Genomic DNA, 543329 nt, shown 5'->3' with positions numbered 1-543329 from the left:
ACCGCGCTGGCCTCCTGCAGGCTGCACAGTGGCACTGGGCAGGCACAGGGTGGTTCCGCCCGGTCCCTTGTCCCCGCCTTGCTCCTCCGCCCGCTTTCCTGTGCTCTCAGGCCTGCCTCCTGATACTGCGGACAGGCCCTGGATTCAAGTCCAGTCCTGCCGACCCCTCCGTCCCGAAGCTCTGGCCCATGACCGGCCCGAGGCTCCTCCCGGAAGGCCGCCTGGGAGCTGCGCGAGGGGCCGGCACAGGGCTTTAGCGCTTGCCCACCTCCCTCCACCCCCCAGCTCCCGAGGGCACCTGGTGGGTCCTCTGTGATCACACGCTTGCCCGGCACACCAGGCCAGACATGGAAGAGGGGCGCTTCCACGCTGTCAGAGGGCCTGCAAGTGAAGCTGTGCAGACGCCAGGGGCGCCTCCATCCAGGCCCACGCGGCCTCCTGCAAGTCCTGTAACACAATCACTGCAGACCAGCCCCTTACTACCTCTCACCCCTGTGCAGCTGAGCCCTCCCTCCCGCACTCACTGTCCCTGGGTTTGACCCGCACTTCCGCCCTGGGCAGCACGATCCAGCTGCTAGCCCTCCAGGGCCAGTCCCGGTCTGGAGCAGGCCACAATGCCCATTCGTGGGCCCTGAGCCAGCAGTGGACAGGGCTCCACCATTTGTCAGCCTTGGGCAGGTGTCCAACTCCCCTGCATCTGTAAGATGCGGCTTAGGGACTGGGGGAAGTGGACAGGTGCACACCTGTCAGTGCCCACCCAGAGAGTACACAGCGGCCCAGGCACGTCTGCCGCGCCTCCCGCCACCAGAGGAATGCAGCAGAGACAAGCCCACATCCTCACTAACCCCCACTACTGCCACCAACTCCGCAGTCCCCGCTGACATCTGGGGGCTGAAGCACTGGCACACAGCTGCATGGCTGCAAGGGCTGGATCTCAGCACCCAGGCGGGCCATGGTGCTGGTCATCACCGTTCTGGAATAAGCCGCGCATCCGCTGGCTGGACATACGCACTAGGACTGCAGCAGCCGGTACTCCTTAAGGCCCACCTTCTGCCGAGTGTGCTTAGAGGCCTTGCACATATTCTCTCATAATCCTTCTAAAATCAGGAAGTACATTCTAGTCCAGGCCCACTGTTCCTTCCACAGAATGCTGAGGCCACTGTGTTTTAAATTCAGACTGCAATTTTGTAAACGGGAATGTGGCGGGACAAAAACCGTAAGATCTCTAAAGAAATGCAGAAAAAGCATCTGACAAAAAAACCCAACACCCTTTCACGATAAAAGCAAAAAGCCACACTCAACAAACTAGGATGGAGGGACCCTCCTCAACCTGAGACAGAGCAGCTGAAGACCCCACAGCTACATCATACGCAAAGGTGCCATGGCCCCAAGGTCAGAACTGGACACTGCTATTCAACACGGTCCTGGAGGTTCTAGCCAGAGCACACGGGCAAGAAAGCGACGTAAAAGGCATCCAAATTTGAGAGGAAGAAGTAAACTGTCTTTATTTGCAGATGGCAGGATCTTGTGTATAGAAAACCCACCAGATTCTACAACAACAACAAAAAATTATTAGGGCTAATAAATTAATTCAGCCAAGTCGCAGGGTACAAGATCAATACACAAAAATTGGTTTTCTTTCTTTACACCTGCAGTGAATTACCTGAGAAAATTACAAAACAACTCCGTTTACAGTAGCACCAAAAAATGAAAATAGCTAGGAGTGAACTTAACCAAAGAAGTAAAATATTTGTACACTTTAAACTACAAAACATGCCGAAAGAAATTAAAGAAGATCTAAGTAAGTGGAAAGTCATCCCATATTCATGGACTGGAAGACTCATTTTGCTAAGATGGCAATATTCCCCAAAGTGATCCACAGAAAAATCTAATCCCCATCAAAAGGTTGGCTTCTTTGCAGAAACTGACAGCAATCCTAAAATTCACATGGAAATACAAACTATCCAGAATAACCAGAACAATCTTGAAAGAGAAAAACAAGGTTAGAGGACTCACATTCTGATTTAACAGGGACTTCCCTGGTGGCGCAGCGGTTAAGAATCCGCCTGCCAATGCAAGGGACACGGGTTTGATCCCTGGTCTGGGAAGATCCCACATGCTGCAGAGCAACTAAGCCTATGTGCCACAACTACTGAGCCCACATGCCACAACAACTGAGCCCACATGCCGCAACTACTGAAGCCCGCGAGCCTAGAGCCCGTGCTCTGCAACAACAGAAGCCACTGCAATGAGAAGCCAGCACACCACAACGAAGAGTAGATCCCGTTCGCCATACCTAGGGAAAGCCCACACACAGCAACAAGGACTGAACGCAGCCAAAAATAAAACAATTTTTTTTTAAAAAAAGTACAAGCAAGGAAAAATAAAACAGCTAATGTGGACTCATCAAAATTTCAAACCTTTTGTGCTTTAAAGGACAACATCAAGAAAATGAGAAGACAATCCACAGGAAGGGAAAAAATGTTTGCAAATCATGTATCTGGTGAATCTAGTGTTTAGAATATATAAAGAACACTTACATCTCAACAATAAAAAGACAAATAACCCAACTAAAAAAAAAAATAGACAAAGAAACTGATCAGACATTTCTCCAAAGATATACAAACGGTCAATAAGCACAAAAGATGCTCAACATCCTTACCCATCCGGGAAATCCAAATCGAACCCACAAGGAGAGGCCACTTCACACCCACCCACTTCATAAGCCTTCACATGTCTCATACTAGCAACTCCACAAAGAGCACCCCATTTCACATACAAGAAAAAAGAGGCTCAGCAAATCTAATTTCCCCAGAATCATATCGTTGCTGAAAGCAAGATCTGATACCAATAAAGACCATTCTGATCCCAAAGCGGGCAGCCCCTCCTGTGGTCTCTGCTGCACCCCTTCACAAGGTGTGAAACAGCACTGACCAGCAGCAATGTGACACAAGCCACAAGTGAATTTTAAACCGATTTGATTTTTTGCAGTATACTTAATTTCAACCAAAATATTTAAAATATTGTCACTGCAATGTGTGATCAATATAAAAAATGAGTTCACATTGTTTTTCCTACTATTTGAAGTCAGCATGAACTTTACACCCACAGCATGTCCCCACCGGGACCAGCCACATCTCAGGAGCTCACAGCCACACGCGGCTGGTGGCTGCAGGCTAGACGGCCCAGGAGGAATGGTTAAGACGGTGGTGTCCAATGTGTGCTCCTCTGCTTAGTGTCCCTGTGACCACGGCCAAGTTGCTTAACCTCTCTGTACCTCAGTTTCCTAACCTGGTAAGTGGAGATAACAGCACCTACCTCGCCAAGGACTGGCCAAAAGCAATGGAGACACAGAGCCAAGTGCATCACGGACGCTGGTTCTCACTAGCACCCGGTAACACCTACATTTCAAAGCTGCCCCCGCCCTACAATATTTTGGCGTTACCCACCACACCTCCCCGACAGGCCCACAGCCGCAGCAAAAGCCAGCACTTACAGCCACCTTCTCTTTATGCCCACACGTGGGCGTGATAGAGAGACCGCGGGTGGGGGTGGGGCGGAGGCGGGCCGTGAGCCCGGGGCGGGGCTACAGGGGTGGTGACCGGGTGAGGGGCGGGGCACGGCCTGCAGGGGGTGGTGATGGGCAGTGGGGCCGGCGCAGGCTTACCATCTCCACCTGCCTTCTCCCTCCTCCTCCGGCCCTTTGGTGGCCTCGTGGTCCCTTTTCCTGTCTCTCCCTCGGGACGTTGCACCGACCGGCTCCTCCTCTTGGCCTCTGCCCTGCTCCAGGCCACACCGACTTATCTCCTCTCTCCGTCGCTTCTCCCACTGTACGTCCTTCCCGGGGCGGCCCAGTCCACACCTGATGGCCCTCTCCGCCCGCCCATCCCCCCCCAGCTCCCCATCCCCTTGTCTCTGTTCCTTTGCTTCCGGAGCCCCTGCTCCGCCCACGTTGTCCTTCTTCCTTTTTTTGACTTTTCTGGAAACCACAGTCTCTGATGCGGACTCGTTACCAGCACCACATTTTTTTCTTCTTTCTTAGTTTCTCCAGCCCACATGTCTTTCCCCTCCTCGACATTCCCTCATAGCTGCTTCCTCCCCACCAACTCTCCCACCTTTTCGGTGTAGGCTAGCTGCCCCGTCCTGGACGTTCCCCCCGCCTCCGCCTGCGCGTCTTCCCTGCGGCTCTCGGCTCCCGCGTCCCCATCGCCTCCATGCACCGCCTCCCCGCTGGGCCCGCGCCCCCTCTCCGCAGGCGCCCTCCTGCTGTGGCCACATGCACCCCTCCAGTCCCCGCTGCCCTCCTCCAGCTTCGAAGCCTTGGTCTGCCTCCCAGCACCTTTCTCCTTAAGCCCTTCCCGCCTTTGCTCTTCCGATATGTGCTCCTTTTCTTTTTTCTGTTTGCTTTTCACTTTCACCCCATCCTTTCCCTGGCTTGTGTCCACTTGCTCCTTGTCTCCCTCTCCCAGGGTGCTGGGCCACACAGCCTTCCCACCATCCTGGCCGCTGGGCACAGCCTGCAGTGCCCCATCCTCAGAGAACACCTGGAGATCACCAAGGGCCATCTTCCTCTCGTCCCCAGGGCCTTGTAGCCTCGGAACCTTGTGCAGGAGAGAGAGCACACTGTGAGTGGGCCACACCCCACAGGCAGCACCCACCCAGGTCGCAGACCCCAGTGACTGCTTTACTCACCACATCCTGCCCTGCCCTTCCCCACAGAGGCTTCCATCAGAGGAGCAACAAATCCAGACTGTGCGCCTCTACTGCCTCCAAAGGAGCTTCAGAAAATAGCTTCTGTGTCTCAGCCCTCCTGGCCCTTGTCAGAAGTGGAACCCAGGGCAGTGCACTGCCCCCAGGCACAAACCCCACTGGGAAAGGGCACAGGAGGAGCAGCTATTCCAATGCCACTTCCCCCACCCAGGCTCCACAGACTCATTTCACAATACATTCCTATTAGGAAGTCAGACAGGGGATCTGCCTGGTGGTCCAGTGGTAAAGAATCCGCTGTCCAATGCACAGGACACGGGTTCAATCCCTGGTCGGGGAACTCAGATCCCACATGCCACGGGGCAACTAATGCCACGTGCCACAACTACTGAGCTCATGCGCTTCAACTAGAGCCCGTGTGCCATAAACTACAGAGCCCACGTGCTCTGGATCCCACATGCCACAACTAGAGAGAAGCCGTGCACTGCAGCAAAAGATCCCGCGTGCCACAACTAAGACCTGACACAGCCATAAAAAATAAAAAAAATAAATATTTTTTTTAAAAAAGAAAGAAAGTCAGACAAGTCAGACAGTAAGGTCATTCATTGTCTTTTTTTGGCCCACGCCGCACGGTACCAGGGATGGAACTCATGCCCCCTGCAGTGGAAGCATGGAGTCTTAACCACTGGACTGCCAGGGAAATCCCCATTCACTGTCTTCTTACACTTGCAAGAACAAACACGCAAGCACGAGCGCCTAGAAAGCTGCTCACGAGAATCACACCTGAAGACGTCACCTGGCCTTGTTTCTTGCAAAGCTTTGCACTGTTACGCGTCCTCACAGGCTTGGCGGTCTGTGCAGATCTGGAACACAAAACCATACGTAAATACATAAATCTGCTGCTCACTTAGGAAGCCTACCATTCTGAAAACAGATAGATAACCTACATTACAGACTACAGAGTCTCCAGTCTTTGCAGTGGACTCTCTATTTTTCACAACATGTTTGGTGAACATGAGCATATTCACAGGACATCTGCGGGCGGGGGCAAATGAGCGCAACTCCAGTCTGACACTAAGGAGCTGCTGGCAGCTGCAAAAGCACCCCTGGCGCACGTCCTGCCGACAGGAGACCCGCGGGGGCTGCAGAAAGAGCAGATGGCACAGCCAGCCCTGTCACCCACCAGGTCCACCTCTGCCCACCCCCGGCCCCTGTCAATACTGTGACTGCCATGGGACTTCCCTGGTGGTCCATGGTTAAGGCTCCACGCTTCCCTGCTTGGGGACCTAGGATCCCGCATGCTGCGCCGCCAAAAAAATTAAAAATTAAAGAAAAAAAAAACTACGACTGCCAGGAAATCATCAAGTTAGAAAAACGGTCCTTCCAGAGTAGCCTTGAAGAAGCAGTAATTGCAAGAAACACATTCAGAAACAAAACCCAAACTAAACAGAGAGATCAGACACAACAGGCCCGAGCAGGAGCGCGGGGCAGCCCCTGCAGCCGCCACCCAAACACCGCCACGGGGACAGGCCCTGGGGGGCCAGGCACTGGGGTGCCAGGCAATGGCTTACGGAGGGCAAGGGAGGCCCGCGACCAGGCGACTGACCAACTTCACACCCACTAGGACGGCTACAGCGAAAAGATGGACAATAACAAGTGCTGGCAGGCGTGTGGAGAACTCAAGCTCCTCGTACGCTGCTGGTGGGAATGTCAAATTGTGGAGCCGCCCCGGGAAACAGTGCGGCAGTGCCGGAGCGCGGCACACAGCTACCACGAGACACAGCAGCTCCACTCCTAGGTGTTCACACAAATACTGTGAGTGAATGTTCACAGCAGCAATACTGACAAGAGCCCAAAGGTGGAAACAACCCAAAATGTCCATCAACAGATGAACGGATAAGCAAAAGGCGCTACACTCAAACAGTAAAATATTTTCAGCCATAAAAATGAAGTGCTGTGGCTTCCCTGGTGGCGCACTGGTTAAGAATCCGCCTGTCGATGCAGGGGACACAGGTTCGAGCCCTGGTCCGGGAAGATCCCACGTGCAGTGGAGCAACAAAGCCCGTGCGCCACAACTACCGAGCCTGCGCTCTAGAGCCCGCGAGCCACAGCTACTGAGCCCGCATGCCGCAACTACTGAAGTCTGCGCACCTAGAGCCCGTGCTCTGCAACGAGAAGCCACCGCAATGAGAAGTCCACGCACTGCTACAAAGAGCAGCCCCCGCTCGCCACAACCAGAGAAAGCCTGCATGCAGCAACAGAGACCCAACACAGCCAAAAATAAATAAATAATTTTTTACATAAATAAAAATGAAGTGCTGATACGTGCTACAATGTGGATGAATCTTGAAAATATGTTAAGTGAAAGAAGCCGGACACAAAAGGACAAATATTGTGTGACCCACTTGTACAACATACCCAGGACAGGCCAATTCGTACAAATAAAAGGCTGATGAGAGGTCGTCAGGGGCTGGGGGAAGAGGGAAATGAGGGGTATGGGGTTTCCCTTTGAGGTGATGAAAAAATTCTGGAATTAGATCGTGCTGATAGCTGCCCAAGATTGTGAATGTCCTTAGTACCAAGGAATTGTACACTCTGAAATGGTTAAAATGATGAATTTTACATTATATGAATGTTATCAAACACAAGAGGAAAGTTTCCCAAAACTTCTGACATTTTCCATGAGAGAAAAAGAAGAGTTGGGACAGAACACCAGGCACAGGAGAAATCCTGCCTCCGTTCACAGCACAGGGGCCGCACGATGAGGCCCACAAGCTAGACCTAGGTCGCACACGTTTCTGTCTGTCTGGCCAAGCAGTTCTGTAAAATTTCAGCAACATTTAACATCTGAGACGCTTCACCATAACGATCCCCACGTCGATGGTGTGTGAGCTGCATATCCAGGGGCCTGCTCAGAAGTTCATCCACCACTCACAGCGGGGGTCCAGCAGGGAGGGAGGGAGCAAACGGCAGCCAGAAAAGGGAGGGGCCCGCCCTCCCCCCACCCCACTCCCCCCCACCCGATTACGGGAAACTAATAAACATGATTTGACATGACTCAGAGAAAACATCAAATTAAACTAATCCTGTACTCCGAGGCCAGGTGCTTCACTCAAAACTGGAAATACTATTTAGAACAACAGCTTCAACTGCCTGATTCTGAAGCCTGGACTCCTTTCACCATGAACTGATACGCAAATCCTGTCATCAAGCCACACGTGTTTCCAACACCAAAGTTTCCAAAAGCAAAACCTACCACGGTTTTTTTCCATCAGGTTTTTTCTTTATTCTACTGGACAAAGAGAGCTATTTATACTGTCCTCTGAGACAAGAAAGTGGTAGAAAACAGGAGAGGTAAAGAAAGGTCAGAGACAACCATATGCCTAATGCCTTTTAAACAACTTTTGGTTCTATTCTTTGAAAAAGATGTGGTTACGTTGATTGTTACTTAGTTTACAATTATTTCTGACAAGATCCTTTATTTATTGATAAAATAAAAACCACAAAAGAGAGGACCGACAGCAGATGAAGGGGGCCAGTCCTCGGCCTTCACAGAAGGCCTTCACAGAACGCGCAAAAGACTGATTTCCTGCGCGGCAGCCAGCAGCTCCCATTACCAATCGTTCTGTGGTTCTACCAGATTCTTCACTTCTGCTCAAGTGAGAGCAAAGACTGGATAAAAACAGGGAGTGCGGGTCCCAATTCCAATGCCAAGGCCGGACTCAGGACTGAAGGTGATGTCGCTGCCCCTCCCACTGCTGCATCCTCACCACCCTACCTCACCTCCTGCACAGAGGAAAGAGACACAGAACAAACCCTACCTGTTATCTTCTGAAATGGAGAATGGACTTTCTTCCTTCAGGCACTGCTACGAGTCACAAGAAGACAGAGAGTTTTATTGAGAACATTTCCATGTTGCAGTAATGGTTAGAACTTCTGTTAAAACACTAAAGAGACCACCACCACTGTGTCCTGAAGTGGCCCCCGGGAAGAGCAAACGTGACCCTCAGGAAGTGAGCAAGTTAGGTCCAGGACACCACGACGCCCCCAGCCGGCAGCTTCCGGGTCCTTAGAACTCAGCAAGAGGGTGGCAGCCACTCAAAGGATTCTGAGTAATGCGTAACCAAACCCACCCCTCCCAGAACTGATTCCAAGGCCCAGGCACAACACAAAGCAGCACGCCTTCCGAAATTAGAAATAAATGTACTTTACACACAAAGTGTACATTTTTAAAACTATCAAAATGCCACAGACACTAAGAAAGGCTTACAGATTTAAAAAAATGAAGAATTTAACTTACTGAAGCCCGTTAAGTTTAAAAACAGGACATTAACAGTAAATGAAAGATTCAAACCTGGTCTTTCCCACATCTTCCCTGATGTTTTTGGTTTGGCTCCTTCGCGTTTTCTAGGTTCATCTGGTCAGTATTCTCCCTCTTCCTTTAACGAAAAACAAATTTTAATGCAAATCCCCAGGGAGGAAATGTAAAGCCAACACTGAAACGATGTCTGTGTCTTGAAGAAACACAAGCTGCACAGAAAGGCGACAGATCACCCCGCCCTCTCCCTCTCCAGCCTGACGCCAGACTCCTTGCTCGACACCACCTGGGCCATGTCTGTGTGCACACACTCTTCCCATTCCATTTTCCACTAGTGCAGGGATGGGGTCAATTAGACTAGGGCATTTCAAGAGGTGAGCCAGCTCGTTAATAAAAATCACAATCCGGGCTTCCCTGGTGGCGCAGTGGTTGAGAGTCCGCCTGCCGATGCAGGTGACACGGGTTCGTGCCCCGGTCCGGGAAGATCCCACATGCCGCGGAGCAACTAGGCCCGTGAGCCATGGCCGCTAAGCCTGTGCGTCCAGAGCCTGCGCTTCGCAACGGGAGAGGCCACAGCAGTGAGAGGCCCGCGTACCGCAAAAAAAAAAAGAACAGCTTCAGTTAACAGGTCCTGAGCATTTTGCCGCATTTTATGTATCATCTTCTTTACATTTTGAAACGTCACAATTAACTATCTTGAAGGCAGGCAACAGCTGCACTGAAAATAGCCTGTTTGCCAATTCCAGCTGAGTACTTATGGCTTTAGATGCATCAGACCAAAAGGAAAAAGGAAAAGAAAGCTGTAAACTCGTGGTGTTAACGAGATGAACGCCAGCAGGTGGTAAAGACAAAGAAGGCAGATCAGAACTCAGGCAATGGGGCGGGCGGCTCCACGAGGAGGGCAACCCAGGCCCTAAGGCGGATATTCGGGTTCCAGGGCGGCCTCCGGCGGGGACTGGAGCCCGGGCACCGAGGGATTTGCGTGCGTCCGCGCCGGTCCACGCCCATTTCCTAGGGAGCTGGTCAGGCACAGGAGGCCCCGCGGGCCACGCTGGATCGTGCGGAGAAGGGGAGACTGGGGAAAACGTCCCCCTGGAGAAGGGGAGACTGGGGAAAACGTCCCCCTCCGGGCCCCACCCGCCGCGCGTTCCGGAAGTCCCACCTGTGGCTCCTCGAAGCCTCGGGTCCGCAGCGAGCGCACCGTCTACCGACGCGCCATCTCCTGCCGTCAGGTCCGCGCGTGCGCGGCGCCGTCACCACCACGTGCCGCGCCTCGGCGCCGCGGGGGCCGCCGGGAAGGGAGGAGGCGCAAGCGTGGGGCGGGGCTCCTGCGCGGCAAGGCAGGTGGGGGTCTGGGGCGCGAACTCCCAGTCGCAGGCGGCGCGGGAGGTGGGGGGCGCAGAGCTGGGCCCTGGCAGGGTGGGTAGGAGCGACGAGGGGGCAGCCCAGGGTCAAGGGCCCCGCGGGAGATCTTGGCCCAGGTGTGTGAGCGTGCATGTGTGAGCGTGCACGTGCACCTGCGTGCGCGGGCTGGGATTGGGGAAGGACCGACGGGGCGTGGATGTGATGGTGCAGGCGGAGGGGGGGCGGGGACTGTCAGGTTAGGAAAGACAGCGTGCTCCCATTGCATTTAGAGGGATGAGTGACCCTCAGTGGGCAGGACAGTTCTTGGGGCAGAGAGGCCTGCGGGAGATGCAGTGCCTGTTTTCCTGGGAGACGGCAATGAGGTCGGCCAGCGGAGGATGGTGGAGGTGGGGACAAGAGGAGTTGAGGATGACACCCAGGGTTCCAGTTTGCATGGTTGCGTGGGTGGGGCTGTCCTCTGACCCTAAAACCCCATCACAGGAAAACCGTCTAAAAACATACCTCTGGTGAAAACAGAGGAGGCTATTACAAACATGCTCCTTACTTTACAATTTGGTTGTTGTTTTATAAGTTCTGGTGCTTTTGTTTGACGTTATTAAAGATGCCATTTTCCTGCCTTCTTAACAAATGGACGTTAGGTAAATGGCTGTTTTCCTGCTTTGGTGAATAATGGCCAGACGGAAGCCTTCTGTCGAGTCGACGGCCTCTCACTGCCAGCCCAGTGTGTGCTGCGGAAGCTTTGCATAAAGATGGCATCGAATCTACAATTGCGCCTGGATTTGCTGGAGCCCCACGGAGGCTGAACTCATTTTGTTCAGAACGCCACGGAACGATAACCAAAAAAGGATACCATGAAGGCAACATCTATCATATGCTTCTTTAAAAACCCCATTGTCAGCATCAGTGACAATGGCATTACCGCTCAGTCACTGAGATTAAAAATTAGTCATACGTGGAAAATAGAAACAGGTTTTCAGGGAAAAGGAAGCTTTGGTTCCACTGAATTATGCCTTTTTTTTGCTTGGTAAATAAAGGATGCATATTTTCCAGTGATATATATTTTCGAGGTTAGCTATGTCTAGGTGGTCCCAGATTTGGGGTAAGAGCCTTGTTGTCAGTTGACTGACTGGGCAGGTGTCAAAAACACTTTATAGGGCTTCCCTGGTGGCGCAGTGGTTGGGAGTCCGCCTGCCGGTGCGGGGGGCGCGAGTTCGTGCCCCAGTCCGGGGGGATCCTGCGTGCCGCGGAGCGGCTGGGCCCGTGGGCCGTGGCCGCTGGGCCTGTGCATCCGGAGCCTGTGCTCCGCGGCGGGAGGGGCCGCGGCGGTGGGAGGCCCGCGTACCACGAAGAAAAAAAAACAAAACACTTTATAACTTATATCCAAAACCGTCTGACAACAAGGTATTCAGTTGTGACATCAGAGTTACCGCCATCCAGAATCTGAATCTTTCTGGATTGGGTCACGAATGAGTCCTTGGAATGACAGGTGTTTTCCTTCTCTTAGGTGTCGCAGCCCATCAGTGAGGCTGAGTGTGCAAAGCGTCACTCGGCTGCCTGCGGCCTCTCACCCCCTTAAACCCTGGTGAAACCGAGCCCTCTGCCTTCCGGGCAGCCACATGCCAGCTGGGGCCCCCGCCCCACCGGGAAGCCCCACCCCCCTGTCCTTAGCCATCCTCCTCCTTGCTTCCTGTGACCTCCAGCACCCCTCCTCGGCCCACTCTCAGCGGGGGCCTTGCTTCCTATGTCATCGACACATAGAAACAGCACACAGGGAGTGTCCGCACCCTCCCAGCCCCACGTGTGCCCTGCCTGTGTCTGCCATCCCTCTGCCTCCTCCTGTCGCTGTGGTTGGACTGTTCGAACCTCTGTTGAAGGCTCTCAGCCCTCCCCTGACCCCACAAGCACATGTCCCACCAGTTCTCTGCCCCCCGCCTCCTGCCAAGCAGAACTCCCCAGACGTGTGTCCACTTCCCGTCCTCTGGCTCACTTTTGATCCCCGTTAAGGCAGCCTTCTGTCCCCACACCCCACTGAGATGGCCCCCAGCAAGGTCTCCAACACCCACCACCACCTTCCCTGGCCTTATCCCGCTGACCATCAGCAATGTGGGATGATGCCTCATTCACGGGTGCTCCTCGGACCGTGTCCGTCCCCAGGTTTCTGGGGGGCATCTGGCCCAGCTGCTCCTCCTCTTCCTGGCACTGCCATGAACTGCCAAGCTGTCTGCCCATGGCTGCCCCACCACACGTGGCCCTGCCTGCAGCCCGCTCCCCACCTGGCCTCACCTGGCCTCCACTCCTCCAGAGCCCAGGGTGGTCCTTCGGCAGCAGGATTTTCTGCAGAAGGTCGTGGGGAGGCCTCAGTGGGGGAGAACATGCAGGTGCCTTCAGCCGTCTGCCAGGGATCAGACCAGTAAACACCACACTCTGGGGAGCCCTGGGCATCCTCACCTCGCACTGTTCAAAGGATAAAGCTAGTTCCCCAAAGTGGCCAGAAAAATGTCCATGGAGCCAGGCCACGATGCCAAACTTACAAGGACAATGATTTGTACCCACCCCCTTTCCTTGGACCTCATTCCCGAAAAGCGCCGTTTCCCCAGAAGCCACCGTCCTTGCTTGGAGACAGACCTCTCCCTCCCTCCCCACGTGCACCTCTGCGTCCAGGAGGGGCGAGAGCACAGACGTGGCTTGGGAAGGGTCCAGAGTGTGGTGGGTATTCAGGGCCCACAGAGCCCCTCCCACCAGGGCCCTGGGCTGGGCGCCCTGAAGAAGCCTCTTCTAAGGCACTCTCTCTGCTCCCAGGTGGCTTTTCCAGGTGCCCTCTGCAGCCAATGCTCTCAGTGGCTCTTTTTTTTTTTTTTTTTTTCCCAAATGACCGTCAACTTGCCTTCAAATAAGAATAAACATGTGTGTCTGTTCCCTGGGCCTTTGACAGCCCTGAGCTGGCCCCGTGACTTGGGTGGGATTGATGGCCCGTCTCACTGAGGAGCCAGGCGCATCTTCTACTAAAGGTGGTTTCCAAATGATGAATGGCTTTCTCACGAACACAAAATTGTTGATTGTGTTTACAAACGATTCCTTTTTCACGTTCCGTTGATTCTTCTCCAGCGTCGGTCCCTCAGTGACACCCGCACGGCTGATGCATTGGTGGCTATTACCTGCATTGATTAAGGCTTCCTGTGGTCCCGCAGTGCCTGGTACGCCCTTTGTCACAGACAAGCGGCTTGCACACAGCAGCATATCATGCTCCCTTCGGGCTTCACGGTTATTTATTCTTCAATTTATGTTGCGTACCCTGTAAGTACAGGCGCACACCAAAACTCCAAAATCTTAGCATGCCACAACAGTGAGCGAATACAGGAGTAAAGGAATTCTTTGCCAATCCCGTGCCTCCAGAGCCTGACTCCTCTGCCCCTCATTCTGAAAAAATGCAAATGTAAATAAACAGTGTCAGCACTGTCCCTAATTGAGACTTGGGACCAGAGAGAAGGTCGACGGAAGTGCCGCCACTTTTCACCAAGTCATTCAGCATTTAGCACGGAACCAAAAGACCCCAGACCCAAATTCTTCAGCACCTCCTGGGGACGAGGCAGCCGTCAAAATGGCCCAATCCAGGCCAGGTGGGAATTTTCTAGAATCAGCTGCTTTCTCTAGGTTTCTCTGTCCCACCTCCTCCTCCTGATGGCATTTTTGGCTCACCCGGGGCATTCCCCACGGTCAGTCCCTACCAGGAAACGGGCTGTGTGCAGAGAAGGTGCTGGACGCTGCAAGGGTCCTGGCTTCTCTCCGGCCACTGGGTCTTGGGCAAGCCGGTGACACTCCAGATGGCCAGGCCCTCCTCTGGAACTTGCAGAGGCTCAGAACAGAGCCCAACTTTCCTCCCAACTCGAAAACCTGGGTGTTCACGTTCGCATCGATAGCCTATCTGGCTCATAGTTGCAAAGTGTCGATCAGTATAAAAGTGTAAGTCAGAGCCCATCGGCACTTACCGTGTACTGCCGTGGAGAGAAATTTACCTTCTCACAGTGCGGGAGGCTAAGTCCAGGATCAAGGTGCCAGCTTATTCAGCTCCTTGTAAAGACTCTCTTCCTGGTTTGCAGATGGACACCTTCTCACTGTGTCCTCACGTGGCTAAGACAGCAAACTCTGGTGTCTCTCTTTCTTTTTTTTTGGCCATGCCACTCAGCTTGTGGGATCTTAGTTCCCTGACGAGGGGTCGAACCCAGGCCCCCGGCAGTGAAAGCAGGGAGTCCTAACCACTGGACTGCCAGGGAATTCCCTGGTGTCTTTTTCTCTTACAAGGACACTAATCGCATCATGGGGTCCCCACCCTCATGACCTCATCTAACCCTCATCACCGCCCAAAAGCCCCACCTCCAAATCCTATCACGTTGGAGGTTAGGGATTCAACATAGGAATTTGGAAGGTGGAGAAAATTCAGTCCATAACGTAGCTTAACACTAGCTACCTTACCAAGTTATCTAATTAGTTCTAATAGGGTTTCTTTTTGGTTGAATTTCTTGGGCTTTTAAATTATGCAATCATGTCATTTGCATATAATTTTGTCTTCTTTCCCCTAGTATTTAGTTTCCCTGCATTATTTCCTTAACTAAAAGTTACAAACTACTCCTCCTGTGGGGCTCTCCCAGGGGCCCTCTGAGGATCCCCCCTGCCCAACTGGCCACAACTACATCCTGAGCCCATGCGTGTAGGCCTATGGATGGCTAAAGGAATGGGACTAAGATGACCACTGTGGGTCACTGTGTCCTGCCGATGTTTGGGGCTGGACAGTGACTGTGCAGGTGTGCCCTGGCGTCACGGGCATTTATTTATTTATATATTTTTAATGTCTCTTTTCTTGCTTTGCATTTTTGAAGATGATCTGGGTTTTTAAAATTTTATTTATTTTTAATTTTGGCTGTGCACAGGCTTTCTCTAGCTGCGGCGAGCGGGGGCTACTCTTCATTGCGGTGAGCAGGCTTCTCATTGCAGTGGCTTCTCTTGTTGCGGAGCACGGGCTCTAGCCGCATGGGCTTCAGTAGTTGTGGCATGTGGGCTCAGTAGTTGTGGCTCGCGGGCTCTGGTGCGCAGGCTCAGTAGTTGTAGCGCACGGGCTTAGTTGCTCTGCGGCACGTGGGATCTTCCCGGACCAGGGCTTGAACCTGTGTCCCTCGCATTGGTGGGCAGATTCTTTAACCACTGCGCCACCAGGGAAGCCTTCTAGTTATTTTTTAGGTAATGTGAAGTTTGTGTTCTTTCTTCTATTTCAAACCTCGTTTAGAAATATCTTCTCACTTCCAATGGTTACCTTTTATTTTGGATGTTTTTTGTTGTCCATTTCTAGACATCCACTCTTCCAAAACTAAGCTTTGGGATTGCTTTGTTATAGAAGGTGCAGAGTTTCACCAACCTTAGCTCTACAAGACCCGATTAGCCAAACAGGAGCCTCCTCCAGTGCCCTACCGCCCTCCCCAGGGGCGACCTCTTGTAACTCTTTGAGCTGCCGATTTGGTATTGAATTCCACAGTTCCGAACAACATACTTCTGCATCCGGAACTCTGTTTTCTAACTGAGGCCTTACCTACTGACTTTGCCTCAGGAGGATGAAGCTTCAGCTTCTCTCACCCACTTCTTCACTCTTCCCCTCTCCCCTCTTCCTAACAGAAACTCGTTATAATGGTCCTGAGGTCAAGATGCCAGGACATCCTGAAATACACAGCTGAGTCAGGTTATATTCTGTGGTTACTTTTTATTTTCCCAGGAGTTAACAATTACCTTATTTTGGAGTTGTTATTGTTGCAGATGGCCAGGGTGGGCCAAGGAGCTTAGTTTACAGGATTTAGCACTGGGGAACTGCTGGATCAGGCGCACACGTTTGGAGAGAAGGAGCCTAGGGCTCTGCACGGAGGGGAGATGGTGAGGACGGACAAGCTGGAACTTTATCGGAACTTGATAAACTAGAGCTACTTATTACTCTGGTGTTCCTGCCCCTACAAACGGTGTGTTCTTAGGTGAGGTGAGCCCCACATGAAATTTGAATGCATTGCAGAGTCACCATAACTAGAGAAATTATGAAAGGACCTGGACAGAGGCACATCGCTGGGGCAACCCTGCAGGGAGAGCAGGTTACGGAAAGAGTCCAATTCTGGAAGCAGGCTGGTCCTGGAGGCAAGTCAGGTAAGATGATACTGGAAGCAGGTTGTGGAGGTGGGTTCTGGAGGAGGATTCTGGGGTGTGGGCTCCAGAGGAAGGTTCTGGAAGCGGGTTCTGGAGGTGTGACAATGGACGGCCGACCATGGCACCTCACTGGGGCCAGGCCGGAGCCTGGGTACCCGCGCGGAGACAGGAAAGCGGACCTTAAGAGCTGCACGGGCGCTCGCGCTAGCAAAACCGTTAACCCCATTGCGGATGTTTTCGGACTAGCCCCGCGGAGGCCCCCCAGCCGGCGCGGGTGAAACCCGCGCAGCCCGGGGCCCTGCGCGGCGCAGTGTTTTTCCCTTATCCGCCGGCCGGCGGTTGCCAGGGGCGACCGCATTCCCCCGGGGCTCCGCGGGCGCGGGAGGGCGGGGCCTGGCCGCGGACCCACCTCCCTCGCACCCTGGTTGGCCAAGGCTGCTGTCCGTCGGAGTCTCCGTTGCCGCCGATTGGGCAGCGGAAGTTTCGCACGCTCGGCGCCCAGCGCCCCGCCCCTCCAGCCGACTGGGCCACCCCTCCCACCCGCTCCGGGAGAGGGCAGTGCGGGATCCCGTGCGCCCGGGGTTCCTGCGCCAGCGTTGGCTTCCGGGCGGGCGCGGCCCGAACGGCGGGCGGCAATGGTCCCTGAGGGGAGGCCGGACGGTGCGGGCGCCGGCGAGGAGAGCGCCCGGCTGCAGGCGGCGGGCAGCGTCCGCAAGGTGGGAGTGCCCCAGGGCGGGGGGCGCCGGGAGGTGGGGTTGCCAGACCCGACGTGCTCCTGTCGCCATCTGACTCCGGCGGGCGCGGGACTGCCGGGTCGGCGCTGGCTTCTCCCGTCCGAGCGCGCCGCTAGACTCCGGGGCGAACCCCGCATCTCGCTCGCCCCTAGAGGCAAGGTGGGCTTATCGCTGGGGAAACTGGGGCCCGGTGCGGAGCCAGAGCCCAGCTGTCTGCCTTTGCTGGGCTCCTCTCTAGCCCGTTTGGGGACCCCTCCTGTGTCGACCAGGAAAAGGTGGGAGTGCAAGTCCACCTCTTGGTTTTCTCCAACGCTTCAGGACCCCCTTCTGTGACAGGTGTTGGGCTCTGGTCAGTGACAGCCCGTGGCCCTAGTGTTTGTTCCTGGTGCCCATCATTCCTCCTTTTCTAGCTTTGCCCTCTCTCTCCTAGGGCTGTTCAGCTTTGCCCTGGGCACCCAGCTCTGTGTTTAATGAAACTTTTAGCAACAGGTGGCTGAAGCCTCGTGGGTACAGGAAATGGCTGGAGGATTGCCCAGCTAGGTGGTTTGTCCCTTCTCACCTACCCGCACCTCTGCCCCCTCCTGAAATCCCTGACCCCACGCGCTGTGGACTGTGGACCATTTCCAGGACGACTGGGGAAGCTCTGGAAGGGAGGGGGTGTGGAGACATTCGAGTCTGTGCCTGGGAAGGAGAGGGTGCTCTGGCTGCCTCCCTCTGCAGCCCGGGAGCCCAGTTGTCCCCAGGTGGTCAGCAAAAGGCTGCCCCAGTGTTTATGCCAGGCCTTGGGCATCCATGTCCCCAAGGGTTTTCAGTCAGGTGCCACCAAGCATAGGTGGCACCTGCACCCACAAGGGTGTGAGGCCTGGCCCTGCTGACCATCTTGCTGATTGTTCCCAGGCCTGTGCTGGCATAGTTGCCCCCACACGTAGCCAGTTCTGGACACTGCCCATGCCATTTCCTCCTGCGCTTCTGGGGGATCCGCTAGACCCATGCCATCAGGGCCATTGCAGGGAGGGTGTGGGGGGTTGCCCCTCTTCTCCGTCGGAGTGGAGGTTCTTCCACAGGTGGGCGAGCTGGCACATCCCTTTACCACCTGGTGCGGAAATGGGGGCGAGTGTGGCACTCAGCCCGCCCAGCACTGCGGACTGGGCCGTAGGCACACCTCCTATCCAGGTCACACAGCCAACCTGCCTTCTGGAGGGAGCGTTAGGGTCACAAGGCCATGGGGGTGCTGGCTGCGGAGCTCAGAGGGGACCCTGGCTCAGAGGCCGTGGTCTCCCGCCTCCAACACATCTCTCCGGGAGCACTTGACATTGGAGACAAACGAACTGTGTTGATGGGGACAGCCCTGCGGGGCTGGAGGTCTCTGCCCGGCACGTGGACCACCCCTCCCCAGGCAGACAGCTGTGCTGCTCACCCAGAACCCTTAGAACCTGCTGGAGCTTTGCAGTTGGACCTTCAGAGGGATAGGGATGTAGCTTCGGCTGTGGCCTGCCCCTCTGTCCCCAAATTCTCAGGCCTCCTGGAGGGGAGACTGCTCACATCCTCTGCTCATTCCCTTTTGCACCAAGTGGGTATGGGAGGCACTACGGAGAAGAGGCGCAGGCTAGTGGGAAGACAGACACTCAACAAGCAGAGCGGAGAGAGGAGAGCCGTGTTTTGTCTTGTTCCATCCTGGTGCCACCCTGACACCAGCCCCCTTCCCATCTACAGATGAGGGCCTGCCCAGGGTCCCACAGCAGGGAGTCCTCCAAGTTGATTGCTCTTTCTCCCATTGTTCAATGTGGACAAGTCCCCTCGCCCCAGTTACCTTGAAGCCTTCTATCCTTCAAGTCCCAGAAGAATACCTCCTCCTGCAGGAAGTCTTCCCTGATTGATCTCTCCTGAGAATACTGGAGTGTGGATGAGATGTTGGGCCATAATCCAAGGTGGCTATGCACCAGGAGCCTTGTCTGTGCAAGGGCGTGAGACCTTCTTTAGGGTGCCCCCTGCACAGGGCTGGGACAAACTAGAGCCCCCAGAAGGTGGGAAACTGCCCTGTGTGTGACAGTGGGGGCATGCTTCCTCAGATTTGCGGAAGACAGTGGCCATTGTAGGGAGGCCAGCGTCAGCCCCGCATGAATAAAACTTCCCCTGTCTGTGCCATCAGGGCAGGGTCCTGGGAGGCACCGTGTTCTCGTCCCTGCTCCGTTTGGGGGCCAGGTGATCACCTGAGCCTGAGAGAACGTTGCCCAAGGAAGTACATTCTGAGAAATCCTTCCCAACTCTTGGGCTGGTGACCGACCCAGACGGGAGGTCCTTAAATGGCCAGGAGGAGGTGTGGCAGCTGCGGCTGCACCACTCCCACTGGGGCCCTGAAGCCCCTCCCCTCACCAGAGGAAGCCTCTCACCCTCGGAACCTGCCGCAGGGCTCCCTGCTTGGGGCCCGGGACGTGGGCAGGCTGGCAGGTGGCCCATATGCAGTACAGAACCCGCGCAGAGGCACTTCGGATGGTGGCCGTTGGGAGGCCTGGCCTGCTGCCTGTGAGCAGAGGGACCCTGGGCCTGCGGTTTGGGACGGAGCCCGGCAATGTTCAGCGTGGCCCAGGGGAGCCTCCTCTCCGTTAGCGCCCCAGCGGCAGCCGGCTGGGCATCCCCTCCAATTAAACGTGTGTGGCCTGGCATAATTGTGTGGGCGGGATGGGTCGTGGGGGTTACAGAAGGAATTCAAAAGTGCAGGAGGATGTGTGGTGAGTAATTGGCCATCTCCCGGTGGGAGCTCCAGGCTGGGCTGCTGAGACCCAGAGCCACACCGGACAGGCCCAGATTCTTCCCGGGGCCCCAGTCCCAGCCACATCCCCCCCTGCCATGTCCTTGCTGGCCCGGCCCCCGTAACCTGTGGCCTCTCGGCAGGGCTGTGACCTCCTGGCAAATTCGCAGCACGGCTGCCTGCAGAGCCGCAGGGCCCAGATCCACCAGCAGATCAACAGGGAGCTGAGGATGCGGACGGGCGCCGAGAACCTGTACAGGTGCGTGCTGGCTGCCTGGGACACCTGTCGCCGGCCGACCCGTGGGAAAACAGTGCCGTGTTCCCCGAGGCCCCTGCGAGGCAGGTGCATCCCGGGGCAGGGCAGTGACCCAGGTGGGTGCCTGGTCTTGTGGTCCACATGTGATTCCGTGACCGTGGCCTCCCATTCAGGCTCCTGAGAGGCAGGGCTGGGCCTCCCACTGGGGTCTGGGGCAGTCATGCCGCTCAGCTGAGACCCTCACAGGTGACTCAGGCCCCCACCTTGGTGGCCCAAACTGGCAAGGGCAGGCTCAGGGCCAGCCGAGTTCTGTTCCGTGCGGGACTGGAGCAGGGCTTGAGGGGGTGTCCCCACTGCTGTGCAGTGTGGGAGCCTTTGAGATGCACATGGTGACCAGCAGCTGTGTGCTGACCTTCACACACGCCAGTTCTACTGGTGATGGCCCGAGGCCCAGGGAGGAGGCCTGGCCTGCTTGAGTGCAGACTACCAGTGAGTGCAGAACCAGCCCCAGGGCGGGGCTCGGCTGGGCCTGGGCCACTCCTTTTCCTTAGCAGCCCTGGCCCCCTGTCCCTCCCATCTGTAGGGCCAGCCCTGCCTTCCTGGACCTGTGGCCCCACTGGCAGGCACAGAGAGGGTCTGATCCCCGCCCCTCCAGGGAAGTTGGCTTCCATTCGCTGTGGAGGGCAGGCTGAGCTGTGTCCTGGGGGGCGCGAGAGGTGGTGGAGGACACTTATGCCCTGGAAGCTCAGGGACCAAGGAGACGTGCTTGGGCCAGAGTCACGACATACCCGCGTGGACAGGAGTCTGCATGAACCCCGGGGGCTTGCAGAGAAGGGGGAGGTCATCTGGCGGGCCCTGGACCCCACTGCTGCCCCCCAAGGGGGCTGGGCCCGTCAGCACATCACCGTGGGAGCAGGCTCCAGAGCTCAGGCTAGGGCAGGGGCTGCAGCGAAGCCCAGGGGCGTGGGGCCGCCTGCAGGGCTAGGGCTTCACCTCAGCCTGGCCTCCCCTAGAGCCACCAGCAATGCCCGGGTGAGGGAGACTGTGGCCCTGGAGCTGAGCTACGTCAACTCCAGCCTGCAGCTGCTGAAGGAGGAGTTGGAGGGGCTCGATGGCAACGTGGACGCCGACCAGCCCCAGAGGTGTGTGTGCACGCGTGTGCAAGGACACGGACTGGCCCCAGATGTGCGTGTGTGCATGTGTGCAAGGACGCAGGCTGGCCCCAGAGATGCATGTGTGCAAGGATGCGGAGCGGCCCCAGAGGTGCGTGTGCATGCGTGCGCAGAACAGCACCCACCACGTGTGTGTGTGTGTGGGAGGATGTGATCCAGGACAGGGCGTGGTGGGACGTGTGTGGTGTGCAAGGACATGTACCATAATCAGAGGAGAGGCGTGTCCCGTGGGGCGGGAGTGGTAGCGGGTGGACTGTGTGGCCACTGGGGACAGCAGAGTCCAGCCTTAGAGCCCAGACTCGATGCTTCTGGTTCTAGCGAAGGTATCACTGTCCCCATGATCCCCCTGGGGCTGAAGGAGACCAAGCAGCTAGACTGGGCCACGCCCCTGAAGGTGAGTGCTGGCCTGTGCGCCCTGGGCTCGGAGGGGTCTTTGGGGCTTCCTAGTCCAGCCGTCTCACAGAGATGAAGACTCTGAGGCCCAGAGAGGAGAGGGGTCTGCCCTGGAGCCACTTGGCCTCCCCAGGCTATGGGGGATTTGGATTGGGTGGGCTTTGCAGACAGGCACGCACCCTGGGATGGGTGTCAGCAGAACTGGAGGCCCCAAGACGGCTGCAGGGTCCTGACTCTCACTCTGAGGGTCCCTCTGGCGGGGGCCACCTCTTCCAGTCAGAGCCTGTGCTGAGAAAACCCGCTGGTTCCTGGGGCCTTGTTGGGGCTCGTGAGCCCGGCTGCCCTGGCTAGCTCGCCACTCCGGCCAGGCCGGCAGAAAGGTGCCTCGCCTCTCGGCCTCAGTGTCCTTGCCTGTCAAGTGGCAGGTAGCACTTGCCTCGTGGGGTTAATGAGGGAATTCAAGTAGAAACATCACCAAGTCTCCAGGCCCCATATCTGTGGTGGGGGGCACCCATGTCAGTGTGTAGACCAGGGCCTCCCCTCGCTTCGGGTCTTCACCCGCGTCGGGCTGGGAGACTTCAGGGAAGCCCAGCGCCTGTCCCTTCGAATCAGGAGCTGATCTCAGGGCACTTTGGAGAGGACAGTGCTTCCTACGAGGCTGAAATCCGGGAGCTGGAGGACCTGCGGCAGGTGGGTGGGTGCCTCCCAGTCCATAGGTGAGAAGACACAGGCTCGGTGCTGCTGGCCCTTTGGGAATGGCTACTCTGTGCCTGTCCCCACCCCAGGGACCCTGCCTGGGTCTCTTGCCCCAATGCCCTGCACAGTCTCCTGGAGTGGCACGTGGTCCACAGCAGCCCCCAGGAGGGCAGGTGTGACCGTGTCTACCCCTAGGCCCTGGGATGCTCTCCTGGGGCTGTGGCATTCAAGGGGATTCCCAGGGCGGTGTGCATGCCATGAGGTGGGCTGGGGCCGTGGGACCCTGCTGACTTCCACCCGGCAGGCCGCGCGGACCCCTAGCCGGAGCGAGGCGGGCCTGGAGCTGCTCACGGCCTACTACAATCAGCTGTGTTTCCAGGAGGCGCGCTTTGTCACCCCTGCCAGGAGCCTGGGGCTGCTGTTCCACTGGTAGGGGCGGGGCGGGGCGGGGGGCGGCGGCCGCTTCTGAGACCCTGGCTTCTCGTGAGGGCTCTGCCCAGCCTGACCCGACCCTGCAGGTATGACTCGCTGACGGGGGTTCCGGCCCAGCAGCGGGCCCTGGCCTTCGAGAAGGGCAGCGTGCTCTTCAACATCGGCGCCCTCCACACCCAGATCGGGGCTCGCCAGGACCGCTCCTGCCCCGAGGGCACCAGCTGTGCTGTGGAGGCCTTTCAGAGGGCTGCGGGTGAGAGCCGCCCAGGGCTGGCCCCCCAGCTGTGCCTGCGTGGTCCTCGCTTCCAGGCGTGAGGGGCAGAGCCTTCTCTGTGGCCAGAGCTAGGGGCCCAGTACGATGGCCCCCTAGCCCGAGGGGTCACACGCACAGGCCCTCTGTGGGGCGCAGAGGATGTTCCCCAACCAGGGCCGAGCACACGGGGTGGGGGTGGGGTGGCCCCGCCGTGCCACCCTGAGCCCCCTCCCCTCCGCAGGGGCCTTCAGCCTCCTGAGGGAGAACTTCTCCCACGCACCCAGCCCCGACATGAGCCCCGCCTCACTCTCCATGCTGGAGCAGCTCATGACCGCCCAGGCCCAGGAGTGCGTCTTCGAGGGCCTCTTGCTGCAGGCCCCCGTGGCTCCCCGTGACTGCCTGGCCCAGCTCCACCTGGCTCAGGAGGCCGCCCAGGTGAGGGCGGGGAGCCCGGCCAAGCTGCGGTGTCTCAGTGAGCAGCAGGGCCTGGGTCGAGGGTGCCGGCCGGAGCTTAGGAGCAGAGCCAGGATCTGGGCGGGGGGCAGGTACAGGGCCTCCTGTAGGGCCCCAGAGCCGGCTGTCAACCCGCCTCTGGGGCAACACCAATCAGGGCAGGAACCGGGGCCCTGCCCCTGAGCTCAGCCTGGCATGGGGCAGGGCCGCTGGGACTTTGGTCGAAGCCAAGCCCCAGGGTGGGGAGAGGTGGGGGCCCAGGCCGCTGGGCTCGCGGGAGGCCCCACCATCCTGCCGTGTGCGCCAGCAGGTGGCGGCCGAGTACCGGCTGGTGCATCAGACCATGGCCCAGCCGCCCGTCCAGGACTACGTGCCCTTCCCCTGGACCACCCTGGTGCACGTGAAGGCCGAGTACTTCCGCGCCCTGGCCCACTACCACGCGGCCCTGGCCCTGTGTGACGGCGCCCGTGAGTGCCCCGCCCCGCATGCCCGTGTGCCGGCAGGGCCCCGCCGGCGCCTCACCGCCCTCTCTGACCCACAGCGGTGGCGGAGGCGGAGCTTCCAGCCCTCGAGCAGATCTTCCTCGGGCTCCCGGCCTCGTCTGAGCCCCGGGGCCCCGCCCTGCCCCAGGAGCAGGAGGACCGCCGGAAGCTGGGTGAGGCGGCTGAGGGAGGGGCGGGGCGCTGGGGCCTCCGCGGGCGTGAATGACCCACTCCACCCTGTCATCCCCAGCCCTGATGCCCCGGCGCTGGCGGGTGGGGTCCCCAGCTCGCCCGGAGCAGGGGCCCCAGCAGTGCGGGCGGCGTCGGGAGGGGGCGGGGGCAGGGGGGACGAGCCACACACGGCGGCAGTTCTTTCACGGCTCAGACCTGCCGTCGGGCCCTCAGGATGAGCCCAGAAGCCCTCGCTTGCCCTCCTCTCGCAGCACCTGGTGGTGGGGGAGCTGGGGCCCAGCCTGGAAGGGCCAGGCAGGCAGCATGTGACAGCTCTGTCCCGTGCAGGCAAGGCCCACCTGAAGCGGGCCATCCTGGGTCAGGAGGAGGCCCTGCGGCTGCATGCCGTGTGCCGGGCCCTGCGCAGGGTGGACCTGCTGCAGGTCGTGCTGGCCCAGGCGCTGCAGCGCTCTCTGGCCAAGTACTCGGAACTCGACCTCGAGGACGACTTCTGTGAGGCCGCCGAGGCCCCTGACGTTCGGCGTGAGCAGCCAGGCCCCTTGGGTGGGTGTGTCCTGGCCCCAGGGGGGCGGGGGGCGGAGGCCTCCTGGCGAGCAACAGCCATTTGCCACAGAGCTATGGGCCCTGGAAGGAGGAGCGGGGCACTTGGCGGGGGAGCCGTGACGGCAGCTCCACGCCCCCCTCTCCCTGCACCTGGGACCCCCAAGAACCACCCCCCGGGGCTCCTCCTGCTGGTGGCCCACAGAGGGGCCGGTGTGCACGGGCTGCATTCGGGTCACCCACTCCGCTCTGGCCGAGCCGCACCCGGCTGCTTCCCAGGGTTCTGGGGCCGAGAGCCTTGGGCTCAGCCACGCCCTCCCTCCCCCTTCTCCCTTTCAGCTAAGACACAGCGGAGGCCGGAGGGCAGGGCGCCCAGCTTCTCCCGGGTGAAGGTGGCTGACATCTTCCATCGTCTGGTGAGCACCTCCCAGGCCACCCCCACCTCGGCTCTGCCCTGCGTTCTCAGGCAGGCCCTCGATGGCGGCCCAACCCTGCCCGGCCCCCTTGCAGACCCTGCTGGTTTCTGTCCCCAAATGTGGAGATCGGGGCGAGGGTGCTCCAGGCCGGGGCTCCCCCGAGGGCAGCAGCCCAGCCAGGCCTCTGACCTCTGACCTCTGGCCGCCCCCAGGGGCCCCTGTCCGTGTTCTCAGCCAGGAACCGCTGGCGGCTGGCAGGGCCCATCCACGTGGCCCGAGGAGAGGGCGGCTTCGGCTTCACGCTGCGGGGCGACGCGCCCGTCCTCATCGCGGCTGTCGTTCCAGGGGGCCGGGCCGCGGTAAGGGGCCCCGCCCCGGGGCTGACTGCGGGAAGGGGGAAGATGGGACTGGCCAGAGGTGGAGGGGTGCCCGCGGGACTCTCCCCGCCTCCCTGCAGGCGGCCGGCCTGAAGGAGGGTGACTACATCGTGTCAGTGAACGGGCAGCCGTGCAGGTGGTGGAAGCATGCAGATGTGGTAGCCCAGCTGAAGGGCGTGGGCGACGAGGGCGTGAGCCTGCAGGTGCTGACGCTGCTGCCTGGTGCCGAGCCGCCTGGCTCGGTGAGCCCCGGGGCCCTGGGGGGGTGGTCCCTAACTCCTTGTCCCGCCCCGGCCCTGGGCCTTCCGCCAAGCCCCCAACATCCGCAGATGCCAGGAGGGCACTCGGGTGACCTTCCAGGCAGCAGCCGCCTATGCTGCGGCCTCCACCTGGTAGCAGCTCCTGCCCTTGACAAGGCCCCAGCCCACCCCTCAGCTGGCCTCCACCCTCCTGGAGGCCCCGGGGTGCCCTGCTGCATGGCCGCCCTCCCAGGGACCCCGCCATGTGCCCCCTGAATACCACCCAGCTCGTCCCTGTCGCACTCACCAGGCTGGCCACAAGCAGGCCAGGCCAGGGTGCCGACCGATACCCATTTCCATCCCGAACACAGGGGGACCGCCGGCCAGCCCTGGGGGCGCTTCTGAGGAGCCAGAAGGAGTGTGGCTGGGAGACACCAGGGCCCGCACAAGCCAGCCCCAGGCCCCTCCTTGGCTGGAACCGCAAGGCCAAGAGGGGCAAGGCTGGAAGGAGGCTGTCCCCAGCCCCACACCCCTGAGCCGGGCTGCCCAGGCCGGCAGTGAGGGGCCAGCTCTCCCCACACCCCAGCCCCAGCACAGGCTCCAGCTGACTGGGGGTGAGGACCCCATGCACGCCTTCCTGACCCCAGAGCACCTTCGGGCCAGTTTGCTGCCCCACCCAGTGCCCAGAGCTGCCCATTAAAGACATTGTGAGATGAGGTGTGTCCGAGCCCAGTGATGTGGGCCAGGTGCTGCCCCCCCCCATACGGGAAGTGTCACAGTCGCCTCTGGACCCCAACTCCCAAGTGCCAGGAGGCTGCCCCTGGGCTGCCCTGTCCTCCTGCACCCCGGGTGCCCACTTGAGGGCAGCTTCCCGGGTGGGGGTGTCCGGCTGCCCTTCTTGGATCCTGAAGGAGCCGTCCCCAGAGAGCCAGGCAGGCTGGGGTGACGTGTTGCCAGCAGGTCCCTGCAGCCCAGATGCCCCCTGCCCCCCGTGCTGGGCTCCTGAGGCCCCTCAGCTGAGCTCTCCCCATCCCCCCGCCCCCCCAGCATGCCATATCTTGTCCACACCCTCCCTCAGGACTGGCTGCGCCCCAAGCCAAGCTTCTGTTTGGCCCCCAGTGATTCCGTCTGGGCGCCCCTCCCGCTGGCCCACCTGGCGCCCAGCAGGCTGGAGAAGGCCCAGCTGCCTTCCCGCCCTGCCCCTCCCTCCACACAGCAGCCTGGAGCGCCCACAGCACTGCCTCCCATCTGGTCGGGGTCCCAGCCAAGGCCAACTACTGCAACACCTTTTACTGTCGCTCCGTGGACAGAGCGGGGACCCATCCCTGCTTCCGTCCCTCCTGTCCCCTCATCCTGACCCCTTCTGCGTCGAGGGCCTAGATCTGACCCCAGCCCTGCATCTGCAGTCCAGTCCTTTACCAAGCTGCCAGCCAGGCCCATCTCCCGCCCTCACTTCCCATCTGGCCAAGCTCCACCCGCCCTCACCCTGTCTCCGCCCTCACCCCGCCAGGCCCCACCCCATCCTGCCAGGCTCTGCCCCACCTGTCCTCGCCCTGCAGTCGAGCCTGGGCGTCCGAGGCCCCTGCTCCAGCCTCGGGCAGGTGTCTGTGGGGCCGTTTCATCCTCCTGCACCTGAGCCCAGCACTGAGGGGTGCCCCCAGCCCACTCTAGCCCCCTTGGACTCCTCCCCAGCCCCTTTGGCACTGAACTGGGCTCCTCAGACCGTGAGCCTTCAGTGTTCCCCCCCAGCCATGCGTACTGGTGGACGGCCCCCAGAGACCACGGCGGCCACACTCTCCTGGGTCCCGCGGTGGTGTGGCTCAGGATCTGGCCCCAAAAAGAGGAGTGAGAGGTGGGACGGGGTGCCGCCTGCAGCCCTAGGCAGGGTTGGGGGGGCAGGGGTCCCCGTGGCCACCAGGGGGCAGCCGCTGCCCGCTTAAGTGCAGTGCAGGTTTGGGGAAGGGCGAGCAGCAGACCCAGGAGAGCAAGGAAGCCCCCCTGCAGACCAAGGCCCAGCCACCCCCGTCTCCGGGCATCATCCCTGTCCCCTCTGTGAGGTCCCCAGGCAGGAGCAACCCTGTGGGGGGGCCAGGCAGCCCTGGCCCCTGCCATCCACCACCTTCTTTAGCATTACTGGGGCAGGGGAGTGAGTGGGCGGGGGGGGGGGGGCGGTGAGAGTGTGAGGGAATGGGTAAGTGGGTGTGATGAGGGCATGCAGCTTTCGGAGTGGGATGGCAGGGCTGCGCCACCTGCCGGAGCCTAGGGACAGGGCATCCAGGTGCGTCCCTCCCCGACCCACCTGCCCCTCCTGGGAGAATGCCCCTCTCAGCAGAACCGGCCAAGGTCACCTCCGCACTTACTAATTTGATTAATAAAACTGTGCATCAAGGAAGCATTACCCGCTAATCGGGGACGACAGGGCTGGCAGGTCCTGTCCAGGACTCAGCAACTTGCCTGCTTCCAGCAGCCGATCTGGACCCAAGAGGGGCTGGGACTGGGCACGGAGCTGCTACCTGCTTCTCGCCCCAGGCAGGTGGGGAGGGCCCCTTGCCAAGGACCAGACCCTCCCCATGCGGACAGCCGGTGGTGCACGCCCCACCAGGGCCTTCCCAGCCCCTCCCTTGCCCTGCACAAGTGGCCTGCCTCCCGGCCCTCAGGCAAGCCAGGGCCTTTGCTCCCCTGGGCCAGGTGGGGCTGGGCATCGAGGGGAACTCCAGCTCTCCAGGAAGCAGTGAACCCACTTTCCAGATGGGAAAGTAGGTGCTGAGCGTGGGGCACAGACCAACCGGCGTCCCACAGGGCCAGCGGAGGCTCTGCCCACACGTTTCAGCTGTTCCTGGACGCCGAGAGTACTGCCACCCTGTGTCCAGCACACCTCAGCACACAGCATACAGCACACGGCCCACCCAGTCTCCCTGGCATCTCCCTAGTGTCCCTGGACGGCTGAGTTGGCCAAAGGCGGAGTCCTGGGCTGGCTCCAGGAGGCCTTGGGGATGAGGTCATGGACACGACTCTGGGCCTGGCAGGACCCCCGGCGGTCAGTCGTGGCCTGACCCCCACCATGAGGGCAATACTGCACCCCCGTGGGGGCAGGACTCAGAACAAGCTGGCAGTGGCCTGTCTGGCACCCGAGGGTGAGTCCCGCTACACACGACATCAGCCTGGGGTTGTGTGAGCGCCTGGCCCAGCCCAGGAGTGAAGCAGGCGGCTGAGGGGCTTCTCCGTGTGTGCCAGGGGACTGTCCAGGCTGGGAGAGGGGCTATGCCCTGAGGGCCCACCTGGGCTGAGTCCTCTCCCCAGTGGCAGCGGGCTGCCCTGACGGGCTGGCGCGTGGGGATCCGCACACAGTGGGGCTGGGGGTGAGAAGGCGCACGCCTGCCCGGCCCATCCACTCTGCCCTGATGTGTCTAGGGGCTCCGGCCCTTCCCAGATGCCTGCCCCGTAACAGCGCCCCAGCCCCATTCTGCCCTGTGCTCTCTGCCCCCTCAGTTCCAAGCTGGGATGTGCTCAGCCTTCCTCAGATGTGGCCACGTCTCAGGTCGGTCACGGCTCTAAACCCCCCACTTTCCGGTCCAGCCACATCCCGTTGTCGCGATGCCCCGGATGGGCCGTGAGCCACAGACAGGGACGGCGCCGGCTCATCCACAAGCTCCACAAATACCTGGGAAGGTGCAGCCGCCTGGTGCGAGTGTCCCGTGCATGTGCCAGCCGGGGAGGGAGGGTGAGGGCCGGGAGCTTCCGAGGCGGCAGCGGGACACTGTCCTTGTCCCCGTGCCCAGCGCGGGGAGGGCCCGGGAGGACTTGGGAGAGCGTGGGGCTGAGGGCGTGCGCTGAGCAGCGTGCACGCGGAGCTCCCCGGCACGCGCCCGGGCCGCCCCGGCCACCGCCCCCGCCCCACGCAGGGACGTCTCATTTTCCAGAGCGGTCTCGCGCTGCGCGGGGAGGTTGGGCTGAGTGCACGCTGTGAGCGTTTTGCTTTGCCAACAGAAAACTTGCCGCGAGGGGAAAAGGCAAACTCCCTTTCGCTTGGGTCAGCAGTGAGCGCAGCAGATTAATGTGAGGAGAGGCGTGGGCGCGGAAGGAAGGGAGCCCCGAGGCGGCGGCGGGAGGGCCAGGGAGGGGGTGGGGCGCAGGGGTCACAGGGGAGGGCCAGGTGGAGGACAGGTGTCAGGGCCGCCGGCTGGGGGGACTCGTCCTGGCTTCGCTCTTCCCCAGTACCCCCTCGATTCACTTCTCCCAGGGCTCCCACCGCACCCCACCCCCACCCGCACCCAGCCCAGGCCCATCCACCTCCGCCCCAATCCCCCAAAAGGCAGGCTTGGCCCAGGAGCCTCCAGAACAGGACCTGGATCGATGGCACACTCCAGCCGGAACCCCACTAACCATGACCACGAGGTGGTTCCCAGCCTTCACCCCACTGGACACCAGCCCCTGGGGTGAGCCCACGGGAGGTAGCACTCGGGGACCCAGGGCCAGTGTGAGAGGCGGTGCAGCTCACCAAAGCTGCACAGCCGCCGCGGGGGTGGGGGCCGCCAGGGTGGTCCCAGGGCCCTCCGACCCCCGCTCCGACCCCGAGCTCCTGGTGGGGCCGAGTCCCCGAGGCCCTGCTGAGAAGGCTGGGTTAGAGGTCTGCCGGCCCTCATGGAGGCCGGGAGGTAGGGCTCCAGCGTTGGGGTGTCCCGTAGGGACCCAAGCCCGAGAAGCCCGAGGCACACTGCTCCCAGCATCCCGAGACAGAGCTTTTGTTGGAGAAGCTGAACTTGCTGCCTGACCGCAGAGGGCTCAACGGTGGCCCCCAAAAGATACAGCCACCCAGAACCTGTGAACGTGCCCTTGTGTGGAAAAAGGATCTTTGCAGATGTATTCAAGTTACGGATCTTGGGATGAGATCATCCTGATTACCCGGTGGGCCCTGAATCCACTGACACGTTTCCCAGTAAGAGACAGAAGAGGAGAGGCCGTGTGAAGACACGGGCAGAGACTGGAGTGCTGAGACAGCAGCCTAGGAGCACCTGGGGACACCAGAGCGGAAGGGACCAAGAAGGGTCCTCCCCTCCAGCCTGCGAGAGAGCACGGCCCTGCCGACACTTCCATCTCAGACTTTTGGCCTCCAGAACTGGGAGAGAACAAGTTTCCGGTGTTTTAAGCTTCCGAGTTTAGGGTAATTGGTTAGAACAGCAGCAGGAAGCCGATAAGCCGACCTCACACAAGTCCCCATGTTTCTGGGCCTCAGTTTGTCCTTCCGTAGGATGGACAACAGGGCCTCAGGTGTTGGATTAGAGGGGTGGGCTCAGCCCAGCTGTCCAGGAGAAGCATCTCCCACTTCTGGAAAGCCCGCCCCACCCCCAGATTCTGAAGCACGTGGCTGGGGCACTCGGTCACAATGGCCTGAACATCTGCATTTCGGGACTGTCCAGCTAGAGGCGGACCGAGTGGATGAGGCAGCCACAGACATCCCCCACCCTGCTCACCTCCCTCAGCCTCAGAGTCCTGGGGGCTCAGAGCCTTCTGTGGCTGGCTCCCAGGTGGCTGTGTGCCTTTGAGGCATCTCACCACCCCTCAGATGGGCCATGGGTCCTGAGTGCTGCCTCCTGGGGGCTCAGCCCCAGGGGGAGGTGGGAGACCGTTCTCTCGGTGGCTGGTGAGGCCCTGCACAGGGCCGTGGGGTCGCTCAGAGCCCGTGTGAAGCAGCCCGGCCACGCCCCTGGCTGTGTGTGTTAGGGGGCTCTGAGGCCTGGGGGGCTGCCCAGGCTCAGCCAGCACCCCATCCACCCCCCCCACCAGGGCCAGGCACCCTAGCAAGCTTTGCCCTCTTCCCTGTGGCCGGGGTCTGTGCGTTCAGCTGTCGTGCAGGTGAGTTTACCTCACCGAGCTCCTGGGGGGGGCGACGGACCCAAATATAGTTGCCCCCAGGCTCGACTGGGGCCGTCCCAGGAAGTGGAGTGGAGGTGACTTGGGTCAGGGTCAGTAGTCGGTGTGGCCGCCGAGGGAACGGGCAGTGCACGGGTTTAGAGGACACTGAACCCCGCTCCCGCCACGAGCCCCCATCTCCCAGCACCAGGGGTGAGGGTCTCCCCGGGCAACCTCGGCCGCCCCTTCTGTGGCCGCGTGCCTCCTGGTGCGAAGGAAAGGAGAGCCGCCCTGCCCCTGCGGGGCAGCCCCGAAACACCCCTCCCCTCCCTGCACCTGCCACGACAGAGCCACCTCTTCAGGGGGTGCTCCTGGAACCCCTCGGCGGAATCCCGGCCAAACATCTCTGCCTGGCCAGTCTCCTGGGACAGAGGGTCCCTGGGCTCATAGCCCAGGAGGGACAGGGGAGGAGTGGAGGGGACCAGAGCACACCCAGCACTCTGCTCTGACGGCTGGGAGAAGTCCTGTGCCTCTGGCCTGATGCATCGCTCTCTGCTGACTCTGGGCCGCCAGCCCTGCCCCGCCCCCCGCAGCTGTGCCAGTGTCTGGAAGCCTCCTCTGCTTGCTCCAGTGCAGCTTAAGCTCATGAGAACCCCCACTATGGCCCTCCCCCTCCTCCCCTCCCCCTTCCTCCCTTCCCCAGCCTCCCCTCCCCAGGGCCTGCACTCTCTCAGTGGCACCTAGCTCCGGGGCCAGGTGCGCATGGTCCTCACCTGCCCGAGTGGAGTTGAGGCAGGATGTGTGGGAAGGAGGGCAGGTGGGCTCCCAGAGGGGGCGGGGAAGGACGAGACAGAACTGCCCAGCTGAAGCCCAAGGCCCCACTTGGAAGGGGCTGTCCCTGGGGCGCCCTGTCCCAGCCTGCGAAGAACGCATCGCTGGGTCTCAGTTTCCCTACCTGAGAGCTCAGAGCCCTGCTGCGGCGGGGTGGGGGGCAGCGACGTCTGGGAGTCCTGCGTCCCTCCCGGAGCGGACGTACCCGCCGTGACTCCCTCCTCTCCGGACGCTGACTGTGGACTGAGCCGGGGTCGGGGTGAGCCCAGCCACCACGCGCTCACACACACACACAGCCACTCCTCCCAGGCCATGCAGACCGCGAGGCCGGCTCCAGGTCCCGCACGCTTGGCCCAGGGCACCACCAGGGAGCGCAGGAGGAAGCACCGGGCCGGGAGGGCGGGGTCAGCCCCGGAAAGGCAGGAAGGACCCTCCTCACTTCCTGGATCCCCTCCGAGGCTCCTGGGCCTTCAGAGGAGCAGAGAGGAGCCGGCCTCCGCCCACCTGCTGCGCCTCCCCTCCCTTCCCCTCCCCTCCCCTCCCCTCCTCCCCCTGCCAAGACTCCCCTTTGCCACCTTCGCCTGCTCCACTTGCCCCATTGCTCCAGCCAACGTTCGGACCAGTAACAGCTCCAGCACCGTGGCCGCTGCCGGCCAGTAGCAGCACGTCCACCCCCACCCCGTCCCCACGGCCGTCAGCACCGTCACCTCCACACTGTCCCCGGCATCCACACATCATGTCCCCCGTACTGCGTCTCCGTCACTTGACCAGCAACACCATCACCGCCGTGGCCGACAGCCACATCAGTGTCACCGCTGACTCGGTCTTAATTCCCTCAACGGCCACGACACGCCACCTTTACAAGTCCCTGGCCAGGCTCTCCTTCACCATCGTCCCTTCTTCTGGACAGAGGACCTCGGGTTGGGGCCAGTCAGTGCTGGCATGATGACGACAGGGTCCAGAGCGCGCCTAGGATCAGCTCAGGAGGGCCGCCAGAACCCCGCTCAGCTTGCATCACTGAGCTGCGCTCTAGGCACTAAGAGGTGGAGCCAGGCCCCGGCCCTGGGGGGCTGACCACTGATGGGGCTGAGACACGCATCTCAGGGCGGCGGCAGCGACAAGCGCAGGGAACTTTGGGAGCCCAAGGGGCCTTCACCCCCCCCCCCGCCCAGTTTCAGGTTGGTCCCTGGGGACAGGGGGGATGAGGAGAGCCTAGAAGGGGCAGGAGGCAGCTTGGCAGAGAGAGGCAGGGCCGAGGTGCCTGGGGTGGGGCTGGGGGCCGGGACTCACCCCACCAGGTGGGCCCCTGCCTGGGGGAGGGCGTAACTCCAGGACTGCACCCCACTCCCGGAGGGCCCCCGGCGGCCTGAACACTGAGGACCAGGGCTCACAGGTCCAGGAGCACATCTGTGAGGCCATGTGGCGGCGCTGGGCCGGGTGTGCTGGGGCTGTGGGTCCAGGAGCACATCTGTGAGGCCATGTGGCGGCGCTGGGCCGGGTGTGCTGGGGCTGTGGGTCCAGGAGCACATCTGTGAGGCCATGTGGCAGCGCTGGGCCGGGTGTGCTGGGGCTGTGGGTCCAGGAGCACATCTGTGAGGCCATGTGGTGGCGCTGGGCCGGATGTGGTGGGGCTGTGGTTCCAGGAGGACGAGCAGGTTTGGGTGGGTCAGCTCAAGGTGGACCCACTGGACTTGGGCTGCCAGTGGGCACAAGGAGCGTGTCCAGGGAGCCGCTGGGCATGGTCTGGGGCTGGAGGGAGAGGGTGGGTTGTGGGGGAGCCCTGGAGGGTTACCTGAAGCCCTGGGAGAGGGTGGTGGGGCTGGAGGAGTGGGGGACAGCCTGGAGACCCCATAAGAGAAGGCTGGCGGGAGAATCTCGAGGGGGAGGTCAGAGGGGAGCAGTGCCCCAGAGAGCAGAGGCGGAGCGGCTGAGGGGAGGAGAGGAAGAAGAGGAAGTAGTCAGCTCCCTCCCTGCCCCCAGCCCAGCCAGGCCAGCCCTGCTGAGGGGTGGTGGCTGGAGCGACAGGCCCTGGGGGCCCTGAGGTCTCTCTGGAGGATGCAGGTGGGCATGGAGTCCAGGAGGGGCAGGGGCCCCTGCTGGTCAGGCAGCCCAGACCAGGCTGGGGTAGGCCCCCGGTATTGGGGTGGGAGGGGGGCCTGAGCTGGTGGGAGGAGGATGGACAGAGGCCTGGGCAGGTCCCTGTCAAGGTCAGCCCCTCTGGGGCCAGAGGTCTCACCTTACCTTGACCAAGAGGAAGGCCTCAGCAGGCCACCCCTTCTGGGAGTGGGGGCTCCTGCCTCAGTTTCCCCCCTTGTCTCACACACTATCTCTGTCCTGATGCGGGCTGTGCCCTCTCCTCAGCAGCCTGTGGCCTGCAGGGGGTCCTGAGGGCCGAGGCCCACCCTGGGAGAGGGCCCCGCAGGGCGGCCTCCCCAGGCCCATGCATAATGCAGTATTTACCTGGGGATGATTGGCAGGCCCCCAGGCTCCACGCTCCCCTCCCCCTCGGCCCCTGGACGGGTGAGCCAGACGTGCATTAAGGCAAGAGTGACTTATCGAGCTGTCAGGGGGAACGTTTTAAGACAGAATTATAGGGGAGAGGAAAAAGATTTTTACCAAATTAATGAAAAATCAATCTGGCCTCAAAAATCCATTAGCCTTCATAATGCGTCGGTTACAGGCCGAGCCGCACGGTCCGACACGGCTGTTAAATACTGCGGCCACCACCCCCATTCGTTACCCCACGGTGCTTACTGCTGAGAAGACACCTGCCTCCCCACCCCCCAGGCATTCAGACTCGCCTGGTCCAGGGCTCCTACCTCAGGGCCCCTTGGAGGCCCCAGCCCTGGACCCTAGTGTCCAGCTGAGTCGGCCAGGGGCTCCCCCGGCAGACCCAGGGGTCCCCGCACACTGAGCAAGGGAGCAGTACGGTGAAGGTGGGGTAGACAGGAAGGGGGATGCTGCCCGGGGGGTGTGCTGTGATGTCGGTGTCCACGCAACTGGCCGCGTGGGCAGAAGACTGGCTGTGGTCTCGGCAGGGCTGCCCGCGGTCTGTGGCCGTGAGGGTCAGTGTGGCTGGCGATGGTACTGCTGGCTGTGGAGACAGGCTGGTGCTGCCGTGGTGACCGTGCTGAGCTGGGTGGTGGGAGGTGCCAGGCCCGTGAGGGGGAGTGGGGAGCTGTGGGAGGGGCCGGAGGCCCTGCGCTCTGTCACTCCACGGAGGCCTCAGGGGCCAGGGGTCGGGACAGCAGGAGGGTCCTGGCTGACCCCAGACCCGGGTACTGCCAAGGGGACTCCTTCCCCACTGAGAGGAGGGGACCGTGCTGTCCGAGGTCCTCCATGCCCGACAGGTGGCCTGCACCGGGCCAGGAGGCTGGGCTGCTTGACTTTACATTAAATCGGCACATCTCTCCTTCTCTCCCCTCTCTCCTGGAGCCCTGCCTTAAAACTCTCCTGCTCCGCCAGCTGCATCCGTCAGCGGCCCGTCTCCCTCTGATCCCTCTAAGGAGGTGCAGTCAGCACCCCTCCTGTCACCTTGTCACCCACCCCCCTGGAGGGGCTCCCTCGGGCCCGGCCTCAGGCGGGCAGCACCCCGGGGAAAGCCCAGGGCCTAGAGGGCTGCCCCCTCACCTGGCGCTTCTCCCCGGGACCCCTGCCTGACCTGCTCTAGTGACGGCCCCGTGGCCTCGCCCACCGTGTGCCCACACCCCACCCAGACCCTGGTGTCTAGTCATTCCGAGCTGCCACCCCCCTGAGTCTTCCTGGGGCTCTGCTCGCCTCACTTGTTCACCATTCATTCATTTGCACGGCTCCGGAGCCTGTCCTGCGGTGCCGCCCGGCTGGTCCCCGCTGCCCAGACGGGGCTCAGTCCCGGTGCCTGCCCCTGAGAGGGGGTGGGTTACGGGAGGCCAGGCAGGTAAGGGGAGGGCCCACGGGTGTGGGGCAGGAGGCCAGCCCCGGGGTGGGTTTGGGGCAGATGCGGTGCTGGCCCGGGGATTGGCCCTAACGGTGGGTGCTGGGCGCAGCAGAGGGTGGTGCCGGGGGCCGGCCCGGGGCGGGGTGCAGCCCCGGGGGGCTGAGGCCGCTGGAGGAACCCCTCAGGGCCTGCGAGCCCACCTCACCACCCTGGGCCTTGCTGCAGGAGATGGCCCACGGGGAGCGGCACACTCAGGGGGCCTCCCCGCTGCCTGGCTGTGGGGACCCTGGCCCAGAGGGGTGGCTGCCCCGGGCCCTGAGCAGGCGGGGCAGCGGGCCCAGTGGGCTCCGGGCCTGACTCCGCTGCCCGCCTGCCCCTCACCCGCCCGGCTGGAGCCAGACAGTCGCGCTGTGGCTGGCTGTGATGTTGTGGATCAAATCCCAATTCATTAGCGGTGCTGGCCGGGGCGGGAGGGTAATTGTGGGCAGGGGCCGAGACCCTGTCTGCAGTTTTCCGGGTGGCCTGGCCGCCTGGCTCCAGAGGCTCCCAGACCCCACCAAGGGGACCCACTTCCAATAATCGGTCGGGGATGGCGCGTGCCAACCGTGAACCCCTCAGACAGTGCGGCGAGCGGCCCAAGGTGACCTGAGCCTGGTCCCGCCTCTGAGGGGCGCCCAGGAGCGAGCGGTGGGGGCCCAGGTCCCGGCCCAGCCCTTTCTCTGTCCTGGTGTGTCCGTTGCCCCCCTTGTATTGGTCTCTCCTCGGGGTCTCGGCTCCCTTCTGCTCCTTCCATTCCTGGCCTGTCTCCCAGGTGCCCCTCTCGTTCTGGTTCTCGTGCATGCATGCCCTCTCCGTCCGGGCACCTGTCACTTCTCTGCCTGCACCCTCATACCTGGGCAGGTCTGGGATGCCCAGGACCAGCCAATGCAGGAGGGAGCCAGGCCCTCCAGGTCAGAGGGCCCCTCAGTACAGGCTGGCAGTGTGCCTGCTAGGGTTCAGAGGTCACAGCCAAGTTCCCACTTTGGCTGGGTTGAGGGTCTCCCTGCCAGGTAAGGACAGTGTGTCGGGGTGTCTTGAGCCTGCACAGGGCCAGGGGCTGGCCCGCTGAGGCCACGGGAACTCTAGCTCCCCACCGCCGGCCAGGCCTCAGCTCTGCCCACTGGGATGATGCCAGGGCAGCATCCAGATGCCCCGGCCTGGGCTTCCCTGGTGGCGCCGTGGTTGAGAGTCTGCCTGTTAATGCAGGGGACGCAGGTTCGTGCCCCGGTCCGGGAAGATCCCGCATGCCGCGGAGCGGCTGGGCCCGTGAGCCACAAGTACTGAGCCTGCGCGTCCGGAGCCTGTGCTCCGCAACAAGAGAGGCCGCAGCAGTGAGAGGCCCGCGCACGGTGATGAAGAGTGGCCCCCGCTCGCCACAACTGGAGAAAGCCCTCACACAGAAACGAAGACCCAACACAGCAAAAATAAAAATAAATTAATTAATAAACTCCTACCCCAACTTCTAAAAAAAAAAAAAGATGCCCCGGCCTGAGGGTCAACCAAGCAGAGGCTGGTGGCACGAGGAAGGGAGTGTCTGCACCTCTACGCCCACCCCCTGACCACGCTGCATGGGCGGCCCCCCGCCTCCCCCGGGGCCCAGCCAGGCCAGCATCTGTCTGATCTGACATCCTGAGCGGGGCATGGATCTGCTGACCCAGGCCAGCCTGCCGCCTCCGTCCCATCAATAGCAGGTCATCCGGTGCTGTGCTGCTCTCAGCCCTGCAGGGAGCCTCGGCAGGACGATGGCCGGGCCCTGCAGCCTCAGTGGGGCAGGCCCTGAGAGCGAGGTGGGCAGGTGGGCAGTCACCTGGAGGCTCCTGGGCCTCTCCACCTGCCCGTCTCCCTGGTGGCCTCCAAGCCCCAGCAGAGTGGGCCCCCAAAGCTGCCTGGGGGCCTCCACGAGGCCTCGCGCCCAGGACTCCTGCAGGACTTTCAGGACAGCTGACCCCTCACTTCTGAGGCATGGCCTGCTGGGTGGAAGGGACAGGCACTGGGAGGAATTCCTGGGCCAGACTACTCTCAGTTTGGAGAACTTTCTACGAGGCAAAGCTGTCTCAGATAGTGGGGGGCCGTGGAAGGCTGAGCTCCCCGTCACCGAGCTGTTCACGAGGAGGCCTAGTGGCCCTGACGGCAGGCAGCCAGGCCCTGTCTGGTCAGAGGCTCCGCCACCCACTGTCCCCAAGAAAGCGGGCCCGAGCTCCCCACGCAGCGTTCACACCACGTCGTCCTGCACTTCTGTGAGCAGCCTGACCCGCCAGACAGGGCTTCCTGCCCAAAGAACAGGGGCTCCAAGAGGAGATTAGCCAGCTGGGGGCAAACCTGGCTCGAGAAGGCTTGGCAGCCTGGCCCACCAACGGGCCGAGGGCCAGTGAGGAGTGGGTCATGGCCGGGCAGCGGAGCAGTTGGTCAGAGGCAGTGGAGGGTGGGCAACCTGAATCAGCAGCCCAGGGCCCCTCTACCACCGGGACCACCACCCCTGGTCCTTCAACCCACAGTCTCCATGGTGACTGAGCGACCTTCTGTCTGCAGGCACTGGTCCTCCAAGCCCTGGACCATGACACAGCCTCTCAGGTTCATGGGGCAGGGCTTGGACTTCTGTTGTAGTGCCCAGAGAGGTTCAGAGACCTGTCCAGTGTCACATAGCATTTGGGCAGAGTCGGTGGACCTAGACACTCACCTCTGGGCCTGTTCAGAGCAGTTTGTCAGGGTCTGACTGGGAGCCCCGAAGGGCAAGCCCACCTTCTGTCTGCCAGTGCATCCCCTGCCATGGGCGATGTGCACAGTGGGGGTGAGAGGAAGCAGGGCGGGGCCCCTGCACTCTCTGCCCTGGAGGGAGGTTGTGTGAGGGCATCCAGCTGCGCCCCGCCCCCGTGGCTGACTTGGGAGGGGGGCTGGGTTCACCTGCTCTTGGAACCGGTGTTTATGAATATTCCTAAAGAGGAAAAATCAATCAATTATCCCGGAATGTGGCCATTTCTCTAACTGGGAGAACATGCAGTTTTATACACCTTGGAAGAGACGCGGGGGTGGATGGATGGCGGAGCGAGCTACCCTTTAAATCCTCTCTGGGCTGGCAGCTGCGCGGCCGGCCTCCGCAGGCAGCCTGCCATCTCCCCGCCCGGCAGCAGCCACACTGCCAGGTCAGCAGCCCTCACCTCCCGCTCGGCAGGACGGCAGCCGTGAGCCCTGGGGTGGCCAGACTGGCCAGCCTGGGACAGAACCTCTCCTTACGGGCAATCTCAAGGGCCCCTGCCCAGGTCGCCTCCCAGGCCTGAGGGCCCCCCACCTACACTGTAGGCACAGCTTGTGGCCAACGCGAGGATCTGTGAGGAGCGCCCCGCGGGGTCGGGCCTGCCCTTTCCCAGCCGGGCATCCAGATGGTCTTGTGCTGAGGGGAGCGGCCAGCCTGCCCTGTGCAGGCAGAAGGGGGCGGGTTAAACGCAGAGTTGAGAAACTCCAACAGACCAGCTAAAAGCTGCCCTGCTTCCTATCATCACCGCCCTAACCAGTGTCAACGAGAAAGTGCCCCTCCCTCTGGAGGACCCTCCCCTGCCCCCCTGCCCTGCTTCCTTCAGTCCCAGCGCTGGTCCCCAGCTCTGCTCACCGGGACAGCCTGGGGTGCCCTCCTGAGCCTGGGCTTCTCCTTGGGGGGCCCCAGGCCCAAGCTGGCCTGGAACACCAGCCTCCCCAGCCCCCCCTCGTCCCTGCCCCCTCGGCCACTGCCACCCCACCCACGACAGTCCTCAAAGGAGGGCCTGGCTAGCATGGGAATAGAAGGAATACGTGAAATTTATGTTAAGTATATTTTAACATGGTAAAAAAAATCTGTATAAAATCTTAGCATTTTTATAAGCACAGTTCAGTGGCATTAAGCACATTTATATTGTGGTACAACTTTCACCACCTTCCAGCTCCAGAACTTTCTCATCTCCCCAAACTGAGATTCTGCCCCGCTTAAAGTCCCCCAACCCTTCCCCCAGCCCCTGGCCCCCTCCCGGAGAGCGGACACATCCACCAGGCTCGGCGGCGTCATGGCGTGTGTGCCCGCAGCTCTGGAGGAGGGCAGGTATCCTGCCCAGGGAGTGGCAGGCCTCACCCAGGGCAGGGAGGCGGGGGAAGCCAAGGGAGACCCCGTGGGTGGAGGGTCTGATGGAGCAGGCACGGGGGAGGGGAGGCGGCAGCGGTAACGGTAACTACCGTCCAGCAGCAAATTGATGTCTCCAGGCGGCCAGAGGCGGAGAGGGTTTTTAATGGTCCCTCAAGCCCTCGGTCAGCCGGCAGCGCTGAGCTCAGCATTCCCCCATGAGGCTGGGAGGGGGAACTGGCCGCCAAAGAACTCAAGGAGCGGCGGGCAGAGCCCTGTCCTGTGGGTCTTCAGACCGCAGTTCTGACCCCTGCCTGCCAGGCCGGAACTGCCCTGCCCTTGGGGGCCCTGTTGGGGGGCAGGGACAGATCGGAAGCTCCCCCAGCATCCTCCATCCTGTGTGTCAAGGGACCCATTAGGTGCTGACAGCTGCTTCCCCGTCTGCCCACCTCGGTGCGGGGCCTCGGCCCCCAAACCCCATCAATCATGGACCCTGGGGTCTGCAGCCCCCTCCACCTTGGTCTGGGCCGGGGGCCCTCAGTAGGACTGTTCGTTCGGGAAGGGCACCGTGGAGGGCTTGGGAGCATGTAGCGGGGAGGTAGCTCCCAAGCCAGGAGGGGCAGTAGTACAGCCAAGCCCCGGGTGGCTGGTGGCCAGACCAGGTGCCTGGCCTGGAGCGTCCGGGTCAGGCCGGTCACAGCCCCGCCCCTAGCGGCCCGCCCTCTGGAGGGGGCCTGAGGCTGACAATGCTGGGTCTCTGGGCCTCTGGGCCTCTGTTTGCCCATCACCTGGGCTAGAGGGTGCATGGGAGGCCAGTCAGCCCCCAGGAGGGTCCAGCCGCTGGTCTCATTGGGCTGAGCCACCGCCGGCATGGGTGCTGGGCCAGGGAGAAGGAAGCCACCGGGAACGCTTGGCAGCTCCTTCCCTCTTCCAGAGGCTGCGTGCAGGCCTGGATGCAGGTGATGGCCTGCTCAGGCACACCAGCTGCCCCGGTCAGGACCGCCCAGCAGGCTGTGGTTTATTTATATGACGAGGTTTATTTATTTATAGGGTTCCCACTGGGCAGTGTCCAGCCATGACTGGGGACTCCCAGCTGCCAGAGGGGCCTGAGCCCTGAGATACTCAAGGCCCCACTGCAGAGAGGCCCACTGCAAAGGTGGCTGGTGTCCACCCCCAGCACGGGGAAGCAGTCCCCAAGGGGCCTCCCGCCTCCTTCTGGTGGGGAAGCAGCGGTCACGCAGGTGAGGGTCACCAAGGGGTGTCAGGTCACAGCCGGGCTGGACCGCGATTATGACAACAGTCCTCCAAGACCACGTTTCTGGAGCGCCCACGCCCTGGACCGGCTCTCGGCTTCTTGGTGCCCTGCTGGTCATGACTGTGGGAGGCCGGTGGGGATGACTGGGCCTGGGGCGGTGTGGGCCCTGCCAGGCTCTGGGGTCACAAGGCTTCCCTCCTGCCTGTCCCGTGCTCCCTCCCCAGGGTCTTCAGGTGAAGCCGAGGACCCAGGGGCATGTGCCTTTTACACAGGCAATGAATACTTCTTAGTGTCAGTAGTCCCCAAATCAAGCATGGGGCGCACTTACAACTCGAATTGTTAAGCTGTTGTTGATCTGAAATCTGACTGTAACGGGGCCTCTTGCGTTTTTATTTGCTAAATCTGGCTGCCCTCCAAACACCGGCCAGGCAGCTGTCTGGGACCCCCCTGAGGACAGAAGCAGCCCCACCCCCGCAGAAAAGGGCCCTGAGGGCCGGCTGGCCAGACCTGTCCCTGCCCTGCTTCCTCATATTTCAGCCTCCACTTGCCCTGTGCCCACACCCCTGCGCCTGGATTAACTGGGGAAGGACAGTGTTTATATTAACCATTCATTTATCGACGTCTGCTTGCTGGGTCAATGGCCAAATTTATTGTCTCACAAGATGGGCCTCACTGAGCCGTGTACGCACCTCCCCCCGCAGCCCTGGGTGGACAGACGCTGTCAATCACAGACAGCTGACCTTGGCCCTGCCAGGCTCTGCTGGGGGCTGGGGGTCTCCCGGGAGAGGCTGCAGGAACAGGGAGGAGAGCAGGTGGGGGGGGTTCACCCCCAGACCCCACCATCGCTGTGGCCCCTTAATCAGCTGCACCCTCCCTCATGGATGGGGGTGGCACTGCCCAGAGGCCAGGGCTCTGACCCAGGCATGGAGAGTTCAGAAGCTCGAGAGGATGGGGGGCGTCAGACCACAAGCCCAGTGGGCACTGCCCAGTGATGCGAGGCCCGAGGCATCAGTGCGTAATTACACGTGGCACCTCGTGCCCAGAGCCTGCGGGGAGGGCCCAGGGCGGGGACGGGGCAGAGGAGCCAGAGGTGCAGAAGGCCTGAGAGCTGGCCACCCACCCTGCTGCCCGGCTGTGTAGACGGCTGGTGTAGACACCTGGGTCAGCGCTGAGGTCCTGTGCAGAGAGGCTGGGGTGTGTGCAGGCCTCAGGGACGCCTGCGCCTCCAGGCCCGGCCCGCCGCTGGCTGAGGGGGAGGGCGAGGCCCGCTCTTGTCCTCCCTCTGTCTGCAGAGTCCTGCGGGGCCTACAGACTGGGCTGTTCTGGGCAGGGGACCTGCCAACTCCAGGGTCCGGAGCAGGAGGGGCAACAGGCGGGGGACCAGGGGCCAGCAGAGCCCAAGGAGGCTGTTCAGCTCAGGCTTCGGCAGGGCCGTGAGCGGTGAGAAGGTGAGTTCTGGTGTCTTTGAAGGACGATCACGTGGGTATGAGAGAGAGGGGCCTGGCGCTGGCGGTGGGGTCTGCACACTTCTGGGGCAAGGAGCTGGCTGGGGGTGGGGGAGAGGCGATGCTGTGGAGCTGCTCCTGCCGGAGGTGTCCTCCTGGGGCGCAGCCCGCACGAGCCCCTTCCAGGTCCTCCCCTTTCACCCCCACCCCCTGCACTGTGCCGCCAAGGGGAGCTGGCGGGTGGACTCATTTGTGGGCAGCAGGTGGTTGACGGGCCTGGGACAGCCTGGCGCTGATGAAGATGCCCCTGGAGTTATGGCCTCCTGGAAACAGGGGTGATCCATCGGTCAGCTCAGCTCGTCCAGGGAGCAGGGCCCAGAGGCGGGAGAGACGGGGATTGGGTCCGTCCCCTTGGGGTAGGTGGATCCCAGCCCCTCAGAGAGGCCCCTAGCCCTCCATCCCTTCCAGTGGGGACAGGGTCATACCAGGCCCACATCTTTTTTCTGTTTTCTTTGATAGATAGATAGATCGATCGATCGATAGATAGATAGATAGGTGTAGATGTAAAATTAATAGACTTTTTTGGGTTCCAGTGGTTAAGACTTGGCGCTTTCACTGCCGTGGCCCAGGTTCAACCTGTGGATGGGGAACTAAACCCCACAAGCTGCGCGGCCAAAAAAAAAAAAAAAAAAGCATGTTTTTGAGCATTTTTATATTTATGGAAAACTGAGCAGGCAGCACAGCGTTGCCACATCCACCCTCAACCCCTTCCCAACGCGTTGCGTTAGTTAGTGTGACACTTGATGAGCCAACGTTGATACGTTATTATTATTGACTAAAGGCCATAGCTTTCCTTCGGGTTCCCTTCGGTGGGGCATTGTACGTTCTGTGACGTGTACCCACCACTACAATGTCATACAGAAGAGCTTCCCTGCCCTAGAAACCCCCTGTGCTCCCCCTGTTCTTCCCCCCTCACCACACACACCCCTGGCAAACGCTGGTCCTTTTACTGTCTCTATAGTAGTTTTCCCTTTTCCAAATAGTCATAGAGACAGAATCACACAGTATGTAAGCTTTTCAGATTGGCCTCTTTCATTTAGTGATATGCACTTAAGGTTCCTCATGCCTCTTCATGGTTGGTAGCCCATTTCTTTCTTTTTCTTTTTCTTTTTTTTGGTAGCTTTGAAGAAATCTCTCTCTCTCTCTTTTTTTAATTGAAGTGTAGTTGGTTTACAGTATCATGTTAGTTTTAGGGGTACAGCAAAGTGATTCAGTTTCATACACACACACACACAGAGCTATATATCAATATATAGATTCTTTTCCAGATTCTTTGCCCTTATAGGTTATTACAAAATATTGAGTACAGTTCCCTGTGCTACACAGTCGGTGCTTGTTGGTTACCCACTTTCTACGTAGTAGTGTGTGGATGTCAATCCCAACCTCCTAATTTATCCCTCCTGATAGTTCATTTCCTTTTAGCACTAATATTCCATCGCTTGGATGGACCACAGCTTATCCACTCACCTACTAAAGGACATCTTGGCTACTTCCAGGTTTGGGCAATTGTGAATAAAGCTGCCATAAACATCCAGGTGCAGGTTTTGTGTAAACATAAGTTTTCAGCTACTTTGGGTGAATGCCAAGGAGCAGCAACCCTGGATCCTGTGGTAAGGATATGTTAGTTTTATAAGAAACCACTAAACTGCCTTCCAAGTGGCTGCACTATTTCACGTCCCGTCCAGCAATGGATGGGAGGTCCAGTTGCTCCACACCCTCGCCAGCACTTCCGGCGGTGTTTTCTCCATGTTTCCAAATAATCTGTGAACGTGGCTCTCTTGATCTTTCAGCTTTAGTCGTCCCCAGTCCCTTCCTCCTCAAAACCAGGGTCTCCAGCCCCTGATTTGTTCACATCCTCATCATTGCCAGCTGTGGTTAGAGCACCGTTTCTGGTTGGTCATTACTGTGGCAGTGTAGATCTGTCCACGGCTGACACTGTGTGTCCTACAGCCCACAGGATGCTGGAGCCAGTCCCCCTCCCCCTCCCCACCCGCCCCCTCCTCCCTGAGGCTCAGTGCCCTCCCTACGTGGCTTCCCCCCACCCCTGTCTGCAGTGTGCCCGCGGCCTGGGATGACCTTGCCACTCCTGTGGCTGCTTCCCTGGGCCTCTCTCCTATGCCGGGGCCCCCTTTCTGGGGATCCATGTCTTCCCCCTCCCTGGCTTTCTCTCAAGCTGCTGTCTGCTCACTTCCCCAGGGACACTGCAAGGCAAACCTCTGGGGTCTTTGCACACCTTAAATTGTCCTGATTCTACAACCCACCTCAAGAGGCAGCCGGCCCAGGATTCTGGTTGCAAGTCGGCTGTGAGGGGACGCTCTGCTGTCTTCTGACTCTTCCCCTTTCTGCTTTTCTTCTCTGTATGTGACCTGGGCCACCCCCTCCCCCAGTCTTTTAGGAGATTCTCTTTGTCCTCAGGTTGGGGAGTTTCATAATGATGTTTGGCCTCTTTCCACCAGGTGTCAGAGCAAGAGCTCATGGTCCAGGAGTGGGACGTGTTCCACCATCCACAGGCCATGACGGGCAGCATCCCTCCTCCGTGTTCTGGGAGTCGAGCGACGGGCACCGTGGGACCCACTGGGGAAGATCCCACCTTTCCACACAGAAGAGGGGTGCCCCCCTCCCCAGGCTGCTGTGCCCCCTGCCTGCCCCCAGCAGCTTCAGCTGCACTGCTGCTCCACCACTCACGGCCTAGCAGGGGCCAAGGGAGGCTGAGGTATAGGTGGGCAGCCAACTGGATGCCCAGGCAGGGCAGGGGCTGGGAACCTGGTGTCCTGGTTGGCAAAGGGGAGGCTAGGACAGGCTGGAGGCTCTGGGGGTGTCCCCACCCCCCAGGCTGAGGTCACCTTCCAATCTCAGCCAGCTGCATTATTCATGTCGCGGTGGAGTGGCCTGAAACCCAACCCCACAGCTCCAGTTCCCTCCGCAGAGCCCAGAGCCCGACGGGAGGGCCGGGAGGGCTGGCCCACTGAGGATGCTGTCCATCACTGCCCACCAAGGGGGGCCATCACTGGCCAGGGCAGGTGAGGTGAGCAAGGGAGAGGGCAGAGGGGGTGGCGGCACTGCTTACAGTCACCTGGCCGGGGCCCTGCCCTCTCCATTCCCTGGCTAGCCTCTGGCCTCTCTGCCCTGGCTGCAGGTCACCTGTGAGGTCATTTCAGTGCCACCTCCTCAGGAAGCCCTCCCTCCCAAACACTGTCCCTCCTCCTTCCAAGGCCCTTGTGATCAGCCATGTGATCCTGGGCCCTAGGAGGCCCTCCCCAGACTCCTGAAGGCAAATTCTGGGTGGGTCCTTGGCCCCTGGGCTGTTCTGCCACCCTGCCCGCGACCCCTCATCCATGGATGTCCCCCCCAGCAAGATCGCCTCTCCTTTCCAGCCCAGCTTGCCCCCTCCCACCCCAGCCCAGGGTCTGGCCTCCTACATGCTTGGCCTGATGCCAGGTGTCCCCAGCGGAGTAGGTGGCAGGATCTCTGGGGCATCTGTAAAATGCAGATTCCCAGGCCTGCCCTCGGGCCTTGGGATCCCCAGGGAGGGATGGGGAGTATGCACCTTGGACTGCTCCCGGTGCTGGGTGGGCACTGTGGAGGGGGCCGCCATCAACCACACGAGGTCGGGGACCCCTACAGAACTAAAGCCTCCGGAGGACAGGAACGTGTGGCCCTTCTCAGCCTTTGAGGACCTCAGCCCCACCAACACGGGTTATTTACGACAAATGTATTCCACTTTGGTTAAACAGATTTGATTAGGAAAACACCTTAATTTCATTGTTTTGAGAAACATAGCAAATGCAGGTTGGAATGAAATTTATTCGTTTTAATAAAAGTGCACGGAGCCTAGTGGATTTTTTCTCTTTTGGGGGTGGGGGGCCTAGTGGTTTTTAAAAGGAGGCCACAGGCCGGAGCCTGTCCCAGGTCCTCACACCAGCCGTTTGCCTCCGGGCTAAGCATCCTGTGCCCTACACCATGCTCACTCCCGTAATTCCTGGCTGGCCACTCCTTCCAGGAGCCTTGTCTGAGGTGCCCCGTCGCAGGCTGCAGGACACCCCGCTCAGGACCAGGCGCAGGAAGAAGTCCTCAGACCCTCCAGACCCTTCTGCAGCCTGACCCCAGTGACCTCACCCCGCTGCCCACAGTGATCCCTGGGCTGCAGCACCACAGCACCATCTCCTCCAGGGCCTGGGAGGCGCTGCCCCTCTGGGGATCCCTGCCACACTCCAGGCCCCGCCCCTGGCCGCCCCTCCCCCACCCCTTTGCCTGCTGCTCCGGACTCAAGGCGGCGGGAGGGCAGGGGGCCCCCTTCAGCGTGGGGGCCCAGCAGCCTGGCCTGGCCTCCCCGCAGGGCTGGACAGGAAGCACGCTCCTCTCACAGCAGCCCTTCACACACCTGCCTTCACTCCAGGGCGCTCTCAGTTATTCACAAGAGAGCCAGCTCCTGGGACCTCCACCTCCTTCCCGGAAGCCTCTTCAGCCCCAGGGGACAAGGCCGGAGGTGAGGCTGCGGGGGGGAGCAGACCCTGGGCTCCGGGAACGCCGGCCGCTAGCTCTGCCCTGCCTGCTGCCTGCCGGGGAGCTGCGAACTCCTCCTCGGTCTCCAGCACCCGCCCCCACCAAACTGGGGGCCTCACAGGTGCTCACAGGCTGGCTGCAAGAGTCAGGGGACCTGCTTCCCCTGGGCCCCTAGAGCCACCACACGGGGGCAAGGCCACTGTCCGGGGACTCCCACCCTGTCCTGTGGATGTCCCGGGCAGTCATGTGCTTTGAGGCTGTGTGCCCCCCACTGCCCCCATACTCATCCTCATCCTGGGAGTAGCCGGCCTGGAAGAAGCTAAGATGGACCCAGAGGGCCCACCAACCATGCCCTGAGGGTGCCCTTTAAGCTCCGTCCTTGGCGTAGGGCTCTCCGTGGGGAAAAGCCCCCAGGAAAACCGGGCTGTTTTCCACTTTCTGACAAGGAGACAAGGGTGACTGGGGTTCAGTTCAGCTGGGCCACGGGAGCTTCTTTTTGTTGCTGCATCTCCTCTTCTTTTACCTTAAGAACGTCTATTTTCTGCCTTACCTGTGGGTTTCCTGCACAATACCTCAAATCGTTATACGGCCCCACGCCCTCCTTACCCCCAGCCTGCGTGGAGAGTGAACAGCTCACCTGGGCCGCAGGGTCAGCTCCGGGCAGGTGCCATGGCACAGAGGCAGTGAGAGCCCATGGGGGGATGCAAGAGCCAGTGAGAGCCTGTTGGGGAACGCGAGAGACAGTTAGGGCGCGTGGGAGGGGTCACAAGGGCTGGTCCCCGGGCCGCCCGCCCCGCCCTGGGAGCCCCGGCCGCGCACGCGCACTGGCGGCCCGGCCTGGCGCCGAGCAGCTGCGAGGAGACAGCTGCGCCCGCCCGCGCGTTCCCACCTCGCCCCGCCGGGGCGCGTCGGGACAGCCCCGGGCACCGGCGGTGGCAGCTCGGCGTGTCACCTCTCCTGCCACCCGCGCGGCGCAGCGGGCACGCGGCCCCTCCAGATGCGCAGGGCCCAGGGCCCCAGCACGCTTCCTCGGCGGAGGCGGGGGTCCGCCCGGGGCGGCACCATCTGACGCCCCCCTCACCTATCCGCCCACCCCGCCCGCTGCCATCTGTCTGCCGTGGAGCCGCGCCAGGCCAGGGGCCAGGGCCCGGAGAGCGCCCCAGCCCCTCCTCACGTCCAGCCGTCCCCCGTCCCCACGCCGGGCTGGAATGCAGAGCCCCTGCTCGTCCCGGATGACGCCCCTGGGGCCGAGGGCGAAGCAGGGGAGGGAGGGTGTCGAGAGGTACGGGTGCCCGGACCTCTACGTGGAGCCAGAAGAAGAGCTACTGGGATCCTCCTTCCCGGGAGTCTCCACTGCGGGGCCTCCTCAGCTTCAAGCACTGGCCTGCTCTGGCCCTCACCGCGCCCCGGGCCCTGCCCACCCCCACCCCCCGGCCCCCAACCCCCTGCTGCCCGGCTCCGGCTCTCCAAGCGCCCCCATCAGGTTCCTCAGGTTGGAACCTAGTTTGCAACCGCCGACATCTGCAGCCCCAGAGCAGCAAGGAGCCTGGAGGCGACTTCCTCCTCCACTGGTTCACTCTGCATGGCCCCTACTCAGGACCGCTAGCAGTGGGGGCTCCCCTTGCCCCCGTGGCCATGCCTCCTCTCTCCTCGCCAGGGAATCAGGCTGATCAGCAAAGAACCACAAGGGGGGCCAGCCCCATATCCCTGGAGGGAGGCCTGTCATCACCACCCACTTTACAGATGAGGAAACTGAGGCTTAGAGGGAGTGTGGCCATCCTTTGGCCGTTCCACCCTCCTCACCTGCCCATTGGCTCCTTCAGGGAGAGGAGGGGTGTGGTCCTCCTGTGGGGGGGAGGGTGGAATCCCCCAAGCCTTACTGCAGTGGAACACAGGCATTGTGGGCTGCACAGGGATGCCAGGAAGTCCCTCAGAGGTACCCCAATCCCTGGGCTCCCCACCCACCCCCAGCCTCCCCTCTCTCCCCCTTTTTCATCAGCCTTCCTACTCTCTACCGCCTCTCTACTCACCCCCATGACCCAGTGGGGAAGGGGCTTCAAATGTATGGGGGCCTGGCCACAGTCACCTGCCTGTTAGGCCACTGTGTCCACGTCCCCTGTAGGTCTGTGGCTGCTTGGGGTGAAGGGAGGGAGAGCCAGAGTCCAGAGGACCCAAGGTGGTCACAGATGGGCCAGGAGTCTGGAGAGGGGCAAGGGCCCTGCCGTGAGGTATGGGCACGCTGCCCTCATGGCCAGGAGCCACGGTCAGTGCTGGTGGCTGGAAGCCCTAGGACACATCTTCCCTGGGAAAGCCATCTCGAGAGGGAGGGGGCTCTCTGTCACTGGATGAGCTAGTCCTTTGGGCTCTCCTCTGGGCAGGGGTGCTGAGGGGGAAAGAGTGGCCAGGGGCTGATCCGTCTAAGGTGGTTGGAGAGGGACAAGAGCGGCCATGGGGGCTGTCTTGAGGGTGAGGGCCTCAGGGTGGGGGCCAGGCTGGGAGACTCCAGCTGGGAGAGAGCCAGCCCTGCGGGGAGGAGCACCACTGCCAAGGTTGCCCTTCACCCTCCTCCAGCCTCCATCGAGCGGCTAATTAGCATCCTGACCACCCAATTAATTAGGCTGTGTGGGCTTAATTATGACGGAGTGCCCGGTGGGGGCGGGGCGGCACCGTCAGCCCACAGCCCCAGGCCCCCAGGAGCTGAGGTTTATTGACCAGAAAAGACATATGAGGAGACCCTGGCCATGTGCAGCAGGGTGGGGTGCGGGGTGAGTGGAGGGGTAGGGGAGGGAGGCGGGAGTCCCGAGTGTGTGTGTGGGGGGGGGGGGGTAGGGGGCACTCCCATATCCTTAGCCCGGTTCCTGCCCAGGTCCCTGGGGGCGAGTCCTCCCCTTTCCACATCTCTGGCCCCCAAGTTTCTACCCATACCTGCCTTGCCTGAAGACAGTAGTTACCTGAAGTTATCCCAGGCAGGGTGGGTGTGTGGCCTGGAGCCCCCAGAGTGGAGGCCACACCCCTGCCCAGCCCTCTTCTCTTGGGGCTTGGAGCAGGTGTGTGCCCTGGGCCAGCCGGGACACCTGGTGTGCTCACCCCAGATCTGTCTGCTATGCTGTTCAGCTCATTATGTGTTCTGCCAGACCGCCAACCAGAGTGGCAAGGCTCAAGGCCCTCCCAGACGACCCCAGCCCCAGAGACTCCTCCCGGTTTACTGTTCTGTGGGCAGAAATAGTCAACTTGGCATTGAGTTTTTCTCAGAAATACAAGAGGTTGTGTGTTATCTCCCAGCTAGATGATCATGAATCTAGCGAGGTCCACAGTAGGCACTGATAGCGCATAATGAAGTGGTGATAGTGATGATGGTGGTGCTGGTGGTGGTGGTGGTGCTGGTGGTGGTTGTGGTGGTAGTGGTGCTGGTGTTGGTGGTGATGGTGGTGGTGGTGGTGATGGTAGTGGTGGTGGTGGTGATGGCAGAAGTGATGGTGGCGGTGGTGGTGGTGGAGGTGATGGGTGGCGGTGGCGGTGGTGGTGGCGGTGGTGGCAGAGGTGATGGTGGCAGTGGTGGTGGTAGTGGTGATGGTGGTGGTGATGGTGGTGATGGTGGTGATGGCAGAGGTGATGGTGGTGGTGGTGGTGGTGGTGGTGGTGGTGGCAGAGGTGATGGTGGTGGTGGCAGAGGTGGTGGTGGTGGTGGTGGTGGTGATGGCAGAGGTGATGGTGATGGTGGTGGTGGCAGAGGTGATGGTGATGGTGGTGGTGGTGGTGGTGGTGGCAGAGGTGATGGTGGTGGTGGCAGAGGTGATGGTGGTGGTGGTGGTGGTGGTGGTGGTGGCAGAGGTGATGGTGGTGGTGGCAGAGGTGATGGTGGTGGTGGCAGAGGTGGTGGTGGTGGTGGTGGTGGTGGTGGTGGCAGAGGTGATGGTGGTGGTGGCAGAGGTGATGGTGGTGGTGGCAGAGGTGGTGGTGGTGGTGGTGGTGGTGATGGCAGAGGTGATGGTGATGGTGGTGGTGGCAGAGGTGATGGTGATGGTGGTGGTGGTGGTGGTGGTGGCAGAGGTGATGGTGGTGGTGGCAGAGGTGATGGTGGTGGTGGTGGTGGTGGTGGTGGTGGCAGAGGTGGTGGTGGTGGCAGAGGTGGTGGTGGTGGTGGTGGTGGTGATGGCAGAGGTGATGGTGATGGTGGTGGTGGCAGAGGTGATGGTGATGGTGGTGGTGGTGGTGGTGGTGGCAGAGGTGATGGTGGTGGTGGCAGAAGTGATGGTGATGGTGGTGGAGGTGGTGATGGTGATGGTGGTGGTGGTGGTGGTGGTGGTGGTGGTGAGGGTGATGGTGGTGGTGGTGAAGGTGAGGTGAGGGGACCTGCCTTGGGACGTTTCTCACAGGCTTGAGTGGCATGTGTCCTGAACACAGCCTGGCGAGGCTGAAGGAGGACGCCCTCATCTAGGAAGGGCAGTGCAGGGTGTGGGCCCCAGGGGCCTGGGAAGATGTTTGGTAGAGGCTGGAGGTCCTCAACAGAGACTCAGTGGGCTCTGGGGTTCCTCTGTCTCCTGATGTCACCATTTGTGTGGGGAAACCCAGGGTAGAGCTCTGCCTGATCTCTGACCTCTATCCCAGATGGCTTATCCCAGGCACACAGTAAGGCCACACTGTTGAGGACCCCAGTGCCTTCTGCCCAGCTGGGCCTCGTAGGTGACAGAGACCTGGAGGCACAGGCATGGGGAGGAGAGAGACTGGCAGTGCTGGGTCTGGGTGGGGGCAGCGGCTAGAACCCTGGGGGTGTCCAGGGCCTCTGAGGAGGGTCTGAGGGGTTGGCAGCAGCTCCCTAACATGTGGGGCTGGGGCAGGGTCCCCAGGTGTCTGCCCGGCATGACCCTGCAGTGACCGAGGCTCCCCCAGTGTGTGCCTGCGCCCCCCATGCAGCCAGAGTGGGCCTGGAAATCGCTGCTGGAAGGTCACACCCCAGCAGATTCAGAAGCCCACCAGCCACGCCGTACAGCCAGGAGGCCCCACAAGGCCCTGCGGGGAAGCAGGGAGGCCAAGTGAGCCCCAGACGGGGGCCCGGGGCGCCCTGGCGAGGGAGAGAGGGGGTGCGCTGTCTTGAGGCGTGCAGCCTCATCCTGGCTCTAGTCGGGGTGCCCTGGGCCCCTGGCCCACCCTGGGAGGGAGGCCCCACCAACCCTGGGGAGCTGAGAGCCTGGCGTTCCCCAGACAAGCGAGGCCAAGGAGGACCCCTGCACCGAGGGGTCAAGGGCTGGAGGTCGGTCCCAGGCAGAGGGCAGAGCTGTCCCGGCTGAGAGGGCCAAAGGCTGGTACGCCCCCGCCTGCCCATCCCTGCAGCCATGGTGGGCACTGGGAGTCAGATACAATTACTCACTCCGTGCATCATAATTACCGCAAATAGCCCATTAAAGGAAATTACCATCAATATGATATTAGCAGACAGCGGGGAAATGAAGAAAGAAAAGTGCTTATTCTCCCATTGTCCCCCTAATGGGGACAGGGGATGGGGAGGCAGTGACACCCCCCTTCACTGACCTGCAGCCACGAGGGAGCCTGCAGGCCCAGGGCCGAGGCCTCACACCTGCCCAGCTGCCAGAGGCTCTGCCCGCCCCCTCCCAAAGGCAGCTGCAGCCGGACCTGGCTGGCTCAGGCCGTCCTCCACGGGCCTCCCCAAGCCCTTTGCTAGGGCCCTCCCACTCTCCCACCTTGGGGAAAGCCCTGCAATCGGAAGGGTCTGAGCTCTGCGCAGCCTGGCTCAGTGTGGAAACACCAGGGCCCCGTCAAGTCCTGGGAGCCCAGACTTCTGTTAGACATGGCGGTGAGGGCAGGGGTGTCACCTCTTGGTGTCTCCCAAAAAGTGACCAGAATGACAGAGAAACAATAGAGAGAGAGGTGGTCCGTGGGACCAAGAGCACAGCAGAGCCAAGAAAGCCGGAGAAGGGACGCCCAGCAGGAGAGAAGCCAGAGGTTCTGCTCTGGGCCTGGGGCACCATCTGTGGTCAGAGCCACTGGCCGCCCTGTGGCCTCTGACAGCCACAGGGGACCAGAGACCTGCTGTTGGGGAAGCTGACTGTGGGCACGGATCGGGGTGGTGGTGGGGGTGGGGCGTGTGGTGAGAGGACATCTCTGTTTGCAGAGCACTGAGTGTCCCCTGTCTTGGCAAGCAGAAGGGACGTGATGACTGATGGCCAGGAGGCCACCTGTACCCAGGAGGTACTTGCAGGATGAAGGACCCCATCAGCGGACACAGAGCAGAGAACTGGCCAGTGGGGGGTGGCCTGACCCCGTCCTGTGCCCCCGCCTGTTTGCCAGGCCCCCGCCTGGGCTCACTCTGGTGGTAGCAGGTGAAGCGCGGACTTCAGTCTTGGGGAGAGATGGCGGTGGGCGGGGGTCGCAGACGGACAGTGGCTCAGGGCGCCCTCAACGCTCAGAAGAGGGCGGGGATCGAGAGGGAGGGTCTCAGCACTTTTTTTTTTTTTTTGCGGTACACGGGCCTCTCACTGCCATGGCCCCCCCCACCGCGGAGCACAAGCTCCGGACGCGCAGGCCCAGCGGCCATGGCTCACGGGCCCAGCCGCTCCGCGGCATGTGGGATCTTCCCGGACCGGGGCACGAACCCGCGTCCCCTGCATCGGCAGGCGGACTCCCAACCACTGCGCCACCAGGGAAGCCCGGGTCTCAGCACTTCTTCAGCAACCCAGGCTACTGGAGGGAAGCAGGAGCCAGAGAACAGCTTAGGGGGCAGCCGTGTGTGGGCAAGGTGATCTCTGTACGGAGAAGGAACAAGGGGCTGGAGGGGGGCCTTACAAGGTCAGTCCATCTCGCCACCCCTCTTCCCTTTGTTTTCTCCTTTCAACACCTATTTATTAAGCACATCCTCTGTGCCAGGCACTGGTGTCAGCTCTAGGAAGCCAAGAGTGGAGTCACACAGACCCCGCCCTCCTGAAGCAGATATTCTGTGGTCAAGAGAGACAGTAAATCGAGCAGTAGGTATATTAGAAGGTGACAGGAGTCCAGAGAGAAGCAAGCGTGGGAGAGGAGAGGGGAGCATTGGGGGCCCCAGTGATGATACAGGTTTCTCGAAAATGCAAGTGCAAGATTTGAGGAGGGCTCTGAAAAGAGGAGAGAAGGGGAGAGATGTGAGAAGGTTCTGGTGGGAGAATAATAGTTTGGAGTTGCCCTGTAGCTTTCTACAGCATCCATGTACCTATCCAGCCACCCACCCACCCACCCAGCCATCCATCCACCCATCCATCCATCCCCCATCCACCCACCCATCCATCCATCCATCCACCCACCCATCCATCCATCCCCCATCCACCCAGCCATCCATCTATCCATTCATCTATCCCCCATCCATTCATCACTGTATTCGTCCACGCATCATCAACCATCCATAGATCCTTCTATCCAGCCACCATCCTTCCATCTTGTCACCCGCCCATCTCTCCTTCCATCTTCCTAGTCACCCATCCAGTTTTCTGTCTGTCCGTCCAGCCAGCCAGCCTACTCATATTTATCAAATGTCTTCTCACTCCAGGTGGCCAGTCCTGACTCCAGGTTCCAGCTGCTACCCCAATAGTGGTCTGGATTGTGGCTGTAGGAGTCTTGGGGTCTAGACCTGGACCCTGGATTGTGGGCCTGTGGCTAAAAGTCATGCTTTCCTGGATCATAATCTCGACATGGCCCTAAGTGCCCTGTCCATGCACCAGATTTTCTGAACTCAGCTTAATTCAGCTCCCCAAACTCAGTAGGAAGTGCTGAGAGATGGGAACGGGACTGTCCCCCAAGAATAACCCCTGGTGCACAGGTCTGGACAACGGCAGTGGAGGGACAGACCTAGATTGGAGGTGGAGGAAATCTGAGGGGCGGACGGCTGGGCACCTCTGCGTGTCCCTCCTATGCTTCTTCCTTCCCTGCCCACCTCCCACCAGGACCAGGAGCCTGGCGCTAAGCTCCTTCAGGCGGTGGCTTCCACAAAAGTGTCTATGGACTGGGGACAACCCCTTCTGCAAACCCTGCCCCAGTGCACCTGGAGAGGCATGTCTTGCTCCATGCCCTCCCTTCCATACAGCGCCTCCTCTTCCAGGAAGCCTTCCCAGACTGACAGAGAACTTGCCTTTTCTCATTTGTCCCTCACAAGGACCCTGTGTGGGCAGGGGGAGCTCTGTCCTTTTTACCGATGAGGTGACTGAACCCACAGAAGTCACTCCCTCCCCCCACTTCCATCTGGTGAGGGGCAGAGCTGGGAGTAAAGTCAGGCCTGGCTCCAGCCTTGGTGTGGATGGTGACTGGGGCAGGGGAGCCTGCAGAGGTGTCCCTCCAACCCAACCCGGCCTTTAGGCCGGGCCTCTGCCCACCCCAAACTGCCATGACCCACTTCCAAGGCATGGGCAGCCCCTATTCCACTCTAGAGAAGGGTCACTGAGGCCTTTTCTGGCTCACCCACCCCAGGCAGAACCCTCCACACCACCCAGTGCTTCCTGAGCCCTTGGAGTGTCATGGTGCTGGTGGGCTGTCTCCAAGCGCCCACAAAAGTGCCCGAGGGGCTGCCCTTCGGGGGCACCCAGACCAGCCTCCTGCCTTGGCTCTCTTGGAGGGCTGGTGGGATGGAGGGAGGGGCTCTGATCACTGTGGGGGTGGAGGCTCTGGGGCCAAAGTTAACCTCACTACACCCATGGGGGACATCTGTGTCACCCCCAACCACAGAGGAGACTGACGCTAGAACGGGGCAGCCGTTGGCCCAGGTCTCACCCCAGGCAGCCTGGGGAAGTGCATGCCCTAGTGCAGCACCCCCAGAAACCGGAGGGCTGAGATGATGGCCGGTCAGGAGGAACAAGAGGCTGAGGGGACCATCCACGCCCCCGCCGTGGCTGTACCTGCCCCATTTCATCCCCAAGCAAACCAGGGGAGCAAGTTCTATTATCATAGTCCCACGCTCCCGCTGCGAGGACTGAGGACTCTTGCCCCTCTGAACTACAGCACAGGGGAGGGAGAGAGAACTCAACGGCCTGGCCAGCCTTCTCCCTGCACCTGGTGGTGGCCTCCAGCTCCATCCCCCAAGATCTGTCCCTAAGGACGAGAAGCGGTTGTGGGGGGGGCAGCCTTGCCCTGTTCCCACACCAACCAGGCTTCTGTGACCTGCCCTGCTCCCTCTCAGCCCTCCCCCAGCCCCTCCCCTGCAGCTTTGTGGGCCCCACCTCCCCTTCAGGCCCAGCCAGGCACCTCTGCACCTGGGCACCTGCTGCTGCCTCTGTCGGGAGGGCTCTTTCCCTCTCCCCTCCCCCCCGCCCTCCCCCCCCCCCCCCCCCCCCCCCGCCTCCCTTCTGCTCCTCCCCACCCAGCTGCGCTGTCTCCTGTGCCTACCTCACCTCGCTCTCTGACTTACTCTATCATTTACTTATTTAACTTGCTGACCGGCTCTCTTCCCAATAGAGCAGAGCCCCCCCCCCAGCTCTGCCCCTGCAGCTCGAGGTGGCGGCAGTGCTCACACCGGCCCACCCTGGAGTAACAGGTCCCAGGGCTGTGCTTCCACGAGCTCTGCGTACTGATCCATGTACGTGTCCTGCAGTGACCCAGCCAGAGCGTCTCACCCACTGACACACATCTGGAAGGGCCACTTTTTGACACCTTCTGCCACTCACACCCACAGTCACGAAGTCACGTGCCCCACCCTGGGAAGGCGTGGCTCCCACCCCCACGGCAGCACTTGAGGAAAGACTTGGGCCGGTGGTGGGTGCAGGCCAGGGAGCCCTGCCACCTTCCTCCGGTGCCCCTCTGGCCACGCCCCAGCCCCCTCCCAAACCGCAAACGATGGGGTCCCCCGAGGATAGGGAGGTTTCAGCTGTGTGGCGGCCCCAGGCAGTGGGGGTGGAGCTGGGGCTGAGCCCACTCCATTCACCACTGTATCTGGGGTGGATGAGTGTGGGGCCAGCAGGAGCTGGCAAGCGGGATGCTGGGAGCAGGTGGGAGTTAGCGGGAAAGGTGAGGAAGGAAGAGGCACCTGGGACAGGAATCAGAGAGCCCTGAGGCCCCAGGGCTACAGTCAGATCCCTCAGGAGCTGGGGGTGAGGGCACTGGGGAGCCACAGGCGGCCCCTGCCTGGAGTTGAAGAGGAGAGACCAGAGGCACGAGGGAGAAGCTGGGGTCAGGTCTGGGTGGACCCTAACCATGGCCAGTGGTGTTTAAAACCCCTTGTGTCTCAGGGAAGTAGTGGGCTGTGCCCCCTGCCAGGGCCAGGTCGTCAGCTGCTCGCTGGGGCACCTGTGCCCTGCAGAGAGCTTGAGGGGGCCTCGAGGGGACCCCGCCCCTGTCCCCTGGGTCTGACACTGCGGGAGAAGGGGCAGCAGAACTCTCCTTAACAGAGGGACTGGCCATTGCATCCTTGTCGAATGGCCTCTGGGGTCCAGCTGGGCCCTACTGAGCGACCTTGAGGACAGTCCCTCAGCCCAGCGCCCATCCAGGACCATTCCCAGGAGACCATCGGGCGATCTGGAACCTGGCACATGCTGGACACTCCACCGTGGCATTCCTGGGCCCCTCTCTGAGGACAGGGTGGGAGGGAGGAGAGTCAGGGGAAGGCCCGTGGGAGAGGAGTGGGGGGCAGCCTCCTGGGGGCTGGGCCCCCACTGAAGTGATGCAGGTGTCGAGGTGGAGCCCGCAAGGGACACGGCCGAGGCCACAAGGCAGAGGCCAAGGCGCCCGCCCTGTGGGGACCGGGAAGGGAGGGAACGGTGGGATGGGGGGCAGAGGCAAGTGGGGGAGCGGCAGAGCGTGGCTATCTGGGAAGGCAGTGGCCCAGCGATGGGGAACAGTTCCCCTTGAGGCCGGCACGGCCGATCCCAGCTGGCCTCAGGACACCTAACTGGGGCGTCCGCCAGCAAGCGCTCCAGAGGCAGGGAGGCCAGTGTGGAGGAAGTGGCAAGGCTCGGGGTAGTGCCAGGGCCGAGAGGGCTAGGAGGAGGCTGCTGTTGCAGGCAGCTGGAGCACGCCTCCCGCACGCTGCGCCCATCAACACTGGGCCGAGGTCCCACACCCACAGTCTGCTTCTTGCAGCACCACCCCCTGACTCCTGGGGGCCTCTCCCTGCAGCCCCTCCATCCTCCCAAACCTGTTTCCTCCTGCGATCCCACCCGGCCCCCAAAGAAAACCTTCTGGTCTCCACACCCCCTGCCCTGTGGCTTCAGCCCCGAGCGCCCTAGAAATGCTGGTTCTTGCCGCCCTGAGGTTCAGGGCGTCTGCATTTTAGCAGGATTCTAGCTTGGCGCCCGAGTCCTGAGAATGTTCCCGACCCGTTCTCCTCCCTAGGCGAGGACGCCAGGTCAGCCCGGAAGCTCCCTGAAGGAGGGGGTGGAGGAGGAGACGGGGGCGGGAGAGCGCGCCCGGAGCACTCGGTCTGCCCCTCCCCTGCGCCTGCCCCTCCGCGTCCCCTCCTCCGCCCCCGCCTGCCAGCCTTCTTTCCTCCGGGGTCGCGGCTAATCGGCTGTGACAACTCGAGCCCTCAGCAGCTGAGCGGTGTCACCGCGAATTAGGCCGGCGCTGAGCCCGCCAACGGCAAATTACTCGTCGCTGCTGCGCTGGGGCCGCGGGCGAGGTTGCGGCGGTGGCGGCGGGAGCCTCGTGAACGGCCCAAGGGCAGGTGTGCCGGGAGCTCGGCGCCAGCGAGGGTGTGGTGGGAGCGAGGGGTGCCCCACAGCGGCCCTGCCCGCCTTGCCCTGCCCTCCCCTGCAGCCCAGCGCTCCCAGCACTGCAGCCCCCGCCGGTCCGGTCCTTCGAGCTCCCGCCCTGCTGCCTTCCCCAGCCCCGCGCCCTCACCCCCAGATCCACGCCCACCTTCTCTAACTTTCTTCCCAGCCCCGTTGTTGATCTGCTCTCCTTTTAGCAAAACTTCCCCCACAGTGACCTGGGCCCACTGTCCCACTTCCCGGGCCCCAGCGCTACCCCGCCGGCTCACCAGCAGCAAACGCAGGATGGCCCTTCCGCCTCCTCTGCTGGTCCGGCCCCCAGGCTGGAGGGCAGCCTCCCACCAGAATAGGACCCCCAGGCAGTGGGCTGTCTGTCCTGTTCCCAGTTCTGTCCTCACCTTCTAGAATAGGCCTTAGCACACAGCAGGTGCCCCATGAATAGTTCTGAGTGAATGAATGAGTCCCCTCCCCCTGGAGGAAAGGCAGACTTTTCTCCAGGCTGGCCCTCCTTCGATCCGGTGTGCTGTCCCCGTGGTGGCCAGGCGGGCTGGGCTTGTATCTGGGAGAGCAGGGGTGAGACCAGCCTCCCTGCACCCCAGCAGGGCCTCCCTGGCCCGTGGCCAGACTCTGTGGCCTCAGGAACTGCTGACAGTGTAGCTGGGCCCAGGGAGGTGACAGAGCTGGTCCTGTGGAGTCAGAGCCGCAGGCAGGGCTACGGGCTGTGCGGGGGGGCAGCTTTGGACCTCCACGGGACTGGTGGCACTTCCCTGTCCCCCACTGTCCCCTCAAGTGCTGGGGACAACGCAGCCTGTCGTCTCTGTGGCCAGCTCAAACCTGCCACTTGTCTGCTTCCCCGAGTGGCTAGAGGTGAGAAGACCCAGGCCCACTGGGGTCTGGGTGACTTGTCCTGATGCCCAATGCTCACCCTGTCCCAAGTCCCTCGGCCTGGGGCCAGAGAGTCCCAGGGCCGGTGCCACGGGGTGCTTTGACCCTTCCTTGGGCCCCAGGCTCCCAGCCCTGCCTGGTGGGCAGGTCACACAGCCCCGGCCCCACCAGGTCCCCACAGGTCAGTCTGCAGCTCGGAATCCTTCACAGCTCCCTGCGCCCTTCTAGGCCAGGCCCGCCCGGCATCACGCAGGCCCAGCCCGGGTCTGGACCTGGTACCCGCTGAGAGAGTGAATTCTGGACATGGAGCCCCCAGTCCAGTGCAGCTGGTGATGGTTCCCACTGGGGCAGGGCCTGGCCTTTACCACATGGCGGGGGACGCGAGGTGAGCCTGAAGAGGGCTCTGCTCTTGGTCCAGGCAGCGGGAGGAGGCCTCCATCCGGGAGGGCATCTGGAGCCGCACTAGTGGCACGGAGGACCCAGGCTGGCCAGAGGGAGAGGACAAAGGGGCAGGTGGGGCAGCCGTAGGGCCCGGAGCCGGGCAGTAGCGGAGGGTGGCACTGCCCTGGGGTGGCCAGTGTCAGAGCTCATGAGGTCACAGGGCCAGGACGTGGGGTGAAGGGCCTGGGCCTGGGACAGAAAACCCCCGCGGTCCCGTGTGTGTCTGTGCAGGTCCCGCGTGTGCCGCCATGGGTCCCGGGATCTGTGTGCTCCCGGGCACGTCCAGTCCTGTGTGTGCGTGTGTACGTGGGCCTGTGCATTTGCACGTGTCTCAGCCACGCGTGTGGCCGTGTCTATCTGCGTGTGCGTGTCTGCGTGCGCCCATCCTGGGGAGGGGGGAGGCCAGGGAAGAGGACACCTTGGCCTTGGCCGGCCCCTCCCAGGAGCAGCTATAAATAGGAGGCCGGGGAGGGGCCAGCGGACAGCCATCGCTGCAGAGGGCTGGGCTGGTGTGGAAATGGAGAGAGGCGGGGGAGGGGGCGCTGCCGACTGTGAGCAGAAGTGGGGGCCCCAGTACCGAGCAGCCCTGGGCATCCCCTAGGGCCAGCAGCTGGGGAAGGGGCCCAGGGCCCGCCTCGGTCCCCTCGAATCCCAGCTCAGGGTTTTTCCTGGAATCCTTAACCAGCTGGAGGACGAGGGCAGCAGCTGTGCCGTGTTCGCATGTGTTCGGGGTATAGGGATCCTTGCACGAGGGGAAAATGAGGCCTAGCTGGGTGCTCTGTGTGTGGGGTGAGGGCCTGTAATGCAGGGGCGGAGCAGGGCCTGGATGGGGTGTGGGGTGCTGGGGCCTCAGCTCAGGCAGCCTCCCTGGGCTGGGAGCTGGGGCTGTCGGTGCAGGGGTGGCCCTGGGGATCCCAGCAGTCGGCGGTGAGCACAGCTGTGGTGGGCCGGGGGGGGGGGGGGGAGAGGTGAGGGAGGGGGAGAGGGACTCCATCCTGCCACCCACCATCCGCAGTGGGGCAGCCATGCAGGGGAGTGTGTGGAGTGCACTGAGTGCGTGTGTGGGAGCCACAGCTGCACTGTTATCTACACGTGGATCTGTGTATGTCGAGTGTAAAGAGTGTGCACGTGTCCAGTGTGTGTGTATGCTGCCCTGTCCTCTCCAGGGCCACGGGTCACAGTCCGCTCACTCAGCCCCCAGGCCTCCGGAGGGCGACTCCTGGGCCCTCTGGGAACACGACGTCCTCATGCTGCCTTCCAGGCTGCCCCAAATCTGCTCTAATGTCCTACACCGCCCCTACCCCGAACCGCCACCCCCTCCTTTCCTCCAGGCACTCAGCCGCTGCTGTGTGTGTGGGTGATTGTCTCTCCCTTGGAATGCCAGGTGAGGGCTGTCCTTTTGGTCCCTGCTGTGGTCCCCACTGGGCCTGGCACAGAGTTGGGACTCCAACTGAATGAAGTAACGAAGGAATGAAGAAGGGATCCCCCCAGAGGCAGGGGCAGGGGCAGGGGGTGGCCAGGGTGCTTGGGGCCCCAAGGCCGCTGCTGCAGATTCTGCCTGTATGCTGGTTCTGGGGAGCCCCCTCCCGGAGGGCAGAGGATGGAGGTGTGAGCTGACAGCGTGCGAGGCTCTGGGATGGGCCCTGCCAGGAGTGACCAAGGCAAGGGCACCACCATGGCCCCCTGAACATCCAGGCTGGCACAGCAGCCCAGGGACCTTGGCATTGAGTGGAGGCTTGTCCTGCAGCCTGGACACTGCAGTCACCCCTACCCCAGGCGGGGGCCCCCGCTGCCCCGCCAGCTCCCTCTCAGACCCGTCCAGGTGGCTCCAGGGATCTCGGTGCTGCCAGTGCCCTCCCCACACCTACAGGGACACAAGTCCCATCACACTCATACAGGCAGATAGAGACACACCTGAGCACTGGCTGTCACACGCCCGAGGTCCCCCTGCTCTCGCGGCCCCAGGCCCAGTGAGGTGGAGTCGCTCCACCACGCACCTCCCTCTCCCGCCCCCACCCCTGGGCCCCGCCCCGCCCCTGGCTGCAGCAGCACCTCCCTCGTGGGCAGAAGCTCCGCCCCCAGCACCTGCCCGACGGCGCCCGGCTAGGAGGAGGGAGCAGGTAGGGGGCCTAAGCTCTGCACTCCTGGAGGACTCAGAGGTGCTCCAGGGGCTCAGAGATGCTTTCCACAGGCTGGCTGCTTTCCTGCAGGAGTTCGTGAATCCCCTGAAAGCTTTTCGGAAAAGATCTGTCTCTAAACACAAAAATAAGCGCTCCTCCTGCCTCCCCCAATAACTTCCCTGTCCTCCGTGTTCATTTGTCTTCTCCATCTTATCCTAGAGGGAAAACCAGAGGAAAGAAGAGGTGGGGGAAGAAAGGAAGGAAAAAGAAAGAGGGAAGCAGGGAGGAAAAAGCAAAAGAAAATAGAAGAGGAAAGGGAAACCAAACCCAGCGCTCAGCCCCTCGCTCAGGCCCGCCCTGCAGAGGAACCCAAGCACTGGGGCGCGGGGGCGGGGGTACTTCCCGAGCCTCCCCGCCCCACCCCAGCCCCACTGCCCGGTCCAGGCCCCGAGTACTGGGCTCTGAGAGGCCTGGGGTGCTGGAGGGAGAGGGATGAGCGCGGCTCCCTGCCCACCAACCCCTCCCCGCAGAAGAAGACCGACCGTCAGGCTGCCCGGCCCTCAGCCCTCCATCCGCTTTCTCTGCCCGGAGGATGGCTCTCCAACGGCCCCTCAGGCGGTAACAGTGGAAACTAAGGCGCCCTCATCTAAACCAGCCAGAGGACCGGCCCTCGCGCGCACCCGGACTCCGGGCCCCTCGCGTCGGCAAGAGTCTGAGCCGCGGGGCGTCCTGAGGTTGGCTGGGACCCGCCGCGTGCTCCCCACCCCCTCGCCATGCTGCAGTCTCCCCAACTGCTCCCCTTAACTCGCTCCCCCACGCCCACACTTCTCCTTCTCTCTGCACCAGCGTTTTTGCCCGCGGAGAGGGCAGCTTGCTCCCCTCCCTGGGGCTTGGAGGACTCAGCCCCTGGGTTTGGGGATTTCGCTCAAACCCTCACGGAGACCCACCCTCTCAGTTCTAAGTTTCATTCTAAGGCAAAGAGGGAGGGGGCAGCCCCCGGCTTTTCTCTGTCTTGCAGACAGAGGCACTAAAACAAACTCAGGCGACATCCTCGCGGGACCTGCAGCTGTCCCGGCCCCGAGGAGGAGCCTTGCTGTCCCCAGACAGAAAAGCGGGGAGCTTGGCAAGTTCCGTGGCAAGCTCTTCTCCAAATGTGCAAACCGCAGACTTCACCGGACTCCACCCCCTCCCGTCGTGAACAGAGGTAACAGTCAAGTACCTTACGGCGGCCCCAGGTCTCAGCGTGAAGTTCCCAGAGGTGCCGCCCTCCCTGGTGCCCTTGCAGTCCAGGCCTCGGCCCTTCAGGTGGGAGACCGCAGGCTCAGAAGAGCTGAGGACGGCACTTGCCACCAGGACGCATCGGCGCTGTGTGTGGGGTCACCCCCAAGGACGGCCTCACGCACCGGGCCGCGTCCTGCCTTAGTGGGGCCGGGGCCGCCCTGTGCGGCCCTCCTCCCAGTGGGGCAGCCCAGGGGCGGCAGGGCAGGTGCCTGCGGGTCGGGCCCTGACAGCAGCCTTTTTTAACAACTCTGGTCAGTCTCTCCCTGTCGGCCCAGGCGGGTCACCCAGAGCTAAGGCAGGGCCCAGTTCAGGGACCTCCTTTTCTTTCTATTCAGGAAGAAATATGGCAAAAACGAAAGCCACGTAAAAACCAGCCAGGCTCCAGTGATTTTTGGATCTAAACCGATTTATTTTGTGTGTGTTTTTCTCTTTCTTCAGTTTCGTAGCAAAAGGAAAAAGAACCCAACGAATACAACAACACAACGAAACTTGCAACGAGTTGGAGTCTCCTGCGCCCAGCAGAAGCAGGTGCTGGAGGAGTGCAGGATGGGCTGCGGTCCGGGGCCGGGGGCCTGCAGGGGCCGGAGCACCGGCCTCCCCACCCCCTCTTCCGGCTACTCCAAAAAGTGATCAGCTCTTAAAAGAAGAATCCACAAAAAACGAAACACATTTTAAATTAAAATAAAAACACTTTCTCCACCCGCCCCCATGCCAGGAGATTCAGGCGAAACCTCCTCTTTAAAAAAATTGTTTTTCTGCTAGAAATACTGTGCATTACTTTTTTTCTTTCACTTCTCTTGAGGGTTAAAATAAGATATATTTTCGCGGGAGTCATAAATACGATCTGGTGCATAGAGAAATAGCAGCTCGGGAGTCTGGGCCAGCTCCCACCCCCTCCCCCCGCGGAGTACAGTAGGGCAGCAGGACTGAACACAGCATGGATAATGCTCCTCGGCTTCAATCTCTAGGGGACGCCAGTGGCAGGGTGGGGGGCAGGCAGGCAGGAGGGCAGGCAGGGGCCAGGCCCCTCCGAGCGAGCGACACATGCTGGGACACGCGACGTCCGAGGGCAACCCCGGCCGGGAAGCAGGGAGCTTCCTCTAAGGGTTTCTTTTCTAATCACCGAACAAAACAAATATAAATACTTCGAAAACAAGACCGCTTTAAAAAGGAGTAGAAAAGGGCAGGGTAGGGAGGCCAAAAGGAAGTAAACGAAGGAGCGCGGGGCGGCGGCGGAGGCCCTCGCGGCGGTCCGGGTGAGGTCGGGCGCAGAACCGCATCTCACGTATGTACAAGCGGACGCCAGGAAGGACTTCGACCCGGCCCAACTCTCCCGGGAATCGCCGCGCTCCGAGCAGAGGAGTCGTGGCAGCGTCAGGACGGTCACCCGGTAAGGTGCGCGGGCCGGGAGCGAGGAGGCCGCGCCGCGGGAAGGGGCTTCCAGTCTGGAGCCTGCAGACGTCGCAGCGGGTCTCGCGGGGCCGGCCCGGCCGGAAGGCGGCGGCGTTAACGCGGGAGCGCGCGCGCGCGCGGCGGGCGCCTCGGCCCGGCCATGCGTCCTCGCCCTGGGCCGCGGAGTCCGAGCCGAGGCCCCGGGCCGCCCGCGCGAGCCTCATCTCGGCGGCGGCGCGGGCTCGGGGTCCGGTGCTCACAGGAAGAAGTCGGAAGCGCCCTTGGCCCCGACTCCCGGCGAGGACTCCCGCGGGAAGCCGGCTCCGCCCGCGCCCCCGGGGCCGCCCCGGCCGGCCAGCTTCTCGTATTTCTCCTTGTACAGGTCCCGCTCCTTGGCCAGGCGCCCCACCTCCAGCTTCAGCTGCTCCACCTGGCTCTGGAGCTGGCACTTCTCGCTCTCCAGAATGTGCCGCTGCTGCACCCGCTTGAAGCGGCATGACTGAGCGTAGCCGCGGTTCTTGAGCGTGCGCCGCTTCTGCTTCAGCCGGATGACCTCCTCCTTACTGAAGCCGCGGAGCTGCCTGTTTAGCTCGCGCACGGACATGGACACCAGCTGGTCGTCGGAGAAGCGCTCCTCCAGACGCACGTGGTGGCCCGTGCCGCCGCCGCCATGGCCCGCGCCGCCGTGGTGGTGGTGGTGGTGATGGTGGTGGGCGGCGTGGTGCGTGCCGTGGTGGTGGCCGGCGCCCATGTCGTCCGCGCCGCCGCCGCCCGCATAGCCCTGGCCCCGGAAAGCCTCGTAGGCCGCGGCGGCCTCTGGGTGGTGGTGCGCACCGTGGTGCCCGGTGTGGTGGCCGCTGCCGATGAGCGCCTCCACCGCGTCCTCAGGCGTCAAGTTGAGCGCCTCGGGGTTCAGGTGGTGCTGGTAGCCGCTCATCCAGTACAGATCCTCCAGCGCCGGCTTCCCCGAGGCGCCCCCGACGGCGCCGGGGCCCCCGCTTGCCGGCCCCGGGGCAGCCCCGGCCTGCGCCGCGCCGCCGCCGCCCCCCGCGCCGCCGCCGGTGCCCGGGCTGGGCGCGCAGAAGCTGGGCGAGGAGGGCACGGAGGAGCAGGGCGTGCTGAGCGGCGTCGAGGATAGCGAGCCGGGCGGCAGACGGTGGCAGAAGCGCTCGGCCTCGGGCGGCTCCTTCTTCACCTCGAACTTCATCAGGTCGAAGTCATTGACGTACTCGATGGCCAGCGGGCTGCTGGGCAGCTCAGCGCCCATCGCCAGCTCCGCGGCCATCGCCCGGGGGGGCCCACCGCCTCGCCCGGCTGAGCCCCAACAGGAGGCCGGGGGGGGAGCCACGGGCCTCTCCCCCCCCTTCGCGCCCCACTGGCGGCGGGTCCCTGCGGGGGCGGCGGCGAGGGCGCGGGCTCCTAGCTGAAGCTCGCGGCGAAAAGTTTCACGCAGCCAACTCAGGGGTGGCCACCGGGGACGCCGCCGGGCAGCCCTGGGTCGCTCCCCGGCGGGTGCAGGCCGGCCGCGGTCCCCTGTTCCCGAGCCGGCGGCCGGGCGCTGGCCCGGCGGGTGGCGGTGCGGCCACCGCCTCCGGCTGCTCGGGTTCCCCTCGCTCCGCCCGCGTACAGCCCGGCCCCGCCTCCACCGCCGAGCGCCGAGCTGTGCGCTTCCCCCTTATAGTGCCGGGCGCCTGGGCCCGCCTTTATGGGAGGGGTACGCGCCTCCGGGCCAATCGGAGCCCCAGACCCGTCGCTCTCATTTGCCTATCCCCATGGCAACCCGGAGCCCAGCTGTCAATCTCCTGCGGGGAACAGCTGTGGGAAGGGGTGGTGACCCGCCGCCAGGGAGAGGAGGGGCAGGGCCCTCTGGTGGCCGCCTCGGGGGACTGCACGGGCAGAGGGCGCGGGGCGCGCGGGGGGCGCGGGACCGGGCCCGAGGCCTCCGAGGCCTCGCGTCCGCGACGGGGCGGCCACAGAGGCTCGGGGAGCAGGGGGTGCTCCTCGGTGCCTCCTTCCCCTGCAGTCCAGCTGGCCGTGACCCAGCAGCCTCTTCCCAGGTTTCTTTCCGGCCGGCCGGGAGCCCGCGTCCAGCCCCGCTAGCGTGGTGGCGCCGGGACATTCCGGTCTCCCGACACAGGTGACACTGCGCGGCCTGGCCGGGCGCTGCGCGGGAGCGCCGGTTATTTTTAGCTCCGCGGTTCAGGCGGGTTCAGGAATTTAGTCAACAAAGTTGCTGGCACCTTCGTGCGGCGGGATCCACCGCGGGACGCCCGACTCCAAGGGTGTGCGGCGCAGATGGGGAGGGAGTCGCGCGCAGGCCGGCGAAGTGGGGGCGCCAGGGACCCTAATACCGGGGCCTGAGCCGCGGGACGGGTGAGGCCTGGGGCTCAGAGGGCCGCTAGGCTCGCACCGCATTAGGCGTCCGGGCTCCAGCTGCCCACCTGCGCGGGTCTGGCCTCTTGGCAGGGTTGTGGCGCAGAGCTGGGCGGGGGCGGGGATTGGGGCGGCGGAGGCGGGGAGCCTCCAGTGCTAGGAGAAACCGGGAGGGCTGGGCTCAGGGAGCGGAGGTGCGCCTATTGCCCAGGGCGTGGTGACTAGGTAAAGAACTGTGGAGCAGTGGGTGCGCCCAGAGCAAGGGGCGGTCCCTGCCACGGCCCTCCAGGGTCAGCTGAGATGGGAGGGCGTGACCCAGAGAGGCCCCCAATCCTCTATACTATTATGTGACTTTTATAATTTAAAAACTCAGTCTTAAATGCAAGCATGTATGCGCATAGAAGCAAAGGTCTGGAGGGACTGTGGGCAAGACGTCACCAGGGACAGCCTAGCCACGTGCTGGGGGCGTTTATCCCCCAGGGTTTTTACCTTGTTCCTGGCATGAGTATCTAATATTTTATAATAAGAAAAGTGTCATACAATGGGGAGTGAAACCGCACCTCTTAAGATGTCATGGGGGTGACCCGGCCCCATCTGCACAGTGGGCACCTCTTGCCCCTTCCTCCTTTCCCCCACGTCCCTCTGGGTGGGGCTGGGCTGTGAGGCAGGGCCATGCGGAGAACAAGGACCCGTCCCACAGGGATGGCCCAGCAAGTGGCAGAACACAGGCCCCAGGCGGGGGGTCTGGGCTCTAGGCCAGATGCGTTGCCAGGTTTGGGGCTCCCTTTTAAGCCCTCGGCGTTCAGAGGGAGGCCACAGCGCAGAGGGGTGATGGCGAGCTGGCGGTACGTCTGCCTGTCCCAGGGGGAGAGCGCGTCTGCATTGGGCTGCTGTGTCTGGACACTTGGCCTCTGCCCCTCACACTGTGGCTCCAGCCAGGCCGCTGGACCAGCCACGGGTTTGGTCCCAAGCTCAGAAGGGTGCTGGGGTGGAGCCAGGCTTGTGCACGTGGGGGCCCTCCTCACAGCTCCTGGCCTCAGGCCGAGGGGCACTGACCTACAGCCGTGCCTGGGCTCTGTGGCACCCCCAGTCCCGCCCAGTCGTCTTGTCTTGTCCTGAGACATGCAGTAAGGCCCATCCCAAGCCCACCCTGAACCCCCTCGAGTCCTCTGCTCAGCCACACCAAGTCAGGGACAGTTCCCGCCACATCCAGCCCCAAAACGTGATGCTCGAGGAGGCTGGGCCCCGCCCCAGCCCAGAGGCAGCCAGCCCCTCACTCAGTCACACACAGGTCTTCATTCACTTCCTCCACTGGGGGAGGGACCCAGTGCAAGGCTGCTGCAGAGACGGCACTCAGAACTGGGGAGAGGCACGGGGGCCTTCGGGGCGGCCTGGGGCCAGGTAGGGTACCCATGTCCCTGACGGGCTTAAGCACCCGGTAAGCTCCCCGGTCCTGGACTTTGCCTCGGGGTCGGACTGGCTTCCTAGAAGGTCTGGGCCAGCAGGCCTGGCCTCAGCTCCTGGTGGTCCCCAAGCCTGGGGAGCCCTCAGTCTGCTCCCTGACTCTGCACGGTCTCAGCTGAGCTTTCGTCTCTCGTTAGTCACAGCCAGGCAGGTGGGAAAGGGGCCGAGAGTCCCCGTATGCAGGCCTTGGAGGGCTCGCCGACCACCCAGCGCCCTGCACGGTGGGCAGGACAGGCTCTCCCAGCCCAGGGAAGGGGCCGCCCCTTCCTGACTCAGGTGGTGGGCTCCAGGCTGGCTCCTTTCTCTTCAAACTCCTCTTTGCCACTTGCTGGCCTGGGGTGGGGCAAGTTCAAGGAGGCGCTCACAGCAGAGTCTGGGGAGCAGAGGCCGCAAGGGACCAGGGTCCATCCTGTCTGCCAGGAATGGCTGGTAGAAGGCCACAGAAACAGCATACAGGTGTGCTGTGTGCCCTGGCCGTGGCTGTCTTCTCAGCTCCCTGGACGGTGGAGGCTGGGAGAGATCACGCCAATGCCATGTTGCCCAGAAAAGGATCACTTTCTTCCCATCCACCACCACCACGTCTTCTGGGGGCCTCTCACACCCACCAAACAATCAGCACCTGAACCCATGGAACTCCACAGGGAGCCCCGTGGGGCTCGTCATTAAATGTGCCCCACGAGTCTTTACTGAGCACATTCTGTGCACCAGGCTGCCTGCCCGCAGGCAGTGTCCACTGCCTTTCACCAGGGAGGTGGCCCTGGTGTGTGGGAAGCGTGATGCAGCCAATACTGTGCTCATGGGCTCTGCAGTGGACGTTTCTCTCTGACCCCGACAGCTGGGAGGACTTGAAGGCTAGAGCGACTGGACAGCTGACAGCTGGCAGATGACGGGGTTTGTAGCTGGACTGGCGCCTCCACACGGCAGCTGGCTGGTTGGGCTTCCTCGCAGCATGGTGGCTGGTTCCCAGCGGGAGTGTCCGAGAGCCTGGCGGACATGCCTGGCATTTTTGTGAGGTGCGGCAGTGCTCAGCCCACATCCCATGGGGGCACAGACACAGTCTCCTACAGGTCACGTAGAGGAAAAACACTACACTGGTACAGCATCTCTGGCAAATACAGTCTACCAGCGTGGGGATGAGAGCAGGGAGTAAACCATAAAATAATAAGCAAATTATCTGTTTCCCACTGCTGTGCAGGAAATCACCACAAGTCCAGCATCAAACGGCATCTTTATTGTCTCAGCGCCGTCGTCAGGAAGCCCGCGGGCCAGGGTCTCAAGGTCGGGGGTGCGTGCGTGTGTGCGTGCGTGCGTGTGTGTGTGTGTCTCTCTCTCTCTGTCTGTCTAGTCTGGAGGTTCCTCTGGGGAAAGAGACCCCCAAGTTCCCTCAGGTTGTCAGGACCATTTCTCGGAGTCTGAGGGACCAAGGCCCCGGGCTCAGGGGGCTGGAGGCCGCCCTGGCTCCCTGCACCCCATGACTGCCCCAAGGTGGCCAGGCCAGCGACAAGAGCCTCTGGAGGAGCCCCGCCCACCCGATGCGGAGGGGCCACCACAGCAGGTGAGAAAGGGGAGGGTCCAGGGGGCTTGGCCTGATGTTGGGGGTGGTCAGGCGCCTGTGGGCCACCTCTGGGGACCACAGGGCCGCCCATGGGCAGTGCTGCGTCAAAGTCCCAGCTCAGCACCCTGGGCTCTGGGCAAGCCCTGTTGCAAGGGTTAAACGCTCCATCACAAAGTGCGGCGCTGCAGGGTCCGCACGGCCTGCTACCGAGCTGCCTCACGGAATTCACAAGGTGAAGCCCCAGGACCCCCGTCCCCGAACAGCTGGCCCAGGCTCTCCAGGCTGGGGCCAGAGGTGCCGCTCGGCCTGGGGCAGGGCGCAGCTGAAGGCCTCTGCTCAGCCCCACTCCCTCCCTCCAGGGATTTCTTCCTGAGCTCAGAGCGCTGCGGGTGCTCTCCCCACCCAGGGCCTCACCAGTGCTCAGTGAGGAACAGGGTCGCATACTCTGCGGGGTGGGCGGTGCCTCCCTGGGGAAGGGCTCAGGCCGGCCGGAGCGCCACACACGCCCCCTTCCAACTCCTCCCAGCCCCCAGGAGAGGCCGGGCCGTGCCCAGGCAGCACCTCCTCCGGACTCCACGTGGGAGCCACGTTCGCGGCCCCCAGGCCTCCCCAGTGCACCCCCCACCTCGGATGCCTCGCCTCCCCTGGGGCTAGGGGCCCAGATTCTGAGGACCCTCGTGTGGTGGCCCAGGCCCATGCCACCTGCGGGTCACCTGACCTCAGGCCTCACCTAGAGGGTCTGCCCGCCACGGCTCCCTGTCCTTGGGGCCATCATCTGAGAGGCTGCACGACCTGCCTCACTAGAGCAAAGGGCAGTTCACAGGGTAGCGGGCGGGGGGGTGCACAGGCCTGAAGAGGGCAGTGGGCTCCTGACAAGGCAAGAAAGGCTCCAGGAGGCCCTGCCTGGGCTCCACAGCCCTCACGCAGGTGGGGCTGCTGCAGGGCAGTGGGGCGGCAACCCACGCCTTCAACCTCGGGGCGCCCAGTGGCCTGCCCCTTAGCACGAGGAGCCCAGAGTGACCACTGCCCCCTCCTCCTGCCTGGGAACAGAGACTGACCAGGCTGAGCCTGAGGCTGACAAGGTCCTCAGGGGGTCACAGGGGCTGGAGGGTCCCCAGGACACGGGCCCAGAGCAGCCGCTGGTGGGGCAACTCCTCTTCCCGGGGTGCCCAGCCCTTCCTGAGCCTTCCACGGTGGCCTGCAGCTGTCAGAGCGGCTGCTTCCGGGCGGTGGGCTGTACCGTGGGCAGTGGGGCCAGGGCACAGGTATGCACGTGGAGGAGAGAGCGGCTGGGGAGAGTAGCCTCCGGAGAGCAGTGGCAGTCCCAGGCAGGCGGTGGGCATCCAGCTGCCCACGGGTCTGTCGGGAGCCCCCGCCATGGACACACCTGCTCACCTCCTGTCCAGCTGGTGCCCACCTTGCAGTCTCAGGGGCGTGTACCCTCTTTTACCGTGGAGGGAAGTACAGGGAGGTAGTGAGCAGGTGAGGGTCTGAGCCGGCCTCTCAGATCAGGAGGGACCAACAGCTGTGTCCCCGGTGGTCTCCTATCTGCCCAGGCGGAGGAGGGAGGATTTATCCCCCGCCCTCCCATCATCGAAAGTTTGCCCGCTGTGGTGGCGCTGACTGTGGGCTTCAAGAGGGAGCCTGGGGAGGATCGCCCATCCTAGCCGGGAGGAGGAGCCGGGCAGCGGGGCAGGTTGCATCTCCGGCTCTTGCAGTCTCCCCTTTGTCATCACTTAGCCCAGGATCCTTGGCCCCCGCCGCACCAATCCACGTCTCCTCCAAGGCCCTGGGCCGAGGCCACCACCGAGAGACCCGAGGGGTGGCTGGATGAGGATACGGGCTCTGCCAATATCTGCCCGCAGGGCCAGGCTGGGGAAGCTAGCTGGCCCACAGCTGGTCCACTCAGTTCCCTGACGGGCTGGGGGCCCTTTTGTATAATTAATTAATTAATTAGTTAGTTAATTATTTTTCTTGGCCGCATTGGGTCTTCGTTGCTGTGCGCGGGCTTTCTCTAGTTGCGGCGAGCAGGGGCTACTCTTCATTGCGGTTTGCAGGCTTCTCATCGCGGTGGCTTCTCTCGTTGCGGAGCACAGGCTCTAGGCGTGCAGGCTTCAGGAGTTGTGGCACGCGGGCTTCAGTAGTTGTGGCACACAGGCTTAGTTGCTCCGCGGCATGTGGGATCTTCCTGGACCAGGGCTCGAACCCGTGTGCCCTGCACGGGCAGGCGGATTCTCAACCGCTGCGCCACCACGGAAACCCCTGGGGGCCCTTTCTTCACAGCTGGGTCTGACTCCAGAATCCACCATCCTGCCGAACTGGCAAACGTCAGGCCCCAGCGATCAGCACGAGACGACAGGACCCCTGCTCTGCTAGACTGAACAGCGCCACCGCACGCTGACGCTGGGCAGGACCCTTGCCACGAACTGGCCTTGGTTCTTGTCACCTCTGAGCTGCTGCAGGGGCGCGCCATCACACAGACGAGGGCTGGTGGAGAGCAGGACCCCCGGGTGCTCACCCTGGCCTCCCGGGGCGGAGTGTCCGTCCCTCCCGTGCCGGGGCTGGGCCGAGGGGCCTTCGTTGGCCAATGCGAGGCACTGGCCATCGAGGATGGAGTGTGGGCGGAGGCCCGAGCTGCACCCACACGGGTGGCCCTCTTACCCTTCAGCCAGCGCGGCCCTTTCAACCTGGGCCCAGAAGGAGCAGGTGGAGGACAAGTGGCCGTGCAGCTGACCCGACTCCTGGCAGAAGCGTGAGGCTGCAGGCTGGGGAGCAAGGGGCCCCCAGCACACGGGGTGGTTTGTGATGTGGATCCCGGGGCGGCCACCCCAGAAGGGGGCTGCTGGCACACGCTCGCCAGCGGAGCACAGCTCACTTCCCTGGGGGTGAGGGGTGAATACCCTGAGTGGCCATGCACCCCTCGAAGCCTGGGCAGTGGCATCCAGCAGGGGGCCAGGCCCTGTCCGAGGCCCCCGTGCTCTCCGCCAGGGCTCCCCAAGCCCAGGGGCCAGAGACGCTGCCTCCTCCCTCGGGCCGCCCTGTCCCAGGCCAGGTGCCAGCTTGGGGCAGGTCCTCTGGCCCCAGGCGGTGGCATCCAACATGCAGGCAGGCCCCTCCTGGGTCTCTCCCAGCCACAAATCACACTGGCCTAACCGTGGGGGACAGGCTGCCCCAACCCTCTGAGCCATCTAGGGGCGGCAGGGAAGTGGCCCATGTTCCTGCCCGAAGGCACGGAGGGGCTGTGCCTCCGCCTCACCAGGGCCAGGCGGGCAGGTGGAGAATGAGTGGGGGGCCACTGGAGGGGGGTCTGTGGCCTGCCCCTCACCTTCCCCTCAATCTCAGGCCTCCAGGCCACCCTGGGGTGGCACCCCTGGGGACGCTCTGGGGCCTCTGGGCAGGCCGGGCAGCGGTGGGGTGGCAGTCAGGACAGCCACGAGGACACAGGACAGAACCTTTATTGCTGAACGCAAAACACCCGCCAGCGAGGCCTGCCCGGCAGTCCCTCCCTGGGCAGGAGGTCTGCGGGGGGACCGGCGTGGGGGTGGGGGGCGCATTGCATGGCCGCTGCCGCACCCACAGTGGGGACGGGCCTGGGGGTCAGCCCTGCCGGGCACCCCTCGGGGCAAGGCTGAAGAACCCGGGGTGGGCGGGTGGGTGGAGCCCAGCCCGAGGCAGGTGAGGCCTGGGCACTGATCACGCAGGGCTGAGAGCCAGGCGGGCAGAGCGACGGCCCTGCAGCCCCGGGGGCTCTGTGGCAAGCGGCCCCTCCTCTGGGGCGGTGGCGGGCAGTCTCCTTCCTCTCCAGGGACGAAGGGCTGAGGTAGGCGTGGGCCGGCTCCCTGGGCCTCACAGACGGGGTTTGATGTGCAGCGATTTCCCTGTTCCGAGAGGGGCAAAGGTCAGGCACCAGGAGTCCCCCAGCCAGGAGGAGTGCCCCCCCTCCCAAAGCTTCTGGGTCAGGGACCGCTAGCAATGGGGAGAGGGGCTTTGACACCATCGTCCTCTCGTCCACCACCCACTGCCCTCCCTGGGGTCCGGCGTCTAGCAGGGTGCAGGCCTGGCCTGTGGGGCTGAGAGCTCCCCTGGGTGGGGGAGCAGAGGCCTGCCAGGTGGGATAGCCCCTGGGGAGTGGGTGGGTCACGGCGGGAGCCACAGCAGTGTCCAGGCTGAGCTATAAACACCAGGTGCAGGCCGCCTGCACGCGCACACAGCACAGGCTCGCACCTGGACAAGTCTGAGGCTGCCAGACGGAGCCCCTGGCGTGAAAAGCCAGGGTGGGTGTGAGCAGTTGCTGGGTGAGGGGCGGGGCTGAGGCCCCTGTGCAGGGTGACATGCCGGGGCGGGAGGGGCGCGGTGGTAGAGGCTTCCCACAGCAGAGCAGGCTCCTGCCCTGTGTGGCCCACGCTCACTGGGTGCCAATGCCCCTCCCCTCCTGTGAACACTCCAGGCCAGCAGCCCCGCTGACCACAGATGCCTCTCTGTGGCTGCCCATCGGCACGGCACTGTCCACGTGCCCCCTGCCAGCCCGCCTCTCCTCCTGGGACCCCACTTCAGGGCCGAGGACCCCAGTCACTGGCTCAGCTAAGCCAGTGCCTAGAGGTCAGCCCAGCCAGCCAGGGCCCCCGGCCTGCAGACTCCACCGGCCTCTGCTCGAGGGCCTCGGCCCCCCTCTGCCTGTTCTTCCAGCTCCTGGGAGGTCAGCAAGGCCTGAGCAGGGAAGGAGGCTGATGGGGGCCCCCAGGACAGTGGGGGTCTGCAGCCTCTCACCCACCCTGCCTGCTTCCTCTGATTCTGGGGCTGGTTGCAGGGCTGCTTATCTTACTTTAAAAAAAAAAAAAAGAATTTTCAAAGGTGGCTGCCTCGGGCTGTCTGCTCCCTCCCCCCCGTGCCCCAGTGTGTCCTCCCGATGGAAGGAGCTGGTGGCCAGCCAGGCAGGGTGGGCGGGTGGGGGGCCCGGCCGCAGCCTGGCGTCTGGGACGCGGTGGCTTGAGCAGGCGTGAGCGAGCTCAGCAGAGCTGGTAGCAAAGGCTGCAGCAAGCGTCTTCCATTAACGCTACGACCGTGAAATATGACAATAAAATGACGGCCGTATGGTCGCAAATTTGCAGCCCGCCGAGCTGCGTGGGGTTTATCGTCACTCAAACGCGCAGAGAGCTGTAAAATGTTTACAGAAAGGGTCGTTTGCAGCCATAAAGTCCTCTTTTCTCTCCTAAACAAGGCTGAGTGGAGCCATTTACCAAGCCCCAAATGTTCATCGGGGGAGAGGGAACATCTGTTCTCTCCAGGAGCCTGCAGTGATCTTCCAGAACAAATGAACAGAAATGGGTGCTTTCTAATTAAATCAGCCCTCGGCTGGCGCGCTCTGTGCAGGCGGCGCTGCTGTGCTCGCACCTCGCCGGCCCTGCCCCTGTGGGCCCCCGCAGGTGCACACCTGCCAAGCCAGGGACAGGGCACGGCAGCGCCCAGCCCACGCCAGCTCTCCGGAACCATCCAGGCCCCGCCTAGAGATTCTGACCCAGTGGGTCTGAGGCGGGCACTGCAAGAGTGCAGCTGCGCTCCGGCGGGCGGGTTGCCTACCTGAGTCCTTGGTGGGGCTGCTCCTGGGGGTCGGGGTCCTGGGCTGGCCTCCTGGGCTTGGCGAGGACTGCAGGGAGATGAAGGAGGGCAGCCTGCAGAGGCTGCCGGAGCCCGTCCCCGCCGAGGCAGCCTCCTCCGGCACAGACAGCTCCTCCAGGTCCAGGGGCAGGGAGGCGGAGGGGGAGGAGGGGGAGAGGCGGGAGGGGGAGGACGGGGGGGAGGAGGGGGAGGGGGGCGAGGAAGAGGAGTGGGGGGAGGAGACGGAGGAGGAGGAGGCTGAGGCTGCAGCTAAGAGCCGCGGGGAAGGCGGGGTGGAGGCCGAGCCGGCTGCCGCGGAGGTGGGGCAGCTGGACATCTGCCTGGTGGGGCGATGGGCGGCCAAGGACTTCCTGCGGGAAATGAAGGGGAGCAGAGGCGTGAGGGTGGGCGGCCGGCCGGCCACCTGTATACTGCCTGTCCCGGCGGCAAGGCTCCCGGCGCCGCCCCGCCCCGGCAGCCATCAGGCATCACCGTGCGGGTTCAAGGCTGGCCCTCGGCCCAAGGACAGGCTGGCGGCGCTACAGGACCTGCAGCAACGCCACGCTGACCCTGTCCTCACTTTCTGCAGCCTTCCTCATGCACACGGGCTCCCACATTCACAGGGGGGTGAGCACAACAGGGGCCCCAGCCGTGAGCATCACCTGAGACCCTCCCCTCTCCTGGGGACTTGGAGGGGGCAGCTGAGAAGCCCCCACCTTCCTCCCCAGGGCGGGGGCTGGGCAGCCCTGCATGGCTTGGTCTGGGCCAGGGATGCCCTTGGCTCCGCCCAGTCTGGGGACCAGTGGGTGGGACACCTCGAGGTCACTTGATCGACTCTGGACTGAGGTTTCTTTTAGGGTCTGAAGCCCACAGAGCTGGGTGGCGGCGGGGTGGGGGGCTCCTTCCTGACCACCCCCCACCCTGCGCTTACACATGCAGCACCCACTGTCCCCGTCACCTGGGCCCGTGGCTGGTGGAAGCCCTGCTCCTGGGGGGCGTGATGTTGGGCTCCGGGGCCGGGGCTGTGGCTGCCCGCCGGCCGAGGTGCCTCTGGTTGCGGTGGAGCAGCTGGCACTGGGCGCCCCGGGGGCAGACGCCCCTGCGGGAGAAGTCGGGACACAGCAGCGTGTGCTTCTTCTTGCACTGCGGGGAGAAGGGGTGTGGCTGGGCAAGCCAGTGGAGGCCTCTGCGCCACTGGGGTGGCCCTGCCTGCTCCGCCCGCTGAGGCCTGGGCCAAAGGCTTCCTGTTGGGGGACTGAGGCCCGAGGGCCAGAGTGGCCCCGCAGCCCACGCCCCACCCATCAAGAAGGGCCCCTGAGCAGCCCAAGGGTCGAGGGCGCCGCCCAGTCCAGCCCTGCGCCTGGGCTGAGGGTCCTGTCAGGCTGAGGTGGCGATTCCCAGGGCGCTAACTCCTCCTCCTGACCACAGCCCACCCATCCTGGAAGAGGACCAGGGTGGGGGCGCTAGGCCTGGGGGCCCAGGGTGGAGGCCGGCTGCACACCTGATCCACCACACCTGTCACGGTGCTAATTACACCCCGTGGGGGCGGCCTACAAGCAGCTCGGGCAACAGGCAGCCTCAGCTCTGCCCGCCAAGCCCAAGGCCTGCCTTTCCTCGGCCCTCCTGCCCCCAGGACTGGGGCTGCAGGGCCCAACTCCGCAGCCGGGCTGTGTCCCACTTCTTGCCTGGCTCTTCTAGGGGAGGGGGTCCTGTTCTTCCCCACACCCAACAGCTGGCTTAGGGGGCCCGACCCAGCAGGAGAGAGCCAGGTACAGCAAGCCTCATGGGCCAGGTGACAGGCGATATGCTGGAGACAGGCCCGGATGGGAACCACTGCAAGCAGAGTCCCTGTGAAACCCACCCAGGGGGGAGTTTAAAACCAGCCCCGGTGCCTGAGCAGCTCGAGGGTGCCCACCGGCACAGCCACTGGAAATACACGGCAACAGCCTCGAGAGCGTCTTCCTCCCGGGCCCCATCACCTCTCCCCGGGCACGTGCCCCGAGAGTCCCTGATCTTAGCTCTGCTCCCAGCACCCAGGACAGAGCCGGCCGAGGACCCCACGGGGCGTGTACCCATTCTGTGAGCAGGATCTGGGCATTGACCCCATTCTTGGCCCCACACCTGGCTCCCCGCTGCCCCCAAGGGACCAGAAGCCCCTCACACTGGAGCCTGGGGGCTGGCATGAAGACAGGCAGGCAACAGCCCGAGCACCCGAGCAGAAGGCAGGCTCAGGCCAATGCCTGCTCTCCCTCCCTCCCTCCCTCCCTCCCTTCCACAGGGCCCTCTGCCCTGGGCCTGGCCAGTGACACGATCCCGAACCCAGTGGCCCCGCCCTCGCTGTTGCACACATAAAAGAGACACATGGAGACGCTGGGGCCATGCAGGGCTGCCCCTCGGGGCCTCCTGGGGAATAAGGGGGTCGGGGCAGGTAGAGGGGACAGGAAGGACCTTTGGGTGGAGAGGGCCCAGCACCGGGCTGCACACAGAGAGATGGCTAGAGGGCGCTGGACCTGCACTGTCCCGCGGTGACCACGAGCCCCGCGGCTGCTCTGAGCCTGGACGGTGTGACAGGTGCAACGCACAGGGGGCCCCAGGTAAAAGGCGGCACAGAGCTTTCTTCCCTGGTCGCACGCTGACATTTGTGATCTGCTGGGTCAAATAAACTCATCTCACCTGTTTCTGTTTCACTTTCTTAAGGTGGCTACTAGGAAATGTGAAATCCTGCGTGGGGTTCACATCTGGCTGACCTTCCTACTAGAGATGGCTGGTCTGAACTAGCTGAACTAGCTCCCAAGAACTAGTCTGAACTAGCTCCCAAGAACAACCGAATCCTAGGCTAGAGTGTAAAGAACTTTCTCAAATCGTCCGAGAGCTATCGAGAAAGTGAAATGATGGAGGAAAACCTATGCAGAGATGTGGTGGACACAGGGCTAGTCTCAGGTCTCAAAGGCCCGACGTCCCCCTTAGACCAAGGTCACTGAGGAAGGGGCAAAACCAACCAACCACACAAAACTCCCTGCAGAGCTGGAAATTAAGAAAGTCACCGCTAAATAATTCATTGGTCAAACAAGAAACAATGGAAATCAGGTCATATTTAGAACCAAATGATAACACCAAAACAACCCATCAAAATTCGTGAAATGCAGCTGAAGCAGCACTTGGAGAGAAGTCCTCAGCCTTACAAGCTCATGTTATTAGTAAAGAGGATATACCTCAAAAGTTAGAAGTCTGGTCCACAGAAAAGGAAAGCAGAGAATACTTCTCAACGTAGTTTATTGGGCCAGAATAATCTTAGAACCAAACCCTGACCAGAACTAGATGATAAGAGAACATTTAGGGACTTCCCTGGTGGTGCAGTGGTTAGGAATCTGCCTGCCAATGCAGAGGACATGGGTTCGAGCCCTGGTCCTGGAAGATCCCACATGCTGTGGAGCAACTAAGCCCGAGCACCACAACTACTGAGCCTGCGCCCTAGAGCCCGTGAGCCACAACTACTGAGCCCACGTGCCACAACTACTGAAGCCCGTGTGCTTTGAGCCCGTGCTCCGCAACAAGAGAAGCCACCGCAATGAGAAGCCCATGCACCGCAACAAAGAGTAGCCCCCACTTGCCGCCAACTAGAGAAAGCCCGCGTGCAGCAATGAAGACTCAACGCAGCCAAAAATAAATTTTAAAAAAATGAAATTCAGCATCAATTCAAAGTTTAGCAAATTTGTGATAGAAGGGAACTTCCTTAGCTTAATATAGAACCTTTCAGAAAGCCTCACTTGCCAAGGGGCATGGCTGGAAGCCCACGGCCATGACGAGTCAATATCACACTGGGCTTACAGGCAGGGCAGAAAAAGAAAGAAAAGGCGTTTAAACTCAAAGGAAGAAAATATGGTCGTTACTTCAAAAGATACGACTGTTTATGTAGAGAAACCCAAGAGAATCCACCCTATGGATGATTCACTACAATTACTAATACAGTTTAGCAAGGTTGCTGGAAACAAAATCAATATTAAAAGTTGTATGTCCAGGGCTTCCCTGGTGGCACAGTGGTTGAGAGTCCGCCTGCCGATGCAGGGGACACGGGTTCGTGCCCCGGTCCGGGAAGATCCCACATGCCGCCGAGCGGCTGGGCCCGTGAGCCATGGCCGCTGAGCCTGCGCGTCCGGAGCCTGTGCTCCGCAGTGGGAGAGGCCGCAACAGTGAGAGGCCCGCGTACCGAAAAAAAAAAAAAAAAAAATTGTCCATACACCAATGAGCAGTGAGAAGATAACATTTAAAAATGTGTTCTTGATAAAAATAATAAATGTGACAGGAATAAATCTAACGAAGATAAGCAAGAATTTTATTAAATGAAAAGCTTTTGACAAAATTCAACACCCATTTATGATAAAAACTCTCCAGAAATTGGGCATAAAAGGAACCTACCTCAACATAATAAAGGCCATATATGACAAACCCAGAGCAAACATTCTCAATGGTGAAAAACTGAAAGCATTTCCTCTAAGATCAGGAACAAGACAAGGATGTCCACTCTTGCCACTATTATTCAACATAGTTTTGGAAGTCCTAGCCATGGCAATCAGAGAAGAAAAAGAAATAAAAGGAATACGAATTGGAAAAGAGGAAGTAAAACTGTCACTGTTTGCAGATGACATGATACTATACATAGAGAACCCTAAAGATGCCCCCAGAAAACTACTAGAGCTAATCAATGATTTGGTAAAGATGCAGGATACAAAATTAAAGCACAGAAATCTCTCGCATTTCTATGCACTAACAATGAAAGATCAGAAAGAGAAATTAAGGAAATAATGCCATTTGCCTACATATCAAAAAAATTAAAGAACCTAGGAATAAACCTACCTAAGGAGGTAAAAGACCTGTACTCAGAAAACTCTTAAGACACTGATGAAAGAAATCAAAGATGACACAAACAGATGGAGAGGTATACCATGTCCTTGGATTGGAAGAATCAATACTGTGAAAATGACTATACTACCTAAAGCAATCTGCAAATTCAATGCCATCCTTATCAAATTCCCAGTGGCATTTTTACAGAACTAGAACAAAAAATCTTAAAATCTGTATGGAGACACAAAAGACCCCGATAGCCAAAGCAGTCTTGAGGGAAAAAAAACAGAGCTGGATGGAATCAGACTCCCTGACTTCAGACTATACTACAAAGCTACAGTAATCAAGACAATATGGTACTGGCACAGAAACAGAAATATAGATCAATGGAACAGGATAGAAAGCCCAGAGATAAACCCATGCACCTATGGTTAACTAATCTACGACAAAGGAGGCAAGGGCATATAATGGAGAAAAGACAGTCTCTTCAATAAGTGGTGCTGGGAAAACTGGACAGCTACATGTAAAAGAATGAAATTAGAACACTCCCTAACACCATACACAAAAATAAACTCAAAATGGATTAGACACCTAAATGTAAGACCAGACACCATAAAACTCTTAGAGGAAAACATAGGAAGAATACTCTTTGACATAAATCACAGCAAGATCTCTTTTGATCCACCTCCTAGAGTAACAGAAATAAAAAGAAAAATAAACAAATGGGACCTAATGAAACTTAAAAGCTTTTGCAAAGCAAAGGAAACTACAAACAAGACGAAAAGACAACCCTCAGAATGGGATAAAATATTCGCAAACGAATCAACAGACAAAGGATTAATCTCCAAAATATATAAACAGCTCATGCAGCTCAATATTAAAAAAACAAACAATGCAATCCAAAAATGGGCAGAAGACCTAAATAGACATCTCTCCAAAGAAGACATACAGATGGCCAAGAAGCACATGAAAAGCTGCTCAACATCACTAATTATTAGAGAAATGCAAATCAAAACTACCATGAGGTATCACCTCACACCAGTCAGAATCGGCATCATCAGAAAATCTACAAACAACAAATGCTGGAGAGGGTGTGGAGAAAAGGGAGCCCTCCTGCACTGCTGGTGGGAATGTAAATTAATACAGCCACTGTGGAGAACAGTATGGAGGTTCCTTAAAAAACTAAAAATAGAATTACCATATGACCCAGCAATCCCACTACTGGGCATATACCCAGAGAAAACCATAATTCAAAAAGACACATGCACCCCAATGTTCACTGTAGCACTATTTACAATAGCCAGGTCATGGAAGCAACCTAAATGCCCATCGACAGATGAATGGATAAAGAAGATGTGGTACATATATACAATGGAATATTACTCAGCCATAAAAAGGAACGAAATTGGGTCATTTGTAGAGATGTGGATGGATCTAGAGACTGTCATACAGAGTGAAGTCAGAAAGAGAAAAACAAATATCATATATTAATGCATAATTGTGGAACCTAGAAAAATGGTACAGATGAATCGGTTTGCAGGGCAGAAATAGAGACACATATGTAGAGAACAAACGTATGGACACCAAGGCAGAGCGGGGGGAAGTGGCGGGGGTGGTGGTGGTAGTGGTGGGATGAATTGGGAGATAGGGATTGACATGTACACACTAATATGGATAAAACAGATAACTAATAAGAACCTGCTGTATAAAAAAATAAATAAAATAAAATTCAAAAACAAAAATTTTATTAAATGACATCAAAGGAGAACCCTGTATAACTAGAGACGGTGTGCCTTGATCATGGGCAGAAGACTCACTGGAGAGACAGATACCAACTGTCCAAGGAAACCTGACTACAGAGGGGCCCATGACAGATCCACAGGGCAAAGGGGCTCTTCAATGCAAGGTGTGTGGGCGAAACAACACTGGTCCCCTACACAGACACAAAATCACTTCCAGCTGGACTGGTGGGGAACGTCTTAAATGGCAAAGATCCGACCACAGGATGCAGTGGGGAAGGAGGTCTCATACAAGCACAAGAGGTGCAAACTGTAAAGAGAGATGAATAATAATATTTCCATTAAAATTAAGAGCTTTTGGGCTTCCCTCGTGGCGCAGTGGTTGAGAGTCCGCCTGCCGATGCAGGGGACACGGGTTCGTGTCCTGGTCTGGGAAGATCCCACATGCCACGGAGCAGCTGGGCCTGTGAGCCATGGCCGCTGAGGCTGCGCATCCGGAGCCTGTGCTCCGCAACAGGAGAGGCCACAACAGTGAGAGGCCCGCGTACCGCAAAAAAAAAAAAAAAAAAAAAAAAAAATTAAGAGCTTTTGTTCGTCAAGATACATCACAAAGATGGGACTTCCCTGGTGGTCCCAATGCAGGAGGCCTGGGTTCGATCCCTATCAGGGAACTGGATCCTACATGCCGCAACTAAAGACCCCATATGCCATAACTAAGACCCAGTGCAGCTAAATAAATAAATATTAAAAAGAAACATCACAAAGAAGTAAAAAAATAAATGACAAACTGAAGATACTTGCCACTAATGTGAATGACAAAAGATTAATATTCAGAATATTTTACATTGCTACATATAGATATATATTTTTTAATTTAAAAAAATATTTATTTATTTATTTTTAGCTGCATTGTGTCTTTGTTGCTGCGCCTGGGCTTTCTCTAGTTGCGGCGAGCGGGGGCTACCCTTCACTGCGGTGTGCGGGCTTCTCACTGCAGCGGCCTCTCTTGTTGCGGAGCACGGGCTCTAGGCACACAGGCTTCAGTAGTTGTGGCTCGCGGGCTTAGCTGCTCCATGGCATGTGGGATCTTCCCGGGCCAGGGCTCGAACCCGTGTCCCCTGCATTGGCAGGTAGATTCTTAAACACTGCATCACCAGGGAAGTCCCACAATGATATATTTTTATGTTCACATTTATATTTTATAAATTTCCCATGAGTCAGTAAGAGAAAACCGACACACTGGAGAAATGTCTCCACATTCACTTAAAAACAAAACAACAAAACCCCAGCTATTTTTCAGAAGAGAAGGCACAAGGGGTTTAAACATTAGGGAAGACGTTCTGCTTCATTTAAATCAGAGAAAGGCAAATTAAAAAATGCAAGGTAGCTTTCAATCCTTAAAATGATCAAAAAGATAACAGAGGGCGCTGTCACGAGGGACGTGTGGGCACAGCCTCTGGGAGTCGCCTGAGGTTCCGACTACAGCGACCTGCCACACACTCCGTGCCTGTGGCCGTCGCTCTCCAAGGGCTCTAAAGCCCTGGTCCCCTCGGGGGCGGCAGAGCCCGCGGCACAGACTGTCCCCAAGATGCCAGCCTGCCCTCCCGAAGCCCTTCTGCAGGGGCGAGGCCAGGAGGACCACTGAGCCGCACACCTGAGCTCATCGCTCAGCCACCACGGCTCCTGGGGGCCACTCTGTCCAGGGCACGGCCCCGCTGGCCGACTGCGCCAGGCCTGGTGGTGACTGTGGAGGAGCTGGCGTGGGGCTGCGGGTCCTCTCCTCCTTGGCCAGCAACATGTCGGACTCTTCCATCTGGCTTGTCCACAGCAACCCCACATGCTGGTGCGGCCCAGGGGCCGTTGGCCCTCACACTCTACCTGGGTCCCGCCCACTCATTTCCGCCCTCCCGCGGGGGCCAGGTCCTCCCTCAGGAGCCAGCAACACCTCCACTGGGGGGCCCATCAACGTCCCCGGTGACTCACCAGTTTCCTTTCCACCCCCCAAACCAAAGCTGCCCCCTTTTCCAGCTTGGAAACCCCCTCCCCCTCCCCCTCTGCCCACCACTGGCCCCTCTGCAGGCCTCTCGAGTGCGCCTGCTCTTGGCCACTGTCCGTGGGGGCCCTGCCTCAACCACTTCATCATTCATTCCAATACTGGCACCCAAATGCAGTGTGATATCCTAGAACAGAGAACAGAAACTAGGGGGAGACCGGGTAAAATCCGAACAAAGCCTCAAGTGAAGCTGGTGGTAACGCACCAGCGCTAACTTCTTAGTTCTGACAGACAGTTACAGCTACGTAAGACACTAGGGTCTTCCTGGTGACGCCGTGGTTAAGAATCCGCCTGCCAATGCAGGGGACACGGGTTTGAGCCCTGGTCCGGGAAGATCCCACACGCCGCGGAGCAACTAAGCCCGTGCGCCACAACTACTGAGCCTGCGCTCTAGAGCCCGCGAGCCACAACTACTGAAGCCCGCATGCCTAGAGCCCGTGCTCCGCAACAAGAGAAGCCACCCAATGAGAAGCCTGCGCACCGCAACTAAGAGTAGGCCCCGCTCGCCACAACTAGAGAAAGCCCACGTGCAGCAAGAGACCCAGCGCAGCCAAAAATAAATAAATAAATATTTTAACTAACTAACTAACTAACCAAATAAATAAATAAATGGCACTTACCAAAATGATATTAAAAAAAGACAAGATACTAGCAGTGCAGGAGCCTGGGTGAAGGGTGCGCGGACCCTTCTCTGCACTATCTGCAACTTTTCGGTAAGTCTACACGATCACAAAGAAGATGCTTATCACACGATAAATGACGAGCACTCTGTGCCGGGGCCCATGCAGAGAACAAGCCACCCCCTCCCAGTCAAGGTGCCCGCTGGACTCCTTCTGAGGGCATCAGAGGCCACTGCGAGACCAGGGCCCTGCAGCAACAGAAGCTGATCCCAAGGGTGAGACCTGTTGTCTGAAAAGGACAATTAGATGGGCAAGCCTCGGGCGAGACAGCCCAGAGAAAAGGCGAGAAAATGCCAACTAAATACAGATGGAAAAGGTTAAGAGCTCAAGATGCAATGGGGAATGTTATACACACAAAGGCACACCAATACATTGAAAACCTCGATAAAACAGATCAATTTCTGGGGGAAAATAAGTCAAAACTGGCAAAATAAGAAATAGAAGGGACTGCCACTTCCTGGAAGACGAAGGAGACATATTTGTCCCTACTCCTCCACTAAGCACCACCAAAACCCTGACAACCGCAGGAAGACCATAAAAGGTGGAGAGGAGGCAGGCCACCAGGGACCTGGGGACCCAAGAAGTGACGCGGTGGTGGCTCTTGGGACTTCCTGTTGCCTCGTCATCCTGACCTGGAGCAGAAGAAGTTGACAACTCGGAAGTGTCAGTGGGTGCGGATAAGGGGTGGCTCCCTCGCACCCGGGCCAGCAAAGGCTGAGTGGCGAGCCTTGACCCTGGCATCCCTCCCTGCCCTGCTAGGATGGTGCCGGAGGAGGCTGAGTGGGAAGCGAGTACTGCCATCCACCCAGGACCACCAGGGAGACCCCTCCGCAGGGGTCAGTGAAGGCCGAGTGGGGGAACCAGGATTTCTACCTGCACGCCCCCTGCCCACCTCCTGGAGTGGACTCAGGGGAAACCTGCTGAAACAGAAGGTTTAAATAAGATCCAGACTCTCATAACAGCCCAAACATCCAGGTTTCAATAGGAAACGACTCATCACACCAAGAGCAGCTGGCAGGGAACCACGTACACGGAGGAATAGCTGTAAAGTTGTATGTGGATTTTCAACTGCGCCGGGGGGTGGAGGGTGTTGGTGCCCCTGACTGCCCCCCGCCGTGCTGTTCAAGGGTCAACTGTATAGTGCAGAGACTGAATCCGTAATCAAAAGCCTCCCCACAAGGAAAAGCCCAAGACCAGATGGTTTCAACAGGTGAACTCTACTAAACATGTATAGAAGAACTGATACCTATTCTTCTTAGATTCTTCCAAAAAACTGAAGAGGCAAGAATATTTCCTAACTTACAACAGTCAAAACAATCTATGAGGCTAGTCTTACCTTGATTCCAAGACCAGACAAAGACACTACAAGAAAAGGAAACTACAGATCAATATTACTTATGAATACAGATGTGAATCCTCAACAAAATACTATAAAACTCAACTAGTGGCATATTAGAAGGATTATACCTCGTGATCCAGTGGGATTTAGTCTCGGAATGCAAAGATGGTTCAACATCCAAAAATCAATCAATATAACTGTGACTGATCAATGTGATCAATATATTTATTGACCAGCTTAATAGAATGAAGGGAAAAACCCCACATGATCATCTCAATTGACACAAAAAAGATTTGACAGGACTCAACACATTTTCATAATAAAAACACCAAATAAACTAGGACTGGAAGAGAATAACCTCAACATAATAAAGGCCACGTACGACAAGCCCTTAGCTAACAGCATACTCAACAGTGAAAGACTGAAAGCTAGGATAGCCCCGTTGTTCACTTTTATTCAACGTACTACTAGAAGCTCTAGCCGGAGCAATTCGGCAAAAAAAAGGAAGGAAGAAAAGAAGGGAGGGAGGGGGGGGGGGAGGGGGGGAGGGAGAGAGAAAAGACTAAAAGGCATCCAAATCATAAAGGAAGAAAATTATCTCTGTTAGCAGATGACATGATCTTGTATGTAGAAAACCCTAAAGAATCCACAAAAAAATTGTTAGAGTTAATAAGTGAATTCAGCAAAATTTTAGGATATAAAATGAACACACAAAAATCAACTGCAGGGGCTTCCCTGGTGGCGCAGTGGTTGAGAGTCCGCCTGCCGATGCAGGGGACACGGGTTCGTGCCCCGGTCCAGGTGGATCCCACGTGCAGTGGAGCAGCTGGGCCCGTGACCCATGGCCGCTGGGCCTGCGTGTCCGGAGCCTGTGCTCTGCGGCGGGAGGGGCCACAGCAGTGAGGGGCTCGCGTACGGCAAAAAAAAAAAAAAAAAAAAATCAACTGCATTACTATACATTTATAATGAATGATCTAAAAAGGAAATTAAAAAACAATCCCATTTAAATAACATCAAAAAGTATAAAACACTCAGGATTTATTTATTTACTTATTTAGTTATGGATGGCTGCACTGGGTCTTCGTTGCTGCGCGCGGGCTTTCTCTAGTTGCAGCGAGTGGGGGCTACTCTTCATTGCGGTGCGGGGGTTTCTCACCGCGGTGGCAGAGAGCGGGCTCTAGGCGCTCGGGCTTCAGTAGTTGTGGCACGTGGGCTCAGTAGTTGTGGCTCGTGGGCTCTAGAGCGCAGGCTCAGTACTTGTGGATCACGGGCTTAGTTGCTCTGCGGCATGTGGGATATTCCCGGACCAGGGCTCGAACCCGTGTCCCCTGCATTGGCAGGCGGATTCCTAATCACTGTGCCACCAGGGAAGCCCAACACTCAGGAGTAAGTAAATTTAACCAAGGAGGCAAAAGACTTATACACTGCAAACTACAAAATACTGCTGAAAGAAATTAATGAAGGTCTAAATAAATGAAAACACATCATGCATTCATGTACTGGAAGACCTAGTATTGTTAAGATGACAATACTACCGAAAGTGATATACAGAGCTAATGCAATCCCTATTAAAATCCAAAAGGCCTTGTAAAAAAAAAAAACAAACAGAAATAGAAAAACCCATCCAAAAATTTACATGGAATCTCAAGGAACCCCAAATAGCCAAAACAACCTTGGCAAAGAAGAACAAAGTTTGAAGGATGCATATTTCCTGATTTCAAAACTTATTATAAAGCTATAGTAATCAAAACACAAACATATAGACCTATGTAGTAGAAAAGAGAAGCCAGAAATAAACCACCCCAAGTATGGTCAATAAATTTTCAACAATGGTGTCAAGATCATTCAATGGGGAAAGGACAGTCTTTTCAACAAGCAGTGCTGGGACTTCCCTGGTGGCGCAGTGGATAAGACTCCGTGCTCCCAATGCAGGGGGCCTGGGTTCGATCCCTGGTCAGGGAACTAGATCCCACATGCATGCCACAACTAAGAGTTCACATGCCACAACTAAGGAGCCCGCACACCACAACTAAGGAGCCCTGGTGCCGCAACTAAGGAGCTCGGCTGCTGCAACTAAGATCCGGTGCAACCAAATAAATAAATATTTTTAAAAAAGTGGTGCTGGGAAAACTGGATATCCATTTGCAAAAGAATGAAGTTGGGTCCTTATTTAATACCATATGCAAAAATTAACTCAAAATGGACCACAGACCTAAACTTTAGAGCTAAAACTATAAAACTCTTATAAGGAAACACAAGGGAAAAGCTTCATGACATTGGACTTGACAAAAATAAGTTAGATATCACACCAAAAGCACAGGCAATAGAAAAACAAATAAATAAATTGCACTTAAACAAAATGAAAAACTTCCGTGCATCAAAGTACACTACCAAGAGAGTGAAAAGACAACGCACAGAAGAGAAATATGCAAATCATATCTCCAATAAGGGGTTAGTATTCAGAATATATAAAGAACTCCTATAACTCAACAACAACAAAAAACTCCCAAACAACCCAATTCAAACATGGGCAGAAGGGACTTCCCTGGTGGTCCAGTGGTTAAGACTCCATGCTTCCAATGCAGGGGGCGCGGGCTTGATCCCTGGTCGGGGAACTAAGATCCCACATGCCCCGGGGCACAGCCAAAAAAAAAAAAAAAAAAAAAGGAAAAAAGGCAAGGACTTGAAGAGCAATTTCTCCAAAGAAGATAGACCAGTGACCAAGAAGCATGTGAAAATATGTTCAACATCATTAATCTCTAAGGCACTGTGAACTGAAACCACAGTCAGATGCCACACGCTGGATGGCTATTAACCAATGAGGAAGGTAAGTCACGGGTGAGGATGTGGAGGAAGCGAAACCCTCGGGCGCTGCTGGTGGGGACGCGAACAGTGCAGTCATTACGGAAAAGTCCAGTGGTCCCTCAAAGAGCTAAATACAGGATTATCGTATAATCGGCAATTCCACTCCTGGTGCCTCTCTACCCAAAGGAAGTGACAGGAGTAACCTGAAGAGCCACTCGTACGTTGATGGTCACAGCATGCAAAAGGTACAACCCCCGTGTCCATCCCCAGAGGAGGGGACAGACGAGTGTGGTCTGGACGCACGATGGGCCGTCGCTCAGCCACAAAAGGGGTGAACCCTGAACGCGTGGTGCTCAGCGGGAGAAACCTGACATGAATGGACAAATACTGTAAGATTCCACTTATGTTAAATATCTAGAAGAGGCAGATTCATGGAGACGAAATGTAGATCTGTGGTTGCCAGGAGTTGGAGAGAGAGGGGGGACAGGGAGTCACTGCCGACTCTTTACAGAGATTCTGTTTGGGGTGATGGAAAAGTTTTGGAAATAGACAGTGGTGGTGTTGTACAGTATTATAAATGTAATTAATGCCACTGAACTGTATACTCAACAAGGGCAAATTTTATGTTATATTTAGTTTACTACAGTTACAAAATTAAAAATGTAATACACCAAAAACCACTGTCCTGTGCACTTAAACGGGTGACAGGGCTGGCAGGTGCTGGCAAGGACGTGACAAAATGAGACCCTCACTCATTCCTGGCGGGAGCTGGACCGGTGCAGGCGGCTATCCCTGCAGGCTGTGTCCACACTGAGACCCGCAGACGCTCACAGCAGGCTCACTCCAACAGCCCCACTGGCCACAGCCCAAGTGCCCATCCCCCGACGAGCGGAGAAACAGAAAGCGGTCTCTGCACACAGTGGAGGGCCGCTCGTGTGCTGCTCGAGACCACAGCACGGCGATCCTCAGAAACACGTTCGCGACAGAAGCCAGACGCCGAAGCCTGCATGGTAGGACTCCCTCGCGTGCGCTGCCCACAAAAGACTGGTTCACGCAGACGGAGGTACGTTAGTGTGTCCTGGGGGTGGGGGGGGGGGCAGCAGAGACAGGACCGACCACAGAAAGGGTTGAGGGAATGTCCTGGGGTGACGGAAACGCTCCAGCACCGGGGGGTGGTGATGGCTGCACAACTTCGTAAACTTACTAAAACCTACTGAATCGTACACCTGCCCAACAGATGAACGGGGCGATATGTAAACCGTACCTCAATAAAGCTGGCTTTAAAACGTGGCACCACAAATCAGAGAGGAAAGAACGGACAGCTTAGCACGTATCTGCGGGGAAAGGCTCACTACGTGGAAGAAACGAAGCGAGGTCGCACCTCACACCACAGGCTGGGTAACAGGGACACCGGAGCCTCCCTGACACCCCAGGGCCTGCTCAAAGGGCTGTGAAGCACTGCACTAATGTATGTACGTATGTACGTATTTACTTACTTACTTATTTATTTATTTATGGCTGCATTGGGTCTTTGTTGCTCCGAGTGGGCTTTCGCTAGTTGCAGTGAGCGGGGGCTACCCCTCGTTGCGGTGCGCGTGCTTCCCACTGCGGTGGCCTCCCTTACTGCGGAGCACAGGCCCTAGGTGCGCGGACTTCAGTAGTTGCGGCACGGGGGCTCAGTAGTTGTGGCTCGCAGGCTCTAGAGCGCAGGCTCAGTAGTTGTGGCACACGGGCTTAGTTGCTCTGCGGCAGGTGGGATCTTCCCGGACCAGGGTTTGAACCCGTGTCCCCTGCACTGGCAGGCAGACTCTCAACCACTGCGCCACCAGGGAAGCCCCCTGCACTAACGTCTTAATCTTCACAAGCTTCCTACGTGGTAAGTACTACCGTTATCCCAATTTTACAGAAAGGAAACCGAGGCCCAGAGGGTGAACAACTTGTGCAGGGCCACGGCCGCGAGTGGACTGGGGTCTGAGCCCCAACCGGAGCCTCACCTCCACCCCGCCTCACTGCAGCTCGTAAAGCCAAACTGGAGAAGGTACAGGAGGGGCGCGTGGCCTTGAGTGGGGGCAGATCCTGGAACCAGACCCACATGGAGAAAAATGGAAGGATGCTCCCATAAAAACAGGAAGGATTTCAGCCTGAGAAAGGGTACCCGGGGCAAGTTATCAGGCGGTGACAAGGAGACGCTGTCTGTGACTCCAAAGACTGATATGCCAGGACAAAGAGCCTCCGAAGGGCAGGAGGAAGCAGGGGACAGGGGCGGAGGGGCCTCTCCAGCAGGCAGAGCGCCCCTGGAAGCCCGGACCCTGACACACGCAGGGGCAGGGTGAGAAGGAGGTCGAGGAGAGTATGTGAGGGAGCACAAGGGCCGGGACGCAGCCGGGCGGGGGCTGTCGGTACAGAGGTGGCCGCGAATGAGACTGCACGTGAGCTGCAGCAGGAGGCGCGGGAGACACGCGACACCCCAGCTGCAGTGAGCACCCTGACCACAAGCTGTGAACACAAGGAAGAGGAGCCAGGGTGCCGGGAGGGATGGCCGTTCCAGGGCGGGGTGCGTGTCCTGCAGCGCCAGAAGGCACCCTGGGGACCACGTGAGCAACTGGACAGCGACAGTGAGGTCCCGGTGGGAGTCGCGGAGTCTGCACTGCTACCCACTCCCGGTGGGTGCAGGCAGGGAAGGGGCACTCTCCCTCTGAGGGCAGCGCTGGTGACGGTGCTCCGAGTGCGGTGGACAGAGCAGCAGGGCTGTTAGCGCCGCGCCTCACAGTGGCGTCCCCCACAGCACGCGCATTAACAGCTGCTCCACGGACCCGACAGCAAGGGACCAAGGCGACCCCACCGCCAGCGCCAGGAGTGACGGGACTCGGGGCTGCGCAGAAAGCTCTGTGGCGGTGACCCTGTGACATGTGGCCATTGGACCACCCGAAGTGACAGGCGTCCTACAGGAGGACGCCGTGTCCCCAAGTGTCCTGAGTCCAGAGGGACAAAGTGAGGAGACACGAGGGGCTGACCTCTGAGCCTCAGGCCCAGGAGCAGCACCCGGCACCCGGAAGGGGAAGGGGCAGAGACCTACTCCGGACCTAAATTATTCACAAGAAAAGGGAACGCGCCTCTTTAACAAGCCAGCGCTTTATGAAGCAAGGTTAACAATTCCACTCGATTCGGTGGAATATTATAAACTCTCTGGGGCCCATCTGAGGACTTCCACTTCAGGAGCAAGGTGACGACTCAGCACTTTTTATATTATTTAGAATAAAATTAACCCTCGCCGGCCCAGGCTGCTGCTTCTGCTCCCGCGGATCCGGCCTGCTCAGCGCTTTTCCCACCTATAATTACAAGCTGCTATCCATCACGGGGCAGCCTCGCAGCCCGAAAGGGACGCAGTAAGCACTTCCACTAATAGAGGCAGACCTTAAAGACCGCTTTGATATTTTCATTTAAATGGAATCTCTAACAATAATCATCCCCAGCCTCTGGGGGTCCTGCCCCACCCCCCACCTGGGCTGCTCTGGAGCTGCCTGCTGGGCCCCGCCTCCAGGAAGGGCCGCCCTCAGGGTCACCACTGGCTCTGCTTGGGGCCCAGGGTCTGCGGAGCCGGCCCAGCCCTTAGGCTTGGGGCAGGAGGAAAAGGATTCGGGGAAGGGCTCCACCGACTGCAGAGAGCCGGGCACAGGAAGGGAGGGGTGCGGTGCGCAACGCGGGGGCCGGGGCTGGGGAGCTGGCCCCGCACTGACACGCGATCCCCATGCCCAGGGCCCAGGCCTGGTCCCCCACGGCAGACCACGGGTCCCCGAGGCAGGGCGGTCACTCACAAGTGTGTGGGGAAAGGGTGGCAGCGGGCCTTGCTGCAGCCCCTAGGCCAGTGAGGAGGCTCCCTCTCGGGGCACCGGGACCGAGGAGGCCTCTCCGGGGTCCCCCACGGCCCGTGCAGCCTCCCCCCAGCCCCGCAGGCCCGTGGGGGCGGGCCCTCCCGGAAGGAGCTGCGGCGCCGAGGGCTGCTCAGCTGCTGGGGGCTTTCCCACAACGGCAGCCCCGGTGCTGTGCTGGGCTGAGCCCACAGGTGAGCGTGACGGGCGAGGACACACCCGCGAGCCCCTCCCACCACCCACGCCCCTCACCTTCGCACCCAGTGGGCAGTAGCCTTTGAGGAAGTCGGTGCAGACCTCCGCCTTGCGGGACACGTAGACGTGACTGTAGGGACAGTTGCTGTTGCTGCAGATCCCTTTCAGGAAGTAGGAGCACACAGGCATCTGGGGGGGTGGAAAGGCAGTGAGGCTGAGGGCAGGCCACTTCCCCCGAGCCCCCCTCCTCACCCCACTTCACAGGCAGGAACGCCAGGATCCCAGGGCCCCACCCAGGGCTCCACCGCCAGGCATGAGCCACACACTGACTGTGGAAATAAACACAGCGCTGGCCAGCAGGCGGGGCCGCCCACCCTGAAGTCAGACCCTCAGCCTCCCCAGAAGGTGTGGTTGCCCGGGCAGAGCTCGTCTGCCCTCACACGGTCCAGATGAGGATACTGAGACGGGGGACCCAGCCCAGCAGGCTGGCTCAGGCCCTGATGTGCTGTCACCTGAGTCCATCACCTGCCCCGAGCCTGCCTGGTTTCCAGGGTGTAGGGCTGGGGTGGCATGGGCCAGGAGGAGGTTGGTCTAGAAGAGCAGGGCTAGCGGGTAGGAGGGAGGCGGTGCATGGGGCTCTAGGTGGGGTGTCAGCCCATAGGGCCTGAAATCCAGCAGAGTTTCCAGCTGCCTGATGCGTGGACACCTGGCAGCGTCCGTGAACTGGAGACCTGACTTGGCCTGGTGAAGCCTGGCCACGGGGCTCTGCTGAGCACTGAACGCAGGCGGGCACTGTGGAGGACTGGTGCAGGGGGCAGGCTCCCAGCACCCTGGCCCGTCGGCAGGTGGGTCCAGGGGAGACCTGGTGGGGGACACAGGGTGGGCAGCCCCCCTTCTCCCCCCGTGGGGGGACTGAGGCCTGAGGGCCAGCAGACAGCGGGAGGGGAGGGTGTGTGCCTCTGAAGTCGCCCAGGCTGACTCCTCGGTTGGGGCCCCTGGGGTGAGCCCTGCCCCTCCAGCGGGCCAGCCTCCTGGCGGGATGGAACCTTGCCAGGAGCTCACACGGCTGTCACCCTGTAGGTCTCACACCTTCCACAGGCCTGATACCTCTCGGGGGCCTCCTCCCTCCGCTGTCAGACCTGCCTGCCCTGCCCACGTGGTCCCCGGGCACCCCCCACTGCTGGCCTCTCCCGGCCGGACTCCTCACTGCACCCCACTGGACTCCCGCCTGCCTGCAGAGGACACACAGGGGCTTCAAAAAGCCACTTTTCTGGGGAGAGGTGTGGGGTTGGGGGCAGCTGAATACGACTACAGCTGAGGAGGGAAGGAGAGAAAGCAGAGAAACAAAGGGTGATTTAGCGAGGAGACTATTTTTAATTGTCTTTTAACTGCAGCGCAGAAGGGAGCGGGGAGCGGCGGGCTGCGGCCGGCAGTGCTGCGGCTGCAGACAATTCCCTTAATGTGCGTTTTGATACAGGACCCAAATTAGCGCTAATAAAAAGGGGTAATAAAGCCAACTCTTGCACCAAACGGAACTCCTCTAGCTGTCAGCATCAAGAGGAAACTGCGTTCTCATTTCAATTAACCTTGTTTGCACCCAGCACGTCCACACAAATAACAGTAACATTAATTCAGGGCGCTGGTGCGGGGCTTCTGCGTTAGACAGCTCAGAGCCTGCACCAGCTTTGGAGCCGGAGCTAATGAACCCGAAACTCGACGTGAATTTCCAAATTGCTCACAGCAGAGTTTCGAAGCTCTACTAGGGAGAAAAATGCTGATTCTTTTCAAGTTCCTCAAGGGGAAAAGCTGCAGCAGCAGCAGCGCCTCCGCCGGATCCCGCCTCCTCTGACCCGCTGCAGCCCCCGCTCCGCGCGGTGGGCGGCCCTCCGGCCAGCACTGACCCCTGACCTCAGAGCTCCCCGCACTGTGCGCCCCCCTCCGCCACGGCCCGGCCCTACACCTAGGGGCCACCGGGCACGTGGCGGGACGGAGGGGCAGAGCCTCCAGGTCCCACCCCCGGCCCCACGGGCGCAGGGGACAGGGGAAAACTCACCTTCTCCTTGGAGACGTGGTGGGAGAAGGGGCAGGTCCCGTCCGTCTTCTTGCACGTGCCCCGAACAAACCTAGGCAAACAGGGAGGGTCTGAGGGGCGAGGAGCCCGGGGAAGCCCCCACCCCACCCGCAGGGAGGCCCCAGTGGGCGCACCTGGTGCACACGGCCACCTTCTCGGGGTCGTGGATGTAGGGGCAGTGCTCGCCGCGGTTGCACCTGCCGAAGCGGTTGTAGTACATGCAGTACTCCTCCTTCCTCCGCCGCCGCCTCTGCCGCGCCTGCCGCACGATGGCCAGGCTGCGCTGCACGGCCCGGCTGGGGAGGGGGCAGACGTCCGTGAGCCCCGGGAGGACGGGGAGCACCCCCGCCCCCAACCCCAAGGGACGTACCTGGCCAGGGAGCGGCTGCAGCTGCTGGCAGGGTCCAAGCGGCCTGTGGTGGAGAGAGGCCGGGTCACTCCAGGCCCACGGCCCCGGCTCTGCCCTCTCCCTGCTCACCTGCCTGGCACCGGCCCCCTGGGATGCCCCACCCTCAGCTCAGGCACTGCCACCCCTCCAGGAAACCGCTTGCCCTCCTGGGCCCCTGCCAGGCCCCCTCCCAGCCCTGTGCAGGGGAGAGGCCGAGGCGAGACAGCAGAAGCGGACGGGGACGAAGGCTCAGGGACCAGGCCTGGTGGCACAGCTCCTCGAGGCCACCCTGGTTGCCGGCCAGTGGTCTTTGTTTTTTTAATTAATTAATTAATTAATTAATTTTTGGCTGCGTTGGGTCTTCATTGCTATGCATGGGCTTTCTCTAGTTGCGGCGAGCGGGGGCTACTCTTCGTAGTGGTGCGCGGGCTTCTCACTGCGGTGGCTTCTCTTGTTGCGGAGCACGAGCTCTAGGCACGCGGGCTTCAGTAGTTGCGGCACGCGGGCTCAGTAGCTGTGGCTCACGGGCTCTAGAGCGCAGGCTCAGCAGTTGTGGTGCACGGGCTTAGCTGCTCCGCGGCATGTGGGATCTTCCCGGACCAGGGTTCGAACCCGTGTCCCCTGCGTTGGCAGGAGGATTCTTAACCTCTGCAACACCCGGGAAGTCCTTGGCCCGTAGTCTTGCCTCAAGGCAAGTGGTCCCAGGAACAGTGGGTGGTGGGGCTTCCCCACCACCTCCCTCTGCCTGGAGGAGAACCCAGGGACGCGTGACCTGAGTGGGGTCTGGGAATGCCACCTGGTTCTGCAGTAGCTAAGAATAGCTTATTTAAAGCGTCGTAAGATAAAAACAAAAAAGATGTGTATGGCCACAAATCCTGAAGTCCTCACTCCCAGGCCCTAGGAAGCCATGTGCCGACGGCGGCCTGTGTCGTGTGGCTGGAGGCCCTGGCGGGTACCCGCTCCGCACAGTTTCGGAGGCACCGTGTAAGACACTCCTCAAAACCCCAAGGGCACAGACCAAGCAAGGCCTCTCTGAGGTCACCGATTGTGGCCTGAAGGGGAGTTGCTCACAGAGTGGTCAGTGGCGACAGGAAGGGAACAGGTGGACGCGCAGCCAGGGCAGCTGGGGTTTGGGTGGGGCTGGGCCCTGGGGGCAGGGGATGCGGGGCAGGCGGGTGGCACTGTCTTCTGCAGTGTGAGCTCACCCTACAGAAGGGGCATCCGGGCTAATACACGGCTCCCGCCTGCCTTTTTGATACCAGGTCACTCCCCAGGACCAAGGCGGGCCGGGCAGGGTGAGAGCTGCTCAGGATGGCCACAGTTCCTCAACACACACATGACCCTTCCCAGACCAGATCCGGTTTCCCACAGGCAGCTGCTGAAATGGATCCGGCAGCAGGAGGCACGAGTGACATCACTCAGAAATTCTAGGGACCTGAGGCGATGACAAAGCATCCCAGGTTTAAAAAGGGACGCCCCCAAGCTGCCTGGCCCTGAGCCCCCCCCCCCCCACCGGAGCCGGAGCCGCGTGGGAGGCCTGGGCAGGCGGCCCTCCTGTCACCTGTAGGGCCCTCTCCCTGGCTCGCCCCAGGGCGTCCTTTCCCAGGGCCCGCTCAGCTTGGTCTCCCGAGCTCCACACCCAGTCACACCAGTGTTCTGACACTTCACTCTGCCTGTCCAAACCCAAACCCCTTTGCGCCCCACAGGCCGGACCCTGAGACGCCCTCCTCCGCAGCCCACCCTCTGCTAAGCCCTGCCGCTCCCTGGACGGTCTGTGAGCCCGTCCTGGGCCAGTGCCCTCTGGCCAGTGTCCGCCCGCCTCTGAGCCTCGGTCTCAAGTTAAAAAAGGCGGCTCCAGGGCTGTGCCGCGAGACCCCCGCGGGAGGGAAGTGCTCTGCACGGCGGCCCAGGCGGCTGCGTTACTGTGTGTGAATGGGGGAAGGGAACGCGATGACACAGAAGGGAGAGAGGGGGCTCAGAGCGTGAGGGCTGGCGGGGAGGGGGTCTTAGGACGGCTCCAGGCCATACTGGAGTCTGGTTTCCAGGCCGGGGACACCCATCCTCGGGGTGGCAGTGGAGGCCAGTCCAGATGGCACGCAGTGGCCCTCCGCCTGCCAGCCTGAGGGTGACAGTGCAATCTGATCACTGTCGGTGAGCGCGGCTTCCGGGGCAGTCGCCCAGGCCGCCAGTGACGCCGTGGCGCCATCTGCTCCCGCCAGGGGCCACTGGCGTCATGCGCCTGCCTGTCAGACCCGCCCGCAGGCCTGGCCTCTGGTCGGGGCGGCAGGGCGGGGGGCGGGGGGGGCAGGGGGGGTGCGGGCAGGTTTACTCCTCTGTCCACTTCTGCTCTTACAAACATGCCAGTGCAGGGCCCCGCAGGAGTTTTACAAGCACAGGCGGCGCCTCTCCAAGTACTCTGCAGCGCTAAAACAGGCACATGAAGTAGCTGTTCGAAAAGCGGTGTGGAGGCGCTGAAAGGTTCAGCGGAAAACCCTTGGCCACCGCAGAGCAGGAGGCACTGAGCCTTCTGGAGAGCTTGCACTTCCCAGGGGTCTTCCCAAAACAGACTCAGGCGGTGAGGCAGCCCCCGCCCAGGCAGTGACTCAGACCGCCCCCACCCCCACCCCGCCCCGCACTACCTGCCCAGGGCACGTGGTGGCAGGTCAGCAGCAGGGAAACTGCCCACCACAGCCTCCGTCTGCCCCGGTCTGGGGCCTGGGGCTCAGAAGAAGCCTGGGAGCCAGGCCTGCAGCCCAGGCTGAGCAAGGCGGCTCTGGCAGGGGGACTCGTGGCTTCTGCTCCACCGCAGGGCCCTGCTGGCTCTTGGGGCCGAGGCACAGGCCAGGCCCAGTGGAGCCCCATCAGAGCCCCCGCCTGGGAGGACCCCCGCCAGGTTCCAGGCCAAAGCATGCGGGGGGGTGGGTCCCAGGGTTGGGCCCTCTGGGTGGGCAGACCTTAGACCTGGGAGGAAGTGCTTGGCCCCAGGGTTCCAGGGAAGCAAGGTGTGCCTGCTAGAAGGCCCTGCCCCTGGGGCTCGGGAGCTGGGCAGGGCAAGGCTCTCCCCAACGAAGCCTGGGATGGATCAGGCACCCCAACCAGGGGCTGATGTTGTCCCAGAGAGGCCGGCAGCCAGGAGGAGGGGGGGGAGCCCCCGCCCCCTCCCAAGGAGGCCTGCACTTTCTCGCTGGAGTCAAAGTTCTGTCGACTCCGGAGGAGAAAATTTATTTCTTTAATTATCATTCACCTAAGTGGGCTACTGGTCCACAGGCATTCCCACAGCTGGGAGCAATCCACCTTCCTTATAGCCAAGAATCGGCCACCCGTACGGGGGTCCAGGCAGCTGGTGCTGTGTTGGGCCGGCCTCATGCCCCCAGGACAGGCTGCCCTGTGGTCTGTGCTCCAAACCCCACCTCCCTGCCCCGACCCTGAGGCGGGAGGGCTGAGCCCCAGGGCTGCCCCTTGGCAGCCAGCAGGCTAGTCAGCAGGGTATGGGCAGCTGTGGCCTGCAGGGGCGGGTCAGCAGGGAGGAGCCCCCCCCACCCCTTCCTCACCTAATCGCCCAGAGGCTGGAGGGCTGGGGGGAGACGGGTGGGGAAGGCCAGGGCGCTACCCTGCAGCTGTCCTGTCCCTGCTGCTCTGTCTGAGCGGGGAGGTGGGATTCTGCGGAGCTCAGCACTTGGAGGGCAGCGGGCTCAGCGTGGCATCCTCCCCGGGGAGAAGTGTCGCAGCCCCCTCCCCGGCCAGCTGCCAGCTCAGGCGGCAGGGCCGTGCCCCACAGTCCCTAACGCCGGCCCCTCCCACCTGCTCTGACCGCACCCCGGGGCAGCAGCCGGCTCAGACCCGGGGCCCAGCGCCCAGCAGGCGGCTCGAACGTGGGGCCCTGCGATGCCTGGGGGCAGGCTGAGTCCAAACCCGCTTCTTCCTCTCAGCCTCCAGGCGCCTCTCCTCCGCCTGGATGCAGGCGTGAGGGATGCGAGGGGACGCAAGGAGCCCAGGTGGCGGGTGCAGCCCCGTCCCACAGGCCCACCGGCCCATTTCGGATCAGGCTCACGTGCAGCCCAGGGTCCCGGCAAGGGCCAGGACAGCCCCAAACCACAACCTGTCCAGCCCAAGGGAGGACAGCAGGGAGCGGAGCGGGGGTCCTGCCTGCTGGGCCGGTCGTGAGGGTGGGGTGGGGGGGCTCGGGCATAGCTGGGGCCAGAGGTCGGGCCCACGGAGAGGCTTGGTCCCTCGGGCCGCCGGATGGCCACTCCGCCGAGCGGCCGCTGCAAGCCCTGTGCGTTTCTCTGGATGTCTGGGCACCCACGGCCCTGTCCAGCCCGCCAGCAGGCCTGGCTGCGGCAGCCCTGGGAGGGGCCTGGCTCAGGGGAAGCAGCAGGCTGGAAGCGGCCATGGACAGAGGAGGTCTGAGGTCCCTGCCCTCTGAGATGCCCACAGCTGCGTGTGGGCCCCACAGACTACGAGCACACGTGCTACGGGCCCGCTAGGCAATCCGGGTGGGACAGCAGATCTACCCGCCTTGCCTCAGGGCATCCCCTGACCCAAGGCGGCAGCCCCTCGGGGCTGAGTCTCACCAAGGCCCCTGAGGAGGCCCAGCCAGGCCTCTGCACCTGCTCCTCCACCACCAAGCTCTCGAGGTCAAGGCAGAGGCCCTGAGAGGTCACACAGCCCAACCCCTCAAGGTAGGAAACTTCCTCCAGGCAGGCGCAGAGCGCCTGTCCTGGGGAGCCCGGGGCACCTGGCCTGGGATTAGGCAGCCAGGCGCCCCAGGCCAACAGACAGAGGCCCTGGGAGAAGAGAGGGAGGGCTTCCAGGAGGGTCACCCACGCCCTGCCTCCTCCCTGGCCTGGGCCTCTTCTCCCTCCTGCCCCTTTGGGCGGGTCGGGCTGGGGGCTGGGGTAGCTGGGCCTGTGCAATCCCCATACCACCTGCAACCTCTCCTCGTTTTTCTCCCTTTTCGACAGCAGAGGAAAAGAGTAAAACTGGACTGAAACCAAACTATTTTTCTAGTTAATGTGCACAATAAGCAAATCCAAAGCATCTCCTTCTCTGCGGCCTGTTTCCCAGGCCGCGGAGGCGCACGTGGTGGTGGCGGCCTCCAGGCACAGCGGGGCGTTGCCAAAGCGATTAGGCACCGCAGCCCCAGGTGTTCACTCGCCCAGGCCGTGTCCACCATACCCGGCTCACCTCCTTTGTCCAGGAGCAAAACACAGAAAATCAGAGGTGGCTTAGCCAAGCAAGAGGCAGGGGCACCCAAGCCGTCCCTGGGGGGCCTCCCCATCGTGGCCGCTGCCAGCCTTGTGAGGGGCAATTGCTGAGGCTCTGCGAGCAGGAGTGAAGTGGCCCTGGGGCTGGGGCGCTGTCTGGGAAGCCCTCGCTTGGGCCGGGCCGGCTCCGGGAGAGCCCCAGGCCTGGGGCCTCAGACAGGTGGCCAGCCTGGAGCAACCGGCGCACGCCAGCCCTCACCCGCCAGGAGCCTCACCTGCGCGCAGGAGGGGCCTGCTGCCCCCGTCGCCGCCGGGCCGGCCGTAGGTCTTGGAGAGCTTGTTGGCCGACACCTTGTAGAGGACGCCTCCGATACAACGGTAGCCTTTGTTCCGCCACCGAGGGGAGCCGGGCTGGGCTTTCCCACCCGCTGCAGCAGTACGCAGGCCGTTCAGCACCAAGGACCTGCAAGGACAGGGAACGCCTGTCAGCCCAGCCCCAGGGCCCGCGGTCGCGGAAACCTGTCTCCCGCCCTCCACTGGCACAGGAGGGGGCACCCTCAACCCCACCAACCAGGCTGGGACTGAGCCTCCCCCTCCGACACGCACGCCTCTGCGACACGGCTTCGAGGGGGCTCCTTTGTGCCCTGGGCGCTTGCACTAAGGTGGCCCTGAGGGTCTACTCTAAGGCCTGTGGCCATCACCACTGCCCGGGAACACCTCCTGGGCGCTGCCCCAGTGGTGCCACCCCGGCTTTGGGAAGGCCGTGCTGTGGGGTCAGCAAGCTCCACTGCCCGCCCTCCCTGCCTCTCTTTCCATTGCACGGAGGGCCCTGCATGGAGACTGGGAGGGGACAGGCTCACAGACCCTGCTCCCGCCGGCAAGCTGTGGCAGGGGAAAGACTGAAGTCTCCTCGAGGTCAAAGGCTGGCAGAGGACTGAGCCGCCTGTCCTGGGGTTAGCGGACGCCCAGGCCAGCCCAAGGGCAGACGGGTCGGGATAAGTCCCCCGACAGACACACAGCGCGCAGCGGCCACACACACCCTGACTCAGGTCCCACAGATGGTGGGCCTGCAGCTGCCCTGGTGGACCTGCTCCCCCGAGCTGCCACGAGGGGTCCAAGGCCCTCCCGCTGCCCAGGGCCTCAGGGCTCCAGAAGGACTTGGCCTTGCACCGCCCCCCAACCCCGTGCGTTTCAGCAGGAATCTGTTTATGCAACTTGAGCTTAATTCCCTATGAGCTCAGATTCTGCTAATCACGCTGTCCCCACCCAGTGTACATTCGGGCCCCACTGGCAAACCTGGGCAAGGGAGCACCAGCTGTCGCGTGAGCATCACCTCTACCCGAAGATGGCCCCCAAGCAGCAGGAGGGGCGGCGTGTGAGGAGGGTGGTCCTACTGCAGGCAGTGCCACCAGCAGCAGCCTGGGGCCCAGCAGAGGAGCCAGCTGAAGTCAGGGCCCGCCCTGGGGCACACATGGCACCCTCCCTCTGGGTTCTCCAAAGTGCTCCCGCTGAGGCCCCTTCCCCTGGGAGCATATGAACCCCAACTCCACCTGGGCAGCAGCACACCCTTTCCTGGCTCCCTAGGGCCAGGGAGGGGGCCCAGACCTGGGTCTGAAGTGCAGACGGGACGCGGCAGGCCTCCGGGCCCACCTCTTGGCCCCCATCTCTCCATCTGCGAGTTGGGGGTCATTCTCACCAGCCGAGTGAGCCGGGTGCTGGGGACCTGAAGCAGCACCATGAGGCGGGAAGCTGAGGAGGCCCGCCAGAAAGCGCACAACCCCGTTTCCCCTAATTAAAACTTAAGTTCACAGAGACCGATCTTGGAGCGAAGGACTCCTGCCAAGGGTCCTCGGCAGCCCGGCTCACGCTGGCCGTGCCGACAGGCTCCAGCTGCCCTCTCACGGGGCACGTGGGCATCCTCTGGGGGAGGAGCCAGACCTCCAGGCTCTCCCGTACCTTGGGACTGCAGATCTACCCGCCTTGGCCTCAGGGCATCTGCATGTCCAGCGGGCACCTGCCCTGTCCCCTGGGCTCACACCAAGGCCAGGTGGAGGTGTGAGGAGGGGGCAGGGCTGGGTGGGGTCTCCTCCCCTCACTGCAGAGCGCCGTCAGCCTTGGGAGCCCGGGGCCCTCTGCAGGAGCTGTGGCTGCTGCCCGAAAGGCACAGCTTGGCCTGAGCCCTGATCTCCAAGGTTGAGAGCAGAGCCCAGGCTGGTGGTCACCACAGCTCACTTAGCCCGAGGCTGAGAGGCCCCCGACAGCCCCGGCCCCCAGCCCCGCGCCATCCCGAGCCCTCAGAGGTCTCCCCGCCCACAAACCAGCTGCCCTTTCATCTGCCAGCCCCGGGCGAGGCGCAGCGTCGGGGCCCCCCCACTCCGCAGCCCCCATCTGTGCACCCAGGGTCGCCCCCAGCGCGCCGGCTGCTCGTGGCACTCAGGCCCTCACCGTGGGGTGGCTGCTCAAGGACAGCCCCCAGCCTCCCACACAGGCTGTGCATCGCAATCGTGTGACTGCGCTTGCCAGGAACAAAGACGCGCTCAGCGGCCCCTCCCATTACCAGGGGCACCCCCTCTCCCACCTGCCTCTCCCTCCGCCCAGGGCGCTGGCCCCCATCAAACGTGAGAGACGGTGGGGAGGAAGGGAGTCAGGCCCTTCAAGAGGTGAGGAAGCTCCCCACCGGTGGGCATGCGCTCCTGGCTGAGGCTGGACAGGGACAGACCACCGCCCCCAGAGGCAGCCACGCAGGCGACGCCGTGGGCCGTGGGATTCAAGCGGCACGTGGCAGCCCAAGGAAGAGGAGGCCCCGCCCAGGCAGGACCCAGCAGGGTGGAGGCCGGCAGGTCCTGGGGCCAGAAGGAACTGGAAGCTTCAGGGCAGAGCGTGTGCCGGACCCCTCAGGCGCCCCCCCCCCCCCAGGGCCTGCGTCCCACAGCTCTGCACACAGAGAAGCCTCAGTCTGGGGCTGTTGTTGGCCACCCCCCACCCCCAGGAGAAGTGGCCCCGTTAATCACTGCCTTCTGCGATTTGCTCTTACTGCTAAAACGCCCGTCTCAGGTGACATTTCTTTCTCGGGACAATGTTGATTATTCTTATGGATGAACACGACCAACCGATCCATCGCCTTTCCGACCCGAAAAGCCATGCCCCTGGGCTCTGGTGCAGTGGTGGGGCAACTGCGGGCCTCCGGGAGGAGCGGAGGCGCAGCAGGCCTCCTGCTCCGAGGCCCCGGCTCTGTGCTCACAGTCTGTGCTCACACCTGGGCCCGAGGACCCCTCGTGCCTGGGTGCAGGGCTGCAGCACGAGAACAGCCCTGGAGCCACAGCTCCCTGGGGCACCCCAGGAGCCTGGGAGCCAAGCTGGGAGAAGCTGCACTCCCAGATGGTGCCCTGGGGCTGCCTGGGGGAGGTGGATGCACCCAAAGAACTCGGGGAGGGCTGGCGAGGGCTGGGGAGGGCCCCCAGCCCGTGGAAACCGGCCCGGCCTGCAGTCTCGCAGAGCCGCCTCTGCCCCTCCCTCTCCCGCTGGTCCCGCTGACTTTGGACCTGTGGCCTGGCAGATGCCGGGCAGGCGGGAACTGGAACAGTGGGCTGGGCCCCACCCCCCGCCGCCCCAAACACCTTGTAGCCTTTCATTGCTGTGGGTGTCACAGCACTCCAGTAAATTGTTACCCTAATGGAGAGGACAGCCTTTGGAAACGAACTGTATTGAGAAGAGGGGATAAAATTAATGAGATAATAGCAGGGCCAAGGACCCAGAGAACGCGCCTGCCCTCGCAGCAAGGGCCTGTAATTCCTTTTCTACAACAGGAGCCTCAGATCTAAAGGCTGCTCCCATCCGTCCGGCAGGCCCATGCCGCCAGGAAATTTCATTAAGGCTGGAAAATAGGAAAGGTATTAAGCGAGGATAATGAAGGCCGGGGAGGGAACCTGCCTTAAGATAGTCCTTTTTCTCGCCTTTGTGATGGGAGGCATGAACTTTCCCTTCAAATCCATTTCTAATCCATTTGAAATACTACAGCAAATTATCTTTCCTTCAGCCCGAAAGCGGCCAGCCAATTTACTCCGAATAGCAGTGACAATGCCTCAGGATTTATCACCATAACCTTGACTACTCTGGGGTGAGGGCTGGGCCTCCCCTCGGCCCCCTGGGGGCCACGAAGGACAGGTGGGGGGGAGATAACGTTTTAAATGAAAAGCGGCAGTAATGGGGAGAAAGACACACACGCCACAAAAGTAGGTTTAAAAAGAAAAGCAGCCGTGTGTCCGCTGCCTGGGGAGCAGCTAGAAACTTCTAGGCCCAAGGCCATCCAGGAACTCCAAGGGGCTCTGCCCTCTGAGGCCCCTCTCACCTGCTGTACCCAGGAAGTGAGTAGAAAGTCCCAGGGAAAATGGACCCCGAGAGATGGGGCATCAGGGTCTGGGTAACACAGGAAAGCTCTCCCCAGGGAGCCAGGATGAGCGTGACAAAACCTCTGCTCGGCCTGCGGGGCGCACTGCCGGCACTGGCCGAGTGCCCAGCCTGCCAGGGCTCCCCCACTCCCCAACGGCTTCAAAGGCTGGCCCTGGACACCCAGGCTCCCTGCACGCTCCCTGGCCACTGCCCAAGCAGGTCTGTGCAGCCCCCAACACCATGCGCAGGGCGCCCCTGCTGCGGGTCCGCTTCTCGGGCTGCACGGCTGAGACGGGCCCACCCAGAGCATCCTGGGCTAAGCAGCCTGGCAGCCTGGGGCACAGGTGTGCGTGCACGGAGTGCCAGGCAGACCAGCACCTGAACGCCACGCACCTCACCTGCCCCAGCGCACCCAAGACCCTGGGCCGAGGACAGGCAGCCTGCCAGGCCACGTCACCTTAAGGCCCACAGAGTGGCTCCTCCTAACGGAGGGCATGGTCAGGTGCAGGGAGGCAAGGGGCAGGGAGCCGGCCTGGCCCTGGAGACCCTGGAAGCAGACCCAGCCTCCAGGACACCCTGGGCAGGGCGAGTCTCACCCTGGAGCTGTGCCCGGGTGCCCAGGCCTCCTCGCCAGGTCCACTGGCCTTTAAACTGACACGGCCTCAGGCCGCCAGCACAGCCCCGCGGGCTCCTCCTCGGCTGTCACTGCTCAGGTGGGATGGCAGGACCACACTGGAGCTGAAGGGGCCCCGCTCCGGCGTACCCACTCCTGAGGGCTCCAGGCCTCTCAGCACCCAGTCCTAAGGCAGCCTGGCACAGGCCCCGTGGACCCAGAGAGGGTGGGACAGAGCCTGCTGGGGACAGGGCCAGGCCCAGGGAGCCCGCGCCTGGACAAGTTGCTGGCGGAACTGGCGGCTATGCTCCAGGAAGGCCCCTCAGACACAGAGCGCTTCGCTGGTACCTTCCTTCCAGTCCCCACAGTCTGCTCCCCTCCTCCGCACGCCCCGCACGCCCCGGGATGGGGACGCAGCCCGGACCTCTGTCACTGGTACCGAGGAAGTGGCCCTCTCGCCCCAGAGGCAGTCTGGGGTCCTGCCCTCATTCACGGCTCCCTGGTGGGGTCCCCATCCCATCAGTTGGTTTGAAAGCTGCACGTCTGCTCGAGCTCCCCGCGCTCCACCTGCCCCCCCTGCAGGCGGGTCTCTCGGGCCCTCAACGGCCACTGCGACCCCCCTTGAGCCAGGCCTGTGCACGTGCCATCCCTGTGCCTGTCACACAGGTCTACCTGGAGACCAGGTCAGACGTCAGGTCCCTGGGAAGCCTCCCCCAAACCCCGACGGCACAGGGCTGTGTCATGCCTGGGAGCGGGCACCACGGGGCGGGGGCCGTGCCGGTGAGCGGGGGCTCCAGTGACCCGTGCTGGGTGAATGCACACCAGGAGGGAGGCTGGGGGGCCACCCGGGTCCCGCACACCGGGATGCCCTGAGGTGTGAGGGGAGACACACAGACGGGAGACCTCGGTGGGCGGGAGACAGGACACGTGGGGCACTTACACCAGGAGAGGCCCCTGGGCTCAGCTGGAGGGACTGAGGCCGGGGCTGGGCAGTGCAGGGCCAGGAGGCAGGCAGGCTGGCCGGGAGCAGAGAAAACAAGTGGGGAAGCATTTTTCAGGAAGTGGAGCGGCTTCCACGCAGCTCCAGGCAAGCGGGGAGTGCGCCGTCAGCAGAAGGGGCACCCGGGGAGGCGGCTGCGCGGCGAATCCCAAGTAGGTCAGGCTCAGCCGCTGCCGCCACCGTGACGGCTGCAAACTGCTTAAGCGGGCTTTCCACGGAAACGCTGACGGCCTGGCTCCCCGCCACAGGCTGCGCCCTCCCAGCTGAGGCCTCACTCGGGGTCCTGGCCGTCGTGCAGGGCATCCTGTCACGCAGGTGCTGACAGAACGTTCTGGGTTCTGGGGGCGAGGGACAGAGGCCCTCGGGGGCTAGGGTCCAGGAGGGGTGGCAGGGCAGGCTCCCGGGAGCCAGGGACTCAGCGGATGGACAGACGGACGGACGGACGGTGCGGGCCTCAGGATGACTGGGGCCACCTGGCTTCCTGGGACCCTCCTCCCGGCGTGTGACGTGCTCCTCCTGCGTGTGGCCCCGGCCACCCTGGGGCAGGGGTGAGGTGATGGCTCGGCTTCCCAGGACACACCTGCTCGCAGTGGATGCGGGGCTACGGGTCCGGGTGGGAGCTGAGGCCTGAGGGCCCTGGTGGGTCGCGACAAGGACAGGACAGCCCTGGAGAGAGCTGGCCGGCCCAGGGCACAGGCTGAGCACTTGAGGGTGGAACTGCGGGGGCGGGGGGGTGCAGGCAGGGGGCTGGCTGCCACGGGCCCCCCTGACCCAGCAGGACACCTGGGCGTCGTCTCTGAGGGTGCCTCTCCTTCCCACGGGGTCCCCGCTAATGAACAGAAATGATTCGGGGCGCCCCTGGCCAGCCGGCATCTGGTGGGCAACACTAATCGTGCTGCCCGCAGTACGAGCGCCGGGGCTGCATGAGGGGGGCTGGGTTGTTTTATGTGCTCACATCTATTCAATCGGTATTTCGATCAATGCATGCATTACAAGCTTTCCTTTTAAGAGCCTAGTAAACAACAAAATAGAAAGTAAAATTCTCCATAAAATGACACTTTTAAAAATCCATTTCAGCTGAAGCTATTGGTGTTTTGTATGTTAGCTGCAAGAAACAGGTTATTATTGGGCCTTAATGGCCCCACTCCAGAGGGCAGAGTTCAGCTCGCTGGGCTGAGGGGCTGGGGGAGCCCAGGATCAGGCAGCCGAATAGCTGGTGTAGCCCAGGGCGGGACCTCGGTCCTCTGCACCCAAGGGTCGCCTTCCATGCTGGGCTGTCGCCCAGGGCTCCCCTGGCCCCTGACGGCTGGTGAGGGGCAGGGCGGGCCCTTCCTCTGCTCCCTCGGCCCCTCCCATGTCGCTCTCTCTTGCCCACCAACTCCTCCCGCCCCCCCACCCCGGCCCTCACCGGCTCACTGTGCCCGTGAACTCCAGCCCACCCATCCCAGCCCTCTCCCGCAGGGCTGCATCGGCGAGGCGCTCCACGTGGGCAATAGACAAGGGAAGGCGGCTCAGGCAGTAGAGCGCCAGCCCCAGGTTCTCTGGCTCCCTGAGGACACCCCTGAAGGAGCCCTGTGCCAGTCGCCTGGCTCGTGCGGTCTCCGGCCCTTGCACCCGAGGACGCCCCCGGGCAACATCCGCGATGCCCGGGTTTCAGGTCCAGCCCAGCCTCCACGTCCCACCCCGAGCCAAGACCTCAGACTCCGCCCACCAAGCCCCGAGGGCGCTTCCTCAAGCTCCCTCCTCAAAGCTGGGCCAGCGCGTCAGCCCCTGCTGCCCACACACCATCCTCAGAGCAACCCCTCCTCTGTGCCCTGGTGCCCACTGCTCTGACCCCCATCACCAGGGACGCGGGGACCAGCGCCCAGAGAGCCCAGAGAGCGCCCCCACGGAGCCCTGGTAGCGGATGGGCCGAGGCCCCAGTGAAAAGCCAGGCCACCTAACCTCTGGCAGCAGAGGGCTCGCGCTCCTTGGCCAGGCCTCCCATCACCTACCTGCTCGGCAGCCCATCTCGGGGCCTCTGCCCTCACGCTGCCCCGCAGTCCTGCTGGCTGGCGCTCGGCGCGCTCCACCTTACAGCTGGCCCTTCTCGGGACGCGGCTCGCAGCCTCTCACTCGCAGAGCGCCACGCGGCCTACTGCTCAGGGTTAGAGGGCCCTGGCCACCTGCACCCCTCCCCGTCTCTCCAGCTCCCCTCCAGCCCCAGAGCCAGGGCTGCCATCTGCTCGGCAGGCACCTCGCTGCATCCCCGCTGCACCTCTGGCTCTCACACCAGTCGCCCGTGTCCCTCTGGTGACCCCCTAGGACATTCACGCTTGCATGTACGTCACGAAGAGGCCCCAGCACCTGGACGTGGCCGAGCTGAGAGACGCTGGAGGGCAGCCCAAGCGGGAGCGTGTGACACAGTGGGAACACGACCAGACCCCTGAATGCTACAAGCCCCGGCCCTCAGGGACCCGCATGTCACCGCTACGTAAAGAGACTCAGGAAGAGAGGAGTGGGGGGGGGGGGGCAGGTGCCCCTCCCGCACAGTCTCCAGTGGGACGGCTCCTCCGAGAGTCACACGTGAGCACAGCCTGGCTCCCCGGGAAAGGGGGTGGTGGCCGCGCAGACGCGGGATCCAAGCAACTCCAGGGAAAGGCCCACGAGCTCAATAGCAAAAGTTCCTGAGAGGCAGAGGGTGAGCAGGCAGCTAGCTGCAAGGTGAACACACGCCCGTCAAAGCCTCCAAGACACCAGCAAGACTGGCTGGGACCACAAAAAAAAGCAAAACAAAACACTAAAGGCGACACCTTGGCAGGTGTGCCCGCAGACAGGCAAAACCCACGCGACACCGTTTCTGCAGCACCGAGACGAGGCAAGCCCTGCACAGAGGGCAGAATGAGAAGCTTAAGTGCAGGTGGGTGGGTTCGGAGGCTGGCTGGCTGCGGAAGGCTGAGAAACTGAGCCAGTGTTGCTACGGTTCACCTGAAGAATACGGAGGCCAGACACACAGTCTCTGGCTCTGCATTTTGGTGGGGGGAGGGGCTCGTCTCAGCAAACGTCTCTGTGAGGAGACAAAAAAACCTTGACCCCCCACCTCAGATGGCGAGTAAAAGTTAACTCACGAAGGATCGCAGGCTGAATATAAATGCTAAAATAGCCAAGCTTCTAGAAGAAAGCGTGACCTTTCAACTATTCTTCAACACCACACAAAGAGCACTACTCATAAAAGAAGACTGATAAATTAGACAGCACTGAAAGGCAAGCCCCACGCTGTGAGAAGATATCTGATAGAGAAATGTTGCCATAATATATAAAGAACACTAGCAAATCAATAAAAAAACAAACTAATACAAAAGTGGGCAAAAGACTCCATAGGGCACTTCACGAAGGTCTGCCAAAGTGGGAGAAGACGCTGGCACCGTGAGTCATCGGGACGTGAGATGCCAACCTAGCCCCCGTGACCGGAGCACCCTCACACTGTGGCACAAGTGCAGGCTAGGACAGCCGTGGGGGAGACCGGCCTTCCCTGCTACAGCCCAGCATCCATCCACCGCTGAGGCAGCAGTTCCATAGAGAGGAGGGCTCCTTGTCACTCGGCAACATGCCCAACAGGACAGAGAGCAGCAGAGCCTGGAAATAACCCAGACGTCCATCGAGAGCAAACGAGCACAGTGTGGCACACCCTGAGAGGAGTGCGGCACAGTGAGGGAAAAGAAGACGCCTCTGCTGCACACGGCACCACCTCAGCTGGCTCAGGCTGCCGTAAGGCACCACAGACGGGCGGCTAGGTTGGCCCACAGTTCTGGAGGCCGGAAGCCCCAGCTCAAGGCACCAGCAGGGCTGGTTCCTGGTGAGGCCTTTCCTCCTGGCCTGCAGGTGGCGTCTGAGTGCTCAGCTCTGGCGTCTCTTCCTCTGCTTATAAAGACACCAAACCTATCAGATTAGGGCCCCACCCTAAATGACCACATTTAACCTTAACCACCTCTGTAAAGGCCTCGTCTCCAAATATAGCCACACTGGGGTTCAGAGACTCAGCCTGTGAATTTGGATGATTCAGTCCACAACAAACGGTGAGCAAAAGAAGTCACACACAAAACAGTACCTACTATATGAATCCACTGGTATGAAGTTCAAAAGTTTGGAGACAGAGCTAGTCTCGAGGCCAGAGGCCAGAGGAGTGGGACCTACGGGTGGCTGGCTGGGGACGTGACGGGAAGGAGCATGTGGGAGCTCCCGGGGCAGGAGACGGGCATACCCCGACCTGTGCGGTAGGCACGCAAGATGAAAACCCACAGAACTGACCACTGAAAATACAAACCACCACAAATGTTTTGCAAAGGGAAATCAAAGAGAAAGATCTGTCCAGAAGGCCAAGTTCAGGAACAAGATTTGTACATGACAAAAGTGACATTTTTAAACACTGGAAAAAAAGTCTGAATGTCTAGTGGTCCAGAGACAACCAGGTAATAAGCGTTAAGCGAAATTAAATTTGACCTTTAGTCTCACACCATGTCCCCAGTAAAGTCCAGGTAGGTTACAGTTTTAAATGCAAACCTTGACAACATAGCACTAGAAGAAAATAACTGAACTCACGTAATCTTGGGATGAGGAAGGCTGTTCTAAGCAAATCAATATACTAAGTCTTAACAGACTGACAGTTTTAAGAACACAGAAAAGTAAAAAGTTTGTTAAAAATCCAAAAGGGTGCCCCCCGCCCCGAATACTTAGAGAGTCTTGAGAACCTGTAAGAAACAGGCCAGAGACAAATGAACAGTACACATAACGAATGCTGAACTTGACAAAGAGTATGAATAAAACTGAAATTAAAAGAGTTCCCTGGTGGTCTAGCAGTTAGGATTTCACGCTTTCGCTGCTGTGGCCCGGGTTCAATCCCTGGGCGGGGAACTGAGATTCCCACAAGCCACGTGGTGTGGGGGGAAAAAAAAAAACTGAAATGAAAACTGGACAGCATTCTCCTCCAGTAAATTGTCGAAAAGTTTCTGGCAGTGGCAGTTAACGCCAAGAAGGACACGAGAAGATGCAAACCAGCACGGCAGGAGGTGCCCCCCTGGCTCTCCCTAAAGCCCAGAACCAGGGCGGCCCCTCCTGGGTGGACTGACCTCAGTGAGGTGGACAAAAGAGGCACAACTTCAACAGCCGGGTCAGGCTGTAGCCACCTACGCGGCAAGCCAAATGTTGCCTCGGGAACACATCCGGGCTGCAGACACCACGGGGCAGAGCCATCTGTGGGAGGGAGGAGATGGCGGCAGTGCGGTCCCATCGGCGCTGGGTCTCACACGGCAGAGACCTTGCTAGCACCTGCTGGTGGAGGATGGTCCAGGTGGAAAGCGCTCAGCCAGGGCCCGGCCCCAAGGAGGCCCTAGGGGTGGGGTGGGGGGAGCCCTGGAGGGCAGAGCGGCCAAGCCCACCCTCCTTCCCACGGCCAGACACCGGAGCCCAGCAAGGCGGGGCGGGACAGGTGGCCTGGCCACGCCCACATGCAAGCCCCGAGCTGGGCATACCCACCTGGGCCCCTACCGGGCAGGTGGGCAGGGCAGGGCGGACTGGGAGGGGCCTGGCGCACCCCCTCTGCCCTGCCCCACCCCCAGAGGATCCCCCTTGCCAAGGGGACAGAGCCTGGGCCATAATTCATGCTCTCCCGCCTATGCTTTATGGCCTTCTTAATTCGGCTCCTGCTACTATTAATGTAGTTAATGCTGAGATTATATCTATTTTCTGGCGTCAGACGGTGATTTATTCAAGCCATTTTTCCGGTGGAGGCTCCCACGCTGTTAAATCAAGCGCCTTGCCAATTAAGTGCTGACTTGGGAAGTGGACGCAATCTTAACAGACATCTAACCGCAAATTAAACCGGGGCTCCTTACTCTGGGGAGTGGGTGGGGCAGCCACAGAAACCTTGCTGACTTCGGAGAAAGTCCGAGGAAAATAAACCGGCTCTGCGCCCGCCTGCTGCTCTGGCTCCAGGAGATGGGAGTGCGGGCCCAGAGCCAGGCTCAGCCGGAGCTGGGCTCAGGGTCCTGCCTGGCCGCGGTGACTGCCCCGCAGAAGGGGTGGCCGGGGCAAGGGCAGCCGTCAGCGGGCCTGCCCCAACTCACAGAGGTCTTTGCAACCGCAGCCCCTCCCACTTGGGACAAATGTTTAAAAGGAGACACCCCACGATTCCTCCACTGTCCACCAGTTCGCACGTGCAGTGGCTGGAGAGGCCCTCTGACAGCCTTAGCAGGGTGCCAGGGGGGAGAAGATGTGACGTGGACGCCCCAGCAGTGGGTGGACGACATTCTGGCTCAGCAACCCCGGTCCTGGTTGGGGCCCTCAATGGCCAGGGGTGGAAGAGGGGCGAACCGAAGGCCCACCTCTGAGGACCCACATGGCGACATGCTGGGGGTGGGGGGGGGGGGCTAAGTGCCGAGCCATGGCAGGGGGAGGACATGCCCACCCAACCCCCCAAGGGCCCAGCAGCTACTTGGGTGCCCCTGTGCCCTTTGGGAGCCCCCTGCCCAGAGAAGCTGAGGGTGACGCGGAGCAGGGCTGATGCCACAGGGTGGGGCATGGGGAGGAGGTGGTGGCCAGGCTGCCTGAGGCCCACCAGGGGCCTGAGCGGGCACCTGCTTGTGGGAGCCCTTTGGGCACGGTCCCCAGCAAGGGGAGCCCCCCGGACCCCACAGCCAACGCAGGGAGCCCATTTCCCTGAGCTACCCAGACCCCTAGAACAACGCCTCCCCCCAACCCATCTCCAGAGGCCCTGGCTCGGCCCCGAGGGGAATCGTGCCGTGGGGTAAGCTCAGGCAGGAGGCTGGACGTACGCAAAGAGTTAAATACGGTATTGATTATTTGAACGATGCTTTACTACCGCCTCTAAGCCAGGATAAAAGTGGCATTTCAAACGGCGTTTGACTGTGGAAGGCACCCAGGAAGCACTGGTGGACAAGGACGCTTTCTGTCTCCCCGTCGGGGGCAGTACTTTCAGCTGCCCCTGCTCCTCATCCCCCGGGACACCGACACAGACGCACGAGGGCCCACAGTGCAAGGTGTGGCCAGGGCCTAGGCACCCCCGAGGGCCACCTCCCACAGGGCCCCACGGGGAGGGACCTCACGGGACCTGCCCAGCTTCCTTCCAACAGTCCCGCTGCCTTCGGAACAAAGCTTCCTCCGGGGCGAACGGCAGGGATGCTCTCTCTAGGTTTATCCTGAAACACCCAACCTGGCCTGTCCCACTCTTCCTCTGTGAGTCGCTGTACTGTCACCAAGTGCACGGGGAGGCCACACCGTGGCCTGTGCTCTGGCCGTGGCAGTGGCAGTGTCGCACGGGGCCCTGCAGGGTGCTGTCCCGTCAGCGCTGGCCCACAAGGAGCCAGGCCCGGGCGAGGCTCCTGCCTGCCTGACCCTTTTCCACGCCGGTCTGGAGGCTGCTGGGCAGGGCTTGGCCACACAAGCCAGCTCCCGTAGGGCAAAGAAGCCCCCTGCACGTCTCATGATCAAGACGCAGTGCGCTACGGCAGGCGAAGCAGGCCCGGCCACAGGCAGCAGAGATGGAGGGTGGCCTGGGAGAGCCCTTCCCCGAGGGGCAGCTACAGCGAGGCGCGGAGGCTGGGGGGTGGCGCTGGGCCACGGGGTGGCGCCGGGCGCGGGCGTTCTAGAGTAAGAGCGCTTCACAGCCTGCCACCGCCGGGGCCCCGGCCACTCGGCACGCCCGCCCTCCTCACCTCCCTGTCCCCGGCACCACGCGCACGCCTGAGGCGCCAGGGAGCGGCGTCCCACACTGCAAGAGGAAGGGCACGGGGTAGTGGGAGCAGGACAGAAGGGAGACACGCGCACGTCCGTCCATGGAGAGAAAGACACCAATGTGTGGAGGCAGCGACAAAAAAGCAGGGCCAAGGGATGAAGCAAGAGGGCTGAAGGCTCGAGGGCCCACGAGTCACACACAGACGAGGCACCAGCAGGGCTGGGGCTGGCCAGACGACAGAGGCCGTCCCAGGAGGGACCTGCGGCAGAGCGCCCTGGCCTGCTCAGCGGGCCGCTGTGCCCTGCACCCCGGCCTTGGCCCCAGCCCTGTGCGGCAGCTCCTGCCTACCAGCATGGCCCTCAGGGACACTGACCCAGGGGTGCACCCTGGGCCAGCGAGCTCCGGGCCAGCTCACCACGGGCCCGGAGAGGGAGGGACCATGGCCACGGAACAGCAGCCCCTGGCCTGAGACAGAGCAAACGGGGGCTCCAGTGTAGGCCGCCAGCCTCCGCTCCCACGCCGCCTGCAGATGGAACACAGGTGCCACCTGTCAATGTGGTCTCGCCACAAACACTCCGGCTACAGTGCCTGTGACCCTGGGCCCACGCCAGTGGTCCCCATGGCCAGGGAAGAAGTGGTGGCACAGAGCTGCGCTGGGGGGCAACTGTCACGGGGGGCTGTGTGGCCACTGGGGAGGACGGGCCAGAGGCTCGGACTGATGGGGAAGAGGCACGTGAGCCCCACCCGGCCCCACCCCACACCAAGTACCCGCACACCCCATGTCAATGCCCCCGCAGTGCCAGCACAGACAGCCGAGGAGGAGCATGGCTCTGCCTCGCCCCTGCCTGGGAGCACACGGGCCGCGTGGCACTGGGGTGGCCCGGCCGAGCACAGCCTCCCCTCGCTCAGGGCTCCAGACCCTTAGTGCTGACTCCCTGCAGCGCTGGCCATGTCCCCCGACATCACGGGTCCGTCCTAGAGCTGCCCACACGGGGCAGGACGGGGACTGAGAGAACGAACAGACCCTGGACCCAGAGGGACAGGCTGGCCTGGTGCTCGGCTCCTAAGGGCAGGGGGTTCCACGTGCCAGCCCACACCGGTGGCGGTGCTTGACAGAGAGCACAGAAGAGAAGGAAGGCAGCAGGGCCACCTCGGCCTGTGCACCAGCTGGGCCCTGGCATCCAGGGCCCTCTCCTCAGGGTCCTGCATCCCAGGCCAGGCCCTGTCAGCGAGGGGCTGAGCTCTAACGTGGCCAAGAAAGGCCCCACTTCTGGACCAGGTTCCGGAGGGAGAGCGGGTAGTCCTCAACGTCCCAGCCTCAGTGCCGACAGGGGACAGCTGTGCCCTGGCAAGGCTGGTCTCCTCCCTCACCTCCCCGAAACCATCAAGGGGGTGAGGGGTCAAGGCCCCACATCGCCGCCCGAGCCCCAGGCCCTCCCCAAACCCACCGGGGAGCGCAGGCAGGCATTCAGGCCTCAGGGCTGCTGACAGCTGAAAGGCCTGCTAGACTCAGGCAGAGAGAGAAATAAATAAGCAAGACGCGCTTTGAACGGACTTCCAAATTAAGAGTTGCATCCTTGCTGTCAGGCCCCTGCCAGCAGTTTCCGCGGCACCTCCCGTGCAGAAACGCACCTCAGCCCATTTATTAGAATGATGAGGGCAAAGGGACCTACAACTGCACTCCTTCCTTAATGAGCAGCCGAAGGGATCGGTAAGCATAATTTCAGAGGCCAGTAATATTTTATATAATCGCAGAGTGGTTTAAATTGAAAACCCCCAACTGAATCAATATTTACTGCATTGAAACGAAATGAATAGTAATAAGTCACTAAGCTCTCTGTCCTGTTTCATAAAATAAAAAATTATAAAAATGAGCCCAGGCGCAGGGAGGCCATCACATTAACTTTTACAGCACTTGGGGAGCCGTAACTGCCTGTTCTCATAAAATAAAATTCTAAAAAACCTGCCAGAGGAGACCTGCTTCAGCACCACGTGGGGAAGCAGGCGGGGGCGGGGGGCAGGAGGGGAGGGGGCAGGGTCACCCCAGGTCCCTCCCTGACCCCTACTGGCGCCCACCAATTCCCTTAAAGAGGTCCCACCCTAATCTCTCCAAAGCTCAGCACCAAGAGCTGGGTCACACCTCCCTGTCACCCTCAGGCCAAACTTCCTGCTCTGATTTCTTTTCTCATAATCCTTTTTCTTTTTTAATAAATAAATTTATTTATTTTTGGCTCTGTTGGGTCTTCGTTGCTGTCCGTGGGCTTTTCTCTAGTTGCGACGAGCGAGGCGCTACTCTTCGTTGCGGTGCGTGGGCTTCTCATTGCGGTGGCTTCTCTTGTTCCGGAGCACGGGCTCCAGGCACGCGGGCTTCAGCAGTTGTGGCACGTGGGCTCAGCAGTTGTGACGCACGGGCTTAGTTGCTCTGCGGCATGTGGGATCTTCCTGGACCAGGGCTCGAACCCAGGTCCCCTGCATCGGCAGGCAGATTCTCAACCACTGCGCCCCCCCTGAGGGAAGTCCTTCCTGCTCTGATTTCTTTACCTGTTTCTTCCAATCCCACCCTGAGGGATGCCCTTGGCTGCTCCTGGGGCACAGGCAAGGCTGTCCTCTGACCACTCCCAGGCCCGGGGCTGGTAAGGGGTGTATGTGAGTGAGGGTGGAGGACAGGGTCCAGCACAGAGCAGCAGCCTGCGCTCCCCGTGGGCCTGGAGAGGTTGAGAAAGGCCAGGCTTCCCCTCTGGGGCTCCAGGTCCCCCAGGAGACTCAGGCCTGCAGGGTTCCCTTGGGGGCTGGGGAGGCGATGCTGGCAGAGAGCAGAGCCAGGTGAGAGCCTCCGGGGGGAAGGGTCCTTGACCTCACACTCTGAATGCGGGGCGGAGGATGGCGGCACAGCAGCCACGGGGCACAAGCCCCCCAGAGGGCCGAGAGCCCCCGTGGACCCACCACCAGACTCCTGGGCAGGAAACAAGGCGCTCATTCAAGCTGAGGCTGACTTGGCCAGGAAAGGCGCGGACACAGAGCCTTGCACAAGTGGACCACTCCCGCAGCTCAGGAGCAGGAGACAAACCAGCAATTAAAAACGGGCAGAAGATGTGAGCACAAAAGAAGACACAAAAGAACACAAGAACAATCCCGTGCCTGAGCGGTCAACATGACTGGTAATCAGGGAAATGCAAATTAAACCACGACGAGATGCGATGGGAACTGGAACAGTAAGGGGGCGCTGCTCCGGGAGGGGAGGGACCCGGGTCTACACAAAGAGCCCTGCGAGAGCGGGGAGCCGCCCGCCCTCGAGAGCAGGGCAGTCAGTAATCGCTGGGGGTGGCTGCAGGCGGAAGTGCCGAGTGTGCACCTCCCCTGCGGCGTCTAGAACCAGCCAAAAGGACCACAATGAAAGCGGCCAGAAGAGGGCTCCTCAGGGGAGTCACGAGGGCACAGGGGGAGGCGGCCTGAAGCAGCAGCAGCAGCAGCATGGAGACAGCTGTGCGCACAGGTGCGCGGACTCTGACCCAGGAAGGCCTGCAAGGAGGACGCACCCCGCTGCCCGGACCCTCTCGACATGCTCCCGTCACCCCTTGGCACTGTTGACGAGACCCTCGGCAGTGCGGCTGCGAGCGGCCAGGAGCCACTGTGCTGCCAGGAGCCAGGGTCCGCAGACGCGGCTGGTTCCGGGCTGGAAGAGGGCAAGTCCCAGGTGAGCCTGGAAGCTTCCACTGGGCAGGTGAGGGAGGCTCGGTGAGTGACGGTGCCGCGTGGAAAGGAGACAGGACCAGCCCAGAGGGGGCCTCCGTGGGCCAGCACCATGGCCGACGAAGGGTCGAGTGAATCACATCAACAGATTATAGCCTGAAAAGTAAGAATCGGGAGTCCACACCATTATAATTAAATGAATATACGAGGCAACAGGAGATGAGGGACAGCAGTTCCTTACAGGAACCCGACCAACCGATACGCAAGGAACGAGGGGCCGGAAATCACTAAGGGTCTAGGAGGAGCGGGTGAGGCCCAGCAAGGAACAGGACGCCCACACAGGCTCGACGCCACGATCACCTGGAGGGGCCCACAGCGCTCCTGCCCAAACGGCAAAGCTGGGTCTCGTCACAGCCGAGGAGACCTCTGCTGCCCTGGTCAAGGGCACCGAGGCTGCAATGTCCTCACAAATGGTCTGTGCAGAGAGTGGAAACAATACAGCAGATGCGGCAAGGTACCAATAACCGGTGGATTTAAGTGAAGAATACACAGCAGGTCCACGGACTACTTCTGCAACTTTTCTATAAGTTCAGAAGTATGGGAAATAAAGTTACCCCCCAAAATTAAACGCAAGACACTGATTAGGAGGGACCAGGAGTGAGCCAGCAGCGCACGGCGACAGCCCCCGTCCCCGCCCTGCCCACTGGCCCAGGCCCGCCCTGGCTCCTCCATGCATCCCTCCCACACGACAGCCCCCGGCTCACAGCTCTCCTGGGGCTGAGGGGTGGTCAGCAGCAACAGGGCGCTGCCCCCAATGTGCTGACATAGAAGTGGCCCACTCAGGCCACAAGCCACAGGGCAGGGCTACAGCCCAGTGGCGACCATCTGCAGGGCCAGGCAGAGAGAGTGGTGGTCAGTGGGCAGCAGGGCCCTGGGCTGCAGCTTCCAAGCAGGCAGGGGCCTGACACAGGACAGGCCCTCTACGGACACTTGGGGAGCGAGTGGACTGGCTCCTCTTCCGCAGGCCCAGGGGCAGCTGGGAGCCACTAGCCACCCGCCTGGGGACTCCGCCTGTTCTGCTCCACCAGGCCTGAGCTGCAACACAGAGGGACCAGGCAAAGAAAATGCTCAGGTGCCACCCAACTGAAAGCCACAACCCCAACAACCCCAAGCTCCAGCCCGGATGGAAGGCCCTTCTCCCGGAGGGGACAGCCCCGTCAGGGCAGAGACCAGGCTCCACAGAACGTGTTGGGGGACCCCTCCTGTCCCACTCCTCCACTCTCACTGCCCCCAACCCCGGGCACAAGCCAGGTGGGGGCGGGCGGCGGGGAAACCCCGCCTCTGACACGAAACCAGGACAGTCCTGACTGCCCGCTGCCGACGGATCAGGCGGGGCCCGAAGCGGTCATCCGGGACCCTCAGCCCGGGGGCGTTCCGGTGAGACCAGGGGAACGTTCTCCTCGCTTGAGACGGGCACTTTCTGCTGTAAAAGAACCAGTCCAGAGCTCTGCTACCCATTCGCCAAAACCCCTTCAGCCCCTTCACAGGCAGCCGGAGCGGCGCTCGGCCCGGCAGCCACCTCGGCTGTCAGTACAAGCTGCCCACGGGCAGAGCTGTCGTGGGGCAGCTAGAGGCACAGGGCTGGACGGAGCCAGGCGCGGCGTGCAGCTCCCCAGCCTCCACATCAGAGGCAGGCGAGCACCCCCAGGACCATGCAAGCCAGGTCAAGGTCAAGGTCGGCCACGGTGTGTGCCCAGGGCCTGCACACAGCAGTCACAGCCTGGGAAGAGGGGCCACCAGGAGGAAGGGTCGCAGCCCCCACCGACATCTCCCCAGCCCCTGCGGGTCCAGCAGCAGGGCCCAGGTCCCACCTTCCACACCAGCCTCCGCTGCCCTCTGAGCAGACATCCCGGGCTCCTTCCCAGCCCCCCGGGAAAGGCCCTCACAATGTGGCCCACACGGACCTCGCCGGCCCCAGCCCCAGAGGAGCCTTCTCTGGGCTCCTTGGTGGTCCGTCCACCCTGGGTGAGTCTCAGCGCTTCCCAGCACTCGCCACCCCGTGAAAGTATTCGCTTCATCCTCTGCTTGCTTCCTGACCCTCTGCCCACTGGGAGGCGAGTGCTGCGGGCAGAGAACTCGCCCACACAGGACGGCTGCCCACAGGGATCTGCAGGGGAGCCCCGCTGCCCAGCACTGGGCACCCTACTAGCTCCGTCACAGGGTTGCGGCCTGGGCTGAGCTGGGAGGGGTCTCTGCACACCATCAGGCTGGGGCCTCGCCAGAGAGACAGCGGGACCCCGGACTCTGGCCATGGTGGAGGCGACTGGAAGGGAACACTGCTTTCCCAGAAGGGTTCTCCCCGGGGTCCCTCTAACTGCCACACCCTTCAGGGCAGGGCAGAAGGCTGTGGGGACCCCAGTTCCACTGGGCTGCACAGGACACTCCCTTCTCTGACTGAAGCCTGTATTCCCCCCTTCAATTCCTATGTTGAAGCCCTAAACCCAGTGTGATGCTGTTTGGAGGTGGGGCCTTTGGGAGGTGATGAAGGTGAGATAAGGTCGTCAGGGTGGGGCCCTGTGATGGGATTAGTGTCCTCATTAAGACCCCCGAGCCTTCTGCTCTCCCTCCACACATGAGGACACAGCGAGCAGGTGGCTGTCTGCAACCTGGAGGATAAATGGGCCCGGCCAGCACCCTGACCTCAGACGTGCAGCCTCCAGACTGTGAGGAACACACACCTGTGGTATAAGCCGCCCCGTGTGAGGCGTTTCGTTACGGCAGCCCGAGCTGCCCAACACCCCGATAACCAGAGGTGAGAAGGAGGCCGAGCAGGGCCAAGGCTGGCCTCCTGCTCTCCAGGGAGTCGGCAAGGGTAGGTGTGAAGGGAGGACGTGGAGCCGAGGCCACCCCACAGGGACACTGCCCATCCTCGCCCCGAATTCCTCTTTAATAATGACTCGTGGGCTTCCCTGGTGGCGCAGTGGTTGAGGGTCCGCCTGCCGATGCAGGGTTCATGCCCCGGTCCGGGAAGATCCCACATGCCGCGGAGTGGCTGGGCCCGTGAGCCATGGCCGCTGAGTCTGCGCGTCCGGAGCCTGTGCTCCGCAACGGGAGAGGCCACAACAGTGAGAGGCCCGCGTACCGCCAAAAAAAAAAAAAAAGAAAAGAAAAATCGCAGCCCAAACCTCATCAAACTGCCCAGAGATTACTTAAGATTTACCGCACAGACACAAAAATAAAATAAAATAAGGCAGCCCAGCGAGCGGCAGCCCCTGTGACAGCACCATTTGTAGTCGGGATGGAGCAGCCGCCAGACTCATCTGCTTAAGCACAGGGGCTTCTGTTTATTCTGCACTTTCATGTCAAATGAATTTGGAAAGAAAAAAAGTGACAGGCAGTTTAGGGATAAAAGTCGCATTTCAGCTTCAGTTCAGATTAATGAACTTGTTGGAAGCTGGCGAGGACACAGGCAAATCCACAAATCTTAGAACAAAAAAAATTAACTCCTCGCTTAGTGTGTGCCTCAGCCCCGAGGTGTGCTCGTGGGCCCCCCTGCTGCCCAGGTCCTGGGAGCCAGCTCTGGGCAGCGGCGCTGTGCAGTCCTCGAGCCCCAGCCACGCCTCCTGGGGCCCTGGACCCGGCCTGCCCGGGCCAGCTTCCACGCCCCCTGCACGCAGGCAGCCCCAAAGCCGGAGCCGTGGTGCCGAGGATTCTGCCCCACTCAGGCCACAGTCCTTCCCAGCAGGGGCAGCCACCCCCCACCCTGTGTGCCTCCTGCTCCGGCCTCCACACGCTCCCCTGGCCAGGGCAGCGGCTGCCTCATCCGGCCCATGGCTCTCAATGGGATGGGCAGTGCCCACGGCGTCCAGGAGCTGCTGCCCGGCCGTTTCCCACCTTCCGTCTGCCCCAACGTGGACGAGGGCTGACCGGCCGACAGAACCGACGGGCTAACTGCCCTACTTCCAGCTGACTCTCCTCTCAGGTGTTTCTGGAGTCAGGGCCTCACCACAGAAGCACCAGAACCTCCTCCACCTCCAGACCAGACAGCTGGTGGGGGGAAGGGGACCCCAGGACTCCTGCTGTGAATGTGGGCTACCATGTGGCCCCTCAGCTCCCCACATATTAGGCCAAAACTGACATGGGGCTCAGAGTAGGTTTCTGTCTAAACCGGGAAACAGTGCAAAGCCGCCTTGCGAGGCAGACGTGCAGCCTGCCGCCCAGGACAGCAGTCAGTGGTGGCCACACTGCCACGGTGGCTCAAGTCATGGGGCGGAACACGGGCTTCCGGGAGGGGAGAGGCCAAGGACCCTGCAACCCTCTGCCTCTTCCCAGACACTAGGAGCCAGGCCTGGGGATGCCCACCTCCCGAGCCCCCCCAGAGCAGGGAGCGGGCAGGGAGCCGTGCCGCCCCTGACCCAGGGCCAGCAGGGTGGGGAGGAGAGGAGAACGCTGCAGCGTCAAAGGCAACGTGCCTCTCCTGAGGCCGCCGGCTCCGCCCCAAGAGTTTGGAAGGCGAGGGGCCCCAACATGAGTGAGGGCCGTGCTGAGAGTGGAGGAGGGGCCTGGGCAGCGCCCTGTTGCATCCCTCTCGGGAGAGGGCTCACAGCAGCCCCGCCACCTCTGAAGTCTTTCTAAAGCCAGGCCCCTCGCGGTGCGGGACTGAGCGTGGCGTCGCACAGGGAGGGCAGGGATTTGCCAAGGCCATGGCCGTCAGGCGCGGGTCTGGGCTGAGCCCAGGGTCACACGCTGTGTGCCGCCTACCAGGGGCTCCCTGGGCTCCCCCAGGCTGGCAGCCCCCGCCACGCACACACAGCTTCCTCTCTGCAGAGACTCACAGTGAGGGGTCTGCAGGGGGGTGGGGTCCAGGGCCACCTCACGCTAACACTGGCACTCAGCTGCTGGGCCACCCGCCTCACCTCCCACCTGTGTCCACCAGCCCCCAACTCTGCCCACTGAGATTTCCAGAACTGCTGGGGCCTGCCTGCCAGCCCGCCCCTCGGAGGTGTCCTCTCTCCATGGGGGACACAGATCGGGAGGCCCAAGAAGAGCCTTTGGTTCCTGGGCTCAGCCCCGCTGCCTGGTGGAACCGCCCTGCTTTCTCATCACTGCAGCAGCCCGTAGCCCACACTGGCCTCAGTCCAGCCACGAGCCCCCCACCCCCCTTCTGCCAGGGAGAGCTGAGGAACCTGCCGCTTACAGGACAGAGGCCAAGGCCATGGCCAAGGCCAGGTGGCCCCAGAACCTCTCTGGGACCTGCTGACCATACACAGGCAGCCCCAGCTCTGATGGAGCTGAAGGAGGAGGGTGGGAGGGCATCAGACTGGCCTCCGGCCCTGCAGACAAGCCCTTCCTGCTGCCTCGACAAGCTGAGCCTGGCGTGTACGGCCGACGGCAGGCTGGGCAGCTGGAGGGTGGCAACTGCTGAGAAGGCAGCCTCAGCAGGGCACAGGTGGCCTTGAGCATAGGAAGCCCAGGCCACTGGCAGCCCAACCCACGCTTCCCAGGGCGTCCTGGCCGCTCGGCCCTGCTGCCCCGCAGACCACGTCCAGAGGCCAGGCCCTCAGGGTCCAGGGCTCTGGGTTCAAGGAGCCTCCCAGATGCGTGGCGACGGGTCAGGCAGGCCTGCAGAGAGGCAGGCGGGCGGAGGGAGGCCTCACCGAGCACAGCCCACACATGCCCTCAGTGCACACGTGGCCATCCTGGCGTGGGCTCGGCTGCACCTCCATGCCCAGGGAGGGCACTGGGGCCTGGTGCAGCTGGGAATCTGCCTCAGAGCGCCCAGACACCAAGCACAGGCCAGGGCCGCGGGGCCTGAGCCATCGGGCACTCGGCACGGCCCTTGGCGGGGCTACACACAGCCATCTAGGGGCACGCCCTCCCCATAAGGCCCGGTACCACCTTCGCTGGGAGCTTGAGGCAAGCAGTGGCCGGGCGGGGCTGGCAGCTGGGCTGGGCCTGTCCTGATGGCCCATCCTATCCACCTGACCCGAGTGCGGACCTCACACACCTGTCCATGAGGCAGCCCCCACCTGTCTCCAGAACTGAGGGGAAGGCACACCCCCCGCCCTGCTGCTGACCGGGCTGTTCTCGGCCTGATGGGCTCGACACTCCGGCTGAAAGTAGGAGGCGGCTGCTGCCTCGGGGGCGCCCCCAGCCACCGCCCTCCTCAGGGGCCCTCGACCCCTGAGCCTGGCACCGATTTCTGCTCAGTGGCCACATCAGGGCCTGGCACACTCAACACTGGGCCAGCTGGACCCACACCTGGGCTTCCGTGGCACTCAGAGGCCAGGAAGGAGAGGCCCGCTGGTGCCTCCCTGATGAAGGTCACCCCCGGTCCCCAGCCAGGCCCCCTGGGAGAGGCGGGGCCAGGCCAGGGCTGCCGACGCGGGCAGGAAGGCCGACTGCAGGAGGGGGAGAGAGGAGCAAGAATCAATAAATCTGAACCTCATTCACGAAGATCTGGGGCTCTTATTAAGTAAATTAATTTAAGTTAATTTAGCTCGATCACGACTCCCAATCACAGTGATTTAGTGAGGGGGAAATTGCATTAGGAAAGGCCATGCTCACCAGATAGGAGAATGGAAGAAAATTAGACCCACTTAGCACCGTGAATTAATATGGAAATAGAAGGTGTAAATTTAACCTTATCGAGAGAGTGAAAATTATCTTCATAAATTTGTAGAAATAGCCCCCAAGATGCTTATAAATCTATTTAAAACAAAAATACTACAAAAAGTGCAGTAAAATTAATTTAAAATATACTTCCAGCTACTGCCTCCAGAAAAGTCGGTAGCAGGGCCAAGTTTCGTGTGGCCTGGTGGGAAGGGAGGAGGGCAGTGGCCACCGCTGACCTCCGGGCACACCTACCATGGGCCAGTAGGCCAGCACCTCCTCTCCCATGTCCAGAGAGTGGGGGGCCCGTGGGGGGCTGGCAGGATGGCCCCTGCCCAGGACTATAGCTGCTCTGCCCCGTGGCCCAGCCCTTTGGGGCACAATGGCCCCCTGGCCCCAAGGCCTGAGGCCATGTGCTCTGGAGTGCCCAGCACAGCCAGCTGGAAGCCCACACTGGGCCAAGGGGCTCCCACACTGCTCCCCAGAAGGACAGAGGGAGGGGACCTGCCACTGCCTGATTCCAACCCACCGAGGCTGTCACCCCTTCCCCTGCCTCATTGAAGGAAGGAGCCGCACCCCAACCTCTGCAGCCCTCCTGCTTCTGGGCCCAGGGGACCCAGAAAAGAAGAGGGAGCCGACCCCACCACACATGCCCTCCAGCAGAAGCAGCCTGGAGCGAGGCCACAGCGCTCAGCGTGCAGGCCAGACCCTGGTGTGGGCGGCCGGAGAGGCACACAGCCTCACCCCACCCCCGTAACAACCAGTACAGCGATAGTGAGATGGCCCAGCCTCTCTCACCAGAAGCTTCTCCCTGAGGGACACCCAGGCGGTGCGGCTGCTCCCAGACCACCACCCCACCCCCCGCCCCAAGCTGGCAGCTGGCTGCTAGCGGACGGGGAGCGTGCGTGTCTGCGTGAGTGCACGGCACACACAGGCCGGCCACACGTCTCGTGCAGAAATTGCTAGACAGAAAAATTAGCCCATTCCCCAGCCAACAACTGTAGACCAAGCACTTCTGGGGGTGTGCTCGGTCCTCAGGCCCCGCCCTGCACTTTGGAGCCCAGCAGCCACAGGCCTCCTACCTGGACAGGGAGAGCCGCAGTGCCCGCCAGGAGGGCGGGGCCAGGGGCCCGGGGGCGGGGCTGAGAGGTGAGGCCTGGGTCTTCTTGACGATGCGGTAGCGAGTCTTGATCACTTTGCTGGTGGGAGGGGTCCGCTGGCCGTGCAGGCTGGAGGCTGCAGGGAAACCCAGACACGGGTGGTCAGTGGAGGTCGGTGGGGCCTCCCATCACCCCCTGATCCAACCCCCCGCCCACTCCCAGAGAGCTCAGCAGCCCCGGGCTGCCGGAGCCGGAGGCGGCCAGCGCGGCCTCCAGGAGAGCAAGCGGGGCAGGTGCGGCCAGCTGCAGCAGCTGGCGTGGCAGGCCGGTGCTCCCCGTGGGCAGTGAGGGTCCGCGAGGCTGCGGGCGTGAAGCGCTCACCGCCCCCTCTGGGAACCCTCCCCGGGTGTCCACGTAGATTTATGTGCTTAATCACTTCTGTTTTCAGAACACTTTGCAGGGTGATGTACACCACAGCTTTATTTCTTGCTGAATGTTTCATGCAATTAACAGGGATCTGTTTTGCCCCAGTTCCCTTCCACTTGATAGCCAGCAATTTCCCCATAGCTATGAGGAACGCATCTAATTGCGCGGCTTTCATAATATACAGCTCTAACTGCCCAGATAATTAAAGCTAACGCAGCATGGGAACACGGGCGCTGCTGCCTCTTGGGACCGACCCAGCACCCCAGCCCCTCAGGCCAGGCTGCTCGGACCCTGGTTCCCAAAGGCGCCTCCCTGTGGCCCCACCTAACCTGCCTGCACGGAGCCCAGGGCTCTGCTTGGAAGGGGGGCCCCTACCAGCCACCCCAGCAGCAGACAGCTTCTGGGCAGCACAGCCAGGCAGGGGGTGAGGGGCGTGGGGGGAGGGTGAATGGGAAGGGGCAGAGACAAGGAGGCCAGGAAAACACACACGTGCTCTCACCACCAGAGCTTCGGCACAAGGACAGGCCTATGATCCCTGGGCAAGAATTAGCTGACCCTCAGCTGAAGGCCGCCTGGGGTCCAGGGTGGCCCAGGAGAGGGAGCACAGCAGGTGCACGGTGGCACCAGACACGCAGGTTCCCACACTCCTGGCTGCTCAGGGCCAGCCACCCCGCTCTCTGACAGCACAAACCGGTGCTCCACGACCCGAACCTGCTCCCAGGGGCCCCAAGGACATATCCTCCCAGCACCTGCAAACTCCACGAGAAGCGGTGACTGCTCAGTGAACAGTGACAGTAACACTGGGTAGAAGTCACCTTCCAGAGCCCTAAACACAACAGACCACCAGCCCACAGCCAGGCCCTCCCCCAGTCAGCAATCAGCACCTTGGCCCAGATGCCTTCTCTCCAAGGCTCACCCAGCCTGATGGGCGGTGGGGTGCGGGGCCTGCCTGGGAGCAGGCAGGACAAGTCCGCCCCACGGGAGCTACCGCACCTGCACGGCCATCAGGACAGCACTATGCCTCCTTGTCCAGATGCTGGAAGAGCCCCTCCCTCAGGTGTCCCCAAACCCATCCCTGGGGCACTGCAGCCTCTAACAGGGCTCCCGTGCACCCACATGAGAAGGCCAGGACACAGCACAGGCTCAGAGCCCCCCCGAGAGCCCCCAGACCACAGGAGCAGCATGTGCAGGCTCCACGCACCCAGCCGGGGTCGGGGTGGACATGGGGCTGCAAGGCCCAGGGAGTGCTGAGAGCAGAGGACGCCTCTGCCCCCGGGACTGGAGGCAGGGGCCCACAGCGGCTGCCCGCCAGGGGTCCACAGAAGTTCGCGCCAGGCCAGGCCAGCACCCCACAGTCTCCATCTCCGTCTCCGTCTCTCTCTCTCCTTCAAGGGTGGCAGCTCAGGGGGCAGTCAGGGAGAAAGAGGGAAGCTCGGCAGAAGCACCGGGCGTCACCCGGGATGCCTGATCCTGCTGAGTGGCCACAGCGAGGGACTCTGGCTCCAGGCAGCCCCCACACATTTGGGATGCACGGGAGAGCCTAGCACACAGGCGGCATCGGTAAATAAATGTTTGTTGAATTGAATTTTCAAGGTCTTACAAGCAAGAAGAGACCAATGAAAATGGCTAACAGCTTGTCCCAGCTAAGCACTCAGGAGCGCAGGAATCCCTCTAAGTCACTGCCAAGCCCCACGCTGACACCACGGCCCCAAACCCACTCCCTGCTCCCACAGCCTCTGCACCTGGACAGCCCACCTGCCTATCCCCTCCGCCGCCGCTGGGGCCACCCGCCCTCGGCCCCCTTCTGAGGCGGGGAGCTCCCACACCAGCCACCACCTGCCAGTCTGGGCTGCAACACGCACCCTAGAGCCCCAGGGCCCTGGCTGTGCAGCTCGGGGGCACCAGTGTGCAGGGTGGGAAGGAGGGCTGGGCTGTGCTGGGGCAGGGCCCCTCCTCAACAACTTTGTTTTCATCCTGAGCGCCGGGAGCCCCAGGCCTGGCCAGCTTCACCCCCCCTCGCCCAGAGGCACAACATCGGCTTCTCCCATCCCCCTCCCTGTTCCACCAGATGCCACCTCCTCCAGGAAGCCCCCAGCCCCCAATGCCCAAGGGACTGGACTCTGCATTCCGCAAAGTTCCTCTTGGGACATACCACCTCTGGGCCTGGCCCTCATTCCTGCTATTAACGGGCATCAGTATTTATAACATTCCTTGGCAACGCAGCCCCACTGTGAAATTTAACTTTTCACTAACTTACTGCATTTTACTTATTAGTACCTGATAACCACTTCTAAGAAAATACAAAGTAATAAAGTAGGCCCCCCTCTTAAAAGGCTAAGTGTCACCTCCCAGACTTCGGCCCCCGTCAGACCCCAGCCCCCGCGATCCCGAGTGGCAGAGGGGAGGGCACAGCAGCCCATGCCCCGCCCCCCAGAGTGGGGCTGTGACCCTCACAGCCTGGCCCCGCAGACCCTCCTGGTCTTCCCCATGAGCAGCCTGGCTGTGGGGGTGGAAGCACTCAGGACAGCGGCCCTGCAGAGAACAGGCCAGGGTGCCCACGCTGAGGGCACAGAGAGCTCAGCAGGGCGGACAGATGGCTGGTGTCGCCCCCCATCCTACGGCTGATAGGAGTGAGAGCTCCTCAGACCACGCATGGCACACAGGGACTGGAACCTCGAACCCAGTGCAAAGGCAGAGCGGCAGGCATGGGCGAGCTCCCCGTGGGCAGGGCACCCGGCCTCCCCCCGGCCCTGTGGTGCTGGAGGGTTGCCCCGGCAGCAGCCCCGGCAGGCAGCAGTCTCTCCCCTTCCTCCTGGCAGGCTGAGGGTTTGTGTAGATAATCATGTTATTTAGATAGGATGTTGGTTTAATTCCCTTCATTACAGACTCCCAGGGCTGTAATTTTTTTCTCCGCATGATGTATTCCCCGTGGCACGTTTCACTCAAATCAAACCCTTCGCGCCTTTATTGCCAACGACGCTCGGGCGCTGCGTTATCAGGCTCACACACACGCAGCCCTCTCCGCCCTGCCGTGCAGAGGTCACTTCTAATGACTAATCGATCTCATTAGCTTCCCTAATTAAAAACTTTACTACCGCAATGGAAGACAAACTACAAAAAAACTGCTGGCGTCATATCTGAATGGGATGTGAGCCCATCTATCAGCAGGGCCCGGCTCCTGCATGAGCGAGCTGGGGAGGGAGGCCACCGGCCAAGAGGCGGGGACTGGACCGACAGCAGCAGAGCCCAGGCGGTCTGGCACTCAGGCTGCGGAACTGGGGAGAGCGCCAGCCTTCCCGGGGCCTGTGCAGCTCGCGTGGCCGGTCAGGCGGCGCTGTCTGCAGCAGCCCGGCCTCCAGCTGACCCCGGCCCCGGCCTCAACGAGCCACCACAGATGGCAGAGCCCATCAGACGGAGGTCACTGCTCTCGCTGTGTTTCACCGCGACTAGGGGCGTTGAGAGGGAGTTCAGGTTTTTATGGAACTTCAAAGGGAGAGAACTAGAAGAAGGGGTGCTGCCGATCTCACCACTGCATAATGAGTAAGGAAGAGAGGGAGCCAGGACCCCTCTGAGCAGAGACTGTCTGGGGCCGCCGGCAGGAGAGAGGCAGCTATGGGACAAGCCCCAGGAGCCCAGCTGCCAGCAGCCCCCGCAGCCGCCCAGCTGTCTGTCCAGACACACCGAGATCGATTACCCATCGCCAAGCATCCCCACCCCGTGCCCCAGGGCCCCCTGCTCCTCCCCTCTCCCGGCCTTAATCTCCACCAAGGCGATGGGCCAGCCTGTGTCTTCAGAAGCCTTGGTGTTTGGCTTTATGGCTAAGCGTGTGCCCCACAGTCAGCACAGCCACAGTGGGGAGCTGAAGCTCTGGAACTGCTACGGAGGCCTCTGGCTCTTGGCCTCCCCTGGGGGTGGCTGCCCTGAGCCTGTCCTTCTCCTCAGTGCCGTCCAGGACATTTACAAAGGACAGGCGACCCCACGGGCCTCCCGAAGACCACTGCCCCACATGGCTAGAGGGCAAGAACGACCACGTAACCCTGGCTCCCCTCCTGCTGCCCCGTCTCCAGCTACCGCCGCAAAGGCCCTGCCTCCTGATGCTGCGCCAGCTCTCTCACCCCAGCCCTGCACTAGAGGCTTGTGGGCCTGGTCGCAGTCCCCCCGTCCAGTACCAGTCACCGCAGTTTGGGCCCCCCTGAGCACAGAGCCTGAGAGTTTGGGGTACAGACGGTGTATCTGGAAGGCAGCAATTTTGGAAGCAGGCGAGAGGGAGCAGGGAGACAGGAGAGCAAAGTCAGTATAGAGTTGCCACTGCAAGTGTGCGGGGCACGACAGCTCCAGGACCGTGACCGCTGAGAGGCTGCAGGAGGCGTCTGGGATTGTCCATCAGAGCGAGGGAGATGGGACACCTTGCTCCCAGACTCTGCGCCAGCACAGGGACAAGGACAGGCCGGCCAAGGGGGACAGGTGGGTCTGGACAGCGGGCAGGAAATGAGCTCACAGAGCCTGAGCCAGGGAAGGGTCCCCAGAGAGCCAGTGGGAGGGACTGAGCCCAGACGGGCCCCTGGTACCCAGCTCAGAACACATCACACAGCCCTTCCAGGGCTTCACCTTCCCACCCATCTGACAGGGAAGCCGGGCCTGCCGCTGGACTGTGGGGGCCCAGAGGCTCCTGGCCCTCTCGGCAGCAGCAGGCGGGCCTCACACAGGACAGGAAGCCACAGGCAGGAGGCCGACGCGCAGGACCCGGCCAAGCGGGGGCCAGGCAGCCTCTCTCCCACCGTGGCCGAGCCGCCCTCTTGGGCAAGTGGCCACAGGGGAGCCGGCGCACATTTCTGAGAGGCTCCACAGTACCTGCAGGCTCGCTGCCCATCCGAGCTGTGTGCAGAGCCCCGGGCCTGGCAGGATGGCGCTGACCACGACTGGAGCCAGAGCAAAGGCCACGCGAGCGAGACGCTGCATCTCCCGATGAGGGTGCACTGCTACTGGGTGGGGAGACCCTGCCAGACCACACGATGAGGGGCGTCGCCCTCTCTGGACACTGCCCGTCTACCAGGGCATTTCCGAAAGTCAGCCCCATCTGAGCTGTCCCCTCAGTGACACAGTCCTGGAGATAGCAAGGCCACAACAGCATTTGGGGGTGAAAAGCGCCCTGGGGCTGAGGAGGGGCGAGCAGACCCCAGGGGCCACAAGGAGAGGCTCCGCCACCATCAGGAAGCAGCAAGAGGAAGGCCGAGGCAGGCGCTAAGGAGGCCACACAGCCAGAGCAACTGCCAGAGTGGTGGTCCCCAGCAGGTGTGTCCAGGAGGTGGGTGGTGGCTGGGGACGGCAGCCCCCCCGCGGGCCCCTCACGTCTCGTTGAAGGGCCGGGCCAGGAGCGGAGCCGGGCGAGACACCTGCTGGGAGGACCCTGCCGCTGCCTGCGAAGAAGCGGATGAAGCCAGTTCCCCAGGGGGCTGGGCCCTCATCCTGCCCAGACCTCCAGGCCCCTCCACTGTTTACAGGCAAGGACCCAGGGAGGACTGGCTCTGGCCAGCTCAGGTGTCACCTCCCTGTCAACAGAAGTGAGGACCCTCTGTCCCTGCATCCCCTTCGCACAGAATCCACAATGCCCACCGCACAGCAGAGCTGACGGGGCACGTCAGCCCCCCGGTGAAGAGATCAGAAGACTAAGGCCTAGAGAAGGAAAATGACCTGCCCACCATGCCCAGCAGGATGGGGCCCAGGCTGGGCCAGGGGGCACTGGGCCAATGGGCCTCTGCTCAGGAGTCTCTCAGGAAGGACAGAGATGGACTCAACTCCCACTGACATCAGCCTAGAAGACACACACCGCTCCATCCCATAAAGACAGCTAGAAACACACCTGCAGACCTCCCCTTGCATGCCTAGACCTCTGTCTGTATTCTCACACGGGCGCACTGCTCACCTGGTGCCAGCCCTGGGCCCACTGCATTCAGTGCTCCGGCACCCAGCCAGCCCCTGCCCAGGCCCTGCAGGTGCAGGGAGCACGCAGGTGACAGGGCTTGGCCGTCCTGCTCCCACCCACGAGAACACAGTAATATCATGACAAATCCCCAGCCCCGTGAACGGTTCTTCACGTGCTTGCAGACGCCTGTCCGTTTCTCCAAATGAGCAGGGATGGCAGCCGGCAGGAGGAGGCAAACGCCCCGCCCCCGCCCCTGCCACGCGGGAGCTGCCAGGGACCGCGCTCTAACAAGCTTCGCGCGTGGGATGACTGGGATCGCAAAGTATGAATTTTTATGAGTCTAATAAGTCACTCCACTTTTCCTGCGCTTGATGGTTCCCGACACTGCGAACACGGAAAAGCCCGCTGCAGTCAGGCGGCTCAGCCCTCACCTCCGGGGGCAGTCACAGAGGAGGCGACGGGCCAGCCAGAGGCCCCTCCTAGGCACCCAGGACACCCCAGCTCTGCACCCTGGGCCACTGGAGGCCAGCACTCATGCAGGTCCCTCAGGAATGGCTCGGGCGGCCCGTGGAGAGACCCTGCCAGACTCCGACACACAGGTGGCTGCCTGGGAGGATGAGTGGACGTGCTCGCTAACTAACACACACACACACACACACACACACACACACACACACACACACACACACACACACACACACGGTGTGCACACATCTGCAACGGGGCGGGGAGGGGACCCCAGGCCCTGGGAGGAGAGGTCTGGCCCTCGAGGGAGAGGGAGTGGCCCCCGGCCCAGGGCCTCACCCTGCTGGGCTTCCGGCAGCACTGCTGTCTGAACTGGGGACCAGCCTCTGACACACGTTTACCGATTACAGAGACTCAAAGCAGCCAAAAATAAAAAATAAAATAAATTTATAAAAAAACCCACAACGTTTACTGACTACTAAGTCACAGTGGCAGCCCGACAGGGCCATACGTCACGCAGCAGCGGTCGGCACCGCTGCAACAGGAGCGTGGGCCGCTGGGTGATGACAAAGCGCCGCTGTCAGCTGCCGGGCCCTGCGGCCGCCTCCTCTGTCGCCCCGCAGTAGCTGGTGTTTAGTGACAACACCGTCAGCCTGAGACACGCAGTGCTGGGACTGTCGGGGCCCCATTAGAGGAAAGATTGAGACCCTACTCTTCTCAAACTCACTCAAGCGACACATGCCGCTCGTTCCTATAATTACTGTGCGCGAGCCATCGATCGCGCGACGACACTGACCCGTCTGTATGAAATGGGAGTAGTTTACTCCCTGACAGTCGCTGTACATTATGGGGGTGGGTCTTCCCTCCCCTTTTAACCATCCCTCTAGAGGATGGAAGAGGGGAAAGCGAGCACCTCCCAGCCCCCACCCCACCTGCAGGCCTTGGGCCCAGGGGGAGGGGAGCCCCAGCACATCCCAGGGAGGCGCGCCCCAGAAGACAGCACAGCGTGTGGCTGGGAGATCCAGGTAGGGGGCAAACTCGCTGAGCGGGGCCCACAGGAGCAAGAGGCGGCTGCACCCCAAGGCCATGAGCCCCAAGCAAAGGCAGGGAAGGCAGGGTCCGCGCCAGGCAGACAGCGCGCCCTCCCAGGACCACCCCCCAGAGACAGGACCAGGCCTGAGCGTGCTGCAAGCAGCGCCCACGTGATGCAGGCTCGTCCAGGGGCACGGCTGGCGCTCACCCCTTCCCCAGCAGACCAAGCAGCCCCTGCCCGCTTGGGGCCACACCCTGCAGGCACCGGACTGTGAGCCAGCTGCTCCCCCCAGTGCCCCATCTGACCTCAGCCAGAAGCAGCTACGACAGGACATCCTGGGACTGGGTACTCTACCCTGTCCGCTTTCACTCAGACCCCGATGAGCAAAATCCACCTCTTACTGAGGACAAAAGGCAAACCCACTTCTGGCTCAGCAGCCCCGGCAGGGCTCCAGGACCCACGGGCACGAGAGGTGCCAGTGTCCAGGACAGCGCGTGGGGTGGCCATGGATGTACCGATGCGAGCCCCCAGGGCCTCACAGGTGAGGGCACGCACGTGCATGTTAGAGACAGGAATCTGCCTTCAGCGGGGGGCAGGTCCTAAGGCTCAGCTCCAGCCTCCAGAGACGGAGCTCACAACCGGGGGGTCCACCCTGGACCCTCCTCCCTTGGCCCTGGGTCATGGAGGACTGTGCCTTCCTAGGCTCCGAGCCCAGCCCTGACCACAGCGACCCTTGGGGCCCCTTGGCCCTTCTGCGGCCTACTGGCCACTCCTGCTCACCTGCGGCCCTCTGATCGGGCGTCCTGGGCCCAGGCCCCCTCACTGGACCCACGCTGACAGTGCACGATGCTAGGTGATCAGCCATCTGTCTGCAGCCTGACACCGAGCCAGGCCTGCCATCTCACAGCCTCTTTTGCTTTTGTGGCCTGAGGTCCACTTGTTCCTTACGTGGAATCAAGTGACCAGGGACGTGAAAAAGCTTAGAAAGAAAACAGTGAAAAAAGTGTTTTAAAAGCAACTGCAGACCATAGAGGAAGCCAGAGAGGGAACTGGACCCTCACGCTTGACAAAAGCCACCCCAGAGGCCAGAGGGCTGAGGAAAGGATGCCCAGGCAGCACCAGCACCAGTGTGCCCCTTGCACAGAGCTCGCTCAGTCAGTCAACAGACATTTGGCGAGCCCGCTGCATGCTGGCCTCTGGGCTCTGGGGAAGCAGCAGGGAGCACAGCAAGCGCCCCTTCTCAGGGCAGGCGAGTCCCCTCAGCTCCTCCCGGGAAGGGCAGGTCCCTCCACAGCACGCTGGAAGAGGCAGAGGCAGCACCTCATACGTTAGCCCTGAACACGAACAGCGTCCGCACCGGCGTCTGGACTGGGCAAGCCCTTCCTGCCCAGGGTTTCAGGGGCTCTGGAGGGCCAGCACCACCGGAAGCACCTAAACTTCTCTCAAGACGGCCCCCCTCCGTGCCGGTGCCCAGGGGCTCAGATGACCCCCTGGTCCTGCCCACCCGAAGCCAAGGCTCTCTCTCCACCTGCTGCAGGTCTCCCTGCCTGGCAGGGCCCAGCACCGGTGGCCCCGAACTCCCTGAGAGCCAGGTGGGACGAAGCACAGAGCTGCTGGCTGCCTGCGGGGACCCCCATCCAGGTAAACACGGAGCCAGCCACAGTGCCCCCGCCCCGGGCACGGTGCTCAGCCCAGCTCCCTGCACCTGCCAGGGGACAGGAAGTGAAGCTAGCCCAGCAGGAGAGGCCCCCGAGCAGGCCAAGACCTCACGCCGAGGCCTCTCTAACCTACGCTGTGCCTAGGGCTGACATGCTCAGACGCAGAGGCCAGAGGCCTCTGACTGCCCAGGAGGGACCAGGTACCAGCCAACACCTACCCCGCACTGGGTCTACTGGCGTGTGTCTCTGCCCTCACAAAAGGGCAGTCCTCCGTCATCACTATGTCCCTCCATTTGAGGGCCTGGCCCATATGTGCCAGGAGGGCTGGAAGGGGTATCCATTCCCTTACCGGGCTGAAACTCTAGAAGGCCAGAGCCCAGGGGAGCAACAGGGGCTCCCAAGTCCCCAAGGGAGAATCGAGGGGCCTTGTCCACACTCCACCGACAGCAACGGGGCCTCCACACGAGCCGGGCCAGCCCAGCTGAGGGGACAAAGCCCAGCCTGTGAGGTGAAGGCCCACCCCACCCTGGCAGCTTCTGCTGGGGGCTTTCAGGGGCGCAGAAAATTGCCCGCGAGTCCCAGGTGGACAGATACCCCACGTTCCAAGCCACGAGAGACGGAGAGGGACCAGTCCCTGTCCCTGAAGGGGGTGCTGCAGAACACACCTCGTCCCCCCCCGGCAGGTGCTGTGACAGTAACGGGGCACCACGGGATGGGCACCGACGAGCCTGCCTCTGCCCTTCTGACCCCCAGGGACACCCCCATCCTCTCCCACAGGGGCGGGAGCACAGAGGGGGGCTTCCCCCAGCAGACACAGGGTGGGCAGCACAGCCCCGCAGGTATCTGACAGACACTGGGCCTCAGCCACCCCAGGGAAGCCCGGCTCCACCACGTGGCCCAGAGCCGGTGGCCCTTGTGCGGGCAGCACTCCTGCTGGCCACAGCCTAGCCTCTCAGGATCGCTGCCCTGCTTCCTCGGAGTCAGGGCCAGAGAGAGACGCTTTCAAGAGAGCCTGGAAATAAGCCCACTATCAAAAGCAGCGGCCACGGAGAGAAAACCACGTACCCCTCACAGGCTCCGGGATGCTGGGCTCTCCGGCTGCTCACCCGTTCCTTGCTGGTGGCCGAAGGGGCAGGGCTGCAGCACAGGGGCAGCGAGCAGGCCGCGGAGGGGAGCCTGGGTGTGGGGGGGGGCCCCGGCCTCACTCAGCCCTACAGCCAGCCTGCCCGGCGCCGGGCGCTGCGGCGGCAGAAGGAGGACAGCGCACGAGCACGGGAGCTCGGGCCGCATCCCTGCCTCCCCACCCTCAGCTCCGTGGAGGCCACAGGGAGGAGCCCGGCCTTAGCTGCGGCTGCAGCTGCGCTGGGCCAGCAGACTCCAGAGTGAGCCTTCCGCTCCCCTGCCCTCCCCTGCCCTCCCCTCCCCTGCCCTCCCCCTCTGCCTTCCCTCCCCTCCCCTCCCCTCCCCTCCCCTCTGGGATCCTCCAGTCCCTGCACAGGATGCAGCCCCTGAGCCGGCAGCAGCACCCGCCTCAGGGTCAGTTCCCAAGCACACAGCCGGCAAAAAGTTCCTGCTGGGGCCAGTGTAAGGCTGGGGGCAGCTGGGGCCATACGGGTGAGGACCAAGGGCCGTTTGGGGGCCCCTGAGAAAGGGGGCTCAAGGCAGCCCCACCCATCTGTGAGAGCTGGGGCTCCTGCAGAAGACAGGGTCTTGGCCCTCTGTGAGAGGAAGGAGGGGGAGGGGGGAGGGGAAGGGGGAGGAAAGGGGTCTGAGGAAGGGCTGTGGGGCACAGGGCTAGCCCGGGCAGGTCAGGCAGAGGCCTCCCAGACTCAGGGTGGTGGGCGCCCGCAGGCCACTCTGTTGTCTCTCACGCACAGGGCGCCACACCTGATGCACATGCCATCTGGTGGGGGAAAGGGAGCCCCGAGAAACTCAACAGAAGGAAGAGAGGGAAGCAAAGGGGCTCCCAAGAGAAGACCTGGGGCGCAGGCTGCCCCCCAGTGCTGACGCCCCAGGTCACGGTGCCCACTGGCACAACGGCCTGGAGGGGCAGCCGGGGTGCCTGAGCTCAGCCGGGCAGGTCCCGGGGTCCAGCCCATCCCCCATTTCAACATTCCAGACCCCCACGCGGGTGGAGAGCGAGCAGTGACGGGAACACATGGCGCTGGTGATTTGCTGGACCACCGTGGGCTCCAGCGGGGCTCACCCCAGACACGCTGGGAGTTGGTGGGCCCGGGCCTGCTCAGACCCCCGGTCTCCCACCTCGAGCAGGGCCTGGCACAGAGCAAGCTTCTCTCCTCGGCCTTCCCAGACTCTGCGGCAGGCCCGGGCCACGGAGTTCAGCTTCTCTCACAACACCAGGCCTGCCTTCCATCTCCTGCAGAAACAGGGAGGTGCGCCCTCTCGCCCCGCCGCCCCGTGCGCCTCCCCCGGCCCGTGGCAGTTCAGGGTCTGGCGGCTGCCCTGCTGCAGCCCAGCGTGCGGGGCGCGAGCAAGCCGCTCTGAAGGCACCCCTGCAGTGAGCCGTCCTTCGCGCTACAAGACGTCTCCTGCCAAGCAGGCTCACGCCCCTCTCCGCACCAAGCACGCGCTGCCTCACAGAACGCCACCTGCCGGGTCGGGCGGCCACCTGCTGCCGGCGGCCGTGCTGCTGCGCCCACTCTCAGCTGCCACCTACCCGCACGGCCGCTGGCACTGCCAGAGCCCATCAGGGATTGGCACAGCTTGGGATACACCGTGAGAAGGAAACACAATAGCTCCGAATTAATTTAGAAAGCGCAGCGCCCCGAAGAATGACAACAAACGGCCGGCAAGTGCTGGGGGCAGCCAGGACGGGCCCTGCCCACCGGCCCATGGCTCTCCTGGGCAGAGCCAGCCGGGGGTGGAGTATCTCAGAAGTCTCCCCATCCACAGATGGGCAGGAAAGGCAGAAGCGGCAGCACGTCCCTTAGGTCCCTGCCACACCCAAAAACTTTAACGAGACGGGAGGGGGCGAGTGTGCCAGGGACAAGACCCCTGGGCCGGCGCCACAGCCTGCAGACGCCCCGAAGCATCCCAGGATGGGTCCCGGGGCAGAGGCAGTCAGTGACCCGTGCCTGGTCCGGAGAGAACGCTGGCCCCGGAACCCACCCAGGCCTCTCCACGCACAGCACCTGAGGGTTCAGCCCGCGGGGGGCACAGGAGGGCGTGGGGAGGGCAGCAGCTCGCTTCCACGCTTGCAACCCCACGGCAGGGGACCTGCCACCTCCCTGAGCTAGACACCTTGTCCCAATGCTGCCCGGACCAGCCGGCAGTGGGAGCAGGAACAGTGCAGACCCCTGGGGACCCCTGGGCCAGAGGTAACCAGAAGGGCCAGGGCTCCTCTTGCCAGGCCTGAGACACTCAGGCAAACCAACAAATGAGGGCGCGCCTGATGATTAGAAGCTGACAGGTTTACCGTCGTGCTGAGGCTGCAGATTTTCCTTGCAAATTCCATCAAGTCCATGCCTCAGGGCCAAAGCTTCAAATCCGAAGGATACCTGTGGCCGCTGAGAGCCCCGGGCCACACAGGTGATGCCTAGGTGGTACCAGCAGGGCCCAGCTGGGCTGTGGTGCCTTCTCAGCCTGGGATCTGCCTGGAAAGGGCTCAGTCTTGGGGGAAGCACTGCTCACTTCCCATGGACACGAGAGGGAAGGCAGGAAAGCAGGAGGGCTACGAAGAGAGGGCCCCACGGACACGGCGCCTCTCCAGGGTCACGCGGCCTGTCCCGAAGCCCCCGGCAGAGGCACACACGGCCCCGCCCTTTCCAGGACAGCTGAGCCCACCGCCCTCGGGGCCCCCCTCGTCAGAGCAAGTAGCGGGGCTCTGGCAGGGTGGGAAGCAGAGGGTCTCAGCTCAGAGCCTGGGGGAGGCCCATCCTTGGTGCCCACCCTGACTGGGCTCCCTCTGTGTCAACATGCTCCCAGGAGGACACGGTGGTGGGAGGCAACCAAGGGGACACAGCCGAGGGGGCTCCAAGCGAGTGCACCGTCGCTGCCCACCGGCTCTGGGGCAGCAAGCCCTTCCTGCCCACGACCCTTCCCACCACCCTAAGAAGAGAGACGCGGCCTCAGGTACAACAGAGCTGGGAGCCAAGTGTCACCAGGTCCTGCTCCTTCCCCAAAGCCAGCAGCTCCAGCCCACGTGAGCTGCAGGAGCAGGGAGGGAGCTGCTGGGACGTCTGAGCCCCACCGGCCCAGCCTGCACGCCCTGCGGGGCAGAGAGACACCCACCCTCCCAGGCTGAGGCCTTTCCATGCTCAGGCGGCCTGCCCGCCCGGGCCCAGAGAAGTGTGCCCCGAGGCGGTCAGCTTGTCCAGACCAGGCTGCCCCACTCCCTCGGGCAGCCTGTGCACCAGGGCCCTCTGCTGGTGGCCGCCTCAGAATCCAGCGCTCTCCCTGGATGTCACCGGAGGCCCTACTGACACAGGCACCGCCACCCCAGCTGTCACGCAACCCCACTGCAACTCTTCGCCCGCCCCTGGGCAGGCAGCACCCCTGGCCCCTCACCCGGCCTCCATCGCCTGTGCCCAGGCCTGCCCAGCCCCTACAGCAGGCTCTGCATGGGGAGGCAGGCAGGGCTGCCAGAGGCCCCTCCCAGGGCCTGGAGCGGAGGCGGGGCAAGGCCTACAGGAGCAAGGCCATGTGCAGGAGGCCCACGGGCTGCCCCATCTACCCCACACCCAGAGACCTCTACTTCTCAGAGGCCACGGGTCAGTGAGCCCCTCCTGTCCCCAGCACACAGGTTGCTGGGGGTTGCAGGGAGCCTCCCTTCTTCCCCCACCAAGCACACACTGGGGACAGGTGGGCAAGTGGGCTCCCACCACCCCTCCCTCGCCCTGCTCCCGCACAGACCCTGTTCTGCAGGCCAGCCTGCCGGTGCAGTGAGCCCGCCCCAGCGTGGGGCCCTCCCTGGGCAGGAAGTGCCTGGGCACTCTCACTGCCCACACTGCCCTGACTCTGTAGGTCTGCTCCCCCAGGGGCCACACACCCTGTCTGGGGGAACATGACATCATCTGGCCTTGAATTAGCTCCAGAACTCCATACACAACGTCCACCACTCGATACAAAATAACCAGACATACAAGCAAATCACACTTGACACAAAACTAAGAAGGAAAAAAACAGGCAATGGAATGAACAGGGATCCAGATAACTGGGTGGTCAGACACGGACTTTAAAAACGATTAATATATTCAAGGGCTTAAAGACAAGATTGCAGAACTTCCCTGGTGGCGCAGTGGTTAAGAATCCGCCTGCCAATGCAGGGGACACGGGTTCGAGCCCTGGTCTGGGAAGATCCCACAGGCCCCGGAGCAACTAAGCCCGTGCGCCACAACTGCTGAGCCTGAGCTCTAGAACCCGTGAGCCACAACTACTGAGCCCAGGTGCCACAACTACTGAAGCCCACGCGCCTAGGGCCCATGCTCCACTACAAGAGAAGCCACCACAATGAGAAGCCCACGCACCACAACGAAGAGTAGCCCCCCTGCTCGTCACAACTAGAGAAAGCCCACGCGCAGCAACAAAGACCCAACACAGCCAAAAATAAATTAATTTAAAAAAAAAAAGACAAGATTGCAAATTTTGGCAGAGACCTAGTAACTATTTTTTAATAGAAATTTTAGAATTTAAAAGTCACTAAAACTAAAACCTCAACGGATGCGTCTTGTAGCAGATTATACAAAGCTGAAACGACAATAACTAAACTAGAAAATAGGTTAGAAGAAACTACCCAGATTTAAGCATGGAGACAAGTCACAGAAGACACAGAGAAGAACACAGGAAACATGTAAGATGTGGTGAAAAGGCTCAGTACAAATGCAGCTGAGGTCCCAGAAGGAGAGGTGGGGATGGAGCAGAAGCAATGCTTAAAGACAGAATGGCTGAGATTCCAAAATTGATGAAAACCATCAAGCCACAGATTCAAGAAATAGCACCAACCCTAAGCAGGATAGATAAATGTACAGGAAGCACCATGGCACACCTGCTGAAGACCAGAGACAGAGAAAGCCCCACAGCCAGAGGGGGGAGAGCCACGCCACCCTCCTGGGAAGGACAGCTGACGTCACCAAACGCCGTCAGCTGGCGATGGGGAGGGTCTCTCCCCAGCACTGAAAGCCCCACAGCTTCCCAGGCAGAAACACTCTCCAGAGAGTAAGGCAAGAACAAGGACTTTTCAGATAAACATCTATTGAGAGCAGTGGTCCCCAGCACACCTGCAATATTACAGGATGTATTAAGAGGTGTTTCTCAGACAGCAAGGAAAGGAGGAAGAGAAAAGGGAGAATAAGTACATAGTCTAGGTCAATGCTGACTGTACACAATTTTTTCTAGGGTCTAAAATATATGGAGAATTAAAATCATGGCAGTTCCCCACGTTTGATGGAAGAGAGGAAAATAGGGTTTAAGTACTCCAAGTTTCTTACGTTGTCTGGGGAGGGATCAGACAGTAATTTCTAAGTACCAATAACAGTGAGTCAAGAACACACAATATAACCTCTGGGGAAACCACCAAAAGAAGAATAAAAGAATGTATAATAAGCTAATTGAGGAGAAAATGGAATTAAAAAATACGCATCCAAAAGAAGAAGAAAAAGAAGAGAAAAAAACAAAACAGGTGCAACAAAGAAAAAGCACAGAGGAAGACAGCAGATTTAAACCCAATACCCTAGTAATTGCATTAAATGTGAACAGACGAAACCCTTTTTTAGAAAAACAGTTTCAGATTGCACTTAAAAAACAACTATTTGCTAAATACAAAAAAATCTAAACATAATAACGGATGAAAGTAAACATGTCTGCACATGTCACACATAAATACATTTGCATAGAGAGTGTGTGTGTGTGTGTGTGTGTGTACACGAGTATATACACACATTTTGTGACACTAACTAAAAGGAAACTGGCCTAGCTATACCTGCTTCAGAGAAAGTAAATTTTAAGGCCAGAAGCTTTACTGGAGATAAAAAAGGACATTTCGTAGCAGTAAAAGATTCAATCCACCGGGGAGATATAACAATTCTAAGTGGTTTACACTCAGTCAAATGACCTCAAAATGCTTAATGCAAAAGTGACAACTGGAGAACAGTGGAAGATCTTAACACTCTCTCTCTGTGACTGGAAAAAGCAGACCCCCTCCCTGTCCCGCAAAATCAGAAAGTATACAGAAGACCTGAACACACAATTAATACAACTTACCTTACAGAGCCCCAAACTCCCCAAGTGGAATCATTCTCTCTAAGTACACACAAGAGCTTTACCAAAACTGACCCTAAGCTGGTCCTTAAAACAAGTCTGAGCAGACTTCAAAGGACTGAAATCACACAGATAGCTAGCTGCCCAGTGGAGTGAAGCTGGGCAGCGGTCATTACAAAGAAACTCAAAAGCCCCAGGGGTTTGGAAATGAAGCAATCCCCTTTGAATAACCCTGGATCAAAGAAAAAATTACAATGAAAATTAGAAAACATTTTGGAGGAACACAAAAATAATTAACTTGCAGAAGACAGCTAAGGTTATGCTCAGGGAGAATTTATAAGCTTACACCTGCATATTTCAGGAAAAAAGAGAACCTGGAGGTCAACTGTCCAGCCATCTGGTCCTGTTGCGCTCCGTCCAAGCTCAGACCCACTGGCCATGTGGGCAGCTCTGACCCTGGACAGCAGCCCCCAGCCCCGGCCTCGGCTCCCCGGCTGCCTGTCTCCCCACGTGCTGCCCCTTGGGGCACTGTCTCACGGCCCAGAGTCAAGGACATACACACCCGGGCCGGCCCCAGGGTCAGGGCAGCAAGAGGGGCAGTGTGGCCCTGCAGTCCCTCCCCCTGCTGCCCTGCCTTCCCAAGCCGAGGGGACCACACAGCATGGAGGTGGCAGCCTGAGACGGATGCCGACCACAAACCCCCACCCCACCTGGCATCTTCCCGCTTTAAAACGCAAGCCGTAAGGGGAGCCCGGCTAAAGAGAGCTCCACAGGGGAAACATGTCTTTGGAGTTCCTTTCTGAGATGACTTCTCTGGGCCCAAGCCCAGCTGCCCACCTCGGCGCCCCCAGCTTCACTCAAAGAGAGGGCCAAGGAAGAGCAGCTCCAGCCCAGACCCCGGCTCTGAGTCTCACAGGGAGCCCACTGCATCACTGGCCGCGCTGGCACAGGGCCAGGCCGAGGTGTGCGGGGGAAGGGGTGCTCCGTGACGTAGCCCAGGGTGGGCTCCTGGACTGGGACCATGGGAGCATGGAGGAGTGGGACCTGGGTCTGGATGGGGTGCCCAGCAACATGCTGAAGCTGTGGAGAGAAGGTGCCACAATCCAGGACCTGGAAGGCCATGGCCCACCTCCAGCAGGTAGGAGCTCCCACGCCCCCATCACCAGGTGGCCCCCACTCCCCAAGGGAGGAAGGGGCTGGGCCCAGGAGAGCAGGTGGGACAGACCACCTGAGGGGCCAGCGGCAGCCACAGGGAGAGCACTGAGGGCCCAGGGCGAGGCTGGGAGACAAAGCAGCCCTAGAAAGACTCTGCCCTGCACCCCGCGCCCACGGACGGGTGGGCTTCTGAGAGCGCACCGGCTGAGGGACCCTCGGGCCGGGCCAGGCCCAGCTGGCAGAGAGGCTGGGTTTAACTCGGTCAGCCAGGACACAGGGGCGGGCCACCCTCAGCACACCGTCTACACTCGTCGGACACCTGGAGACCCTGGCCCACGAGACCCCGGGGCTGCAAGCTCTGGCCATCGTGAGAACATCACCCCTCCTTCCCAGGGGAGGAGCGGCTCCCAGGGCTTCAGCCTCATGGAGTCACTCAGGTGCCCCTGACTCCGCGGAGGTCACAGCTCCCCTAGAGGCCCCACGCCTGGCAGGCGCCACACAGGCAATGTGCATACGCACTCCCACGCCAGCTCTTGTGGAAGAATTAATTAGCACGGCCATGACGAACGTAAAACTGGAGGCCTCCGCCACGCCTGATCATTTATGCAAGGCTCAGGATCGCTGCGGCTGCCTTTTGCAGGGCCTACTTCAGCATTTTCATTTTCCCTTAGGAAGCAGGGCTCCAGATTGAACTGCTCTCACGCCCTTTACAGCGTCTGCCGTAGTAAAGCTAAACAACCCAACTGCACGCCAGCGAGTGATGATGGACCACAGACTGCTCCACGGCGGGAAACTCCAGCAGGGAGAAGAGCGACAGGAGCACCATCACCCGCCCAGCCGAGACCCGCCAAGCCGGCCCCACCCCCGCAGCCCGCACAGAAACCCCCGAGATGGCCTTCCACAGCTGTGGGAACAGAGCAAGGCAACGCCAGCACCAGCCTGGAGGCTTAGAACCAGGGCTTGCCCACACCTCAGGACCGGGACCCAGGACCAGAGCACTGGACACGACGGGGACACCACAGGGGTCACCCAGCCCCGGCCCTGCGCCCACCCCTCTGGGCCACAGCAAGCCTGCCTCCTTCCTCCCACCTGCCCTGGCTCCTGATCTTCCCAAAGTGCTCCCAGTGGGCGCTGGTGGTGAAAAAACGCTACCGATGAACGCGGAGACCCAGGGCGAGGCTTCACTGTGCTCCCTCTGACCACTGGCCCTCCCGCGGTCCTGAGGCCAGCACAGGCCATGCACAGGGCTGCCCAGCGCCAAGCAGTGGGCTCTGGGCTGCCTCCCAAGAGTGAGGCTGCCATGTTAGTACCTGGCCCGCCGCCTGCCCGTGTCCCCTGGGTACATCTGGTCAGAGGGGAGGCGGGGCCTGTTGGGAGAGGCTTGGGGCGTGGTAAGACGGGCAGGGCCCAAGACCACACCTACCTCTTCTGCCGATGACCCAGGATGAGTGCCCGCCCACTGCAGCCATAAACAGGTGACAGCAGATCCTCCAGACCGCGTGGCTGGCACGGCAGACTAAGGGACGTGAGGGAAGCGCCCGCCACGTGCTGGCAAGCTCTGAGCCAGAGGCAGGCGGCTGTGTGAGGCCCGGCTTCAGTGAAAGCCTCGGCAGCGCTCAGATCCACACCTGACGGCACTGTGAACACTGGGCCCTTCCTGTCAACCACAGCCCTGCCGGCACAGCCCTGAGCGACCCGCCAGGCCCACACCCCCCCACACCGCGCTGGCCACTTGTCTGTGCAGAGGCAGGCGAAGGAGAGGTGGGTGGGCTCTCGCCACACATGCACTGTCCTGGGCAACCCCTGGGAGGCGAGGACGCCCCTGCCCGCACACCCGCCCGGGGCTTTTCCTTGGCACCTGACAGCAGACCTCTCCAAGTGACTGGGAGGAATCACGTGGCCTGTTGCTCCCAGGAAGCCCCCTAGCCTGGGGCCGAGTGTGCTGGGTGGGCTGCCAGCCCCCAACAACTGCAAGCGTTGTGCTGGGTAGGTGTGGACCAGGCAGCACCCTCTTTGCACACACGAAGCCTGTCACCTCAGGGCAGCCCGAGTCATGGCGCTGGGCCCGCTGTGGCCGGGGGAGAGGAGCCCCGGAGCTGGCCCCAAAGCCCCAGGTCTGCACTGGAAAGCGCACGTCCACACCGCGGGCTGTGACGACTAACTTCCGCAATCGAACGGGTGGCCAATCGGAAACCATCTTTGAGGTCTATGAAAAGTTCTCTTCTCTGCTGCCTTCTCTGGGGTCTGTCGGCACTGAGGCGGATCAAGTGGGGCCTCCGGCAGCCAAGGTGCGGTTATCCCCCCAGGGAGCATGGGGTGGGGTAGGGGTGTCACGTGGGGACCCCCAGGGACCACCTGCCCCACCTCCCAGCCAAAGTCTGACTCTAGGCCCAGGGAACTAGGTGGGAGGGTCAGACGGCTCGGCCAGAGAGGGCCGGTGGGGGGGCAGAGCGAGAGGAGGAGTCAGGCTGGAATCTTTGTAAGGTCAGGTCCCCAAGGCACGAGGCCACAGGCCTGCTGAACATGCAGTTTCGAATTCAATTAAAGCGATTATCTGCTGTGTCAAATAAACTGTGTGCAGCATATATCGGGCGGCACTGTACACCTCGGGCTCATTATTCCCTAACTGTTTCCTCCTGTTTACGCGCCCTCAAATTAAACTGCTGATAGTATGAGCCCAAATAAAAAATGAGCGCACCTTGTCCCGAGGAAATGGATTCTCCCTTCCCCTGGACCGGCGATTGCCAGGTTTTATATACTCTGCTCCTGGTGACATTAGTAATTCAATTTTCTTTTTATTAGCCCCCTTATCTGCTGAGCAATACAGTGGCAGAGCTGACCTCTTTCGCACGGGTAAATGTTTAAAATCTTTTCCCTGATTAATTTTGCTAGTTAAGAAAAAGAGGAGAAATGGCCCGGCTCTTAGCCATCACAATGAATAAAGCTTAATGTTGATTGTGATGGAATTTCTAATGCCAGGGAGATTGATTGAACGCGGCAATTACACTGCAATAGTAACTCAAGGGAGACGGGATCGCTTTCTCCTGGCCATAGCCTTTTGGTTATTTAAAACAATCCAATTTGCAAGGATAATTACGTATTAGTGTTTTATCTGCCACTTGAAATGAACAGGGGAGTTTCGATACTGGCCCAGCACTAGCAGGTTATTGCTGCAAATTACTTGATATCTGCTTTCTTTCACATAAAGAGGAAATTAGGCAATCAATTACCAGAAAAAGGTGGATGAAGAATAAGAGGGGCAAGTGCGCCCTCTGCTGGCCACCAGGCTGCACAGCCGGCCTGAAGTGGGGACCCCAGCCGGGGAAGCCCACCTCTCCCTCTCCCCCTCCTCAGCCCTCCTGGCCTCAGCAGCGAGGGCGTCCCAAAGGGGTCAGGTCTGACACAGCTCCAAGCGGAGGGCTGCATCTGGCACTAAAAGTCTGTGTGGGAAACAGGGCAGAGAAGCCTCAAAGCAAGTAGATGCAGAGACAGCCTCTGCCCCCATTCCCAAGGAGGCCCTGCCAGTGGCCCGTAGGTGGGGTCTGCACTTTCCAAGAGACGGGAGAGCATGCCCTGCACACGCGCACGCACGCACGCGCACACACACACACACACACACACCCTGCTCAGGCCCACCAAGGGAGGGCGGGCAGGCAGAGCTGGGAAGCGGGAAGCCGGGTAGGCCTTTCGAGAGGAGGGGGCTGGGGGAGCCGTCAGCCCAGGGAAATGACCTCCACCTGTCCCGGCCTCACGACGCCGGCCCAGCACACTCGCCTCCACCAGCACAAGCCTCTCCAGTGAGCTCCCTGCCGTCAGGTCCCAAGGATGAGGACCTCACCCCTCAGCCTGTAGTTCAGTTGCCTCACCCGCAGTCTCATCCTGGCTGCTGCCCCTCCGGGACCGCTGGACATTCCTGGGGCCCCGACGCGGCCACCTTGTGTCCCTGAGCACACCCATGCAGGCCCAGGTGCCTCCACTGTCCCTCAGGGGCTTCCCAACAGAACCCCCTTTTCCTTGCTGTGGCCGAGCACCACTTCCCATCCCTGGTCCTGCCTGCCCTCTGGCCTCGGCCCCTCCCACCCTCCAGGACACCGGCCACACAGGACCAGTCTCTGCTCCTGGAACAGGCAAAGCTCAGCCTACCTGTGACTTCGCCTGCAGAGGTGTGCCCACGCGCCCCTTTCCTCACGCAGGGCTCGGTTCAGATGTCACTCCTCAGAGACGTCCCCGCCGCCCACCCTCCCCGAAGCTCCCTGAAGCACTGCTGCCTGTCTCCTTTTCCTCAGAGTGCTTCTGCCACCTGAAAGCAACTTTTCTTTTCTTTTTTTTTTGGCCGCGCTGTGCAGCCTGTGGGATCTTAGTTCCCTCCGGGCCCCCAGCAGTGGAAGCGCTGAGTCCTAACCACTTGACCGACAAGGAATTCCCCTTGAAAGCAACTTTTCAGTCTGTTTACAAGCACCCGAGGAGCCGTTTGTGTCCAGCAACGCAGCACGGCCCCAGCACACACACACCCCAGGAGACAGCACACTGCCCTGCACAGCTGTGCAGGAAACGGGGAGGGGATGAGGGGGTGGAGGACAGAGGATGCATGGGGGGATGGACAAGTGGCTGAGTGAGGGGAAGCCTTCTGCAAGCCCTTCCCCCAACAGGACCCTCTCCCCTCCTGCAGGGCATTCTGTGCGTGGTTATCACACTGTCTATAACTATGAGCTGATTCATCTGCCTCCTAGTGGAGAGGAGCGTGAAGGCAGGGACTGTGGCAGCCCCACTGGCAGGTGCCACAGTCCCCACCTGACAGCCCCACACCCAGCGGTGCCCTCAGCCTTTCTCCCCCTCCCACCCTGCCAGCAGGCGGCAGCCACCACCGTCCCCAGCCTGCACCCCACTCTGCTCTAGGCCTACAAAGGGGCCAGGCTATTCACAAGTGCAGGTGCAGCTCCAGGGACGACACACGGCACCTCCTCTCCCACCTGGCCTGGTTACCGCATCTGCAGGCCCAGCGTCTGTGCCCCCGCCAGCCCCTCACCCCTCTGTCCACCCCGCGACCGGGTGAGCATCCCAGAACATCTCTGGCCCATGGCCCTGGGACGCTGCCCACAGGCCCCTACCCAGCTCTCCAGCTCCCCGGCCGCCCCTTGGCCAGTGGTTCCTGCAGCAAGGCTGCTGCCAGGCTGTTCCCGTGCCTGGGGCAGCCCTCACCCCAGCCCCCAAGCCGCACCAGAGCCCCCCGGCCTGGAGCCAGGAGAGAGGGCACCCAGGACCACCTGGCCGGCTGGTGGGAAAGCTTGGCTCTGCGAGGAGAGCTCCCGATGCCACTGCTGCCCACCCATCCGCAGAGGGCCCCTCGGTCCGTGGGTCCCCAGCCCACTCCTAGACCGCGTGGCGCTCCTTCCCTGGGGTGCCCACTGCACAGGCCAGCGGCAGCCTGCCTTGGGCCTGTCGACCCCCAGGCCAGACTCCTTGGAGGCAGGGGCAGCACAGGCCTGGCAGGGACAGAGTCAAGGCCAGTGTGCGTACCTGCATCAGGACTCAGCACCCCTGGGTGGCAGGAAGGGCGCCAAGAGGCCCAGGGCCCTGTCTGCCGCGACCATGCCACACTCAGCACCTGCACAGCAGGTGCTCCACACACACACCTGCTTCCAGGCCCAGCAAGGGGGCCCGACGCCCAGCAGACGCGCGCCAGATCCCCCAAGAGCTCTGCTGTCAGGAAGGGCCCAAGAAGGCAGGACAGGGCCTTAGGGCCTTCCCAGCACGCTGCCCCGGCTGGGACACTCCTCCCCCAAGCCACCTCCAACCACGTCCGTCAGTCAAGCCTCGCTGAAATACTACCTCCACAAGGGGCCCTACCTGGCCACCCCCTCTCTGTCGCCCCGACACCCTGCTAGTGGCAAGTCACGATGGGAATGTCTCAGCAGCTGGCCAGCTCGAATGCGGGCACCAGAGGGCAGGACGGACCACCCCTGCCTTGGGTCTCCTGGACCCCCAGCACCTGGACCGCCCACTTCCCACAGCCGGCCCTGAGCACCACCATCATGGCCTGCACGCTGCCATCCCGCGTGACACCTCATCTGTGGGGACAGATCTGTCTGCAACTTCTCTGCACACCCGACATCTCGGCCGGCTAAGACAACACCGTGACAGAGAGGATCTGAACAGGGGCCATGAGTCCCCACAGAGGCCCAGATGTCCACAGACACCACCTCCTGGCCTCTCCCCCAGCTGCCCCAAGAGGCCACCTGACCCCCCACCTGCCCTCAAGCTCCCTGGGGGCGCCCCCGCCACCAGTCTCTCGAAGCGAGGGGCATCTTCAACTCGTCCTCTCCGGTCAACCCGCGGCAGCCTAACCGCTGGTCACCTTCAACCTCTTCACTCCCAGCCAGTCCTGCAGCCAAGGCCCGCCCCCCAATCCAGCCACCTCGCAGGAACCAGGAACCACTAACGGGGCTCCCTCTGCTCTGTCACCTGGCGTGAAATCCACACTTGCCATGGCGCACGGGATACGGCCAAAGGAGAATGGGTGGGAGGCCGGCACCCTCCAGCCTCACTTCCCCACAGCCCTCTCGCCGCCCCGCTCGACCCTCTGCCTGGGACCCCATGGCCCACCCTCCCACGGCCGGCTAGGCGCAGATGCTCAGCACAGCCCAGGCACCAGCTCCTCCAGAAGCCTTCTTCAAAGACTCCCGGCCAGGCCAAGGACCACGCCCTCGGCTGGGCTCCCCAGGCACCAAGCGTAGCACAGTTTCTAGAGCACGAGGCCCCGGCTGGAGCGCCCAGCGCCGAGCCTGCCCGGCCCCAAACCCTGTCACCTCCAGATCTCATACGGGTCAGTCTAGAAGCCGCTGCCGCACGTTCACCCCGCCGCTCAGAGGGGCCACCTCAGGACCAGGCACCCAGGTGAAGCCTGGCTCTGCAGCCTCCCCAGAGCACTGCCATCGCAGCAGTGGGGAGCCAGCCTCCTGCGGGGGCCACGCCCACAGCACTCCCCGTTCTGTTGCTGGACTCCAGGCACTCATTAAGAGGGCAAAGCCGACCCCTCCCAGGCCAGCTCAGGCTTCCCGAAGAAAAGGCAGCGCCAGCAGGGAGGGGAGGGGTAGACCTGTGGCCCAGGCAGTGAGGAAAGGAGGGAGAGGCCCTGGGCGGCACAAGCCACGTCTCCTCCCACTTCAGGGCTGCGGGGCTGCCACCCTCTCATCTACCTTCCCGCTCCTCCTGCCAAGAGGGACTCGGCTGCACATACACAGAGGGATGTGCTGAATAGACCACCACATGCCTGCCTGGAAGCATCTCTCCGACCCAGAGTGCAGGGCACGGTACCCCGGTTCTTCTCCTTCTCCACTCACTAGCCCAGGCCACCCACTGCCCGCCAGGCTGAGCGCTCCTGGGCCAGGGCCCCACAATGCAAGGTGGACGGCGAAGGTGGGTTCCAACAGGGAGCAGAGCCGTCACAGGCCCAGGGAGCCCCTCCTCCTGGTCATACCTTCCTTGGTGGGGAGGTGGGCCCGGCCAGGAGGCAGGCAGCACAGCCGGTGCCTGCTGACCTGCATCAGGCCCTTGTTGGGCGTCTTCTTCAGCACAGGGCTGCTCTTCCCCCGGAGGGCCTGCCTCCGCCGCAGGCTGAACTGGCTCCTGGCCGTGGTAGCAGGTGGGGGGCTGCTCTTCTTGTCCCCAGGAAGGCTGCAGAGACAAAGAACAGACGGCTCCTAACAGGCTCCCCCCCACCCCTGCCCGCCCAGATCCCAGCAACATGGACTCAGCCCCCGGAGGGAACCAACCTCAGCAGCCGTCAGAAGGCTGCTCCCCACCCATCCCCCCACGCCACCCCCTCCTCCTCCCCGCCAGGGCCAGGCTCGCAGCCACAACCCTGGAGGATCCCAGAGCCAAGGCAGGCGGAGAGCCCAGGAGAGCAGCCTCGACCCCCACCCAGTGCTCCACAAGCACCTCCTGCACCGCCCCAGGCCAGATGAGCCCCCGCCTGGAGCTGGAGGAGAAGAAAAGCAGGCAGGCCTTGTACGGAGGAGGCGCTGCCACCAGCCTGGTGACCCCCTCCCCACACTGGCGGAAACAGAAAAAGTGAGGAGGGCAGGGAACCCGAGGAATCCAAGACAGCACCGATCGGGGAGGGCAGGGCCCAAGACCAGGTCAGACAGCAGGAAGGACCTCTGGAGTGGGACTTGCTGGGAGGTCAGTGAGTGTCACCACGTCTGACGGCAGAGGCAGGCCCTCTGCCCTTGCCACTGGCAGCCACCACAATTAAGTCCCTGACCCCAGACGGAGCACTGGGCCATGACACCGTCCTCGAGCCTCCTCTAGACCCGAGAGAACAGAGGGCGCGGAAGGTGACATGGGTCCAGTGAGGCCGTGACTCACCCTGTCACCCGGCCATCAAGGGGCAGCATTCCTCCCCGGTGGAAAGGCGACCCCCTCCCACAGAGACACTGCGCCCTGGGTTTGCTTGCCCTGCTCCTGGCCTGGGCACAAAACCTGCAGGCCCAGAACAGAAACCACCCAGCAGTCTCTGGTCTCTTGCCCACAGGAGAAAGGGTGGGATGCTGCCACCACCTCCACCTGTCCCCACCTGGCTGGGGGCCCCAGGCCAGCCCCCAGCCAGGTTGAGCCCTGTCACTCAGCTGTAAGAGACAGCAGTGACCCTGGCCTCATTCCTACTGACTATGGTGACACCACCACAGGCAAAGCTCCGCGCTCAGGCCCCGTCAGGGGTGATGCTTCCTCTCCACCTCCCACACCCCTGCGGGCGGGCCCTCCCACCTGCTCTGCATACAAGGCGGAACCTGCCTGGCCAGACAGGGCCGGGGGCGGGGCAGGGACACACACCTAGCACTCCCCCGCCTCCGGATGATCTTGGTGCGGCTCTTCACTTTGTAAGCCGAGAGCGGGGTCTCACTGAAGAGGGGCTTCAAGCTGCTGGGTCCCACTGCTGGTCTGTCCCCTGGGGGGAACCTAGATGGGACTGGGGAGAGCTGGGAGGCATGGTCCTTGCTGCCGGCCTCTGACTGCCAACGGAAGGAGGAGGCCGAGGAGGCCAAGGGGCTGGAGGCCTTCCACTTGTACTTGCTCGGGGAGGCCCCAGGCACGGAGGCTGCGGCCGACCTCCTGGGCTTGGCATCCAGGTCGCCTCTGAGCTGCGGCTTCTCCGTTCGTTCCGCTGCAGAAAAGGGGGCCTTGCACACATTCTCCGCCACTGCTCTGGGACTGAGGGCCCTCCGAGGGGCCCGGGGACTCTTCGCCGAGGCAGCCACCCATTTGTAGTTGTTTTGCCGGAACTTGTTGCTTCGACAGGACACCAGCAGCAAGGGCTCCCGGGTCTGCCTGGGTCCAGCAGCAGGTCTAGCTGGGCCTGCCACCAGGCCAGAGGCAGCTGACTGATCTGCATGGCCGGCGTTCGCTCTCCCGTCCCCAAGGAGCTGTGTGCCGCAGTTGGCCGCAGGTTGTGAGCCCACCTTCCGGCCCAGGGCCGTGCCGCCCCGCTGGGGCGGGCTGGAGGGCGGGAAGCGGGCCCTGGCCGCAACTGCGCTCTCACCGACCATCCGCCGGGGCTCCGAGGGGCTGCTGCTCACAGTACTCATCGACTTCACCACCCGGGGCTTGCCAGGCTCCTTCTGGCAGACCAGAAGGGGGTCCTCCTCACTGCAGCTCCCCTTAGCTCTTCCTGGCCTCGAGGGCTGCTGCTGCCCACCGGGAAGCTCACCCTCACCTTCCTGAGACCTGTGGTTGCTCCAGGGGGCATCCCCGTATTCTTCCAAGGAGCCCCGCAGGACCCCTGCAGTGCCAGCTGAGCCCGGCTTTGACGGTGGTTTGACATTGATGACCATGTTCTGAGCCGGACTGAGCTGGACCTGCCTCTCCAGGATGTACTGCTGGGGCTCGGGACCCTGGCTGCCCCCAGCCCCAAGGGGCGGCTGCGCAGCACAGTCGCCGGGTGGGTCCGAGGATCCCAAGGGCCGATTCACAAGGGAGTATTTCTTGCGCCACACGGGCCCATGGTTCGGGGAGAAGCCCCTCCGGCTCAGACGAGGGCAGCGAGCACTGAAGGCCCTGCCGCTGCTGTAAGCGGGCGGCTGCCACTGGGAAGCGGCGGAGGTGCCTGGGGCAGAGGCATTGCCATGGAGGTTTTTGTAGTCATCGATCAGACCTGAGGAGACAGGAGCACAAGCCCCATTAACCGGAGGGTGAGTAAAATCAGTGAGAATTCCCTGGAGGGGCATCAGCTGACCAAACACCCCGCAGACCCCGGTGGATCCTGTCACGTCCCAGTGCAGGAGGGGCAGCTGCCAGTGCGTGAGAACCACTGAAAGTCAGCCCAAATTCCCTAGGCCAATCTTCTCCGTAAGTCTTTTCCCGTCAGTTCTATTTCAATCCTATTTCTAGTTGCTTATCCTTAAAATGTATCCCTGTGGCATATTCCCTATTCTCCAGCAATATTATGCTAGGTTCACAATCCTTTGAGAAGAAGTGTCACTCAGTATGAAAAGACCAGCAAGGCCCTATGCTGTAATGCCTCAAGAGACATGGAGGCCCTCTGGCTTGCCCACAGATAGAAAGGGAGCAGGGCTGCACCTCAATGAGCTCCCTGCCTGGCACACAAGGCAGTGAGGGTGAGGTAAGTGACACCCCTGGGTACTCCACACTTGACAAGAATGTCACACCATCCTCCCCTGAGGAGAGGAGAGGCCTAATCATCGGGAATCGCAGTGCAGTGGACCGCCACGGGGCCTTGCCAAGGAAGCCCCTGGACAGCTGTGCCCGTGCAGGTGGGGCACAGGCCTCGGCTGAAACAACCCAAGCTGTTACAACTCAGCCAACAAGCCCCACCGTTACAACGCTCCCCCACCATATGTCCCGCCCCCAGGCCCAAAGAGAGCCAGGTCCAGACCTGGTGACACCTCAGGGCAGATATGATGGAAGGCCAGGAAGTGCCTGGAAGGTGGGCTCAGCCCACCTGAACTCTCCCCCATACACACTTTCCAAGTCCTTAAGTCTTCTCTTTGTGGGAATAACTTTACAAGGGGAATTTTTTTTTTTAAGTATAGCAAACCCCATTAGGTCTAAAAATGGAAAAGTTTGGAAACTGAAGACTGGGGAGTCTGGGCCGGGAATATCACGGAGAGTGTGACTGTACGGACGGAAGGAGCGTCAAAACGGGCTGTCCAGGGAAGAAACACACACCTGGCCCCGAGCGGGCTTTGCCACTGTCGGGCGCGGGGAGCGAGGGAGCGCCGAGTACGTGCCCGCGCGTGGGGGTGGGGGGCCCCCTCCCGCCCGCCGGTTACTAAGCGACCGCCCCGCCGCCACCAGCCGCAGCGCCGGAAACGCTCGCACCCTCCGTCGAAACCCGAGCTGGAGGTGACCCAGGCCACTCGGGACGCCCCTCCGGGTCCCCTAGGCCCAGCCCGACCCCACCTACCTCCCCACCCGACCGGACCTAGCCGCCGAGACCGCGGGCGGAAAGCCACCCCCTTAGGGGAGGCGGGCAGGGGCCCGCTGTGAAGAGAAGGGGAAGAAAGGGACGCGCGACCCGGGCCCGACCCGACCTGACCTGACCCACCCTGCAGGAGACGGATCTGCCGCCGTAATTGCTCCTTTTCCTCCATCTCCAGAGTCCGCGACGCCCGGCCAGGCCCCCGCGACGTCATCGCCGCGCGACCGTTTCCCCGCGGGCTGGGCGGAGCGCGGGGAGGTGCCGAGACTGCGCACTGAGGCGAGGCCTGGGCGACTGCCGGGCCGCGGGGAGGGGGAGCAGAAGAGATGAGCCCGTCGCCCTGGCAACGGCTGGATAGGCGGGGTCACGCATGCGCAGAGCTGGGGGGTCGCGTCACTACGGAGCGCCGGGAAGTGGACTCACCGCTCGTGTGAAGGGGGCGCTGCGGTAGGTGGTCGCCGCCCTGGAGCGCTCTGGCCGCGTTCTTCGCCAAGAACTCTCGTTCCTTGCGGGACTGGGCGAGGGCCGAATTCCAGACCCCACCCCAGCGGCGACCTGGTGGGATGAGGGCCCAAGAGACTCTATTGTTGCGCGGGCCAGGACAGGAGAAGAAACGTCCAAGATCGAAGAGGCCCTACAGAGACGTGTTAAACCTCTGAAAACTTGAAAGATTTTGGTGTATCAGTGGAAACAAGTATAAAACCAGGTGTGTAAATCCCTCGATAGAGCTGGGGCGTGTAAAATGGTATGGCCGCTGTGGAAAACAGTCTGGTGTTTCCTCAGAAAGTTAAAAACAGAATTAGGGTTTGTCCCAGCACTTCTACTTCCGGGTATATACCCTGAAGAAGTGAGAACTCAAACATGTGCCAGTGTTGGATGGAGCATTATTCGCAGTAACCAAAAGGTGGAAATAGCCCAAGTGTCCATGAGGATGGATGGATAAACGGTGTATATCCGTACAATGGAACAGGATTTAGCCTTGAAAAGGAATGTAGTACTGATCCATGCTACGGCATAAATGAACCTCAGAAACATTACGCTAAATGAAGTAAGCCAGTCACAAAAGGACAAATACGGCAAAATTCCACTTATATGACATAGCTAGAATAGGGAAATTTATAGAGACAGAAAGTAGATCAGAGGTTACCAAGGGCTGAGGGGAGGAGGAATGGGGAATTAATGCTTTTTGGGTAGAGTCTATGTTTGGAGCGATGAAAAAGTTTCGGAAACAAGCAGTGGTGATGGTTGCACAACATTGTGAATGTACTTAATGCCACTGAAGTGGACACTTTAAAATGATTATATAACAATTTTTATATATTTACCACAATAAAAAAAAAAGTGGACAGAATGTGTCTGCACAGACCTGAAAAATAGGAAATGTTAAAGGAAATTCTTCGAGCTGAAGGGAAATGATACAATATGGAGACAGAGCTACATGAAGAAAGAGGACAGGAAACGGGAAATATGTTAGTAATTTTTTTAAATTCTCATTTCTTATTTTCTCTAAAAGACAAATAGATACAGCAAAAATAATAAAAACGTATTGTGGGTTTATAACATATGTAGAGGTAAAACATATGCCACCAATGATTCAAGGGGTCACGTGCTCTGTCTCCTGCAGGTGAGGATGCAGCCCACAGCCTCTTAGGTCAGCACCTGAACCCACCTTAGGGAGTGAATGTTACTCCACTCAACATACAGCAGTGGGCACCGTGGGATTTCTTTGGCGGAGGTGGCCCCAGGCTAGGAAGACCAGACAATAGAATGGCCCCTGCACTCAGGCTGTGAGATGGGGTGAGCCACAGGTCGTGCCCCACCAGCTGAACACTGTGTAAGACCCTTAGGCCTTGGCCGAACTCTGAGGGCAGCGTAGGGGAGTTCTCGTGGAATGACGGAATTTCCCACCAGGGATCTTGAAAAGCACTTCTTTGGACTTGCCCTGTCTTGCTTCTCTTGAGAATCCTGCAGCCATCACCTTATGAATGAGCCAGGGCTGGCCTGATGGAGGATGGACAACACATGCCTAGTTAATACCACTGACCCTCTTGACAGCCAGCCGTCTGCCAAACAATGAGGCCAGTGGTTGCCAGCTAGCCACAAAATCGATGAACCCAGGTGATACCATGTGGAGCAGAGATGAGCCTAAATGTCATAATTTAGGGCACCTCACGTGATTATGAGCGAACCAGGGGATGTTTGTGTCACTAGGTTTTGGGGTGATTTATTAGCACACACTGACGGATTCATGGGTCTAGCGCTGAACTTGTCTTCTGTGCCCGACAAGCTCTCTGCTCCTGGACTTCAGTCCTGGGGTGGTGGAGCGGAGAGCCCAGCCACTTGCTGAGAGGAGGCAAGGTTTGTGGGTTTGTCTCCTGGAGTTGTGAAAGTGTAAGTGGGATGTAAGTGCTGTCACGATTAACTCCTTAAAACTGACCTTGACAGTTACACTTAAAACTCTGATGCCCATCAAGCTGGCACCGATTAAAGCAGCCTGCCTTCAGTGTTCGGGGCGAGGGCAAGAGACTCCACTGTTCACTTTTTGGATGTTGGCACAGCCTTTCTGAAGGGCAATTTGCAACACGTGCCAAGACCCTGAATACCGTGTGAGGAATTTCACTTTTCAGAATCCCCCCAAAAGAGATAATGAAACACGTGCAAGGCCTTATGAACAAAAATATCAGGTGCTGGGGGGAAAGGGATGGGGAGGGATAAATTAGGAGTTTGGGATTAGCAGATACAAACTACTGTATATAAAATAGATAGCAAGGTCTTACTGTATAGCACAGGGAACTGTATTCAATATCCTGTAAAAAACCATAATGGGAAGGAATATGAAAATACATATGCATGTATAACTGAATCACTTTGCTGTATACCAAAAACTAATAGAACATTATAGATCAACTATACGTCAATAAAAATTAAAAATTTTAAAGTCAGGTGCTGAGTTCTTTACATGGAACAAAAATATTGAGCATGTTTACAGCCCATTACAGTGTGCCAGGCCCCCCCCTTTTTTTTTTTAAAGCACAGGTCTGTGTTTGTTTGTTTACTTATTTATTTATTTGGGCTGCGCAGGCTCTTTGTTGCAGGCTTGTCTCTAGTTGCAGCACATGGGTTTAGTTGCGCGGCGGCATGTGGGATCTTAGTTCCCTGATCAGGGATCGAACCCGCGTCCCCTGCATTGGAAGGCAGATTCTTAACCAGTGGACCAGCAAGAAAGTCCCTAGGCCCCATTCTAGTGTTAACACACATTAATGCATTGAGTCTTCACAACAACCCTGTCGTTTCCAACTTAAGGATGAGGAGACCAACACAAAGGGGGTCAATCTCCCATCCCAAATCACAGGGTAGCCTCACCCTCCCCAGACTCCTGCGCGTCCTGGGCCGACTACTTCCAGGCCATCTCTCTCCTCCAGTGGTCTCTTCTTGCTGGCTGCCCACTCTCCGAGTGATCTCTTCTCTGCCAATCCTCTCTCTTCCCCGCAGTGGACCTTCCCATAGGGCTGCCCAGGTGCAGGTCTGGGGCCATAAAAAGGACTCCATTACTGGCATTCAGCAAACAAGTGCTGAGGAACAGACATACCTGTTGCTGGAAGGCCATTTCCATGGACTTCTCCCTCTCTCCCCTCACAGGGGAGTTGTCTCCCACCGCCACCCCTCACCTCCCTCTGCTCTCCTCCCTTCTCCCACACCCAGCTTCCTGCTCTTTTCACCACCCTAGCCCAAGCAGCCTTCCTGAGCCGCACGCTGTTCCCCCGGCCACCCCACCCACATCTGCCCTTGGCCTTGCACACCCCCCTTCTCTCCAGCCCCACCACATAAGGCTACCCCAGGCACCAGCCTCTCTGAAGGGGGTGGGAGAGTAGGAAAGCAATGCAGCTGTACCGAATGCACTTTTACCAGGGCACGAGCACAAAATGTCAAATCCTTCCTGAGCTTGTTACCTGTCTCCTTGTTCTGTGGCCTGCAAAAGTATCTGCGTCCCCCCTCCACCAACCCAGCCTGCACCTCCCTTGGGGAATGTCCCCCTCCTGCCATCTCCTTTCCTCCAGGAGGTCTGCATGCGATGGGAGTCAGGCACCCTGACTCACCGGGCCCTCACGTGGGAACAGGTGCTTGGCTGGCTGGGACCGCTACCCCATGGATACCTCCTTGCCTTTTATCCCAGAGGGAGAGAGGCAGGAAGTGAGTGTAGAAGAGAACTACCATTGAGGGCTCTGTGGGTCCCTCCTTCATCCCAGCCTCCAATCCCCCACTTGACCCCCCACCCTCACGGCAAAGCATGAGCCTCAGAACCAGATCCTCTTGGGAGAAAACTTGATTAATCTACTGTTTCCTAGATGGCAGCATTTCCACGAGGCTCTCAGGGACCACGGTGGATGGATGGTGTGAATCTCACCTCCACAATTTCCCACATGCCCTAGTACTGGGCAAGCCTAACTAGGTGGAAGAGACACCCCCCCCCCCCCAGCCCAGCAATGCCTGGATCCCAGCAGTAAGAGCCCCCTGCAGCTGGGGCAAAGTGAAGTGAGGCTCAGAGCGTCGGAAACAAGAGCCGCTTCCCTCTGCAGAGGACCAGTTGGAGTGGGGCAGGGTTCTGAGCCGCTCCCCCGACCCCTGTCAGCAGAAAGTGCCGAGCCAGGCAGGATGCCGCAGGCCTCCGGACCGAGGACCAAAAGGAAACGAGACAGGAGGGCCGCGCGGGGGAGGGGCGGCTGGAGGCGGGGCGTGGGCGAAGGGAACCGCTAGTCACCCGCGCCGGCCCCCAGGACGCACCGTGAGCCTCCGCTGATCCTGACCTGCGGGGAGTAGTTTCCTCGCCTGCCTCTCCCCCACCCAGTTCTGCCGCCCCTTCCTGAGGCCTATGCCCCTCCTGACTCCCGGGGCGCCCCTGGATCCGAGACCGCCCTGCTCTGGGGCCGCCCCGTCGCCCAGCGATCCGCCGAGCGTTGATTGAGCGCCTGCTGGACAGGCCCTGCTGACCGGCGGTCCGAGCCGCCGCCGAGGGTCCGGGCCAGCAAGGGGGGGCGGGGGCGGCGAGCGGGGGGGAAGCCCCGGGGGGACTCAACTCCCAAAGGAAAGGACTCCTGGGACTTCAGTGCGTCTGGCAGCCTCTCGGCCCCTCGCTCCGCGTTCGTTCATTCCCGGCCAAGCGGCTCTCGGGCACACGGGGCCCTCCGGGGCGCCTCTTGCCCGCGCGGGCTCCTGGGGGCGCGGCAGCGCGGGCCGCGGCTGCCGACATCCTGGGCGCCGACTTCCGGCACCCTGGGAACCCCCAAAGTGTCACTGGGAGGCGGGCACAGGGGGGAGCCAGCCCCCTGAGCTGCACCACCCACATCGCAGACCCAGATGAGCCCGAGGCCCACAGCTCCCCCTACCCCTCCCTGGACCCTGGCCGTCCCTGATGCCCGATGGCCGGGGCTGGGTGGGTTCCTCGGGCCGACTACCCCCTAGCCCCGTCTCATGCGGTCCTGGCCTCCACTGTCCCTGCCTGGAGGACAGTGGACACCCTCAGGCCTCCTCTCCCTAAGCCCACTCTGCCATGTCCTCTGAGGTATCCCAACCGCTGCCTCCAAAGGGCTGTCCTGGTTATCTTCTGTCCTTGTTCCTCCCAGGGGCTCGGCCCTTCCAGGGTAGAGGCTGTGGCCTCCACTGCCCAGTTCCCAGCAGTGCCTGGCCAGCCCTGCCCCTCACCGGGTGGGTGGAGGCATCGGATTGCGGTGGGCTTCCTCTTCCTTAGAACTCTCCCAGAGGTGCTAACCCTTCCCCGCACACAGCCAGAAGCCCCCTCCCAGGCTCCCATCCCTGGTCACGGTTCTCCCCCCAGGGCGCGGTGTCCTAGCTGGCTCTGGACCCCCAGGGTCTGCCCAGACGTTGCGCAGGGAGGCCTCACCCACCCCCATATCACAGAGTGGCTGTGAGGAAGACGGGAGGTTGCCCCAGACTTCCTGGCCCTGGAAATGTCCGAGTGCTCCCCAGGCCTCCAAATGGGGAGGGGGAGGGGGTGCAGGGCCAGCCCCAGCCACCTTCCTTCTGCTTTTTCTCCCCAGTGGATTCACTTCCTGTCATCTCAGGCTGACTCTGCCCTCAGGAGCCTAGGGACACAACCACTCACCAAGCCCAGTGCCTCTTGTTTAGGTTATTGCCAGAGAACTGAACATGTGAACGAGGAGTTGCTGCAGCGATGCCCTGTCCATGCTTCATTCAGCCCCGGGTCATTGCAACATTCCAAAACACCCCCCCAGGAAGTCACTTTCCCTGCACTGGCATCGGGGCCGCTGCCAGCGGCTCTACCTGGAGGGGCCCTTGTCCCGTTCACGGCCAGAGCCCTCATCTGCAGGAGCACGTGGCGCCAGGTGCTGATAAACACTCATGGCTCGAATTAGTGCATGTGGCGGAGCCTTCGGGGTGAGTCTCAGGCCAGCCAACTGGCAGGGGCCCTGGTGCGGGCTCCAGAGTGTCACAGGGCCCAGAGGCAGGATGTGGCGGTGGAGTGGTGGAGAAAAGGGGGCATGGGGCTCCTGGCTGCCTTGCACTGGACATGATCCGCAAGCAGCCCAAGAGAGTAAGGGTGTTGAGAACCTGAGACAGGCCTGGCTTCAGCTTTTCAAAGTAACAGCTTTATTGAGATACAATTCACATACCGTACAGTTCACCCATTAAAAGTGTGGAACTCTGGGGCTTTTAGCGTATTCAGAGTTGAGAACATTTCCACTCCCCAAAAGAGGCTGTGTCACTCCCCCTCCCCCTCCCCGCAGCACCTGGCAACTACTAAGCTGCTTTCTGGTTCGCCTGTTCTAAACAATTTGCATACATGAATCCCGTGAGATGTTGTCTTTCACGTCTGCCTTCTTTCACTTGGCATAATGTTTTGAGGTCCATCTACGTTGTGCCGTGAGTCACAACTTCATTCCTTTGTATGACTGAGCACCACACCATCCTGTGTCTTCCATCGTATGCACTGACCACATTGTCTGTGCTTCCACAGATGGACATTTTGCGGTGCTTCTGAGTTTTGGCTGTTAACAGTAATGTTGTGGGAACATCCATGTGCCGGTTTTTGCGTGAACATATGTTTCCACTTCTCTTGAATACACACCTAGCAGTGGAATGAATGAGATCTAATGGTAATTCTCTGTTTAACTTTTTGAGGAACTGCCAGACTCTTTTGCATCCATTTACATTCCCAGTAGTGTGTGAGGCTCCAATTTCCCCCATCTTCCCCAACACTCGTTACTTCTCTTCTATACAGTTATCTATGGGGTGTGAAGCAGCATCTTCTGCAGTTTGATCTGCAGTTCCCTGACAGCAAATGGCGTGAGCATCTTTTTGTGCGCTTGTTGGCCATTTGTAGCAATACATTTTCTTTGAGGAAATGTCTCTTCAGACCCTTTGCCGTGGCCCAGAGTTTCCAGAGAGAAGGACTGAAGAAGCGCCCAGCAGTTAGTGCCCAGCAGTTGGAGGCAGCAGCGGGTGGAGCACGAGCTGGCGCACCCTGACCCTCCCCCACCCTCGCCAGGCTGAGGCTGCGGGGGCGGGCTCACGGGGGTTTCCGGGCTGTGGCTGCTGCAGGCCGGCCGAGGTTTCACTTCTGGATCTGGGAAACTTTGGGTTGTGTGCTAGCTCGGCAGCTCCGGGGCAGAGCCCTCCGACCCCAGCCAGCAGAGCGGCCTGGCTTCAGCTCTGTGGGCGCAGGCACGCAACAGTCACGGTCACGGTGAGCTGCTCCCCGCCCCTGCGCGCCGCACCCCACTGCCTGCCCTGGTTCCGGGGGGGGCTCTCCCTAGTGCTGGGTGGGGGGAGGCCAGCTCCTCTGGGTGGAGACCTGGTCCGGGCACCCTTCTGCGGCTTCCCCAAGCCCCCCAAGGACTCGCAATCCCAGACAGGTTTGGGGAAGCCCCAGGCCTCTGGGAAGGGGGTGCCCTCCCCAGCCCGGCTGGTTTGGGCTTAACTCCAGGTAGGCCCTCTAGGTGCTCCTTGGGCCACTCTCAGACTTCAGACCATCCCTGAAGCTCAGAGGCTTCCTAAGGGCTGGCCCCCGTGCCTGGAGCCCAGATGTCCTGGGTCCTGAGTCAGGCCCACATTGGCTTCTGACCCCCGAAGACAGACTAGTGGCTCACGGAGCTTTGGGCGCAGAGAAAGCCCTGGAGGACACGTCTAGGAGCTGGGGACACTTTGGCTGGGCCTTGCTGTGGGCCTTTGCACCAACTGCCCAGGAAGTGATGGCTTCTGATTCTTCCCCCGCCCTCTGAACACCTCAGCCAGCGGGGGGAGCTGCTACAGCAGACAGAGCAGTGGCTCGGGGTCACTCCAAGGCCCCAGCCTTGCCCTGCCCTTCCTCAGTGGCTGCTTTTCGTGAGCAGCCCTAAGCCTTGTTGAAGTGACAGAGGGACAAGAGGCCTTGGTGGGTGGCCAGGGCTGCCCCCCCGCCCCAAGCGCTGAGTCCCAGGGCTTTCTCGGGCTCCATGTGGGCACTCTGATCACAGAACAGCTGGTGTGCGTGGCCTGAGTCCCACTGAGGGCTGTGAATGACGCCCCACCCTGGAGGTGCTCATGGCCCCTTGGAAAGATGGACTAGTGGATGCCCGGGTGTGCTTCTGCTTGTCTTTGTGTTGGGTGATAGTCAGCAAGCGCCTTCTGCCAGTCAGAGCATCCCAGGACTAGCCAAGCAGGACTGCTTTGGAGGGAAAGAGCTCCCCATCACTGGAGACGTCCAGGCACCTACCTTCCCCCTCTGCCGCCCGCCCTCTTCCAGCCCTGCGGGTGCAAGGCCTGGCCCAGCTGCCCTCCTCAGGAGCATGGCATCGGCCTTTGCAAGGGTGGTCAGGAGCGTGGTCCAGGAGCTGGACCACGGTGGGGAGCTCACCCCTGTGGACAGCCTGCAGAGCTCCACCAGCTTCCAGCTCTACTGCCTTTTGGGCAGGAAGTCCTCGAGTTCACGGTTCTGGAAACACCGCTACACACGTGTCAACCTGTCCATCAGGGACATCCTGGAGCCCGACGCCCCAGAGCCAGGTACCCCACTTGGCACTGTCAGAGCCATGGGTCGGGTCGGGGGAGGAGGGGGCAGGCCCGCTGCCACCTGCTCTGGGCCTCTGGGCTCCTGCTTCCAGAGGGCAGGCACTTTTCAGAGGCCCCTCCGCCCGGGGGGAAAGGCGGCGGATGGTGGGATGGGCCTCAGCTCTGGTCTTGCTCCAGCTGTGGAGTGTGGCAACACCTTCCATTTCCACGATGCTATGGATGGGAAGATGCAGGGCAGCGTGGAGCTGGCGGCCCCAGGACAGGGGAAGCTGTCAGGCGGGGCCGCGGTGTCCGGCAGCTCCAGCGCCTCGATGATCGTGTGCACGCTGCGAGTGGCGCCCAACACCTGGGAAGCCATGCATCGAGAGAGGTGAGCCCTGGGGTGGCGGGGCCCTGCTGAAACTGGGCAGCCTCTGGGTCAGGACCTCGGGGCAGCAGGAGTCACAGGGGGTCTCTGCCAGGCTGAGGGAAGTCCCAGAGGCAGGGGCATGCTGGGACCAGTGGGCAGGGAAGGGGGCTGCAGAGGTCCTGGGGGCCTGCATCCTGCGGGCCAGGGCGGCCAGGCAGGGCCCTAGGGTCAGGGGTCAGACCAAGTCCCACTGCGAGGGGGCTGGGCTGCTGGGGTGGAGCAGACACAGGGACCCTGGGGAGAAGGACCATTAGCTCAGAGCGGAGACATGAGATTTGAACCCTGGGAGCGGCAGGGAGTGGAGGGAGAGAGCAGCCAGGTGAGCAACCGGCCAACAGGGTGGGCCCCTCCAGAGGTCTTCAGGTGTCCACCCGTCCCCACTGGACCTTGTCTTTTCTTCCTGCACCCCACCCACTCACAAACATTGTCGGGACCACCAGGGAGGGAATGATGGGTATCCCGTGCCTGGGCATCCACAGAGCTCTCGGTCTCCTCGGCCGTGTCACCGCCCCCAACCCCTATGGCCACAAAGGCTGAGGTCCAGGGAACGGAAGCCCGCCCCGTGGCAGGGGGAGGGGAGCGCAGGGTGCACCGCTGCGAGCTTCCCATTGGTCTGCTCACCACAGGCGCTTGCGGCGGCCTGAGCACAAAGTCCTGCAGCAGCTGCGGAATCGTGGGGATGACGTGTTCGTCGTGACCGAGGTGCTGCAGACACAGCAGGAGGTGGAAGTCACCTGGACCCAAAAGCAGGAGGGCTCCGGCCAGTTTGCACTTCCGGGAGCCATGGGCTTGCAGGTGTGCGGGGGCTCGGGCTGGGGAGGCAGAGTGGGGCAGACCCCTGCCACCAGCACCCTGTTACGTCTGGCCCCACGACCCAGAGCCCAGTCCTGAGCCCGTATCCATCTGTCAGGGCAGAGGCGAGGGCCACCTGAGCCAGAACAAGATGGTCACCATCCCCGCGGGCAGCATCCTCGCCTTTCGGGTGGCCCAGCTGGTTATGGGCTCTGACTGGGGTGAGCCAGGATCACGGTGACTTCTGGGGCCCAGACTCCATGGCAGAGAGGCAGAGAGGCCTGGAAGAGCCCCCAGGGGTCACTGGGGGCATCTGGGTCGGGGTGGCCGAGGGTCCCTTGCTCTGGCATTTGGGAGGTTGGGGCACAATGGGGGTACTGCACAGGGGGTCCCAGCTTGGGAGGGAGATGCCAAGTGCCCCGCCAACCTGCTTTCCCACCTCTGCTCCTGTCTGGCTGCCAGACATCCTCTTCTTCCCGGACAAGAAGCAGACGACCTTCAGGCCACAGCAGGAAGGTGAGGCCTGTGGACCTGGGCAATGGGATGAGCTGATGAGGCATTCTCCTGCCCAGCACAGCACAGCCGGGGGACGCACACACGCGCGCGCACACACACACACACACACACACGGGTGACACGGTGACAGGCTGACACCAGCCTGGTTCGACCTTGCTCCCTGTCCCGGGCTGCCAGTACTGGGGTGGTGGTGACAGGCTGTGAGGGCCGAGGGGAGGCCTCAGGCCTCTCTGGCTCGGGGACCCAGCCCTGCGCTGACCAGCCCTGCCTCGTCCAGACTACAGGCCCTCCTACATTGCAGGTGGCCAGCTGCAGCGGTCCTCCTGCCTCACCTCCACAAAATTTCTCTCTCTCCGCTTCAAGTTCCTGTCGGGTCCGTACCTTCTTGGCCACCCCCCTGGTGGGCTCCCCTTCTGCCCCCCTGTGGTCTGCCCTCCATAACCAGGGCTCCCCGGGGCCACGTGGGTACCTGGGCAATGGCAGCCCTGTCCCCACAGATGGGCCCATGGAGGACCGGTTGGCGACCACCGAAGGCTTCCAGGGCCTGCAGGCAGAAGTGGAGGCTTGGGCCGTGGGCCTGGAGGGCTTGTCCAGGGAGCCTTGTCGGCAGCTGCTGGGGGCCCTCGGGCAGGTGCTGCGGGACGAGGCCGCCCTGCAAGCCCTGGATGAGTCGGTGAGAGAGCTGGGTGGGGCGTGGGGGGCGTGCAGGGGTGGTGGGTGGGTGGGGGGCGAGCTGGGGCGGGGTGAGGCGGGCAGAGCTGGTGCCTGCGCCCCGCCCCCGCGCTCACCCACCCGCCCCACGCCCTCACCCCCAGCTGGAGCACGGCCTGCGTGGCGGGCTTTTGGAGTCTCGGGATGGTCCGGTGGGTGCTGTCCTCGAGTGCCTGGTGTTCTCCTCCAGAAGGCTGGAAAAGAGACTTGCCGGCCCCGTCTTCTACCTGCTGCAAGCTCTAGCTGGTGAGGGGCTCCGGGGGTGGGACAGGCAGGGAGCAGGAGTGTGGGCTTCCCTAGCCGGCCTTCCGGAACCCCTCTCACCCAAGGTCTCTCCCCAGCGCTGAGTGCAACCCAGCGCGTGCTGCTGGCTGAGGTGCTGGAGATGGGGGCCCTGTCAGGGGCGTTCAAACTGGTGAGTGGGCCCGGCTTGCAGGGGAGGGGCTGTGCCGGAGGTGCGGGCCCAGTGCATCTGGGCTGGGGCGCGGGGGCGCCAGAACCCGGGCCCCCTGGCAGCCCCCCGCCCTGTTCTGCCAGGTGGAGAACCTTTTGGAGCAGAGCGCCCCACGGCAGGAGCACAGGGCCGCGCCCCTGCCGCGCGAGCCCCTGGGGAGCAGCTGGGGCTCAGAGGCGCCCACCTGGGTCCTGCTGGAGGAGTGCGGCCTTGAGCCACAGGTGGGCGCCCCCCAGGTGTGCTGGAAACCGGAGGCCCAGGGCCGTGCGAGTGCGCTTTACGCCTGCCTCGCACTGCTGCTCAGGCTGAGCCGGCTCTGCTAGCCTGCAGCCTGCCCGCAGGGCAGCTCTCTAGTCGGGGCAGAGCTCATGCCCACCCAGCGGCCAGGAGCCACACCCAGCCACGTGGGCAGCCCCCACAAGGCCTGGGAGTTGAGGAAAGACAATAAATGTGATGAACAAAGGGAAAATGCTCACTGAGCTTTCGAGGGGCCCTATGTCAGGGGTCGGGCAGCGATGGGGATGGGGCCTCACATGGGGAGGGACCTGGGGGCTGAGGGCAGGACTTGAAAGGCAAAACCAAGGGGGACGGGACTGGAAGAGCCTGGACAGCCTGGACACTCAACCAGCGATGCTCGCCTGGGAGCAGGGCTACGGCAGCACTGATCCACCTGGAGCCTCCCTGAGGATCCCAGCAGAGAAATCCCCGAGAAGGGTTACACTCCCAGGACAAAGCAACAGGCTCTGAGTGAACCCAACACCTGGCAAGCAGGGAGTCTAGCAGGGCTTCCAGCGATGGGGCAGGGGACCACGGCAAGGCAGTCTTGCACACAAGACTGATCATCCAAGAGAAGCCTGCACGCCAACTGGCCTGCTACAGGGAGGAGTACGGGCTCCCAGGCCTAAGAAGCCCAGGCATCACGGAGGTGTCGCGAGAAGAGGGGGGGTGCTGCCTGCCCGAGCCCTCATCTGAGGCTGGGCTCTCCTTTCCAGTGGGCGTCACTGTGGGGGTTGCCACTAGCCTGCCCAGCTGTGCTCTGCAGTGGGACAAGCGTGTGCCTGGTGGGGGAAATGGGCATCCAATGCTCACCCAGCTTCTGGCTCCTCAGCTGCAAGCAGTGGGGGCCAGGCTTGCTTCTGCCCATGGGGGCTGCCACTGAGGTCCGCCAGGCTCCTGCTGAGCCCAGGCCCAGACCCAGACCAAGTCGGGCGGCTGTGAGGGTGCTCCTCGTGGGCCCCACCTGCAGCCATGGAAGCTGAGGAGGGACCCCCAGGCCTGGGAGCTGGAGCCTCCTTGATGGGTGACAGGCTGAAGAACCCCCTGAGGACATTCCCACCAACCTCCCTTCCTTCCGTCCTCCTCTCCTTCACGGGCGTCTGACAGCCTCCTGGCCTCTCCAGCGTGTACCCCGATATATTTCTTGTAGCTTAATCCAGTTTGGGCATCTGCTTTGGAGAAGCCGAACCAATACCCCAAACCATGCCCCTGGCTTCACACAGACCAGTGCCCTCGGCCCGAGCCTCCCCTGCCCTGGGAATGACCTACGAGGAGACCCCAACCCCTTCCTGCTGAGCCCCGGCCCCATTGGCTCGGCATGCGTAGGCCCAAAGCACAGCTTCTCAGCTCAGGGTGGAACCTGCCTGGCCTTCCGCCCACCCCGGAGCCGACCCAAACTCCTGGCTACGTGCTGTCTTCCTTGTAATCTCAGCCCCAGCCCGATCTCGGACCAGGCCCAGCGCATCAGAACCCAGCCTTGGCCCAGACCCAGGCCCCAGACAGACGCTGAACCCCTTGGATCCCTGTGTTTATTTTAAACGCTTTCCACAGGGATGGGCAGGACCCCAGCCTCCAAGAGGCTGTGTGAGTTGAGGCCTCCTCTGAGGAGGAGGCAGCATTGGGGGGGCCCTGAAAGGGCAAGAGGACACCTCAAGGTGGGCACTCCAGGTGGAGGAAGCCGCCCGTCCAGGGTCTGGATGGATTGGGTCACGGCCTCGGAGCCGTCCTGAGGGCCCTCTTCCCCACATGTCCAGTCACGCCTCCATTCACCCCTGAGCAGGGTGCTGGGGTGCCGGTGCGACAGCTCAGCCTAGTGGGGTGCGAATGCTGGCAGCCCACACCTGAGCCCGCAGGTGTCATCTCGGGTCCGTGCTGTCCAGTGGGGAGGTCGGGGACAGCTTCCGGAGAAGGCCCAGGTGGGGTCTGACACGGTAAGTGCGGGGGAGGGGCAGGAACGGGGCCAGGCTGTGGGGCAGCGGGTGTGGACAGGAGGACAGATCAGTGCTTCTTGGCCAGGAACCTCAGAACCTCAGGCCAGGACATGGCCAGCCAGGAGTGGAGCACGTGACGAGGAGTGATGGGCTGCTGGGGCGGCCGGGAGGGCCCAGGCAGAGGGCGGCCTATCACGGCGCCGGCTCCCAGGGCTGTGTCAGCTTCACAGTGGCCCCCACCAGGCCTCGGCCCGGGAGGTCAGGTGTCATCCAGGCAGGGGGCTGAGGGGGGACAGATGGACTCAGGGGTGTGCGAGGCAAGAGGCTGAGGGCGAAATGGTGCTCCGTCAGAAGGTGCGTGCCCCCTCTAGGTCGTAGGGCTGTCTGGGGGGGTGAGCTCCCGGAGAGGGGTCTTTGTGTGCAACAGGCCTTGCGTGGCTCCGGGGGGCAGGCATTGGTGCCCAGCACCGAGCCCAGGGTGCCCCTCAAGGGGGGGCCTCTTCTGCAGATGTGCCCCTGCTAAGACTGGCCGCAGAGCGGTGGGGGGCGGGCCAGTCGGGCTCAGCCTGGTCCTAAGCAGCCCCAGGGGCCAGCGGGGCTCTGGTGGTGCTGGAACGGGCTGTCTCTGTAGACTGGTGGGGGCCGGGCAGGGTGGGCGCGGCGCTGGCCCGGGCAGGGAAGGCGCAGGAGGCACCCACGGCAGGGAGGGTGCTGTGCCTGAGCCCGCAGCACCACCTGCTGGGTGGACGCTTGTGCCGCTGCCACCACAGTGGGCTCAGGGTCACTCTGCAGCTGCCCCAGGTCTGTGGGGGACAGGGCAGTTCATGGCGCGGGAGGGCCCCAGGGCCCCAGCTCTCCATCCACCCATCCCCATCCGCTCCGCCCTAGCGCCCACCACCTTTCCGGAACCCCATGCCCCGGTGAGTCGGGTCCTCACCCTGGAACAGATTGTCTAGCAGGTCCTGGTTGATGCGGCGGGGGCTTGAGTGATGGACCAGGAAGCCTGGACCAAAGCAAACCCTGAGTGCTGGCCCCTGCCCACAGCAGGGAGGGGCTGGCCCAGCTCCCAGAGCCCTAGGTGCAAGGGACAGTGTGACACCAGGACTGCCTTACCCACGAGCACCACAGCTGCCCAGCGCAGGGAGTCCTGTGGGCTCCGCAGGTAGCCCTGGGTCTGGCTCAGGAAGCGGGGCACGTGACTCGGGTACCCCTAAACCTGGGGACAGAAGGGCTCATAGCAGGACAGGAGGGCCAATTCTGCATGGGAAGGAGGCCGCAGAGGTGAGTCCAGGGGCTGAGGGCCCTGGGGATCCCCCGGGACATGGCATCAGGACCTGAGGCTTTAGACCTGCCACCACCTTGACTGCAAGGGTGGGAAGGCTCAGTTTGGGGGGAGTGGCCCTGGTGTATATTGGACCAAGCGGGCAGCTGACCATATACCCCATCATTGTCACTGTCCTCCCCCAACTGACCAGGCGGTGGCAGATGCAGCTTAGGGCCTCAGGGCTGTTGCAGTGGGCCACGGTGACCATCTCCTCCAGTAGGCCCCAGCGCAGGGCCTGGTCACAGAGGGTCAGGGTCCACTCTGAGCTCTGGAACAGGGGAAGGCAGCAAGGTTAGGAGCACAGAAAGTGGCAAGAAATGGCCTGGGAGGGGGGAGGTGGCCAGGATGAGGGGTGGAGGCGCAGGCGGCCCAGGAAAGACCAGGAACCTGGCTGCGCATGTCACCTGCACCTGAGGTCCTGGGAGAAGTCCCCGACCTGTAATCTTTGGAGAGGCAGCTGTCGTGGGAATGGGTGGGGCTGGATGGAGACAGCCCTGGGACAGTCTTGGGGGGACTGACCTCATTGGTGTCCCGGCTGGGGTCATACAGTCGCAACAGCAGCGGCACGAGACTCTGCAGCACCAGCTTCCGCAGGGGGCCGCGGAGTCCCACCCGGAGCCCGCCCCAGCCGCGCCGCACCAGCGTCCCGAGGAGCCCGACCGCCGAGGCGCGGACCGAGTCCCGGGCCTGCATAGCAGGGCGCGGTCAGGGCGGAGCCAGCAGAGAGAGGGTGTCCGGGGGGCTGCCGTCTGGGGGCGTGATCTGGGGGCCAGGAGCGGGGCCTGGTTGGGGAACCCTGGGAGAGCCTGGGGAGGGGGTGGTGACGGCGGGAGGGGCGGGGCCTGAGGGGCGGGCTCACGTCTTCCACAAGCGGTGGGAGGAGCGGTCCCAGCTCCGCGCCCAGGAGCCGCACCGGCGCCCGTGGCCGCATCAGGACCCTCCGCAGCGTCCCCAGTGCGGCGCCCACGAGCCGCGCGCCACCCTCGCCCAGGGCGCCCAGGAGCGCGGGCAGCAGCGTGCTCACGTGACGCACCTGCAGGGACGGGGACTCGTGGGAGACCCCTCGCAGACCCCGCCCAGACCCCGCCCAGTCCTGCCCCTCACCTTCCTGCGGTTCAGCGCCAGGTGGCCGAGGCCCAGCAGGCCCAGCCAGTGCACGGTGGGCTCGGGGTCGCCCTGCCAAGCGCAGAGCCGGTCCAGGATGACCTCCTCCCGCAGAAGCCGTGTGGTGGGCCGGCTCTGCAACAGCTGGGCGGGGGGACACAGGGTCAGCACGCTCGCGTTCCCGTGCCGGCCCGGGCATGGGTCCCGGGCCAGCTCATGTAGCTGTGTGACCAGCACAAGGAGAAGATGCGGGTAGAACCCCCGCGTGGCGCCCACGCGGCCTGACACAGCCAGCATCTCCCCAAGGGCACGAGTGGCCTATGGAACGAGGGGCTCATTCAGGCTCAGACACTGCAGACAGGGCGAGGACAAAGCCTCTATGCTTGAGAGACGTTATGGATGGGTGTGACTCAGGTGAGAGCCTGCTGCCCCCAAACCCCTGAGCCCAGACGCTCCTGTCCCCTTGGGCCAGGGCCAGGGGAGTCCCTGGCAATGCCACCTACCACCAGTGCCTCCAGCTGGCATCTGGCCGAGCCCTTTAGCACCCACAGCAGCTGCACCAGCACCTGCCCATTCACGCGCTGGTTCTGGCTCAGGCCACGCCAAAGCTCGGCTGCCGCCCTGGGGGCACGGGCGTGTGAGCCAGGGCCTGGCGCTGGGATGAGGGGCGTCTCCAGGTCAGGGAGGCGGCCACTGGGACTCCAGCAGGAGGAGGGGCAGGTAATCAACCCCGCAATCCCAGAGAAACAAAACAAGTGGCATCTGTGCAGAGACCACAACGGAGCCAAGTCTGCAGGATCAGCTGCCCGGCGGGACCACGCAGACCCTGTTTGGCCAGTAGCGGTGAGACAGGCCTGGCATCACGAACAATCACCGTGGAGAGCAAAGCCACGGGTAGCTCTCCTGGGGCAGACTCACCAAAGAGCCATGGGCGCTGGGGTGCAGCAGCCACCTGGCTTGCTCGGAAGCACACCCCGCCGGGCTGGGCTGCAGGAGAGGCCTGGAGAGAGAAGGCAGGCCCCAAGCCTGGAAGCCAGCCCTGAGGACCCTCAGTGGGTGAGAGGCAGGAGTGGAAGGCAGGGAAGGCCCTGCCCCGCTGTGACCCACCCCACCCTGGGCCAGTCTCCACAACAAGCCGGAAAGGGGAGGGAAGCTGCGTCGGGCCGCGGGGCGGATGCGGCGTCTGGCGGGGCGGGGCGGGTTACCGGTCCGGGGACAGTGAGCACGGCAGCAGTGCACACACCACGGCCCGACAGTGCTCCAGGGCCAGTGTGCTCAGCACCTGCAGGGCCGCCCGCTGGGGCCTCCACTCTGCCAGGCTGGGCACCTGTGCCAGCGGCCCTCGCACAAGGCCGTGCACCTGGCGTGGAGGGGCGGACGTCAGTGGTCCAGTCTCCGTGACCCCTGCACGTTACCCTCAGTACCCTGACCAAGCAGCTGCGGCCTGAAGGGGGCTGCTCCCTCTAGCCCCCAACCCTAGAGGGGACCAGGCGGGAGACTCCAAGGGCAGGGAGGGGACGGGGGCTAACCTGGTCCTCCAGCCACTCCCCCCAGGCCTCCAGGGCTGAGGACAGGGTGAGTGCTGTCGCCTGCGTTCCCGCAAAGCCAGCCTCGTCCAGACAGGCAGCCGTGTACGACGCCGGGTCTGCGAGGGCCCCCTCTTCCAAGGAACTCTGGGGAGTCTGGGAGTGGGGGCGAGGGGAGACTATGAGACCCCCTTGCCTCTCACACTCTCTTCCTCCCCACCCTGTCCCAGCTCTTGACAAAACCCCCGTGGCCTTTCTGTTTTTTCCCAGCTCCGTCCCCCTTTACCCCCCAGGCATCCCTCCTGCTCACCAGATGAAGACCGGGTCCCTCAGGGACTGGCTCCTGGGTAGGAGGCTGGGAGAAGGGCTCACTGCCAGCTGGGGAAATGGCGGCTGCCCGCCCAGGCTCTACCCCGCGTTCAAGCTCAGGTTCGGGATGAGGGCCGGTGGAAGGGGGTCCCGGGGGCTGCCCCTGGCTGGCCCGGATCCCTTCAGCCAGAGCCGTCAGGGTTAGGGCTCCCACGGGAGCCCCCTGGGCCCAGTCCCACGCGCCCCCAGCCATGGCCGCCGCACACACTGAGCTGCTCAGCCGGGCTCAGCCTGCAGCACCTGGCACTGGTCCTCCCAGAAGCCGTGCCCAGGCCTGACCTAGAAGCAGGCCCCAGGCAGGTGGGCCCAGGGACAGGCGTGGCAGCGTGTGGGTGCATGTGCGTGTGCATGCTCTGTGGGGGCGGGAGGTCGGGGAGCCACACGGGGGTGTCCCCAGGTGTGGTGCCTGCAGGGGCTTTTGAAGGGTCTTCCCGCCCAGACTGTTGTTGGTGAGTGGCCAGCCTAGGCTCTGTCCACCAGGACCTGGGAAAAGGGCAAGGTCCCTGGGAGACAGTGGATCTGCAAGGGGGGGGGGGAAGGGTCCCTGACCCCGACTTCCGACCCGTCTGGGCAGGGAATCCTGGGCAGGTGTAGACAGCTCTGAGGAGGCCCCAGCACGTTTTAGAAGTCTGGGCCCAGCCCTGAGCTGAGGCCTCGCCTGATTCAGCCCTAAAGAAGCAGTCAGGTCCAGGCTGCACTTGCGGCCGGGGGCTGGGCTCTCCTCTCTGCATCCTGACCCGGCCGGACATCCCGGGCATGGGGATGATTTGGAGCAGCCCTGGGGGGGAGCCGGAAGCAAGAGGAGCTGCCCTGTGCCTCCCAGGTGCCCTTGCAGGTGACTGACATCACTGGATGGATCACGGTGGGTGGGTGGGGGAGTGTCTGGGTCCTGGCACTGAGGAAGTGTAAAGCTCAGAAGTGGTGACCTGTGGGTACCTGGGGCCTGGTGTGTGTCCTGCTGTGTGTGTGGCGGTGGCGGGCGGAGTCTGTGTCTCTCTCCGAGCCTCCTGCTCCCCAGGGCTGGCCTGACCGGGCCTCTGCCCCAAATCCCCGCTGTCGCCCTCACCCAGCAGCGCAGCGGCCACTGCCCAGCCTGGTCCAGGGGAGCCAGAAGAGCTGGTCTGGCCAAATACCTGGGCAGGCAGAAGTGCTCCGGGAAGCACCCTGGACAGTCGGCACTCCCCCTCGTCCTGGCCTGCTTGTGTCCCCCGCCCAGGCGGGAGAAGCCCAGGCCCCGCCCTCTGTCCCGCAGGGCCTCCAACCTCTCCTGAGTGGCTCCTCCGGAGGCAAAGCCGGTGGAGACCCGACGAGCCTGCTCGCACAGGGGCAGGGCCAGCCCAGGACCCTGGCCAGGTGCCCAGAGCTGAGCCAGTCCCTGCTCCCTCACCTCCACCAGCTCTAGTGCAGGCAGGCCCCGAGCCCTCCTCTCCTTTCCCAGGACTGCAGGGGCGGGAGCTGGGTCCCCAAGGCCCAGGCCTAGTCCGTGCCGTGACAGATGCCAGGGCCGACAGGGAGCCAGATGGGTGGGGCCCAGGGGTACAGGGTCCCACAGAGCTGGCAGCAGCAGTGGCAGGGGACACCCAGGCCTCTCCTTGGCTGGGGAAGCTTGAGGCGTCCACCGAGCCTGCCCCGCCCGGGGGGCATCCCGGAGCCCCCCCATCTGGGCTGGATCCCCAGCCCGCCTCGGGCCTCTAGCATGGAGCGGTCTTCCAGTAACCAACCCCCCCAGCTCCTAGTTGGGCACCAAAGCCCCCTCCCTTTCCCCACAGCCCTGCCCTGTCCTGCCCGGATCTGCTCCTACAGTCCAGCTCCCCAGGCCTCAGATAACGACCCCCACCCCACCGGCCTTAGCCGACCTCAGGCCTCAGCACGGGGCTGCCTACCTGCCCTGGCTGGGCTGGGGTCTTCCCTGGGAGGATGAACCCTCATGCTGATTCCTGACTCCAGCCCACCCTGGGAAGCCCTGGGGGTCCAGTGAGTGGCAGGCTGGGTGAAGAAATGACACATGACAAGCTGTGGGGATAGTGAGTGACTCATGTTCATTTCAGGCAGCTCCCAGCAGGGGATTCTCAGAGGGCACCTCTGCACTCAGTCTGTCCACCAGGGCCCGGAGCTTCTCAGACAGCGCCACCTGCAGGGAGGAGAGGGGGGGACCATGGGTGGCCATGGAGGGAGAGAGGGCACAGGGCGGGTTGATGATGTGGGCCCTACACCCACCTGGTACAGCGCAGGCTGCTCGAGCCACCTGTGGGCAGGACTCAGACGGCTCAGGGACTGCTGGGCGAAGGCTCTAGATTCGGCCAGAGATGGGAGGGGCTCACACAGCTGGGGGGAAGAGGGAGGAAGGGGCTGGCTCGAGGTCAGATGTCCGAGCTTGATTTGAGTTGAAGGTGCAGGCTAAGGGGGTGGGTGGCTAGGGGCGGTCACCTGTCCCTGCTGGACCCAGAGTCGCAGCAGCGGCTCCACGTGCACCGGCCTCACGGTACAGGACTCCTGGGTCCCTCGAGGCCAGACTCTGAGCTCCTGGCCAGCCTGGGGAGGTGGCTCCTCTGCTAACTGCAGCACGTCTAACAGCAGAGCCCCTGCGTGGGTGCGCATGTGAGGGCGCCAAGCATGCACGGGGCCTGGGGCCTTGAGCTCAACTGCGGAGGGTGGGCGGGGCCTCACCATCGGAGCCCAGGAGCCGGAAGGCAGCCTTGCTTCCAGGCAATGTCTGCTTCTCGGGGTCCTCGGTCAGCTTCATCCGCGGCTGGCCTCCCACGGACACCAGCTACAGGGACAGGGTGCTGAGCTAGCTGGACCCTTCTCCCCGGACCCATGGTCCATCCCCAGCCCATCCCCACTGGGCCCCGGACTCTCTCCACCTTGTAGACACAGCCCAGGGAAGGCTGGCGAGGGCAGGTGACCACGCTAGTACCGATGCCGATGACGTTCACCTCACTGCCCTGGGGGGGAGGGGAAATGAGCTCGGCCAGCATCTGCAGGCCCAGGGCCCGCCGAGCCACCCTCTGGGCTGCCCCTGCCCCGCCTACCTTCTGGGACAGCCTGGCCAGCTCCTGCTCATCAATGTTGTTGCTGACAGCAATGGGGATGGACTCCAGCCAGGGCACCCGGAACCTGTGACGGGGGCAGCCCTCAAACGCCCCTGACTCACCCGGCCCCCTCCCAACCCAGTCATGCCGTCTCCCCGCCACCTGATAATCTGCCCTCAGCCACACTGGCTCTATGGGCCCCTGAGCGAGCCCACCCCAGCTTCTTTGCCAAGGCTGCAGTACCTCTACTGAGGTAGCAGCGTATCAGAGAGCCTCGCGGTGGGAGAGGCACGGTCCCTCCCTCCCTCTGTCCCATCCCAATATTCCTGAACCAGAGGGGATCTCTCAGAAGGCAAAGCCCCTGCCAGGGGAACTCACTGGGCCGCCACTGTTCGGAAGACGCCACGCGTCTCCTGAGCCTGCTGAAGCAGGTCGCCACTGTCCAGCCTCACTCCCACTGCCTGGTAGCCCAGCTCCTCCAGTGCCAGGGCTACAGCCAGGAAGTTGGGGAGACCACTCCTGCAGGTGGGGACATGGGAGTAGGGGGTCTGCTGCTGCTCTGCTGAGCCCACCCTGGGGGATGCCCGGGCCTCACCTCCGCACACTGTAGGTGTCCAGCAGGCCCTGGAAGGCCCGGGGAAAGGCCAGGGCATAGGCCACAAAGGCCGCCCGCTCACCCCGGTGTGGCTCCTGCACCCCCAGCCCCAGGTGGCCACACACACGCTCCAGCCACGTCTCCACGCAGGCAGCCAGGTCCACCCTGGGGCCCTGACCAGCCGCTGGAGCCAACATCTATGGAGAAGAGTTGGTGAAGGATGGAGGACCCAGAGCGCAGGGTGGGGACTGGTTCAACCCCAGCAGAGAGTCTGAGCCACCTGCCTGCCAGCTTCCCAGTGCCGCACTGAGACCACCTGCCCGGCGTGGCTTGGGTGGGCCAGGCGTGGTATCTGCCTGTGCACAGAGCAGGGACTGGCCTCTCCTGCTCCCTGGGAAGGGCTCGGCTTGGGGGGTCTGCCCTCTGGAGTCCAGCTGGGGGGACAGGGGTACTGACCGGTTCAGGGGGCACCTCGGTGCCTGAAAAGGAGGTGATGAAGGAGTGCGCCAGGGTCCCGGCCACCGGCACGCCCCGCAGCTGTCCTGCGAGCATGTTGCTGCTGCCATCGAAGCCTGGGGTCAGGGCATCAGGCAAAGTTGGGGGACTTCAGGCACTGAAGGGGGTTCTCAGGGCTGGCCTCCTCCTCCCCCAAACCAGGCCTCCGTCTCCTGGCCCTCACCGCCCAGGTAGCTGTAGGTAGAGGCGGTAAGACCCCCGTCGGGGCCCTGAGCCCGCCGAAGCCCCAGCTCCAGCAGCCGCTTCTCCGGCCCTGCGATCAGGCGAAGCCGCGCGGCGTTCGTGGCGACGAGGCTGCGGGAGCAAGGGGGCAGGGGACCCGCAGTGACGGCCGGGAAGCCACCCAGAGCGCTGCCTCTCCCGAGGACCCGAGCAGCGGGAGCCGGAGGCCCCTGCCAGGACCCCGGCTCAGCGCTCCGCCCCCAGGGGCCACGCCCCACGGGTCCGGGCCCGGAAGTCAGCGCTCCTTCACGGAGAGCCCAGGCTTCCGGCCTCGGGCGGGAGGCGGGTGTCCCGCCCCAGGCCCCACCTGGCGCCCCGGGCCCCACCTGGCGTAGCTGACCAGGCAGAGGAGCGGCGTCTCCAGCAGCTGCACCACCAGGAGCGGCCCGGACACCTGCAGCAGCGGCACCTGCGGGGCGGGCTGTCAGCTCGTCGCCACCCGGCCCTGCTCTGGCCCACCCCCCGTGCCCCGCTCCCCCGGCACTCACGCTGGGGAAGGCGAGGGAGCCCTCGGGCAGGGCCCGCACCGTCACCCCGGAGCAGTCGAGGGCACGAAGATGCTGGAAGAACGCGGGGTCTGTGTCTGGGGGCAGCACCGAGGCCACGAACTGCACGTCTGGGGGCGACAGAGGCCGTCGTGGCGAGGGCTCGCCGGGGCTGGCGGGGGCGGGGGGCTGGCGGGGTGAGGGGCCGGGGGGCGGCTACCTGCGTCCGTCAGGCGGAAGTCGCGCACGAAACGCACGCAGTCGCGCAGCCCCGCGGCCAGGGCGAAGGCTCCGCCGAACGGGCAGCGGCGGAAGAAGAGTTCGAACTCGGCCGCCTCCTGCGCCCGGCCGGCGCGCCAGTAGCCCAGCGCCATGGTGGCCTGGTACAGGTCGGTGAGCAGCGGCCGCGCCGCCGCGCGCCCCTCGGGGTCCTGCTCCGCCGCCATCGGACTCTGGCCGCTGCCCTGGCGCCCCGGACTCTGGCCGCCCCGCCCACGTGACGCCGCGCTGGCCAGGGCCCGCCCCGCCAGCGGGTTGGGACACCGTGGAGCCACTGCCTTTCCTGGCAACCAGAACCGTCAGGGCGGGCCGCTGGCCTCCGGACGCTCTCTGACAGCCGGACCGTGGCTCGAGGTGGGGACTTGTGCTCTCGCTGGTCAGCCCAGCTCCCCCTGGCCCCTTGGAGCATGGTCTGTCCTGCCCCAGGCCGCGCGGCCAAGTGCGGGGAGCGCGGGGAGAGGGTGGAAGAGGGCAATTCGAACTCCACGTCCAGCTGGACTCCATCCTCGCCCGCCCAGAAGCCACCCCAGGCCTGGGCAGGGCAGCTCGCGGCCGGCACCACACCAGGGCAAGGCCCACGCGACGCTGTTCGGGTAGCAGCGCGGTGCCGACAGAACGAGGGGGCGGCTCATCCACCGCCAGCTGGCACCGAAGGCTCTCGGGTCTCACACGCTAAACCCCACATGACTCCTGCGGGCCCTTTGAGGCCACCAGCTCTGACCAGAGTAACCACAACCCACTCTTTCTCACCAGCCACGCTGGGTCCAGGGCAAGAACCACTAGTGACACAAGTCCTGCCCAGACTGGGGAGGGGGGTGGGGGCCCAGGCAGGACAGTGGGCACAATTCCACAGGGCAGTGTGTCATGGGATCTGTCAAGGGCCCAGGTCTCCAGCAGGCAGCAGGGGCCTCAGGGCTAAGGGAAGAAGTCCAGCCTCCTTCCTAGAAACGGTCGGCTACCCGGCAGGGTTTTGAACAGGCCAGCCCCGATGGGGCACGTGACTGTAGTCACAACAGCAGGGCCAGGACGGCCGCTGGGGCCTCTTCCCTGGATGGTTCTGGACTGTCACTTCTCTACCCATGGGGACGGCTCAGCGAAAGAAGCAGAATGGAGACGGCAGAAGGCTGGGACGCCTCCCACAGTGAGGGAAACAATGTACACTGTTAGAGGTAGACCTGGACGTCCCACTTGCAACTGAGACGTGAGTGAGTCAGGGAACAGGAGGGGCAGAGGGGTGGGCCACACGGCCACAGGAGGGCTGTGGAGAGACCCGGAATGGGGAGAAGGGCAGTGGCCACTGGTGCAGGAGCAGAGCGTGAGATGCCCGCCCAGTGTGAGGCTGGGGGCCTGGCAGAGTGCGGCTCACTGAATGCGCCCCCCCGCAGGGCCCAAACCAGGACAGGAGCCAGAGGGCTGGAATCTCAGTCTTTATTGGCTGCAAGGCTTCCCACGCTCAGGCCAGTGCCGGGGCTCAGATCTTGTTGAAAGCAGCAATGTCAACGCTCTGCACCTGTGGAGAGGGAGGCTGGTGGTCACACGGGGCCCTGCTTCCCAAAGGCCCAAGCGCCCATGTGCCTGGCCAGAGGCTCATTTGGACACCCCAGGCCCCTACCCTGTGTGGGCCCCTCACTCACATGCTCCTCGAACTTGGTGATCTCCTCTTCCAGGAGGTCCGTGCCCACCTTGTCGTCCTCCACCACACACTGGATCTGTAGCTTGTGGATGCCGTAGCCCACGGGCACCAGCTTGGAGCCCCCCCAGGTCAGCCCATCCAGCTGGATGGAGCGCACGCAGGCCTCCAGCTGGGCCATGTCCGTCTCGTCATCCCACTGGGGAGGAGAGGGGAGGAGGGCTGGGTCAGAGTCCGCTCCCGCCGTCAACACAATCTGAGTCTACTCCTGCCCTGCCCGGCACTGATCCCTCCAGGACCACAGGGCACCGCGAGGGGAGGGTCAGAGGCGAGCCACTCACAGGCTTGACGTCCAGGAGGATGGAGGACTTGGCCACCAGGGCAGGCTTTGCGGCCTTCTTCTCGGCGTACTGCCGCAGCCTCTCCTCCCGCAGCCGGGCCGCCTCCCGGTCCTCCTCCTCGTCGCTGCCGAACAGGTCAATGTCGTCGTCCTCGTCGTCCTCTGTGGCGGTGGCCACCTTCCTGGCGGGGGGCTCCACTTGGCGCATGGGAGACACGTGCTGCCACACAGGAGGGGAGACTGGGGCCCGTGCAGCCAGGACACCAGGCCTCCAGCCCTCCACCGCTGCCTGGGCCACAGCCCACATGGGGGCCGCCCGCGGCCTCCCGCTCCTCAGCGCCAGGTGTGGGTCCCCGGCGGGGAAGGGCCCTCACCTGGGTCTGCGGAGCTGTGGCCCGGTGGGCGGGCGAGCTCTTCTCTAGCGCGCTCAGCCGGGCCTCCAGCTGGGAGACAGCCTGCTGCAGATCCTGCACCACTGCGGGGGCAAAGGGGATGCTGGTCAGGCAGCAAGTGCTGGGGTGGGGCCCCCCGCCCGTCAGGCCCAGGGCCTCACCCCCTCGCAGGCTCTGGTTCTCCACTTCCAGGCTGGCAATCCGGATGACCAGCTCACTGTGGTCTCCGCTGGGCCCGCTGGGGGCCCCGGGGCCTGAGCTCTGCAAGGCAGGGGGAGAGGAAGGGCTCATACCCTAGCCTGCTCCTTGGGGTCCCCCCCATTCACAGCCATACTGAAGCAGAGCCCTAAGCTGGATGAGAAGCCCATCAAGCCCCATGGGGTCCGCTGGCCATGCTCCACCCAGGCAAGGAGAGAGGAAGCCCTGCAAGCTGAGGCCACAGTGGCATCCTCAGCCCAGCACGTGACACGAAGCAGGACCCCAGGGTGGCCCCAACGTGGGGGCGGCGCAGAGCTGAGCCATGGCTGCCACTGCCTGGTGGGTGGGAGGAAGCAAAGGACTCAGCTCCAGGGGCAGCCAGACCCAGCAGCTCGGGAGGACCGGGCAACACAGCCTTGAGCTGGACACAGGAGGGGACAGCACTGGGGGCAGCCACCCTGCAGCAGCCAGGGCCACACACCTGCCTGCCTTTGAAAGCTCTGGGTGACCCAGGGACTCTGGCCTGGCCACCAGCCTCCTCTGGCTCCTCCCTGACCGGGAGCCCCCGTCATCTGACCCAGGCGGCACTGCCCAGGGAGCTCAGGCCCGAGTTACACCCCAGGAGCCTGCACGCAGGCCGTTCAGCACCCCTACCCCCCACTGCAGTGGCTCCAAGGGTGGGGTTCAGTGCACCTTGCCCTTGCCAGAGGGCTGCTGGCCCCCTCCAACGTCCAGTCAAGATAAAGGCCTGGGGCCCACCCACCAAGCAGCCACAGGGAAGCCACAGGGGTGGCCTCCTCCCCTGGTCTGCACACCCCCAGGGCACTACCAAGGTGAAGGTCTCCAGAGAGGACAGGCTGACACATGCCTGGCTCCCTGCCCTGGGACCCATGGGCAGTGCTAAGCTGACACCGTCTCCTAGACCCACCAGCTCCCACTACACAGAACTCCCAGCAGAGCTGGCCAAGTGGCACTGCGTGGCTGCAGAAGGAGCACTGACCAGCCCCCAGGACCAGATGGGCTCTGCGCACGCCACCGCCCTCCTCAGACCAACCCAAGTGTCCGCCCCATCTCCTACTCCGGCTAGTAAGTGGCAGCCCTCCGCCCACAGCTGGCCACCCCGCCGAGTCCCAGCCACCACCACCGGCACGCGACCTCCTCTCCAGCCTACTTCCCACGGCTCAGCTCCCGGACCATTCCCACCAAGAAGGTCCCACGGCTTCCGTGGCACAGGGATGAAATCCAGGACCAGCTGTTCCCCACGAAGCCCCGCCAGCCCCCGCCAACCTGCACTCTCAGGCCCCACCCCCTCTCAGCAGGCTTCCCCAAGGCCGTCTCTCCCCGTTGATCTGTGCCCGCTAAGCAAATGAACCAGGTCCCGGTGGCTCAAGGCAGGCTGGAACCTCAAGCCTTTGCCCTGCTGTGCCTGCTGCCTGGCCCCGGGGACCTCCCGACACAGGCCCGGCACGACCACCAAGTGAGGACCAACTGTGGACGGGTCCCGAGGCTGCAGGCTCCGGGCGGGCAAGGCCCCACCTGCTGCAAGGCCAAGACAAAGTGGCAGGGGAGAGACCAGGCTGTTAGGGGCCATGGGGTCACCACCGCTCGGCCCAGAAAGCACCAGGCCACTCCACGGTGTCTAGGCCCTGGGCCCACCCTGCCCACCCGGACTGAGAAGGAAGCCAGGGCGCTCAGTGAGGCAGGCCCAGGCTACCCAGTCCAGTCTGAGCTCCCAACAGCAGGCCGCAGGCAGCCACCTGGTGGCCTCGGGGGCGGTGCCGTACCAAGGTTCCGAATCCAGAAGCCTCCATCCCGGCCTCCAGCCCTGTGCCTGGCACCACGTGCAGTCCCCAGGAACCTCTGGAACCCCAGTGTCTGCTGAGCCCCACTCTACCCAAACCCAAGCATGGGGCTGGGCCACAGCACCCTTCCCGGGGCCGCCGGCAGCTGAATGATGTTCCTCTGAAGTTCACGTGGAAGCCCCTGCCGCCAGGGCCCCAGAGTGGGAGATTATTTGAAAATGGGGTCTTCACACTGGTAATCAGTCACAATGACATTATTAGGGTGGCCCTAATCCAATGACTGGTGTCCTCGTGTGAAAAAATTTGGACAGAGAAAACACAGGAAGAAAACAGCCATCTACCAAAGAGAAACCAACCCCACCCACACCCTGATCCTGGACTTTGAACCTCCTGATCATCAGAAGATAAATTTCTGTTGTTTCGGTCACCTGGTCTGTGCTGCTCCATCATTACAGCAACCTAGGCAGACCAGTCCCCAAGCCCTAACAGCTGCTCAGGTGAATTCCCTGAAGACCGGGACCCCAAAGCTGACCCCAACAGCCAGGGCCCTGAGGCCCGGTGGGGGAAGAGTTCTCACAGCCTAAGAATCTCCAGGGCCGCAGCCCCAGAGCTGCTGAGCCCCTGGCTGCAGCCTTCTGAGCACTGGAGCCCGACGTGCCCGGCCTGGGTGCGAAGACCTTGCGCCACCTCGATCCCGCGGCTGCCTGGCCTGAACTTGCTCCGGCAAGCAGAGGGTGGCAGGTGGGATTTGGGGCTAATGGGCAGAAGGCAAGGCGGGAGCATGTGGGGGCCAAGTATAAAGCAGGGCCTGCTGGGCAGACAGTGGTGGCAACGCTTCCTGGGGGACACCCACCCAGGGCCGCCCAGCTGATGGCCAGGAGCCAGTATATCCGAGCCGGCTGTGGCAGGCAGAAAGTTCCCAAATATGACCCCAACCCTGTGAAAAGATGACCTCACGTGGCCAAAGGGACTTTGCAGATGTGACGAGGTTGAGGATCTGGACGTGGGGAGGTTACCCTGGATGACCCAGGTGGGCCCAGTGTCATTGCAAAGGTCCACATAAGAGAGAAGCAGGAGAGAGAAAGAAACGTGACAGAAATAGATGTCAAAGCTCGTGACGCTGCTGGCTAGAAGCCATAGGCCGAGGGATGTGGGCAGCTTTCTGAAAGGTAGAAAAAGCAAGAAAATGGATTCTCTCCTGGAGTCTCCAGAAGGAACACAGCTCTGCTGACACTTGGCCCTCGAGGCTGGGACACCACTCTGTAGCCCAGACAATCCTCTGAGAAGGAAGGTGGAGCGGCAGGGCTGCCACTCCGAGGGACACACTCCCCGGCCAGGCCAGGGACACACTGGACATGACCGTTTCCCTCTCCTGATCTCACGTGGGACCTTGAGCCCGAGCTGGGCTGCAGGGCCCCTCCTGGGCCTCAAATTCAAGATGGTGGTGACTCTATGCCTTGGGACTCGGCACACCCTGTGAACCCATCTCACAGAGGAGGGCCACGCCTAAGAGGGAAGGGAGGAAGCGCAGCACGCGCCAGCCCCTCACACTCTCGGAGCAGGGAGCGAGCAGGAAGGAGAAGGCCTCAGGCCTGGTACCACAGGAGCAGCCGTGGCAAGGCGGGGAGTCCCGGGTGACCGCCAGCAATCCCAGCAAGGAGCGAGAGGAAGGACGTCTCCTCTGGCCGTGTGGGAACACAGCGCTGCACGCCGCACCCTGACTTTGCTCCAAGGGGCGACGTCATCAGCAGCACCGGGGGAAGCGCCGGGCACGCCGTTTGCCACGAGGGCGGTACTCACCCCGGCCAGGGACTTCTGGATGTTTTCTCTGGCTCTCGCGATGTCACGGAGGATCACGCTGGCACCGTTCTCCTGCAGATGGTGCAGAAAGAACAACGCTTTCATTTAAAAAAAAAAAAAAATTAAAAAGGCAGCCTCCTGTGGAGAGAGCAGGAAAGCCCTGCACAAAACAAAAGCTCACGGGCCTGAGGACGGAAGAGGATGGAGTCCTGTGGCCCTGACGACAGGGCCTGAGGCGCACGTGGCCTGCAAGCCCAGCCGGGCCACGTGTCGCAGGTCCTGATGGGCACCTAGAGACGCTGTGAGCGCCCTGCCCACATGTGACACGAGAGCAGCTCCAGCTCCTCGGGAGCCGGCCAGCCGCCCTCCGAAGAACCAACCCCAGCACCTGCAGCAGCGCCACCTGGGCCAACGTGCGTGTCCCGCTGTGCTGGCACAGACACCCCGAGACCCCAAGCGCAGCAGCCCCTACCTGGCGTGAGGAGCCGGCCACGGGCCCGTTCATCTGCTCGTAGAATTTCCTTTCTGCATCGTCATATTTGAACTTGTCAAACCAGATCTTCTCGTGCACTAGAAAGTTTGTGGCCATTTTCCTGTTGAGAGGGGAGGAGAGACTAAGACAGCCTGGCCGGGAGGAGGGGGCACCTCCTCGCAGACCCCAGGGCTGGCTTGCACAAGCGCCCCTTCCAACAGCCCGGACCCCGAGGGTACAGGGCAGGCCGTCCCGGTCCTTGGGTAACAAGGGCTCCAGGGCCCAGGGCAGAGCACAGCAAGCCTGCGAGCCCCTCCCCCACACCACGTGGGCTTCCTTCAGTGCTAAGGCGGGTGGCCCCCAGGCCAGTCCCCAAGACCAGTGGCTCTCAAAGCATGGCCAGGAACCTCTGGGGGTCCCCAAGGTCCTCCCCTTTCCAATCACACAACTGTTCAAGGCTGGATTTGTCGGACAATATACACCAACAGATAATGCACAAGCAGGTTTAAGAATCCAGCTGCCTCCTATTAAGCCAGACACAAGACTCGCAAAAACGTAAAACAAGGCCACTTAGTTCACTGACCTTTTTTGTTACAGAAAAGTTATTTCTTGCGTAAACGTCATTAACGTGTAACGAGCTTGTTATTATTTTTCAACAAATAAGTGCTTCTGCATTTAATTACTAATATAGGAAAAATTAATAAACAAAACAAAAGCTCTCTTAGCATCACGAGACCAGCAAGTTTGAGAACTGCTGCTGTGGACCAGGGTCTGGCAAACGCCGGCCTGTGAGCCAGATCCCGCCACTGTCCGTTTTTGCAAATCGCTGTATTGGCACGTCTGCAGTCTGCTGCTTTCCCACTACTCGGCAAGGCGGGGGAGCTGCCACGGACCTGGGCCCAGAGCCCGAATTCTCACAGATGACAAAGTCTGCTGACTCAGAACCGCCCTGTCCCTCACCAAGTGCAACAGAAAAGGACCCAACCTCACCAATTCTCTTTGCTGAGGATCCCAGGCCATCACTGGACCTCACCAAGTGTACCCCCGTGACAAGGGAGGTTGAGCCCTGTAACTCTCCTCCACCCCAGCTCGAAGAGGCATCACTGAACAGTTTCAGTTCCACGCCACCCCGCACGCACACGTACTGCCTGATGGGGAACGCCCCCCTCCCCCCGGCGGTGGGCCCCACACCCTGCCCCTCGCACCAAGGCCAGGATCCCGTCAAAGCAGCACATCCAACCCCACCGAGGAGCCGAGGGGCTCCTGCCGGGAGTCTGGGGTCCAGGGAGGCCCCTCCACGCCCCCTCTGGCCCGGCCTGCGGCCCAGGGCCTCTCCCCACTGGGGGGCCCCCAGTCTGCCCTGAGTCCAACGGTCTCTGCCCTCCTGCCTGAGCCCAGTGGGCTAAGGGATCCCTTCCATGGCCAGGCTCTGGCCTCCAGCGACCAGCTGGCACTGCATAAACCGCTCTGGGGGCCAGACCCCTGGGTCCACAGGCTGAAGGCAAGTTGGCCTCATCCAGTGGGTGTCTTCCAGACTCAGGCCGCTGGACCGGCCGCGTGCTAGAGCACCTGAGACGCCCACCTCACCTCAGGTGGTTCTGGACAAGGAGATGGGGGAGACAGCAGGATGGGTTGGCAAGCGGCCCAGTGGGGCTTGGGGGCCGGGAGCCTTCATCGCTCCCCTGTCCCATGAGTCAGGGGAGAAGCTGGAAGTTGCCTGGCCAAAGGGGAAACCTTGCGCAAGACAGATTCAGGCCCACGTGGACCCCTTCCCTCCACCAACTTGGTGGGGGTGACCCCAGAGGCTGCAATGCCCCAGGGGCAGATAGCTATCCCAGCCCGACCCGAGCCAGCTTCCAACTCAGCCGGTCCAGGAGTCTTGGGAGGAGCCCCGCCAGGGGTGGGGGCAGGGAAGGGAGCACGCCGGCCACCCAGCCCGGCCCGAGGAAGCCCAGGCACCCGCCCGGCACGTTTTCCCTACTTGGGTCTCAGGCTGGACATGGAAGGGCCAGACCGGGCGCTGGGTCGGTGAACCAGGGACGGAGCTTCAAGGCGCCAGGCCATGCGCAGGGCCTCGGCGGCGTGGTGGCGGCACTCTGCGCTGTCGTAGGCCGGCTTGCTGAGCCAGGGGGCCTCGGCATCCTTGTGCAGGAAGTACCGGTAGGGCAGGGCAGAGGAGGCCTCCCCGTCCACCCGCCGCGGCCCGAGCCGCCGGCTTCCCACGGCGTTGCGGCCCCGCCGGTCTCTGCGGCCGCGCCGGGCGCCCTCAGCCTGACCGGCTCGCTCCTGCAAGCGCACCTTCCCAGGGGGGTGGCCGTCAAACAGGGCCTCGTAGAAGACCCTCTCGGCCGCGTCGTAGCGCGGCTTCTCCAGCCACACCTCCCGCACCAGCGCCTGCAGGCTGCCCAGTGGGGGCTGGCCGTTGGCTGGCGGGCTGGGCTGGCGGATGAGGTGCAGGTCGGGGGCGGCCGCCCACTGGCCCGTGTCGGGAGCCCCCCGCCCGCCGCTCCCCTCCGCAGCCAGCAGCAAGGCCTGAGACCACTCCACGAACGCCCGCTCAGCCTGGTCAAAGGAAGACTTGTTGACCCAGACGCCCCAGGTCACGTGGTGGCAGGCCACCTGGCTTCCGAGGGCGCAGAGGGCCCCAGGGGCCAGGGCGGGAGGCCGGGCTGCCTGGGCGGCCGCATCTGCCAGCCTCTGGTGGTACGAGCTCTCCGCCTGGTCGAACAGCGGCTTGTCCAGCCAGACGTGGTCGGCTGAGAGGCCCACGAGGGCCAGGTCCCCCTGGCTGAGCCAGCCCCTCGGGGAGCGCTTCCTCGGCTTCTGCAACGGCTTCTTCCCATTGTGGCTCTTGCCGGGCTCGCTGCTGCCGCTGCCGTTGGGGGCGCCCGCCTCCTCGGCCTCATCCTCCCGGCCCGGCCCGTTCACTGCCAGTGCCTCGGCCGGGAGCTGCTGGGCGGCGGCTCTCGTGGCCTCGTGCTCGTAGAAGCGCCGCTCAGCTTCCCCGTACTTCTGCTTGTCTTCCCAGACCGTCTCCAGGGCACAGGAGGCCTTCCCGCTCATCTTCCACGCAGCGTTAAAAAGCAAGCACAAAGGGCAGTTGCAACACCGTGGGCCGTGGGCAGACGGCACCCCCGCCCCTCCCTGCTCGGCCGCCCGGATGGGGTGCCCCGGGGCAGCATGCACGGGGAGCTGGGGAAGCAGTAAACACGCACGAGCACGTAATGCGTGGTGTGGTTGCACGTGTGTATCCTCCTAACCGCAAAACTTGCCTTTTCTCATCCAACATGCACCCAGGCTCTCCAAGGGGGCCCAGAGAACACTTTCCAAACCTCTCTGGCTACAGAAACCTCTGCGGTGAACCCCAAGAACAGCGGCCAAGTAAACACAGGACGCGCTCAGCTGATTCAACTTTTACGTCAACAGCAAATGAGCTTTAGAACGAGTGTGTCCCGTGAAACATTAGAGCCTCACTTATTCTGAAAAGTTAGCCGCTGTTCATCTGAAACTTTAACTGGACGTCCTGCGTTTTTGCTAAGCCTGGCCACCTCCCTGAGGCACTCGGGCTTCTGTTTTATAGAAATGCACTTGGTGGTCTCAGAGGACGGCCCCGCTCCTGGCACATTCTGCCTGATCTGAGTCCCCCACCTGCACGGCCACACCGCCATCCTGAGCAGTGCATGTTCCAAGGGAAGCTAGAAGATCTTAGCTAAGGGGCACCTGGGAACAGAGGGTGGAGCACCCACCCCTGCGAGGCCACATCAGGGGAGATGCCAGGGAGTGAGTGTCTAAAAGGGAAGGAAGGCAGTGGCTCTGGCAGTTAAGAATCAGGTTCCTTGGTCAGCGGCCGATGCCTCCTGACCAGGAGACGATCAACTCACACCCGTGGGTGCACCTAAACTAAAGGAACCATGTGGGAACCTCCGAGTCCTGTCCTAGGACGCGAGATCCTCCCTGCACTCCAGCGCCTTTTGGTGTAAGGGGCTCCGCACACCTGCCACTGTGGCTACTGGATAAGCCTCTGTCCAGAAGCCTGAGCTCAGAGTAGCCCTCGTCACCTGCTGCCCCCGTGCAAGACTGAGGGCTGCTGGGCCACAGGGCGTGCGCAAACAGCCTCGAGGTGATGGCCTCGGCCCTGCCGCTGGCACAGGGCCCCCCATTCTGCTCCCGGGCATGGTGCCCCGTAAAGGCTAGCCCCATTGCTGGGCAGCCCAGAATTCTACAGCAGACCCTATTCAGCAGAACCAAGGGGCCTGGGCCACCGCAGCCTCCGGCTAGAAGCAGCTCAAGCCCAGAAAGCCCTGGAGGCCAGTCTGCTCTTAGGGTGCACCTGGGGGTCCCCGAGCTCACACCTGGCTGGCCTGTTCTAGAGGACGGCCTTGACTAGCACAGGGACTCCTCCCCCGAGACCCTACTCTGGACCCTGTGCCCGCCCAGAAGCAGAAGCACCAGGCCGACTACCTGGGGCTAAGCAGCTTGCTCTCAGGATGGCCCCAGTGTCTCCTGCTGCTGCGAGGTCACCTGGTGAAGCCCAAGCGAGGGCAGACCTGCTGGGCCCTCACCCCAGGGAGGAGGCCCCCCGAGGGGGCAGACTTTCACCCCGGGACAGCAAACCCTTCCTGCCACTCACCGCAGGGTCTACAGCCCCCCGACCAAAACCAAAACCCAATTCCAATCACCCCGGGACGTGTGGGCCAAGTCCCGACCGACCTGGGACTTCAGGGAGACTGCCCTTTGTGCTCTGAGGGGCTCGCCGGGGTCTCTCACAGCACCCGACGCAGGGGCGGAGGCCCAGGCTCAGAGAGGTCCCTGGCCACCCCCTCGAGCCTCCCTCCCCGGGGCCAGCAGCACTTACCAAGGCCAGGCTGACTGCAGAGGCAGTGCTGGGGGGCGGGAGCCCATGCCCAGGAGGCGGGGCACTGTGACATCACTCACTGTAACCGAGGGCTGCAGGCCTACCAGGCTGGGCTTGTCTGCCCTCTGACCTCTCTGGCGGACCCTCACCAAAGCAGCGCAGCGCGGGTCAGGGCTGGTCTGGCCCCTTCAGCCCTGCCCACCAGGCTGACCCCCCAGTGCGGAAGCCCTACGTGAACCTAGTGGCCTAAACGCTGTCCTCGGCTCCTGACATCAAACCAGGCTCTGCTCAGAGCTCTAAGGGTCACAGTTCGGGGGAGGGGAAGCCCCCACTCAAGATGCCCGTGAGCAAGGGACAGGGCCTGAGACCAGGGGCTGGCTGGGGCGGCGGCACCCTGCCCTGCCCAGAGGTGTGGAAGCTGCCCACCCTACTGCCGGGGCAGGAACTGGCTCAGCCCAGGAAGGTGCTGAGGCCACACCCAACAGGTCCAGACAAGGAAACCGAGGCCGGCAGCCTGGCCCCAGAGGTGTCAGGACTCGCCGGGCGTGGTGAGGGCTGGGCTGGGGGTCCCCTGGCTCGGGTGAAGGGGACACAGGAGCCTGGGACGGGCGAGTACTTACTTCGCTTTGATCTCCTAGGACAGCATGAAGAGAAAGCAGCAGAGTTAGAGGCAGTCAGACAGGGCGGCCCGAGCAGGCTGGGGGGCCTTCTCAGAAGCTGCTCGGTGAGGCGGCGTGGAGGCGAGTTTGCTGGGGAACAAAGGCGAGCACCGGAGCCAAGACCCACCACCAAAATCCCAGGGGGCGGCCGCTGCTCCTTCATCACTCGAAATGCGCAGATGCTGGGCTTCCTGTTAGCCGGAGCCAGGCAGCCCTGGGAGGCCCCATCTGAGCTCCTCGCTGAGCTGAGCCAACCTGGGGAGGTGAGCCAGCACCTCGAGTGCCCCGCTGTCCACGTGGCTCGCCCCAGCCCCGCACCGCCACTGGGTCCAGACCGCTGGACCACGTGTAGGACGACAAGGACCTGGCAGAAGGTCTTGGCGGCCACCCAGCCCCAGTGCCCACGCCGGACAGGCCTCTCCCTCAGCAGGGCCACTATGGGGGCGAGAGGCCAGGTGGGCAGGGTGTGCCGTCCCCGCAGGCCGGCACCGGAGGGTGCACGAGAGGACAGACGGGGTGCCCGGCCCTGAATCCACAAGAGGTGCCACCAAGGGGCTGAGGACCCAGTCAGCCCTGCCACCCAGGCCCCTGGCCTCCCGTCTCCCCCACACCGCGGCCAGCGCGCCAGCATCAAGTCACCCCGGGACAGGGTGCGCGAGGCGTCCTGCGGGGCGAACAGAGAGGCTAGCAGGCAGGAGGCAGGCGTGCACGGAGGTCCCAGGCAGGCTCTCCGCAGACACCCACCATAGGGGCTTCGTGTGGCAAGGCTCTGGCGGGAGGAGGACTCCCCAGAGACACCACACAGGAGCGCTGTCACCTGGGGAGGCGACCACAGACAGCTGAGGGCTGCCTGGTAAAGCCAGTGCCAGGATGGGGCCAAGAGCACCCCCAGGGCTGCTGGAGGATGAGGCCCCAGGACAGCCGGCACAGCCCCCGACGTCAGAGGCAAGGGCCCACCTCTCCCAGTAGAAGAACCACTCTGAGCCTGAACACTTTCCCGCGAGGACGCCACCAGGGAAGCACAGAACTCTCGGCTAGGGGCCGGGCGTCCTACAGGAGCAGTCGGGCCTCCACCCCCCCCCCCGCCCCCCGCAACACTGGAGCACACAGGGGGCAGAGCCAGGACGCAGAGGAAGCAGTCCCATCCTGTACTCCTCACCTGCAGGGCCAAGAGCAAGCCGCCTGCCACTAAGGACCAGCCCTGGGGCATAAAGCATGTCAAGACCACTCCCATAAGAGGGGGCACTGAGGCGTGGGAGGCCCTGGAGGGATCACGGCCCACCCAGCCACCAGGATCTGGGGCGAAGGCAGCGAGCAGCTCTTCCTCTGCAACTCCCCCAGCCCAGCGTCAGTGCGAATCAGCACTCCTGGCTGTGCTGAGGGACTCTGGGGGCTGCGGAGTCCTTCTCAGCCTCTGCCCAGCTGGGAGGGCAGTTCTTGCAGTGCCAGTACAGGGAACCTGGCAGCACTCCCTGGCCAGGATACTCCTGGCTGGAGGCTCCTGAAGGTGAGGACGTGGCCTGGCAGAGCGGTGCCCACCAATCCGCCAAGAGGTCCCCGTGAGGCTGGGTGAACGGGGAAGGTTTCTGGGAGGGGTGAGGGTTGCCCCCTCCCCCGGCTCCATCCTCCACACCTCGTCCTCATCCTCCAAACGGTCTCAGGTAACCAGGTGCCCATGTGACCCCATCGCAGTCACACACAGGCAGGGGCTCCCAGGTCATCCACCCAGAGGTCACAGCTCTCTGCCCCCCTTCCACAGGAAGTGGGAATCGGTGTGCGGTGTGGGGAGATGGGGCCCCTGGCTGGCGCGGCCTGGACCAGTGCTGCACAACAGAGCTTCCACGCATGCAGTGTCCAAGAGAACGCGGCGAGCACTCAGCACGCTTCAGCCGATGAGAACGAGCCAGCAGTGGGGCAACTGCACGAGAGGGCTGCCCTCTGATTTTCTTTAGAGGCGAACTCCACAGCCCCCAGTTCCTACTCAGAAGCTTCCCCACCTCTGACTCCTGGACAGTCCGGCCCCACTCAAAAATGCCAACCTGTCCTGCTGGCGTGGAGGGGGGCCCCTGCACCCCAAGACTCAGCACTCACACTGCGGCTGCCCAAGTCACCCCACCTGAGGCCCAGCCAGCTGCATGACATTTGTGCTACAATGCCATGGCCGTCGGTTCTATTTCTATCCCAGTCTGTGGTGCCCTGGTCTATCTACCCTGACCGCCAGGTGCCTGCGCCCCCTTCCCTCGGGCGGCTCCAGCACTGCACGCGCCTCCTCAACCATTCTGAGTACACCTGACACCTCACACAGCTGGGAGACGGGAGTGGGGTAAACTGAGGCTCCGGGTCGGCGAGGTGAGAATCTGGGACTCCGTGTCTCATTCTGACGCCTGTCCTTCACACAAATGTCACACTGCCCCCCACTTCAAAGTCACACGTGCCATCTTCAAACAGGGCCACAGGGCCAGGGCTCGTGCCGGCATTTCCTGCCTGCAGCCCTTGAAAAGCTGACACCAGAGCGCGACGCACCGGGGACGTTCTTTGTGGCCGCCTATTTAGGATCACCTTCAAGAAACCTTCATCCACAAAAACACTGGTCAAGCGTGTTTGCCCCCCAGGCTCCTCTAGGGGAAGGCACAGCAGCCGCGCTCCAAGGTGAGGAGATGGAGAGCTGCAGGGCACCCCAGCACTGGCACAGGGCCCAGGCCCGACTGCCCCGCAGAGGCGGCACAGGGCACCTGCTCCTCGGAGTCTGTGCCAAGCTTTCTCAGGGAACCCCTACGTCTGGAGCTAAGCACGGCGGTGGGGCTCAACCCACTTATGGTTGAGGGCTCCCTAGGAGCTAGGGGTGTCAGAGCTGCTTCTGAGGCAACACCGGGTCCTTCCCCGACCCAGGCCAGACCTACTCCCTCACCAGTTACTTGCCAGAGTCAACCTGCTCTCGCGACAAGCAGGGACCACCCCAAAGTCCAGCCACACAAACAGCTCTCTTGCTCCAGGGTGGCCCTTCACTCTGAAAACCCTGTCGTGCTGGTCCCCGCCCCATGCCACCCCCCTGGCTCCAGGACAAGGCTTTCCCTTCTTCGTTCCACTGAAAGTGCCCACTTTTCAGGAAGGTATCCTCCTCCCCTTCAGAGAGTGGCTTCGACATCGCCTCCTGCCCGGATCACCTTATCCAAATCCAGACCCTCCATCCCTCTCAGAGAACGCTGTATTTCAGTCACCCAGCAATCACATCCTTATTCTTCCCCGAGTTCATGAGCTCTCCAGGTTCCACGAAGACTGGGTCCGTGCCTGTCCCTCAAGCCCAGAGCCGACATGAAGGAGGTGCTCCACAAACGTCGACAAAGAAACGGGGGGACTACAGGCCCGGGTCACAGGTGGGCAAACATCCTTGTCACCCACCGGGGCGGAGACCAGCGCGGCCCCGACATTCCCGCAGCCGCCCTCCCGCCGGGGCAGCCGCAGGGGTCCGGCCGGCACGTGGCCCGCGGGCTCCGCCCCTCTGCGCGGCCGCGAGCCCGCATCCGGCCCCGCGCCCCGGAGCCGGCCTGCCGGCGGCTCTCCAACCAAGTCCCTGCCGGCGCAGCGCGGGCCGTCCCTTCCCCGGGCCCCAAGGCCTGGCGGCGCAACCCTAGGTACTCACACGCCAGCCAAGGACGCGGCGACCAACGTTGAGGGATCGGCGGCGCGCGACGGCAAAGAAAAGGGAGGGCCGCGCTGGCCGCGCACGGGAAGTGAAGCAGCGGGCTCTACCACGCGCCGGGACGCGGGGGACGCGGCCCGCGCGCACGGCCCGCTGCGCTGCCTGGGCCTTCCGCGCGACTTTCCCCGCGGGTGGACAGAAGACAGTGGGAGACCCCCGCGAGGCTCGCCCTTTCCCGGAGGAGCTGGAGCAACCCGCCGGGCACAGCGCCGCCGGCTCCCGCCCCCCTCCGCTGCAGCTCCGGTGGACTCGGCGGGCCCGGGCGGAGCAGACCGGCCGGCACGTGCCGGGTGACGTGCAGCGCGGGGTGGGGCCGCGCGGGGCCAACGCGCCTGCGCGCGCCGAGCGGGCGAGACAAAGGGGAGGGCCCGGCCGGTCCCGCCCCCAGCGCCCGCCCAGCGCGGCCGGCCGGGCGGGCGTATGGCCCCGGTTCCCGCGCCCCCGCTGCCGCCGCCGCCGCAGCCGCAGCAGCAACCATGTACCCCGCGGCACTCCCGGCCGGCCCGGCCCCGCGCCGCGGCCGCCGCCCCCCGCCCGGGCGCCCCGCGCAGTCGCCGCGGCCCCCCGCGCCCGCCCCGGTCGCCGCCGCGCGGCCACCGCCCCCCGCGCCCGGGCCGCGGCCCCGCGTGGCTGTGAAGATGGCCTTCCGCAAGGCCTACTCCATCAAGGACAAGCTGCAGGCCATCGAGCGCGTCAAGGGCGGCGAGCGGCAGGCCAGCGTGTGCCGCGACTTCGGCGTGCCCGGCGGCACGCTGCGCGGCTGGCTCAAGGACGAGCCCAAGCTGCGCTGGTTCCTGGAGCAGCTGGGCGGCGAGGTGGGCACGCAGCGCAAGAAGATGCGGCTAGCCAACGAGGAGGAGATCGACCGCGCCGTCTACTCGTGGTTCCTGGCGCTGCGCCAGCACGGCGTGCCGCTGTCGGGGCCGCTCATCCAAGCGCAGGCCGAGGCCTTCGCGCGCCAGATCTACGGGCCCGAGTGCACCTTCAAGGCCAGCCACGGCTGGTTCTGGCGCTGGCAGAAGCGCCACGGCATCTCCAGCCAGCGCATCTACGGCGAAGCCGAGCCCCCAGCCGCCGGCCCCGCGCCCGGCCTGCCGGTCAAGCAGGAGCCCGCGCAGCTCACCCGCACCGGCCCCCTGCCCGACCGCGCCCTGAATTCCCCTGCCCCCGCCGAGGGCGGCTACGGCGACGAGCAGATCTACAACGCCAACGTCACCGGCCTCTACTGGAAGCTGCTTCCGGAGCAGGCCGCGCCCCTGGGCGCGGGGGGCTGTGGCCGTCGCTGGCGGGGCGACCGGGTGACGGTGCTGCTGGCCGCCAACCTGACCGGCAGCCACAAGCTGAAGCCGCTGGTCATCGGGCAGTTGCCGGACCCACCCAGCCTGCGCCACCACAACCAGGACAAGTTCCCCGCCTCCTACCGCTACAGCCCCGACGCCTGGCTCAGCCGCCCGCTGCTGCGCGGCTGGTTCTTCGAGGAGTTCGTCCCGGGCGTCAGGCGCTACCTGCGCCGCAGCTGCCTGCAGCAGAAGGCTGTGCTGCTGGTCGCCCACCCGCCCTGCCCCAGCCCTGCGGCCAGGATGCCCACGCTGGAGGAGAGCGAGGAGACCCCCAGGAGGTGCCGGCCTGAGCCCCTGGGCCCTCCGGAGGAGCTGCAGACCCCCGACGGGGCGGTGCGGGTGCTGTTCCTGTCCAAGGGCAGCAGCCGGGCACACATCCCGGCCCCACTGGAGCAGGGGGTGGTGGCCGCCTTCAAGCAGCTGTACAAGCGGGAGCTGCTGCGGCTGGCCGTGTCCTGCGCCGGGGGGTCCCCGCTGGACTTCATGCGCAGCTTCATGCTCAAGGACATGCTCTACCTGGCCGGCCTCTCCTGGGACCTGGTGCAGGCAGGCAGCATCGAGCGCTGCTGGCTTTTGGGCTTGCGGGCTGCCTTCGAGCCCCGGCCGGCGGAGGAGTGCGCTGGGCAGCCGGCTGGCCAGGCCGAGGAGGCCGCGGAGCGCAGCAGGGTGCTTAGCGACCTCACGCACCTGGCAGCCCTGGCCTACAAGCGGCTGGCGCCCGAGGAGGTGGCCGAGTGGCTGCACCTGGACGATGACGGGGGGCTGCCCGACGGCTGCAGAGAGGACCCAGGCCCCAGCCGGCCTCCCGTGCTGGTCCCTGGGGCCCCTCCGCCCCCAGCCAGCTTGCCCTCTGTCGCGGCGGGAGGAGAGGAGGAGGAGGAGGCCGCCGTGCCCTCCGCTGGGGAGGCCGTGCGGGGCCTGGAGACAGCTCTGCGATGGCTGGAGAGCCGGGACCCCCGGGAGGTAGGGCCGCTGAAGCTGGTGCAGCTTCGCTCCCTGATCAGCATGGCCCGGAGGCTGGGGGGCACCGGGCCCTCTCCTGCAGTCCCTGATGATGGGGTGTGACCAGGCCAGTCCGAGCAGCCCCCAGTGGCCTTTCTCCTGCGGCACTTGGAGGGGATACACACAGCCTCCCCATCTCTCCTCCCCTCCCCTGGGGTGGCCTCCCCCCTCGCTCGGGGTCGCAGGGAGCCCAGCCCAGCCTGGCTCAGAGGAGCTCTGTCGGTGAAGGGCCGTCCCCCCCACTGGTGCCCGCGTTTCATGTGGGGACAGAACAGAGGCCGCGGGCGCCTGCTTCCCCTCCCTGGGCAGGCGCGCACGTGGGGTCTGCGGTCTTAGCCCGGTGCCCTCTCGCGCAGGCCTGGCACACACAGCACAGCACTTATCAGAGAGCAGGTGGCTGTGCTCCCACCCTGGCCCCTGTGGGGCTGAGGCCTCCAGCCACGTTCCTGTCCACACCGCCCAGCACTTGTACCGGACGAGGGCCCGGCGCGCCCATCCCTCCCGACCGCAGCCATGCGGTCGGTCGTCTCAATGGGAAGCACACCACTCGTTTTGTTTTTAGCGCGTTAAGTCTGTCTTTAACAGATACGCTTCAGGGACCCGGGGTGGAGGGCTCCGTGGGCTGGAAGGGAGGATGGTGCCCGGCACGCGGGGCCTCCCAAGGTTCTGGGTGCAGCGAGGGCTGTAGGTTTCTGTTCCACTCGGATTTTTAACTTTCCTTAAGAAAACATTCTGAACAGCTCTCTTGTTCCGTGGGGTTGGCGAGCACTAGACCTGGGCCCTGGTGACAGACCAGTGGCCGGGCCAGCGCCCTGTGCCCCCACCAGCCACAGGCCACTTTGTCCAGCCCCAGAGCCCAGGGCCATCCCGTTTCCCCGGAGCAGCCCTGGGGCACTGACGGCCATGCCAGGACAACCCTCAGTGCCTTAGCTCCCCTCCAAGGCTCCCCTGCCCAGCCTGCCCTCAGGTTTCTCTCCCGTGCCTGGCGCTGCCCAAGGCGTGGCTGAGGGGCTGCTTCCCATGGCCCCATCAACTGGGCTCCTAGATGGCACCGTTTGTAAGGAGAAGGTAAGGGCTCTGTAACTGTCCAGCTCTGGATTCAGGATCCTGCTGGTGGCCTGAGGCCGAGAGATACCCACCCGGCCTCCCAGAGGCTGCCCTGCACAGATACCCAGAGCTCTTGTGAGGGGCAGTGGGGCCGGATTTGAGGTGCTGCCTGCCTCAGCGCTCTGCCCTCATCCTCACCTGCCCCATCCTCCTGGTGGTCTGAGACTGCAGAGGCCCCAGACAGGTGCTGTGTTTGTGGGACGGGAGGGCTGTGCACGACGGTAGGACGGCTGGGCACCCCCAGAGCAAGGACATAAACTGTTCCTTGGAACCCCCCCCCCAAAAAAAACCACATATGTATGTGTATGTCAAATCTGAAAGCTGAGGGACAGTATGTAGGATTTGGAAACAAGAGAAGGGAGGCTTGGCTAGCCAGGCCCAGGCAGCAGCCTCCAGCCGCAACTGCTGGGGCCCACCTGGCACCTCCACTTCCATCTGTGTCAAGCCTGCACACCTGCAGGAGCCTCTGGCGGTCTACGCTGGCCCTGGGTCTAACCAAGCAGCTGCACGGGGCTTCAGGATGTCTCGCATGTTACACCACCTGCCTCTCCAGCTGGTGGCGACCCGGGGACCCAGGCCGGGAGCTCCTGGTCACGATGGCCAGCAGGTCCTCTGCCCTGCCCGCCTATAGGGTCCTGTGGAGAGACAGACCTCAGAGCCCAGGTGGGCACCGGGCGAGGGTGGCCTCTGGTAGCATCAGCAGCACTGCCCCTCTTGCCAAGTTTCCTGTCTCAGCCTTTAATCCTCTTGTACCCCGGAGCCTGGGCAGGGGGACTGCAGTTGGCATTGAGAACCGGCTAGCAGGACAGGACCTCCCACCTCCTCTCATGTGGCTCCAGCCTCGTCCCCTCTGGAGAACCAAGGCTGCACCCCAGGAGGTGGCTCTGCCCGGTCTCCAAGGCCCTGGATGGGCAGCGTGGAAACGAGGCACAGCGCGGGCTGGCCTGGGGCCTTGAAGAGTTAGGGGGCCCATCAAGGGTGGGTCTGGGAGCCGCTTCGCTTTGCTGGGCTGGGGACTACCTCGCCCAAGGAACTCCGAAGGTGTCCTCTCTAGAATGGGGGCACTGGTGCCACCGGGCCCTGCACACGAAGAGGGTGGCTCTGGCCCCAAACGCAGCCCCAGCAATGATCCTTGTGACCCCGGGCCCCATCGCAGCTCTGGCACGAGGTCATCCACCTCCCTGGGCTCACCTCACTGTGAACCACAGGGCAGAGTCTTCCTGTGGGAGACGCCAGCTTTTCTCTGCAGAATGGGTGAAATGGCCTCACTGCCGACACCTGCTGGGCCCGGGGCATCTAAGCCGCTCCCCGGTTTGTGCTGAGGGTAAGGCGGTTGATAGCAGAGGGAGGGGTCTTAGTTGCTGCCTGAACTCCTTCAGCAGCCCTACCTGCAGAGTGCTGGGCACCATGCTGGAGACTGGGTTTCTTGCCCTCAAGGATTACACGTCTCTTGTGAGGGTGTGGGACCCCTGTGGCCTGGGAGGTGCTCAGGGACACAGCCACCATGCTCTCCCCATCCTGTTCACAGCCCTCTGACAAATCCTCAAGGCGGTAAAGATCACTGATTCCAAAAAGCAGCCCCTGGTCAGTCACTGTCAGGGCTGGCCCCGTGGGCTTGGTGGTAGGCACAGCGGGAAAGCACTGCGGGTGGAAAGGGGAGCTTGTGGCTTCTGCTGAAGCCAGCCCAGCTGGGGGCTGGGAGGGCAAGACCAGGCTGCAGCATCAGAGGGAACCCGTGTGAGGCCAAGCTTGCCCGAGGGGCCTCACGCTTGGGAATGAGCCCCCAGGTGACAGCTGGACCGAAGCTGGAGCACGGGAGCGCGGGGTGAGAGGAATGGGGCACCCTCCAGCAGGGGCTCGGGCCTCCTGGGACCCCCAGCCTGCTGGCCCAAGAGCCCCGGGGGCAAGGGTGCTTGCCCTGTCGAGGGACCCTTTCACAGCCAACCTCACTGACAGCAGAGGTCGCCGGCCAGATAGGCCCAGCACGCTTTCTAATAAAGGCTGGATGCGCCAGCGTCACATGATCCCTGTTCTAGTCTTATTTGTGTAACTGTCTAGTGCTTGGATCCAGAACACCTGATTTGAAAAAGTGGGGAGGGTACAGGAAAGGGACAACGTTGATGAAAAAAGTTCACATCCAGCAGCTTCTGAGAAAAGTAATTTTAGCTTCGCAGTATAAGGTGAAGGGACTTGGCCGGCCAGTGACTGGGCTGCAACCCTGCCCGCCCCCGCCCCAAGCTGCCGTTCTTGGGTCAGGCCCTCTTCAACTGGCATTTCCTGTCACGGGCCATCACCAGCTGGGCTCACCGGGCACCTCACATTCAGGAGGTGACCGCCTAAGGGCAGGGCTGGGCAGAGGTGCATCTTCCACTCCCCAAGCCGAGCCCTGCCTGGTCCTCAGGGATTCTGTTGGAAGATACGTGGCGGGGACCCATGGACGTACAGCTGAGGGTGAGGTTGGAGGGCTGGGCGGGGGCAGGGGGAGCCTACCCTTGCAGAGCTCTCGCGTGATGGGAAGCCCTGTGCCCAGACCACCTACACCCACAGCTCCAAGTCTGGGCCAGTATCCTGGGCCTTGCCTGAGACGTGCTTCCAGGCACTTGGCATTGGGTTTGACCAGTCTCCAGTTAAATATTGCTTGCTCCGTGCTAGAGGACAGCCGCGGTTCAAAAGTGAAAGAAAAGGCGCCGAAATGGACTCAGGCTGAGCCTTCTAGCAGGTGGAAGGGCCAGGGTCAGACGGACAGTCGCTGGCTGAGGGCCAGCCGCCCATGAAGGCTGGAGTGGTGGGGGCTCAGCGCTGTGCGGGCAGTGAGGGGCAGGCTGCCGTGTAAGCCCTGTTCACAGCCCGGGGATCACTTTGCCGCGAGCCTCACAGCTGGCGGGTGGAAGGAAGGGGCTCCAGCACTAGGGCCCATGTGGGGTGGGGAGGCCCCTGTGAGCCTTGGGCTGCAGGTAGTCTGCCCCGCACCCAGAGGCGCCTCGTCCTTGCTTAGGGCCCTAAGTTGCTGGCTTTCCTGGCCTGTTGGTCCTTTCACAGACATGCTAAGAACCAAATCCTGCAGTCAGAGGCCAGGCCGTGGGACCCTCCAGGACCCTTGACCCAAGGAAGGGTCATCAGGACCAGCTCCACCTGCCGCTGGCCGCGAGCTCAGGGTCTGGAGAGGGGCCCACAGCCTGCTGTGATCCCCGCTGGCCAGGACCTGTTCTCCACCCAGCCTCCCACACCTCAAGCAGCTCCCCCACTGGCCTGCAGGCTGGAGAGAACCCGAGTCCTCGGGAAGGGGCTGGGGGGTGGCCATGGCCTGCACCCAGTGCCTGCGCCCTACTTCCTGCTGAGTTCCCGGGCCCGGCAGGTGGCAGCCTCCACAGCGCTCATGGCCGCCGCCCGCAGCGCGCCCTGCTCCAGCGCGTGGAGCCCATAGATAGTGGTGCCGCCGGGCGTGCACACGTCAGTCCGCAGCTGAGCCGGGTGCTGCCCCTTCTGCAGAAGCATCTTGGCCGTGCCCTGGGGAAAGTGGCATTGGGGTGACTCGGGGGAGGCCAGCAGCCCCTCCTCGGCTCAGCCCCACCCCCACCCCCGCCGCCCCGTCTCAGCCCAGGCTGCTCAGGCCTGCCCTCTCCCTTCCCACAGCTCCCAGGAGGCGTGCTGCCCCCTCCCCTTCCACACGCTCCCCCAGGACCGGGCAGCAGGGTCTCACCAGCAGGGTCTGGGCGGCAATGCGGTGGGCCAGGCCACTGGGCATGCCCATCTTGATGGCTCCTTCGGCCAAGGCCTCCAAGAAGGCACACACCTGTAGCAGCGGGGGGCGGGGACAAAGCCAGCACTCCCTTGGACACAGAACCCAGCCTGGAAAAGGCTGGGGACCCTCAGGAACAAGGTCCTGCACACCAGCCACCAGAGCCGAGGCCAGAGCCCAGGGGTCTGCCAAGGGGCCGGCCTCAAAGGCCCAGGAAGGCACAGATAACAGGGGGTGGGTGGCGCACACGGGGAGCTGCGGACCCAGCCGGGGAGCCATGGGGCCAGGGGCTGTCGGGGGGGCTCCACAAGGCCCCACTTTGCCGAGGGAGGGCCGGCCTGTGAGGGCAGGGGTTGGGGTGCGGGGACCAGACGACACTCACAAAGGCCACACCGCTGCCACTGAGGCCAGTGTGGACGTCCACCTGGGCCTCGGGCACCTCCTCGCACTGCCCGCAGGCCTCCAGCAGGGTCCGCAGGAGCCCGGCCTCGCCACTGCCAGCATGGCGGCCCCGTGCCATCACCATGGCCCCCTCCTGGACCACGCAGGGCAGGTTGGGCGAGACCCGCAGCACTCGCGCCATCGGGGGCAGCAGCTGGCGGGAGAGAGGCTGCGATCAGGGCGGCTGTGGGATCAGGCTGCCGGGCAGGCACACGCCGGGCCAGAGCAGGCTCCCCGCTACTTCCCGGGCGTGGTGCCCTAACCCCAGGTGGGAGGAGCCCTAACCCCAGCCCCCTAGCCACCTGGCCGCCTGTGCAGGCCGGCTGAGAGGCTGTCTGCCCCCCAACCCACCCATCCTGGTTTCTGGAAGGGCTGGACCCAGGCTGCAGCCAGGCTGGGATGGCAGGGGTGGGAGGCCAGCAGAGCCCACCCTGGGGTCAGAGCCTCAGCCCCCACTGCACCCCGACAGGCCACTCACCTCCTCCAGGGTGCTCAGGGAGACCCCAGCAGCCACAGACACCAAGATGTGCTCAGCGGTGACCACAGGAGCCACCTCCACCAGGACAGCTGGCAGGATGTGGGGCTTGGTGGCAAAGAAGACGAGCGAGCAGCTCTGCAGCACCTCCCGGTTGGAGTGGCTGGTCTGGCAGCCCAGGGCCTGCAGCAGGGTTGCCGGGACCAGGCCCACGTCAGCGGGCATCCTCCCAGACCACGGCCCTCCCTGCCGGAGCCCACCCTGCAATCCCACGGGCCCCCCATTGCAAACGGCCCTAAACTAATGCCCATGACGCGCCCAGACCACCCGTTCTCGCTCAGGATCCAACCTCAGATGGCCCTGGTGTCAGCACCTCCTCGAGCTCTCTGATCCCAGTGAGTGCCCGTGACATTCCCGCCCGTCCAGCATGCACACGCACACGCACACGCACACCCCTTTACCCCACCCGGGCCCCCCACAACCTTGACTTTCCTTCTGGCCTTTGACCTCCCCTTCCCCAGCCCAGCCCGGCCCGTCTCAAAACTTTAGCTAAGTAAGCAGCACTTCCCTGGCCCCAAGGAGCCAAGAGCCATCTGAGCCCTGGGAAGCCTCCACTCAGAGGAGCTGCCCGGCTCACCCGGAAGCGGCAGAGGTTCCTGTCTGTCGGTGCGCTGGCCAGCACATGCTGAGCTTCCACTTTTCCTGGAAGGAAAGGCAAAGGCGGGTAGGGGGTGTCAGTGAGGATGTGGCGCGGGGAGAAGCCAGCCTGGCAGGCCCCTTACAGCAGGTCTCAGCCACACCTGGGCCACGCGGAGCATCTCCAAGAAGCCAGGTGCTTGGCGGGGCCGCTCCACTCGGCTGGGACCAGGCAACCAGCTTCACTTGATTCTACTCAGCAGTCATCGCTGCCCACCTGCTGCTGCTGCTGAGGCCAGACGCCCTGCCGGACACAGGGGCCGGGAGCTTGCCTTGTCTCGTGAGGACACAGATCCCAGGGACCCCTGCCTCCGGGAACGGTTAGGCTGGGGAGGGGGCATGGTGGGTAGGGAGGCTGGGGTGGGGGATGAGCTTCCTCCGGAGGGGGGTGCATCTGTACGGGGACATCCAAGCAGAGGCTCAGTGCCCGTTCGGTAGAAATCCTCTACAAATCAGATTTCTGTAAAGTCCAGCAGGAAGGCAGAAGTGCACCCCACGGCCTCCAGAGACGGTGGCAGCACTGTGGGACTCCGTGCAGCAGGGGAGGCAGGTGATACTCCAGGTTTTACAGGTTTAAAACACCTGAGACTTGCAGTAAACTGTTTTCTGATGATTTTGACCTTTCTAGACCTTGACATATGGCTGAAGGCAGAAAACCAGTCCATATCTACATATAAAGGTTTCTAAATACTGTGGCACCTCCATCCCTGCTATAAGTGGTGCTCGACCGAGGATGATTTTGCCCCCCCCCCCGGGGACATTGACAGTGTCTGGAGACATTTTGGCTGTCACAACTGGGGGTGTCACTAACACCTAGTGGGGAGAAGCCAGGCAAGGGGCTAAAGAGCCTACAATGTGAAGAATGGAGAATGATGTGGCCCCAAATGTGCACAGTGCCGGACACCAGGGGTGCAGCCGGCGAACAAACAGAAAGAAGAGTCGGAGGCTCAGAGCGGTCAGGCAGCTCGACCGAGGCACGAGGTTAGGACGTCGGCAGGAGATCCCGCGCTCTAAGCTAGGGCTGTCCAAGAGAAGTATCGCTCGAGCCACACACGTAACTTCACATTTTCTAGTAGTCTTATTAAACAAGTAGGAAGAAACGGGTGAATTGTAGTACATTTTATTTAACTCAAGGTAGCCAAAATGTCACTCTTCCAACACCTAATCAATATTAAAAGTTACTAAGATACGTTATTTTTTGTTTGGATGATAAATCTTCCAAATTCGGCGTATATTTTATTCTGTGCACTCACAGCACATCTCAACTCGGACGTGGGGACGGCCGGCGCTGAGCCTCTCCACCACATCCCCTCCAGCCGCGCTCCCAGAGGAAGCAGAGACCGGAGGCACAGGGTCCGCGCGCGGCCCTGGCCCACGCCCGCCGGCCAGCCCCACCCTGGGGCCCCTGCGCGGAGGGCCCCGTGCTGCCCGGGGCTCCGCGGGGCAGGTGAGCTACGGAGAGGTAAGCCCGTCCCTCCCACACAGGCCGGTGTCGGACGCCCTCTAGCCCGCGGGCCCGGGACCCCACGCGCCCCACCTGCTTGGATGAGGCCCTGCGCGATGGCCTCCGCCATGCGGCCGGCGCCCACGAAGCCCACGCGCCTCGGGCCAGACTCCGCCGCAACCGCCGCCGCCATCTCGCCACCGCCCCGCGCCGCGCCCCGCCCGCGCCCTCAGCGCCGCCAATGGGCTACACCGCCCAGCACCTGCCCTCGTCCATTGGCTGCCGAGACCTCACGCTCCGCCCCCTCCCGCGGGCTCCACGCTCTATCGATCGCTAGCAATTGGGCTCACCCCTTCGCAGCTCATTGGCCGGAGAGATGTAGGGCGAGGAGGGGTGGGCCGCGGCGCGGCGGCCACGATGCTGTGTTGGCTTCTGTCCCGATGTGCGAAATTTCCCAAAGGGCAACTTGAGCTGGTCACTTAAAGGCGAAGGGCAGGAAAGGGTGGGGGCTCCCCTGGTCTTGTCCCAGAGGTGGGCGCCTCAGGCCGCTCGGAGCCTGCCAGTGGACCTGGGTGTGGCGGACAGGGTGGCCTGGTCAGGGCCTGTGGTCAGCTCTTCCCCAAGCCGCAGTGGGTCTGGGTGACAGCATAAAATTGGCACAGCCAGTGAAACGTGGGAGCAGGGGTCTGCTTTTCTGTTAAAGGAGGTCCTCAGGCCAGCCTGGATTCTGGTTTCTGAGGGCCTCTCAGGGAGCTGCAGGGGAGACCTTCATGAGGCCTAGGTCCCCAGCGGAGACCTGGCCCCTCTTGCTGGTTCTGTGGGAGATGGAGTGCTTCGCCAGGGCTAGGGCCCACCTTAGAGACTGAGAGGGGGAGGGTGGGTGTGGGTGTGGGCTGTGCTTGTAATTTTTGATTGACATGGGAAAAACAAGGTTGAAGAACTAAGATTGCAGTTTTTAAGACTGAATTTTAAAGATGTTATTTTCTTTAAACTCTACTTTGACACGTTCAGAGCTCTTCAACAATGAGATCCCTTCATTCCTTCAACGCTGCCCCTTCAGCGTGGGGGCCCTGCTCTGGGCTGGGAACGAAGGGCACACAGCAGTGGAGTGCACAAACCCCCACCCCGCAGACTTGCATTCTGGCTGGAGAGACAGCCCCTCTACGATAAACACACACCCCATAACCCAAGGGACAAGTCAGGACACACAACCACTACTTGAGGCCAGGCACATCCAGGCCTCTCTGCCCCGCGCAGGGCCTCCTTCCCCCCATTCTCACTTGGCTGATCCGAGCTCCCACTCAGGGACCACCCCTCCCCCTCTCCCTGAACGCCCACAGGGGCAGACCCTTCAGATTCACAAAGGGCTGGCACCCAGGGGATACAGCATGAAGGGCCGACCAGGTCCTCGAGCTCCAAGCCCTGGGGGGTGGGGGAGGGGAGGTGTTTCCAGAGAAGCAAGCAGGTGGGGTGGGCCTCAGTCAGCAGAGACCTAAGAGGTGGGGAGGCACTGATGTGAGAGGGGCAGGACTGGCCCCTGGAGAGGCCCGTGGGCCGGGGTGGTGGTAACAAACGCAGTGAGGGATCAGCTGGACACGGGACAGAGGGTGGGGCTTGCGTGGCTGGCACAGGGAAGGCAGCCCATAGCGCCTGAATGAACAAAGCAAGTAAGGAACGTGGCAGGCACACCTGGGGCCAGAAGAGAGCTGGGAGTCACTGGTGTGAAGACAGCAAAGGGTACCCCAGGGGAGGTGGGCCCCGGAGCCAGGGAAGGTGCCTGGGTCCTGGGGGAAGCACACCCGGCACTGACTGGCTAGGCGGGGGCCGGTGGGTCAACCGGTCCAGACTTTCCTGTTGAGGATGGGAGGCCTGTGCCGCTCACCGCCGTGCCCGCCAGGCCCACTCTTGCGTGACACCTATTGCTGCCCATGGGAGAAGGGCAGGCCAAGCCCCAGCACCCAAGCTGCTACCTGAGGGCTAGGGAGATGAGGGGCCAGGCCTGACCTGGCCAATCGCCACTGCTCTCCTCAGATCCATCTGTGTGCCTGCTCGGCCTGTCCAAATCCAGACCCAGCCTCTTTCCCCAAAGTCCTGGGGATGGGGGGGGGTAAGCCCGGGGAGTGCAGGTTACCCAGGCCTGCACCTGGCTGTGCGTGGAGAGGCTCGGCTCTCCCCGCAGCCGGTGGGGACTGCCGCAGGTGCCTGCCCTTTGTCCCCGCCGGCTGACCGTCCAGCCTCTCCTGCCACCTGCCCACACACCCACCTCTCCGTGTCTCCGGCCACTGCTGCCCTTCTACCCCAGGGACAGTTGGCCACCGTGGCCCAGCAGCTCTTGGGGGCTGGCCAGGCTCAGGAGGCAGTGCTGGGGCGGGGGAGGGGGGGCTGATACAGAGCTGCCGGGGCCAGGCCTGTGGAAACGCACTTTATTGGCTCCCAGGGATCAGAAGTGTACATGCTCTGCGACTGGCGTCGGGGAGCAGGGTGCTGGGCCTGGCCAGGCCTTGGCTTCCCTGAGGACGGTGTGAACGGTGGCCTCACCGGAGAGTCAGCCAGGTCTGCCCCGGCAGAGGGCGTGGGGCAGGGACCGGCCGCCACGAGGGCAGTGCCCTCAGCCCCGGCAGGTTCTGAGTGGCTGCCGCTGGGCTCTGCTGGCTGAGCGCCGGGGAGAGGGCGGCACCCGCTCCCGCCGCACACTTCACTTCCGGGCCTGCTCGTAGTTGTCAGTGAACCAGGCACAGGTCTCCTGCACGGCTGCAGAGGCGGGCGGGTGAGGCCCAGGGACGTAGGGCAGTCACCCCGTGTCCTGCCTCCACGGTGAGGGTGTGGAGGCCAAAGCTGCAGGGCGTCCACCCCCAACTGGCAGTAGGGAAGCTGAGGCCTGGGGAGGGGCCGGGCGGTCCTGAGGGATGGGGTGGGAGGGCTCACCCTGCTTGAAGGGCGTGAACCGGAAGTCGGGCAGGTAGGCCCGCAGCTTGCCATTACTCGCCGTCTTCTTAAACTGCCCATCCGACTTGGTTGTATCAAACTAGGCACCTGGTCAAGGGCACAGCAGAAGGGGCAGCCCACCCTTCCACCAGCCTGCCCTTGAAGCTTGTCTAGCCTTCCCAGGGGGAGCCTCCAGGAGAAAGCAGCAGACACCCTCCCCCCCGGCTGCCAGGGTGAGTGCCATGGGTGCGTCACACCCACGGCCTCCTGCAGGGAGGCCCACGGTCTCCCGCCTAGAACCAAAGGATACGGTGACCTCCCCATGGAAGTCCATGGCCTCCACCACGGCCTCAGCCACCTCCTGGATGGACACCTCATCCTCCTCACCCACTGTGGGGACCGAGGGGCCAGTGGCCAGGTCAGGCCTCCTCTGCCTGGACCCGCTGCCGCCCAGCCCCACAGACGTTCCCGCTGCCCTGCTCAGCGGCTCTCAGGACAGACGGGTGTCCTGCCCCACTGCAATGGGGGTGGGACTGCAGGGCACCCACCTGACAGGATGATGGGCTCCACCTCATCGTACTCCCGCAGGACCCAGATAAAGAGCCGGGCCAGGTCCTGGAGATCAGACAGCCAGGGTCAAAGGCCACAAATTACGGCCAAACGGGCCCAGGTCACCTCTCCCAAGTGCTCCTGCTTGGCGGGGTGCAGCCCAGGCTTGGCTGGGGCCCGGGGTACCCCCTTTGGGCAGTGCTTGGCCAGCTCAGCCCCAAGTCCTTTCTCCTGATGAGCTCAGAGCTGTACCCAGCAACGTCCCTGGGGAATGGAACGTACACGGACCCAGCAAGAACCAGTGACTGCTCCCCTGGGGGCTCAGCCTGGACACCCCGCCCTTCCTAGGCTCCCTCATGCCTCCCCACAGCCAGCACGGCAGCTCCAGGAGACGTTCTGGGGAACAGCTGTGCCCCTCGCGGCACCAACCAGTGAGTAGATGAACTGCCTCCGAGGCCTCCCTGTGCCCCACACTGTCAAGGCTGAGCCGCGACCTGCAGGGTGGGGAGGGCAGGGGTCAGAGGGGACGTGCCAGCACCGCCCCTCCTCCCCGCTGTGCCCCAGGGGCCCCATCAAGCAAGCACACAGCTGTGCCATGGGTGGCGGTCACTCACTCTTGGCCAGATGCACCTTGTGGATGAGGCCAGGCAGCACGTGGCCGTCCTCGATGCTGAAGTTGTCATGGGGCCCGAAGACATTGGTGGGGATGACAGCGGTGAAGGTGCAGCCATGCTGCTGGAAGTAGGCCCTGCGGGGCACAGCATCCCCTCTGGCCCTCATCCTCGGATCACGGGCGAGCCCCACCCCAGCCGAGGCTAGCAAGGAGGGGAGCCGAGATCTGAGCACCCTGCCAGGGCGGCCCCCTGGGCCCACCCACCACAGGGCGTCTGGGGCCCCCTTCCCCGTTCTTGGCTGGCTTCAGCCTGGCACGCGCGGGAAGAGGACCTGTTCTGCACGTCGATCATCCTCTTGGCGTAAGAGTAGCCAAAATTGCTGCTGTGCGGGGGTCCGTTGTGAATCTGGGGGAGCAGAGGAGCCGCTGCTTCTCAGCCCTGCCCCCAGGCCAGGCCCCGCCCCAGCCCCGCCCCTCACCATGGTCTCATCGATAGGGTAGCTGGTCTTGTCGGGGAAGATGCAGGTAGACAGGCAGGAGACCACCTTTCGCGCCCCCACCTCGAAGGCCGAGTGCAGCACGTTGTCGTTGATGTGTATGTTTTTCCGCTGAGGGGGCAGGGGCAGGGCAGGGTTCAGGCCCCAGGCACGATGCCAGCCCTTACCTGCCCCTCCAGGGACAGAAGTGCGGACACACCTGGCAGGCAGTACCTGGGCCAGCGGTTCTACCAGCTCCCAGGACCCACTGTCCAGAAACCATGGCCCCCTCCCAGCCTGTTAGTCCCACCCCCAGAGCTGTAGGAGGGTCCAGGCCTGCCTACTCTGAGGCTGGGGGAGGGCCCTGAGGAGAGGGCCACACCCCTAAGCTCAGGGCTGAGCCTGCCCACAGGGGCTGCTGCGGGCTAGGCAGGTGAGGTGCGAGCCAGGAGCCCAGGGGGCTCCACTCCCACACCCCCAGGAGCTCACCCTGCTCTACTGCTCAGTAGCAGTGAAGCCTTGGCTGGCCACACCCCTCCTCCAGCCCCTTCCGGGGACTTCAGCTGGCTAGGGCATTTGGGTGGTCTGGGGAGAGGTGGTGGCCGGGCAGCCTGCTGCGAAGGCTGTCACTGAGACGAGGAGGGCCCTGTGGCGACAGGGGCCCCCAGGGAAAATCTGGTCTAAGCTTCTGCCATCCCAGGCCCGATGCAGGGCCAAACCAGGCCAAGGCCAATTTTAGAGATGATGGGCCAACCCTCAGAGGCCCAGCCAGGCAGGGGCAGGGCTGTGGGCGAGCCCAGCTCTCCTCCTGCCCCTGCCCCACACGTGCAACCCCTCAGGGCACATGCTGCAGGCCCAGAGCCCAGCTCACGCACCTCTGCACCCCTGAGCGCACTGTGGGCCTGGCTCAGTGCAGCTGGACCTCCTGGAACCAGGAGGGTCTGAAGGCCCAGGGGGCAGGAACCAGCCGGGGGTCACAAGGCAAACACTGGCTTGTCTCAGCTCCTCCAACCCCCAGGTTAGCTCTGAGGCTTTTCCTATTCGGCCAAATGCCCCCAGGCCCACCTGCGTGCCCCTCTACCTACAAATCAAGTGTGGGTCACTGGGGGCCCCTCAGGGACTTCCCTGGGCCGGAACAGGAGCTTGGGAAGTTGGCCAGGAAGTTCCCAGAATCCGGGGTCCTGGCTCCCAGTGCTCACTGGGGCCCCCTCACTTACCCAGAAGTCCAAATTGTATTTGATATTCCGGAACAGGCCCCCCACCATTGCAGCAAGATGGATGACATGTGTGGGCCGGACTTTTTCAAACAGCGCTCGGGTCTGTGCAGCATCCCTGAGGGGGAGCCGGGCCATCAGGGGCTGCTTGGAGGCCCAAGGGAACTAGCACCCTGGCTGAAAGCACTGGGGGCAGGAGGCAGGCGGGGCCGAAGGTGGGAGGGTCAGGCCCTGGCTGGCATGAGGGTGTGGGCTTCCAGGAAGAGATGGGAGGAAGTTTGCCCAGAAGCAAAACTGCACACACCCAGGCCAGGCCAGCCACCTGGCAGGGACGGGCCTGACCTGAGGCTACCAGGCCCAGGAACAGGCCTGGCCCGGAGCTCTCAGTCTGGAGAGGGCATGGTGGGGCTGCTCCAGGGATGAGCCCACTCACGTAAGATCAGCATCCTTGGAAGAAACAAACACCCAGTCCTCTCCGGGCAGCCTGGCCCCATCTGCTACCACCTTCTGGATGGCTCTGCCCACCAGCCCAGAGCCCCCAGTCACTAGGATCCGCATGGACCCCTGGGGCTCACCCATGTTGGCTGCACCTGCAGGGCCAAATGGTGTGAGGCTGAGGCCATCCCGCTCCCCCGCAACAGAACCCCACTCCCCTGAGATGCCCCAGCCTAGGGTCACTGCCCTTAGCACTGGGCCCCACTGTGATTTCCAAGGGCTGGCCTCGGGCAACGGGCACAGTATAAGGTCAGCAGCGCAGGGAGACTGCCCACTGGGGACCAAACAGACCCATCTAGCCTGAGTCATCCCCTCCTCTCAGCCCTGCTCCCCAGGAAGTCCTCTGTCTAGAGCTGCACAGGGGCCCTAGGACTACCACCCAGCTGGGAGAGCCAGGCTCTGCCCGGCAGGCCCAACCCTGACCCCCACTGGGCCAAGAAAGGGAACATTCAGCTCCCCTCTGTCTGACAAGAGGGGAGGCAGCCAACCTTGGGGCTGGGGGCTCCTGGCCCAGGTCGTTTGGGCTGCTCCCAGCCAAAGTCCATATGCTACAGACGGGGAAGGGGCGGCGCCTGTGTATGCAACCCGGTGCCCACCAGCGGCCAGCTGGTCCCAGCTAGCCTTCGAGAGCCTGGCTCCTTCTGGGCAGGTTGCGCTTCTGGCTAAGAAATGGACAGGCCTCGGGGCGCCACCACCTCTGAGGACCCTTCCTGGGGGCTGGAAATCTGCTCGGGCCGCTACAGGACGACTCTGACCCCGCTGCAGGGCCCCACGGGCAGCCCGGACAGGAGGGGACGCTGCCCAGAAATTCCGCTGCTCTCGAGAGCGCGCGCAGCGCGGCAGCAGGCCTTGGGGTAGACCCCACCACGGCCGGGCCCCTCCACGTCCCTCAGGCGCTTCCCACGCCCCCGGGTCCCCTTCCTGGCCCCACCTCCGAACCCACCGCATCTTGCAGCTGGGCCCCCTCCCACGCTTCCAGGCCCCTCCTACGCCCCCAGTTCCTGGTACCCCTCAGGCCCCTCTGGCTGTCACGGGGCACCCACGGCCCAGGCCCCGGCTCGCCACACCACGCCCCCCGTCCCAGGGTCCCCTCGTGCCCCGCGCTGTCTCACCTGCGTCTTACCTGACCTGCCCGGAGAGCGGCTTCAGGCGCCGGCTGAGAGTCCTGCCACGCGTTGGGGTTAGGTGGAGGGAGCGGGATCAGGTCGGGCCCTCCCGCGGAACTCTGGGAAATGGAGTCCTGGCGGGGCGCCCCGGGCGTTGCTGGGAAATGGAGTCCGGAACCGCGCAGCAGCCTGGGAAATGTAGTTCTTCCGGCTCCTCCTCCCCTGGGCGGACCCCGACCCGCCCTTAACCCAGCCTGGCGCTGGGCGCGAGCCCTTGCTGGAGAGCGTGGGGGCGTGGGAGAGGAGGAGAGGCAGCGCGTCTCCGAAAGCCCGCAAGCTGTGGACCGAGGAGAGGCGGCAGAACCAAACACCGTTCTAAAAATGGAGAAGCTGCAACTCCTCAGTGCTTTCCTAGGGCAAACACTGCATTTGTGAGAAACAACTGCAACTCTGTTACTATATTCGGGACACTGAGGGGGCAGTATATAAAATATACTTTAATAAATACATTAAAAAGACAAACACGTTTCAGGAGATTATTAAAAGCAGGAGACCACTTAGCGGCCACTGCTGTAGTTCAGGTAATGAGGACTCAGAAGAAGTTTACTGCCTTAAGCAACATCGAGGTGGTAGGATTAACGGGACTCATGCTTCACCAGCCACGCAAGTCATGGGAGCAAGTTAGGAACGATGCCTGGTGTGACGGCTGGTGTTAGGTGTCAACTTGGCCAGGCTGTAGCACCCAGTGAGTCAATCAAACACAAATCTAGGTGTTGCCAGTGAAGAGATTTTGTAGGTGGTAACATCTTCAATCAGGTGACTTTAAGAAAACGAGACTTTCAGGCTTCCCTGGTGGCGCAGTGGTTGACAGTCTTCCTGCTAATGCAGGGGACACGGGTTCGAGCCCTGGTCTGGGAGGATCCCACGTGCCGCGGAGCAGCTAGGCCCGTGAGCCACAACTACTGAGCCTGCACTCTAGAGCCCACGAGCCACAACTGCTGAGCCCACGTGCCACAACTACTGAAGCCCGTGCACCTAGAGCCCATGCTCTGCAACAGGAGAAGCCACCGCAATGAGAAGCCCGCGCACCACAACGAAGAGTAGTCCCCGCTCGCTGCAACCAGAGAAAAGCCCGCGTGCAGCAACAAAGGCCCAATGCAGCCAAAAAATTTTAAAATAAATAATAATAATAAAATAAAATAAAACGCCTGTAATTGTTTTAAAAAAAGACAAAGAAAAAAACTACATGATCATCTCAGCTGATGCAGATAAAGCATTTGACAAAATCACACACTTTCATGATAAGAACACGCAACAAACCAGGAACAGAAGAGGACTTCCTCAACTTAATAAAGGGCATTTATGAAAAACCCACAGCTAACATCATACTCTATGAATGAAAGACTGAAAGCTTTCCCTCTAAGGTAAGAAATTAGACAAGGATATCCATTTTTGCCACTCCTGTTAAACATTGTACTGGAATTTCTAGCCAGAGTAACTGGGCAAGAAAAAGAAAAGGCATCCAAATTGGAAAGAAGTAAATCTATCACTATTCACAGATGACATGAGATATATACACACCTTTTCCTTCAGTGATGGACTGGAGGGGAGGGTCTGATTGCCTTAGCTTCCTCCCGGGTTGACCAGTGGCCACAGGAGGAGGTGCACCCAGACTGAGACCACCACTGTGACTTCCTACAACAGATCCTAGGAAGTGCTGCAAACCAAAGGTGAGGTGCTCTTACAAAAAGAAAAAAGGAGGGGATAGATGTGGGATGGGCTGAAACAAGAGCTGTTCATTACAATCCACTCCTTGAAAACCTGATATCCACATAAGCACATTTTCTCAAAAAGAAATTTCAAAACTTCCTCTCAAACCATTCCAACATAATGCAATTATTACATAGCTCTAAAACTAGGATTTCAAAGGCATTTAGAACCCACCTATGATGCAAATGGAGACAAAGACCTACGTTTTAAGTTTCAAAAATAAAATCTGGATGCACTTGAAAATAGCGACTTTCAAACCATCAACTTGCCCAAGAAGTACCACAGCCACGCGGAATCCAGCTGCCGGGCGGCGCCCGCCGGGGCGGGCAGGCCTGGGCCACCCCCGTCGTGGGAAGGACCTGAAATGCACAGGCTGATCGCGGGTGGAGAACAATCCGGTCCCTCGTGCTGCTCTCGCTCTGGCACTGCTCCACGTGCCCGGGGACATCCTTCCGGGGCGCTCCTTGGAGTAGCAGCGAGTCCCAAGCTCTCCCCTCCAGCGGCTGCTTCCAGAGCTTAGCTTACAGAGGTCCACGCTGCCTCGGTGTGATGTCTGGTGGTTCCGAAAGCTGGACTTCCAGATGAAGCTCTTCCCGCACCTCGCGCACCGGAACGGCCTCTCTCGGGTGTGGATCCGCTGGTGCTGGGCGAGGAGGGTGCTGTAACTGAAGGGCTTCCCGCACCACTGGCACCCGAAGGGCTTCTCGCCGCTGTGGACACGTGGCCGCACTGTCCGCAGGTGTGCGGCTTCTGGCCCGCGTGCGCGCTGCGGCGCTGCGCCAGGTGCGAGCGCTGGCTGAACGCGCGGCCGCACTCCCGCACGCGTGCGACTTCTCGCCGCTGTGCGTGGCCCGGTGTCTCACAGGCGCGAGAGGTACCGGAAGCTCTTGGCGCACGTTTCACACGTGCGGGCTCGCTGCCGTTTCATGTTTCTCTCATGGGCCCCAGGGCGCGGGCTGCGGAGAAGTTCGGGTCCCCATTTACCGCCTTTCTGGGCACCTTCTGCTTTGGAGATGGTCCAGTAGGTTCTGTGTGGTTGTCTCTCCCGGAAAAGGAAGTTCTCAAGGCTCCCTAGCCTGCCCTCGTGCCCGGCGGCTTCTCTGCAGACCAGTGTTGGAGGCCCACCCCCTGAGAACCTTCCAGATGCTTCTGGAGGCTCTGAGGCTTGAGTCATTTTCACCCTCGCCATCACCTGCTTACGCAAAGACCCCCGGCTGGAATCTGCAACGAAGAGAAAGGGCCTGTGTGTTACTCTGTTTGAGAAGGTCCACCTGGGGCCCCCTCCGTGCCCGGGAGCACGGACTCCACGCGCCAGCCCTCTCCGTGGGGTGTCTCACAGGTGACACCAGGTTCACTGGCTGTGCTCATGTGCTCACCTCCTCCACGGACCTTCCCCTCCTATGTCCCGTTTCCTCCCCACCTTTTTTTTTTTTTGCGGTACGCGGGCCTCTCACTGCTGTGGCCTCTCCCTTTGCGGAGCACAGGCTCCAGACGCGCAGGCTCAGCGGCCATGGCTCACGGGCCCAGCCGCTCCGCAGCATGTGGGATCTTCTCGGACCGGGGCACGAACCCGTGTTCCCCGCATCGGCAGGCGGACTCTCAACCACCGCGCCACCAGGGAAGCCCTCCCCACCTTTTCTGAGTGGAAGCTCATAGCTGACATTGCCAGCACACTATGCCAGGCCCCCTGCCTCTCTCGGATTCCGGCCTCCTTGCTGCAGCAGACAGCTCTGCAGAGCTCTGACTGCCCGCATCCTCTGGGGTACAGGTGCACCTCAACCCCTCCAGAGCTCCATGCTGCCAGCCCATGCTGCGTGACAGGTACCACCCTGGGGTTGGGAATAGAGGACAAGTATCGCATCTCCCTCGCTCTGATGGACAATCCCAGACGCCTCCTGCAGCCTCTCAGCGGTCACGGTCCTGGAGCTGTCGTGCCCCGCACACTTGCAGTGGCAACTCTATACTGACTTTGCTCTCCTGTCTCCCTGCTCCCTCTCGCCTGCTTCCAAAATTGCTGCCTTCCAGATACACCGTCTGTACCCCAAACTCTCAGGCTCTGTGCTCAGGGGGGCCCAAACTGCGGTGACTGGTACTGGACGGGGGGACTGCGACCAGGCCCACAAGCCTCTAGTGCAGGGCTGGGGTGAGAGAGCTGGCGCAGCATCAGGAGGCAGGGCCTTTGCGGCGGTAGCTGGAGACGGGGCAGCAGGAGGGGAGCCAGGGTTACGTGGTCGTTCTTGCCCTCTAGCCATGTGGGGCAGTGGTCTTCGGGAGGCCCGTGGGGTCGCCTGTCCTTTGTAAATGTCCTGGACGGCACTGAGGAGAAGGACAGGCTCAGGGCAGCCACCCCCAGGGGAGGCCAAGAGCCAGAGGCCTCCGTAGCAGTTCTAGAGCTTCAGCTCCCCACTGTGGCTGTGCTGACTGTGGGGCACACGCTTAGCCATAAAGCCAAACACCAAGGCTTCTGAAGACACAGGCTGGCCCATCGCCTTGGTGGAGATTAAGGCCGGGAGAGGGGAGGAGCAGGGGGCCCTGGGGCACGGGGTGGGGATGCTTGGCGATGGGTAATCGATCTCGGTGCGCCAGACAGTGAGCAGCTGGCCAGGCTGCTGCTTGACTTGTAGAACCAGGAAAGGCCAAGAGATGGGGAGGGGAAGGCTAAGATGAGCCGCCATGCTGGAGAGCCCAATCCCTCACCCAGATCTGGGCAGTTCTCAGACTGGGGCCCGCTGACGAAGGGGAGGCTGGGTCCCCTTGAGACAAACCTCCTGCAAGTTAGCACAGCAGATACTCTCCTTCCCACAGAGCTGACCACTGGGAAAAGAGGGATGCCCACACCTGGCAGGCTGCTGGATGCAGCATTTGAGCCGACACTGAAAATAGGGCCCCAAAATGCCGTTAGAGTTGGGCATATGGAGGCTTGGTGACAAAAGGGCTGGGGAACCAAGTCACGGACCCACTTGCAGGGCCTCGTCGGGATGGATGCACTTGGCAGCGGGGGGAACCCTCTCATCAGTCTCCGGACCTGAGGGGTAAGAGCCATTACGTTGGGAAGGGCCAAGTGGAAGCCCCAGTGTAGTGGAGTAACTGAGGACATGGAAAGGAGACGTGACCCATGAGACCACCCCCCCCCAGCAAACTGGGGGCTGGCGAATAAGCCAGAACTGCAAACAGTCCTGGTTGCTTTGAGCCCCCCCCCCCCGGCAAACCAGGGGCCTGCGAATAAGCACTGAGTGCTTTGGGCACTGATCCATGAGATGTCCTCAGTGTAATCAGAATGGTGGGAACGCAAGGAAGTGTCCTTGTGCTGCTTCAGTATAATCAGAATGGTGGGAACACAAGGCAATGTCCTTGTGCTGCTTCAGTGTAATCAGAATGGTGGGAACGCAAGGCAATGTCCTTGTGCTGCTTCAGTATAATCAGAATGATGGAAACACAAGGAAATGTCCTTGTGCTGCTTTTGCGCTCAAGGACGAAGCACGGCATGTCTTCAGGGAAGCCCATTGTTGCCTGTATAATCTATAAAAGCATATGTTGCTGCTCTGGCATTTCTGGAATGTTAAGAAAACAAGTCTTAAAATGTAAACCTAGATAATGCTTAAATAAAAGCCACCACGGCAGGACAGACAGCGCTGTTCTGCCTGAGCAGGCGGCAGCCCTCTACTGCTGTGCTTCGGCACAGTTCATCTCGTGGGATGACCTTGCTTTCGGCCCTGTCGTAAGATAAACTACAACACCCCAGAAACTGCCCCCAGCCCCGGCCAAGGTCCTCGACCAGCAGCGGTGCTGTGCGCACGCGGCCACCTCAGAGCAGAGGGATGCAGGGACGGCGGCTCCACCACAGCCCCGTTCGGTCCACCTGTGTGGCCCATGAACCACCGGATGGCTCACGCCTGCTGCTGGGAACCACTGGGAGCTTGCCCAAGTGTAGGCTTGGCTTCAGCTGCTGGGCCAGACGCGGCGCCTGTGATGGGCAGAGCAGCAGCCCCTTGCACTCGGGAAGGGACGCTCAATTTGGCAAATGTGTTCATCCACAGCGGGCCGGCGGTCACTGTGTTGATGACCTCATGCCAACTGGATGCAGTGAACGAACTGAAGTGTTACATGCTCCAGATACCCTAGAGAGATGCCTGCACGGCAGAGGGTGGGGCAGAACCTACAAAGGGCCAGGGCCACGTCGAGTCTATGGCGAGAGGCCCAGGTGACCTCGCCCTCCTCGCTCCGGGAGACATGCCACACGGGGGAGACTGCTCCCACCTGTCGCTGAGTGACCCAGAGGCTGCCAGTGTCGAGCAGGGCCTGGAAGAAAGCCAAGGCTCTGCCTCAGGTCCCGGCTGCGAGGGGACAGGAGCCACGGGACCCTGCGTGGAGTCCCTGGCCAGCTGTGCCACGCAGAGCCCTTAGATTCTGGGCAAGGACACACTTGCCATTTCAAAAGTGGTGTGTGATGTGCCGCTGGCCTCTGCAGAGACCGGACAAGGGACAGAAAATGACCACGTGGTCAGAGCGGCCACCAGCAGACAGGTTACAGGCACATGCATCTAAACAGGCCTGGCAGGTCCAGAAGACATGATTAGTCATGGGAGTGAGGGCCCAGGTCCTCACGTCACTCATCTCTTTGACACTAGCAGCTGTCTCAGCTTGTCCCCGGGGCCTCCCTGGGACCCCAACAACCAGGGGGTCCAGGGCCCACTACCTGCCTGGGTGGGCTCCAAACCTGGCCAGGGATGGGGCCAATTCCCAGGGGCAGAGCTCGGGGCAGGGTGCCTGCTCGCCAGCTCCGAGGTGAGGATGCAGGTGAACCCCAGGGCAAGGTCACACCTGGGGAGAGGCGTGCGATGGACGGTGTACAGATCCATTGTGGGGAAGGCACTCAGGGACCAGGGGACAGGACGGCCTGTCCTGTGCATATCAGCTAGCCTCTGTCCTTGGTCACCAGAGCTTGAACAGGTGAGCCCATGGGAAGAGGAACCCCAGTGCAGGGAGGGGACGTACATAGCTCCCTCTTGTGGAAACCCCTCTAGCTGCTGTCCCCACTGAACGGGTGGCCTGTCAGCAAAGGCTGACTCCTCAGTGTGAAGCCTGCAGGAGACTGACCGGTGCTTGTGGGCAAGTTAATCACACAGGACCTTCCATCCTGGAGGAGACAGTGGCTGGTCCCGACCAACACTGACACCTACTCCAGACACAGGTCTGCCGGAAGCACCTTTGCCAGCACCCTGCTTCTAGGGCCCACCCCGGGTTTCTGAACGTCGAAGCCACAGGTCACAGCTTTAGATCAAGGGATCCATTTTGTGGCAAAGGAGATAAAACAGGAGGTACAGGGCCTCCAGAAACACTGGTCCTCCCATACATGCATCAGTAGAGGCAGCAGCCTGACGCAACCTGGCAAGGTTCTGCTGAGGAACGAGCTGTGGCCCTCCCTGGGGTGCACAGGCACTCAACCAACGGCAGGTGTACGAGGAGCCGGGGCCATCCGCCCTGGGACACACATGCAGCATTTTTGCTTCCGCTTACTAGAACCTTTGGCTCTGCGACAGAGACTGCGTGGCCTGCAAAACCTGAAACACTTTCTGTCCTAGCCCCAGACCTCCAAGGAGGGGAGAAGGGCTAGTGACCGGGTTCAGTCCCCAGTGGCCAATGATTTGATCAATCACACACATGCAGTGGAGCCTCCACAACCACGCAAAGGGGTTCGGAGAGCTTCTGGCTTGGTGACCACGTGGAGGTGCTGGGGAGTGAGCGCGCCTCGAGAGGGTGTGGGAGCTCTGCACCCCTTCCCCAGACCTTGCCCTGTGCCGCTCTTCCACTGGGCTGTTCCTGAGTTGTGTCCTTTATAATAAACCGGTAACTCACCAGTAACTGTTAAGTACAGTGTTTCCTTGAGTTCTGAGCTGTTCTAGCGTATTACTCAAGCCCAAGGGTGGGGTCGTGGGAACCTCCAATCCACAGCTGGTCGAGCAGCACAGGTGCCAGCCTGGCCTTGTGATTGGCACCTGAGGTGGGGGCGGTCTCGTGGGACTGAGCCCTTCACGGGCAGGGTCTGCGCTAACTCCGGGTGGTCAGTGTCAGAACTAAATTGCAGGACACCCAGTTGATGTGCAGAGAGGTGGAGACTGGTTGGTGTGAGGAACCGCCCTACATTTGGTGTTGGAAGCGTTGCTGTGAGAAATAGAGAACAGAAGTTTCTGTTTAACAGCAGGTGGACAGACATGTCCTGATGGTGCGATGGTCACCAGCGGGCCACTACCACACATGGCCAGCAGCCGTTCTTGGAGGCTGGATGTCTGACCCAACCAACGTTAAATATTCTGGCTTTCACCCCTGTGCCAACGGCATCATTCGGAGCCTGAGACCCACAGTGCAGAGAACCAACCCCACCCCCAACTTTCAGGACTTGAGCCAAGAGCCTCCCCGCAACTTTGGCCGGTTGGGTTGGGTTTTCGGTTCCTTGCAATTGAGGGTTCTGACTGATAGCTCGTCCCACGGGGACGACCGTGTGACTGTCCTGTCTGACCGTTCACGACACTGGCTGTGTGTACTAAGCATATATACTGAACAATCTGAGGCCCGCGGCACCCCTCATTCACCTGTGCTGGGGTCTCCCACGGTCTCTCCTTCCTGGGCCCCCAGCAGGTCCGAGCCCCAGGGCTCCTTTCCTTGCTCCAGCTGGGAGATCAGATCTGGTTTGGATCCTGGAACTCCTGCCCGAGGGGAAATGGGTGAACTGAAGCGCTATGGCACCCTTGGCTTCCCGCCCCAGGGGTAGCGTGGGACTGGGGTTTAGCTGGACCCAGGATGCAGGCTTAGAAACAGGGGGTCTCCCCAGGAGGCTGAGGGGGACAGCAAGCAGGGCAGGGATGTGGGCGCAGCCGAGGTCCACAGCTGTGGGAGAAGTGGGCACTCTAGTCACCCAGCAGCAAAGTGCTGGGAAAGGCCCTGCCCCGGGGATGGGTCCAGAAACCCCACCTGTCCCCTGGGCCTGGGAGCAGAATGTCCTGGCTCTGGTCCTGGAGTCACAGCCAGCCTGACCCCTCTGGGATCCCACCTGTGCTCTGAGTGTGGGCTGGGAGTGGGGAAGAGGGAAGGCGTGGGGCTGAGACACCTCACCCAGGGAGGCCAGGTTCCTCTAAGTCTCCAGCATCACGTCTCTATACAGGGCCCTCTGCCCCGGGTCCAGACGTGCCCCTCCTTCCTGCGTGAAGTGCACAGCCATGTCCCTAAAGGTCAGCAGGCGCTGAAACAACACTGGTGCTGCCCGTGGGGTCACCACCTCAGGACGGGGTGGGGGAATTCAAGGTGGGGGAGACAGAAGGCTCACTAGCAGGCGTGTGGGACCCCTGGATCCCGTCCCAGGTACCCTGCCTGCCAGGGGACCCCTAATGACAACCCTCAACCCAACATGTCCAGCTGGCCCTACTTCTCTCCACCCTCCATCCCCCAACCTGCTCCCTACAGTCTTCCTTGGTGAGTGTCCCTCCCCAGCCGCAGGGAGGCCCCGGGAGAAAAAAGGGGAGGGACGAGGGACGCCCCAGTGAGTTCCCTCCTCCTGGAGAGGACCTGGGACTCAGGTTCCCAGGTGCGGCGGGCTCCGCGGAAAGATCTTCCGGGTCGCAAGGAGCCCAGGTCCGGGGGGCAGGCGCCCTCACCTGGGGCCCGGCGGCCGGGGAGCTGCCCACCAAGCCGGCTTCCGGTCCCTCCGAGGCGAGGGCAGAGGGCTGCGGAGAGGAGAGCCGGCAGGGGAGGGCGGCGGGCCCGGGGGGTCCGGACCGAGCCCCGGCCCTTCCGCGGCGTCAGCTACGAGGCTGGCCGGGACAGGTGCCTCCCGGGGACGCCGACGCTCTGCGTTGACGTGAGGACCCGGGCGCGCGGGTCAATCCATAATAAAGCAGGGAGCTGGATGGGCGCCGCACGGGCAAGCGGGATAAGCCCACCCACCACCACTCCACCCGGCCTGCCTGGGGCGAGGCTACAGCTCCCGGGCTCCGCGGTTCAGCGGGGTCGGAGCGGCGCCGCGCCGGACTCACCGCCGAAGCCCAAAGCCCGAATCGGGCCGCCCCAGCCCGCGCACGGTGAGCGGGCCGGCTCCCGCCCGGCTCCTCCCCCTCTTTGTCGCTGCAGGCCCGCCCCGCCCCGCCCTCGGACAGGTTCTCAGGCCCCGCCTCCACCAGGCCCCTTTCCTCCTCCCGGGTTGCTCCACAGGCACCATTCCCTGCAGCCCCTCCGCGCGTGCGCGCCCAGGCCCCGCCTCCTTCGGTTTCTTGCGCTGGATCACCTGGGACGCTTGCAGAAGGCACAGGTTTCGGGCCTTTGCCGAGGGAGTTCTGGTTCCGTGGATCTGAATGAACTTGGGAATCAACTTGAGACTCTTTCTAAGGCAGACTTAGGAACCTGTTCCGGACCCTCCTGTTCCTAGGACAGTCCGCATCCCCTCCACCGCCTGGCGGGTGCCGCCCTGGGCTGCGACCTCGGAGGGCCTGATAGTCACACACAGGCACCTCTGTCTCCCAGGATCTGGGCTTGGCATTGACACAGCTCTGTGTGTTTTTTTTTTTTAATTAATTAATTTATTTATTTTTGGCTGCATTGGGTCTTCGTTGCTGCACACGGGCTTTCTCTAGTTGCGGAGAGCGGGGGCTACTCTTCGTTTCGGTGCGGGGACTTCTCATGGCGGTGGCTTCTCTTTCCTGCCCAGCATGGGCTCTAGGTGCGCGGGCTTCAGTTATTGTGGCTAGCGGGCTCAGTAGTTGTGGCTTGCGGGCTATAGAGCACAGGCTCAGTAAGTTGTAGCGCACGGGCTTAGTTGTTCTGCAGCATGTGAACCCGTGTCCCCTGCATTGGTAGACGGATTCTTAACCACTGCGCCACCAGGGAAGTCCCACAACTCTGTCTTTAAAAAAAAAAAAAGCGATTGGTCCAGATACCAGGAAGGTTTGTGGTTGTGACCAACTGGTGTTGGAAAAGTACTGCTTCCAGGTACAAGGAGGATTGGAGCAGTGGAGGTGCTGCTTAGGTGAGAGGAAATACAAATGAGTTACTTAGATCCTTGGCGCGCAACTGATCCAGCATAAGGAAGCGACAGTTGGTAGTAGTGAGGACCATCCCTACTCTTGCTTCTCTTCTGTAGCAATCACGCTGCGGGGACAGAATAGACCCCACAAAAAAATTGGTTGTGATGTGGACTTATGATGCCACACACACACCAAGAAGGTATGAAAAGATTTACTACTTACATAAGGAGGCTTTTCTGGGGACAGCAGGGCAGCCCTCCGAAAATGGCTTGAGAAAGCAAGCAAAGAAGACTAGATAATGAGAGCAGTGTTTGTGTCTTTAGGATTCGGGGGGCATCGGCTGGGCAGAGCCTTGAGGGAATTTTCTGGGGCGATGGTGATGCTCCTTACGTACATCGGGGTTTGAGTGACACAAGGGTCTGCATATGTCAAAGTTCACGCAAGGGTACACATAAGACGTGCATTTCACTGTATAAATTTTACCTAAAAATGTCTCCTCTAACTATATTGAACTCTAGTTAGTTAGTGATCTGCATGCTGAACTATTTAGGAGTGAATTTTACTAATGTCTGCAACTTACTTTGAAATGCACCAAAAAATAAGATGAATGGGTAGACAGAATAGGTATGCAGATGAATAGAATAAATGCATGATAAAGAAATATAGCAAGGCAGTAACAGTAGAAACGGGATGCTGGGTACATGAGTGGTCACTGTACAATTTTTTAAAATAGTTATAATTAAATATGGACATTTTTCACTTATATAATTTTTACAATTTATTTATTTTATTTTTGGCTGAGTTGGGTCTTTGTTGCTGCGTGCGGGCTTTCTCTAGTTGCGGTGAGCGGGGGCTACTCTTCGTTGCAGTGCGTGGGCTTCTCATTGCAGTGGCTTCTCTTGTTGCAGAGCATGGGCTCTAGTAGGCACGCGGGCTTCAGAGGCTGTGGCGCACAGGCTCAGTAGTTGTGGCGCATGGGCTTAGTTGCTCCATGGCATGTGGGATCTTCGCGGACCAGGGATCGAACCTGTGTCCCCTGCATTGGCAGGTGGATACTTAACCACTGCACCACCAGGGAAGCCCTATATAATTTTTTATTGTACATCTTTATACTCATTAAGTATAACTTATGGGTTTTTTTGTTTGTTTTGGGTTTTTTTGTTTGTTTTTGTTTTTGTTTGCGGTACGCGGACCTCTCACTGTTGTGGCCTCTCCCGTTGCGGAGCACAGACTCCGGACGCGCAGGCTCAGCGGCCATGGCTCAGGGGCCCAGCCGCTCCGCAGCGTGTGGGATCTTCCCAGACCGGGGCACGAACCCGTGTCCCCTGCATCGGCAGGTGCTCTCAACCACTGCGCCACCAGTGAAGCCCTATGTTTTGTTTTTTTAACTTCAACTTTTTATTTTGAAATAATTTTAGACTCACAAGAATTTGCAAAGTACTACAGAGAGGTCCCATGTTCTTTTCATTCAGCTTTTCCAAAAAAAAAACCATCTTACATTGTCAAAACCAGGAAACTGAGGATGGTATTAACTCATGTACAGACCTTAACCGGTTTCATCAGTTTTGCACGCACTCTTTATTTGGGGAGGGGGTGTGTAGTTTTTTGAAATTTTGTCACATGTATGGTTTCTTGTAACCACCACCATAATCAGGACACAGCCCTGCTCCATCACCACAAAGAAACGCCCTTACGGTGCTTCTGCATAGTCACACCTCCCCACAACTCTAACTCCTGGGAACCAGCCTGGTTCTACGATGTCATCACCGCAAGAGTGTCGTATAACTGGAACCATACAGTATGCAGCGTTTTGAGACTGGCTTTTGCACTCAGTATAATGCCCTGTAATCCGCCCACGTTGCATCAAAAGTTTGTTCCTTTTGGTTGCAGAGTTGTTTCCCACGGTGTGGATGGACCTGGGTTTGTTTGTTCATTCACCTGTTGAAAGACAGTTGGCAGCTGTGAATAAAGCTGCTATGAACATTCAGGTGCAGGCTTTTGTGTGAACATACCTTTTTTTATTTTTGTAGGATAAATACCCAATAAATGCAATTGCTGGGTCATGTGGCAAGTATATGATTAACTTCACAATAAACTGCCTAACTCTTTTCTAGAATTCTTTTTTATGTTCCCACCAGCAACGTAGGAGTGATCCACTCCCTTACCAGCATTTAGTGTTGTCACTATTTGTATTTAATTTTAGCCATTCTGAGAGATGTGTTCTGATAGATATTTCATTATGGGTTTAACTTGCATTTCCTTTTATGGCTAATGATGTTGAGTATCTTTTAATGTGCTTATTTGCCATCTGTATATATATATTTTGGTGAACTGTGTGTTCAAATCTTTTATCCATTTTCTGATTGAATTATTTGTTTTCTTACTATTTAGAGAATTCTTCATATATTCCAGATACAAATACGTTGTCAGATATGTGATTTGCAAATATTTTCTCCCAGTCTGCAGCTTGCCTTTTCATCCCCTTAAGAGAATTTTTAAAAAATATATTTATTTATTTATTTTGGCTGTGCCGGGTCTTAGCTGCGGCATGTGTGATCTTTAGTTGCGGCATGTGGACTTCTTAGTTGTGGCAATGCAGGATTGAACCTGGGCCCCCTGCGTTAGGAGCGTGGAGTCTTACCCACTGGACCACCAAGGAAGTCCCCTCTTAAGAGAATTTTTTGAAGACCACAAAGATCTGTGGGTTGTGCAGGGGAAGTTGAGCAGTGGAGGCACTTAGCTATGAAAAAAGATAAATTAACTAATGGGTCAGATCTTTCTTGCTGTTCTTCCCGTTCCAATCTATGATTCCAGCAGTACTCAGGAATTAGTGCAGTACTTGCAATAGTGGCTGAGAAATATTTTGTAATATTAATTCACACTTCTCTTGAATTCGCATATAGGTTGGTCTAGATGAAACACTCATTTAACTTAAGGAAAGGACTGAAAAAAAGAAACTTACCATTTTAGGCATTGATTTAAAAAATTACCGAGGGCAAGTAGGTGCTACTGGCACTGACATGGTTAGAGACGGTAAAGCTGTGTAGAAGTCAGGCTTTTGGCAAAAAATCTAGAAGCATTTTTTTCTGTTATGTGTCATGTCACTGGGAGACCTGACCTCAGTTGTGCTGATCATGATAACATTCTCTGGAACAATCAAAAGATTATATGCAAGATTTTCTGGATTCGCCCAAAGATGAAACATCTTGGAAAAACATGTCACATATGACCTTGTAGCTGCCCTTGGACATGTGATGGGAATGCTAAGTGCTTTAAAGAAAGTAGATTTAATTTAGATTCTAGAAGAACCTAAAATGTTAAGCAAAACAACGTAACGTTCTCAAAGAGCAAATCTTGGTCTTGAGTAGAAAATGAAATTTCTCTTGACTTTGCGCCACCCACAGGTATTTGAGAGGGACTGCTGCTTATTAATAATGCTGACAAAAGTTTAACAAAAAAATACAAGTTTGGCTGTTTTACTTTTCTTTTCTTTTTTTAAACAATTGATGAGCTGACATTGATACGTTATTATTAATTGAAGTCTCCATTGAATTGCTTTTGTACCTTTGTCAAAAGTCCTCTGGGCATATCTGTGTGGGATATGTGCCTGGTTCTTTATTCTGATCCATAGACCTAGGTGTCTATCCCCCCACCAATGCCACACTGTCCTGATTACAGCAGCAATACTGTAGGTCTTAATATCAGGTGGTGGTCCTTCCATTTTATTCTTCTTTTTCAAGAATTTTTAAGCTGTTCTAGGGCCTGTCCTGTCCATATACATTTTAGAATAAGCTTATCTGTGTCTACTAAAATTCTTTCTGTAATTTCGATAGGAATTGCATTAAACCTTTAGATTAATTCGGGGAAAATTAACAGTTTTACTATGTTGAGTCTTCCAGTCCATGAATACGATGATGTCTCCATTTATTTAGTTCTTCTTTGATCTCTTTCATCAGCATCTTTTTTTTTTTTGGCTGTACGCGGGCCTCACTGTTGTGGCCTCTTCCGTTGCGGAGCACAGGCTCCGGACGCCCAGGCTCAGCGGCCATGGCTCACGGGCCCAGCCGCTCCGCGGCACGTGGGATCCTCCCGGACCGGGGCATGAACCCGCGTCCCCTGCATCGGCAGGCGGACTCCCAACCACTGCGCCACCAGGGAAGCCCTCATCATCATCTTTTAATTTGCAGCATACAGATCTTGTCCATGTTTTGTTAGGAGACATCCCTCTCCCTCTCAGGCCTCCTCCTCCAAGAAGCTTTCCCTGCTGTGCAGAGAGGTGTGTGTGTACTCCCGGTGGCGGCCAGGAGCACTTCCTCAGGGCCCAGGGCCCCTCTTAGGCACTGCTTATTGTAATGACCCCCTTGCTTGCTCCTTGCATCTCACCCCCTGACAGAGCTGGTGCTTGTGAATACTGCCCTTCCCCAGGTCCAGCTGGATTGTGTTTTGCTCGGCTTTGGGTTTGGAAATTGGAGGCATGCTCTTCCACCCGGGGGTGGGGGGCGGGAATCAGCGGGATTTCCCGCGACTGTCCCCAGCGGCCATTCCTGCTCCCGCAGGACCAAACGCACGGCCGGGGCAGGAGCGTGGCCCTCGAGGCGGTCGGCCTGGCCACCCACTAGCTGTGTGACCTCGAGGAAGTGACCTGGCTTCTCCAGCTTCAGTCCCTGGTCCGTAGAAGGAAGATGTTGGAGGACATTCCTCGTGGGCTTGGAGTGAGCCTCTGCGCGAAGGCTCGGGAAGCGCTGCCCGCCACGGGAAGGAGGCGGAAACCCTCGGCGGCCCGCGCCACACCAGGCCTCGCCTCTGTGAGGAGCGGCCCCCGGCCCGTGCCCGAAGGTGCCCTGGGGCCCGGGGCCGCTGGGCGCCGGGAGCTCCGCCTGGTTCTCAACGCCAGCATTTACAGCTCCCGGGAGACACAACCCCTGTCAGCCATTCACACTTGGCGGGCAGGCGGCGCTCAAGGCTGCGGGGCCGCGGGAGATGCCGTCCTGCTCTGCCCCTGCCCGGCTCCCTGCCGGGCTCCCTGCAGCCCGCGGCCGGCCGGAGGTCCGTACCACCGAGAGACCGGCTGGTCTCTGCGCGGCTAGAGCGGCACCGGAAGCTCCCCGGGCGGGGCCTCGGGCCGATTTCCGGCCGCGCCGTGCGGGCGGCCGTGCGGGCTTTGTCAGCAGGCCAGCGGGGCGGGCGGCCAGCGGTCCGCGTGCGGGGCGCGCGCCGTTCTCTCGCCGCTGGGCGCCGGGTGAGTGGCGCGTTCCGGGCCGCGGGCGGGGGCGGGGGCGGCAGGGTCCTCCGATCGGGCGGACGGGCGGGCTGAGCGCGGTCGGCCCGCACGGGGGTCCCGGAGCCTGGGCCACGGTGAGCCCGGCTCCTGGCAGCCGTCACGGCCGCCCCCGCTGGGCTGCAGTCCGGCCCGGGGCCCGCAGCTTCTCTCCCTAAGGAACGTCGTGTGGGTGAATACCCGGTTCCACTCTCTTGGTTCCTTTCTCTGGCTCCAGGGGTCACACACCCAAGCCGTAGAGCCTCCAGCTTCAGCGTCTGTGTCGCAGTTCTCAAGCCCACCAGCCCTTCCGAGGTGGCCTGGCGCGGGGTGGGGGGCACAGGTGCGGCTAGTACTACTGTTTTGCTCTAAGCCTGCCTCCTCTCCCAGGAGTCCAAGGGAGCTCTCCAAATGATGCTGGGGAAGTGGCCGGGGCCTCGAGCCTCTTTGTGCTGGAGGAGATGCAGAGCCGGCACCTCTGCCCTGGCGGGGGTAGAAGTGATGAACAGGATCCCCTCCAGCCCTGGTCCCGAAGGAGAACTCCCAGGTGGGGAGAGGTGATGGGCTGCGCTGTCCCAGCTCTCCCCTGAAGGCTCCCTTTCTAGACTCGTATCTGAACCCGGTGGCCGTCTCTGCTGATGTCCTGGACGTCTTACCCCCTCATGCAGTGGCTGCATGGTGGTCATGGGATCTTCAGGGCCTGAGTAGCATGCCTGTGGTTTCCCAGGAATGTTAGCTGGAGGCCAGTGTGAACTCAGGCAGTTTGTCTGTAGAGCTCATCACGCTGCAGTAGCCTCTCTGCAGCACATCCTTTCCCCGAGTTCCAGCCCCAGTGAATGATAGAAATGTCTTTTGCCCACCTAGGGTCTGAGAGATGCCAATCTAACCGAGTCTTCAGGCGATACCTTGCTCCTGTCCACAGAGGTGGGACTTTTTGTAGATGTAACATTGTAACGGTATCTTAATAATGGTGATAACTGCAGCATCCCTCTTTTGGAGAATACAGAGAGAAATGAGTGGGGAGGGGGTCTCTGTACTTTCACAAGCCAACTTGGTGGCTCCAGCCCTTCCTGGAGTGATGGTGATGGATTCCTGACTCTCCTGGAAAGGTCCTGGGGACGATGCAAGGCTTAGCTGAGAAGGCCCAGACCACATTCACAAGCCAGTGATGGAAGGGGTGCTCAGGGAAGCAGCTGACCCAGAAACAGGGCGAGGCCTTGAACCAGGTCAAGGAGCTGTCAGGCATGTCCAGTGCTGCCTCGGGTTGTGGAAGATGACTGTTGAAAGGGCACTGAACTTGTCAGGAAAGGAGACCATTGGCATCGTTGGGCAGAGCCTTGGGAGCAAAAACCAAATGGCCATGGGGTGGGGTGGGAGGAGGAGATAGCAGCTAGCAGCTGGCTCAGCCTTAAACGAGTCACCTCCCTAAACCTCATGGATGGTTGTGAGGAAAGAAGAAAAGCACACGCCAGGCACTCGGTCCCCAACACGGCTGCAGTGGCAGAAGCTCGGGTTGATGACAGTGGCGGCTGCAGGGCAGCACAGAGGAGCAGATTCTCCTGGAGCTCTAGTGCGTGTCTTCCTCGTGTGTCTTTTTACTCTTTTTCCCATTATTCCCAAGGGTGAAGCTTTGCAAACCTTCCTGCTTCCTTTCTTTAGGCTGTAAGCAGCAGACAGCGACCTTGGCCAGCTTGTAAGCCCAAGGCTGTAACGCCCTTCCACCAGTGCAGACAGCTTCTAGTGCCTGCAGCGGGCACTGCCCCCTCACCATCTCTGAGCCCCTCTGGGCTGCTCACAGGCTCCACTCCCAGGCTAAGCTTCCACTTCATTCGCAGCACTGAGGCTTGCCCCATCTCTCAGCATCAACTGTGTATTTAGACAGTTTCATGTTATATTTTGTCCAGCAAATTCTATATGTTATAACAGAAGAGTGGGCCACGTTAGCCTTGGATGTTACGGAACCGATGTCTGGCGTATTTTTACTTCCTTTGTTCATTTCATTCAGGTTTCTTTAAATGAAAGACTATCAATTTAATTTTGCTTGAATTCACAGAAGAAAAAGGAGCTAAGCAGAAACTGAAAGATTGCTGAATTTAAGATAAATGTTTATTCAAAGCAAGGTATATTTAATTTTTAAAACTTCCTCTAAAGTTAAAAAAAGTTATGAAAATCATGAAAAGGCATACATTTTTAAAGCTATATTCTTGTAAGTATATGCAAGCCTGTTTTCAGATGGTATAACAGTCATTTTGAACAAAAAAATCAGAAAATATCACCTCCAAAACAAAAAACCAAGTCTCCCCCCCCTTTTTTTTTTTTTTTTTTTTTGCAGTACACGGGCCTCTCACTGTTGTGGCCTCTCCCATTGCGGAGCACAGGCTCCGGATGCACAGGCTCAGCAGCCATGGCTCACGGGCCCAGCCGCTCCGCGGCATGTGGGATCTTCCCAGACCGGGGCACGAACCCGTGTCCCCTACATCGGCAGGCAGACTCTCAACCACTGAGCCTCCAGGGAAGCCCTAAGCTTACTTTTATAATACTAATCCCAGCTGATCTAAGCAAAATATCCTGTAAAAGTGACATCATAGTTGGGAAGGGAAAAAAATCTTCAACAGCGGGAAATGGGCAGTGGAGGTAGACAGGCCTGGCTCTGAACCTGAGCTCTGCCGCTTCACAGCCTTGGGTAACTGACTTTCTCAGCCTCTGTGAAGTAGAGTAAAGAATAGAGGTAACAGCTGCCTCACAAGGTTTGGAGGTGTCCCTGAGACCATGCAGGCCCGTTCAGCACTGCCTGGTTGGGGTTTGAGGGGCCCTCGTCAGTAGCACCCCTCCTGCCCTCCCAGGTCTGCGCCAGTGAGGCCCATGAAGAGCGAGAGGTCACCTCACTGTTGGTCGAAGCCTAGGTTGGAGTGACATTGGACTTCTCAGGCGAGTGCTGGTTAGACACTGTCCTGCCTGCTGGACACCTTGTCCAAGAGGTTGGGTGCTGCATGCCTAGTTATTCTCTCAAACCTTTCATTTGGCTAACTCCTTCCACCTGTCTGGGGAAGAGAAGCGGGCAGAATATGTCAGGGAGCATCCTTCCTCGTGACACCAGAGGCACAGGGATGGGCTGCCTGCGGCGCCTGATGTGTACTAGGGCCTCTGAGCGCCTGTGCTGGCGACGCTGCTGCTCAGAACGCCAGGTGCCTCTGTGTGAATGAACTTGAAGAGTGCCAGAAAGTGTTGCAGGTGGATGGGTATAGTGTGATCCCATGTTTGTATCTGAAAATCTTGTGTACCTAAGTAAATGTATTATTGTTTTTGTTTAATCAGAGGTCTGGATGAATGTGTATAAACTGAACAGCTAACAGTGGTTCTTTGTTGGATTGCTGGGGGTTATCATAGTCTATATTTTATGTTTACCCCTTGAAATATTTTTACAATGTGTATCTTATGTTTTTAATCGCTAAGAATTAACAAGATATAAAAGTGAAGTAAAACAGGATATGAGACTGAGGAGTGTGGTCCTGATTTCATAATACATTGGTGCAGAAAAGCACTAGAGGAAAAATGTCCCTGTGTAATCTGAGTGGTGGGGTTAAGGGTAATTTTATTGTTATTTTTTAAGTTTTTCTTGAATAGCATAGTTTACCTTCATACCTTGAAAAAATAACTAGTTAAAAGTAATTTTTATAAGCAGAAAATATTTTAAACCAAGTTAGTGGGCCTTTAACTCGGAAGAACATTCTCAGCGAACGTCGCCAGGCAGTGGTCGTAAATGCTGTGTCACAGGGCACCCCGAGAGGGCTGCTGCTCCCGGAAGCTGTGTTGCAAATCTCACACAGAGAGGAATGCCTCGCGTAGACTTGTGCTCAGCTTCTCATCCTCATTGCCAGCTCTTGGTGTGCGGGTTCAGTTTCTCTATCATCACAGGGAACGTTGCCTCTGAATAGTCACGTTGTCTAATAGCCGTATTTAAGCATGGGTTCATTTTGCTGTAACAGAGATTCAAAAATCGTGTTTCCAACAGGAAACTTGGTTTCTCGTGTTCCATCTCACAGGCAGGTGGGTGGCTCTGCCCCTCCAGCGCCCTGGAGCCTACCATACGTCACTTCAGGTGGGCGAGAGGGTGGGAGACGGGTGGCATGCGCACATCCCTTCCATTCCTGTCTCACAGCTGGAATCAGTCACAGGGTCACACCTCACTTCAGGGAACTTCAGGAAATGAAGTCATTCACTGCTGTGTGTCCACTAAAATTTCTGGAGGGGTTTCAATCACTCAGAGGAAGCAGGGACGCCGGGCAGTGTGTCTCTGCCACAGTTTACCCCATCGCCCACCCTGGGTCCCACACCAGGTCATGCTCAGTTACTGCTTCCCGCCCAGAGCCAGGATCTCTGTGTGTGGCCTTCTCCCGGCACCAGGGCCTCTTCACGTGGTCACAGTCTAAACTCAGACAAGTCCCGGCCTCCCCAAATGCTGTCTCCTCACCCACCACATAGATGCCCCCACTCAGGAAGGGGAAGAACCCCAAACCCACAGCAGTCGCTGGTCCACAGCGGCTGCAGTTCCCAGTGGAGTCTGCAAGGGCGGCCTGAACTGGTGGCCACTGAAGCGAAGGAGTCCCAGGACCCAGCGGAAATGAGCACCTCTGTCGACCAGAAGACAAGCACAGGACAAGTTATGGCAGCTCTGTCCCCAAGCCCGAGCTGCCAGCCCCTCGGTGTTGGTGGATAGGAGAGAGGAAGGCGCGCGGCGGTGTGTTCACGCAGTGGAGGCCGCACACCGTGAGGTCTGTGCCACACAAGTGGCCTCCCCAGTGCGGCGCTCAGCGTCAGCAGACACATGGTGGGGGCATGACAGCGCCCGGGAGGTAATTAGATAGTGTGGAACGTTCTACAACCTTAGGGGTATTCTAAAAAGCACTGAATTGTGCACTTTAAAATGGTGAATTTTATGGTGTGTGAATTCTATCTCCATAAAAAGTGGGTACATGTTGAATAAAAAGCAGACACAAAACATAACTGTATGATTCCATTTAATTGAAATAGAAAACATGCAGAATTCATCTATAATAATAGAGATGGTTCCCCTTGGAGGGGGAACCTCTGGGCTATGGAAGTGTTGGTGGTTAGGCAGGTGTACGCCAGGAGTTCATCGAGATGTGTGCACTTGATGCGAGCTGCCCCTCGCGAAGAAAAAAGAACAGCCTGTTGGGAAGAAGCCCTGCGGCCCTAGAGCTCGTGTTACCTGGTTACACCGCTTTCCTGCCCCCGGGCTGCTCCCCTCTGCTTGGCTGTGCCCTCAGGGGCACGTCCTTATCCTTGGCAGCCACGTTGGAAATGGGTTTTGGAGGGCATCGCTTTGTGGGGCTGCATAGCAGCTGGTCTGCTTCCCACTGGTGCAGATTTGGGGTGAGAGGTGATCATGCAGGGTCGTCTTGGACGGAGCTCCTGGGAAGTGGGCGCAGCTGGGGGGCACGATTGGGGATGCACCTGTGAGGAAGGAGGGATCGGGCAGTGGGTTTGAAACAGGCCCAGGCACATCCCAGTGGAGCTTTGGGGCTGGGTGACCCTTCCGAGTTGCCCCAGGTGGAGACTGGGGTGCTCTGCGCTCTGTCGTGGGCTGGGCCCCAGCTGGGGTGTGGCAGGCAGGGTCCTGAGATGGCCCCGACTGTGCACCCCTCCCGGCTGCCAGGGAGGGCTCTGGCGGTCAGTTGACATAAGGTAGTCGGGAAGCCCTCAGAAAGCAGGCTTTCTGCAGCTGGTCACGGAGGAGAATCAGAGAGGGCGTCTGAGCTGCTCCTGCCTGGAAGGTGCGGGTGCTCCCGAGGGGCCACCAGCTGGTGATCGGGGACAGTTCCACAAGCGCAGGGGACCACCTTCTGCCAACAACCTGAGCGTGTGGAAATACGTTTTCCCAGAGCTTCCAGAAGAGATCTCAGCCTGGCTGACACCTTGTGCGACCCTTCTCAGGGGCCCCAGTCGTACCAGGCTGGGCTTCCGACCTACGGCCCTGTGAGATGGGAGCTGGGTCCCTTTTCTGTTGGAAGTCTGAGGTGAACTGTTACATAGCGATGGATGGCTCGCCACGGAGAGGGCGTGACTGCAACGGAGCTCAGCTCCGGGTGCGGGTGGGAGAATTCCAGAGCTGGAGAAGGGAGCTGGGCACAGCGTCCCAGAGACCATGGGAGGTTAAATAAGCACAGGCTTTTCCAAAGCAAACACACCTGTGGAGCGAGGCCCACGTGCAGGTCACCAGAACCCTGAGGCCTCCCTGCACCCCCTGCCAACCACGGTCTTCTCCCTAGAGACCATCGTTGACTCGAGTCTCCCACCACGGTTGGTTTTGTGTGGTTCTGAACTTTGTGTGAATAGGATCATACGCTATGAACTCTGGCTCACCGTTACATCCGTGAGGTTCACCTGCGCTTTTGTGGGGGACAGGTCTTTTCATTGCTATGCATTCCTCCCTTGTCGGAGGACTCCTCAGTTTACCCTTTCTTCTGTTGATGGATATTTTGGTGATATGAACAGGGCTGTGGTGAACATTCCAACCGCAGACTTCTGCAGGGCGGGGCCGGGGGTGCACAGGTGGACGTCTTTACCTTGGATTCGATCAAAGACATTTAACCCTGGAAGGAGGGAGGGTGTGGTGTGGGCGCAAACACAGGTAGGTTGGTAAATGTGGGAGAAAGTGGGCATTCTCGTCTCATTGCTTCTGTTTGCTCACTGAAGGAAGATGCAAGGTCATCGTCCCTGAGAGGAAGGACGGCGTGTTGGACATTTGAGAGGAGAGGAGAAACCAGGAGATGATCTTACAGGGGAGTTGGCCGAGTGTAGAAATTGCCGGCAGCTCTCAGGGTCCGTTAGGCAACTGGTTATAAATGTAGAGAGAACTGAGTCGGCAGGGGTGCAGACACCGATCAGGAAGGAAGCTGAATTTTACTCAAGTTGGGGTTTTCCCGCACAAGTATGATAGAGGAGGGGAAGGGCAGGGGAGTTAGGATTAATATGCAAGAGAATGAGTGTAATATATACCCCAAATGAATATAATCCCATCGACCATCTAGGCTGGGGAAGGAGGGGCAGCGCAGAGGTGGTTAAGAGCAATCCATCTGTGTTTCTTTGGAATATGTCTTGATTTTTGAGTGGAGTCCAAGCCACATCCCTGCCCATCTGCCATCGGCCAGTCTGTCCCCTGGAGTTGGTGTTAGCGGTGGAGCCCAAAGAGGCCTTCGCCAGCGGAGAGGCCAGCGGGGTGAGCCGAGCACGGTGCTGGGCCGGGAGTGTGGGCAGAGGGAACGTTTTCCTCTCTCCCACTCCTTGGATATGCGTTTTGCTACCCGCCCGCCCGCTCCAGCAGATTCCCGTCTGTTAAGAAAGGGGAAAGATAACCGTACTCTCTTTGATTGCAGACTGACGGGTGACTAGAAGGTGACTCCAGAGCCTGAATTTCTGAGCATGGAAATCTGCAGAAGCCAGTGTCCGAAGCCCTCACAGTGATGGAGGTCGCTGCCCCTGCGCCTGGCGGGGGCCCTGAACCCAGATTAGGGGGGCTGTTGGGAAACCTGGACGGGCAGAGCCTGCGGAGCTGCCCCTCCCAGGAGGGAGGTTTCAAGCAGGTGACAGTTACCCACTGGAAGATCCAAACAGGAGAGGCAGCGCAGGTAGGCAGTAAGTCAGGAGGAAGCCCCGTCCTGAGCTCAAACCTCCTCCTGCTTCAGAGAGAGCTGATCGAAGGGGAGGCCCACCAGCGCGAGGCTTGCGGAAGCTTCCCATTTAATTCGGACCTGGTCAGACATCAGGTTTCTCAGGCTGGGGAGAAGTCTCACAGACGTGACGAGTGTGGGAGGGGCTTCGGCCAGAGCTCCCACCTCGTGGAGCATCCACGCGCTCACGGCGGAGACAGACTCTACGTGTGTAACGCGTGTGGGAAAGACTTCGTTCTCTACGCGGATCTTGTGGAGCATCAGAAAGCGCACGCGGGAGAAAGGCCCTTCAAGTGCGCTCAGTGTGGGAAGGCGTTCTGTCACAGCTCAGACCTGATCCGCCACCAGCGCGTGCACACCCGGGAGCGACCTTTCGAGTGCAAGGAATGCGGGAAAGGCTTCAGTCAGAGCTCGCTGCTCATCCGGCACCAGAGGATCCACACTGGGGAGAGGCCCTACGAGTGCAACGAGTGCGGCAAGGCCTTCATCCGGAGCTCCAGCCTCATCCGGCATTACCAGGTCCACACGGAGGTGAGGCAGTACGAGTGTGAGGAGTGCAGGAAGGCCTTCCGCCACCGCTCGGACCTCATCGAGCACCAGAGGATCCACACCGGGGAGAGGCCCTACGAGTGCAACGAGTGCGGCAAGGCCTTCATCCGGAGCTCGAAGCTCATCCAGCACCAGAGGATCCACACTGGAGAGAGGCCTTACGTGTGCAACGAGTGCGGGAAGCGTTTCAGCCAGACGTCGAACTTCACTCAGCATCAGAGGATCCACACTGGAGAGAAGCTCTACGAATGTAACGAGTGCGGGAAAGCGTTCTTTCTGAGTTCGTACCTTATTCGACACCAGAAGATCCACACTGGAGAGAGGGTGTATGAGTGTAAGGAATGTGGGAAAGCTTTTCTCCAGAAAGCCCATCTCACTGAGCATCAGAAGATCCACACTGGGGACAGGCCCTTTGCATGTAAGGACTGTGGGAAAGCCTTCATTCAGAGCTCCAAGCTCCTCCTACACCAGGTGATTCACACTGGAGAGAAGCCCTATGTATGTAGTTACTGTGGGAAAGGCTTTATTCAGAGGTCAAACTTCCTTCAGCACCAGAAAATTCATGCTGAAGACAAACTCTATGAATGTAGTCAGTATAGGACAGAGTTCACCTCAACTCCAAACTTTAAAGGCAGCCAAGAGGTTCACCAAGAGGGACTCCCCTTGAGTCAGACCCCCATACATTTGGGTGAGAAGTATGTAGGTCAGGGGGAGCACACAGACTTGTAACTATTCTCCAACTCACTGAGTGATAGTCGAAGCGAGTGGTGTGAGCCCTAAGTCATGCGGCTTTGGACGTGTCACCATTTCCCAGAGTCACCGGCAGGGCTGCCTCTGGAGTGGGCTGCCCCCTCCCACTTGGCTGCCCAGCCGGCCCGCTGTCTTCCTCCTCCGTTGGGAGCACGTGCCCGCGGGAGAGCCACGTGACTGGACAGCTGACTTGGAGCTGGACCAGCCTGGGGGGAGGAGCTCGGCCTCGGGAGAAGGTTCTTCTGTTTCATTGCACAATTACAATTCACCCCAGAGTTAAATCCCTTCTAAAGTAGAATTATGTACCTAATCGTATCACTTTAAAAGAGTATTCCTTAGCATTTTTTTCTTTTTTTCTTTTTTTTTTTTGCGGTATGCGGGCCTCTCACTGTTGTGACCTCTCCCTGTTGCGGAGCACAGGCTCCGGACACGCAGGCTCGGCGGCCATGGCTCACGGGCCCAGCCGCTCCGCGGCATGTGGGATCCTCCCGGACCGGGGCACGAGGCCGCGTCCCCTGCATCGGCAGGCGGACTCTCAACCACTGCGCCACCAGGGAAGCCCCTCCTTAGCATATTTTGATCTGTCAGAAAGGCAAGTTGGAGAAACATCCTTTCTTATCTAAAACCACAAATTGGTTCCCTGTCGTCCTTAGGATAAGTTCCAATCTCCCCATCCTACATCCGAAGGCCTTTTGCTTCCTGCGGCCTCTTCTCCCGCCGGTTAACTCCCTGCCGCACCGTTGGCACTGCGGCAGCACTAACTGCTGGACGTCCCCACTTACCCAGGCCGCTCCTGCCTCCTTGCCTCTGTCCTGGTTGGAATGCCCCCTCTCCTCACCCGGCTGACTCGGCTCAGCCCGCTACCCCTCTGCTTCCGTTCCTCGGTGGTCCTTCACCTCTGTTGCTGCGCTTACTCTGATACGTCAAAATCGTGTTTCAGATCCTCTCTCTTTCCTTGTTACAGTGTTAACTCGTGGAGCACAGTGAGTGTATCTGATAGATTTATGTGTCCCTGGCGTCTAGAGCAAGGCAGTACAAAGCACACCCCCGTCCTTGTGTACTTGGCTTGTCCTCTCTATACTGCTCTTTAAAATATGTTTTCGGATGCTCTTTTTGCTGTTGCTGTTTTGTGTAATCTGCTGGTCTGTCGGAAATACCTCCTCTCGGCCCTGCTGGCGTCTTCGGCTCATACTGCGTTCAGCACTTGCAGGCAGGAGCCAGAGTGAGATGGTGCCCCTTGTGTTTTTGCCTTCACGGCTTGTCCATGACTGTCCACTTGCTCTGGGGGAGGCTTGTCCTCAGTCAGTCATCCGTGTATCTTTCTGATTCATTCAAAGGGCACACAGTCCTGGTGCACTACATGACTTTTCCCGTCTCAGCCATTCCATGATTGAGCCAACGTCTTCCCCTTTCCCTGCTCTCTGACTCACTTTGTCATTGATTTGAAAATGTAATTATCTAAAAGGACCAGTGCTAAATACTGGGAAACCGAGAAGAATGAGACACTATCTGTCCTGAAGTCGTCCAGTGTATGATGGGGGAGGCAGGAAGGTCACGGTATGCTGAGTTAAGTGTTGAAAGAGAAGTGTGTTCCCAGTTGTGCAGGAGCATAGGTAAGGAGGTGACTAATTTGGCATGGGGCAACTGGGACGGCTTCACAGAGGAGGTGACAGCAAACTGGTCCACAGAGATAAGTAGACATTTTGTCAGCTAGAGCAGAGGATGATCTGGGAGGGAATCTGGGGAAACGGCAGGACTGGTGGATCCCTCTCTGGGTACGGCTGTTCGAAAGCAGGCCAGTTTTATTACACAGCAGAACTGTTAGTTGTTCCCTCTGAATTGCTTTTATCTGAACATTAACAAAACCAGTTTTGAAATGCTGTGATAATGGATTGCCCATGAGGGTATATCTTGAGTTCTTAAACTCCAGCAACCCTAGAAGCCTTGAGGGGGTAAATAATTCAAAAAGAGCATACAGTGCTCCATCTTTTGGAAAACTCACCATGACTGGAGATGTTTCAAATGGCATAGAAGCAGATATTACCAGCCCATTTTAACCAACTTTGTTTGGTTGAGGTCCAGTTGCCATACAGTAAAACACCTATTTTAAGTGTACAGAATTCTGACAAATCCATACGCCTGTGTAACCATCATCATGATCAAGGATAACATTTCTGTCACCCCAAAATGTTCCCTTTTGTCCTTTCCCAGTTAATCCCACCTCAGGCCCAAGTAACCACTTCCTGTTAGTGTGGATTCGTTACGCCTGTTCCGGGACTTCCTGTTAGTGTGGATTCGTTATGCCTGGTCCAGGACTTCATGTAAATGGATTCATATGGCATGTAATCCTGTGTAATCCAAACGTCTTTCACTTCGGCATGTTTTAAAGACTCAGCTGGGTAGTTCTGTGTTTCCATAGCTCTTTTTCTTTGTGAGTAGTGTTCCATTGTATGCGTAAGCATCATTTATTATTCATTCATCTGTTGATGGAAATTTGGGTTTCCAGCTTTGGCTGTTATGAATAAAACTGCTATGAGCATTTCCGTAAAAGTATTTATTTGGACGTGCCTCTTTATTTCACTTGGGTAAATGCCTAGGAATTTAATTGCTGGATTATAAGATACGTGAATTTTCACTTCATGAGAAATTGCCGAAAAGTTCTTCATCGTGATTGTAGACTTTTACACTCCTGCCCTGCCAGGGTTCCACTGGTCCACATCCTTACCAACGTGTGGTGTTGTCACGGTTCCAAACCCTCATCCGCTCCAGTGGCACAGAGCGATGCCTCTTTATGCTTCTAATTTATATTCGCCTGCTGAATGATGATGCTGAGCGTCTGTATCATTTTTTGTGATGTGTCTGTTCACATCTTTTGCCCATTTTAAAATTGGGTGGTTTGTCTTATTTACTTATGAGAGTCTTTTTTATATTCTAGGTCAAAGTCTCTTCCCAAACATGTATTTATTTATTTAGCTATGGCCGCACCACACAGCTTGTGGGATCTTAGTTCCCCGACCAGGGATTGAACCCGGGCCCTCAGCAGTGAAAGCGCGGAGTCCTAACCACTGGACCGCCAGGGAATTCCCCCAAACATATATTTATTATGAATACTTCCTTTTTTTTTTTTTTTTTTTGGCGGTACGCGGGCCTCTCACTGTCGTGGCCTCTCCCGTTGCGGAGCACAGGCTCCGGACGCGCAGGCTCAGCGGCCATGGCTCACAAGCCCAGCCACTCCGCGGCATGTGGGATCTTCCCAGACCGGGGCACGACCCATGTCCCCTGCATCGGCAGGCGGACTCTCAACCACTGTGCCACCAGGGAAGCCCATAAATACTTCCTTTTAGTCTTGGGCTTACCTATTTTTTTTTTTTTGACTTAAGAGACTTAAAATGATTTGGAGTGATTTATAGCATATAAAGTGGTATTTAGTCTTTAGTGGAGAAAGTTGCTAGTCACCTGTAAGAAAAAGAAGCATTGTGGGCATTCCTAAGACAAATGAAATAAAATCTCATCAATTTGGGCTATAACCAGGCTTCTCACCAATAACTATTAATTTTTCCAGTATTCAGACATACCCTAAAATATAAAAGAGGATGTCTGCTTCTAAATCACATCCAGTGTGAACTTGCATAAATGCAAAGCATAAATAGAGTTCTTATAACTCCACAGGCACCTGAAAGTTTTAACCACCCTTTGTGCTCACTTCATATTACATGAAGAATAATGGAAATACAGGGAACACTTCAAATATAAATATTTTACAAATCCTTACTATGTGGTCGTCTTATTCTTGTAATACTCCACTCTGGTGGCCTTTGTTTTTGCTTGTAAAATTAAGTTTAAGTAGCACATTAACCTTTCCCCTCAAATATGCCTTTTGATGTTCATTAGTACACCAAAAAGAAAGAAATTAACAACCAAATAACAGATTAAGATGCTGCAAGGGAAGAGATAAATGAGTTACAATTCCTTAGGTGTAAAAATATGTTGTTTCAAATTCAGAATAATTTAATAACTTTGTTATTTCATATGTGTCTGGAAATGGGACAGATACATGTCCTGATCCTGTCACATGAGGTAGAGTTCCAGCCAGCATTCGGTACAACGTTCCAAGATAGGGTTAAAGTGACATTCCTGTTTCCCTTGAGACCATTTCCGTCGTCAAAGAAAAAATTTTTTTTTCATATCTTTCAAAAACGTGACGTCTTCTACGTTTTTCAGCGTGATGCGCGAGACTTGCTCTGGTCTTTGAAGGCGGCGGTGATGAAGCAGCCGAAGGCCGGCAGCGAGTTCCTGGCTTACCTTTTAATTTTCTTAATGATGTCTTTTGAAGATCAGATTAAAATTTTTTTGATTAAGTCTAATTTACCAAAAATTTTTATATTTTACGCTTTTTGATTTCCGTCTTGGTTTTTTTTTTATTTTTATTTATTTTTTATTTTTTTTTCCGTCTTGGTTTTTTAAAAGACTTTTCCAGTTGTCATTGCCAGTGTGTAGAAATACATTTGATTTTTGTTAATTGACCTTGTATCCAGCAACCTAGATGAATTCACTTATTGGTTCCAGTAGCTTTTTTCTAGATTCTTCAGCATTTTCTATGTAGATAATCAAAGAATTTTACTTCTGCCTTTCTAGTTTGTATAGACTTTGCTCCTTTTTCTTGCTTTATTGCTGGGCATCTTATACAATTTTCTTTAGAAGTGAGAGGACGTCTTGTCTTCTTTTGATATCATGGTAGCATTGCTCTCAAAGAGTTGTGAATTAGTCTCCCCACATCTATTTTCTGAAGTTGTTTGTGTAACGACATTATTTCTTCCTTAGACCTTTGATACATTTCACCAGTGAAACCCTGGGGAGTTCTTTGTGGGAAAATTACAACTTCAATTTCTGTAATAGATAAAGCACTACTCAGATTTCTCTATTTCTTCTTGTGCCAATTTGGTAACTTGTATCTTTCAAGGAATTACTTATTTCATCTAACATAACTGAGGCGTTGGCATAGGTTGTTGAAACATTTCATTGCTTTTGTGCACTGTACTTTACATTCTATCTTAATGAGTTATATTTAAAATATCTCCGCTTTTCTTCCTGGTATTGGTGGTTTGTGTCTTCCTTCTGCTTTTCTGATCAGTCTAGCTACAGATTTACCAAGGTTATTAGTCCTTTCAAAGGAGCAGCTTTCGTTTTCCTTGATTTTCTCTATAGTTTGTTTTCTATTTCACTGAAATAGAACCATTTTATTTCTTTCCTTCTACTTTGAGCTAGATTCCCTTCCCTTTTCTAGTTTATTAAAGTGGAAGTTTGGTTCTTAGTTTTAGACCTTACTTCTTTTCTGATGTAAACATTTAAAGCCAGTAATTTTCCTCTAAACATTGCTTTAGCTGCATTCCACAGACTGACGTATTGTGTTTTCATTATTATTCCTGCGGCCCGGGAGTGGCCCCGTCGCCCTCCACCACCGAGACGAACTCCTAGAGGGGCGGAAGCCCAGCTTCCGGCGGCTGGAGAAGCACTTCCGCTGGGAAGTTTCCTTCTCGCTCGCGCGCCGCGGCTCTTACAGATCCCGTCCTCGCGGAGGTCTGGTTAGGCTTACCTATAGGGGCCCACCTGTCGGTCAGCGTGCGCGCGCCCGCCCGCCTCAGGTCCCTCCCGGCGCGTCCTCCGCCTCGGGCCCGTTTCCTCTTCCAGCTGCGCCCTCCCCGGGCGGCCCCGTCCGTGGTCGTGGGCGCCCTCCACGTTTGCGAGTCCAGCCTGGACCGCTCCGGTGGGAGCCAGACACTGTGCCCAGCTGCCGGCTTAGTATGAAAAACACCCCGCTCGGGGCTCCTCCGCAGGTGGGAGCCGCGTCCTCCAGCCCCAGACCATCACGCAAAGTGACTGGCGTTCTAGCTCCGTGGTGACCTTGAGTCTTTCCCGCCTGTCTCCGTTCCCACCCTCCACGTCTACCTCCCGGCCCCTTTCATCTCTCCCCTCGACCTCCTAAGTGGTCGGTGGTCGTCTCCCTGTCTCCCCGACCCGGTCTTGTCCTGCCGCCTTCTGATTGGCTCACCGCAGTGTGTGTGTGGGGGTCTTTCTGAAGTGCACGGATCACAGAGGTGTGGTATTAGACCGTCCCTGCCCTTTCATGTATAGCCATGGCCCAGGATGCCTTGGGTACAACAGCCCTTGCCCGCTTCTCTGGCCGTATTGAAACGTTATACAAGCCCCTGTGTCCTTCTCTTTTGAAGTGAAAGGCTGGCTCAAGAGTTAATGATTGGGAAATGCGAAGATGTAGAAACAAAGAATAGCTGTTGGGCTGGGGCGCAGGTAACAATTTAGACTATAAATCTGCCACATAGCAGAATCACCGAACTCCCAGTTCCCTGAAAGATAGCGATAAAGGCCTGACACGCGTTCCTAAGTTGTATTCACAGGAAGCCAACCCACCAGATGAAAACTGCTGATTGCAAGAACAGACCCTAGACTGCTTGAAACCAGAAGGTTGATGATGCTTGAAACTTCACCTTGATGCCAACCAATCCAAGAATTATGCACGAGCTGATCACACACCCTGCAGCCCCTCTCTCTCACACTGCTCTTAAGACCCCTTCCCTGAGAACCATCAGAGAGTTCAGGTCTTTTGAGCATGAGCTGCCCATTCTCATTGCTTGGTGCCTGCAGTAAGTGCTGTACTTTCCTTCCCCACAGCCCAGTGTCAGTAGATTGGCTTTACTGTGCACAGGCGAACAGACCCAAGTCTGGTTCGGTAGCAGTATCTCATAGAGTTCTCCCCCTTACTGTCTGCTTTCCAGCCGGCCAACTCCAGCCCATTTATACTCCATAGTGGATGCCCAGTGCAGGGAGCTCTTCTTATTTATCGCTGTGATCGTTATTAGTGGCTGGAGGAGCTCAGGCTCTCATGCTAAGCACTGCCCATGACACCTGTGCCCAGTGCACCTGTTCATGTGTTTATAGGCCATGTATATCTTTTTTTTTTTTTTTTTTTTTTTGCGGTACGCGGGCTTCTCCCATTGCGGAGCACAGGCTCCGGACGCGCAGGCTCAGCGGCCATGGCTCACGGGCCCAGCCGCTCCGCGGCATGCGGGATCCTCCCAGACCGGGGCACGAACCCGTGTCCCCTGCATCAGCAGGCGGACTCTCAACCACTGCACCACCAGGGAAGCCCGGCCATGTATATCTTTTGGTGGAAGAGTCCAAATATTCTTTCCTATTTTGAGTTTCATTTTTCTTTTTCTTACTGGTTTGTGAGAGTTCTAGTTCTGGATACGAGTCTTTTGTCAGATATATATATATTGGAAATATTTTCTCCCAGTCCGTGGCTTGCCTTTTTATTTCTTAACTGTCTTTTGATAAGCAGAGACTTTTAATTTTGAAAAAGTCCAATTTATGAATTAAAAAATTTTAAGGTGAGTGCTTTTGGGGTCCCACCAATGAAATCTCTGCTACCCCAAGGTTATGAAAATATTCTTCAATTTTTTTCTTCTAGAAACTTTATAGTTTCAGCGTTCACATTTAGGCCCAAGATCGACCTTGAATTAGTTTGGGGTATGGTGTTAGGGAGGGTGTGTTAAGGTTAATTTTCCCCCTTATTGTTCTGGCACCATTAATTGAAAAAAAATAACAACTTTTACCCTTTGAATTACATTGATGCCCTTGTCATAAAACACTTAACTGTATGTGTGGGTCTGTTTCTGCAGTCTCTGCTGTTCCATTGATCTATGTCTATGCTTTTGCCAGTACTACACTGCCTTAATTACTGTAGTTAGTCTTAGAATCAAGGAGTGTAAGTCTTCCAACTTTGTTCTTCAAGGTGGGTGATTTGAGGTCATTTGCTTTTCCATATAACTTTTATTATCACCCTGTCTGTTTCTACAAACAAAACCCCAAAACAACTGCTGTGATTTTGCTTGGAGTGGTGTTGAATTTCTAGATCAGTTTAGGGAGAATTGACAACTTAATACCCATAAACAGGGGATATCGCTCAATTTATTTCCAACTTAATTTGCTCAGCATTGTTTTGTAATTCTGAGAGTAGAAGACTTGTACATCCTTTGTTAAATATATTCCTAGGTCGGATGTGTGGTTTTTTCCCACACCACCAAGCAGCTAACTGAATTATGACCGTCTCTACCTGGAGGTAATATCAGATCCCACAAGTTAAGGGCTCAGTCCAACAGGACTGCCCCCCTCCCCACACTTCAGACACCAGTCTCAAGTCCAGGCTGCCACCAGTGATTCTGACTGACTGGCTATAGATCTGCAGGTTCCCACAGCCTCTGCCTTGGGTTTGACCTGTTTGCTAGAGCAGTTCACAGAACTCAGAGAAACATTTTACTTACTGGATCACTGGTTCATGATAAAAGAATAAGGCTCAGGAACAGCAGGGGGAAGTTGCTTAGGAAAAGTATGGGGAAAGGGCCCGGAGCTTCCAAGGCCTCTCTAAACACTGCTCTCTTCTCACATCTCCACGTGTTCACCAACCTGGAAGCTCTCTGAATCTTTCCAGCCCTGGAGTCCCTCACTCCCGGGAATGGAGAGCAAACCAACCTTGTGTTTTGGGCATAAACTTGGTCATGACACAGAGCTCTTTCAGTAAATTGCTGTACTGGGCTTCCTAATGTTTTGTTAAGCATTTCTGTGTCTGCTTATGAGAGACACTGGCCTGTAAGCTTCTTGTCTTATGATGTCTTTCTCAGGTTTTTGTGTCGAGGCTTTGCTGGCTTCATGACACAGGCTGGAAAAGGTTTGCTCTTTGTCATTCTACAGACTTCTGAGGTTGGTATAGGCTTCTTTAAGGATTTGGTAGGGTTGACTAGTGAATCAGCTGGGTCTGGTGTTTTCTCTGTGACAGGGGTTTTTTCTGTTTTTTGTAAGTTTCATAACTTCGTGTTTATAAGGGAATTTGTCCATTTCATCTCAGTTGCAGAACTTGTTGGCATAGAGTTGGTCATAGTGGAAGTAACGGTACTTTTCACATCTGTAGGATCTATAGTGTGACCTTGTTCTTTCATCCCTGATGTGGGGAACTAGGCATCTTCATCCAGCTGGCCCCTTTCTCTGGGCGTCTTGGGAACTGTCCTCTTCTGCATCTCGGGGCTCTGCACTTCACCCAGGAAAGACACAGGCACTCACTGTGGCCGGAGACTTTGGGATCCTGAGGAGGGTGGTTCTGAACAAACCTGGGGGCAGAAGTAGGGTCTGAGCAGACCACGTCGGCACGGTTTAGGGGAGCTTGCTCTTATTCCCAGGACTTGGTGAAGAATAATGAAGCTCTGGTGGAAGAATTTGATTTGGGGGAAAGTGCCCGAGAACGTTCATGTGTGCACTGCTGCGGGCATGGGCCAGCATGCTCCTGTCTCCTGGGGAAGCACACAGGGTGGGGTTTAGCCCCCAACTGTCCAATCATTTGTCTGCGGCTAAGCTGCTGGTTTTCAGCCATAAATGATGGTCTCACCACCATTTGGTGACAGCCTGTGGCTTGCTCTCTGGAATGTCAGGGTCCATGTGTATGGGGGTGGGGGACCCAGGGCACTTACAGTGATACTGGCCCCCACCTGACCCCCAAATTCCCCTTCCATTATGGAGCGTGCATGGGCTTGTGTCACTGGTTTTCCTGAATCTCCCTTGGTGCACTGAGAAGGTTCAGGGCTCTTGGGGTCAGGTGGGGGCTTCAGGGCTGCAGCTCTCACTTTCTTTGTCTCACAGATCAGCCCTCAGCACCTGCCTTTCCCCAGAGGGGCCCACACGTCTCCCCAAAGGCCTCTGCTGTTCCCACGGATGTGTCCCCGGTGAGCACCACCTCCCTGGGCCCTGCAGGCTGACCAGGACCCCAGCCCCCAGCCCACCCGTGGGAGTGGTCCACCATGGGGGCTCCAGAGGTCTGTGCCTGCCTGCCTGCCTGCCAGCTCTGTCTTACGGAGTGGGGGGAGATGTGATTCAGTTACATTGAGACCATAGTGGGTGTTACAGAAAACATGAAAACGCACTTGCTTCTCTAGGTGCTGAAGCTGCCGTAACTCCGCACACACGCATTTATTGGTTGATTTCTCACAGTCTGGAGGCTGGAAGTCCCAGATCAGGGTGCTGGCATGGTTGGTTCTGGTGAGGGCCCGCTTCCTGGCTTGTAGAAGGAGAGAGAGAGGAAGAGGGTGCAAGAGTGCTCTGGTGTCTCTTCTTACGAGGACCCTAGTCCTATCGGATCAGGGCCCCACCCTATGACCTTTTTTAACCTTAAATACTTCCCTAGAGGCCCCACCTTCAAATGCAGCCGTACTAGGAGTTAGGGCTTCCGCAGATGAATGTGAGGGACACAGACATTCAGTCCATGACAGGAGCCTTCCCTTGAGCCTCAGCTTCAGGCCTCTTGAGGTTTCTTCTCCTTTGAGACCCCCGGCCCCCCGCCTTTTCTTCCAGACACGTGCGTTTCAGCTTCTCTCCATTTACTGTCCTGCAGCCTCAGGAGCGGCCATGTCTGACGTCCTGCTCCTGGCGGGAGCTGTTTGTGTTGCAGGTGGCCATGCACTCCTCAAGGGAAGAGTGGTGGCGGTGTGCGGACCCTGGCCAGAGGGTGCTGGGCCGGGGTGTGATGCCGGCAGTTTCAGGAGCTCGGCTGAATTCAGCCTGCAGAGCCCATCCAGTCCCTCGATGGCGCCAGGGCCTCGAGTTCAGGCTAAGGGGGTGTGGGAGCTGGAGCTCTTGTCCTGTGTCTGTGGAGGGGCCGTCCTGCACCAAGTCTGGCCAAGGGCATTCTTCGTGCTGCCCTGGAGGCAGCCCCCTCTTCCTTCCTGAGACCCGTCCACTGTTAGACCTGGCCCCGCCGGCAAGGAGGGTGGGGAGAGCCTGTCGCGGTTTGGCCCTGGCTCCCTCCTCCCTGTCCGTCCTCTCTGCTTTGGGGTGGCTTCCTGGACGTTGCCCCCAGGGCTGGCCTGCACCCTCGCTTTGTCTTCTATACAGAAAACCACACCTCTTTTCTCCTTGGAGGATTTCGAGGCCCCATACCTGGCCGCATCTCTCGCCTGGAACACTGGGGTGAGCCGCGGGTTGTGGGACGGGAGAGACCCGCGTTTCAGGAAGTGCGGAGGGGTCCCCAGGGTCTCCCTCTGCTCCCAGGGGAGACCAGCACCCACCGATGACGTTCTCCCCTCCCACTGGGACCGTGGGCAGGAGATGCTGTCTGACCGGACCCTGGAAACCCGGGCTGGCGCCCCGCCCCTGCACGGAGCGCTGCTCTGCTGTGTGCCGAGCCGGCGGGCGCCGTGGGTGTGCACAGCGGGGGGCCTGAGAGGGTGTGGGTGCTCCAACCTCGCGGCCGCCCCAGCAGGCGCACGCCCGGCATGAGGTCTCGGGCCTGACAGCCCTGCTCTGAGGGGCTTCGTGTGTGGCCGCGGGCAGGTGACTTATTCCTTGTGCTCGTCCCAGGGATGGTGAGGGCGCCTCCTGCCCTTACGGGCGGTGGTGACTGTGGTGGTCTTTTGTTTTTCATTTCAGATTCCCTCAGAAGTGAGATCGAGCAGACGTGTGGGAATGAGACCAGCCGGGCAGACACTGGGCTGTGAGGAGCCCCAAGACAGAGAGGGTCTCGGGTGCCAGGTTGGAGGGAAGCCGAGGGTGAGTGGTTCAGAAGGATGTGGGTCCCCGTCCCCGGCACCCTCCCCCAACCCAGGAGCGGGGGCTGGTTAGGGGAACTGAGAGCACAGTCTCTATCCTGACTGGTGTCTTTGTTCCTGTGTAAACACAAGTATGTAAGGTGCTACCCGGCTCTTTAGGTGACCGCCCAGCGTTACAGCCCTCCCTCCTACGGGTGACACCAGCGTTGACCTAACTGGCCTCATCCGGGTGAGCGTTTGAGTTCACTTTCAGCTTTCCACCATTTATAGTTTCAGCTCGTCTGTGTGCTCCTTTCTCACTGCTGGGCCACTTTCTTGGAGTGAATCCCTAATTAGATGGGAGTGAGCTGATGAGACACGTTGTGTGGATTTTCTCCTGTCTCGCTGCCAGCCTGTGTAAGTGCCTGTTTCCTCCACCGGGCAAGGGAGGCCCTTTACCAGTGGAGACACTGTAATCGCTTCTGGCAGCCCTCGAGCCAGGGGTGGGGTGGGCAGTGGCTTTGCCTTTGAGCATTTCCAGTGTGGCCGGACCTTCAGGCGGGTCCCGGACCTTCTGCGACACCAGAGGAACTACAGAAAAGAGCAGCCCTTCGGCTGCGAGGTGTGCGGACAGGCCTTCAGCCTGAGAGGCCGCCTGGGCCCGCATGGCCAGGCCTGCTTGGAGCGCGAGCCTCACCGCGTGGCGACGGCGGGAAGGCCTCCCTGCGCGGCAAGGCTCTGCGGGCCCCAGGGCCTCAGCACCCGCCGGAGCCGCTGCGGGAAGGGCGTCCACCATCTGGGCTTCCTGACGAGGCATCAGGGGACCCACAGGCGCGGGGAAGTGGAGGTGTGCGTGGGGGTCCTCTGGCCATGTTCACATCAGGGAGACTTGCGGGGAGAGGCGACTCTTTGTTCCAGACTCCAGGCGTCTTTGCTTGCCCAGCCCCGAAGTAAAAACCTGCAGAGTGGGCTTCTCTAGGGCACCGGCTTGCACTTGGAGACTTGGTCACTGGGCAGGACACCTGTCCCCCTTGCTCGTGGGAACGCTATTTCAGGTTATCCAAAGGCTTGGTGAAGGATTTTAATTTTTGTCTGAATTCCAGAGAGAAAAACATGGGGGGCCATGAGGAGCTAGCAGAGCCCCAGAGGCATTGCACTGAGGGACCACCTCTCCCCGATTTGAGCAAACCAGTTGTAAAAAGGCTTTTTTGAGACAATCATGGAAATTTGAACATGGATTGGGTATTAGGTGGTATTAAGGAGTTTGCTGTGATAATGACAGTGTGGTTCTATTTTTAAAAGTCCTTAAGAAGGATGCATTCTGACAAATTTATGGGTGAAATGGCATAATGTATGGGATTTGCTTTAAAATTCTAATTAAAAGAAGAAAGACAAAACAGTATTGGCAAAATGAGTTGTTGAAGCTAAGTGATGAGTATGTTTGGAACTTTCCTACATTTTTTTTCTCATTTTACAGGATATTTATATTCTAAGTTCATTAATACATACTGAAAATAGCCATTAAGTTATCAAGTTACGAAGCTGTGTCAGTCTGCTCGGGCTGCCATAGCAACACACCACAGACCAGGAGGCTGACACGGTGGAAGTTTATTTCTCACAGTTCTGGAGGCTGGAAGTCGGAGATCAGGTGGCCGGTTCTGACAAGGACCCACCTCCCGGCTTGCAGACGGCACCTCCGCACTGTGTGCTCACGTGGGGAAGGGAGAGAGCGCGCTGGTGTCTCTTCCTGTTATAAGGGCTCTAATCCCATGACGGGGCCCCACCCGACAACCTCATCTCACCTCATCACCTCCCAGAGGCCCCACCTCCAAACGGGACCACACTGGGGTTAGGGTTTCAACACGGGATTTGGGACGGGGGATACAATTCAGTTTATAGCAGAAGCTTCTCTGGGTCAGTCCTGCCCACAGCCCAGCTGGGGAAGGGCCTTGCTGCTTCAGGGTGGCCCCATCATGGCCAGTGAGGCCTTAAGGGCGCGGGGCCCATGGCCCTCTGGAATAAATAGAAATGTGCCCTTTGGAACATCCGAGTGGCTTTTCTTATTTATAAAATCCAAACTTTTGTGCCAGTGCTTATATTTTCCTTCCAGCTCAGAGCTGTGAGCAGGGAAGTGCCTGGTTTGCTCCCACCCCACGTGTGGAGTGGTGGAGGCCTTCAGGTGGCCTTGGAGTGCAAGCTGGGATGGCCTGTCTTGGGTCTTTGGGCTTGTCCTGCAGCCCAGCTGGCCGTGCGTCCAGGTCGCCTGTTTCTGGCTTTTACTCCTTTGTGATGCTTCACCTCGTGCCGCCATCGTGTGGAATTAAGTGTGGACAACACAGAACTGTGCCATCAGCTACGCTCCATCTGATGACGATTATCGAGTGATACCAGTGGCTGCCGAACAGGGGGCACATCCGGCTCCCCTTGCTGGCTGGCTTGTCCCAGCCTGCAGTTTCCTCTGTGCCCGGCTGGGCAGGCCCTGGTGGCGAACGCTTTGAGGGAGTGGCAGCGGGCAGACGGCAGGGACGCAGCTGCCTCCTTGTGTCCTTGTGCACGGCTCCCTGCGAACCCTCTGCTGGATGCGGCACCCTGGGGGGAGAAGCGTGGTGGTGAAGGTGCAGTAAGGTAGGTCTGCACCTCAGCTCCCTGTCCGCACGTCCCCAGGGGCAGGTGTCCTAGGAAGCACCAGCCTTCTCAGCAGTGGGCTGTCCCATGGCTGGTGGAAAGGGACGGGTGTGCCCCTAGTGCCCGAGGCGTCCACCCCTCCGCACACCTTCTCCCCGGATGCACCCACCACGTGCGATCTGTCCCTGAGCAGCTGCCGCGGGACCTGGCCCGCAGAGCAGAGCATCCCACACCTCCCATTTGGGGCCCAGAAAACCCAAGCCGGTGGGTCATTGCTGCTTCGTCCCTGTCCTTCGTGACCCGCTGGACGCCCCTCCCCAGGAGTTCCTGTGGACGTTCACCCCAGGGAGAGGGGTGAGGTCCTGGCTCCCTTGGCCGATAAATCGGGCAACTTTTGTCTAGAAAAGGGAGCCAGTCGTATTGTTTTAGTGAGATTTATTCCAGGTTAGGGGTCAAATGAGCCTCACAGTAAATGAAGTATCTCCCTCTGGGAAACGGCAAAGAGCGAAAGACCCCCTCCCCCGGCCCGAGGGATGGTCTGCGGATGGCGGAGTGTGTCCTCAAGCGCCCGTCCTGTGCTGTGAAAATAAGCACGTGGTTTTGGTTTCTTGTCCTCAAAATAATGGACTCGTTCTCTCCACGTCCTTCTACGGGTGCTTTTGTCCATCTCTTGTGGCCCTTCCGCGTCTCCATTCTTCTAACAGCATCGTGACACGTGTCCCCCGGGAGGCCACCTCCTGAGCTGATGTCTGCATGCATGGCTGTATCGGTCTCCTGGGACGGCCGTGACGAAGTGCCACAATCTGGGTGGCTGAGGACAACAGAACTTACTGTCTCAGCTCTACAGGCCAGAGTGTGAGGTCAAGGCACCAGCCGGGCCGTGCTGCCTCTGAAGCCTCCCTCTCTCCAGCTTCTCATGGCGCCGGCCATCCTTGGCACCCCTTGGCTTGTGGCCACAGGGCTCCAGCCTCGGCTCTGCTGACACAGGTGTGGTCCTCTGTGTCTCTGTCTTTTTTTTTTTTTTAATAATTAAAAAAAAATTACTTTGGGCTGCTTTGGGTCTCCGTTGCTGCGTGCAGGCTTTCTCTAGTTGTGGAGAGCAGGGGCTACTCTTTGTTGCGGTGTGTGGGCTTCTCATTGCAGTGGCTTGTCTTGTTGTGGAGCATGGGCTCTAGGCCCGTGGGCTTCAGTAGTTGTGGCTCGCAGGCTCTAGAGCGCAGGCTCAGTAGTTGCAGCGCACAGGGTTAGTTGCTCCACGGCATGTGAGATCTTCCCAGACCAAGGCTGGAACCCGTGTCCCCTGCACTGGCAGGCGGATTCTTAACCACTGCGCCACCAGGGAAGCCCAACCACTAATCTTTTAACTGTCGCCATGGTTCTGACTTGCCCAGAATGTCACAGAGTCGGAGTCATGCAACGTGCAGCCTTTTTAGGTTGGCTTCTTTCATTTAGTGATTTGCATTTACGGTTCCTCCGTGTCTTTCCACGGCTGACAGCTCGTTTCGTTTTAGTGCTGCTTAATATTTCATTTTCTGGATGGACCGCCATGTACTTATCCACTCACCTACTGGAGGACGTCTGGGTTGCTCCCAAGTTTTGTCAGTTATGAACAAAGCTGCTATAAACGTACATGTGCAGGTTTTTGTGTGGACATAAGTTCTCAGTTCCTTTGGGTTGGAGTGTCATTGCTGGATCATATTATACAAGTATGTTAATTTTGTGAGAAACCACCAAATTGTCTCTTTGAGTGGCTGCAGCAGTCTGCATCCCCTCCAGCAAGGCATGGGGAGTTCCTGTTGCTCCACTTCCTCGGGGCCTATGGGGTGGCTCTCCTCCATCCCCACAGGCACCATCAGCTGGCAGCCTGCCGGGCAGACCAGGGCTGAGTTTGAGCAGCTTGTTAAGAGGGAGATGCTGGAAAGCTGTGCAAGGAAGAAGGAACTACCAGAACCAGCCCAACAGGGTTCTGAATGTGAACTTTTTATCAAAGCATAACGTACATACAGATGTGTCCCAAATGCTAAGGATGCAAGTGGATGAATTTTCACAAAGAGTAACAATGTCTAATTTGTGGCTTAACAAAAGTCCAGGCAAAACTAAAATGTTGTTATAAGCCTTCCCTGGTGGCGCAGTGGTTAAGAATCCACCTGCCAATGCAGGGGACACGGGTTCGAGCCCTGGTCTGGGAAGATCCCATATGCCGCGGAGCAACTAAGCCCGTGCACCACAACTACTGAGCGTGCGCTCTAGAGCCCGCAAGCCACAACTACTGAGCCCACGTGCCACAACTACTGAAGCCCAAGCGCCTACAGCCTGTGCTCTGCAAAGAGAAGCCACCGCAATGAAAAGCCCACACACCGCAATGGAGGGAAAAAAAAAAAAGAACCTATTGATAACAAGATTTCATTTTTTTGAATAGATTTATTTATTTTTTTTTTGGCTGCGTTAGGTCTTCGCTAATGCGCACGGGCTTTCTCTAGTTGGGGCGAGCAGGGCTACTCTTCATTGCAGTGCGTGGGCTTCTCATTACGGTGGCTTCTCTTGTTGCGGAGCACGGGCTCTAGGCGCGCGGGCTTCAGTAGTTGTGGCATACGGGCTCAGTAGTTGTGGCGCACGGGCTTAGTTGCTCCGTGGCATGTGGGATCTTCCCAGACCAGGGCTCCAACCGGTGTCCCCTCCATTGGCAGACGGATTCTTAACCACTGCGCCACCAGGGAAGTCCCTCAAGTGAACTCTTCTCAGAGAATTTGTGTTTGATGCTGCCAGCCCCCCACCAGCACTTCCAACCCAGAACCAGAACATTTAACTAAATTTCCACGGCAAGGTTGGCGGGGGCTGGGGGGCTCTGTTTGAAAGCTGCGGTCTGAACTCCTCCCTCCACAGGGTCCAGGTCCATGGGCCACGGCGGCGCATCCGCCCTGGTCTCCCCCACGCTCCACCTCCCCAATGCAGCTGTTGATGAATGCAAACCACGGGTGAGGGAGAGCGCACTAACTGGCCTCCGTGCACTTGGACTGACAGCTACACCAAAATTTAAAATTACCCTCCCCCCCGGAACTCCCTGGAGGCCCAGTGGTTAGGACTTTCGCTGCCAGGGCCCGGGTTCAAGCCCTGGCCAGGGATCTAGGATCCCACAAGCCGCAGGGCGCGGCAAAAACAAACAAAAAAACAATAGGTTAAACATAAAAACACCTGTGGCTCCCCGTGGCGCCAGAACAAAGCCCACGCCCCCCCCCCATGGCTCTCTTGAGCAGCTCAAACCACGCTGGCCCTCCCGGCGCCACACGCAGTGGACCAGCTCCTCCCTGGCCCGCCAGACTCCCTTCCTGCTCTCATACTACCTGTCCATGCCCGTGATGTCCATCTCTGCCACCAGACTTCAGCCCTCATGGGCAGGACGATGGCGTGGCCGGCTCCCTCTGCCCCTGCCAGAGGTCAGCTGTGGGGTTGAGGGATGCTCAATCCTGGCAGACACACAGGGCACAGGACGATCAAGCTACCTTGCAGCTTGGAAACTGGGAGCCATAATGAGTGGTCCCTGCGCCGGCCAGAAATGCGGGACAGCGAAGCAGGCGGTGCCAGAGCGGAGAGGGGTGGGGAGGGGGTCACACCTTTATTGATAATCCACTCACCAAATCCGCGTCCTGCGCACCCCCGTCTCCCCCGCACCGTCTGGCCTCATTGGCCTTCCTCCGGGTAAGTTCAGGATCTCCCCAAGGCGCCTTCGCCTGCAGCGTCACATTCACGGTCTCCTTCGACTGGGGGACGGGAAGAGCCCGACCCGGGGACGGACTTCCCAAAGAGGGTGGTGTTCTGTGAGGCGGCACGCAATGAGGACCGCGAAGGGGCCCAGGAATCCAGGCGTGGCGGGGTCAGGGACGGGACTCGGGAGCCTGGGCGCGACAAGGTCAAGGACGGGACCCTGGAGCTCGCATGCGATGGGTCGTGGCATGGGACCCGTGATTCCGCCTTCGAAGGGGCCAGCGACAGGACCCTGGAGCCAACACGCGACGGGACCAATGACGGGACCCAGGGAACCGCGAGCTTCGACAGCAACGATGGGGCCCAAGAGGCCGCGCGCCACGAGACCTGAGACGGCTTCCGGGAGGCCGAGACTGATGGGGCCCAGGAGGTCGCGCGCGACTGGATCGTGGTGGAGGCGAAGTGCTCAGGGTGCGAGTTGGCCAGCGGCGGTTGCCAAAGCGGCGGGCCCTCGGGGCCCCGGCGCAGCCAGCTGTGCACGTGGGCCAGGTTCCGCATGTCCTCGTGCTCGCGCCGCAGCTGTTCACGCTGCTCCAGCAACTGGCGCCGCGTGTCGTGCAGCACCTGGGCCCGGCGTTGCAGCCGCAGCAGCTCCTGCCGCAGGCGCCCGTTGTCCTCTCTGATGGCCTGTGTGTGCGCGATGAGCGCGCGCGCCGCCTCCCGCTCCGCGCGCCACGCCAGGGACTGCACGCGCTGGCGCGCCTCGCGCTCGAAGGCTGCTTTTTCCTCCTGGAAACACCGCTTCAGGCGATGGAGCAGCTGCATGTGCTCCACGCGCATATGCAGCAGCTCGCGCTCCAGCGCCCGGATCCGGGCCAGCTGCTCCAGCTGCAGCTCCTGCGGCGGGGCCGCGGGTCAGCTCCGGTCCGCGGCGTGCACCCACCTCGCCCTGCCCGCGCCCGGCCCTCCCGCGGGGGCGCGTACTGGCCTTGTAGGGCTGCAGCTCCTGCACCTGTCGCGCCATCTGCGCCGCGCGCGTCTCCATCTCCAGCAGCTGCGCGCACACCCCCTCCTCACGCCGGCGGTAGAGCGACGCCAGCTCTGCGCGCTGCCGGTGGATCTCCGTCAGGTCCACGCGGTTCTGCTCCTCCAGCCGGACGATAGCGTTGGCGCAGCGCTGCGCGCGCGTGCTCACGTAGCTGGCGTAGAGCCGGTTCTCCTCGCGCAGGCGCTGCGCCTCGCAGTTCTGGAAGGCGTTCTCCTGCAGCTCCTGGTCGACGCGCTCCTCGCAGGCGTCCAGCTGCTCCGAGAGCAGTTTGTATTCTCGCTGCAAGTACTGAGCGCTCTCCGATTGCGGCGGCTCGGTGCCCTCTCCTGCCGCGCCAGACCGGCCCCAGGCGCTCGGCCCGCGCTTCCTCTTGGGCACCATGGGTCGAGGCCTCCAGCCCGCTCCTCCAGCTCAGCCCTTCCCCTCGACCAGCCCGAAGATTCTGGCGGGGTTCGACGCGTCTCAGGGTCACGAGGTTGGGAGAGGCAGAATCAGGAGTTTGGGGTCAATCAAGGGTCAGGACATCGTCGCCAACCTTTACTAGGGGGCTCCTTCAGGACCTTGGCCGCCCGTCGGGGTTTGTCCACCTTTAGCTCTGTTGGCGGTCAGCCGAATGGTCTCCCTGGAAACAGAACTTAGCCGCCCTCCCCAACTCCCGCCCCGTTGCTTGCGCAACAGACTGCGAGGGGTCGGGGCCTGCTCTCAAGGCCGGGCCGGTCCTCCGCAGTCTCGGACCCTGTTCCTTCCCAGAGCACACCGCACCGTGGGCCGCCCCTGCCCCTCCCGGGCTCCTGCGCCGCACACATCTGTCGCGGGAGTGTCTAGGTCGACCTGGGTCTTTTAATTTCTGTTTCGAAGCAAGGGAACCGATGGGCAGAGGTTTTTAAATTTTAAGTCGTCCGGGCCTCCCGATTCCCCGGCAAGGTGTCCTCGCGTTAAAGCTCATAAACGCCTCCTCCCAGAAGAGGTGTGGCGAGCGTTTCGTTCTCCTCTGTCTCCGGATTCCTCGAGACCGGGTTCTTCCCGGCGGGGCAATTCCTGATTACGCAATCCGGATGCAATCGAAGGTGGAGTCCTGAGGGAAGCCACGCCACGCCACGCCCCCAGCCCCGGTCCCGCCCGGAAGACCTCCAAACCACGCCCAACCCGGGCTCGGCTCCTTCCCGGCCCCTCGCACCCCGCCCGGTCCGCCCCCCGCCACCAGCCGCAAGCGTCCACCTCTGCGCTCCCAGCCCAGCCCGGCCGCAGAGGCTGCGCTTTGCCTCTGCCCCGCGGCGATTAGAGGCAGAAGGGGACCTTGTCCCCTCCGTTTCCTCGGGCTCGATCCCCGCCGACAGCCACGGGGCGCGTGGGTGTTTCCGGGAGCAGCCCCTCTCCCAGGGAAGAGGGGGGCGCCCGGCCTGCAAGCGGGCTGAGATGCCCGCCACTCCGGACGTCCGGTGGCTTTCTCTCACTGTGTTGGGAAAGCGGTGCCTGGTGTCCACCAGGTCCCACCACCGCCCGCGGGAGACGGAACTCACCTCCAAGGGCCCAGATTCAAAGCCAAGTGTCACTCTTGATACTTCTCCGCACCCTTGGGGTCCTTCCCCCCTCCCTTCGTGAATGGCGTGGGGGTCTCTGTCCCTGCCGGGGCCAAGGCTGCAGTACCCTCGGACTCCGGCCGGGAGGCGTCTGGAGGGTCACTCATCTCTTGGCAGGGACACCGAGCTGGAAGGACACCGGGAGGGAGAGGGCCAGCAGTGTGCTCAGCTTCTGGCAAGGCTGCCCACTCCCGTCCCCCTTCTCCTCCCACCCCGGCCCCTTCCCCCCAGCGGGCTCTGCTAGGGGCCTGCAAGGACCTTGAAGGCTGCGGCAGAACGTCCCACCGGCTTGTTCCTGGGATGCTGCCCTCACCACTCAGCCCCTGCCCCCAAGCCTGGACAGGCCGCCGGAGGGCACACCTTCCTGCCCTCACTTACTGTTCCTTCTGCCTCGGAGCCCTCCCTACTGAGCTCCGGAGACTTGGGGTTTGCGCCCCTTCTCAGGAGTCCCAGTGGGGTTGGGCTGTGTGTCTGACCCGGGGGGTGAGCACTTCCAGCGGCCTCTGCTCCCATTTCACAGATGGAGAAACAGGCAGAGTGAGTGAGCTGCCCATGGACTCCTGAAAGCACTGGGTCTGTGACTTGGACCTTGGTGGGCTCTTCCCACTGTGTGCACTGCCTCTCTGGCTGAGTCCTCTCCTGTCCCTGCCCTGTGCCCTGGGGCAAAGGGAGGAGCCAGCTGCTTTTAATTGAATCCCACTCCACGGCAGCCTGAGGCCACATGGCCAGTGCCTATGACCCTTCCACCTGCCAAGGCCAAGTGGACCTGTGGAGGTGGGGGTGGGTTCAGGTGATGCCAGAGACCCTGTCCTTGGAGCTCAGCCCCGGTGGGAGTCTGACACCACAGAGGCGGCCAGATGCTGAGCAGAGGTCAGACAAAGGGACCCTGGGGGCCTGGCAGTAGGGCTGCCTCAGCCCCACCCCGGTACCTTGTCCGTTGATCAGAAGCGCAGCGCTGATGGCGATCACCATGGCAAAGGGGAGGATGGGCAGGAATGTGAGTGAGGTCCAGGAGAGCCTGTCTATCCAGTGCGTCCTCTGGCTGAGGTCAAGCCCTGGAGAGCCCAGACCCAGCTGTTCTCTGTGCCCTGGGCAGGACCCAAGTCTGTCCCCTCCCCTATATCCCAGCTTGTGTGCTGCCTGCAGACCTGCCCCACCCCCTCCCCTCACCCCAACCTAAGCTGGCCCTGGGCCAGGCACCCTTCCTCCAGTGGCGGCCCCTCCACAGCCAAGTACCTTGGAATCGGTGCCAGACCCACACGAGGCTCACGGTCAGCCCCAGGTGGAAGGACCAGATCCAGGCCACGATGTGCGTCAGCTCCCACAGCCATGGCGCCCCTGGAGGAAGTACCCTGTCCAGACGCGCGGTGCAGTGAGGGACACGGCAGCACCGCCACCCGAGTCCCATGAGCCAAGGCGGGCGGGAGCCAGCGGGAGCCCCGGGGTGCGTGTATGTGCAGAGCACGTGCGGGCCGGCTGGGGCTCTGCGGTGACGCTGCTGCGGTGATCCGGGCCCTGGCCTCCTCAGGGTCAGCGGGGTCGCAGCTTCGGGGAGAGGCTTCGCTGGAGCCCAGGGCCTGTGGGCTTGGCTCCCCGGTCCTCCAGACCGGGGCGGCTGGGCCTCGGGGTGTGGTCCGGGTTGGTGTGCATGCCCCCGCTCCCAGAGGTGCTCCCCTACCTGTTTGTGAGGAAGAGGATGACAAACAGAAGGAGGCCCAGAGCCCTGTGGAGGCCCCGATGGCGATGCCAGCGCCCACCTCCACGGGCTGGCTCAGATGCCCCTGAGAGACAGCCACGAGGAGGCGCCCGGCTGGGGGGCGCACCCCCTCGGGGGACCCCCGTTTCCAAGTCTGGCCACATGATCTAGAGACAACCACAGCTACAACCCCGAGGTGCTCTCCTGGGAGGGGCCCAGGCAGGTGCCTGGAGTGACCTGGGGTACCTGGGTCCATAGCCCACACTGGGAGCAGGAGAGAGGGGAGCCCAACTTCAGAGACCCAGGTGCAGGGGAGCACAGCAGGTCCACCCCACAGGGTCGGGGGCTGCACCGGAAACAGGGTGAGCGGTGGGCTACACTGTGACACACATGGGGACACAGCTGATATCTACTCAGACTTGGACGCCGAGGGGAAGGAAGGGGTGGGGCCCATACTCAGACTGTGACACTCTGCAGTGTGGGGGGTGCGACCCCTGTGAGCTGGTCTCCAGGGTCATAAGGAGGCTGGTGATGGATGAAGCAGGAGGTTTAGGCCAGATCGTTTCAACCTGGGGGGTTTGACCTGCCACACGCCCGCTCCCCCTAACTCTGGGCCTCCTGGATGAGGCCCCCCAAACTGCGCATGATCTCCCCGTGGGTCAGCTAAAAATTAAATGCACAGCCCCCACACTTCTCAGTGCATAGTAAATACCCCGAGTCAACACCGCACTCGAAACTAAGGTGAAGGTACAACTGCACGCAATCAAACTGTAACTGACAACCGATGAGAAAATAAAAACTTGCCAAATTTACATCTGCCAGGATATTTGGACAAGGGAAAGCTGGACTGGGTAGAAATAATGGCCCCAAGAGAAAACACATAATAGCAGATTAAAAAATTACTAATGGATGAATCAAATGTCCACTGAAAATCTGATTTAATAATTAAGTAAATGTAATGAAGTTCATGCTGCAGAATTCCTTTTTTGCTGAAACTCACTGATTTGCGGATAATTCTGCTTCGGGCCACGTTCTTGGCGGCAGAATGGCAGGGCTGAGGCCTCCTTTGGCTGCGGGTTCCTGGGGGAAGGCAGGGAGAAGAGGGGCTGGCCTGCTAGCTGGCACACGTCCCTGCTGCTCCAGGGGCCAGAGGTCCCACTGCCCCCAGCAGCTGCGTTGGACTGCTCCGCGCCCCCCCCACCAGGCCCCGCTCTTGTCCACTGAGTTTACTACGGCTCCCACTTGCCTTTCCTGCTGCCCGCAGCTGGAGGAACGCCCAGCTGTGCCTTCCGAGTCAAGCATGCCGACCTTCCTGGCCTCTCGGCCCGCTCCTCACCTCGGACCCTCCGTCGTGAGTCCAGCTGTCATCCCTTTCAGCCTGTCCAAGTGGTGATCAGTCCTTCCTCCATTTCCATCGATGGGCCTTCTGTTCTCTCCGTCCTTGTGGCCACAGAGTTTTTCAGTTTATCTTTATGTTTTTTTTTTTTTTTTTTTTGTGGTACGCGGGCCTCTCACTGTTGTGGCCTCTCCCGTTGTGGAGCACAGGCTCCGGACGCGCAGGCTCAGTGGCCATGGCTCACGGGCCCAGCCGCTCCGCGGCATGTGGGATCTTCCCGGACCGGGGCACGAACCCATGTCCCCTGCATCGGCAGGCGGACTCTCAACCACTGCGCCACCAGGGAAGCCCTTTATGTTTATTATTGATTATATTTGGGTAATACTCCCACTCATTCAATGGACTTGCCATCTCATCTAAGTTATCAAATGTATTGGTGGGAGGTTGTTGACAATAAACCCTTATTTTCAATGTTTGAAGGATCTGGTAGGAATGTAGTTTTTCATTCCTGACACTCGTAATTCCTGTTAGTTTTCTAATTTTATGTTTATTTTTATGTTCTGTATCAGTCTTCTTGATTACAAGATGTCAATAATATGAAAACATTTTTAATATAACAGAACATTTAATTACGTCCTCTTTCCATCAATGCACGAGTCATTTAATGATGATTATATCAGCCATTTCCGCTGGCAGGAGGCTTTCCACTAAAGGCTCCAGCGGTTTCCACGGTACCATGTTTCTCACCAGATTTAGTTCATTTCCAGCCTGAAGAATCCCCTCTCCTGTTTGGCCACTCTTCTAACTTTTTAACGCTGGGCTCCACTTTAACCGTGCCCAGCTTCTCATTTGTAATCTCTTCTGTATGCTTTCTATATGCTACATTTTTAGGGATTGGTTCGAGAACTCTAGATTCACATTTTTTCCCTCTGAGTACATTAATGATGTCATTGCTTTTCCTTCTGCTTTGAATTGTTTTTTTCTGATAAAAACTCTGCAGTTATGCTTATTTTTGTTCCTCTGCATGTAAATTTCTTTGGTTACTTTTAGTATTTTTTCTTTATCTTTTAGTATTTTTTCTTTATCTTTATTGTTTTCAGCAATTTAGTTACGAGTTCCTTTGTGTTTTTCCTACCTGGGCTTCATTTAAATTCCTGGATCTGTGAATATCTAATTTTTTCTTTAAATTGGCAAAAATTTCAGCCATTACTTTCTCAAACATGCTTTCTGCACCCCCCTTTTGTTGACACTGTCCCACAGGTCAGTGAGGTTTTTTTTTTTCCTGTGGGTTTCAATTTGGATAGTTTATATTGCTGTGTATTTGAGTTCACTGATCATTTTTTCTGCTGTGTCCATCCACTGAGTTTTTCATTTCAGATATTTATTTTTCAGCTCTAGTAATTCCATTTGGTTCTTTTTAATAATTTTCCTTTCTTATTTCACTGTATTCATGCTTTCTTTATATCCACGAGCATACTTATGGTAGCTGTTTTTAGAGTCGTTGCCAATTCCATCATCTCTGTCCTTTCTGATTTCACTGTATTCACGCTTTCTTTATGCCCACAAGCATACTTAGGGTAGCTGTTTTTAGCATCACTGGCAATTCCACCATCTCTGTCATTCATGGGGCTGGCTCTATCAGCTTATTTCTCTCCTGGATACGGCTTCCTTTTTGCTGCTTCCTCCCAGCCTTGTAACTTCTTTTTTTTTTTTAGGTGAAATCACGTAACATAAAATTAACCATATTGAAGTATACACGTTAGTGGCACTTGGTACTCTCACAATGTTGTGTAACCACCACTGCTATGTGGTTACAAAACATTTTCATCACCCCCAGAAGGAACCCTGTACCCATTAAGCAGTCACTACCCGTCTCCCCTCCCCTCAACCCCTGGGAGCCACCAACCTGCTTTCCCTGTCTATGGAGGTACTTATTCTGAATATTTCATTTAAGTGGATCACATAATATGCGACTTCCTGTATCTGACTTATTTCACTTAGCGTAATGTTTCCAAGGCTCGTCCACATTGTAGCACACATCAGTACTTCATTCCTTTCTACGGCTGAATTATATTCTATTGTCTGTATAGATAATATCTTCTTTATCCATTCATCGGTTGATGGGCATTTGTGTTGTTTTCACCTTTTAGCTTTTGTGAAGAGGCTGTTGTGAACACGTGTGTACAAGCATTTGTTTGAATACCTGTTTTCAGTTATTTTGGATATATACCCAGAAGTGGAATTGCTGGATCGCATGGTAATTCTATCTTTAACTTTTCGAGGACTTGCGAAACACTTTTGCACAGCAGCTGCACCATTGACATCCCTCCAGCACTGTATGAGTTCTGACTTCTCGCCATCCTTGCCAAGACTTTTTTCTGAAAGTCATCCTAGTGATTGAGCGTGGCCTCACGTGTCTTGATTGCATTTCCCCGATTGCTAACGACGTTGAGCATCTTCTCCTGTGGCGCTGACCATTTGTATATCTTCTTTGGAGATATGTCTATTCAAATCCTTTGTCCCTAATTTTATTTATTTTTATTTATTTATTTTTTTGTTGTAAATGTTTTATTTGCTTAACAATATATCTTCAGTAACTTTTTCAGGGCAGTATATATAGATATAATATTGTAAAACACATTACTAGCTATGTGGTATTCTATATATAATAATAGCTGTATAGCATAATTGAAGTATGATTAATTTAACCAGTCTGATACTGACGAACACTTACATTGCCACCAACTTTTCCCTACTAAGACAATGCTACCGAAAACTATTTTTGCCCGCTTGTGAGATTTTTGTATGACAAATTCCTTTTGAATCAAATGATACATGCATTATACCTTTTTTTATAGAGATCGCCAAATTGTTAGTGAGCTACAAGAGAACGAAGATAGATAACAATACCAAGAAAACAACACGTGAACAAAACAAGAATTTCAATGAGACAGAAATCATAAAAAAGAACCAAACAGAAATTGTGGTGCTGAAGAATCCAACAGAAACGAAGAATTAAACACCCAGTGGAGAACTTCACCAGCAGGCTCGATCAATCAGAAAAATGAATGACTGAATTTCAAGCCAAGTCACTTGAGCTAGAGGAGGACAGTGGTCCGTGAGGCTCATGGCAGATAACATGGAAGCAACGTCCGCAAGCCAGAAGGTGCCCCAGAGGCAGCATCGGGGCCACGCGTGTGGCAGGGAGGCCTGGGCTTTCGCCTCCCTCTGGTTCCTAGGAAAATGGCCAGCAGTCAGCGCAGGAGCGGCAGAGCAGAGGTGTAGGCTTCAGCACATCTTCCTCCCCCGCTTCAGCCTGAGCTGGGACGTCCAGGTCACCCAGGTGGCTGGAAAGGGGGTCAGCTGCCCAAGCTCGGGAATTCTCTTCACCAGGATATGGAGGCTCTTCAAGCACCAGGAGCACAAAGTTATTGTTGGGTGGAAAGTGCAAGGAAAGGATCATCCGTTACTGATTTCCTGTGAATGAAATGGTACATACATCCCCTTCCAATGCGCTTTCTCATTGGCTCCTTCCAAACCAAGGGCTTAAAGCTGTGATTGACATTTTTCTCATCATAAGTCCTCTCGGGACATTGTATAGCCTGTGTATAAACTAAACTCCAGACTTGATTCAAATTTCACCAGTTTTCCCACTGCTGTCCTTTTTCAGTTCCAGAATCCAATCCACGGTGCCTTTAGTTATCATATCTCCTTAGTGTTCTCTGGTGTGTGACAATTTCTGTCTTCCTTTGCTTTTCATGACCTCATTTATGTAGTCTCCTCTTGAGGTACTCATAGGTTGTTTCCAGTTTTTCACAATTGCAAGCAATACTGCCATGAACTTTCTTGTATATTTTGTACAATGTGCTAGTATTTCTATGTGACTAAAAGCTTTCAGGTCCTTCTAGCTCTGATTTTTTCCATATTCCTGTTTACAGATGAGGATGCTGCAGAGTTGCAAAGTTATGTCACTTGTCCATTGTCACACAGTGAGTCCGTTCCAGAATTGGGATTAGAGGCTCCATTTCTTGACTACTAGTTGACTCAGTGCTCTATTACATATCACTGGGAAATTATTCTTGTAAAAAATTATATCCTCTAGAAAGATCATTCAGCATGCTATATAAAATCATATGACGAAGCATCTTCTTCACTGTATATACCAAAAATATTTATTGGGGCCTAAGAATAGGGCACTCTATGAATGCTATAGGAGACGCTGAAAGACACAGGAAGTAGTTTTTTCCTTCAAAGTACTTGCGAATTTAGTTCTGCACATAATATTCATTAACTTAACAAATGCTTATTGGGCTGGTGGCACAGCGGTCAAGAATCCACCTGCCAGTGCAGGGGACACAGGTTCGAGCCCTGGTCGGGGAAGATCCCTCCAGCTTTGCCCACCGCCCCCTGCTGATACCTTGGTCTCCATCCCTGGGCTCCAGCCACACGGGGCCTCCTTGTGGCTCCAACGCGCCAGGCACACTCCCACTCGGGGCCTTTGCCTGGCTGTCCCCTCGGTGCTCCCACTTCCTTCCCTGGCTACCCCCGCCCGTCGGCCCCCTTACCTGGCTTCCTTTTTCTGCGAGCGCTTGACCTCTGCGCACGGCAGCCCCCTCTCAGCCAGTCTCATAGACTCCCACCGCCTCCAGGTTTGCTCTCCCAGCCGCTTGCCGGGACCCCCGTCTTGGAACTAACCCCTAGTTTCCTGGCGGTGCCTCAGCGCCTGCCCAGTTCAAGCGCTCGCACCCGCTGGGGATGGCCCGGCCCCTGCCGCCAAATGCCCAAGGAGTGGAGGGGCTGTCTGCGAATGACACCCTAACCGTCGGCACCCCCTTAGCAGAGACCGGAGAAGCAAGGCGGAGGGAGGAAAGAGCGTCCCGGGCGCTGGGCACTGCACGTGCAAAGGCCCGGATTGGTGGAGAGGTTCTGGAGGCTGCAGCAGGCTCCTTGGCCGCAGGTGGGGCGGGGGGCGGAAGGCGGAGAGGGGCACCTTCTGGACTCTGGCCTGGGCCACGCGGAAGTGCGGTCGGCAAGGCGGCGAGGGTCCGGGGGCGGTGCCGAGGGGGCGGGACTGCGGGGTGGGGCTCCACGGCAGCCCCGGATTGGGCGGGGCTTGGGCTGCAGACCCCGCTCTGCCCCGCCCCGGCGCAGGCGCAGGGAGGGCTCCGCCGTCGGTTCCCAAGGCAACGGCTTTCAACAGTTCGAGCCCAGCTAGTGTCTGGAGGCCTCCTGGCGCCCACCAGCCGGCATGTGCGCCGCCGAGATGGACCGTCACGTTGCCCAGCGATACCTGCTCAGGCTGCGGTTCGGAAAGGGGATGAGCTCGGAGGCGCCCGGGCGTCCGCCGGACCAGGCCACCTGCAGGGCGTGGGCAGGGCCAGTCGGAGGACTGTGGCCTTCCACTCTGCCAGGGACTCCTGGCCTTGGGTCCTGCCTCCTCCACGAGTTGGAGGTGTGGCCTGTTCCCAGGGAACTTGTCATCTGGCTCTGGGAGACAGGTGACAGCCAGGACCCCCAAGACCTCAGTTCGGACCCTGGTGCACCATCCACCCACCGTCCCCACCCACCACTCCCGGCTCCCGGGCTGCCCCTCCCGTGCCCACAGAATGCTCTAGGGAGACCGGGCACACGTGATCCAGTCGCTGAGGGGGAAGGGCCTGAGCCAGTAAACTGAGTGGGCAGAGTGGAGGCCAGAACCTTGTGTGAGCCCATGTGCATTTGTGATTGTGATTGTGTGAGCCTGTGGGACTGTGTGAGAGTGTATGTGTGAAGGTGGGTCACTGGGTGTGTGCAAGTGTGTGCTGAGGGAGGGGAGAAAAGAAAGTTTCAGACAGTGCAAGCAGCAGTGCAAAGGCCCTGAGGCCAGGACCTGCTGGGCTGTTGGGAAACAGCAGGGTTGAGGTAACAGGATAGGAGTTCTAGGGGGATGGGCTTATCATGTGGGGCTTTGGGGAACTGCAAGGACTTTGGCTGCTACTGTGAGTGACACGGGGAGGGCAGCAGCCATTGGTACCACCTTACAAGGCTCGCCCCGCCCACTCTGTTGAGGATGAACAGTGGGAGTGGGTGAGAGAGAGTAGTTAAGAGATCAGTGTAGTGATACAGGCTGGAGGTGCCAGAGGCTCAGACCAGGGCGGGGGCAGCAGAGATGGTAGAAAGTCTTCGGATTCTGATGAATCCTGAATGTGGAACCCACAGGATTTGCTGACAGGCTGGATGAGGTATACGAGAGAGGGATCAGGGTGACTGTCGGAGAAGGGGCAGGCTTCAGATCCTGCCCAGGAGCTCCCTCCCATCTGTGACCTCATATCCTCCTGGGGCCTCCCCAGATACTCTCTGGTCTCCAATCCCCCTTTGTTCCTATCAGCCTCCACTGGAGGCCCCTCGGGGGCCTCGCCCCTCACCACACAGCATCCCTCCCCCGGAACCAGAGCAGGAAAGAGGAGGCTCATGTCTGCAGGGGGCGGTCTGGCCGGGCAGAGGATGGCCCTATGCCAAGCAGGCTGACCGCCCTCCTCCCCAGGCCTACAGCATCGTGTGGAAGGCGGTGGATCAGAGGACTGGCGAGGTCGTGGCTATCAAGAAAATCTTTGATGCCTTCAAGGACAAGACGGATGCCCAAGTAAGTGAGTAGGAAAGCGGTGTGGGAAAGGATGAGGCAGGGCTGTGGGGCGGCCCCCCTGCTGCCTTGTGGGAAAGGCGCAGCTTGAAGCCCAGTCACAGCAGGTTTGTGGCATTTCTCAGAGCACCGCCCCCTGCGACCTCGTGGGCCAGCGGGTGTGCAGGTGGCGAGCATCAGTCCCTTCGCATCCTCTCCAGACACGGGCTTCCTTCTTGCTCTGCAGCCACACTCACGTTTCTGTCTCCTTCCAGAGGACGGTCCGGGAAATCATGCTGCTCCGCGTGAGTGGCCAAGGCCGTCTGCCTGCTTCTCCAGGTGCAGTCTCGCCAAATAAGGGGGAAGTGTGGCCCCTTGACCCCCAGGACACAGCCCCCGCTCTCTCCCCAGGAGTTTGGGGACCGTCCCAACATCATCCGCCTCCCGGGTGTGATCCGGGCAGAGAATGACAGGGACATTTACCTGGTGTTTGAGTCTATGGGTGAGTGAGGCCTCCCTCAGACCCCAGCCCCACCTTTATCCCGGCCCAGGATCCTCCCACCCACATCCCAGTGGTCTGGCTCCCTCTGTATGTTCCTTTGCTGCTTGGTCCCCGCAGTAGCCAGTGCACTCAGCTTGGGCAGTGTCCCTGTGGAGCTGGAGAGTGTCAGCCCCCCAGGCCTGGTGGCAGGTATCTTGAACCCTCTCTGTGAGGTTTCTGCTTTGTCCACTGCTTGCAGCTGCATTTGTTGTTTTTTAATTTTTAAAATTTTTATTCATTTATTTAACTTCTGGTCTTCGCTGCTGCACGCGGGCTTTCTCTAGTTGTGGCGAGCGGGGGCTACTCTTTGTTGTAGTGTGCAGGCTTCTCATCACGGTGGCTTCTCTTGTTGGAGAGCACGGGCTCTAGGCCTGCGGGCTTCAGTAGTTGTGGTACACGGGCTCAGTAGTTGTGGCTCGCGGGTTCTAGAGCGCAGGCTCAGCAGTTGTGGCGCACAGGCTTAGTTGCTCCGCGGCATGTGGGATCTTCCCGGACCAGGGCTCGAACCCGTGTCCCCTGCATTGGCAGGCGGATTCTTAACCACTGCGCCACCAGGGAAGTCCTGCATTTTCTTTTTTCTACTCATTTGATAAAACAAAGGCAACATGAAATAAAGTATAAAAATAATTCCACAAACTTTTATTGCTGTGCCAACAAAGCCAGTGGACAAGCTTGAGAAGCCAGCAGGGGCTCCTGGGCAGTGCACACGTCCAGGACACGGCTCTGAGGCTGCAGTGGGACCTGAGGTCTGTGGGCATTGGGCAGGCTGAGGTGCCGCCATGAGGGCTCAAAGTGGGCCAGACTGGCCCGCTCTCCCCAGGCCCACCAGACTGACCTGCACACCCCCCAGACACCGACCCGAATGCCGTCATCTGCAAGGGCACACTGCTAAAGGACAGCCACAAGCGCTACGTCTTCCACCAGCTCCTGCGGGCCACCAAGTTCATTCATTCAGGATGAGTTATCCACCAGGACCAGAAGGTGCCGCCCAAGCCCTGTCCACTGAGCTCCACGGCCCACACCCCCACCCCAGGGTCCTCAAGCCGCCACCCATGTTAGCCCTCAGCCCACCTCTTTTCCCGAGCCATCCAACGTTCTCCTGGACACCAGCTGTTTGGTGAAGCTCTGCGACTTTGGCCTCGCCCACTCCCTCAGCGGCCTCCCTGAGGGGCCCGAGGGCCATGCCCTGACGGAGCACGTGGCCACGCGATGGTACGGGCTCCGGAGGTGTTCCTGTCCTCGAGCTGGTAACGGTGACCTACCCCCATCCTGCCGCCACCTCCCCCTACAGGTCCCCCTGTGCTCTCCTGCCCCGCCAGGGCACTTGGGCCTTCTTATGCCCCCAGTGTCCGAGACCCCCCAGAAGTACCTCCTCCCACCCCCACCTCCGCCTCTGGGGCTCCCCCAACAACACCAGCCCTCCCTGCCCCAGGTACACCCCCGGGGTGGACATGTGGAGTCTGGGCCGCATCCTGGGGGAGATGCTAGCGGGGCGGCCCCTGTCCCCGGCACGTCCACGCTCACCAGCTGGGGCTGATCCTGGAGGGCATCCCACCACCCTCCGAGGACGGCGAGTGTGTGTGCGGGCACACTGGGCACCAGGGACACTGAGGGTCAGAGCACACAGCTGTGGGAGGGGCAGCACCTGCCGGACCAGGACTGAGAACGGAGGACAGCCCGGGAGGGGATGGGGGTGGGGACGTGAAGGTGGAGGGACGGGGAGGGTCCGGAAGCCTTGGGAAGAGTGGAAAGGGCAGGCCTTGCCGAGGGTGGACCCAGAGAGGAGCTGCTGGGGGTTTTGGGGAGCAACTGGACAGAGTCCACCGGGGCCACAGGGTCCACGAGGGTCAAAGAGTGCTCATGAAGGGTCCATCTGGGTCAGGACAAGGGCACTAGCTCTGCGGAGGGGTGAAGCAGGGGTCCTTCCTTCTCCCTGGGGGAGAGGGACGAAGGACAGCGTTGGAGGAGCCCTGTCCTCTCCCCGGGTTTCTGCTCTGGTGGAGAAGGCAAGGGGCTCCCCTGTGGAGGTGGGAGCACAGGGTATGGGGGACGCGTGTGCACGTGTGAGCGTGCAGCCTACGGAGGTGCAGGACTGGCGCACGTGTGGGTGTGCTTCTGCACGAGTGGCGGCGCCCGACCCGGTATTCGGGGTTGGAGCCCTGCCAGAGAGCCCTGCAGAGAGGAGGTCGCTCAACGGGTCAGAAGGGGTGGCCGGCGACCCCCCTGAGCTGCCCGCCCGACCACCTTCGGGACTCCTGATTACAGCGCCTTCGGCGCCCGCTCCCAGACCTCCTGGCTCTCGGCGCTGGCTCTGGCGCCTCGGTTGTGCAGCGCCTGGGGTCCCGGTGAGTGCGGGGGCTTCGGAGCCAGCCCAGCGCCCTTACCGCACCTTCAGGGTGCCCAGCCCAGAAACTGTTGCCCAGGCTAAAAACGAGGAAGCCCCAGTGTGGGCGCAGCTCGCCCTGGCCGGCGGCAGGAGCTGCACCGGGCCTTGGAGAGGCGACCTGAAGGGAAGCAGGGCTCTGACGCGCCTGCGCGCTGCCCGAGGGTGGTGCTAGGGAGGGAGCAGGGAGCAGGAAGGGGGGGGGGCGGACCCTGGAGCGGCTGATAGGCCGGCTGCCCACAGGCCGGGCCCGACACTGGACGCCCTCCTGCCGCCCGACACCCCCCCAGAGGTCCTGGACCACCGCGAGTGACCCCTGGTGTTTGCCCCCGACAAGCGGCTCAGCGCGGCCCAGGCCCTGCAGCACCCCTACGTGCAGAGGTAGGGGAGGCCCGGCGGCCGGGCAGCGGTTGCTGTGGGTCGGAGAGGTCGCAGGGGCTCGCCCGCCGGCAGCCCAGGTCTCGCCTCTCCAGCACCCGCCTCGCCGGCGCCCCGCAGGTTCCACTGCCCGGCCCGGGAGTGCACTCTGGAGGCGGACGTGCGGCTCCCGGTGCACGAAGGAGCCCAGCTCTCGGCCACCGAATATCGCAGCCGCCTCTATCAGGTGCTCCGGCCCGCGACCCCCATCATCCCCCGTGCACGCACCCTCGAGGCCTCCCCCGCCCCAGCGACCCCCAACCCCCTGACGCCCATCCCGCGCACCTCCGAGCGCCCCTCGCCTCTCGCAGATGATCCTGGAGCGCAGGGGTAACGGCCGCGTCCCGAGGGAGACGGGCCTGGGCGGCGTCCCCACGCCCCCGGCGCCCCCACTCAAACCCAGAGCCGCGGCCAAGCTGCCCTCGGGCTCGCCTGCACGGAAGCCCGGACGCCGGCCTCGAAGTAACCCCGGTCACGGCCCCGCGCACGGTGTGTGGTCTGGCGGCCGCCCGCGCAGAGCTGCTGGGGTCCCTGCTGTGTGGGGCCACCAACCGCCAGCAGCGCGGGACCCCTGACTCGGGACTTGAGCTTCCGACCCCACAGATGTCCCCGGCGGAGCCAAGGACCCTCCCAGGCAGAGCTCGGCCCCCCTGCACCAGCCTCCGCCCCCAGGAGGTCTTGGGAGAGGGAAAGGGCCCCGCTGGGCGACGGCAGGGCTCCCCTCGGCATCCTGCTGGGTAGGTCGTGGGAAGGGGGGCACGGGAGGACCCCTCCCGCAGATCCTTCGCGACGGTGCCAGTGATCCTGCGACACACCCCTTCCTAGGTGAAGCCCAGCGGGAGGGGGGCGGCGCCCTCCTTGACCTCGCAGGCCGCCGCCCAGGTGGCCGTCCAGGCCTTGATCCGGAGTGACCGGAACCCGGGCCGTGGTGGCAACGCGGCCGGCGCGTGACCGGTGAGCCCGCGCCCCTCCCGCCCTCCCCTCCCTTCCACCTTCCTTCCCCGTCCCCCGTCCGCTTCCCTCGCCTCAGGTCGCTCCCTCCACGCCTTCTACGACGGTCCTCGTCTGCTTGCAGGTTCCTCCCCGGCCTCCCCGGAGGCCGGCCCGGCCGGAGGATGTTCAGCGCCTCGGCCTCGCAGGAGGCCCAGGGGGCCGCGCGGGCCGTGCTCGGGGGCTGCTCCCAAGCCTACGGGACCGTCTGCCACTCGGCGCCGGGCTGCCTGCCCCTGCTCCCCGGACCCCGCGCCTGAGCCGCCCTATGGGTCTTCAACCGGCCATCCCCGGCACCCAGCCCCGCGCCCCTCCCCTAGTCCCTGGATTGCCCCTCCTCCAGGCCTCCCGCCCGCTCAACCCCCCCTCCCCCCCCCCGCCCCAGACCCCAGCGCTCTCCACCCACCTTTTCCCCAACCCGCCCTCTCCTGGGCACATTTGAGTTCTGCAGCTTGTCCAGGCCTCTCTGGGAGAGTAGATGAGGTTCACACTCCAGCCTCAATCACCTTCTCCAGTAAAGTGTGGTCTGTGTGTTCCAGCCTGCCGACCCAACCTTCCTCCTCGGCTTCCTGCAGCCCACCCCTTTTCGAGGACACAGCCCTTGAGAAGCCTCATGGGCACCATATGCTGTCACCCTGGGCTCCTGTCTGGTCACCTTTGTCCACAGCAGGCCTGCCTGGCGCTTGAGCACATCAGATCCCAGCTGGGGCTGCTGCAGGCTGTCCCCAGGGTGGTCCTGGCAGGAGAGGGTCTTGTGTAGTGCATCTGTTGCCTGGGTGCAAGCTACCATGTGACCACATTTGTGGCCTTGAGCCAGAGCGGGAAAAGGGACAAGATGGGGCAGCGCCCCTGACTGTAGCCATTGTCAGTCACCCCAGCCCATGCCCCACCAACACAGTGACTGACACCCAGTTTGTCGCCAGGCCTTGGTTAGGGGAGGGGGAGAACAGCTGGAAATGTCTTGTGGGGCTCAAGGCTCCCTCCTCTGGTCATCACCGGGCAAAGGGCCTGGTGTGAGCCCAGGTGGTGTTGGGGCCAAGGAGGTGGGAGGGGCCCAGCGGGCGCTGAGGTGTCTCCTGGTCCCAGGCACGCCTCACACCGCGTCTGACCCTGGGCAGCGGTCAGGACACAGGGAGGCCACTTCCCGGCTGCCTGGCCGGAGGAGCTCACAGCCTAAGGGTTTCGGCCTGTGCGGTGCTGCCAGGAGCAGGAAGCTCTGCCCTACTGTAAAAGACACGGGCTGCTGCGGGGGAAGGGCGAGGCTTGGGCAAGGAGAGCTGCACAGAGGGTGGACCCAGACCTGGCAGCTACAAGAGAGATTCAAAGGCAGAGAGAACAGGGCTTGGGGGAAGGCTAAGCGTGGGGCCACCACAGTTCTGGCTTGGAGGTGAGCTATTCACGAGATGGGGACTGCCCGAGGGGCAGCTGTTTGCATTTCTAGAGCCTGAGGCATAGCCCCAAGTGATAAACAGGGGGACAAATGAGACTAGGATGAGTGCCACTGCCCAGAAAGGGGCAGGGCGCCCAAGAAGTCCAGCCCTGAGTGCAGAGGCAGTGCTGCTGGGACTGGAGGGCCAGGGAGGCCCAAACAACTGGCACCCAGGCCAGGGGAAGCCCCAGGCCGATGGGAGCTTCAAGACGAGGCTGGGAAGTGTCTGCTGGGCTAGGCAACCAGGGGCTGTGCCGACACAGAGGGCCAGGCGGCGGCGAGGATGGGCAGCAGGCAGCTAAGTGTGGCAGTGAAGGGAGGCCTGCACAGGAAGGGGCCGAGAGGTGGAAGGGGGCTGTGTTGGTTAGAAGGTGCGGGTAGCGGTATGGCAGTGGAGAGGGGGAGGGGCCCTTAGTACACGCAACAGGGATGGGTGGTCGCATCCAGAGGGAATCGGAGAAGGTCATAAGGCTACAGGTTGCAGCACAAAGCTGGGTGATTGTATGCATATAACTATACACACACACACACACACACACACACATTGGGGAACGTGCTGGAATATTTTGTGCCTTGTTTTATTAACACCAAAATGTGCAGCATCACATTTGAGGAGACGTCTTATTGAGCACGATGTGGAGGACGCAGGTGGCAGGCGCTGAGGGCCTCTGGCCTCTCCCTGGGCAGAACCTCCCTTTCCTGCGAGGGCCTCCCTCAGCGATAGGCCCGGCCAGGTCTGCTAAGAACAGCTGTGCACCAGGCCAGGTGAAACCAAACTCCTCAACAAGCACGTGAAGGCCCAGAAATGCCCCAGCTTGTCCGGTTCCCCAGTGACCTTTCCCATTCGAACCAAAGTCTCTGCTGTTACCCCTACCTGGGTGGTGGCTTTGGTAAACAGACTGCGAGCCGCCAGGGAGCAGGTGTCCCCCTACCCCACCTCCCCTCCGTTTACCAGCTACTCGGTCAGAAGTGCTGCCTCACTCAGCAGTCTGGTTCCTTACATCCTTTCCCAGCCAGAGCAATTAGGGTTCCTTATACTTGAAAAAAAAAAAAAAAAAAAGAAAAAGAAAAACAACCTATTTAAAAAGAAATAGCGCAAACACTAATTTACCAGTACTAGCACCTACTGTGGGGGGATTTTAAGCATCTGGTGCCCAAATGTGCCACTCCAGATCTACTGTCCGGAGGTAAAAGAAAAGATACAAGAAAGCTAAGGGGGGAGCCTTGGACAGATTTTGGGGGGCTTGGTGACAAAGGTGGAAGGAATGCAGAACAGGGTGGAGTTGGGGTCTGCTGGGCACCTGCAGGGCAAGGACCACTCCCACCTCACGGGGCATGGAGACCCCTCAGAGCAGTGGGCTGGGGCTCAGGTGCCACTGCACCTTGTCCTCTGCCCTCATGGAACAAGAGCTCCGCATCCAGCCCCTTTCTGCGGCATGGCTGGGGATGGCACCTGTGAACATGTGTCTGCCAGGGACCTTTGTGAGGGCAGCACCCACAGTCCTGCACAGGGCAGCCCCTCGGGGGCCACCTCCCCACGCTGAAGGGATGGGCCGCCAGGAGAGCTGCCAGGAGGGTGGAAAGGGGCAGGGCAGGAAGTGAACCCGGCGACCACGGATACAGGTGGGGAGGACAGGTCCTGAGAAGGGGGGAGGCCTTGAGAGAGGACGGGGCTGCCAGGCACAGAGGAGAGGCCGCAGCACAGCCAGAAGGCCACGAGCAGAGGGGACCCCTGAGACACAGACACCCTGAGACACAAGGACCCCAGAGAATGGGGGACTGAGGCACAGAGGCGGGCCCCCTGAAAGATGGGGGACTGAGGCACAGAGAGATGGGTCCCTGAGGTGATCCAAAGGGGACCTGAAGCCCAAAGAAATGGTGCAGTCAGACGCAGGTCAGGTGGCGCTGAGGGTCCAGAGACTGAGGTGTGAGAAGAGCGGGAACTGGGGAAGTAGGGCGGGGGGCAGCTAGGGGCTGGAGCCCCCAGGGAGGAGAGGCCAAGGGGCAAGAGGCAGGGAGGACCACCGGGTGCGCCTCAAGCAGAGGCAAGCTCTGGCTGTGCTCAGCCCGGTTCCGAAGGCTTTGGCTGAGGACCAGGTGTTCTGCCTGACCGTGATGCCGGCACCCCGACCTGGGCTGGTGGGCCAGGAGACTCACTTCTTGCTTTTGAACGTACCCAGGAGCTTGGGCATGAACTTGCCCACCTTGCTGTCCCTGGTGTCCTCCGCCGGGCCCTCCCCGGCCCCCGGGCCCCCGGGCTCCTCCTTTTTGCAGAAGACCTCGAAGCGGCTGTAGACGCGCTTCTCTTTGCGCATGCTCTCCATGCGGTGCAGCAGTCGGTCGCGCTCCGCTGCGCTGGCTGGCAGCGTGCGGTTCAGCCGGCCTTGGGTCCCCAGGCTGTCTGCGAGGAAGATGGCAGAACATTTGTCCTTGTCGGACATGTCAGGGGCCCGGCCGCCGGCAGCTGGAGGGTGGCCCAGCTCAGGGCTGCTCTGGGCCGGGGTTGGCGCGGGGCCTCCGCGGTGCTTCTGGCCGTGGGCGCTGATCTGCTCCAGGATGGCTTTCGTATCATCCCGCAGGTTGCTACTGTACAAGGCATTGGCCGTGGCCGAGGCCACGCACCCCCGCGGGCCCCGCTCATCTCCTGTGGCAGCCTCGGTGCTGTCAGCCCGGCTTGGCGATGGCCGCCGGGGGCTCTCAGGTTGCCCATTCTCCTGTGGCACCGGGAAGCTACCCTCATCCTCCACGCGCCGCTCACCCTTGGGGTTCAGCAGCTGCCGCAGCCGCGCAGATCCCCTGCGCAGGATCTCCATGGGGCCACCAGGCGCCTCCTCTGTGGGCCCGGTCTTTGGAGACTCCCCGGAGAAGGGGAGGGGGAGGCTGCCCCTGTGCTCCGGCACAGGGGGCACCGGGCTTCCCTTGTGCTCAGGGTAGGCAGAAGCGGGACTCCCCTTCTGCTCGGTAAATCCCGTGGTGGGCCTGTCTCTGCAGCTGGGAAACCCTGCAGTGGGACTTCCCTTCTGCTCGGGGTAAGCTGAGGTGGGGATCCCTTTTGGCTCAGAGTGGGGCGGCTGGTGCGCCCCAGGCCCCTCTGGTGGGGGGCTGTCCCGCCCTTGCGGGGAGGTGGAGCGGCCCTGGGTGGAGAGGAAGCAGGAAGGCAGCCGGTCAGTGCCGCCGCTGCTCCCGCCCAGTGTGTCCAGCAGCTGCGTGGCGGTGAGAGCGGCGGCTCCCGGCTGCCGCTTGGCCTCCTGGTGCAGCTGCTGCGTGAAGGAGTCGCGCAGGTCTAGCAGGCAGCTTTCGAGGCTGCGGTGCTCACTCCCACCGCCCCCAGGTGCTGACACCTCCTCCCGCCACGCCTGGGACAGGATAGCCTTGCTGTGGCTGGCGACCGTGACTGCTGCCCCCATGCCGCCGGCGTCTCGAGTCGGGCCCTTGTATTTCTCCAGGAGCTCGGCCACCTTGGTGGAGACAGCAGAGCGCATGGCCTTGCCACCGGACGCCGGCATCTCGCTCACCACCTGCTCCTTCTCCGCGGTGGCCGCAGCAGCTCCGCCTGTGCCCTCCGCCTGTGACGCGCTGAAGATGAGCGAGGAGCGCAGCCGCGAGCTGCGCTGGATCAGCGGGTTCGGGCGCAAGCGGAAAGTGTCCTGCTTGGCCAGGCCGGCCTCCAGGCCCTTGGGCTCGGAGCTGTCGCCACCACCGCTGCCGGAGCCCGGGAAGGACGTGGGCACACGGAAGCTCGAGGTCAGCAGGTCCCCGGCGGCCACCCGGCCCCCAGAAACCAACACGTCGTCTTCATAGGCCTCGGCCTCCATGGGTGCGGGCAGGCCCTCGTCGCCAGCATCCTCACCGTGACAGCCGCTCAGGTAGGAGGCGAGGCGCCAGTGCCGCAGTCCCGCCCGCCCCTCGGGCCGGCCTCTGCGCTCTGGCTCTGGCTTGGCCACAGTCTCTGGGCCTAGCCTCGTCACCGCTTGGCAAGGGAAGCGCTGTCCCAGGTTGGGAGATGGGGCCCCGGCCGGTTCCAGACCGCGGAGCCTGGGCCCAAAGGCAGGGTCAGAGCCATGGCGCACCTCCCGTGAGGCACTGGATGGCACGTAGTCCAGCCGCTGGTGTCCGTCCGGGCCGAGCTCCGGAAAGCGCTGCCCGGCGCCCAGCGTGAAGTCGTCATGGTCCGCGAAGCCAGGGCGGCCAGCGCGCAGCTTCTCGAACGGGCCCTGTGGGCGCGCTGGCGCAAGCTGCGGATCCCACTGGTAGTGCTGCTGGTAGAGCTGGTCGCGGTGGAAGTGGCTGGTCTGGAAGCGTAAGTCATCACCGTAGCCGAGGAATGTCTGCCGTGACACCTGTCGCGCGGCAGCGAAATTCTCCACGGCTCCCGTGCCGTCGGCGGCCGCGTAGCTGTGCCTTTTGAAGGCGTCCATCTCTTGGTGCCGTGCCTGAAAGAAGCCCCGCGGGCCCAAGAGCTCCCCGCCTGGTCCGGCCTCGGTGTCCAGATGCCGCGACAGTGGCCACAGCCCCGTGTGCGGCTCCAGGGCGCCCCCCGGCATCCGCGGTGACTCCTCTCGACGGAGGGCCGACAGGAAGTGGCGGTCGGGGTCAAGGAATGAGGGGAAGCCCAGGCCTTCTTCCCGAGGCGGTGGGAACAGGAGGTGGGCTCGTTTGGGTAAGGAGAAAGGGGTCAACGCCCCGGTCACCTGGCCACCCATGAGGGGCCCAGCCCCCGCGTATGGAGCCAGGGCGTAGGCGTCCATGCGAGCTAGCGCCCCGGCGGAGGGTACCAGCGGCTCGGACTGTGCGAAGAGGATGCGGAATTCCTCATCGAAGCTGGAGACCAGCTCGCCCTGGAACACGTGTGCCAGACTCCGGTGGATCTTCTCGAAGGACCACATAAAGCTGGGAGTAGGGTGGGGCCAGTCAGAGGGAGGGGGCGAGACCAGTCGGGGGGGAAAGGGCGGGGCCTGGGTTAGAGGGAAGGGGCGGGGCCGAGTAATGACCCAGGCCAGGCTGGGGCAGGACCGGCTGGAGCTGTGTCAGGGGCTCCAGGAGGAGGGCTTCTGGAGAGGAGGCCCTTTAATGGGGAGGGGCTGGGGGAGGGCAACGGGGCTGCGCGCACCTGTAGCTCCCGCTCATCACCACGGCACAATCCACTAGGAGGAACTTCTCCTTCACGTGGCCCTTGAAGGACTTCCCGGTACGGCAGTAGTAGGTGGGGCCCGCCACAGTGCGCACGCGTAGGAACTGGGGCAGGAGAGGCGTCATGTCTCTGAAGAGGGATCTTACCCCTTCCCTCCCAGCCATCCCCTCCCCCCCTCCGGTCACTCACGTCCACGTGGTGCAGGTTGATGTGGCACTTGTCAGCCATGTCCAGGAAGTGCTGCGCGTTCACCTCATCTAGGAGGATGTAGACTGGCACGCGGCGCGCAGCGGCCTCCAGCACTTCACTGAGAAGGTCCACGTCGGTGAACATGTCCATCACCACGGCCACCACCTGCGGGGGGGTCGAATCAGGGACGGAGGACAGACCCCTCCACGGTCCCCACCATTCTCTAGCCATACCTCCACGCCCCCGCCCCCAGGGCAGGTTGTCTCTGGATGCCAACAATGGCCACTAGCTCATCCCAGGGGAGAGTGGGGCCCTGTCATGGAATGGGGGTCAGAAGGGAGGGGGCTGTCAGAGGGGATATGGGCTGCTGGTCTGCTAGGTGGCCTATGATGGAGCCTGAGGCAGGCACAGGGCCTGCAGCCTACTGGGGGCGGGCTGTCCTCCAGCTAGGGGCGGGTGTTCAGCCCAGGGCAGAGCCCTGATGGCACAGGGGGCAAGGCAGATGAAGCCCCCCAAACACCCCTGCCTTACAGACGGCTGAGCTCCCAGGACCCCAGGGCAGGTATCAGGGCTGAGCCCGAGGCTCCATTTCTGCCCCTGGGAGAGGGTTGCCCCGGGGGGGGGGGGGCGGGGGGCAGAGGCAGAGGCAGGGGTTCTTAGTGTCTGAACCTGCTGCCTTAGGGTCCATGGTTTAACAGCCTCCCTTTGCTATTTGCCAACTGTTTGGGGTGCTGAGGGCACAGGGGTAAGAAGCTGTCAGCTAGGTCAAGGGCAGGACTAGAGAGAATTCTCTCAACAGTAAAGCCAGGCAAGGAGGGACCCCAACCATCCCAGAGCCCCTGAGTTTCTGGGCACTGGCCATGACCCTGGGCAAGCAAACCTGTGCAGTGTGCAGCTTGAAATAACCAAACCCCTGATGACCCGGGAAAAAGTCTGCCAGGGAACCCTCATCACAGCTCGAAGCCTGGAGACGCCTAGCCAGCCAGCCCTGGCCCCGCCCTTGCCCCCTAAGCTGGGCATGCTGGTATTTCTCCTTCACCCTCACACTCCTATTCATGCTTCACGGTCCAGCTCAGGCTGCCCTTCCCCACTGCCTGCTGAGCCTGTGACAGCACACCTGCTGGGCAGAGCGGATCATCCTTCGAGCCTCATCCTTGATGCAGGGGCTGTCAGGTGGCGGCGGCTGCACCAGTGTGGTAACCTCAGTGCCCTGGAAGCCGAAGGTCAGGGGCCAGCCCAGGTCGAGTTCAGGCACTGCCTGGTCTGAGTTCACAGGCCAGTAGGTGCCCGAGGAGCCATCGAAGTCCATGTTGGGAGGGCTGCTTTCGGGGGGCTCGAGGGCAACGTGCTGTGGGGCCCGCAGGTGGCGGCTCACGTGCTCCAGCTCCTCAGGGCACAGGAAGGCAGGTGCCCCCTCGGACGCTAGGAAGCTGCTATAGGCCTCCGGCCCGCCCTCAGCCAGTGCATCCACTGCTAGGCGGTAATATTCTTTGTAGTGGGGTGGCAGGTACCCGGGTGCCAGTGGGTTATCCCCCTGCGAGGAGCTCTGGGAGCGACGGGCCATGGCGGGGCCAGGGACCTGGGGGAAGGGCAGGAAGACACGTTACAGAGGCAGGGGCTCTGGGCCCCCCACACACACATGCGGACACACATCATAGAAGGGGCTGTCAGTGACCTTGCGTGGGCTGTGGAGTTCAGCCCGTGCCTGGAGGTCTTCCAGGGCAGCCCCAGAACCTAGCATGCCCCCTAGCTGGGGGAACATCAGAAGAATGCCCCGACACAGGCACCCCAGCTGTCTCTCGCCGCTCTGGCCGTACCAGCCAGGCCCCTGCTTTCACCAGGAGCCAGGGAGCATCTGGTGCCCCAGCTTCCTGCCAGGGGCTCTGGCTCCACACAAAACCCACTCAGGTTACTTTATGGCCTTGTGGACCCCTTCCTCCATTAAAAACAAGAAAACACTAATGATATGATAGTTGGAAGAAAGAAAATATAATCCAGCCTTTACTGTTATATTTACTTTTTTCTTCTGATTTTATGACATGAATGCATTTTCGTGGCCCCTGGCACTGTGCGTGCTGGACAAGCTGGGCCGCTGCCTGTGTCTCTGCCCCCAGTGCCGGGGGAACCTGGGCTGCTCCCTGTGCCTCTGGCCTGTTACCTCCACTGTAAATGCACCTGTCTCAGCCATAAAGAAGAAGGAAATTTTGTCATTTGCAGCAACGTGGATGAACTTGAAGGGTATTATGCTAAGTGAAACATCACAGAAAAACAAATACTGTATGATATCACTTGTATGTAGAACCTAAAAGAAACACAACAATCTAGTGAATGTAATAAAGAAGCAGACTCAGATATGGGGGAGGGGAGGTACAAAGTATCGGGTGTAAGATGGGCCCAAGGATGCCTTGTACAACAGGGGGAATAGAGCCAATAGTTTGTAGTAACTGTAAATGGGTGTAACCTCTAAAAATTGTATTAAAACATTTTTTTTTTTAAATGCAGCTGTCAGGGTTGACCTGATAGCACACCTGGCCCAGGACACAGAGCTTGTCCTGGGATGCAGCGTTAAGCCCCATCCACAGACCCTGGCGGCTCCTGCACCTGCCCTACAGGGTCACACACTCTGTAGGTTGACCTCTCAGCCCTCCGAACCCCGACCCCTGTCCACCATCCCATCTCAGACACCTGCCTGGGCCACACCCCGGGCACCAGCCCTCCCCGAGGCCTGTAATTCTGGCAGGAGCTTAGAGGCCTGTCCCTGCCAAGCCCGGCCCTGTGTGGCAGCAGCAACCTTTCCAAGTTTCTGGTCACTGCCTGGCTCCCTGCCGCACTCCGGAGGAAGTCGGAGCCCTTTGCGGTGGCCACTGGGCTCGTCCCGCGCTCTGAAGGTGGTGCCTCCCCACCTTCACTGCTCCCCCAACTTCACATCAACCACGCCCACGGGCTCCACTCCAGCCCACCTGCCTCCAAAGGGCCGCATGGGGGCCTGGCCTGGGTAAAAGCGGTCATTGGTCCTGGAAGGCCAGGTGGGGGCTTTATTTGGCTCCCAGGGCCCATCGCCCCAGGACCCCTGAACTGCCTGGATGCTCATCCCCTAGCCTGGAAGGAGGGTCCGCTGGAAGCCAATCCTGCCTAGCCTGTGGCTTCCTGAACATCGGTCCTGGCTGGGGAGGTGGTTCTGCCAGACTGCCCCCCCACCCCCACCCCCTGCAGGTGCAGCTGGACGCTGCTGACTGGATGGGATCCATGCCCGCTGGAGACTGTTGCCTGAGAAAGTTAGGGGGTCAGGATGACCTGGGGAACCTCTCCTGCCTACCTTCCCTGGGAGGTGACAGGCTACTGAATGTGACATGGAGGTGGGGATGGGGCATACCCGCGTGTCATTCAGTCACACCTGGCGGAGATGCTACTTGTCTGATTGTCTGAGGAAAAGCTACTCTGCCATGCCTTAGAGGGGGCACCGTCCCCTGACTGTATCCGGTTACATACGGCCTCGTTGTACCAGGACCAGACCGAGGCTGAGCACACGCGGGTACGAGGTGTGGGCCTGCCTGTACTAGGTTTTCACCCTGTACCTGATGACACCGTTTTTGTGTGTGTGTGTGGGGGGGGGGTCACACTGTATCTCTTTTTTTAAATTTAATTTTTATTGGAGTATAGTTGCTTTACTATATTGTGTTAGCTTCTACTGCACAGCAAAATGAATCAGCCACACGTATAAATATATCCCTTCCACTACACTACAGTGCGTTAGGTAGCGTTAGGACACTACAGTGCGTTAGGTAGAGCTCCCTGTGCTATCGATATGTTCCCATCAGTTGTCTATTTTATACGTAGCATCAGTAGTGTCTATGTGTCAATCCCAATTTCCCAATTCCTCCCACCCCCCCTCACACTGCGGGGGACCCCCGTATCTGGAAGCAGGGTGTGTGTGTGATCTCGAACTGTATGTGACTGGGGTGGGGGGCGCTATCCCGCTGACAGCCTTTGAAGGTGCCGCTTCCCAAGCCGGGGAGACCTGATAGAAGTGAGGTCATCCCCTCCTACGTCACTGGGAAAGGGAATCAACACGAACTGTCCAGGCTGCATGCAGTTGGGGCACAGGGGATCCCAGGTGGGCAAGGAAACTTCTCATCCGACAGGACTGGTCAGGAAGGACTGGTCTCACCCGTCCAGTGAGCCCGCCAGGTGGCCCTACCCTGGCCCACACGGCTATACCCACGGTCCCGAAGACCTTATTCCTTTGCCTGTTTCCTTTCATGGGTCTGCACACCCCTGAACTGTGGACTGGGCAGTGGCCACTCCCAGCCAGCTGTGGAGAAGCCAGCAGCGTGCCTCCTCTCACATTTGCCTACCAAATGCCGGCCCTAAGGGAGGGAGGGGCGCTATCCCACCCAGGCCGATGACTCAGAAGGAATCACGCTCTTTGGCAGCTGACCTCTGACCTCTGACACAGCGACAAAGCCTCCAGGCACGGCCCTCAGGGCTCTAGTGGGCTCCCATACCAGGGGCCTCCACCGTAAGTCTTTCCCACAGGGCAGGCCTGGGGTTTTATCCGGAGGGAAGGATCTGGGGCGAGTACACGCGGTGGACGGACCCTGCGCCAGGCAGACAGAGGCATTAGGCTGAGTGGAAGAGCATGGGGGTGAGATCCCGGCAGGGGAGGCTCACGGTCTGGAAGTGGGTGAGCTGCAGTTTTCCGGTGCGTACTGCAGGGCCGGATGGGGTTACTGAACCCCAGGGAGTTAGGCCGACTGGGCCGGGTGTCCCATCCACCCACCCAAGTCCAGGGACTTGGGCGCCAGGGAATCGGGGCCTTCTGCTCTCCCTGCACCCTACGGAGGGAACCGGACCGAGCCCTGGCCACTCGGGCCACCCACAGGCCAGGCCATGACGGCCTAGAAGGGGCGCCCCAGGGAAGGGTCCAGGCCAGGCCCGGCACCCTCTCCGGACTCCAGCTAGGCCGCGAGGGCGGGAGCAAGTCGGGCCAGCCTGGGCTGGCTCGACCCGGGCCCGGCGCCTATTCCCGCTCGGCTCCTCCTGGGCCGGCGTCGAGCGAGGGCGCCCGCGTCCACACCGGCACACGCGGCCGCGGCGCCCCCTCGCCCCCAGCTCGGGCAGACCCGCCCGACCCCCGTGCACGCGGCCGCGCTTGCGCTCCCACCGCCCCGCTCTGGGTTGCGAGGACCCAGCCCAGGTGCGGGCCGGCGGGCCGCCCAGGTGAGGCCGCGCGGCGGGGGGTCGCCGGTGGTGCCGACCCCGCCCCACCCCGCCGGCCCGGCCGCGGCCTCCCCCTCCCGCGCGCCCCGCCCAACTGAAGCCTGGGGAGGGGGCCCTACCTGGCCAGGTGCGCGGGGTCTCGGGACAAGGGCAGCAGGAGCCGACCGCCGCCCAGCGGCCTCGCGGTCCGGTCGGTCCGGCAGCCACTCCCTGCCGCGGCCCGCCCGCCGCGCTGCCTGATTCACGCTCCCGCCCCCGCCCCGCCCGCAGTCCCCGCCGCCTGCCTGTCCGGGCAGCACCTGGGGGCGGAGCGGCCCCACCCGCGGCGCGCCCGCATTCCTCCGCCGGCCGGCCGCCCGCCGCCGCCCCCGGGACCCCCGCCCGTGCCCCGGCTCCCCCGGACCCCGCCCGCGCCCCGGACCCGCGCGTGCCCCCCGGCGGCGCAACCCGGGACCCTGGCCCGCTACCCCCGGAGACCGCTGAGGCCCCGACTTCCAGGGCCCCGCGCCCCCAGGCGCCCATCTGTTCGCCGAAGGCTTAAAGTCCCTGAGCCTGACCCCTGACCCCTCGCCCCGGAAGTCAGGGTGACTCGAAGTTCCGGCTCAGTCGCTAGGAAACGGGCCAGCCCCACGCGGGGGGCGGCGCTTCTGGCCTCGCCTACTGGCTGCGGAAGGCAGGTGGAGCAGGTGAGACAGTGGGGGCGGTGCCGAGCCCCGGGCAGGGCAGGGCCTGGGGACCTGTGAGCACAGGGGCCCCGCACCACACCCGGACGTCCCCCACCCCGACGCCCGCACAGAGACGCCCGCATACTCGGACGCCCATAAGTACCTGGGACCCCCCCGGGCACACAGGGACCCTGACCGCAGATCCCCGACACACGCCGACCCCACACACGTATAGGAAAAGCACTGCACCCAAGGGACCTTCATTCCCACACGTGCGGACACCACCCCACACCAGTCCCCTCCCAGACCGATCCCGGCACCGAGCCCCCTCCACATAATTGGACCCCACTGGCATGCCCACGCTCACGCGTAACAGACCCTGACTGCATGGGGTCCTCTGCACACACCTGTGGACAGGGGACTCTACAGGCACACAGTGACCTGCACACACAAGGGATGCCACATGTACAGAGCGCCCACATACATAGGACCCCCCGTGCACATAGAACCCTGCCTCCATACAGGACCCTACAAGCACACCAAGTCCTGCGCCTGCCGTACTGGGACACATGCCAGTTTACACACATACAGGGCGCTCTGCAGGCACGGTGGGTCCCTCATGCACTGACCCCCACAGAACCCTGCAACATACAGGACACTACGTGAGCACTGAGAGTCCCTCACAAACTGGGGACCCTGCATTGCCGACTCCCACACAGACATGGGACCCTGCAAGCACTCTGAGCCCTACATGCTCCTTCCGTGTGCGTGTGTGCACACACATGCACAGACATACACGGAAGCCCTCAGCTGCCCCTAGGTGCCTCGGTCCCCCCAGCGTCCCCCGCAAACACTTCAGATCCCTACTCAGAACACACCGCCTGGGGCTGGCCTCCCAAGGAAATGAATTCTGGGGTCAGCTGAGTGGACTAGGGAGAGGGGTGTTGCTTCCAGGCCCTGACAACACCACCTGCTGAGGCCAAGACGAGAGAGGGCTGGGCATGCCCGGGGTGGGCGGGGGCGGGGGGTTTGTCAGTGTCTGGTGGCCGTGCTGGGGAGGCTTCAGCAAGGCAGGGTTGGCTCAGGCTTGTGTTTAGGATGAAGCTGGTCCAGCTGGCAGCCCAGTGGTTTGGAGCAGGGAGATGGGTACCCGACATCGACCCTGGGGTGAGGATGGGTGAGCCAGGGTGGAGGGGCCAGGGGAATGAGGGCAAGGGGGACAAGCTGTGGCCAGATGTTCTTGCCAAACATTCCCACTCAGGCTGCTGGGCACACCCCCCACCCCAAGAACCAGGGGCAGGCGGGTGGGCCAGGAAGCCGGCAGGAATCTGTGCTGTCGGGGTGATCCTGTGTTCCCCAGTTCGGCACCTGCTGTCCGTCCACACAGGTCCAAGCCAGTGTGTGATGATGCCCCTACGGCCGCTGCCACTCTGACCACACCCTCCCTGACCTTTCCTACTCACCCCCAGGAGGATGAGCAGTAAGAAGGGGGGACCCGAAGCTGCCCCAGGGAAGTGGCAGACGTCCTTCCACAGAGCCAACCCGAGCCGCTGCTGGTGAGTGTGAGCCCTCTGACCTCCAACCCTGCTCAGACTCTGACGTGTGATACATGCTATGCAGCCACCCAGGGACAGTACTTCTGGGAAGACCTTTCTCTCTGAGAATGGCCTTCAGGGGATCTCCGAGTCAGGCTTGAGTGTGGTGGACTGAGAACTCAGAGCTCAGATGTCCATTCCAGACCCTGACCCTGAGTCTTGTACCCCTGGGGCTGGGACTGGGGTTGGGGTCCCGGGGACAGTGTTCAGAGGAACGTGGCTTTAGGGCACATGGAGATGGGAAGCAGGCCCGTGTGGACTGAATATAGGTTCTGAAACAGGGCAGGGCTTGAGTTCATGTTGGGGATTCTCAGACTAAGCATGTGGTCCACTCTGACCCTCTGCTCCACCTAGGCTATCCTGTGCTTTTTCTTGTCTGCTGCCTCTCCCTCAGGCCATCCTCTCTTTAGCCACTTCCAGGCTGAAAGGTGACAGCTTGTCCTTGGCCTCCTGGTCCTGCTATGGGCCAGGAAGGGCATCTCTTCCCATGTCGACCCCTACCCATTGTTACTCTTCTTCTCTGAGTCCCATTTCTTCTCCGTCATGACACTCATCTGAGTTCTTTGCTAAGCTGCCAGCACCTTCCAGGCTGCGGCTCCGGGTCCTCCCAGTACTGGGGTCTGTGCTTGCTAAGAGAGCCCCACACCCTGTTGCTCTGCTGCAGCCCCTCTGCTTGGAGTGGGCCTGGACCCCAGAGGCCTCCCAGATCCCAAGACCTGGAGGGAGGGTGGCGACTGCTCTCCACGCCAAGCCAGGTTAGCCCCTAGCTCCCCAAAACAGCCCCAGCCTCATCTGAGGCGGCAGCTGTCCAGGAATGAGGACCTGTCCAGGAATCAGGCGCCACGTGTGGCTTCCGCCATCTCAAGCCCTAGGAACAGGCTCTGCAGTAGACAGGAGGCTGGGCCGGTGGGCCAGGAAAATGTCGGGGAGGGAGGGGGGATGACGGACCTCAGTTCTGCTACCTGCTGACTGTCCACCTGGGCCCTGGACCCAGCCCTCACCCCACACATTCCGAGCACTGTGCTGGGCAGCTCCCGCCCCGCCCACCTGGCCAGGATGCCTGGGTTCTCTGCAGAGACACCTCTGCCTCAGTTTCCCTAGACAAGCTCCCTCCTTGGGCTCCCTCTACCTGTCAAGCATTGGGCCAGCCCGAGAGGGCTTCCTGTGCAGCGGTCTTTGCCGTGCCCTGTGTGGTGGGCACCAGCCTCACTGTGCAGACATGAAAGTGGGCCCACAGGTGTGCCGCGGCGCACATCCACCGGGCTCCGGCCTCCTGGAGCCCTGCGGGACCTGTAGGTGGCTCGCGGGGTCACCACGCCCCCGGGGCTTGTCCGGAGCCTCCCGCACCTCCACACCCCCTCCAGGCCTTACCGGGTCCTGGGTCCGAAGCGCCTCAAGGCCCTCGCACCGCAGTTGCTCCAAGGCCATGGCCAGCTCCAGCCCCTCCACTTGCACCCAGGCCTGCTCCTCCTGACACAGCTGCATCTGCAGCTGGACCTGCCGCCGCTGCTCCTCCAGCAGCAGCTGCTCCTGGGCCAGGCACAGCTGGACCTCGCGGAGCCTCAGTGGCTCGGGGCCCCAGCCCGGCGTGAGGCCGCCCACCCTGCAGCCTTCCACGTCCGCAGCGGGGACCGGCACCGGCTCGGACCCCAGAGCGGTGGCCTTCTCCGGCCTCTTGGCTACCTGAGGCTGCTCTGGTCTGGTCACTCTGGGGTGTCCCCGGGCAGCCAGCTTGCTGCCGGTCACGTGCCCCGCAGGGGCCACCCCTGCCTCGTCCCGAGGGCCCCTAGGGGCAGGGGGCGGCGGCTCGGCCTCGGGGCCCTGCTGGCTCGTGGTCTTCCGTGCCCTGCCCGTCCTCCTGGCCCGGGGTTTGCGAGCTCGACTTCGTCTGCCAGACATGGCCCTGACCTGGCGCCTGTGTTACCAGGTGTCTACTCCCCGGGGGCCCGGGCTCATCGGCTGGCCGGCCTCGATCAGGCGGGCTCAGAGGTCATCCCTGGGAGGCCACGGCGGTGGGCCCTCTGCTCCTGCAGCCCCTCGTGTCTGCCCTTCCCCTTGGCTGGTGCCCACAGCGCCGAGGCTCTGGCCTGGGCTCTAGCTATGGGCCTCACAGCACCACTCTGCACGCAGGCTGGGCCACGCCAGAGAGTTTACAGGGACTTGGCAGCGCGGTGGCTCACCCGGCGTGAAGGCTGACTGACGGGCTGACACAGCACAGGATTGTATGGGCACGGGCCTCTTTGGCCAGACTGGGAGGGAGACTGAGAGAAACTGGAGGAGGTGACGCCCGGCAGCCAGACCGCCGGGTGTGTGTAGCGATGAGTCTGGTCTTGCCCTGGGCGGGCACCGGTGCCCCACCACCCCTGTCCCACCCTGTCCACCCCCGGTCTCAGGAAACTCCAGCTGCAGCCCACAGGGCTAGGAGCCGCCTCCCCAGACTCCCTGGCCATCCAGACAAGACGCTCCCCAGCCACAGACAGTCCTAACCCAACTACCACGGGAGCCCCTGGCTCAGCCCGCGCTCAGCACCTCAACCCCCAGCCAGCGTGCTCGGAGGAGCCTGGGGCGCCCAAGCTTGTCTGTGGCGCTCCCTCGTGTGGACTCCTGCTGGGGGCCAGGCTGCGCCGGGGGAAGAAACTGGACCTTGAAAGGTCCAGGTGGCATTTTGTGGACTGAGATGGGGTGGTAGGAAGAGCCGGCCTGCCCTGAGGTGGGGCAGGGCTCTTGGGGACGCCCTGGTTGGGGGATCCGGCTGCTCAGCCCGCAGGGGCCCAAGGAGACCCCACGTGGCCAGTCTTTGGAGCCCTGGGGACGCAACTGGGGGAGGAGGTGCAGGGGCAGCCTGAGTGCAGGTGGGAGGGAGGCTTGGGACCGACTCCTCCCCAGCATTTCCCCAGCCCGGGGCCGCTGACTCACACCCACGCCCAGGGCCCCATCCCAGCCAGCTCTGTCACACTGGCTCTACTGGTTTGCCTGGCCCAGCCCTGCCTGCTGCACCCCCTCCCGCTCAGCCCTTTCCCCAGAGGCTTGGCGGGGAGGTCGACAGCCAGCACCGCCGGGGAGCAGGGTGGGCGCCCCACAAGGGAGTGGCACCAGGGGGGTGGGGGGAGCAGTGTTAGGGGTTGGGTAGGGCGGGCAGAGGGTCCGCCCACCGGAGGCCTCTCCACACCTGGGCTCGCGAGCCTGGGCTTCGGGCCCCAGGTGCGGGGCAGTCCTGCCCGCGGGCGCTCGCCCTGCGGCGCCCCGCGGAGGCCGTGTTTGCTGCGAAGGCCGTGGCCCCGTCGTGGTGGCTTCGCGACGCGGCTGCAGGCGGCCGCTCCTGCACAGCCGGGGCGCGGCCCCTCTTCCGGTGGCCCGTACATGTCCGCAGCTCCACTGCGCTGACCGCCCCCCTGCCCCCGGGGAAGCCAGGAGAGAGGAGCCAGCCGGCGACGGGGCCCGCACCCCGGAGCGCCCCGAGGCCCCGACAGGTGAGAGCCCGCGGGCCCCGGCGCTCTCCGGCCGGCGGGAAGGGGCGCCCGGACCGTGCGTGCGGAGCCCCCCTCCCCGACGCCTCCAGCTCCAGGGGATGGCCCGGTCCGCCCCGCCGGCCGCCAACCTCGGGGCGTGGGCAACCCGGGGACGGCGGTGGCCACCCTCCGCCCCAGGCCCTGTCTTCTCAGCGCGCAGCCTCCGCTGTGGCCTCTCGGCAGTGGCCTCCAGAGCCGCATCTTTACCCAAAAATCTTTACCCAGGTCTTGCCTCCTGCGGCCCAGACCCACATCCAGGCGCATCCCAGCCCTCCCCTGGGTGTCCTCGAGCTCCACAGCGCATCCAAAGCGCACACCCGTCACGGCCTTCCTCTCGCGCGTCTGGTCTGCCGCGACTGCTCCCTGCTGAGCCTGTGCCCTAGCCCCCACCCCCAAGGACGGCTCTCTGTGCTCCGGCTTCCTTCACTCCCTCCCACCTTGCTGGCCGCTCACCCCGGCTCCGAACCGGCCTCTCCATTCTGCTCGGTCTGGTGGCCACCAGCAGCCAGTGTCGCGTGCAAGTGTGATCCTTCCCAGGGTGGTGCTGGCCTTACCCCCAGATAAACTCCCAGCACCACCGGTCACCTTTGTACCTCCGACCCCCCCAAGGGCCAGGGTAAGGAGCCTGACCTTGTCCTGAGGACAGAGCCGGACCACAGGAGGTTTGCAGAGCCCTGACTGTCAATTTTATAGAAGTTGTATGTGCCCAACGTATGTATCGGAAGGACGTCCAGTAGCAGGAGATCTGGGTTCGGCAAGAGGCAGGAATGAGGGAGTGGAGGACACGGGCAGGTCAGCCCCGGAAGATGTCCCGTTAGGATGTCCAGAGGCGGCGGCCGCTGCTGTGCTCTCGACTTTGCAGCTCCGCTGAGGATTGTCTCTAATTGTCCATGTCCTGGCGTCTCTTTCTCAAGGCCCAGGCGCCTGGTGAGAAGTCCAGTCTGCCCTTAGGTCATGCTCCCATTGTCAGGCAAAGGAGGGACGGATGTCTGTCGCCCTTCCCCCATTTTGGTTTCTGTAGTGGGAAGTGGGCTCCCACTGAATTTTCTAGAACAGAACCCAGCCTTACAAGGTAGGGGTTCCGAGTCTTCAACAGGCCAGCGTCACGTGGAGAAGCTGCTTTCCCGCTCTGGGTCTGCTCCAAGAAGTCCATCCAGAGAGCATCTTCCCCAGCCTCCCGTCACCACCCGCGTTCTTGATGATCTGTCCAAACTGTCAGCCAGAGTGTATGAGTTGATATAAAGAAGGTTATTTGGTAGGACGGTATCTGGTCTAGATCAGCCTTGATTAGAGGGCCTTGTGCTGTTGGGCCCACGTGTCACTAGCATCCCTGCCACCACGGCCACTCTGTTCGTGGGCCTTTGCCTAAGCACTGGGTGGCCGAGGAGAAAGGCTGGCCAATGTCCATAGGGCAGTTGTGATGTCTACCTGGGTGTCTGATGCCTCCTCTGCAGTGGACCCTCTCTGGGGGCATCACCGTGAGACGCAGAGCCAGCCCCGCACGCTCGTTGCCCGCAAACCTGGCCCCCGCTGCTGGTGCATCCGCGTGCCTTTCCCTGGGCCTGCCTGTCGCTGTTGCTCCAGGCTTGTTCATTTCAGGCTCCCAATGCACCGGCCAAGCCCTTCGCCGTTGCCCTGCGCACCGCACGCCACTCTCCTTCCCATCCACGGGAAGCTGAGAACCAGGCACCCCGGGAGATTTCCCTCCTCCGCTGTCCTTTGGGACCTCCCGAGAGAGGAGCTGTGATGTGGCAGTGGTCAGTTTGACTAGTGCCACCGTGTGGACTGAGCTCTGTGAATCAAGCCCGAGTCCCTCCTCCACCACCTCCCCCAGGAATGCCATTGGCGTGGGCTGGGGTCCTGGGAAGCGGCACCGACCCTCCGCAGAGAGAGGGGTGTGGACATCTTCCTCCCGCTGGATGTGTCCTTTCTGTCGTAAAGGATCGCTCTGTGTGCGCCCGATGCCTCAAGTCCGTGGAGCGAGGACCCCGGCTCAGGATGGGGAATTCAGGCTGCTTGTCCTCTGGTGCCCCAGTTGGACTTCCAGGCTCCACTGGGGCCGACAGCATCCCGGGAGCTGTTCTCCAGACCTAGAACTGTGTTCTAGCAGGGAAGGCGCAGCCTTGCTCTGGAGCCTGAAGTCTGTGCCGCGGCCCTCCCACCGGGTTGGCCGGAGGTCCCACACAGCATCCTTCTCCCCACAAATACCTGCAGCTTATCAGACCTGCTGGCCACCTGGCCCGGCAGCCTGGCAGCTCACGCCTCTGCCGTGGCCTCTGGGCTTGACCGTTAGCCCGGGTCTCCCAGGTCGTGGGTGGGTGCTGTTCCCGGATACGGCACTTGCTCCGGAGCCTTGAGAGGCCTGCCAAGCGCTGGGCCTCTTTCCTGGCGGAAGGAGGTCCAAGGCGTAGCAATTTATTTTTTCCTTTAAGGTGCCCTGGCGTGTCCCAGATCTATGAACCCTAAAAACTTCATTAGCGTGGTTTTATCTCCCACCCTCTGGAACTTCCTGGATCAGTGAACTGTCGGGATGACCCAGGTTCCTGTATTAGTTCCCTGTAGCTGCTAAAAGAACAATTAACGCACATTTAATGTCTTATAACAGCGCGAATTTATTATCTTGCAGGTCTGTGGGTTAGAAGTCCGACCTGGGCTTCAGTGGGCTAAAATCAAGGTCTCGGCAAGCCGGCCACGCTTCCTGCAGGCTCTGGAGGACCATCTGTGTCTTCATCCTCTTCAAGCTCCTAGAGGCGCCCACATTCCTTGGCTGGTGGCTTCTTCCTCCAGCTTCAAAATCAGCAACCTTCTTCCAAAGTCACAGCTCCCTCTGCTTCTCCGCTGTCCCCCTCTTCCACTTGTAAGGTCCCTTGTGATCACGTTGCACCTACTCAGATAATCCCGGGGGGTTTCGCTATCTTAAGGTCAGCCGATTGGCAACCTTAGTTCCATCTCCAATCTTGATTGCCTTTTGCCATGTAACACAGTGTATTCACCAGCTCCCGGGGACAGGACAAGGACGTCGTTAGGGGGCTGTCGTTCTGCCCACCGCAGTCCCTATGAGCTATATTGTGACAGGAAGCCAGAGAGTAACCGTGGTCCTGAGACAGGACAGGGAAGGCCTGCTGCGTGGACGCTCTGCAGGCACGGACAGGAGGAGAAAGCTATGGCCAGTCAGCCGTTACACGCCACAGTGCCAGAGGCTGTGTGGATCTGCTGCAGTGGAGACGCCACTTCCAGCCTGGCAGCCCTGATTGCTTCTGCTGCCTGCGTAAGTTTCCTGTCATCCACCATCTTCCACGGTTATTTGTTTCTCGCAAAGGCCAGACAGGTGAGTTTAATGGAGATGTGATGGGCCCCACCACACCTGTTTTCCTCAAATCTTTTTTTTTTGTTGTTCGTTTTTTTAAATTTAGGCTTTATTTTTTTAGAGCAAAATTGAGGGGAAGGCACAGAGCTTTCCCATAGATGCCCAGTCCCCACACACGCATAGCCTCCCCCATTATCAGCATCCCTCACCAGAGTGGGACACTGGTGACAAGTGGTGAGCCTACACAGACACCGTAATCACCCGAAGTCCACAGTCTGCATTAGGGATCTCGGTGTCGTGCATTTTATGGATTTGCACAAATGTATGACATGTGTCCATCACTGTGGTATCGTACAGAGTATTTTCACTGCCCTAAAATTCCGCCGTGTTCTGTCTCTTCCTCCTACCCCCTTCAGTCCCTCACAGCCACCAATCTTTTTATTGTCTCCATAGTTTTGCCTTTTCCAGAATGTGAAATTGTTGGAATCATACAGTATTATAGCCTTCTCAAATTGGCTTCTTTCACTTAGTAATCTGCATTTAAGGTTCCTCCATGTCTTTTTGTGTCTTGATAGCTCATTTCTTTTTAGTGCTAAATAACATTCCACTGCCTGGATGGACCACGGTTTATTTCTCTGTTCACCTACTGCAGGACATCTTGGTTGCCTCCAAGTTTTGCCTCCAACTGTGAATAAAGCTGCTGTAAACATCTGCGGACAGGATTTGATGTGAACATAAAATTTCCACTCCTTTCGGTAAATACCAAGGAGCACAACTGCCGAATCTTTAGAGTATATTCAGTTTTATAAGAAACCTCCTGTCTCCCAAGGTGGCTGCGCCGTCCTGCGTCCCCACCAGCAGCGGAGGCAGTTCCTGCTGCTCCACACCCTCGCCCGCGTCTGGCGTCATAAGTGTCTGCAGTAGGTGCGGAGTGGTCCCTCGCTGTTGTTTTAATTTGCATTTCCCTGATGACAGACGACACAGAGCAGCTGTCATATGCTTACGTGCCGTCGGTATATGTTCTCTGGTGAGGCGTCTGTTCAGGTGCTTGGCCCCATTTTAAAATCAGGTTTCTTCCTGTTGGGCTTTAAGAGTTCTTTGTATATTTCAAATAACAGTCCTTTATCATTTGTATCTTTTGCAAATGTTTTCTCCCAGTCTGTCTTTCGCAGAGCAGAAATTTTTAATTTTTTTAAAATATTTATTGGCTGCATTGGATCTTTGTTGCTGCACGTGGGCTTTCTCTAGTTGCAGCAAGTGGGGGCTACTCTTCGCTGTGGTGTGCGGGTTTCTCATTGCGGTGGCTTCTCTTGTTGCGGAGCACGGGCTCTAGGCGCGTGGGTTCAGTAGTTGCAGCACGCAGGCTTCAGTAGTTGTGGCTCGCGGGCTCTAGAGCGCAGGCTCAGTAGCTGTGGTGCACAGGCTTAGTTGCTCCTTGGCATGTGGGATCTTCCCAGACCAGGGCTTGAACCCTTGTCCCCTGCATTGGCAGGTGGATTCTTAACCATTGCTCCACCAGGGAAGTCCCGAAATTTTTAATTTTAATGAAGTCCCACTTATCAATTGTTTCTTTTTCTTTTTTTTGGATTTATAGCTTTTGCTTGATACTTGGCAAATGCCCTTAGGATTAAGCAACTTTGAATGTTGGGCTTATCTCTTTGGGTTCTGCCTTATTCTAGATGTTGTCCCAGGAATTCCTTACTATTTTTATTTGTTCTTTAATACTTCTAATGGACATTTTTTAATTTTTATTGGTGTGCAGTTGCTTTACACCGTTGTGTCAGTTCCTACTGTACAGCAAAGTGAATCGGCTCTACAAGTACATACGTCCCCTCTTTTTTGGCCTTCCTTCCCATTTAGGTCACTACAGAGCACCGAATAGAGTTCGCTGTGCCATACAGCAGGTTTTCATTAGTTGTCTTTTTTTTTTTTTTTTTTTTTTTTTTTTGCGGTACGCGGGCCTCTCACTGTTGTGGCCTCTCCTGTTGTGGAGCACAGGCCCGGCGGCCATGGCTCACGGGCCCAGCCGCTCCGCGGCATGTGGGATCTTCCCGGACCGGGGCACGAACCCGCGTCCCCTGCATCGGCAGGCGGACTCCCAACCACTGCGCCACCAGGGAAGCCCCATTAGTTATTTATTTTATACATAGTATCAATAGTGTATATATGTCAATCCCAACCTCCCAGTGCACAGTGAACGCTGGCAGAGGCCACTGACCCCTCCAGGTAAGGTTGGGAGAATAGCCATCGTTGGGAGAGCACTTGTAGAGGCATCGCACGGTTCTTCTCCAGGGGCATCTGGCATCTTCTTCAGTCTAGGAGCTGTGAATCTTTGACCTTGACTTACGTCTGGGAACTAGACAGTAGTGGCTGATGTCAGATTTCTGGCGGCAGAGCCTGCTGTTTCTCTGACTACACAAACTGAGCAATATCCCGTAGACTGCCCTGCATCTCGCCCCGGGTCACGGCTCCTGACCGCCGCCCTGCCTGCTGCCTATCGCGATACCATCTCACCTCCGAGAGTTAAGCGCTGCTGCTTAGCGTCTTCTGTGCTGGTATCCCGTCACCGCATTGATGTTAGGGCGATGAATCTGGCCTCCCCAGTACCAGCCCAGCCTCCAGAGGAGAGCCACCACTGAGCTCACGGGTGTGTTTTTTCATTGTTTTGATGAAGGGGTGCCCTCTGAGCCTTCCCAGGGGTCCTAGTCAGGTGGAGGCTTCAAGGCTAACATTAGCCATTTCCTGTGAGAACAAAGAAACCAACGTTGTTCGGAAGTAGTCCGCCTCTTCCTGGAGCCGACCTGCAGTTCCCCGCTCCATCTGCTGTGAGCCCTGACTCTGACTGCTGGCCTGGGTGCAGCAAAGGGGGACCTAGGGACTTCAGGCGAGGTCCTCGTGGCTCAGAAAGACCGCTCTCCTCTGGCAAAGGGGCGGGAGACGTTTTCTGGTGCGGAACCAGCAGCTCGTGCTGGCGAGTGTGGCCGCTGCCGGCGCAGCACGAGAGCGTCAAGGACACAGAAGAGCGGAGCCCCCTCTGCTGCCTCCTGCCTGCAGGTCCCCTCGCGTGCCCCCTGCTGGCACAGGAGCTGCGTGGTTTGCTGCGGCCCCAGCAGCACAAAGCGGACCATGGAAGGGTGGGCTTGATGCTCAGCGGGAAGGCGCGCTGACCGGCGCTCTCGGCCTGGGCTGTGACCCGCACACACGCCCTTCCCACGCGTGGGAGCTTCCACACGGCAGCGTGTGCTTCTGCCTGACGGTGCAGCGGTCCTGGGTGTGGATGAAGATTGTTTTCACTTTTTGGAAAGACAGTGAGACCATGTCCCGGGGGCCTCTACATCCCTGGGTGATATTAACTGCGCCTTAAATTCATTCACGTCTCACCTGGAACCTGGATTTCCTGAAACTTAAATACGGAATTGTAAAGCTTACCAACACCAACAAACCTGACATAAAATATAGGAGAGTAAAACAGAGTGGAAAAGGAAATTAGTCAATATATACAAATACATGGAACAAACAAGGAAGAAACAGACACAGCCACTGCTGTTCTCGTCTCCGTAACTGACCATGGGCTCCCTCCCTCCACTGCCCATTCCACGTGCCCTTTGCCCTCAGCTAGGACACCTGCTGGTCTGGGTTCTTTACCTGAAGGATTTGAATGGTCATTGGTGCTTATTTGTTTGTTGTTTGTTTTCAGTTGCTTTAGTTTTGCATTGACGTCTCCTATCAGATGTGTGAGTAACAGGCTCCCCAGGGAATACCTTGGGTTCCAGACAGTCCTCCTTACCCGCGTGAGGGACAGTGAACTGACCTTCCTGCGTAGTCATAACCTATTACCCCAGTCAGCGCAGTGACTCCCTTCTTTGTCCGCTAATTTAGTGGTCAGGCAGAGGTCTCAGTGTTCAATTCAAACCATCCTCATGTCACCTGGTGGAAGTGTTCCTATCCTGGGAACTAAGACTTCTCAACCAGCAGACCTCAGAGTCATGCAGAGAGGAAACAAAAATACCTTCGGTGGGTCATTGGACGTAACAGCGAGAGAAGCCGTTTCCGCTCTGCCTGCTGGCTCCTGGCGAGTCCTTCGGCTGGGGGAGCACCAGTGTCAGTTACCTAGCGCTGCTTCACAGATCACAGATTTAGTGGCTGTTGTGTTACCGCGTGGTCTCTGTGGGTCAGGAATCCAGGTACAGCTCAGTGGGGCCCTCTGTTCAGTGTCTCACAGGCTGCTACCAGGCGTTGGCTGTGGCTGTAGTCTCACCTCGGGGCTCGACTGGGGAAGGGTTTGCTCCCTTGGGGACCTTGGATGAGGGACTCAGTTTCTTGCTGGCTTTCGGTCTTGTTATGTGGACCTCTCCAGAGGGCGCATGGGCTTAGTTGGTCCGCGGCATGTGGGATCTTCTTGGACCAGGGCTGGAACCCGTGTCCCCTGCATTGGCAGGCGGATTCTTAACCTCTGCGCCACCAGGGAAGCCCCATAAAACATTCACAGTAATAAAACGTTGACCGCATTCCCTGTGCTGTACAATATAGCCTTGTGGCTTATTTATTTTATACACAGTAGTCTGCACCTCTTAATTCCCTATTCCTATCTTGTTCCTCCCCCTTCCCCCTCCCCACTGGTAACCGCTAGTTCTCTATATCTGTTCATCTGTTTCTGTTTTGCTATATTCATTTCTTTTTTTGTCTTTTTTTTTTTTTGCAGTACGCGGGCCTCTCACTGCTGTGGCCTCTCCCGTTGCGGAGCACAGGCTCCGGACGCGCAGGCTCAGCGGCCATGGCTCACGAGCCCAGCCGCTCCGCGGCATGTGGGATCTTCCCAGACCGGGGCACGAACCCACGTCCCCTGCATCGGCAGGCGGACTCTCAACCACTGCGCCACCAGGGAAGCCCCTATTTGTGGTCTTTTTGATGATAGACATTCTGACAGGTGTGAGGTGATATCTCATTGTGGTTTTAATTTGCATTTCTCGGATGATTAACAATGTTGTGCGTCTTTTCATGTGCCTCTTGGCTATCTGTATATCTTCTTTGGAAAAATGTCTATTCAGGTTCTCTGCCCATTAAAAAATTTTTTTGATGTTGTATGACCTGTTTATTATATTTTGGTTATTAACCCCTTATTGGTCATATCATTAGCAAATACTTTCTCCCATTCTGTAAGCTGTCTTTTCGTTTTGTTGATGATTTCCTTTGCTGTGCAAAAGCTTCTAAGTCTAATTAGGTCCCATTTATTTATTTTTGCTTTTATTTCCTTTGCTTTAGGAGACAGATTCAAAAAAGATATTGCTGTGATTTATGTCAAAGAGTGTTCTGCTTATGTTTTCCTCTAGGAGTTTTATGGTATCCAGTCTTACATTTAGGTCTTTAATCCATTTGAGTTTATTTTTGTAGATGGTGTTAGAGAATGTTCTAATTTCATTGTTTTACATGTAGCTGCCCAGTTTTCCCACACCACTTATTAAAGAAACTGTCTTGTCTCCATTGTATAGTCTTGCCTCCTTTGTCATAGATTAATTAACTGCAGGTGCATGGGTTTATTTCTGGGCTTCCTATCCTGTTCCATTGATCTCCACTTCTGTTTTTGTATCAGTACCATACTGTTTTGATTACTGTAGCTTTGTAATATAGTCTGAAGTCAGGGAGTGTGATTCCTCCAATTTTGTTCTTCTTTCTCAAGATTGCTTTGGCTATTTGGGGTCTTTTGTGCTTCCACACAAATTTTAAAATTATTTGTTCTAGTTTGGTGAAAAATGTCCATGGTATTTTGATAGGCATTACATTGAATCTACAGATTGCTTTGGGTAGTATGGTCATTTTAAGAATATCAGTTCTTCCAGTTCAGGAACACAGTATATCTTTCCATCTGTTTGTGTCATCTTCAATTTTTTTTTATCAGTGTCTTATAGTTTTCCTAGTACAGTTCTTTTAATTCCTTAGTAGGTTTATTCCTAGGTATTTTATTCTTTTTGATGCAATGGTAGATGGGAGTGTTTCCTTAATTTCTTTTTCCAGTAGTTCATTGTTAGTGTATAGAAATGCAACGGATTTCTGTATATTGAGTTCATATCCTGCAACTTTACCAAATTCAATGATGAGCTCTAGTAGTTTTCTAGTGGCATCTTTAGGATTTTCTATCCTAAAGTCATACATTACCATGTCATCTGCAAATAGTGACAGTTCTTCCTTTCCAATTTAGATTCTGTTTGTTTCTTTCTCTTATCTGATTACTGTGGCTGGGACTTCCAAAACTGTGTTGAATAGAAGTGGTGACAGTGGGCATCCTTGTCTTCATCCTGATCTTAGAGGAAACACTTTCAATTTTTCACCATTGAGTATGATGTGGGCTTATCATATATGGCCTTTATTATGTCGAGGTATCTTCCCTCTATACCCACTTTGTGGAGAGTTTTTGTCATAAATGTATGCTGAATCTAGTCAAAAGCTTTTTCTGCATTATTGAGATGAGCATATGACCTTTATTCTTCAATCTGTTGATGTGGTGCAGCATGCGGATTGCTTTGCAGATATTTAACCAGAACGAACTTTTTGGCCAACCCAATACATGTAATGTAATCAATCACATATGTGTGTTTAAATCTCATCTTAGTGTTTACTTCATAATTTTCAATTTACTTGGTGTCCCTTTTTACTCTCCTTCTTGGCCTTCTTTTAATCTGTAAAAATGTTTTATTATTCCAATTTTTTCTACTCTTAGCAGTTAGGTATAAATTTGTATTTTCTGTGCTGCATAACAAATTACCACAAACTTAGCACCTTAAAACAACCCATATTTACTATCTCACCGTTTCCGTGGGTTGGGCATCTAAGGGTGACCCACCTGATGCCCCTCAGGACCTCACAGGCTGCAGCTGAGGTGTCAGCTGGGTCTGTGGTCTCACTGGAGGCTTGAGTGGGGAAGACTCCACCTCCAGGTTCATTTGGGTTGTTGGCAGTATCTGTCTCCTTGGAGCACTGAGTCCTGGCTTCTCTCTGGCCATTGGCTGGAGGTGCTCTCCAGTCCTGGAGGCCGCCCACAGCTCCCCATAACATGGCCCCTCTGCAGCCAGCTCTCAACACAGCCATTTGCTTCTTTAAGGCCAGCAGGAGAGTCAGTCTGCTAAGATGGAATCTTCCACAATGTAACGTAACCATGGGAGTGACAGCCTATCACCTTTGCCTGATTAAGGCTACTTCACAGATTCTACCCACACTCAAGGAGAGGGCTCACACAGGCATAAGCCACAGGGCGTCATCTTAGCGTGTGTCTGCCACAAAGTTCTCTTACTAATCTTTAGTAGTTGCCCTAGAGTTTACAATATATCTTCGAATTCTCAAGTCTACTATAACACTCTACTTTTCTGACAATGCAAGAATCTTAGCCCTTTTAACTACACTTACCCTCTTCCAAAACATATGCTATTATTTTGTGTGTGTTTTAGCTGTTATATATCTGTGATGTTGGTGCTACTGTTTTGCACAACTCTTTTTTTTTTTTTTTTGCGGTACACGGGCCTCTCACTGTTGTGGCCTCTCCTGTTGTGGAGCACAGGCTCCGGACATGCAGGCTCAGCGGCCATGGCTCAGAGGCCTAGCTGCTCCACAGCATGTGGGATCTTCCCGGACCGGGGCGCGAACCTGTGTCCCCTGCATCGGCAGGCAGACTCTCAACCACTGCGCCACCAGGGAAGCCCTTGCACAGCTCTTATGTGTATTCTTTCCAATGCACCCTCCCTACCTGCACCTCCATGTCCCATTTGGCTTTGTCTCTTCTGCCTTTTTTCTTTCTCTTTTGTCTTTCTCTTCATTGTTGGTCTGCTGCTACTGAACCCTCCTAAAGTTCTGTTTGTCCAAAGGTGTGTTTATTTTGCATTAAAAACTGTTTTTTTACCCCTTTGAAGGGGTAAAGAAGATTGTTCTCATTTCATTAGGTTTTGGCAATTATACTACGGTGTGCTCTGGTGTTTGTGTGCACTTGCTTGTTTTTGTACTCATCCTGCTTGGGATTCTTCATGCGTATCAAAGCTCTGACTTGATCTCTTGTTTGTTTTGAAAAATTCTCTTTGAACGCTGCTACCATCCTCTCCTTCCCTCATGCCTGCAACTCCCATGACATCAGCGTCAGACCTTTCCTTTTGTCTCTCTGTCTTTAATCCAAATATTTTCATTTGTACTGTATTCCAGGTTACTAATTCTATTTCCAGCTATGTCTATTATGCTGTTAAACTTAGCCATTGAGCTCTCAATTTATGTTTTGTATTTTTACATTCTAGAATTTCCATTTGGTTCTTTATTATTGTTTCCCATTCTCTGCCCAAACTTTTCAGTCTTATCTTTTAATTCCTTGAATATATCACTCATAATTATTTTAAAGTCTATGTCCAAGAACTCCATCATTGGCTGCATCTGGGTCTGTTTTTATTGTTCATCATTTTTCTTGTTTTTCACTCATATCTTCGTTCCTCATTAGCCTGATATGTTTTGGTTGCTGTACATTGCCTATTAAAAATGTGCTGGACAATGACATCTTCCTCCAGAGGAGACTTATTTAGTTTCTGGTAGGCACCAAGGCTAGAGGCAACTCAGATTACCTTAATCTAGTCCGGGGGTTGAGTGATTTGAAGCTGAGGATTCCGTTCCCACGCGCGTTGCTTTATTTCCCAAAGGATGGAGTTCTTCAGGATTCTTACTCAATAGAATTGCCAGATAAAATACAGGACACTCATTTAAATTTGAATTTCAGATAAACAATAAATCCTTTCTTACTGTATGTCCTCAGGATTATGTTCTGTATTTTTATTAGCTAAACCTGGCAACCCTAAGCCCTTACCCGGTGCTCTGGAATACAGATTTTGTCCCCTTGTTGCTGAGACCTGCAGAAGCCCTGCTCACATTGTGCCCCTGCCCTCCCCCTGGTGCTCGTGGCTGCTGCCAGGGGAAGCCTGTCTGCTGGTCTGGGGCCACTCCTGCGTTCTCCTGCCCTGGGCTCACCTCCTTCGTCTTTGCAGTGCCTTCAGACACGTTTCACAGCATGTTCATTCTGCCCGTCTCTTCTGTTGCTGTCATTGGGAAGACTGGTCCTAACCTCCTTCACTGACATGGCAGAAGCAGCACCACGTGCAGGAGCTTCTGGAGCTACTCTTTTCCCTTTGGAACTCTGTGAGGACTGATTCATTGACGTCTACATTTGATGCTGCTATAAAAAGTCCTAGGAGAGGGGCTTCCCTGGTGGCGCAGTGGTTGAGAGTCCGCCTGCCAATGCAGGGGACACAGGTTCCAGCCCTGGTCCAGGAAGATCCCACGTGCCGCGGAGCAACTAAGCCTGTGCGCCACAACTACTGAGCCTGCGCTCTAGAGCCCGCGAGCCGCAACTACTGAGCCTGCGCTCTAGAGCCCGCGAGCCACAACTACTGAGCCTGCGCTCTAGAGCCCGTGAGCCACAACTACTGAGCCTGTGTGCCACAACTACTGAAGCCCGCACGCCTAGAGTCCGTGCTCCACAATAAGAGAAGCCACCACAATGAGAAGCCCGCGCGCCACAACGAAGAGTAGCCCCCACTCACCACAACTAGAGAAAGCCCGCGCGCAGGGAGGAAGACCCCACACAGCAAATAAATAAATAAATTTATTTATTTTAAAAAAATAATAAGTCCTAGGAGAGCGTAGTTTGATTTCTTTTCTGCTTGGGTCCTCGAGTAACTTATATATATATATATATATATATATATATATATAAAATATTTATTTATTTATTTGGCTGTGCCGGGTCTTAGCTGCAGCACGCGGGATCTTCATTGCTGCAAGTGAGATCTTCGTTTCCGCATGTGGGATCTTTTTTAGTTGTGGCAAGCGGCTTCTTAGTTGTGGCATGCCGGATATAGTCCCACGACCAGGGATCGAACCCGGGCCCCCTGCATTGGGAGCACGGAGTCTTAACTACTGGACCACCAGGGAAATCCCAATGACTTTTTTTTTTTTTTTAAGAGTCAGCAACCTTAAAAACAACCTGCCAGTTTTTTTGTTTCCTGGTATATTCTTTGTCCCTTTTGTCTTAAGATTCATTTCAGGAAATTTTTTTTGTATTTTATCTCTAAATACTTTCCCCATCACTAGTATCCGCATTCTAGAGACACTAATTATTGTCACGTTTTATTGTCATCTTCTGTGTCTCCTCCTTCCGGTTTCCGCCCCCTTGCTAGCATTCACCGTGACCCTCCCAAACCCTTCTCTCCTGCCCCGAGCTCCACTCTGCACCACATCGGCTCTGTTTTCATCTGGTCCTGTGTTAGCTGTTGGTCTGCAGAGCTGACTATTGTTTTCCATTTGTCTTCTTTTCTGTGATGACTCTTTTACCTCCTCATTCTGTTTTTCCCATCTTGTCTTTGATCCCTTGTTTTATTGGATTTCTGTTTTTATTAAGTTCCTCCCTAGCTTGCGGTGCTTTTGGAGAGCTGGCTTTTCTGCTTGTTTTCTTCCAGCGTCTTCTGAAAGCCGTCTCATCCCTTCCCTGTGGCATGTCCGCACCTTCTCACCTGCAGTTCTTTCACAGTGAGCATGGCCCCTGGGTCTGGCTCTCCTCTGCTTGGAGTCTCAATTATGGAAACATAGGTTGAGCAGTTACTTTCAGGACTCACAGTGTTCTATTATTGGACTGTTGGAAAGCCCTGTGGGGTGTAGCTACCATCACCCCATTTTAGGAAAGGGACACTGAGGCCCAGAGAGGCTAACTGGTCGCCTCATCACATGGGCAGAGAGTGGCAGGTGGGTGTGGACGTCTCTCCTAGGGCAGGCGTTCAGACCCTCCCTGTAGCCAAGGGCGCTGCTGGGGCGAGGCAGAGTGTGCCGCCAGCGGATCACAGCTCTCAGGGGCCTTGGGCTCCCTATTCTGAGTTCCAGTGGGCTTATGGGTTGAGACACCCCCACTTCAGCCCAGCCGGTGGATTACTCTGGTTTAGTTGTGTTTGTGGATTTTAGAACATTTTTGATCCTTTCGTCAGGTCAGGAGGGAGTGCGCTTGCTCCGCTCGCCTTGTTAACCTGGAGCTCGGGCACACCTGGTGTTGGTCCTGCAGCCGCGTGGACCGCAGCGTGGAGCGGAGCACTGTGATCCGTAGCCCTCTCCCCACTAGCAGGGCCAACCGCGGCGGACCAAGCAGCCACCACCATCCAGTGAGCCTTCCGGAAGCTCCTGGCGAGCAAGGAGCAGGCCTGCCGTGAGCAGGACCACCAGGACTACCTGGAGCTGATGGAGAAGCTGCAGAGGCAGGTGAGGTCTACGGGGTTGGGTGTCGGAGCGGGGCATGACTGCAGGGCTGGAGGCGGGGACGCGGGGCTGGGGGCGAGGAAGGAGGGCTCGGGGCGGAAACTGCAGGGCTCGGGGGCGGGAACTGCAGGGCTTTGGGCGGGGACGCAGAGCTGGGGGCGGGAACGCAGGGCTAGGGCGGGGGGACGCAGCGCTGTGGGGGACGCAGGGCTGGGGGCGGGGACGCAGGGCTGGGGGCGGGGACGCAGGGCTAGGGCGGGGGGACGCAGCGCTGTGGGGGACGCAGGGCTGGGGGCGGGGAAGGAGGGCTCGGGAGCGGCAACTGCAGGGTTGCGGGCGGGGACTCAGGGCTGGGGGCGGGGAAGGAGGGCTCGGGGGCGGAAACTGCAGGTTTGGGGGCGGGGACGCAGGGCTGGGGGCGGGGACGCAGGGTTAGGGCGGGGGGACGCAGGGCTGTGGGGGACGCAGGGCTAGGGCGGGGAGACGCAGCGCTGTTGGGGACGCAGGGCTGGGGGCGGGGACGCAGGGCTTGGGGGCGGAAACTGCAGGTTTGGGGGCGGGGATGCAGGGCTGGGGGCGGGGACGCAGGGTTAGGGCGGGGGGACGCAAGGCTGGCGGCGGGGAAGGAGGGCTCGGGGGCGGAAACTGCTGGGCTCCGGGGCCCGGACCCAGGGTTGGGGGCCCAGGGCTGGGGCGGTGACCGCACTGGGCTGCCCGCAGGCCTTCGTGGCCCTGTTGCGGCGGGAGCCAGAGGCGGTCCGGCGGCAGTGGGAAGAAGCGGCGGCGGCAGGAGGAGCGGCAGCGCGGGGCGCGCCTGCTGGAGGCGCGCCTGCTGGAGGCGGCCTTCGACGGGAACCTGGGCGAAATTCAGGCGGTCCTGGGGGAGGTGGGCGGCGGGGCGGCGGGGCGGCGGGCCCTGAGCTCGCGGCGTCGCTGACCGCCGCCCGGCGCAGGTGGACGCGCTGCTGAACCGCGAGGGCGTGAGCTGCGACGCGGCGCGGGCGGCGCGGCGGCTGCAGCGGCGCCTGGCCCTCGTGGACTTAGAGGACAGCGACGGCGGGCGGGCAGTCCCTGGCCATCCAGCTGCTAGCCGAGCAGGGCGCCAGTCGCAACAGCAAGGTGGGCGCCGGGCGAGGACTGGGGGCCGCGCCTCGTCCGGGCGGGCCGTGCTCAGTGAGCGCGTACAGCAGGGCGCCTTCGGCCGGACGCCGCTGTACCGAGCGGCCTTCGGGGGCCACCTGGAAGCCGTGGAGGTGCTTGTGAAGCTCGTAGCTGACCCCCGGGTGTGTGCGGACGACGGACGCACCCCCGAGCAGGTGCGCGGGCGTGGGCAGAAGGCCCCGGTGCGCTTGCTCCCCCACCCGCAAAGCTGTCAGGAGCCTGGGGGCCCCGCCCCGGCTGGTCCTGAACCTTCCAGGACCCAGAGCCTTTGCAGGCCCTTCCCCTCCCAAAGTACTCGCTATGAGCCTTACCGGGCACGCGCGATCAAGACCACAGCTCCCGGTTTCTTGGGGCCTCCTGTGGCCGGGGTTCTACTCACGTCCCTGGGCCCTCAGCCCACCTTGGAAGCAGTGTTACCATGGGAGGTGGAGAAACAGACTGGCTCCTCGGGAGCCAGCGCGGGAGCTCTGGGGCACTGAGGGCAGCGCTAGGACCACCCACCTGGCCCCTCACTCAGAATTTCCACGTCTCTGAGAAAATTGAGCCCTAGGGCTTGGAGCCATGACCCTGCCCAAGGCAGCTCAGCCTGGCACCTCCTTCGTGGCGCCCGGGAACGATGTCAAGGGGCCTTTTCACAGGCCCTGGGCCAGGCTGGGGACACGGGCGCCTGGACTTCTCCCCGGCCCAGGAGGCCAGGTCAGATGAGGCTGACCCAGGGCCTGTGGGAGCAGCCGTGAAGCCAGATCACCTAATGCCGCGGCCTTAATTTCTTCAAATGAGTCTGACTGGAATCTCAGGCCCTCGCCCATCTCAGCCGTGTGTCCTTCCACCCCAGTCTGTAGAGCTGAGGTGTTGGCTGGAAAATGTGGGACTGGCCCGGGTCTGCTGCTGAGCCCCTGCTTCCACCCGTGGGGTGCCAGGGCCTTTGCCACCTGGGGACCCCGTGTCCTGGGCGCCACCTTCACCCCCAGCTGCCTCCTCAGGGTGCTGCTCCAGGCTCCCCCTTGTCCTGGAAGGCATCCCCTCTGCTCTTCTTGGCTTCTCCTTTTTAATAAGCAACAAGCCAAGCTTGAAAAGACCAGCAGAGCCTCTGGCTTCAAACTCCTCCTGCTTCCTCCTCAAAGGAGCAAAATGTGAGGCTAGGAGGACCGAAGGGCCTGGCCATGGCCTCAGAGGGGCTGGAGCGAGGAGGGGCACAGGGAGGCCCACCTCTCCGCGGGCCGTGTTGGGGCAGGCCCGGGCGGTGGGCACAGGGCATGAAGGCTGGAGAAGCATGCAGGCGGCCTTCTGAGGGGTGCTGAGGAGGATGTCCAGCCCGCCGGTGCCTGAGGGTGGGGCAGGGGGCACTGAGACGAGCAGTACCCTGTGGAGCAGGGGAGGCCACTGGCTGCAGGAGGGACAGTCTGGTGCTGGAGCAATTGGACGTCCACAAGCAAAGGAATGAACCTTCACCTAAACGTCAAACCCTATATAAAATGAACTCAAAATGGATTAGTATTTAAATGTAAACTGTAAAACCTTTAGAATAACACAGGAGAAAATCTTTGGGACCTGTGGCTTGGTAAAGTGTTCTTAGACAAAAAGCACAATCAATCGATAAAAGAAAGAAAAAAAACCCCAACAAATTGAACTTCCTAAAAATGTAAAACTTTTGCTCTGCTGAAGCCCCTGTTAACAGGATGAAAAGACAAGCCACAGAGAGGGAGAAAATCCTTGCAGACCACGTATCTGACAGAGGACCCATATTTATAACATACAAACAACTCTCAAAACTCAATGGTGGGCTTCCCTGGTGGCGCAGTGGTTGAGAGTCCGCCTGCCGATGCAGGGGACACGGGTTCGTGCCCCGGTCCGGGAAGATCCCACATGCAACGAAGCAGCTGGGCCCGTGAGCCATGGCCGCTGAGCCTGCGCGTCCGGAGCCTGTGCTCCGCAACAGGAGAGGCCACAGCAGTGAGAGGCCCGTGTACCGCAAAAAAAAAAAACACCACCTCAATGGTAAGTGGTATGATCTAGTTATAAAGTGAGCAAAGGGCATGGAGAGAAATTTCACTGAAGAGGATATAATGATGCCAATAAACACAAGTTGTCCAACTCCGTCGCACCTGTAAGAAATGCTGAAACGGGAACCAGCGGGGGCACAGGGCGCAGAGAAGCCGGATCTCACCCAGTGCTCGTGGGAACGCAAAGGGGCTGAAACGGGAACCAGCGGGGGCACGGCGCAGAGAAGCCGGATCTCACCCAGTGCTCGTGGGAACGCAAAGGGGCTGAAACGGGAACCAGCGGGGGCACAGGGCGCAGAGAAGCCGGATCTCACCCAGTGCTCGTGGGAACGCAAAGGGGCTGAAACGGGAACCAGCGGGGGCACAGGGCGCAGAGAAGCCGGATCTCACCCAGTGCTCGTGGGAACGCAAAGGGGCTGAAACGGGAACCAGCGGGGGCACAGGGTGCAGAGAAGCCGGATCTCACCCAGTGCTCGTGGGAACGTAAAGCGGGGCAGCTGCCCTGGAACACAGTGGGTGTGTCTTAAGAAACTGAACATACATTTCCCGTGGGACTCAGCACACGCTGCTGGGCATTCTATTCCAGTAAAATGAGGACTGTGTCCACACAAAAGTGTGCACATGCATGTTCACAGCAGCTTTACTTGTAACAGCCCCAAAGTGGACGCAACCTAGATGTTCTTCAGTAGGTGAAAGGTTAAGCCAACTCAGGCCAGTCCACACCTCAGAACACTCCTCAGCTGTGAGAAGGAAGGAACTAGTGATAGAGCAACACCTGCACGGGTCTCAAGGGCCTTTTGCCAAGTGAAAAAAGAGCGCATCTCACAGGGTTACATACTGTCATTCCATTCACATAACATTTTCAAAATGACGAAATTATGGAGACGGAGGCCAGATCAGTGCTTTGCGGGGTGGGAATAGGGGCAGGGAAGGAAAGGGGACAGAGGTGATGTGACTAGAAGTGGTGACACAGAGGAGCGTTGTGGTGATGGGACAGGTCGCATCCTGACTGGTGGTGGGTACACAAACCTACACGTATGATAAAACTGCATGTAACTGTAGGCGTACAAAGGGATACATGTGAAACTGTTGAAACAAAGTAGGTGGGGGTCTGTGGATTGTACTGTGTCCATATCCTGCTTTGTATATTGCACTATAGTTGTATAAGATACCATCACTGGGGAAAACTTGTTAAGGGTACATGCAAATTCCTGTAAGTCTGTAATTGTTTGCAAATAAAAGTTTAATAAAGTTACCAGTCATGCAAGGAAACAGGAAAATATAACCCATAGTGAAGAGCAAAATCAATCAACGCTGACTCAGAAATGACGCAGCGTAAGTGGACAAGGGCATTAAACTTACAGCTGTATCTCACACAGCACACCTCCACATCCATCTGTCTCTATTTTTATGTACATACTCCTAAACTTCTGAAAACTGCAATGTTGGAGGTGAAAAACACACTGGATGTGATTAATGGCTGCTTAGACATTGAAAGAAAAATTAGTTATTTAGAAGACATAGAAATTACCCAAAATGAAACACAGAAAGAAGGTGGGAAAAAAATGAACAGAGATTTCTGCTTCTAGGATGGAGTAAATGCAACCTGATTTATCCTTCCACCTGAAATACGACAAGGAAACCCAGACAGAAAATATGAAACAATGGTTTTCAAGACACTGGGCATCAGGGAATAATCGGTGATCCCCAGGAGGCTGGAAATAAACTACGTGAGCTCTTCGATTGCCCAGCTAACCACCTTGAGAGCACTTCCAGGCTGTGGTGCAGGAGCGGGGTATCCAGGCAAAGCCTGGTCAATTCCCTGAGTTAAGGAGACAGGGTTCAGAGTCCAGGGATTCCAAGGCAGTCAGACTGCAAGGGCCAGAGAGAAGAGAGCTGCAAAGGGAAACAGCGTTTCAGAAATAACGCCATTTGCAGCAATACGGATGCAACTAGAGATTGTCACACTGAGTGAAGTAAGTCAGACAGAGAAAGACAAATATATGATATCGCTTATATGTGGAATCTAAAACAATAGTACAAATGAACTTATTTACAAAACAGAAATAGAGTCACAGATGTATACAACAAACTTATGGTTACCAGCGGGGAAATGGGGGGAGGGATAAAGTGGGAGATTGGGATGGACATATACACACTACTATATATAAAATAGATAACTAATAAGGACCCGCCGTATAGCACAGGGAACTCTACTCAACACTCTGTAATGGACTATATGGAAAAAGAATCTAGAAAAGAGTGGTTATATGTATAACTGATGTACTTTGCTATACACCTGAAACTAACACAACATTGTAAATCAACTATACTCCAATAAAATAAATTTAAAAAAAAGATAAAGAGCATTCCAGAGGTGTGTAGGGACCCCTTTGGGGATTCAGGTGAGTACTCAATGGCTCATGTGTGTGACGGAATGTCTCAAGGTTGGGGACAGAGCCATCTGTCAGGAGGGAAGGAAGCAGTGCCTAGCCTTTTCCCACCAGCCCAAGCAGGAGACCTCACAATCCATGTGGCACTGGGTAGGGCACTTAGAAGGATCTTGCCTCAGAGGAATAATTAGTCCTAGAGTAAATGCCGCTCTGGTACAGCCTCACCAATCTTAAAGCAAGACCCAAAGGATAAAACTTTCCAAGTAATATAACTGTATCCCAAAACAAATTTCAAGAATACATATAGAGATACAAAATATACAGCTCCTAACAAGGCAAAATGTACACTGTCTGGCATCCAATTAAATATTACCAGACATACAAAGATGCATAGAGATATGACCATAATGAGAAGCTCAACTAATCAAGACAAACCCAGAACGGATGGGGATATTAGAATTAGCATAAAAGACATTTAAACAGCTGTTATAACTATATTCCAGATGCTTGAAAAATTGAATAGAGACACGGAAGGTATAACAAACAAATGCTAGAGGTAAAAATGACAGTGTCTGAGATGAAAAACAAACAAAAATCTATGGATGGGATTAATGTCAGATTAGACACAACAGAGGTAAAGATTAGTGAATTTGAAGGCTTAACAATAGAAACTACTCCAAATAAAACCACACAGAGAAAAAGGAATTCCTCCAAACGAAAAGAGGATCAACGAGCTGTGGGACAGTTTCAAGAGGCCTCATCATATATATGTAATTGGAGTCTCCAAAGGAGAGAAGAAAGAAAGGACGGAATTCCCTGGTGGTGCTGTGGTTAAGAATCTGCCTGCCAATGCAGGGGATATGGGTTCGAGCTCTGGTCCGGGAAGATCCCACATGCCACGGAACAACCAAGCCTGTGCGCCACAACTACTGAGCCTGTGCCCTAGAGCCCGTGAACCACAACTACTGAGCCCGTGCACCACAACTCCTGAAGCCTGTGCGCATAGAGCCCGTGCTCCGCAGCAAAAGCCACCGCAATGAGAAGCCCGCGCACCACAACGAAGACCCAATGCAGCTGAAAATAAATAAATTTATTTTTAAAAAAAAGGAAACAGAAAAAAATATATATATTTGAAGAAATAATAACCTTAAGGTTTCCAAATTTGATGAAAAGTATAAACCACATTCCTAAAACTCAACAAACACCAAATTTCAACAAGAAGCAGGAAGGAAAATCAGGCTAAAGCACAATTTGATAAAATTTCTCCGAGCCAGTGATAAAGAGAAAATCATAAGAGCAGCCAGAGGAAAAAAAGACATGTTACAGACAGAAGAACAAAGATAAGGACTATGGCAGATTTCCTGCTGGAAACAATGCAAGTGAGGAGACCGTGGAGAGCATCTTTAATGGTACTGAAGGGGGAAAAAAATCTTGTCAACCTTGAGTTCTATACCCAGTGCATATATCGTTCATAACTGAAGGCAAAATAAAGACATACCTTTCCAGACATACAAAAGCTGAAAGAATCAATCACCAGCAGACTCACACTATGAGAAATGTTAATGGAAGCCCTACCAATAGAAGGGAAGGGATGCCAGCTGTGAATATGGATCCACTCAAAGACGTGAGGACCACTAGAAAGGGTAACTACCTAGGTAAATGTACGAGATAGGGCCTTAGTACTTAAATTTATTGAAAAGGTAATTGAAGAAACAAAAATAATGGCAATATGTCATGGGATTTTATAACACATGTAGATACACATACTAAAAACTGTACAAATTATAGTTGTTTGGCTCCAATGTGTGACAAAAATGAAGGTTGGCAGGGGGAAATGGAAATATACTGTGGAAGGTTCTTATACTATATGTGAAGTGGTACAGTATCATCTGAAAGTAGATTGTAATAAGTTGTAGGTGTATATATGCTGTAAACCCTGAAGTAAGCACTAAATATCAAGTTATAGTTAGTAAGATAATAAAGGAGATACAATGGAATTCTAAAAAATATCAGAAAGGAGGCAAAAAGGAGGCAAAAAGAAAGGAGGCAAAAAAAGAAGAAAAGGAAAATAAAGAACAGGGACTTCCCTGGTGGTCCAGTGGTTAAGATTCCACGCTCCCAGTGCAGGGGGCCCCAGTTTGATCCGTGGTCAGGGAACTAGATCCTGCATGCCACAGCTAAGAGATCCCACATACCACAACTAAAGATCCTGCATGCTACAACTAAAGATCCCACGTGCTGCAACTAAAGATCCTGCATGCCACAACAGAGATCCCGGACGTGGCAACGAAGATCCCACGTGCTGCAACTAAGACCCGGCACCGCCCAATAAATAAATAAATAAATAAATAAATAAATAAAAGAACAGATGGAACCAGTAGAAAACAATAGCAAAGGGTAATTTTTAACTCAACTATATCAATAATCTCATTAAATGTAGATGGTCTAAACACCACAATTAAAAGGCAGAGATTGTCATTCAGATTTAAAAAATCCAACTATAGGGACTTCCTCGGTGGTCCAGTGGTAAAGAATCCACCTTCCAATGCAGGGGACGCAGGTTCCATCCCTGGTTGGGGAACTAAGATCCCACAGGCTGCAGGGCAACTAGGCCTGCGCGCCTCAACAAGAGAGCCCACAGTGCTGCAAACTACAGAGCCCATGCACCTTGGAGCGTGCGTGCCACAGCTAGAGAGAAAACCTGCAGGCCACAACTAGAGGGAAGCCCGAGTGCTGCAGCAAAGAGCCCATGCACCACAACGAAAAAGATCCCACATGCCTCAATGAAAGATCCTGCGTGCTGCAACTAAGACCCAACGCAGCCAAAAGAAATAAAGATAAATTTTTTAAAAATCCAACTATATTCTGCCTATAAGAAACAAACTTAAAATATGGGACTTCCCTGGCGGTCCAGCTGTTAAGACTCCACACTTCCACTTCAGGGGGCACGGGTTCGATCCCTGGTCAGAGAACTAAGATCCCACATGCCGTGCAGTGTGGCCAAAAAGTAAAATAAAATAAAATAACATAAAATAGATACAGATAGGTGAAAATTAAAAGGATAGAACAAATATGCCAGTATAACACTAAATATAAGGAAGCTGAAATGACTATATTAACATCTGAAAAAGTAGACTTCAGAACAAAGAATATTACTGAGAATAAAAGAATCATTTCATAAGGACAAAGGGATCATTTCATCAAGAGGACATAAGAATCCTAAATGTTTTTGCAGGTACTAACAGAGCTTCCAAATACATGAAGCAAAAACTGACAACTACAAGGAGAACTAACTCCACAATTATAGTAGCAGATTTCAACATACCTATCTCAATAATTGGTGAAACAAGTAGACAGAAAAATCAGTAATGATGTAGAAGAATTAAATAACTATCAATCATTATCTGTCCCTCCATCCATCATCCCTTTATCGTTCATCTACCCATCTATCATTGTTTTCATGTTTATCCATTGAATACCATCTCTTTTCCCAGTACTTGACTTACTGTTTCATCAATTCACACATTTTCTCATTAATTTATGAATGATTTATTGATAAACTTGCCAGTCTATCCCCTCATTACTGTATCCACTTTAGCCTTACTACCATCTTAAGTCATCCTCACGTATTCATTTATTTAACTACTGCTAATTCACACATCTCTTCATCGTGCATTCATACACACATTCGTGCTGTTTACTTGAGAGAAAATTTCGAGAAAGCAGGGACTATGTTAGTTCACTTCACAGCTGTATTCTCCAGTGTCATACATTTTGGTTGTCACATGAAAGGCACTCAAAAGTTGTGTTCAATGATTGAACTCACCCATCAATTCATCTATCCATTTGCTCAACCAACCATCTACTTATCTAAGTTATTCATCCATTAAATCCCTTCATCTATTAATTTTTCATGTATCAATTCGTATTTCATCCATTCATTCAATCCAAGAATCCTTCATTCTTTTATCATTTAATTCATTCATTAACTTATTCATCTACTCATTATTTGTCCATTCATTAACTCACTCATAAATTCACCCATTATTATTTTATCTGTTCACTCATTTAGTTTTCCATTTCTTCTGCTTGCAAACTAACCTTCGGCAAGTTTTTAAACTTATTTAAGTATCAGCTTCCATATGTTCATAAATGGGGCTAACAGGTCCTATATTTCAAAGACGAATGAGACAATGAGTGGAATTCTTCAGCACAATTCCTGGCGCACAGTGCTCAATAAATGGCAGCTGTTACTCTTTAAAGTAGGTATTCACAGTTCCTTGTTAATAATTCATGGACCCATTCCTGTGTTCACTCTTCCATTCATTTATCTGCTCCATCCATCCATTCCTCTCTCATCCTTGATTTTACACACCTTTGAACTTTCCTTTCTAAAATACAAACCACATACTGAACATTGTACAAATCAAAGTTGTGTGGCTTGATTAAATGATAAAGGAAATACTCCTGGATTAACCTCCTCAGTCAAGATGTGAAACATTGGAGAACCCTACCCCTCCCTTCTGAGAACCCTGCTTTCTGTGGCCCCTTTATCACTCCGGGGTGGGGGGGGGTGGCGGGGGGGACTTCAGAGGAACAGGAGTGGTAAGACTTGGGATGTGTGGCCCCAAGGGCTGTGTCTGTAGGGAGGCCGCGACGGCGGGGAACTGCAGCCGGGGACCTGCATACAGTGGACACAAGCAGGGAGCCTGGGGGGCCGGTGGCAGGGTGTGGAGGGAGGAGGGCAGGAGGGGAAGGTGGAGGCCTGTGTGGTCTTGGCAGGGGGACTGCAAGGACCTAGGGGGCATCATGGTCAGCACTTCGGGGCTCATCCCTGGCCAGCTGGGAGGCCACATTTCTGAGTCGGTGCCTTTTTCGCTGAAGTGGGAGTCCGACAGCATCTCTCCAGGTCGGGCAGAACACAGAACACCCTGAGCTTTTGACCACTGGCGCTAGGTGGCCTCGCTGGACGTGGTGGTCAGCGTGCTGCAGTCCTGGGACCTGAGCCATATTCTCCAGAACATGGAGGCCCAGCGGCAGCGCCGGGCCAGGGAACCAAGCAGCACAGGGAGGCGGAGCTCAAGTGGCGCTGAAGAGGGGGGTTGGGGTGGGGGGAGGCGGCCAGGAGCTTCTCTGACCCGCCTCCCCCGACCCCAGCATGAACCTCAGAGTGCAACAGCTACCCAAGGAGCAGCCAGTGTCACCAACAGGTGTGTAGCCAGCCCCCCGGAAGGAGCCGGTGGGAGGAGAGAGAGCTGGGTGCTGAGAGGCGCCCCGCGAGCCCCCAACCTGGTCCGGAGGGCTTCAGCTGGCCCCGCCCCCCCGCAGGCCTAGCGCGAGCTCAACCCGAGGATCGACAAGCACAAGGGTTAACGGAGGGCGCGGGCATGGCTGAGCTCACTCGGCAGGTTGGCTACTCCCCCTCGGCGGGGCGGGGCGGCCCCCCTCCCAGCCCCTTCCTTAGGGGTCCCGGCTAAGCCCGGCAGGCAGGGGTGGGGGTCCGGCCTTGCCCTGAGCGGAGCGTAGGGCCCCTCCTCCAGGCCGTCAACGACGCGGAGGCCCAAGTAGACAGGCTCCGGTTGGAGGCCCAAAAGGCGGAAGAGATGCTGGCCCTGGCCAGGCTGGAGTGCGGGGGGCGGGCCCAGGAGGGTGGGCGGGGCTCGGGCTGGGGGCCAGAGGGGCCGGGGAGGGGGATCGGGCGCCAAGCCCGCCGGTTGGCCCCCCACTTACATCCCCACAGGGGAGGAGGAGGCGCCCGGGCTGAAGTGTCAGGTCACTGAGCTCCACGACGTGCTGTTGAAGGACGTGGGTGATCGCATCCGCGCTGATGGCAGGTCACTGGTCCCGGCCGGCGAGGGGCAAAGGATGAGCCGAGGCTTCGGGCGGACGGCGGTGACCTGGCGGCCACTCCCAGGTGGCCTCTTGTCATCGACCCTTCGGGCCAGGCGGCCACCTTCCTGCGCTACCAGGACACCAACTATGTGGACGCCGTGAACCCAGACCACCTGAGGCCGGAGAAGATCAGGCTGGCGCTGCTGGGGCGCTCGGGTGAGGCTGGTGGAAGGCGGGAGGCCCCGGCCCTCCCCGCCCCACCCCTCGCCCTCCCCGCAGCTTCGGGAAGCTGCGGGTGTCCGACTTGCGTGAAGTGGACCTGTTCCTGGCGGCGCAGCGGCAGCTGGAGGCGGTGCAGCCGGGCCTGGCGCAGGAGCTGCTGGGCCGCGGGCTGCTGGAGCGGGAGAGGTTCCTGTCGCTGCTGCGGCCGACCGATGAGCCCGAGTACAGCCCCAGCCAGTGCCAGGAGGCGCGCCTGGAGCACTTCCACCTCTTCTATGTCACCAAGGTTCGGTGGCCGCTGCGCCCCAGGGCGCCGGGTCCGTGAACGTGCGCATCAGGAATGTGGGCGTGCGCTGTGCAGGGGAGGGGGCCGGCCGGGAGCCCCAGCTGGGGGACCCCGGCTGGCGGGCCCTTGGGGGCAGAGTAGGCGGGCCCAATCAGTTCCTCCCGCTGTGGAGCAGTGCACAGTTGGGACGACGGGGGAGTTCGTGGTCCCCGCACCGGCCCCAGATTTGGAGGAGCAGAAGGGGTGGGCGTTGGTATGCCGGCGGGTGGACAGACAGACAGACTAGAGGTAAAACGTAGTCAATTTTATTCTCCTTAAACCACAAAATAGAGTCTTTGGTTGTACAAACATCACTAGTTACAGTCTCGCCAGGAGGTCCCGGCTGGGGAGGGGGCAGTTAGCGGCCAGAACTCTTGAAAATGCTAACGGCCGGGTTAAAAGACTCGAGGCAAGGGTGGTGCTGGAGCTGGCAGGGCCCCCACCCCAAGTCGGGGGAGGTACCTTGACCCTCTAGGAGGGCACCGGGCCCAGGCCCCGGCGCCCCGGCCGCACGGCGCGGCGGCTGCTGCATAGGGCCACCTCCTCGGGGCCCGCGGCGCCTGGCGAAGGCCTGCCCAGAAGCACCATGGCCACCTCTCCATCCTCCTCTCGCAGACCTGGCCGACGGGGGCGGGGAGTGAGCTGATGGGCCCCAGGCCCCCTGGGAGCACCCGGGGCCGCGCCTGCCAACTCACCAGGGCTCGGAGATGGTTCCAAGGACCTCAGCTCCTCAGCAAAATCTGGGGACTGTGATGGGGAGAAGGGCTGCTCAGGGTTCCGCCCCAGACCTGCCTGAAACCACCCACCTGAGCCTGGGTGGGTCCCTGCTGAGCCCTGGCTGGAGGATGGGAGGTGGGTGGACAGGACTGGCCACAGAGAGACGGGGAGGGTACCAGAGGAGGGGACAGGGCTGGGTGACAGGCACAGCAGAAAGGTGGCAGGAGCTGGTCGGGCTGTCTTGCAGAAGGGCCAGGAGGGCCCGGTACCTGCATGTCATAGACAGGTCTGGAAGAGGGGAGGGCTGCAAACACCCTGTAGTCAAACTTCCTCCCAGACAAGGCCTTGAAAGGACAGCGTGAGGAGAGAGGTAAAGAGCGTGAGAAGAAAGAGGGCTGGGGGAGTCTGGATCCCTGCCCCCCACCAGGGGAGGAGTGCAGGGAAGGGTGACAGCCGTTGGTTCCTCACCAAGCGTCCTGGGGAGGTGCCGGTCTGGAGGCCGAGGTCTGGAGGGACAAGAAGTGGACGTCGGGAGAGGTCCGCGCCGCAGGCTGAGCCCCCCGCCTCCCCACGACGCACAGACCTTCCAAGGGGGTGGGTGACGGGGTGGGCGCGGGCGAGGGGGCCTCGGCCAGGCGCTCCAGAGGCCCCCGCTTGCTTCGACCCTCCTGAGACTTGCTGAGGACCATCTGTGCGCGGAGAGCGTCCTGTTCCAGAGACTTCATCCTGCGGGCAGGGGAGCGGCGGGCGGGCTGGTCAGGGTCGGAGGGCGAGGGCGGGGGCGGGGGCGGGGAGGGGAGGGGAGGGGAGGGGGCGGGAGCAGCGCGCGGGGCGGGGCCTCACCTGGCCGCCCTCCACAGCGCACGCTTCTCGGCCTCCAGGGCGCGGCGCTCCGCCGGGGACAGGGTCCGCTCAGGAGCCGGCAGCTCCGGGCTCTGCACGCGCAGCCGCTCCTGGTGGCGCCGCTCGGCCTTGGCCGTCCGCACCGGAGCGCCGCCTCCCTGCGGCGGGGGGGGACGCGGGGCCAAGCCTGGGCCGGGCGACAGGAGAGCCGGGTGGAGGGGCGCCGCGCGGGCGGAGAGGGGGGAGGGGGAGACGCTGGGGGGGGCCCTCCCCCAGCTCACCCTGCGGCGGGGCCCCGGCCGGCCCAGGGCGGCTCCTCCTCGGGCTCCTCATCCTCCGGGGCCTCGCCTTCCGGGCGCCCCGCGTCCGCCGCGTCCCCCGCCGCCTCGCGCAGCATCTGCGTCCTCTTCTGTTGCAGCTTTCGGGCTGGGGGAGGGGAGGGGAGGGGCGAGTCAGGTTGGGAGCCGGTGCTCCCCTCCCCGACCACCCCCGCCCAACCCAGTGGGCTGCTTACCTTCCTCCTCCTGCATCTTCCGCAGGTCGTCGGCACCCACCAGCGACACGCGCTTAGGGGGGCTCCCGGTCTGGGGCACCCGCACCTCAAGCTCGAAGTACTTCTGCCGCTCGCGGAAGGACAGCTGCTCCGGGGAGGCCGTGGGCCCAGGCTTGGGGGGCTGGGGAGAGCACGCCCTGAGAGCCGGGCCCTCGCGTCTCGCACCCTGGCAGGAACACGCAGCAGGGGACCGGGGCCCACCACCTACCTGAGCAGGGGCCTCCAGGGGTGGGTGCAGGCCGGGCACGGCAGCGAAGGTCCTATACGCCTGCTTCACGTTGGCGGGCAGCTCGTCAGGGGAGGGCGGGGAGGGGGGCTGGCGGACGGGGCACAGCGAGCTGTGTGGTGACAGCTGTCCCGGCTGCAGCCACCGCCCGTCCCACCACCAGCTGTCCTTGCTGACTGCCTCCCCGCCCCCCCGCCCCCCCCCCGGGTCAGGGCACTCACGGACTGGGGATCACCTCTGCCCCTGAGGGCCGGGGAGCCCCTTGGCCAGGCCTGAGCCACTGGCTGGATCACCCCAGGCTTTGTCTGCAAAGGGCAGGTGCAGGGGCCAGGAGGAATCGGTTCAGGTGAGGGGATGTGAGGATTGGGGGGAGGACGGGGAAAAAAGAGAGATGGGGCCCAGGTGGGCGGCTGGGCGGGTGTCCAGGGTGTGAGGCCGTGCTGGGAAGGGGCAGAGGCTGGGAGCCGGCCTCCAAGCAGGTACTTCCAGTGCCCACCCCTACCCTGCCACCAGGCGAGAGGAGGTGCCCACGCCTGGCCCTCCCCACGCAGCAGAACCGGGGAGCCTCTGCAAGCAGGTGGGGGTGGGGGCAGGGCCAAGCTGGCCCCTAGGGGCTCCCAGACGGGAGGACGGATGGGGGTGGGGCCGCCCTGACCACCCACAGCCCATCTGCCCAAGGAAGCCACAGGAGCTCCCCAGCCCCATGCCACCCAGCTCTGCCAGGAAGGGGCCCACAGGTTGTGTCCTCAAGAGTGACAGATGGCAGCTGGGGGGAGGCGCTGTCCCCTGGCAACCCCCTTCCCAGAGGAGGGGGCTCTGCAGGCAGCACCTCCCTGGAGTCCTCCACCCCCCAGCCCCGTGTGCACTCACCTGCTGGTGGCCAGGGGAACAGGGGGCCTCAGTCATCTTCCCGCCACTTGCCCCAGACGGCACCTGGAAGAGCCGAGTGGTGGGTGGGATGAGGGCTGGGCAGGGCTGGGGCCCCACAAGGAGGACCTGGGGGCTGGGGTGCTTGCTTTGGTCGCACAGGCTGGTCCTCAGCTCCCTGACCTGACCAGCCCAGGGAATATCCCGAGATAGGCGGGCTTTCCCCACAGCGAGGCCACCCACCCTCCCCGTGAGCTTCAGAGATCCATGAGCTGGGGAAGCCCCGACTCCTGCCAGCCACCCTGCAGCTGTGCCCCTTCTGCTCAGAGGACACTGGGCTCCCATCCTGGGGACTTCCTGCTCTTGCCTGTCTGTGGTCAAGGGAGGGAGGGTCTTCACAGAGGCCCTGAGCAGGCTCCCTTAGCCCCTAGGCCCCACTCGGCCTCTCACCCAGCGCAGCCTCCTCCCGACCACTTATGGTCGGTCCTGCGGGGTCTCCCAGCAGCAGCTGGTGGGGCACACCCTCCGGGAGGGGTTATTTCAAGCTTTGGGGAGAGGAATGAGAAGCACACGCCTCCCTCTCGGCGTCCCCACCCCCAGCTGGGAGTGCTGGGCCTCCTCGCCAACCATGGTCTCTGGGGCTCCCGCAGCTGCTCCAGCCCGTCCTCCCCACCGTGGCTGGTGCCCGATCCCACCCTGACCACTCTGGTGGCCTCAAGCTGTCCCTGCCTCTGGCCCTGTCCCAAGCCCTCTGGGCCCACACAGCTCCTCTGCCCAGCCTGCCTGGTGAGTCTGACGGCAAGAGAAGGGTTGGGGCGGAGGCCAAGGGCCTTCTCAGAAGCTGGCCCTGCTGCGCCGCACCTCACGTCCTGGGCTCTAAGGAGGGGGCAGAAGCATCTGCTTCACGGCTTGGTTCACGGATTCAGGAGGACGAGACACGTGCCAGGCTGGGAGGTGGCGCTCCAGCTTGGGCACGCTGGCCAGTCCCCTCCTCCAGCCCCTGTGCCATGTGAGGGCCCCCACAGGCCTCAGCCCTCCCCCTGGGGGCAGCCGCCTGAAAGCCCTGCCCTGCAAGGGTCTCAGGCGGAGGGAAGGAGGTTAAGGCAGGGGCAGGACTGACGGACAGGTAAGCAGACAGAGGACAGGACAGGGGTGTGACGATCAGGGACTGACCCTCTGCACACTGCCGGTGCTGGGTGTGGCAGCCAGGGCGCGGCAGTCCAGCTTCAGGCTCTCCAGGCTCCGACACTGGGGGGCAGAGTGGACACAGTGCTACCAGGGGCCGTACCTGCCACCGAGTGTGGGGCAGGCAGCTGCTAGGGGGGCGGGGCGGGCAGCCAGAGCTCGGAGCCATGGGCCCGTGTGCGGAGAAGCCCACCGTGCAGGGCACAGACAACCCGGACACTCACCATGGCCTCCGGCCCCCACTGTGGGGTCTGTCCAGGCAGCTCCTTCTCCTGTGAGCAGAGACAGTGGTCAGGACTGACGGCCTTAGGCTCCCGAGCCCTGGGGCTGCTGGCTGCGGGCGGCTCTGACCTTGCCGGGGCCCTCGGGGCTCAGCTCCCGGTCGACGGAGGAGATGCTTTCCAGGCTGTTCCGGCGGCCCATGCCTGCTGCAAAGGGGTTGGCGATGATGCCTGGGGACACCTGCGGGAGGAGCGGGCTGAGTGACCACACATACCTGAGGTGGCCTCTGGGGGCGGGCTCTGTGAGCAGCGCCGCCGCCCACTCGGGACACCATGCCATCATCCTGTCTGTGACTTGGGGCACCCACAGGTCACATCTGTACACTGCATGCACCAGAGGATGTCCTGATGCGGGGCAGGATTCCCAGGCAGTGACGCTGGGCCATGGGGCAGAAAAGGCTGGCCACGTAACCATCACCCCGGGGAGCAAAGAACTGACAACAAGATGGCGGGGGTGGGGGGTGGAGCCGCAACGTGCCTGACAGCACAGAGAGGGACTGAGGCGGAAGTCCAAGTGGCAAGGAGGACAACACTGGTTCTCACATCAGAAAAGTCTGTTCGAATTTGGAAGAGCTGACCCGTGGTGCCGACTGGAATGAGTGATAAAGGCATGATGTGAACACATGCTCTTCCAGAATTACAGAGATAATCGCGGATGCAAACGTGCCTACGTTCACGGGTGTGATTCCAGCCACTGAGAGGTCCTGAGACCATGACACCCCGACAGCCGTGAGCATGCCCAGGGCCCAGACTTTAACTTCTAAGTATCACTTTGACTAAAGGAACCAGTGCTCCTGGGTGGGAAAGTATGAAATGACCCCAGACATCTTGTGGCGGAAAGTAAGCCGCTTAAAGGAAGGTGGGTCGTGCTAACAGGGCCAGGGCCAGCCAGAAGCCCCTCTCATCAGCCGAGTCTGGGATGGCTTGAGCACCAAAATCAACAGCAGTAGTGACAAACTATCACCTGTGAAATAAAATGGAAACTGGCAAATCTACGCTAAGGAAGAAGGGAAAACTCCTCCTCAGGGCAGGAAGCCGCTCAACACGTGTGGAAGGGACAGGGACGGCACACGAGCTACCACCAGGGACTGAGGCATGGACAGCGGCGGGGCTGATGCTTGGGGGGAGCCCGACAAAGAGCAGGACAGTTACACGGCCTCACAGCACCTCCCCACAAAGCACCTGTTAATTTCAAGGGAAAAGCGTCACTTTGCAGTGGAGCAACCCGGAGACGCCCCCGTGGAGAGGGTCACTGACAGGACACCACCATCCATGCGTCCTGGTGGGAGGCCCTTGAAGACAGTGTCACCTCTGTATTAACCCTGCCAAAAGGGCATCCACTGAAGCCCGTCCTGAGGAAACACCGGACAGACCCACAGCGAGGGCTGTTCCACACAGTGATGATGGCCTGTGCTCGTTCGAAGTTCAAGGCCAGAGTCAGGGAGACTTGAGCAGGCGTGGCAACCAGACACCCGCATGCCCCAGACCGTGGCCTTTGGCGTAGCCCCGAGACCACTGGTGGGACGCACATGGGGCCTCTGAGTGAGTGTTCTTGACGCTTTCCTCCAACTTTTTTTTTTTTTTTTTTGCGGTACGCGGACCTCTCACTGTTGTGGCCTCTCCCGTTGTGGAGCACAGGCTCCGGACGCGCAGGCTCAGTGGCCATGGCTCACGGACCCAGCCGCTCTGCGGCATGTGGGATCTTCCCCGACCGGGGCACGAAACTGTGTCCCCTGCATCGGCAGGCGGACTCTCAACCACTGCGCCACCAGGGAAGCCCCTTTCCTCCAACTTTAAAATTATTTTATATATTTGCTTATATCTTTCAGAAAGAAATAATGGCAGGAGAAAGCAACACTAAGGCAGATGACGGCCTGTGGGGCGGAGACGGGACTGACTCCTCAAGGTGCGAGTCCGTAGTTTTGGCTTTGGGGCCACGTAAGACTTATAATAAGAAAGTGATCGGGCTTCCCTGGTGGCGCAGTGGTTGAGAGTCTGCGTGCCAATGCAGGGGACACGGGTTCGTGTCCCGGTCCGGGAAGATCCCACATGCCGCGGAACGGCTGGGCCCGTGAGCCATGGCCGCTGAGCCTGCGCGTCCGGAGCCTGTGCTCCGCAATGGGAGAGGCCACAACAGTGAGAGGCCCGCGTACCGCAAAAAAAGAAAAAAAAAATACAAAAAAAAGTGATCTTTTAAAGTCATCTCTAAAAACAGAAAACGAGTAAACCTAACTGTATGTCAAGTTGGCAATAGAACAATTCAGAGAATTATTTCAAGTGACTTAAAATCACAGTATTTTGACTGTGCCTCCTCAGTGGATAAACCCTAAGGACATGAAGAAATTTAAGATGCTATTAATGGGGACTTCCCTGGTGGTCCAGTGGTTGGGACTCCATGCCCCTAATGCAGGGGGCCCAGGTTCCATCCCTGGTCAGGGAACTACATCCCACATGCTGCAACTAAGAGACTGCATTCCACAACGAAGATCCCACATGCTGCAACTAAGACCCGGTGTAGCCAAATAAATTAAAAAAGAAAAGACGCTATTAATGGTTTCATTATTAGCAATAATACTGATATTGCTTTTTGAAATTATAATTATGGTAATGTTACTTAATTTACTGAAACAGTTTTTAAGATGAGAAAAAGAAATATAAAATCAAAAAAGCCAAAATCCTGTAACCTTAAATATGAATTGAAAGTAACAGCACAAATTCATGATTTTTCTCCTTCCAAAAATATTCACTTCCCAGGATTCATGTGCTACAGAGGCCCAGGAGCGACCACAGCTCAGAGCCACAAGCACCCGGCCAGTGACAGCTCTGAACGCCACGCCCAGGGCTGGGGCAGGAAATACATGGACACCTGGTCACACCAGAGAGCAGGACGCTAACGAACGACAGGTGTCACACTCAAAGGACACTGGAGCCACACTGCCCAACGAGGACGGCACACCGAGAATATACAGACCCTAAAAACAAAGACAGAAAAACACCTCTGTAGCCATCTTTGGGGGTTTCCAAGGCACCAGCTTGTTATTTAAAAAATCAACAAATGAAAGGAAAGAATCAAAGTATTTATCACACCTCTCCTGTATAAAATCTTATCTTAGGATTAAAAAAATAGCTGATAAAGAAAATTTCTTCCTTACAGAAAGGTCAGTAGAATAAAAGCAACAGATGCAGAAGGAGTAACTGAAGGCTTCTTCTTTAGAGCAGTAATCAAGGAAATACTAAAACAGAAAGGCAGTCTTGATCAAATCCTAAAGCTGGTTAGCTGAAAAGTCCGTTCAAATACACAAGACTTTGGTGAGTATGATGAGGAGGAAGAGGCAGCAGAAATCAGATCAAAAAGATGACAGAACCACAGAAGAGGAGAAGAGGCGGAGGAGAGAGAATATTCCCGACCTCGCACCAGCATGCTGAGAACTACAGCGAGGAGGCTTCTTGGAAAGTGCACAGCGGCCCCCGAGGCCCTGCAGCCGAAGACCGGCCACCAGGGCTGTCCGACTGTACAGGAGCCCCCAGGGGCTGTGGCCCAGGAGCAAGACAGGCAGGTACTAACGACGGTCCGCCCCACCACCGTGCCGAGCACCCGGGAGGAGGGACAGGGCGCGGGCTGACACAAAGGCGGGTTTGCAGAATCCAATCAAAGTTCGGGGAAATGGCTGCAAACTCGGATTCCTATACGGGTCACATGGGTCAATGCAGGTGAGTCAGGTGGGCCGAGGTTCAGAGAAACGGGGGTGGGGGGACGAACGGTGTTACCCCTTTTCCTTTCAAGCACCAAGCCAGCCAGAGGAAACCTGTGCGCTGAGCCTCAACCCCACCTGGCACAGGGCTGTAAAAACCATCAATGAAGGGACTTCAGAAAACTCAACACCCACTTCAGAGAATAACTCTTACGGGTTATAAATGGAAACAGCCCTCCAAATTTAAAAAAAAATGCTATATGAACTTCAGCCTGGAAGTCGGCACAAGGGAAGGCCACTGGCCACCACCACCACCGGGTCCCAGGGGGACGGAGGGGCCTGACCTCCCAGGAAAAGGGGACCCGCAGCCACCAATCGGGCCACACGCAGGGCTTCCACTAGGGGATGAAAAAAAGCCACCGACGAGAATTAATAAGGAAACAAGATCAATCTATGAATGTGCTTGGGGAAAACTTACACAGAGATCAAAGCTAATCCCTGAGTCCCAACCAACTTTTGTTAGGGAACTTGGCAGGTCCATTCCTAGGAAACACATGAAAATAGACTAAACTTTTCAAAAGAAGAAAAAAAAGTGGGTGACTTCACAACACAGTCTAAAGTGGCTATACTGAGGACAGCAGCATTGGCCCAAGGGCGCATCCGGCTCCCCAGGGCCACATCCTGGGCCACAGGAATGTGGATCTGACCCACAAGGAAGTCACATTTCCCCAAATCAGTGGGAGAATGACAGACGTTTTAGTGCATACCATTGGGACCAAAGATCCATCTGCTTGAAAAGCAATTCCAGGTGGATTACAGAGCTATATGTTTTCTAAAAAAGTTCTTTGACAATCTTGCAACGGAGATTTTCCTAAGCAAAAACCAAACCTAGGGATCATAAAGAAGTTCAGAAGACTTAATTCACAGAAGTCTCCATTTCTGTAACCCCAGAGAGACCGTTCCTAAACAGCAAAAGACAAAACCACTCATGCCCTATGCAATAAAAGACTGAAACTTACAACACAGAGGAGCAACTGCAAGTTACACGAGTTAAGTGAATTAGTGACTAAACACAAACTCCCAAAAGGAAAAGGACAAGGAAACTAGATGGCACTGCCTGCCAGATCCCACGGGAACAGAAGCTGGTGCTGCCCGAGGCTGGGAGGGGGTGGGAGACGGGGCAAGCCTGTGGCCTCTGGCCCAGCACCCACTCTTCCAGGACTCCTTCCTGCAGAAACTCCCCCCAAAGCAGAAAGACGGGCTCCCGAGCGCTCTGGCTGGTAACACAGCACAGATACAGCAACGCTGGAGAGAAGGCCAGACGCAGGAAGTCAAAGAACCACCAGCAGAACACAGCGAGGGCCCCCCGTAAAGTCTGGAACACACCAGCCCCCACCCTTTACCCTGAAGCTGTATTCACTTTCTTTCTTTGTACAAAAAGCTTTAAGTAAGTAAATGTATGGACTAAAACACTTAAATACACGTTTTAATTAAGTAAATGGAAGGCAAAGCCTTCTCTGGAAACCTGAGAGACTGCTCCCCAGAAACGACAGGGTTCCAGTGACTACACAGAGATGTGGGCACGGAAGCCAGCAGAGGGCGGCCCCAGAACCCAGGGAGTGGGGCCTCCAGCCCAGCATCCAGCCCTGGAGCAAAGAACACGAATGCAGAGTCCTTCCCCGTTCAGGAGAAACACACAGAATGAGGCTGATCCCTCCCTGGCAGCGCAGGGCAGGCGGGGCAGTAAGTCGCCATCCCAAAGACCCACTGCAGCCGAACAGGGGACGGCCCCACCCCAGAGGCTGCACCAGCAAGGGCGCCTCAGGGTGGGGCTGGCAGCCACCGCGGGTGAGGAGCCTTCGGAGGCCTGGGTGGGCATCAGCTTATGCCAGGCGCCCGGGGACAGCCGTGGAGAAAACAGAACGGAGAAGAGCAGGACAGCGGGACCCTCCCGAGCAGAGGGGACGCTGAGGCTTGGAAGCCAGGCCTGTCCAGGACACAGACTGGGCCAGGCACCAGGCCTCCAGAGCCCAGACACTCTCCAGGGGGCTAGGAGGGAAGACAGCTGGGTTCTGCCACAGGCCACCTGGGATGGGGGGATCCTGGGTGCCGAGCTCCCTGCTGAGGCGCTGCCAGAAGAGCAGGGTGGCGCCTGGGCCAGCAGGGTGGGGTCCTGTGCGAGTCTGCAGGGAGGCCGTGTGCCCGGCTCTGCGCCATCCTGCCCTGGCCCAGCGGCCACACGGTACAGGTACTGCTCACCTGGAAGCAGGTAACTCAGCCTTTTCTTTCAAGACGCGACCAGGCCGTCTGTGCACATGCTTCGTCCAACCCGGGCCAGAGCCTCCACAGGCCATGAGCGGTGGCCAAGACCAGGGCCCAGCACCGCCCTGGTCACCCCTGAGGCTGACTCACGACGGCCGAGCGCTTCCCAGGCTTGGAGGCGGAAAGGGTCAGCTGTCCCGGCCCGCACAGGGTCAGGTCACCGGGACCCCTCCAGGGAAGGACCCAGTCCCCGTGGCAGAGCACCGGCCGGGCGGGGGCACTGACCTCGGGGGCGCTGGTGTCGAAGCCGTCACAGACAAGCACAGTCAGGGTGTCGCCCACGCTGCGTAGCAGCTGCACGGCTTCGCCGTGCGTCAAGCCCAGCAAGCTCTGCTGGTTCACCTCCAGCAGCCGCAGCCCCACCCGCAGGCGACCATCTCGCCCGGCCGCTCCTGTGGGGCTCACCTGCGGGGAGACCCGGCCCCAGAGCTCAGGACCAGCCCATGCCCGAGCCCCCTTCTGCCCCGAGGAGTGCAGTGGAGCAGGGCCGACGAGGCGGGACGCTCACCTTGGAGATGAAGATGCCCTCGTCCGTGGGGTCACAGGGGTTCCCTGCGTGGCCCTTGGCGCCCCCACGGATGCTGATGCCCAGCTTCTCCCCAGGGGCCTTCTGGATACAGAGCTCCCGCATGCCCGGGGGCGGCGGGTCCCTCCGCACGAGCAGGACCAGCTCCAGGCAGGGCCGCAGCAGGGCGCTGACCGCTTCCTGGTGGGTGGCGTCCCGCACATCCTGCCCATTCACTCCCAGGATGCGGTCCCCAACCCGCAGGCCACTGCGTGCAGCCAGGCCCCGGGGGAGCACCTGTGGGGGACGGTGGTGCGCAGTGGGCGGGGGCCCTCGCTGCCCTGTGCTTGGGCCGGCCCTCGATGCACAAGGGTGCCTGCGGGGTCCGCCCTACCTTAGAGATGAACACGCCGGGCTCCTGGACGCCGAATGGGTGGCTGGAGTGGTCGGAGCCCCCGACGATGCTGAGCCCCAAGGGGCCCCCAGCTCTCGGCAGACAGATCTCCTGGGCACGTGGAGGGGTGGGAGGGGTGGCTGGAACAGGCCTGGCAAAGTACCAAAGGGGCGCTTTCCAAGCCCAGAGAGTGTGTGGGATCAGGGCGCTCCACTGCAGGGAGGCCGTTTTGTGTTGCACAGGAGACCACAGGAGGAGGAGACCCGCCACTGAATGACGCCCTGGTGTCCTGGAGCCGCAGAGGGCGTTAAGTACTTGCTTCCCCACCGGTGCGGCTAGCACCCCATCCCTAAAGCCGTGTGGACGTGGAGGAGGGAACCGGGGAGTGGTTAAGGGTGGGGACTGGGGTCTCACCTCCACTGGGTACGGCCCCTCCAGGGCAGCGGCCAGCAGACTGGGGGCCAGCCTTAGCGGCCCAGGCTCCCCAGGGTTGGCAGTGGCCATGGTGGTGGTGGTAGCAGCAGGGGGTGGGGGTGAGTGTGGCGGAGTACCAGGGGCAAGCGGCCCCCCGGCCTCCCGTTCCAGCAGCAGGGCGATGGTGGGAGAGGCAGCGGTCAGCAGGGAGACGGCGTGGTCGTGCCTGGCCTCCGTCACATCTACCCCGTCGATCTGCAAAAGCGTGGCCCGTCAGGGGGCCCCATGGGGCGAGTGAGGCGGCTGGGTACTGGGAGGGCCCCACTGCCCCCACTCACGGAGAGGACGCGATCGCCGACCTGTAGGGTGCCCGCCCGGTGGGCGGCGCCCCCCTCAGCAATGCGGGAGATGAAGATACCCTGCAGGGAAGAGGGAAGGAGAGCTCTTTACGACAGGCTGGCCGGGACCTGCCCCCAGCAGCCCTCCCTGGCCCTGCCCACCCGCCTCACCGGGTCTCCGGCCCGGTAGGGCGTGGAGCCTTTCCCCCCAGCGATGCTGAAGCCCAAGCCCTTGTCGCTGCGCACGAGGCAGGCCACGCGACGCTGGCGGAGGGGCCCTGGCGGCTCGGGCTGGCGTGGGCGCGGGCGCAGGCCGCCTCCCCACCGCTCCCGGGGGCTGTAGTCGTCCTCAGGCCTCAGAGGCGTGACGGTGACCGCGTTCTCGGGCTCCACCATACGCTCCCGCCACAGCCGCACGTGCACAGTGGTGCCCGCGCCACGCAGTGCCTCCACGGCCTGTTGATGCTCGGCGTCCTGCAAGGCCACGCCGTTCACCTGCAGGCCACAGCGCTCGTCAGGGCAGGCCCCTCTACAGGTGGGCAGACAGCGCAGGGGACGGGCGCCAGGGAAAGTGGTGGGTCGTCAGCACCCCTGCTATCTACGTGCCCACCGCCTGTGCAAGCCCGGGGCCAGGACGCCCGCAGGCCGAGAACAGCAGGCGGAGGCCCCTCCTGCAGGTCCACACCTGGGTTCCCAGGTCTGGAAACCCCTGCCACGTTCTCATCTGAGCAAACCCGCAGCCCAGCGTGCCTGCAGTTTCTGGGCTTCCAGCCCCTGCCTCCACCCTGTCCCTGACTCAGGCTCCCCCAGCCATCGGGGTACAGCAGTTCCTCCATAAAATTCGGATGTAGGACCAGCCCCACCTGGCCCCGCAGCCTTCTGTCCACTGGCCCCCTGCCCCGTGGGCCGGGCACACTGCCCTCAGACCTGCCCTACTGCGACAGCTGTGAGCACCGGCACGTGGCCTCCCACGATGAGCTCACCTGCCAGGGCTGGGTGGCCAGGTGCACGGGCAGGGGCTCCAGGGCAGAAACCAACCCGCCACCCAAACGTGTTAGAAGTCCGAACCCCTCCTAGACCAACCCTCAGGAGCAGATCTCTCCTTGAGATCGCTGCTCCTAGCACGGCCAGGGCCCCACCCCACCAGGCCTCCCGCCCAGACGGGGGTCTCTGCCTCAGGGGCTCGCATCTGAGCCCCCTGAAGCTCTGGCGTATGAGCTGCATGCCTCACCAGTGGCCCTGTGCTTGGGGCTCTCAGGAGAAGAACTGGCTGCAGGGGAGGCAGCCGAGCACCTGACAGCCAGGATGTGAGGCCCCGAGGGCCCAGTATTTCACTCAGACAGGGGCCGGGGGCTGCCGACTCACCTCGAGGAGCTTGTCGCCTACTCGGACCCCAGCCTGAGCCGCAGGGCCCTCCTCAGATACCCGCGAGATGAATATGCCCTGGAGGATAGACAGGAACTGAGACCGAGAGCGTAGGCAGAGGCCACGGAGGGGCCTCACCCTGCCCTTCTGGGGGAGGGGCCCTCGGCAGCTTTGCGAGGCCCTGAGGCCCCCAAGTTGGGGCTGCAGAGACGCCCAAGGGTGCGGGAAAAGCAGAAGTGGGCCTGGGGTGGTCAGTGGGGCTGGGCGCGGGCCGCCGCGAGGTCCCGGGTGTCAGGGAGCGAGAAGGTGCCGGTCAAAAGCTTCCAGAGAATTTTGACCCCATGCCTAGTACAGCGGCCACTAGCGAAGGCAGGCGAGGCTGAAGACTGCAGGCAGGCGGGGCAGCCCCGACCTCCAGGTCCCCGTTCATCCTCTGGGGGACGGGGACCCCACAGTCCTCAAGGCCACCAAGCGGCGCAAGCAGGACGGAGTGGGCAGGGCAGCAGCGGCTGCTCACCTCGTCGTCGCCCTTGTAGGGGGTGGAGCCCTTGCCGCCCGCAATGCTGATGCCCAGGCCCCCCGTCTGCCGCACGATGGTGAGCGTCAGCTGGAAGCAGAACAGACATACGGTGTCCAAGGACGGCCGAGGGAGCGGGGCTGCCGGTGGACTCAGCAGGAAGCGGGGAGGGCCCAGGCCCCCCGGCCACTGACCACCTCTCCCAGGGCTGGCTCGGGCCACAGAGGAGCTGGACAGGGCGGGTAATGCCGGGGTTGAGGGAGTACAACCTGGAGAGAGCCCTCGTCCGAGGATGACGAGGCTGCCCTACGGTGCCTGGGCCGAGGTGCCGCAGGCAGGGAGGTGGGGGACGCCCAGCACCCCCCCGAGATTGGCCACCCTCACCTGGAGGCCAGCGCCCTGTCCCCCCCCATCTGTGCCAGAGGGCCGTCAGGCGCCCCAGGCCCCGGCTCTGAGGTGGCAGGAGGAGGCCTGCGCAGGAGCGGGGGAAGGAGACGCAGCGCCCACAGCCCAGGAAGCGAGGCCAGCGGCAGCCCGGGGTACAGAGCACAGGGCGGCAAGCGAGCAGCGGCAGCCCGGGGTACAGAGCACAGGGCGGCAAGCGAGTACAGACCTCTTCCTCCTCAATGCGAGCGGGCTCTATCAGCAGGTTATTGGCCTGGTCAAACGACACTCCCTGTCAGGACAGGACCAGCAAGGGCATGCAAGTCAGCTACGCCCAGCCCCGCCACCGCCTTGCCCGGCCCCACCTCGAGCAGGAAGGAGAGAAAAGACCACACCAAGCTCCCACAGCCTGAGTGCCGGGCCCTTCCTGCCTGTGCCCGAGCCTGTGCCTGGTGCCGCCCCCAGGTGCGAGGTCCCCTCCAGTCTGGAGGCCTGGCTGCTTCTGCCAACCTGCCAAACGGGGTCCCAGGGGGGCCCCACCACGGGCTGAGCCTAGGCCTGGCTGTCCCGGTTTTGACTGTCCAAGGCCCTCTCAGCTGTCACGGCGTCATGCCGCCGTGCTCAGGGCAGAATCACCGACGACGCAAACACAGGGGCGCTGTGGCAGCGGGGCAGCCCACGGAGAAGACCGGACCCCAGGGGCCCCGTGAGAGGCACCTGAGGACCAGGGCAAGGAGGCGGGTGAGGGCCCCACGGCCCGCCTGGAAGCCAGCCCTCAGGAGAGCCAGGGAAGGCAGAGGAGCCCGGGCAGAGAAGAGTGGCCGCCCGAGCCCTGGGATGGGAGCTCTGGGTGGAGTCAGCAGCCAGCCGGGAGAGGAGGGCGGGCGGGTGGGGACAGGCACCTCCCTCCACAGCTGGTTTCAAGACACGGGCCTCGAGTGTCATCTGAGATCCCGCCAGTGCGGACCGAGGGGCCTGGCCGGCCTGGCCTGGGCTGGCGCGTGGGGTCAGACCCACCTTGACAGAGGGTGCAGAAGCCACAGCCCCCTCGCTCTCCTCCTCCTCCTCGCCCGCCTCCACGGCTCCCGCCGCCACCGCCGCTGCCGCCTCCTCGGCTTCCTCCTCCTCCTCCTCCTCCTCTTCCTCCTCCTCGGCTCGAGGAGCCCAGGGCACGTGGGGGCCGTTGTGCCAGCCCCCAGACCCTACTGGGCCCTCACTGTCCGGCTGTGCTCCTTGCAGCAGGGCCACCACGGCCTCAGGCTGGGGCAGCTTGGAGATCTTGAAGTGCTTCTTGTAGTGGGGCGTGTCCTTGCGGATGAGCCGCTGCCTCTCACCCGGCACGGGCCAGGGGGCCTCCAGCTGCCCCGCCTCGCTCTCGCCATCCTCCCCGGGCAGGAGCAGCGTGTCCTCCGCGAAGCGCACCGTGGGCTGCGAGAGGCCGAGTGGGAGGACGTCGGTCTGGCCCACCCCCACGTGGGCCCAGGGAAGGTGGCAGCAGACAGGGGCTCTGAGAGGCTCCCCGCTGCTCGGATCAGAGAAGGATGGGGATCGGTGGGCCAGGAGGCTCTGCCCACCCCGTGCGCTGTACTCTCAGCAGCCTGACGCTGGGGTGCCCATCAGGGCCACGATAAAGGTCCTTGGGGGGTCCGGGAGCAACCCAAAAGGGGGATGTGAGGCGGTGACGGATGTGGGAGGGCAGGGCCCATGCCAAACCTGGCCATGGGGTGGAGGCCCTCATTCCCAGGCCCTCGCCCCTGCCTGGGGCAGCAAGGCTCCTGCTGGGCTCCATATAGGAAAGAGCACACCTGCGGGGCCCTCCTGCACCTTGACGGGTCCTGACAGCAACCTGCTTGGGAAGGAGGAGGGGCAGGGGGAGGCAGGCCCACCCCTGGGCAAGCAGCCTTCAAGGCCAGTCTCACCTCCTCATAGATCTCCTCTGTGACCTCCTCCTGGGAGGTTGGCGTGGATTCCTGCTGGCTCGGCTCCTCCACCTCGGCCAGCGGGCCCTCGGGCTCACCCTGGGAGGCTGTGCTGGCAGACAGGTGCGAGTCCGCACTCAGGCCAGACTCGGTGCTCAGCCTCTTCTCCTGTGGCGGGGTCAGGTGGTGGGTCAGGCCACCTATTGGGGGACCCCACATCGCAGGCCACCCACCCTGGGGCTCCCTGCTTCCTGACCACAGCACCTCGTGGGCTCCCCCCTCCCAGCTGCCCCTTCCCTGCAGGGAGTGGAATCTATGCTCAGCCCTCTGGGGTGCCCACTGTCCCACCCCCGGGAAGCCACACTCCACCAAACAGCTACGGGCACACAAAGCCACTGCTCTGTGTTGCAGACCCTAAAAGGTCTTCCGAGTACCCAAGATGACACCAGCACGGGGAAGGACAGGCACCCCAGAGTGAGCACGTCTCTGCAGACGAGCTGTGGCAGCTTCCCAGGATGGAAGGCTCTGTGTCACAGACAGAGGCCCTGCCACTTGTCCCCCAGGCATCAGATGTCCTGCTGTACCCCAGGGGCCCTAAAGCTTCCCCTAGCCCTGCTGCCAAAGCTCCTGAATGAGTAGAGTCAGGCCTGCCTGGTTCTTGCCCCAGCCCCCTTCACAAAGGCTGACAACGTAGGCGCCCAAGAAAAACACCACAGGGAATGGGCCCACTACTCAGTTCCCTCTGCCGAGGACCCAGCTGCTTCTGGCTCCTCTCTTGCAGCTGCCCGCACGTCCACGCCACACGACCCCCGTGTCTGCCCGGCAGCCCTCGGTGGGGGCAGCCTGCTCTGCGGAAGGGTGTGGGCGCTTGGCCCTGAGCCCCCCCACTGCAACCTGGCGCCTCTCCTGGCCGGTTCCCCATGCCCACACAGGGCCCCGGAACGCTGCCCCCAGCCTGGGGCTCCCAAGCAGGAGAGCCCGTAAGGCGGGCATCCCTCCCACGCCCCGCGGGCCCCCCAGGCACCTCCTCCGAGGGCGGGGGTGAGGGTGAGTGCTGTGCGGAGTCGGGCCTGCAGGAGGCGGCTTCGCTTCGACGCTCTACGCCCCTCTTCATCACCTTGAGCTCGCTGGGGTGAGGCGTAGCCCGACGCTGCAGGCCCTGCAGTGGGCACAGGGGTGAGGGGCGGGGCGGGGCCGGGGTCAGGCAGGGGTGGGGAGGAGGGAGCCCCCCAGGGACCCCACCCCCCCATACCCGTTTCTCGGCAGCAGCCTCCTCTGCGTCCTCGTCGCCCGCAGGGGCCTCTAGGAACTGGATGACGCTGACGCGGCCGAGCGGGGCATCACCCCAGCTCTCCGAAGGGCTACTCCGCGGCCCCGGGTCCTCTGCGGAAGCGCGTGTCAAGGGGAAGCCCCTCCCCACCCGAGGCCACGCCCCATCCCGCCCCCCAGCAACCTACCGAGGCTGGGCGGGGGCTGCTGGGGCAGCAGGTAGCAGGTGAGCACCTTCTCGCCGGTCTGGGCATCGTCCTCAGTCTGGAACCGAAGCATGGGCTGCGCCTGGTTCTCCGCCAGCCACAGGGCCTTTAGGTTGAGGTGCGTGAGGGCGAACGGCAGACTCTGCAGACTGGGGGCCGGGGCACGGTTAGCTCAGGGTGGGGGAGGTGGAGGGGCACAGGGGGCACGGTCAGCTCAGTGGGCGCCAGGCCAGGAGGGCACGGGGGCTACTCACCGGTTCCCGGCCACATCCAGCACATGCAGCTCGGCCGTGTGGGCGAGCTCCGGCGGCAGGACAGCCAGGCGGTTGTCCCTCAAAGAGAGGACGCTGAGTGCCACGCAGCCCCCAATCTCAGGCGGCAGTGCCTCCAGGCGGTTCCGGTCCACGTTGAGGTTGGTCAGCTTGCTCAGCTTCCCCAAGGAGCGGGGCAGGGCCTGGCCGGGAGGAGGGACGATCGGAGATCAGCAGAAGCCCCCGGGCAGCGTGAGGAGGGAGCTGAGTGCTTTCGGAGGGCGGCCTCTGCCCCTGCTCCAGGGCCCCGACCCCTCCAGCCACTGGTCTCTTGCCACTCCGCACGCCTCCAGACGTCCCCCCGTCTGCATCCCATGCTAACTCTGAAACCAGCCACCAGTGGGGCTGGGCCCCACCGTCAGCAGGTTCTCCGTGAGGATCAGCTCTGACAAGTTCTCACAGTCCCCAATGGCCTCCGTCACCTCGCAGAGGCGATTCTGGTCTACCTTCAAGATGGACAGCTGCTTCAGCTGACCTGGCATCAGGAAGACACGGTGACGGGACTCGGTGAGGCAGGGAGCCCAGTCAACCACACGACTGAAACAGCCTGCCCCTCACCCTGCCTCCTGCACCTCGAGAACGCTGAGAGCTCACCCCCCCACCCTTGCCATCCTGCTGCCAAGCTGACCAGGCCCACCAGCTCCCATGCACCCGCTGCCCGCGACCTGCCATCGTGCCCTCACGAGCTCACCATCCCCGCCCACCACCACAAGCTGCCTCGGTTCCTCAGGAGCAGCCCCAGCCATCCCACTCTGGCCTCAGGCCGGTCTCCCCCTCCTTGGGGCTGTGTCCCAGGACCCAGCAAAATCAGGATCCTTACCCCAGAAGCCCTCTCTAGACCTGGTTTCATCCCCAGCCACACCCTCCCAGCACTAACCAATGCCGTCAGGAAGCCGCTGCAGCCAGTTCTGCGAAAGCAGCAGGTCGGTGAGCAGCACCAGCCCCCCGAGTTCCGCAGGCAGCTCCTCCAGCCGGTTCTCTGACACATCCAGGCACACCAGGCGCCGCAGATTCCCGAGTTCCTGGAGGCAGGTGCAGAGAGTCAGGGGACGGACAAGCATGAAGCGGGGGCAGCCACACCCTCACTCACCGGGGGCAGGGCCGACAGCTGGTTCCGGTCCAGCCACAGCTCACGCAAGTTGGGCAGGGCCCCCAGGGTGTCGGGCTGCAAGAAGAGACAGGGACAGAGTGACGGACGAGGCTCACTAACCCTGCCTGGCCCCGCCCCACCCACGAGAGCCCCGCCCTCTCCACACCAGCACTTCCAGATCGTTGCCTCCCAGATCCAGCTGTTCCAGCTTGACCAGGAAAGACAAGGACCTGCAAAGGAAACAGAGCAAGTTCTGTCGCGGCCACACGGCCCGAGAGGCCTAGGGCGGCTGCTGGCAGGGCCAAGCCCACTCACGCGGGCAAGGACTTGAGCAGATTCTCCCGGAGCTCCAAGGTCACCAGGTTGGCGAGACTGAAAAAGATCAGGGCGGGGCGTGAGAAAGGTAGGACGGTGGGGAGCGGTGTAGGAACAGGGCTCTCCTGAGCGCCCCCACCACCCAAGAGTGCACTCACTTGCCCACGTCCCCAGGCAGCGCCTGCAAGGACACATCATTCAGGGCCAGATGAGCCAGGCTGCGCAGCTGAGTGAAACCTTCGGGGAGCCTAAGGGGAGCAAGGGGTCCTCAGATGCGCAGGCAGAGGCTGCGGGACCTCCCAAGCCCCACTACCACCCCTGCCATGGCCACCACCCACCTGGACAAAGGATTCCCACTGAAGTCTGCAATCTCCAGGGCTTTGCAAAACTTGATGCTCTCGGGGATCTCAGGGATGTCTGTGAGGAGAGAGGGATCACCACGGAAACATGCCCACAGCCTCCAGGAGCTCAAAGCCCTTCCTGCCACCCTCAGATTCCACCCCAGACCCGCCCCAGGCTCCACACCATTCCGAGACACGTCCAGCTCCACCAGTTGCATGAAGTTGGCCACCTCAGGGGGCAACCGCTGGATCTCGTTGTCACTCAGGCCCAGCTTGCGCAGGTTCAGCAGCCGAAAGAAGGGCTGTGGGCAGGGGGTAGGGTCAGGGGTGACGGGCCCTGTAGCAGAAGGCCCCTCCCTGCTCCAGGCCACACAGGAACCCCGGGTCCTGTCCCATCACCCTGGTCTGCAGTGAGAAATGCAAGGAGACAAAAACAGATACACATCTTCCCGCACTTCTGACTTGTGTCACCTCAGAATCATCCCCCCCATACAACGCTGCCACGTGACTTGCCCTATGCGCTCAAGTCTCAGCTGGAAAGTCACTTATTTTTTCTGACCTGATGAGTCCCTGTTCCTTGCTCTCTGTGTTCCCTCAAGGCTCCACCCACCCCCTGAATCACCTCTTCCACCCACCCAGCAAGTGGGCCCTCCAAGGCCTGTGGTGGTTTCTGCTACTGCACCCCAGCAGCCACCCCAGCCTGAGCCCATGACAAGAATTTAACAACTACCAAAAAAAAGTATAAAGAAGACAGGAGAGAGCCACAAATACGGGCTGCACGCGCGCAGAGGCTGCAGGCAACGTGTGGTGGGACCTGGAGGTGACCGTGAGGAGGCCCGGTCCAGGCCCAGAACGGAGCCACACCCTTTGTGGCACACAGCCCCCAAGCATTAGGCCACTTTGCACCCCATCTCCAAAAAGGAAATCCTTTTGTGACCTGCTTCCTTTAACCTCCTCTCCCAAGTGGCCTTAAAAGGAGGAAAATACGTTGTCCAAAAGAAACAAGGCAGCGAGAAATAGACGGACCACAGACCTGCCAAGGACAAGCACCTTAAGACGGCTACCCCCGACCCCACCCCAGCACCCAGGAGGAAGAGAAGAGCAGTCCGGACAGAAGCGTGGCCTCCCCACCTCCACAGCAGTCCAGCAAGTTCCTATCAGTCAGTCACGCCGGGTTCACTTTCCACCCTGATGCACTCCAACCCCATCCACCTTCCCCCACGGCTTTCAATCTGCAGCTCCTCCTCTAGGCTGTGACCATCCCCCCCCCCAGGCAGGCACCCGATGACCGCTGCCACCTGGTGCCAGCGCCGGCGGTGGGTGAGGAGGGTGGGGCTGGCCGGGGTGGGGCTCCGGCCAGTAAGAACCATCAGGGCCGACTGGAAACTGCGGCGTCCCGCCCGGGCCAGCGCCTGCTGAGGGCTCAGAGGAGCGGGCTGTCGCAGCCAGGCCGAGCCCGCCGACCCGGTGCGAGGGTTGGGCCGGCGGCAGGTCCAGCGGCCGCTCACCTTGGGCAGCTCACGCAGCTGGTTGGCGTCGAGGAGCAGCTCCTCCAGGCTGCGGCTGTAGCGGTAGATCTCCTCGGGCACGGCCTGCAGCGAGCAGTGCCGCTTGTCCACCGACTCCACGTGCCGGTTGCAGCGCCACAGCGGGATGCACTTGAGCATGGTGCGGGCGGGCGCGGGCTCAGGCGGGGGGCGGGGGGCGGGGCTCGGCCCGCATGAGCGCCGGGCCGGCCCGGGCGGGGGAGGTGCCGGGGGCGGCCCGGGGCGGCGGCGGCGGCGGCGGCGGCGGCGGCGGCGGCAGCAGGGCGGCGGCGGCGGCGGCGGCGCTGGGCCCGGCCCGCGCTCGGGACGCTCGGACCACGGCGGCCTGGGCGGGGGGCGCGGCCCGGCCGACGCTCAGACTCTCAGGAGGCGGCGGCGGCCCCGCATCCCGCCAGGCCCACTTGACCCGGCCCGTCCGCTCGCCCGCCGCTGTGCCGCAGCCACTACCCGCCGGACTGCCCCGCCGACAACCGCCGGCAGCCGCGCAGCCCGCCGGGAAGCCGAGGCCCGCCCTCGCCGCCCCTCGTCGCCCCGAACTGCAACCCCCACAAGGCCTCGCGGCGCCGGTGCGTCCGAAGACCCGTAGCGGCACCGCGCACGGCCTGTCGGGAAGCTCGGTTCCCTCCCCCTGGCGCAAGGCATGGTGGGAACTGAAGTCCGTTCAAAGCCTGAGCTCCCGCACGCCAGCGCCCCAACCGTTCCCGGGACCGAGGCTTCCTGCCGCCCCTCCCGCCCGCTGGGCCCCCTCCCCGGGCTTGGCCTCAAGACCCCACGATCCTGCCCGCCGCCCCTCTTACAGGGACGTGGGCTCCCGGAGGGTAGGGCGCCGGGCCAAGGCGGCGCTCATTTGCCTGACAGACTAAACGTGTCCCGGGACTTCAGGGGCTCTGGGCCAGCCTTCTCGCAGCACTTCCTGCGCAGGTGACAGTGGAGCCCCACAGAGCAGGAAAGCCACCCCCACGTTCCTCCGCGGCCCCATGCGGGTACCAAGTAACCAAGCAGCCCCTGCTGACCCCGGCGAATGCCCTCCTCCCGGCACTGAGGTCTCGGCCGCCAAGGCCCAGTGCCTCCGCACGGCCCGGGTGCTTGCCCTGAGCCGCGCCCGCGCCCCAACGGGACCCAATAAGCACAAGACCACTGTCAGACAGGAACGTTCAGGGCCAGCAGCATCTGCACCTTTATCCACAGGCTGGGCGGCTGGGCCCAAGATACCACCGAATCTCTCTATAAAACCCGGAGGAAACAAGGAGAAAGTGCAAGTCCAGGGAATGGGTCTAAGGTCACGCGGAGAGATCACTGTTATCAAAACGCTCCTGGTCATACACTTCAGCCACCACCTTGCGGCCAGCAAACCAGCGCCCGTTGAGGGCCTGGATGGCCTTGTGAGTCTCAGAGGCTACGGAAAACTCCACAAAAATCTTGACAATGATCTCTGCATCCTCCTCCTCGCCCTGCTTCTCCTGGTAGATGATGACACGGTTGACAGCACCAAACTTGCCACACTCCTCGGTCACCTCCCCCTCCAGGTCGTCATCGATGTCCTTGGGGTCCACCATGTTGCGCAGAACCATCACTGTGGACTGTGGGGGGGGGGACAGCTGAGAGCTGTGGCTGGCTGCACCACCCCGCCCCACCCCGCCCCGCCCCACCGGCCCCGGCTGCCCACCTCCTGCTTGCGGAGGAGCTTCTGCATCACCATGTGGCGGGCGCTGCTGCCAGAGATGCTCATGTGCTCCTGCTCACTCAGCATCTCTGGCCTCTCGGACTCAGGGAACAGCTCCTCCTCCTCCTTCTCTTTCTTGGGCTCCAGGAGACCGAGTGTCGGAGGGCTGGCCAGGATGGGGTTCACCACTCCCACAGAGGGGATGGTGACCGGAATGGGAGGCCGGGCCGGGGTCACACCTGCAGCAAACCCACCAGGTCCAGCAGTCACTCCCCCCGCCTCCACCATTCCCAGGAAGGAGCACAGCACCGCTGAGCATGGCTGAACTGCCCGGGGCACAGGGGACTAAGGAAGCTCATTAAGGGCAGCTGAAGGCATCAAGCCCAGAGGAGGGGGCAGGGGAAGGAGGGAAACCTCGACCCACCCAGGCTCACCTGTGATAACTCCCGGGGCCTGGGCAGCCATGACAGCCTGGGGTAGAGCCCCCAGGGGCTGGGCCAGAGTCAGGGCAGGGGACACCAGTCCAGGTGTGGCTAGAGTACCCAGTACCGCTGCTCCAGCCACTGCTTCCTGCAACCAAGGCCACTGTGCTTAGTCCCCGGTCTGGCCGCCTCCACTCAAGACCAAAGAGCCAGTCCGCACAGGATCGGGGGCCTGGTGCCCACCACCAAGCCCACACAATCCCACCTGCCCTTACCTGAGCCGTAATCTTGGCTGTGGCTGCAGCTGCGGCCACAGCAGCAGCAGGTGGGAGGCCTCCAGGTGTGGCAGGTGTAAGCAGGGGCATAGGGGGGGTGACAGCCTTGCCCACCCGCAAGTACTGGCCACCCAGGTCAAAAAGGTTCATGGAAGACACGGCATCCTGGGACGACTGGGCCTTCTCATATTCTGCAGAGCAGGAGTGGCAGTGAGCGCCGGCCACGGTGTCGGGTGGGCTTCACCGCCACCCCGCCTCCCCAAGCTCACCGATGAAGCCATAGCCCTTGTGCTTGCCAGTCGTGGGGTCCCGAGCCAGTGTGCAAGATTTGATCTTGCCGAAGGCCTCAAACACACTCTTGATGTCGTCGTCCGAGAGGTCCTGGTGCACAGAAGCCACGTAGATGCGGTTGAAGGCTCGCGCCTCCTCGGCCAGCTGGTCTATGATGGGCTGGGCCTGCCCTATGTTGCTGGGTCTGCCCACCTGGGGGAGAGGCAGGGATGAAGAGTGCCCAGTCAGCCTAGGCTGGGTCGCTGCAGGCTCCTGGAGGGGCTGCTCTGCATCTCGGGGGGACTGAACACCGCACACCCGTGCCACGTGCTGACCCCGAGGTCCACCCCCGGCCTCACCTTGATGTTCCTGCCTCCCAGCATCACGGAGTTCATCTGCTCCAAGGCCAGCTGGGCGGCCTCTGGGACCTCGTACTCCACAAATGCAAAGCCCTGGACGCAGGAACACGCTGTTAGGCCTGGAGAGCCCGGGGGTGGGGCGAGGCAGGGAAGATGGAACCTCACCTTGTGCTTCATGGTGACGGAGTCCCAGGACATGTCAATGCTCTTGATGGGTCCAAAGGGGGCAAAGGCCTGGCGAATGGTGTCCTCCCCCAGCTCGTAGTAGATGGAGCCCACGTAGACCCGGCACATGATGGCTAGTGCCCGCTGTCGCTGAGCTGCCATCTGGAGCAGGACACAAGGGGAGAGAGAGCCACTGGCTTGTGAGGGGGTGGTGGGAGGCTGGGCAGCCCATTCCCCTCCTGGCCCACCCACCCAGCTCCGCTTGGGGAGGGCTCCCCACACGGCAGCGTGGTACAGGCTCAGCCCCTGCAGTCAGGGTGGTGGGGGTCGGCAGGACCCCACCCCCAGGAAGGAAAGGCAGGCCTGGAGGCAGGAAACGAACGCACCCCGGCCCACCCAGGTCCCGGGCAGACTGACAGCGAAGCTGACAGGTGGTCGCAAGGCAGGGCCGCAAGCCCTCCAGTTTGGGGCCGGGCACCCAGGTGGGCTGAGAGGTCCTCCCAGGGTCCTGGCCGTGCACTCCGACAGAGAGGGAAGGGGGAGCCGCCAGGCTGCAGGGACCCACTGGTGTGGAGGCGAGAGAGGGGACAGAAGACAGGGCAGCTACCGCCCAGAAGAGACCCCGGGGAGGAGGGGAGGAGCCCAGACAGGGGCTCCCTGGAGAGAAGACGAACAGCAGCCGCTCGCGCAGGGCCCCAGAGCCTGAACCCTCACAAAAAAGGGCTGCTACTCCCCGGGAACATCAAGAGGTGGCAGAGCCGCCAAAAGGAGAAGCCCCTGGGCTCTGCTTGGGCAGACACACCGCCTCTACGCTGGGGCGAGCATGGCAGTTGTGCCGAGGGACCTCCCCATTCCCTCAAGGAGACAGTTCCCACCCTGCCACCTCACATATGACATGCCTGGTAGGGAGGGTCCTAGAGCCACACGCCATGGGCCACTGGGAGGAGCTGGGCCCAGGGAGGAGACCACAGGCCCAGGGCAGGCAAAGGAGACGGGGCCCTGGCTCTAGCCCCTCAACAGGGGAGCCCCACACCCTCACGAGGTTCCCCATAACCAGAGGCCAGCTTCTTTTAGATACATCAATTGGCCTAGAACAGGCCGGGCCCCCCGTCCCTCAAAAAGGGGCCTACAAATAAGGTCCACATCTCCCCCAGACTAGAATTCCCCCCCACAAATGGGACTCCCCTCCTCAAACTATACTCTCAACAAACAGGCCTCAGGCTCCCTGCTGAGACCAAGGACCCCCCCAAAAGTACAATTATGTCCCCTCTCGCACCAGGCACCCCAGACATAAAACCAGCTGCCCCTCAGGTCAAAGTTTTCCAAGATAGGAGCTCGTCTCCTCTTCAGTGTGGGCTCCCCAACAGCAGGTGTGCCAAAAGCCCTCTCCCTGACCTGTCCCCACAGACAGACGCTTCCTAGAGAGGACACAGGGACTGTCTGGTCCTCGAGGTCAGGACTACGTCTCCCCTGCGAGAGCGGCACACCCAGGGGTGACCCCCAGAAAAGGCCACGTTTCCCCCTCGGACTCCCCAGAGGGGCCTGGCCTCCTCCTCAGCCTGCCTCTGGGGGATGGAGGGGCTTCTCCTTCCCAGACTCCTGCTGATAGCAGCCAGGGCTGTGGCCGCCGCCTCTGCCTGTCCCCTGTCCCCTCTGGCCGCCGCCTCTGCCTGTCCCCTGGCCGCGTGGCCTCCGCCCCTTGCTGACAGCCAGGCCCGAGGCCCAGTCCTCGTGCTTCCCTCTCTCATTTGCTTGGGTCCCCCCAGCCCCCCACCCCATCCATCCGTCCTCCCTCCGGGGTTTGATGGGGCCATGAGTTAAGACCCTTCTCTCCTCGGGGGCCTGACCCCAAGCCAGGAGCCGGAGCAGCCTGGAGACCGGCGGAGCTGGAGGCCCGGCGGTGCACCCCGTGTGTGCAGGCGGCATGGGTGCAGGCGGGCCTGGCGTGGGCAGCTACCCTCCTGGCCGGCTGCCCTCCGCAGTTACCTGGCCGGTTAGTTTTAAGGCGGGCCCTCAGAGCAGATGTAGGCCTCCCCAGGGGCGGTCCCGGGGTGGGTGCCCCCCACACCACTGGCCCCGCCACGCCTGGCGCTCTGTTGCGCTTGTCCCGAGCTGGCGGGCAGGGCCGGCTACGGGGAGCAAGGTCCCCAGCACGCGGGCCGCACTGCCCCCCTCTAGCCCTGACTAAGGACATGAGCCCCGGAAGAAGTGAGCATGTCTATTGACCGATTGCAAAGGTGAGAGAGGATCTCCAAAGCCCATTGTCACTGCTGCCATCTGAAAGACAGTAAAGACAGAGTTCAGTCTGTTGGAGCCGAGCAGTCTCCGCTCTCGTCACACCTCACGCAGACAGCGGCAAGGCCCGGAGTCCCCGCCCTGCCAGGAGGCCCGCCTGCCTTCCCACACTGCCGGCCAAGAGGCCAGCTGCCGGCACCTGCCCAGGGGGGCCTCAGAGCCCCAGGTGCCCCGCCCCGCAGCCTGGCTGGCGGGGCAGAAGGAAGGGGGAAGGAGGAGAAGGAGGAGAAGGAGGAGGGGGAGGAGGAGGAGGGAGGGGGAGGGAAGGGGGAGGGGAGGAACGGATGGAGCACAGTGAAGAGCCAGGGCATCTCCTGGCAGCGTGAACATCTGAGGGGGAGGGGGGCAGGGGGCGGTGGGGGGGGGCTCGAGGCCCAGGCACCTGTCAGCCTCACCCTGTCCTCTTCCCCAGAGCCGAGGCAGCCTTTGGCCACAGGCCTAGAGCAGGGCCCCGTGGAGGCGTCCCCAGCCTGTCCTCTCAGTCCTGGGCCCCAAGCCGAGGACTGAACTCCCTGCAGGGGGGCCCCGACTGCTCTTATCCGAGGCCATGGGGGTGGGGAGGAACATTCCTAGGGGCTGCAACACCAGCCATGCCGCCTGGGGGCACACGGGCTCAGGGCCACAGTCTGAAGTCCAAGAAGAGGAGCCGATTCGGGAGGGGCGGTGGGGCGCAGAGGAGGGTTGGGGGGGGCGTGGGTCAGGCTGGGCCACTCGTGCCCCAGGGAGGAACCCGGGCGTCCCAAGGAGTCCTTGAGAAACCGAGCAGCACGACACCTTGCGGGGACAGCCGCAGGCACAAGAGGAGGAAGAGAAGGCAGAGGAGGCGGTGGAGGGGCGGGGAGGGCAGCTCACCTGCAGGTTGGTGAGCTGCTGCTGCTGGTGGGCGATGGTCTGCTTCACCAGCACGCTCTTGATGCTCTGCTCCATGGCGTACTTCTTGGCCTGCGAGAGAAGGTGTTGAGGAGCACTGGGGGGCCTGGCCTGCGGGGAGATGGGCCTTCCCCCGCCAGCGGCTTCCCCCTGCCGCAGCGCCCCGGGCAGGACACACGCTCTCACCTTCTGGAGGGCCTCTTGCTGCTCAGGCGTCAGGGGAGGCAGTCCCAGCTTTGCGGCTGTGCTCTGCCCGTTCTCCATCTTGATGGAGTCTGTCCCCTGGTGATGGGGAGCAGGGAAGGCATTAAGGACAAGTTCAAGACCTCCCTCACACGGCCCCAGGAGCCCACCCCACCTCCTTCCCCGACAACCGCACGTGGCCTGCAGCTCAGCCCGCTCCCAGGGGCAGACACGTCCTCACACAGACTGTCTCCCACCTAGCCTGGACGTGGGTCTGCCCACCTGACACCCCTATGCCTGTCCCAGGCCGGTCTCCTCCAGGATCCACCGGGAGGACACACACCGAGGCAGACAGACACCTTGGGGGCCCTTGGCCAACCCAGGGCAGCTGCAGGACCCAGGCTTGCAGGAGTCACCCAGACAGGTACAAGTAGTGAGAGGGCCCAGCCCTCGTGGCATGCCTGACCCCAGAACCCCCGTCCCATGCTGCACAAGAGAGCCAGCCTCAGCTGTCCTCTAAGACAAGGGGAGGGGGCCAGGGCTCGCTGGAGGTCCTGGGACTCCTCACTCCCGGACCGCCTGGCACCCACACTTCCTCATGGCCCCAGCCACGGCCACAGACTCGGCTTCCCTGCTCGGGACGAGATCCAGGGGCCACTCAAAGAGCAAGTATGGGCAAGGGCTCCCTCCCAGCACAGCTCCAGGCGGTAACTCATCCCTGCACACTGTGCACACCGCCCGGAGAGCCCGGAGTTGTTCTCCCAGGCCACGGCAGCCCCAAGGAGGGCTCCAACCCACCTCCACCAAACTCCTCCCTGGGCTGTGCATAGGCACCCTGGCAAGAGAGGCCAGAAGCAGGCCAGCCACAGGGGGACAGAAGTGGACACCCACCAGCACCCTAGGCAAGCACAGGGAGGAGGAGACGCTTTGGTGGCGGTGGCGGTGTCCCAGCCTGCTGCAGACCAGAGTGGATGCTACTAGGACTGTTTACATGCCCTCTACCAAAACTCATTTCTAAGCTGTTTGCAGGGGAAAGAAAACAGTTGTGTAAGCTGGAAGAGAAGCACGGCCACCAGACCCAGAAGAGCACGTGTGTCGGGAGTTAGAACACACCTGCCTATCCACCAGTTACTGGGTGGCCAGCAAGCGCTCCAGAGCGGGTATCTGCAGCACCCAGCATGAAGCCTCGGGAGGGACAGCAGAGAAGAGAGGCAGGTCGCCAGCACAGGAGTGACGAGCAAGGACAGAGGTACAAAGGGGGCAGGAAGGGGCTGGATGACCCAAACCCCAAGAACCACCATCCTGACCAGCTGGAGTGTGGGGTTTCCAGCACAGGGTCAAAGGGCAGGAAGCCCTGGAAGCCCCTCCCCTGGCGACCCAGTCTGGCCCCTGCGAGGCTGTCCTTCCCGCTGGCTCCAAGCCCAGTTCTCCTTAGTGCAAGAGAGGCCCGAGAGCCTGGGGCTATGACTCCAGAGCAGGCTGTCACCATGGTAACCAATGCTACCCCCTTTCAGCCCCTTAGAAACTTTTCAATCTCCTCTTTGTCTTGATAAACAAAAAGCCCTTCTACCAGCCAATGGCTGGCTAGACAGCCAGCCAGGGTCGGGGAGGGCTGGCTAGAGGGGCCCACCAGCTTCAGCCCCCGTAACTTCCTAGGGTCCAGGCTGCGTGCCATGGCCCTCCCCCCAGCGTGCTGGGGGCCCAGCCGAACAGCCCCCCAACACTCTGGACGCAGGCGCTGCCGTGGAGAAGCGTGAAGAACCTTCTTACCCGGCTCCCCCCCCCACACTCCCACCGGCTCTGCGACCAGAACTGGCCAAGATCTCCCACGCCTACCCTGAAACCCTGCCCCGAGGCCGCCAGACTTGGACTTTGACTTACACACGGTTCTGCTTTCACGTTTTACTTAAGTCAGAGATCTGAAGTGAAACTGTATCTCTGGCTCTTAGCAATACCCTGCACGTTCGGGAACAACACGTTTGCCCTTCTGTATGACACCGACGTGAAGGGCTCCCACCGGCTGAGGTTCACACCCCACCTGACCACAGCCACCATCTGCCTGGTGTCTGAAGACACATGAGGCTTCAACCCACCACAGAAGCAGGGAGGACGCCAAGTAGAGGCAGGGAGGAGGAGGCTACAGCCAGGCTGGAGGCTGGGTGGCGAGCGAGAGGGCAGGACAGAGAAGAGTCCCTCGGGCTCCTCCCGCCCCACCCCCTGCCAGGTCTCTCTGGGCCCAGGGACGCGAAGGCAGGCAGGCAGGCGGGCGGGCGGGCGGGCGGGCAGGCGGGCCTGAGGGCGAGGATGCTTAAGGTCAGTACCTGTGAAGGTTTCCATTTGTCTCCCGCTGCCACCACTGCCGCCGCCGCCGCCGCCGCCACCGCCGCCGGCTCGGACCCCCCTCCTTGCTGGCCATTGACCTGCTGCAGGCAGGAAGGAGATGATGTGACGGACGTCCACAAGACCCAGCCACCCAGGCCCTCTCTCGTCTTTCCTGGTTAAGAGCTGAGCTCCGCACGGACCAGGAAGGGAGGCCGGCAGGGGCCCAGGAAGGAGCCAGCTGTGACATGGCCCCTGGACACTCCTGACACTGCCTCCCTGCACCTCACCCTGCCCACTCCTCCAGCACACCTGCAGCTGCCCAGAGTCCAGCACAAGGGGCTGGCCTGGCAGAAACCAGAGCAAATCTGTGGCAGCCCCGAGCTGGCAACGAGTCCCCAGAAAGAGACAGGGTAGAGAGCTGAGCTATGCTTCTGCCCCAGCCCAACAGAAGGCAGGAGTGGGTCGAGAGCTGCCCTCTGGCCACACAGCTGAGGTCCTAAAGATCACTTCCTTTCCTACTGGTAGGCTGGGCCAGGCCGGGCAGGACAAGATGATAAGGAGCGCAGATGGCCGTCTCCCTCCTGAGGCAGACAGAGGCACCTCTTCAGCACCCTGTCCACATGCCTGGGCCAGCCCACAGCTCAGCGTCAGCCCCAATGCCTTCAACAGTCTCTGGCCAAAAAGCCCCTGGGGCAGGTCCCAGGCCCCTCCTGAAGACAGCTCCGAGGAGGGCTGCCCTCTGAGTGGCAGGGCCGGGCAGGGCGTCTGCATGTATAAGCCTCCCTCCCCCAGCAAACTGTCCAGGGCTGTCTAACTCGGGGCAGATGAGAGCTTGGCCAGGCCTAGAGGGGCCGAGAAGCACTGCCATGCAGAGCCAGCCCAATGGAAGGAGAAGCTGCCGACCCGGCTTAGAAGGGTGGCAGGCCAAGGGCAGGAGGTGGGCAACGTCACAGGGGAGAGGGTCTTAGTGGAGGCGCCCTGAGACTTCCCCACCTTCTCAGATGCCACACAGCAGGAACCCGCTCCCAGATCAAGGACGAGACCCACAGGTATCTTGAACACAGGCGACAGCCATGCCCACCCTCAAGGGTCCGTGCACAAACAAAGCCAAAGGCTGGGCCAACGTGGCCAGAGCATGTCTCAGGAGTTCCAGCCTCAAAGGAGAGACAGCAGCACAAACCTGACTGCACTGGAGACGTGGCCAGCGGGCACAGAAGCTGTGGCCGACCCAGCCTTGCTGCCTCCCTGGAACCCCTCTGAACTCGGCACCACTGCTGCTTAGAAACTGTGCCCCAGAGACAGACAAAGGAAAGGGGGGACCTGCTGACACAGGTCCCACCCAGTGGGCACATGGCATCTGGGGACAGGGTTAGAGTCTGGCTTTGCCCCAAGTTCCCTGGCAGCCCCCAGAACACACCCAGAGCAGAGGCTGCCTCTTAAGACCCGCAGCAAGAGATCACTTCAGGTCTGGGGATACGATCCAACCTTTAGACCCCTGTGAACAGAGTCAGCTTGAGGGCACACTTATAAACCACTCCCCCAAATTACTGTAACAGCCAACAAAGGAACCAGGACAGTGCTGAGATCAGAACCCAGCTCAGAAGAGACTTCCCAGGAAAATTCAGTTCACCAAGAACTCTAGGAAGGACATCCTACCTCCTACCTATTCATGGCAGAAACAAAGTTTCCAGTCCCACTGAGCCTAGGGTTCTGTTCTAAGCAGATGCTAAGAGAGCTTAAAGGAAACTGTCATTTATCATTACAGCTAGCCCTATGCTGTCATCCTCTGGCAATGAATGAAGCATGCCCTGCAGTCACAAAGCCCCCCACCCCGCCCCCCACCAGGCAGCAGTGCCTTGAGGGGTGCGAATCCCCCTCCGGCACGTGTGTGTGTGTGTGTGTGTGTGTGTGTGTATGGTGGGGTGGGGTGCAGTGCTGCCCCATGATTCTGGGCCCCAAACCCCAGCACTGTCAATGATCAACAGCCCAGGACAAAAGGATTATTTCCACTAGAAGAAAAGGAAAGTTACGTAATTACTTAACATCTCCAGGCTTCACGCCCATCAGGCCTGTCTCCTGGGGCCGGCAGGAAGATTCAGTGAGTGGCTCCACACAAAGTGCTTAAGGCAATCCATGTGCACGTGGCAAGCAATCCATAGGTTTCAAGGGTTATTAGTACTATCACAGCACCCAGAGTCAAGTGGCCACAGCAGGGCCACTGCAGGACACTGCCTTCCTTCCGTTCAGTCCCCTTGACACGGTGCCATGCTGTCCACTGCATGGCCAGGCTCTGTGCAGGGCACTGCAGATGCAGCAAAACAAGACAAGAGGCATGGCAACCAGCACCTACGTGAGATCATTTCTGTAGTTAACAAGTGCTAAGAAGAACATCAAGCACAGGGTGGGAAGAGCGGGACTACGGGGCACGCTGGGCCCCAGCACGCAGGGAAGGCCTCTCTGGGAACTGACATGCAGGCTGGGACCCACAGAAAGAGCAAAAAAGCAACTGTGCCCCTGGGGAGGGGGGAGGGTCCCAGTGCTCCTGCCAGATGGAACCCAAGGATGATGGTCCCAAGTGGGAGTGAGTCCAAGTGTCAGAGGAAGGGGCTACGGCCCGTTTCTGCAGCCGCCAGGTGGAAGGCACACCCACGTCAGAAGAGGCGCTTCTGTATCTTCCTGGGTCCTTCCTCAAGAGATCACGTGCCATTCCACTCCACCTCCCACAAGAGCTGAAGCCACAGCTTTGGACAGCAAACCAGCACTGCTCAGCATGCATGGACCGGAAGACAGAGACCAAGCTCTCAATATGCCCCAAAAGGACTGCAGGGAAACAGGTAACCCTTCTAGAAACCTATCCATTCAAAAGGTAGGAAAAGGAATGTGTTGGACCACAAGCTGGACTTCACTCCCACAAGCTGATGAGGGAAGCCTGGGCCTCTACAGTTTACGTACACCTATTAGCATACACGTATTAACCTCTTGAAAGGAGTCAGACGCTCAGTGAAGACCCTTATTGAAAACCCCAGCTTACAGGGTTTAGACTCAGTGCCCCTATCCACCTCTACTATGACACCACCTGTGTCTGGCCCTGTGCCACAGCAGAGCTCAGTTCCCCTGAGCAAGGCTGAGGCATGGTGTTGACGCAGGTCTGTGGACGCCTGGGGACGTGACTCTCACTGGCCTCTCCTGCTCCTACACCTTCCCAGTTTTGGTGGCCTCCAAGCCTCCACCTTCACCTCTTTTCTAACGTCTCTCTCACAAAGGTAGTTGCTCTCGTGGCTTCAACAGGAAGCGGCTCATGGCAGAAAGAAGACAGTGAAGTTAGCTAGGCCTGACTGTCACACACTGGGCCCCCCTCATAGCCTGGGGCCTCTCTCTCACTGGGGGTCAGTTTCTTCCCCAGTGCAACAGGTTCGGCCCCCTCTCTGGGCATCAGCCCCCAGCTGAGAGCATGGCCAAGGCAGTCTAAGTACACCCCCTGACCCTGAGATATCTCCCCTATCAGTCCAGCCTCCATCTACCTGCAAATGCTGCCTTCTTAGACACACCTCACCACATCAGTCTGAGTACAGGTCGGGGGAGAGTGGCAGGTAAAGAAAGGGATGTACCGTGTGAAGGGTCCCAGAGGGGAGTCAGTCGCACAAGCCTGAGAGGAAGAAGAGTGAAAGGAGATTTCACCACGGAAGTGCTGTGTGAGGAGGGGTTGTCCATCTATGCTAACTGCTCCATGTGGCTGAAGGATGAGACCACTAAGCAGGGCAGGAGGGGTTCCTTCCTCTATGTGCCCGCACCCCCCTAGCACTTCACGCACCCTGGGTGGGAACTGGTCTCCAGTGCCCACCAGACCCCGGAAAAGGGCAAGACTGCCTCTGGTTCCCCACTGTTCCCTCAAGTCCTCGCACAGCGCTTGGGACAATGTGATCGCTCAGGAAACATGCAATGAGAGACCACGTCTTCCCTTCCCGAGTGGGGCTAGCAGGACGGAGTCCCTGTTGGCTGGAAACCTCTTCCCCGCTGAGCATCAGCGAAGAGCAAATTCACAGCTGTGTACGCAAGAAGCCAAGGCCTCTCTCCTCACCAGGCCCGATCGCTTCCTACAGACCCCCGCACGCCCAATGGCCCCTTTCACACTAGCGGGAGGAGAAACGCCACGGTTCCCAGGAGCCCCGCCTTCAAGTCGGGGACACAGGCGCACCCCGTCGACAGAAGGGGACGACCGCCGCCGGGGCCCGACCGGCCTCACCGCGAAGGGACCCGGCTCGGGGCGCGGCACGGCCCCCAACTGCGCCCCGGGTCCCCACCGTGCCAGGCCCTCCCGCGCCGGCCCCCGGAAGCTGCAATCTGCGGGCCGGAAGCTGCGGCCGCAGGCCGGCCCCCGCCTCGCGCCCGCCCCGCCCCCGCCTCGCGCGACCAAAGGACGCGGGAGCTCGCGCGGGGCCCCGGAGCGATCGCCACATCCCCAGTGGACCCTCGGCGCCTTGGCCGGGCCGACAACCCGCTCCCGCCATCTGAGCGGCGGCCCGCGGTCACGGGGTGCTCACTTACTAGAGCTATGGTCGCCGTCGCCATCTTGCGCCCGTCGCGGCCGCCGCGCGCGCGCCGCACGCGTCGGCTCCTCCCGCGGTCTCGCGCGATCTGGGTGCCGGCGGAGAAACTCTCAAGAGGACGGAACTCTCGCGATTAAGGCCTTTTCCCCCCCCGGCGACGTGGAAGAAAAAAGGAGCGCGCTTCCGGTGAGGGGAGAAACAGTTAACGCTCCGGGAGGGGCGGGTAGAAGGGGCGGGGCCAGGGGGTGTCGGGGGCGCGCGCGCTGCCGCCCGGCCTCCGCTCGCCGCCAGCCCCGCCCTCCGCCGGCCTCCGTGCGTCCCAGTCCCACCCCTCGCTTCGTCCCGTGCCGCCCTCCGGCCTCTGCTCGGTTTTCTGCCTGCTTTGCAGGAAAACCCGAGGCAGGTCACAGAGGGCCCGATCCTCTCCAGGGCTGCGGTTAAAAGCAGTGACAAAGAATCGCTGTATTTCGGACTCAGATTTCGAGATGCATCTTTGCATCATAATATCTCCGAATGCGCCTACCAATGCTTGGTGTGCTGTCACCTAATGGCCGCATTTTCTCTTTCCTACTGATCCATAAAACAGTGCATCTTTCGCACTGATGGCGTCGTAGAGTCACTGACATACAGTCGGTAGAAGTGCAACCCAAGAGACAGGCTTCTGAACCAATCCCGTGGGAAGGGTATGCACTCAGAGTCCCCTTAGTTCTGAACTGTTTTTTAAAGGCTCCAGGTGTCCATCCCTGGTGTTGAACTGCCCTGGACGTTTGCTGCATGCCCACCCAGTCCCAAGACCCTCACTCAGTGAGGCTCAGGCCCTGAAGTTGTCAGCTTAGCAACTTCAGCCTGCCTGAGGCAGCAAGGTGTCTTCCCCTACTAGGCAGGTCTCTTCTGCATCCTGGGAGAGTTTGACATGAAATACAGACACCCCTGGTTAAACCCAACAATATTTGCCTCATCTCCCTTCCCTCTAAAATGATAGGAAAAAGATTTTTATAAAGGAAGCAACCCATGAAGACAAAGGGGTGGAATGTTGTGGAGCTGAAGAAAGGTGGACAGCGGCAGCTGCTTTCGCATCTTGGAGGTCGGGGTCCAGGAAATCGTTCACGCAAGTGCGACTGTGAAAAGGAAGAGACTCCAGGGCTCAGCCCCTACCGGCAGTGGCTGGGAGGTGAGCTCCAGCAGAGGCGCTCTCGGTTGGGTTGGCCATCGGGGGCAGGGTCCTGTTCTGAAAGTGGGGGAATATGTGAGATTCCCGCCTTTCTGCCACCTCCACCCCTGGCTCCGAGTCCGGCCCCAAGCATGTGGCACCCACAATCCTCAGAGAGAAGAGCTCATCTCTGCAGTAGCTCCCAACACAGAAGAAAAGCCTGGCAGTTGGGAGGTGGTCAGGAGAATGGCCTGGCTCGATCCTTGATCTCAAAGCTCACCAGGCAATAGGCCCCAGCCACTAAGATTAAATGCAACTGGGCGACCCAGGATCACCAGACAGCTGAGGGAGAGGAAAAAACAAAAAAGCAAAAGGAAAAGGGACTCAGAAGGAACACAGCCAATAAAGCGAGCAGAAGAAGGAGGAAAAAAGGAAAGCTAAAACCGTATCCTCAGAGATATTAGAGAGGCTGTTGCGTCTGAAAACATGAACAAGAGGCTGGAAAGAAAGAACATTCAGCAAACGAGAAAGAGCACTTATAAATGGAAAGCACGAGAGGAAAACGAACAGTTAAACAGAAAGGTTGAAAGATAAAGCTGTAATTTTCCAGAATGTATGACAACAAAACCATATAGCTGGAAAGCAGACAATGGAGCCATTGTCACACTTGTCGGCGCTCCCCAGTGCTAGAGCTGGCCGGGCACCTTAGAGGCCTCCACAACGGGGGGGGGGGGGGGGGGGGGATAAAGGGGTGGATCGGCTGGGACTTGCCACCTCCATTGTGGGGGGCAAAAGCACCACCCCCTGCTGGCAGCTTCCCCTGTGAAAATCTGGCATTGCTGCTTTCAGAGTGCTTGTGTGCTGGGCACTGTTCTCGTTACTTTTCACAGTTAACTTGTGCGATCTCACAACCACCCCATGAAGTGTGGACCATTATTATCCCCATCTTTACTGGTGAGAGAGTGGAGTCACAGACCACTGTCACACAGCAGGAAGCAGCAGAATGGCTCCAGAGCCTATGCCCTTAACCAGCACATATTGCACCTGTCAAAAAACAAGTCCAACATCTAAGTAAGCATTCCAGAAAAGGAGAGGGGAGAAATCACCACAAAAGCAAAGAAAGCTTCCTAGAACTGAAGGGTTGGGATCTCTGGACAATAGATGAAAGAGGTCATAAACAACAAGGTCCAGGGACTTCCCTGGTGGCACAGTGGGTAAGGCTCTGCGCTCCCAATGCAGGGGGCCCAGGTTCGATCCCTGGTCAGGGAGCTAGAGCCCGCATGCATGCTGCAACTAAGAGTTCGCATGCCACAAGTAAGGAGCCCTCGAGCTGCAGCTAACACCGGGTGCAACCAAATAAATGAATGAATAAATATTTAAAAAACAAAACAACAAGGTCCTACTGTATAGCACAGAGAACTATATTCAATATACTATGATAAACCGTAATGGAAATTGCTGTACAGCAGGAATTAACACAACATTGTAAATCAACTATGCTTCAATTAAAAATTAAAATAAAAGAAAGAGCAGGTCTACATCAGGACACGTCGTTGAGAATTTCCAAAGTACTTGGGTAAAGAGAAGAACCAGAGAGAGAGAGAGAATAAATCACAAAGGGTCAGAACTCAGACAGGCATGGGAGTTCTTGGGACTGGAAGAAAATGACAGTCCTGGCAAGAAGTAATCTTCCACCAGCCCAACACTGTCCCTAGCTGCACGAACAAGCAGATGAGAGAGTAGTGAGGGCAAACAGGAACGACTCCGTGACCCTGCACGCATCCTCGCTCAGGATGTTCCTCCTCAAACAGAGGGTGAATGAAGGAAGAAGAAAGCATGGGTTCCAGAGACAAGAGGAGGGAGGTGCTGGTGAAGGCGCAGCCCATGCTGACAGCTGGGTCACAAACCCAAGAACAAGTAGCCTGGGGCAGAGAGTGGGCAGGCTGGGGGCTCCAGGAAAAGATGACGCAGCAGCCAGCTATGCAACAAATCTGAAGACTGAGAGTAGGTTCGCACTTCTGCGGGAGAATCTAGGGAGCAATTAATGAGACGTGTAGAAAACTAAGCCCCCCAAAAGGCAATGATTAACTCCAGGGGAAACAAAAAGTTGTGCAAGAAAGCAAATATAATCCTAGGACACCTTGTTCTGTGCTGAGACCTGTGGGAATGAAGCGGTAATACTACCCATCACACTGGGATGACGCTGGGTCAGGGGGTTGAGGCCAGTGACCCCCTTCCCCCCAGAGGACACCGGCAGGTGACATGTGATGTTAAAAACCAATAAAAACACAGTAAAAGCATGTGTGCGATTTTGTGAAACATGCATTTTAAATGCCTGAAGAAACAGCTAAGAGAGTTGAATTTGGAAAGGGTCAGGGTTAGAGACAGTATTTATTATTTACTTATTATTGGCCTAAGAAAATTCCACTTTTAAAATAATGTGTATATAACTTCGAAAAGATAAAAGTTAAAATGAAAACATCAACATAGGCATTGAACGAAGCAATGATAGTATTGATCCTTTTGAGTTCAGTTTAATCACTGGTACAATCTGTTATGCATTGGACACTCAAACTGTTTTAAGATGACGCAGAATCAGACAGCATCAGCGTTTCCAACTAGATGTGTAAGTTATTTTAGAATGTAATTTTAAATTGAAAGGTGTGAGAACTTGAATAATTTTGTAAAGAGTATTGGAATGTTTAAGATAACTTGAGATTCACCGTATTGGTGCATTTATTTCATTTGATACATCTTGGTAAGGTGTTTTGGTTTAGGGTTTTGGCTAGGGTGATGTGGTAGGTGGGATAATGACACCCGCCCCCTGCCCCTTGCAAAGATGTCAGTGTCCCAACCCCCAGAACCTGTGAATATTACTTTACTTGGTGAAAGGTATTTTGCACATGTGATTAAGATTAAGGACCTTGAGATGAGGAGATCATCCTGGATTATCCGGGCGGACTCAACCTAGCCACACGAAACCTTCCTGGTGCAGAAAACCAGACACACAGTTTCATGAGACAGACTCCACCCGATGTTGCCGACTTTGAAGACAGAGGACGGGGCCGTGAGCCAATGGAGGTGGCTGCCTCTAGAAGCTAAGAGTGGCCTTCAGTTTACAGCAGGCAAGGAAGTGGGGACCTCGGCCCCATCACTGTGAGGAAATGAATCCCTGCCCTGTGCCCAGCGCCGCACCTGGCACCTGCAGGCCAGCAACCTGAAGGAGCAGGAAATGGGTTCTGCCCTAGAACCTCCAGAAAGACACGCAGTCTTCCTAACACCTTGATTTTAGTCTGGTGGGATCTGTGCCAGACTTCTGAGCTACATAACTATCTAAGTGTGCTGGTTTAAGCCACTGAGTTCGTGGTAAACCCTGACAGCAGCAACAGAGAACTAACACGGTGGTGAGCTTTTCTTGTTTGACATTTGAAATGCTTAGAAACCTGAATGTGCTCAGTTTATACATGCACTTCAAAATCTTTAAGAGTGATCAACTACATTTGAAAATGAAGGGAGGTGGTCCAAGTGAATGGAGGCTAGGGTTATGGGGGGTAGCGGTGGGGGAGACAGGGAGCTGGGCTGGTAGCCTTAGGACCCAGGAAGGCAGCTGCCTGCCACAGGCGGAGGTAAGAGAGGTAGCAGGAGGAGTGGTGAGCTTGGGAGGAGCACGGAGGGTGCCTGACCCTGACCACTCGAGGCCAGGGAACAAGGACAGAAAATAGCCCTTTGGAGGGTCTGCACTGGCCGGGGGGTGGGGTGTGAGAGCCACATGGAGCTGCAGGGCCGTGGCCCTGCCCAGTGCCCAGCACCACGCCTGACACCTGCAGGTGCTTTACCATGGGCTTAAGGCGGCGATTCCGGCTCCTCGTGTGGCTCTGCGGTAGCAACTTGGAATGGAGCGCTTCCCTGGGCACACATCTATCCAGGGCCGACCCCCACCCCTCAGCCCCCCAGCACTGTGCCGCGTTTCCCTGCAGGGCAGCCTCTCGTGACCAGACGGCATCGGGGGTGGAAATGAAGGGTGCGGGAGGGATGCTGAGCTGTGGAAGCTGGCCAATGGGGGCATCCTGATCCTAAGGACATGTGGGGCTAACCAGCCCCCCAGCCCCAGCCCTGGCTCCCTCACCCCTGACGGGCCTGCCCCACCACCCTCAGCCCCACTGCAGGGTTGCTGGGAGCTGTGGAAGGGGGAGGTTCCTCACTAGCAGGCACACAGGCAGAGGGGGCCCCTGGTCCCCCACCCAGACGCCGGGGGCCAATGCCGAGCTTCCCCACAGGAGCCACCAGGTCTGGTTCCGGGGAGCTGGGGAGCTGGAGAGCTGGAGCGCTGAGGTGGGATCAAGGTCACGGCTGAGCTCCGCGGTACTTGAGGAAGGTGCTGTCTAGGAAGGCGGCCAGCTTCGGCCGATCGTCCTGCAGGGCAGGAGGGAGGCATGGGCGATGGTGGGGCGCGGCCCACCCTGCGGCCCTCCCAGGCTGGCCGTACCCGGCTGCGCACCTCACCTCGTGGACGAAGCCATAGTGCACCAGCTCGGCGGCCAGGTCCTGGGCACTGTCGGCTGCAGCAGGGGCGTGAGGACCGGGCGTGAGGCCGCAGCGCCGCCCGCCGTGCCCGCCCCCCCCAACCCCCCGCTCCGCCACCGCCCAGGGTCCCGCCGGGCGGCCTACTTGGGAGCAGGTCGTAGGTGAGCTGCCGGTGCAGCCTGTCCTCCAGCACCAGGAGCAGAGTGAGCTGGGGAGGCGGGAGGGCAAGGTGGGCTCGGGAGTCGGCCCCGCCCCTCCCGCGCTCCCGCGCCTCTGTGGGTGGCGCCCCCCCCCTCACATGCCAGCGCGCCTGGTCCTCGCTTCTCTCCAGGTTACACTGCATCTGGATCACCTGGGGGAAGGGGGAGGCCAAGGTCACCCACGAAGGCTGGAACTCAGCAACTGGGCAGCAAGAGCAGATGCTGTGTCAAAGGGGCCCAGACACAAAGGGGTCGTAAAGACCGGAAATGAGGAGGGTCTCCAAGGGGAGCCTAGGAAGCACATCTCACTGCTAGGAGCCTGGCGAGTTGAGGGAAACTTCCAGAGTAGATATTGAAGCTGGGTACCGAAGGATGAATAGGAGTTTTCACAGGTGAGGAGAACACCTGAAGAAAGAGCGAGCTGTGGGAAGGGGGTGGGGGAGGAGCGAGGTGCGCAGGGATATGACAGCAGAAGCACAGGATGCCAGCAACACCAAGCCTCAGAGTGCCGGGCCAGGGGCAGGGGCGGGGGCGTGCGCTGAGGACCCCCAGCTGTGGCTATCAGAACACGAATTCTGGCTGGAAAGCCGGGGGAAGGCGGCCAGGCTGGGGGCTGGTGCAGCAGGCCAGTGGGGAACAGAGGGGGCCCAGATCAGGGAGGTAACCATGGAGACACACCCAAGGCCAAAGCCAGAGGCTCTGGAGCCCAGTGGGTGTGGACAAGGAAAGGGAGAGGGTGGCCGGGGAGGCCCCTGGCCAGGGGGGAGCCTAGCAGGAGGAGGGGACGGGGGAAACACAGGGCCTGGGGGCCTTGGCAGAAACACCAGGTCACAGATGTCAGCGAATCAGCAAGCCAAGGAGGTGGGATCCGAGAGGCAGCGTGTATGGGACAGGGGCCTGCAGGGGTCTTCCCCTGGAGCCTCTGGGAAAGGGGGTATCCCAGCTTGTACGACTGCCCCCCAAGCCCCACAAAGAGGTCAGCCAGAACCTGGTCTCTCCTGGCAGCCTGGAGGAGAGCCGGGCTGGGGGACTTGAAACCCCTGATACGGGCACCCGTCTGGGCGGTGGGCAGGCCTGTGGAGGCTGGAGTCTCACCTTTCTGGTCTCTGAGTCAAAGGGTTCTGGCGTCGGGGTCTTGGCCTTTGGGACTTCCTCGGGGGGTGGGGCCAGCACACGGGGCAGCCCCAGGGGCCGAGCAGCAGCGAAGTTCATCAGTGGGTAGATCCCATTTCTAGGGACACAGTGCGGGGTGGTGGCAGCTGAGGGCTCAGGCCTGACAGTTACCCACTCCCCAGCCTCACTCCAGCCCTCACCTGACATCCTCCAGGAACTTGTCAAGCTCCAAGCAGGAGACCTCTGAGTACCTGGTATGGGTGTGAGGAGAACATGAGGGTGGCGGTCCTGCGGGGGCGGGGGGGGGGGCGGGCAGGGCTGGGGGGGCGTGGCCGGGAGGAGAGGGGAGGCCTCTGGGCTGCAGGCTGCTCACCGCCACTGCAACGGGGGCCGGGGCGGCCGGGGGATCTCTGCCAGGACCGTGTGCGGGTCCGTCGCCTTGGTCTTTTCCTCCACCACGTTCTCAGGCATGAGGTCTGCGGGCGGTGGGAGCACACAGGGCAGTGGGCCCTGAAGCACGAGGTCCTGCGGGGCCTCCTTCTGCATCCCGACCCCAGGCCCTGGCCCACCCCCAGGCTGGCCTGCCCCTCACACTGGTGCTGGATGAAGCAGTGAGCGGCCAGGAGCTTCAGCGAGTGCACCTCAAACAGCACACGGTGGAAGAGGAGGCTGTGAGCGGAGGGCCGGCGGGCAGGGTCCCGGGCCAGGCAGGAGAGGATGAACTCCTGGGGTGTGGAGAGGGGGCTGCAGTCGGTGGAGCCCCTCCACTCTGGCCCCACTGTGTGAGGAGAAGCCTCCCAACCCCGTGGGAGCCTTCATGGAGCAACGTGAAGAGAGTAGAGGAATCCCGTTAGCAGCCAGGCCAGGACCTGATTCTTCCAACAGGACCGTCGAGTCTGCCCCCGGGCCCAGAACTGCCCGTGCTCTACTTCCAGCACCCCTCACAAAAATCGTGGCGGGTTGACACTGTCATCCCCAATTCACAGGTGAAGCTGCGCTGCTCAGGGAGGACCCCAGCCCCGCCTCGCAGCCCTGGGGCTGGGCAGAGTGCTGAAAGATCAGCGCAGGCCCTCGAGGCCAGTGCAGCCTAGCCTGAGCCCGCCTACCTACAGCCTGCCCCTCTTCCGGTTGCCTCAGGTCAGGCCTGATTCTGGAGATGACCTTGAAGTGTCCCTGCCCTGCCCCACATCCGTGCCCTCCACTGGCTCTCGGGTCCATCCTGGCTCCACCTCCTTGTCAGTCCTGTCCAGGCCCCGTCACTTCCCTCCCCCATCCCCAGAGGTCACGCGGTGAAGCCAGACAGTCGCCAGACTCTGGCCAGAGAGGCTGTGGCTGCAGCTTCTGTCCGTCCGCAATCCCTTTGCCGGCTCCCCACCCACCTTGCCCCCAACACAGGCTAGGACCACGTTCTTTCTAACTGGTCTCCTGAAGGCTTACAGGCGGGGACGTGGAACCAGGCAGACCTGGATGCAAACACCGGCTCCACCACTCGCTCTAAAGCCTCTCTGAACCTGTTCCTTTATCTATAAAACGAGCATAAAAATTGTGCCCACACGGGAAGTATCTCTCCGGTCTCTCTGTGCTTAGAGTGTGCCCTCAGAGCCTTCACGTCTGCAACTCAACACGCACGCCCAGTAAGGCCCTCCTTGCGGGGGAGGGGGGGTGGAGGCTCACGCAGCGGACCTGGCCCAGACCTGCTGCACCTCCAGGCCTTCCCGAAGCACCGCACCGGCCCTCCTTGGAACACTGAGAGCCAGCCGGTAGGGGCAGGGCCAGCTGCTTACCCGCATGTTGGGGTCACTCAGAGAATGCCTGGCGCGAGCGATGGCCTCCTCTGTGACCCGGGTGTCCCCGTTGGCCTGGATCTCCAGCACAGCCATCTGGGGGGCAGGGCAAGGTCAGGCATGGGGAAGGGACAGCACAGGTGGGATGGGGGGAGTTAGCTGGGAGGGGCCCAGAGACCACGGGGTTAGTACCTCCAGCGCACACATCCCAAAAGAGAAGATGTCCACGGCAGTGCCATCGGCAACTTCTGAAAGGGGAGAGCAGATCAGGGCAGGTAAGGCGGATGCCGGGGGTGAGGGGGGACCCCCCCAGACTCACCTCCGTACTCTGGCGGGAAGAAGTGCAGGTTCCGAGGTTCCTCCCGCTCAACACGGATGGGGCTTCTAAGATCGTCTGGGAGCGCTGCGGAGAGCGCGCGGGATGAGCAGACCGGACCTCTCCCCCACGCTCCGTCCCCCCAGGGTCCCCACGCACCATTGGAGAAGATCCGGTGCCACACTGCGCCGGTTACCGCGGGGAGAAAGCAGGCGTCAACGTGATGGGGCAGTGGGCATCGTCCGCCCCGTTCCAGACAGGTCCCCCAGCCCCGCCCCCCGCCCCCGCCCAGCCCCGCCCCCCGCCCCCGCCCAGCCCCGCTCCGCCAGCACCAGAGCCGATCTTGATGAGGCCGTTGTGCTGTATGAAGATGGTGTCGCTGGTCAGGTTCCCGTGGATGATGGGGGGACTGCAGGCGTGCAGAAAGCTGGGGAGGAGGGGAGAGCAGGGGGAGCTGGGTCAGGGGTGCCAGAGGGGCGAGGGCGCCAGGGGCAGGTGCTCGGGCAAGCCCAGGCCCTCACCTGAGCGCCGACAGGATCTGCGTGCACCAGCGCTTCCAGGCCTGGCGGCGGACGGACTCCGTGGGGTGAGCGCAGGAAAGGCAGCTGGGCCTGAGGTGCCCCGGCCCAACCCCGCTCCTGTGCCCAGGGCCGCCCAGCGCACCCCCGACCCCACCCTGGCCCTGACGCTGACCCAGCCCGCTCCCTGTACCCTGGCGTTCATGGCCTTGTGGTTCTTCTTGGTCTTTTTGAGGAACTGCTTGAGGCTGCCCGATGACACGTACTCCGTGATGAAGATGACCTGCGAGGCGGCAGGCTCACGGGCTCCACCAACGGTGGGTGCCCGCGGCCGCCCCACCCACTGGTGCCCCCCTCCCTGTGGTGTGCCCAGGGCTCACCCGTGCTCGGGCCTCCGAGGCGTCCAGCCAGTACTTGTGCAGCTTGACAATGTTGGGGTGGTCCACCAGCGCCAGCTGCTCAAACATGAGCTGGATCTTCTCCTGGGAAGGGGGGGCGGTCACCAGGCTGGGGGGGAGCTGGGCGTTGGGGGTGAGGGCAGCAGGCCTTACCTCGTGGGCCGAAAAGGCCTTCCTGTCAGCGAAGTGCAGCTCGTTCCACACCACCTCCACCCCCTCCTCCGTGTCCATGGCCAGGAAGGTGCTCTGGACGCCGGGCATGTTCCCCTGGTTCACCTGGTGGGGGGGCGGGGGGCACGAGTGAGCTGGTGCGTGGGGGAGGAAAAGGGTGCGGGCTAGGTCTCCGCTCACCTCCCTTCCAGCAGCCCGAGTATGTGAGGCAGGCGCTGGCCTGCTCTGGGGGGAAGCTGAGCACCCAGGAGCAGAAGCTTGGTATCCTGGGGCTGTGCTGAGGGGATCTGGGGCATGTTCCGGGTGTTTTTGAGGCTGGTCCCCAGAGGACTAACAGCTGGTCCCAGAGGCATGGGGAGGTGGTCTCGGGAGGAGACTTAGAGAATCGGGGGTTCCTCACCAGGGCGTGGGCGCCAGGCTAAAGGAGTGCAAGGGCCCGTCAAGAAGGGGGCCGCCTGCGCGACGCTTCGGAGAGGTTTCGGGCCTCTGGCTTCCCGAGAGTCCGCACGGCCCCGCGCAGTCTCAAGGGCCCCTCCGCCGGAGGTGGGCGGCGACCCGCCCCTCCCTGCCGTGCCCACCTGCTCCCGCCGCTTCTGCCAGCGGCCGCACGGGCTCTCTTCCAGGATGTCGCTCTCGTCCTCACTCTCGTCCTCCCGCTCCCGCTCCCGGCCCCGCCTCGGCACCGGCTCCGGGGCCGCCATGGCTCGGCGGGTCCAGGCCGCCGCCCTCCGCGCTATCCGCCGCCCAGCGCCGCCGCCGCTCCCCTCCCGTCCTGGCTCCGCGCCCAGACGCCCAGCTGGGAGCGGAGCCGCCGCCGCCACCACCTCGAGTCCCTACTCGGGCTCCGGGAACTGGGAGGCGCGGGCGCGCGGCCGGCCCGGGGGTGGAGCCCGCCTGCCCCACCGGAGCCGCCTCTCCTGGCCGGAGCCCGAGCGGAGATTCCCCGTAGAAGGCAGAGCCCTTGCGGCGCCCAGCGGAGACCCCACCTGTCCCCCGCCCAGGGGCCCAGCGCGTGGGGACCCACCCCGGCCGAGGCCCCGCCCACTATCCCCGCCCACATCCACGAAGGCCCCGCCTCGCGGACCCCGCCCCGTCAGAGGCCCCGCCCGCCCCGTCTAGGGCCCCGCCCCGAGGCCCCGCCCCTCCCGAGGCCCCCTCCCGGTGGAGCTGCCTGGTCCCAAACAGGCTCCTCCCGGGACTCGCTGCACTCGGCTGCCTCGGCACCAGCTTGAGGCGAGCGGCCCGGGCGCAGGGGTTTCCGTGGCGGCCCGGAGCCGGGTCCGTCGGGGCCTCCCCGGGCGCGCGGAGGCCTGCGCCGACCGGCCCTGCCCAGCTCTGGGAGCCGCTGGTACTTCCTGCACCGGTTCCCCATCACACGCCTGCCACACACATCCTGAAACCCGGCCCAGTCCCCGGGCGCCCACCTTGGGGTGAACCCAGCGTGGAGCGGGCCGGGCGCAGCCCGCTCAGCCCGGGGATCACCGCGAGGGTCTGGGGGAAGGGCAGGAATGCGCGACGGGGAGGCCAGCTCTCCCGGCACGTCCCCCATCCCCTAAGGAACACGTGGGAGGGTCCCCGAAGGAGACAAAACTACGCAAGCAGGTGGACTTTAATTAGTGACCACAGACCTCCCACTGGCCTGCAATTCGGTGTTTCCCTTTCATGTCCACACCCACCTTCCCACATTCCCAGATGGCCCTCTCTCCGCTTTCTGCTGATGGCTTTTCTGGAACAGTGGAGCCATCAGAAGGGAGCCCTGACCCCAGAGGGCATGTCAACAGGGGATGTGCTTTAGAATTCTTGTCTAAAACCCCCTTTATCCCAAACCCCCACTACCTTTCAATAGTCTCCCGCTCACACCTGCTGAGTCCTCCCCCTCCCTCACTATGTCCTTCTGGAGAGAGAAGTAGTGGACACGCGTGTGCCTTCTCCCAGACGTAAACCACAACCCTGACCCCCCCCCCCGGGCTCAAAGGCCTTCAGCCTGTTGGTCTCTCAGAGTCCCCTGCACACCTCTCTTCCTCCCAACCTTCTGCATAGACATAACTCCACCGCCGTCATCCTGGTGGACCAGCATAGCCCCCGCACTCCCCATTCCACCCCCCTCAGGTGATCCTGTGAAACCATCACTCACACTGCTCAGAACGCGCTGTGTCGCAAAGGAGGGACCAGCAAGACTTGGTCCTCTGTCACCTGCCCCAACCAGACACTGTGCAATGAGTGTCTGAAGTTCCAGGCTCATCCGAGTCTGACACCTGAACTGCAGTGTAAGCAGAGACCATTCTGGATATGACTGTATGCCACCGTAGGTTGTCAGTGCTTCTCTCCTGTGATTAACCTCATATCTACAATAAGGATAGAGTTCTGTGGATGAACCTTCAAAAAACTGAACTCAAAGAAAAAAGCTTTGCTGACATACTAACAATTCTTTGTACGTTGTTGTAAAGGCCATACCTCCAGAACAAAGCTGGTGACGCAAACCAAGGGAGTCATACCAACTGGGAGAGCTGCACCAGGGGACAGAACCAGCCCCTGCCCCCTCAAAGCACAGCCATAGGATGGAAAATAATAGCAGGTCGACCCCAAATTGAGACCCAAAGGCACTTATTACTGCGAGAAATTGATGGGGAATGGTTTACTCAACGAACAGGAGAAAAATCGATAACTGAAAGGAACGGATTTAATTAAAATGGGAATATAACAAATTGATGCATACGCTTCAGTGTGATAGGCCAGGGAAACAAAGGAAAGTCTTCACTCTAACTGCATCAGAGTCTATCAGAAATGGCCACTTGTGAAATTCTAATTGAAAATTCACACCTGATAACACCAAGGGTGAAGAGAAAAAAATCATACAGGACAATGTCTTTCCTTTAATGCAATGAGGAACCATAAGCAAAAAAGGACGGAAGAGAGTAGAACGTCGCTGTGCACGTAAGCTGAACACATTGCACACAGATACTGGCACGCTAAGAAATGTTTTAAAATGTTGTCATATATTTTTCAGGGTTGAAAAAAACAACCAATTAGAAAGAATACCCACTCACTTTCCAGACAGAGAAGAAACAAGAGGCCTGTTTCTGGGTCAGGAGTAGCCCTCTGGAGCAGCTGCACGTAGGTGAAGTTCTCGTGTGTGTTGCGGTCGAAGAAGCCCTTGGTGTCGTCGCTGGGGTCCTCCAGGACGCGGTTCATCCCCTCGTCGAAGTAGCCGCGCCAGTAGGCTACGTCCACGGGCAGGCGGCGGCTATGCACAGGGTCGATGACGCTGCTCGTGGCGATCTGGGCCTCCAGCAGGCGGATGCCGTGCTCCGGACGATGAGGTCCTTCTTCATGGCCTGGAAGAGGGAGATCTGCTCCCCGGTGTAGGGGTCGGTGTAGCCGGTGACGGCGCGCTCAGCCGACAGCAGCCTCGCGAACACGTCGGGCCCATGATGCCAGCCCTCAGTGCCTCCTCCACCGAATACCCCTTGTTATCTTTTGATGATGAAGCCACTGGCTGCTCACGTCTCCAGGAGGGTGAGGGCTGTGCCGGGCCTGAGAAGCCCCTTCCTACAAGTCTCGTGGATGCCGAGGGGCTCCTGGGAGCCGGGCACAGCAAGCCGGCGATGCAGCCGGTGCCTCGCAAGTACCTCTGCACGAGGCCAGGCTGCCCATGGTCCGGCCTCGTTCCAGCTGCTCGTACATGCCCTGGTTGATGATCTCCACTCTCAGAAGCTCTCCTGGAGTCACGGGCATCCTCACCCAGCCAAGGTGGTCCCGGCAGTGGCTGCAGCCTGCTCGTGGGTGGCCCTCAGCGCAGCCACCAGCTCCTCCACCAAGAGGGCCCCGTCCTTGTGCTGCTGGGTCAGCGTCACCCTCTGCTCCACGGGGACTGCCTCGGAGAGCGACATGGGCCGGCCCTGGAACTTGCCCATGGAGACGGTGGCCACGGCAGCTCTCAAGGTCTGCCAGGTGCTGTGCTCAGTGAACGGGGGCCCCTGTGGCTCCGCTCCAGGGCTCCCCACTGAGATGGGCAGGAAGGCCAGCCCCGTCTCTGGGTCGGTGACACAGTGGGCCAGCAGCTGCCCACAGCTGAGGCTCTCCTGCATGCCGGGGTCCGAGAAGCCAGCCGCCTGCGAGAGATGCTGCTGAGCTCTTTGTCCAGGCAGCCTAAGTGCAGGGTGGCCTCCCAGGGCAGCCGGAGCCTGCGGGCAGGACACCCTAGCCTGCCTGTAGCCAGCTGGGCAACCAAGAGCCTCAGCAGCGGAGGCCTGTCCACCAGCTCCCTCGTCATGGCCTGGAATAGGGGCATTCGGATGCCACTGAAGGGGCCACGATACCCCGTCACCACCTGCTCTGCTGCCAGGAGCTGCCTGTGGAGCTCTGGTCCAAACAGGCCTGCCCTGACCGCCTCATCTGGCCACAGCTGCCGGCCGGTGGCTGGGTCCACCAGCATGCGGGTGGTGTCCTGAGCCTCCCGGACCGGAAACGTGGCTCCCGTGGGGAGCAGGTGCTCGGCCGAGGCCTGGAAGCTCTTGTGCCCTGCAGGCAGCAGGACGAGCCCTGCCACACCGCCGGTGCCCTGCGGGTGGCGCTGCACCTCGGTGCGTGCACCCACATCCGGCACCGCCAGCCTGCCCTCCTGCAGGCCTGGGCCGTCTCCACGTCCAGGACCCCCACCTCCAGCGGCCTGGCCAAGCTCGGTGCCCCACTCAGCGTACGGAAAGTGATCTTGAGGAGCAGCAGGCCCAGCCCCGTGCTGGGGGCCTGCACACACCTGCCTACCAGCTCCCGGTACGGCAGCCGCTCCGGCGTGTCGGGGTCCAGGAAGCCTGGGGCATTTGAGCTGGGCCCAAGCTCCAACAGCCCACACCACGTCTCCTGGTCCAGGAGGCTTTGCTGGCAGGCCAGCTCAGGGGCCACACGCATGCCCTGGATGGGGTCCACCAGGCCCCCCGTGGCCTCCTGGGCCTCCAGCCAGCTCCACCCCAGTGCCCTGTCCACAACCTCCTTCCCTATGGCCTGGAAGAGGGCCAGCTTCCCACCCCCAGAGGGTCAGGGTACCCAGTGACCACGTGCTCGGCGGCCAGCGGCTTCTCCTTCCGCTCCAGGCCCACCAGGCCCTGCTGCAGGGCCTCAGACACGAGGAGCAGCTGGCCCTGCCCGGGGCCGCTTGGGCCTCCAGCAGAGCCAGCTCGAGCCCAAAGGGCAGGAGACCCTGCTTCATGACAGCGTAGAGACGCTGGGCCTGGCCCGAGGCCTCCACATACACGCCGGCGAGGCTCCTGGCCTGGGGCCCGGATGGGGTGCCGGTGCCCAGCACGGCCTTCACGGTCTCAGGGACGACAGCCGTCTCAGTGCCATTGGTGACCAGGAGGTTGAGAGGAGAGACGTGGCTGTTCATCGCACAGAACTTGCTCAGCCAGGGCCCACCGTCTGCTCCCTGTGGGGATGGAAAGGCTGTGAGGGACCCGAGACAGCCCAGGTGGGTGGGAGGGCAGACACGGTCAGGAGGTCAACCCTGCACTCTGGACCCGCCTCCAGGGCAGCCGGCCCTCCTGAGGGAGGGGTGTCACATCCAGCTTCGGTCCCTCCCCTTGCCCTGCGGCTCCCAGGAGGGGACCGTGTGAGCACAGGGACCCCACGGTAGCCTTGGGGGGTGCGGGCTCTGTTTTCTCCTATAGGCCATCCTCTGGCCTCCATCTCAACCCCGCACCCTCGTCCCCCTCCCCCCAGGGTCCTGGTGCAGAGGCTCGGCCTCCACCCGCCGTTGGCCTCAATACCCAGCGATGACCAGTCCCTGCCCTGCCCTCGGGTGGTCTCCATGTATTCGTGTGCTTCTCCCTCCCCCTTCCCAGTGACCCCTCCAAATCCTTCCCCACCTTAACCCACTGCTGCCCTGGCCTCTGCTCCCTCCTGGCTCCCCACCGGGCTTCAGCCAGGTTCCTGCCCTCCGTCCCAAGTCTCTCACCTCAGCCCGGCTGTGTCCCCCTCTGCCCACCCTGGCCCCATGTCCTCCGGGCCATGGCCTCTGGAAATAGGGTCTTTGCAGATGTAATTAAGTTAAGGTTAAGGTGAGGTCACACTGGTGTAGAGAGGTCCTTATTCCAACACGACTGTGTCCTCACAGGAAGACAGACGGGGACGATGCCCAGCCCACAGAAGCAGACTGGAGGTGAGCAGCTTCAGGCCCCAAACCTAGCATTGTCACCAAACGCCAGAAGCAGGATTCCAGATCCTGGCCCCTCAGCTGTGGAAGAAGAAGGTGCTGTTGTGTGAAGCCTCCCGGGCTGTGGCAATTGTTCCCTCCCGGCCCCAGGAGCCAGTCCACGTCCTGCTTCCACAGAACCACACCTGCAGTCCCCGGTCCTGGTCCACACTGTCCTCGCCTCCCGCAGCTCCCCAAAGCCTCACACGGGGTCTCGGGAGAAGGCTCAGCCCCACGCGCCCTCGCCCCCGCTCCGCAGCTCTTGCTGAGGTAACCTCGGACTCCAAACTGCCAAACCCCACAAACGCATTTTCGATTTGACCTCCCGACCTCTGGGGCACGGGGCATGGGGGACCCTCCTCCCTGGTGACATTTCCCCATTCAGCCGGAGAGCTCCCCTGACCACAGCTGGAGCCCAGCCTGCCCTGGGGTCGCGGAACCGCGTGTCCAGCTGCCTCCTGGACACCTATGCCCAGCGGTCTCGCAAGGGGCCTCAAGTTCCATGGTGCCCCCAGAAGTGCTGGCTGTGAGCAGCTCTCCGTCACCCGCTCTGCAGAGCCTGAACCCTAAATCCCCCCACGGCCCCGCTCTCCCCATAGCTGGGCCCAAGAGGTGCTCCTCTGTGTCTGCTGAGACCCCTGGGCAAAATCCTGTTGCCCCCTTTCCCTGCCCGGATGTTGGGCCCAGAGCCCCAGTGGCGCCTGCAGCCGGTCTGCCGCTGGGTCTCGGAGTGCGTGCCAGGCCCGGGCAGACGTGGAGGCGGTGGCTTGGTGCTCACCCGCCCCGCCCCCGCCCCCGCCCCCCCCCGCCAGGTTCCAGGAGGCACGGCACTTGTTCAGCTCTCCCGAAGCGAGCAGGCCATGCAGTGTGGGCGCGCAGGGCACACCATCATGCCTTTGAGAAGGTGGGAAGAGGACATGGGGTGGGGAGAGAGGAGCGTTGTTGAGATCCAGGCCTTGGGCTTCCCTGGTGGTGCAGTGGTTGAGAGTCCGCCTGCCGAGCAGGGGACGCGGGTTCGTGCCCCGGTCTGGGAAGATCCCACATGCCGCGGAGCGGCTGGGCCCGTAAGCCATGGCCGCTGAGCCTGCGCGTCCGGAGCCTGTGCTCCGCAACGGGAGAGGCCGCGACAGTGAGAGGCCCGCGTACCGCAAAAAAAAAAAAAAAAGATCCAGGCCTTGGGAAAGAACACAAAAGGCTTTGTTCGAGTGACCAGCTGGACGCCTAAGCGGGGTTCCAGGACTCGGTGTGACCGTGGTGGACGCAAGGCTGCCCTGACCTCCTTCTAGGGGTGGCTGAGGCCGCCCTGACCTCCTTCTAGGGGTGGCTGAGACTCTGCACCACCAGCCAGCTTGTCTCCCTGCCATCTGCTTCCTCCCCTCCTTCCCCAGGAGCCTTCCCGAGGCCACTCCCTGAAACCGTGTCAGGCTCTGCTCCGCGAGCTGACCTGGACGCGTGCTGTGCTGCCCACCTGCCCAGTGACCAGCCTGCTTCCTTTGTATGGTGTGCCTCGCTCCAGGACGGCCTTCAGAGGGTGTGTGAGCAGAGGAAGCCTCAGGTAACAGGGCCCCCGGGGTGGCTGGAGCAGTGAGCTGACCACCTGAAGTCGGGCAGGGGACCAGGGTGGGAAAGAAAAAAGGTACTTCACTACCCAGCCAAGGCGGGAGGGCTTTCTGGGCCACGGGGTCAGGAGCAGCCAGTGGGGTGGAGGGTGGGGGCGCTGCAGGCTGTGTTGTCCCGCCGGGAGCCCAGCAAGGAAAACCAGAGGAGCAGGACAGACTCCTGCCCGGGAAGCTCAAGTTTCCTGAACAGCAGGGATTCGTGGGAGGGAGGGTGCTGGGGCCCTGAGGGCCATTGTGGGGGAGGGCCTGAGGGGCTGGGAGAGGCCCTGTGCCTGCGGCTCTGCCCGACGCAGCTGGGTAACCGTGGCTGGGCCATGGCCCGTTTGGTCAGCAGCGACCTTGGGCCTGGTACGAGCCTCCCTGGTCCCTGACCAGGCAGGACATGAAGAGGGGCCTGGGAGTGGGTGCCTTGAGTCTGAAGTGGGGACCTTGGGGAAGCAGCTGGACAGAGAGGTCTGGAGCTCGGGAGAGACAGACCAGGGCATGTGAAGGGTGTCCAGGGCCTGGGGAGTGGGAGACAAAGCAGTTTCAAGGCTGGGAGACACAGAAGAGCCCAATCGCACAGAAGCCAAAAGACAGGCGTCCCAGAGAGGCGGTTACCAGCAGAAGTGGCAACGGCACGTGGCTAGAGGGGAGGGTGGCCTCGTGGCTGGGGGAGGGGCCGAACGGATTTCCCAGGACTGGAAAGGGACTCTGAGAGGAGGCCCCTCCTGTGGCTTCCTGGGAGCAGCCCCACTTCAGGTGGCCCAAGGGGACAAGAGGTGGGAGGGCAATTCCTGAGGAGGGTGGGTCCACATCCCTGGGAGGGGGCGTCACCTACCAGTACCCTGAAGGGCAGGCCGCACACGCCAGGCTGGGCTGGGGGTTGCGGAGGGGCCTCTCTGGCTGTCCATCTAAGCCAAATCACAACAGAGCCGGATGGCCAGGCTGCCTCAGGCTCACACATGGAGACAGTGACCTTGGTTGGCCTTTGGCTCACTTTGAGCAGCGTCAGAAAGATCCCACCCACCTGCACTGGGTGCAGACTGCAGAGATCTGTGGCCATGCGGAAACTCGGGACGATGGGCGGGTCAGGGAGAGAGCAGAGTCGTGGAGGCTGGAACCCATGGCAGAGCCCCTCCCGCCTCTACCTCCCAAGGGTCTCGAGATGGCCCCACGCAGGGTCCCTGGTGCCCATCCACCCCCGACGGCATCCATCGGTAAGCACTGGCCTCCCTCACCCAGCAACGGGCCAGGAGCCATCCCACCCTCTCAATTTGTCAGCCTAATTGCCTCGCGCCCTGGGCGCTCGGACCGGCTCCAGCGGCAAGGCAGGGAGCGGGGCAGGAAGGAGTCAGACCTGCACGGCCCCACCCAGGTGCGCACCAGTCCTGCCCGGAAACCCCTGGGCAGGCGAGGCCCCTGCTACGTCTCCCACGCCCGTGCGGGGAACCAGGCTCGGGGGCGACTGCCAGGACTCCCGCGCACCAGGGCTAGTTGGGAGGGAACCGGGCCTCAGAGCCCCGCTTGTCCGGAGCGGAGCCCAGAACCCCGGGCCACCTCCGGGCGCGTCGCGCCCGCCCCAGCCTCTGCAGGCCCCGGGCCGAGAGCCCCCGTGGGTGTCTCGGCTTCGCTCGGCGGCCGCCCCGCCCGGGCCGGCCTGGCTGTCCCACCTGCCCGGACGGTGCCCGCAGCACTCCGTACGCAGTCCCTCCGTTCGCTGCTGTGCCTGCGACCGGCGCCTCCCGGTTTAAACCCGCTCAGGCCCCTCCCCGGGGCGGCACGTGGTGCTTCCGATGGGTGCGGGCGCCCTGAAGCCGGGAGGGGCGCGGGACCGGGAAGCCCACGCGGGGCTGGGTCGACGCCCCCGCGCGCTCCCCTCGGCCGCCACGGTCTGTGAACACCCCTAGGCGGGGAGGAGGGCAGCTGCCGAGGAGCAGGGTCCTCTCGCTCCTACCCAGCCCCTTTCGTCAGCTCCCCCAGAGTCACCGCGAAGGAACGCGGGCGGCCGCAGGGAGCAGGGTGCGTCCCGCGCCGCCCAGACGGCCTCTGAACGGAGTTTGCAAGGTAAATGCGGCCCCGCCCGCCGCGCGCAGAGTTTCGCTTTACAAACGTGATTTTATCGCCCGAGGGGGCCCGTGGGGCCGCTGGTGCAGGTGTTGACCTCGACCCAGGGGCCCCTCTTGTCCAGTACCCTTCGTCGTCCAGGCCTCGCTCCCGCCTCGGGGCCGGCGGCTTGCGCTGCTGCTTCGTCCTGCGGCTGCCGGGCCAGGCTGTCCTCAGAGGCTGCCTCCATGACCGAGTGGCTTCCCTGCCTTGACCGTGGAAGAGATGGGGTCTCTGTCCCCAGCAGGCTTCCAATCTGTCTGGAAGGGATGACCAGGCCTTGCCCCATGGGTTCAGCACCTCCACCTGGGATCGGAGCAGGCGTTCTGTCCAGCAGGAGGACCTGGGCCCCTTCTCAGGCGCCAGTCCCAGCGCCCACCTTCCGGGGCCGGGGACTCCTGGAGCAGCTGAGGAAGAAGGGCCAGAGCCTGGCAGGCTGGGGCCACAGCCCAGGACAGGAGCCACACATGGATCTTCTGGCTGGTCCTCCCCTTTGCTGCCCAGAGATCCCAGATGGATGGGGTGGAGCAGGTGCCCCTTGCCCCCCAGGGTCAGGACCCAAGGACTGTCCTCCTCTGTCCCCATTCCCGGCCCTGAGGACTCAGTCTTTCCCCTTCCCCAGGCCTCACTTCTTTCCGGGTCGTTCTCGACCAGATACTCATCCAGGGCCACCCAGCCACCTCCGACACGTACCATGAGAGCACCTTGAGACACCTGCGCAGGCACAGGGGCTGGGGGGCCGGGCTTCCAGGGTAGAGGGTGCCAGTGTTGGCTCCCGTGGCTCTGTCCTCACTCCCACCCCCAGGCCCACGCTCACACCTGCTCACCAAGGCTTCCTGGACCCTGGGCCGACCTTTGGCCGCCTGTGTCCTTGTCGCTGTCTGCGTACCTCACCCTGGCTATGCTATGTGGCTGCTGCTGGCCGCTGGAGAGGCCTGACCTGATAGAGTAGTGAGCTCCAGCCTGGGCCCCTACCCCCCCGCCCAAGGCATGTCAGGCCAGCTGCCTTCGCCCCGTCTCTGCTCACCAAACGCCAGGACGCCGTCCATGAGGTCCCGCTGGGCAACGTGCCGAGCTGGCTGTGGCTCGTGGCCGGGAGTGCAGCCCGGAGCCTCTTCTCCGTGGGGTCGGGTCACTGCAGGCAGCACTGCTGCCAGGCCACGAAACCCAGGTGTGGGCCAGCTCCTCGCTGTGGGAAGGAGATGTGAGGCTGCCCAGGCCTGGGTCTCTCTGTGCCCAGGGGTGGGTAGCACGCCTGCCTGTGCCGTCCCTGCCCCAGCCGTGCCCACTGGTCCTCATCCCTCCGGCTCCTCTCCCTGTGGCTGTAGCCCCCTGTGGTGGCCTCCAGCTCAGATCTTCCAGGAACCCTCCCGGGGGGCAAGCCTCGATGCCCGTCCTGCTCCCGAGGCCCTTGGGCTGTCCCTGGTCAGCCAGAGCTGCTGCCGTCCTTGGAGCTCTGGTTACCACTGTTCTATGAATAACCACTCTGGGGACCGCATATAAGTGGCATCATGCCGTGTTCGTCCTCTTGTGTCCAGCTTACTTTACATAGCATAGTGGCTTTAAACTTCATCCGGGCTGTATCAGACATCAGGATTTCGTTCTTTTTAAAGGCTGCCCCGTATTCCATTGTGTGTGTTTACCCAATGTGCTTTATGCTCTCATCTGTTGGTGGATACTTGCGTTGCTTCGTCTTTCCTTCTGAAAGCTTACCTTCACTCATGTTGCACGTCAGGGGCTGGCTGAGGCTCCGCTCTGCCACCTTCACTTCAGGATCCAGGCTGATGAAATTACCATAATCTGGAATATCGCTGGTCCTCCTGGTTTAAGGAGTGAGAACTTGGGAAGGTCGTATACTGGCAGCTAAATGCTCTGGTGTGAAGGGGCCACGTGCCACTTCCTCTCATACCCCACTGGCCAGCACTGGTCATATGGTCCCCCTGACCACGAGGGGTGGCAATGCCGTCCTCCTGTGCACTGGATGGAGTAGCGCTGGTGAACAGTAGTCGTGGCCACACAGCCCCTCATTCAGAACCATCACACTTATCCCACCTGTCATGATTTTAGTCATTCAGTTTTGTAGTTCATCCTCTAAATCAGCGGTCCCCAACTTTACGGCACGAGGGACCAGTTTTGTGGAAGACAGTTTTTCCATGATGCGGGGATGGAGGGGGAAGGATGGTTCAGGAGGTAAAGCGAGCGGTGGGGAGCGGCAGATGAAGCGTCACTCGCTTGCCCGCTACCAGTCTGCAGCCTGGGGCTTGGGGACCCCACTCTGAATAATGAGTACCACAATTTGACGCTGATGATTGCTTTCCTCATAAGTGATCTGGCATCGTGCTATGACAGGTGCCTATGATTTCTGCCAAGTGAAAACTATTGACTTTATCTCACGTGTGCAGTTGTTCGGATGCTCTTCTGACCCCTAGACAGCGCCTCGCCCAAAGCTGAACCTACTACAGGCACAGCCCAGAGACCACCTACAAGGTAACATTTCTGCCATTGGATAACTTGGGGTTTAAAACCTGAACTTCTTAGAACATGTGTATCACTCAGTTCTCTTTCTAGCGATATTTACACAGGAACATTTTATCTTCACATCACCCCAAATCAATAAACGAGCTTTAATCGAACAGTGTGCAGGGGAAATCTTGAATGAAACCTCAGATAGGATGGCTAGATGGCCATGACCACCTGAGGGTGTTGTACGAAGCTCGGGGTCAACAAATGTCTGTGTGGGTGGTGGGATGGGGCGGGACTAAAAGAAGCCACGTCCCTGCAGATGGACTTGTTAGCATCCGTGTTCATCGCCGTGTTTGGGAAGCAGTGTGTTTAGCACTTCACACTCACTTATCTGTATGTGTACTGAGTGGCTTTTAGTTACATTATAATTTCCCCCATGTAGATGTCCAACTGCTATTTTTGTGGAGAATGTCTAATTCTTGGGAATATTCTCTTGCCATTAAAGGGAAGAGGCCTGTGTGTGATCAGTCAATCACAGTACACGGCCTAAATTTTTTTTTCATATAATGTCTATTCCGTAGCATAGGTTATCTTTTTCAAACTCTAAAAAAACTTTGCACACTCGCTATTATTACTGATGTGCAAATCACATTTTCACGTTTACTAAGATTGTGGATAAATGCTTTGTCCCCATCCTCACTCATCAGTTCATTTTTTTCATGCCAAAAGAGGTTGAGATCAAAGCAAAATACATAATCTTTTGAGTGTTATATATTATAAAGAAACCAGGCTCTGGGACTTCCCTGGTGGCGCAGTGGTTGAGAGTCCGCCTGCCGATGCAGGGGACACGGGTTCGTGCCCTGGTCCGGGAGGATCCCACATGCCGCGGAGCGCCTGGGCCCATGAGCCATGGCCGCTGAGCCTGCGCGTCAGGAGCCTGTGCTCCGCAACGGGAGAGGCCGCGACAGTGAGAGGCCCGCGTACCGCCAAAAAAAACCAGGCTCTACATTTTGTTAAATGTCACCTTTTGGAAGAATACATGTTTAATAAGTTTCCAAAAACGTCCTACCTGTGCCTGCTGTTTTGGAGATTAGAAATCTGTATGTGCGGCGGACAGGTTTCAGGACCAGCGTCCCGTGTTTGATGTTCCCAGTGGGGGATTTCCTTGAAGACGCTTGCTGGTCAGTTCTCTAGCTGAGGAGCCCCTGCGTGTTGAGAAGCACGCGTTGTTCTGGACGACGTCAGAGCATCAGCCCCTTCAGCGACTGGACTGTTTCTTCCTCAGGAGTTGGTGTGGAGCCTCCCAGACCAAACACCACACTCCCTTTCTCTGTCAGAAAGCTGGGGTAAATTGTATATATTTGTATAACTGAAACACTTTGCCGTATACTTTAAACTATATGCCTATATATATATTTTTTTTTCTTTTTTTTTTTTTGCGGTACGCGGGCCTCTCACTGCTGTGGCCTCTCCCGTTGCGGAGCACAGGCTCCGGACGCGCAGGCTCAGCGGCCATGGCTCACGGGCCCAGCCGCTCCGCAGCATGTGGGATCCTCCCGGACCGGGGCACGAACCCGTGTCCCCTGCATCAGCAGGCGGACTCTCAACCACAGCGCCACCAGGGAAGCCCCAATATATATACATTTTAAGTAATATAGGATGGTAACTGAAAGAGAAAGATTAAAAAACAGGAAGCTGGAGTAAAATACGACTTTTTGTTCGAACAGACCCTTTGCTGCCACCTGCTGGAGAACTCTCAGAATAAATATCCACTTTTGCCACCAATTGTTGGAGGCCGTGAAGCCATAACTGAGATGCGTTACAGTGGAAATGAGAAGCACTCCTCTGAATCAGGAAGGTGCCGGTGCCTCCTTAGAGCGGGTGTTCTCGCGGTCAGGGAGCCCGTAAGTCTCCCCGCTCCTGCTGCCTGGCCTGGACCAATCGTGAAGAAAGAAAGAGTCGGACCGAGGAGGACCAGGCGGCGGGCGTGAAACGAGCACCCAGATGTAGACCCCGCCACGCCCTGGTTCCCTGGCGGGCCGCGAAGGCTGTCCGAGGGTGGCAAGCGCCGCCGGCCCAGAGAGGGTCAGGGCAAACCCGTGTTTGCACCGTCTCTGTCCAGTGGCCAGGTCAGGCCATCGGAGAAGCCCCTGTCCTCCCCAGGATGGTGGGGGGAGGCGCATTTCCCAGCCTCTGCCCTCCTTTTCACCTTGGCCGTGGTCGCTCAGGGTGTGGCTGCCCCTGGGGGGGGGGGAGTGGGCGCTCAAGACCCCAACCCGTCAGCCCACTCCCCTCTTTGCAGGGCCCTTGTCCAGCACTCACGGCCCCGTGGTGCCCCCTGGGAACCCCCCGGCTCTGAAATGTATCAGGGTGGGACACGGGTGAAAGCAGCTGGGATTCTGGCAGGTCTGCTCGCGGTCTGGCTTCCGTCAGGAGTCTCAGGGTGGCAACTGTGTCCCATGCAGACGTTCCCACCTGCTACCCGTCCGTGCTCACTGGCTGGAGCGTCTCTGCAGAAAGAAACTCCTGTCTCCTACTGTTTGGTTACCCAGTGTCCCTGTCTGTGTAGCAAAAGCAGGATAAATGCTTGATTCTTTTTTTTTTTTTCAATTTAATAATTCTCCAAATCTTGGATACTTAAGTCGCTTCCAATTTTTCACAATTATTCCCTTCTTTCCTTTTTTTGCTATTGAGGTAGAATACACATGCCGTAAAAGTTATCACCTGAGCCATTTCTTGAAGAGTACAGTTCAGTGGCATTAGGTGCATTCGTGACCATAACCCTTCATCTTGTAAACAGAAACAGTACCCATGGAACCACAACTGTCCCCCTGCCCCCAGCCCTGGCACCACCCTTCTACTTTCTGTCTCTATAATTTTGACGACTCCAGGTGCCTCATATGAGTGGAATCCTGCAGTCTTGTCTTTTTGAGACTGGCTGACCTCACTGAGCAGTTTGTCGTCCAGTTTCATCCATGGTGGTAGCACATGTCATAACTGCCTTCCTCTTTAAGGCTGAATAATGTCCCATCGTATGTACAGACCACAGTTTGCTTATTGACACATCCATCCGTGGACACTTGGGTTGCTCCCATGTTTCAGCTATTCTGAATAATGCTGCATTGAACATGGGTGTACAAATATCTATTCGAGTCCTTGCTTTCAATTGTTTTGTGTATACACCTGGAAGTGGAATTGCTGGATCACGTGGTGATTATATTTTTAACTTTTTGAGGACCCTCCATACTGTTTCCGCAGCAGTTGTACCATTTTACATTCGCACCAACAGGGCACAAGGGTTCCATTACTCCACACCCTCACCAGCACTTGTTATTTTCTGGTTTTCTCATAGTAGCCGTGCAGACGGATGTGAGGAGGCATCTCGCTGTAGTTTTCATTTGCATTTCCCTGACGATTAGTGGTGTTGAGCACACTTTTGTGCACTTAGTGGCCATTTGAATGTCTTCTTTGGAGAAATGTCTATTCAAGTCCTTTGCCCATTATTGAATTGGGTTGTTTGTTTTGTAGTTGTTGAGTTTTAGGAATTCTCTATAAATTCTGAATAATAATCAGGTATATGATTTGCAAATGTTTTCTCCCATTCTGCGGGTTGCCTTTTTACTCTGAGGACAGTGTCTTTGGATAAACAAAATTTTCAAATTTTCATAACGTCTTATTTGTCTTTTTTCTTCTTTTGTTGCCTGTGCCTTTGGTGTCATACCTAAGAAGTCACTGCCAAATCAAAAGTCATGCATTCTTGGGCTTCCCTGGTGGCGCAGTGGTTGAGAGTCCGCCTGCCGATGCAGGGGACACGGGTTCATGCCCCGATCCGGGAAGATCCCACGTGCCGCGGAGCGGCTGGGCCCGTGAGCCATGGCCGCTGAGTCATGCATTCTTTTATTCGATGATTTATTCTAAGTGTTTTATAGTTTTAGGTCTTAAGTTAATTTTTGCCTCCCCTGCCTCATGCCAGGCCCTCTGCCAGCAGCGTGCGTGGTCCCCAAAGGGCTCAACCTGGACCCACAGGCTCAGCTTCATGCCAGGAGGCAGCACTGCGTCAGTCCCTGAAGGATGGACCCCCCATATGTGCCAGGGGCTCTGGCCCCGTCTGGCTGCATCTCAGTCCATTCCTAGACTGGAGAGGGCCCAGCAGCCTGACCAGGAGGTGCCTGCTGGCAGCACGAGTGTGACAATCACTGGGTTTCCAGAGCTTCTGGGCACCCCTGTGCTCCCTGACTGGGGTCAGCTGTTTTGACAATAAAATCTGATGTATTACGTGGTCACCCAGGGACCTTGCAGAGCCAGGCTAGTAAACAGCAGACAGACCCCTTAGAAACAGGGGAAAGAGAAACCCGTTCTGCCGTAGCAGTGTGGGTGAAGAGTATCCCGTCACACATCAGTAAACAGATGTTGCAGCGACCCACACCCTGCCACGGTGCGTCCTGAGGAGACTCAGGATAAGAAAGCACAGGATACAGCCCCAGGTAGCCGAGGTGCAGGTCCCCAGGTAGCCGAGGTGCAGGTCAAAGGAGTTTCCGTGAGCCGGACTCCTGCATCTTCCCATACATAGAAGAGCGCTAAATTCCTTCACTTGAGACGTCTGGGTTTCTTTAATGAACAGTAATCTTTTGATGTTCCGACTACCTGATCTTTGTTGCTGAAACTGCCGTGTATCTCGGCCCCTCCCTGACCTCTTTGGAGCAGAACCTCAGAGCCATCTGAGAGGCTGTCCTCCGGGCGCAAGTCCTCGGTTTTGTCTGCCAGAGAAAACATGCTTCTCAGCTTTTCCATTGTGCGCTCTTTTCAGTCAACAGCAGGCTCAGCAGTTCCCAGCCCAGATCGGCCTGAGGCCACGCAGGCCCCAGCCGGTGGCCTTCCCGCCCACATCTTTGTAAAAGGTCCCTTTGTTACACACGCCTCACCTCCCCTGCTTCATGTCAGGACTCCCGACCACAGACACACTGCATCTCCACTCCTTTAAGGGTCAATTTTGACATGAATATTTAACGAAGTGCGGAATCAATCAAAATCCACCTCCTCGTCCTGAAAAATGCTAAGGCATTGAAGTGTTTTAACCAGGTGTGCTCCACCTTACATGCTACTGATGTCTGATACAATTTTAAATCCACCGTTTCTTTCTCATTTTAACCTCTACTTGTCACAGTACGTGAATATCTCACCCGTTGGAAGTAACTTGGGTTACGTGGTGTGAAATAAAACATATTTTATGGCAAGACAAGAAACTTTTAAACAAAAAGTCTCTGCCCTTTGGCCCCCTCTCCCCCCACCATGAATCAAGTATCTGCATTACTCACCGACCGGAACTCCCCAGAGGCAGAAATAGCTGCTCAACCGTAAAAAGCAACATTCTCCCAGCATCAACAAGACAGCTCCCTAAAAGGTAACATTCCTCCTCCATCCTGTAGGGGGCACATGACCCACCAGGATGACGCTTAGACCTGGATTGTGTAAACTGCCAATAATACATCATTTGATGTGCTGTCTCAAAAAACTTATATAAACTGTGTCTTGACGTCTAACCAGGGAACAGTTTCTCAGAGCTTTCTGAGATGTTCTTTCTGGGTTATAATCCTCAAATTTGGCTCAAATAAAATTTTCCATTTCTTTCTCAGATCAACTGATTAATTTTTCATCGATAGTGGTTTACTTCCAACTTTACCTTCTGTCCAAGAATGCCGCAAATTGGCCACGTCTCCTTGGGCACGTGTGAGATTTCTCACTGTAGAGACCTATTTGTGAAAAAGCCAGATCACAGGGTTGATTTTAAGTAGGTTTTGGCAGATGGGTTCCCCAGGCCCTCCTGAGTCTCCTCGACCCCCTCCAACCCCTCAGCCCCAGGCATCCAATGAGCTGCTTGCCATCACTCTAGGTTGCTGTGCGTTGCCCAGAACTTTATATAAATGGGATCAAACAATGTGTGCTCTTTTGTTGTCTGGGTTCTTTTTCTTTTTTTTTTTCTTTTTCTTTTCTTTTTTTCCGGTACGCGGACCTCTCACTGCTGTGGCCTCTCCCGTTGCGGAGCACAGGCTCCGGACGCGCAGGCTCAGCGGCCATGGCTCACGGGGCCAGCCGCTCCGCAGCATGTGGGATCTTCCCGGACCAGGGCACGAACCCGCGTCCCCTGCATCGGCAGGCGGACCCTCAACCACTGCGCCACCAGGGAAGCCCCCTCATTGTAGTTTTGATTTGCATTTGTCTGATAATTAGTGACGTGGAGCATCTTTTCATGTATTTGTTGGCCAAATGTATGTCTTATTTGGAGAAACGTCGGTTTAGATCTTCTGCCCATTTTTTGGATTGAGCTGTTCGCTGTTTTGACACAGAGCTGCGTGAGCTGTTTTGGAGATGAATGCCTTGTCAGCTGCTTTGTTTGCAGATATTTTCTCCCATTCTGTGGGTTTTCTGTTTTGTTTATGGTTTCCTCTTTTGTGCAGAAGCTTTTACGTTTGATTAGGTCCCATTCGCTTTTGTTTTTGTTTTTTAAACATTTTTCATTTCTCTAGGAGGTGGATCAAAAAAGATATTGCTAAAAAAAAAAAAAGATATTGCTGTGATTTATGTCAGAGCATTCTGCCTATGTTTTCCTCTAAGAGTTTATAGTGTTGGCCTTCCATTTAGGTCTTTGATCCATTTTGAGTTTATTTTTGTGTATGGTGTCAGGGAGTTTTGTTGTTGTTGTTTCTCGGAGTTTTTGTTTGTTTGCTTTTTGGCCATGCAGCATGCAGGATCTTAGGTCCCTGACCAGGGATTGAACTCATGCTCCCTGCACTGGGAGCACGGAGTCTTAACCACTGGACTGCCAGGGAAGTCCCTAGGGAGGTTCTAGTTTCATTAGCTGTCCAGTTTTCCCAGCACTGTTTATTGAAGAGACTGTCTTTTCTCCATTGTATATTCACTGTATATTCTCACCTCCTTTGTCATATATTAATTGACCATAGGTGCGTGGGTTTATTTCTGGGCTTTCTATCCTGTTCCACTGGTCTATACTTCTGTTTTTGTGCCAGTACCATACTGTTTTAATTACTGTAGCTTTGTAGTTTAATGCTATACATTTCTAAGTACTGTTTTAGCTGTATCTCTCAACTTTTGACATGCTGTATTCTAATTTTTATTCAGTTTGAAATACTCCCTAATTTCCCTTTTGACTTCTTTGACCCATGAACTGTCTAGAAGCTTATTATCTAGTTTCCAAACATTTGGGGATTTTCCAGATACTTTTTTGCCATTGATCTAATTCCACTGTGCCAGACAGCACACTTTTTAATGCCTGGATCATTTTAAAGTTGTTAAGATTTATTTTATGGCCCAGTATATGGTCTATATTAGTAAATGTTATGTGTGCACTTAAAAGAATGTAATCTGCTATTGTTGGGTGGAGTATTCTAAATGTTAATTAGGTCAGGTTGGTTGTAGTGCTATTCAAGATTTCTATAATCTTACTGACTTTATGTCTATTTGTCCTATCAGTTATTGAGGGAGTGGATTTGTCAATTTCCTGTTGCATTTCTGTTACTTTTGGCGTTGTGTATTTTGAAGCACTGTTATTAGGTGCATAAAAATTGGATTGTTATGTCCACCTGATGCATTGACTGCTTTGCCACTATGATATAAGCCTCTTTATCCCTGGCAATATCCTTTACTCTAAAATCTACTTTGCCTAATAGTAGCAGAGCCTCTCCGGCTTTCTTATGATAAAAATCAGCCTCGAGTATTCAGCTGAGTCCCGATCAGTGCACTTGTGTGAGAAATGGCTGGGGAAAGAACACTCAGAAGAATTAGAACAATCCCAGGAGGTCACATAGAAAATACTGTTATATTTTATTTAAAATGTTGTTTATGTTCATAGGTGACAGGCTTATTGTTTTTAGCTTTTTCTCAGTTTTTATTTCTAATATGGTAAGTATTGATAGATAGGACCCACATCATCAAAACTCTTGTGGTTCTCAGTAATTTTTTTTTTTTTTTTTTTTTTTTTGCGGTACGCGGGCCTCTCACTGCTGTGGCCTCTCCCGGTGCGGAGCACAGGCTCCGGACGCGCAGGCTCAGCGGCCGTGGCTCACGGGCCCAGCCGCTCCGCGGCATGTGGGATCTTTCCGGACCGGGGCACGAACCCGTGTCCCCTGCATCGGCAGGCGGACTCTCAACCACTGCACCACCAGGGAAGCCCCTCAGTAATTTTTAAGACTGTAAAGTTGTCCTGAGACCAAAGATTTGAAAACAACTGGTTTAGACAAAGTCGCATATTTGCCATTTTATTTGCTCCCCCTCTTCCATGTCAGACGATCTTTCTAAGGTAATTTTCTTTTTTCCTGATGTAACTTTTAGGAGTTTCTTTGGTGAGAATCTCTTGGTTTTATATCATCATAGATTTTGTCTTTAAAAGAATGTTATTTCACCTATTAGTTTTTAAATCTTTAAAAAACTTGTAGTAAAATACACCTAACATAAAATTTATCATTTTAACTATTGTAAGTGTACAATCAGTGGCATTAAGTACATTCACAACGTGGTGCAACCATCCCCACCATCTACTTGCAGAACTTTTTCATTCCTCCAAGCGGAAACCCCACACCCATAAACACTCTTCTTCCTCCCCCCCAGCCACTGGAAATGATTTCTTTTTTAAAAGGACAGCTTTATTGAGATGCAATTCACATACTATACAACTCGCCCCTTGAAAGTGTATGATTCGATGGTTTTTAGCACATTCACAGACTTGTGAAACCACCGTCAGTTTTAGAACATTTTCATCACCCCCCAAAGGAATCCTGTACCCATTAACAGTCACTCCCTGCTTCCTACCAATCCCTCTCCCCAGCCCTAGATAGCCACTACTCTACTTTCTGTCCTTATAGATGTACCTATTCTGGACATTTCTCATAAATGGATTCATACAATAGATGGTCTCTTATAACTGGCTTCTTTCACTTAGCATAACGTTTTCAAGGTTCCTCTATTGATGTGGCATTGCTGTAGCATGTATTAGTGTCCATTCAAGGTTCCTCTATTGATGTGGCATTGTAGCATGTATTAGTGTCCATTCAAGGTTCATCTACTGATGCAGCATTGCTGTAGTAGGCATTAGTGTCCACTCCTATTATGTTAGCTAACATTCCATTGTATGGATGTACTACCTTTTATTTACCCATCATCACTTGTTGGACATTTGACATATGTCTACTTTTTGGCTATTATGAGTAATGCTGCTGTGAACACTTGTGTACAAGTTTTTGTGTGGACATATGTTTCACTTATCTTGGGTAGATATCTAGGAGTGGGACTGCCCAGTCATATGGTAACTTTATGTTTAACTCTTGAGAAACTGACAGAAACTGGTGATTTTCAAAGCTCTTGCAGCATTTTCCATTTTCACAAGGTATAAGGGTTCCAACTGCCCCACATCCTCTCCTGTTGTTATTTGTCTTTTTTTTTTTTTTATCATAGCCATCCTACTGGCTGGGAAGTGGTGCCTTATCGTAGTTTTGATTTACATTTCCCTGATGGCTCATGACATTAAGCATCTTTTCATATGCTTTTTGGCCATGTGTAAACCTCTTTGGAGAAATATCTGTTGAGCTCCTTTGCCCATTTTAAAATTGGGTTTTTGTCTTTTTATTATTGAGTTGTCGGTGTTCTTTATGTATTCTGGATACAAGGCCCTTCTCAGATTATATGAGATATCTAAATATTTTCTCCCACACTGAGGTTTTTTTTTCAGTTTCTTGATGGTGTCCTTTGATGTGTAAAAGTTTTAAATTTTGATAGAGTCAAATTTATCTATTGTTTCCATGGATCATTTGTGCTTTTGGTGTCATATCAAAAAATTATTGCCTAGGGGACTTCCCTGGTGGTCCAGTGGTTAAGACTCCATGTTTCCACTGCAGGGGGCACAGTTTTGATCCCTGGTTGGGGAACTAAGATCCTGCATGCCGTGCGGCGTGGCCGAAAACAAAAGAAAACAAAACCAAACAAACAAAAATTATTGCCTAATCCAAGGTCATGAACATTTACGTCTATGTTTTCTTCTAAAACTCTTGCATTTAGGCGTTTGATCCATTTTGATTTAATTTATGTGTACAGTGTGAGGTAGGGGTCTAATTTAATTCTTTGGCATATGCGTATCCAGTTTTCCCAGCACCATTTACTGAGAAAACTGTTCTTTTCCCTGTTGAATGGGCTTGGTATCCTTGTCAAAGATCAATTGACTGTAGATATATCGGCTTAGTTTTGGACTCTCAGTTCTATTTCATCCAATTATATGTCTATCGTCATACCAACATCACATTGTTTTGATTATTGTAGCTTTGAGGTAAATTTTGAAATTGGGAAGTGTGATTCATCCAATATTGTTCTTTTTTTTTCAAGATTGTTTCGACTATTCTGAATTCCTTAATATCCATGTGAATTTTAGGATTGACTTGTCAACTTCTGCAAAGAATGTAGCTGGAATTTTTATAGGAATTTATTTTGTAGATCAATTTGAGGAGTACTGCTATCTGAACAATATTAAGTCTTCCAATCCATGAACATGAGATGCCTTTCCATTTATTTTCTGCTTTTGTTTATGCTGACTTACTCATAATGGTTTGGTTTCATTTGCCTTGTAATTTGGAATTGTGAGATCGTGTTTGAAAGACTGGGTTTTATCTCTGGGAATCCCGTGAGGCCTTGCGGGCAAGATCCCCAGAGAAGGTTGTGTTCGCTCAGGTCAGGCACAGCCACAGCCCACCTGGGGCCACGCGGGCTGAGTTTCTCCACGTGGGCTTCCCCAGAACGTACAGGCAGAAGACCTGAGGTGACAAATGTCCAGTGGAGACTTTTTTTTGCACCCAGGGAGGTTCCTTCCGTCAGCATCTGCCCGTGCTGGGGTGTCGCGAGCGCACGTGCTCACTACGCAGAGCCCACTGGGGACACAGGCGTCGTGTAGCACCTGCCTGTGCAGCCCAGGCCCTCGTTCTTGCCCCTGAGGATCTGCGGCAGCCCGAGGTTTGGGGTTTCTAGGGTCAGCAGACCCCTCAGGGAAGTGTCAGCCCCCACGCTGAAGTTCTGCTTCATTTTTCACCCCTGAGGGTTTCCTTTTCTTTCTTGTGACCTCAGGTACCTGACAAGGTATTGGTTTACAGTGGGAGATTTACAGTGGGAGGGTTTTCCGGGGTGTCTGGGTCTGTCATGCTGCTGCCGCTGTGAAGGTGTCGTTGTTTAAGCAGGTGCACTTGGTGATCCACTCAGAGCCCATCTTGGGGGGTGGGTGTGCCCATCCCCCAGCTGCTGTGGACTCACACCAGCGCCCTTAGCGAGAGGTGCCCTTGGACGACAGAGCTGCCTGGCTAACAGGTGCCTGGGAGCCGCCTGCCCCCACCCAGGGCAGCCCATAGTCCACGGCTGGAGGGAGGATATCAGCCTAGACCCCTTGTCGCTGGAGAAACAGCTCTCTGAGGTGAAACTCACAGTCCTGTGACACCCACGGATCAGGCCACGCGTGGTGGGGTTCGCGGAAGCCACACCTTCGCCCACTGCTTTTCTCACACCCTCTCCCGAGAGCACAGCCCCCGTAAACCAGGTGCACCTGGACCGCCGTCGTGGGCTCTGCTTCTGGGGAACTGATCTGAGACAGGTGGTGCTGGGCGTGGTCCCGGAAGCATCCTCCACAGCAGGGTTTGGGGTTGGACGCCCACGGCTCACCTCCGGCGGCGGTGGACGTTGTCAGTCCCAGCACCTAGAGCAGGACTGGTGCTCAGAGCATATGTGGTGAAGCGTGCCGCGTATGGGCAGGGGGAGGGCACAGGTACCATGGCGGGGGCGTGGCCCAAACCGTGTGCCCCGAATCCACGTGCTGCAGGGCTGATTCCTGGACCTCAGGAGGGGACTGTGTCTGGAGATGGCATCTTTAAAGAGGTGATCAAGGTACATGAGGTCATGAGGGTGGCCCCAACCCAATCCGACAGGTGTCCTCACAAGAAGAGAAGGTCGAGACATAGACACGCACAGAGGATGGCCCCATGAGGACTGAGAGAAGTCGGCCATCCACGTGCCAAGGAGAGAGGCCTCAGGAGGAACCAGCCCTGCTGCCTGTTTTTTTTTTTTTTCTGGTTGCGCTGCGCTGCTTGTGGGATCTTAGTTCCCCGACCAGGGATCGAACCCGGGCCCTCAGCAGCGAGAGTGCGGAGTCCTAACCACTGGACCGCCAGGGAATTCCCATCCCTCCCTGCTGACAAGCTGATCGCAGACTTCGGCTTCCAGAACTGAGAAGAAGTACATTTCTGTCATTTAAAAGCCCCTATCCTGTGGTATTTGTTGCGGCAGCCCTGGCAGCAAGAACATGATGTGGGGTCTCCGGCGAGGCCCCAAAGGAGAGCCCCAGCTCTGAAGTGAGGACAGAGCACGTGCGGACCCCACAGAGCTGTTCCTAGAGTGCTCCTGGGGCTGGGGGGCTGCACATCTGACCACAGGACGTGGGTGACGGTGCGACCACAGCTCCCGTCTGGAGCTGGTGCCCTGAGACCCACCGACACACAGTTGGCGGGCTGGGCGAGGGCTTAGGGTAAGGGGGAGTGGACGCCAGGCCCTGGCTCACGCAGAGCCAGAGGGCTACATGAGCAGGTGGCCCGCACCACCACTTCCCCCACTACTGCCAGACCACAGCCTTGCAGAGGGTCCCCACGAGGGCACGGAGGAGGAGGCCTGGCCGGGTGCACCATGGCACATGTGGTGTGTCGGGCCGCACGCAGGCACAGCCCCACTCGGGGCTGCCAACAGTGGCTGGGGAAACCCCTGGCTGGAGCTTCTGCAGTGCACTGGGTGACCCCCGGAGCGGAGAGGACAGCGGCTCCCGCGTGGCCAGGAGGAACGGCCGGGCCGGCTGGTCAGGGCCTGAGAGCATCAGGGGTGGAGGACGGGAACGAGGTGCTGGCGGCCACGGGAGTGAGGTCTTGCATCACGTGCTGACGTCTGCTGGGAGCGGCGTGAGGAGCCACTGAGCCGCCCACGGACCGCAGGACTTGCCCAATGGGTGCCAGGCTCACAACCGCGCCGGCCCAGCAAGCACAGGCTGGCGACACACCCCCTCCCAGCCTGGCCCGAGGCCACCCAGCAAGAGGGACACTGACCACTTCAGCTCGGCTGCCTTTGCCTCTCAGCCTACCTGCGGGTTCCTGCAAAACATCACCTTGGACCTCAGACCCCTCTTCCGGCACGGGGGTACCGCAGGGCTCCAGGCCTACAGGAAGCTGCTGGCCTGGCAGAATGTTGGACGGCCTCATAAGGAAGTAGCTGACACCCTGAGGGACTGCAGCACCGTCCTTCCGGATGTGGGCGTGACCTTGAGTCAATGACCCCAGAAGGCGGCCCACCGGGTCTGGGAACCCAGGAGTGGAAGCAGAAGCGGCCCAGCCCCAACAGGCTCCGGGACCCGCCGCAGTGCAGGTGCTTCTCGTCCCCGCAACTTCAGGCTGTGAGACCCTCGCGGTCCTGGTCGGCGAAGGAAAACATGGCCACCCGGGGCGTGGCGGGAGTGTCCCACTCAATTCACAGCCACGGCTACCACCTGGCCAGGCGGCTGCTCGTTGCCGTAGACCAGCAGGCCAGGTGGGCACCGTCCTGGCCGGGAGGACCCTGACCACCCACGGAGGCAGGGCTGCTGCCCCGGGCATCTTGGTACTTCCACGCCCAGGTTTAACTGCAAGTGGGCAAGAGAGCAGAGCCCGACAAGGGCTGGGTAACCAGGACTTTAGAACCCCAAGGATGAGGGGCCACCCCCTGGGGCAAAGCAGGGAGATGGCATGGGTCAGGGCCTCATGGCCTCAGAGCCAGTGGCTCACCGGGTGGCTTGCCCCACTCACCCTCCTCCACCGCCGCTGCTCAGGCTCGTGACTGCACCCTTCTCTGGAGGGTTACCCTTGGCCGACACGGACCACCTTACCCAGGGGTCACGCTGCCTCTTCCACACAATCAACGACCGACCGAAGGGCACGTAAGACCCCCGTCTCAGACGTAAGCGCCAATCACAAACCCAGCCTGGGGGGCTGGGCCGAGGGACAGGTCACCACCTGGGCTGAGCAGGCCCCAGCTGGCCCGGCCTCCACCTCGCCCTATGCTCTGGGTCACTCAGCCTGGGTTTCTCTGAGGGGTGCAGCCCCCGGCCAGCGTCTTCACGAGACCCGGTTCTTCTGCCCCAGGCCAGGACACAGTGGCCAAGCTCAGAGCCTGGGGCCGCAGCACCCCCTCAGCCCAACACACAAGCTGACCTCAGAACAAAAAGTGAGACAGGACCCGCAGGAAAGTTGGAATTGCTTTTATTTGGGCGAGCGCCGCAGGCCCGCCGTGGTCGGGTTAGTGTTCTGTCCTCAGAGGCAGCCAAAGCCTGGGCCTCCACCCGCCACCTACCTGGGTTAGTGGGACGTGCAAAGCTCAGTCGGAGAGCAGAGGCGGGGGCAGAAACCACCAGGGCGCGGGGCTGGATGGGACAGGACTGGTGGCACCGGGCTGGGCTGCCTTGTCCCCAGGCCCAACACAGGGATTGAGGAGCCCTGGGAGAGGCAGGCAGGCAGGCAGCACCCAGGGTGGGGTTCCACAGGTTCCAGGGGACAGTGGGCCCACGGAGGGCAAGAGGCCTGCAGAAGCCCAGTCATTCCCGGCCGGCACGCCCAAGAGCTGGGCAGTGGTGAGCCTTTCACCAGGAGGGTCTGTCTCCCACCCCAGGTCTGGGTCCTCGGGGCCTGGGGTGCGAAGGGGGACACAGAAGGCACTTACTAGGGAGCTGAGGCTGGAAGGCTGAAGCCAGAGGCGTGGGGTCTCGGGCACAGGTTGAGGGGCTGGGAATGGAGCCGGGAACAGGCTGGGGCCTGGCCCGGGCCAGCTGGGTCTGCAGACTGGACCCTCATCTTCCCATGGGGAAGGGGCTTCCCTGGGCAGCCTAGAAGAGATGGCTGACCCAGGACTCCCTCCCTCCCTCCCCAGCAAGGCCCACTGAGCAAGCAGGTCAGTCCCGGAAACAGGAGAAAACGCTGGCGCTGAGGGCCCTGCTACTGGCGGGGCCGATGCCTGCTGCCCGAGCAGGTGGCTGGGGGTTGGGGGGGGCCGGCCTACAGGGCTGGGGGAACCTCGCCCAGATGGAACCCCCCTGGGGAGATGAGAGGGCTGAGTTGGGGGCCCAGCTCTGGACCCTCCAAGGCACCTGGCTGTGGTGAGTGGCAGGTAAAGAGAAGCGGGGAGACCTGGGGTGGAGGGGTGGTGGGGGGCGCGAGGTGGTCAGTGGGGCTGGACTGGCCCCGGCCCCCAAGAGACAGGCTGTCTGGACAACAGGTACATGTTAACGTGTTAGTCTGTACTTTTTGGTTAAACTTTAGGCACCGCTTGGGAGGAAGACACCTTGAAACATTAAAGACCCCAGCACCTGGGCGGGGAGTCTGGCCACATGCAGAGCGGGAGGCGGGGTGCAGGAAGGGGTCAGGCTGCCGCTGACTCGGGGCCCCCCGCGGAGGGCGCGGGCCCTGAGGCGTAGCGGCGGCCATAGCCCGAGGACGAGTAGGACGAGGAAGAGAAGGTCATGGAGAAGCCCGAGCCGGTGGCGTCAAAGCTGCCGCGACGGGAGCCAGCCCGGGAGCCGGTGCGCGAGCTGGAGCGCGAGCCGGCCGCGGAGCCGGAGCCGCTGATGCTGTAGGGGCTGTAGTAGCCCTTGCTGGACTGGGCGGCAGCCTCCAGCAGCCGCAGGCCCGTGCCCTCCTCCACCATGCTGCGGTCCAGCGCGTCCTTGTAGGAGATCTTGAGTTTGGTCTTGGGGCAGGTGAGGTACTTGGAGTAGGCGCTAACGTCGCGCAGCTTCTGGGCGGTGCGGGCATCCACGGTGCCGCGCTGCAGGGCCTCGTCCAGGGCCACGCGGCCTGGCGTGTCGGGCTCGATGAGGCCACCCGTCAGGTACTGCACCTCCAGGAAGCGCTGGCCTGCCTCGTAGTAGAGCCAGCCCTTCTTCAGGGCCTGGGCGGCCGACATCTTGGTCTTGGTGCGTGGGTCCTCGAAGCCGCAGAAGGCCTTCTGGGCCAGGTTGATGCGGTCCACCATGATCTTGTCCACCAGGCCCTTGTTGACGGCGTCGGTGACGGGGAAGCGCTCGCCGGTGCTGGGGTCGATGATGCCCCCAGTGCAGGCCTGCGCTTCCAGCAAACGCTGCCCGGTGATGTTGTCCACCAGGTTGCGGTGCATGGCCTCTGTGATAGACACCTTCTCCAGCGTCTCCGTGTCCAGGATGCCAGCCACGGGGCCCGTCTCCTCGGTGGGGTCGGACCAGGAGGCCAGCTGGGTCCTGGAGACAGCGGGGCTGATAGGGTAGGAAGAGGAGGACCCCACGGAGGACGAGCGTGAGCGGAAGCCGCCGGCGTTGCCTGAGAGCATGTCGGCGAACTCGGCGATGGAGAGCGTGCCGGCGCGGTACTGGTCCAGCGCCGAGCGGTCGATGAGGCTCTTGGCGATGGCCTCATCGATGTCGTACTGGCGGCCCGAGCGGCGGTCGATGATCATGGACTTGACCACGCCGTCCGATGAGGAGATGGTGATCTCCTCCCACTCGCACTCCTGCTCGGACAGCTCCAGGTAGGTCTGGTGGTCGATAAGGCCCTTGCGGTAGGCCTCGTACACCGACATCTCCTTGCCCGTCTCCGGGTCCACGATGACCACACGCCGCTTGCGCACCGAGGACTTAGAGGATGTCTTCCGCTCCCGCTTCTTCTCCTTCAGCGGCAGGAGCCGCAGCCCCGTCTGGGGGTCAGTGACGCAGCGCTCCATCAGCTGCAGGTAGGTGAGGTTCTCCTCCGTGTTGGGGTCAAAGAAGCCCTTGGTGTCGTCCGAGGGGTCGGTCAGGATCTCATTCATCTCCTCGTCAAAGAGGCCGCGCTGGTAGGCCACGTCCACGGGCAGGCGGTGGCTCTCCTCGGGGTCGATGATGCCACCCGTGGCGATCTGGGCCTCCAGCAGCCGGATGCCGTGGTCCTTCAGGATCAGACCCTTCTTCATGGCCTGGAAGAGGGAGATGAGCTTCCCGGAGTAGGGGTCCTTGTAGCCGGTGACGGCACGCTCGGCCGACAGCAGCTTGTCCTTAAACTCGGGACCCACGATGCCCACGCGCACGGCCTCCTCCACGGTTAGCTTGAGCCCCTTGATGGGGTCGATGACGTAGCCGGTGGCCGCCTGCGCCTCCAGGAGCTCGAAGGCCGTGCCGGGGCGGATGATGCCCTTCTTCATGGCCTGGTACACCGACAGCCGCTCCCTGGTGGCGTCGACGAGGACGCCAGCGATGCTGCTGGTACCCTCGAGGAACTTCTGCAGGTCCTTGGAGACCTCCTCGACGGAGGCCAGGCCCTCCTGCAGCCGCAGCGCCGTGGCCTCATCCATGACCTGCGAGCGCACCAGCTCCTCCACCGTGATCTGCTTGCGCAGGCCGCGGAAGGTCAGCTTGCGGGCGTCCGCGAGCGGCAGGAGGAGCTGGCCGCTGGCCTCGTCGCGGCGGCACCGCCGGAGCAGCTGCGTGTAGCTGAGGCGCTCGTCCGTGGAGGGGTCCACGTAGCTGCGCACCTCGCTGGGCTCTGACAGCCGGTCGTGTGTGTCCTTGTCGAGGTAGCCGCGCTGGTAGGCCACCTCCAGCGGGAGGTGGAAGCCTAGACGCGGGTCGATGATGCCGCCCGTGGCCAGCTGAGCGTCCAGCAGCCGCAGGGCCTCCTCGGTGGGGATCAGGTCCTTCTTCATGGCCTGGAAGAGCGAGATGGTCTGCTCCGTGTAGGGGTCACGGTAGCCGGTCACGGCCCGCTCAGCCGACAGCAGCCGGTCGTGCAGCTCGGGGCCCACCAGGCCCTTCCGCACGGCCTCATCCACGGCCAGCCGCTCGCCCTTCACCGGGTCCAGCAGGAAGCCCGTGGCCGCTTGTGCCTCTAGTAGCTGGCGGGCCACCTCGGCACTCAGCTGCCCCTTCTTGAGGGCCTGGTAGATGGTCAGCGTCTGCCTGGAGCTGGGCCGGTAGATGCCGGCCACACAGCCCGTGCCGTAGAGGTAGTGCCAGGCGGACTCGGCCTCCAGCACCTCGCGGAGGCTCCTGGCGCCCTCCCGGAGCAGGCTGTAGGACTCGCGGGAGATGACCCGGGCCTCGTACAGGTTCTCGGCGGTGATGCGGCGGCCGACGTGGTCGAAGGAAGCCAGGTTCTGTGAGCGGACTATCTCGGTTTTCTCGATGATCTCGATGATGATGATGATCATACGCTCCTTGGTCACGCGGCCGGCCTGGAAGTCGGCCATCAGCTGGGCCCGCTGCTCCTGGGGGATCAGGTCCGACTGCATCACCTCCCACAGGGACATGGTGGAGCCACTGTGGCTGCCGCTCCCAGGGATGTTGATCTGTGTCTCCTCGAAGGCCCTCCGGGTCTCCTCCTCGGTGTACACCCGCGTGGTCTCCACCACCTCTGCTTTCTCTGCCCCTCTCAGCGGCAGGAGCCGCAGGCCCGTCTCGGGGTCCTCCACGCAGCGCTCCAGCAGCTGCAGGTAAGTGAGGTTCTCGTGCGTGTTGGGGTCGAAGAAGCCCTTGGTGTCGTCGCTGGGGTCCTGCAGGACACGGTTCATCTCCTCGTCGAAGTAGCCGCGCTGGTAGGCCACGTCCACGGGCAGGCGGTGGCTGTGCACGGGGTCGATGATGCCGCCCGTGGCGATCTGGGCCTCCAGCAGGCGGATGCCGTGCTCCCTGAGGACCAGGCCCTTCTTCATGGCCTGGAAGAGAGAGATGGTGCTGCCTGAGTAGGGATCCTTGTAGCCTGTCACGGCCTTCTCAGCCGACAGCAGCTTCTCGTGCAGCTCAGGGCCCACGACACCGGCCTTCACGGCCTCGTGCACGTACAGACGCTGGTTCCGCACAGGGTCCACCAGAAAGCCAGTGGCTGCCTGGGCCTCAAGCAGGAGGATGGCGGTGCTGGGCCTGAGCAGGCCGCGCCGCATGGCCTCGTAGATGGTCACCTTCTCTTTGGAGTCCTCCAGGTAGATGCCAGCAAGGCAGCCGCTCCCCTGGAGGAGTGTCCGCACCGAGTCCAGCTCCGAGAGGTCCTTGACCGACGTCTTGCCATCCTTGAGCTGCTCATACTGGGTGCTGTTGAGGACCCCGGCGGCCAGGAGCTCGCTGGCCGGCACAGGGGCTCGGAGGCCACTGAAAGAGAGCCTCTCCCGCCGTACGGTCTCCACTTCCTCCACGATGGTGATGAGGATCTTGATGACCTTCTCCACGGTGACCTTGCCCGTGCGGAACTGGCGCAGCAGCTCCTGCCGCTGCTCGGCCGTGAAGTACTCGGAGTTGATGAGCTCCCACACTGTCACCGTCCTGCCCTGGAAGCTGCCCACGGGGACCTCAACAGTGGCCTTCTGGAAGGCCTCATGGGCCTGGAGCTCGGAGTAGAGCTCCTGCTGCCGGGCCCGGGCAGCCTCCTCCGAGAGCGGCAGCAGGCTCAGCCCCGTCAGCTGGTCGGGGCGGCACTGCTGCTGGAGGTGGCTGTAGGTGACGGGCTGCCACGTACGGGGTTCGTAGTAGGTCTTGGCGTTGTCCTCGGGTGCTGAAAGGGCGGTGCTGGTCTCCTTATCCAGGTAGCCCCGAGCACAGGCGACGTCCAGGGGCACACGGTGGCTCTTGCTGGGGTCCACGATGCCACCTGTGGACAGCTGGGCGTCCAGCAGACGCAGGCCCTGCTCCCTGGGGATGAGACCCTTCTTCAGGGCCTGGAACAGGGACACGCTCTGCCCTGAGTACGGGTCCTTGTAGCCTGTCACAGCCTTCTCGGCCGACAGCAGCTTCTCGTGTAGCTCGGGCCCCACGAGGCCGGCGCGCACTGCCTCGTCCACAGTCAGCCGTGCGCTGGTGGTGGGGTCGATGATGTGCCCGGTGCCGGCCTGGGCCTCCAGCAGGGCCACAGCTGCCTCTGGCTGCAGCAGATCTTTCCTCAGGGCCTCGTAGATGCTCAGCTTCTGCCCTGCCTCCTCTAGCCACACACCCGCAATGACGCCGGAGCCCCGCAGGGCCCGCCGCACGGCCTCCGCCTCGGCTACCTCCTGCACGGAGCGCTCGCCCTGCTGCAGCTGGCGGAAGAGCTCACGGTCAATGACCCTGCTCTCAAGCAGCTCCGCAGCAGGGACCAGGGCACGCAGGCCCTCGAAGCAGAGCTGGCCCTTCTGTTCGTGCTCCTCGACCACGGTGATGACGATCCTGATAATCTTCTCCACGGTGACCTTGCCCGTGCGGAACTGCCGCAGCAGGTCCCGTCGCTGCTCGGCCGTGAAGTACTCGGAGTTGATGAGCTCCCAGATGGTCACCGTCCTGCCCTGGAACTTGCCGAACGGAGCGGACACGGTGGCCTTCTCAAACACGTCCCGGGCCTCCGAGTCGGTGTAGACCAGCTCACCACCCTTGGCAGCCTGGTCTGTGAGCGGCAGGAGCCGCAGGCCCGTCTCGGGGTCCTCCACGCAGCGCTCCAGCAGCTGCAGGTAAGTGAGGTTCTCGTGCGTGTTGGGGTCGAAGAAGCCCTTGGTGTCGTCGCTGGGGTCCTGCAGGACACGGTTCATCTCCTCGTCGAAGTAGCCGCGCTGGTAGGCCACGTCCACGGGCAGGCGGTGGCTGTGCACGGGGTCGATGATGCCGCCCGTGGCGATCTGGGCCTCCAGCAGGCGGATGCCGTGCTCCCGGACGATGAGGTCCTTCTTCATGGCCTGGAAGAGGGAGATCTGCTCCCCGGTGTAGGGGTCCTTGTAGCCAGTGACGGCGCGCTCGGCCGACAGCAGCTTGTGATGCAGCTCAGGGCCCACGACGCCCTCCTTCACGGCCTCGTTGACGGCCAGCCGCCTGTTCCGCACGGGGTCCAGTAGGAAGCCTGAGGCCGCCTGGGCCTCAAGCAGGATGAGGGCTGTGCCCGGGCTCAGCAGCTGCCTCCTCAGGGCCGCGTAGATGGTCAGCTTCTCGTCGGCAGGCTTCAGCAGCAAGCCGGCGATGCTGCTGCGGCCCTGCAGGTAGTGGCGCACATCCTCCCGCTGAGCGAGCTCAGCCACCGTGGTGCGGCCCTGCGCCAGCCACTGGAGCTCCTCTGTGCTCAGGATGCCCACCTCCTGCAGCCGCTGGGCCGGCACCTTCTGCCGCAGGCCGTCAAAGACGTAATCAGGCTCTGCCACGGCGGCCGGGCCGTCGGCTGCGTCCTGGCCATTGGGCAGGGCTCTGGCGGCCGCAGCCTGAGAGGCAGCGACCTCCCCCGGGTGGGCCAGTGCAGCCCGGCGCTCCTCCTCCAGGTGCTGCAGCCGCTCACGCAGCCTCTGGTTCTCCTCCGCCAGCAGCTTCTCCTGCTCGTGCCGCTGCAGCTCCAGGCACCGCAGCTCCTCTTGCTTGCGCCGCACCTCCTCCTCGGCCTCGCGCTGCCGCCGCCGGGCCTCCTCCATGCTGGCCGCCAGCTGCTCCTTCTCCTGCTGCAGCTGCTGCTGCTGCCGCTGCTGCTCCTCACGCAGCTGCTGTGCCTTGGCCACCTCGTCCTGGAAGAGCTGCTCCAGCTTGGCCTTCTCCTGCTCGATGAGGTGCTCCCGCTGCAGCAGGCTGTCCTTCTCGGAGAGGAAGCTCTGCTGCAGGGCCTGGGTCTCCTGAAGCAGCTGCTCCTGCCGCACCATCTGCATCTGCGAAGGGGGAAGGGGGCGGTCAGGGCCATGCGGGCCTCCGGGAGCACCTGCCCGAGAGCAGACCCCGCCCCAGATCCCTGCCCACGCGCGGGGAGATACCTCCTCAGACTTGAGCTGCAGCAGCTGCGCCTCCTGCTTGAGCTTGTCCTTCTCGCGCTCCAGCTCCGCGATGGCCTCCCGCAGGCGCTCGGCATCCTGGTCACTTTGTTGCCGCTGGGTCTCGAGCGTCTGCACCAGCGTCACCTTCTCCTGCGTGGCGAGCTCCGTGCGGTACAGCCTGTCGCCTATCTCCTCCGCCTGCTTCCGGAAGCGCTGGGCGTCCTCCTCCGCACGGGCCTGAGCCCGGCTCATCTCGGCCACGCGCAGCCTGAGCCGCTCCGCCTCGGCACTCATCTCCAGCTGCCGCTGCCGCTCTGTCTCCAGAGTCTTCTGGAAGCCCTGCGTCTCCTGTGCCAGCTGCTGCGCCATCTGTTCCTTGTCCTCCTGCAGCCGCCGGGCCTGCTCTTGGGCAAGCTCCTTCTGCTGCTGCAGCAGCTCTGCCTCCGCCTTGAGCCGCGTGGCCTCCTGCACCGCCTGCATCTTCTCCTTGAGCATCTTCTCTGCCAGGGCCCGCTGCTGAACCAGGTCTTCCTCCGCCAGCTGCCGCAGCCGCGCCGCCTCCTGGGCCGCCACGCTCAGCCGCGCAGCCTCCTCCGCCACCTGCTTCATCTTCTCCGCCTCCTCCTGCAGGAGGCGCTGCGTGTTGTCCTTGTCGCGCAGAACGAGCGCGCGGTTCTCCGCCTCGATGCGGGCCTTGAGCTTGCCCAGCTCCTCCATCTGCACGCGCAGCGAGAACAGCTCTTCCTCCACCTGGCCGCGCTGGCGGGCCGCCTCCGTCACCTCCGCCTTCAGTCGCTGCAGCTCCTCGTCCAGGATGCTCTTCTGGTGGTCGGTCTCCTCCAGCTGCAGCCGCAGAGCCGTCAGCTCCTGCTCTACCTGCGCCTTCTGCCGCAGCGCCTGCTCAGCAAACTGCTTGTGCTTCTCCATCTCGGCGTCGGCCGCCTGCTTCTGCCGCAGGGCCGCCTGCTCTGCCTGCGCCCGCCGCGCCGCCTCCTGCTCGGCTTCCTTGCGCAGCTTCTCCGCGGCAGCCTGCGCCTGCGCCTGCGCCTGCGCCTGTGCCTCCGCCGACTGCTTCAGCCGCTCCGCCTCCTCCACTTGCCGCCGGGACTGCGCCGCCTCGTGCTCGGCCCGCTCCCGCGCTGCCTCCGCCTCCTCTGCCGCCCTCCGGGCCGCCTCGGCCTCACTGCGCAGACGCTCCAGCATGCTCTGCTCCTGCTGGAGCGTCTGCTGCAGCTCCTGCTCCTTCTGCCGCACTGCGAACGCATGCGCCTTTTCCTCTGCCTGCAGCCGCTTCTGGGCGGCCTCCTGGGCCAGCTGCAGCTGCCGAGCCGACTCCTGCTCTGCTCGCTCACGCAGGCGCCGCGCCTCCTCCACCTTGGCCTTGAGCCGCTCCACCTCCTCCAGCGCGGCCTTCCGTTGCCGCGCGGCCTCTTCCTCGGCCGCCAGGCTCTTCTGCACACGCTCCTCGGCCTCGCGGCGCCGCCGCTCCTCCTCTGCCGCCAGCTGCCGCTGCCGGGCGGCCTCCTGCTCCGCCTGCTCCTTGCTGCGCAGCGTGTCCTCGGCGTTGCCACGGATCCGCCCCAGCTCCAGCTCCAGCTCCGCCTTGCCGGCGGCCGCCTTCTCAAAGCTCCCCTTGAGCGCCAGGATCTCCTCCTCCACCTGCCGCCGCTGCCTCAGCGTGTCCTCCACCAGCCCCTTCTGCCGCTCCAGCTCGCTCTCCGACGCCTTGCGCAGCTGCGCCAGCCGCTCCTCGATGTCGGCCTTGTGCTGGGCCGCCTGCTCCTCCAGAAGCCGCCGCTGGAAAGCCTCGTCTTCTGCCAGCCGCCGCAGGCGCTCGTTCTCCGCCTCCTTCTCCTTGAGCGCGATCTCCGCCTCCGTCTTGAGCCGTGTGGCCTCGCTGATGGCGGCCAGCTTCTCGGCCAGCACCCGTTCTGCCTCCGCCCGCTGCCGCACAGCATCCTCCTCCGCCAGCTGCCGCTGCCGCTTGGCCTCCTCCGCCAGGGCGCGCAGGCGGGCGGCCTCCTCCGCCAGCTCGCGGAACCGGCCGGCCTCGGCTTCCAGCCTCTGCTTGGACTTCTCGCTGGTGGAGCGTGACTCCTCCTCGGCCCGCGCCTTGCTGGCCAGCAGCACCTCCATCTCAGCCCGCACTTTGGCCAGCTCGGCCTCCAGCTCCCGGCGCTTCTGCGTGGCCGCGGCCGCCTCCCGCTGCAGCCGCGCCAGCTCCTCCTCTAGCAGCTGCCGCTGCTGCTCCCCCTGCTCCGTCTCGGCCCGTAGCCGGATCAGCTCCTGCTCCGCCGCCAGGCGCTGCTGCGCGGTGCCCTCCGCCAGCTGCCGCTGCTTCTCCAGCTCCCGCTCGGCCAGCTCGCGCTGCCGCACGGCCTGCTCCTCTGCCTTGCCGCGCCGCCGCGCCTCCCGCTCCGCCTCCTCCTTCTGCTTCTCCGCCTCGGCCTGTGCCAGGCTCTTCTGCTGCGCCACCTCCTCCGCCTGCAGCCGCATCCGCAGCGCCTCGTTGGCCTTCAGCTGCCAGCGCTCCAGCTCCCGCTCAGCCTCCGCGCGGGCACGCTCGGCCTCGGCCTGCTGCTGTGCCCGCCGCGTGGCCTCCTCCCGCAGCTGCACCACGGCCACGTGCTCTTCCTTGAGGGTGCGCTCCAGCTGCGCCGTCTTCTCGGCGAAGGAGGCGTGCTCGCTCTGCAGCTCTGCCTCGGCGCTGCGCTGCGCCGTCTCCAGGGCCACCTGCACTTGGCGTGCCCGCTCTGCCTCTGCCTGCCGCAGGCGCCGCTCCGCCTCCTCTGCCTGCAGCCGCAGCTCCTCCAGCGCCTGCAGGGCCCGCTGCTTCTCGCGAGCCGCCTCAGCCTCTGCCTGCACACGCAGGGCCAGCTCGGCCTCCGCCTGCCGCTTGCGCTGGGTCTCGTCTTGCACCTGCCGCCGCAGGCGCTCCGCCTCCTCCTGGGCCTGCCGCTTCTGCGCCTCGGCCTCTTCTGCCCGCGCACGCAGTGCCTGCAGCTCACCCTCTGCCCCGCCGCGCTGGCGCTCGGTGGCCTCCAGCTGGAGGCGCACCACGCGGATTTCCTCTTCGATCCGCAGCCGGCTGCGCTCGGCCGCCTCCACCTGCCGGGCCTTGGCCTGGATCTCCGCCTCCGAGCTCTGCCGCAGGTGCTGCAGCTCCTCCTGGATGCTGCGCTTCTGCTGCTGCGCATCCACCGCCACCTCCTCCCGGCGTGCCACCTCCTCCTGCATGCGCCGCTGGAGCTCCTGGGCCTCGCGCTCTGCCAGCGCTTTCGCCTGTGCGTGCGCCTCGGCCAGCTGCCGCTGCTTCTCCAGTGCGGCCTCCACCTCGGCCAGTCGCTCCCGCTCCTCTGCCCGCTGCTGCTCAGCCAGCCTCTGCGGCCGCAGCAGAGAGAGGGAGAAAACCGGAGAGAGGAGTGAGCACGGAGCAGGTGCTCCCAGCACACGACACGGTGCCACCACAGCTCACCCTGACAGCGCGGTGCAGGGGTTGGGAGGGGACAGAGGTCCCGGCCCAGCCGAGGGAGGCTGCGTGCACCCACCCAGGGCACTTGGGGCAGCGAGCGCAACCTGGCTCCACAGTGCTCACCAGCCTGGGTATAGGAGACCCAGATGTTCTCCCCTCTTCCCGCAGACAGGCGACAGAGACACACAGACAGGGGCCGGGGGGAGAGAGAGAGAGAGAGAGAGAGAGAGAGAGCAAGCAAAGCAAGGGGCTCACAGGGCCTGGGAGCCGCGCCCGCCATACAGCCCTGCCTGAGCACCGCTGAATGCCCGGCGGCCTGGCTCTGGCCACGGGGCCCCTCTCCCTGACCCGGCGGGGCAGGGTGGCCAGCGTGGGACATCAGCGCAGATCTGAGCCAGTTCGGAAGGGGGACTCGATAGCCTGCGGTTCTGAGCAGAGAGGAAGCTGCAGGTAGGCCAGACGGAGGAGTCACCCAGGAGGCAGGAGGAACAAGACGGGGAAGGTACCCTTCCTCACCCAAGCACCTCGGGGCACCCCTCCCCAGCCCCCATGACCCAACAGCCCAAGGTTCTTGCAGAGCAAGTGGCCAAGCAAAGAGCCCGATGCAGAGTCCCGAGGAGGCACACACACGAGAGCCGGTGGGACGCCTGGTGGGGGCAAGCGCCAACACAGAAGAGAAAGAGAAGATGCCAGCCGCCACAGCAGCCGCCACAGGGAGGGCAGTGCGGCGTCGGGCCAAGGTGGGCTGGGCCGCAGGTCAGGCGAGCCTGGGGACAGGCCGTGCTGCGGGGAGCTGGGGGGGAGGGCGTGGGGAGAGCTCAGGCGGGCTCCTAGGGGCCACATCTGGGGCAAGGTGGGCAGCAGGATGGCCTTCCCACCCCGGCGGGTCATACCTCCTCCTCCTCCATACGCCGCAGAGTCTCACCGATGAACTTGATGTACTGGCTTGTGAGCGTGCTCAGCTCACTGTAGCGGGTACGCAGGTCCACGTACTGGGGGGCGGGAGGGAGGAGGCACCCAGAGTCAGCCCTGCCCCTGCTGACTCAGGCTCAGCCCACCCACCAGCCCTGCCCCTCAGCCTCACCTCCTGGATGACGCTCTCGGCCCCCGACTGGACCTTGGGCTTCTTGGCTGGTGAGGCCACCGGCTCCAGCTGTGCCTTGTACGTGACCAGCTGAAGCTCATAGTCCTGCAGGGACACGCTGGTTGGCCGCCAGCTCTGCCCTCCCCACCCTGCCCCTGAACCTGCCCACAGGCTTTGCCCAGCACGGCCTGGCCTGGGGGGCCCCCTTGAGGTCCCAGGCCCACCACCTGCACGTCTCCCCTGGGACACGAGGCTGCCTCATCAAGGCCTCACCTTGATGGCATTGATGTACTGCTTCGCGAACCTCTGGCACTCCTCCACCTTCTCCCCGTGGCGCTCGATATCTTCCAGCAGTGCCTGGGAGAGCAGGGTGGTCAGCAGCCAGAGGGCGCACCACGCCCCCGCCCGGCTCCCACTGGCCCGGCCGGGGCCCACCTACCTTCTCCTGCCGCAGCTGCTCTCGCACGGCCTGGCTGTCGGCCAGTGGCATGGCCTGGATCTGCTCCTGCCTCTGCTTGGCGTCCTGCAGCCAGGCGCCCAGCGGGTCCGCGCTCTCGCGGTAGTAACGCAGCTGGCGGCCCAGCTGCTCGAGCTCGCGCTGCCGCACATCGGTCTGGGCCAGCACGGCCTGCCAGCGCTCCAGAAGCAGGGCGACCCGCTCACGCCAGCGCTCCACCTCCACGTCCCGCTCGCCGTGTCGCTGTTGCAGCCGCTCGCCCACCTCCTGCGCCCCCCGCAGCTCGTCCCGCAGGGCATCGAACACAGGCTGCTGCGCCTCCGCCTGGGCCCGAAGCTTCTGTTGGGTCAGAGAAAAGGGTGCCGTTTCAGCCCGAGGCCCCTGCCGCTGGCCCCGGCGTCTCTGGGCCCTCACGGCAGGGCGCGGGCCTGTGGCGGTACCTTCAGCGCAGCCTTGGTGGCCTCGAGCTCTGGGAGGGTGGCGGGCACGGCCTGGGCCTCCTTGAGCTGCTGCTCGTGGGCCCTGAGCACCTCCTCGGCCCCCTGCGTGCTGCGGATCACCAGGCTGATGGTCTTGAGCCTGTGGGAGAGCAGGGCTCAGAGCGGGGCTGGGGTGCAGCCCACACACCTTCCACACCAGTGACCCTCCCGCGGGTGGGGGGCCCTAAGTCCTCCTCTAATAGCCCCTCAAGCCCTCTCACCCCACATCCAGTCATCAGGAAGCCCTGCCTGCAAGGCACACCAGGACTGAACCCCTCCGGCCACCTCTGCGACCCCCACCCTGGTCCACACCGGCCATCCCGTGGCCAGACCCCCCAGCAGACCCCACCTCGTTGGCACCGTTGCCCTGCCAGTCCATATACTCCCCAAGACGCCCCTTCGGTCACAGCCCCCCGGCCGCCGTCAGGTGCACTCACTTCTCCAGGTAAATGGCGGACAGGCTGCGGACCTGCTCCAACTTGCCCAGGGTCAGCTCCAGCTCTGAACGCAGAGTGGGGGCAGCGGGTGACAGCTCGGGCAGGGCCAGAACCTTCTCGGCCTCGGCAGAGAGCCGGGCAACCCCCTTGCCCAGCCCCTCCACCTCAGCCTGTGCTTTCTACGAGAGACGGAGCAGGAGGCGAGCTGAGCCCACACGCCCAGCACACAGCACGTGTGCAAGGCCGGGGTGGGGTGCAGCACGGGGTGGGGGTGGGGTGGGGGGGTGTGGACGGGGCCTGCCTGCTGCTCGGTGATGCGCTGAGCGCACTCCCGCGCGGGCTCCTTGTCCAGCGGCAGCCGCAGGCGGTGCACGGTGCGCGTCTCGCAGGCCTCCAGCTGCAGCCGGATGTCCTTGAGCTCTGAGATGCAGCGCTGACAGAGGGACGACTCCTGCTCGCCTGCGGACATGTCCAGCTCACAGGCTGCCCCAGCCACGCCCTCCGCCGCCACACCCCACCCCCCACCCCGGCGGCACCCGCCTACCCTGCTCCAGGCTCTGCAGCAGCTGCTGGTAGTGGCGGCTGCAGGAGCCGTACTCGCGCTCAGCCTGCAGCCGGTCCTCAGGCCCGAAGCCACCAGCGTCCTGGCTGTCCCGCAGGAAGGCCTGGTAGTGCAGCTCCAGGCTGCGCAGGGCCTGGCGCTGCTCCTCTGGTTTCAGCGCGCGGAACTGCAGATGGCACGAGGGCTGAGCACGGCCGCAGGAAGACCCCTGCCGCCCGGCACCACCCACAGTGCCCAGCGGGGCGGTCGTACCGTGACCAGGGACCAGGAGCGGATGAGCTGCATGTCGCGGCTGAGGCTCTGCCACGCCAGAAGGCTCTTCATTTCCGTGTGCAGCTGGTGCCACAACGCAACCAAGGCCTGGTGCTGGGCCTCCAGCCTGCCAGGTCAGGGGCACAGTCAGGGGCGTCCGGGGACCCGCCCGACACCACCCTCTCCAGCTGCGTACCCAGGACCACGCACCTGGCGATGGCCTCCTGGGCCTCCTGGTTGGGCGGGGGCACAAGAAAGCACACGGAGGGCACGGCGGCCTCGCTGCCGGAGCTGCTGAGCACCTTCCAGTAGAATGGCTGCGCAGGGCCTACCATCTGGCACTCGTCGCCCTTGTGCACGGTCACCTGAAGCAGCCCGAGCGTCGCAGCGTGCCCGCCCTGCCCGGCCCGCCCTGCCCGGCCCACCCTGCCCGGCCAAGCCCTCACCTCCGCCTGCCTGTAGTCGCACGCGGCCAGCAGCGGCACACGGCCGCGCGCGGGGTGCGCTGGGCTACGAGGCTTTAGCTGCACGATGGCCTTGGCCCGCTTGGCCAGGCCCGAGAGGCGCCCCCTGCACTCGTTTAGCTGTTCCTCCTCGTCCTGCAGAGGAGGGGCAGCTCAGAGACCACCACCCGGCGCCAGACGCCGGGCGCCCAGACGGGGGTCTGTGAGGGCCCACGCGCCCACCCCGGGAAATGCAGGAGCACCCCTGGGCCCCCGCAACGCCCTGAGACCCCACGCCCTTCCAACTGCCCCCAGAATGCTGTGGGGCTCGGCACTCAGCCAGGACAGGAGCCCGGTCCCACCGACCCTCCTTCCTTCCCAGTTAGGGCCGAAGGGCTTCCCCAGCCCCCGTCACATGTGGCGTCCTTCAGGGGAGGGCCCCACAGCGTCCTCTCCCCTCTGCCCTCCCCTGTCCTGCCGTGGAAGGTCGCCCACCTCCTCCCATCCAGCCACTCCGAGGGATGGAGGACCACCCAAGGCTGCAGGTCAGGGTCCACGCGGAAGCTGCCTGCACCTCTCCCGCCCCCTCCTGGGCCGATGCTGCCACTGAGGGGGCCTCCTGGACCCCAGGCTTCGCTGACCCCCACTCCTGACCACAGGAGCTCCAGGCGGCAGGGCCTGCCAGCTTCCTCTCTCCTCCATCACTCCCTGCCCCAGGGCACCTGAGCAGCACACTCAGCTGCCTCTGTGTCCTCCTCAGCCCTCCCGACTGCGCCTGCCCCAGACTGTCAGGCCCGAGATGCTGATGGACCTGCCCGTGGTGACGTGGCTGGCAACAGCGCAGCTGACTCAGGCCTCTACTCCCTTCAGGGGCTGTGTGGGTGGGGGAGGCTCGTACCAGCTCTGGCCAGCCACCTGCCCCCAGGCCAGGACCCTGCCGCTAAGCTCTCGGTTCACCCATACCCCCCCCCCACTGTGCTGACCTCCAGCCCCTATCGTGCCTCCTGACCCCTGCTGGCACCTCTAGTCACCACGCTCCGCCTCCAGAGGGACCGTCCCAGAGCATCGATGCAGCCCAGACACCGGGCCAGCCTCTCCCTGTGCCCCCCTGGCCCTGGACCCTGCCACCTCGATGCCTGCCGCCGCCTGTGCCCCTCCAGCCCCACAGGCCAAGAGGCCGGGCCTCAGCGTCTGTCTCTTGCCGGGCTGCACGGCCCTGGGCTCGGCGGGGGCCTGGGTGGTCGGCTCACCTGGGCGTCCTGCAGCAGGTCCTCGAGCCGAGTGACAGTGATAGAACGGTCACAGGTATACTTCCTGCGCAGCGTCTCCTGCAGTTTCCGCAGCTGCTCCTCAGCCTCCCGCACGTCCGAGAAGAACTGCGGCGGCAGAAATGGGTAACGCTAGGCCAACAGCCGAGAGCCCCCGGCCAAAGCTGCCCCAGCACGGGCCGGAGGGGCTGGGCCCAACAACCGGGGAGGATTCTGACGCGAGGTCCGTGGGGCAGTGCGCGGGGTCGATTATCCACGTCCGCACGGACACGGGGAGGGGCTCCTCGAGGTCACTGCAGCAGAGCCGGGGGTTGGGGAGCCCAGTTCTCACCTGGAAGTAGGCGGTGTTGTCCTTTAGGTGCGCCTCGATACAACAGCACAGCTGTAGCATCCAGCTCCACTGGGTCTGCAGGGCCGCCTGGAAGGACTGCAGCACAGCACGTGGCCCCGTCGGGCCCTGCCCCGCACAGAGGCCCGGGGGGATCCCCCCAGCCCTGCCCCACCACACCAGGGGGGCCCGGGGGGGGTCCCCGCATCCCCACCCCACCTCCACCGTGGGCCGGGCAGGGTGGTCTTCCCGAAGCAGGCGGTCGCCGGTGCCCTGGATCTCTTTGATTTTCTTTTCCTTCAGCTCTAGTTCGTGCATCAGGGCCTAACATGGAGGCAAGGGCTCTCAGGGGTGGTGCCAGGGCCGCGTCGGGGTCCACCCATCTCCCGCCAAGCACCACCCGGGGTCTGGAGCCGGACCCGCACTGGGGAGAGCAGTCGTGGGAGGGGAGGGCCCGGAGGCTGGCCACCTGCCTCACCGAGTAGCCCTCCTTCTTGGCAGCCATGTTGGTGTTGCGGTCGCTCCAGTCGAAGCCCACCTCCTCCTCCTCCCTGTCACTCAGCCACATCAGCTCCTTGGTGGCGGCGGCCACAAAGCCATGCAGGCTCTCCAGGGACCGGAGGCGGGCCTTGGAGGAGCTCTGTGAGCAGGCAGGCGGGGAGTGTGTCAGCCCCGCGCCCCCCTCCCACCCCCCCGCCCCCTCCCACCCCCCCACCGCGGCTCCCAGCCGGCCGCCACTCACGAGCAGCCTGGTGTACTGCAGGTCCAGCCGACCCAGGCAGTCTCGGTAGGCGCCCCGGGTGGCCGGGGAGAGCTGGCCCTGTGGGAGGTGAGGAGGGGTGAGGCCTGCGGCGGCCAGGACCTGGCCCGCGCCCACCGCCCGGCCCCCACTCACCTCGTCAGTGCGCGCCCGCTCGATCTTGGTCCGGAACTCCTCGACCGACTGGTGCAGGCCTCGGTGGCTGCCCAGCTGCGCCTCCACGCTGGGCAGGTCCACGCCCCACTCAGCGCTGTCCAGCCGGCGCTGGTTCTCCTCCACCCAGGCCAGGAGGTCCTGCAGGTAGCGCAGGGTGGAGTCCTCGAGCTCGGGGTGCCTCGGCGTGCTCCGCAGACGCAGGTTGTACTCGGTGCGGACGGCCACCAGACGCTCATGCAGGCGGTACACCCTGTGGGCGGGGCAGGGGTCAGGAGGGGTCAGCGGAAGCGGGGTGCCCTCCCCAGGCCCTGGGGGTGGGCGGGGGCCTGGCCTACCTGCGGTACATCTGCTCGCCCTGCGGGTGCCGCCCATCCTTGAGAGTCTGCACGTCGTTGAACAGCGTCCGGATCATGCTATCCGCCTTGTCCAGGTCCCGCTCCAGCTCGCCCGCCCGCTGCGGGGCCTTGCCTGAGGCCAGCAGCCGGACATCCTGCAAGGTGGTCGCCCTGACTCACAGCCTGGACACCCCGCCGCCCGCCTGCCTGCATGGGGCTCCCCCGCTGCCTCCAGGCGCACCTCCATCCTTTCCCTTTCCTCCCCGTCCACCACGGCACATTCTTCTGATGTTTCTGGCGAAACCCGCAGCCCCCACCTCTCTGGGGGACCCAGGACCGGGTCCAAAGGCCTCCACTAGGGCCCAGAAGCCGGACGGTTCGTGGTCTTGTCCTCCAGCTCCCACCCCTGGAAAGTTCTCCCCAAGAGAGCCCCTGTCCAGGCCCACACAGTCCTGCCTCTCTGGGCCCCACGGGTCTGGGCAGCAGCTCAGGGCGGGCCTGGTGCCCAGGAGCCAACTCTGCCCGAAGCTAGCGGTCAGAGTCTGCTCCACACCCAGAGGGAGGAGCGCTCAGGGCCCGCCTCCCTCCCCCAAGCCTCCCCGCCCAGGCCCACCCTCGTGCCCGCCCCTCACCGACTGCAGCAGGGCGTCGGCCTGGTTCAGCTGCTCTTCACACAACCCGGCCTCCATCTGCAGTTTGCTCACGACACGCTGAAGACGCTCTAGTCTGCGGCCCAGAGCAGCCACGGGACCCCCAGTGAGTGGCGTTGGCCACCAGGCTCCCCGCCGCAGAGCGCAGCTCCCCTCCTGCTCCCGGCCTGCCCACCAGCCTGCCTGCGGCCCACAGCTCAGTGTGGGTTTCTCAGCCTCGGGGAGGGGGCATTTCCTCCCCAGGCAGTGACTCACCCTCGGGGTGGCTTCCCTGCCACCGCAGGGCCCCACCCGCCGCCCAGCTGCCCCGTCAACCCCAGCGCCCGCCCACCTCTCAAACTCGCTGCGGAGCTGCTTCTCCCGCTCCAGGATGGCCACGTGCAGCTTGCCCCACTCCTTCTCCACGTCCAGCGGGTGGTAGCCGGGGGGCATCTTGAGCTGGCCTGCTTGCACCGCCCCCTGTGGGCAGGGGCCTAGCTCAGGCCTGGGCCAGCAGAGGCTTGGGGGTCACCCGGGCCCCCGGCCCACCCGACCTGAAACAGCCCTGGTCCCAGCTCTGTGGTAAGGCCGGGCCAAGCCTGCTGGAGGGGACCCCACAGGCCCCGGGCTCCCGGGCAGCTTCACTCACCTCCAGAATGCCCCCCGCTCCCCTCCCTCCAGGACCCCCCTCACCTCCAAGGACTGGTAGATGCCCTTGCACCGGTTCTTGTCCGCCTCCTTGGCTGGAAGCTCCGTCTCCTTAAACTTCAAGAACTGGCACCACAGGATCTGGGGACAAGAGGTGTCAGCAGCCAAACCTGGGGCTCCACAGCGGGCACAGGACCCCGGCTAAGCAGAGAAACCCACCTCGATTTCTTCAAAGCTGGAGGGGAAGCGGCGCTCCTCGAAGCCAGCCGTGTGTGCCCGGATCCACTGCAGCACCAGCAGCACCAGCTCGCGGTACTCCTGCCAGCGCAGCTGCAGCTCCTGGGGAGGGGGGCGACGGGCCGTCAGGGGCCCGCCTATCCCCTGCCCGCCCCGGGCCTGCCGGCCGGCACTCACATTAGCCTTCACCCCGTCCTGCACGTCGGGCACCCGGGGCATGGCATCGTACAAGGATGAGACGTAGGTGATGATGGACTTCTCGTCGGGCTGAGGGACGTCCACATCTGCGGGGGAGGAGGGTCAGAGGGGCCTCAGCGAGCGGCAGGGGAGGAGAGAGTGAGGCGGGGGCCGCGGCACATACCCTCAGGGTCCAGGAGCCTTGTCACCCCCAGGTCCCGCTCTGCCACGGAGAAGGCCTGGTCCAGGTTCTCCAGGTTGGTCTGACGATACACCTTGTTCATGTCGATGAGCGTAGGCCTGTGGGCAAAGGGGCGGGTGGGGCAGGCAGGCGGGAACACAGGGGCAGCGAGGCCCACCGGGCAGGTCAGCGCACAGACATGCCCTCCTCAGGCCCCCAAAGACACAGAACCCCCAGCACACGCTCATCCTGAAAAACACCCCCACCCCACTAGCGTCCAGTCCCACCCACCCAGGTAGCCCACCTGCAGGTGCTGCACACATTGGGCCCTGGCCCCAGGAGCTCAAGGGGCCTACAGTGGGCACAGGCACAGGGTGGGGTGCCGGTCAGCCTGGGCCCCCCGCAGGGCCGACCCCACACAGGCCCCTTCTGGGGTGTCCACGTGGGGCCAGCGCTCATGGCTCTGAAAACCAGCAGGCTGCTGTCCTCTGGCCTCGAAGCCGGCACGGCCTCAGGAAGGTCCCAGGAGGAGGCGGGAAGGGCGTGCGTAAGGCTGGGCCTACTCGCCTGCACCCTCCCAGGGAGGCGGGCTGGCGCTGGTGCCTGTCCCTGTGGGCGGCAGGTCCCCGTGGGCGGCAGACGCCTCCTCGCCCCCACTCGTTTGAAGTTGCCCAGCTGAGGGGCTGCAGGGATGCCCCCGACCCACAGTGCCCTCCCTGCCCCGGGCCGCGTACTTGTGCCGATGGATAATGGCGTTGAAGAGGCGGCCATCTCGCCAGCTGGAGGTGAAGTTGTCACAGCGCAGGCCCTGGAAGCCCTCTATCATGCGCTGGGACCACAGCAGCAGCTTCTCCTTGGCTGTCATGTCCTCCGACTGCCCGCTCACCTGGATGTCCGAGATCTGCCCCACACAGCGGGCAGGAGACGGGAGCTCAGCCACGGCCACCGACCTGCCCGGCGCCCGGTCAGGGTGCACGGGAGCTGCCAGGCCAGCTGAGGCAGGCTGGGGCCGCAGGGACCCGCCACACCTCAGTGTCACAAGCTGAGGCCACTCTAGGCAGCAGCTGCCACGGAATGGCAGGCCCCCAGCCCCTGCTTTCGCCACATGGTGGATGCCCTGGGCTCCCTCCTCCTGGGGCACACCCCGCACCCCGCAAGGCCCCTGCTGTTGCCACATGGTGGGTGCCCTGGGCTCCCTCCCCCTGGGGCACACCCCGCACCCCGCAAGGCCCCTGCCGTCGCCACATGGTGGGTGCCCTGGGCTCCCTCCCCCTGGGGCACACCCCGCACCCCGCAAGGCCCCTGCCGTCGCCACATGGTGGGTGCCCTGGGCTCCCTCCTCCTGGGGCACACCCCGCACCCCGCAAGGCAGGCATGGATCAGAGTTGGTGGATGGTGGGCGCATGGAGCTCACCCAGAAGTCCCAGGCCAAGAAAAGGCTGTCACGAGGGGCAGGGGGCGGGGCAGGGGGCGGGGCAGGGCCTCTCTGGCTGCAGGCCAGGGTTATGTCCCGGGGACTGAGCATGCGCGGCCACTGCAATGCCCGGGCCCTGCACTCGTCCAATCCTTCAGGCCTGGGTCTGCCAGCCTGTCTGCTCCCCCGCCTGCCTGGCCCTAGTTATCTGTCTGTCGGCCTGCCCGCCTGTGTGACTCAGCTGCTGTGCCAGACAGGCTCTGCCTGCCCAGCTCTCAGATTTGTGGCTTCCTGTGCGGGCCGGGCAGGCAGTGGGTGAGTCAGCCCATGCAGTGGGGTGCTTCTCTAGAACCTTCCCTGGGGCAGGAGGCCACACCAAGAGTAGAGAATGCATTCCTCTGCAGGGAGGCTCTGCGGGCCCTGCCCAGTCAGGGCCAGAAGGCACGGGATAGGCAGGCCTTGGAGAGAGGCCTGGGCCTTGAGGCCACGGAGCTAGCACAGGGCAGCGGCACGGGCTGGCGGGAAGGCTCCAAGTGCCAGGATGCCGAGGGCCCCAGCTCCCAGGCCGCACGCCTAGCCGGGTGCCAGGCCAGCCCCGCTGGAGACTCCGGGGGTGGCAGAGAGTCAGCGGGCGGCCATGCTACCTGGAAGTGCAGGATGATGGTCCAGATCAGGCCGAGAGTCAGCTTGGGGTTGCCGTCGGCAATGTCATCGTTCCTGATGTTCACCAGCTTCACCTGCGAGCAAGCTGCCCTCAGTCGTGCCCCCGAGCGGGCGGAGAAGGGGGCTGGGGCCCGCGGCCAGGTGGGCAGCATTACCTGGCGGTGTCGGAGGTAGTCCAGGGCGATCTGCACGTTCTGCAGCTTGTGGAAGCGCATCCTGCCCTTCTCCCGCGGCTGGGAGGGGAAGCAGGGCCGGTCAGCGGCCCCAGAGCCCGGTCACAGCCCGTCCTGTGGCTGCGGCGTCTGCCCGCCCTCAGAACCCCCAAGGCATCTATCGTGAGGGTCTTCCCCAGCGGGGCAGCAGCCCTTCCCTGACCCGGGTCCACCCGCCCCAGCTGGGAAGGGGGGGCCGCTGGCCCAGGGGCCAGGCCCAGCAGGGACCAGGCTGCGGGAAGGAAGGAGGGGGAGGGGAGGAGACAATAGCCAGGAAGCCACGGGGGGAGGGCGGTGGCTTTGGGGGAGGGGTCCTCCTGCCGGGTGGTGGCAGCCCCGGCCCAGGCAGTGCGGCAGGCACGATGGCAGGCAGCTGGATGCAGGGCCGTTTGCCAGCCCAAGTGCCATCGGCCCTGGGTGAGCTGGGCTCCTGGTCTCAGGGAGCCCACGTGCCGCCGTGGCCAGCGGGCACAACCACTCACCAGGCGCGAGCTCCTGATTACGTCCCGCTCTCTTGGCTGCCCGGCCAGAGCAGGGCAAAGGGTAAAGGGCAGAGATCAAAGTTCAGAGTCCAAGCAGCAGAGAAACCAAAGCAGAGCAGAGCGTGAGGTTACGGTGTCAAGGCTCCAGCACGGAGGGCAGCAGGGCTGTGCGCCGCGGGCCGCTCCCGGGCCAGGCCCGACACTCCGGACCAGGAGGCGCAGTGGGGGGCGAGGCCAGGCTGGACACGGAGAGGGCACGGGGAAAGACCCCAGGAGGGAACGCAGGCGGGGCCTCGGAGGGGGCGGGCGGTTGGGCGCACGTACCAGGCTGTCCCCTGAGAGCACCTCCAGGAGGGAGATGAGGTTGTGGCCATCACGGAGGTCTTCATACAGGTCACTGATGTGCCTCTGTGCCTGCAGGGACAGAGGACTGGGCTGGCCGCAGGTCCCCAGAACCACCAACAGGCCCAGAGGGCATGAGGCAGGGGCCCACAGAAGACACCCACCCCCGAGGAGGCACCTACCTGTGCCCTCCAGTGCTACACAGAGAGACCAGGAGAGACGGAGAGAAGGAGGAGGGGGACAGAGACAGGAGGCAGGAGCGAGCGAGGGGAGGAAGCAGACAGAAAAGGACAGGTTTCAGAGGTGGGAGGTGAGTTCCCAGGGCAGAGAGGGATGGCCCCGAGCGGCTGGGTGGCAGGAGGCGTGCGGGCCCTTGTTCGGGCTGGAGGGCCAGGGGCACGCTCCTTCACCCCCACCCGCAGTCTCCTCAGCCCCTGCGACACGCGCACGCAACGCGGGCGCTTCTGCACACACCCACGTGTGCGCATGCCACCAACCTTGATGAGGTGCTTGTTGACCCACTTGGTGAACGTTTTCTTCTGCACACGGTCCCGCTCATCTGGGAGAGACAGGGCCAGGTTACCTGGGGCCTGGGAGGAGCCCTGCGAGCCCCCAGGAGGCGACCACCACGCAGATAACAGCGGCTGGCGCCTGACGGGGGCCTCAGCCTCACAAGGCAACCCAGCCTCCCTGCCCCTGCCCGACGCCGCCCTCTTGAGCCCTGGACAGGTGGGGAGGGGCCAGGCACGGTGCCCACCGCTGGGTCTCCTTACTGTCTCCCCCTGGAGCTGGGAGGGTCTGGAGCCACGGCACACAGGTCCCGGCCTGCCCCTCCCCCCACAGGCTGCCCCCCAGGGCCCTGGGCTGGGCAGGGATGCGGCAAGGGTGAAGCTCTCCTCCCCACGGGGCAGTGGGCCTTTCCCGGCACACAGAGAGCTGTCCCCCCACACACTGCCCGACACCCGAGGCCCACAGGCCACTGCCGGCCTCTCTGTGCTGGGCACGGGTGGCTGGCCCCCCGACCCCGGCAGCTCTGCACCTGGGCCAGGACACAGCACGCTCCCCGTGGCGCCAGCCACCTGCCTCAGTCTGTCCCCCAAATTCAGACCCTCAGAGTCTGGGCCCCACCCCACCCAGTGCCACGTTTCCCACGGCAGGAACTGGGCCCTTCCTGCCCCACGCCTGCCCTGCCGAGCGAGGAGTGCCCGCTACCTTTCTTGCCCTCTGAAGCCCTGAGCACAGCCAGGTAGAGGTTGTCCTCCGAGCTGGTTCTCTTGTGACCCAGGCCCTTGGGCTCGGGCACTTGGAGCCAGTTCTGAGACATGATGCCGCGCCCACCCCTTCGGTGCTCGGTCCCTCAGTCCCCAGGTGCTGTGCTCTGGTGTGCAGCACACAGCGGCCGAAGGTGCTCGCTCAGTGGCTCAGCTCAGCTCAGAGCCCAGTCGGTGGGGCCACGCCCGGCCCGCAGTACTCCCCAACTGCTGTCCCCGCCCCTGGAGCCCCACCCCACCCTGCACAACCCCCAGAGAGGGAGTGTCCCTGCGGGAAGGAGGAAGATGACCCCTCCCCCATGGCCACACCCACAGCCCGACAGAAACAGGAAACCCAGGGGTTTCCTCACCCACCCAGCCCGCTGCAGCCCCTGGCGGGACCCGGGGGTACAAGGGGACCTGGCACCTCGCCGGAATCACAGGGAACCACACGCCTTCCTCATGGCCACTCCGAAGGAGGGTCCCCCCACAGGGAGGGTACCTGAGTGCCGCTGGGCCCAGGGAGCCCACGGGTCACACCTCTTGGGCAAGCACCGGCTCAGAGCTGCCGAGCCCAGGGCTACCCCTGTGCCTGCCCACACTACCTGCTGGAGGGGCTCTAAGGAGGGACCCCCAAGCTGAGTGACACCTGGCTTGGGGGGGGCAAGCGCCCATCCTTTCCTTGCAGCCCCCCTAAATCATCCCTTCTCATAGACCTACATGCCCTCTGTGGGGTGGGAGCCAGGCTCCACTGTGCCCCTGGCTTCAGGGCCACTATGGTCCAGTGCCAGGCGGGCCCTCCCCGAGCTGCCCACCAGGCACGTCCTGGAGCAGTGCCCCATACGAAGGCAGAGCACACAGCAGGGCGGGAGGGGGCACATAGCCAAGCGCTGACTCACCCAGCAGGACTGCCCAGCCCTGAGCCGCAGGAACTCTGCCCCACGGTTGGGAGGGGAGGTCTGGGGCCAGAGGGGAGCACGGGGCCGGCAGCCAGTGAGTCAGGGATGGGGAGGCCCCCCTCCCCCGCACGGTGACTCACAGGAAAGGAAGCCGCACCTGGGGGCAGTGGGGGCAGGACGGGTGGGGCGCACAGATAACAGCTATTTGGGCTGTGAAGGTGGGAGGACAAAGGGCACCGGGGTGCCGCCTGGCCTGCTCCCTCTGGTCTCGCACACAGCTTCCCCTGGAAGCGTGGGGACTGCCCAGGCTGCCCGACCACCGCAGGAAAGAATGCACCGCCCCATCACAGAATTTTCCAGTCAGATGTGATGTGATGCAGCCGTCAGCGCTGCCCCCCCATGCCCACAGCACCTCCGGCCTCTGGCCTCTGCTCCAGGGAAACCTCACCCCACCCCATCCCCGCTTGCCCTTCTGTAGCCACAGGAGGGCGCCCAAACCCCACGGGGTAGGGGGTGCCCCAGCCAGGTGGAGCTGCTTACACCCCACCCCCGGCCCTAGGGGCTCTGCCGAATGCCACATCCCTCCCGACCTCGGAGAGGCCCCTCAGGCCCCAAGCCCAGACTCTGCATCTGCTCTACACACCCCGCAGCCTCTGTGCAGGGCCTGGAGAGGCCCCACGGACATCAGCTCTTCACCCTCCAGAGGCGCTCCAGAGTCCCAAATCTGACCCCACGCTGGCCAGCACTCCCAGGACAGGGTCACCGAGAAGGTCTAACACCCACTGCCCCTCCCCGGGTTTGGATCCTGCAGAAACGCAGCCGCTCATCCCAGCAGAAGTTCAAAAAGCCTGTACCAAGCGCCTGCTGTATGCAGGCTCGGGGCTAGTCCAGCTGTAACAGGGAGGTGAGGTCTCTGCCTGCAGGGGTAGGGGTGTCATTCTGGGGAGGGGCACACACACGAGGCCCCTGGGAATGAGCCAGGAGCTGGAGCAGGGAATCCAGGACAAGTAGGACCCACTGGACTTGGTGAGCCCCCAGCCCAGGCCCCAGCCCCAGCTCCTTCTCCAGATTTCTCTCTGCCACCGAGGGGCCTCCAAGGATGCTGTCTCACCGTCTGGGATGGGGTTCCACCTCCTCCTCCCAAGCCTGGCTCCAGCGCCCGGCCCCCCTGGACGCCCTCTTGCCTCTGAGCTCCCCCTAGGGTCTCAGAGCTCGTCCTCTCCCCCCTCCACAGCTCCTCCCTCCAGCCCTGCCTACTAGCCCCTCGCTCCTAGCTGTAGATGCTCCCTCCCCTGTCCATCCTATTCGGGCCCTCAAACCCAGAGACAACCCCTCCCAGGCCGGCCCTGCCCCGCCTGACTCCCCACAGGCCAGGCTGCAGCACATCTCAGCCGGCCCTCCCCAGGACATTCCCCAGCACTGGTGCGCCTGCACATCTGCCTGACCCCTGTCCTGTCCACCAGCCCAGCATCCCCTAGAGCTGCCCATGCCCTCTGAAGAATATCGATGCCCCCTCCTACAGATATGGAAACTAAGGCTGGAAGCCCGCCACGATTAGTGGAGCCGCTCCTGGGACAGGAAGCTTGCCGACGGAGAAGGGTACCTCGGCCCAGGAGAGGCGGGAGGCCGAGGGCCTGCAGCCCCGCCCCCAGCTCCTCCCTCTCCCCTCACGCGGCCGACTGCCAACTGCCTGGTGCCCAGAAGCCGAGGCCCAGGCCCAAGCCGCCCCGCCCACCTCCCCCTCCCCCTTCTCCAGAGGGAACAAAGGGGCAGAGGGGACCTCACTCCGCCTTCCTCCCCAGGTGTTTCCGGAACCGAGCCTGCGGGTGGGGCTGCACTTGGGCGGGGCAGCACCCGGCGGAGATGACAAGGAGACAGAGGCAGGTGACCCCCCCTGCACCACCACCCTCCAGCCGCATGCACCCACCTACGCAGCACAGCTGCCCGTAGAGGTAGCCCCTGCGGGCCTGCTCGCAGCCCCCATCCAGCCAGCACGGCCGTTCCAGCACAACCTCCTTCTGCGTGGCAAGAGCGACTCCCGCCCCCGGTGTGCCGGGCGCAGCCATGAGCTTGGGCGCCCTGGGGACAGCACACAGGACAGTGCAGCGTCTGCTTCCCAGCCCACCCGTGAGGCCGGGGCCGCCAGCTCTTCTCTCCACACCCTCCCCAGCCTCGGCGGCGGGCCAGACGCCGAGAACCTGCCCCCGGAGGGCGCCCCGCCCAATGTGAGCCTGGAAGCCGCGCCCCTACGTGGAGGGAGAGGACCCAGCTACCCGGCTAGGCCTGGAGGACTGGGGGCAGGGGGAGGCTGCCCTCGAAGACAAAGAGGCCTGGGAACTCCCTAAGATAACCGCTCCCGTGGACGACGCTCCCTGCAGGATTCGAGGGAGAGGCTGGGGGCAGTGCGGGGAGCAGGGGCTGAGACAGCCGGGAACAGAGCAGGAGGGGCACCAAGGGCAGCAGGGACGGGGAGCAGGCTAGGACAGCGGCCAAAGGGGAGCCCCTTCCCCACGTGGGGACAAGGCACAGCAGCAGGCTGAGGGAGGGAGGGCCAACCCGCAGCAAAGAAGTCCTGGCCCGAGCGCTTTTATTGACCGTCCCTGCAGCTGAGTCACCAGCTGCTCCCCAGCCCCCAAAAGCCATGCCTAGAAGGCCCATCCGGACTCAGACCTAGGGCCCAGCGGGCCCAGCATCCCTGTCAGGGGCCAGCTCTGGCCACCCCCACTGAGGGCAAGCCTCCACACTCCAGGCTATGCCCAGTGCGGACCGGCAGGTCCCCAGTGAGGCAGTCCCTCTGGCCAGAACCCCAGTCCCCATGCCCCCGCCCCCCAGCTCATTCGCTTGAGTGGAAGCCCCACCCTCCTGGGCTGCACGCCGCTGCTGCCAAGGGCTACAGCCCAGAGCGGGTGACCTGGAGCAGGGGGCGGGCAGAGCACAGCCAGGCTGCTGGTCCCAGGCGTTCCTAGGCCCTGGCCCTGCCTCACCTCTGCGCAGGGGCGGGGAGGCTCCGCCCACGCCCATCCCCACCTCAGTCCTGGGCAGGAGCTCTCCCAAGACCTGCCCCAGGACACCCGGCCTGTACCTGCCAGCTGGTTTCTGTGCACAGTCACCTGTGCTCACCCTGTCCCTGACTGCTAGGGAGGGACCTCCCTTCCGGACTGGATGCTCCTGCACTGCCCCTGCCACCCACTCCCCACATGTCCGGAGCCCCCCCTCCCAGCAGGGGGCTCCAGGCTGATGAAGCCACATTGCCCCGGCCCTGCCCAGAGAAGCAGGGTAGGAGGCGGGGGCAACACCGCTTCTGAGCACGTGCCAGAGCCGCTTCTCCCGGGACGGAAGGGGAGGGCGTAGGGAAACGCAGGGGCGGGAGGGAGGCGGCCCCTTGCCCGCCCCGCCCTCAGCCTCCTGACGGGGTGGCGGCTGGTGACAGCAGCCCGGGCAGTAGCCACCAGCGGGCTTACCTTGCTCATCCTGCGCCCGCCGGCGCCCCCTGTGCCAGTGCCACACAGCGGCCAGGGTGACAACGTGGCCCACGACCACCAGGGAAGGGAACAGACTGCCCGACGGCTCCATGGCTCTGGAGAGCAGAGCAGGCGGAATCGCCCTTCGGAAGGGCTGCTCGAGGCCGGGCAGCCCCCTCCCTTCCCCGAGCGGAGAGGACGGCGGGGGGGTGCCCGGGACCAGGGACCGCCCCCTGCAGGACCGCCCTACCACCGTCCGCCAGGCGCCCAGAGACCGGCCCTGGCGCTGCTGCCGCTGCCGCTGCCGCTGCTGCCGCACCAACTGTGCTCCCGCCAGCCCCCCTCTCCCCCCCTCCCGGCCGCTCCGCGCTCCCCACCCTCCCACGGCGGCGCCGGCTCAGCTGTCCCAGCGCAGCTATCACGCTGTCACGCTCAAGGTTAGCGGGAGCCTTAACCCCTGCCCACCCTCGGCCACACCCGCCAGGAGGAGGGGCCTACGGGGAAGCCAGGCCGAGCGGCAGCCCCCCCACAGCCTGGGCCCTGGGCGGCCTCAGCACAGTCCTGCCCCCACCCCCACCAGGAGGGCGACCGTGGTGCCCGAGCACCCCACTCTGCCTCCAAGGGTACCCTCTGGTGACAGCTGCCAGCACCCCAGCCCTCGCTGGCCTCCCAGGCTGGCCCCTGACCTAACCACCCTCAAAGACAAGCGGCCAGAGCCCCGACGCACGCCCCTACCCGCCACAGGACAACAGACAGGGTGCGGGGGAGGGGCCCAGGTGCCGGCCTGGAGAGCAGACCGTGCACAGAGGTAAGGACAGAGCCTCCCACCCGCGGCCCCAGCCAGGCTTTCGAAGGCTGCCCCACCTACCCGGCACAATCTTCATTGGGGACAGTGGCGGGAGCCCACGGGTCCGACTGGGAATGGGTGCGGGGTGTGGGGAGGGTCACAGGCCCCTCGGAGGGAACAGTGAGCCCGGCAGTGGCGGTGGTGCCGCTGACAGCAGCAGTGCCTGTGTCCGTGGGGGAGGGGAGGGGTGGGCAGGGGGCCCGGGGGATATAAATATCCAAGGAGGCCCAGCGAGGCCCGTCATGTGTCCAGACTTAGAACATGACGTGCAGAGCGAGGGCACCTGGGCCCAGAGCCTCGCTGGAGCCCAGGCTGACTGGGCGGCACCACCCCACCACCCGACGCTCCCCCCAGGCTCCCACGGGTGATTCTAATAATAAGAAGCCTCCTGGAACAGGCCGAGCAGCGGCATGTGGGCCTCGGGGGCTCACGTCCCCCTTGAATGGGGCACAGCCCCGCCCTGCCGGCCTCGTGGGGTAGGGACAGCAATGGGGGAGCACTCGGAAAGGCCACACAGGCAAGGGCTCCCCCCACCCCCCTGCACAAATCACAGGACGCAACACCTGGCCCAGAGGGACGGGACGGCCTCCCCAAGGTGACATCTCAGGTCAAATCGGGCTGGGCCACGTGAGCACCCGCCCCCCAGCTCGGGCCGTGCCTCCCCACCCCAGGACAGTCCCAGTGTCTACGCTGACCCCACCCAGACCCCATCAGCAGCGGGTCTGCAGAACGCTTGGGGCCGAGGTACCGGCCCACATGACATCCTGGACTGACCCAGGCCTCAGTGCGCTCAGGAAACAGGACGTGGGGGTCACGGTCCTTCCCCTCTCCTCCCAGCAGCCTGGACCCCTCAGGCCCGAGCAGACAGAGCACTGGGGTTGGTACCCCATTTTGTAGCGCTTCCCCTGTGTCCAGCACCATTCTATTCCAATCCTCAGAGAAAGCTACGGAGTAAGCCCCGTGTATTACTGCATCGTACAGATGAGGAAACCAAGGCACAGAAAGGATGAGGGGCTCACCCTCGGTCACACAAGGCTGTGATGTCAGCCCCGGCGGTCTGCCTGGAGTGCGTGGTCAGCCTGTAGCAAAGCACGGCAAACCACACTTGGCCTCTGGCCGCCGGGATAGAGGCCCCCTGGTCCACATGGGGAGGCCAGGGGCAACGATAAGAGGACCGGAGGGGTGAAGGGGTGGAGGGCCAGGTCACCCAAGCCTCCTGCCCATCAACCCCGTGCCTCAGAAACTCACTTCTGAAGGAAACTGGCCTGCAGCAGCCAGCTCTGGAGGCTGGGACTGGGCTCCTCAGAGGAGTCAACAGCCGGGGGAGAACCACTCCCAGAGGCAAGGGTGTCCCTCGCTCGAGGGTGGTGGGCAGCACCCCCCGCCCCCCGCCAGGGACCTGGGGCACGGCCTGCAGCTCCCAGAGCCTCCATCCCACACCACACACGCCCGGGCACCTCTGAGAGGGAGCCGTGCCCATCCCTGAGTCCCGAGTCTCGAGTCCTGCCCCTCCAGGGCCCGGCCACAGGCTGGAGGGGAGAGGCCTGGATCCCTCCCTCCCAAAGGCCTGCAGCCCCCGCCCAGCCCTGCCCTACCTTGGCCCAGCTGAATCAGCTCCTCCATGCTGAACCTGTCCATGGCTGCCGACTGGTAGAGAGGAAAGGAAGGGAAGGCAGGAAGGAGGGAAAGGATGGGAGGCGGAGGGCAGGCTCGCTGGAGCCCTGGGAGCCGTGGCTCCTCCTCACGGCCACCCCTTAGTCAGCAAGCCCAGCAGAGCCGAAGCTCAGCGGATCAACAGGTCGGACCAGCCTGCCTGCAGCCCCTGAGCCCTCAGGCGGGGCCAGAGGACCGGTCTCCCTCCGGTGCCTGCCCAGCCCACCCCGGCCCACCCCGCAGCCTCCCCCTTGCTGCACAGGCCCCACCAGCCTGCGCCTCCCCGGCCCCTGCTGGACCCCTCCCCGCCATATCCCCCACGACCAGCTCAGGCGCAGCCACCACGGCCTCCAGCCCTGCCAAAGGTGACATCTCTTCACTGAGTCCCAGCCTCTGCGCTCCTCCCCTCCCCGGGCGCTGGCCTGCCCAGCCACCGCAGAACCCAGTAGAAGACAAATCTAATCGTGCCCCGCGCGCCCTGCTTAGAAAACCTGCCAGAGTTCTGCAGATTTCTCCGAAGACAGCCCAGACTCACGGAAGGCGGGCTGGGGCGCCACGCGCCGTGAAAAGGAGCACGGCAGCCCTGTGCGCTGACTCTGTGTCCCCTGTGTGGGGGACAAGCCGCGTGGGAGAGCCAGGTGCACAGCGGGGTCAGGAGAAGCAAGACCCCGAAGGCAACCTGCGTCTGCCGTGTAAGACGCTGTCGGAGCAGCACAGGTGCTGAGGGCGTTCGGACGGTACCTCTTCTCTACAGAAGGTTCAGTTCACTCTGAATTTTAAGCCACGCCGAGCATTACCACTTGAAACAAATGAAATTCATATATAAAAACCCATTCCACGAGTTTTCTATCACACAAAGCAACCCCAAATTCCTCGCCCTCCCGCCACCTGGCCTCCCTCTGTCCCTCCTCCTGCCAGGCGGCTCTTGGCCAAGCGTGGTCCTCGTCACTCCACACAGGGGCCCTCCCTGCTAGCTCTGCATCCAGCCCATCCCCAGACGCTGGGGGCTCCCGGGCCGGGACTCGGCCTGGGTCTGGCTGGTAAGTGGCTGAACAAGCGAGTGGACACCTTCCCACTCGGAGGAGCAGACCAGCAGGGCACAGGTGGGCGGGTGGCCTCACAGTGGGGACCGTGGCGCGGCAGGCACAGCTGACTGCCCTGCAGCGTCCGTCACTCCCCAGCCGGGGCTGGACGTGCACAGGCAGCCCACCTGACCAAGGCCACTCTGGTAAGCAGGGCGGCTGGCCCCAGGGGCTGTTGACCTGGTCCTTCTGCAAGCTGACTGGGGGGCGAGGCTGTGAGGAAGGAGGCGGCTGTGTGGCTCATCACATGATAATTTTTAAAACCCTGGGAAGTCGATGGTTCTAAATGTCATCAGAACCTTCGTAGCCAGCGTGTGGAGCGTCACAACCCCTGCAGACCTGGATGTAGCCTGTGCCACACCCAGCACCCAAGGCACCCTAGGCGTCCTCCTGTACCCAGAGTGGCACTCAGATCCTGTGCTAGGCCTGAGGGACCAAGGGGAAGGGGAGCCCACACCCGCCGGCCCTGACTCATCCTGGAGCTGGAGCTCATTTCCTGTTGGAAACTCTGAGCTGCCACCGGCGACTGCGGCCGGGAAGGGAAGACTGAGTCACCTCCGTCAGGGCTGCAGGGTCCCCCCCACCCCCCACCCCCGCTCTGCCCACTGCAGCCACACCCAGTCTCCCCTCCTGGCCCACGGCCAACTGCCCGCCCAGCCACCATACCCAGCCCAGCCAGGCCACAGACAAGGAAGGAAGGAGCGAAGCGGAGGGAGGGGCTTGAGCTCACCACACCCCCGACCCAAGAAGGGGGAGAAGGCTTGTCCACCAGCCACTGAGCAGGGTAGGGGCAGCAGCGAGGTGAAGGTTGGGGGAGAAGGCTCAGGCCGAGAGCCGGCCACCGGGTGCTTGGTCACAGCTGACCAAGCACCCAGCGAAGCACTACTGACTCTTTGTGGGTGTCACTGTCACCCCATTGACAGGAGCTGGAGAGGCCGTGTGGTGAGCCCGAGGCTGCCCCTCTGCCCACAGCCTCACTGATCCTCCCAGATGGGCTCCCACACCTAGGCCCGAGTTTGCGGGTCCAACCCAGACCAGGCCAGGGCCGGCGCTTCCGCTCAGCACCTGGGCCTGCGCCTGGGTCCCCAGACCACGCTCATTTACCTGGCAAACTCCTACCCACCCTGCTAGCCTCACCCCAGGCCCCCCTGCCAACCCCTCAGAAACCAAGTTCCTCCCCAGGTAGTGAGACACAGAGACGGAAGCAGGTGCGGGCTGCCCCACCTCAACGCCAAGGCCAATGAGCTCCAGAAGCGCATGTGTGAGCCTCGAGCTGCACGGGACCCTCTGCCCATCTGGGTCCTGCAGCACAGGTGCTTAGGGACAGAGGGATGCCACAGAGCAGGGACACAGCAAGGGCTTGCTGGCCACCTCTGGGACAAGAGGACCTGTCCCATCCTCTGAGACCTGGCTCCCGCTGGGAAGGATCTGCCTAGACCCCAGGCTGGGCCCTGCACCCGCCATGCCTTGGCCTCAGGCCCCGCGGCAGATGTTCCTACCTAGGGTCTGCTCTTCTCGCCCCAACCCAGGGCTGCCCGTCTAGGCCATCACCAACCCCAAGCCGACCAAACGGCCAGTCACAGTATCACGTCTGTGCCACACAACCATGGGGGCAGGTGCCACCCCAACTGGACAAACTCAAGGCTCAGAAAGGTCAGGGAGTCACCCACACTGTTGGAGAGAAGCTACACCGCTGTCCCATCCCAGCACCTCCTCTGCATGCCCCCACCTCCTGCTGAGAGGGCCTCAGGGCCGACAAGTCGCTGGGCTGGGGGGGGATGCGGGGGGGGGCGAGCAGGGCATAGGACAAGGGCAACGCTGGGGAGAGGGCTGAGGGTGCGGCCAGGGCTGTGTTAACAGCTGGTCCTGCCAGTCCAAGAACCACAAGCCCCACCCCTAGCTCCGGGGTGTGCCTGGGGATGGGCTGGCAGTAACCCACCGGCTCCTCCTTGGCCTACCCACCCCAAGGTTCTCAAGCCAGGAGGAGGAGCCCTGTGGGTCCACTGACCAGAGCGCGCAGGCAGAAACAGCGCCCCCTGCTGGCGGGAGCAAAGCTTTTGCACACTGGCTGCCCACCCCAGCCCACCAGGCCCAGGCCCCGGCCCCAGCACTCCCTCCCATCCCCCACCCTGGGGCCAGGACACAGCTACCTGCGGCTGGGGCAGGCTCCCGGCCAGGCCTCGCCAGGGTCCCTGGTGTGGTGGCGGGCACCACAGGGGGCTCAGGTGCCCCCTCCTCAGGCTCCTTCCGGCGGTAGGCCCACCGCTCCTCACGGGTAGGGTCCTCGGCTGGCAGCGGCCCCCGCTTGGGCGGGCAGCCCAGGGGACCCTGCACGGCCTGCACGTGGGGGGTGCGGCGGGCAGGCATCACCATGGCGACAGGGCGGCGCACCCGCTGCAAAGAGGCGGGCACGATTTCCGGCGGCAGGTGCAGGTACTGGCGCAGGTGGGCAATGCCCTCGTTGGTGAGGTACCAGTAAAAGTGGCGCCAGGCGAAGGTCTCCCGCACCAGGCCCCGCGCCCGCAGGGAGGCCATGGCGCGCGTGACCTGCAGGTTGGTGACACCGGGCACGTGGGGATGCAGGCTGCGGGGCCGCCGGTCCTTCTTGGCCACCATCACACCCTCGCGGAAGAGCACCTCGTAAATGGTCCGCAGCTGGTCCAGCGGCATGAGCATGCCGGCCACCATGGCTGCCTGAGCCGGTGAGTCGAGGGCGCTGGCGAGTCGAGGGCGGCGGGCGGGGCACAGGGAGGAGGTCCAGGAGACGCCCTCGGCACAAGGTGCAACCGGGGCCGAAGGGTAGGCAGGCCGTGGCGCTGAGCTCGAGGGCGCGGGCTCCGGGCTTGTGGCTCGCGGCGCCTGGCTCTCCGGCTCCGTGCGATTCCTGCCGGCACTGCGGCCTGCCCACCGCTTGCGCGAGCCTCCCGCCTGCCCGCCCTTCAGGACGCCCAGGCCGGCCCCCTCTGACTCAGCAGCAAGGGCGGCCCCTCCCACCCTCAGCTAACAGGGCCCCTCGCAGAGTGGGGGGCACCTCGCAGCAGCGGCCATCCCCAAGGCAGGTCCCCTCCCCTCCCAGGCCCGCGGCTCCACGTCAGAAATTACATCAGTTTCTAAACACTTCCTTCAGGGTTCCTAAGATTAGGGGGAGGGTGGACGGGAGTGCCTGGGGACCCAGAATCTAAAAGGCTGGCAGAAGGGAAGCGGGAGCGGAGAGAGCAGGAGGGTCCTTAGGCCCGGGACCCAACTCAGGGTTGTGGTCTCAGAGCCTCAGGGATTCACAAGGACCTGAAGAGGAGGGCTGGGCCGTCTGGGCAGGGGGTCCTCTAGGTCTAAGGGAGGAGAGCTGAGGTCTTGGGGGGACTCAAGGGCTGAGGGAAGAGCTGCGGTCTTGGAGGGGGCAGAGGTCTGAGGGGAATGGCAGGGGCAGCTGCTGCAGCACATGGACAGGCTGGAGGCACCACTGGCTGCCTGCCATCAAGCAGGCAAAGGGACAGAGCCCCCACCTCCAAATGTCGGACCCAGACAACGGCCACCCTCCTTAACACTTGCCATGCCAGGCCAGATCAAGGGTGGGCCAGGAACAGGGAGTCGGCTGAGAGTCCAAGCACTGTGCGCAGGGCACAGGGTAGGGGCTCTGAGTGGCCTCCATCCACCACCGCCCCAGGCCAGCTGTTGGAGGCCAGACGCTCTCAGCTGCCACAGGGACCCAAAGCCACCCGCGGCCCAGAGCCCCTGCCGCCAGGAGACACCCCACCCTGGGCAGCCTGAGTGCCTCCTTTGAGCCAGCTGGACAGGAGGGGAGAGTAGCACCAGGCTAGAAGAGGGTCGGGGGCCCCAGTGAAAGGGGGACCAGCAGCAGGGGGTGAAGGGGCTGTGTGCTCCACGTGAACACCCTGCAGCCTGGCCCGTCCACGCCCAGCAGTCACCCTAGGCCCTCAGAGCTGAGGCTCCAACCACGGACATCCCGCGCCTCCCCATTCCACCCAATACCCCGCTCTCCCACTTGGTGCTGCACCACTCACACCTGCACCCGCGCTTTCTCCCCTCCCCCAAGCGGACACACCCATTCCCAGCACTGCTAACTCGGGAACTGTTTATAAATAGGGCAGAAGGGGGGGGATCCCGAGGTGGGAGGCTCGGGCGGGCAGGCGGCCAACAAGCTGCGCATGGGGGCGGGTTTATGAGGCCGTTGCCATGGCAGTGCAGAGCCGGCTCCCAACACACACAGACACACACACAGACACTCACACACACACACACACACACACACACACAAAGAGTTGTGGCAGAGGAAACTGCAGGCACAGCCAACTGTTCCCACAGCCCGGCCCGCCAGCTCTGCGGCGCCGCTCTCCCTCCGCCGGCGGGAAGGGGACCATCCCCGCGGGACACCGGCCGGGGAGGGCGGGGCGCCGGCTCGGGGAGGACGCCCAGCAGGCGCTGGAGTGGGCAACGGCCACGCCCCCTCAGACTAGTGGCGCCTGCGGACCCTGCCGGGCACCACGGCTGTGGCTTAGAGAACCAACACCAGCTGTGGTTTCAGGCCAGCACTCAGGCCAGTGGCCCGGCCCGGCCCTGTGCCCACGGAAGACCCACCCCTGGCCTGACCCTCAGCCCTCCCCCGGACCTCCTGCGCTCCCCCTGCCCCACCCCGATCTCCCGTGCACTCCCCTGCCCACCCCACAGCCCCACTCTGACCTCCTCTCCCTCCTAACCACCCCATACGTCCACCGCACATTTCCCTGGTTTGATTCCCCGACCTAACCTCTCAACCCCCAAGCCTCCTACCAAACCGACCCCACAGCATGCCCCCTCCCAAAATGATTCCAGGCCACACCCAAGGCCCCCAGACCTAAGGTCTCTCCTCCTTCCACACAGACTTGCACGGGTCTTTGGCCAAGCCCCTCAGCCCCGTGACAACCCACGCCATCCCCGCAGGAGAGGGCAGCAGTTTGCAACGCTGAAGAAAGTGGGGGGTGGGTGGGCGGGGCACGAAGGGGAATCCCCCTCCCTCCCACCAGCCCCGCCCTCGGGGGTTGAGGGGAGGAGCAGGCAGGAGCCTGGAACTAGACGTTCCCGGTCTGGCCCGCGGTGCCGGCCTCGGCACGCCTCCCTCTACCCCATCCCCCCACCCCCGCGCCCCCCAGGTCCCAGGGCTGGGAGAACACCCCTTTCTGCCCTGCCCCCACCCTGCGGGAACCGCAGCCGCAGTTGCTGATTCAGCACAGGAAGGACCGGGGCGGACAACCAGGGCGGCCTCCTCCACCCCACTCCAGGTCCCTCCGGATCTCCAGGGCAACCAGTCGGGGTCCTTGGGCAGCCCCCAGCCCCCCCCCATTCCGGAACAAAGAACCGCAGTGTGGACTTGCCCGGGGCCAGCCCGCCTGGCGCCTCCCCCGCCAGTGATCGATCCCCAAGGCCCTGCCCTGTCCCCTTCGACGCTGGGGGGCAGGCCGACAAGCGGGGCGGGATTCGGCAGAGTTCGGGAGGAGAGAAAGTGCGGATCCGAGAGGTGGCGAAGGCCGGCTCCCACCTCCGCCCCGCCCCCGCCGCTGCAGTAGCCCGCCCCGCCCCCCCGACACTCGCTGCAGGGTTGCAGGGCTGCAGGACTGCGGGGCTGCGGCTGGAGTCACCCCCGCCAGCTCCAGGCGGACCTCGCGCCAGGTGGAGTCCCGGCAGAACACGGACATGGGGTCTCCTGCGGCTCCGGCTCCCCACCCACAAAGCTGCCCCCAAGGCGGCAGACCCCGACCGCTGCCCTGTGGGGGCTGCACCCAGCCAGAGGTCACTGCCTGGTCCACACTCCCCACCCCCCGGCTCGGTCCCCATCCCCGGCCCGCACCTTTGAGGGAGCTGATCTCATGCTGGATGGCTCTCGAGGGGTCCATGTCTCCGCCGGAGCTGAGGGCGGTGCGCGGGCCGCCACGCAGAGTCCAGCCCCGCACTGCACTGCCCAGGCCAGAGCCGCAGCCTGGGGGAGGAGCCGGGAGGCGTGGGGCGGGGCTTGCCAGCCGGGGCGGAGCCTCAACTAATCAATGCGCAGTGCAAGGCCGGCCCGAGCTTGCTCCCGTCTACACCGCCCCCATCCTTCCAGACCCCTGCTCCCGGTCACCTGACCCCGGTAACTCCAGCCGGACTGCCACCCCATCAGGCTGGATCCAGGCGTGCTTGGATGGCCCACGCCACCCCCCAGTCCCTGGGCCTCCACCGCGGGCCACCCTCAGAGTGCCGTCCTAGCCGCTCCTGCACGTGGCTCTCCTGGCCTCGAAGTCATGGCCACTCACTCCCTGCAGGAGATACCCACCGGTCTGGACCTCCTGGCGACCTCCCCAGCCAGCATCCTGGGTGAGGAGAGAAGGTAGATCCCACCGGGGCAGAGGCTGGAGGCTCCTTCATCACCACCATTCACTTCCCCCCACTTCCATGCCCTCTGCCTTCTCCCCTCAGCTGGGGGCCCTCCTCCACCCACATGCGCCTCTGGGTCACCTCACCCGGTCCTGTGACACTCTGACTCCCAAGGTGACACATTCAGCCTCTGCCTCTCCAACTCAGCAAAGACCCACGAAGCTTGTCTTGGGAAGTTCCTGTCTTCCCGGCTCTGCGGATGTACCACCATCTACCACCCAGCAGCTCAGGCCAACACCCTAGGGTCCTCACCCCCATGGGTCAGCCCCACAGGTCCTGGTGGCTCCACCTTCCAGTCTGTCCACCTGCCACCAACTGTCCGGCTCAGCAGTCTCCTTGCACCACCACCCCTACTGCTGACAGGATCAGCCTCCTGGCCACTGACTGTCACTGCCTGCCCCCTGGGGAGAATGACAGCGCTGGCACTGCTGGTGTGGGGTCAGCTCTGCCCTCCTCACGGTGCCGCAGGAAGCCGCGCAAGCCTCACCCACACCTCGGGCACGCGCACCCAAGCGCGGCTTCAACGTAAGCCCCAGGATTGGGCCCTCCCGCCCCACCCTGGTCCTCTGTGCTGGGCTGTGGGGGACAGACACAGCCTCCGTCTCCTGCCAGGCCCACATCCAGATTCTTCCTCCATCCTCACCCCAAGGCCCCTCCCGGCCCCTTGAGGCCCACACCTTGCCCAGCCAGGCCGCTGCCTTTAGGCGACCACTCTTCCTACAGGCAGGCCCACCATGTGTTGGGTCAGGACGTGGTGGGGGGGAGCGCGGTGCCCGCAGGTACCGGCTGATGAGCAAAGAAGCGGGTGCAGCCCTATACTGGCTGAAGGCCTGATGTTCTAGGATCCCTCACAACCCCATCCCTGCCCCTCTCAGGACTCAGCCAGTCCGGGGCACAGGCAGGTCTCAGGAAAAAACAGCGGCAGACCTGGGATAAACAGGAATATGAGAAATTAATAAAGGACTTTGTGATTCCTTACATCTAAATTCCTATTACTTTTTTATTAGCCACGTCCAGATGAACCTAAATCCAAACTGTAACTGAAGAGTACTTCCTAACTAGATCTCAAATGAAACAGATAGATACTTAAACAGAACTAAAAACTATAGGAAAACTCACCCACACACAAAATTAGTGCTGGTTCTAGTTTTAAAACTGCATATAATTGAGAGTTCCCTGGCGGTCCAGTGGTTAGGACTCAGCGCTTGCACTGCTGTGGGCCAGGGTTCAATCCCTGGTCGGGGAACCAAGATCCCACAAGCCACACGGCGCGGCCAAAACAACAAACAGAACTGCGTATAATTGAATTTTATAAGATTATAATTTTAAGCTACTGAAAAGATGAGGGCAGAAAGCAAGTAATGGGGTAACACAAGGATCAGGCGCAATTAGGTGGCTTTTCCTAACTTTTCAGAACCATGGGGACAGAGAAGGAATGTCCCAGGCCCTTAACTGCCCCCTCAAGTCACGCTGCCCACCCGAGAGTGGCCACTGCAGTCACCGGCAGCCACTTGCAAATGAGGGCTCACAGAGAAGGGGTGGCCAGTGAAGAGGCCTTTGGCCTGCCCCTGCCCAGTCTGCCCCAAACGGCAGCCACATGGTGTGGCCTGGGAAGTGGGCTGTGGCCACGGCCCCTGGATAGAGTCCACGGGACACACTGAGCCCATTCCTTGGTTTCTTCCCAGAGAAAGGGGCAGCTAAAGTGGGGCCGTGGAAAGACAGGCTGCAGCTAGCCAGCAAAGGAGGCGGACGCACATACGAAGGCCCCAGGTCAAGAGAAGAGGAGTCTGGCCAACCCCAGAGAACGTGTGCGTGGAGGGCACCTGGACACAGAGCTGTAGGCGGGGTTCCCCTGGACCAGGGAGGCCCCTCGGACTGCAGTGGGCAAGGGCCTGGGGGTAAGAGATGGGGGCAGTGTGGCTCTGGTGGGTGAGATGCAACGGCCCTGGCCCTCCCGACAGTCCTCAGCTTTCACGGTCTCGCTGCCCAGGAGATCTAGTCCCAGGGTCCTCAAGAAAGCAGGCTGTCTGACCCGGCACGGCTTCCCCACGCCCAGCCGGGGTCCTGTCAGGTCGCCTGCACCAGGGACTCGCCTCATGCGCAAGGCTGAACGCTCTTGAAGCTTTACTGCAAATTCCAGGAGGCAGCTGACACCCCTGTGGTTCCTGCGACCCAAGCTGAGCCCCTACGCCACAGCCAGGCCCCCTCCTTCCCAGCCCCTCTGTCTGCGACAAAGCACCCCCTCCTCACAAGCCTCCTGAGACCCTGGCAGGTGTGGCCCCAGGTCACAGCCCCCACCATTCAGACCACACCCCTGCTCCCAAGGCCCGGTCTGCCTTCCCGTCCGTGTTCCTCACCAAGGCTCCCCAGCTTCACTCCTGTGCCCAGCCCTGGGCAGCCTGCCCTACCGGGGCTCACTAGTGACTGGTGGGCAGGTGATCCTGTGCAGGGGTGATATGTGACAGCTGTCGGCCCTGCCGGTAGACACCATCCACACAGGGTCCCCCATAATCACCCAGTGAGACCCCGCTACAGACTGTGCCTGTTCCCTGCAGTGGGAACAAGGGCCATCTCACCTGCACCACCAGGCCTCACCCCACAGCCGTCACCTGGCATTGACCCTGACCTGGGGAAGCTACCAGGCTGGGCAGGAGGAGAACGCTCCTCCACGTGGGCAGCCACTGGCTGACGAAGGCGGGAGCTCAGCTAGACCAGCCACCCTGTGCGGCTCCACCCACAGGGCCAGGTCCACAGCACTGCGGTGGGTGCCGCCAGGGCCCCAAGGGTCCTGGTGATGGCCCAGGAGGCATAGAGGGTTCCCGTTTGGGCCCCATCCAGCTCTCTCTCCCTGTAGCCCAGTTCAAAAATTGCACCGTTACCAGGTGTCCGCCAGAGACCTCGGGCAGGGACCCTGGGTCCCACCCCCATGTTCCGTCCATCAGGAGGTCCCATCATTCTGCCCCCCCAAATATCTCGCAAACCTGTCCTCTTCCCACTGTCTCCACCGCCACCCTCCTGCCCTTGGAGACAGCCCTGGCCTCCTCGCTGCCTTCCACCACCAGGCACTCAGCGGCCACAGCCCCGCTGCCACACCTGCTCTATCTCAGGGCTACAGAGAGCCTCCCGGTCCTGTCCTGTCCTGTGTCGTCCTGCTGCACAGACCCCTCTGCGGTTTCCTCCAGCAGGGACAGTGGGGACAGTGCTCTCACACAGGGATGACTGTCTCAGCACCCCTGCACCCCAGGCCTGGTCAGAGGCGTCCACGCAGGGAAACCAAGCAGTGGATGCTTGCAGTTCAAGGATGAGGTACTTCCCAGGAACGCTATTAATAGAGGTTTACTTCGTTAATAGATTGAAGGAGAAAACCTGTATATTGATCTCAAAACTGCTGATAACTCATTTGATAAAAACTCACCAATATTTCTGATTTCTACAAAGTGACCCAGTAAACTGGGAAAGGAGGTCCAGGCACCCTCAGTATCTGAAGGGGATTGATTCCAGGACCCCAGCCAACACCAAAAGCCTCGGATGCTCAAGTCCCTTATAAAAACTGGAGTAGGGCTTCCCTGGTGGCGGGTGGTTGAGAGTCCGCCTGCTAATGCAGGGGACACGGGTTCGTGCCCCGGTCCAGGAAGATCCCACATGCCGCAGCCCAGCAACGGGAGGGGCCACAACAGTGAGAGGCCCGCGTACCGCAAAAAACAAAACACAAAAAAACTGGAGTAGTATTTGTATATAACCTAATACAGTGCAAATGCTATGTAAATAGTTGTAAACACAATGCAGGGACTTCCCTGGTGGTGCAGTGAATCCACCTGTCAATGCAGGGGACATGGGTTCAAGCCCTGGTCCGCGGAGATCCCACATGCCATGGAGCAACTAAGCCCATGCGCCACAACCACTGAGCCTGCATGCCACAACTACTGAAGCCTGCGCACCTAGAGCCCGTGCTCCGCAACGAGAAGCCACCGCAATGAGAAACCTGTGCACCACAACGAAGAATAGCGCCCGCTCACCGCAACTAGAGAAAGCCCGCGCAGCAACAAAGACACAACGTGGCCAAAAATAAATTTTTTTTAAAAAAAATACAATGTAAATAGCTGTCTTTGAGCACCCACAGCAAATTCAAGTTTTGCCTTTTGGAACTTTCCAGAATCCCCCCCCCCCACAGTACTTCTTTTTTAAAAAAAAAAACATTTATTTATTTATTTACTTGGCTGCACCAGGTCTTAGTTGCAGCACGCGGGATCTAGTTCCCTGACCAGGGATTGAACCCTGGCCCCCTACATTGGGTGCACAGAATCTTAACCGCTGGACCAGCAGGGAAGTCCCCCCCCAATAGTACTTTTTTTTTTTTGCAGTACGTGGGCCTCTCACTGCTGTGGCCTCTCCCATTGAGGAGCACAGGCTCCGGACGCGCAGGCTCAGCGGCCATGGCTCACGGGCCCAGCCGCTCCGCGGCATGTGGGATCCTCCCGGACTGGGGCACGAACCTGTGTATCCTGCATCGGCAGGTGGACTCTCAACCACTGCACCACCAGGGGAGCCCCCCAATAGTACTTTTGATCTATTACTTAAATCCCCAGTTGCAGACCGTGGATGGGGACGGCTGGCTGCATACTGTTAACATGAGAACAGACGTCCCTCCAAATCTGAGTGGCCACCGCCACCGCCCCAGGGGCCTCGCCCATAGGAAGTACTGGAAGCAGGAGCAGCAGGGCTGTAGGCTCAGCATGGTGGCCAGGACACCCCCAAAGCCACTCCCACAGGCGGCCAGGGCAAGCCTCCGGGCTCAGCTGCGGGTGAGGCTGATCCAGGGCGTGTGAGGGGAAAGAACCTAGGCTCCGGATGCGGAGAAGCCTCTAACCTGATCTGCCAAGCGTTCAGAGTCTGCACCTCCTCAGCACCTGAACCAGTGCCTCTGACCACCTACCAGCACCGACAAAGGCGCTCACTCGAGTGGCCGCCTTTCAGCACCCTTCTAAAGGCCCAAGACATTTCTTATAGGCCAATAACGAGCTGGCAAAAGAGGGTGGGAAAAACCTTCATTCGCAGTGCAGGACAGAAACTACTCTGGAACAAGATAAATAAAAATCAGCGAGAACTTAACTTCAGAAAGCCCACAAGCACAAAGCAAGAACCAGACCCATGGGGAGACTCACATTCCCAATGCAGAGGTCCGACCTCGCAGGACCACTGTGCCCCGAGTTAGAACTGCGCTTCTGACCCACCCCCGCACCCCACCGCCGGCCCCGCCAGCCCTGAGCCGACTCTTTCTTTTTTAATTAATTAATTAATTAAGTTTTGGCTGCGTTGGGTCTTTGTTGCTGTGCGCGGGCTTTCTCTTGTTGCGGCGAGTGGGGGCTACTCTTTGTTGTGGTGCGCGGGCTTCTCATTGCGGTGGCTTCTCTTGTTGCGGAGCACGGGCTCTAGGCGCATGGGTTCAGTAGTTGTGGCGCGCGGGCTTCAGTAGTTGTGGCGCACGGGCTTAGTTGCTCCGTGGCATGTGGGATCTTCGCGGACCAGCGCCCGAACCCGTGTTCCCTGCGTTGGCAGGCGGATTCTTAACCACTGCGCCACCAGGGAAGCCCCGCTGCACCGACTCTTAATAATTGCCTCCTTCAGACACTCACATGATTTTATATCAGATCGGCGAGCTTCTGTTGTCTGTTTGAAACCCGGTCACTGGGTGCTGGGCAGGTGTAGGGAGTGAGCCCTTTCGGGCGCTGCTGTAGTACCTAGCGAACACCTTAGGAACTTTTTAAAAATATTGTGTTTGAATAGGAACTATTCCCCGGACGCAAACATGGGCCATACAGGGAAAAGTCTCCCCCCAAGATTGTCCCCTCTCCACCCCGCACACAGTGTGGAAATCACTGTCAGGATTGGCTTCCTCTTTATCCCTCTGAAATTTCTTTATGTGGAAAGTCACATAAATACAAACATGATTCTTGGTTTTCCCCCCTTTTAACACAAAAAGTGACACCTCGGGGCTTCCCTGGTGGCACAGTGGTTAAGAATCCGCCTGCCAATGCAGGGGACATGGGTTTGAGCCTTGATCCGGGAAGATCTCACATGCTGCGGAGCAACTATGCCCGTGTGTCAGAACTACTGAAGCCTGCATGCCTAGAGCCGTGCTCCACAGCAAGAGAAGCCACTGCAATGAGAAGCTCTTGCACAGCAACAAAGAGTAGCCCCAACCAGAGAAAGCCCGATCACAGCAACGAAGACCCAACGCAGCCAAAAATAAATAAATGAATAAATAAATTAATTAATTTTTAAAAAAGTGACACCTCGCCTGCACCATCCGACCCCACACCTGGGAGGTCTCCCGCTGCACCCCTGCCTCCGCCCTACCTCAGGGCGCTGGCTGCCATCCTTGGCTCTCACACACACACTGCGTTCTTAGGTCTGATAGACATGTTCATTGGCCTGGTTTCCACCAGTTCACTAATGCAATCCAGAAATTCTGGGTTTCTGGATTTTTACCAATCTGATAGGTGAAAACACGGCACCCTGGTGTAGCTAGAGCTTAAATTTTGCATACTACTTGACCCAGAAATTCTATTTCTAACAATAGCCATAGACACACAATGATCCAGCCACAAAGCTCTTCTATGTAGCAGTTTACAATACCAAAAAACCGCACAAAACTAAACAAAACTAAACCTAATGTTCCATGGGAAGAGATTAAATAGGATATGATTACCATATAAAAGAATATTATATTATAAATTAATGTCATAGAAAGATGTACTTGTAACATTAAGTAAAAAGAAGTTACACGTACCTAAAATACTTCATAATATTAAATTATAAAGTTATAAATAAATTAAATTATACTATAAAATACTGTGCACATTATTTTTTGTTGTTGTTTTTGTTTTTGCGGTACACGGGCCTCTCACTGTTGTGGCCTCTCCCGCTGCGGAGCACAGGCTCCGGACGCGCAGGCTCAGCGGCCATCGCTCACGGGCCCAGCGGCTCTGCGGCATGCGGGCTCCTCCCAGACCGGGGCACATACCCGCGTCCCCTGCATCGGCAGACGGACTCCCAACCATTGCGCCACCAGGGAAGCCCTGTGCACATTTTTTTTAAACAAGCATAGGGACTTCCCTGGTGGTGGAGTGGTTAAGACTCCATGCTCCCAGTGCAGGGGGCTAGGGTTCAATCCCTGGTCAGGGAACTAGATCCCATATGCATGCCGCAACTAAGAGTTCACATGCCACAACTAAGGAGCCTGAGTGCCACAACTAAGGAGCTGACAAGCGACAACTATGGAGCCGGCAAGCCACAACTAAGGAGTCCTCCTGCTGCAACTAAGGAGCCGTCGAGCTACAACCAAAGAGCTGGCAAGCTGCAACTAAGGAGCCAGTGAGCCACAACTAAGGAGCCCACATGCCACAACTAAGGAGCCCGCCTGCCGCAACTAAGACCCAGTGCATCCTAAATAAATATTTTTTTTAATTAAAAAAAATCAAACAACAAGCATAAAACAAAAAGATGTGGAGGTTTTACAAAACACCAATCAACCATTGCAGCAGGGCAGCTTGAAGGGAAAGCACTGAACGGTGGCCCCTGGAAGATATGTTCACATCTAAATCCCTGGGACCCGTGACTGTGGCCTTATTGGGAAATAGGGTCTTTGCAGATGTGATTAAGTTAAGGATGTCACGATGAGATCACCCTGGATTATCTGGGTGGGACCTAAATCTAATGACAAGTGTCCTCATAACAGACAGAAGAGAGATACACAGAGGAGAAGCCATGTGAAGATGGGGCAGAGACTGGAATGGTGCAGCCACAAACCGAGGAACACCAACAGCCACCAGAAGCTGGAAGGGGCAGGAAGGGTCTTCTCTAGAGCCGTCACAGAAACTACAGCCATGCCAACACCTTGATTTTGGCCTCTGGCCTCCAGAAGTATGAGAGAATAAACTTGTTGTTTTAGACCACCTGTTTGTGGTCATTTGTTACAGCAGACACAGGAAACTAATGAAGACATTTTTACCAGGAGTGACAAATATTTAAAAGCATGGCACTGGTTTTGGAATTGGGTAATGGACAGAGGCTGGAGAATTTTGAGGAGCATGATAGAAAAAGCCTAGATTGCCTTGAACAGGCTGTTGGAAGAAATATGGATGTTAAAGATGCTGCTGGTGATGACTTAGAAGGAAATGAGGCACATACTGCCAGAAGCTGGAGGAAAGGTGATCGCGATTAAACAGTGCAAAAAATGTGGCTGAACTGTGTTCCGCTGTTGGGTGGAAAGCAGAACTTATAAGTGATGAACTTGGATCTTTAGCTGAGGAGATTTCAAAGCAAAGTGTGGAAGGTGTGACCTGGTTTTAACCTGTTCCTTACGGTAAAGTGCAGGAGGAAAGACGTAAACTGTGGAAGGAACTGTTAAGCAAAAAAAGAACCAGCACTGGTGATTGGGAAACTCAAGGCCTGTTCAGACTGCAGAAGATGCTAATGTGGGGAGACTCACTGTTAGGAGAGAGAGACAAGGATGCAACTGGACAATCTTCCTCTGAAGAGATTTGATCTCTGACTCACAGATGCATTCAAACCTCGCAGCACAAGCTGGGGATAGAGAGGGTCATCCAGGAAAGCTCTGTGGAGAAGCCTCTAACCTGATGGCACAGATCTCTGTGTCATACATGGGAGACCCACAAGGTGTATAAGAATGTTGTATCAGCAGAAACACTGCCAGCTTGGATGCAAGAGGATAGAGACAGAATGAAAGGAAGGAAAGCTGTTGGAATTCTGGGATACTACAGGCAGGAAATGGGGTGACAGAGCTACTCAGCTTCAAACATATGCTGCCCGGCAGGAAAAAGGAAAAATGACTTCAAGGGCACAGCTTTGGGCCCAGAGGGTGGAGCCATGGGCACAGAGGCAGAGGCCGGCAGAGCTGAACGTGTACAGAGCAAAGCATCAAGCCACAGAGGAGTATTCTCAGGCCTTCAAACCTATTGAACTTGCCCTGCTGGATTTCAAACTTGCTTGGGACTCCTTTATTCTTTTCTCTTTGTTACCCCTTTATTCTTTTCTCTTTCTCCCTTTGAGAAAGGGGATGTCTACTCTATGCCTGTCCCACCAATGTATTTTGGAAGTATACAACATGTGTTCTAGTTTCACAGGTCCACAAATGGAGAGCAAGTGGGCACCTGCCTCCCATCACCTGAGAAGGGGTTCCTGACTCCCCCTCCACCCAGCCACCATCACCTGGGGCCACCACCAGATGACCCAGCCCAAGGCCCCTCTTAGGTCCCAGACCTCACCACCCACAGCCCCTGCAGGCAGCCACAGCACCAGCTCTCCCAGCCCTGCATCTCCCTGTCCAGTGTGAGCCTGCTTCTGGCCACTGCCCTTGGCCCCACGCCGGGCGGGGGCGCCTGGCCTCCCACCTGCATCAGCCCTCTCCAGCCTCATTGCATCTGTTCCCAAGGTGCCCAGATCCTGCTGCCAACCCCTGCCCTGCTGCCGGCTCCCCTCAAGTCTCACTGGGGAAACGGAGGCCAGGAGGCAACATCGCCCACACCTTCCCTCCCCCACGCCTTCCCCTCCCCCAGCCTTCCCCTCCCCCACGCCTTCCCCTCCCCCAGCCTTCCCTCCCCCACGCCTTCCCATCCCCACACCTGTAGAAGCCTCTACCCCTTCTGAACCACAGGGCCCTGGGTGGCAAGGGGCTGTCACACCCACCCCCAGCATGTGCGGTTGGGCAAATGAGAAGGGTCACACAGCACTCGGGCCACCCAGGCCCCTGCCAGCCAGTGTTCTGCCCAGGCTGCATTCTGCTGACAGCTCGGCCTCCGGGTCACTGCCCCGTCCTGGATGGCGGTCTCCCTCTCACATACTGCCGGACCCCTCACCGTCTCCACCTCCCTTCTCACTTCCTACACACCCCTTGGCACCCCCAATCTGACCACGCCCCCAAACAGGTCTCCCTAAGGTCCCGATATCCCTTATGACCACGCCAGGCGCTCTAAGGGCAGCCGGCTCCTGGCTCATCGCTCCTTCCCTTTCACTGGGCTGTCCAGACCACCCCCTGGGGAAGGCTCCCCCTCTGCCTCAGGCTTCCCCCCCCCCCGCACCGCGAGGGCCCCAAGCACAGTGCCCAGCCTGGTCCCCCAGCAACTGGAGTCTTCACATGGTGCCCGGCTCAACGATCATCTCAGTTTATTTGCCCCCAAGCTAAGCTCCTGTTCTTCCACCGCCCCTGCTGCAGAGGCACCACTCCACCCCCCACACCCCCACCCCACCCCCGCTGCTCCCCACCCCCACCTCCATTCCCACTCTATGGCAGCCCAGTCTGGGGTCTGGGTTTCTGCAGGGGTCCAGCTCGGGGTCCACTTTCCCTCCCATTCACCTGCTCATTTTCAAACCCCATTAAGGAGGTGCAACAGGACACAGACCTTGCCCTCGGGAAGCTGAGTTAGGCGGGAGAAAAGATATTTAAAATCCTCTTTGTTGGGCTTCCCTGGTGGCACAGTGGTTAAGAATCTGCCTGCCAATGCAGGGAACACGGGTTCGAGCCCTGGTCCGGGAAGATCCCACATGCTGCGCAGCAACTAAGCCCGTGCACCACAACTACTGAGCCTGCGCTCTAGAGCCCACGAGCCACAACTACTGAGCCCATGCGCCGCAACTACGGAAGCCTGCGCACCTAGAGCCCGCGCTCCGCAACAAGAGAAGCCACCGCAATGAGAAGCCCGCGCACCGCAATGAAGAGTAGCCCCCATTCGCCGCAACTAGAGAAAGCCCGCGTGCAGCAATGAAGACCCAATGCAGCTATAAATAAATAAATAAATTTATTTTAAAAAATGTAACAAACTGAAAGAAAAATTAGAAACACTGATAACACACAAGGAAGTTAACACTCATAATAAATAAAGAACTCTTATAATTCAAAACAAAACACCTTACAGAGAAATGAACAATGCTTTTCAATACAAAGAGTGAATAACTATGAAATGATGATCACTTAGTCAAAGAATGCAACTTAAAACAAATTAGAATTTTCTCATCCATCAATTGGCAAGGGATTGGAACTAGTCTGCCTTGTATCTGCTGGCTCATCTACGCCAGAGGACAATTTAGAAATACAATCATTTTTAACGATAAGCCCACATGTTCATGTAAAGGGACCAGATAAGCAAGCAGAGATACTTCCATGCAATGGAACACATAGTACCCATTAAAAAGCATGAGGGTGCCAAGACCATTCAATGGGGAAAGAATAATCTTTTCAACAAATGGTTCAGGAACAACTGGGTATCCTCGTGCAAAAGCGTAAAGTTGGGGTAATTATGTGGCGGTCCAGTGGTTAGGACTAAGCACTCTCACTGCTGGGGGTCCCGGGTTCGATCCCTGGTTGGGGAACTAAGACCCAGCAAGCCTCAAGGCACAGTTTAAAAAAAAAAGAATAAAGTTGGACCCCTACCTCACACCATACTCAAAAATTAATTCAAAATAGATCAAAGACCTAAATGTAACAGCTAAAACTATAAAACTCTTGGAAGAAAATATTGCCATAAATCTTCATGACTTTGAAATAGGCAACAGTGCTTAGATATGACACTAAAAGCACAAGCAACCAAGAAAGAAATAGGTAAATCGAACTCACCATTAAAATCCTTTGTGTTCCAAAGGACACCATCAAAAAAATAAAAAGCCAACCCACAGAATCAGAAAATATTTTTGCAAACCATATCTATCTGATAAGGGACTTATATCTAGAATACATGAAGAACACTTACAACTCAATAATAAAAAGCTAAAAACCCAATTTAAAAATGGACAAAGCCTCTGGATAGACATTTCTGGAAAGAAGATATAGAAATAACCAATATGCAAAAGAAAAGGTGCTCAACAACACTAGTCATCAGGAAATGCAAATCAAAATCAAGAGAAACCACTTCACACCCACTAGGACTAAATGCCTGTAATCAAAAAGGCAGATAGTAAGTGCTGGCAAGGATGTGAAGAGATTGGAAGCTTCATACACTGCTCATGAGATCGTAGAATGGTGTAGTTGCTGTGGAAAGCAATCCGACAGTTCTTCAAACAGTTAAATATAGAATTATCACATGTTCCAGCAATTCCACTCCTTGGTATATATCCAAGAGAGATGAAAACATACATCCACACAAAAACTGGCCCACTGTTCATAGCAGCACATTCATAATAGCCAAAAGGTGGAAACAACACGAATAGCCATCAACCTAACCAGAGAGAAACAAAATGCAGGTTATCCATACCACGGAACGTTATTCCATGAAATGGAATGAAGAACCAGTACACACTGTGACATGGATAAAACGCTACGCTACGTGAAAGCAGCCAGGCACAAAATTGTATGATTCCATTTATACGGAATATCCAGTATAGGCAAATCCATAAGGACCTAAAGTAGACCAGCGTTTGCCAGGGGCTGGGAATGGAAATGCTCTGAAATGGGTTGTGCTGACCGTTTCACAAGTCTATTAATACACTAAAAACCACTGAATTCTTTCCCTCCCTCCCTCTCCTTCCCTCTCTCTCTCTCTCTCACACACACACACTATGGTCACCCCAGCCAGCGAGACTAGGGGCCCAAGGTGTGACTTTGACCTTTTTTCTTCATATACTTCCACAATGCTTGTTTGTTTGTTTCTAGCACATTTTGCTTTTTTAAATTTTTTTAGTATTTACTTCTTTATTTGCCTGTATTGGGTCTTAGTTGAGGCGTGCGGGGTCTCCAGTTGCGGCATGCGAACTCTTAGCTGCAGCATGTGGGATCTAGTTCCCTGACCAGGGATCGAACCTGGGCCCCCTGCACTGGGAGCACAGAGTCCTAGCCACTGGACCATCAGGGAAGTCCCAGCACGTTTTGCTTTTGACCATAAACACAGACCAAAAGCCCAACTGCCAGCCTCTGATCCTGCCAGCTGAGCTCTGGCCGCCAAGGATGACACCCCATGCTCTCACCCACTCACCCATGCAAGCACCCTGCAAGTGCTGGCTGAGGGCCTGGGGCTGGTGCCAGGGACACAGATAACCAAGCTCTGAGTCCAGGATGGGAGACGGTGGGACACGTGAGGAGGACATCAGGCGCAATGGCACCAGGCAGGCCCAGGGCCTGATAGGGAGGTGGGGCAACCCTTCCAGCTGAGTCTTAAAGAAAGCACGTGCCCTGCAGATGCACTGACACTCCCCACCCCCGTCCGCCTCTCCAGCCCCACCTTCTCTAGACCAACGCAGGCCTTCCAGGTGGGTGCCTCCTGCAGGCTCCCTACCCCAGCCCTGCCTGGAGCACCTGCCCCCCCAAACCCCCACCCCACCAACATTCCTCCCCTCTGCCCTCCCCTCTCTACACCCACTGCCCCTCCCCACCCCCATCCACACTGACTCTGCTCCCAGCCCTGATGACACAACCTTGAAGTCTACACACACCGACCAGACACTCCCGCTGGCGCTCCCCACGCCCTGGCCTGTACTTCATGCCCTGTCCGCCTGGACAGGCCTTTGGCTCTGCGTGCAAAGAGCTCGGAAGCTTGGGGGGCTCCTTCCCCACACACCCTTCCCCCGCACCTGAACTCTCGCCCCCACCCCCAGCCCTGCCCGTGCACGGGGACCACAGGCCCCCCTGGGCTCCCCCGGGCGCCCCGCCTCCGGAACTGTCGCAGGCCAGGCTCTGCAGACCCCAGCCAGCCCACAGGGAGCTCTCCAACCACAGGCCCAGGCGGCCTCAGCCCCGCAGGAATTTGTCCTGGAGCGAAGGCAGGGAGGATGGGGAGGGGCAAGCGGTTCCGGCAGACAGGAAGTGGAGATTGTTCTGGAAGGAGCAGGGCCCAGTGGGGAGGACTGGGGATTTCCACAGGGAGAGCTGGGGAGTGACACCTCCACTTCTGTGGGGTGGGGGGACATAAAGGTGAGGGGCGAAGAAGCTGGGTTTTGGAGGCAGATGGGCAAGTGCATCTCACGAGCGCGAGCAGGGCAAAGGTGGGGCTGGGGGCGAGTGCAGGTGCAGGGAAGAGGCCAGGAGGCAGAAGCCAGGGCCCTTCGTGGGCCCAGCAGTGGGCCAGGGGTCCCCGAGGGCAGAGCCTGCTAGTGCTTGCGGCGCCCCCCCAGCCCCCAGCAGTCACCCAATGGCGGAGGAATCAGGGGCTTCGCTCTGCTCCCTCACTAGGGGCGGCCTCCTCTCTGGGGCAGGATGGGCCAGGGCCTCAGGCCTCCAGGAGGCCCAAGGGGCTCACAGGATCAGGCCGCGGCCCAGAGCCTGGCCGCTTCTGCTCCTCTAGGCCACTCCTGGGCCTTGGCAGTGGCCCCGGCCCAGCCACAGGCACAGCCCCGCCCCCCCATTCCCTTGCCTCAAGCCAGGAGGGGAGGTGACTCGGGGTACCCCAGAAGGCTCCCCTCCCCTCGGCCCCACTCGGCCGTCCCCGGCTCCTACGCTCCCACTTCGCCACTCTCACCCGCCCTCCGGCCAGTGCCACACGCTAGGGGGGCTTCACCGTGGAGGTGGCCAGTCCACTTTGGGCATGTGGCCCAGCACCCGCAGGCAGGAACCAGGCGAGCCCGGGAGGGGGCACGGGCCACGGCAGCCCGGTGTGCCCTCACAGCCACCCTGGAAGCCCACAGGGTCCTCAGGACTCACTCCTGAGAGATGGGCTGGCATCCCGGGAGCAGAGGGACACAGCTCCTCAGGCTGGGATGCTTTAGCTTGATGCCCTGACGGCCTCTGGAACCACACACGGCCCTGCGACGTTATGTGACCGAGGAAGATGCTGGAACAAAGCACTAGTCATTCTGTGTAAGTGTCCCCACTTTCACTAGAGTGGCCAGTTCATAAACAGTTTCGTCCTGGGGTTTGCCAGGAGAGCTGTGGCCCAGTGGGCAGCTGCTTCCTTGCCCTGGACCTGTCCAGATGGACCCTCCCAGGCCAGGCCAGCCCTCCAGAGGCATACCCTCCCTCCCTGCAGGTGCGGCGGTCAGGCTCAGGAGCCCACTGTCACGAGTGTCTCTACCGGGCCCCAGCGAACTGGTCACAGAGGCAACGGATCGGCGACAACAGTGCTGACAAGAAGCTGACAAGAAGCACACAGCACATCCACCGCCCTGGACCCAGGAAAGCTGTGAGTGGAGGACTGCCTGGCGGAGGCGAGCCCTGGGCCCCGTGAAACCTCCCCTGCTTGCCTGGGTGAGGTCAGTGGATGGACAGCGGCTGCCCAGGCTCCAGGCAAGGTCCCAGCAGGACCTCTCTCCCTGAACTGCCCTTGGGGGCAGAGCCAGCATAACCAGCCATGTGGAGCTGGGACCTGCTCTGGGTCAGCTCTGTCCAGGGCCCCACCTCGACCCTCTCTAAGCCTCTGCGGGCCAGGAGCCAGGGCTGTGTCCATGCCTGCTCAGAGCCCAGCGCCCCAGGCAGCTGGGCTGTGGGCAGCTGACAGCAGTAAGGCCTGGGCAGGTCCAGAGGTCTGAGGGGGTGTGCAGCAGGGCCAGGGGGGTCTGCCAAAGGCACAGAGTAGCTCCTCTGAAGAGCAGGAGGGGGCCGCCCTAACTTCCCCAGCCCACAGCTGCTCCCCAGGGAACAGTAAGAAGGGCGTAACAGGAGTCCCTGCCGAGGCGGGTGGTGGCCTAGGTGCTCACCAGCTAGGGAAGGTGAGGAAAGGCAGCAACTATGCGACCCACACTGCCAGGCAGTGGCAGCCACCCGCACCCCTGGGGGAAGCACCTAGCTGAGAGGCAGAGGACAGCTCTGCCTTGAACCACGTGTCTGCTGTGCACAGACTCCGGACACAGGACATTGGCTGGGGCGGGGCGGGGCGGGGCGGGGCGGGGCGGGGCGGCCCACCCCACCCACCCCACCCACGCTGCACGATGCCTATTAAGGACATGACTATGGGGCTCCGCCGAGCGCGCTGCCTCTTCCTCGGGCGCCGGCGGCCGCGCGGGTCGAGCGAGGCTGGCGGCGCGGAGCGGGGCTGGGCTCCGATCGGGACGACTACCGCGGACGAGGTGTCAGAGGCCGGACTGTCCGGCCGGAGGACCTGTCAGGGCCGGCCAGACGGCAGGCAGCCCGCAGGGGGGGCGGGGGCGCCGTACCTTTGTACTTCTCCCGCACCTCCTCGTAGGCCTGGATGAAGTCCTGCTCGTCGGGCGGCGGACGAGGCGGCAGCAGGGCAGCCATGCCGGCGGCAGGCGCGGGACACAGCGGAGCGCTGCGGCGCAGAGCGAGCCTCCTGCCCCCGGCGGCCACTCGGTCCCTGCGGCCGCGCGCGCCGCTTAAAGGGGCCGCCCCCGCCCCGCCCCGCACCCAGGATGCCCCACGGGCGGGCGGGGCCCGGGGGAGAGGCGGCAGCGCGCCTGGGCGCCTCCCGGCGTCGGCTCGGCAGCCGCAGCGGAGCGGGCTGGGAGGCTACGAGTCTGCGTCCCGCGCCCGTCCCGGCGGGCGCACACCCCCTCCCCGCCCCCGCCCCCCCCCCCAGTCGCCGGCCTGCCGACAGCCCGAGTTCTCCGCACCCGGCGCTGCAGGGGCACCCTCCGTCCCCAGCCGCGAGCTCTCCACCACCCTGCCAGACCCAGCGACCTCACCTGGCCGCCCCCCCCCACCTTCTGCTCCAACCGCCGCTACCTAGGATCCTTCTATTGCAACCTGGGAGGTGGAGTGGGTATCTTCAACATGAAACCCTTACACACAAAAACTTAACTACGAATAAAAGGACTGAAATAGGGAATTTACAGAAGAAAAAATGATTGGTTAAAAAAAAAGACAAATTCTTTGCCACTCATCAGATTGGCAATCCCCCATCTCCCAGTGTTGAGGAATGCCCTCTCCAGAATGCCCCCGGCAGTGTTCCTCTAACTGGAACTGCCACAAACACTGTGGCCAGAAGCCCCACTTCCAGGGCTCAGGGCTAAGAGGGTTGCCAGGCGCACACAAAGAGCGCCCGCAGGGCCTGCTAGTGAAGAGGGTCCAGGGCTGCGAGAGGACATTCAGGGTTCACTTGCACGTGAGTGAAAAAGAACCTCGTCCTTTAACATCCGGATGTGACATGTGAAAAGGACTGGCGGTCCCGTGCCATGTCCACACCGGCTCCCGGGGGTGGGGCAGATGGTGAGGTTTCCCTTCACGCTGTCCCGCTCCCCTGCGTCCCCACAAGCTCTTGCTTGTGCTTCCACCCACAGAGTTCCTTGCTGCCCCCGCCACCATCCTCGCCCAGCACTGGGCTTCCAGGCCTCTTCCCACGCACCTCGGTCCACCCTCCCAGTCTCCTGCAGGGTCAGCCCATCCCCCAGACCCTCATCATCATTCTGTCCTAGCCAACGGGACAGGGTCAGTAGTCCACAGACTGATCCAGAGACCCTCAGCTGGCTCCTCCCTTCCCAGCACGCCCTGCCCAATAGCCTCAAGCCCTAGGTCACCTACTTCCCAAAGGGAGGAGCCACTGTCCAGCTGCCAGCCCGACACTGTCAGGGGCCTTGCACTGGGCCTTCCCCATCCTCCCCGCAAGAATGGCAGCTACTAGAGGGCAAGGCCGGACCCTGGCTCAGGGAGGGGCTGGGGCTCTCGCCAACCAGGTGGCCCCTCCTGTCCTGCTCCTATATGCTTCTACCCACCCCACCCCCATGGTGGCAGCCAAGACCAGGGGCCTCGAAGGCGGCTTTGCCGCAGGATCTCAAGAAAGTGTCATCATCACATCTGGGCACTGGACCCTTGTCCTGAGACCAATGATGGTGCCAGCTCAGCAAGCTCAACCTCAGGCCTCATGCAGCTGACCGGGTGGAGCCAGCAGGTGGCGCTGTGCTGTCTGCAACCACCTGGGACAGGAGAGGCCCCTCTCTGACCCGCATATCACCCTCACGTCTCTCATCCCAGTCCTATACCTGCACAGAGCACACAGCACGTGCTCAGTCAACAAGCAAATGTTTATGAATTGGACAGACGAAGCTTTTCAGCGTCGTTACCTGCAATGCGGATGACTGCCCGCTCGGCAGGGTCCAAGACACTCCCATTCCCCCCAGGGCCACCTCCGCTTAGCCGGCTCCGCTGTGTTTTCTCCAGGTTCCAGGGCAGTGTGTCCCCAGGGCTGGGCGAGCCACTGCCTCCGTTGGAGCCATCCTCAACCACTGCCCGAACCTCGTGGTCCTCGCCCGACATGGCCTCCTGGAGAGGGAGCGGGGGGGAGGGGGTGTCACACCACCGTGTATGGGGGGGATACTGCATACCGACCACCACATTCTTAACCTAAACATGGACCCCACCCCATCCACCCTGTCATCTGGACACTGACACCCACACCGCTCCTATGTCCCGCTTCATCTACATACTGAACCCCGACCCTCTCAACCCAGACACGGACAACTCTTTGCAGCCATCCACAGCTGGCCTCACCTGCTCCAGCTCATTCCTCCGATACCCACACGGAGACCCCCCCCCCCCAGACATTGACCTCACTCCCTCCAGTCTATCACTGGGACACTGATACCCCCCACCCCCCAACATTCACTGCCACTCTCTTCTCTTAGTCACCCAAACACTGACCCCTCCACGCTGTCACCCAGGGGTTCACCCAATCAGAGGACAGATCCCCCCTCCACCCCGTCACTCGGACACTGGCCTCTGATCCCTCCATCCCAAACCTGGACCCCATCTCCTCTACTCCTCGACTCAGCAAGCAAGCCAGGCCATGAGGAAGCACTGGCTGCTGCCCCTCCCCTCCCAGACCCCGCACCTCGCACACTGGCTCTACCTCCAAGCTGTCTGAGCCAATAGCGCTCCCCGTCGCCTTACCCCAGCCCAGCCCCCGCGCAGTCCCACCTCGGTCTCCGCAGTGAACGCCTATAAATAGCCAGAGCCGCATCAGCGTGGGCCGCGGGAGCTGTGCTGCCGCAAGGCTGGGTGGGAGCCCGGGCGGCCCCTCCAGCAGCCCGCCCTGCGCGGAGCTGCCGCGGGGCACCCACACCCGCGCGTGCACGCCCCTCAGCTCCCGGGCCCCACAAGCGCTGCCGTGCAGGAGGTGAATGCGGCTCTGTCCCGGCGGGGCCGGGCTGGCGCGGGGGCACAATGTGGGCTCTGTGCCTCCGCCCCTAGGCTAAGGGCTGGGGAGGAGACGGCGGGCACCGAGCTGGGGGCCACCCTGCCCCGCCCCCTACAGCCCGTCCGCAAGGCGCCTCCGCTCCAGCCCCCCGCCCGGCGCCCCACCGCCAGCCGCACCACCCCAGCCGCATTTCCTGCCCACACCCCGGGCACCGCCCGTCCAGTTCCGCAGTCTCCGCGCGCGGAGGTGGCGTCCTCCCGAGGGAGGATGGGCAGCGACGCAGCCTCTGGTTCCGCGATGCCTGCGGAGGGAGAGCCCCTACCCCACCCCGCGGCTCCCGCCCGCCGCGCGCCTCTCTGTCCCGGCCCCGGTCTTACGTGCCCGGTGGCTCAGCTCCGCTGGGCTCGGCCAGTGCGGCCGGACGGCTGCTGCCGGGAGAGCTGCGCAGGCTGCGCGGGCGGGGCGAGCCCGGAGCCCCGCCCCGGCCGCGAACCGAGCGCCGCCCGTGCGGCCCCTGCGTCCGAGTGCGCGCGGGGCCTGAGCGCGAGCGCGGCTTCTACCGGGTACCGTCCCCCGCGCGCACCCCCACCGCCCGGTACGGCCCCCTCCCCGCGCGCAGAGGGCGGGGCGGTCGGCAAGGAGACGTCGTTAGGGAAGCGGAGCGTGCGTGACACTAAGGCGACGCGGGGGCGCTCGGGTGCGCGCCGGGTCCGGCCTCTGCCGGCTGCCCAGGGCCTCCCGAAAGCACCAGCGGACTCTGCGCCCCGGCCCCCGCCCCTAGCCACCCCCGCAAACAGGTCGGACCCGAAGTTCGCAGGTCCCCCGCGCCTGGTTTCACGTACACATTTATTCAAACAACACGGTCGCGCTCGGGCGAGGGCCGGCCCCCCTCCTCCTGGGCTCTGCTGACCCCTGGTGGTTGGGCCGGCCCGGGGTGGGGGTGGGGGCGGGGAACACTGCCCAAGCCGTCCTCGCCCGGTCGCCCCTATGGGCACCACTGCAGGAGGCAGGGGCGCCCCCGGGGGCAGCTCGGGCGGGGGAGGGGGCGGTGGGGCTGTGCGGAGCGGGGAGCCTGGGGAGCGGGAGGCCAGCGGCTGGGCCGAGGGGGCGGGGCCTCTAGGGTTAGGTGGCTGGGGAGTTGCTCAAGAGCTCAGGGGGGTCTCCAGGGGGAGACCGGGACATGTGCTTGCAAGTGATGAGGTGAGTGGGCAGCGCCTGGGTGTCGTGAAAGATGACGAAGATGCTGGGCCGGGGGAGGCAGTCCACCGCGCTGTCGTAGCGCAGGAGCGCGTGGCCGGGGGGCCGCGGGGGGGGTGCCCGCAGCCCGCGGCGGCCCTGCCCGTAGTCGCCGGTCAGCACCCGCGCCACGAACACCGCCTTGTGGCCCTCGGAGTCGGGGGGCGAGTAGCGGTCCAGCACCGACAGGGAGGCGCGCTTGGCGAAGTACACGCCCTGTCCGTAGAGCGTGCCTGTGGGGGGGTAGGCACGGGGGTCAGGGTGGTTACGGTGGGCAGAGACCGCGCCCCTTCAGGGACCCAGGCCTCACCGTTGCGGCCGCAAAAGCTGCGGTTGAAGCCGTGCGCGCAGATGTCTGGGACGGTGGCCACCGACGTGCCGTGGTACAGGACCTGCTCCGCCGGCCGCCGGTCACAGCACTGCTCCAGGCGCTCCCGGTGCAGTTCGTACTGCTGCTGCAGCAGCGGGTGCAACACACGCTCCACCTGCGGGCGGCCTTGGTCAGAACCAGGCTATTGTATCCCCTGGGCCACAGGGCACAGGGCTGAGCCCGGAAATCAAGAGCCCTCTCCTGGAGGAGTTCAGGGCCTGGGGAGACCTCACAGCTCCTGTCCTGCTCTGCCCAGTAGCAGACATTAGGCGGACGTTCGCCACCTCCACGGAGCCCCAAGTGGCATTGGAGGGCTTCCAGGGGTGTCTGCGGGTAGGCAACCCATCCACTCACCAGAACCCTGCACCCACAGCCAGGCCTCTGCAGAGAAAAGCTGAGCCGCCCGCCTGCATTGCCCGCAGGACTTCACTCCCAACACCAGGAGATGCCCCGGACCTCTCAGTGATGGGAGACCAAGGTGACCAACCCAGTAGTCAACCGAAGAGGAGCCAACTCAGGGACCCAAAAAGTTTCTAAAGAAATTCTAACTAGTTACTTCAGAGGGATGCAAATGAATATTATATCCATGAAACAAGACGACCTACTGTGAAAAAGAAACAGTCTGAAAATTAGAGAGTTCTTACATTAAGAATGGAATTGCTGAACTGCATCCAGTGGGTGTGGATAATAATAAGATGATGAAGATGGAGTTCAGGAAGTGACTCAGAGTGCAGCGCTAAAGAAAAGAGTTGGGAACTGTGAGAGGACAGATGAGGGAGGGGGGAGGAGCTCTATGATCTGAGTCATAGGAGCTCCATAAGAAGACACCCAACAGGTGATGGGAGCAAGTGAGGACTTAATGGAAGACAGTTTGCCTGAGCTGAAGGGAGCATCTTCAGATGGAAAGGATCTTGCCATAAAATGCCAAAGACAATGTGGAAAGGCACCTACCTGATGGGAAAACTTCAACCTTCAAAGTGAAAGAGAAGTCTACAAGCGTCCAGACGCACGCGTGCACACACACACACCCCAAAGTCGACATATAGACATGGAAAAAAACCTCACGTTTTCATATTGGGGTCCTCACCAGCAATATTGGATGCTAAGAGACCATAGAAGGATTTTTTTTCTTGCCTTTCCAAGAACAAAAAATTTTAAGGAGGAAACAAAAAGAGTTAAGTCTCTCAAAAGATCTGAAGCAAAACATATTTTGATCTTGAACCCTATATCCAACCAAACTATTAATGGTGAGGACAAAATAAGGACAGATTAAGGTATGCAAGAACCAGCTGTGCTTAAGTTAACAGAAATGTCTTAATAAACACATAGCATCTTTTGTTTGAAAAAAATACCAATATCAAATTATAGTTGCAAATTACTTCTAATTGCAAAAGGCAAAACACATTTAAAAGTCCAAAATGTTGACTACTCACTCAAGGAGATACTTTTACTACACAGAAAAGGAATCTAGGCAAGAAGGTGACACGGTCACCAAGAGTAAGCCAGCAGCCAAGCACCACAGAGAAAAACGAAGAAAGTGAACAAAATCAAGAGCCATTAGTTGGGCATCCCTGGTGGCACAGTGGTTAAGAATCTGCCTGCCAGTGCAGGGGACACGGGTTCAAGCCCTGGTCCGGGATGATCCCACATACCGCGGAGCAACTAAGCCCGTGCGCCACAGCTACTGAGCCTGCGCTCTAGAGCCCGCGAGCCACAACTACTGAAGCCCACATGCCACAACTACTGAAGCCTGCAGGCCTAGAGCCTGTGCTCCGCAACAAGAGAAGCCACCGCAATGAAAAGCCCGTGCACTGCAACGAAGAGTAGCCCCAGCTCGCTGCAGCTAGAGAAAGCCCACGCACACAGCAATGAAGACCCAACACAGCGTATAAAATAAATAAATAAAATAAGTCTATTATAAAAAAAAAGAGCCATTAGTCCTTGAATCCTAGAATGTTCTCTTTCATGCAACATGGTTTCAATAACTAGGTTTTTCATTTCCCCCTTTCCTCTCTGGTCCAGTGGTAAATATTTGTTCATTGTCATTATATTTCGATCGACCTATGGCCCAAGTTTGGAGCTTCATGCCTCGAATAGAAGCGTGCCATGCAGAATGGAAGATGACATTTGTCAACCTTGCCAACTTAAAAGTAATGTCACTGGCCAAACTGTGAGATGGAAAGGGAGGAAGAGGTGAAAGGGGGAAGGGAAGCCCATTCTCCTGATCTTCCATGCAGGGAGGCAAGAAACAGTCTCTAAAATCGTTAAGTGGAAAAAAGACTCAAGTGTACCACGTAAAGTCACAAAGGTCCTGCTAGAAGAATCAAGCGCACGTGACTGACTAACAGAGCCTCGGGAGGAGCACGGGGCATGAGTGCAGGGCGTCCTCCTCTCTCCAAGTGCAGAAGTGACAGCTGCTAAGTCCACCCAGAGTTACAGTGGTCATCCCCAGGAAAGCGGTGGTGGTGCTGCTGGTGGCGGACTGGGCCCGGTCTGGGAAAGGCGTGAGGGTCTGCGTATCTGAACAGATCCGGGTTGCTATTGCTGCTCACCGCCCCCTGCCCCCAGGCCCACCCACCCACAAGTTGGTGCGTCAAGAGGGCCACCTGGCTTCCCCCGCACCGTGAGCCCAGCTCTCCACCGCCCCGAGATTCCTTCCCCTGAGCCGGAAGCACTCAGCCCTGCACTCTGCTCCAGCTCCTCTCTGCCCCCTCGCTTCCGCAGCCAGCTCATTTCAGCCCGGCCTAGCTCTCACCTCCCGCCGCTCTCCACCCCTGCCTGGCGCACAGCCCCTCCTCAGTCCTTCCTTCTGGCCCTGCAGGCGCTCCCGCCCTCGCTGCCTCCAGCACCCCGCCTCTGAGCCCCTCCTTCTCAGCCTCCGCTCCCCACCTGCCTGGGTGGCCAGGGCTCACTGGGGCTCCCAGAGCTTCATTCGGGTCCCCCACCCGTGGTGCCCAGCCCTTTCCGCAACCCAACCGTGCTCAGAGTTGCCACGTTCAACAAGTGAAAATGTAGGAGGAGGCTGCCTCGCTGCAGCCAGCCCTCTTCCTGCTGGAGCAGACCCCTTGGGAGGCAGACGGGCCCCAGAACAGCACCCAGGACAACTGGGGGAATGAGTCATCCTCACAGTAGCCACGAGATGGCATCACCACCCCATGTTCTAGAGGAAGAAACTGGCCGGCATCGGGCTGTAACCGGCGAAGTGGGGACCTGTGCTGGGACCCCCTAAGCTCTACAGCCTGCTGTCTCTCTGGCCGCACACTCGTGAACACACTTCGGGCAGGGAATGGGGCTGCGGAGCCCTGGTGCTCCCCTGCCCCCGAACAGCTTTCAGCCTGCTGGGCAGCTTCTGGCCAGCCGATCCTGACGTAGGCAAGAGTGATAGCCCACAGGCTCTGCAAGGCCAAGATGGTGCCAGGAGCCCAGGAGGCCAGAGGCTGGCAAGGCAGGGCGTGGACTCACCTGGACAACACGGATCCTGCCATGGGCAGCGTCCAGTGTGTCATAGAAGGCCTGCACTACCGTATGGAACTCACTGCTGCTCTCGGCCACACACTCCAGCCTGCCCAAGAGCTCCCTCGGCCTCTGCTGTGGCACTGACACACAGGGAGAAAGGGCATGTGGGCCATGCCTGGGGCACCGGTCCACCCTGCCCTCCCCCATGCGCGCTGCAGACTCACAAGTGGGGCCCGAAGCCTCCAAGGGAAAGGCCAAGCTCTGATCCCGGGGGCCAGCCCACAGCGCTGCTAAGTGGTGGGCCGCACGGGTGGGCTGGGTCCCAAAGCCACGGAGGACGGTGCGGTCACCACGAAGGGCGACGCTCACGCCGTGGCGCCGCTCCAGGCAGGCACACAGCTCCGCGGGCAGCACGCAGCCCCGGGGCCCCACCGTCTCCTCCCGGAGGTGCACCTCCAAGGCCGCCTCTAGGGCCCGGCCCAGCTCATCCATATCCTGCTCGAAGGCCGCGTGCACCTCCAGCTGGGCCCAGCCGCCAGGCCCCCCACCCCGGGGCTCCGGTTCTTCCTCCAGCGGGGGCGGCTGGAGGGAGAGGGCCAGGGCCCACTGCAGCGCCACAGCCTCCTCCCGCTTGGCCACCTGGCCTTGTGGCTCCAGCGAGCGGCAGAGAGCCAGCTGCAGCTCAGCCTCCTCCTGCAGCCGCCCAGGCACCCCGGTGCGGGGTGCCACAGGCCCCTCCCCAGCCCTGGGAGTCTTCTCCTCCTCCGGCTGCCCCGCGGGCTCCTCCTCCCCCAGCTCCAGTGGCAGCCAGTCTTCCCCGTCCAGGCCCTCCAGGGCGGCCAGCAGCTCTCGGACCTCCTCTGGGGACAGGGAGAGGCACCAGGTCAGGGGTCAAGTCCAGCCAGGATGGGGCTGAAGGAGAGGACTAGTCAGGGGCCGGGTGGAAGATGGAGATGGGGTTAGAGGGTATAGGGTCACAGGGCAGAGCAGCAGGGGGTGAGGTCAAGAAAGGGCCGCAGGATGTGCCGGGGTCCCCCGGCAGCCCTACCTAGGCTCACATTCTCCTGGCCACCGTCTGTACTGTCTGGAGGCCACAGGGTGTGGGAGTGGCCAGGGAGCACCTGTAGGGCCTCAGTGGGGTCCACCTGTTGGGAAAGAATGCCAGTACCCACCAGACACATACCCCTCCCAGGCCTCTGAGCAAGGGTGGAGGAGGTACGGGGGGGGGGGCTGAGGAGTGAAAAAGGGGAGGGGAAGGGAGGGGAGGGCTCCATGTCTACCTCTCCCAGGTCTGTGTCCAGGGCAGCCCTGGCCAGACGCTCTGTCCCAAAGACACACTGGAACTGAGCTTCCATCCCCCGCAGAAGGTGCTGCCCCTCTGGGCTCAGCAGGAACCTGGCACTGCCTGGGTGCTTCAGGCTCAGCACGTGACAGCTCACGCTGCCCAGCAGACTTTGCAGGAACTCCTCGGCTGCCTGGCATGGGGCCAGGGCTCCGCAGAGCTGCAGGACCACGGGGCGGGGTGAGGAGGAGCACTTGGCAGGTTGGGGCACAGGAGAGGCACCCAGAGCCCCCAGTAGTAGAGGTGAGGAATCCTCAGGGGTCGCTTACCCGAAATCCAGTCGTATCTGATCCCTCGAGTGGGAAGAGGGCGACGTCTCCCAGGCCAGCAAGAAGGTCCTCATGATAGAGTTGAATGAAGCGCATTGCTCCCAGCTCCATCGGCAGCACTGCCTCCACCAGGCCCTCCTGCCCCGGTGACCCTACAGGGCCCAGGCTCATTGACACCACCTGCTCCAGAGACTCCACGGCAATCTCCACTGGGCCTGGAGACCCCGTAGGCCCCGGGCTCACCAACCCCTCCTGTTCTGAAGACCCCACGGGCCTGGAGCTGACTGGCCTGGCCTGTCCCAGAGAGGACCTGTCCCAGAGATGCCCTGTCCTCAGCAAGGCTCCTGTTTGCCCCGGTGCCTCCTCAGAGCCCAGTGTCACATTCCCTGCACAATTCTGTGCCCTTGCTGGCCCTCCAGCCTCCAGGAGAGCATGCTTGGGGGCCCCAGGCCCCAACTCGGCCAAGCGGCTCCCTCCACTGGTGTGCTCGCTGAGCTCCTCGGGCTCCAGGACATCGTAGTGGGGGACAAGGATCAGCTCTGAACCCTGCAGCTGGTGGGCCCGCTGCAGCACCCGTTCGGCCACTTGGAGGAAGGGAAAGGACAGAAGTCGTCAGGGCTCCAAGGTATAGGGAGGGTGGGCCGCCGTGTCCAGCCCCACTCACCCTGCCACTGCTGGAAGGAAGCGATGGTGCCCAGGTGCCCTGGCAGGCTGCGCACGCCCTCCAGGGGCCCCCCGCCACTGCGGCGCTCATTCTCCAGGTACAGCTCCAGCAGCAGCAGGTCTGCAGGGGGGATGCCCCCCACGACACGCACCGCCCGGGCCTGAGGCACCCAGGCCAGGGAGACCTCAGCCCCCTTCAGGCCCAGGGACTGGGCGTGCTCCTCCAGGACGCGGGCTTCTGTGGGGAGGGTGCAAGTCAGCTCGGGGCATCTCCCCTGAAAGGCGCGTCTGCCCCGATCCCACCTCTCACCTGCGTCTGAAAGGGGCTTGGGCAGCTGCACCAGGGCCCGGTCTGGTCGGGGACTGGCCAGGGCACGGCACGGCTGCACTGGCTGCCCTGCGGCACAAAGCAGGGCTTGGACATACTGCTCCAGGTGCTGGGGTCCCGTGCCAGCAGACAGCCCTTGGAGCAGTAGGCGCGAAGGGGCGCGTGGTGGGGCTGGCCGCAGGCTCAGCCGAGCGCCGTGCAGAGTGTGCTCCTCCTGGGCCAAGACCCTCGCTGCATCTGCAGGCAGGGGGAGGGGGTGTCAGGGCCGGCGGCCGGTGGGGGCCCAGGCTGCCCCTTTGAATGGGTCCACTCACCTGCAGCCTCCTGGAAGGTGAGGATGCCCCCGCGGCCAAGTCTCTGCCAACTCGACACAGGTCCACCCCCAGAGCTTCGACGGTTCTCGAAATAGAGCGTGAGCAGCTCGTCTGGGACGTCGGGGGGCAGGCCTCTGAGTTCCACGGCTGCCCCCAGCTCCGCTTCCTCACCCATCATCACAGCCTGGGCCGAAGGAACAGGTGGGGTAGCCACCCACAGCCCCGCCTCACCCCTCGCAGGCCCCTGAGCAGCGTTCCCTGGCACCCCCCTCACTGTGGGGCTGGCCCACATCCTGCACTCACGCTCCCCCAGCTGCCTGGGCCGCCGCAGCCTAGGCCTTCAGCCGGACTCCTTCCCCTTCGCCCTAAAGCCAAAGGGCTGGGACAAGAAAACAAAAGCGAAACCGTCGGAGGGAGGGAGGGGCCCACAGTGCCAGGGAGAGCGTCTGCCTCTCGGGTGCTTCCCTTCTCCGGCCCCTCCTGCAGAACTTTCCAGCCCCACCCCCAGCTCCTCAGCCCTCTGCCCAGCCCACCCGCCCCACCTGTCTGACCTCAGCCCAGTGGCTGGCAGGGTGGGGCGCGTGTAGGCTCACGGTCCCCCACTCCCGTGGGCCTGGCCCTGTGAACCTCAGTACGGCCAGTCACCCTCCCTGGTAAATCCACACGGGGGGCTCGAATCATCGCCCTCCACTCAAGACCTCAAGCCTCCGTGTTACCCTCCCCCATTGCACGAGCACCTTGGGGCTCTGGCCGGCCTGGCTACGGCTGGCTTTCAACTCGCCCCAGCAAGCTGGGTGACGGCACCCGCACTCACCCTTAAACAACACACAGGGGACCGACCTCCCATCCCGCGAGGGTGGGTCGGCAGTTCCCACTCCTGACCTACGAGAGCTTCCTCCCCGCCTCCCCAGCCTACACTGTCCTCGGAGGTGGCGGCGGCACCAAGGCTGACCCCAGAAGGGGCTGATGCTGTGCTCACGGGCCTTGCTGCAGCACATCCCCGTGACAGAGGGGACGTGGAGCCTCATGCTCAGCTGCACCTTTACAGTCCACAATCCCTCTTGCTGCCGCCGAGTACCCCCCTTGCCTGTGCTCCATTGGCTTCCAGCCTCTCAGAGAGTTGTGCCCCCCACTGCTCTCCATCTCGCACCTCCCACTTATCCCTCAGCCACTAAAACCCAGCCTCCGGCCCTGCTACTCCTCCAAGGAATTGAGGACCTGTCCAGTCTGTGCCCCGAGCTGTACACCCAGCACCCTGGCTGCCCCCACCCTGATCTGAGCCTCCATCATCTCTTGCCTGGATCACTACTCTGACCTCTTAACTGATCTCTCTCTGCCACTCCTGCCCACTCGCACTGTCCCTCCTCAACAGAGGGCAGAGTGAGCCTTATAAGTGGCACCGACAGCTGCTACAGCTGGGTCCACAGTAAAGCCAGAGTCCTTTGGAGGACCTGCCAGGCTGGACTGACCGGGCCCCAGTCCCTTCTGCTGCATCCCTCCTGCATCCCCCATCCTCCGTCAGGAACTGTGACTTGCACGGGCCCCTCCTAGGGCCCTGGCCTCAACTTCACATTTGTCATTTTAAATTAGTTTCCTTAAAAAAAGACCCCTCAAATTGTATGAGCTTCTAGTTCTACAAAACCTGAAGTCATCCCTGCCTGCTCTATATTTTCTCCTCTCATGGAACTCATCCTCTTCTAACATACTGTATAATTTACTTATTACACCAATCCCTGCTACCACAGGCAGCAGTGTGCTGGAGCAACTCACATCATGACTACATTGTTCAATTTTCAGGAGTCTTTGTGAAGCAGTTGTTAAACTGGTGGTCGCTTGAAATCAGCCACCGTGGGGTATTTATATGAAGGACAACTGCAAAGGTACCGATCAGGGTTTGCCCTCCCTGGGGCCCGCCGTTCAACGATGAACCAGCACACCAGCTGCATAGGACAGAGCCTCTTCCCAATCACTGCTGGGCCTGGGAGAGGCCACTGTCCAAAAGGCCGGAAAGTACAGTAAGATTCCTAGGCCCCAGGTGGACAGGCACTCCTGCAGAGGGCTCCAGGGGACCACGTCGCAGGGATGTCCCTGGAGGTGGCAGGCAGCACTTCCTCAGGACCGCTGAAGCCGAGGGAATTTAACTTGGCCTCCAGTCCTGGGGCATCTCTAAGCCTCAGCCCCTTAGCAGCGAAACAGGGCTAAGAATGCCACCGTTGGACTTCCCTGGTGGCGCAGTGGTTGAGAATCTGCCTGCCGATGCAGGGGACACAGGTTCGTGCCCCGGTCCGGGAAGATCCCACATGCTGAGGAGCGGCTGGGCCCGTGAGCCATGGCCACTGAGCCTGTGCGTCCTGAGCCTGTGCTCCGCAACGGGAGAGGCCACAACAGTGAGAGGCCCGCGTACCGCAAAAAAAAAAAAAAAAAAAAATGCCACCGTTACAGCTTGTGGTACTGTGATCAAGACAAGTAAGGATAACTGGTCTAGTAAGGACCTGGACTAGTTTCCTAGAGAGGATAGAGCATTTAAAGAATTAGGCCTCTTGATTTGGAATAGACCTGGATGAAAGGGGAAGCGGAGTTTTAAGGCCAAGGAGGGATGGAGAGTGCTTGTCAGACTTAGCAAATCCCAGATTTAGGAATAAATTTCTCAAAATTCCCTGACCCAAATTGGAGAGGCTAGGTCTCAGCCTCCAGAGGTCTACAGCCCTCACGGCCCAAGGCCACCCCTCAGCGGACAGGACAGGACGCGGGTCTCGGGCCTGGGGCTCTGAAAGAAGCCAGCAGGGAAACCCAGTCGGGTAGGGTCCATCCGGGAGAAGCCCCCGCGTTCCCCGCGGAGCCCAGCCCACGGCCCCGCCCCCGCACCGCCGGCCCCGCCCCGTCACAAGGCCCCGCTGCGTCTCCCGAGCCGCAGGCGCAAGCCCAGCCCAGCCGGTCGCGGAGCGGGTGCGGGTGCGGGCGCGGGCACAGCGGCCGTCGACTGCGCGGCCGCGCAGCGGACACCGGGCGCACAGGCCTGAGGCGACTCGCGCGACTGGTGAGTCCCCGGCCCTAGCCCAGCAGCGCGTCTACTCGCTCAGCCGGCCGGCCACTGCCGCCCCCGCGCGGGCCCTGCACAGCAGACAGGCGTTGCGGTGGGTCAGTAGGTCCCGCCGGGCGCGCGGCCCGCGGGGGCCGGGGGGCGGTGGCGGCGGGGCCGGGAAGCCGGAGGGCCCAGGGCGAGCGGGGGCGGCGCACTGCGGCGACAGCCGGACGGGCGGTCCGAGCGCCCCCCGAACGGGCAGGAGGCCCACCCCGCCCTCGGTGCGGGTTCCGTGGCCGCCGCCACCACCCGCCTCGTCCCCACGTCCGCTTTGTTCCCCCGCACGCCCTCTGGTCGCTTCCATCCCCCACCCCCCCATCCCCCCGCAACCCGCTGTTCCTGGCGTACCCCGCTGGCAGGCACCCCGGCAGCCGGCAGCCGATCCAGGCCTGCTGCCCCCACCCCGGGAGCGAGGGACGCTAGGGCCCTGCTCTTGGAGGGGGGGGGGGCGGTCAGGGTTCTGGCTGGTCACAGATGGCGTGGGGATTTCCTGGGATAGAAATAGCCGCCGGCTCTGGCCCCTTAAAGCTGCTTAAGGGGCGGGATGTGAAGGGGAGGGTCCGGGCACACCCCCGCACCTCCCCGACCGCGCCCCCAGCCCCGACCCGCGCTGAGCTCTGACCCGGAGAGGCCAGCAGCGGTGAGACGGCCCCTCCAGTTGCTTGCAAGAAACGGCAGAAGCCCAAAATCCTGAGGCTGCCAAAGTCATCCCCTCGTCCATCCCCTCCTCCATCTTTGGGGTCGGCCTGTAGGGGCCCCTCCTGAAGCCACACGGCCAGCCACCCGATACCCACCCTCCTCTCCTGGCCCCCCAGCTCGGGCTCCGGACAGCCCTGGGGCAAAGGTCACGAAACCCCCTCCTTCCGTCCCGTTTCCCGGTAGCAGGTGGAGAGGCCCCTGGCTGGTTCCTGTCACCTCAGGGCTAACCGTTCTCTCTCTGTCCTCTAGGGGGAGACCACAGAACCTGAGGCCATGTCCCATGAAAAGAGTTTCTTGGTGTCCGCGGACAGCTATCCTCCCCCCAACCCTGGATATCCTGGGGGGCCCCAGCCCTCCTTGCCTCCCTACCCAGGGGCCCCTTACCCACAGCCCCCGTTCCAGCCTTCCCCCTATGGCCAGCCAGGGTATCCCCAGGGCCCCAGCCCCTACCCCCAGGGGGGCTACCCTCAGGGTCCCTACCCGCCAGGAGGCTACCCCCAGGGCCCCTACCCCCCAGGAGGCTACCCTCAGGGCCCCTACCCACAAGGGGGCTACCCTCAGGGGCCGTATCCACAGAGCCCCTTTCCCCCCAACCCCTATGGACAACCACAGGCCTTCCCGGCACAGGATTCTGGCAGTGAGTAGTGGGGCAGGGGCAGGGGAGGGCAGGGGCTCCTGGCACCAGTGAGGGGTGCTGACCCAGCCCACCGTGCTCCTCAGCACCTCAGCATGGGAACTATCACGAGGAGGGTCCCCCATCTTACTACGACAACCAGGACTTCCCTGCCACCAACTGGGATGACAAGAGCATCCGACAGGCCTTCATCCGGAAGGTGGGCCACGGGGGCTGCGGAGGGCGTGGGCAGCTGTGCTGGCCGGAGCTCTGAGCCGCCTCCCTCCCCAGGTGTTCCTGGTGCTGACCCTGCAGCTGTCCGTGACTCTGTCCACCGTGGCCGTGTTCACATTCGTCGGGGAGGTGAAGGGCTTTGTCCGGGAGAACGTCTGGACCTACTACGTCTCCTACGCCGTCTTCTTCATCTCCCTCATTGTCCTCAGCTGCTGTGGGGACTTCCGGCGAAAGCACCCCTGGAACCTCGTTGCCCTGGTAACCCCCAGACCCTAAGGCCTTCACACCCCGTGACTCACGCTTTGGAGCGACAGAGGGGGACGGGAGTGGGGCAGCGGCTCCACATGCTCAAGTCTCCGTCTCCCCTCAGTCGGTCCTGACCGTCAGCCTGTCCTACATGGTGGGCATGATCGCCAGCTTCTACAATACTGAGGCGGTCATCATGGCCGTAGGCATCACCACGACCGTCTGCTTCACGGTGGTCATCTTCTCCATGCAGGTAAGGGGCCCCCCGAGGCAGGGCTGCCGGTCCTGAGGGCCCAGAGGCCTTCCAGGGCTGCGGTACCCAGGCCCCGTGTGCCCCTGTGCCCTCAGACGCGCTACGACTTCACGTCGTGCGTGGGCGTGCTGCTGGTGAGCATGGCGGTGCTCCTCGTCTTCGCCATCCTCTGCATCTTTGTCCGCAACCGCATCCTGGAGATCGTGTACGCCTCACTCGGCGCTCTGCTCTTCACCTGCGTGAGTGATGGGGGTGGGCGGTGTGGGCGGATGCTGGGCAGGGTGGAATGTCTTTCAACATGACCGTCCTGCCACCCCCAGTTCCTGGCAGTGGACACCCAGCTGCTGCTGGGGAACAAGCAGCTGTCCCTGAGCCCGGAAGAGTACGTGTTTGCTGCGCTGAACCTGTACACGGACATCATCAACATCTTCCTGTACATCCTTACCATCATTGGCCGTGCCAAGGAGTAGCCCGAGCCCCTGGCACATGCAGGGCCCCACTCAGGTGGCATGGCTGACCTGGACCCTGCCCCCAGCGTGGCAGTTCCTCTGTACCTCCCCTCTCTCATCCCTGCGCGCAGCCTGGGACAGAGGGAGCCCCTCCCCAACCCTCCTGTGTGTACACTGCAGACACTTCTGTTCGGACCCGCTGTGGCCAGCATGGCCCCTTGTAGCCCTCCCGCCCTGCCAGAGGGCAGTGGGGCCAGGTTTCTGTGCCACCTCCTGCCCACTCAGTGTTGCATGAGCCCTGTCTGCCAGCCCACCCCAGGTCTGGGGGCAACACCAGGTCCCAGGGGAGAGGGATGGAGCCAAGAGGTGAGGGTGCGCATCCCCCCTCCTGTCCCAGCTCCCCCGCCTGCCATAAAGTGTCCCTTTCCCCTCCCCAGCCCCATACTAGCGTGCTGCCCTCTGGGGGACCTGCGGGGTGTGAGGGTCTCGTCCCTGTGCTGAGCCCTGAGGGCAGAGAGGACGGGTATGTTTCAGGGGAGGAGGACGCCTTCCTCTCATTCTGCTGTCTTTAAACAATAAATGGGACCTTCCACGCTCTGTGTTCCCTTCATCACTGTCGTCACTGCCACTTCCTCCACAAGGTGGGGAGGGGTCTAGGCACTGCCAGTGTGAGGCAGCGAGCAGGACAGGCATGGACGGCGGGGCTCGGCTCGGGGTGGAGGTCGTGGAGGTTAACGACAGCAGCTAATCTTTCTCTCTCGGTGCTTCCACCTCCGTTTTTGCAATCTTCCCAGCCACGTCATGAGCTGTATGCCGGGATTCCCAGCTGATGGACGGGGACCCCAAGGCTCCCGGTGGTTACGCGTGGTGCCTGGGTCACACGGTGTCTGCCACTCGTGCCTGGGAACTGCACGGCATGATGGGGGGGCGGGGGCTGCGACACCCTCATCATCTCGCCTCGGGCCTGATGGGCAGCGGCATAGGTCACTGACCGCCCCCAGGCAGGCCTGTCCTGCTCCTCTGGCTCTGAAGGGCCCCCAGGGAGCCCATCAGCGGGCACCTGACACGTGGCCCAGGCCTGGCTCAGACAAAGGCCCTCCGCACCCCTCCCCCATGCCCCCCGAGAAACCTGCACACCGGAGCCCCCAGGGGAGAGCTGGCCGGAGGCTCTGAGGGCCCCTGGCCTGCCTCTGGCACCTTCCGCAGCTCTCCAGGCCCCACCCTGCCGTGGCCCTCAGCCTCAGCTGGTGCTGCGCGGCCTCCCTCGTGGCTCGTGCTGTCTCAGCTCCAGAGCCGTGCGCACCTACCCCTGGCCCTGGGATGTGCGCTCAGAGGTCAGCCAGCTGTCCTTATCCTCAGCCTCCCACAGAGGGGTCCCTCCGCTGCCCGGGGCTCGGTCGCTTTGAGCGCCTCCCTGCACTGAGCTCTCCTGAGCTCCTAGCCCCAGGGGACACTCCTGACCGTGGCCTTCCCCCACAGGGCCCGCTATCCAGCCCTCTCTCACCTCCTCCCCGCGAGCCCATCAACCCACTCCTTTAACTGGCGCCAGCACCCCAGCATCTCTGAAGGGCCCCCCACACTGCGAGCCAGCACCCCCGTGCCCGCGGGCGCCTCGGCTGTGGCCTGCCCCGTACCTGCTGCTCCTGCGTGAGCTCCGTCGGCGTCCACCCGACCCCCAGGCCGGAAACGGGTCTGTCCTCTCTGCCCTCGCCCATCCTGCCCCACCCCCTCTCCCTGCCCACCCTCCTCGTGCTCATCTGTCAGCTCACCTCCACCAAGCCTCTGCCCAGCTGCCAGGTGTGCTTCCGACACACTGATCACACCACCCGCCTGATGGTCGCCAGCGGGATGCAGTCCCCCTTCCCCGATGGCTGCCTGCGTTGGCCTTCCGCTGTCCCCGAGCTCCTCGGCCTGAGCCACAGGCGGGCCCCACTTCCCCAGGCCCGACGCACACCGCCGTCCTCACCACCAGGGCCCTTCCTGGAGACCACCTCGCGCCTCACGGCTACCCTCGGTCCCTCTGCTTTGCTCACCTGCCAAGCGCGGGCAGGCGACGCGGCTCCCCTTCCCCACCTCTCCTCGAGCAGGCGCGGCTCCTCATCCAAGGGACCCCGCCTGCAGGCGCTCCAAGCGCACGGGAACCTGCTCCGCGGTAGCCCACAGGCCCGTGAGGATTCCACGCAGGGGAGAAAACACGGAGCATCCGGGTGGTTGAAGAGAACGCCAGCAGAGGCAAGAGGAGCGGCTCAGGAATAAATGCCGAGCGAGATGTGCAGGGACGGTGTTTTCTCAGGGAGTTCAAGGAGGACAAACTCTTGGCTGAGCTAGTCCCTGGGAGAGGCTCCCTGGGGACGACCAGGGGCTGCAGGTGTGGGCCAGGGCGGGGCCACCGCAGGAGGGAAGGCCAGGGCTGCACGTGGGTGAGGGCTTGGATCTGTCCTGCCGGTGAAGGGGCCTCTGGCAGGAGCCACAGCTGGCTGTGGGTTCAGGAAGATGCGTCCGGCAAGAGAATGTCCAGGAGAAGGGGTGGGTGCCAACAGGTGAAGAAAGCAGGGAGGAAGCAGATGAGGTGTGCAGAGAGGAGATCAGGTGGGGCTCGGGGCTGGGGCAGCTGGCAGTGCCACAAAGGGCTCAGGATGGGCCTGGTCGAGGCGGGCAGGGCATCTCTGCCGATGGAGTTTGGCCTGCTGTCTGCTGTGTCCCCCTGGAAAGGAGAAAAGGGCAGCTTGTGATCTGACCGGGTGGGTGAGTGTGCAGAAGCAGCCACAGCAGTGGGGAGGTCGGCAGGGGAGATTGTTCAGGTGAGGAGAGAAGCAGCCCCCAACATCCAGGGGCTGGCCTGGTCCCATCAGCGAGGCCCTAGCGTTGTAGGGGCCAGCCTGGCACACTCAGATACAGGCCCTGGTGGGCTGCTGTTTAGAATATGCAGTTTCACATGCAGAACTGCATCAGACAAGGCCCCTCTGTGCCGGATTGGGTCAAGAGGAGAGGACTCTTCTGTAATCGTGTCTGAACACAGACCAGAGGCAGGCATTGTCCAAGCCATAAAGAAGACCTACTGCGTGCATCCTGTCCTGCCTCATCTGAGCAGCTGCTGGCTCTTCAGAATGGACAGCTTGAGCCGGCCCCTAGTCCGTCCCCCTTCCAAAGAAGAGGTGTTGAGATACCCAGTATGGAATCCCAAGCAAAGCACTGCTTCTTTAAGCCCACCCCAATTCACCCAAACAAGCCAAGTCCCACAGGAAATCCTTCCAGGCCCCCTTCCTGTGGTCCCCCGCCGCGTGCCGCAGTGAGCAGTAAGCCTGACCTGTTCAGCCACAGGGTGTCCTGTGGGCTTCCTCTGGAGCCTGGACACAGCTCGCTATACTAAGGCCACTATGTGAGGAGGACTAATTTATTCTCCAATCAAAAGTGTGTATTTACATGAGTAATCATTAAGTCCATTCTTGTTTTCAAGATTAAACGACACAGGACATCCCTGGTGGCTCAGTGGTTAAGAATCCACCTGCCAATGCAGGGGACACGGGTTCGAGCCCTGGGCCAGGAAGATCCCACATGCCGTGAAGCAACTAAGCCCATGCGCCACAGCTTCTAAGCCTGCGCTCTGGAGCCTGTGAGCCACAACTGCTGAGCCCACGTGCTGCAAGTACTGAAGCCCACGTGCCTAGAGCCCGTGCTCCACAAAAAAGGAAAGCCACCGCAGTGAGAAGCCCGCGCACCACAACAAAGAGTAGCCCCCACTCCCCACAACTAGGGAAAGGCCGCGCGCAGCAACAAAGACCCAACGCAGCCTAAAATAAATAAATTTATAAAGGAAAAAAAAGATTAAACGACACAAAGTCTCCGTCACATTCCCTGCCCTGCAAAAAAAGCAACACCATCGCTGGTGCCTGCTGAAAACCACGGTGAGAGGCCAGCCCAGGACCCCAGCTCACTCAGCATGCCCACAGATGCCTTGTGCCACCTGCCCTGCTAACCAGGGCTACCGTCAGCATCTCAGAGCTGGTAGTGCCTTCAGGACAGGGACTGTGACCTGTGCATTGTAACGCCCAGGCCAGCATCTAGTCCAGAGTGGGCGTGCCATTGGTGTCGACCGCGCGATGAGCGGAGGAACTCTACGTGGCACGAGCCGCACAGGCACCAACTGCCCCAAGAGCGGGGCAGAGAACGCTGCAGACTTCCGGACTCTGGCTCAGCATCGGCATCAGGAGGGGGCATTTCAGGAGTGCAGGCAGCAAGACTGAAAGCCCAGGAAACGCATGGAGGCCCACTTGGGGGAGCCAGGTGGAAGAAAGTGGATGTGGGAGAGTTGAGGGGTCGAGGTTGGGTGTGACAGCTGTGGATGTAAAGCTCGAGTCTGAACTCTATTTCTCAGGCAGTGACGAGCCACTGGGGTTTTCCAGGGAAGAGCCCAGAAGTGGTTTGAATAAAGGCAGGAAAATCGGCGAGGACCACAGTGACGGGGCGGCAGGGAGGGCCGGGCCTGGGGAGCAGAGGGCGCTTGGGAGGGGAGGCATGGGTGCAGGCCTGGTCCTGGGGCTGTAGCTCCCAAGGCAGCCCTTCCCCATCGGGGCCCAGACGCTGCACCCCAGCCAGCAGCATGGCTTGGCCCGTCTGCTGCCAAACGTTCTGTGTTCCTGAGTGTCTCCTTCGTCTCAGGCTTGTCAGGCACTGGAGACCTTTCAGAACGCCCCAGATGCAAACCACCCACCACAAACACACACACACATGCACACCCACAACCTCTCAACTCCCACCTTCACTGCTAAAGAAGGCCTCTTCTCCCCGTGGGCCCTCATCCCCCGGGACCCAGTTCACAAGGTCACCCACATGTCCACCCCCGCAAACCTTCGGGCTCTTGTGCAGCAACTTCCTCCTTTGAAACCTGTGCCCTCTCCTCTCCTTCATCCAACTCTGGTCTGCTTTTCGCTGGTATCCAGCAGCTTCCCGGATGTGGGAGGGCTCTAGCACCAGGTTCAGAATCCTCCTCTCCACCGCAACTGCTATGACGACCCTGGGGCATTTTGGGTGGTATCTTCCAAGTGCCTCTCTCACCTATGCCCTTCTCTCGAGTCAAGGCCATGACCACCTCTGAGCAGACCCAAACCATCCTCGGCACCACAGACAAAGAGATGATGGCATGTCCCTGCTTAAATGCCTTCAGAGGACTTCCTGTCAGGATGGCGGACTGACTGACCCGAGATCCTGACTCCTACTCTTAACACATAAAACTGCCAGATAAAATACTTCTAAACTTTTAAACAAATGAGCCGGAATGCAAAAATAAATGTGAAGGGAGACCCTGCGGCTGTGAGGGAAGACTTACAGCTATGGGATTTAGAGAGGTTGTGCTGAGGAAACAAGAATTAGCATTTAGGACCTACCAGGGGAAGGAGCCCTGGCGAAACCGCAGGCTCTCAACTATCAGGGAGCCTTAAGAACAGAGCCTTACCAAAGCCACAATCCGGACTTGCCTCATCTCTGCCCCAAGGGTTGAATGTAATTGGCCCCACTTTATCTGCAGACTCTATCTTCCTGTAAGAAGATAACATCACCCGGAACCTCTACGGTCTTTCAACACACAAGCTGTCAGTTAGAAATTGCTAGGCATTTCAAAAGACAGAACTATATGACTGAAAACCAAGAGGAAAAATGAGATGACAGAAACAGACCTAAAAGTGACTCAAAGATGGGAGATAGCAAAAAAGGACTTTAAAATAAATATGATTGATATGTTAAGCAAAATGCAGGGGGAAATGGAGATACATGGAAGATAATATGGAGATTTCCCAGAGAATTGAATTCTATAAAAAGAATCAAACTGAGCATCTTGAATGGAAAAATACAATTAACTGAAACTAAAAATTCAATAGATGGGTTTAAGGGTCAATTAGACAAGTCAGAAGAAAGGATTAGTGAACTGAAAGGTCAATAGAAAATATCCAAACTTACAAAGGGAAAAAAAGAATGGATAGAGGAAATAGTATAATAGGTGGGGAAAGAGTAAAAAATACACATATGTAGAGTCCCAGAGGAGAAGAGAGAAAGAATGGAGAAGTAATGTCTGAAGAGATAACACCTGAAAATTTCCCCAAACAATAGGACATCAACCCACAATCTACCAAAACTGACACAAAAAGAAGGTTATGCTTACCTCTAAAATTTTCCAATTTTTTTAAGAGTCCACTGTCATGAATTGAATTGTGTCCCCTCAAAATTCAAATGTTGAAGTCCCAATCTCCAGTACCTCATTATGTGACCTTACTTGGAAATGAGGTCATTGCAGATATAATTAATTAAGATATGGTCATACTTCCTCATACTAGGACACAAAGCAAGCCTTAACAAATTTAAGAGGATAGAAATTATTTCAAGCATCTTTTCTGACCACAACAGCATGAAACTAGAAATCAACCATAGAAAGAGAAATAAGAAATACCAATAAGTATTTCTTATTTAATAAGAAAATTAATAAGAAATAAGAAAACCAATGGGTCAATGATGAAATCAAAGAAGAAATTTAAAAATACCTTGAGACAAATGACAATGAAAATACAACCATACAAAATCTATGGGATGCAGCAAAAGCAGTCCTTAGAGGGAAGTTCATTGCGATATAGGCCTTCCTCAAAAAACAGGAAAAATCTCAAATAAACAACCTAACCTACCACCTAAAAGAATTAGAAAAACAAAAACAAATAAAACCTAAAGTCAGCAGAAGGAAGGAAATAATAACGATCAGAGAGGAAACAAATAAAATAGAGATTTGAGAAACAATAGAAAAAAATCAATAAAATCAAGAACTGGTTCTTTGAAAGGGTAAACAAAATTTACAAACCTCTGGCCAGGCTCACCAAGAAGAAAAGAGAGAGGACCCAAACAAACACAATAAGAAATGAAGGAGGAGAAATAACAAGCAATACTGCAGAAATACAAAAAACCATAAGAGAATACTATGAACAATTATATGCCAACAAATTGGACAAACTAGAAGAAATGAACAAGTTTCTAGAAGGATACATCCCATGAAAACTGAATCAAGAAGAAATAGATCATTTGAACAGACCAATCACTAGAAGTGAAATAGAATCTGTAATTTAAAAAAAACAAAAAACAAAAAAACTCCCTAAGATTGAAGAGGAAGGAACATTCCCAAAGTCATTCTATGAAGCCACCATCACTCTGATACTAAAACCAAAGACATTACCAAAGGAGAAAATTATAGGCCAATATCTTTGATGAATATAGATGCAACAATTCTCAACAAAATATTAGCAAACCGAATCCAACAACACATAAAGAGGATCATACACCACGATCAAGATAGATTCATCCCAGGGTCACAAGGACGGTTCAACATACGCAAATCAGTCAATGTGATACACCACATCAACAAAAGAAAAGACAAAAACCACATGATCATCTCAATAGATGCAGAAAAAGCTTCTGATAAAATTCAACATCGATTAATGATAGAAACTCTTACCAAAGTGGGTATACAGTAAGTCCCCTACATACGAACGAGTTCCATTCCGAGAGCGCCTTCTTAAATCCAATTTGTTTGTAAGTCCAACAAAGTTAGCCTAGGTACCCAACTAACACAATCAGCTATATAGTACTGTACTGTAATAGGTTTATAATACTTTTCACACAAATAATACATAAAAAAACAAACAAAAATGGGCTTCCCTGGTGGCACAGTGGTTGAGAGTCCACCTGCCGATGCAGGGGATATGGGTTCGTGCCCCGTTCCAGGAAGATCCCACATGCCGCAGAGTGGCTGGGTCCATGAGCCATGGCCGCTGAGCCTGCGCGTCTGGAGCCTGTGCTCCGCAACGGGAGAGGCCACAACAGTGAGAGGCCCACGTACCGCAAAATAATAATAATAATAAAGAAAGGAGAAAGAAAGAAAACATTTTAAATCTTACAGTACAGTACCTTGAAAAGTACAGTAGTACAGTACAACAGCTGGCATACAGGGGCTGGCATCAAGTGAACAGGCAAGAAGAGTTACTGACTGGAGGAGGGAGAGGAGGTGGGAGATGGTAGAGCCAAAGGATCGTCAGCAACAGGAAATGGAAGGCAAGCTGCAATCTCACTCACACCTGACGTTGATGGCACAGGCTCTGGTTCCTTGCTGGATTCAATTCTATCTACCCTCTTGAAAAAACGATCCAGTGATTTCTGGGTAGTAGCTCTTTTTTTCTCATCGTAGATGACACGGTAGCACTGGATTGCATTCTGAACGGCTGCTACAACCTTCGTGTACCATTCTACATTCGGGTCCTGTGCCTCAAAAACTAACAGTGTCTCCTCAAATAAAGAAAATGCCCTTGCCATTTCCTGCATCGTGAATCTCTTCGGTTCTTCAATTACTTCTTCTTCCTCTTGTCACTCCACCCTCTCAATTATTTTCACTTTTGTTTCCATCGTTATCGCTTGGCGCTTCTTAGCAGTACCAGCTACACACCGCCGTTTTTACGGTTGCTTCCAGACAGCCTGGGCTTGAAATAAAGCTACTGTACTACTATACTCTATACAGTTCTGTACAATAAAGTGCACAAAAGCACAACCATTTGTAGAGGATGCATACGCGTGACAAAATATGCCAAACGTGTGAACTAACTTACGTGATTGGACATGTGAATGCACGTTTGCATCTTTGAAAGTTCACAACTTGAAGGTTTGTATGTAGGGGACTTACTGTACAGGGAACATATCTCAACATAATAAAAGCTATTTATGACAAACCCATAGCCAACATAATACTCAATGGTGAAAAGCTGAAAGCCTCCCTGCAAAAATCTGGAACAAGACAAGGATGCCCACTCTCACCACTTCTATTCAACGTAGTATTAGAAGTCCTAGCAACAGCAATCAGACAAGAAAAAGAAATAAAACGTATCCAAATTGGAAGGGAAGAGGAAAAATTGTCATTATATGCAGATGACATGACACTATATATAGAAAACCCTAAAGACTCCATGCGAAAACTACTAGAACTGATAAACAAATTCAGCAAGGTAGCAGGATACAAGATTAACATACAGAAATCTATTGTATTCCTTATACTAACAATGAAATATCAGAAAGAGAAAGTAAAAAAGCAATCCCTTTAAAAACCCCATTAAAAAAAAAACTTAGGAATAAACCTGACCAAGGAGGTGACAGACTTATATGCTGAGAACTATAAATCACTGATAAAGGAAACTGAAGATGATTCAAAGAAATGGGAAGATATCCCATGTTCTTGGACTGGAAGAATTAATATTGTTAAAATGGCCATACTACTCAAAGCAATCGACAGATTTAATGTGATCCCTATCAAATTACCCATGACGTTTTTCACAGAACTAGAAAAAACAATCCTAAAATTTATATGGAATCATAAAAGACCCAGAATTGCCAAAGCAATCCTGAAGAAAAAGAACAAAGCAGGAGGCATAAGCCTCCCAGACTTCAGACCATACTACAAAGCAACAGTGATCAAAACAGAGTGGTACTGGGACAAAAACAGATGTATGGATCAATGGAACAGAATAGATAGCCCAGAAAGAAACACACACACCTACAGTCAATTAATCTTAGAGAAAGGAGGCAAGAATATACAATGGGAAAAAGACAGTCTCTTCAGCAAGTGGTGCTTGGAATGCTGGACAGCTGTATATAAATCAATGAAGTTAGAACAGTCCCTCACACCATACACAAAAATAAACTCAAAATGGCTTAAAGACTTAAATATAAGACATGACGCCATAAAACTCCTAGAAGAGAACATAGGCAAAACGTTCTCTGACATAACTCATAGTAATGTTTTCTTAGGTCTCCCAAGGCCAAATAAATAAAAGCAAAAATAAACAAATGGGACCTAGTCAAACTTATAAGCTTCTGCACAGCATAGGAAACCATAAACAAAACAAAAAGACAACCTACGGCATGGGAGAAAACATTTGCAAATGATGCGACCGACAAGGGCTTTACTTCCAAAATATAGAAACAACTCATACAACTCAAACAATCCAGTCAAAAAATGGGCAGAAGATATAAATAGACATTTATCCAAAGAGAACATATAGGGGACTTCCCTGGTGATGCAGTGATTAAGAATCCACCTGCCAGTGCAGGGGACACGGGTTTGAGACCTGGTCCGGGAAGATCCCACATGCCGAGGAGCAGCTAAGCCTGTGCACCGCAACTACTAAGCCTGTGCTCTAGAGCCCTTGAGCCACAACTACTGAGCTGGCGTGCCACAACTACTGAAGCCCGTGCGCCTAAAGCCCATGCTCCGCAACAAGAGAAGCCACCACAGTGAGAAGCCCGCACACCCCAGAGAAGAGTAGCTCCTGCTGGCCGCAACTAGAGACAGCCTACGCACAGCAACGAAGACCCAACGCAGCCAAAAATAAATAAATAAATAAATAATAAATTTCTAAAAAAAAAAGAGAGAAGGGCTTCCCTGGTGGCGCAGTGGTTGAGGGTCCACCTGCCGATGCAGGGGACACGGGTTCGTGCCCCGGTCCGGGATGATCCCACATGCCGCGAAGTGGCTGGGCCCGTGAGCCATGGCTGCTGAGCCTGCGCGTCCGGAGCCTGTGCTACGCAAAGGGAGAGGCCACAACAGTGAGAGGCCTGCGTACCGCAAAAAAAAAAAAAGAAGAAGACATATAGATGGCCAGCAGGCACAGGAAAAGATGCTCAACATTGCTAATTATTAGAGAAATGCAAATCAAAACTACAGTGAGGTATCATCTCACACCAGTCAGAATGGGCATCATTAAAAAGTCTACAAATAATAAATGCTGGAAATGGTGTGGAGAATAGGGAACCTTCCTACACTGTTGATGGGACTGTAAATTGGTGCAGTGACTATAGAAAACAGTACAGAAGTTCCTTAAAAAACTAAAAACAGAGTTATCATACGATCCTGCAATCCCACTCTTGGGCATATATCCAGAGAAAACTCTAATTCGAAAAGATAGGGGCTTCCCTGGTGGCACAGTGGTTGAGAGTCCGCCTGCCGATGCAGGGGACGCAGGTTCGTGCCCCGGTCCGGGAGGATCCCACATGCCGCAGAGCAGCTAGGCCCGTGAGCCATGGCCGCTGAGCCTGCGCGTCTGGAGCCTGTGCTCCGCAACAGGAGAGGCCACAGCAGTGAGAGGCCCGCGTACCGCAAAAAAAAAAAAAAAAAAAAAAAAAAAAAATCCTAGCAGGCTTTATCGTAGACATTGACAAACACCTTAAAGTTATATGGAGAGAAGCCGGTTGGAGCCTGCGGTGTCGTGCAGGTGTCTATTCTTCAATCACTATGTCAAGTGACACAGATGTTTCTCTTTCTTCATATGATGAAGATCAGGGATTTAAACTCATCCGAAAAGCTAGAGAGGCACCATTTGTCCCCATTGCAATGGCAGGTTTTGCAGCAATCGCTGCATATGGATTATATAAATTGAAGAGCAGGGACAATACTAAAATGTCTGTTCACCTGATCCACATGCGTGTGGCAGCCCAAGGCTTTGTTGTGGGAGCAGTGGCTCTTGGTATGGGCTATTCCATGTATTGAGAATTCTGGGCAAAACCTAAACCTTGGAAGAGGAGATGCTGTCTTGGTCTCGGTGGCGCTTGCTTTAGTTAGACATCTCATATTGAGGTTATATGTTTATGCTGAAAATAAATTCTGCGGGTCAGACAATAACATGGTAATTTGAATACTGGCTTCCTTTCTTGCAGGCTTGATTTGCCTAGTGACTAGTTCACTAGCTATAGGTCATTCAGGGGAGTCAGATTAGCACAAAAACATGTCACTTTTAAATGCACTTGATAGTGGTACAATGTCCACCTTCTTAAACTCTTCTGATAAAATTAGTTGTAAAGAGGACAACATGCTCCCAGTCGCTGCAGACTGTCATATGCTTTTGATGTAATGTAGGAGTCCTATCTACCCCATTTAATTTAACTCTTTCTGACTGCCTTGTGGACTGAGTACTGTTTTTAAGGTCTGGCTGGCTCTTGAAGAAACCTTTCAGAACAGTGCACGGAATACAACATTATAAACCTCCCAGCAACTATGTGTGTGTTTTTAAACCAAACCTAAAGAGCTGGTAACAGCTGCTTTGAAGTAGTATCTGTTTCAGAATCATAGTTGTAAACATGAGAATAACTTAACTATAGATCCCCGTTTAGCTCTTTTGTAATTGCAGAATTATAGTTTGCTGCTGTTATATTAGAATAATTTTTAAATGGCATTTTGAAATAGAAGTGTGTATTTTAAGTGCTAATGCAAAGGTAAATGAAAAATACTTTAAAAAATTTATATGGAAATGCAAAAGAATTAGAAAAGCCAAAAGAATTTTGAAAAAGAAGAAAAAAGTTGGAAGACCTGATTTCAAAATTCACTCTAAGGCTATAATAATCAAGACAGTGTGATACTGTCCTAAGGAGGGACATATAGATCAGTGGAACAGAATAGAGAATAGAGACCTACAGACCTAGAGACCTACAGACCTAGAGAATAGAGAAATAGACCTACACATATTTCTTTTAAAAATGATAACGGAAAAATTAGATATCAATATTAAAGAAGAACAACCTCAACCCTTACCTCACGTCATACACAAAAATTAACTTAAAATGGATCATAGACCTAAATGTAAAAACTAAAATTACAAAAACTTCGACATGAAAATGTAGGTGAATATCTTCATGGCCCTAGAGTAGGCAGATTTCTTAGATAGGACACAAAAAGCACAGACCATTTAACACATTTTTTTGGATAAACTTAAAACCTTTTGCTCTTCAAAAGGAAATGCCCTAGTGGCGCAGTGGTTAAGACCCCACACTCCCAATGCAGGGGGCCCAGGTTCGATCGCTGGTCCGGGAACTAGATCCCACATGCATGCTGCAACTAAGGAGTCCATCTGCCACAACTAAGGAGCCCTCGAACCCCAAATAAGGAGCCTGCTTGCTGCAACTAAGACCCAATGCAACCAAATAAATAAGTAAATAAATAAATAAAAAGGAAATGAAAAGACAAGGCACAACTTGGAGAAAATATTTTCAATACATATATTTGGCAAAGAATTTGTATCCAGACATACAAGTGCTTTTACAACTTCATAATTAGAAGACACGCAACCTAATTTTTTTAAATGGGCAAAAGATTTCAGGAACCTCATAAAAGAAGATATAGAAATGGCCAGTAAGCACATGAATTATTTTCAAAATCATTAGCCATCAAGGACATGCAAATTAAAGCCACAATGAGATGCCACTCTACATTCACTAGAATAGCTGAAATTTAAACATTTACATTAACATACTGGCAAGGATGTAGAGCAACTGGAACTCTCATTTACTGCTGGTGGAAAAGTAAAACGGTATAACCACTTTGGAAAACAATTTGGTAGTTTATAATACATATTTACCATATGATCTAGCAGTTCTACTCCTAGATTTTTAACCAAAGATTTATACACGTGTTCATAGCAGCTTTATTCATAATTACCAAAAATAGGAATGACTGAAATGCCCATCGACGGGTGAAGGAATAAACTAATCGTGATAGTCACGTAACAGAATACTACTTAGCCATAAAAAAGGAACAAACTAGTAACACACACAACCACAAGGGCGGATCTCAAAAACACCATGCAAACACAAAAGAACATATACTGTATGATTACTACTCCAGAGAAGACTAATCTATTAGGACCAGGGATGGGAGGTGAGAATTGCTAGGAAAAGGCACGGGGAAACTTTGGAGTAATAGAAAAATTCTATACCCTGTTGCAGTGGTGCTCACATGGTATACAGGTTTGTCAAAACTCATCAGATTGTATGCTTAAAATGGGTACATTTTATTGCACGAGAATTACACCTTGATAGAGTTGATTTTTTTAAATGAATGTAGGCAAAAGTATAACAAAACCGCTTCCTCTTCTGCTTGAGAATTTGCCCTTTGGTTAATTGTCTAGCTATGTTCCCCTGGTAACCAGATAAAGGTAGAATGTCAACAATTTAACTAGGCAACACTGCTTACGGTAACAATCGCCCCTATTAGAAGATGCACGATGTGGACAGGCAGGAACTAGAAATGAACTATGAACGCCTGAGAGAAGCCATAACTCTGGCTTCCTGGAGGACAGTGACTCTTGAAGCAGAGCACGTCTCTTGTGGAGACGCTGGAAGCTACACCTATGCAACTGTCGCAAGATATATGGCTCCTGTGAGGCGTAAGGTTTGGAAGCCCTGCCCAGCATGAATCTCATCCCCTTGCGTGTGAGCTGTCACCTGTGGGTCCAAAGATGTAGCCTTGATGGCTGTATAAATCGCTCCATGATTCCTTCAGAAAAAGAAGATGTAGCTCCCCTGCTGGCCAACTGTATTTCCTGCACATCTGAGCAGATGGTTGCCAAGGGTGGCCCTTGGTCATCTTACAGATGGGGCTGGGGATTTAGTGGACTAAGAAGATCCCCCGATGGACACTGCAGTGTGTATCTCACAGAAGAGTAAGAGAAATGGCCATGAAACATATGACGGATGACCTGTTAACCTCAGAAATTATCAAGGGGGGATTCCCCAGTGGTGCAGTGGTTGGGAGTCCACCTGCCAATGCAGGGGACACGGATTCGAGCGCTGGTCCGGGAAGATCCCACATGCCGCGGAACAACTGGGCCTGTGCGCCACAACTACTGAGCCTGCGCTCTAGAACCCGCGAGCCACAACTACTGAAGCCCGCGTGCCTAGAAGCCGTGCTCCGCAACAAGAGAAGCCACCGTGATGAGAAGCCGGCGCACCGCAACGAAGAGTAGCCCCCGCTCGCTGCAACTAGAGAAAGCCCACGCACAGCGACGAAGACCCAACGCAGCCAAAAATAAAATAAATAAATTTATAAATTATCAAGAGGATGCAAGTCTAGTCGTAAAGCAGTGGCTGGCACTGGCTGAATGAAACCAAGACTACAATGAGATACCAGTACCATCCATCCAATGGGAAAAAAAAATCAAGAATTCTGACAATACCAAGCGCTGGAGAAGATACACAGCAACAGGATCACTTGAGCTTTGCTGGTGAGCAAGCCAATTAGCAAATCAATTTGACATTATCTTGTGAAGTTGGAAACTTACATTTCTACAACCCAGAATTCTACTCCTAGGTATGCCCAACATAAATTTTTGCACTTGTATGCCTGGGGACACGTAAAAGAATGTTCACAGTGTCTTTGTTCGTATTAGCGAAAACCTGTAAGCAACTCAGACGTCCACAGACAAGATTATGGATGTATAAACTGTGGTACATGCACAGAAGGGCAGAGTGTCCAACAGTCGAAATGAAAGAAATGGCAGCTACATGGAACAATATTGTAACAATTTTGCTCTCTGACCACAAGGTAACAAAATTTTAAATTAACAACAAGATTAAAAACGAACGTTTGGAAACTAAAATACTCTTTGTTGGCTGCCCATTGAAGACGCAGTGTTTCTAACAGAGACACTCCTGCGTTTGGGCAGAAAACATGTGGTGCTGGACCGCCCAGCACAGCGCAGGAGGGCTTAGCATTTTGGGTACTGACACCCCACCGTCCGTGTGACACGAGAAAGCCCACACGCACTTGCAAATGGACAGCCCCCTTGGGTGACAAGCACTGCCCGCCCCTCCACCCAGCACCCAGCACCCAGGATAAAGTCCAGGCTGTCTGACGGGGCCTCAGGGCCTTGACGATTGCCCGGCCTCCCCGTCTCTTGTCCCTGCTCTGTACACTTCAGCTGCCCCAAACTCCCTTGACTCTGGGTCTTTGTACCTTCCCCTCCCTTTCCCCACCCGATATTCCTCTAACCTGGCTGGCTCCTTCCAGGGTTTAGATCTTCAGAAGTCATTCCCCTGGGGCGCACCCCTGACCCCCAGCCAGGGCTAGATGCCCTTTGCCTCGGCTTCCCCAGCAAAGCCCTCGCCCACTGTGTGGTCGCTGTCTGTCGATCTGTGTGCTCCACTTACTGTAATTCTCTGTAATGCTTGTGATGCCACCATGGCCACCTGGATACCCAGCACGGTGTATGGCACACAACTGCTGCTCAGTAAATCTAGTCCCTGTTGAATTGCCTTGTGTGTCAAAGAGCACACAGCACTGCCCGAGTCCAGAGTGGAGGGAGTGTGGGAATGGGAGGGCTCCCTCAAGGTACAGGTGACACACGAAGGAAAAGGATTAGCCTCCCGTGGGTGATTCCCTCAAGGGGCCTCAGGGAGCGTCCAGGCCACCCAGAAGTGCACTCCATCCCCCGCACTGTGTCGGTGGGCGAGACACTTCCCCGCTGACTGTGCCCTGCTCTCACTTCCCTCTGAATTTGCCATTTCTAACATCGTCTGCAAGTGTCTGTCCGTCATCTGTTGCCACTTCTGCCGGCGCAGGCCCTTCCACGTGCTTCTTGGAAGGTCCCACTCACCGAGTCTCTGCTGGCCTTCTTTTCCTTCATTCTCCCCACTTCCGTGCTGCCCTCAGCAGTCACCCAGCCCTCCCCAGCCCTCCCCTGATTCTCAGCCGCTGAGTGCCGCAGGCTCCGGCTCCGGCTCTGCATGCTCACTTCCCCGCAGGATTTCACCCTCCTTCCCCCACAGCGAGCTCACCTCCTGACCTGCAGGCTCCCAAACCAAGGCCCACTGAGGCTCCCCGCAGCCCAGGTGCTCTGGGAATGGACCAGACCAGCCTCCCACTTAAGGACCTCACCGTTTGGGGCACTGCCCATCCCACCACTGCATCCCGGCCACACACCTCTCACCCTGCTCCTCCTGTCCGGCCAGGTGCAAACCGGCAAGCCCTCAAGCCTTCTCCCCTCCCAGCCCACCCTGTTTCCCTCCCGCGCCCATCTGCCCTCCCTCCCCCAGGTGCACAGGGCCTGCTCCATGCCCCTTGTCCCACCACTTCGCGCCCTGGCTCAGCCCCCTCTGACGGGCCTTTCCCAGCCCATCCTGAGGCAGTCCGAGGCTGGGAGGGCACTCACAGGGCAAGGTGGCCTGGTGTCCTCCCAGGGACATTTCATGGACCTCGGCATGACCAAGCAGCCCTGCTACCAGCCTGCACACTCAGCACCCTGCTCCACTCTCCCCAGTCCTGGCTCTCCGCCTCACCCTGCTCTCAGCACAGGGTCAAACGGCGGCTGACGCCTAGAGAGCACTGGGTATGAGCTTACACACCCCCTGTCACATGGCTCCCCAACCACCTGCTCTGCCTACATCCCATGTACAGGCCCCACGCGTGCCACCAGCCCCTCCCCTGGTTCACGCTGTCCTGCCCCAACCTGCTCTGCCTACATCCCGTGGACAGGCCCCAGGCATGCCACCGGCGCCTCCCCTGGTTCACGCTGTCCTGCCCCACAGCCTTCTGGCTCTGCTTCTACGTGGCCTGCCGGTTCCTGCCTCAGGACCTTTGCTCCGCCCCTCATCCCAGCTCTCAGACACGATGTCCCCTCAGAGGCCCTGTAGTCCACCCTGCCCGCCATCCCCCATCCCACCACCTGCTCTGATGCCTTTGTGGCCCTCGTTCCATGCGTCTCTGCTGGAGCAGTGGTCTCGTCCACACCGTGTGCCCAGAGCTTGGCATGCATCTGCACACAGACAGACGTGCCCGAGTCCTCGGGTGCCGAATGGACAAATGAACATTCGGGAGGCTTCACAGATGAGGAGCCTGTGGCTCTCGGAGGTTCAGTAACTACCAGAGTCCAGCGGCAGCTCAGGTGTGTCCAACCAGCACAAGAAAAGCCACAAGACTTTTGAGGAAAATGAGGCTAGAGGCACAGTACTCAAAACGTCATCAATGAGATATTTAAGAAGTCTCAACAACCTAATAAAAACGATAGCACAGTTTTATATATGTTACATGGTTAAGAAATACCAAAAATACTACAATAAATATGGCATTTGCCTTGAAGAAGACCTGAAGCCAGTTTATAGAAGTGGGCGGGGGCAGGGTCGTGGCTTGTGGGTTACTATGAAGTGAGTTGTCTGAAATCGGATGGGAAGTTGTGACCCGGATGTGGCGAGGTGTGGCTCAGCACAGAGAGGAGGCAGTGAACTGAGGCACTGGCAGATGTCTGAGGTGTGTGTGTTTTGCACGTTCCTATGTTGCTGTGGTCCATTCATCTGGGTGCAGTTTTTGCTTTCTGTTTTCACCCATTTCTCATAAACAAAATTGCACGTAAACAAACGGAATTTGCCTTATGTTCAGATTGCTCCTAAATATATCAACCATGTTGAAACAAATTCACATTTTCAAAACAAGCATTTTAGCAAACCGTATTTTTTTAGGATTCCCTCCTATAACCAGATTTTTCAGTAACACGACAAATTAAGAGAGTGCACCAGAGAAGGTACTCATCTACATCATAAACTGTAGCATGAAATTCCTCAAGCTGGGGCTCAAGGACCCAGACTGGCCAAAGAGGGGTTCTGGGGTCAGAGTATCCCAGCTGCGGGACATCAGCCTAAACACTGTGGTGCAAGACGCTAGGAGGAGAGGACTGTCACGGGGAGTCTAAGCGTTGGTCAGCCCAAGCAGGTGTCCATCATCACCACCAAGCAAATGAGCTTAGCTCTAGCGAGTCCTCGGGTCACAAACCCAGGGCACAAACAGCAGATTCTAAGGACACTGGGTTTGGGAAAGTCTTTATTTCTGATCTGCTGAAGAAGGGAGGAGAGAAGAGACACTTTCCTAGGACCAGGCAGAAAAGGCTGGCCAAATACGTCACAGGGGGGCTTCCCTGGTGGCACAGTGGTTGAGAGTCCGCCTGCCGATGCAGGGGACGTGGGTTCGTGCCCTGGTCCGGAAAGATCCCACATGCCACGGAGCAGCTGGGCCCGTGAGCCACGGTCGCTGAGCCTGCGCGTCCGGAGCCTGTGCTCTGCAACGGGAGAGGCCACAGCAGTGAGACGCCCGCGTACCGCAAAAAAAAAAAAAAGTCACAGGAAGAAGTGCGGGCAACTCTGCCCCCCTGATCCAACCGGAGCCCCGCCCAGGGCTCACTTGCAGGCATGGGGACCGGGGCAGCCTCAGGGCCAAGGGCAGGAAGGTCTGAGTGGCTGCTGATGGGGGTGGCCAATGCCCTGTGCCAATCCCAATATCTGACATGCAGCTTGGTGACCTTATCAGGCCAACCCAGCATGTGCATGTTGGCCTTGAGCTGCTCCCCTTCTAGCAGCTCTCCCTCTGCCAGCCCTGAGCGTGGGCAGATGGGACCCCAAGTGTCAGAAGTCTGTCACCACAACCAGGTGTTGAGCACCACGTGCAGGCCCCTACCTGACCTCAGCTCTCAGCCTCAGGGTCATCTGACCTTCAAGACAAACTCACTCCCCAGATGAGACAGTCCAGCCTGCCGTGACCTCACAGCCCCTCTCCCACCGCTCTCCAGATTCAGGCCTAAAACCAGGCCCCTCTGTCCCCGGCTGCTTCCCTCTGTGTTCACAGAGATTCCTAATGAAAATCCCTCGTGAAGGTTCTGTTCGATAGGGCTGAGCTGAGAGCTGGGAAGGCAGGTCTGCCCTCAGCCGCAGGGCCGGCAAGGGTCTGACACAGAGGCACCTGGAGCCGGAGCCAGGGGCGGGCATGGGCTGGGGGCGTGCAGGCTGGTGTGGAGGCAGGGTGGCAGAGTGCCCAGCTCACGGGAGATGTGAGGACCAGGGAAGCGTGCAGTGGAGGGGCGGGCATCGTCAGGCATGAAGCTGGCGTGCGCTTTGAGGAGCTGCAGGTGCAGAGGGGAGGGGGCAGGCAGGGACGTCTGGACTCTACCTGGAGCCGAGGGGCAAGGGCAGTGGCAGGGCCAGGCAGGGCCCATGCACTTGCCCTGCAGGGTTCACCCAGAGCCCGTGGAGCGCTGGGAGTGGACTCGAGGACCCAACAGAGACGAGTGTCCTGCAGCCCTGGGGTCACAGGTCATGCAGTCACGTGAACTGGTGGTTAAAGCTCCTCCCTTCACTCCAAAGCCTCCGAGCCTTAACGTCCCACCGGGTGTAAAACCCAAACCCCTGTGTGAGCCCCACACGCCGCCCTCTGCCTCTCTGACTCGGTTGCCACCTCTCTCTCCGTGGCTCATTCCCCTCCATCTCACAGGCCTCCTGGATGGTTTTCAAAAGTGCGGCAGGCCTGCTCGTGTGCCCAGGGCCTTTGCACTGGCTGGCCCTCTATCTAGAAGGCCTGCCCCTCAACATCCTAATTTCTTGTCCTGCCCCCACCTCGAGTCCCCTCCCAAGTGTCACCTTGTTGGGGAGGCCCTCCGACCAGTCTGTACTGAAGGCCATGGCCTCCGCTTGCTCACCCTTTCCCCGCATTACGCCTCCCCACGGCCTGCATCACCACCACCCTCATCATCCTTCTCTCTGGCGACTGCCCATGGTCCCGCCGGGCATCAGCTCTGAGGCAGCAGGCCTTTGCTGTGTTCCCTGCACCAGTGAGAGATGGCGTCGATGGCTGCCGTGGAGCAAACGACCAAACGTACGGTCCTTACAGAAGCCACGAGAGCACACTGCAAGCCCACGTGGAAGAGGGGGAGACTGAAGCATCAGAGGGCCACGTGTCCTCTGGCCTAACCCTAGCCCTCGCTGGCAGGGCGGTCCTTGGCTCGGGCCCGTCAGATCTCAGGCCCCCCCCGCCTCCACGCCCTCTGTGCCCCCCACCCAGACTTTGAGAATGCCCTCCAGTCAAGGAACGGGGCTGGGGAGCCTGGGGTTCCCGCCAACAGCTTCCAGCCTGCCCTGCCCTGGGCAGCTCCTGCCATAGAAATGGAGCCAGAGAGGGCAGAGGCTCCTTGTTTGTTCCCTGCTGTCCCCCGCAACGGCACCTGGCAGGCTTTCAAGATCTCTGGGCTGATGAGAAAACGCATTTGGTTCTCCCTCTGTGCCAGACGTTGCCTCGCTATTTTACACACATTACCTCATCTAAGCCTCACAACAACAGTAGGAGGAGGGAGCGTTATTACCCCACTTGACAGACAAAGGAACAGAGGATGCGGGCTGCCCCGGCCCACACAGCAAAGCTGGAGACGAGCCGCCTGACCCCTCTGATGCTGCTGAAGGGGAGCCCTGAGGGGGTCTCCCAAGCTGGGGTGTGAAGTGGGAGCAGGAATCAACTGAGGGTCAGGGTAGGGGGCACACGGGTCTGACGTGGGGCCTGTGGAGCCTGGGGGCCTGGACCCCGACCACACACGCCCAGCAGCCCTGGCTCCTAGCCCCCGCCCCTCTCTCGGGCTGACCAGCCCTCCTCCTCCTTGCTGCCCTCCAGATAACACTTCTCAAAAAGCCGAGAGGGCCCTGCTACCAACAGGGAGACGTGGCCAAGGCTCCAGAGCCTGGCAGAGCCCTCCTGGCCCCTGCCCTGGCCTCTAGTCCCTGAGCCCTTCACGAGGGGTGATGGACGAGCCCCGGGGTTGGTGACCAAGGTCTCACTCCTAGAACATTCCGCCTCTAGCCGAGACCTGGACAGTCTTTCCTCTGAGGCTGCTCTTCCTGACTGTGGCTGGCAGGGCCCCAGGTAGATGAGCAGGTGCCCCTGCTCCCCACAGGGCCGGCTGCCTTCCCACGGCCCTCCAGACCCAGGGAGGGCACAGCCGGCCCCTCAGAAACCCAGAGGCACGTCCTCCTCAGACACTCAGAAGGCCAACTAGCACCTGGCCTGTTTCTACCACTAGCCAACGCATCCTCTCCAGCTTCATGGTGGGAATTCTTTCAGAAGAGAGGAGAGAGGGTTGAATAAAGATGCACTGATACATTTCTTGAGCACCCACTGTGTTCCAGGGCCTGTACTGGGCTCTGGGATGCAGAGTGTGCTGCGGTCCTTGTCCTCTCCGGGACACCACCCCGAGTCCTCCCTCTGAGTGGAGCCTTGATCCAGAAAGACCCTTTGGCAGCTGTGCAGAGAGGATGCAGCAGAAAGGTTGAGGCTGGATGCAGGGAGAGCAGGCCAGAGACTAGGCAGCCCGCCCCAAGCCCCAACCTCGACAGCTGGGAAGATGCAGGAAGCATGGGCCCGTCGTGGGGCCCTGGAAAGCCCCGGCACTTGGCATGGCTGTGTCTCGGTGCCTCACCTGTAGGAGGAGGGGACTGTACATCTGCCTGGGGCGGCGGGTGTTGGGACTGTTACAGCAGTGCCTGGAGGGTGTCGGCCGACTCCGTGGGAGCGCAGACTGGGCAAATGCCCCCAGGAGCTCCTTGCCAGCACCAGGATGTGACTGTGAGCCCACAGACCCTGAGGTTAAACAGGACGGAAATGATCACACAGCCGGTGTTGCTAGAACTGCGTTAGCCACGTGCAGACTGGCCCCTCCTCGGGAGGGGACAGGAGGTAAAACGGGGTGTGGACAGAGGGCTCCAGGGTGAAGGTGCCTGTTCTTCAGCAACTTAGTGCCTTGAGAAGGTGGCTTTAAAGCCAAGTTTACTAAACCTACAAAGAATCCCAAGCCACGACAGGAGCAAAGACCCCTGAGGGCCTTGCCAAGTTGGCACGCCGAGCTGAATCTAATGCGGCAAATCTGAATGGGGACAAACGGCGCAAAAGCCCGTGACCCAAGACCAGACGGGGGGTCTGACTCAGCATAAGCAAGTGGGAAAACACCGAAGGTTTGACTGCAGTGGATTCCTGACGAGCCCGTGGGGAATGCAAAGCCAGAGCAGAGGCGTGGAGGTCCCCGTCACTCCTGCAGCCCCGACCTCCCTGTAGCAGGACCTGAGAACCATTCCACAGTGCCACTGGCCAGGAACTCAGACGGAAGAGCAGGACAGAAGACATTGAGGGGTGGCCCCATGCGTGCACGCCCCAAACTCCTGCCCCCAAACGCATGATCCAAATTAACGCGGGTCAATTTTTGGATGAATCCCTTGCTCGCCAGAGTCTTGCTACTCTCAATCCCAAGCTCAAACCTACTAGATTTGGATGCCAAAGGACACTGTCTACGTGATACAACCGCAAAAAAACAAAACAAAGATGAGAAAATTAAAGAGAGCAAATGAAGCCTGAAGAGCGCGAGTACAAGGAAAGCGGCAGGAGGCTGCAGCTCAGCACCGGGGGGAGCCGGGTCTTCTGAGGAGAGGCTGGTGGCAGCAGAGGCACAGTGAGCTGCAACCAGGCAGTGGGGATAGCATCTGGCCCGTCCCCGGGCTTCCAGAGCTGGAAGGGGCTGGGGAGCCCGCAGCTGCACCCCTCCTCCTGGGAGCTGTCGTGCCCCCATCTCCTCGTGACCTTCCCGCTCACTTCTCACACTCAGGAACCCGGCATTAGCCCAATGGCTCTGCCAAACAGCCCTCCCTAAGTCCCTAAGGCCGATGCACACTCTGTCCTCCTGTCATCTGGCCTCTCGGCGCCATTCTATTTCCTCAGCCCGTGGCTGTGCCAGCCCAGCCCCCCGGGCTCCTCCTCGTGTCCCTGTGGCATTTCCGTCCTGTGTTCTCTGCAGGCTTGTCCTGCTCTTCAAGGCCCAGGAGGCCTAAAGCCTATTGTCTTTCATGACTTACTGATTGCTGGGTGACCTCACCCACCGCTGTGGCTGCATGTGCCGTCTAGAAGCTGATGACCCCAAGTGGTATCTTGCCAGTCCACGCAGCGGGCTCTGCCCTGGGACCCGAGCGGTAACCACTGCTTCCCTGAATTCACTCCTCAGAGGCTTCACGGCACCCGCTCTCAGCAGCGCATCCAAACCTGACTCAGGGTCTTTGCTCTAAACTCGGTCTTGCTCCCTGCTGGGCGGGGCCCCCAGCAGCTGTGAGGCTGTCCCTGCTCACGCCCGTGCCCAAGACCAGGCCGCCGGGTACCCGCTGAACTTCCCTCCCCCGCACCACTGCGTCCAAGGCACCCGCGCCGCTTGCTTGCGTGACTGTGGCGGCCTCCTTACTGCGCTCCATTCAGCGGCTCTTTCTCTCCAATCCATTCCCACGTGCCCTTCTCAAAGCCTTCAAGGGCTTCCCAAGGCCTTTAGGATGAAGATGAATGTAAGCCCTGCGGCCGCCAGACCCCATCACAGCCTGGGCCCTCTGTCCTCCGCGCCCCGCCCCCGCCCCGCCCCGCCCCCGGGGCCCCATCACAGCCTGGGCCCTCTGTCCTCCGCGCCCCGCCCCCGCCCCCGGGGCCCCATCACAGCCTGGGCCCTCTGTCCTCCGCGCCCCGCCCCCGGGGCCCCATCACAGCCTGGGCCCTCTGTCCTCCGCGCCCCGCCCCTGCCCCCGCCCCCCGGGGCCCCATCACAGCCTGGGCCCTCTGTCCTCCGCGCCCGACCCCCTCGTTCCTTCGGCGGCACACTGCCCTGGGGCCTCTGCACGGGCTGTACTTCCGGTTGGAAGCTCTTCTCCCAGAGACTCCTCCTTCGTGTCACCTCAATCATCACTTCCTCAGGGGAGGCTGCCCCGAGCCGACTGGGTCTACCCTACCCGCCGCACCCTCTCCCGGCACCACGCTCAGCATTCATCACGCTGGTAATTCGACATTTACGTGTGATTGTTCGATTCTCCGCTGCTCCCCACTGTACTTCATACGGCCGATACGGCAGGGACAATGCCTGATTATGACTAGGATCGAACCCCCAGTTCCTAGCACAGAACCCCCAGTTCCTAGCACAACGCCTGCCATACAGTTGGTGCTCAGTATATATATTTTTGGAGGAACGCAGCACTGGTACATGGGAAATACAGATGGTGTATCAGTCAGCGTTCTTGTATATTGAGAGGTTTATTTTAAGGAACTGGCTCACACAATCGTGGGAAATAGCACGTCCGAAGTCTGTGGAGCAGACCAGGAGACCAGAAACTCAGGCAGAATTTCTAGGACAGCGTTGAGGCACAATTCCTTCTTCCCCGGAAAACGTCAGTTTTCTATTCTTAAGGCTTTCAAATGATTGTATAAAGACCACCCACGTGACTGAGAATAATCTGCTTTACTTAAAGTCAACCTTCAGAGCAATGACTAGGCTAGCGTTTGACCAAATACCTGGGCAGCACCATAGCCCAGCCAAGCTGACACAGAAAATGTAGCCATCACAGATGGCAAGGAGGGCAGCGACCCACGGAGAGGCCAACAGCGCGGTAAGACGATTGAGAGCCGTGACAGGCTTATTTTCACATGCTGGAGGAAAACCCAGCAGAGACATTCTGTGAAGAGCTGAGGGTGTGCAGAGGGGATCTCTTCCACTGAAGAAATCTCAGCCCTGGTCCCCAGGGCCAGAGTGATTCAGCCAGGATTACAGTCTGGGGCGTCAGAGGAAGGTGAGGGCAGGCCCCCCATTGTGAGGTCCAGGTAGAACGCTCCACTCAGACTGGCCCCAGCCCTGGCTGATCTTCGACTCCATCCTCACCCTCACCCTCCTGCCAGGAGCGTGCCGTCTGTCTTATACCAGGACGTCACCACCCTCTCCTGTTCAAGAGCAGATGCCCGCAAAGCCAGTGGAGGTCACAAGGACGTGGCCTCACACAACTCCCAAGGTCAGGCCTGCAAATTTCTCTGTGTAGACGGCTCTAAAAAGGGGGAGTGCGATAAGGACTCAGAGATGTGAGTTCTTGGAACCTGATGGGGAATGCAGTCTTGGGTTCTTGAAGGACTATAGTCAGGAAAATTCAAGAAGCCAGAGAATAGTGGGCACAGAGGGGGCACCGCTGGGGAATTTGGAATAGGGGAACCTGAGTCATCAGAAATGGAAACTCCAAGCTATAGGGAGCCGACTGCTTAGACGAGGGAGCCCCTGGGCCAGCAGCCAGGGAAAGGCTCTCAGCACCTGGCGTCAGAAGAAAGCATAGCCCAGTGTCCCGCTGTCCAACATGTTAGTCCCCAGGAGGAGGCTGACAGCTAAATCCAGGTGCGCCCAAGATCCCAAGGGAAGGGCACCCTCTCCAGGAAGGCAGGTGATGAGTCTTCATTCAGCAGATGTTCACTGGTTACCTACCTGCACGGCACTCGGCCCTTTGCTGGATGCTGGCGAGTCGCAGTCCTTGCCCTGGATGTGAAGTGAGTGAAACAGCGCTAAAGAGCTAACTGCACAGAGCCAGGTAAGTGCTGTGATGGAGGACACGCCTGCGGGGAAGCCTAGAGGGTGGCTGCTGGGAAGCTCCACAGAGGAAAGACGGCTGGACAGAGAAGGGGTGGGAATGTTCCAGGCTGAAGCAGGGCCTGCGCTCAGGCCTGGAGGCACGGAGAGCTGAGCCTGGTAGAGCAGAGAGGCCTGGAGGAGGTGCAGCCTCTGACCTCACAATACCCAGGCCCATGGGCCAGCCTTGCAACTTGCAAACTCTAGTGCCCTCTTCCAGCCCGGGTGAGGCCCCGGGCCCTGGGCAGCCTCCAGGTGCAGCGCCCTGCTGACAGCCGCACCCTTCCCGCTGCCCTGGGGCATGTCTCTACTCACCAATTACGAGGGGCTTCGCCATCAGATCGAGAGGCTGGTGCGGGAAAATGAGGAACTGAAGAAGCTGGTGCGGCTCCTTCGGGAGAATCACGAGCTCAAGTCGGCGATCAAGATGCAGGCGGGTGGCCTGGGCATCAGCGGGTTCAGCAGCAGGCTGGGCGAGGCAGCGACCGACCCTCCTCAACACCAGGGTAACTGCAAGGGGCCTGGGTTCAAGAAAAGCGGGGAGGGAAGGGTGAGACTGCACCCGAGAGGAGAGACTCTGTGCTGGGGTCTCGGGAAATCGTGGAGAGAAGGGCGGAGATAGCAACAAACACCGGGTGAGGGGAGGGCGAGGACATAGGGCAACCACGATAAAAGAACAAAACTAGGCACCAGCCCCATTCACCTGATGGCAGGAGTCCCTGCCCACCCACACACTCCTCCCCTCAGGTGAACTTCCAAGCAGCTCCACAGACTGAGAATTTCCCAGCCCTGGAATCCAAAGGTGCTGCCCCACTGGACCCAATACGGCACCCACCCTCAGCTTCCCCCCTCCCCTCCATCCCCCCGCCCCCCGCACCCTCAGCCCCCTGCCCCATCCCTCTCCACTCAGAATTGACCACCGGAGTCTAGAGACCAAGGAGAGAAGCCAGGACTGAAGCTTGAGGTTTGAAATCGTTAGTGTGTGACAGCCCTGGGGCTGGAGAGGAGGTATGGGGCAGGGTGAGACAGAAGAATGGGCAGAGAAGTTAGGGGCGTTCACACAGAAGCTGCCCAGGGGCCAGCTCTCCCCAAGCCACCACATTCTGGCACAGAACTCCAGGGAGTACAGGAGTCCTAAAATCAAACCTTCCAGGTTGTTACAAAGGTTTATTTGTCAGGTAAGCAGATAGAACATAATTTAACAGTCGTTAGCTTGACTGATAACTTTTAACTGACATATCATATGTAAGCCTCCATTTGTGCTCTCGGCCAGGGGGAACTTGGGAGAAGGAAATTCAGTCTTGGAGGAAGAGAATAAGTTGCACTTTGGACAAACTGACTCTAAGACGTTCTCACGACATCCACCTGGAGCACCCAGGAGGCAGCGGAGGTGTGAGCCTGAGGCTCAAAGGAGAGGTCAGGGCTAGAGAGAAAAGATGGAAGAGTCACTGATAACTGAAGCCGCAGGAGGGGTGAGACGATCTGGAAAGAGAGAGGAACAGTGAGGAGAGACTGGGGACAAGTCCTGAGTCAAGACAGGTAGAGAAGCTGGCAAAGGGGCACTCAGAGAGACAAGGGACACCTCAAAAGTGTAATGTCACAGAAGCCGAGACAGCTTCGAAGGGGACAGAGTGTCAGCGGAATAAAGGCTGCCTGAGAGGTGGAGCAAGAAAGGTGCTAATGACCTGCGTTGGGAACCTCAGCTAGAGCAGCTTCAACCGCACTGTGAGCAGGAAAGGCCCAGGAGTGAGGTGGAGAGTGCGGGAGAAAACGGAGAGAATAGACGGTTGACACTACGTTCATGAAGTAGGGCTTGGAGGGGCGCCAGCTGGAGAAGGGCATGGCATCTAGAGCTGCTTTTCCTGATGGCAGAGACCTGAGTTTATTTCTATGGAAAGGGGAGATACGAAAGAGAAAAGGAATGCTTTACAGAGCAGAGGCTGCCTTGACTGAAGGAAGAGCATCCGTCCACTGCCGGGGAAAGGAAGGAGGAAGGGTGGGTGAGAACACCAGGTGGGAAGCTGCAGAACTCCGGAACCGTGGCTTCAATTTTCTCTGGAAAAAATGTCATTCTCTGACAGTCAGGGTGGAGAGAAAAAGATGGGGAAAGTCTGAAATAAAGTGAAAATGGCAGGAGGAAGTGAGAGGGGAACCGGGAGGTGTGTAACGGGCGCAAACGGTGCCGGCATGTGTGGGCTTCGCAGGCAGCAGCCACCAGCCGCCTCCAGCAGCACTGGGCTGGCGGGGGTGCGGACAGACATGCGGAAGGCAGGCAGGTGGCCATAAGGGCCGGTCAGCGACAGCCTGGGCCCACCACGGAAGGGAGTGGACGCCAGCTGGGCTGGCACATGACACGGAAGAGGCCAGCGTCCCAGAGACCTAGAGAGGCCGGCAGCCAGGGCAGAAGGCACGCCTCCGTGGGCAGAGGGGGTCGCCTGCGCGGCGGGAAATCAGTAACCATCGCTGTTGGCTGCATTAATTTCACGGGGAAGAAAGGCCATGCGGTTCAGGCGCTGGCCTTGCGAACATGGCAGGGGAAGGCGGAGCCAGGATGCATGGGGACTGAGGGCTCAGGGGCTCTCTCGGGCCCGACGTCTCGCAGACGGAAGATGCGCGGGGCGTCGGGGCAGGGCTCAGGGGCTCTCTCGGGCCCGACGTCTCGCAGACGGAAGGTGCGCGGGGCGTCGGGGCAGGGCTCAGGGGCTCTCTCGGGCCCGACGTCTCGCAGACGGAAGGTGCGCGGGGCGTCGGGGCAGGGCTCAGGGGCTCTCTCGGGCCCGACGTCTCGCAGACGGAAGGTGCGCGGGGCGTCGGGGCAGGGCTCAGGGGCTCTCTCGGGCCCGACGTCTCGCAGACGGAAGACGCATGGGGACTGAGGGCTCAGGGGCTCTCTCGGCCAGACGTCTCGCAGACGGAAGGTGCGCGGGGCGTCGGGGCAGGGCTCAGGGGCTCTCTCGGGCCCGACGTCTCGCAGACGGAAGGTGCGCGGGGCGTCGGGGCAGGGCTCAGGGGCTCTCTCGGGCCCGACGTCTCGCAGACGGAAGGTGCGCGGGGCGTCGGGGCAGGGCTCAGGGGCTCTCTCGGGCCCGACGTCTCGCAGACGGAAGGTGCGCGGGGCGTCGGGGCAGGGCTCAGGGACTCTCTCGGGCCCGACGTCTCGCAGACGGAAGACGCATGGGGACTGAGGGCTCAGGGGCTCTCTCGGGCCCGACGTCTCGCAGACGGAAGGTGCGCGGGGCGTCGGGGCAGTGGGCGCAGAGCGGAAGTGAGGGCTGCGCCGAGGGCTCAAGCCCCCACCGCGGGGGCGGCCCGCGCGCCGGCTCCTCCCCCCGAGGGGTCGGGCGGGGAGGCTGCCAGCAGGGGGGCAGGAGGGCGTCTGCTGCCCTTCCTGCTGGGCGCCTCCCCCTCCCCCCTCCTCCCAGGCCCCCACCCTGCTGCCCCTCTGTCTTCTCTTGCTTCCTTAGGCGGGGAGCAGCCTTCTTCCTCTTTCCCGAAGGGCTTTGAGCAGCCCTGCTCCTCACAGCCTCCCTCCCCTCCCCCCAATCCTACCGGGGCCTGTTACCCCGGCAGGGCCTCCCTCCTCCCCTCAGGAACCGTCCTCCCCCAAGTCCCAACCTCCCACCCCGGACCCAACCCTACCCCCGCCCCACCCCCACCCCAGGGATTGACCCTAAGCCCCCGGATCCATCACTCGTGGGACCCCAGCCCTCCCTCAGGATTGCCTTCCTCTTAGGAGCCTTGTCCCCCCTCAGAACCCAGCCCCCTGGGGACCCCATCCCCCCTCAAGACCCACCTTCCTTTTGGGACCCCTGTGCACCCTCAGAACCCACGCCCTCACAGCCCTCTCCCCTCAGGACCCCATCCCGCCCTGCCCTTCTTTTAAGACCCTTGTCCCCCCTCAGAACCCGCCCCCTTCTCAGGGCCAGTCCCCTCCTCAGGACCTGTCGCCATCCCCCCTCTCTTTCTCACCTGCCGCCGCCCCAGACCTCTTGGAACCCTGGGCTCTAGCGGCCTTTGCTCACCCGTCTCGCCTCCTCGAGTCCGGCCTCCAGCAACACCTTCCCGCCCAGACCCTCAGGCCCCGCCCCTCAGGGCAGCCCCGTTACGCTAGCTCCGCCCCTTGAGCGGCGCCGCAACTCTGGCCCCGCCCCTACGCTCGGGCTCCGTCCCGTCAGGGCCCTCCCTGGCGCCCCGCCCCCTCCGACCGCCGGCTTTGACGCCCGCCACATTGACTGACCCCCGGCTTCGTCCCCGCGTGGACCGGGGGGTCTCGGTGGCCGGGCCGCCCTTGCCCGGGTGTGGGCCCGGCCTGGTCCTCGCGGGGCCGACGTCCTCGCGGAGGGAGGGTTCCGAGGCCGGAGAGGCCACGGGTGGTGGGCAGGCCCGGGAGGGACCGATGGGGAGGCTCTGCAGCCCGGAGCCCGAGGGCCGACCAGGGAAAAGGCGCGAGGGCGCGGCCGAGTGCAGGACAGTGTGGCGCACGTCCTGACCGACGCGACGAGGGGCGGGAGACCAGAGTGGGGCCCCTCCAGAGTCCCGCCCTCGGCCTCGGCGGGAAGGATAGAGCTGCCCCTGTGAGGAGCAGGCTGGGGGAGGAAATCACAAGTTCGCTTAAACGGTTAAAACATTGTAAACTGCATTTGTAGATCTAAGACATTTGCTTTTCTTTTTAGCTTCAATAGTCCGATGTAACAAACAAACCTTCCTGGACCCAAATAATTCTTATGTATAAAATAAACATAGGGCTTCCCTGGTGGTGCAGTGGTTAAGAATCCACCTGCCAGTGCAGGGGACGCAGGTTCGAGCCCTGGTCCGGAAAGATTGCACATGCCGCGGAGCGACTAAGCCCGTGCGCCTAGAGCCCATGCTCCACAAGAGAAGCCACCGCACGGAAGAGTGGCCCCCACTCACTGCAACTAGCTAAAGCCCGCGCGCGGCAACGAAGACTCAAAGCAGCCAAAAAATTAATTAATTAATTATTTTAAAAAGCTAAAAAAAACCCTATATAGATGCAGTGAATCTAAGTTCTCTTTAAGTTTCTAATACTGTATGTAGTAAAGTGCCTAGGAACATTTCAACTCGTAAATATAAATCAGCAAAATATAAATTATAAGGTTAAAACAAACTTGCACATTTTGCATTACAATACAAAGCTATAGGACTGAAATCTCTTAAACCGAGGCTCGACCTGGGGCTCCTGTTGGCTCCGAGCACTCCTGTTCATGAGAATTCCCTGGAGGTCCAGTGGTTGGGACTCTGTGCTTTCAAATGTCCCCATCTCCCAGCCAGAGATTTCAACAGGCTGCTCCTGAGATTCTCATCGGTGACCCTAATGGGTCAAAAATCCATGGACATGGCTTCCCTGGTGGTGCAGTGGTTGAGTCCTGCTGATGCAGGAGACACGGGTTCGTGCCCCGGTCCGGGAAGATCCCACATGCCGCGGAGCGGCTAGGCCCGTGGATAATCCTACACTGACCTTTTTTAATCATCAAGTTTTATCTGTGCTCATATATACATCATGTTCTTCATATTTATTGAACACTTTCTGTGGCCCAAGTACTGTTCTAGGCACTGGGAAACAGGAGCAAACAGACAAAGCCCTGCCCTCACGGAGCTTCCATTCTAATCGAGGGAAATAGGAAAAACCAATAAGTCAATGGAGAATATCTTGGAGAGAGATAAGTGCTAAGGAGGACATAGTCCAGAGGAAGGGGAAGGAACGGGTTGGGTGAAGGAAACTGGTGATTTGGGATGGAAGAGCTCATTGAAGAGGTAACAACTGAAAGGACGGGTGGAAGTACGTGGCCAGCTGTGCACACGGGAAAAGCGTTCCAGGCAGAGGGAACAGCAACACAAAGACAGAGGCAAGAGCGTGCCGGAGCATTTGAGGAACAGCAAGGAGGCCCGAGGGGCTGAAGAAGAAGGTGCCAGGGAGAGACCAGGAGGAGAAGAAAGTCAGAGAGAGGACGAGCCAGGTCACGGGGGACACTGAACTGCCTAGCACTCAGAATGAGACAGTGAGCTAGCTGGTGGGCATTTTAACTGGAACAGTCTGGCTGATGTGTGAAGGGAGAGGCCAGAAACAGGTAGCAAGCCAGGGGGCTCCTGCAATAATCCAGGCAGGGTAGTGTTGGTATGGACCGGAGTTGGGAGGAGCACACGTGCTGGATTCTGGATATACGTACTTGAAGGTGTTGCAGACAGATGGGATGCTCGGGGCTCCTGAAAGAGAAGTGTTGAGGCTGCACCATTTGAGGCCTGAGCCACTGAAAGAGCGAAGACGTCGGCGGCCGGCACGCCAGGGCGGCAGAGTCCCCAGCAGAACCCTGGGAAGAAGGGGGTCAGGCCACTGGGATGTGAGTCAGAGTCCAGCCCAAGAGTAAGCAGCCTGCGCTGGTCCAGAGCGTCCGAGCTGCATCAGCTCCTGCGGGGAAGCAGACTCTAGGTGGGCCTTGGGGCTGCCCCCGGGGGCAGAGGATGTGGGCCCAGAAGCACCTGGAGGAAGCCGGGTGACCGGGAACCTGGATGCCAAACCAAGACGGGATTTCAACAGGGAGGAACGTCCCGCCGCGTGGACACCACTCGCCACCTGCGAGAAGAGCCCCGTGAAGCGTGCGCTGGGTTCTGCGACGCGGGGTCACCGGCCCCTCGATCAGTGTTTGGGTGCAGGGATGGAGAAGGAGAAAATGGACTGAGATGCTGAGTTGGTACAACGCCCAGGGACATCTGCGAGGGACACAGAGGACACCAGTGGAGGTGGGGACATCAGTGAGATGGAAACCAGATCCCCTGGGTCTCAGAGACCATGAGGACCTGGCCGCGCAGGCACCGTCTTCTCTCCCAAGTCCTGAAGACGCTGCCCGAGTGGTCCTTTCCCATGTCATCCGGACCCTAGGCTCCCCCAAGAGGAGACAGGCTGGGAAGGACAAACGCCCTGACTCGGGTCTCCGTGCCCCGTCACCCGTCTCTGCCGCACCGCCTGCTCCTTCCCTCACGCCGTTCCTCTCCGTGGGATACTTCCCTTTGGGCCACAAGCTTCACTGTCTCTTCAATCCTAAAGCAAAAATCCAAAAAAGCCAAAGCAAGAAATCATAAAAGACTGGTTGATTTGATTCTGAAAATTTAAGTTATTTGTTTGGGAAAAAATAACAAAACTTAAAACAAAAATAAACGGCAGGACATCCTGGCACACATTGTGCAGGGCGGCATCAGTGTAACAAGTCCCGGACTTCTCAGGGAATGTCAGATGTTTCTGAGGGGTCTGAAAGTGGATAGACTTAGCAGTGTGCGTTAAGAACCTCTCAAATGTCTGTTTTCGGGGAGAAAAATAATAAAGATTTATATAGTAGAATTTTTGTCACTGGGAAAACTGGAGACAATTGATTCTCCCAACAGCCGAAACAGGCTCAATAAACAATGGCACGTGCACAAGCCGGGCACCACCGCAGCCACGATAAGCGCTGTTTTCCAGGAACGATGATGCTGAAGGTAGCCGTGGTGCAGGCCCAGTAGGAAGAGGCGGGGCACATAAGGACACGGGCCACGTACGCAGTCACCACACACGTGTGCGTGGCCTGGGAGCTAGGAATGGACTTTACCTTTTTAAAGAGCTGAGGGAAAACCCAAAGGAGTCTGCTGGTTCACGACATGCACTGAGTCCATGAAATTCTAATATCGGCACCCACAAGTAACGTTTTGTCGCCAAGCTTCCACGTGTATTTGTTTCCGTGTTGTCTGTGGCTGTTTCGGAGCCGTGACAGCAGAGCTGAGCGGCTGCAATAGAGGCCGGATGGCCAGGAGAGCTGGAGCTCTTTTCACCAGCTCTTTACAGAGGGGTTCGCCAGCCCCTGAGCGACATAAACACGTGGAGAAAGTCTTCAAGCCTTCGCGGAGCTTTGCTATATGATGGACGGTGGGATAACAGGACCACCAGTGGTTTTCATCTTTTCTGACTTTTCTGTATTTCCATTCTTTTCCTATAGTAAGCATGTACTGCTTTTTTTTTTTTAATGTGGAAGTTTTCAATCAAACTGCACACTCACAGAAACCTTTCCTGCACCCTCCCTAGGGGCCTTCTCCCCCAAACAGCGGTCACTCAGTCATCCGAGGGCAGTCTCCTCAGGAACCCAAGGGCAAACGGGCTCCCAGGCCCCACGCAGGGGAGAAGCAACACCCCCTCCTCTGCCTGCATCCCCGGCGACAGGCAGGCGGGGGCCCTGTACGGGCCAGGCACACCCTGGGCTCCACGGGAGGCTCCCAGCAGCTTTGAGCTCTGGCCTCCCTGAGGGTCCCCCACGTGGTGAGGCTTGGCCGTCCCCAAGAGGACAGCAGTCAGGAGGCCCGGGCCCACTCCCCCACCACCTGGGAACAGAGGGGTCCACTTGGCAACCTACGTGTTCAGACCCTCCTCTCCTCTGTGAGGGGTCAGCGGCTCAAGGCAGTGGGCCTGTCTGAGGGACAGGCAGCGTGGAAGGTCCTGGTGGCTGGGGGGCCGGCGTTTACAGAGGTGATCCTGGGAGGGACCAGGCTCCCTCGGAGCACAGGGATGAGGGGCCAGACCCTCGCGTGGGATCCACTGAGCAGCCCCACAGATGCCCGCTTAGAGGTGAGGCTCAGAGAGAGTTGGTCAGCTCATCAGAGGCACATGGGCATCTTGGTGCAGGCCCTGCCCCAGTGGGGAGAGAGCCTGGGGTCTCAGTGCTTTCTCTGTGTCCCCCAGGTGTCTTCCCGCCCCCGGCCCCGGCAGCAGCAAACGAACCCGTCGTGGAAGAAGGGATGGCGGCTCTGGTGCCCCTGGCCGACACGCTAGACAGCCCGCAGCCCAGCCCCGCGGCAGGCCCCGTCGTGAGCGCCCGGATGGGCCCTCTCAACACGCTGCTGCCCGGCCTGGGGCCCATCTCACAGAGCAGCCCACTCTCCAGCCTCCTGACTGGCCCCCTGAGCGACCACCTGGCCAGCCCCGTGGCAGTGCCCCTGGCGGACACACCGGCCAGCTCCCTGGGCCTGCCCTCGACTGGCCCCCTGACTCCCAGCAGCCCCCTGACAGGCCCCCGAGCTGTGCCTCAGAGCAGCCCCCTTATGGACGCTGTAACAGGTTCGGTGGCCCTCTCTCTGAGCAGCCCCCTGCTCACCTCCACGGCTGCCCCCCTAGGTGTCTCTCAGAACCTTCCGGCCAATCCCGTGAGCAGTCTGGTGCTGTTGGAGGCCCCAAGGGTGTGGCTGGCAGAGCCGCTGCAAGGATGCCCCTCTGGACCCCATCCCTCAGCGGGTGGGGGGCCTGCTGCCACCGCAGAAGGTAACTGGTGCAGGGGGAGGGGCAGCGGGGGCCCAGGGGGCGGGGCCCCTGCCAGGCTGGTAGGCCCTGGCCCTGCCTCGCTCTAACCCTCCTCCTCTCCTTTCTGCCCCTCCCCCACGTCGCTAGCCCCGCCCTCCGCTGAGCACCCCCAGCCCGCCCAGGAGCCTGAGCCCCTCAGCATGACGTCTGTGGGTGCGCCCATGCAGACCTCCACGCCCGTCGGTCCCATGGGCACACCCAGCCCCGCGACAGCCTTCTCCTACGGCACCCCAGACGCCCGGACACAGCCTGGTGGCCCCCAGGGACAAGCGGTCTCTGCCTCTGTCCCTGCCTCGGCCACCTCCTACAACATCACCATCCTCGCCTCTGCCCTCACTCCCGCTCCCCAAGCTGCCACCAGCTATAGGCCCTCAAGCACCCCGCACCCCTTTGCCCGCACGCACCGCTCCCCGACCCGGCTCTCGCCCACCCTCCACTCCCCTGCACACAACCCCCACTCCCCGCCTCGAGCCTCGTCCTCACCGGCTTCAGTCAACGACACCCGAGGTCCACGCGTGGCAGAGCCGTCTCGGAAGAGCAACCTGCAGTTGGAGCGGAAGCTAGCCCACCGGAAGACTGGCAAGTTCCCTGACAGCTCCCGACGTCAGCACGGGTCTGGGGTCTCCTCGGCTGCCCTAGGAGACCTCCCAGGCACCCCCCTGGGCTGCTGACCACGGTCACTGACCACTCCCTCCACCCCTTGTTGTCCCCAGAGTCGAAGCAGCTGGCCTGGGAGAGGCTGGTGGGGGAGATCGCCTTCCAGCTGGACCGCAGGATCCTGTCCAGCATCTTCCCCGAGCGTGTCCGGCTCTACGGCTTCACGGTCTCCAACATTCCGGAGAAGATCATTCAGGTGTGTTGTGCCTACCTGCCGCTCACCGCCTGAGGGCCTACCCCGCCACCTGCAGGGCTGGGGACGGCCTTCCGGGGGCCCCTGCACTCCGGCTAGGCAGAGCGCATCAGAATCTGCGGGCACCCTGGGATGGAGGATACACCGCACTCAGTCCAAGTGGCCAGCAGGTGTCCGCGGCATCTGGCAGCAGGAGTGTGTGGTCCCAGCCACCCGGGCGGCCTTCCCAGAGGGCAGAGCAGCAGAGGGGCCCCAGCACTGTCAGGCCTGTGAGCTCCCACTTTGCCACTGCCATGGCCTCGGGTCTGCCAGACCCCGCTCCCACGGGCCCTCCCCAGACTGGCAGAGCTGCCGCCTTATGTCTCTCCCTCGCCCTGTCCAAGTCCTCAAGTGTCACTGGGGGGTGCAGGGGAGGCAGTTCTCAGAGCCTCTGAGCAGCTGGCGGCCTGGTGGCCAGGGTCTTCAGGCCGGGCTCGTTCCGTATTCCCAGCATGCCCTCCACTGAGCCCGCTCCCACTGAGGGACACAGAGGACGATGTTTCCCAAACACGCTTGGGCGCGTCTCCTCGCCACCACGTGTAGGAGGCACGTTGGAGTGGGAGCCGTCGGGGGCTTGGGCTGCGCCGGGGCAGGATGAGCCGGTGCGCGCCCTTCCCCACCGACACGCCCACTCGGGTGGAGCGGGGGTGGGGCAGGGGTTGGGCAGGGGGCGGGCGTCGGCGCCGCGGCCCTTCAGCCGTTTACTCTTCCCTCGCGAAGTAGCCCTCGGTGCTCCCGGCCTCTACCTCTCTGGCCGTCCTTATCCGTGGATGGGCTGTGGCTCTGGGTCTGTGAGTGGGCAGGAATCACGTTCAGTGACAGTGGGCTCATCTGTGTCCCGGTTTGAGCTTGCCTTCTCCTTTTGTTAAGGTGTCCTTTGGTTAGGTTTGTAATTTTAATGAGACCAAAATAATCCACGTTTTTTATCCACCTTTTCCTTTTTTTTTTTGGCCGTGCCACGTGGCATGCAGAATCTTAGTTTCCCGACCAGGGATGGAACCCGCGTCCCCTGCAGTGGAAGCGCAGAGTCTTAGCCACTGGACCACCAGGGAAGTCCCACGTTCTCCTTCATTGTTTGTACTCTTCGAGTCCCATTTAAGGCTGGAGCTGCCAGCCCCGCCTCGGTCCCCTCTCCCAGTCCCACAAGTGTGGGCTCCAGGTTTGCAGGTCTGGCCCTGCCCAGGTGACAGGTCCTAATCCTGGGAGGCCAAGGGAGCCTGGGCATCTCTCCTTCCAGATCGTCGTAGCTCCTCTTGGCCCTTCGCTCTTCAAGATGAATTTTAGGATCAGTCTGGCAATTTCCAAGAAAAACCTAGATCAAATTTTTAGTTTTTCATTGGTTTATAGGTTGAACTGGGGAAGTTTCCCATCTTTGCCATGTTGGCTATCCCTGTGTTGCTTGTGTCGGCGGGGCCAGCTTTGGCCATGCTGGGTTTGACGAGCCTTGACTCCTACCCTGGACCACCGCCACCACGGCTGTGCCATGAGTGCAGCCCGGCAGCGGCTGTTTAAAACTTGGCAGATGACGCGGGAGAAGCACAATATTTATGTCTCTAAAATGCTGCATCTGATATCTAGCTGGCAAAGACTACACTTAATCATAAGTGAAAGTCTAGTTGCCCACATAGAAGTTAGACATCAAGCTATGGAGAGAGGTTTCTGGTTGTTTGAAACTGCTGTTTATGCGGAGGATAAGGTGGACCCTCCAGGAGGGTGTGTGCGTGCAGGTCCTCCGCTTCCACGTCGCTCTCCACCTTGCCTGCGAGGTGCCGCTTATGCCGGAGAACTTAAGTCACGGCACTAAACGGCAACTCTTTAGAGAAGAGGCAAGAAAAGGAAGCAGAACGCACGTAAGGCAATTTGTTTGGTATTTAAGGACGTCGAGGAGCTTGGTGCCCCTGAGCCTGTGCTTCAGGCTCCACCTAGGCAGCCTCTGGGTGGTGGTTCTCACCACAACACTCACCTGGTCATTCTGCCCATCGGCCACCGTCACCAATTCCACAGCCTCCGGCCCCATGCGCCTTCCATCCAGCCATGAGCAGAGCTGCAGGATCATACACTTGCTGCCCTTGTTCCCAGGAAGCGCTCCACTGCAGCCCACCCGCACGGAAGCTGTCTTCAGGATAGCCCCTGGCTGGCCTTCTGTAGGTTGACTGAGCTCTGGTCCCACCTGAGGATCATAAAGATGCTTCCTGGTCTCGAGCCATCCTGCCTACTTGGCTGGATTATTCGTTGATTTCCATCTGCATTTAATTCCACTTTGCCCAGGCTTTCACTTCCCTTCATCAAGACATCTTGTTTATCTCTCTGCACATTGACCTCCAATGTTGGCGGTTGCTAGAAGCCCTAAATTCTACCTGATTCACCAAACCAGGCGAAACCTGGTGTCGGCCCACTGGGGTCCTTTGCTTCCCGAACGCCGTAGAGCTTTAACGCTGAACACTGTAATGGAACCCGATATTCAATGAGGACTCGTTGACTTTTTCCATAGAACGTGGCTATGTACTTTTGTGTAAGTTCGCAGACAGTTATGCTGTCTCTTAAGCTCAACTGAAAGTTGTCCCAGTGCTCATTACTGTCAGTTCTTCTACCCAAACACAAAGATCTGCTCCATGGGAGATGCTCTGGCTCTCTTCCTTTCTGCGCCCTTGTCCTAGGAGACCCTGAGTCCAGCTGCATCAGTGTGAGGGTGACTGAGGGTGGTACCTCGGTCCTGCCCGTGGTCCCCCCGGGATGCTCTCCAGGCCAATGCATTGGCCTGCTCAGAACATTTTTGATTTCTGTGTACTGATTTGTTATTTAGCTACCTTGCCAAACCCCCTCGCTAGTTTTGATAGTCTGTATATCATTTTGGCTTTCCTCTGTAGACAATCATATCATATAGCACTCAAAAAAATTTTTTTTTGTTTTGGCCGCGCTGGGTCTTAGTTGCGGCATGTGGACTTCTTAGTTGCGGCATGTGGACTTCTTAGTTGTGGCATTCGAACTCAGTTGCGGCATGCATGTGGCATCTAGTTCCCCGGCCAGGGATTGAACCTGGGCCCCCTGCATTGGGAGCTCAGAATCTTACCCACTGGACCACCAGGGAAGTCCCATACAGCACGTTTTAAAAGCAGATCATAAGGCTACCTCATCTTGTCTCTGACGTGATTACAAACACACACTTCTAGTCTTCTGGTTAAGTGCGATGTGTGTTCCAGGCTTTTTGCCAGATCTTCTTTCGACAAATCAGTCAGAGTCCTCGGTTGCACACAACAGAATCCACACTAGCTGATATAGGCAGAAAGGGGTTTATTATAAATGTTTAGGTGTTCAGACAGGCTCCAGGAAGGACACCAAATTGGGCTTGCCTGCTACACAGCCAGTAAAAATGCCAGACGGCAAGGGAGTGAACACGCCATCGTCGTTGCTGCCCCGGGAACAGCACGCACACGCCTAGTCGGATGCCTGCAGTTTGGTACGGCTGCCCCGAAGAACCAGTGCCACAGCCAGTGCGCTCTCCAGAGAGCCCAGCCCCTGCCTGCACTGTCTCCTCCAGGAGACGAGGTCCACGCACCTGTACTTGCTGGGCGGAAACCCAGGTCAGAGGGGTACCTGAGCCACAGGGGAGTCTGGAATAGGTGATGTTTAGCGTCCCGCCTCTTAGAGTTCAGGAAGGTGCTAGAATGCACCAGGACAGAAGCCAGTGAGCCACATTCAGCATCTGCCTCACCAGGTGAAGAAGTTCCCTCTTCCTCCTTTGTCCAGAGTGCTTGGTTTTTTTCTTACTCATGAACAAATACTGAACTTTTAGAATGCTGTTTCTCTCTCTCACTGAGATGACCACACAGTCTTCTTCCCCCGCCCTTTTCTGTTAACATATTGATACACATGAGGAGATACTCTGCTCATAAACCACACTGCGTCCCTGGTGTTTCTAGATGCCCTGGGAGGCTCTGTTGCTGTTCATGAGTTCTGCAGCTTCGCTACATTTTTAGAGATCGTGCCAAGTTTCTGTGACAGGAATACATGGCTTAATAGCCAGAGGTTTATCTCTCCACAGGGTTGTGGGGCCCTGCTGACCAGCCCCTCGCACACGTCAGGGTCCCCAGGGTCCCCGCGTCCCGGGACTCGGCCTGGGGGTGGTGCTCGAAGTCCCAGGCTCCTCCCCTTGGCTCGGACTTAGTGACATCAGGTCCCCCTGCAGGATGGTGGGACACGTGGTGGTCTCAGCTGGGCATTTCATTACCTAGAAGAAGGGGGAGGCGCTGCCCTGTTCAGTGGAGGGTGTGGACTTTGCTCATCCTCTCTATTGAGCCTTCTTCAGATTGTGTTTCCTCACTTCTCATTATTATTTCCTCCCTTCTCCTTCCGTTAGCTTTGCTTTATTTTCCTTTCTTGGGTTGAGCTCTTAAATCATTTTATTTTACATCTCTTTTGTTTTTAAATAACTGCATTTAGGACAAGGAAGTTCCTTCTGGTCAGGGAGATATTCAAAATCCTCAACAACCGGTACCAGGGAACCCCAGCCAGAGTGGACCCTGTTCTAGGGTCCAGGCAGAGCGGGAGGCTTCCGCTGTTCAAGGCTGGTGGGGAGAAGCGACGGTCTCCTGGCAGCCCCGGCTATGTCCGCCAAGGCTCCAGCCTGACTGGTGGCACTCTGGCTGCAGCCCTGCAGGCTAGAGGGGTGGTGTGTGGCTGTTCAGGTCTGACTATCTCACGAACTGCCTTGCATCTCCTCTCTAACCCCTGAGTCCGTCGGGACCACCATCTGAGGGGCGTCTGGCTGCCCGTGAGTGTTGGCTTCTAACACGCCTGCCCTGCGTTTGGAGAATGAGGGCCGCACCACGCGGATTCTCTGGTATTTGCTGCCATTTCCCCTCACTGAGCGCATGGTCGGTGCTGTGTGTGGTCCAGGACGGAAAGACTGCGTGATGAGCACGCGTGCTGGGTCTCGCAGGTGTGAGTCTATGTGCCTCCCCGCGCCCCCGCCCCCCACGTATCCCCTCCAGTGCCAGGCCCTGCGGCTTCGCCCCGTAGAGATTCTTCCCCTCCACTCTGATTGTCTCCACGTCCACCTCCACAGCTACATTCTCTCCTCCGCTCCTACCCCGTGGTCCAAACTGCTGTCACCTTAGCTGGTCCACAGCTAGCTTGCCGCTCCACCTGTTCAGGCCTGGCTAGCGGCAAGCGTTCAGAATATGCCAAGCGGGCGCCAGACACAGTCTCTGCCCTCGGGGAGCTCACTATCTCCCTCCGAGGCCTTCAGTCAACAAGAAGAGCCGTCAGGAGCTCTGCCTCTCGTTCTTCTCCCCACCCAGACCCGGGCTCACCGGGGCCAACTTCACCGCCCTGGGCGCCCCTCCTTCTCTACTCCTACGCCTGTAGACGTGACCCCCGTGCAGCAGAGCTGACTGGCCCGGGTGCTGTGCTTGATGCCCCCAGAGACGTTTCCTTTGTCCTCACAGCAGCGCTGTCAGGCGGTGCAGTGTTTCCTGCAGTCCCAGCAGGGAACGCGAGGCTCACACTCAGCGTGGTGGCCGCCGTCGAACCCGACTCTCCCCGGGGGCCCTGCTCTGCACCCGGCGTCCTGGCACCTTCCGTGCCATGCATGCTGCTCCCCAGCCTGGAAACTTCTTCCCTCCACTGTCCTTGTCCTTCAGGCCTCGCTTCAGCGACCTCTCCCTCCAGGACCCCATCCCAGTGGCAGCGCTCGCAGTACCATCCCTCTACCGGGCCGTGTCCTCACTGTAAACTCTGAGGGCCTTTTGCTCACACCTGAACTGGGAGGGCTCGGAGATCTGCAGAGTGAGGATGGATGGACAGAACCCTTCACCCTCTCTCGCCAGCTTCCGCCCAGCCCCTGCCAGTGGTCAGCACGATCTCTTAAAACCATAAAGCCCACCAGGCGTCTCCGAGCCCTTAGGACAGGCACTCCGCTCGCCCGCCACCTCCAGCCCCGTGCTCTGCTCAGGCCCGCAGCTTCTCAGGGGAAGCCTGAGGGGACTGGGGGCGGGGACCCACACCCGCTGCCCCCGTGCTGTCGGGGTGCTTGTCCTACTCTTCCCCACCCACTCCCCCTTGTCGCCCTCCACTCTCAAGGGGTCACCTCCTAGGGGCAGCCCTGGCCTCGTCTCTCAGCGTAAACGTGCCCCCGTCGGACTCCTGCTCGTGTCTTAAGCTCCGTGTGCCCAGCCTGGCACACAGCAGCAGCCCAGCCACGGCCGGGGGTGAGCAGGTGACGGCTCTCGATGCCCCCGCAGGGGCCGAGGCTGAACGCCATCCACCGGCTTGCTCCCCGGTCGCCCCGGTGTGAGCAGCCGCAGGTCCGCTTGCTCACCCACAGATGCCGGCTGAGCTCCTGCCGTCTGTCCCCCCGGGGCCTGGAAACAGGCAAATGGAAGAAGATTCAGGCGCCCAGGTCAGGAAGCCAGGCCCGTCCTAGTGTCACCAGGCAGCAGAGGTGCGAGCCTAGGGCTCTGGGGGCCCCTGGGCTGAGCCCAGGCATCAGCCTGGTGCTCTGCTCACGTGACCATCCAGGGAGCGGACAGGGAGGCCTTCCTGGAGAAGGCAGTGCCTGAGCAGACTGTCCCGGCATTCCTAGCAGGTTGGGAGCCAGCCTGGTGGACGTCTGGGGACCTGCGGGAAGAGGGTGAGCAGGGCCAGATCCGGGCCTTGCCGGTCCGCCCTGGCCCTGGAAGTTGGAGCAGTGGAAAGTGCAGGGGGGCTCTAGCGGGGAAAGACCCTGTCCCACTACGTACACTTCAGACCTTCGTTCTGCAGGCCTGGGGGCAGTGGTACCAGTGACAGATACCTAATTTGCAGGACCCAGTGCACACAAAAACACAGGGCTCCTTGTTCAAAATTATGAAGAACTTCAAATGGCTACAGCAGAGACGGCTGAGGCCCCAGAAGGCAGTGGAGGGAGGGACGGGGCAGGGGGGTGATGCTGCGGGACGCAGCTCAGCCCGGCAGGGCGGTCACAGGTGATGAAGATGGAGGCAAAGAACCCGGTTGCTGGCAGACCCCGGGTCCAGGCGCTAGGAGCCAGCACCCGGTGGCAGCAGACCCGGGGTCCAGGCGCTGGGAGCGGCACCCGGTGGCAGCAGACCCCCAGCGCTGGGACTCAGGGCCCTGGCTCTGGGCCTGGGGTCATCGGTGCAGCATGAGGGTGGGAAGGGACGCCCGCAGGGGGTGTGCAGGCCACGGGGCGCTGGGACGGGGGGCCCGGAGGAAAGGCTGAGAGGAAGCGGGGCGGGACCCAGGAGGCAACCCTGGGGGCTTTGGGACGCCCCCTCGTCTTTCATCACCCCCAGCCATGCTCTCTGTCCCCAGCTCCTGTGGCCCCCGCTCAGTCCGAACCCCTGGCGGTGGATGGAGCAGGTGATGGGGCCTCTGGAACCTCTCTGCTCAGGCGCAGCCCACAGGGCTCCCCTCGCCCTGAAGCCCACAGACGCCTCTCTCAGCGCCTCCAGGACACCCCCCTTAGGACAACCCCTCGGATCTGGATCCCCCCACAACCACACCCCCCGGCCTCCGTCGCCCCTCACCTGCCTGCCTGCTTATGTGCTGCGGTGGGGCCAGAGGGTCCCTGACGGCTGCTGTCCCCTCAGGCCTCCCTGAACCCCAGCGACCACAAGCTGGACGAGGAGCTGTGCCAGACACTCACACAGCGCTACACGAGCATCATGAACCGGCTGCAGAGCCTGGGCTACGACGGGCGGGTGCACCCGGCACTGACCGAGCAGCTGGTGAACGCCTATGGCATCCTGCGGGAGCGGCCCGAGCTGGCCGCGTCCAAGGGCGTCTCCTACACTGTGGATTTCCTGCAGCGCGTGCTGGCGGAGACCGTGCACCCCAGCATGCTCGCCGATGCGCTGCTGCTGCTGTCCTGCCTCAGCCAGCTGGCGCACGACGACGGCAAGCCCATGTTCATCTGGTGATGCTGGCTCGCTGTGGCCCGCACCTGGGTGCACAGCCATTAAAGCTCGCCTCGGACGCTGGGCCTGCGCTGGTACTCCTGGGTGGTGCTGCCTCCTCTGGGGGGCTCGCCAGCGCCCCCTCCCCAGCTCCCCTTCAGTCCCGCCTACCCTGTAGGTTCACGCCCCTTCCGGGGCCCCTGGGGAGAGCCCCAAGACCAAAGCTCAGCAGCTGTGTTACCAAGGGGGATGTTCCAAAGGCCCCAAAGCTGGCCTGGCAGTGGGAGCACAGGAGCCCCTGAGACCTGGAGGGGGAAGAGCCGGAAGGAGCCCAGCTGGCAGGCAAGGGTCGTGGTGTGCCAGCAGGCCTGGTGACGGGCATGGAACTGAGGCCTGGGCAGAGAGCAGGAGGCAGAGGCGACGTCAAGAGAAGGATGTGGGCGTGGGAGCGCCTCCCTCTGCACGAGGCAACAAGTGCTTCTGGAACCTCACGGAGGGCAGGAGGACGTTAAAGGGAGGGGAGCCAGGAGGAACCTGGGCACCGCGCAGCCCAGGGAGACGGGGTCCCTGCCAAAGGCCCCGCAGGAAGGGACCGGACTGGGAGAGTCAGAGCCGGCGAGGGCAGATCCCACCTACTGCAGGGGCAGAGCTGAGGTGCACAGGCCGACGGAAAGCCGAACAGAGCAGGGGAGAGCAGGAGTGGGGATGGGGTGGGGTGGGATTCCTGGAGGTGACCTAGAGACTCGGAGCGGGAAGGGCTCAGGGAGAGTGCGGGATGCAGAGGGGTGCAGGCCAGGATGCTGGTCCCTTCAGGACGTGCGTGAGGAGAGGAGAGCAGCGTGGGGCAGAGCAGAGGGCCTGCCTGAAGAGGGGGAGGTGGTGGGGATGCGGACCCCAGTCAAGGAGGCTCTGGAAGCACCGCTGCCTGCCAGCCTGAGGACCGCAAGTGAACAGAGGAGCCCCTGGGTCTGGGTTCAAGCAGGGGAATCACGTCAGCAACCAGCGAGGGGTGCGGAGAGGGGTGTAGCGCGTGCTGGGGTGCTCGGCCCCAGGGCTCCGTCTGCTTGCTCCCCTCACTGCCGGGCTGCTACTTCAGGAGATGAAGCCAGAGCCCTGGGAGAGGCAGGGAAGGCCTCTGTGTGTAGACATGTTAGAGAGCTACACATGCAGACCTTCCAGCTCTGCCTGCCGAGAAGGCTTAGCAATACGACAAACCCACGGCAACGAGCACACCCAGCACCAGCTCTTGATTCGTAAAGGGTATCGGGGATTTCTGGAAAATTGGGGGCTGGGGGGGAGAGCAGAAGCCCCTTCTCCTCCATGTCTGTAGGTGTGAAGGGCAGCCCTGGCCCAAACTTCAGGGCAATTTAAGAGACAACCTTAAGAGCTCTAGGAACTGGTTCACAGCTCGAATTAGGAAGGTGGAGGGCAGGGCAGCGCCTGAGCAAGCGGGAGGCGGCTCGGTCCTGGGATGCAGCAGAGCGGGTGCAAGAGGCTCCGTGGACGCAGAGCTGGCTTCCACCTGGCTCGCGTGCCCCGGCGGCCCGGTCTGCTGCGCGGGGCCGAACCAACAGCCCTTCCCCCAGATTGGAAGCTTCTTGGGGGAGGGTCACAGAGCCGCCTCCACTATGGGCGGTGCCCGGCGCTGAGCCGGTGGCTGGTGAGGCCTCTCCGAGTCCGCCCCTTCCTCGGACTTGGGGGAAGCAGGTCGGGGTGGGGTAGATCCCGCAGTCTGGGCAGCGGGAGCGCCGGGGCCATTACGCTCTGACTCGCGGGAGGAGGGAGAGGGGGAGGCAGCGCGCATCGCGCTCCACTCCCTGTCGCTGCGCCGGCCCGCATTAAAAAGTGTCGCGCTCCACTTCGTGTGGGCTGCACCCAGAAGTCGCTCCCATCGGGCGGGTCTGGGGGTTCTCCCTGCGGCTTTCAGGGGAGGGCGGGGCGAGAAGGATCTGGGGCGGGACTAGGGTCTCTTTCGCTTTCCCTTTTGTTCTCCAACCGCCGCCGAGGTTCCGCGCGGGTGAGGAGAGGGCGGCTTCCCGGGTGGCTCCGCCTGTGCCCATACCCCCAGGCTCGCGGGGGCTCAGCGCCTTGCCGCCTCCGCGCACAAGTTGTGCCACGTGGCCTTGACCCCTGTGACTCCCCTGCAGCACCCGGGCACGCACGAACGAGTCGACTCGCACGCTGGAAGCCAGTGAGTCGTCGGAGAGACTTGCTACCAAGAGCCCCGCGCGCCACGCCATGCCCGCCCGACTGGCCCCCGACGCCCTGCGCCCTACGGCCCTCACCCTTCCCGCACCCTGTGCTGCACGCTCTCCCCGGCCTGGCCCGCGCGCTACGTTTCTCGGCCTGCTGGGCCCTGGACCAGCTGCTGGGCTGCTGGGCGCCGGCCGCACGCCCGAGCGACCAGATCTGGCTGAGCGCCGCAGCGGGCGCCGGAGCGGCTCTGTCGCTGCTGCTGCTTGTCGGCCTGCCTGTGGCACTGCCGGACCTGCTGCTGCAAGCCTGGCGCCGTCCCTTCTGCTACCAGCCCCCTCCGCAGTGCTGGGCGCCCCCCACGCCCTGGCGCCCCCCCAATTGAGCCCGCGCGCAGCTTCAGCTTCTTCGGCGTCAACCTGTGCCTGCTCCCCGACCGGCTGGCGCACAACCAGCGGCGGGCCGAGACCGTGGGCGCCGTGCTGCTCGCCGGCCTGCGGCATTCGCCCTATGGGGCTACCGGCTGCAGTTGGCCAGTGCAGGGGTGCCGTGAGGGGTGCTGATAGGCGCCGTGCCAGCGAGGCTGGACTTCATGTGCCTGCAAGACGTGTTCCATCTTCGCGCAGAGCGACGCCTGCTGAGCCGCCTGGCACCCAATCTGGGCCCGGTGTCGTACGACGTGGCACATTCGGCCTGCAGCCCGGGCTACATCTGAAGCTGCTGGGCAGCGGGCTGCTGCTGGCCTCGCGCTACCCGCTGCTACGCGCAGATTTCCAGTCCTTCCTCACGCACGTTGCGAGGATGCGCTGGCCTCCAAGGGACTACTTTCTGCACAGGTGTCCGCCCACCGGCCGCGGCGATCCGGAACCCGGAAGGGGGCGGGGCATGGGGTCGAACGCGCGAAGGTCCCCAAGCGCAGCTGGGCATCCCGGACGGGCGCCACGTCGTGGGCTTTCCTGCACTGCACGCATTTGCATTCGCCGAGCGGTGAGCCCGACTGGCTGCTCGTAGGCTCGTGGGCGGGCCGCCCCCCCTCACTCTGCGCGGAGTCCCAATCCTTGTCTGCACTTCCCCTCCCCCCACCGTTTATTCACTGCCCCAGGCGCCGCCAGTCCCTTCGAGTGCTGGTGGGCTCACAGATCGGGACCGGGCGGGGCGGGGGAAGGCGCGGGCGCAGCTGGGTGTCCAGGAGGCAGAATGGCACCTCGGACTGAGCCTTCCTTCCCTCCCCGTCCCTCCCCTCCAACCCACCCCGCCCCGCAGAGGACGGGCTCCTGCGCCGCACGCAGCTGACGCTGTTGCTGGACTGGGCCGAGCTGTCCGAGGTTGAGAGCCGCCAAAGTGACGAGGCCGTGGCCTTCAGTGTGCGCCTGGGTGACCACAACTTCGACAACTGCGCGCTTAGGTGAGAAGAGGCTGCAGCGGGGCGGGCGGGCGGCCCCGCCCACCGAGCGCCGGCCGCTCCGCAGCCCACGCGCGGGAGCAGCGGCACCAGCTGTTCAGCCGCTTCCGGGACCGCCGCCGGCCGGGGACGCGCCGGGGTTGGGGGCGGACGGACCTAGGGCGGGCTCGCGGGCCAGGCTCCCACTGATACCGCCTCTCCCCACCGTCCTCCGCCCTCCCCAGGAACGCTGCTGAGATCCTGCAATCTCCGCCACTCCGTGGCCTGCCCCGCGGAGATGCTGAGGTGAGTGGCTACCTGGGGGCCAGGCAACGCCCGGAAGGAGGGATGCCCTGACCTTGGTGACACTGCCACCCTCCTCAGGGCCTTGGAAAGGAGGAAGGGCGCCGCCACTCCCTGGCAGGCCCTCCCAGGGGAGGCCGCCCGGTTGAGCACTGGCGGGCCGGCGCCCGGACTACGTCACCTACCGAGGAGGACCCGGAGGCGTTCTGAGCCCAGTACGTGCCAGAGCTCAGGGTGCTGGGCCTGCTGGCGCTGGGGCGACCCCTCAACCTGACTCCTGCCCCCAAGAGGTGGAACGGGTGACATTCAGCACCACCCTGGTGGGGCTTACGGACCACCCGGCGGTGGGACTTGCAAGCCCTCCTAAGGCAGGTACGGAGGAGACAGGTGCCAGCACGGGTGGAAAGACAGACAGGGACACAGAACGTGAGCCTGGCCAGCCGCCACTGGAACAGGACGACTTCAGGAATCTTTATTGTGCGGGGCCCTCTCTCACACAGTCTCCTGGGCCCTGCGGTACTCATAGACGCTGCCCCGCTCAGGGAAGGCTAGGGGCTGCAGGAGCGACGCCGGCAGAGGGGCGGGGTCCTCTGGGTCCCCATAGCCCCCGCCGCCTGGTGTGTGGAGACAGAACACATCCTGTGGGGCAGAGGGGAGGTTCAGTGTGGGGATGGGCTCTGCCTGTCTCCTGCCGCCATCCCATCCCCGGCGGGGCAGTGCAGCCACAGCAGCCAGCTGGGACCCCAGAGTCTGCAGCCCCCATCCTTCAGGAGCCAAATTAAACTCCGTCTCTAGTTATCTGTGCAACTCCATTCACTCTGTGGGATGAGGGCAGCTGGGGGTGGGGGCGGGGATGGGACAGGCCAGGCCGCAGTCCTTACCCCCGGGGACACGAGCACTGAGGTCTTCCCACCCAGATTCACTGTCCGGCCGCCCTTCCGGATCAGTAGGTTTAGGCCACGAGTTCCGGGCTCACCCCCTGCAAGAAGAGGCAAGGTAGGAGTGGCCCAGGAGGCAAGGAAGTGAGAGGCGTGGGGAGTTGGTGGGGGAATAGGGGGGTAGATGGGACAGGAGGTGGGTGGGGAACTGACGGCCGTGATGGGCTGGGGGGAGAGGGGAAGGGAGCCACTTACCCATAAGGCCATAAGGCTGGAAGGCGCGGCGCTCGGTCAGCACTGACAGTAGCGCCTCCTCACGAAAAAGCAGCTCGCGGATAACACCATCGCCGCCCCGGAAGCGGCCGCGCCCCCCAGACCCCAGTCTCAGTTCAAAGCGGCGCAGGATAACTGGGTACCTGCGCGGGGCCAGGGTCTCAGCCCAGCCTGCCCCGCCCCCGCTCCACCCCAGGCCCGGCTCCTCAGCCCCACCCCTTCCTGCAGCGCTCACCTGCTCTCCAGGATCTCGGGGTCGGTGATCCGTGTGTTGGTCATGTGGCTGTGCACACCGCTGCGCCCATGCCAGCCGGGGCCCGCGCCCGCGCCGCCCGCCACCGTCTCGTAGTAGCCCATGTGGGCGTTGCCCAAGGTCACGTTGTTCATGCAGCCCTGGCGGGGACAAATGGCCGCTGCACTGGCTGGGGGCGCGTCGCCTCTCGGCCGGTCGCAGCCTGCAGCCCTCCCTCCCCCCGCCCCCAGCAGCCCCAGAGCTGTGCCCACCGGCCCACCACACCTGGGAAGCAGCGCAGGCCCCGAAGGCCCCCAGGATGACGTCCACCACCCGCTGCGACGTAAGCACGTTGCCGCCCACCACCGCCGCCTCTGGGGACGGGTCCAGGATGGAGCCCTTAGGGATCACAACATGCACCGGTGCCAGGCAGCCCTGTGGGGAGAGGGGCCAGCGCTCAAGAAGAGTTGGGAGGTACACCACACGCATCCCTAGGATCAGTCCGACCTTGGGCTGACCTAGCCCCAGGCTCCCTCAGGGTGACGTGGGGCTTGGGGTTGACCGGCTGTCCGTGTGCGCAGCACACCCTTGCACACCTGGTTGAGTGGGATGTCGCGGCCGACCAGACAGCGAAGGCAGTAGATGAGCGCAGACAGCGCGATGGCCCGAGGCGCGTTGAGGTTGCCGAACACCTCGGGCCCCGTGCCGCTGAAATCAAACACCGCGCTACCCTGCCCGCCAGAGAGGAGGGGAGAAGTCAGCAGCCGGGCGGCCACGGCCCTGATGCCTGGGGAGGCCCTTCCTCCCAAGACTGACCTCACTCACGTCGATCTGCACTCGGAGTCGGATGGGAGAACCGTCGTCCATGTGGTCCTCTGCAGACACCTCCAGGGGCAGGCCCTGGGCCTGCCGGGAGGTTCCAAAGGCCCGAAGCATGTCTCGCACAGCTAGCTCAGCGTTCGCCTGGTGGAGAGTATGTTCAGTAACGGCCGCGCCACCTTCCAGGTGGGCCAGGTGCCCCCCACCTCCGCCCACCTGCCTGGGGCAGGCACAGAGCTGCCGGCTTGCTCCTTCCCCCCGGCCCACCTGAATGTGGCCCATGTAGGCCTGTACCACATCCAGGCCGTACTGCCCAATGAGCTCGCCCACCAGCTGGATGCCCTTCTGGTTGGCTGCCACCTGGGCACGCAGGTCTGACAGGTTGTCGTGCAGGTTCCGTGCTCCGCTGCAGCCTGGAATGTTGCCTGGTGCCCGCAGGGCTTCAGTTACCGCTGAATGGATGGGATCGCCACTGAGCCACTCCAAGTCCCAGGGCCACCTGGTGCCCTGCTCCACACCTGCTGCACCTCTCTGCTGGGGCACTTGCGGGGACCACATGTTGGCCCATCACTGGCTCCCCACTACCCTGCTGGCTCTTCCAGGTCCCTGAGAATCCCCAGCTTCCCCCCATCAGCTACTGAACCTTCTTCCCACACCACAATGCCCCAGGGCACCCTAGGATGGGACAAGCAGCTTTGACCGTGACCATGATCTCACGTGGGCTGGAGGTACCCGGGGCAGGGGGCAGGGCAGGGGGAAGGTTCCCTCAGCAAACTCTCCCTCCTTCATTTCTCCTGCCCTACCTCCCCACCACCTGGCTCACACTCTCCAGCCTTTTCTGGGCACCCCTCCCCTCTCCCAGCAGGAAAAACCACTTCCCTTAACCCTCCCACACTCACACTGCCCTCAGCCCTGGGGCCCCGAACTCACCGCCACAGCCAGTCGTTTTGAAAGAGCGCCAGCATGGCTGCCTGTGCGCCCCGCCACCGCCCCCAAAAGATCTGGACAAGGCGTCCACCTCGGGCAGCAGTACGGGTTCTGGCCCCGTGGACCACTTCCTGCTTTGGGCAAGCTCCCCTCCTGAGTCTGGATCAGGGTCCTCTCAGGCTCCCTGGCCACTGGGTCCTCTGCCAGACATGCCTGCACAGGTCCCTCGGTGACCCCTACCCTCTGCCCCCACCCCATACTGAGCAAGGGAGCAGCCAGGCCTCAGTCACTCTGTTCGTGTTCTCAGCACCCACAACAGCCCATGGCTCTGTTACCCCACCTTCCACCCTGCCCACCTCACCTGTTCTCACTCTGGGATGCCCCGTGGGCTCCCACACCAGCTGTCCCTGACCCCCAGGTGCCACTGCAGTCTCTGTCCCACCTTCCTGGCAACTGCAGTGCCAGGACCTCCATCCTACAGCTGTCCAAACTTGATTCCCTCCCCGCTGCCCAAGTCCCACCACTTACCAACCCTGACCTCCAAAACCCCCTCACCGTTGCCTCCCAGCTTGAGGCTCAGCATCTTCGAGGGCGAGAGCGGCTGCCCCCCCCACGCCCCCTGCCTGGCCTGCAGGAGCCTCCACGCGCCCTGCACACAGGCAGGGGCTTGCCCGGTGCACAGGCAGCTCAGGCCCAGCTGAAGCCCTTCACGGCTGCCAAGTGACTGACCCAGGCCCCGAGAGCCTGCAGCCCCTGGCCGCTGGTGCCGCCGTGGCTCTGCAGTCCCCAGACCCAGTGCAAACCCAGTGCAAATCATAAACGCCACCAGCAGCCGCCCACCTTAAAATAGGCTCCTCCCCCTCCTGCACCCAATCCCTTGGGTGTCCTGGCCAGCTCCCCACCCCCAAACCTTCCAGGCCTCCTTGGACCCAGGCAGAACTCAGCTCAGCTCGTCTGATCACCTCTGAGAGGCGATCTGCAACCACCCTGGGGGGTCACCGACCAGCTCCCTCAGCCTGGAGGCTGGCCTAGGCCAGGGGGGAGGGGGGCAGTGGGGGCTGCATCCCCGTGTCCGGCCCAGCCTGGCTGCACGAAGCGGCCAGGTGTTTCAGCCCCACCCCAGATCCATTTCCACTCACCCTCCTCCTGGAAGACACCCGCCTGGACGAGTCTGAAGGACAGAAAGATGGCGCCCTCCTGCTGCAGGGTGGTGGAGTGGGGGGGCATGGAGCCCGGTGTGATGCCCCCAATGTCCGCGTGGTGCCCACGGCTGGCCACGTAGAACACAGGCCGCGTCTGACCCGGCCAAAACACCTAGGGGTGAGGGCAACGGTCAGGGGCGCCGGCGGCCCTACCACCCGAGGTACCTGGGCAGCGACCCTCACCGGTGTGATGACGGTCAGGTCTGGCAGGTGGCTGCCCCCCGCGCAGGGGTGGTTGCTCAGCAGAACGTCGCCGGGATGGAGGTCAGCCCCCACGTGCTGGATCTGAAGCCAGGAGACAGGTGCAGAGTGGAGAGGGGGCCGGTGCAAGGGGCGGGGGGCAGGGAGAGGGGCCCGCCGAACCTGGAACTGCACCGTCTCCTGCATGGCACCCAGGTGCACAGGGATGTGAGGGGCGTTGGAGACCAGCCCCCCGTCGGGCCCAAAGAGGGCGCAGGAGAAGTCCAGGCGCTCCTTGATGTTGGTGGAGATGGCCGTGCGCTGCAGGATGCGGCCCATCTGCTCTGGGGACACAGAGTGACCAGATGCCCGCTGGCCCCACCCCATCCACAGCGCATCCCCAGGGTACGGAGAGGCAGGGCCCACCGCCTTCAAGGCCTCTGAGTCCCGGACCCAGGACCCGAAGCAGGCGATGGTCCACCCAGACACTGCGAGGCCATGGCCAAGCCACATCTTACTCGTGAAGGGCACCCCCTTCCTCCCCAGCCCTGCCCAGCGCCACCATCAACCCTACGCCCTGCTTCGCAGGTTAAGAAACTGGTGCGAGGCACAGGCTTCGGAGCCTGGGTTCACCGTGCGGAGCCCAGACCACGCGGTGCCGGGAGAAGAGCGCCCACCCTGCCCAGGGCCTGTGCCACCGCAGGACGCCTTCCGCTTCCGCCCCTTCCCCCGGGTCACGCTTTCTCTCCGCACACCCCTGCCTGGTGCGCCGCAGGGAGCGGGGCGGGGGAGCAGGACGGTGGAAGCCACTCACCAGCAATGCTCATGAAGCGATGGGAGAAGATGGACAGGTGGATGGGGTCGAGCTGGGCACCCACCGTGCCGGGGGCCTCAGCCCCCACGGAGATGCGGATGTCCCCAGTGTCAGTCACCTCCGCCTGGCAGGCTGGCTCCACCAGGATGGTACTGCGGGCAGGGCAGCAAAGGGGCTGCAGGAGCCAGGCCACACACCCCTCCCAAGCAGGGACCCCACGTGCCCAGGCCCAGAAGCAGCCCAACCAGGAAGGGACCCGAGAGCCCTTCAGGCTCCTGCAGCCTGGGCCCCACGGGTCACCCCAGCCCCGGCAGCCGTGGCCCCGGCCCTCAGCCCACCTGTTGCTGTCAATGAGGAGGCAGGGCCCCTGCAGCTTGTGCCCAGCGCCCAGCTCGCCCAACAGGTACACGGGGGTCTCCTGGTAGCCCCCCTCGAAGTAGCAACGGGTCGTCTGAGGAGGGCGTCAGGTGAGCGAAGTTCCTAGGGCCGGTGCCCTCCCTGCGTCTCCCCCTCCACACCTGTCCCCGTGTCCCAGTGGGTGTGGGTGGACGGGCACAGGCAGGGCCACCAACCTTGTCTACCCGGGGAGGCCCACTCTGGGCTTTCGGGACGTACTCGAGGCGAAGGCCACTGCGGCCAGTGCCCCTCACCCGCACGTCGTCCACCACCACTGGCCGCTCAGGGATGATGAAGCCAAACTCCCTCATGTACCTGCACACCCGGAGGTCCCGGAGAGCCATCAGGGCGGGCAGCCAGGCCAGCGGACGCCAGCCAGGGCTCCCAAGACGCGGAGCTCACAAACCTCTCGACGAAGCCTGCCCCGAAGTCGCCCGCTCGGGGTGAGTGGGCCGTGGCCGGGTGCTGGTGGGCGGACACCATCAGGGCGCAGTCCGTGCCCTGGTAGCGCAGGTGCAGGAAGCTCTCGGTGCTGATCTGAGCCCTGCAGCGGCGACAGGCAGGGCACTCGCACTGGGTACCCTTGAGGACACCCAGGCCACCCCTCCCTGACTGCCACCGAAGAGGCCCCAAGTGCAGCGGCTCGGGTGCGGCAGGCCCTCCACCTGGCCCGGCAGCCCCCGGAGCCCCACCTGGGGAAGCCCTGGGCCCGCAAGGCATCCACGCACTGCTCCTCCAGGCGGCTCAGCCTCTGGTCCAGCTGCACAAAGGTCTCGGGCGCATAGGGCAGGGAGCAGGGCTCCTGTGCCTCGTGTACCACGTCTGCCAGGGCCAGCCCCAGTGCTGACAGCAGCCCACTATGCCTAGGGGGACAGGGACCGCACAGCGAAAGGGTGGGGTGCCTCCCACAGTGGCCCCCCGGCCCGAGGACACACGCACCACACCCAGACTCACCTATGAATGTGCACGGTGTCCATGCCCAGGGCCCGGGCGATGGCGCAAGCATGCTGCCCACCAGCTCCCCCAAAGCAAGCCAGCACATGGGCCGAGGGGTCGTGGCCTCGCGCCTGGGGAGCCAGAAGGGGATCAGTGGCCTACCCTGCCCCGCCCGGCCCTCCCCCATCCTGTCCCCCACCCCTGGGCGAGGGGAAAGGCGGCTGTACCTGCGTGAGCGCACGGATGGGCCGGCACATGGCCTCGTTGGCCACACGCACAAACCCCATGGCCACCTCCTCCAGGCTCAGTGGGGAGGCCGGACAAGGCCCGTTGGTCAGGAAGCTGTTGACCTCAGTGGCTACAGCCTCCAGGGCCTTTCGGGACGCCTCCGGGGACAGTGGCTGGTCCTCTCCCGGCCCAAAAATGCGGGGGAAGGAGGCAGGCAGCAGGCGACCCAGGACCAGATTAGCATCCGTCACGGTCACAGGGCCTCCTGGGAGGTGTGCACGGTGTGGGGCTGGAGGTGAGCGCCGGGAGCGGGCAGTGGGGGTGAGGCTGGAGGGGTCGCTGGGCCTGGGCCGTGTGGGAAGGGGACTGGCAGAGCACGTGCCAGCTCTTACCTTTGCGGTAGCAGGCGGGGCCAGGGTGGGCTCCTGCAGACTCTGGCCCCACCACGAAGAGGCCTGACCTTTGGAGAGGGGAATTGGAGGTGGAGGTGGGCTGGGAGGCAGGGCTGGGAGGCAGGGCTGGGGGTCCGCCCAGGTGCGGGATGGGGCTGACCTGAAGAAGAGGCGGGAGCCCCCACCAGCTGCCACGGTGTTGATGTCCAGCTGGGGGGCCTGGAGGGTGACACCAGCTGTGCTGGCCTCGAAGACGTGTTCAAATTCGCCAGCATAGCGGCTCACGTCGGTAGACGTGCCTGGTGGGAGACGGGGTGATGAGGGGTCATCCCACAGACCTGGATGCCTGACATTGCCCAGCCCGGCATCTGAGGCTCCCCCGGACCCCCCCCTCAGGCCCTCATACCTCCCATGTCAAAGCCGATGACAGGATGGCCACCCTCCACCCGGTAGGTGGTGGCTGAGTACCCAACGACGCCCCCAGCAGGGCCCGAGAGCACAGCGCGGGATCCACTGAAGGAGTCCATGGGCGCCAGGCCACCATCGGAGCGCATGAACAGCACCTGCACGTCCTGTGGGCAGGCAGGTGGGCAGTGAGGGGCGGGGCGGCGCAGGGCGGGGGTGGCCGGGGCGGGCCGGCGGGGGGCCTCACCTTGAGCTGACCCTGGAAGCCACGGCGGAAGCCCTGCACGTAGCGCTGGATGGTGGGTGTGAGGTAGGCGTCGGCGCAGGCAGTGTGCCCCCGGGGCACGATGCGCACCATGGGCATGGCCTCCGAGGACAGTGACACGTGTGTGAAGCCCAGCTCGCGGGCCAGGGCGCCCACCTGCTGCTCGTGCTGGGCCCACCTACGATGGCGTCCGAGTGCCGCTGAGCTACCTGCCCACCCGCTGGCCCACCTGCCGCCCGCACCCCCAGCCAGCCCACACTCACGTGTATGAGTGCATGAGCACCACGGCCAGGCTGCGGATGCCTCGGGACAGGAGCCCCTCCAGCTTCCCTCGCAGGCCCCCCAGGTCCACAGGCTGCTGCACCTCCAGCAGGTCCCCTGTGCGGCCTGCAGGGAAGCCCGCCGCTGCCCCGTCAAAGGCCCATCTGGGCCTGCTGCCCTGCGCCCCAACACTCGGGCATCCGTACCTTTCACGGGCTTCCCAGCACCTGGCTCCTCTCGATACAGCACCACACGCTCGTCCACTTCCAGCACCTCCTCGTACAGCATCTCGGGCATGGGCACGGCCTGAGGGCAGGCAGAGGCTCAGAGGAGTCCCAGGCCTGAGGGGCCCTGCTGGGGCCCTGCACGGGTGGGGCAATGCAGGCGAGCAGATGTGTCCCAACAGGCCAGTCCACAGGCCCAGGAGACACAGTGAGACAGGGCGGCGCAGAGCGGGTGGCCCCAGGAAGGCCCCCCGGGGGGCGGCTCTCTGCCCCCAGGCCTCTGAGTGCAGCCAACTGCCCCACCCCCACAAAGGCAGCTCCTTCCCAGAGCCCAACCGTGGGGGTGAGGGTCAGGGTCCAAGACTGGGCGGAGCGGCAGACAGGCATAGGACAACACGTGACCAGTCAGGGCTAGGGGGACGCAGCATCCCACTACGAGTGCCCGGAACCTCCTCTCTATCAGCTGGTGGCCTTGGGCTGGCACTGACCCTTCCAAGGACCGCCCTCCCTGCGGGGCCACGGCACTCCAGGGAAAACATGTGCTGCAGAGCTGGCCACCTGCTGGCGTGATGAACTCACCAGGTCAAAGAGGTCTTCACGGGCCTGGGTGCCCACATGCAGCAGGTCTCGGAAGCCGCGAGTCACCAGCAGTGCCACCCGCTCCCCGCGCCGTTCCAGCAGCGCGTTGGTAGCTACCGTGGTGCCCATGCGGATGCTGGCGATGCGACTGGTGTCCAGCGGCCGGTCCCGCGGCAACAGCATGCCCCCCTCCTGGGAACCACGTGGTCAGCCATCAGGCCTCTGGCCCCAAGTCCCTCCCCACCCCACCACTCTGCCCTGGCCACCTGCTCCAGGATGCGGCGGATGCCCTCGGTGGGTGCGTCCACATAGTTGGCGGGGTCTTCTGAGAGCAGCTTTAAGACCCTCACGTGCCCCCCTGGGCACTGGGCAAAGACATCTGTGAAGGTGCCTCCGCGGTCAATGGCAAAGTGGAAGCGCCCCTCCGGGCTGCCCATGGTGGTGGGGCTGGAGTCCAGCAGCGACTCTTCAGCCGGCAGTCCTGGGAGCACTGGACAGAGGCAGTGGGTCAGCAGGGAGGCCTGGGGGGCATCCTGGGATGGGGAGAAGACAAGGGTTCCACGCCCATGAGGGGCCCTGGGTGGAGCCAGAGCTGGGCAAGTCCTGCAGGGCCTCATGACCCCCACTCCCCAGTTCCAGTGCGCAGGGTTGCAAGGGACCCCAGGGCCTGGAGCAGGCCTTTCAAAGGAGGAGGCGCGGCGGGAGCCCTCGGGCTGGGGTTTCTGGGCCCTTAAGCACGAAGAGGCACGTGGGTTGGGGGCTGGTGAGAAAAGGCTCACTTCCCAAAGGCTCGACCTTGGAGCAGAGGCCGAGCGGGACACGGGGACGGGGCGGAGCCTGCGCAGACGACGGGGCGGGGCCGGGAGGCGAAGGGGAGCGGGCGGTGGGGGCGAGTGGGGCCGGGGGTGCGGACGGGGGAGCGGGGAGGATCCTGGCGCGGCGCCCACCTGGCCTGTCGGCTCCGGTCGCTCGCCGTCCGTTCGGCCGCACTCGCTCTGGGCCCTGCCCGCGCCCTCCCCCAGCCCGGAAGCGGGGCCCGCCGGGCTCTCCGGTTGCGTCAGGCTCGGGTGGCCCGGAGCCGCGGGCGGCAGGCGTCTCCATCCAGATCCCCGGCGGGGCGGCGCCGTGCCGGCGCGGCCCCACCCCGCGGCCCGGCCCCCGGGCACCTGGGCTCTGCGGCCGCCCGGCCCTGCGCCGGTCCGGAACTCGCTGAGCGCGGGCGCCCCGGGTGCCCTCCTCCAGGTGCCCCGGGGCAGGCGGAGCGCAGACGACCTCGGACCGCGCCCCGCAGCGTGCGGCGGTTGTGGCGGCCCGGGGTGGGGGATGGGTGACGCGGGAGGGCAGAATTGAGTGGCCCGACCCGCGGCGGGGGGGCAGCGGGGCGTCCTGGAGAAACCCCTCACTCCCCGTGGGCGCGCCAGGCGCTGTGGGCTGGGGGCCCTCCACGCCGCCCTCCCAGGCCGACCGCGCGACGCTCGGGCTGATATCGCCAGACGCTGTGGTCAGTCTCGGGACCACGGGGCGGGTGGCTGCCCTTCCCTGGCCCGTTTCCCGGCGAGCTGAAAGCTGCCCGGGTGCCTGCCCAGGCCTGAGGTGGGCTGGAGCTGTGAGGGGCCGCAAAGGAACGGTGGGGGATAGGGGGCTTCCCAAGCAGAGGAACAGCAGGTGAAGGGGCCACCTCACCTCACGGGCCAGGCAGACAGGTGGCCAGACAGGCAGGGACACGGTCCATGCCCTGGCCCCATCCCACCCCAGACTCTACCGCTTCCTTGAGCCTTGCTGGCCCTTGAAGTCTGCTTGGTCCCAAGAGGAGAGAGGGAGGTTGGCTGCTGTGAGAGCACAGGGTCTGGGCCGCAACCCAGGCTGCAGCAGGGCGCCCCACGGACTGGTGGCCTCTGGCCGCCTCACATCCTCTGTATGATGGGGCATTAAAGGGCAGCCTCACGGCTCCCTCACTTCAGTCTAGCGCTGCTCTGAGGTCACTCAGAGATGTCGCCCTCTCCCCGCTGCACCCCTAGAAGAGCCCCCCGACTCCATTCCTCGCCCCTTCCTCCACAGCACCTGTCAGCACCTAACAGAACACGGCTGCACGGGAGCAGGGATTTCTCCCACTTTTCGCTGTCCTGCACGGCTCGGTGAGTGCAGCCTGTGGGTCCCTGAGGAGACCCCCACGGCCCTGGCCCACGCACCTCTTTCAGCATCCCTGAAGTTGATGGTTCTGCGCCGGGGCAGGCGGGGGCTGGCGGTCACCTCGGCCAGGAGCCCGGAGCTGCAGAAGCTCAGGCCGATGCCCCGGTTCCTGAGCACCAGCTTCAGCTCCTCGTTCTCCTGGATGAGCTGCACGAGCCGCCGCAGCTCTTGGTTCTCCTGTGCCAGCCGCTGGATCTCCTGCTGCAGGCCCTCGTAGCTGCTGAGGAGGGACATGCCTGGCAGCGGTGGGCGGCAGCTGCCGGCAGCTGGCGGGCTGGCCAGGGGCAGCAGACCCTGCCATTGTGAGGTCAGCACTGCCCCTCAGCCGCATTCCAGGGCTTCAGAGCACCTGGAGCAGGGCAAACTTAACCTCTGACCTCTGGCCCCCTGAGGGTTGAATGGCTAGAGGAGCCCAGACCTGCCTCAGGCCTGGAGTCCCCCTAGGAAGCTCCTCCTGGAGGACAGAAGCTTCTGCATCCTAGCCCAGGATGGCGGTGTTGCAGGTAGAGGGCTGCGAGATTCAGGCATCCTTCCCCACCCATCTGGCCACCCACTGGCCACCAGCTGCTCGTGCCATGTTGTGGGGCTGGCTGACTGGGCACAGTCCCAGAGGCGGTCGTGGCCAGCACAGCCTCTGAAGGGGTCGGGAGAGTGGATGTTTGAGCTGCCCTGAGGGAGGGGGCATCTCTGGCCCAACAGCAAGGGGGAGCTGGACTGTGGAGGCGAAGGTGGGTCAGAGCTTGGGGGCGTGGGGTGAGCCAACGAGCACCTCAGGGCAAGGCTGGAGGCAAAGTGGTCCTGCTGCTGGGGTGGTAGGGAGTGTCACTGTCACAGGGAGGATGAGGCACCACATTCAGGGCCACACCTCAGGGCATGGGCGGGGAGGGCAGGGAGCAGGGAGGCCCCAGGAGACGTTGAGGACAGCAGGTTCCTGGGGGCAGGGGGGCCGCCTCAAGGACAACTGGGTTTACACTTGAGATCATATAAAGGACTTCTTTCCTTCACCCAGTCTGGCTTCCAATGGGACGGCTCTGTGCAGTTGGCATTATTTTGTGTCATTTCTTCCATTATGATTATTGTTTATTTCACATCGTCGTTTCCTTTTTGCGGGTCTGCTGTTTCCAGTTGTTAACCAGTAGTTTTCCTGGAATTTGCATGTCATTTCCCCACTGCTCCAGGGTGACACGCTGGCAGGAAGTTCTCGCCAGTGCTGAGCATGGGGGGACAGTCCTGAGAGCAGTTTCCGGGAGACTGGGGAGCAGCCACACTTAATCTCGATGGAAGTGATGTCAATTTTAATGGTTTCTGTAAGTGGGAAATAATCCTCATTCTAAGGGTTATTCTAAGGGTTAAGTATTCTTAATCCATTCTAAGGGTTAAGTAGAGTGTTTATGCAGAACTAGAGATCTTACCCCCAAACGACGACAGGCTCAGTGCAGTCAACTTCCAGCTCAGACGCTCTCTGGAGGCCAGAGGGTAGCCTGTGGTAGGCAGAATTCTAAGAAGGCCCCCAAGTTTTCCTGCCCTGGCACACGCGCCCTGCATAATTCCAGGACTGTGAGTAGAATGGCTTCTACACCCATGATTGTGTTATGACACAGCTGAGGTATAAAGGGATATTATCCTGGGCAGACCTGGCTTAATCAGGAGATCCCATATAAGGACGGCTTTCTTCCTGGAGGAAGGATGCAAAGCTCCAGAGAGATTCACGCAAGGGAGATTCTCCACTGCTGGGGGGCCATGAGGCAGGACATGTGGGCAGCCCCTAGGACCTGATATGTCATAGCCAAAATCTTGAAAGACAAAGAGAAAACTTCAAAAGCCACAAGATAAAAATAACTCATCACATATAAGAGAATACCATAAGATTTACACCTAACTTCTCATCAGAAACAATGGAGGCCAGGAGACAATGGGATGATAAACTCAAATTACTAAAAAACTCAAGCAAGAATCCAATATTTTAGAAAATGATCTTTTGTAAATTCAGGTGAAATAAAGTCCAAAATAAACAAAGAGAGAATCTATTGTTAGCAGACCTACCTTACAAGAAATACTAAAGAAAGTTCTTCAAGCTGAAAGGAAGTCACATGAAATAGTCATTCTAGTCCAGTTGCCCAAATGCAGCCATGTTGCACCCAGACTTGTGACCTGCAGAGCTGTGAGTTTACAAGTGGATGTAGTTTTAAGCCACTGCATTTGGGGCAACCTATTCCATAGCAGTGGAAGCTAGCACAGCCTCCTGTGTTGAAGGAAACAGAGGAGCTGATTATACAAGCAGCTGGGTTGCAAAGGAAATGGCATGTGCACTGTCCCGGGGCAGAGTCAGCCTTGAGACCTGGGATGGGAACTTGGAGCGGATACACTTGGATCTTTGGCTGCCAAACTCCCACGAGCCCCTTCCTGGCAGAAGCAGCCCCTCGTTCCTCACTGGAGGAGCGGGCAGTGGCCTCCCCTGGGGTGCAGAGGGCCGCCGACCACTGCTGCCACTGTAGGTGCACGTGCTGTCTCCCCTCAACAGGTGCGTCCAGCTCTCAGTCCTTGGACTCTGACCTGGCTTTCTGCCTTATTTTGACTGGAAGAACGTGGTGGAAGTGACAGTGTTCCTGTGCCGAGCCGTGACCTTGAGAGGCCTGGCAGGGGCAGGAGTTCCAGGAGTGACCCTGTCACTCAGGAGACTGTCACTCTGGGCGTGCAGCAGTCATTCGTGGAGGTCTACTTCTTGGTAAGAAGAGCGGGACCTGCCCCTCCCCGCCCTGCTCTGCATCATGACAGCTGGGCTCCGAGAGGCTGTGGCCAAGAGCACGGGGCGCCCTGGGCTTGGCTCCAGCCGAGGGCAGAGGAAACTGGGAGAGACGAACTGAGAAGACGAGGCCTCCCCCGCAACACCCGCGGGTCAGGGGTATCTCTGGGAGGGGCAGGCTCCCACCCGCCCCAGCTCCCCCAGACCCCAGCCAGCGGTGAGGGGGTGAGACGGAAGGACGAGTGGCTCCACAGCGTAGCTGAGCAGCTCCTCGGACGCTGAGTGTGGTGTTGGGGAGGATGGTGGAGATCCTAGTGGTGAGAAATTATTAAGGAGCTCAAACAGGACTTTCCTGGCAGTCCAGTGGTTAAGACTCCCTGCTTCCAATGCAGAGGGCATGGGTTCAATCCCTGGTCGGGGAGCTAAGATCCCACATGCTGCACTGAGCAGCCCCCCCCCAAAAAAAGCTCGAACACGTTACCACAAATCCGAAGGCTTAGAACAACAGACATTTATTCTCTTCCAGTTCTAAGGGCCGGAAGTCCAAACGGAGTCATTTGGGCTAAAATCAAGATGTCAGCCAGGACAGTTCCTTCTGGAGGGTCCGGGGGGGGGGGGGGGGGGGAGGGGGGAGGAGTTTGTTCCTCGCTGCGGCCAGCAGTCGGCGCTCCCCGGCTTGTGGCTGCATCACTCCAATCTGCCTCCAAGGCCACCTCTCCTCCTCCTCTGCTTCTGCAACCAAATGCCCCTCTGCTTCCACCTTAAAAGGATACTCATGATTACATGTAGGGCCCACCTGGATACTCTAGGCCACTCCCTCCTTCTCAAGACCCTTAGCTTAATCATACGTGCAAAGTTCCTTTTGCCATTGAAAGTGACATTCACAGTCTTTGGGAATTAGGACCTGGCTGTTCTTCAGCCTGTTACAATGGCTGGACGTGGGGCAGACTTGAAAGTGTTCCTCAACCGCAACCTGATTCATCAGCAAAGGGCAGCACGTCACTGGCTTGGGAGCTGAAGCACAACCTGTGCCCAGTCGGTGGCTGAACCCTAAGCTATGCTGACTCAGACGCAACTTCTGGGCAGCCAGGCTTAACTATAAGAAGGGGGGGGGGACTTCTCCAGTGGCACAGTGGTTAAGAATCCGCCTGCCAATGCAGGGGACACGGGTTCGAGCCCTGGTCTGGGAAGATCCCACGTGCCGGGGGGCAACTAAGCCCATGTGCCACAACTGCTGAGCCTGCGCTCTAGAGCCTGTGTGCCACAACTACTGAAGCCCGCGCGCCTAGAGCCCGTCCTCTGCAACAAGAGAAGCCACCGTAATGAGAAGCCCACGCAGCGCAACCAAGAGTAGCCCCCGCTCGCCGCAACTAGAGAAAGCCCGCGCGCAGCAATGAAGACCCAACGCAGCCAGAAATAAATAAATAAATTTATTTATTAAAAAAAAAAGAGGAGGGGGGAGGGGGCCTGAGGAGTGACGTCATAAGCTGCACACTGTGGAGGAACAGACTTCACAGAACTGCTGCAGACAAGCCACTGGACTAATTAACAGCAACAGCAACAAGCCCAAGGAGGGGCCAGCTAAACGTGACCCAGAGTTACTACAACAGATCACCTAAAACGTCCAGCTTTCAGCAAAACACTCTGAGACGTGCAGAGAAACAGGACAGGGTGATGGCTGCACAGGAGAGGCACGCAGCAGTCACTGCCCTTGAAGGGCCAGGTCTTGGATTCGTAGACAGAGACATCAAAGCTTCGCTCACACAAAGGCCCGTGAGAGGGGTGGCTGTAGTGGCAGGCGGTGGCAGGCCCCTCTGCCACTGCAAATACCCCACCTGGGGCAGCAGAGACCCACAACCTCACTCGCACCCCTTCCACCTGGAGGGGCAGTTATTCTGCCCCAAACCAACCCCTGTTCTGGACACGGCTTTGCCTCCCTGACAGCTCCTCTCCCAGCACCTTCACCCCAGGCTTACCAAGTGCCTTACCTCCCGCTGGATGGGGATGCACACCAAGGACCCATCTGAGAGCCGATGGCCCACGGCAATGAGCTCGTGACCCCGGGACTCGCTGGTCTTCCCAGGTTCCCCACCAGCCTAACGGAATGGAGACCGTCTGTTGAAGGCCCTGCCGTGCTTCCAACTGGCTGTCGACCCCTCCTGGGATGGGACGCTGCTGAGATGCGTCTGTGCTGCCTAAGGGGTCTGGGGTCTGGGGACAGATTCACTGCGAGGTCATGAGGCTCAACTCGGGACTCTTCCAGGCCAGGGCCCCAGCAAAGTGTTCACAGGGTCGCACATTTTGTAAAATTTGCAACGTACATAATTTATTCACAGTCGGTTAATGCTGTCTCTTCCCACTGCCACCCGCTTTGGGTCATTTCCTCCCCTGCTGCACTGAATGGGGGGGGCCTCGTGGGCTCCACTCAGGGAGGCTGAGTCGGGAGGGCTTTAGTGTGGTTCTGGGGGGAACAGTCACTCCCTGATGTAGTGCAGTTATTGCTGTCATTCTGGTGGAGAAGTGGCCGCCAGGAACACACCCGCCTGTGTGCTGTGTGTCACTACACGTCAAGCTAATGCAATTGGCTGAAGAGTGTCGTCAATTCGAAAACCATCTAAGTTAGTCACAGACAAGAGCCCCCAAAGGCCCTGAAATCTTAGGGCTCATACGTAAAAGAAATTTGATAGAGGTTTTCTCAAATTTAATAATTCTAAAAATGTACACAATATTAGCTAAAGGTGCTGTTACCTGAAAACAACTTTTCTCCTAAGCTGTAAGTTATAAAAATAAACTTTGATGGGACTTCCTTGGTGGTCCAGAGGGTAAGACTCTGCACTCCCAGTGCAGGGGGCCCAGGTTCGATCCCTGGTCGGGGAACTAGATCCCGCATGCATGCTGCAACTAAGAAGTCAGTATGCTGCAACTAAGAAGCCCGCATGCTGCAACTAAAAAGATCCCGTGTGCCACAACGAAGACACGGCGCAGCCAAAATAAATAAATATATTAAATAAACTTTGATTAAGCATGTTAGAGGGGAGACTAACTTATCCTCTCTCCACATACAGAAGGTGACATCATGAAAGTGTCATCATCTTAAGAGGTGACAGATTTTGCATCTGAAAAGCACAGGGGAAACATTAGAAATATGTCAGGAAGTTAACTGATGACATTATGTTTGTTTTCTGTGTGTTGCACGTTGGGATTTCTTTCCTCACTCTGTTCACTTAATTTTGTATATATGATTTTGTCCTGTTTTTCAAAAAAAAGTTTATTTATTTATTAATAAAATTAGTTGCGGCACACGGGATCTTCATTGTGGCGTGTGGGATCTTTAGCTGTGGCATGCGGGATCTAGTTCCCTCACCAGGGATCGAACCTGGGCCCCCTGCATTGGGAGCATGGAGTCTTAACCACTGGACCACCAGGGAAATCCCTGTCCTCCGTTTCTTAAAGAGGGCCCTGAGGCTGCTCTCCTTCAGACGATGTTTGCAGAGCTGTGGCGTCTGGGAACCTAGGTTTCAGAAGGGTTCCTGCCATTCCCCAATAAGAGTGGCTCACTGAACCTAAACTCTTTGTACAAACAAATATGGTTTATGCTAAACTCCTGCTTTCGTCCCAGGACTCTGGGTACATGCCAGGCAGGCGCGCCTGCATGGCCGTGGCCAGCTCCCTCTGAAAGCTGTAGGCCCTGAGTCTCCAGTGAGCTGCGCTGGTGGCCAGCATTTCACACACATTGTTGCACCTTGTTCCCGGGGGGGTGGAGTGTGTCCTGAGCGATTTCTCAAGGAGAGGACTCTGGAAGCTGGGGCCTGGTTTGCTCTTACTTTGCCCCACCAGCCTTTTCCCTTTGCTGATTTTGATTAACATTCTCTCCCTTGAATCGTGGTCATGAGTACAACTGTATGTGCTGAATTCTATGAGTCCTAGTCAATCACTGAATCCAGGGCTGGTCTTGGGGATCCTCAACACAGCTCCCAAATTTGTATAAGCTTTAGGCCCCAAATGTGAATCCACCCATGTGTGTACCCTATGGCTAGAACACAAGGGCCAGAGAACCAAGGGGTTCTCATTCCTGAACAGCCCATACCCTAAACCAGAGATGCTGCCAGGTTGGAGATCTTAGTTCCTGGGGTGGGGGGACACTTCCACAAGGGGACACAGTAAGGTTAGCACTGATCTGGAAGGAAAAGCCACCCCGCAGTCACTCTGGGCTCCTTAGGCCCAGAACCAACATTTTCCTAATTATCCTGAGCTGCTAGGGCCAACCATGAAATGAGGGCGGGGCACCCGGGGGGCTTCCACCTGCGGCAATGGACTACAGCAATCTTGACCTAGTAAGAACTGGAAGAGTAAGAGCCCACACTGCTGAGGGAAGAAGGCCTGCTCAGTCCAGCTGAAGAGTCGAGGGTGAGGGGATGGAGGATGGCTAGTGGCAGAGAATGACGGCCATCATTCACGGCCTTCGACCAGGCACAGTGGCAGGGTCTCATGCCCCAGTATTCTAGGAGACCACCGCCTTGGAGGGGACGCTTTGTCTAGGACTTAGGCCCAAGCCCACCACAGTATGTCCATTCCACCTGCTCTTCTCATGGCTTGACATTGAACTGCTTCTATGGCGGTGGGGGGGTGGGTGGGGAGGGCATGTCCCCTCCCCTTGAGCCTGGCAGACCTCTGTGACTGCCTTGACCCAGAATTTGGCGAGAGTGCCACTACGTGACTTCTGAGGCTAGGTCTTAGAACACCATGCAGGACTTCCCTGGTGGCACAGTGGTTAAGAATCCACCTGCCAATGCAGGGGACACATTCAATCCCTGGTCCAGGAAGATCCCACATGCTGCGGAGCAACAGCTACTGAGCCTGTGCTCTAGAGCCCGCGAGCCACAACTACTGAGCCCGCACACCTAGAGTCCGAGCTCCTCAGCAAGAGAAGCCACCGCAATGAGAAGCCCGCGCACCGCAACGAAGAGTAACCACAACTAGAGAACGCCAGCGCGCAGCAACAAAGACCCAACGCAGCCAAATAAATAAATAAATAGATAAATAGACTAAGGCTATAAAACAGACACAGAGTTTATTAGAAGCACAGCACGTGTGGGAGAGTGCACAGAGAAGCAGTTTGTTTAAGAGAGAAGCAAAGCAAAGTTACACACCCAGGGAAGAAGATGTGTGGGTGTCCTCCCTGATGAGCACACCTAAGAGGCAGTTAACTCATTTCTATAGGGGCAGTTTTTCCAGGTCTTTCTTTTCCTCTGGCCAACCATCTTGCTTCCTTTCCCACAACTGCCTGGGCCAGGGCCCTCCCCGACATGTGCACGCATCTTTTAGCCAAGATGGATTCCAGCATGAGGGTCTTTAGGAGATTAACAGCACCTATTACGGGATAGCGACCCCTCCCTTTTTGACCCCTGGAGAGTCTTTCTGTGCATGGGCAGTTGGGGAGGTCTCCTTGACCTCAAGAGTGATAGATGTGGTCATCTTATCTCTTTACTCCAGCCGAGCTCAACTCCTCTCTGCTCCTGCCATTAACTTTTTCCTTGAAAATGTCAGGGGAAGACAAACTCCAATTTACTCAGCTTGACAAATTCCAGCTGCTCAGCCCAGGGGCCCATCTACCTCCTACCTCAATAATATATTTATTTTTTTGTTATTTGAAGGCACTAAGGCCATGCATCAAGAGTCAGACAGACACACAACCCCATACAATTCCCTTCTGGAAAGGGTGAGGATCTCTTCACTCTCAAATGGAAAAAGGAGGCCCATTTTATTGCACGTGGGAGCTGGATGTAATGGGGGAGCATGAGAGGACCTGAAAGACACTACGTGCAGGTGGTGCTGGGACACAGGCCTGTGCCCCTTCCTAGGCCCCTGTGAATGCCACCTCCTCTTGGTGAGTGTTGTAACCCTGCTGGTTCATCCTTCCACGTTCAAGTCTGAAGAATGCGATCTGGCTTCCTAAGCACTGCAGAGGGGCTGAATAATGCAGCTGGTGGGAATGGGGGGCGGTAGCGAGGGGGATGAACTCGCTGATGGTAATAACCTTGACCACCGAGAAACAGAGGTACCTGGAAACAGGAGGCAGCTAGGGAGAAAAGCATCTCATTTCTCCCTTCTGTAGACCCCTCAACAGTTCCAGGGGACTTGACCGACACAAGATGTTGGACTACATCAGGCAAAGAAATGCATGAGTGATTACAGCATGTCAATAACACTCTGCAGGTTGGCGAGGATTATGTAAAAACTGTAACTTTTTCTTGGTGGGAAAGGAGGGAAAATGTAACTCACACTTACAGCCTTCACCCAGTTAGTCCCTACCCTGGGGTTCCATCTCCCAAGCCCCTGGACACACACCCACTGCCCACAGTGGGGCAGTAGATGGGTAAATTCTGGTACATCCACCCCATGAGTATCAAGCAAAAAATTAGAGTTCCACAGGATTATCTGGACAGATTTCACTACGTATTTTTTAGTGAGAAACAGAAAAGTGTGTACGAAATGATCCCATTTAAAAAAATAAGCAGAGTTCCAAAAGCCCCTGTACGTCTGTACGTTACAACTGCACATATTTGTTGTGACTTGTATGTAATTATGTGTGTGGAGAAAAATCATAAAACCAGTATTTAAGCTACGGCAGATGCTGGGGGGCGTGGGGTCGTACGGAGTGAAGAACCAAAGCAACATGGAAAATTAAAACTGCTCTAAAAAGAACCACGTGTATGTACAATATAAACTACGTGGTTTTTTTTTTTATGGACAATTGTTAAAACTAAACGGTAAAAAACAAGAGAACAGAGAATGTGTCTCAGCTTGGGAAAACGAATGCATTTACGAGCGCGGAAGAACAGAAGCCGTCAGACAAAACGATGCTATCATTCCAGCAGTCGCGGCTCTCACCCGCGAACCTCGAGGAAGACGCCTGGCGTCAAAGAGAAGCAGAGGCGCACCGGCTGCGCGGGGTCCGAGCGGGGCTCGGCCGCAGAGGGAGAGGGAGAGGCGGAGGCGCGGCAGGGCCGGCGGGTCGCGGGCGTAGTGGGACGCCCGGGACTCTGGGCCCGGGAGAAGGCGCGCGCCGGCGGCGACCAAGGCGGATAGGCCCCGAGGGTCGTGGGAACCGCCCCTACGACAAACCCGGGGGGAAACGACGTGGGGATTCCACGCCCAGCGGGTCTCCACCCCTAGCAGCCACGGGACAGTCATCCCAAACAGCCGTACCCCAACCTCCCCGCGGACCGGAGGTGCGGAAAGCGGCGCCGCCGGGAACCCTGGGAGAACCGTCGTTCTCCGGAACCGGAAATGGGAGGCGGCGCTCCGGAAACCGTAGGACCCCGGAGGTCGGAAGTGGGGCATCCGGACCGCCGGGAACTGTAGTTCTCCAGAGAGCGGAAACGGGGGCTAGCGGCCGGGCGGCATGGCGGGGCTGGAGCTTCTGTCGGACCAGGGCTACCGGGTGGACGGGCGGCGCGCCGGGGAGCTGCGTAAGATCCAGGCGCGGATGGGTGTATTCGCGCAGGCCGACGGCTCGGCCTACATCGAGCAGGGAAACACCAAGGCGTTAGCGGTGGTCTACGGGCCTCACGAGGCGAGTGGGCGCGCGAGCCGGGCTTCCTCCGGGGCGGGCAGAGAAATCCGGCGGCGGCAATTGTGGGGTGCGCGGGGCCGCCAGGCTGCGCAGAGGCTCGGGAGGTGAGGCCGGCGCGCGCCTCCGTGTGGGGCCGCGGCCAGAGTCCTAACAGTGTGATGCACGATGGTCCCTGCCTTTCTCATCGGCCACTGTCCCCTGCACCCTCCACTCCTCTTTGCTATTCCTAAACCCGCCAGGTGCGCTCCCACTCGCTCCCTCACCACTCAGCTCTACTCCGACGTCACCCTCCGGTGACACCTTCCCAGATCACCTTGCTCACCTGTCAGATTCCCTCCCCTACGTTCACACACTTCCTGCTTTTCTGCACCCGCCTCCTCAGACATCAATTTAACGTATTTCTCACCGTTTGTCTCCCCACTGGAACAAACTACGTGAGGACAGGGACTGTAAATAAAGCCGCCTGGGTATATTGCCACTCCAGCGCTGGAGGCGTAAGGCCAGAGGGGTGGAAGAGTAAGCATGACACGCCTGCAGATCAGAAAGGCTGATGGTGGGGAGGGTGGGGAGTATTTCCAAATGAGATTGAGGGATTTGTAGAGCAGGGAAAAGATTTAGGATTTTTGTCTCATACGTGGTGGGAAGCCTTTAAAGGTAAGTAGTACATGTATTGCCTAGAGAAGGCAGAATCAGACTTGACATTTGTAAACAGACTCTGATACAAACAGAGAGTGGGTTGGGAGAAGATGAGTCAAGGATGGAAACAGGGAGGCCTGTTAGGAGAGAGGTGAGATCCAGAGGCGATGGTAGCTTGGAGACTGGTCCAGTGGCCCTCCCCCAGGCTATGTTTTGGAGGTAAAGTAGTTGCTTGTTGAGACGCTGCAGATAGAGGGACGGGAGGGAGGGAGGGAGGCCAAGGCTCAGGGCAAGAGCCAGAGGAAGGGGTAGTGTGAGCTGGGAGGAGTGGGCCTGGCTCACGTGTCCTCCCCCAACCCTCCCCCAGATCCGGGGCTCCCGGGCACGAGCTCTGCCTGACAGGGCCCTGGTGAACTGTCAGTACAGTTCTGCGACCTTCAGCACAGGTGAGCGCAAGCGGCGGCCACACGGGGACCGTAAATCCTGCGAGATGGGCCTGCAGCTGCGTCAAACCTTCGAGGCAGCCGTCCTTACACAGCTTCATCCACGCTCCCAGATTGATATCTATGTGCAGGTGAGCAGACAGCAGCCCTCAACCCAGGGAGGGGAGAGAGGAGGAGGGTGTGTGTGTGGGGGTGGGGATGGGGTCAGCGGCCTAATGGACTGATGCCACTGGGGGGCGTCCCTGCAGGTGCTGCAGGCAGATGGTGGCACCTACGCGGCTTGTGTGAATGCAGCCACGCTGGCAGTGTTGGATGCAGGGATACCTATGCGGGACTTTGTGTGTGCCTGCTCAGCTGGCTTTGTGGATGGGACAGCCCTGGCAGACCTCAGCCACGTGGAGGAAGCAGCTGGCGGCCCCCAGCTGGCCCTGGCCCTGCTCCCGTCCTCAGGCCAGATTGCACTGCTTGAGATGGATGCCAGGCTGCACGAGGACCAGCTGGAGCAGGTGCTAGAGGCTGCTGCCCAGGCCGCCCGAGATGTACATACCCTACTGGACCGTGTGGTCCGGCAGCACGTCCAGGAGGCCTCTATCTTGCTGGGGGACTGAGCACGTGGCCACCCAGGGCCAGAATAAAACCCACGCACACTGCACTGTACTTTGATCTCTCCCTGCAGCACTCCCATGCCCTCAAGGCCTGGCCTGGTGCTGGCTCCAGGGCTGACTAAGGATGCTCCCCCACACATGAACTGCGTACCCCTTGCAGCCTCAGGAGTCAAAGCCTGAAGAAGGAGGGGATGTCCCTGGATGAGGACAGCAGCTTGGGCCAGGAAGGGGTCAAGGCAGCTGGGCAGTGAGACATGGCCTGGTATAATGAGCCAAGCCCTGAGACCGTGGAGTCTGCTATTCTCACCCCGGCACCTCCAGGGCCCTGAGCACAAGTGCTGAGGGAGTACTCAGCTGGCTGTGGCATCCCCCGTGGTGCTGTAGGGGCCCATATCCCACATCCTCTGGATTACGGCTTAGACCGAATGCTCTCTTTCCCCCTAGGAATCCCTTGGGCCTGTCCTGCTACTTACCTTGGGCTCCAAAAGTACAAGACACATGATCTAGCCTGGAGTCTTCTCAGCTCTGATCCTTTCTCAGTCAGACACAGACACTCCCTGCTGCCCCACCACTGCCCCTCCCTCTTCAGACTCCCCTTCTCCCACCTCTTGCCCTCAGACCTGCCCGAGCCCCCTGCAGCCTACCCAGGGGCTACTTCTCCTCCAATATCCCAGGCACCTCCTGGCCTGGACAGGGGTGCGCCCCACTTTCTACTTAACACACCCCAGCTCCTTTGACACCCCTTTGGCCAGTAGTATCACGCACCCTCCTCCCTGTGGCCATCTGACCCCAATGACCTTGGTTCTGGGCACACGCTGTGATTCCACTCGGCTGTTTTTGGTGACCGACATCCATAGGAAAGGGTCCGCCAATGCCTTGGTCTCTCAGTTCACGGAAGCCCCCTCCCTTCCCACCACGGCATTCAGACCTGTCATTGCCAGTGGCAGCACCTTCGGAAATCTTCCGGCGTCTATGCTCTGGTCGCCGCTTCCGGATTTCCTCCCACCTGCCCTACTCATCATCCTACTCTGATTCCCCTTTGAGCCGAGCTTTCTCGAGCGGCCCGTCGTCTTCACTACCCTCCAGCGTTGCACAATGCCGTCGGCCTGTCTGGAGGACGCTCTCCGCAGGCGGGGAAACCCGGACCCGGGTCCCGCTCCCGCCACAGCGGCTCTGCTCTGGGCATGCGCGGCGGCGGTGCGGGGCGGGGGGTGACTAGGGGGACGGCGCAGGCGCAGCGGCGTGAGGGCCGTCGGGACCGGAAGTGGGGGCCGGCGTGCAGCCCAGGGTCTGACAGGAGAGGCGTGCCCGGCCGGCGGCCGTACCTGACAGCGGGAGCGCGGTCCCGGAGCCGCCCGGCCCTGCGATGGGCCTCCTGTCGGACCCGGTGCGCCGGCGCGCGCTTGCCCGCCTCGTGCTGCGCCTCAACGCGCCGCTCTGGTGAGGGCGGGGGCCGCGGACCCCTCCGGCAGCGCGTGCCGGTCTCCTCCCGCTCGCCGGCATCACTCGGGGCCTGAGGCCTGGGGCTCAGCTCTCCCGTCCGGCGTCCCGGGTACCGGGACTCTGGATCCAGGTCCCGCAGACATGGTCCCTCCACCCCCAGTGCAGAGGTAGAGGCTGCGGGCCGGGGTGCCAGGGCCCGCTAACGCTCCGGTGGTCCTCCGTCTCTCTCCCCGCAGCGTGCTGAGCTACGTGGCGGGCATCGCCTGGTTCCTGGCGCTGGCTTTCCCGCCGCTGACCCAGCGCACTTACATGTCGGAGAACGCCATGGGCTCCACCATGGTGGAGGAGCAGTTTGCGGGCGGAGAGCGTGCCCGAAGCTTTGCCCGGGACTTCGCTGCCCACCGCAGGAAGTCGGGGTGAGCGGCAGAGCCGTGGGTATGGGGGAAGCAATGTCAGTCAAGGCCAGAGAGCTCTGCTCAGAAGCTCTCTTGGTGTTTCCAGGGCTCTGCCAGTGGCTTGGCTGGAGCGGACGATGCGGTCAGTGGGGCTGGAGGTCTACACGCAGAGTTTCTCCCGGAAACTGCCCTTTCCAGATGAGACTCACGAGCGCTATGTACTGGGGGGGCGGGGCGGGGCGTGGGAGGGTGGGAGGGGGGTGTGCCTGCGACCAAAAAGCACCTTGAGGGGGTGGCCTTGGGGCCGGGAAGCTCATTGGGGGCGGGGGGGATGTCTTGGGGCCAGAGAAGTCACTGGTGGGCATTCTAGGGCTAAAGGGGAGGGGTTTCGGCCATCTAGAGTGGGGCCGTGCTGAGGCTTCCCCAATACTGCATGCAGATGGTGTCGGGCATCAACGTGTATGGCATCCTTCGGGCACCGCGCGCTGCCAGCACTGAGTCCCTGGTGCTCACCGTGCCCTGTGGCCCTGAGTCTACCAACAGCCAGGCTGTGGGGCTGACGCTAGCACTTGCTGCGCACTTCCGGGGTGAGGCTCGGGGGCTACCGCTGGCAAGGGAGGGTTTGGCCACCGCCTCAGGCCCTGCTGACCCTGCTTTTGGTCTTTAGGGCAGATTTACTGGGCCAAAGACATCATCTTCCTGGTGACAGAACACGACCTTCTGGGCTCTGAGGCTTGGCTTGAAGCCTACCACGACGTCAATGTCACTGGTGGGTGTTCTTGCCCTGCCCTGGCCCCCACAGGGCCACTGTCCTGACCAGCCCCTTACTGGCAGCTCATTCACCTGCTTCTACAGGTATGCAGTCATCCCCTCTGCAGGGTCGGGCTGGGGCCATCCAGGCAGCCGTGGCCCTGGAGCTGAGCAGTGATGTGGTCACTAGCCTCGACGTGGCTGTGGAGGGACTCAACGGACAGCTGCCCAACCTGGACCTGCTCAACCTCTTCCAGACCTTCTGCCAGAAAGGGGGGCTCCTGTGCACGCTGCAGGGCAAGGTAGGGCCACCTGCCTGGGGAGCACGGGGCCTTTGTGCAGGCTTTATCTGACTTTGTCTCACGCTGTCTAAGCTGCAGCCCCAGGACTGGACATCAGCGGACGGGCCGCTGCAGGGTGTGCAAACGCTGCTGCTCATGGCTCTGCAGCAGGCCTCTGGCCACCCCCACGGCGCCCACGGCCTCTTCCTGCGCTACCGCGTGGAGGCTCTAACTCTCCGTGGCGTCAACAGCTTCCGCCAGTATAAGTATGACCTGGTGGCGGTCGGCAAGTGAGTGCCTTCTGGTCTGCCCTTTGCATACTCGGGGCGGGGTAGTGGGTGCCCGGGGGTGTCTGGCCAGCCGTGACCCCAGCCCACGCCCGGCAGGGCTCTGGAGGGCATGTTCCGCAAACTCAACCACCTCCTGGAGCGCCTGCACCAGTCCTTCTTCTTCTACCTGCTCCCCGCACTCTCCCGCTTCGTCTCCATCGGCCTCTACATGCCTGCCGCCGGCTTTTTGCTCCTGGTCCTTGGTCTCAAGATATCCTCTGCTTCCCGCTGTCCGTTTGTGGCCAGCCTCAGGTCCCCCCACTCTAGGCTGGGGAAAGCTCTCCAACCTTGGGGTGGGGGAGTGGGAGTGAGCCCTGGGTCCCCCGCTGGGCAGAGCCCATCACACCCCTTGTCAGGGTCCTTGACTCAGCCACGCTCTGGAACTGTGGATGCAGCTGCATGAGGCTGGAGTGGGTCCTGAGGAGGCTGGGGGGACCCCTGGGTCCAGTCCTCCCCTCCCTGCAGCACAGGTGATGGCCCCCCACTCCTGCTGTTGGGGTCCCGGGTGGTGGTTACTGCTGCCACTCAGTCTCAGCTGGTGGCGGGATGGTGAGGCTCCTCGGGACGCCCCGGCCCGGGATCTGTCTCCAAGTGCCCATGTGCCCTGCAGCGCGTGGGGCTGGCCTCGCTCGTGGCACCCTTGCTGATCTCCCAGGCTGTGGGCCTGGCCCTCTACGTCCTCCCGGTGCTGGGTCAGCACGTGGCTGCCCAGCACTTCCCCGTGGCCGAGGCAGAGGCCGTGGTGCTGACGCTGCTGGCCGTCTATGCAGCTGGCCTGGCCCTTCCACACAGCACCCACTGGTGAGGAGCTGGGCTGGATGGGCGCGGGCAGGGTGCACCCTGGACACGCAGGCGGCTGCCCCTGAACCCCTTGCCTTGCAGGGTGCTGAGCACACAGGCCCCAGACAGGAGCTGGATGGCGCTGAAGCTGGTGGCCCTGATCTACCTGGCACTACAGCTGGCCTGCATCACCCTCACCAACTTCTCCCTGGGCTTTCTGCTGGCTGCCACCATGGTGCCCGGCGCTGCACTCACCAAGCCCTCCGGGCCCCGGTATGTGCTGGTCAGTCCCCACCACAAAGCCCGCCACGACGTGCCCCCCACCTCCAGGGCCTCTGCCCCTCGCCGCAGACTCCCCCTCACGCGTCACTCCTCCTCCCCCACCAGAGCCCCCTTGACCTTGCCTCTCCACGCAGGCCACTCTGTGCTGCCCTGCTGGTGCTGACAAGCCCAGCAGCTACGCTCCTGGGCGGCCTGTTCCTGTGGCGGCAGCTGCAGGAGGCGCCGCTCTCCCTGGCCGAGGGCTGGCGGCTCTTCCTGGCCGTGCTGGCTCAGGGCGTGCTGGCGCACCACACCTATGGCGCCCTGCTCTTCCCGCTGCTGGCGCTGGGCCTCTTCCCCTGCTGGCTCCTCTTCTGGAATGTTCTCTTCTGGAAGCGCTGAAGGCAGGTGGGAATCCCCCACGCGCCCCACGCTCTTCCCTTCCTGGGAAATAAACAGTTCTGCTTAGCTGCCCTTCTGGCTCCTGGTCACGCTGTCTGCCGTGTACGTGGGGCCCCGGGGCCTGTAGCAAGAGGCTTTGCCTGCAGGGTTAGACACCCTGCTCAGCCCCTTCTGGTCCACTTACCGATGGCGAGAGGGAGGGCCCCAGCTGCACCAGCCTTGGGAAGAGGTCCTTGGGTGGATGCTCGGGGTGTGGAAGTGGCACAGGCAGACCTGGCCGCAGCCCCAGGTGCACTCTCCCGGCCTTGGAGGTCTCTGCGCATCATGGCCCAGTGCTGTGCAAGAGGAAACATGACAGGCAGGGCTGGGAGGCCTGACAGGAGCTGAGACACCCAGAGACCACACAGCACAGTCTTCAGCGCTGGAGCTGAGAGATCAAAGGAGCTGGAGCTGGCTCCCTCCAGAGGAGGAGAATGGCGCCCCAGCCAAGGCCAGAGCCTCGTGTGGGCTTGGGGTAGAGCAGGAGGCGCCCCTGGCCCGGCTTCCTGGGGGCCAGGCCAGCCCAGGCCGGGTGCCCACCCAGCACCACCTGAGCACCGGGGGCTGGCGGGGGGCACTGATGGGCTGGTACACAGAGAGGTCACTGGTTGTACCAAGACCCTGAAAGGGACTGGGGTGTCCAGTGTCCATTCGGGAGGGGAGGAAAGCAAAGTGTAGCCCTCTGGTGACGTTACGGCCACATGAGGCTAAGAGACCTCACGGGAGAGCCAAGGTGCCCCTGCCAGCGCCCCACAAGGCAGCGAGACCGGTACCACCTCCTACAGGCCTCAGAGTTGGAAGGGAGACAGAGATGCACTGCCTGGAGCATCAGCCCAGGACCAGCCTCCCTTCCTTCGGGACCGCATCCTGGGATGGGGCAGCCTGGCAAGTCTCAGGGAGGAAGCTTCGCCCCCGGCCCCCGCCCAGGCCCACCTCTATGGTGGGGCTCATCTTCCTGGGGGACCCCCTCAACAGCTGGGGGTCCCTGACTCCACAGTGGGGCGCAGCACCTGGAGAGGTTCACTTTGGGGCTTCTCACTGCTAAAGGGCGCGTGTGCTGTGTGTGCAGAGTGCGAGGGATGGGGTGGGGCAAGGGTGCTGGAGGCCCTCTGTGACTAGCAGCCCGGCTCCCATCTGCTTGCCGTCTAGTCGTTTTGAGGCTAGAGGAGGGTCGCAGCCCCACACCCTGCACCCCCAGCAGTGCCTCCAGACTGGCCCCTCGGAAGCCTGCCCTGATAAGGCAGGCGCCGCCTGTCTGTGGGCTCCCCGTCTCCCAAGGTGCGTAGAGGTCTCTGCCCTGCTGCGGTCCCCCGTCGTCTCTGCCTCTGCGGACTGGCACCTGACACAAAGTGCCTCCCGCGCGCTTCACCTGCGCTTCGGCGCCAGTCAGTCACTTGCAGCTGGGCTTAGGCAGCCGCTTAAAGCGCAAATCATGAAAACACCTTACGTCGCGAGACACACAAGTGAGGACAGAGGCTGTCCGATCGTCAGTTGATTTGGGCTCACCCATGCACGAGAGGTGGAGGGCAGCGTGGGAGTTTTGAAGCTGCTATGTTGGGGAAACAGAATTTCTGCTCTGCTTTTCATTGATGTCACTTGTGCAATACATTTTAAAACGAAAGAAAACGTCAGGCTGTAAAGACACAGATGAGACGTACAGGGGGCGAGGGTGAGGCCCCGCAGGCTTTACTCAGGGTGCTTGCCGCTGGCCCCCACGTCCCTTCTCCTTAGTCACGGCACAGGCGCACTGCCAGACTCTGTGCAGCTAGGTGTGGCCCACAGGACCTGCGCAGAAGCTTCAAGAGTGAATTCCCTGCAGAGACTTCAAACAGAGGATGGCCCTCGGAGCCGCTTCTCTCTCCTTCCCCGGGGCCACGTGGAACCGGAAGCACGTCTGGGACGTGAGCTCCAGCCCAGGCTGGGGGTGGAGATGAGCAGGGGCTCCCTGACCCTCCAAAGCCCTTGCTAAACTGGGGTTAGCCGTCGCCCAGGGTTGCTCAACTGGGCTTCATTTGCAAGAAAGAAACAAACTTCTACTGTGTTTAAGTCGTTGTTATTGGAGTTTTCTGCCATCTCAGTCCAGTTCAAGAGGGACTATTGCTGAGCCCAGCTCACATGGGGCTCTCAGGCGGTGAGCAGCCGGGTGCATCTAGAAGTGTGTGTGTCTGTTGTGTTGGTAGTAAGTGCTCATTCCTCGGTCGCTTGCCTCCCATGCCCCAGAAGAGCAGCTCTATGGCACAGGCTTTGTCTTTCTTCCTGCCTCTTTTCCAGCACAGAGCCAGGGACGTGGTGGAATATTCCTACGTATTTCTTGAATGAAAGAAGGGAAGAATCAGAGGGAGCCCTTCTGGAGGTCCAGGGGCAGACCTTTTGGCTTCCACAGGGGGCTCCTGTCTTATGATATGGGGTGAGGGCCCGGCAGGTTAGGGTGCAAGACTGGGGAGGTCCTGAGCCAGGCGGGACCCACCTCAGGACACCCAGCAGCTTCCTCACGACCAGACCCTCTGCAGACGTCCTCCTGCAATTGGCTGGCTGTCCCAGGTCTCCTCTGTGCTTCTATCAGACCCTTTGCGAAGTCACCCCATTCCACCTGGGGCTTTAAGGTGGGGCTCCAGGGCTGCCCTGGGGGCCTTTCTCTGTGAGCCGCCCCTGCGGGCTCCAGCTACCCTCATGCCTGCACTCAGATCGTGTCTTTCCTCTAGGCCTCTGTCCTGAGGCCACGTCCTGTCACCTCCGCCTCCTGGATGTGCCATGGTCACCTTTAAGTCATCTCTTCCCAACCTGAACACCTCCCACCCCGCGTGCATCTCCTCCCCTGGTGCCCTCACCCTATCCTGGACCTGCGGTCCACCTTGTCTCTCTTCAGGGGATGCCTATCGCCTCCAGGATAAAATCAAACCTCCTTACCTTGGTCTCCAAGGCCTGCCTGGCCAGCTCCTGCCTGTTCTTCAGAACATTTTTATTGCCCCCCAGAAGGAACCCTGTACCCCACTTCCCCCTCCCCTTTCAGCCCCTGGCACCGTTAACCTACTTTCTGCCGCTATAGAGTTGCCGAATCTGGACTTTGACATGAATGGATTCATGCAGTACAGTAGTACCCCTTACCTTCGGGGCTTGTGTTCCAAGACTCCCAGGGGATGCCTGAAACCCTGGATAGTACTGAATCCTATCTGTTCGTGTCTTCCACCCACAAACTTAATGCTTTCTCCATCTTAACCAGATTCTTATCATGCACTGCGGCCATAACTTTTGCAGTTTTTGAGGCGCACCAGCAAAACTAGCATGAATTTCTTTTTCCTTCACAGTTTCGCGGATAGAAGATTGGTTCTTAGCGTAGATCTTAGCAACCTCAGCATACAATTTTTCTCCTTTCCTTATTAAGTTGAGGACTTTCACCTTTTCGCTTAAAGGAAGCACTTCATTTCACTTAAAGGCTTCTCTTTGGTGTACCTGAATCGCAAGCACCGCTACTCTTGCACTTTGAAGCCATTCTTAGGTAAAATAAGGGTCACTAAATGTAAAACAGCTAGCTAGTGGGAAGCAGGCGCATTGCACAGGGAGATCAGCTCGGTGCTGTGTGACCACCTAGAGGGGTGGGATAGGGAGGGTGGGAGGGAGATGCAAGGGGGAAGGGATATGGGGATATATGTGTGCATAGAGCTGATTCACTTTGTTATACAGCAGAAACTAACACAACATTGTAAAGCAATTATACTCCAATAAAGATGTGAAAAAACAAATAAATAAAATAAAAGGGTCACTTACTTGAACACAGACACTGTGATGCCTCCACAGATGATCTGATAACCCAGATGGCTACTAAGTGACTAATGGGCAGGATATACTGGACAAAGGGATCATTTGTGTCCCAGGCAAGACAGAGGGGCGGGTGCAAGATTTCATCACTGTACTCAGTATGGGAAGTATTAACATGTTAGCAATATTAAGACTTCCAACCTGTGAACACAGGATGTCCTTACATTTATTTAGGTCTTCTTTAATTTCTTTCAGTAATGTTTTATAATTTTCAGTGTACAAAGGTTGTTAAATTTATTCTTAAATATTTAATTTTTTCTTTTAATTTATTTTTGGCTGCATTGGGTCTTCGTTGCTGCACACAGGCTTTCTCTATTTGTAGCGAGTGGGGGCTACTCTGTTGTGGTGCATGGGCTGCTCATTGCTCTGGCTTCTCTTGTTGTGGAGCACGGGCTCTAGGTGCACGGGGTTCAGTAGTTGCAGCACGCGGAACTGCAGATATAGAGGGCTGACTTTAGAGTTATAGGTGGATTTTCAACTTTGCAGAGGGTCGGGCGCCCCTAACCCCTGCGTTGTTCAAGGGTCAGCTGTGAAATAGTAGTTGCGGTACGCGGACTCAGTAGTTGTGGCTTGCGGGCTTAGTTGCTCCGCAGTGTGTGGGATCTTCCCAGACCAGGGGTCGAACCCGTGTCCCCTGCATTGGCAGGCAGATTCTTAACAGCTGCGCCACCAGGGAAGTCCCCTAAGTATTTAATTTTTTGATGCTATTGTAAGTATAATTAGTTTCTTAATTTCATTTTCAGTTTGTTCATTGCTGGTGTATAGAAACACAACTGATTTCTGTATATTGATCTTCAGTCAAACTTGATGAACTCATCCATTACCTCTAATATCAATAGTTTTTGTGTTCCTTAGGATTTCACAGTTGACCCTTGAACAATGCAGGGGTTAGGGGCGCCGACCCTCTGCAAAGTTGAAAATCCACCTATAACTCTACAGTCAGCCCTCTGTATCTGCAGTTCCAAATCCTCAGATTCCACCAACTGCAGATGGTGTAGTACTGTAGTGTGTATTTAGCAAAAAAATCTGAGTATAAGTGGACCTGCGCAGTTCAAACCCATGTTGTTCATGGGTCAATTGTATGTAATTCATGTTATCTGCAAATATAATTTCATTTCTTCCTTTCAAATTTACATGCTTTTTATTTTATATTCCTGCCTAATTGTCCTGGATAGACCCTCCTATATAATGCTGAATAGAAGTGGCAAGAACATCCTTCTCTTCCCTCTAATCTTACTAGGAAAGCTTTCAGTCTTGCACCATTGAGTATATTAGCCATGAACTTTTCATAGATGTCCTTTATCAGGTTGAGGAAGTTGCTCTGTATTCCTGTTTCTTTGAGGTTTTCATCACGAAAATGTGTTGGATTTTTTTTCAGAAGCTTTTTCTGTGTCTATTGTAATGATCAAATGTGGTCCTTTCCCCTTTATTACTATTATGTGTTATATTGAGCGTTTTTTATACATTGATTGATGTTTACATTGATTTATCTTTACATTACTGAGATAAATCCCACTGGGAAAAAGACGTACTGCATTTTTCAAGCATTGGGTTGAGTTTGCTAATATTTTGTTGAGGATTTTTGTTATCTGTATTCACATAGGATATTGGCCTGTAGCTTTCTTTCCTATGATATGTTGTCTAGTTTTAGTGTCAGGGTAATACTGATCTCAAATAATGAGTTGGGAAGTATTCCCTCATCTTCTATTTTTTGGAGGAGTTTGTGAAGTATTGGAGTTAAGTCTTCCTTAATTTTGGTAGAATTCACCAGTGAAGCCATCTCATCCTGGGCTTTTCTTTCTGGGAAGTTGTTGTTGTTATTTAATTACTAGTTCCGTTTCTTTAGTTGTTATCGGTCTATTTAGATTTTCTACTTCTTCTTGAGTCAGTTTTGGCAGTCTGTATCTTTCTAGGAATCTGGCCATTTCATATAGGTCATCTAATTTGGAGGCATAAATTATTTATGGTGTTACCTTATAATCATTTTTATTTCAGTAAGGTTGGTAGTAATGTCACTTTTTTCATTTCTAATTTTAGCAATTTGAGTCTTCTCTTTTAATCTTAGTGAGTCAAGCTACAGGTGTGTCATTTTCGTTGATCTTTTTAAAGAATCAACTTTTAGTTTATTTTCTCTGTTGTTTTTCTATTCTCTGTTTCAATTGTTTCTGCTCTAATCTTTATTATTTCCTTCCTTCTGCTTACTTTGGGTTTAGATTGTCTACTTTTTGTAGTTTTTTAAGTTAGAATGTTAGGTTATTTATTTAAGATCTTATTATTTTTTTAATACAGTAATTTAAAGCTCTAAATTTCCCTCTTAGCAGCTCTCTTGATGGTGCTAAGTTTTAGTATGTTGTGTTTTTGTTTTTATTCATCTCAGAGTATTTTCTAATTTTCCCTGTGATTTTTTTTTTAATTTAATTTTTATTTTTGGCTGTGTTGGGTCTTCGGTGCTGCACACGGGCTTTTCTCTAGTTGTTGTGAGCAGGAGCTACTCTTCATTGTGGTGCGCGGCTTCTCATTGCCTTGGCTTTCCTTGTTGCAGAGCACAGGCTCTAGACGCATGGGCTTCAGTAGTTGTGACCCACGGGCTCTGGAGTGCAGCCTCAGTAGTTGTGGCTCATGGGCTTAGTTGCTCTGCAGCATGTGGGATCTTCCCGGGCCAGGGATTGAACCCGTGTCCTCTGCATTGGCAGGCAGATTCTAAACCACTGAGCCACCAGGGAAGTCCCTCCCTGTTATTTCTTCTTTGACTAATTGTTTATTTAGGAGTATGTCATTTAATTTTCACATACTTGTGAATTTCCCTACTCTCCTTCTGTTATTGATTTCTAATTTCATTCTGTTGTAGTCAGCAAACAAACTTTGTATGCTTTTACTACTCTTAAATTTATTGAGACTTGTTTTATTGCCTAACATATGATCTATCCTGAAGAATATTCCATGTGCACTTGGGAAGTATATGTACTCTTCTGTTGTTGGAGTGTTTCATTGCTGCCCGTTACGTCTAGTTGGCTTATTGTGTTGTTCAAGTCTCCTCTTTCCCTGCTGATATTCTGTCTAGCTGTTCTATCCATTACTGAAAGTGGGGTACTGAAGTCTCCAACTGTTATGTTAAATTTTCTATTTCTCCTTTCAATTCTGTCCAGTTTTGCTTCATGTATTTTGGGGCTGTGTTAGGCAAATATATCTTTATAGCTGTCATTTCTTCTTGATGAATGGATCCTTTTTTCATTATAAAATGTCCTTCTTTAACTCTAATATAAACATTTGTCTTAAAGTTTATATTGTCTGATATCAGTATAGCCCCTCCAGCTCTGTTTTGGTTACTGTTGATGAAGTGTCCTTTTTTCCAAATTTTACTTTCTATTTGTGTCTTTGAATATAAAGTGTGTTTCTTATAGGCATTATATAGCTGGACCATGACTTTAAAAAGAAAAATCCACTGTGCCAATCTCTTCCCTTTAACTGGAGACTTTAATCCATTTACATTTAACGTAACTAATGATATAGTACAATTTATACCTGCTATCTTGATATTTGCTCTCTATGTGTCTTATGTCTTTTTTGCCCCCAATTTCTTCATTATTGTCTTTGTGTGTGTGTGTGTGTGTGTGTGTGTGTGTGTGTGTGTGTTATTTTCCAGTGAACAAATTTAATTCCTTTGTTATTTCTTTGACTACATTTTTTGAGTTATTTTCTTAGTGGTTACCCTTGGGATTACAACTGACATCTTAATTTGTAACAATCTGATTTAGATTAAAATTACATTAATTTTAACTGTATTAAAAGATGTTGCTCCTGTATAGCTGTTTACCCCTTCTTAATTTATTGCCACATATTCCACCTCATATATTCTGTGTCTATACCCATAGATTTTTTTTTTTTTTTTTTGGCCTCACCACACAGCTTGTGAGATCTTAGTTGTGGCGCATGGGCTTCGTTGCCCCGTGGCAA

The 543329-nt window shown here is 60.2% G+C and overlaps 27 protein-coding genes, 8 long non-coding RNA genes and 2 pseudogenes across 116 annotated transcripts in view; 18 read left to right on the top strand and 19 right to left on the bottom strand.

Moving 5' to 3' along the window:
• TOP1MT (DNA topoisomerase I mitochondrial) overlaps positions 1–8734 on the bottom strand; it is a 32964-nt gene extending 24230 nt beyond the window's left edge. The window contains 3 exon segments of the mRNA XM_067712708.1: positions 3668–4601; positions 5491–5570; positions 8529–8734. The gene's annotated coding sequence lies outside the window, so the exon portion shown is untranslated.
• An 8360-nt stretch (positions 8735–17094) lies between these two features.
• On the top strand, positions 17095–26664 carry RHPN1 (rhophilin Rho GTPase binding protein 1). Of its 6 annotated transcripts, none has more exons than XM_067712682.1 (15): positions 17095–17280; positions 20191–20306; positions 21317–21445; positions 21794–21869; positions 22481–22558; positions 22944–22993; positions 23083–23249; positions 23491–23684; positions 24010–24169; positions 24244–24357; positions 24704–24919; positions 25256–25332; positions 25545–25691; positions 25790–25951; positions 26320–26664. In XM_067712682.1, exons 1-15 carry the CDS (start codon positions 17200–17202, stop codon positions 26482–26484), a joined length of 1932 nt encoding a protein of 643 aa, XP_067568783.1. In that variant the 5' UTR covers positions 17095–17199; the 3' UTR covers positions 26485–26664. The 6 variants fall into 6 exon arrangements, with proteins under 6 accessions (XP_067568783.1, XP_067568782.1, XP_067568780.1 ...); XM_067712681.1 differs by having other exon boundaries at positions 22869–22993; positions 24013–24169; positions 24704–24898; XM_067712679.1 differs by having other exon boundaries at positions 22869–22993; positions 24013–24169.
• A 38060-nt stretch (positions 26665–64724) lies between these two features.
• Positions 64725–67382, bottom strand: MAFA (MAF bZIP transcription factor A). Its single transcript, XM_067712677.1, has one exon. The coding sequence runs from the start codon at positions 67011–67013 to the stop codon at positions 65985–65987; it is 1029 nt and encodes a 342-aa protein (XP_067568778.1). The 5' UTR covers positions 67014–67382; the 3' UTR covers positions 64725–65984.
• A 7175-nt stretch (positions 67383–74557) lies between these two features.
• Positions 74558–156607, bottom strand: ZC3H3 (zinc finger CCCH-type containing 3). Of its 2 annotated transcripts, XM_067712676.1 has the most exons (12): positions 156475–156607; positions 153744–155061; positions 152389–152585; positions 127019–127172; positions 102179–102366; positions 96679–96721; positions 96443–96604; positions 96291–96360; positions 94295–94426; positions 77674–77858; positions 76698–77086; positions 74826–74998 (listed from the first exon to the last, which is right to left on the bottom strand). In XM_067712676.1, exons 1-12 carry the CDS (start codon positions 156560–156562, stop codon positions 74967–74969), a joined length of 2958 nt encoding a protein of 985 aa, XP_067568777.1. In that variant the 5' UTR covers positions 156563–156607; the 3' UTR covers positions 74826–74966. The 2 variants fall into 2 exon arrangements, with proteins under 2 accessions (XP_067568776.1, XP_067568777.1); XM_067712675.1 differs by lacking the exon at positions 102179–102366 and having other exon boundaries at positions 74558–74998.
• LOC137210625 (uncharacterized) lies at positions 156331–159286 on the top strand. The gene is made up of 2 exons (XR_010936645.1): positions 156331–157054; positions 157973–159286. It is a non-coding gene; the product is annotated as an uncharacterized lncRNA (long non-coding RNA).
• Positions 159287–159398: 112 nt separating this feature from the next.
• On the bottom strand, positions 159399–161542 carry LOC137210621 (uncharacterized). Its single transcript, XR_010936643.1, has 3 exons — positions 161424–161542; positions 159712–159873; positions 159399–159530 (listed from the first exon to the last, which is right to left on the bottom strand). It is a non-coding gene; the product is annotated as an uncharacterized lncRNA (long non-coding RNA).
• Positions 161543–163858: 2316 nt separating this feature from the next.
• GSDMD (gasdermin D) lies at positions 163859–168726 on the top strand. Of its 4 annotated transcripts, none has more exons than XM_067712674.1 (11): positions 163859–164071; positions 165278–165369; positions 165553–165745; positions 166411–166579; positions 166695–166797; positions 167039–167092; positions 167394–167465; positions 167590–167765; positions 167908–168049; positions 168145–168218; positions 168341–168726. In XM_067712674.1, exons 3-11 carry the CDS (start codon positions 165591–165593, stop codon positions 168578–168580), a joined length of 1185 nt encoding a protein of 394 aa, XP_067568775.1. In that variant the 5' UTR covers positions 163859–164071; positions 165278–165369; positions 165553–165590; the 3' UTR covers positions 168581–168726. The 4 variants fall into 4 exon arrangements, with proteins under 4 accessions (XP_067568775.1, XP_067568774.1, XP_067568773.1 ...); XM_067712673.1 differs by having other exon boundaries at positions 163913–164071; positions 165149–165369; XM_067712672.1 differs by having other exon boundaries at positions 163913–164071; positions 165110–165369.
• A 1324-nt stretch (positions 168727–170050) lies between these two features.
• MROH6 (maestro heat like repeat family member 6) lies at positions 170051–174980 on the bottom strand. The gene is given in 11 exon segments (XM_067712670.1): positions 170051–171267; positions 171402–171467; positions 171578–171680; positions 171937–172056; positions 172308–172475; positions 172648–172821; positions 172893–173210; positions 173396–173513; positions 174098–174252; positions 174422–174574; positions 174729–174980. Coding segments are annotated over 11 exon segments (1869 nt in total). The 3' UTR covers positions 170051–171025.
• A 1823-nt stretch (positions 174981–176803) lies between these two features.
• On the bottom strand, positions 176804–180140 carry NAPRT (nicotinate phosphoribosyltransferase). Of its 2 annotated transcripts, XM_067712658.1 has the most exons (13): positions 179858–180139; positions 179641–179768; positions 179479–179561; positions 179094–179224; positions 178871–178986; positions 178415–178611; positions 178198–178338; positions 177820–177904; positions 177652–177732; positions 177455–177557; positions 177215–177369; positions 177005–177112; positions 176804–176918 (listed from the first exon to the last, which is right to left on the bottom strand). In XM_067712658.1, exons 1-13 carry the CDS (start codon positions 180081–180083, stop codon positions 176832–176834), a joined length of 1641 nt encoding a protein of 546 aa, XP_067568759.1. In that variant the 5' UTR covers positions 180084–180139; the 3' UTR covers positions 176804–176831. The 2 variants fall into 2 exon arrangements, with proteins under 2 accessions (XP_067568759.1, XP_067568760.1); XM_067712659.1 differs by lacking the exon at positions 177652–177732 and having other exon boundaries at positions 179858–180140.
• A 1190-nt stretch (positions 180141–181330) lies between these two features.
• On the bottom strand, positions 181331–195858 carry EEF1D (eukaryotic translation elongation factor 1 delta). 3 transcript variants are annotated; one of them, XM_067712655.1, is made up of 10 exons: positions 195705–195826; positions 192026–192039; positions 188532–189613; positions 186551–186671; positions 186079–186150; positions 182440–182539; positions 182261–182361; positions 181888–182106; positions 181551–181745; positions 181331–181426 (listed from the first exon to the last, which is right to left on the bottom strand). In XM_067712655.1, exons 3-10 carry the CDS (start codon positions 189611–189613, stop codon positions 181388–181390), a joined length of 1929 nt encoding a protein of 642 aa, XP_067568756.1. In that variant the 5' UTR covers positions 192026–192039; positions 195705–195826; the 3' UTR covers positions 181331–181387. The 3 variants fall into 3 exon arrangements, with proteins under 3 accessions (XP_067568756.1, XP_067568755.1, XP_067568757.1); XM_067712654.1 differs by lacking the exon at positions 195705–195826 and adding an exon at positions 193224–195460; XM_067712656.1 differs by lacking the exons at positions 188532–189613; positions 192026–192039 and having other exon boundaries at positions 195705–195858.
• Positions 195841–201237, top strand: TIGD5 (tigger transposable element derived 5). Its single transcript, XM_067712657.1, has one exon. The coding sequence runs from the start codon at positions 196241–196243 to the stop codon at positions 198167–198169; it is 1929 nt and encodes a 642-aa protein (XP_067568758.1). The 5' UTR covers positions 195841–196240; the 3' UTR covers positions 198170–201237.
• Positions 201238–201358: 121 nt separating this feature from the next.
• Positions 201359–206250, bottom strand: PYCR3 (pyrroline-5-carboxylate reductase 3). The gene is made up of 6 exons (XM_067712669.1): positions 206102–206250; positions 204506–204570; positions 203872–204051; positions 203335–203547; positions 202914–203006; positions 201359–202720 (listed from the first exon to the last, which is right to left on the bottom strand). Exons 1-6 carry the CDS (start codon positions 206199–206201, stop codon positions 202538–202540), a joined length of 834 nt encoding a protein of 277 aa, XP_067568770.1. The 5' UTR covers positions 206202–206250; the 3' UTR covers positions 201359–202537.
• Positions 206251–206970: 720 nt separating this feature from the next.
• Positions 206971–222960, bottom strand: GFUS (GDP-L-fucose synthase). 9 transcript variants are annotated; one of them, XM_067712660.1, is made up of 11 exons: positions 222806–222960; positions 213393–216377; positions 212219–212375; positions 211789–211903; positions 210575–210703; positions 210428–210501; positions 210097–210230; positions 209912–209976; positions 209244–209323; positions 208934–209033; positions 206971–208759 (listed from the first exon to the last, which is right to left on the bottom strand). In XM_067712660.1, exons 3-11 carry the CDS (start codon positions 212362–212364, stop codon positions 208358–208360), a joined length of 1245 nt encoding a protein of 414 aa, XP_067568761.1. In that variant the 5' UTR covers positions 212365–212375; positions 213393–216377; positions 222806–222960; the 3' UTR covers positions 206971–208357. The 9 variants fall into 9 exon arrangements, with proteins under 9 accessions (XP_067568761.1, XP_067568762.1, XP_067568763.1 ...); XM_067712664.1 differs by lacking the exon at positions 222806–222960 and adding an exon at positions 209482–209548 and having other exon boundaries at positions 208565–208759; positions 213393–216359; XM_067712661.1 differs by lacking the exon at positions 222806–222960 and having other exon boundaries at positions 213404–216369.
• A 5746-nt stretch (positions 222961–228706) lies between these two features.
• Positions 228707–253677, top strand: ZNF623 (zinc finger protein 623). 12 transcript variants are annotated; one of them, XR_010936651.1, is made up of 5 exons: positions 228707–229406; positions 248120–248202; positions 248828–249442; positions 249902–252624; positions 253329–253677. XR_010936651.1 is itself a non-coding variant. In XM_067712693.1 (2 exons), exon 2 carries the CDS (start codon positions 236909–236911, stop codon positions 238391–238393), a length of 1485 nt encoding a protein of 494 aa, XP_067568794.1. In that variant the 5' UTR covers positions 229264–229406; positions 236822–236908; the 3' UTR covers positions 238394–240967. The 12 variants fall into 12 exon arrangements, 1 of the variants encoding a protein (XP_067568794.1); XR_010936650.1 differs by lacking the exon at positions 228707–229406 and adding an exon at positions 243927–244248 and having other exon boundaries at positions 248925–249442; XR_010936649.1 differs by lacking the exon at positions 228707–229406 and adding an exon at positions 243927–244248.
• A 2537-nt stretch (positions 253678–256214) lies between these two features.
• Positions 256215–258466, bottom strand: CCDC166 (coiled-coil domain containing 166). The gene is made up of 2 exons (XM_067712707.1): positions 257315–258466; positions 256215–257223 (listed from the first exon to the last, which is right to left on the bottom strand). Exons 1-2 carry the CDS (start codon positions 257753–257755, stop codon positions 256327–256329), a joined length of 1338 nt encoding a protein of 445 aa, XP_067568808.1. The 5' UTR covers positions 257756–258466; the 3' UTR covers positions 256215–256326.
• Positions 258467–258581: 115 nt separating this feature from the next.
• Positions 258582–266540, bottom strand: LOC137210611 (uncharacterized). The gene is made up of 3 exons (XR_010936642.1): positions 260191–266540; positions 259884–260009; positions 258582–259081 (listed from the first exon to the last, which is right to left on the bottom strand). It is a non-coding gene; the product is annotated as an uncharacterized lncRNA (long non-coding RNA).
• Positions 266541–267234: 694 nt separating this feature from the next.
• On the top strand, positions 267235–275435 carry MAPK15 (mitogen-activated protein kinase 15). Its single transcript, XM_067712758.1, is given in 16 exon segments — positions 267235–267353; positions 268269–268608; positions 268860–268889; positions 268996–269086; positions 269976–270106; positions 270210–270339; positions 270342–270372; positions 270558–270641; positions 270643–270695; positions 271413–271470; positions 271752–271889; positions 272007–272112; positions 272237–272414; positions 272529–272662; positions 272751–272887; positions 273001–275435. Coding segments are annotated over 16 exon segments (1935 nt in total). The 3' UTR covers positions 273176–275435.
• FAM83H (family with sequence similarity 83 member H) lies at positions 274907–288651 on the bottom strand. 4 transcript variants are annotated; one of them, XM_067712639.1, is made up of 5 exons: positions 288516–288651; positions 280782–281243; positions 279665–279829; positions 279455–279579; positions 274907–279234 (listed from the first exon to the last, which is right to left on the bottom strand). In XM_067712639.1, the coding sequence occupies exons 1-5, from the start codon at positions 288627–288629 to the stop codon at positions 276498–276500; spliced, it is 3603 nt and encodes a 1200-aa protein (XP_067568740.1). In that variant the 5' UTR covers positions 288630–288651; the 3' UTR covers positions 274907–276497. The 4 variants fall into 4 exon arrangements, with proteins under 4 accessions (XP_067568740.1, XP_067568742.1, XP_067568743.1 ...); XM_067712641.1 differs by lacking the exon at positions 288516–288651 and adding an exon at positions 285004–285158; XM_067712642.1 differs by lacking the exon at positions 288516–288651 and adding an exon at positions 281682–284705.
• On the top strand, positions 283959–299044 carry LOC137210610 (uncharacterized). 5 transcript variants are annotated; one of them, XR_010936641.1, is made up of 5 exons: positions 283959–284183; positions 287019–287105; positions 293280–293921; positions 294613–294715; positions 298663–299044. It is a non-coding gene; the product is annotated as an uncharacterized lncRNA (long non-coding RNA). The 5 variants fall into 5 exon arrangements; XR_010936637.1 differs by having other exon boundaries at positions 293280–293981; XR_010936639.1 differs by lacking the exon at positions 298663–299044 and adding an exon at positions 294790–295937 and having other exon boundaries at positions 293280–293981.
• A 1422-nt stretch (positions 299045–300466) lies between these two features.
• Positions 300467–317283, top strand: IQANK1 (IQ motif and ankyrin repeat containing 1). The gene is given in 13 exon segments (XM_067712757.1): positions 300467–300524; positions 305089–305336; positions 305940–306001; positions 306003–306105; positions 306173–306267; positions 306269–306338; positions 306410–306535; positions 315733–315877; positions 316105–316184; positions 316317–316425; positions 316517–316610; positions 316691–316816; positions 316888–317283. Coding segments are annotated over 13 exon segments (1584 nt in total). The 3' UTR covers positions 317156–317283.
• Positions 317284–317405: 122 nt separating this feature from the next.
• On the bottom strand, positions 317406–338933 carry SCRIB (scribble planar cell polarity protein). 5 transcript variants are annotated; one of them, XM_067712638.1, is made up of 38 exons: positions 338718–338933; positions 337394–337511; positions 337207–337285; positions 337027–337116; positions 336869–336925; positions 336720–336783; positions 336554–336628; positions 336341–336485; positions 335820–335938; positions 335407–335606; positions 335135–335301; positions 334930–335060; positions 334702–334836; positions 333678–333845; positions 332776–333186; positions 331988–332050; positions 331375–331464; positions 330858–330935; positions 329664–329987; positions 329493–329573; positions 329155–329409; positions 328741–328851; positions 328350–328643; positions 328067–328246; positions 321898–322008; positions 321771–321818; positions 321535–321609; positions 320365–320427; positions 319716–319799; positions 319477–319584; positions 319230–319389; positions 319016–319141; positions 318716–318920; positions 318456–318598; positions 318341–318378; positions 318142–318216; positions 317851–317902; positions 317406–317772 (listed from the first exon to the last, which is right to left on the bottom strand). In XM_067712638.1, the coding sequence occupies exons 1-38, from the start codon at positions 338874–338876 to the stop codon at positions 317627–317629; spliced, it is 5028 nt and encodes a 1675-aa protein (XP_067568739.1). In that variant the 5' UTR covers positions 338877–338933; the 3' UTR covers positions 317406–317626. The 5 variants fall into 5 exon arrangements, 1 of the variants encoding a protein (XP_067568739.1); XR_010936634.1 differs by lacking the exons at positions 317406–317772; positions 317851–317902; positions 318142–318216; positions 318341–318378 and having other exon boundaries at positions 318463–318561; positions 318716–318902; positions 318997–319141; positions 338718–338932; XR_010936633.1 differs by lacking the exons at positions 317406–317772; positions 317851–317902; positions 318142–318216; positions 318341–318378 and having other exon boundaries at positions 318463–318598; positions 318716–318902; positions 318997–319141; positions 338718–338931.
• A 976-nt stretch (positions 338934–339909) lies between these two features.
• On the bottom strand, positions 339910–352266 carry PUF60 (poly(U) binding splicing factor 60). 4 transcript variants are annotated; one of them, XM_067712643.1, is made up of 12 exons: positions 352126–352266; positions 347580–347681; positions 345262–345357; positions 345058–345147; positions 344137–344187; positions 341911–342072; positions 341746–341838; positions 341386–341599; positions 341117–341307; positions 340854–340989; positions 340423–340658; positions 339910–340336 (listed from the first exon to the last, which is right to left on the bottom strand). In XM_067712643.1, exons 1-12 carry the CDS (start codon positions 352147–352149, stop codon positions 340037–340039), a joined length of 1695 nt encoding a protein of 564 aa, XP_067568744.1. In that variant the 5' UTR covers positions 352150–352266; the 3' UTR covers positions 339910–340036. The 4 variants fall into 4 exon arrangements, with proteins under 4 accessions (XP_067568744.1, XP_067568745.1, XP_067568746.1 ...); XM_067712644.1 differs by lacking the exon at positions 344137–344187 and having other exon boundaries at positions 352126–352265; XM_067712645.1 differs by lacking the exon at positions 347580–347681 and having other exon boundaries at positions 352126–352265.
• Positions 352267–355649: 3383 nt separating this feature from the next.
• Positions 355650–363331, bottom strand: NRBP2 (nuclear receptor binding protein 2). Of its 5 annotated transcripts, none has more exons than XM_067712649.1 (18): positions 362880–363328; positions 362284–362406; positions 362113–362214; positions 361926–362015; positions 361736–361776; positions 361547–361641; positions 361374–361397; positions 361218–361301; positions 361091–361146; positions 360899–360994; positions 359707–359839; positions 359488–359590; positions 359315–359365; positions 359097–359232; positions 358100–358153; positions 357946–358009; positions 357781–357836; positions 357477–357690 (listed from the first exon to the last, which is right to left on the bottom strand). In XM_067712649.1, exons 1-18 carry the CDS (start codon positions 363000–363002, stop codon positions 357622–357624), a joined length of 1500 nt encoding a protein of 499 aa, XP_067568750.1. In that variant the 5' UTR covers positions 363003–363328; the 3' UTR covers positions 357477–357621. The 5 variants fall into 5 exon arrangements, with proteins under 5 accessions (XP_067568748.1, XP_067568749.1, XP_067568750.1 ...); XM_067712651.1 differs by having other exon boundaries at positions 357517–357690; positions 357776–357836; positions 362880–363329; XM_067712647.1 differs by lacking the exon at positions 357781–357836 and having other exon boundaries at positions 355650–357690; positions 362880–363330.
• A 6314-nt stretch (positions 363332–369645) lies between these two features.
• LOC137210602 (uncharacterized) lies at positions 369646–377273 on the top strand. Of its 2 annotated transcripts, XR_010936631.1 has the most exons (3): positions 369646–370043; positions 374595–374679; positions 376383–377273. It is a non-coding gene; the product is annotated as an uncharacterized lncRNA (long non-coding RNA). The 2 variants fall into 2 exon arrangements; XR_010936630.1 differs by lacking the exon at positions 369646–370043 and having other exon boundaries at positions 371911–374679.
• An 11678-nt stretch (positions 377274–388951) lies between these two features.
• LOC137210597 (plectin) lies at positions 388952–446604 on the bottom strand. Of its 19 annotated transcripts, none has more exons than XM_067712612.1 (34): positions 446462–446604; positions 445012–445210; positions 411957–412018; positions 411642–411656; positions 411442–411531; positions 410579–410656; positions 410405–410497; positions 409081–409247; positions 408350–408465; positions 408166–408272; positions 407971–408090; positions 407797–407892; positions 407456–407583; positions 407107–407200; positions 406475–406629; positions 406119–406389; positions 405966–406043; positions 405702–405863; positions 405443–405547; positions 405227–405322; positions 404878–405003; positions 403631–403783; positions 403395–403549; positions 403185–403311; positions 402915–403098; positions 402672–402829; positions 402371–402549; positions 401895–402033; positions 401437–401793; positions 401271–401354; positions 400998–401102; positions 400807–400905; positions 396442–399822; positions 388952–396339 (listed from the first exon to the last, which is right to left on the bottom strand). In XM_067712612.1, the coding sequence occupies exons 2-34, from the start codon at positions 445202–445204 to the stop codon at positions 390121–390123; spliced, it is 13692 nt and encodes a 4563-aa protein (XP_067568713.1). In that variant the 5' UTR covers positions 445205–445210; positions 446462–446604; the 3' UTR covers positions 388952–390120. The 19 variants fall into 19 exon arrangements, with proteins under 19 accessions (XP_067568713.1, XP_067568714.1, XP_067568715.1 ...); XM_067712613.1 differs by having other exon boundaries at positions 446466–446593; XM_067712614.1 differs by lacking the exon at positions 411642–411656.
• Positions 441013–443398, top strand: LOC137210603 (uncharacterized). Its single transcript, XR_010936632.1, has 3 exons — positions 441013–441856; positions 442026–442178; positions 443178–443398. It is a non-coding gene; the product is annotated as an uncharacterized lncRNA (long non-coding RNA).
• Positions 446605–446913: 309 nt separating the features above from the next.
• On the bottom strand, positions 446914–458098 carry PARP10 (poly(ADP-ribose) polymerase family member 10). Of its 6 annotated transcripts, XM_067712633.1 has the most exons (11): positions 457493–458098; positions 454366–454441; positions 454063–454246; positions 453731–453985; positions 453422–453658; positions 452758–453341; positions 452195–452648; positions 451371–452006; positions 451153–451286; positions 447631–447805; positions 446914–447553 (listed from the first exon to the last, which is right to left on the bottom strand). In XM_067712633.1, the coding sequence occupies exons 3-11, from the start codon at positions 454238–454240 to the stop codon at positions 447207–447209; spliced, it is 3000 nt and encodes a 999-aa protein (XP_067568734.1). In that variant the 5' UTR covers positions 454241–454246; positions 454366–454441; positions 457493–458098; the 3' UTR covers positions 446914–447206. The 6 variants fall into 6 exon arrangements, with proteins under 6 accessions (XP_067568734.1, XP_067568733.1, XP_067568735.1 ...); XM_067712632.1 differs by having other exon boundaries at positions 454063–454441; XM_067712634.1 differs by lacking the exon at positions 454366–454441.
• Positions 458099–458116: 18 nt separating this feature from the next.
• On the top strand, positions 458117–459859 carry GRINA (glutamate ionotropic receptor NMDA type subunit associated protein 1). The gene is made up of 6 exons (XM_067712637.1): positions 458117–458480; positions 458564–458676; positions 458748–458948; positions 459061–459189; positions 459285–459428; positions 459510–459859. The coding sequence occupies exons 1-6, from the start codon at positions 458117–458119 to the stop codon at positions 459657–459659; spliced, it is 1101 nt and encodes a 366-aa protein (XP_067568738.1). The 3' UTR covers positions 459660–459859.
• An 11038-nt stretch (positions 459860–470897) lies between these two features.
• On the top strand, positions 470898–471515 carry LOC137210412 (HIG1 domain family member 1A, mitochondrial pseudogene; annotated as a pseudogene).
• A 12806-nt stretch (positions 471516–484321) lies between these two features.
• LOC137210596 (uncharacterized) lies at positions 484322–489740 on the bottom strand. Its single transcript, XR_010936629.1, has 3 exons — positions 489647–489740; positions 485993–486198; positions 484322–485587 (listed from the first exon to the last, which is right to left on the bottom strand). It is a non-coding gene; the product is annotated as an uncharacterized lncRNA (long non-coding RNA).
• SPATC1 (spermatogenesis and centriole associated 1) lies at positions 485978–503822 on the top strand. Its single transcript, XM_067712609.1, has 5 exons — positions 485978–486189; positions 494397–494972; positions 495099–495614; positions 495725–495864; positions 503493–503822. Exons 1-5 carry the CDS (start codon positions 485979–485981, stop codon positions 503820–503822), a joined length of 1773 nt encoding a protein of 590 aa, XP_067568710.1. The 5' UTR covers position 485978.
• A 1447-nt stretch (positions 503823–505269) lies between these two features.
• Positions 505270–508473, top strand: LOC137210695 (uncharacterized). Its single transcript, XM_067712756.1, has 6 exons — positions 505270–505458; positions 505763–505815; positions 505946–505989; positions 507255–507396; positions 507618–507678; positions 507757–508473. Exons 1-6 carry the CDS (start codon positions 505270–505272, stop codon positions 507883–507885), a joined length of 618 nt encoding a protein of 205 aa, XP_067568857.1. The 3' UTR covers positions 507886–508473.
• LOC137210656 (sphingomyelin phosphodiesterase 5-like) lies at positions 506038–507205 on the top strand (annotated as a pseudogene).
• Positions 508103–517789, bottom strand: OPLAH (5-oxoprolinase, ATP-hydrolysing). Of its 7 annotated transcripts, XM_067712603.1 has the most exons (27): positions 517634–517788; positions 516953–517176; positions 516687–516878; positions 516090–516189; positions 515886–516009; positions 515605–515800; positions 515359–515524; positions 515113–515251; positions 514953–515020; positions 514560–514825; positions 514351–514463; positions 514089–514259; positions 513803–513940; positions 513573–513711; positions 513339–513451; positions 513001–513152; positions 512370–512530; positions 512190–512291; positions 511944–512118; positions 510145–510329; positions 509875–510021; positions 509655–509789; positions 509344–509493; positions 509062–509219; positions 508809–508969; positions 508557–508654; positions 508103–508314 (listed from the first exon to the last, which is right to left on the bottom strand). In XM_067712603.1, exons 1-27 carry the CDS (start codon positions 517785–517787, stop codon positions 508168–508170), a joined length of 4074 nt encoding a protein of 1357 aa, XP_067568704.1. In that variant the 5' UTR covers position 517788; the 3' UTR covers positions 508103–508167. The 7 variants fall into 7 exon arrangements, with proteins under 7 accessions (XP_067568704.1, XP_067568703.1, XP_067568702.1 ...); XM_067712602.1 differs by having other exon boundaries at positions 509884–510329; positions 517634–517789; XM_067712601.1 differs by having other exon boundaries at positions 509875–510329.
• A 263-nt stretch (positions 517790–518052) lies between these two features.
• On the top strand, positions 518053–524907 carry LOC137210595 (uncharacterized). 3 transcript variants are annotated; one of them, XR_010936627.1, is made up of 5 exons: positions 518053–518187; positions 518745–519379; positions 520055–520183; positions 521398–521601; positions 522146–524903. It is a non-coding gene; the product is annotated as an uncharacterized lncRNA (long non-coding RNA). The 3 variants fall into 3 exon arrangements; XR_010936628.1 differs by having other exon boundaries at positions 518056–518187; positions 518745–519183; positions 522146–524890; XR_010936626.1 differs by having other exon boundaries at positions 518745–520183; positions 522146–524907.
• Positions 524908–528934: 4027 nt separating this feature from the next.
• Positions 528935–530926, top strand: EXOSC4 (exosome component 4). The gene is made up of 3 exons (XM_067712608.1): positions 528935–529195; positions 530199–530405; positions 530523–530926. The coding sequence occupies exons 1-3, from the start codon at positions 529025–529027 to the stop codon at positions 530880–530882; spliced, it is 738 nt and encodes a 245-aa protein (XP_067568709.1). The 5' UTR covers positions 528935–529024; the 3' UTR covers positions 530883–530926.
• A 1199-nt stretch (positions 530927–532125) lies between these two features.
• GPAA1 (glycosylphosphatidylinositol anchor attachment 1) lies at positions 532126–535592 on the top strand. Its single transcript, XM_067712607.1, has 12 exons — positions 532126–532319; positions 532559–532738; positions 532824–532935; positions 533157–533304; positions 533385–533486; positions 533573–533769; positions 533842–534038; positions 534135–534288; positions 534452–534547; positions 534688–534878; positions 534960–535130; positions 535274–535592. Exons 1-12 carry the CDS (start codon positions 532246–532248, stop codon positions 535518–535520), a joined length of 1869 nt encoding a protein of 622 aa, XP_067568708.1. The 5' UTR covers positions 532126–532245; the 3' UTR covers positions 535521–535592.
• Positions 535593–543329: the final 7737 nt, after the last annotated feature.

This window comes from Pseudorca crassidens, chromosome 17 (genome assembly GCF_039906515.1).
Source record: "Pseudorca crassidens isolate mPseCra1 chromosome 17, mPseCra1.hap1, whole genome shotgun sequence".
Classification (NCBI taxonomy): domain Eukaryota; kingdom Metazoa; phylum Chordata; class Mammalia; order Artiodactyla; family Delphinidae; genus Pseudorca; species Pseudorca crassidens.
The sequence above is the reverse complement of the archived record's forward strand: the minus strand, read 5'-3'. Positions and strand labels throughout refer to the sequence as shown.

Excerpts from the sequence above, each read along its gene's own strand:
- RHPN1 (XM_067712678.1), top strand. The coding sequence starts at position 17,200 with ATGGTCCCTGAGGGGAGGCCGGACGGTGCGGGCGCCGGCGAGGAGAGC. Across the intron at positions 23,250-23,490 it reads GGCCTTTCAGAGGGCTGCGG|GGGCCTTCAGCCTCCTGAGG; the intron begins GTGAGAGCCGCC and ends TCCCCTCCGCAG. Across the intron at positions 24,170-24,243 it reads GGCCCTGTGTGACGGCGCCC|CGGTGGCGGAGGCGGAGCTT; the intron begins GTGAGTGCCCCG and ends TCTGACCCACAG.
- MAFA (XM_067712677.1), bottom strand. The coding sequence starts at position 67,013 with ATGGCCGCGGAGCTGGCGATGGGCGCTGAGCTGCCCAGCAGCCCGCTG.
- ZC3H3 (XM_067712675.1), bottom strand. The coding sequence starts at position 156,562 with ATGACGTCGCGGGGGCCTGGCCGGGCGTCGCGGACTCTGGAGATGGAG. Across the intron at positions 96,605-96,678 it reads TGCAGCCGCTCCCTGGCCAG|CCGGGCCGTGCAGCGCAGCC; the intron begins GTACGTCCCTTG and ends CCCCCTCCCCAG. Across the intron at positions 74,999-76,697 it reads CAGCCCCACCAAGGACTCAG|GGAAATCGCTGCACATCAAA; the intron begins GTAGGCAACCCG and ends CTCTCGGAACAG.
- GSDMD (XM_067712671.1), top strand. The coding sequence starts at position 164,883 with ATGACGCCCCACCCTGGAGGTGCTCATGGCCCCTTGGAAAGATGGACT. Across the intron at positions 165,370-165,552 it reads GCCCGACGCCCCAGAGCCAG|CTGTGGAGTGTGGCAACACC; the intron begins GTACCCCACTTG and ends GTCTTGCTCCAG. Across the intron at positions 167,766-167,907 it reads TGCAAGCCCTGGATGAGTCG|CTGGAGCACGGCCTGCGTGG; the intron begins GTGAGAGAGCTG and ends CCTCACCCCCAG.
- NAPRT (XM_067712658.1), bottom strand. The coding sequence starts at position 180,083 with ATGGCGGCGGAGCAGGACCCCGAGGGGCGCGCGGCGGCGCGGCCGCTG. Across the intron at positions 178,987-179,093 it reads TACCTACAGCTACCTGGGCG|GCTTCGATGGCAGCAGCAAC; the intron begins GTGAGGGCCAGG and ends CCCTGACCCCAG. Across the intron at positions 176,919-177,004 it reads AGCAGCCTGCGCTGTACCAG|GTGGCGCTGTCTGAGAAGCT; the intron begins GTGGGTGTAGGG and ends TCCTCCCTGCAG.
- EEF1D (XM_067712654.1), bottom strand. The coding sequence starts at position 193,281 with ATGCTTTATGCCCCAGGGCTGGTCCTTAGTGGCAGGCGGCTTGCTCTT. Across the intron at positions 186,151-186,550 it reads TGGCCGGCTCCTCACGCCAG|GAGAACGGTGCCAGCGTGAT; the intron begins GTAGGGGCTGCT and ends CACCATCTGCAG. Across the intron at positions 182,540-186,078 it reads TCCAGAAGTCCCTGGCCGGG|AGCTCAGGCCCCGGGGCCCC; the intron begins GTGAGTACCGCC and ends CCTGCCTTGCAG.
- TIGD5 (XM_067712657.1), top strand. The coding sequence starts at position 196,241 with ATGTACCCCGCGGCACTCCCGGCCGGCCCGGCCCCGCGCCGCGGCCGC.
- PYCR3 (XM_067712669.1), bottom strand. The coding sequence starts at position 206,201 with ATGGCGGCGGCGGTTGCGGCGGAGTCTGGCCCGAGGCGCGTGGGCTTC. Across the intron at positions 203,548-203,871 it reads CCCTGAGCACCCTGGAGGAG|CTGCTGCCCCCGATGGCGCG; the intron begins GTGAGTGGCCTG and ends CTCTCCCGCCAG. Across the intron at positions 203,007-203,334 it reads GTGGCAGCGGTGTGGCCTTT|GTGTGTGCCTTCTTGGAGGC; the intron begins GTGAGTGTCGTC and ends CCGCTGCTACAG.
- GFUS (XM_067712660.1), bottom strand. The coding sequence starts at position 212,364 with ATGGGTGAGCCCCAGGGGTCCATGCGGATCCTAGTGACTGGGGGCTCT. Across the intron at positions 210,704-211,788 it reads AATACAATTTGGACTTCTGG|CGGAAAAACATACACATCAA; the intron begins GTAAGTGAGGGG and ends CTGCCCCCTCAG. Across the intron at positions 208,760-208,933 it reads GTTCACGCCCTTCAAGCAGG|CCGTGCAGGAGACCTGTGCC; the intron begins GTGAGCCCTCCC and ends CCGCCTCTGCAG.
- ZNF623 (XM_067712693.1), top strand. The coding sequence starts at position 236,909 with ATGGAGGTCGCTGCCCCTGCGCCTGGCGGGGGCCCTGAACCCAGATTA.
- CCDC166 (XM_067712707.1), bottom strand. The coding sequence starts at position 257,755 with ATGGTGCCCAAGAGGAAGCGCGGGCCGAGCGCCTGGGGCCGGTCTGGC. Across the intron at positions 257,224-257,314 it reads AGGAGCTGCAGCCCTACAAG|GAGCTGCAGCTGGAGCAGCT; the intron begins GCCAGTACGCGC and ends GCCCCGCCGCAG.
- FAM83H (XM_067712639.1), bottom strand. The coding sequence starts at position 288,629 with ATGCAGCTGTGTCAGGAGGAGCAGGCCTGGGTGCAAGTGGAGGGGCTG. Across the intron at positions 281,244-288,515 it reads CGCTTCGGACCCAGGACCCG|GTCCCTGGCCCCGCCATGGC; the intron begins GTAAGGCCTGGA and ends CCCTTCCCCCAG. Across the intron at positions 279,235-279,454 it reads GTGATGAGCGGGAGCTACAG|CTTTATGTGGTCCTTCGAGA; the intron begins GTGCGCGCAGCC and ends CCCTACTCCCAG.
- SCRIB (XM_067712638.1), bottom strand. The coding sequence starts at position 338,876 with ATGCTCAAGTGCATCCCGCTGTGGCGCTGCAACCGGCACGTGGAGTCG. Across the intron at positions 335,939-336,340 it reads GCGGCTTCCTGACGGCATTG|GTCAGCTGAAGCAGCTGTCC; the intron begins GTTAGTGCTGGG and ends TCCTGATGCCAG. Across the intron at positions 319,585-319,715 it reads GCAGAGGTGATCCCCAGTCC|CCCCCCTCCCCGCCCTCCCC; the intron begins GTGAGTGCCCTG and ends CCCGTCCGCCAG.
- PUF60 (XM_067712643.1), bottom strand. The coding sequence starts at position 352,149 with ATGGCGACGGCGACCATAGCTCTA. Across the intron at positions 341,600-341,745 it reads TGGGAGGCAGGAACATCAAG|GTGGGCAGACCCAGCAACAT; the intron begins GTGAGGCCGGGG and ends CCTCTCCCCCAG. Across the intron at positions 341,308-341,385 it reads CAAGGGCTATGGCTTCATCG|AATATGAGAAGGCCCAGTCG; the intron begins GTGAGCTTGGGG and ends CCTGCTCTGCAG.
- NRBP2 (XM_067712647.1), bottom strand. The coding sequence starts at position 363,002 with ATGGCGGCCCCGGAGCCGGTGCCGAGGCGGGGCCGGGAGCGGGAGCGG. Across the intron at positions 361,777-361,925 it reads ACAAGGCCATGAACGCCAGG|GCCTGGAAGCGCTGGTGCAC; the intron begins GTACAGGGAGCG and ends GTCCGCCGCCAG. Across the intron at positions 359,233-359,314 it reads AAGTTCCTGGAGGATGTCAG|AAATGGGATCTACCCACTGA; the intron begins GTGAGGGCTGGA and ends CTGTGTCCCTAG.
- LOC137210597 (XM_067712610.1), bottom strand. The coding sequence starts at position 423,339 with ATGGTGGCCGGCATGCTCATGCCGCTGGACCAGCTGCGGACCATTTAC. Across the intron at positions 412,019-422,801 it reads GGAGCCTGCCCCAGCCGCAG|ATGAGCGGGACCGTGTGCAG; the intron begins GTAGCTGTGTCC and ends TGTCTCTCCCAG. Across the intron at positions 407,584-407,796 it reads GCATCTACCAGTCCTTGGAG|GGGGCGGTGCAAGCAGGCCA; the intron begins GTGAGGGGGGTC and ends CCCTGCCCACAG.
- PARP10 (XM_067712632.1), bottom strand. The coding sequence starts at position 454,354 with ATGTGGGCCAGCCCCACAGTGAGGGGGGTGCCAGGGAACGCTGCTCAG. Across the intron at positions 453,342-453,421 it reads TTCCTTCCAGCAGTGGCAGG|TGGCCGAACGGGTGCTGCAG; the intron begins GTGAGTGGGGCT and ends CCTTCCTCCAAG. Across the intron at positions 452,649-452,757 it reads CAGATACGACTGGATTTCGG|CTCTGCGGAGCCCTGGCCCC; the intron begins GTAAGCGACCCC and ends GTGGTCCTGCAG.
- GRINA (XM_067712637.1), top strand. The coding sequence starts at position 458,117 with ATGTCCCATGAAAAGAGTTTCTTGGTGTCCGCGGACAGCTATCCTCCC. Across the intron at positions 458,949-459,060 it reads CCTGGAACCTCGTTGCCCTG|TCGGTCCTGACCGTCAGCCT; the intron begins GTAACCCCCAGA and ends GTCTCCCCTCAG. Across the intron at positions 459,429-459,509 it reads GCGCTCTGCTCTTCACCTGC|TTCCTGGCAGTGGACACCCA; the intron begins GTGAGTGATGGG and ends TGCCACCCCCAG.
- SPATC1 (XM_067712609.1), top strand. The coding sequence starts at position 485,979 with ATGTCTCTACTCACCAATTACGAGGGGCTTCGCCATCAGATCGAGAGG. Across the intron at positions 486,190-494,396 it reads TCCTCAACACCAGGGTAACT|GTGTCTTCCCGCCCCCGGCC; the intron begins GCAAGGGGCCTG and ends TGTGTCCCCCAG. Across the intron at positions 494,973-495,098 it reads GCCTGCTGCCACCGCAGAAG|CCCCGCCCTCCGCTGAGCAC; the intron begins GTAACTGGTGCA and ends CCACGTCGCTAG.
- LOC137210695 (XM_067712756.1), top strand. The coding sequence starts at position 505,270 with ATGCAGCAGAGCGGGTGCAAGAGGCTCCGTGGACGCAGAGCTGGCTTC. Across the intron at positions 505,990-507,254 it reads GACTCGCACGCTGGAAGCCA|AGGACGGGCTCCTGCGCCGC; the intron begins GTGAGTCGTCGG and ends CCCGCCCCGCAG. Across the intron at positions 507,679-507,756 it reads TGCCCCGCGGAGATGCTGAG|GGCCTTGGAAAGGAGGAAGG; the intron begins GTGAGTGGCTAC and ends CACCCTCCTCAG.
- OPLAH (XM_067712600.1), bottom strand. The coding sequence starts at position 517,787 with ATGGAGACGCCTGCCGCCCGCGGCTCCGGGCCACCCGAGCCTGACGCA. Across the intron at positions 510,330-511,943 it reads GGGTGTCTTCCAGGAGGAGG|CGGTAACTGAAGCCCTGCGG; the intron begins GTGAGTGGAAAT and ends CCATCCATTCAG. Across the intron at positions 509,494-509,654 it reads GCGACATCCCACTCAACCAG|GGCTGCCTGGCACCGGTGCA; the intron begins GTGTGCAAGGGT and ends CTCTCCCCACAG.
- EXOSC4 (XM_067712608.1), top strand. The coding sequence starts at position 529,025 with ATGGCGGGGCTGGAGCTTCTGTCGGACCAGGGCTACCGGGTGGACGGG. Across the intron at positions 529,196-530,198 it reads TGGTCTACGGGCCTCACGAG|ATCCGGGGCTCCCGGGCACG; the intron begins GCGAGTGGGCGC and ends ACCCTCCCCCAG. Across the intron at positions 530,406-530,522 it reads AGATTGATATCTATGTGCAG|GTGCTGCAGGCAGATGGTGG; the intron begins GTGAGCAGACAG and ends GCGTCCCTGCAG.
- GPAA1 (XM_067712607.1), top strand. The coding sequence starts at position 532,246 with ATGGGCCTCCTGTCGGACCCGGTGCGCCGGCGCGCGCTTGCCCGCCTC. Across the intron at positions 532,936-533,156 it reads ATGAGACTCACGAGCGCTAT|ATGGTGTCGGGCATCAACGT; the intron begins GTACTGGGGGGG and ends TACTGCATGCAG. Across the intron at positions 534,289-534,451 it reads TCCTGGTCCTTGGTCTCAAG|GCTCTGGAACTGTGGATGCA; the intron begins ATATCCTCTGCT and ends TGACTCAGCCAC.